The sequence below is a fragment of the Cylas formicarius genome, unplaced genomic scaffold (genome assembly GCF_029955315.1).
Source record: "Cylas formicarius isolate icCylForm1 unplaced genomic scaffold, icCylForm1.1 PGA_scaffold_1__22_contigs__length_36826433, whole genome shotgun sequence".
Classification (NCBI taxonomy): Eukaryota; Metazoa; Arthropoda; class Insecta; order Coleoptera; family Brentidae; genus Cylas; species Cylas formicarius.
The window spans coordinates 23,034,814-23,611,529 of record NW_026844264.1 but is presented as its reverse complement, the minus strand read 5'-3'; the positions used below and the strand labels follow the sequence as shown (position 1 = coordinate 23,611,529).

The 576,716-nt window shown below is 33.4% G+C and overlaps 17 protein-coding genes across 32 annotated transcripts in view; 10 read left to right on the top strand and 7 right to left on the bottom strand.

Moving 5' to 3' along the window:
- Positions 1-33,287, top strand: part of LOC132696403 (inactive dipeptidyl peptidase 10) — an 81,890-nt gene extending 48,603 nt beyond the window's left edge. For all 4 annotated transcript variants that reach the window (XM_060661214.1, XM_060661212.1, XM_060661211.1 and 1 more), the window contains 11 exons: positions 2,130-2,182; positions 6,390-6,604; positions 13,388-13,581; positions 13,654-13,757; positions 17,516-17,645; positions 19,909-20,138; positions 20,486-20,660; positions 25,297-25,583; positions 26,992-27,353; positions 28,233-28,438; positions 28,919-33,287. In XM_060661214.1, the coding sequence (XP_060517197.1) occupies positions 2,130-2,182; positions 6,390-6,604; positions 13,388-13,581; positions 13,654-13,757; positions 17,516-17,645; positions 19,909-20,138; positions 20,486-20,660; positions 25,297-25,583; positions 26,992-27,353; positions 28,233-28,438; positions 28,919-29,050 (2,088 nt within the window). In that variant the 3' untranslated portion in view covers positions 29,051-33,287. The remainder of the gene's footprint in view (positions 1-2,129; positions 2,183-6,389; positions 6,605-13,387; positions 13,582-13,653; positions 13,758-17,515; positions 17,646-19,908; positions 20,139-20,485; positions 20,661-25,296; positions 25,584-26,991; positions 27,354-28,232; positions 28,439-28,918) is intronic.
- A 134,430-nt stretch (positions 33,288-167,717) lies between these two features.
- LOC132697123 (transcription factor glial cells missing 2-like) lies at positions 167,718-181,245 on the top strand. The gene is made up of 5 exons (XM_060662415.1): positions 167,718-167,728; positions 173,043-173,401; positions 174,789-175,042; positions 179,246-179,342; positions 180,386-181,245. The coding sequence occupies exons 1-5, from the start codon at positions 167,718-167,720 to the stop codon at positions 181,243-181,245; spliced, it is 1,581 nt and encodes a 526-aa protein (XP_060518398.1).
- A 2,234-nt stretch (positions 181,246-183,479) lies between these two features.
- On the top strand, positions 183,480-186,263 carry LOC132696386 (large ribosomal subunit protein bL20m). The gene is made up of 3 exons (XM_060661186.1): positions 183,480-183,725; positions 183,774-183,884; positions 183,939-186,263. Exons 1-3 carry the CDS (start codon positions 183,639-183,641, stop codon positions 184,188-184,190), a joined length of 450 nt encoding a protein of 149 aa, XP_060517169.1. The 5' UTR covers positions 183,480-183,638; the 3' UTR covers positions 184,191-186,263.
- On the bottom strand, positions 185,670-190,600 carry LOC132696385 (CKLF-like MARVEL transmembrane domain-containing protein 4). Of its 4 annotated transcripts, none has more exons than XM_060661183.1 (4): positions 190,208-190,600; positions 189,567-189,744; positions 189,236-189,508; positions 185,670-188,034 (listed from the first exon to the last, which is right to left on the bottom strand). In XM_060661183.1, exons 2-4 carry the CDS (start codon positions 189,702-189,704, stop codon positions 187,897-187,899), a joined length of 549 nt encoding a protein of 182 aa, XP_060517166.1. In that variant the 5' UTR covers positions 189,705-189,744; positions 190,208-190,600; the 3' UTR covers positions 185,670-187,896. The 4 variants fall into 4 exon arrangements, with proteins under 4 accessions (XP_060517166.1, XP_060517167.1, XP_060517165.1 ...); XM_060661184.1 differs by having other exon boundaries at positions 189,567-189,733; positions 190,217-190,600; XM_060661182.1 differs by having other exon boundaries at positions 189,567-189,733; positions 190,208-190,597.
- A 444-nt stretch (positions 190,601-191,044) lies between these two features.
- Positions 191,045-193,563, bottom strand: LOC132696384 (protein asteroid). Its single transcript, XM_060661181.1, has one exon. It carries the CDS (start codon positions 193,246-193,248, stop codon positions 191,065-191,067), a length of 2,184 nt encoding a protein of 727 aa, XP_060517164.1. The 5' UTR covers positions 193,249-193,563; the 3' UTR covers positions 191,045-191,064.
- A 1,199-nt stretch (positions 193,564-194,762) lies between these two features.
- Positions 194,763-199,796, top strand: LOC132697006 (protein-S-isoprenylcysteine O-methyltransferase). Its single transcript, XM_060662233.1, has 5 exons — positions 194,763-195,107; positions 195,192-195,453; positions 195,534-195,643; positions 195,980-196,087; positions 196,183-199,796. Exons 1-5 carry the CDS (start codon positions 194,919-194,921, stop codon positions 196,357-196,359), a joined length of 846 nt encoding a protein of 281 aa, XP_060518216.1. The 5' UTR covers positions 194,763-194,918; the 3' UTR covers positions 196,360-199,796.
- Positions 199,797-200,234: 438 nt separating this feature from the next.
- LOC132696678 (activated Cdc42 kinase-like) lies at positions 200,235-212,608 on the bottom strand. Of its 4 annotated transcripts, none has more exons than XM_060661653.1 (11): positions 212,395-212,608; positions 212,215-212,302; positions 211,496-212,152; positions 209,458-209,973; positions 207,890-208,157; positions 207,327-207,709; positions 207,078-207,222; positions 202,403-202,474; positions 201,572-201,722; positions 200,995-201,521; positions 200,235-200,521 (listed from the first exon to the last, which is right to left on the bottom strand). In XM_060661653.1, the coding sequence occupies exons 1-11, from the start codon at positions 212,396-212,398 to the stop codon at positions 200,324-200,326; spliced, it is 3,009 nt and encodes a 1,002-aa protein (XP_060517636.1). In that variant the 5' UTR covers positions 212,399-212,608; the 3' UTR covers positions 200,235-200,323. The 4 variants fall into 4 exon arrangements, with proteins under 4 accessions (XP_060517636.1, XP_060517638.1, XP_060517639.1 ...); XM_060661655.1 differs by having other exon boundaries at positions 200,379-200,831; XM_060661656.1 differs by having other exon boundaries at positions 200,379-200,533.
- A 437-nt stretch (positions 212,609-213,045) lies between these two features.
- LOC132696943 (ras-related protein Rab-38-like) lies at positions 213,046-216,698 on the top strand. Its single transcript, XM_060662101.1, has 6 exons — positions 213,046-213,360; positions 213,524-213,556; positions 214,168-214,321; positions 214,946-215,006; positions 215,570-215,750; positions 216,290-216,698. The coding sequence occupies exons 1-6, from the start codon at positions 213,219-213,221 to the stop codon at positions 216,436-216,438; spliced, it is 720 nt and encodes a 239-aa protein (XP_060518084.1). The 5' UTR covers positions 213,046-213,218; the 3' UTR covers positions 216,439-216,698.
- A 345-nt stretch (positions 216,699-217,043) lies between these two features.
- On the top strand, positions 217,044-218,095 carry LOC132697122 (sperm-associated antigen 1). The gene has a single exon (XM_060662414.1). It carries the CDS (start codon positions 217,044-217,046, stop codon positions 218,043-218,045), a length of 1,002 nt encoding a protein of 333 aa, XP_060518397.1. The 3' UTR covers positions 218,046-218,095.
- A 6,278-nt stretch (positions 218,096-224,373) lies between these two features.
- On the top strand, positions 224,374-300,664 carry LOC132697036 (tribbles homolog 2). The gene is made up of 5 exons (XM_060662290.1): positions 224,374-224,530; positions 224,687-225,060; positions 248,158-248,447; positions 290,282-290,470; positions 297,679-300,664. Exons 2-5 carry the CDS (start codon positions 224,707-224,709, stop codon positions 297,923-297,925), a joined length of 1,080 nt encoding a protein of 359 aa, XP_060518273.1. The 5' UTR covers positions 224,374-224,530; positions 224,687-224,706; the 3' UTR covers positions 297,926-300,664.
- Positions 300,665-301,036: 372 nt separating this feature from the next.
- LOC132696103 (probable RNA methyltransferase CG11342) lies at positions 301,037-301,851 on the top strand. The gene is made up of 2 exons (XM_060660722.1): positions 301,037-301,238; positions 301,295-301,851. The coding sequence occupies exons 1-2, from the start codon at positions 301,062-301,064 to the stop codon at positions 301,841-301,843; spliced, it is 726 nt and encodes a 241-aa protein (XP_060516705.1). The 5' UTR covers positions 301,037-301,061; the 3' UTR covers positions 301,844-301,851.
- On the top strand, positions 301,450-312,379 carry LOC132696100 (major facilitator superfamily domain-containing protein 1-like). 5 transcript variants are annotated; one of them, XM_060660718.1, is made up of 10 exons: positions 301,450-301,471; positions 303,357-303,592; positions 304,218-304,368; positions 305,863-305,988; positions 306,048-306,253; positions 306,309-306,519; positions 309,697-310,008; positions 310,070-310,182; positions 310,246-310,348; positions 311,086-312,377. In XM_060660718.1, exons 2-10 carry the CDS (start codon positions 303,439-303,441, stop codon positions 311,234-311,236), a joined length of 1,527 nt encoding a protein of 508 aa, XP_060516701.1. In that variant the 5' UTR covers positions 301,450-301,471; positions 303,357-303,438; the 3' UTR covers positions 311,237-312,377. The 5 variants fall into 5 exon arrangements, with proteins under 5 accessions (XP_060516701.1, XP_060516700.1, XP_060516702.1 ...); XM_060660717.1 differs by lacking the exon at positions 301,450-301,471 and adding an exon at positions 301,525-301,654; XM_060660719.1 differs by lacking the exon at positions 301,450-301,471 and having other exon boundaries at positions 303,274-303,592; positions 311,086-311,153; positions 311,336-312,375.
- LOC132696104 (chromatin complexes subunit BAP18) lies at positions 301,995-303,216 on the bottom strand. Its single transcript, XM_060660723.1, has 4 exons — positions 302,693-303,216; positions 302,548-302,639; positions 302,342-302,440; positions 301,995-302,277 (listed from the first exon to the last, which is right to left on the bottom strand). Exons 1-4 carry the CDS (start codon positions 302,708-302,710, stop codon positions 302,040-302,042), a joined length of 447 nt encoding a protein of 148 aa, XP_060516706.1. The 5' UTR covers positions 302,711-303,216; the 3' UTR covers positions 301,995-302,039.
- Positions 312,380-312,582: 203 nt separating the features above from the next.
- LOC132696101 (endoribonuclease LACTB2-like) lies at positions 312,583-314,438 on the bottom strand. Its single transcript, XM_060660721.1, has 4 exons — positions 314,264-314,438; positions 313,875-314,011; positions 313,317-313,794; positions 312,583-313,206 (listed from the first exon to the last, which is right to left on the bottom strand). The coding sequence occupies exons 2-4, from the start codon at positions 313,994-313,996 to the stop codon at positions 312,946-312,948; spliced, it is 861 nt and encodes a 286-aa protein (XP_060516704.1). The 5' UTR covers positions 313,997-314,011; positions 314,264-314,438; the 3' UTR covers positions 312,583-312,945.
- A 4,394-nt stretch (positions 314,439-318,832) lies between these two features.
- Positions 318,833-323,435, bottom strand: LOC132696437 (protein D3-like). Of its 3 annotated transcripts, none has more exons than XM_060661251.1 (3): positions 322,935-323,435; positions 320,306-320,529; positions 318,833-319,207 (listed from the first exon to the last, which is right to left on the bottom strand). In XM_060661251.1, the coding sequence occupies exons 2-3, from the start codon at positions 320,524-320,526 to the stop codon at positions 318,916-318,918; spliced, it is 513 nt and encodes a 170-aa protein (XP_060517234.1). In that variant the 5' UTR covers positions 320,527-320,529; positions 322,935-323,435; the 3' UTR covers positions 318,833-318,915. The 3 variants fall into 3 exon arrangements, with proteins under 3 accessions (XP_060517234.1, XP_060517235.1, XP_060517233.1); XM_060661252.1 differs by lacking the exon at positions 322,935-323,435 and adding an exon at positions 321,614-321,633; XM_060661250.1 differs by lacking the exon at positions 322,935-323,435 and adding an exon at positions 321,192-321,600.
- A 622-nt stretch (positions 323,436-324,057) lies between these two features.
- LOC132696536 (proteasome subunit alpha type-7-1) lies at positions 324,058-325,534 on the top strand. The gene is made up of 3 exons (XM_060661417.1): positions 324,058-324,272; positions 324,335-324,794; positions 324,932-325,534. Exons 1-3 carry the CDS (start codon positions 324,171-324,173, stop codon positions 325,117-325,119), a joined length of 750 nt encoding a protein of 249 aa, XP_060517400.1. The 5' UTR covers positions 324,058-324,170; the 3' UTR covers positions 325,120-325,534.
- Positions 325,535-326,839: 1,305 nt separating this feature from the next.
- LOC132697350 (neural-cadherin-like) lies at positions 326,840-493,951 on the bottom strand. Its single transcript, XM_060662780.1, has 20 exons — positions 493,834-493,951; positions 471,385-471,528; positions 408,875-408,990; positions 408,207-408,371; positions 383,095-383,232; positions 367,240-367,477; positions 365,431-365,911; positions 363,203-363,807; positions 362,546-362,755; positions 360,024-360,361; positions 358,861-359,097; positions 358,497-358,583; positions 356,499-356,974; positions 354,923-355,329; positions 354,336-354,866; positions 349,471-349,660; positions 345,486-345,727; positions 335,598-335,801; positions 333,760-333,924; positions 326,840-329,913 (listed from the first exon to the last, which is right to left on the bottom strand). The coding sequence occupies exons 1-20, from the start codon at positions 493,883-493,885 to the stop codon at positions 329,798-329,800; spliced, it is 5,142 nt and encodes a 1,713-aa protein (XP_060518763.1). The 5' UTR covers positions 493,886-493,951; the 3' UTR covers positions 326,840-329,797.
- Between the last annotated feature and the right edge of the window lie 82,765 nt (positions 493,952-576,716).

The window sequence follows — 576,716 nt, the reverse complement described above, 5'->3', positions numbered from 1 at the left end:
AGGGCTTCCGGCTATAAGTTGCATTTGGTACTGCCAATTGTCAGATTTACGGCCAAGGCCAAGGCCACTTCAAACTTAAAAAGGGAATATTTTTACAAATTCTCAGAATTAGTAACGTTAATACGGTTGACCATTGCACAATTTAAGAGAAGGAATTAAAAAAATATTTCTCTCAACACGTGCACAGAATCACTTTAAGATGCAACTTTGTTACAAATGGTTGCGAGTCACTTTGAATTGTCACGAAAAAATTAATTGTTTTATTTGACAGGTAAAGTTGAGGTTAGGCCAATGCCACGCATGGGCTGCTGGATTTTTTCATCTGTTTTAAAAACTAAATGATTAAATAGGTATTTGACAAGGTGTATTGTATTGTTTTAATGGCCAAAATACCACCTTGAAAATTTCCTTCAATTGCCAAAATTAACTCAATCTATTCCAAGTAACAGAATTTTTTTAATCAAAAACCGGTAGATTGGAAGTGGTTCAGCAATTCCTTGGCCAGTAAGGTCCTTAATCCCTTAGATTCTTTTTTATGGGGAAGACCTAATTTATGCAGACATTATTGAAAATAGAGAACAACTGGTAGCTAGAATTATTACCTAGAAACCATTCGTGCTGATCCTGAGACTGTTAGCAGAGCTACAGCTCCAATTCTAAGAAGAGTTGGGCTATGTATACAACAAATGGGTGCATGTTTTGAACAACTAATTCAATAAAATAAAATTTAAATAAACAAAAAATAAAAAGGCTTCTTTTAAATGATGATTAAAATGCCAAATACTTGTAGCTCAGTCAGAATAGCTTTCGGGGTATCTGCTTGTTTAACATTTTTAATTTGAAATCACCCCAGCAACATACTCCCAAGCTATGGCAGTCATGTCGTGAGACATCCTGTATAATATGTTTTACCGAAGTTTCTGACATATTCGAATTTTTATGTCAAAGTGACCTTTGCATGTCTAAATACCCTATCGATTTGTCTGACTAAAAACCTTTGTTATATGTTTGACGTTGATTTCATGCCCTATATTTAAATTGAAAAATCGTTAAAAAACCTTTTTTTTTCAATAAACACTCCATTTGTATATATTTAGCATTAGGTTTAGAAAAAAGGATGCCTTTTTGAACATGCAACAGTAAACAAGGCGCCTCGCTCAAAATAATTCTTTCGTCTGTCCAAGACAATGTGAAAAAAATCATACATTTCATCAAAACGTTTAATGTCACTGGACGGTGTTTTTGTCATCAAATGCGTTCAAGAGGTGAAGATTTACGAGCCCATGGCATAATTAAACAACAACAGCACGGTAAATCTTTTAGAAAACACCATAAAGATATTCAGACAGTCTGCGTGACCGAAGGCAGTTTGTTATAACTACCATCAAGTCTGCTACAATACGTTTTTTTTTCTAAATTTTGCCAGTTTAACCTTTAGCTTTTCATAGCGTTATCTAAATAGATTCCGAGCGGCTTGAAATTTAATTGGCGGTTATACTCGCCACCCCCACCTGACTTGCAGGGCAGTTTTAATTCAGGTCAGGGCAAACTTTTGAACTACAGGGTTTTCATTTATATTTTGACACCCACCTACAGTTTATTAAAAACATTTTTAGAAAACTTGTACAATTTTTCTCTATTATCTCTTGAACATTCCAATAAAAACAAATGATCATCGTAAAGATAAGAAGAATAACAACTTCGATTTCAAAATATTTCCTCGGGATTTAGTGCAGCCGTTTTTGAAATAATTGAGCGATCATTTTTTTGAAGGTACGTTTAGAACATATAGAGATTTAAAAAAATCATACCATTTTTATCTATCTCCTTGAATATACTCTGTAGGTGGTTTTCAAAATATAAATGAAAACAATGTAAAAATTTCAATAAATATTTTTAGAAACATGAAAAATCAGTAAAATAGTCCATTTTTTATTGTGTACCCTATAGCTAGTGCAGCGAAACCTACAATTTGTTTTATTGTATTTAATTATGCCAGGTTCCTTGCTATAGGTAAGTCAAACTTGTAACAATTTTTAACAGGAAAAGCCCTATATTAAATAACTTATTGAAGAATTTTTCTCATTACTCAATCTAATAGCGAAAACTTAAAACACGTTTCTTTACAGGTTTTTCGACAATCCTACACGGCCCACTACACGATTTACGATGTGGATAAAGAGTAAGTAAAATTACGACTTTTTATCGTTTCAGTTTCATTTGAATGTTTTCCTATTTAAAATTTAAAAAAAGTAAAGTAAAGTAAAAGTAAAATTTTTAAAATGTCTCAAAAGTGCTAGAAGTATTAGGTTTTTTCATCAACGCATAAACGCAGTTTTTGTGTTTCAAATGTCTAAGTCACTTTATAGGTGACTTTTTATCTTGATACTCTTCCCAAATCCTACATATTTAAATTTTATTCCTAGTAAAGTACAGGGTTATTCATTATATTTTAACACCCACCTGCAGGATTAATTCTGAAAAATAGAAAAAAAAAGTTTGAAGATTTTTGGTTTATTATCTCACGAAAATGTCAGAAAAAACAAACGACGATCGCAAGCTGTAAAAATGACATCAACATCATTTGTTTTAAATGGAATGCATTATATATTATTAGCTTAAATCGTAGACCTTTTTTTCCTGATTTCAAAAACATAGTTCATTGATATTTCGTTTAGCCGATTTTGAGATATTTCAGTTTAAAAATAATTATCATTTGATTTCTTGACAAAGTTGTTTAAAAATGGTCAAGTCTGCCTTGATAGCAACCATGTTTGCAATTGTTTTAATAATGTTCTACTTTGACAACTAATCAAAACTGCACCGTAAGTTAAATAACTTATTATTTGGCGTTTTTCTTCTTCAGTATAATCCATTTGAAAAATCTAAGTTATTTAACTTACGCTGCAGATCTTTAGTTTTGATTAGTTGTCAAAAGTAAAACATTGTTAAAACAATTGCAAACATTGATAAGATAGGTGCTACCAAGGCAGACTAGATCATTTTTAAACATTATGGCTATTGTCCAGAAATCGAATGAGAATTATTTTTAAACTGAAATGTCCAAAAAACGAAAAAGATCTACGATTTAAGCTAATAATATATTTCGATCATCGTTTTCTGACATTTGCATAAGATAATAAATCAAAAATCTTCAAACTTTTTTTCTATCTTTGAAAATTAATCCTGTAGGTGGGTGTAAAAATATAATACAATACAATACAGTACAGTACAATATTTGGACCAGGAAGGATTCTTTCTTTTCGCAATGGCCATGACATAAGAAAAAGGAATATATAAATATCAACATACATAATTCAATAAGAAATTCAAAGAAAAATAAATTAAATTGGAATAAATAATAAATGGCTCGACTTGAACAGAAACTAATAAAATATACGAAGCAATTGAAAAAAAAAAAGCGCAATAGAAATTATTCTGAGTTAGAAATGATCAAGCTGAAGTGTTGCTGTTAGAGATTATCCATTATCAATTAATGGATAATTGTCATTAATAATCGGAGTAGGTGGGAGAAAATAAAAACAATCTGGAATCGTCACTTTAACGTCGTTTTAAATTTAATGACATTCGTCCTCGGGAATGCGAACATGAAACCCTTTTAATGGTTGTAGTCCTGATGGATAATTTAATTAAATTCGAAACTTGGACATCTATACAAAGGAATATAAAAAATCAGCTACCCAGTCCTGACTTCCGCGCGTTACCAATAATTAATTAAATATTTTAACTACCTGAAACCATTCTATTGCTGTAAGATAAAACTAAGCTGCTTTTGTGTCCTTATCAGTTCGACACATTTATGCTTCTTTAATTTGCGCTAAAATTCAGACTATTTTTCGTTTCATAAAACTAAAAATGTTTTAGTGCCTTGCCTGGGTAATATCCGTCCGCATGAAATTTTACGTTGTGCTGCCGGTTATTTTCACAAGAAATACGAGCATATAAAATGCCTCTTACTCAGTTACTGGGAAATATTGCAGTGCCGTTGAGCAGTGTTGTAGTGGCGAGTATTTATAAAGATTTGAAGAATGTAGAAAATTGCAAGTAAAGTAATTGCTTGAATTCAAGTGGCTTTTACTTGACGAAAATCCATTTAACACAATTAAATTAGAACAAAAAATGTTCAGATTTTCACAGTTATGTATTATTTTATGAAAGCTGTTTCGATAACATATTGTCTTTAAACCTGTTATCATAAATTTCCTTTCACGTTCAAAATCTATTTCCTAGCATTCCACCGACTGACGTTAAAAACATACTAGACAATATTCTTACTCAGAGAAAAGTCAACCCTATCATAAAACAAGATTTGTTAGATAGTTTATTAGTTATTTTAGACCAAAATTATTTTAAATTTGATGGTCAATCTTATATTGCTAAAGAAGGATTAATTATGGGACACCCACTTAGTCCACTACTTGTAGAAATTTTGATGTTTATGTTTTTGCTTGTTTCACTGGAACGAAAAGACAAAATTTACCATAGAGACGGAACTAAATAACTCTTTACATTTTGTGAACTTAACTATAACTAAATTAAAGAACAAATTAGATTTTTCCATTTAGTATAAACCCTCACACACTCATAATAACTCAAATTACCTTTTTGCAAAACTTCTGGATTCCTCCTGCGTCGAAATTGCTGAAACAGTTTCACCATCATTTACTTTGACTCACATCACTTGTTTTGGCCAATTTAACATTCAGACTACTGACATGAGCAAAGAGATATTTCATTATTAATTTTGCTATGGATTTTTTCAATATAGTTTGTTACAGTACAGCGTACATTTCTACAGAACCACGAGGTATCTTCAGAATCAGCCCTGTTGAAATTACCAGAAAAATTCCCCTAATTGCAAAAAAATCCTTTTGTTACCTAATATGACTATACTAATGATCAGCGTTTAGCACCATACGTTCACTACTAATCAGTAATTATCACTTATTTTATATGAAATTTCATGGTCAAAGTTTGGTTATTAGTACCAAGACTTACATTACCACAATGAAATCCTGGTTGCACATAAATGAATGTCAGTATGAAATGCGTGCTTAAATTTCAACAAACTATTTAGCATTATATTTTCATTTCTATGGTAAGTTGACAATATAAGTCCATATCTGATAAAATTGAGAGATTAGATTAGATAAGATTAGAGTTCAGTTTGATAAAGAACAAACCACAGCGAACCCAGCACTCAAAAGGTAAACATACATATTAAAGTTTAAAAGTTTGGTTTTCCACTTCATTGAAATATGTTATTTAAGATTATATCTCATCCAGTATACACAGTATTTAATTCGCAGTACTAGATATGTCCACAGGCACATGAGTTTTCTTGCACATTTGATTTAGCATTTAGAAGTAATAATTACATAAAAAACATACTAGATTGTATTCCTACAACTTCCTATTGATTAATTGTGTCTTCTAAACGCTAAACCGAATATAAGAGGCTCCCTATATGCAGGAAAACTCATTTACCTGTGGACTATGGATGTGATGGGACTATTAGAAAAGTTTCCTTTAAATATCAAATGACATATCTGAACCATTGATTGAACGGTGGATGCACCTTGGGACATACAACAACTCGAATGATCGCGTTAAGTTCAAATTTTATCATTCTTAGCATTTTTCGTGCTTTATGTGACTATATTAATTTATGGATCATTGCATTTCATTCTCGCCGCTTAGCAAATAACGCATGAAAATGTAAATAGTTTTCTTTGGTGAAGTGAGTGACCTACATTCCCGTCGCAAAACCGTATCAGACGACCTTCAAAATTAAATAGGACTACAATTCAGCGCAGGCGAAGAATAATCCCAAATTTAAATAACTTCCTCGTTATCTGTCACTTCCGTATGAATATTCATCGCAATGTTTACTTGGGAAGACTTTTAAGCTTTTATAAAACATATTAACCTAAGGGCCGGAATGCAGTGACAAGTGCACGCGAATAAGGTTCTGGTCATTAATAATAGAGATAAGTGGTGTTGGCCGAAAGCTCTGACTGGTCGACGATAATTTGTTACCAACTGATATTGCCATGGCCAACTAATTATTATTTTTTGCTGATTCTTAATTTTCCAATACTTAAAATTAGTTATAAACTACGTAATGCGTTAAGAATTAACTAAGTCACTAGTACTAGTGAAACTTTATTTGCAATTGGTTTTTGGCTTTGATTTACAATTGTCGTAATCGTGTATATTTTACTATATACTATCCCACTATTTGGCTTCTCGCCAAAGCCTTTGATAGGGTTAATGTGTTTGGAAAACAATTTTGATACAATTCTCAAATTGATAACAAAATAATAGTTGGATCTACAGATTTCGTGTAATAAACATTTCCGTTTCAGCCATCACATTCCAGTTCGGCTAGAAGCATCTCCGAAAGCGCAGCCTTTACAACTTCAGTACGTGAGTTGGCTGGGTGACACAACTTCTCTTCTTATCGTACATAGTAACGATATTTATTACCGAAATTCTCCAGAAGATGAAACGGACACCCGGCTTACTTTTACTGGACAACCAGATACGATTTACAATGGAATTCCGGACTGGTTATATCAAGGTTGGTAACGATTTGATTACATGTCTCTCAAATTTACGAACGTTATGAAACATTTTTTGGTTGGTATGCTTGACATCTTATACTGGTAGTCGCACTAGTAAAATTTGAAGAAGCATTGGAGTAAAATATTTTTATACCGGTTATACCGAAAGTCGATGACAACTTGTTTATTTTAAATTACAATTTATATTTTACCATTTTTTTAATTCCTCATATTTTATTCGGACCTTAAATGAACAAAAAATTTAATAAAGAAAGAAAATTGTCTTAAAAGTGGCTCACAGTATATCTAATATCTAATTTTATTCTTTGGTCCATAACTTAAAAGTGAATTTTTAAAAGAAACATCCACAGGCTTACTGTAATACCATTCGCAATCGTCTGGATTCTTCCTGCGGCGGTTGTTGATGAATTGAAATTGCTGACGTTTCGCCACTGATCCTGTAGGCTTCTTCAGAGGTTAACTGAAACTGGTTCACATTCTACTCTGCACATGCTTACATATTGTTCGACGGGGCGGAGCTAAAGGATGGACATGACTGATTTCAATATTGGTGAAAGACCTTAATCGCGGTTAAGATTGTTTGTTTATGGATAAAACTAAAATTTTTGCATATAATCAATTCTTCTACTAACGAGAATTTATAGAAATATATAAACAACCAAACAATCTTAACTGCGACTCAGGTCTTTACCTTTTGCCAATATGGGAATCAGTCATCCGAGACAACGTTCAAGCCTCTCCTTTAGCTCCACCCCCTTCAAACAATATATAACCAGGTACAGAGTAGAATGCGGCAGTTTCAGTTAAGATTTGAAGAAGCCAACAGGATGATTGGCGAAACATCAGCAAGTTCAATTGATCAACAACCGACGCAGGAAGAATCCATAAGATTTGTAAATAGTTATAACATAACTGAAATCTAATCACTGGACATTTCTGTTCCACATTAGTCCCACTGTTAGAAATATCGATAGATTCTTGTTAGATTTAGACTGAATCTGGCGGCAAAGGTGATTTTCAATTTTATTCAAAATATTTGTTTTTTCTTTCTAATTTCACATCTAGCGTTCTAAAATAACGGAAGCGAATGAAAGTTTGGTATATAAAAAAGCAATATATAATGAGAGTTTCAAAAATATTTCGTGCATCTTTTAAAATTAATTGATTGATATTTGTTTTACCTTGTGAATTAATCGTAAAGTTACTCCTGCTAAAAGTTTGCGCTATGAGGCATATAAAAGAAGACTGTTTTTTATACACTAATTTTTCAGTCTATTAATATATTGCGGGAGCTTTAGGTAGTCATCCTGAGTTCCTATTAGTTTGTAAGTTTTGTGCAAGTCTATCCTGCGAGAATATAATTTTAGCGTCCCGCTTGCGATATATACATTCTCTCAGTCTTGGAGGTTATCTATTACTGCTACGCAGAAAAAATATTATTTATATATTGTATTATTATTTACTATGTTCGGCTATATTATATATTATTAGAAATATTCCCCCTGAGATATAGATACACATTTGTTTTAATTCCGTTTAAATAAAAGATCTAAAATTAATCATAGTCGATGGACTGGAAGTGAAGGTCGCCCTGTAATTGAGCTTTTTAAGCTATCGTCAGGGGACTGGCCGCTAGGCTAGGCTAAGTATACACCTTAACGTATATACTAGTGGATACCATGGGTGATATTATCGGAAAAACGAAAATCGGAATTCGAAATTAATTCAGTTTTACACTTGATAACGGACTGTGACACATGGGTATGAAACGTTATATACGTAAGTAAAATAATGATAAAATAATAATCTAAAATCTTTCACATAGGACTGGCACTTTACTTATGTCAAAAACTGTCGCGATAGAGCAGAAATTTAACTTTATCTTCATAGCTACGACTTTGTAATTAGATGTTTGTATGCTAGTAGTCTTTTCTTTGCCGCGCTGCAAATGCATTTTGCGGATCCCTGCCGCTGTAAACTTCCTCGGTTTCAAGTTTAGCCAGACATTTACGCAAACGTAAGCGTGAATGCAGCCAAAAGTAGTTTCCACGTAGTCAAACATCGGTCTTGTTTCGACCCTTTGTCTCGCGAAGTCAAAGTTAATGAAGTGCATAAACTCGAATTTGACGCCGCAGATGTACCATGTCAAAACATTTGCCTACAATGGGGCAGCGATAACAACTAAGACGTGTTTCTCGTGTTGGCTAGCGTGTTGTGCGATTTATAGTAAATTTTGTTGTGAACGAAATCCGGTTGTTTCAAGTTATAAATGTGGACGCACCGTTAATCCATTTTGTCCCAGTGGTGCGTTAATGCACCAACTAATCTATGATTTTTTTTGTCACATCCAGGAAATATTTTTGCATGTCCATTTAGAAATTTTATTATTATCAGTACTAAAGGACATAAAACCGTAGAAATCGCTAATTTATGTGTAAAGGAAGGATCTTATATATTACTTCAAAAGTTAACAAAAGCTGTACATAAATTTTCACGTTTTCAAGTAAATCCAAAATAGTAAAAAAACATATTTTGGATTTGTATTGCCATCTTTGTTAAGTCTATAGCATGTAGATTACATCGCAGAAGACATACATTGGAAATACTACATTGATTATTCTTTATTTTTTGAAAATATTTACTGGGGCGTGAATGCACCACTGGTTTTATCTGTGAAAAAAAACTTTGTTATTGCAAGTTTAGACTAGTCAACGCATGTAGCGCAACAATTAGCGTCTTCTTTAGTATTAGTTTGTGCCTTGTGCAGTGAACGTTACAGTTCGTAAAATATGGCATTTCCGAGGTATTTGACTCAAAAAGAAGAGGCGGCTATGGAGGAATGAAAGTCGTAAGTATTATTAAGTAAATATTATTGAATTTACGTATTCTTATGTATTGTAGCATTGCATTCCTTGTAAATTTATGTGAAAAAATATTTATAGAACATACTGAAGCGGTCTATATTCCACGTGGATACCTTGATTGACGAAGAAGATATAAACATAAATCTACAAGAGTCTCGGGAACTAACTAATATAGTTGGAATTTTCGAGTTACATATACCGAATAGCTGTATGCTTTCTGCAAACGACAGGCTTGCTTCTACTTTCGAATGGAAGAAAGGTCAGGTTGAGTACACTCGCGCACCTATGTCCGATGAATTTAGATCATGTGAGGAACTAAAAAATTGGCTTTCTGGAAAAACTCCGCTTGATGATGAAGTGATTGATTTGATTTTAAATCTTACATTGCTTTGCGACTTTTAAAAACTGATAAAACAATTACTCAAAGAAATCTTGCGCCTGCCATAGATGAAGGGCATTATGATAATAAAGGTCACCTCATGATTATTCATGCTAGCAAAGTCCGGAGGAGATGTCGAATCTGCCACAACCACACAATTTACGTTTGTAATAAGTGTAATGTGCATTTAAATACTTTGTGAAATATCACCAAAAATGAAACCGGGTGTTATCAGTGGTGCGCTCACGCACCATAAAATATTATGCGTTTTTATGTATCAAATCAGGTTCGATTAAGACAACAAACTACTTTTAGTTGCTTTCTGTCGAATTTGAACTTTTTTTCGTATGTTCATGTATAAGTTATATGTTACATCTTATGTGCCCCTAAACATTATTTAATGTTTTTTCTCAGTGGTTCGTTTACGCACCAGTATTTTTTTTGTATGTTTCGAGTTTCTATTTATTTATTTTTTTTACACATATAATGTATTCTTAAGTGCAACAAAATAAATCATTTCAGAGCAAAAAGTATTTTTTTATGCTTGGGATAATATGGATTAACTTCATAATTATATACGAGTTACAAATTACATGTCAGCCACTGTTTTTGTGAAAAATTCTCAACCGTGAGAAACTTTGCAATCTATCATTCCATATCAAAAAATACTTACAAAGAATTTATATTTGCGGTTAGGATAACTGAAAATTTATTTTGATTGTCATTCTCATTAATTTTATACGATTTCAAAAACTGTTAGTGTTGTCTGGAAATTGTGATACATTTTTCATGTATTGGAAAAACTTGGAGACACAAGTTTTTTTTTTATCACTTTGAAGGGGATGAAATTAATAAATAAATAAATTATTTTTGATAAAATTTAAAAGTCACCTTTCTTTTTGGACACACCTCGTATTTGGGGTTAATATCTTTATATAAGGCGAAATGTAAATGTATATGATAACCAAAAATTAATATTATCCAATTTAATCTATCCAAATCTAAATGACAAGTTCTTTAAAATTCACATTTTCAACTTAATTTTTTTAAGTTTTATAAGAATTTAGCATTTTAAAAAAACGCGACGTTGAAAAGGTTGTAAATTTCGAGATATCAGCAATGAATCTTTTTTCCATTGTAAATTCAAGACTTTTATGCCCCTAACTTAGTCATTTTTTATTGTTATTCTTATTTTAATACAAAAAAATGATCTTAAATATACACAGTTTTTCTAGGAGACAACTAAATAATGGAGGAAATATTAATATGTAGTAAAACTAAATTTAATGTTGTTTATAATCTGCAAATATATAAAAATGGGACTGTCTATTAGGGTTAGATAATCCTAACCCTTCCAAAATTTAAAAAAATATATATTATTCGTTTTAGTAGTAGTTATATTAATCGTGCAAGTTTTCGTCCATCTGTGAAACATCATTCTTTTGTGTTAGTTATACAATGGAAAAACGTTTTATTGCTAATATTGCGAGACAAAGTGCTAAATACGATGAATTACGAAAATGAAATGATTTTTTCCTTTACTTTTTTAACGTTATGCCTTAATATACGAAAGTACAAACATCCTATTATAAATCCTGTATATAAGTATATAATATTTTCAATGTAATTATGAATAAAAATAATTTTGCTCTCTAAGTTTTTTTTGCTATTATATAAACCCTATACTTGTTACAAGTTGTAGTTCCTTTTGGAGATTAAAAAAATTCCTCGGAAAATAAACCATTCTCTCACTCCAACTTGTTTATGACTTTCATTTAACTCAAAATTGCCCTTTTACAAGGGACTTTAAATTATGAAAGTAATTGACACCGCTTCAATTCCCCGGTGAACTTTTCAGTAGTTTTATTTCGCGTGAAAGTTTCCATTGCCGTAGAAAACATGATTTATTATTAACTTACCCCTTTGCATTTTCGTAATTTTATTATTATTGACGAACTTTAAACACGCAATATTCATGTCAACTGGAAGTTACGCGAAAGGTTAAAAATTTCATTTCCACTTTAACTTACAGTTATAAAACATGAATAGATGGACACAGGCATGTCAATATTTTATTTTTTATTATTCGTGTAGAGCGGGCCAAATAATTGTAGGTTAGAGGTGTCGGTTCAAAAGAAAGCTTTATGGCGACGTCACGAGCAACAACTCTTGTGATCCTATACATAAAGTATTTTGACTTTTGACCTACCATAATAAGATTAAATTCTCGTATTTATCTCATTTGTTGTGTAAATAAATATAATAAAAAGATACAATATGTAAAATGCCAAACAAAATCATTACGAGAATTGCGAATAAGGTTCGCAAAAGAGAAATTTATTGTGGAAATGAATATCAACAAGTTGAGCTCCGGACAGACACAAACTTTGATTTCATAAAGCTCGGCCGCAACAGCAACAGGAATCGGGAACAATTTCCTGTAGTGACATTCCACACCTGTTGGATTTTAGTCTTATCGGGGATCGAGACCGGACCCACGTGATAATTAAATTTGCAACCGGTCTTCATTTTTTTTTCGTTTTATATCGAATATTTGTATACGAGGTTATTCACTAACAATAATAATAACATCCATATTGGCTTGATGGCTAAATTATAGCTTGTACAGGGCGGGCTAAAATAATCACAAACCTTTCTAGAACAGATAGGTGAAAATCTATGTTGTAATTTAATATTAATTAAAAAAAAAATTAGGGTTAAAGGCACACATGAATGTGTAGTACTGCTTCAGAGTTATAAGGTTGTAGGTTTAAAAAATGTAATCGCTCTAACTTATTTGCAGTGAAAAATATAAAAAAAAATTATCTCAATATTTTATTATATTGAAAAGCCCTTTTAAAATACTGCACACTTGATATTTTGCTGGAGTATTTTTCGAAAAAAAAAATTGAATAAGAAGGCTTTGAATGGCAACCGTAATACAAGTCAAAAGCATACTGGTAGTTGTCAAACTGTTATTTTGGCAGTGAAGACGCTTCAAATAAATTTTGAAATAAAATAAACTGGAAATCGCGCATTCTCTTACGATGTAGTTTGTATTCGCTTTTTTTTTAAGTTTATTTAACATTAGTCCTTTCCAATCCTGTTGCTTTAGCGTGTTTTACTTGTTCGAAGTCCTAGAATAAGGCTCGTGTGATATATTTTTGGAAAGCGATTTCCAATTTTTTTTTAATTGCTGTTGATAACCACTAAACTGTTATCTCTATAACTTTAAAATGGTAACATTTCTTCTGTGAGGTTTTTACAGTCATGATTTTTATTAAAATTAAGCCCGATACACCAACATAAATTTACTTCAGCCCTTATGATGATTGTTTGTTGTTACAATGAACTCGCCATCCTCACTCAGAAAACATAACTTTGATACTTTGAGATGTTACTGAATAATCTTTAAATTTAGAAAAAATACCATTACCAATGTAGGAGTATAACAAAAGTGTTCCGAAATAACAGACTAATTATTATAATACTGATTTCTGAGAAATTGTAATATGTAGTTCTGCATCTTATTTCAGAGGACGTTTTGCAGAGTCAAGAGGCGTTGTGGGCTTCGTACGATGGAACGCATTTAATGTATGCCACCTTTAACGATTCAGATGTCGCTATTTTGAATTTCCCGTGGTTCCAGACGGGGTCTGTGTTAAGAACTGGAAAGGATACGAAAAGGACGCAATCATTTCCCGGAACAAAAACAGTTAGATATCCTACCGTAAGCAATAGTAACAGAAACTTGATGTCGCCTGACATTAAATAAAACATGCATTTTAAAAATTGCTTGCAGCCTGGAACCGCTATCCCTCAAGTGCAACTTTGGATCGTGGATCTCACCAATCTCACGAACTTAGAATACCAACAGGTACTACCGCCGAAAGCCTTAGTAGGACAGTAAGTACCTACCTGATTCTAACTGCGCCAAATCAACCACCTAGTTGCTGAATATATGCTAGTGGTGGTAACTAAATTGCGAGAAACTATTGTCAAATGAGCTAAAAATTAAGATGAAGTCAAAATTCAAAATTAGCCTTACAACTACCAGAAGTTATGCAAGGTAAAGTCTGTTCAAAGATATGAGAAAGTGGCTAACTGATACGAATTAAGGAAGGATCCGGGCAAGCTGTAAGAATGAAATATGACCGAACAGGTCCGTACTTTGCTTAGAATTTAATTATTTGGGGTTTTGTTAGGAAAGATACTAAACAATATTTATTTATTTATGTATGTAATTATGTTTAAATCTAAAATAAAATTACAAATTATTTTTATTACCTACTTAAATTACTTAAAATTATTCACTTAATATATCAGTATCACTATCGCTATCATCGCCTGTCTAATTATTATTTGTTCTATATTATTTGCAATATGGATATACGATTTTCTGCTTTTTCTATATGTTTAACAGAATTTGCCCAACTTTATGTTACAAACTTCGGTTTCTATAAGTTTGAGGATATTGGAGTTAACACAGGGAAAAACATTGTTACGACGAATGGCAGATTTGAATGGTACAGTGGTAAGGTGAAAGCCTTAAAACTGTATGCCCGAGATTTTTTGCATAATTATCACAGACGCATTCCTTTTGTAGGTACAAGCTTTGTAGAACCTCAATTAATTGCTACATGTAGTTTTGGATTGTTGCTTTTGTGTCGCCTGAGGAAGAGGTTTTAGTCAACTGTCTACTGTGATAACTTGCATTGTCTATTACAATGACGTTATTAGAAGGAATGTTTGGAACTAGTTTCATCCAAGTAAATAATTGGCCTTTGTTGTTCTCTGTAAATCCTATTTTTTCTACATATTCCAGACGCCAGTTCCGAATTCTGAAAGATTCCATTAAAACTTGCCTTTTGCAATTTTTTTAAATCTAATACCCACGTGTTGAATACACTTCCATAATGTAGTTCCGCCACACCGGTTTCATCTCGAGAAAATGTGAGCATCGCTTCTTTTTTTCCTCTCTGAAATGGGATTATTCACAATTTTCGATGCAGTTGATGTTGGAATTTTCGTCAGTGTGGCCGGTTCTTCTAAAGATGCTTGGTGGCTGGCACCACGTTCAATTAGAGTCAAATAAACATTGTTTATAACTTCCTTAGTCTCAATAGAATAGTGTTTTCTACATTTGGGCGGGAGCGTCTCCTGAGATACACTAGACTCGCACATATTTTGCATAATTCGCACACGATTCAACACATGCTGTATTACACACGAAATAAGAATGATTACTAATAAACTTAAACTAAGTTGTATACCAAACCAAAGAATATTAAACACAGGTAGGTATAAAATTGTTTTCTATTACGGAAACTTTAGGTAATAATCTTGTTGCATTGTATGTTAAGGACCACCCTTGGATAATCCCATTCAAAAGCAATTGGTCACTTTCTTATATCTATGAACAGACCATACTAAAGAAACTCCCGTTCAGAAGCGTTGTAGACAACGATACATTTAAATTTCTTAGCTAATTTTATTAAACATTTTAGACCTTAAAATAATGCTTTGCTTTACTAATCCATATTCATATCTAGCGAATTTTTTTAGAATCGGTGTGAAATGCAAAAGATTTGTTAAAGTTCACTTGTTGATGCATTAGAAAAAAAAATGTTATTCAATTCTGTTTGGTAAAATTGGAAAGAAGTTGTCTTGGGGCTTTGAAGATTTTAGTTGATCTAAAAACTCGTTTTTATTTTGATAGACTCGTTAAAAAACGTTAAGTGTTCATCAAAGTCATAAACCGAGCGTTGAATTTTTCGTCATTGTGATTTAGGAATGCATATAGCAAAGTTGAATGTTCTTGTAAGTTAAGTATTTTATATGCAGTGTGCGTGCTTAGAAATGAACCATTTTAATTTACTTCTATATTTCTATTATGTACCTATATCAGAGTCCAGTTTAAATTTATTGTTATGATTTTGAGAGAAGGAGCGAAAAGAGAGAAGAGCTTTTTGCTTAAGGTGTAAGGTGCCCTACTCAGCTATATGTCGGAAAGTATTAGCTGGCTGGCTGGTATAGGAATAATGGCACCAAAATCTTCAGTAAAGTTCAGATTTTTTTTCTTTCGACAATTTTGCCCTCTCTGCTAAAAGAAAGCGGCGAGGGAAGGTTATATATGTTTTTATTTAAATGTTTTTATTAGTGGCCCGTTTAAGAAGATCTGAGATGTAGATAATAAAAACTAAATTGTCGTTATTTTAAAGTATTTTTCCTATAATTTTGAAAATTGCTGGAATTATGTCAGATAGTTAAGGGTTACTTATTTTTTTATGACAGGGGAATTCCGATTCTGGTCTTCTTGAGAAAAGTAGTTTTGTTTGACACGACTCTCTTGAATACTTGATCCTTCCCTTTCCACACATATAAGAGCCACGGTTAAATTTAGAGATAAGATGCAATTTATAATGATTTGATATTCCAAGACTACGCGTGATAGAATTCAAACCAAGGCACATCTTAATTGCTGTTTTTATATTTTTTGATCAGATAATTTTTGTGATAGAGATATGTATATTTTACTTAATTGATTCTCAACAACTGCAATTAACAAATTAAAGACGGCGCAGTACATAGCGCAGCTTTCTTACATTCTATACACCCTTAAACAAACATCTATTTTAAAGCTACCTCCGCCTTTAAATCTGGAAAGCACGCACGGAAAACTGAGAATTTACGTTCAGGATTTACGTCGTTCACTTCGGCATTCGCGTTGCGTGTCCATTTACCACTAACTTTGATAGTTCATCGTAGCGATTTACCTGATGATTCATATTTTCCACATCGTTGGATAATTATAACCTCGCTCGTGTACTCAATTAAAGCGGAACTGAAACACACACATACGCACACATGTTTACCAATTACTTATTTTAATAGGTTATCGATTGATAGAGTTGATAGCATCGTTAGCGCCGAAGTGTTTACAATGTGTGTGGCTGAATAGAATCGCTATCTGAATAAACCTTTAGTAGCGCGAGTCAACTGAATCGAGGTTATCTTGACCAATTTTGTCTGAGTTTGCTATTTTTTTAATAAATAGTCTTCGGTGCAAATTAGATATAGAAATAGACGGTTCACGTCAAGGCAAATAGATGAAATTGCAACATTATCGACTCAAACTCGCATTCGTCCATTATTTCGACAAACGAATTATAGCGAATAAACCGTTTCAGTTGTTCAAGTGTGCTGGTTTCTTGGGTTAATAAATAACAAATAATATGTTTAAAAATGTATTTATTCCCACCTCTCATTTTGATTTCGCATTTTACTCTAAAGATATAAAAATACGGTTTTCGAGAATGTTCCGTTACAGATTCGTAGCGTGTATTTTTTTTATTTTGCGAAACAATACGTTAAAAATTGATATTGCAGTGCTCAAATTTTTGGTATAAGCCTTAATATTTTAAAACGATTAGCCATTAATTTAAAACTATATATTATTGAAAATGTAAAATTTTGAGGTTCATTTTGTGTGTGAGGTTTAATATATAATTAGGAAAAAGACGTTTTGAATGCCCCTAAAATAAAAAAAAATTAGACACAAAAGTAGACACCGCAAAACTGAACTGTTTCAAGTTCGCTATTCAATCGATGTCAAAATATTTATGTTATGATGTGTGGTTATTGAACACAGCCAAATTTTCCAGGGATTACTATTTGACGTCAGCTAGTTGGATAGGGCAAAAAAACACGCAAATTTCCGTTGTGTGGATTAACCGTGCCCAAAACCTTAGTATTGTATCTGCGTGTCTCGCTCCCAACTGGACGTGCATCGAGGTCAGTATACACAATAGAAAACGTCTATAATCCTACAGATTAACGAATGATTTGCATGTAAACAGCAGTGGGACATAAAGGGGCTTTGCTCGTTGAAACCAATGTATTACGCGATAGCGATCGCGTAATGTTTTCCACAGATCACATTTATTTATTTATTTACACTGATATATTTAAAGAATTTAAAAATAATTTTGCAAAACTGATGGGTACGAATGTATAAGCCTAAATTTATAATACAAAGAATGATACGTAACATTATAATCAACCGTTCGGTATAAATTGAGTTGGAACGACAAAGAAATTTTCTTATTTTGACTATAACTTCGACATTTTTTTGCCGGTGTTGGATTTTCAGCCGGTGATGAAAAGCGCAATCCTCGGTTTAAGCGTCAGTGGTGTGGGAATACTTTGGAAAAGATGGTGAGTTCTGTCACACTAAGTCAACATCTTGAGATGCTTTAGCCATTGTTTTTTTTTGTTTTTACATTGACTTGCTACAAAACAATAACTTTTGAAGAGAATAGTTAAAATCAGCGGCGAGCAATTATTTCAGTTATTCAAGCTAGAGCAAAGCCAAAGCCTTACTACTAAAATGAGATTGTTTCATTATTTAATTATTTAACTATTTCATTTTTCATTTTTCAAAATCGAACTTTGAGCAGTAATTCTTGATAAAAATGTTTTTTCGCAAATTCCATAAGGCCTTTAGTACACCGCTGAGTGTACAATTTTAATTACAAGTTATCTGTTCAAATTTTAAAATAAAAACGAAAATTTGTAAAATCGCCATATTTCAATAGCAACACAATGTAGCAAAAAAAGTGCAAAGATGTCTCGAAGTGTTTACCTAGAAATTCACTCAATATAAAAAACTTTACAGGGCTTGTAATCTTTTCCAAATTCTTCGGCAGCAAATTGTTCGCTGCCTTACATTCAAGTGCTGTATAACAAGAATTGGATTAAAAAAGGACACCACTGATGCATAAACTAAGGATTACGACGTTTTCCAGTGGGTGAAAATCCAACCGCTCTCAAATTTAAGCAACTTCTTGAGTGTCTCATTTCATCTGATTGACCGTTTAGTTAAGTTAATATTAATTACTTTTGTGACCATTTTTACTTTTCTACTCCCCTCTGTAATAGTATATTATGCAACACGAGCGGAACGTGTGTTTAATAAACGAGTGACTTAAAAAATTTACCGAACGTGTTACATACTATACTTTTTCTACGTCCGTTAATTTTTGGGTACATTTTTGCAAAGCAACACATCAAAATTCAAGGCGTGGGAAATATCTCCGAAAAGACCCGATTGCTCCCAAACCCGTGCGGTAAAATCCCGGAAATGTCCTAAGTGGCTCAGGTGCGTGGGAAACGAAAATGAAGTGCTAATTTACAATTTTACAAACGGAAGTAGAAAAAATACCTAATTACACACCGATCTAGCGTGCGGAAAGAGTCACTTTACCACGTCGTTTCGTTTCCCACGGATTCGAGCCACTTCGGACATTTCCGGGATTTTACCGCGCGGGTTTGGCAGCAATCGGATGTTTTCGGATATATTTCCCACGCCTTGAATTTTGACGTTTGTCAATTCTGACGGTCATGTCAGTGAATGTATTCGTGCTGTTTTGCGAAAATGTACCCAAAAACTAACGGTTGTAAAAAAAGTATAGTATGCAACACGTTCGGTTTTTTTTGGTGAATATATATGTATATATTTTTTTTAATTTTACTTAGCAACTTTTACAGCACACGTCAAGCTCTCAAAGACATTGCTGATAGTAAATTGGGCTGGCTATCTTTTGATTCTCAAAATGTATCATCGTATGAAATAAACGAGGCAAACTGTTAGTGCGGAAACTCAACTCGGTCTCATATACTTTCTTATTAAAATTAACTTCCCATTTGCAACTTAACCCTGGATAATTTATAGCTCAAAATTTCAGCCGAGTATTAAGGTCAGATTACGAGGGGCGATTTGCATAAAACGGTTGCGTAACTACGGACGAAAAATATTGCTTTTCGCAAGACCAATTTCGCCGAGCTATTGGAAACAAAATCGAAATTGGTGCCACAATTAGTTGAATTTCATGCACGATTTCTTTAGCAATTTATGAAGCTGTTTTGAAAACTAAAACCAAATCTTTAACAGAAATTTCCTCCCTCCATGTAGGGGAAGGGGAAAATACCTTTTTCAATGTTTGCACTTTTGGAACGGTCTCAATACCAAAAAAGCAGTAGACCTTATAATTTCCAGACTCACGCAGAACGAGCATTGGAGAAGTCGTGGTTGGATATCCAAGAACATCCAATATTCTCCCCGGATGGCGACAGTTTTCTCATGCTGGCACATGTTCAAGAAGGCAGTAGAGAAACCTACACGCACATCAAGCACATCACGGTGACCCAGCAGCATATCACTGTTCTAAGTCATGGTCCTCACGAGGTGGTCAAAATCCTCTCTTGGGACAACAATAGTCATCTTATGTGAGGAAATTAGTAATTGAACCCACGTGGTTTACCAATATATTTTTTGCACTTCCACTAATCTTAAAAAATGAATCGCGAAACAACAAATAAGCTTTCTCTAACTGCCATCATTGTGAAAAATAAGCATTGTACATACACTCTATTGTTTTGGACTTTATAACATTGGACATTTTTGTTGAGTATGTCGTGCAGTATTTTCAATCATTGCAGAAACTGGAAAAGTTAAGTCCGAGGAAAAATTCTGGTTTCGGGGGGCGGTGGGGAGCGAGGTTCGGAATGAAACTTTTTAGAAAATGAAAAAACTTTTAAGTGGAATGATTGTAATAAAGTTAATCGTCCTCTAGCTATTATCTGGCGACTGAGCAGCACAAAACGGGTCAGATGCATTTGTTCGTGTCGCGGGACCCGACTACCGACGATCCTCGTCGGTTGGAGTCGCACTGCATCACTTGTGACCTGGGTGACGTGCTCTGGGGAAGCCGATATCTCTACGGAAACTGCACTCACTTCGATGCCTTGGTATGTTATCTTAGATATTCATATTTGTTGAATGAGCGGGATCCGTAATTGATCCCTATTTCCTCAGCTAATCCAGTACGCCTCCTTACTATTAAACTTCTCTGTTCTAGACCTCCCTTTTGTTATACTTTTCTCGCTCTAGGGAAAATTTGAGTTCAACAGAAATATACAAAGAGGACACAGAGATTTAGAAAGCAGAGCCTATTTAAAATGAGATAGAGTTCGAACTGACCTGGATTATATTCAACATGATTAACCTGTTGTAGATCTGCCTTCTTATTCAACATACGTTTTGTAAATTACTTCTCCACCTAGATGAAATAATTAATTATCTACCCTACCTTCAAAACACATTTGGTATGATCGTAAATATTGATATATATTTATCAATAAAAATTGTCGATATATATTTATAAAAACCAAGAACGGTTTCACGGTTTCACTAGGAAATTGTTTCCAAAAACATAACGAGATAGTTTGAAGTGCGTGTATTAAGACTTATATCCTGTGCGATCTGGCCCTTTTTTGCGCCTAATGGAATGTTCTGGTTCAAAATTTCAAATATATTCGATTCACGTGATAACCCAGACTCCAGACGCCTGAGAATTGTGATACTGAAATTGCTTTCCACCTACGCTTCTCCATTCGCTATGCAAATGTCATCAATATATCCGTTTTGACTCCTCTCCTCTTCTTTTATTGCCCGGCATTGGTAAATAATAGGGGCTAACGTTTGAATAAAATGTGGTTTCGATATCGTACCTAGAAAGTAAATGTAAGAAAAATGTTCATTATTCAAAAATGACGTTGAACCTAAACGTTCGATATAAACCATTGCATCAAAATGATTATTGCCACAGAAGCATTATGGAGAATAATCGTATAAGCCGCTTTGTCAAATATTTGTTACCGCTTGTTCTGGCTAATAGTTAATTAGTGTCTACGATTACTAGAAAATGTAATTCGGGAAACCTTTCCGCGTTGTATTAATTCGAATTTCCGAATAAATCATATCAAACATCCGGCTTGCAGGATTTAATCTGCAGCAACTAGTGGGAATTTTATTGGGAAAGTTGCACACGTACTTGTGTGTGTTGGAGAGATATATTGAAACTCTTACCCTCTATAATATGTTGGCCACTGTACCCCGTCGCATTCAGAAAAAAAAGTACCAGTAGATATGTGGAAGAGGAGAGCCTGGGGAGGAAATTTGTTTTCCAAATTGGCCTTTAGTTTCAGCAATCAATAAAAGTATTGTGTTTGAACTGTTTGGATGAATGAACAAGCTTAGTTAAGTTACATTTTCATTTTTCATTTGAAAGAAAAAGCCAACCTATTTAAAACTAGATTAACAACTTTCACATCTGAATATATAAATACTTTTTTTCTTCTAATTAATATGTAATTAAGGACTTTCGTTGTTATATAGAAATACTTTATTTATAACATATTTATATATTAAATAGATAAGTTATTGACTATTTTTAAAACAAAACCAGATCATGTGATGTACAATACGTGCTAATGCCTTACTTAGCGAAAAAATAGGCAAAATAACGAACGAAATGAAACGATTTACCCTCAAAAACACAAGCAATAAGAAAAACAGCAATACATATTAACAGTCTTTTGTTAAAGCTTAAATTTGTATTGTTCCTATCCTTCCCACTCTAAATAAAATGTATCTTGTTCGCTAAATGAAGTTTACTGTATCTACCAAACTGCTTTCTTTGATATCAGTGTCTTGATTCGTGTGGCGTTTGCCTTAGTCCCTTGTGACTCTCACAACACGGAAATTGGGTCAGCTAGCTTTTCAGTACAGCATGCATACCGCACCTCGGTGCTGCTGATCGGAATGATACTGTATCTGTGTACTGGAAATTGTTATTTAATTGCCAAAGCAAAGTTGTTGTGTTTCCTCTACCCTCTTCTAAATATATGTGGGGACTCAAAATAAACACATCTAAAACTGAATATCTAGTAGTCGGAGGACCCCTTTCGAATATATAACTCGAAAATAGTATAATTAAAGGCTCTAGAGAGTATAAGTACCAAGGAAGCTTTATTAGTGAAGACGAAAACACCGAAAAAGATATGAACAACAGAATTACACAGGTTCGAGTCAACAACTGAACACAAGGACAACAAAAATCAACATTTACAAAGCTATTATTGGACCCATCACCACATATGGATCAGACAATTGGCAAATATGGTCACATAAACAGAATGGACAGAAATAGAAGACTCCTAGAATATACATCGACAAATAGGAGGAAATTCAATGCAATAATAATTGAATAATCGAAAAATAGCAATTCGTGCAACTAAATGAAAAAAATTTTTTTTTTAAGTGATCGAGGATGGCTCGCATGATATATATTGCGAATTGATGTTTTCCTTTCCTTGACCTGCCATTTTTCGTTATTAATTTTAACTGCGATTTATTTTTATTTTATCATCCCATTAATAACTTTTAATTTTAACTTTTCATCTGAAACAAGAGATTCCTTCTTACACCCCCTACTATTTAACTAATCTAAATTAGTAACTCCCGTTTTAAATTCTTCGAATGGAACATTGTGAATGCTCGTTCAAACGAATATGCGTACACAATGTTCCAAATACTCTATAGAAGTCGCGTCGCTTTAGATTCAATAATTACCATCCTTAGAAAAGCATCCCCTCAGAGTGAAAGTGTGTGAATTTCGTAATTTCGAGTTTCTCGTTCTTGGCGAACTACCCATTCGCGAGAGCGTAAAACATTCCAAGAAAATTACGACTTGTGCCGTTTGAAATATCGTATCGAGATTTAACGGTCCGGGGCATTTAACTGAAGCTCCAACTATTTCAAAACTTGCGCCTGCCCTCGAAACGAGGGAAATTCCGCAACCGTAAAACCACCCCCTGCCCTCGGAGCCTTTAGCCGAGCAACTCGCACGAACTAAAAAGTAGTGGCCTTTCGAGAATATTTTGGCAAGAAAGTTTGGAAGTACTGTCGCGGATATCCAATGCTTTACTTTTGTTTATTTTACGTAGTACAGCTACAACGTGACGAGAAATTTTATTGCCGTTTACTACAGCACAAATTATAAGATTAAAATTTATCTGTTTGGTTTAAGATATGATTTTTATTGCTTCTATATGGTTTGGATTGCCTTGCAATGTTGTAAAGTCTGTTCATAGATATAAGATAGTAACTAACTGATACGAATTAAGGAAAGTCCCGGGCAAGCTGTAAGAATGAAATATGGACGAACAGGTCTGTACTTTGCTTAGAATTTAATTATTTGGGGTTTTGTTAGGGAAGATACTTAACAATATTTATTTATTTATGCATGTATTTATGTTTAAATCTAAATTAAAATTACAAATTATTTTTATTACCTACTTAAATAACTTAAAATTATTCACATAATATATCAGTATCACTATCGTTATCATCGCCTGTTCTAATTATTATTTGTTCTATATTATTTGCAATATGGATATACGATTGTTCTGCTTTTTCTATGTTTAACAGAATTTGCCCAACTTTGTGGAGGGATGTTAAAAACTTCGGTTTCTATAAGTTTGAGGACATTGGAGTTAACACGATAAAAAACATTGTTACGACGAATGGCAGATTTCAGTTGGTGCCAAACATGTTCAATGGGATTAAATATACAGTGGTAAGGTGGAAGCCTTAAAACTGTATGCTTTAGATTTTTTGCATAATTATCACAGATGTATTCCTTTTGTAGGTTCAAGCTTTGTAGAACCTCAATTAATTGCTTTTTGGTATAATCTTCGTGAAAACAAATGTCGTTATTATACATGTAGTTTTGAATTGTTGCTTTTGTGTCACATGAGGAAGGGGTTTAGTCGACTGTCTATTGTGATAATTTGGAGGATTAGGAGGAATGTTTGGAACTAGTTTGTTTTTAAACCAACTTTCAAATAAATCAGCGGTGGTGTCTTCTTGCTGGCACCACGTTCAATGAGAGTCAAATAAACATTGTTTATAATTTCCTTAGTCTCAATAGAATATCTGTAGTGTTTTCTACATTTGGGCGGGAGCATCTCCTGGATACACTAGACTCGCACATATTTTGCATAATTCGCACACGATTCAACACACGCTGTATTACACCCGAAATAAGAATTATTACTAATAAACTTAAAATGAGTAGTATACCAAACCAAAAAATATTAAACACAGGTAGGTAGAAAATTATTTTCTATTGCGGACCACAATTTTACCTTAATTTAAATTCCGAGACCACCCTTGGATAATCCCATTCAAAAGCAATTGGTCATTTTCTTATATCTATGAACAGACCATACCTATCTAAATAAACGGGTTTGTTGTCAGTAAAGGCAACAAGGAGTTCCTTTTGCAATAAGAAGACAAGCAAAAAAAGGCGGATTCATAAACTTTATTCGTTGGTATTGTGTATAAAATTTAATTCAAATAGGCAAGCCATTGCATTTAAACACAAAGGTGTGATTAATGAAATTAAAAAAACGAAAAAAAAATCATTAGGGTTATTTAAATTAGACGGATTCTGAACTATCTAAAAATTTTAAGATAATATGTCATTGCCGCTGACTTGTTGGACGTGCATTTTTACGCGAGCATTTCTTTATATGCTAGGTGAGTCCTCCGTCTAACGGAATATCTTCGTCGGTGTACGTTCTTCAATGCAAAGGTCCTGGTCTGCCACTAGCCGGCATGCACAATGCGACGAGCCACAAACTTCTGAAGATATTGTACGACACAAGAGCTACGTACGGACCGGTGCTTCAGGAATTGGCAATGCCCAAGAAAAAAGCTTTTGAGGTGCCTTTGCCACAAGGCAGCCAAGCCCAGGTGCAGCTCTTCTTGCCTCCGTCCTGGCGGGAAGAACTCAGAGACGCCGCTTATCCTGTGGTCGTCGAGGTGTAAGTTACACATTTTGATTCCGAGGCAGCTAAAGACTGATTTAATATAGTAAGGCGACCCGACTGGCATCAACTATGGCTTCAAACTTATTCCTTGTTTGTCTGACTGGCTTCTGAACACCAAGGTGGCCCCTTCTTTAAACTAACCAAGCAATTACTGAAAAATTTAAGAATTTCAATGTTTCAAATCTAGAAAAATACAAGAAATATTCGACAACTTTTAAAATTAAAGAATTTGTATAAGCATTTGTGAACACTAGTACCAAAAGTAGCGGTCTACAGACTTAAGAACGACAAACATATCTAATCTCAGATCAATAAAATAAAAACTAAATGAGAAGAGAATAGACTCTATCCGACAAAACATCAGTAACGCACGATTGTAGCGTTTTACCATGGAATGAAAAAAAAATCAAAAAATCTATTATCGTGTGCTAAACACATGATAAGTGCGTTTCAGTTGTGGTGAAACGCGACTATCGCGTGTTAGAATAACGTTAGTTTGACAAAACGGCGAGGGAAATAATTTAATGTCGGCGGCTGCAGTTTTGACAAATGTTCAAAGAACCTCTCAATGTAGGTTCTTAACCTAAATTTACTTATTCTAAATTTCTCTCGATACCAGAAATGAAGAATTTGCATGATTAGAATATAAATTTAATTTCCACTTCAAACTCCAAAATTTGGAAAATTTTACCTTGTAATTTTTTGTATGTTTTAGTAAAACGAAAATTCAAATGAACCATTTACGAAATAAAGTAAAAAAAAACATTTAATTTCTTCATCGAAACTACAAACAAATAAAAACCAAAATTTGCATTGCAATGAAATTCTTCCCATTTTTAAGATATTATTGAATGGATTTTTTTAATAATGAAATGAAGCAAAATATTTAAAATATTAATTGCTATTATTATAAATTAAATTAAAACTCAATTAAAAGCTATTTTAAAAACATAATTGAAAATGTATAAGAATACGAACATTTGCTAATGTTTGACAACATTCTTATACAATTAAACAAATCCAACTATGTATTTTACGATACATTCATACATTAATTTCGAAATGTCGACAGTGAAACAAATCGATTTAATTTTGCCCACCTATCACTCGCCTAGTATCCCACGGACCGAATTTGAAAATATTGTGAAACTAAAAATTTAGGTATCTTACTTTTTGGAGATCTCGTTTATATTTATATCTTCACTTCATTGTATAATAAAATTTTTGACAACGCGCATTTTATTACAGTTTATAACGCAGAGCCAAGTTTTCGGTTTATATCGCCGTAGGGCGTAAATAAATTAATATTTTTGGCAAATTTCTTTCTAAGCGACTAAAAGGCATCCACGATACAATTAACTACAGTTTTCTGCAGTGGTTAAAATTGTATACTAAATTTCAGTAACGGTAGACCCGGAAGTAAAGCTGTGACGGAGGAATTTCGTGTAGACTGGGCTACGTACATGTCTAGCCATTGCGACGTTGTGTACGTAAAACTAGACGTGCGAGGATCGAAAGGGCAGACGAACCGAGCCCTCTATCACCAACTGGGAGGAGTAGAGGTGCAAGATCAACTGTCCGTGCTCGAATACCTGTTAAATAAAGATCACAAATACCACAAATACCTCGACAAGACGCGTATAGGAATATGGGGCTGGGGCTACGGTGGTTACGTCACTTCCATGGTACTTGGGTTGGGCAATCAGCAAAAAGTATTCAAGTGCGGTATCGCGGTCAACCCAATCACAGATTGGTTGTACTATAGTGAGTATAACGACACTGGTTACGTATCATTGCTGCAAATTAAATTATTATTGCAATGGAGCAAATTTAAATGCATATGTTTTTTTAATGTCTTGTTGAAATCTTTTTTTCTAAGGCATGGAAAACGCTAATTGCTATTGTCGGCATTCGCAAAAACTACTAAGATACTTAATATACAGTATGGGACAGCGAAGTCAAATAAATTCAGTAAAAATGTCATCGCTAAATTCAACCCTCTTCAGGTGGACAGCTGCAACCCCTAAATTTTCAAATTGGAGCTAAGGGCCTGTGGTGTTTCATTCCAAAGGCCTTTTCATCTCCTATTGGAAGCTGCTATGATTCTAAAGACCAAATATATCTGGAAAATATATCTTGTTTCCGCAATATTTTTTTCTTCTGGAGTAGTTTGGCCCCTACTTCCGAATATCTTAAAAAATGCATAATAAAAGAGCTACTGCACTTATTACTGTCGGATGTGTCATACTGTATCTGTGTATTATATGTAATTCCAAAATTGGCAACGTTGCATATAAAAAGATATTCATCTTCCATTGTTACCGTGTACAGAAACCTTCAAACATTCCCTTTGTTAGCTCCTCAGAATCTGTAATATAAAAACTGCCTAGAATGTTTATGACTGCTAAAAGTTTTTGGCGGCAACTGAACACCATCTTATTTCTATAATTCTTATCATGCATCTCTTAACCAAAGCTTTGAAATGATCGAAAATTCTAGAGTTAGACATTAAATTCTGCCATCCTCACCTAATAGCCACCGAGATAACGTTCAAACTCAAAAATCCCAAAATAGGACAATCAGCGGCCGGGTGGGTGTCCAATTTTTGTATGGACGAGACGATAACTTGCATATTCGTTATAGATTCGGCTTTCACGGAACGGATTCTGGGTCTTCCGGCAGAAAACTTCAAGGGTTACGTGGAGGCAGACGCCACCCAGAGGGCGAAAAATATACCCAGAAAATCGTTCTTCCTCATGCACGGCCTAGCCGATCTGACGGCTCCCTATCAACACGGCGTGCTTTTAGCGAGATCCTTGGCGGAAGCTGGAATCCTGTTCCGATATCAGGTATATCGTTTTATAGCTAATAATAAATTTTAAAATAAAGTGGACACGTTTATTATTAAAAATGGAAAATAACGTTTAAAACAATAGTATTCCATTGATAAAAATGCTAATTTGGTTAATTTATCAAAAATATGGCCAAAAAAATTACTACACCACTGAACTGCTGTATGTTTTCTATAGATTGAAAGGAAAGTGAGATCAGTCGAATATCCCAAATGTTCAAAACGGCCTCTAACAAATCAAAGCAAACCTCAATATTAAGACAATAATACAAAAACCGCATTCCTCTGAAATTCATTCTTTAAATAATTCATGACCCCAGAAAATATAGCAAAACTGGACGACACTTTCACAGTCTTTGAATGGGGTACGCTGTCTATTTTTTCGGTCGAGTTTGTTAGATATGATATATTCAATAGAAATAAGCGTTTTTATTTGCAAAACATCAATTATACGACCAGTACATTTAAATTGTTTCAGAGCTACGCCGATCAAGGTCACGAGCTGGAAGGTGTTCAGGAGCACGTGTATCGTTCGATGCAAAACTTTTTCGAAGAGTGCCTTAAGTTAGACACGGAAGAAAGGGAGCCAGTGGAGACAGAGGACACTTGAAAGTTAATCTGTCACCTCGTACCCTACCACAGTCACATGACGGCCTTTAAAAAACTATTTCCCTGGGGCGTCCTGTGCCCCTGAAACACTGACCGCGAAGGCGGAGCGTGAGCCAGTGATATAGGGCGGTTGGTTCTTCCTAGTTGCCTAACACAATCAACTTGTTAAAAAATATCATATATAGCGCAATATAGTGATTTGATTGATGGCGATTATTTTGGTATGATCGGAATTATTCGTGGTGAGCGAGTGGGACAATGGAGGGCTATTATGTTACATAATTGATGAAGATTTTTGCGATAGGAAGTGAACTTGCTGGACACTGGAAACGAATGAACAAAAATTGGCAAATTTTTGGATATTCAGATCAACAAAATCTCAAAACGTTTTGGTCAGGTATTTCAGTATATTAAAGTGAATAATTTTTAACATGGTAAGCCAGACACCGAATTTTTTTTCAACCTCCAAGCAGATGATCTACCTGCCTACCTACATCCCTAAAGTATATATAATCAAAGTGAAAAACGTTTAGGTAGGTGTTAATTTGATACTTCAAACTTTCACTAATTTTGATTATTTTTGAACTTAAATCTAATCGGGAGAGCTGTCTTTAATTAATACAACATATTCTTTGTAAAAGCAAGCTATTTGTAAAACACAGGGTTCCGTTCTTTTGGTAAAATTTGCATTTGCAAATGAGGTGAATTGGGTTTTTTTTAAAAGACGCGAGTTTGGAGTTATACCTATACATATTTTTTATTTTTGAGTTATTCATGTTAATTATTTCAATCAGTTTAAAATCAAATAAAAATTTACTGAATTTTTTTCCACCATTAATTTACTTAACATTGATTGACGACTACCCTCCTGATGAGGTTCAGGTCCAAAAAGTGTTAAAATTACTTAAAAAGTTACAAAATTTGCCAAATTTTTGGGAAGAAAAGGGTTTTACTTAAATTACACATACATTTTTAGCAATGCAAATTTAAGAAGGATAAAATTCTGGATTACCATATAATAATAAAATATTTATACAACTTATTTAGAAGCAGATACATCTCTGAAAGCAACACACAATTTTTGGTTATCCTTTTCGAGAGTCTAGTTATTTAGTTGCAACTAACGAGATCGGGATTAGGATTATTGTTTATCGACTGCTAACTCTAAAATAAAACTAATCATGATTAGACCGTAAAGTATTACCACAATACAATTCTCTTAAGCATTTGCATGTGTATTTTCGTCATCATTAAAACAAGCTATTTTCTTGAAAATATTAAACTTTCACATATAAAGGTATGGTACGCATGGTATATTTATGCTAACAGGAAAAAAAAGGTAAAGTAAGTGACTTATAGGAAATTTGATTATCTTATATTTTGTACTGTAACCGTATTATTAAAAATTCATTAATAAATTCAATTGCACATATGGCACAAAGTGGTTTTGTGGAGAATTACTCAAAATTGAACAATGTGAAAAAACAGGTTACCTCGAACATCACAATTTTCCAGTTAAAGATTGACAATTTCTTACTACTAATATTATAGCAGATCAGATTGCTGCTATTTACATGTGTCTTCCAGCTTTGCCTTAGCCTAATTTTGTTGGCCACAAACTTGCGAAGAGTTAACAATTGAAATGAAATATTACTCACCTAGCATATATACATCGTCAATATAAACTGAACACTCGGAACTCAAAACTTAAACAATGTCGGCCTGTTTTGAAAAATATAAAAAATATTTGGACAAATATTTCCATAAATAAAAGCTCGTTTCCTCCATTACCGCACAGATACTTTGTAAACTATATAGTTTTTTATTATCCAGGGTAGTAAACCATATACTGCATTCTTTTGCAACTATCAATCAGATATCTTGATATCTATTAGTAGTAAAAAAAGTAGGTAATAATTTGACAGATTTTAAACTCTCCCTAATTTTCAATCATCGTCCAATTAGCTGTGAGGGAAACAATTTTTACAGAACCTGTTATTATTTTTAGAATTCATATGTCATATTAGTTACAACGCAGTCCTCTTGATGACATATACAAAATGTCAAATATCGCCGGAATAGATAATTGAATCAGTATAGATAAAAGACAAAAATCTATCTCCCACCCTTTTTTTTGTTTTTACAAATTATATAAAGCTCTGAAAGCCGTTCACAATATTCGTTTACGTGTATATCGAATTTCCAGGAATATAGATCCCGATCTCGTCTCGCAAGCATATTTTATTTTTTCATCTTGAAAGAGACGGTAGATTGACTGATCTGGTGAGGCATTTAATCTCTGCGGTTTTAATTATGTATAAAATGTCGAAAATATCGCGTAAATAATTAACCAGAGCTAATTTTAATGCTTTCACATTCCTAAAAGGAATAGCGCTTCAATAATTTAATTATAAGGTACAAACAATATTAAACAGGGTAAAATTTACTGTTGCTTGTAAATACGTATGTACTTGGTCAGCAGATGGTTCACACACACACAAAAATGCTGGGCAACTTCAGAAAACGCTTAAAAGTAAATAGTATAGATTTTTTGTTACGAAAGTAGGTATTTACCGAAAATTTGTTAGATAGATACCTGCTGAATAATGATTATTGTATGTGAATGCTCTGCTTTTTCGCCTTTTATAATATATCTTACAACTCTTCTTGTTTTTATGATAAAAACTGTGAAAGCATTAAATGTCTATAATACTATTATGATAACATTCTTCGTATAAAGTTTAGAAATGCAATATTATGTGAAACAATGAAACTGAAGTGCAAAAAAATACATCTTGTATTTCTAAACCTTCCCTTCGATAAAGGAATTTAATAAAGTCTATTTCGTTCTTCTTTAAAAACGTTTTGTTATTTACTTAATAACGGAGAAATGTCAATTATAGATATAATAATTAAGCAAATTATTATATCATGTAAAGAAATCAATAAATTAAAACAAAAAAGAGGAAATAAAAATAAACAAAATGGTTGTGACAAGTGATTAAATAATAAAACTGTAACCATTAAATTGAATTATTATTACAGATCGAGTACATGTTTTCATCTATACTGTACGTGGCAAAAAAGACAATCTTCAAACTGAATGTTAAATTTCTTAGCTGTCAACTAATGAATATTATGTAAAGTAGCTAAGCTTTTTTACTACAAATCATTCAGATGTTAAACTACGTATTAAGACAATTTAAATTCAGTTAAGTAATATACAGGGTGATTCATTAAGCCAATGCTGACGAGCAATTTATCCTGTTATAGTCGATGATTCTGTGGGGTTCATTGTTCGATAATGAGGTTCTTTTACGACAGCAATTTGCGAAAAGCTTTTGCAATTACACAACAAACAACATTTCAAATCAATTCAAAGAATTATTTAAATGAAACCAAAGATGATGTTTTTTCAACCGAAAGAGGTAATCATTTTTACGAGCTTAATAATATAATAGGTACATTTTAGTGGGTTGTAATCTCGTAGTACATGATTACCTATTACCTACTCTTTAACACGTTCTCGAAACAGTATTATATTTGGCTAAATGGACCTCACTGTATTTTAAACGCGCATTGTTCACAGCATTTTCTGAAAAGATCTTCCATATTATTCTAAACTTAAAAATGTAGGTGTAATTTGCTGTTGTAAGAACAAATCAAAACTTTATAAAATTGAGTTAGCGAACTCTCCTTGAAATTCTTTTCGGTTTTGATTAAACTTCAGCACTTTTATTTAATAACTCAGCCTTTAATTGTGTATGCACAAGGACAAACAAAGTTACGTCACTGGAGATTTGCAATTTATGTATCAAGAAAATTACGATTGGCTTTCATATTAGGTATGCTAATGTCCGGATATCAAAATCAAAAATTATTTTTTTAGGGTCAATGTATTGGGAATTGTAATTATTAAATCTTTGTTTTTTCTTTTGCGATATACATAAGTTAATAAATGACTACTGCAAAACTAAAAAGGTCTAAACAAATAAAACCGTTTCTTGGTTGTTAGGGAGTGCCCATTTGTTTTTAGAAGTTCTCGTTGTACACATCAATGTTGATATTTATGCATTATAAATAATAACGTACAGAACACCAATTAATTATATGAAATCAATTTAAGACTTCAGCTATGTTAGATAATGGAATGTTAAATGTTTTTGTTTTTGTAATATCTATTATAAATAAATGAATGAAGCAAACGTTTACAATAAATCGTTAATAATATTAAAAAAAGAGTTTTAATTTTAGTCTTCAGTTTTGTACTTTTCTGTTTTTTTTTGTTAATTATATTGTTTATATTACTCATTATTGTGTAATTTAAAGTAATCAATTTACCTAAAAAAGTTGATGTTGAAGGTTCTAAACATTGAAAACCTAAAATCTAAAGCCTATACAAGCAAGTTCGGATTTAACTATTATATAAATTTTAATTGCTGGATATTATTTTAATGTTTAAAATGTGATAAAAATATGGTAAAATTGTTGAAATTCATGAATCTAAATAGAAACTTTTAATAAATTAATTGACTCTTTTAAGAACGATTGGGCATGTTTTTTTCAGGCAGTTGTTCTGACACTATTTAAAATAATTGATGCATTTTATAGAAAATAATACTACTGTTAATAGAATGCTTTAGGTTTCAGTTTAAACATGTCACAGCTTCAGTAATTATTTTTCCAAGCAAAATGTAAATTTTATGGCTGTTTTATTGGAACATGAAATTTTGGTAAACTCCTGGGACGCAAAATCGCAACATTTTAATGTTACTGTGACCTGTTGTTAGGTGCAAGTAATTTTTTATATTTGAATTATCTATTTTTTTCAAAGCCTTGGTGCTCTCGAGTTCTAACTATTGCACGTTTGCTGAAGGACTTTTTCTGTGACTATATTCAGGCTTAGATAAATATCTTGGACAAGCAGGTAAAATAGGGTAACCCACCTGACGAGGCGTTTTAAGTTGGCTGATATTACTTCTCTTGGCGATTCAACAGTGCAAGTTGTAACTCATTTCATAAGGTTGAAAATAAAGCTCGCATAATTTAAACTAATATAAGATTACGAAATTTGATAACTGTTTCAGTAAGACTCACCTTTTTCTTTTTTGTTGGATCAAACGAAACCTCTCCTTTTATTGTTTACACCTTTTTTTTTTCACAAGGAATGCATAAATTGCTAGTTCTTATAATTCCCGTCACAGTTCGGAACACAGCAAATGTTTACAATAATTATATCAAAAAAAGATAGTAACACACAAAACTTTATAATTATACAGTCCCCAGTTTAAATAATTAAATATTGAGAGATTATGTAAATATCATCCTTTAAAAAATTTAAAGGCTGAAATAAAGTAAACACAAATATTAAGATTTTACACTGACGGTTAAACTATTCACTCGTTTTCGCGAATACCGCTTTTTCGTTTTTATTATGAAATTGTTACAGCTGCTAGTTGTGCAAATTTTTCTAAACATTAAAAAATAACTCAATCAAAACGTATAACCGAACACATAACCCTAAAAGCGACCAGCATTTATCTCAGTCTGTGGTTTCTCCCACTTATTATAGATGTCGCATTGGTCGAAATGACAAATTGTCAGCGGCCATGTTGGTCTAGGCGCTAGATCTTATTGGTTGAAAGCGAGATTTGAAATGACAAAGCGACAATTCCCATTTTTACCGCTAGTTTTATCAACTAAATTCTTAAAAACCAAAAGTTCATGAAACCAACAAAAAAACCCGGAAACACAGCCGCAAGAAGACCCATGAAAACTAAAGCAGATGAAAACGACTTAGCCAGATGTGTGAAAGGAAACGATAGTGAAAAAATACGTGTTCCGGTTTTATATCTCAGCCGCTCAGGTTTTCAAAAGATTTCCTACTCTAACGCTGCAATACGAGGCCGATTAAATGAAATGGCCAAAATTAAAGAAGCTGGATCTAGAATCGTGACGACAGCCTGCGAGTATGAAAATTTGCAACATAATCATAAAACGATTCAAAATGCTGACGTGGTTGAAGAATGTGATAATCTATCCGAAATAGATGTAACAGATTTAATAAATTTAGATACGAAACTGAATTTGAAAGAACTATGCAATTTATATAATGTTGGAGTTAACGACAATTTTAATTAAACCTACGAATGTACTTTTCACAAATGCGCTAAAAACTGTCACTACGGGTTCAGTAACACTTGTATCCACGAAGACTAATAAAAATATTTTTAACTATGAGTTTTTATTTAAACTTATTGGAATAAAATATTCTACTCAAATAACAATTGCTTAAGAACGTTTCATTCTTGATAAGTCCCTCGATACTGGCCTTCCGACCAGTTTCCAACATAACCTCTAATTCGCATTTAATGTCCAAATTGTTCTCCACGCATTCCAATCTTATCATTTTTCTCAATTTATTCACTTCCCTCTCCGACAGAGGCTCGGCCTGAATACCGAGAAGAGTTATTTCCGATGGGAAAACACCGATCCATTTAGCTTTTGGAACGACCAGATGCTCAGAAATATGCGCGCTTGCCTAAAAACAGTTAAATGTAAAAAATATATACAAATGTAAATATAAATTTTAGGAAAAAGTTTCTTCATTTTGTGTTTTTGTTCATTTGTTCTCTCAACTCGTTCTCAAAATATGCAGAAAAATTAAGAATGGTTTTCATATTATTTAATAAATTGTATCCTTTTAACGAAGCGTTCTAGATAGTATAGAAAAGGCTCCCCAATAAAATTTATTATCTTCCTGCATAATATATTTTACGCGCTTATTTAAATAGTTCCTGATTATACCGGATGGCTACATTTTCAATGGGATGTCTAGATAACTTGTCAACCTTACAGGGCCGGTTAGACGTTTAATGTCCTGAAGTTATTAAAATTAAATTAAGAAATATATGGTTAAAAACATTTTTTTCTTTCAGCACTTTAGTCCTAGTAGATTAATTTCTGATTTTACAAATAATAACGAATTAGATATTTTAGTCATGAGTTTGATATGTGAGGAACGGAGGGCAGCAGAGCAGCAGTTTATTAAAGTGTTGCGCACTATATTTTTTTCACGATTAGTTTATCCATACATTTTTGCAAAATAGCGAGAGAAAATTCATTGAGTGATGTGTGACGTGAGCATACCATAAGTAGCTAAATTCTACCGAAAACATCCAATCGCTCACAAACCCGTGTCTAAAATACTAAAAAATTCAAGAGACTTTCCGTACGCTTAATCCGATAGTTCAACATTGGTAACTTCAGCGCATCACTCATCTAAATACATTCATAATTTTTAATTCGTTTAACCCACCCTTTGTCCTTGTGTTTTTTAAATTACTCATACAATCTACTTTTATATGTGACGACTATGTACACTCCATTCTAGGATAATGAATATTATGCTTCTATAATAATTTGCCATCATGGTTTTCCAGTAGTTATTGATAGTAATGAATCCCAGTTTATTTTGTTAGTATATAAAAGAAAATGGAACCTTCAAGTTAAATTCCGATAACTTCCGAGACCCGATCGATATCTATGCTTTGCTTTTCAAATTCAAAAAAAAATTAACAACGCTGCTTCCGTTACCATTTCGAATATTTCAACAGCGAGCTTTTAAAATTTTTATACATTCTGAAAGAAATGAAGTAGGTATTTGGTCACAACAAATCAAGTGATAAAAACGTAATTATTGGCTAGCTTGACATGTTTAACCAACACCATTCCCTCAATCAATAAAAACTAGCCAATAAAAAAAATCGATTTGTAAAAATAAGAAACCTATTCCCCCGACACAATTTAAAAACTATTTAAAAAACTATGCTACTGCCTACCAGTGACCCAAACCTGTAGTTCAACATTATACTGATGCCATCGGGGTCGGCATCGACCAAAATAAACACAGGAATCGAAATAACCATCCACAACTTCTTTATAAATAATTGTGTCCCAAAATCGGGATAGCCTTTACCCTGCAATATGAAATATTTGACCAAACTAATTATTGCCATAATACAGTACTAACAGTTACTAAAATAAAAGGTCTTGTTAGTTTATTGGGCAAGTCTTCTTCGAGCAATTTCTGATAAATTGACTCTTTCTCCACAATCAAAATAAAATATGCGGTGGATTGAATTTCCACTATATCATTTATATCCGAAGGTATCAATGCTCCTATTAAAATATAGGTTTATTCCAAAAATATGGTTCAATTTACTCATATGACCGATATACCTGCTGCGTTGCAATTAACTTTTTCGCCACTCGCCATAACAAGATTAAGGTTTCCGAAGACCAATCCCTTTTGGGCAGTGATATTCATAGCCCAAATGCCAATACCCAGCATACGACTTAATTCACACAAAATGCGATCAGTAACTCTTTGATCGAATACTAACGTTTTTAATTGATAATAAAGTTCCCTACAACACACGAAATGTAAATATAAATGTATTACATAGTTTTTTGTTATAATTTTAATAAAAATCACAACACTTTGTTTACTGAGATGTACCTTTTGGTTAATTTCATATTGCTTTCGAGAAGTGCTTTAATTTTTTGTAAAATAATTAAAGTCAGATTAAATTTTGCTTGACTTCTTGATCTATTGTAATGGATGTAACTCTGTTGTGGATTTGGCTTTAATTGATATCTACAAAATGTAATTTTTATACAAATTTATGATATTAAATTGGAAATACCAAATACATTAAACCATAGGGAAGATCTGACAAGCCATTTAATCACAACTGATTAAATCCAATGAATAATGAGCTGTCACTAAAAGTTAAATTCATAAAGAATGTCTCAGTTGTACTACAGAGATTCCGAATTTCCGATTTAAGCAGAAATCAAACTGTTTTTAAAATTGTCTTTAGGTATTGCACGATCATTTTTTTTCCAATACCAAATGTGGTTGTTTCAAATACAATAAAAATATCAGTCTAATAGGGGATGCTAATCAATAGCATCTACTTGCTAAAAACTCTACAGATCTTTACTGTAGTTTAATGTCATTGAGAAAAATATTTATGTGGTTTGTCCCGACGATAGAGTAAAGTAGAGAGATATATAAAAACATTATCGACATATTGAATACTATACTTTTTCTACAATCATTAATTTTTGCGTACATTTGTCCAAAACAGCACGAATGTATACACAAACTGACTTATCACGTGACCGTCGACACTGATTAACGGCTGACGTGGCTAAAATCCACCCGAAAATATCTAAACGTTCCCATTGAAATACAGGAAATGTACGAAATGGCTTGTGTTTGTGCACGCTCGATTCGTGTATAATTGGGTATTTTAGATTAGTGAATAAACAATATTTTTAAATTTTGCTCATAGTATAGTTATGGATCTAAATTTCATCGTTTTTGCAATTTGGCGGTAAAAACTAGTATATAAATTGAAAAATTATTTCATCACTAATTTATGAAATGTCACCGTTGAAGTAGTAAAAACTAGTGTCGGATAGATGGTGGGCAATAAAATATTCTCCATTCGTTATTGAGGGTATTTGTTATAATCGTCCAAACAATTTTCTAAATAATTAATATCATATTTTTCAAATAGCACATCCCCTTATAATTATGTTATATTCAGCATTTAAAAATCTACCATTTTTGCTAAATAATTCATATATTTATCTTAAACGGTATTTGAGAAATATGATAAGGTTTATGTTTTATTCAGGGCTAATCGGACAGTTTAGGCTATTATAATAAACATGTATAAAGAATGGCGAATATTTTTTGGCCAAGTAAAGATATGACACTAGTTCCTATTATTAGCAAATATCGACAGTCCAATTTCTTAAATCATTGAGAAAATATCAGACTTCAGTAGGCATATTTCTTTGTTTTGCCGTTAGATTGGAATAACTCCTGTGTCATACAGGGTTCTTTAGACCATTTGTTTAGTGACCAAGTAATAGATGGCGCTTCCCATGAAGTGGAGTTGCCCCCCAACGACGCCACATCCGGCAAGAAAAAATAAGAATACGATTTCCGAGCACGCCAGAAAGGAGTGGTAATGTTTTAGTTGTGTGTAATTCCATCATATTTAAGCGGTATATTACCTAACACAATAGATTTATTGTAACCCATAGAACCCACAAATGAAATTAAATACAGGATATTTCGTTTAAAACAATTATACCTTTTCAAGAAATACTTTTATGATACACCCTGTATATTCCCAAATATTTTAGAATGTACGCTTTTTATACCTCTATCCGATGGCAAATATTAAGGTTAATATTACCAGAATGGCCGAAACTTACTTTACCCCATCGTACCGGGTACCCATTACATAACAACGTTGCTAATTCGCGTCATCGACTAATACTTAAAATAATATGTCTAAATCAGGCTATTTATCATGATTTAGTTCTTATAAGTACCTCCAAATTACCAGAAGTAAAATTAACAAAAAAAGGTCCAGAGATTGGACCATTCCTAGAATTAGGTGAATGCGCAAGGCCGTCCGCCGTTACAGTTTTGAGGCATCTTACTACAGATTTTGCATAAACAAATAAGTAATTTAAACAAATACAATATTAAAACTTAAAATTTCGACAAACAAATTGCAAATATATTCATAAGTAAATAGAATTAAATATCCATTGACTAGGGTGCGCTATATATCAATATATGTATGCAATACTCGCACATTATTAAAATCCACGACCGAAAAGGCAACGCTATTTATATAAGATTAGTAGGAAGCTTGTCAGAGAATTCCTTGATACAGCGTAAATATTAATTTTTAATATTTTTAAATATGGAAAAATGAGCAATGAGCAATGAGCTTCCGTATAATGCACTTAAAAACAAAGTTTCAAAAAAAAGAGTTACCGGCCATCTTTAAAAATGCAATTTTCCGAAATCATGCTAGGAAATTTTAAATAGGCGTTCCCATTATGTTCAAACTGTGCCAAAACTTCTTTCAGAATGCTACAAATAGCAGTTACAATTTCTTCTTTGCTAGGACTGCGAGGCACAGAATCATTTTGTTTCGAAAAAAGCAATGCTTTATTTTTTGAAATTCGATTGATACCGATTCTCAATTTCACTTCCGGTTCGGGCAGTTTATTGGAGCCGGTTGAATATGCTTCGGATTTTGTTTCATCCGTTTCATAAGATATAGGAGTTAAAACACTATCTAAATCTTCAGATTGGTTGATTCGATCGGTTTTAAGAAATTTTATCCACTTTTCTTCAGGAGTTTCCACCTTGGACTTAACATTCTTAACACGGCGCTTCAATTTAAAGATCTTTAGGTTACCTTTTTTGTATCTCTTTATATAGCACTGCTTGATCTCTGCTTTTCGATTAAAATTCACATTCAACTTGAGACTTTCCTTGTCAGATATTAACATTTTAAGGGTTTTTTCTTTAAATAGAATACTATTTGGACCGAAATTATACGTTTTTCCGCAGCTGGGCTGATTTGTAAATGGTGAATTATTATCTGCATTTGCAGATTGTTGTTCCTTATATGAAGGGCTTGGTTGCGGTGTTGTTTCTCCGCAATATTCTTCACCCATTATTGCAGCGCTCATTATTTTTGCGGATTTTAATTCAGCTTTGCGTAATTTTGTTAAATCTGTTTTAGATGTCCCATCTAGGGGTTTAGCATTCAATTGAAGTCTATCTAAAATATCTGGTTGGAAACTGCAACATTTATTAGATCCCGGACAAGTGAAATCAGTGGCTTCAACGGATTTAATTGGAGAACTAATCTCTCTAGCATTAACGTGATCTTCAAACACTCCTAAATTTATGTGATAAGAAGGCTCTGTGCCCAATGTAGACGCCAGTTTTTTGCTACCCGAAATGACTGAGGAACTATTTCCAACACTTCTTTTTTCACTAACTTCATTAAAAAACTCTACGAAATTGGTTGATTTTGAATATGTAAGAGGAGACATTGGCTCCGCGCTACCTTTAGCAAATATATCGCGCATAAAGTTGTACAAAGCTAAAGAATTAGGCATTATAATTTCGTTGGCGGTATTTTTGGATTTTCCGACTTCTTTATTTAAGTGGTCATCAGATTCACTTAAACAAATTTGTTTACTTTGAAATGGAGTTGATGGTATTATTTTTTGATTTCTGTTAGATTGAGACGCAGGTATACCAACCCTTTTGGATATTTTTTTTATTGAGTTTCCAGAATTGTAGGACTCAATTCTCTCTAGAACAAAGTAAAAAAAATATGAATATTAGGACCTTAAATATAAAGACAAAAAAATGTCTTTAGACTTAAGTCTGTGCTTACTGATTTTCATCTCTTTACTTCCCGAATTGATATTAGCATGTCTCTTAGATGTCCCCCTATTTTCAATGTTCAAATGTAACTTCGATATTTCCTTTGGTACTTTTTCCACAGCCTATAACATAGTAAGGTACACACTAGAGAACCACATCCAAAATAAAAAAATTGAAACAGTTAATATGAGAAATAAATAATAGATTATGTACCCACGTGACCGTTGTTTATAAATTAACATGCAGCATTTTATTTCAATTACTTACAGAATGCGATAATTGCTTCATAATAATTGTAACGTCATCTTCTAATTGGTTTTCTTTATTGCATATTAGAGAAAAGTTTTCATTTTTTGGATTTAAACATTCAAATTCTGCTTCCAGCAAATTTAGACTAATTGCGTTATTAATGTCTATAGTACTGCATTCTTCAGATGATTCTCCCAATTGAGATAACTTCTGCATTATCTTGGATTCTTCTTTAAACATGTTCAGCGACTGGGTCACCTCAGACATACCAAATGTAGGCGTTCTTTCTATTTTGTTTACTAATTTTTGAGTGTAATTGTAACTTTGAGAGCTTTTCATTGATATAAATCTTTCACTTTCACTGTTCAAGAATATTTTATAAGATAACTGAGTAGAACATTCCTTCAGTTTACGTTTTTCTATGTTATTCTGTAGTCTTCTCGATTGCAAATTTGCGTAGGTTTTCAAACACGCTTCTTCCGAACTTTCCGAGTTATAAGATATTCTTGTTTCAGATAGTTCCGTACCAAGTTGCTTATTAAAGTCTTGGAATAATTTCAATTTTACACCATCCAAAGATAATGACATGTTTGCAGTAACCACTGCCCAATATTTTTTATGAAAACCAATTTACTAAATTAAATTCTCGTTGACGTATAGGTGCGTTGTCTGTGACTCACTGGTAATGACCATAGAAATCGTTAACCGACGTGGCAGTTAAAAAATGCAACACTGGCTGCCTACGCCACACCGAACAATTAAAACTACATTAAAATTCTTTTTCTTTTTAGGGGAGAAAGGATACGGCAATCAAAACAACCCCGTGGTACCCTCAAAGGGAAATAGTTTTGGTTAGTTTTTTCCCCGAACCCCGTAGGGTCCTAGAGAGGCTCTGTACAAGCATCTGTTATTACGCCATCCAGTCCTTAAATGTCGTAAAACCTGAGACGGGGAAGTTATAGAAAATATTTACCGCCATCCAGTGGAAAATAGCGTAAAAAGTTATTACCATATTTTTCTTTTTTAAAGAAATTCTATTCATGAAAATATATCGTGAACATAAAGATAGTTTTAATTGTTTATTTTGTAAGCAATGCGGCGTTGGAGTAGTTATAAAGCAGTATAGATTAATTATTGATAATCTTTAAAATATCAGGGTTATCTTTTATATTTCCATGCCCACCTATTCAGGGATTAATCTAAGTGTTAGAAGGTAGAAGGTTAAGGTTAAGGTTATCTTGTAGATTAAAAAAAATATTATTGCAAAGTTGAAAAAAGCCGTATATCTTTTTCCGCTGATTTCAAAATTGGGTTATTTAATTTTATGTCGGCTCACACCCTGTAACTCATTTTGCCATTGACTCATACCCGCCCTTTAGTTATTTCAATTAAGGTTAACGTATTGGCGTACTGAAAGGTTAGTCATATTTCATGGAAAAAATTGATCTAATTTCACTGGTCAGCATTCCACAGCACAGATGAAATAATTCAACTGTTGTGTTCTTCCTTCTGTCCTTCTTAACCAAAACTCTGGATATTCTCGGTTTCACCATTTTTTGACTAGCTTTGTAGAAGTGATATTGTAATATTTTAAAGTGAACCTTGCAATATGATATTCTTAATTGTCAGGCAACAAATGAGATTGGAAGAAATTTTCTATACATGATATTTATTTTATTTTTAATTATAATGCAAAAGAAGCACAAAGTCCAAAGGAGATTAAAATATTCATGTCGTAATTTTAATTTCTAAAAATGGTTCCCCTTTTTCCAGAGAGACTTTTGTTTTCATTTCATTTTGCGGTTGTGTCATTTGATGGTACTTGTCATCCAGGATTTTCAAAAAATAATACAATCGTTCTTTTAAAAATTTCAATGTATTTACTTTCTCTTTTACATAAAATTATGCCAAAATAAATTCTGATTCAGACAATCTGGCACCTACCGACTACTATTTTAACCGTTGCCTTTCAGAAGGAGTCTAATTTAGACCATGCATTCCAATTAGCTCAAAAATTTGCAATGATTTCATAACTATTTATGCAGAATAAACTTCAATTAAAATTAGAAACTTTAGTCTTATTTCTGGAATTAACAATTTTTTAACGGAATTTGTCAACCTCATAGGCAATTTTTCTATAATTTGAGCTACTCTGTATCTCTTACCATTTCCGAAATCCCAATGGCGACAACGAATTTGAAACAGCCGGTATGTATGAATAAAAATGAAAGTCTGGGGATCCTGTGGCACGATCCTGGGCCGTTATAAAAATCGCTTGTCAAATTTTGTTTCTAAAATATAAAATGAAGTGGCAAATACGCGGCTTCATTTGATAGCGGGACACTGATTTGTTTATTCATTTGTTTTCAAAATTTTAAGCAGAAGCCCCAAATAAATGAAAGACGCTTATCTAACAGGTGCTTCAAGTAAGAGCAAGTAAGCAAGAATTCTCTTTGTCGTTGCACAAAAACCGCTAAAATGATCAAGACAAAGCCCTACGCATAGCCTAAAACAATGTTTCCCACGACAGGGCAATATCTCTTTTTATTGCCTTATATTCGCCAGCAGCGGTTTAGTGTTACCCATTGTTTACCGCACTTCAATGAAACAAAAGTGAATCATTATAGGTTATTTTCTATAACAGTCTAATACTACTGGGGTTAGCGCTAGACTTATACAGCGTGGATGTAAGGGCGATTGTTGCGGAAAATTTATCCCCATCACTTGATCCTTTTCATCGGTCGCAATGTATGCTGGTTTCATCACCCGTCGAGTTCTTCAATATTAGGGTGTTCGGAGGTGTGATTTTTGAAATGACCACTTCGACGAGCGTCTCAAATGCAGGAAGAAAAAAAATCATTGCTAATGTAAATGAACTTAATATAAGGTTAGCAAGGCATCTTGTGTTCAATAGTAAATTGAAAAGAAAGAGTTCATTAAAAACACAAATGCGAAAGAAAAATGTTCTATTAATAATTAGAAATATTTTACGTGAAGAATCCGGAGTTCAAAATTTTTCGATTTAACCCAGCACCCTTAGATAACATGAGTTGCTCTGTTACGAAGTGTTTTAAATAAACATGGAATACGAATATTTTATGCAAAAAGTTTGATAAATGCAACTTTAATCACGAGCGGCCTGAGTGTCTGAAGCAGTTTATAAACGTTTTGCTTAATATAGTTTTTATACGACCATTTTTTTACACATTTTTTCAATACAGCAGGAATAGACTCACTGACTATGAAGTGACCGTCAGAACTTTCAAACTATGCCATCAATGCTTCAAGTCCCGAAAAAGCTGTTTGAGCTCAGCATACACTTGGACACTATCTGACCTATCCCTACTTATTTTACCATTCTGTTTAGATTCCCCAGTACCTTATGTGTAAATAACACTGTTTTAGTAAGGATAAAATGTTTACTTATATTTAAATTTGCCATAAAGCTAACAAAAAATATTTAATTTTTAGGTTATAACACTGAAATTATTTCGCAAGCAATACCCGTAAAAGAATTATTGTAATAAAAACAAACAATTGGTTGGCTTAAAGAAGGAATATTATCGAAAGTTTTAAGAGGTGTGATGCCCAACTGTCACTTAATTCTATAATCAAAGTAATCAAAATTATCGTTTTCAATATATCACGCAGATGTGAAAAACAATATAAGATATTCAAGGCTTGGCTTAAAGTTTTCCAACGTTTTTAAGGGGTAGAAAGGTTCTAAAGGTTCGAATTAATAACGAAACTATTCAATTTGTAAAAAAATTGGGGTTTGTTTTTCAAAGGCAGAGATTTTTCTTTCATTCATTTACAAAAAAGGAGATTTTCTAGCATTAAAAAATAAAAATGTAAATTAAAAAAAAATCTATCAAGTCGAAAAACAAAAATTTCTTCCAAATATTTTAAAGTAACAACACCTACTTAAGATGGTAATTATAAGAACAAATTTGATAAACGCCATCGTGGTAACGAATTTGATTTGATACTTTTTATATGACTATTAGGGCTAACTTTAGCAAAACAACACTGCAATACATTCACTAAGTGACGTGGGACGCGGACATCAGAGCTGAGAATCGTCAAAATACCATAGCCCAAATCCGTGACTAAAGGACCGGAAATGTTCGAATCGAATTTCAGAGTAGGGACTGGAAATAAATTGTGCACCAACCTATAGACGCTTTGAAACGAGAGGCATAATATTTTCGTTGTTGGATATGAGCCACATTACCTGTTGACTCTACAGGATTGTATTCGAAAAATAACTGCAATCCCAAATTGTTCTATGTTGAGATATACAATTCGGCAATAGTAGCTTTTTGTATAGTAATTTTTGATATTCAAGGACATCCCATCCGTTTCATCGCACTAGCTAGAATTCGTGTCTCTTTAAACCTGCCTCGGATTTTTTCTCAATTCCGCTCTAACCATCACGCATAAAAGAGTAAGATAAACTAATTGAATAGATTAATTAGGCTGACATAATTACTAAGCGCACAGATCGCAGCTGCCAAACCAGTGGAGACAACAATTAAACTTTTTCTCTCGCTGGAGAAAACACTAATATCCGATTTAAATTCAGACTTTAAACGGTACCAACAAAAAAAAAGCGCCTCACCCGATCAATAAGAATGTTAGTTTTGCATTCTTCGGTACATAGTTTTGAATGCAAATATTCTCATTAAACGCACACGACAATTAAAAATAAAAGGAATCCATTAAAAGTCAATAAGGCTTCCCCAACAGTGCGCAATTTATATTCATACGAAACGACTGAAAGGACAAGATTTTTGCTTGCGGTTTACCTAACTCGGGAGGAAGAGATACAGATCTAAATTATGGAATAGGTGGCAATCACGTGCCGACGTCGCTAAGGAATTAAATAAATTCCCATTCGAGCCGAAAAAGAGCGCCGCTAATTGACATATAAAAAACCCACGGAACAGTAGTCTGAACAGTTCTATGGTAAGACTGTGTTTTTATTTACGTTTTATTAGACATAGTACCGAATTGGATATACGCCTGAATGCAATAGTTGTGTTTTCAAATCTTAAATCTACAAACTACTTTATATCCAACCTCACTATATAACCTCACTACACAGTGTTATTTACACATAAGATACGATTGAAACCAACATATTAATACAAATATATATAATTATATATGACTGATGACTTTGTGCATGACCCCCCTGATACTTACTTAACTTACCCGCCTTAGATGAAAATCAATGTCAAATGTGAAACTTAATTTTCGAAAAATTTCAATAATTTTAAAACGGAGAAAGGTTTCAAATTCCAAATTAGTGGACTAGACTTTTTGAAGGCGAGAAATCTGAATCCGGTATTAGTTTGAAACTAATTCTTATTGTTTTTTTTATCCTGTAAAGCTGAACCTGTTTTAATTAGGTATATACCAGAAAAGAGTATTGTTCTTGTGGACTAGTTTAGATCACAACAGTTTCAATCTTCTTTCTTTGGCTCGAGTTTAATACAGAGCGCTCCCTTTCGAAACTGAAAAATCAGGTTTGCCACCGCGGCAGGTGGTAAAAATTAGCATAAAACACTTATTGCCCCGCTGCAAAGAAGCTATTCAGTGGCAAATCTTTATAGGCCAATAAATATCAGTGGTAGAAAATAGAAAGGTAAGCGCGTTAGTCGTCATCAAATCTACGCAGTAGTCAGGACCATGAATTAGAGCATAACGTTCGTCACATCGTTAAAACTATCGTAAAATTTTATTGCTCCGGGGTTGATTCTTGGTGCTGTACAAAAAACTGTCACAACATTGTGAGAAAGTGGTTGACGTACGATTCCGAAGCCTTTGTTCGCTGAAACGCTGGAGATCTGTTGATGTCGCATTTTTCTTAATGCAAGGGGTGTCGGATCTAACGCGCGTATAGTTTTTGGGAACATAACGTATTTGCAAAGTTAAGATATAGGTTTGCGGAAAAAATATATTGTATCTTCAAGCATAAACCGAGATTTGTTCAAAATATTTGGAATTTTCTTTTGTCTTATCAAGTGGAACAAATGATAATTTTTTCTCAAACTCAATGACTTTAGAATTGGCTGATAGTAAGGTGGAAGTAAATTTTAAGGGGTCTTTTGAATTAATTGTCGTCAAAGTATTGTATAGGAATGCTGCGTTTAACAAATCAAACGGTTGACGAGGTGGTAAAAATAATTTCCACAAATTGCCATTAGGAGGAGCGACCATATAGATGGTTTCAGTTCATCCCCTAGTGCCATTCATAAGGTCAATTTATCGCAAGAATAATTAATGCATATGGATCATAGTCATATCATTCCCTTCCTATCATGACATTCATCAACAGGCATAGTTGTTTAATTATGAATGTTTGCTGATAATTTGCAACTTATTTTTTATCAAATTATGTTCGGTTGCCAATAATTACGCAAAAGTAACCTAGAAACTAAAATATTTGCTTAAACCATCAAGCGTAACAAATGACTAGGTTTGTTAAATCCATATAGCTGTTAAATATGAAAGGCACTTTTGAAGTAAACATTAGTATTAGCTTTTTGTTGTTTTTCTTGTTTGTCCTTTTATCCTTTCTTTTCACTTTTCCTTTCTTTTTTGTTTTGTTTGCTGTCATTATCTAATACATGTTGCCGCCATTAACCGTTAAATAACATCTATCATTAGTACGCGAATTATGTTGTCGACCAGCAAAATAAAAAAAATATGATTCTTGGATCTCAGCGTACGAATTATTTCAAGATTTCATTTCTTATTGTTTTGTGATTGCAATTAATGCAGCATACCGCGGTTTTTATTAAATTTTTGAAAGGAAAAACATCCCTCAGTCTGGTGGCTAATGGCCACCTAATTGTCGAAAATAATATATAATAAACTCAATGATCGTTTATTTTATCTTCAATCGGTATCAAACGCGATAATAAAGGCAAATTAAAGCAAATATGTCGAATCTCGGCCCGCAGCTGCATACAATAAAGCAACGAAACTACATTCGTATAAACCACTTAGTATTGTTCGGGGCATATCCCAGTGACAAACCGCCGATGTGGCCGTTACTGAAAGGAACTAACCAAAAACCACCTAAGGTGAAGTGGCACTCAAGTCGCTACGAGTAACAGTTAAACGCTTTATTGCTTTCATGCGGAAATTGTTACAAATACGATGCTTTTATTATTTAGGGGCAATCGGAACGAACAATCGGCATGGATATCTACTATAAGATCTACGTTAAAAGTCATTTTTACTGCGGCAAAATTCGACAATGGGAAAGATTTTCGGAACGAGATAAATTCGGTTTGATTTACAACGCAAACAGACAATCTTTTAGTGTGATAAATTGCACGTATGGTAGTAATCCGTAAGAGAAGAATATTACTGTCATGTAAAGTAAATTCGACCTTACCACACAAGTGAAGAAAATATATCCGTTTTGTCACAAAATGCACTACCACATAATTGTTTGTCGACCCCCGTGTTGCGTTTTCAATGGTTTTTGGAGTCCAAACCATGGAAAGGTCTTTGGGTGTACTAATTAGAATTAGTTTTTTGATAAAAGTTGTGTTGTTGAACTCCAGCATTGTGTAAAAAATCACGTTTGTCACATGTGAGCCATAACTTTTTCACACTCCAAGCGTTGGAAAACGACACATTTTTTCTTTGTTTTATCTACGTTAAAATATTCAAAATGGTCTTCTTTTTCTTATTTTGAAGAATAGTAGTCGCACAGGTCATCTATTATAACCCGACGCCATTCAAAAATGTCGAAATATTCCAAACTTGCTGGTATTCAATTTATGGAAGCAATTACGTCGCACGAGACAAAAGCATTTGCGAAACTACATTGTTAACGGCGTTGTATTTATCTCTAGCAGTTCCAACATTGTCGGAATATTCTCTAAGTTCCCACTTAGGACACACCTTTTATTTTTGGTGCCTGCAGGCACGAAATTGTTCCCAGATGCATTTGGAAGGGACAACTATTCATAATATTTCTGAAATTTTTACTCAGTAGTTTAGTAGTACTCCAGTTAAAATGTCATTGGCCATGGTGTTGAATCCACAGAAAACAAGGTTTGACAATTAAAATAATTTAGTCAATTATTGTAAATTTGACAATAGTTTAGATGACTCAAGAAAGAGCATTATATATGTTGAGAAGCATCAACAAAACTACTATTAATTTATTGTATTAACAAAACACAATAATTATTAGAATACACAACTTGTAATAGCTATTAAGCAATTAAGATTAATTTTAGACATTAATTATATATTATCATTATATATAAATATAAATCTAAATACCAATGAAAGACAATATATATCTGATGTACCTAGCTGAAAAACAATTTTTTACTCTGAAAACAGTTCAATTACGAACATACTGTACGCAATAGATATTTTTAAGTTTGTAGTAAATAGATACTTCTCTCTTCAATGTAATATAACATCTACTATTTACTTTTTATGATGTTTCTTATCTTTCCTCGACATACAACTGATTAAAAAATTATAAATTAGAAATTTTTCGTTGTAAATAAATTAAATCCAATTTCCATTGTTCATATTTTTCGCCATAAATAATAGAAGTGCTTCAAAACTAAAAATAGAAAATGAGATTCAAATTTTCAAATTCAATTCAATATTTAAAAGAATTTGCTCCAGCCTCAGTAGAGGCAACTCTATTTAGTAAATACACGGCAATCGTATTAATTCAAGTAGTTTGGATAAGTGTAGCTTTTAATTACGTTCTTAAGTTCGAAAATATTCATACAAAGTTTTGAATTACGCTGAATATTTGGAACTAATAAATTACAAAAATATGCTGTTACAGGTGACAATGTTATTTTTTTTCTCTAGTTTTTTTCACATACTTTACCCGTGGTAATTGCCATCTCAATTCTATGCGGCGCGGCGGGTAAGAATTATTCCGATATGATAGTCAGGGTCGGCGTGGATTTAATTATAGGCTTTATTGAAAGACATTAGTGCAAATATTTCTGAAATTCAATTTACAGCCTCAGCAGGCGCTGTTAGCTCCCATTATTCACTTAACAGATATATTGCCATTTTTGCGTACAACGATTTATGCTTCATATTCGCCGTTTAACATAAATGATAATAAATAATATATTTTAACGCGGGGAAACGGAGTAAATCAGCAGGTATTAGTTCAAGTTTGCAAGCTGTATGAAAAATTTATGACGGCTTATTCCATTCCAGTAAATAACTTTATTCTGGTTCGGGCGTGAACTTTATGATTTTCAGTCCAACGTCGAGTCTGCTACATCTTTATATCTTTGCCACTGTTTTCATTTTGATGCAAAGTAGCTTGGCACGGTAGCGTGCGATTGTCAGGATAACTTAAGCAGTTGTTATTGTTTGCATGTGTTGGGTTTCATTGTGAATTTGAAATTTATTGTGTTTTACGGCAAACCGCGAGGAACTGCTAACAATCTAAGCAGCCATTGCTTAATTCAAATGGTAAATAAGAAATGGACGAGATGTTCATATTGCAGATAATGAAAAGATGTATAAGCAACTTTGCTACCCCCTTAGAGAAAGTGCGACTTTTACTGGATGTATCTAAATGTGCTTCTTGTAAGTACTCGTACAGTTTCAGGCAAGCTCTGAAGAAGCCAACAGGATGATTAGCGAAACGTTAGCAAGTTCGACCGAGGCAGGAGGAATCCAGAAGTTTTGTAAGAAGAGTTTAAGTTGTCGATAAGAACGATTTTGTTATTGTAATAGCATGTGGGAAAATAAAATAAAAATAATAATAGTAATAATAATAATAGCACTCTTTTTCCAACAGGTAACATGACCCAATTCTAATCTTATAATAAAAAAAAGGAAAGGAGAAAAAAAGGATAAATCTTATCAGTACGGATAATTCGACGACAATCGAAATTGCCGAAGTCTCCTCTGGAGACCATCATAATATAAATCACCGTGCGATGATAGTTTGTGGAAGGTAACACACATATTGTAAATATTGAAAATGTAATGTAAATGCTGTAAAAAAGTTCATTGATGGCTCCCTTTCAGCTGCAGCACATGAAAACATAATTGTTCCATGAGGAACGGACAATCGACTACTTAATGAACTAACCAAAAATAACTTGTAAAAATTGCAAGTCCCTGCGCAAGCGAACCTTCCCAGCAGAAGATCATGATCAACTACCCTCTCAGGATAGCAACCTTCCCTGAACATTAGATACTTCAGTAAACTTCCCTGCACACTCTCAATGGACAAAAACAGAATTGCACGTTTTTTGCATCCCCGATGCGTTTGACTCTAAGTGTCTATTTACTTCATTGGGTTATCTACGTTATGACTGGTGCCGCTTATAACTACCCCAATGTTTTAATGATTTCGTAAATTGTTTCCTGCACCCGTTACATCTAAGTACTAAAAAGTATTTAATATAGACCGGTGTATGAAAATAAATATTAAAAAAAACTAACTAACATTTATTATGAAAGAGCAAGATAGGAGTAAATTGGTAATATGTAAGTTTAAAAAAGTCTCTAAATCCGACACAAATGGAGTTATCTGGTCATAAATAACACTAAGTTTTTCAAAATTTGATTTTAGGTATTTTAGCAATCGTATTATAGATTATTTTACACTCGAATGATCAGCTATACGTCCAAAAGGATTTCCTAATTTTAGTTGTATTCTGTGATCGAAATTGTATCAAAGTGAATAACTAAATATTACAAACATTTTTTGTTTGGTGAAATATTTTCATTTTTTATTTTTACGTTATTCCACATTACCATATCATCTCCGGAACTCGATCTATTCTGATCATGATAAAAAATGGGGAAAATTTTACAAAAGGAAAAACAGTTAATAATGGGGATTTTTTCTTGATTGTTTACATGAATTTTTGTGACAAATAAATCACTAGAAAAAGAATACCAAAGCAACAATTTCTTTTTTATTTCAAAATAATATGCAGAAATATACATTATCCTGTCAGACAAATGGCGAAACCAATTTAAAAATTTTCATTATTAGGTGAAAATAATAAAAAAATAATAGTCGTAGAAACGGTATAACATATTGTAAAACTTTTTCAACGAAACAGTATTATACTAGCCTTCCGATAACTTTAATTAAAATTTAAACCGAAACATAACACGACATAACATAACACTAATTGGTCCAATTTTAAGGTTATAATTCAACCACTGGACGATGGTCGCTGAAATAAAAGAAACCATGGTTGAATAAATTCTCTGGCCGCTTGGTATTTTATCCTTACCGTTGTGTAATAAAAATATATTTGGTACTTATTGCTATAGGAGGACACATTCGAAGAGAAAACGTGGCGTCGCAACAAATTTAATTTATAAGAAGCATAAACTCAAAATTATTAATATTATGGGTGGTGTGTGTTAACGTTTTCATCTCCAGATAATGACTCGAGATTTTCAAAAGGTTCAACAGCGAGCATTCGGCTTGCTCAGTATCGCAATTATATTGTTTATCAAATAAATACTCGGATTTTATCTTCATGGACTCTAAAATTATTGTGGACATATTTCTCATTATTTATGAGTTGAAAATATAAACTTAAAGTCATTTTTATTTACTTTATTATAAGATCAGATAAAAGATAAGTACGAGATTTACAATAACTTAGAACGGGATAACTAGTGATGCTAATTATCAAACAAAATAATATTGTATCAGCAGTAAAGTGACATTTTTCCGGGATAATGCACATTTCCGCCGCACATATTGGTAATCAAATTTATCATATCATCCAACTGGTCAATGTAGTGTCCTCTACTAGAGAAAGATATAAATATTTTTTGTCAAGACATGCTTGAGTGTTTTGCAGTGATAGCCTAAGAAACGCTAATTTTCTTCCCTCCATGAAGATATGAAAATGCAACAATCCCACAGTCTCGTAAAGGAAAACATAGATTACAACAGAATTTCAAATTACCACAGGTACTGCAAAGAGATTTCTTGAGACTACATGTTGTATTATCGGTTTCCGAATTTTGAAAGGAAGAAGTTTCCAATTGAAATATTGAATGATAGTAACTGAAACTATAGAATTTTGTCAATGGTATTCGGCATAACAATAGAGCAAGCTTATGGGGTTGACATGTGTTGTTCCCCCCTTTCTTTAGCCTCTAACATGTGCTGTTTTGATCTGTTACTGAAACCTAGAACTATAAAACGCAAAACCGATTTCTTAGGTACCGATCCCAAATAAACAGAACAAATTGACAGTAATTAATATTTGTTGCTTATGTTTTTTATGGAAGACGACAATATTGCAATCATTTTTATGTGCTCAGTAGAAAATGGCAATAACACTTGACTGGACTATTCCAAATGTTCAAATTTTACAAACACTAACACTAAATTACCCAATGGGTAAAATTGAAAAGAGTTCAATAATAACATCGAATTTGCAAAATTAACATTATCTATAAATAATTTCAGAAAAAGTTATAATATCGAATCCAATTTCCTGACATTTGAAACAGAAAACGATGTCCGTGAAAGGGAGTTTCTGCACACATGCACAACGTGCGAACATTCGGTGTCCGTTTGACGATACCGACCTCGTACAATCAATATTTGCCGAGAGTCTTAAAGGGTTAGTCGTCTAACCCATTAGCGCAGTCTCTAAACATGTTGTATTTATTTAAGCGTATGTTCTCAGTGTTTCGTAGTAATTGATTGCGCCCTCAACATTTGTATTTTTTTAGTAAAAGGGTTACCTGATTTTTCAACACTTTCAAGGCGTATCTCACCTATCTGTATATAGAGCTACAAACGGAATTTCTCTAGACCTTTCATTTTTGAGGTACCTACAAGCGCGTTTTTAAACATATTACATTTCCTGCTGCCGAAAACTAACCGAAAACGTAATAACCATCCCTTATATAAATATAAATACGAATATATCATTGAACACAACTCATTTTTTCTTAATAGAACGAACCTCTTCCATATACATATTTATTTTGATTTAGAATAAACTGGGCTTTTCAAGAATATGCACAACGCTATGTAAAGCTCACTCCGCGTAAACTTTATCAGCGAGACTTTTCTACTGACATCCAATCAAGATTTTTCGGATAACCAAAAAATAGTTTTGGTTAGTTTTTTCAAAATTTCCGAGGCGAATAATAACTCATTAACTTAGTAAATAGAGTTAGATCTTTGGACAAGTGCTTTCGCTACATTGTTGACAGTGATGATATTTTGAATTTGTCAGTTCTTCACTCAGTGGATGTTTCGTTCTGTAAAATGTACCGTGGGTTCAATTTATCTTGATTTTCATTGACTGTAAGTTTTTGTTTTTAGAAATTTCAAAATTTAGGGTTAGTAGCCAAGTTTTTTTTTCCAAGTGACGTATAAAACAAAACACTATCAATTTTCTGACATATGAGCCTACATCATATTTTTTTATTTTTCCGATGTAACACACTTTATATTCTAGTTCACTCGTAGAACATAAGCACTAAAAAGACAAGACGCACTGAAGCAAAGAATTTTTAACTATTCTAAATACTGCTGTATGTGACTATCATTTTGCTGAACACATTTCCCATGCACTCTAATTGTCTGATGTCTTGCATTTCCGGATTGTCTCTTAACTGATTGATTGCTTCCGAAATCCTTTACCGAAGTTCTACGACATTATTACAAGGAGTTCTGTGCATTCTGTGTGATTTTTATGTGTCCCCAAAATAAAAAATGCATTAAAGTTGAGTCGGGGCTATTCGCTGGCCAATCCATAGTTCCGCCGTTCCCTATCGAACCCAACTGGGATATTCTATGTTAAGAAAATTTTTAACTTGCACAACATTCTGAGGAGGGCACCGTCTTGCTGCGTAATCAGCGCTGATATATTTAGGGGTAACTCTTCTATATATTGTTCTATTTGATGCAGTAAGAGTTGCAAATAATGATCTCTAAATATAAAATATATAAATATAAATATCGGACCCAAAATATGCCCATCTATGACACCATCACCAGATTATTTTATCGCGTATTTTGTTTATAACGACCCTTTCATGTAGTGAACGAACTTCTATCAGTCCATAAAATGTTTTTCAAAAAAATATTATTCTCATCATGTTTATTTAAAAATCCAAACAAAACTGCATCCTCCTTTAACATTGTTCTGCACTTAGTTTTTGAGTTTTACGAAATTTAAATACATTATATTACTATTCTTTCATAACTGAGTGGATTGATCCCTGAGAAAACCTATCTCTTCATATACTCTAGTAATAGAGGAAATTGCATGTGCTTCATAGAATCCTAATATGTTTGATTCCGGTATACCTTTTTTTGCAAATTTCTTTGGAAGCCTTGGAAATATCTGTTTTGAAGGAGCTCGGCACTCTGCGGCGGTTGGACTTTTATTATTTTATAATTTATTTTATTATTATTATATATATCATAAATTATATATTTTATTATTACTATATTTTTTTATTTATTATTATTATTTATTATTCAACTAATTTAACAATAATAACTTGGCCAATAATTCAAATTCAATTCAAAAATTTCCTATTTTTGCCAATTTGTCAAAAATGAATGGACTAATCGGAATAAGATATTCTATTAAACACATATATAATATAAAGGGTGTACCATTTAAAAAAATATGATTAATTGAAAATTGATAGTGTTTCGTTTTATACGCCACTTGGAAAAAACTTGGCGAACTAACCCAATATTTTGTTTGTTTTGATGTCTAAAAAACAAAATAGTTACAGCCAATCAAATGTTATCAAGATAAATTGAACACATAGTATCTAACCTAAAACTTTCTTCTTTGAAAAACCAAAATAACGCATTCATAAACCCCTTCAGTCACTCGTTACTTCTTACTGTTAATCAGCTATAAGATGGTAAGTTACCAGTGTTGTCGTAGAGGCTCCTTCTGTGGAAATTAATAAACGCTACTCCCTGTTAAGAAGTGCATATTTGCGTATTTTCAGCATAGGGGTGTATCAAATTTTGTATTTTATATTAACATAGAACTAAACACCTCATCAAATAAAAAAAAAATAAGGGTAGGGAACCACAATAACGTAACAATTAAAAATGTGTGTATTCATCGAGGGAGCGCAGTACTTGTTAAAAATTGATTATAAACGACAGAAAGTAATATACAGCTGGTGGCCGGTCGTCGGTACGACATATAATCGGTTCATTCTCCTCATTTTATGTGCGTTTTTTTGTCCATGGCCTACCTTACGGCTGCAGTCAGTTCGTGGTCAAGGCAATTGGTCAGCTGTTCCCTTTTTTTAAGCCTTTTTAATCTGCGGATATGTGCAATCAGAATCCGGACTCTAAGGTACCAATGAACTGGTTTCACCAGCTGATGCAACGAAAGAAAGTAACTTTTAGTGTGTTGGGATCGAAGGTGTATTCGACTTCGATATGTCGCATTTTTCCTGTCAATAACGCTCGTATTTTCAACAATCGCCTCTGTATTGTTAACAAAGAGAAGTATTGTGGTTTCCCTCTAGATAAAACCAACGCCAACGTCCACCCTTCAACCCTTTGAAGTTATGCCTCCAACCCGCCACCTAACCCTTCATTATCTATAAACACCGAATAACAAGGGTTAAATTACAACTATTGTGTGCCACTTTACGGTAGGTAAGCTGACTTTTGCTTGGAATGGGTTCGATGGGAACTGGTCGATTTATGTTTGGTATAATTAGGGGACGTCTATTTGATTTATAACTGTCGCGTTTATTTAAAAATTAATGTCGAACATCGAAAGTTAAAAAATAATATCTAAAAGGATTCTCGCTCTTATAAGCGATGTAGATTTAAAAGTGAATTCAATTTGCATCTCCAATTAATTAACTTATTATTATCAATTGATTTATTTTACCTTAATGGAAATTTTAAACGTAAAACCGAATTTCTTAGCTTGTAAATTTTATGATATATTTGTAGGGGTTTTGAAAAAAGATTTTGTTTTTTTAAATTCGAATGCCAGATAAATATCTTTCTGAAATATTAGCTGCGTTACTTATTCAAGATTAAGGTGAAGCACATGTGTGCTTATTAATTAACAAATACCCCAAAAAGTTCAGTTTTTAACAAAGTCTTAAAGACCGGTACAGATACAAGAACACCGAATCAGTTTATCATCAATACATTCCTTCCAAAAATGGAAGCTTTTTTACTACCATCCATAACCTCTGCAATCATCAAGATGGGTAAATACTCCCTTTCTCTCCACCCTCTTTCCCTCCCTCCCGCTCTCTCTCACTGTCCCCTCCTCCTTCTCCTTCCCATTGAAAATAAAGAAGAAAGAAAAAAAAAGAAAAAAAAAAGAAAAGATGTTTCAAAAAAGTGCTTGATCTTGGCTATTCCAATTGCATTCTTTTTTATATATATGGATGAAAAACTCTATTCAGATTACTCTTGGCTCTACTAAATTAAACGAACTTACAATTTTTGTCTCTTAGACTTTTTTGATATATTAAGAAATTTGCACTGTATTCATGATTTAGTCCCGTGAAAAGAATAGATCTTAGCCGATTTGGGATGTAGTAGCTGTAGATGATAATGTGTAACATAAATCTTTAAAATATTTGAAATATTGAAGTCACTTTAAGTCACAAATAATTGAAAATTTTATTGTAAAAATATTTACCACTAATCCCTACTATCAAAATAAATAAGAACTAAAAGTTCAGATTTTCACGAAATTAGATATTTTGACATGACAATTGTTTCGACAACACCGTATCTTTATCTTTATTTTGAAAAAGACACGGTGTTGTCGAAACAATTGTCATGTGAAAATATATAATTTCGTGAAAATCTGAACTTTTAGTTCTTTTTTATTTTGATAAATGAATTTTCATCAAGTAAAAGCCACCTCAGTTCAATCCCTACTATGTTATTATACAATTTTTATTAACTTCAATACTTGATACGAACCATAAATAACAAATTTATTTCTATTTGCTTTAGTTGTAGTTTCCCATGAGTGGATCCTATTAGACTAGCATTTGGTTCACTTTTGCTTTAATCTTTAATGACTGTTATGCAGTATTGAACTAAAACCATTTGCTGTTGCTTGTCCATATTTTCACCATCAATAGTTGCAATCAAGTTTTAATGTAACACAAATATAACAAATACATCAACTTTTGACAAATACAAAATATTACTAACGATTATTTGAAATAAAGCCAATAAGTCAAAATGAATATATTTATTTTCACTTTACCCACTGCTTTTTTTCAAAAAAAAATATCTTAACTTTATTCTCTAAAATTATGGCAGATGCAAATGTTTCTTTAAAAAATGCAAGTTCGAGGGGTGAAAATTGCGCATGAAACCTAAAAAATTATCTTCCTATACATTTTAACAATCAACCTTTAAGTTTGATCTAAAATTTGAATGGTAGTTCAGCCACGAAGCATTTGTGGGAACTTGAAAAATACCGTCTCTTAAATCTGAGTACTGAATTTGGAAACGATCCTGTATAAAATCTCGTTTCATCCGCTGCATTTTTGAAGCAAGTACTGTATTTTTTGAGATTTCAGCATTTCAGGAACTTTTTTTTCTTGTTTTACTCACAACAATTTTTAATCGTGCATTGGCGTTTTCCCCAGTATACGTATTTATTTCTATTATCCACGTACTGCTTTTTTCAAACAGACCGTAAACCACGAATGTTTATATCAACGAGGATTTATCGCGGAATTATGCAAAACGGTAAAATTACGCACAGAAAAACAACCGCAATCTTCAGAAGACATCGGTACCTATGATCTGCATAATCACCCGAGAGCAGGCGCACTGGCAGTTTGCAAAAAAGCACCGGTAAAGTGACGGCCTTCGGGAATCCTTTATAACCCGAAAACTAATAAATTTTATGTTCTTGGCCGGTCGCGAATTCAGATTGCGAGCGAGACGTTTCAATTATTTCGTCTCTGGCAGCGTTCTTCAGATAAAAAGACCGTAAATTTTCGCGCTACCTACTAGATCTCGCCATAAAATAATAGTTAAATTTTATTTTCTTCTCGATTTGGTTAATATGAAACGTATAATATATTCTAATCTCGAAGTTATCTAAACGCGACATTTTAGCCTTCGTTTCATCGACCAACCGCTTAAGTGAACAAAGATTGGTACCGCAAAACAGCTCACTAATTTCGAACAAGTTAAGTAAACTATAACTTATCTTTTCCGCTTTCATTTAGTAAACGATAAATAGATAATTTATTTCTTTTAAACGGGAGACTCAACTGCTAACTTTTTTAGACAATATTCCCATCACCTTTATAAATAAAAAACCTACTAATTTCTTCTATTATGCATTAATTTAATTTAATTTTATATACTTTTGCATAGTTTTCATTTACCGTTATGTGTAGGTTTAGAAAATACAGTGAAAACTCCCTTAGCGAAACTCTGTATAAATTACAACTCTGTATTACGAATAAAGTTTGTTGTACAACTCTGTATAACGAATTTCTCACTTTCTATACCGAAAGAAAAATGGCACAAAGTAACAAAGTAAGGAATGTAGGGCGATTTGCAATTAATAGACTCTCTTACCTTTCTTTCTAAAAAACGTATAACAGCTGCCAATATGAGTGGGAGGGAAAAAAGAGAAAGCTAGTCGTGATTGGAAAATCAACTAATCCAGGATGTTTTACGAACATCAAGCATTTGCCGGTCACTTACAAGGCAAACAAGTCTGCATGAATGACATCGAAAATTGTTGAAGAGGAGATACGGAAATGAGATGCAGAATTAAAGGAGAGGAAAATATTACTGCTCTTAGATAACTGCACTGCACATCCCCATATTCCAAATCTACGGAATATTGAATTGGCATTTCTTCCAGCTAAAACGACAAGTATATTACAGAAAATAGCCCAGAGCGTAATAAAAAATCTTAAGAGTCGATACAGGAAAAACATTTTAATGGAAATGATCGAGTCCGAAGACAAATTTTCCATTAATATTCTAGATTCAGTCAACTTTATTAGTAAAACTTGGAAAGAGGTGACAGCAGAAACAATTCAACACTCCTATCGTCATGTAGGACTTATTACCGAGACAGAATGCGAACAGGACTTGGAAGATGATCAGTCAATAAGCGAGTGGATAAAGCAGTTTCAAACAACAATTACGTTTACAAGTGAGGAGTTGCAAGATTTTATGGTGATAGATGAGGATTTGACTGCAACAGCAGACTTGACAGAGGAAGCCAACAAGCAAGAAAGAGTGAGGAAGAGCACCAAAAGGAAGAAGAAGATGGAGAAGTTGATCTGGGACCACCACCAACCATTCAACAAGCCCTATATGCCACTCTCGAAGAAATGGTGAAAATACAAGCCAAAGTATTGGCATACTAAAAAAATTAAAAAGAAAATGACCGATTATTTGAAACATTAAATGTAGTTCTTAAATATTTATATAAAATGTTCCTAAGTAGATGTTAAAATATGTATATAAAATAATTATATATTGCAGAACACATATGCTTATTGTTATTTTTCAAGTGCCTATAACACTATAAGGAAAAAAAAAAGGTCAGTCCCTTCAATTTCGCTATATAGAGTTTCGACTGTATTTTTATTTTTAAAATTATCAGTTGTATATCTTAGCAATATTGATACAAAACTAAAACAAATATATATGTACAGGGTCATTCATTAATACACGGCCCCAACTTATAGATATGTTCCGCAGCTTGAAATATAAAAAAAGTTCTTACGAATACGCTGATACCGAGGACGGTATGTTTTTATTTACCTCCCACAATTTTTAAAATAATGTTGATACATAACACTCTAAAACTTAACAGTTTCGGGATCCATCCCAACACAATTTTTTTCTTATTCTAACATAAGTCCATGCAGTGGGAGTTTCCGATTTATTTATTATTATTATTTTAAAAAACGCAAACCAGGAAAATTTCTAAAGTTTTTTGCTTTATTTTGTGCTTTGTCAACTAATAGTGAGGAACGTTCCACAAAAAAGGTTGGGACTAAATGGTGTGAAGGCTTCAAAAATGTAAAATTTTGTGTTTTTAATATACAGCAAGTATACCAAATGTCAACGAATTACATATTTTTAAATAGCTGCGGAAGAAAAATTGAAAAAAGTAAAAATCTGACACCACTATACTTAGAAAACAAAGCTGGGGAACACGTCCTTAAGTTGAAGCCCTGTATTAATGAATCTTTGGGTTACAAGTGACTAAGCTTTAATACTTCAGCCATAAACAATAAATCACAGTATGCCTGCATAAAAAAAGCAACGATAATTTTTTTAAAATTCTTTTAAAAATTACATTTTCGTGTTTTAGCATTTGTAGACGTTGACTGCTACGAAAAAACGATCGGCTTGCTGAAGCAAAAAGCCCAAGCAGTAAATTAATAATTTTTAGCCTTTGCGTCCATTAAATACGATAATCATACTTTATGATTACATAGATTTATGAGTAGTCAAGGTATTGTTTCATGCAGCTCGCATACTTAAAGTTTAAGTATCCCATAATTTACGGCAATCAGTGATGTGTTTTCAGCAAAACAGGTGGACTCCGTTTAAAATAAGCCTACCCAAACGTTATAGTTCATAACTTTCGTTAAAGGAAAAACATTAAAATATATAGATGGGTGGAGAAAATAGGCCTATTTGGAAAACCGAACCCAGGTTAGTTGCAATAATTGCATATAATTAAATGTTTTAGGGCCTGTAAATATACTATGGTAGTTTTGTGTACTCAGTTTTGGAACCTGTTGAACTTAATTTCTACCACAGTTTTTTCTATTTTGTAATTTTTTTTAAACCCAACAAACTCTTAAAGGTTATAAAGGTTTGTTCTATAAGTAAAGTTTTATAATATATACACATGGAATGTGTAATGATAGTTACGGCGAGAGAAAGCTTTGCTGCTATAGATTTGTAAACTACAGAAAACAACTATCAATAATAATAGGGAAGGAAAACCGAAAGGAAAGGTAGGACGTGGATGTTATTCTCAGTTTTTAATAGCAGTTTTGATCCTTTTTAAAAGTTTTAATTAGTACTCGTACTTTGAAAGTTAGATTTTTTATATGCTGGGAACAAGACTGTGGAAAAAATTAGTGTGTTAGATTTGAAATTTCTCTTGTTTTTGCTTTTGCGACACTAGTTTTTTGAGAAAATTTCCTTTTTTGTATAATACAAATATTTATAAAACATTCGGAGTTTATATATTGACAAATATATTACTTGTGATCACACAAATTTTCTCACTTGGAAACAAACGAACAAAATATCTGGCTTCTCATTAAGGCTCCTCAAAATTTTTGGTATCCAAATAATGTGTTAAGGAGTCTGTAAACATTTACGTAAAGTGATTTACTTCGATTCTCTACTAAAGGAATAATCGAGAAAAAAACTCGGCAGTGTCGCACCCAGCTGTCGGATAAAAAATACAAACTTATTACCACAGTAACGGCTTAACCAGGCACGAATGCCAATTTATAGGCACACGCATGTTGAGCCAACTGAACAATAAACGATACAAATTCGTGTGCTTAAATTGAATTTGATGACAAATTTTCGCAATAAACCGATAAACGGCATCGCCAACGAGAGGCAGATAAGAGCAACTTCGAAATTACCAGCGTTTATCTGCTAAGATCGTTTAATCTCGCCTGCCACGGACTCCAGACGGAAAAGTTCATCGACCATTTACATATTCGCTGTTTTGATTTGGCGATACTTTCATACATTTTACACTTTTTTTTATAAATCTATAATATTTTATTAAATTCAAAATTGCTATTTTTAGTATATATGGCTCACGAAATGGCTTTATGTTGTTCGATAAATTATTATCAATAATAATTAGTAATTGCCACCTTTGTCAGTTATAGTTAAGTCCCTGGGATTATGTATGGTTCTTGTATGTTCTTCTATTCCTGAGACTCACTACATTCAAAAAGGATTCTGTTTCTTTAACAAGGAGTATTAGAGTTTTAATAATCTCCAAAAAGCCAGTATCGAGAAAAAAAAATACTTTTCCGCTTTTACTCGTATCAGAGAAAGCAAAACAGTCACAGGTACAGCACACACATGTGATTTCATTGTCAACCAGTAGTATCCCACAGTATTCAAACCTTGGGCCCCATCGTGTGCATGATTGAGGGGTAATGCAGAGAGCGCTTGCTGATATACACAAATGAACTGAACTAAATAAACTTTACCTTAATACTGATAAATTTAAGACAACTTAAAGCAAGTACACCAGAGAGAAAAGTTTCTTGGCATTATTTGAGCCTATCCTATTCAAAAAATTTCATTCCCTTATCAATGTTTGCGTTAGGTACATGAATATAACAATATTTTCTTTCGTTTTTAAATTTCGAAAGTAGTTTATAATGAACGAGTCGGATAAATCAAACAAAACAGGGGAGTATTTTTCCAAATTCTCTAAATCGTTAACTTATATTAAAGGCGAAAAGTGTAAAGAAAAGGTTGCCTTTTTAATAATATTTTTTCTCGGAACTTTAATTGTAAATTAAAAAGTTATTTCGCTCTGATTATTTCTCGTTCCTCATAGTGTCACTGTTTAACTTATATTAAATTTTATATTTTTTTCTTTCTTAGTCAAGTGTACACATACTTCCCCATAGGATTTTACATGTTAATAATTGGGATTTACTATTACAATATATACAGAATGATTCTAAACCTTGCGAAACAGTAATGTATTCTGAAAAATAGAAAAATACAGTCTATTAAGTCTCAAACCTTTGTGTTTAAGTTGCCCTCTATTTATTATCATCAGTTTCCTCACAAAACTTGATATTAATTTCGTAAATAATAATAAAATAGTTGACACATTTTTGAGACAAATAAACTTTTTTCACTTTCTTTGTATAGCAGACTTAAATTTTATATTATAAAGTGTATCGAATAGTTTACTGCTTAAGATAAATTAATTACTGTAATCTTGCATAATGTGAAAAAAATTTTTTTTTTCAAAAAATTTCACTTCAAGACCTGTTTGAGTCAAATAGCAATTAGTTAATATAGTGATAATATAGGTCATTGGTTAAAAACGATTTTTTAAATTTGGCGCAGGTACTCAATTTTTTAAATTTGTCACAACTTTCAATAGAAAATGAATTAATTGTTCACCGAAATGTTTGTAAAAAAGTGAAGGAGTTACAAAAACATCTGGTGAACCTAAGGATTAATGTTGCGAAATGTAAAAAAAACTGCTTACAACTTTTATCGTTTTATGCTCTATTTTTAACGACTTTTAATAATCAATCACTTCTACTTACAACCGTTACCTACGTTGGATAGGTCGCTTGTATTTGCCGTACGTGTACATATATAGAGGAAAAAAAAAGTAAAATAAAAGAAGCTTATCACCTGTACCCTCATGCGTTCGGCACACGCCTGTAATACGCGCTATCATTAAATATTTATTATCTAATAGACGTAAGTACTTCCAGTACTTATTGGAGGCGCATGCACATGCACGTGCTCTTGCCAATACCGATCGGCGGTTGGTAACGGTTCCTTTTTTTTATGCCAGAGTTGGTCGACCCAATATTTAAGGAAGGTATTCTGATAATATAAAAATTAATCAAATTCGGCGAAGGTAGTCCTAGAAACTCTAAGAAAATACAAATCTTCTTGGTGTATTCCCAGATCTAAAATATTTGTGTTTTCGGTAAATTTTTAATACTTATTTTGTTTTTTTTTTTGAATTTCAACTAATTCTGTTGGTCACACATCATTCAGTGAACGTATTGGTGCTGTTTTTCAAAAATTCATGAACTTGTTAATAATTTATTTAAGCCTAAAAATTAAAAAAATAGAAAACATTATCAGGTATATAAAATACAACAGTTTTTATTTTTTACCTAACATTATTATTAGTATAATGCTTTAAGGAGGCCACAAAATTCATCACGTTGATGAATACGGTACCTATATTTAATATGGAATATTGGTGACAAGGAAAATGCTTTTTTAACAGAGAACTTTTCAATTCATATTGGCGAAAATCAAAATAGCATATTACGCAACAAGTGCGGTAAAAGGCATTTGACTCACGAGTTTATTTGACACGAGCGGAGCTCAGCGGAGTGAGTATTTAATAAACGAGTGACTTAAACAGTTTACCGAACGTGTTGCATACTATACTTTTTCTACGATCGTTAGTTTTTGGGTACATTTTCGCAAAACAGCACGAATACATTCACTGACATGACCATCAGAATTGACAAACGTCAAAATTCAAGGCGTGGGAAGTATCTCCCAAAACATCCAATTACTCCCAAACCCGTACAGTAAAACCCCGGAAATGTCCGAAGTGGCTCAGATCCGTGGGAAATGAAACTGACGTGGTAAAGTGGCGCTTCCCGCACGTTAGATCGGTGTGTAATTAGGCATTTTATAGACGAGAATAGAAAAATACTTTTCTTTGTAATTATTTATCATTTACTAAAGTCCACCCTGCAGTGTCAATTATTAACTTATTTTAGTGTTTGTTTTCAACATTGCATTCCGGTTGACGTTTTCTAATAAAACATGAAATGTGATCAAAACTATCCGATGGAACCATTAAGAAATGCAGAAAAAGATAGCAAGAATACAGGTAAAAAACTGGAGTTTTAAAAAATCGAATTCAAAATGTCGTTGTTAAGTGTGTTACTAAATTTAAGTTAAGGCTGTTAAGCCAATAATAAATAATAAAGTATTAAAAATGCTTATCAAATAAATGGGTTGATTCCGCTCTGTTGAGTTCAAAGATAAATAAGGACCAACGGGCAGTGTTGCTTCTCCATATACCACTTCTAATGCCTAATTAAACTAATACTTAGTTCCCATCCCTTTCCAATGATGTCATTCCTATCTCTGTTCTTAATTAATGGGATTTCTTGGAGCCATATTAATACTATCGCGTCTATAATAATTATAACACTAAATTCTAAATCGCAACCCTCATCCATCCCACTTCGAAACGGTCAATTTTGCCACTTCGATAAGAAACTTCTTTTGTAATTAGCGGGGCAGGGAGCCAACCTAATGATCGCATCTCCTTATCTTTGCAGATTTCTTATGGGTAGTTGGTCGCGAACTTATCTCTACGTTTTAACACTCTCGATTGATGAACTCAATTAGATTTACCCCCCTGAAAATCGCCAAGGTTTAGCAAGTGCCGCGTTATCGAATGTCGGTGGATCGATTCTGGCAAGATGGCTTTACTTGCCACCATTACAATTCCGCGTAAAAGCATTTAAGCCCGTTAACCCGCAAAATCCTACTTGACTTCGAGATTTTAGGTAGTGCGGCGAGGGGATCTAATAGACACTAATATTCAAAATGATGATTAAATTTTCTCTTTGCAAATTGTTCCAAAATGTCCAAGTTTCTTTCGATCAATACCTCCTCTTCCTAGCTAAACATGTTTAACAAAAGAAGAAAATGTTTGAATTATTTTATGAATGTGCCAAATTCCGTCCGTTGGTTTTCGAAATATCACTGGAGTGTTAATTGTTTTATTATTTATTTAATTTTTTTTCTTATTTCCGTTTCAACCAATTATTATTATTATTATTTATTTTGTTATTTAGTATAGGCATGCTTTGTAAGAAAAATCATTTTAAAGGTTTTGTATTAGTTACACGGGAAATGTATTGCATTAAAACCCAAAAACAGCAAACCATTTCATCGCCGCATACAGATCTCATAAAACTTGGTTCGAGGATGATTAGTTACTTCACTTCTTCCTGTAAATTGACAAGACAGCTCTCCCTGCAGGGTGACACTTATGACTGGGCAAGATATGACGCATAATCTGTTACTAAATTATTTAATTATGTTTTTAGATCGCGAAGTTATACTAGTCCCAACGGATAACAATCTAAACAGTTCCAGTAGCCCGAGTATCTACGACCAAGTTTCTATAAATCAACCGCGGTATTTTCATAAATAACGCCGTTGAAGCAAACTTTGTAACGATATGGGATACGCGACTTTTGTGCGTTTATGTCCACAAAACTCAGGTAATTTCACCGATAAAAGATTGTTTACGCCCATCTAAATATAAGGAATGATTTTAACGACCTAAGGACCTTTGATAGGACGGTATTAAAGTAAGAATGTGGTACATTTGCGGTAAACTAAAGATAAATATCGTACTTTATGCGCGATATAATGGTTATCGATTCAGTAAAATTACAGAATCCACGGAATATCGGTTAAGAGATTTTGGAATTTTAATGGTAAATTTAGCGACCTGCGAAATCTAATTAGGAAATGAGCTTATTTGAAATTTTATTGGTAATTCTAATCGAAGGTTTAGTTTGATTTTAACTCAGCCCAGGAAATCCAAAAGATTCTTAAATGAACAAACAGTTCCTACTAATTACATCTGAAGGGATCTAATTTCTTTATCTAAATGCATCTGTTTTTTTTTTTAAACAGCTAGAAGTATCGCAGCGGATAACTTGGTCTTCAATACCTAGAAAAAGAACATTTCAAAATAGGATAATAAATCCTGAGAAACTAAAAACTTCAAAATTGTTTTAATTTATTATTGCTAGAATAGAATATTTACTTATTTACTATCATACTAACGCTTGAAGTAGCCCATATAATTAACAATTTTAAAAGATCTTATCTTAATATATAAATCTTAATTCAGATGCTGGTGATTATTAACACCCGAACGATCATCAAGTAAATTTTTGTCGACACCATGTGGATCATTATTGATTCGAGATTTCAAATTCGGATAAGTCTTTATTACTGTATATGTTACAGTATAGTGTTAGGTACGGCGCTTATCTTGTTCTATCGGTGTTAAAATTTAACAAGAGATTTTTCAATTGATAAACGATGTAGAAGAAAATACGGGTTGGACCTTACATCGGTTACATTAGCCAGAGTTGAATGATTCTATCAAAATGTTCTGCTACCAAATGTACTATTATTCCAATTCACAAATTTAGTTCCTGAATAATTACGACATCTCGCGAGTGACCTGACAACATCTCATATTAGAATTTCGGTATAAATTAGAAGAAACAAAATATCGTTGCTGATTTGTTTTGGTTAGTGCGGAAATACAAGTGCTTGCTGCTTTTCAGAAATTTTCCATCGTTTCCAGATTTTATTCGAATTTTGTAGGGTCTTTTCTTGAAACAGAAAATTTTTAGTATAAACTAACCAAAACTACCTAATGATTGATATTTTATTTTTATTTTATTACATTTTTATATTGACCACTTTTTTCTGATTAGTTCTTTAATAGTTTCCTATACATATCATGTTCAATTTCAATCGAACGAAAAAATTCTGAAATTTTGATCGCAGTTTTCAATTTATATGCATACATTTTTTCCATAGTGTCCAGGATCACTTAAACTTAATTGTTCTGGCGGACTAACTCAAAAGCATAAAATTCATTTTTTCAAAAATGATAGGAATTATATTTTCTTCAAAATTTATGTAAAATAGCTTGATTGATTGATTGATTGATGTGAATGCTGAAATGACATCTTCGAAATTGCGATAATTCTGAAGATCATATTATTTTGATATATTTCTATGAATTAGCTTTCGATCGCCATATTATTTGGCAGTTATTAATATTTGGAAAACATACATTATGGCATTGGAAAGTAATAAGAAAAAATAATCAGAAGGCAGCAGAGAATGTAATAAAATACTTACTTGAGTAAAATGGGCCAAAGTTGTACCCGAAACTAGCATATCAGTTAAAATTGGTTTTCAACTGTTTCCCAGCATAGTCAATAAAATACGGGCTGTTTCGTTTTTCGGCTGTTTTTTAAGTTTCAAATCATGTTGTATAATATAGGATAAAACTGTCTGCTGCGAACTAATTCACATGCCCTCTCATCTAAAATATCACTACTTTTTCTAAAAAGAGGCAACATCGTATAGTTGAAAATATTTTGTAAACTACCATATGTTCTTCTCGTTTTCTTTAAACGTTTAACCTGCCATTAGCCGTGAATCACTCTGTATATGGGAAAGTCCATAACATATTGTTAAATAAATAGCTATAAAAGTTAATTAAATTAACAAATAAGTTTTGAGATCCCTTTTGACCATATCTTCACGTTCAAGTTCACGGAAAATTGGACCGGTAGTACCCATCAGTGGGGAGGGTTTCCGAACCATATTCGTATTTACCGTACGACCGACGTTATTTTTAATGGAATCACACGTGACAAATGAACGCGTCCGCAATCACGATAATCTTGCTACCGTTAAAAATCGCGGTGAGAGGTCTTACATCCCCTTTTTGGTGTCATGCTTTCCCGTCCTAACCCTTTGCACCTTTTTCTTTGGCCCTCAGCGCCCTATTGAGACGTCCGATTTGACACCGATTAGATTCCTAAGAATAATAAAGTGATAATATTTCACAGCTTGATCTATTCTTCGAGGTGGCCAAAGCTATTCACAGGAAAAGGAACATGCGGTTTTTTATTATTTTGATTTCGTACGGTAGTTTATACATTCTGATCGCCGTTTCTGATAATTCCGAATCAAGCTTTTTTTATACGTCTTGTTGCTGGGCAAACGTTGAGATATCTATACGTAGGTTATTAATAGTTAACCAAACTTCTGCGAAAATGCTCCTTTCAATTGAATGTCGTAAGAAAAGAAACCCCAACAAACGATTGAAAACTAAAAAACTCTAGTCAGCGTAAACAAGAAATAATGATAAGTGAACCAGTTTCATTCGCACTCTTTTTACGAAAGAATGGTAGTTTAGACAAACTAGTTCTAATGTATCATACTATATTTTTGGATATATCAGTTTTTGCAAAGTATACTCGAATTTATTACCTGAATCGTAAGTGTCGTCAAATTAAACAAAGAAATTAATTAAATTAATACCTGGCACAATTATCTCTGTATTCCTAAATGTATGCTTTTACATAAATAAACGTTAAATAAATACGTATTTACAATGGCGAATTCTAGAGTATTTAGTGTTTACAGTGTGATCTAAAATTGGTGGATATCTTAAACATAAAGGGCAACCGATATCCATCTAACTGCAACGATTTTTTAAAAGATTTGTTGATAAGTAGTCTTGTCCTTCGAACGATATGCTGACAGATTATGAACATACTTTTACATTTCCCTGATGATTTTCAAAAAATTTAACCAATCTCAAGCCATTTTCTAGAAATCGATGGACGTCTTATATATCTACTCCATTTAATTTTTCAATTTTATTGTTATTTTATTTTTTTTCCGTTTCGAACACCTTTTGAATCTTAATCCTGTATGCTATCAATAGTATTTGGTAAATAGTATTGCCTTGCAATTCTGGGCAAAACCTACCTGTAGAACCTAAGGATGCATGCTAAAAATGAGAAAAAGTGTGAATATAGATGGTTGGTCGTCGTCATAGCAAGCCACTATCCTTGTTTTTAAAATAATCATGATGATATTGCAGCTATACTCGAATCGGAAAGCAACTTCAGTTTTTTGTATGCACTGTATATAATAATAATAACAATAACATTTATTTCAGCAATTAGACAATATATTCAAAAAACTAAATATCAAATGCACAATGAATGTGCGTGGATTGTTTCAGTCTAATGCAACTTACCTTACCAGTTATGGATAAGTTCATATTAATATTTGAATTGAATACTTAAACTAAAATTTTATTCACAGTTAATTTATCACTTCCAGAATGTCATTATAAACACTAAACAATCAGGAATCAACAAGCCTCTTATTTGTTGTATATTCCCTTGGTAGAATCAATTTATATCAATATATATATATATATATATATATATATATATATATATATATATATATATATATATATATATATATATATATATATATATATATATATAAAGTAAAGTAAAGTAAATAAGTTTGAGTAAATAACAAAAAAGTTTTTAAATAATATGTACTTTTGTATGCGCGTATTTGCAAAGTCTCTGCAATCGAATAATTTTTCGACGCGTCGCGACGCCCAGCTCTTTGCAGGCGTCGAATTTTTTAAACTTTAGGAAATATCTCCTTGACCCCACACTTTGACTACTTTTTACATAAATTAAATATTTCTTTTCGTTTTGGACTTATTGGCGTGCGGAGTTTTAAGTGAAAAACCCTGTATATGCTAATAAGGGAACTCTTTGACAAACTTTGACGTTATATGAAAAATTAATCCCATTTAAGGTTCTGATAAAAACTACCCCTAAATATTTTTACTTACTTTTTGGTGGAATTTATATAAAAATCGCATTTACAATTCGTGTCGTAGTCACAATCAAAATTGTGAATTTTTATTCTTTGCAAGTCTGCAGCTCTAGCTTTCGTCATGAAATACCTAATGAATAGGGGTTTTCGCTAAATTTAGTGACAGCAGGCTCTAATCTAGCCATTTTTTTACCAGACTAAGTAATTTTTCATCCTTGGCGACAATTTCTTTCCAAGTGTTTTCAACAATAATCAATTGCCAAATCATCCGTATAACAGACAATACCTTCATTCGGTAAAATAGAAAATATTCCATTCATATGACACTATATTAAGGGCATTAGCACTAGTTAAGAACAAAGCATCTTGTGGTTATAATAAAAAGTATATATAAAGTTCCTTATTTGATTGTGCGAGATTGCTCACATTTTCAGCCAACTGAAACACTTGATAACCTACAAACAATATCGTTTCTTTAAAGGTCGATGGACCATCAGTAATTTGGCTTGCTTTACAGGATTCACTGCTAAGGCTAAGGCTAAGGACGACGAGTAGATGTGCTATACATGGACTTTTCAAATGCATTTGGCCCCCATTTTACCACATTGTGTGCTTTTTAAACGGAGAATGCTTAGATTTTTGTGGCGATCTTATGGCATTGATAAAGTCATGTCTGCATAACCGATTACAGTATGTGGAGCTTCGCGGTCACTCATCGCTAAGGTTCATGGCAAGTAGCGGCCAGTTAGTCAAATTTTGCTCTTTGCTCATAATGTCAAATTGTTTATAACAATTGATAGTGTGGTCGACTGTGTGTCTCTGTAGAATGATTAGGAGATTATTGGTTTTTCGTGTGCTTCTAATAACCTAAGCCCTGATATAGATAAATGTTTCGCAATGACATTTTCAAACACAACTTATACTATAAATTTTAATTACCATATAAAAATCATGTCGATGAAGCCTGTAGAAGTGCAGTCAAAATGCTGGGATTCATAGTGAGAAATTCTAGAGATTTTGGGAAACATAGTTTAAAATTGTTATAATATAGTTTTGTGCACTAGAAACTAGAGTACTGTTCAACCAATATTTGGTAACTACCTATATTACTCAAATTGAAGACGTAGAGAAAAAGTTTCTGAAATTTCTTCACTTTCATGTAAAAGGTTTCTACCCGGCTAGGGGACTGCCATTTTTTATTTTTTATATAAATTTTGCCATTCATTAGTGGATTGCCCTGAGTTGCTGGCTGAACTTTCATGTTCCTTCAAGGACTGTAAGAGCATCACCTGTATTTCACCTAGTAACTCCAAAAACCAATTTTTGATTAAAGGTCCTCTCTATCAGTCGATGAAATTATTTAATGACCTCTGTAATGATATTCGCATTTTTAAGTCTTAGTTGCTCGCAGTTTACCACATTAATTACACATAAACTTGAAATATTATAATGTATTGCATGTTTCACTATTACTGGATTGAATATATTTGGCTACTTATAATATTTATAGTTATAGTTCTTAAGATTATATTGTTTTCTAAATGGATGTTAATCTGTTAGACAATAAAAATTATTATTATTGTTATTATTATTATTATTATTATTATATATATTATATTATTATTAAATTATGTAAACAAGATTGGACCCAGAACCGCGCCCTGCGGCACGCCATACCCTACCATTTTATAGGTATGATTTAATCAGTTCTTTTTATTTGCCCTCAATACTTCAAGTCTCTAGCAAGATATGGTGCGACACAGTGTCGAATGCATTGGCGAAATTCAGAAAAACAGTAAAACACTTTTTTCTGTCATTGAAAGATCGGACTATGCCGCCAGCTAGTTTGATGAACGCATCTTCCTTGCCTACTTTTTTCCTAAAACGATATTTTGTAAAAATTGTATTAATCTAATTTCAATACACTTTTCAAGGACTTTATCCACACTATGTACTAGTGCAATTGGCTTGTAATTCGACAATTGGTCTCTCGAACCTGATTTATATACAGGGATAATAACGGATTCCTTAAAAATGTCGGGAACTACTCCCTTGGAGAATACCAGGTTACCCACCTATAGTTTTTATTATTTGTATTAATCCTTTTTCTAGTTTGGATCTTTCCCGCAAGTGTTTCCCCCACATTACTAAAGTACTTTTTGAATTCCTCGGCTATGTCCAGATTATCCGTGATTTCGTCGGTGGCATGCTACAAAAATTTCCTCAAAGTACAATGCTCCTGCCAGCCCTAACAAAATTGTGAGCAGTTTACGGTAAGATATAAATCTTTGCTTAGCTTCTATATCACTAGGATTTAGAGTAGATTGTTTCTTCAGATAGTCTCTTTGTCTCATAGCTGAAGCGGAGCGAGTGTTGTTTAATAAGCGAGCGACTTAAAAAGTTTAACGAACGTGTTGCGTACTTTTTCTGCGTCCTTTGGTTTTTGGGTACATTTTCGCACAATACAAATACATTCAATAACATGACCGTCAGAATTGACAAACGTCACAATTCAAGGCGTGGGAAATACGCTTTTTTAACACAGAACTTTTCAAGTGATATCCTTATATTGTAAGTAGTGCGGTAAACGGCAATTGACTCACGAGTTTATTTGACACGAGCGGAGCGCAGCGGAGTGAGTATTTAATAAACGAGTGACTTAAAAAGTTTACCGAACGTGTTGCATACTATACTTTTTCTACGACCGTTAGTTTTTGGGTATATTTTCGCAAAACAACACGAATACATTTACTGACATGACTGTCAGAATTGACAAACGTCAAAATTCAAAGCGCGGGAAATATCTGCGAAAACATCCGATTGCTGCCGAACCCGTACGGTAAAATCCAGGAAATGTCCGAAGTGGCTCAGATCCGTGGGAAATGAAACTGACGTAGGTATTTTACAGACGGGAGTAGAAAAAATCATAAGAAATTATAAAATAAGTAATTTTAAAAGGAATCAATCATTGTCGTAACAAAAATAGCGATTCTTAAGGATGAGTATAACAGTATAATGCAATTTTCAACACCCCCCTTTCTCCATATAATTCTAATATCTCACCGGAGTATAGGGAACCCTGTACATGGCCGAAGTAAAGGGCGGAAAACATGGGCACGTTTAGGCATTAGCGTTACACGCGGAAAGCTATAATCATTAAAAACAAAAAGTCGCCGCAGAAATTACCAAGATGTCGTGACTTATGGTAGGAGCGACTCCGTATACCACCTATTAATACATCGAAACGTCCGAGGCGGAGCGGTTTTTCGCCCGCAACAAAGAGGCTTCTTAAACGGCAACTTACCGTAAATTGTAGTCTACCCGAACAATGGGAGCAATCTGTCATTAAAGTTAGTTACGTGCGTTATATTGGATAAATAAAGTCGGTAATTTTCGTTATACAGGGAGGCGTCTTGCAATCGTAGAAGTGAAAATAGTAAAATGAATATTTTATTTGAAATTTTCGAATGGACGAAATTACTTGAAAAACAATTTGGTGGTGATGGTTGGATTGGTGGAAAAACTATGTTATTTCAAGTTAAAACGTACAAACAACCATTGGTTATCAAGAAAATTGGCTGGAGAGACCAATAGTAGTACATAAAGTATAGTATGCAATAACGTATAGAATGGAAACTTTTTTTTTAATATGCTATTTTGTTTAGTTAATTTAGAGGAATTTTTAAACGGCACTGACAAAACTGGAAGGTTATAAAGAAATTAATTTTTAAACCTCAAATTACCATGCCGAAAATGACGATATAGTAGGCCGTAAGTGTATTAATACAGTACGATCAAAATTTGAGCAAGGTGCTTAATTTAGTCGCCATAGCAAAAACTTATAACTGTGAACTGCTATAATATTTTTTAAATATGTCACTATTAAATTGTAAAGTTTCTTGCTTTTGGATAATAAAGACACAATAATGATGTTCTATTATCTTCAAACTTATTAAACTTAAGGATTGTATTGCTTTGGCTTTGGCTCGAATGAAGAAGGCATCCTCGAACCAAAGACCTACAACGGCGACTCGAGAAAACTCGCTATTTGGAGGGAATAAACAATGACTATGTTTGCTGAAAGAGGTATCTGTCACTGAGTTATCAAACTATCCTTGTATCTGGTATTAGTTTTGTCAAATGGAAAGTTATGATTCAGCCATTATGAAACGTAACAGTTCCAAACTTTTCCATTGTCACGTCAAATTATGAAACTAATATTAACCTCCTAAAGTAGTACACACTCGAAAATTTTTAGGTATAGACCTTAATAATAGTCTGTTACGATATTACTTTAAAAATATAAATAAACTCTTAAGGGGCGGGTGTTCCTAAATGAGACATACAAATTAAAAATAACAATGGAATTGTTGCCTACTTCACATGACTGATCACTCAGTATACGGTGTATATATAGGCGAATGTTTTTGAGTGTTTAACTTATATTTTGACGTATAATAATTACGTTTTTTCGATATTGGTAATATATCAACACAGATGACAGCATTGCAGATTAAAGTTGATATATTGCAAATAAGAATTGGCTTAATTTTCTGAATCTAGATAAGCTTTATAATATAGTGCTTTTAGACATCATGCGCAATCTCTCCCGTCTTTACTAATAAAAATTTCAAATTGACCGTTTAATTAAAATAGCAAACTCCAGGTTAGCGTTGTGCCGACTCCTAAATAAAAAAATGATTATATGCTCTAAAAAACTACTTTTAACTAAAAAAACTAAACTTAGTTAATAATTCAATGACCGATTTTGGGACAAGTTTTGTAGATACGAATTAAACACAATACGCTTTTAGAACTTAAAGCATGACGTTTTTCTGACAGACTTTCTTTATAACTGAAGAGTTATATTTTTTTTTTAACTCAACTATACACTTGTAGTAATTATTATAAAAAAAGAACATTCATTTTTATAATCGATTAAATCTATGGTTTTCTGTTTGCTCTGTTGTTTCATTTTTCGAATTAATCATCTTTGCAACATTTCCGAAGATTAAAGTCAGGCATGTTTTCAATCAAAAATATGTTTGTGGCATATTGTTATTTCTTTTTTGTTAAATAAGTCTTCCATGTTAAAACGTTCCAATACGCGCTTGCTTTTTTGGTAAACTTTGGTTCAACTAAATAATCAGGGAAATATTAATTGATTTGCCATCTTCACTTACCAACGCAACAATTCTTAATATTTTTGTTTACAGTTTAACACGATTACATGTCAGAGACAAGAAATAATTTTAGTGACAGTTCATCCCAAGCATAAAATTTCAAATTCAAGTGGAAAAAACTTTATTTTTGTGTATGATTTATATGAATGCACTTCAAAAAATGAACTATTTTTAAAAAATGAAAAACTTCTTCGACTCATTAAACCAACACCAGAAATAAAAATAAACAAGTAGAAAAAACAGGAAAATAAATATCTACATCGTTAACGTTAATTATCGAGCATCCAGGAAAACTAATACCCCAGCAGTGCGACATGTTTTAAATTTCATATTTAAATTTTAATTTATGAAAGATACCGCCCAGTGCATAAACCAACCAGTATAATCCCTACAAATTAAGCGCATCGGGTGCGTTTTCTATTTATTCCACAGAACCTGATCTTTTAACGATAATTGCAGTCCCTAGTACGTATATACACTGGGCCGGTTGAACGTAGACACTCTTCTAGACGGTCGTGATTTAGGTTTCTAGGTTAATTGCGTTACTTCTCGTCTAGCCTAGCAAAATAATGCGTGCTCCTTTAGTCACTAGATTTATTCTTAGAAAAGATGCTGGTAGGTATGCGTAGTGTAGATAAATACAAGCTCTCCCATCACAGCGTATTTCCTGAACAACGTCATTAGACTGACAATTACTTTACAAAAAGAGCTTCGTAGTAAAGCTTCTCTGATTTAAGTGCTATAAACCAAGTTTTTGGTTTTATCGGAAATTGATGGATACTTATTCATTCTAATTTATTACATTTTTGATTATTTTAAATTCAGCAATTTTTGAGATACTTGCCTGATTCGCAGTATGCCTCGAATTTTCTGTGCATTATTTTTTGAATATTTTTCTATCAATTGTGTTTTCAACGCTAGTTGATATCCTAAATATGAACATTTTGCTTAGCTTCACTAGGTGCTGTAAAAATATACTGCGTTTTGAGAGACATAACATTACTAATCTCTGCTTTCATACGTTTCGATTTTTATTAACAAGCGAATCTAATAATATAATGTATATTTATAATTTTCAAAAAGATGCATAAAATACTTTGTAGAAAATTAATTATTTTTGAGTAGACTTCAAATGAAGTCAGCATCAATCAATATTTACGGTAGTTTATAAAACAATGTAAATAAATTCGTTATAAGCAATGAAATTTATACTATACACACCTTGCAACATGTTTCTTTTTCTACTCGGTACTTAATAACTTAAGATCAAGTGTCAAATTAATATATCAGTTTCGTAGTCACGGGTTTTGAAGTGACTGTATGTTGCCGGAATATTTTAGCCACGTATAGTATTTTGGTACTGTTTTGCAAAAATATACCCAAAAACTAGAAAAATGTAAAAAATAGTATAGGTATGCTACAAGTTGATCAACTTCTTCAGGAACTCGTAAGTGTGGTTTATTAAAAATGTTTCATAATGTAAACTTGATTAATTTTGAATTTTTGGCACCTAAAACGAAAACCACAACAAATATTCTTTAAAAGGATGCTCCAACATATATAAACTTTAGTGGCGCATAAGCTGTATGCTTGCTTCGTTTGGTCGTTGAGTGCAGAAGAAAGCTTTCCAACCTGTTTCCTAGGCAAAAATGTGTGGAGGCACTTCAATATAAGCATGAAATGGATAAAAATAGAAAGCAATGCGACACGTGCCCGCATACGTTCTTCTATAACTGCATATTGATAAGGAACGCAGGTGGTTTCGCTACCACTCACTCTACGGTTATCCTTTTGGACGCAATTTTGTTACGTTTCGTGCATTCTTGTTGTTTAATAATTGCGCTGCGATGAACCGACGTCGTGGGTGGGAAATTATTATCAACTTAATTTTGGTGTTAAGATTGTCGTAATGCAAAGACATTCTACTGACAAACTATTTTGGGTCTTGGTGAAAACTAAGAAGAAAGAAGAGAGTACCATAAAATTTGACGGACCACGTCGCATATTGCTAATCCAACTAATCTCACATATTTTCGACGTATTCACTATAGTGGATTGAGTAAACATACGTTTATAGCAAGTATGGATCTCTGATTCCCTTCATGAATCTTTACTACGACTTCTTTGAACCATCAAAATTGAGGTACGCTACCCAACACTTTGTTTTGCTGCAAAAATGCGGTTATGTTTTTTTTTATATTCGGCTGCAAGATATTAAGTTGCAAATGGCGACTCTGGACACTTGTTTTTCGATGATTTTGATATATCGTTACGAAGTAGGAAATGTTGCATTATCTGCAATGATAACTATACATTTGTACGATTATACTATAATAAAGTATTTCTTGTCAGTCAACGGAATCATGGTGTATATAACATTTAATTCACATCGCTTTTCCTGATGAAGTTCATTATAAAGGCATTATTTAATATACATTCTACTCCTGGGTTTAGTATTCCTATAGTAATGTCTGGAGAAAACAGGGACAGAGCCGTTTTTAAGATACAGCCTTTCGCTAGTTTCCAGAATTGGCTCTCTGGATCGCAATAATACTTACTTACGACAGAGGGAAACAAAGCTAAGAGCTAACAGCAAGATCACAGAACAAAAATTAGCTCCTCCCTGAAAGCATGTTTAAAAAAATTTTTCGTTATTTGAGAAATTAATTATTTCACATCCTGAGTGGGCAACTGACATCGAAAATCCAAGGCTCCCTGAGAGGATCAAACTTCTAGTAAAAAGAGATTTTTTTCATATCTGTCAACAGTTTTTCTCTACCCGCTTCAAGCGAAAAGCTCCGCCTGTAAAATTGGTTTTCAAAGTGAAACGACAACACTCCTCTTTCGGCTATCCAAATTGATTTAATAGGATAATATTGTTGGTGGATGGCACAAGAAATCACGCAGCTATCCAAAAAGGGTCAGTCATTAAAATCAAGATTTTTCGAATTTCGCACAGGAAGCGACAGAAACAAGTATTATCAATCAAAGGCAGCATAAAATATAAATCGAATTCCATGTCGTTAAAATAGCGTATTTCTTAAAAGCATATATTCTGCCTTACTCGTCAGGGGTCGCCATCGAAAAAAGGGAAACGGCGACCGGCGTTACGTGTTGTACACGTGCCAGCGATTACCCCGTTTTAAAAAACATTTTCTTCAGAATACGCGATTTCTTTTAGCAAAATCCATTGGCCATAAATCAGTCGAACATGTTTCAACTAAAACGCGACGGTATTTCTTCATTTACATAAATAGTAAAAATAATTCGCATGGGAGTTATTTATATATAAGAATAATATATTGGAAATAAAATAGCTAATAAAACACAAGATTGTATTTTTCCAACTATAGCATGATGTAATTTGATGAAGGTAATTATTATTTCCTATTCTTATTATTTTAAATATATTTTAATTTTTGTAACTGCGTGAATTATTAACACACTTACCTATGACATGAATATGCTTTTTTCCATGTTAGGCATTATTTTTAAATGAATTGATATTTATGAAATTAAATATGATTTGGCAACACTGGATAATATTATATTTCTCTGCTAAGCAATAGATTACACAAGATTATATTTTTCGAACTTTAGCACGATCAAATTTGATGAAAGTAATTATTATTTCCTATTCTTATTATTTTAAATATATGTTAACTTTTCCAACTGAGTTAATTAATAACACACATACCTATGGTATGAATATGTTTGTTCCATGTAAAGCATAATTTTTAAATTAAATGAATTTTATGAAATTAAATATAATTTGGCAACACTGCACAGCAATAGAGTTGGCGCAGAAGCGTTAATGCAGCGTTGTAACCTGCTTATGCGCAGTTTGATTGATTGTATAGCTCCTCGTGCTACTGTGATCCCGGCTGTTGCGTATTTCTAGTGTTCTAGAACGTATAAATATGCAAAAAAGACATTGTGTGAACAATCCACATAACTTTTGTTATATCTGTGGTAGTTATGTCGTAGTATAGCAAAGGCAAAATATGACTTCTTTTTTGGAAAAATATATACCACGCTTATTTTGGTGTAAAAATTTGCGATCAAGACAAACCCTGGGCCCCTCATACTGTTTGTTCCGTTTGCGTTGAAGCATTAAGAAACTGGCAAAAAGGTAGGAAGAAATGTTTAAGCTATGGTATGGCGAAAGTCTAGAAATCACATTGATTGTTTTTGTTCGTGTAAGGTTCAAGGATTCAACAGAAAAAATAACAAACAAATTGTGTATCCCAATCTTGACTCAACTATTCGACCAGTTGCACATAGACCAGATGTACCGATACCTACCGCCCTAGAAAACTATATATTCAGAACCAAAGGAATATAATTCCGACCCAGATGACTCAGATTTCACACCAGATTTTGGAGAGTCTGAAGTATTTAAGCAAAGCGAATTAAATGATTTAGTTAAAGATTCGCACATTCCAAAGAATGCATCCGGATTGCTAGCGTCCAGACTTGACAAGCATCTACTGGCACCTGGCGTCACATCAAGCTTTTACCCGGATCGCGAATTTTGTGAATATTTTACTTTGGAAGGATCACTAGTGTATTCCTGACTAGAATTCTAATTAGGATTCCATTTTTTCCTGAAATATCGGGATGCGACGATAAATAATTCATAATGGAAGTTGCTTTTGAGTTTGATATGAGAATACAGGTTGAGATTATTGTCTCTGAGAAAACAAAAGTGGATTAATATAATCTTATAGAACAGCATCTTGTACAATTGTATAGTAAATGCAAAAAGAGTTGAACGAGCTCTTCAAGAAAAGCTAATTGTAGAACGTCCCATTTTAAGATTTCCAGCAACAGACATAAATAGGGCCTCAATAATAGTTCGTTATAATTAATTAATAATTAATTAATAATTCTCATTCACATAAGCAATTAACGCATAACGCATTTTCTAATAAGCAGCTTTAGTGTTTTCCCTCTGGGTGCCATATTTACTTGAATCCGCTGTTTTCGTAGAGAGCCTTATTAACGACTTTTAAATTGAATGAGCCTTCTGGGGAGAAAAATGTAAGTAAAATTTGCAAGGGTTCCGCTGTTTCCATAGAAGATTCCTATGTGCGTTGTACGGTTTAGTGTGATATTTTATTGATGTTCTGTAAAAAATAGTTCGTTTGGTATCGGTCGTGATTGAATGCGAGTCATCAACACCAAAAGAAAAGCCGGTTCAGAATCTACCAATTAGACTTCAGGAAACTTTAGCAGTATGTTTTCAATTGGTCACTTAGCCTGCTACAACATTTACTACGATTATGCTCTAATTTCATTTTGACTGCTTTTTCCTTTATTGGAACTAAAATTGCAATTACGTTTAATTAGGTTTCGCTTTCCACAAAACATCGGCTTCCACATTACAATAACATGGATTTAATTGGTTTTTATTCTCACTTTCCCCACACTAGATACCTCAAAAACTGTTAACTGTGCGACTTGTGCAGGTAGGATGTGCAGGCGTTCAAAGGCAAAGGGCAAACAAAACTTATGTTCAGCCATGTTTGTTTAATGTCAGCAGCGCCACTATCGTTAGTGCGAGGTTTAGGGATTAGGTTTTCTCTCAAAACTTATTTGTTGGAAATATATAAATAAACAGATAAAGCGTAAAACGAAACTTTTTTTCGTATAGTTATTTATGATTAATCAAAAGCAAAACAAATCCATCATGGTTAATCGTTGAATCCCGTTTTATACTTTGCTTCTTTTAGTTGGTAACATTGTATGGAATTATTCCCGCTTTAAGTATTTTAAATTAAAAAAAGACAAAAAATATTTGAACAAACACACCAAGTTCCCCAAAGGGCGTCGGATTATACGTACTTATGTTTTTCAATGCGAAAATAATTGATTGCTGTCGTTCACTTTTCTCGTTAACATCTTGCAAGGACCATATCGATCCGATTAGCGCCACACAAAGCTCCTATGGCAAATTTTAAATTGGAGGCGAACGGAAATTTATGCATTTCGTAAAATAAAACTATCTTAGGCAACTCGCTTTTTTATCGTTTTTCCGACTTCGGGCAGACGCAAAAATTGCGAATACCGATCCCTATGCATTATTAATGACGTCCCATTTTTTCGAGTACGAGCATGCAAAATGATACAGTTCTTAATTCGATTTTTTTCGCATAGTACTTTTCATAATTTGTGGCAATTTCCAATTCAATTATGTGCTAATATGGTACCGCACAGCTCGCATCTCTCGGATTAACCTTTTATATATTATGCCGTAATTAGTACACTCGAGAGTTTGCACAAAGCTTCAAGCTCGGCCCGGATTAATTATTTTAAAAACTGAACACCACAAAGGTTCATTTTAAGATACATCTAAACAAGGCACAAAATAATGCTGAAATTAGATGCTACATTTGTGTACTTTGCATGCTTACCAAATGAAAGTCAAATTGAACCTAGCCAAATTACCTAGACTAATGTAATACCTATAAAGGATCAACTATGAATTAATACGTTCGAAGATAATTTTTAAAAGTATCCACGCCAGCTGGTAAGTTAATCAGCGGTAATCCTTGCACCTGTAACAAACAACCCTGCTTCTTTAATTTATTCCTTTCTTAATGCGCGACATTTTGCAAATAACACTCGTTTGCATTCGTCAGTGCCAGCGAAACCGGCGGAAAATGGATAGAAAAATAGATGAATAATGCTACCCCAAGCAGTAATAACGGGTGGTTAAATTGTAAGGGCCGATGTTGAATGTGAACCACACCTAAACGCCAAGTTTTTTTCCGAATTTTATTTGACATTTCTCTATTTCAGACTTACGCAATTTGAACCATGGAGAGATACACAATCCAACAACGTGTTAAAGTTATCCAGACTTATTATGAAAATGGGCGTTCAAATCAAAATGCATATCGTGCACTTCGTAATTTTTTTGGTCAATTTGATCGTCCAAATGTGCGCACAATCGCAAAAATCGTGAAAAAATTCGAGCAAACCGGGTCTGTAGAAGATGTGAGAACACCAGTGCATGCTCGTACAGCTCGTACTGCAGAAAATATTGCTGCTGTTCGCGATAGTGTGGCTGAAGAGCCGTCCACCTCAACTCGTCGTCGTGCCCAACAATTGCACCTCTCACGCTCGTCGCTGATAAACATTATGCATAAAGACTTGCATTTACACGCTTACAAGGTGCAATTGGCTCAAGAACTAAAGCCTCTTGACCATTCCAAACGTCGTGAATGGGCAGAATGGTGGCAAGAAATGACAACAGTGGATGATCAATTTTCGAAGAAAATCATTTTCAGTGATGAGGCACATTTTCACCTCAGTGGATTCGTCAATAAACAGAATTGCCGCATTTGGGCGAATGAGAATCCAAGAGTGATTGTCAAAAAACCAATGCACCCCCAAAGAGTGACTGTTTGGTGCGGTTTATGGGCTGGCGGCATCATCGGGCCGTATTTTTTCCAAAATGAGGCCGGTCAGGCAGTTACTGTGAATGGTGTTCGCTATCGTGAGATGATAACGAACTTTTTATGGCCCGAATTGGAAGATATGGATGTGGACGATATGTGGTTTCAGCAGGACGGTGCCACTTGCCACACAGCTAACGAAACAATGGCTCTTTTGCGCAACAAATTCAATGGTCGTATTATCTCACATAATGGCGATGTCAATTGGCCGCCAAGATCATGTGATTTGACACCGTTGGACTTTTTTCTTTGGGGTTATTTGAAAGAAAAGGTGTACGTCTATAAGCCAGCAACAATTCAAGAGCTAAAGGATGAGATAATTCGGCACATTAACGGCATAGAACCTCCATTATGCCTCAGGGTCATCGAAAATTTGGACCATCGGATGGAGGTGAATATTTTATTCCATACATAATTGAGTAATACCAATATATCATAATAAAATAAAATTACAATAATTTCCTAAATAGTTTGTGTTTTATTCAAAATCAACATCGGCCCTTGAAATTTAACCACCCGTTACATCAAATCAATAAACAAGAAAGCTCGAGATATGGTTGAAAAATACAAATCCACTTTGCTTACTCTGCAAACGTAGGAATAAATCGTAAAGTATTAAGAAGTAAATCCTTAGCTAGCCATAAAGTGAATCAAATATAAAGAAATCGTTATGAATTATAAAATGTTCTAATATATACTTGCGTGCATAGAAATCGGCCCACTGTAAATTTTGTTTTAGTATGAGTTTCAATTTGTCAAGAGTGCCGATCTTTTATATGCGTAGCTACGGTTAAAGAAATGAAACGTGTTCATGCCATAGTTATGGTGATGGTAACCAACTTGTTATAGATTGAAATAAATCGCCTTTGCAACTGGAATTTTCACATTATTCGTTTTAACCATTGATGCCTTTTTGGTAGTGACCGACCAGAAAAGTGTACCGAAGACCAGGAGAGACCACGCAAGTTTAGTTGCCGAAATTTTCGTTGTCGATCGTCATCGTCATAAGTAAATTGGGTTTCCAAAATAACATGCAAACACGTCAACTAAATCCATTTTAACATTAAACAACAAAAAGTTTAAACTTTCAATGAAATCGCATAATTTGTCGAAATTTTGACAATTTTTTCGATGTATTTAGAAGAACTTTTGAATCAATTTTATTTTAACCTCTCAAAAGTACAAGGGTGGACTTTAATATAGAATATGAAGATGCCAAGTGAGATTTTGGCGAAACGTCTGCAGGATTCCAGTCGGATGCAAGATTTGCAGGACTCCAGTCGGATGCAGGATTCCAGTCGGAGTTCAACGAGCGAACGGATGATATCCCGGAATATAGTGTCATCACATTTTTTCATCCGTGAATCAATACGTGAGAATATATATATATATATATATATATATATATATATATATATATATATATATATATATATATATATATATATATATATATATATATATATATATATATATATATATATATATATATATATATATATATTCTCACGTATTGATTCACGGATGGAAAAATGTGATGACACTATACTCCGGGATATCATCCGTTCGCTCGTTGAACTCCGACTGGAATCCTGCAAATCCTGCATCCGACTGGAATCCTGCAGACGTTTCGCCAAAATCTCACTTGGCATCTTCAATGCTCGCGCTCCGAAAACCAGTGTTCGAAGTGTTTTCGGAGCGCGAGCATTGAAGATGCCAAGTGAGATTTTGGCGAAACGTCTGCAGGATTCCAGTCGGATGCAGGATTTGCAGGATTCCAGTCGGAGTTCAACGAGCGAACGGATGATATCCCGGAGTATAGTGTCATCATATATATATATATATATATATATATATATATATATATATATATATATATATATATATATATATATATATATATATATATATATATATATATATATATACATATATTAAATATATATACTATATTATCACAAAGCAAACAAATTATGCAGAAATCCTTAACTCTCGCATTATCTTAAAATAACTAAATATTATTCCTGTCATAGAAAATAAAAAAATTTAATTAAATTTAATATTGAAATAAGTTTAAATAAACATCAGAAATTTAAAGGCTTTGGGTTGGATAAATGATGCAAATCACCTAATGTGGAGGAGTGAAATTACATATGCTCTGCGATCAAAGTAACAAATGCAAATGCATTAATTAAACATCATACATTTATGTACTGCCGCAATGCAGCGTAAAAGTTACGAAGAAGAGAAAATATTTCGAGAGTCTATTTTCTGTCGTGCATTTTTTTTTTTGGAAATTATAAATATTTATGCGATTTCTAAAAACCAACTGATAATATTTATTACAACATGCGGGTTGCAATTAAGGAATTTCCAATTGATTTCAAAGTTCCGTTTTCGGTTTGTTGACCTAATATCCACAATTTCGCCTATCAACGACAAGTACCTACAACAATTGTTCTCGATTCTGAACATTACGACATAATTGCGAAGTTTCGACATGCGATATGCAACCAAATGAACAAAAAAAAATGATGAGTCATAAGCGACTTCGTATGCCTCCAAAAGAAATTCTTCCCATTGTAAGAAGTTTTTGTTTTTACGTTTATTCTTCGACGGATTTGGTAAGCTGAGACTGATGAAAGAACGACCCTGGTTCGTCTCGGTTTTATTATCGTGTTCGTCAAATGCTCACAAAAGTCCTGCTACTAGTGAAAGACGTGGAAAGCTGATATCTCTCCTCACTTAGGTGGTCTTCAAAAGATAAACAAAACGCCGCGTCAAAAAGGTTAAAAAAATAAGTATGGAGTGAACGCGACGAAAAATACTAAGCTTAAGAAGTGCCAATTTAATTCAAAATAAAAAATGACTCACTCTTTACTCATATTAGCATATATCTCTGAAATTGGAATTGGGTAACAATAGTATATTATGCAAAAAGTGCATAATAAACGAGTGACTAGAAAAGTTGCATACTATAATTTTCCTATGGCCGTGCAGTAAAATCTCCAAAAACATCCGATTGCTTCCAAATCCATGCGGTAATATCCCGGAAATATCCGAAGTGGCTCGCAGCCGTAGGAAACGAAACTGATGTGATAAAATGACACCTTAAGCACGCTAAATCGATGAATAACAGGATATTTTACAGAAGGAAGTAGAAAATAGTATATCATGCAACAAGTCCGGTAAACGGCATTTGAGTCTTATTTGGTACGAGCGGAGCGAGTGTTTAATAAACGAGTGACTTAAAAGGTTTACCAAACGTGTTGTTAGTTTTTGTAAACATTTTTGCCAAACAACACGAATACATTCACTGACATGACCGTTATAATTGAGAAACATCAAAATTCCAGCGGTGTGGTAAAACCTCCCAAAACATCCGATTGCTCCCAAATCCGTACGGTCCGAAGGGCCTTGGATCCGTGGGAAAACAAACTGACGTGGTAAAGTGGACGCTTTCCGCACTCTAAGATGGTATATAATTAAATATTTTAGAGAAGGGAGTAGAAAAAATGAATGGTAATAATAATTGTGCTTGTCGATGATAAAATAAAAAAAAATGTTTTATTACTGTAGATACAGGGTGGAGGGTATTGGTCAAAATCGTAATCAGTTCTGTGCTGATTTTAGTTATCACAATTTGTAACACTTATGTACATAACAGAATATTTTGAAAAACATGATGTTTTCATTTTCAAAATATTTATTTCATTTCCCGTTTTTTTTTCTTCTTATGCTTGCGGCTGCTTGCTTTTTTTGTTGGTAAGAGATATCTTTCCTCAACGTATGCGAAGCCTTATAATTTCGGATGAGATATTCCCAAGTCTCTTGTGTATTTATCTTTTCTGTGTGAGACCATTTTTCTGACGATTGCAAATACGCAAAGATCTATTACAAATGTTGACAAATTTGCATTTCATTTTCATACTATGTGTTATATATTAGATATATAAATACGTTTGCAATAGTATGTTGCCCTTTACTAGGTTTTTCCAACCTCAATTGCACATTGCTTATCCAATTCTTGTCCAAATGTTGAGGTTCAAGATATTTATTTCCTATCAAACATAATAGTTACAATTACTTAATGGAGACAGTATTGTTTTCTACGGTAAATTTAGATAACTTTTAATGATCGTTCTTCTTATCGTTCTCCATATTTAACCAGTTTGAAAATGTTATACAATACAAATGCACCTTCTTCCTACTTTGAAAACCCAATTATGCGCTGATCAGGATTATGAACAAATGACCTTACACCTTACTTAGTATTTACTGTAATTGTTCTAGATATACCAAAGGAGATGAAGACCACCAAAATAAGTGGAGTTTATTCTTGGTCTGCAAAGTAAAGCAATAAGCAAAACCTTCAAATAAAGAACTTATACAGGGTTACTGGTCGTAGAATACATGAAGCGACTACGCATATTTCAGCGACCACGCTTATCTTACCGCTTTATAAGTACACGTGTGACCGGCGTCCGCTAGGTGTGATATGAAATTATAGTACAATAAATAAGGCTAGATAGATAGAGCAATACATTGTAACCCCGGGCAGATGTTCTCCGCTCGAGTCACGGACTGAGACAAGCAGCTGAAAACGTTGCCGCTCGTTGTCAATGTCGTGTGCCACTCGTAATACGTTACTTGAATTCTTTAGCTATTTTCTCTACAACTATGGCGGTGTTGCCGTTACCGCAAATTCGTTTAGAAAACCAATTAGGATTAACGGTCATAACAACTTCTCGAACAAAAAAGGGAGGGAGCGGGAGGAAGACCTGAAAAAAAGGAAACATTTGTTTATGCTACTAGTTTTATAAAGAGTTGTCTTGCTATGCCGCAGGAATAGTATAGTCAGAACTTTTCATATTTGAAGTATATTGAGATCTACGGTTGCTTTTTGTTATCATTTTACATTTTGTCCGGAGAGCTGGAATTTTATAAATTTAACCGCATATCTTGACAAAATAAATATACTTTTAAATAAGGTTATTAGGTATGTCGTTGACTTACGATTCTTCAATGTATTCATTTTTTAGTGCAAGTATAAAAATGTATGCTAAAGTGAAGTACTTTAAAATAGTAAGACGTAGTTGAAGATTGATTGGTAAATTTAAATAGGCTGCCATACCTAATTGTATTAATTAAATTACAATTTAGCTAAAATTAAAAATGACCCAAGGTATGCTATAGTATATAAAAAGTGTCCCGTAAATATTTTTTTGCAATTTTATCGTTTTGTTATAAGCTGTAATAATACATGTTATATCTGGAAATGTTACATATTGTTCTTACAGTTTGCAAAATTTTAACTTGGAAATAGTACCTGTTTGTATAATTGTGGGAGGCTATATAATTATTATTTAGATGTTATTATGGAGTTGCTTAAGTAAATAAAAATTTACCAAAAAGAAGGGCGACATGATTTTAGACAATATCATTTTTCATGCTCAACCTTAACAGACTAAACTGATCTGATAATTGAAAATATTCTTAATATGTTATATGTTATCTGCTATCTGTCAAACGAGAAGGTTTACCATTCAATATAAAAATAAGTGGACTTTCTGCAACTATGTAAATTGATTAAATTATAGCCACTTAAAAGCCTTATTGGAAAAAAAATATTTAAGATGACGACTTTATAAAGTAAGGTAGAAGAAGTAATTCAAATTCGGTTATATTTTGAAAATATTGGAATTATTTAAATACTTTAACTTTATTAATAGTACAATTTACATTTATATTATATTTCCAGCTTTTGGAGAAACATAATAGACCAAAAAAAGTAAACCCTATTTTTCAAAACTCCCTATTTGACGTATGCTCATTTTGTATATAATTCGGCCCGAAAAGAAAGTCTACTTTAGTACTCACTCTGTTTACCAAAACTGCAGACACGGGAGTCACTAGACATGGCGTCGGCCACCTGTACCTGCAAATATATATTTGTTGAAGAAAAATATTCAATCCACGAGGCTGAATGACATCTAAACTTCAATGGCATAATAGAAAAGTGACGGAAATTTTATTATACCGCCAGTAATAAGGATTCTTTCTTTAACTCTTTACTTTATACATGTTATTTACTGAAATCTCATTAACGTATTATAATTTGATGACTAAACAATATTTTCTTTAAATATTTGTTAGAAATAAAATTTTTAACAATGTAATTTATTAAAAACCTTCCGAAAGAGGCGCATGCAAATGAATATACTAATAATATGTATTGATCAGAATATCACATTATGGACAACTGATTCGAGACGCCGAAGCATCGGATGGAATTGCTTTCTAACGATTCGCTAACACGAGTGGTAGAATCAACATATCAGTTTTTAATGTGTAATAGCTGTATATACTTTACTTATGCTAAAAAAAAATTTTTTCTAGATATTTACACATGCGCTTCAAGATTTTTGCAGCTTTCTTGAATTGCATTGTAAGCATTGTATTTCGATTTTGTTAGCAGCAAACTTTTGCAAAGGTTGGGGATAGTTCTATCTCTATAGACTATTACATAATCAAATTCATTGGGTTTTCGTACTAAATGTTATATATTTCCTAACTCCGAGGCTAAAGCCATGCAACCACAATTCATTTTTTTTAGTCCGATAACATATAGGTCATAGTGGCTCGTATTTTTCAGCCATCATACATTTTACAAAATGCTAAAATAGTGATATATTTCGTGACTTTTTAGGTGTGTTACTATCAGAACTTTAATCCAACTATTATATTATGTTTTAGTTATATTTTATTGATTTTTCCTTTTTGACTTTTTGGGAATAGAATTCTATTAATCAATTATATACAGTGCATCCCACTTAAGAAACGTACATTGTGAAATTTTTATTTATGGATTGATTTTGATAATATTTCTTTGTTGGATAGATAGATAGATTGAATAGAAATGCACTAAAACCTTGTTTTGCTTATTGCTTCAACTTAAAATCATGGTCAACTGGGACAATTTAACAACAGGGAGAGAAGATAGAAGTGCTATTAGGGATTTAAAAAATAAATAAAAAATAAATAAATAAAAACGAATTCTTATTCAGGAGTACTTAGAAACCAATTATACCAATTTTTATAATGTTTCAATACAGGGTGTTTAAAATATCGTTTACGCCGCGCTTAAGGCTTTACATCATTGTAAAACCTTTCATTACGGTTTGATTTTGATATTTTTTTTTATTGGACAAATACATCAAAAACATATTAAAAACTTATGTTTCTCTTTTCATCAACCTAAAGTCATGGCCAACTGGAACTAATTTTTGATGTCAAATTTGCGGAAAGGCTATTAGGGATTTCTTTAAGAATAAAATGTCAAGGAATTCTTATTGAGTACTACGTAAAACCGAACTATACTATTTTCCATGAAGTTAGCTCAAGCATTACTCCTGTAGAATGTTTGTTTATGGCTAAATTTTGATAGTTCTTTTTTGCTGTTGCTGTTTTTTCATACAGCATCGACTAAAGTTATGACTAACTGACACAGTTTTTTGAAGCCCAAAATCTAGAAGATTATGTGAAGAGATGAGAAAATTACAACAGGTTCGTATTCAGGGCTACCCAAAAGTAACTAGACCAATGACCAAAGTTTTAATGTTTTAAAAATATAAATATTGTAAATATTGTAAATAATGATTATTTTCTATGTGATTTTAACATATTACAAATTTTAATTATACAACTTTCAAAAATAATGATAAAAAAAGACATTTTAAGGGACACTTATTTTTTATTATCATCGTAAAAAAACAGCATTAATAAATCTTAGTATGCGAAAGGTATAATGTAAAGAAAATTAAAATAGAAATTAGCTTGAATTTTCTTTTATTTCCATTATTAGATGTGAATTAAAAATCCTTTTTAAATAAAAAAATACAGTGTCGTAAAGTCTATTTATTTCATATTTAATTCTCTCTGATCATATTCATTTGTAAGAAAATGGTTTACGTCTTTTAGTGAAAAATTAAGCCATAAACAAACATGGTACCCGCGATATTTCGAGCACCCTGCATTCGAACTTCACGGAAATTAGTATAGTTAGGTTTTATGTAATCCTGAATAAGAATTTGTTGACACTTTACTTTTTACAAAACTTCTGGATTCCTCCTGCGTCGGTTTTTACTGAGTGGAAATTGCTGACGTTTCGCCAATCATCCTGTTGGTTTCTTCAGAGCTTGACTGAAACTGCTAGCTAGCCATGACTTCCGCTTGAGGTAATAAGAAATATATGGTTTTAGTTGCTTTTTCGAGAGATCTATTCAACAAAAAAAATTATCAAAATTAAACCGTAAAAACGATGTACAACCTTAAGTTTGGCCTGTATTTTATAGGCCTGTATATGATCTTATAAACGAATTTGTACCAACTAAAACTATATAATCAGGAGTGACTTTCCTACTTGGTTCACTCATAACACAAAGGAGTTGCTGAGAATACAAGTAAAATAACTGACTATAAAAAATATATTGCAAAAACCGAAGAAAATCTGAAAACAGATACCAAACATTTTTGGTCATTTCTTAATAATAAAAAAATACAAAATCACTGCTTGATAAAATAACTTACAACGGTGCTACAGCAAATGATTCTCAAAATAGGTCTCAACTTTTTGTAATAGTGTGTTTGAACTTAGGGATACTCCTACCTATATTTGATCAATTTTTTACGAGCAAGAGTGTCGTCATATATGGATTTTCGGAAAATTCTATTAAAAAAATATTGCTCAACTTGGATCCTAAGGCCCGGACTCTTATGTATATCTTTATATTCTGTTGAATAAATGTCTAGGTCAAAGGACGTTTCCAAAAAACTGGACAGTGGCCCAGAGAAAGTCTGGCGATTCTACAGATGAAGAATTATCGTCCTATCTCTCTCTTCTGTCACTTTACCAAGGTTTTGTGACTGCAGTTTATTCGCAGTTGTTTTTTATGGTAAAGAATGACATAGATCAAAATCAACATAGTTTTCACAAAAAACGTTCAGTTCTTACTCATATTGAAACTATTGAGAACTAGTAAAGGATTCAACAAGCATCAGTCCGTACAGTTTGGAATCCTGCTGGATTCCTCCTGCGTCGGATGACTGGCGAAACGTCAGCAATTTCAACTAAACAAAAACCGACGCAGAAAGAATCCAGAAGTTTTGTAAAAAGTATTACAGTAGCCTGGGGAAGTTTCTTTGAAACAGTTTGGAATCCTATTTATAGTAAATATAACATCAGAATAGAAAGCATACAAAAAAAACTTTTTAACAACTTAAACTTTAGATTCAACAGAGATCGACACTTTTGCTCGTATGAAGAAAACTTAAAATTTTACAATTTGAAGTCGCTTGAAACAAGAATAAATTGTTTCGATGTTGCTTTAATTACTTCAGCTTTAACGCTGATCCATATCACGCGCACAAGACCGACGTTTTCTATTGAGCAATTTAGGTCGAATTACTTTTCTAACTCTTCTATAATAGGATATACTCGGACTTATAATAATTGTGTTTTTCTAAACGGAATAGATATAGATATGTTTAGTTTAAGCTTTAGTTTATTTCAAACAAACTTATAATATAAAATTCTTTAGCTCGTAGTTATAATTTATTTAAATCCAATCTTTCGTTGTAGAGATAAGAAACGTATTGCTCACTTTCCTGACTTTTTTAAATAGTATAAGCTTATATTGTGTCATTCTGTGGCATATAAATAAATAAATAAATAAATAAATAAACAATATTTCAAACACCCTGTATTGAAACATTATAAAAATTGCTATAGTTGGGTTCTAAGTACCCCTGAATAAAAATTCGTTACCTTTTTTTTAATCCCTAATAGTACTTCTCTCTTCTCCCTTTTATTAAATAGTCTCGGTCGACTTTAAGTTAAAGCAATAAGCAAAACAAGGTTTTAGTGTATTTTCCTATCTAACGGAAAAAAATTCAAAATGAAACCATAAACAAAGATTTAACAAGGGTTTACAGTTCTTAAGTGGGACACACTGTATATATTTATAACACCAGCATGAAATTAGAAGTAGGTATTCTATGTACACTGTTAAAAATAGTCAAAATATATCACAACCATTTTGTTCAAAGAAGGATAAACGATTAAAATGATTTCACAAAGCACCCTTTAGCCTACGGTTTATTCTCAAGAAACGCAAACATACAGAAAATTTCAGAATATTTTCAAACCTAGTAAGTATCTGCAATTAGTATTAACTTGTATGACGTATGATGTATTACTACTCGTCTTCCTCTATATAAAATTTGCCTCACTAAATCGTTATTGGCTGCACTGAGTACGACACATCCAACTTAAGTGAAAAAGTTCGACATTAGGAAATTGTGTATCCTCAAAAATCGATTACTCCCCACGGTAAACACTATCCATACAATCGTTACAAAATGTTGAACAAAAAGGGGTGAGACTACTTCGCACGGATGTAACACGCGACCCCGTTCCGTTGAAACGCCAATTTATCACAGGACAGATCCATCGGGCGCTATTAGTCTGAAAGCATATGTCGAAATGTCGAAATGAAAACTATATTTATGGGGTACTCGATAGGTATATGCACGCGGATACAATTGCACGCGTTTTCCTACTCTATAGACTGGCATAAATTAAAAATTATTTAAATGTGTTGATCGGTCGCTCTTCACGGTTCGTAGATTGACGCTACTATAATTTAGACGTGCCCCCTTTCAACCTTAAGTGCGTCTATTTATTTAAATTAACGTTTCCAATTCGGGGGTGAATAAATTTTGAACGGACGATACGTGTCGCTACTAGTTAAGCGCTTGATATTGTCGTCCGTTTTACTTTGTTTTTCGAGTGTGAAGTTTTACTCTTGTTTCAAGGTCATAAGCGCCCTCGCTCCAAGAGTTGTCGCCCTCGTGATGGAGTAAATGTATGCAACGCCGATTCCAATAGTTACATTTAAGCTATCTTGCCATTAAGAGGCAATCGTCAGTTGTCAATTTAAAAAATGCCCCGATAGGGTTTTAATCCTAATCAGAAATTTTCATGAATCAGAACGACCTGGGAGGTAGTGCCTACGCTACCAGCGTATTCAAATATAAAACAGGCATAAAGCTATTCACCTAAATCTAAAAACCATCGTATCTGCATTCGACTTAATATAATATGTATTTTAACAGCAAGCGGTATAGTTTTACTTTCAATTTGACCCCGAGATTTGATATGTGCGGATTGACCTTGAAAAAATAATTTCGAATTTAATGATAAAAACAACATTACTTTGTTTCTCTTGCATGAAAACGGACCACCTGGAAGTTTAATTTAGAAATTAAGCGATATCTATACCCTGCCGTTAAATGTTATGACTTTACACATAAAAAAGCAATATTGTCTTTTTTTTTAAGAAGCAGTCGACAAAGGAAAATTCTTGTTGATGAGATAGGACGCGTTAGCAAAAAAATCTTTATCAGACTTCAGGATTGTCGAGATAATTTTTTTATACTTTTGAAATACTCAAAACAAGGCTCTATTTGAACAATCTCCTTTGCCTATACATCTCCTTACCAAAACCAACCTTACAAAACAAAATAAACTTACACTATGGCAATACTTTAAGTCGATTTCATGTACATTATCTTAACTCATACGAATTGAGAGCAATTGAATGAAATTTCCCATTTTATTACTATAAACTTTTTTAATCACTAGGATCTTGAAATCTATTACAACTTTAGCTACCTTGCAGCACAGTTGCAGAATCGTGTGTTTAACCACCTCGTAATTTAATGTCTCCGAGATGATCGAAGTTGGAAAATCCGCTACACTGCCTCTGAGTAACAAACGCTACCACTTTTACCGATATCGGTACTTACATATATATCATAAACTTTCACACACGGACACAGTCATACATAACAGCTCAAATCACCCTTATGCACACAAACTGGCTACATTTCACTCTTTTATATACAGACGCCACTCTCAACAGAAAATTACAGCAAAGAACATAATATCGTTAAACAAATTGCATTGAACAACGGCTACAATCCGTTCATTATAGATAAAATTATAAATAAAAAACAAATCCAGACAACAGTAAACTCTATTTATCCGAAACCTTATACGGAATACGAACAATTTAAAACAATTACATATATAGGAGAACCTAGTGAATAAGTTTCAAAACATTTGTCAAAATGTGGTTTGAAAATAGCTTTCAGAACTAACAACACAATGAAAAACAATAAAACGAAATGTCCAAAATCTCAAAAATCAGGTGTCTACAGGTTGAAATGCGGATCTTGTCCTAAAATTTATATTGGACAAATAAGTAGATCCTTGAAGAAACGCATTAACGAACATAACAGAGCTTTTAAAAACAATAGTCTAGATTCTAATTATGCTACACACTTAAACACAGAAAAATACATTTTTGACGACAATTTTGATATTTTACGTACAGCCACAAAAAGTAGAAAATTAAATTTATTGGAAGCCATGGAGATTAACAAAATGAGACATTCAAACGATCAATTAGATTTAAATACGTCTCCTTTATTGAACTTAAATTCTCACAACAACATTAATTAAGGTTTTATGGTCATTTTCCAGTATATATAGTACCAGGTAGTTTGTAAATATTACATTTGATAAAGACACAGTGTTGTCGAAACAATGGTCATGTCAAAATGTACAATATCGTGAAAATCTGAACTTTTAGTTCTTATTTATTTCAGTAAAAATCGCCACTGACTTACTAAAATAGTTTAAAGTCTTTTCAGATTTAGGACGATTTTATACTGAATAATATTGTTCATGTCGCTGTTTCAGAAAAACAAGTAAGTTTTTAGGTGAAAATATAACATCCTTTGACTCTTAAAAAAAAAGTTGATTTTTACAACAATAAATTTTCTAACCAAAACTCAGTAACGAGAAACTAAACTTCCTTTACTTGGTTACATACTAAAGTGTTGTTAAAAACGTTTTTTTGTTTCGTTGCACAGAGTTCGTTATTTTTTCTAATAAATCTCATTTAAAAATGGCCGAAAAACAGAAAGAATTATGTTGGTTTAATCCACCTTCCCGAGAGTTTCTGCTTTCTTAGAGAAAAATGTTTTTTTAATATTTTATTGCTGGTATTAAATCCCTTTAATTACTTAAGCATTTTAGCAAAAACTAAACACACACAATTTGCTTAGGATAAGCCATATAAGACAGCTTTTGCTACTTTCAATATAATGTGATTTGGTCTAGAACAAATTAGTTTTCCGAATAAAAAAATTATTAATTTTTGTTTCAGCTCTAATGAATGAATGAATTGGTAAAGACCATTCCAGCAACTATCCATATTACTCATCACCGCAGAAAATTTTCTAGTTAAACTGTATTTTGGTTTTGCATTGCCTCTTACAAATATTCACACATTGCCAATCCACTCGATAAAGGATAACGTCCCCGTCCTTATAGTTATTCAAACGGCACAAAAGCAATTCACGTATCGCACAATGTGTGACGCAAGAGCCTCTGCCAAAGCATAATACAACGTACAAACGCAGTTGGCATTGCGGCAGACAACCAAGATCACCTATTAGATAAAAATACCCTACCAAGGGTAAAACTTCCCGTAATAATCCCGACGTTACGGTCGAGAATGGCCCTTAAAATGGCCACCCCTCGTTTAATAATAATTCTATTGTCGAGTGCGACACGGTGTGGTCGCCACAATGTAACTTGACCTAATCCTATTTGTACGTGTTTTGTGATTTTGAAGTGCCAGTCAATAAAAATTTATTCAAAGGTGGCTTTATTGCTACGAAAATGTTTATGGTTATTTTATAAGCATTTTTTTTTATGTTGGCACACGTTCGAATAAATTACAATTAGGTATATTGTAATTTGTGGCTTAAAATTGAAACTAACAATACACTACTTGAAGTAGAATAAACTATTTATTTTCTTTGACATCATATGTGCAAATTATAGGTGGTATAGTTTGTCTCAATCTTCATCGTGCTGGCTTGTGCCCGCAATTATGGAAGTTACCTGCCGACGGCATTACAACTCGGGTTCGGTAGGTATTAAAGGACAGAACATTAGGGACGGACTCTCAAAGGTTTTGGTAACAATCTTTTTTATTTTGTTTATTTATTACACTAAGAAAAAACAATGACATTTAATATATACAATAAATTCACAGCTAGAAATATCTACACATTATCACATTTTTAATCTAAATGTTTAAATCCAATTCTGTTTCACCATCCGAGTCGTCATTGAGATTAATTATAATAGGGATTTATGTCGTTTTGTATAGAAATATAATAGTCCTCAATTATTATAATGTGCTGTACTGAATTTTACCAGCTGTCAATTGGTATGTAATTAATCACAATTTTTATGAAATTTATAACACTGAGACTTAAAGTTGGAGTAAAATTTTCTGCTCCCACCTTTGATTTTACTTGGTTCCACAAATGTTCTATGGGGATATGGAGAAAGACGTAAAACAGTATGCGCAGCCTGTTCAGCCAAATTATCGCCTACGTACTGTTTCTTATATGACTTTAGGACTTCCAAAAATTAGGCGTTTTTGTAACTGAATTCAAAATAAACCATTTTCCAACAAATATTGATGACAATAACACTCTTTTGAAACTAATTTTCAAAAAGTTTGACACTTGTATCCTCATGATAGTCCAAGCTAGAATCCTTATTATTCTTTGCAGACAGCAGTTTGGGACAAAAAATTCTTCTGACCCAGCGTGTATTATGGTGACGCATTTTCCTGTTAACGTGCTTTTGTCTGACAGTTTTGCGTGGATACAGTGTCGTGTATATCGAACCATGTTTCATTAAGGATCGGTTGTCTAATCTAGATCTTTTAATTTCTTGAAGGCAATTAAATCTCCAAGTGCGTAATCTGTGTGATTCCATTACTACTTACCTTTTGTCTAATTTTCTAATTTAAGGTTGGCACGGCTTATATTTATATCGATTTCAACTTTTTCTAGCTTCTTTTTCAGTTTACCCAAGTCAGGAATAACTTCGCTGTGAAAACGACAATTTATCTTACTTCTTATTAGGTCCTGATCACTATTGTCTATATGGTGAGTTTGAAAATCACTACGTTTATTCATTTTCTTCAATTCTCCACTATTAATAATTTCCATTATTGATAATATTGTCGTTTTTGTAAATAGATAGGTTTCTTTTAAGCTTCTTGTTGAATAAATCATCTACTGATTAAAGTTTCATACCCATTTTTCACAACCTGTTTTGCATCGAGCGACAAGTGATTTCGATGCGATATTGTTATATTGCCGTAAAATAACGTTGTCGAAACTGTGCGATTATTCAACACTGCCACAAATTGCTCAACACTCAAGAAATATATCAGAAAGAAAGAAATATACCTGGGCCACCCCTGACTTGTCACTCGAGTAAGAATATTTTTTTGATAAAGGCTTTACCCAATAACAATAGGTAATAACATCGTTAAAGTTTTATTGGGGAGGGTCAGTTAAAAGCCAACACGATGAAGATTGCGACAGACTATACTAAAAGTTCATATGTCTAAAATTATTTGCTCTCGAGAGTTCTGATTCTTCGTAATATATTTATCACGACATTTTTCTTAATCCTAGTTGATACCCGCAATTTGGATACAATTTGGTGTTGGACTTGTCAGAAAACCCGTTTTTTATGTTTGTGCAGGAACATATCAGCCTAAAATATAAATGATTTCATGAAATTTTAATAAAATATGTTTAGAGATTTGATGGCAAATATTGACACCATAAAATTGAAAACAGTTAGGATTTGACAACCTACTTGTATTAATAGATAGATTAGTAGATATTATTACTGTTTGGAACTAACAAACAGCTTGTATTGGTGCGCATCAAATACACTATTCACTTCATATTGACGCAAATTCGCCGCTTCTAAAATATCACAACCTGCATACATATGTTTTCCATAAATAAAAAACCAAATTTGGACCCAACTTTTTCTCACACAGCAGGTAACCAACAAAGGGCGAAGAAATGTTCGTGATTAAAATTCATTAATTTCGGGATGAACACTTTCACACCATTACGTGGCTATTATTTTTCCCGCTATTAGGCACGTGTCCCGCTGATGAATTTTTGTACCGTCCAGACTCCCACGAATGCAAAGCTGCACATTAATTAATTAAACTTCGTGTGCACGCTAATATCGTATCTACGGGTCTGTAAGAAATTTCAAATTTGAAACGAAGGTTTAATATTAGAAAGCTATATGTTTCAAATTGTATATAATGCCTTTGAATACAGAAATATGTTTAAATTTAAAATGACAGGAGCAAAGTTTAAACCATAGATGTTCTTTGGTTGAATCCCGCAGTAAACTACAACGCTCAAAGATTCGGTGAGAGAGGAACAACAGAGCTACAAAATTAAATTTGTTAACACACGTTTTTCTTTTGAAACCTGATTTTATGTAATTTTGGAAGGCTGATTTAAAAAATTCTTTGCATTTATTTGTATCGCGTAAGGTTTTTTGCAAATATTGAAGAAAAAAAAACGATGTTTCTAAAATAACTTATTTTTTTATTCAGTCAAAATGTGGAATCCTAGTTTAAAAAAAGTTAAAAAAACTTTGCTTTTTGTGTTTTGAAAATCCATATCTTGCTTCTTATCTCGGCGGGCAGCTTCCGGGAAACCAAAGCTTTTGGGTACCGGGGGAAGTATGGTTGCAAAGCTGAAAATTAAAGGAATTGACGGAATAGCACCACCAGGAGTGGAGCCTGTGGCTTAATTTGACTCAACACGGGAAACCTCATCAGGCCCGGAAGAATTGACAGATTGAGAGCTCTTTCTTGATTCGGTGGGTGGTGATGCATGGCCGTTCTTAGTTGGTGGAGCGATTTGTCTGGTTAATTCCGATAACGAACGAGACTCTAGCCTGCTAACTAGGCATATTTAGACATCCCAAAGGCCGGCCGGCTCGGGGTTCGCCTCTTGTCGCACGCAGTTTTTACTGTCTGCGTACAAACAATTCTTCTTAGAGGGACAGGCGGCTTCTAGCCGCACGAGATTGAGCAATAATAGGTCTGTGATGCCTTTAGATGTTCTGGGCCGCACGCGCGCTACACTGAAGGAATCGGCGTGTCCTCCCTGGCCGAGAGGCCCGGGTAACCCGCTGAACCTCCTTCGTGCTAAGGATTGGGGCTTGCAATTGTTCCCCATGAAGGAGGAATTCCCAGTAAGCGCGAGTCATAAGCTCGCGTTGATTATCCTGCCCTTTGTACACACCGCCCGTCGCTACTACCGATTGAATGATTTAGTGAGGTCTTCGGACCGATACGCCGATGACGTTTCGGCGTCGTTGATGTGTCCGGGAAGTTGACCGAACTTGATCATTTAGAGGAAGTAAAAGTCGTAACAAGGTTGAAGGTGATAATAAAAATTACACAGTTTGTATATTTTGTCGAACGAATTTTTATCGCAGTCGCTCGTTCGAAAATATCTCCCATCGATCTTTAAGTCGGAAGCGATTGAATTCGACGACTTGACCCGTAAAAAAGGGCAGAAAGGAGGAGCGCCGACAAAATTCCGGGTACCAAACGGAACTCGAAGCGCGAGACCTATGCATAATAAATGATATAATATATAATAATATATCCTGCGATTAAAACATTAGAAACCCCGGAAGTGGTAACGAAGTTGAAGTCTTAAAGTGTTTTGATATTAAAATTAAGACTTTCAGGCATATGTTCGCATAAAGTTTTTACTTAAAATGAGCTAAAGAATTATTCCCTTAAGTATTCATACACCGTTAAGACCAGACAGTCAGACAAAATTCAAACATTGAAGTTGAAGTTAGCACACTTATTATATAAATTAACTAAGGACTTTTGTTTCTTATTCCACAATAATTAATTGCTACCACAGAGGACAGAAAAACCAATGTTACCAATTCTGTTTATCGAATTGTTATATGTTCCTAAATTACCATCATCAAACCTTTACACATACCATAGCTACGTAAAACGCGACACAAAAAAAATAGGTTAAGTTGTTTAAGAAAGAAAAAACGAGACTAAGACACACGATTTCTCAAATTTGACATCCATGATGCCATATCTAGTTTGGACAAAATCGAGACTAAAGTCGGACTATATCTAGCTATATCTCCGGTTAATAGCACATGGAGATCGATTAATATTGCGCAAATTTGTGGTCAAAGCATCGGTGGAAACAATATCGTTGCAGCAATTTACGTTGTCCCATGAGCCAAGTTAATGTCGTGTTTCGATCTCTATCGAGGATATCACAAGCGCCGCACGCTTAAAATATTTTAGTGGTTTTCATGTTGAAAAATTGTCGTTCACCAATCAACTTCAAAAAAATTATGTCCGAGTAGAAGCGAAGACACACCGCAATCGTATACGCGGCGATAAAATCTACGCCAAACGACCGTTTCTTCGTTGAAATTTGATTTATACTTCTTGACGAAGACGTGTTCACACTTTTAATTTGTGGGTGACGATAATTTAACTTTTAAATACCAAAGAGAAGGTACAAAATTTTATACATATTTGAAGTAGGATTTGTAGAAAACAATGTCAATAGACTCCATAAAAATTTCACTGTCAAAGGTCCAAATGCAGATAAACAGCATGCCTTAAATCATCAATATCTACAGATCCACGCCTAGTGCGTTACGTATACATTTCCATTACAACTACCTGCCTCAAGGAGAAGTAATCAATTGCATATTGCATTGCAAATGCTAACGCAGGACAAAAATGGTATTCCAAGGGAAGAATTGAAAATTGCATTGCCAAACCAGCCATCAAGAAATGTACAGATAGATACGCCAGGTCAAAAGTTTTCCATGGGATGTTGATTTGATGTTTCCCAATTTAAATAAACTTCATCAGCAAATTTTCCTTTGCTTGAGATTCTATACTTTTTGGTAAATTCAGCAGACGTGAAATCTTTCTTGAAATGTATCTGACATTTTGAAATTCACTATGAGTGGTCCCTTTTCTTGAAATGAACGTGTTCCATGAATACTTTTAACATGAACAGCACAGAAAACTGCGATCGTCATCTCTTTGTGAATCAAAGAGCTTAATGTCACGTATTTTATAAATATCATTGACCAGTTTTTTTAACATCACGTCGAGCCGGGGAACATGTTTTACAAGAGAAATCTTTCAAGTATTCATTCATTATATTTTGGATTCATTCTACAATAAATTCTTCGTCCATTTTTTTTGCGGTAACGCGACACATTGCGATGATCTCTTGCGTTTTTATAAATCGGCATATTCGCATTAACTATCAATAACAGTAATTATTATTACGGAGTCTGCTTATTAAGTGGGTAAAGCGAGATGTCGATGGATGGTTGGCTTACCGAGAAGTATTTGAGATTTGGGTGTTTTTTTTAAGCAACCACATTGTCTTGATAAAAGTCAAAGTTATAGACAAAAGGTATTCAAAAAGTAGAACTCCTTCAACTTTGCGATGAATGCCCGTCTCTTCAGTACCTTCAAACAATCTTAATATTATTCTCTATATTTGGTAGAAATCCGTCGTTTTGAATAATAACTTATGGTGCTGCGTTATGTAGTCTGTGGGCGATCCAAGGTATTCTTACTATTCTTCTATCATTTCGAATGCTTCAATTCTCCTGTGGCATGCTGCAAAACAAAATAAAATATATATTTGAATAACTTGACAAGCCAAAAATTCAAATTAAAATTAAAGGAAAGAACATAAAAAAGAACAATTAATTTCGAAAACAAGAAGTTGATAATCTGTAATTCTTTTTAAATGCCAGTATTGGTAGTGTGTGATTTAAGCTTGAGACGTTGTTTACCTTCCACAAAATTGAATAGTTCTACTCTCTCCAATAACCCTTGTGGTAGACAATGAAAGACTCATATCTCATTTTTTCTTAGTTCTTAGTAAATCTTAGTTCGACTGTTGCTAATAATAGTAATTGAGTATTTAAAATTCCTCTCTACTCTGTGACGGCGATATTTATAAGATATAAGATATTTTATTAACATTTTGGTAAATAGTTGGGAGAGATATAGAGATTTATCTATTTGTGACATTTGCTTCCACGTTTAAAATTCTGTAAATGTACGTGGTAAGTACTTTTCATATCAGTAGGCGGTAAATCTTGTGATCTTTCGGGCTATTAACTTGACAGAGAAAGTTTCTAGTAACTGCATCCATTTGTGTTCTGGTATTGTCGTGCTGTCTAAACAAACAAAGGTGACTGGTTTTCCAGATCTTCACGAGATTCGTGACTGAAAACAACCTGATTCTACTACTGATTCTAGTTCCGTTGTCGATGCCACGCCGAGGTATGGCTATGATTCTAACCAATGAGCTCCAATTTTTGTTCTAGAATCATCCTGCGTCGGTAGTGTATAAATCAAATATTCTGACGTTTCTAAAATAATCCTGTTACCTTTTTCAGAGATTAAGTGATACTCATGTTAAGTCAGTCAAGTCAAAACCTTCTCAGCAAGTTTAATTTACAAACAACTCACGCTGGAGGAATCCTGAAGATTTGTAATAGTATTATAGTAGAATGTGGAAGGTTCTTTGAAAAATTAAAAGATATCATGGATATTTGTTGATCCGTAACTATCCACTCATATCCGATTGTGCTAGTTATGGTGAAACTGGCTTTAAAGGCTGGTTTTTCCTAAGGGTCCACTGTCTCCACCACCCGTATAGCGACTACGTACGGCTGTGTACTATGTACCACTACTACTGGCCATCATCGCATCAACGTTGTGGAATTTCAGCCAATCCCCCAAAAACAGAACAGCTCTAAGCAAATTCTTAAAAAATAATTAGTAAAATCTTTTTGGTTTTTTGTGAAATTCAAAAAAAAATCTTATTTTTAATAAGACTGGGATAAAAATGTTATCGTTTATTACACTTCTTTATAAAAATGGATATGCGTTTATCTGTTGTTTAAATTTCGATGGCACAGGGTAAACAGCCGGTTCCTTAATGGTGTGTCAATACTGAAGAGAATTCTTTATATCATTTAAAAAAAAAATTATACCGACGTATGTCCTCAACTTTTGAGGTGAGGTGATAAAGGTTTAGCAAAATATCTTTTTCAAATAATTCGAAGAAACACAAGCTTCGATAAATTTCCATCTTTTCGGTACAATGTGTGTATATTCCAAGAATCGCTTTGGGTTGAAGCGGCGTTAAACATTGTAAGGCTCCACCTCAAACTCGCGTGCCGCTCCTGCGCGGATAAAAAAAATCTCACGCTAATTACCCGAGACTTTTTACGGGTAATAATATCTTCGTTCATTCATCATGACCGATAAAAATTCACACACACCTGGCCGAAAAGCGCTGCCGTCAGATAAAGAGCGAGAAACACGAGATCTCCCGGTGGCGTCCCACCATCCGAAAGACGGGACATTGGGCGGGTCACGTGACCCACACAAAATCGCCACGCGGCTTCCACTAATTTACCATTGAGGACCGTGACGCAACGCCGTTTGCCGCCCTCAATATTCGACGGCTAAAAGCCTTTTATCTTTTGTAAACATCGCGAGCGTATTGAAGCGGCGCGTTGTGGTCATATTGAAAAGTTTCTCGGGTTAATTCGATTGGAAAATCGCTTGCGAACGTTAAATAGTCATCTCGCAAAATTGGTTATCTTTCCGATTCATTTGCAATGGGACCAATATAAACTAAAATGCTGAGGTTACAATAAAGAAAACGCAAGTCGAGAAAAACAACATAAAAATTTGATTGATTGGTTTGCCCTAGAAGAATATCTACAGTGAAACCTCTCAATACGAACACCTCTATTAGACAGACACTCCTCTTTCATTTGACATGTTTTTTGAAACGAAATATTGGCCTAACCTTTTACTTATAACACAAACAAACAAAACAAAACAAACTCCGTTAACCGGACACTCTATTAAACGGACGCGGACAACACTTTAAAAAAAACACTTCTCTTAAACGGACGTCAACGTCCAATAACAGGACAACGCAATGCTAAAATATCGGCGAATTACCTAATCCGATAGGGGAATTACCTTTTTCATTTTTCATATCATAACGTATTATTCATTACGCCGTGGCTTGCAGTTTTATTTTGCAAGTAAGTGCCGTAAGTGGACTCCACAATATCTAAAATGGCACCTTCTTGATTTGGAAAAGGAAAATTTGTCAGTGCTGAAACTCGCAGAAAAATTGAAAATCGGGAAAACTCAAGCGGCGGAAATTGTGAAAAATAAGGACAGCAATCGTGTACAGTGGTAGTCGGGAAGTAATATTGATCAAAAAAGAAATTTTGTAAAAACTGAGGGCCTCAAATTGGCAAAGTGTGTTTTGATTGGTTTTCCCGGTTGCGAGGTCAAAACATTCCAATATCGAGGCACTTAGTAAATAAAGAATATTTAAATTAGTTTAAAGATAAGTTGCCTACACTACTCCTCGGATATCAGCCACACGATGTTTACAATGCCGATGAGACTCAGCAATTAAAAATTTGCAGGCAATATGGAACTTTAACAAGAAAACAAGGATGCCACGAGACATTATGAAGCACTTTATTTTATTAAGTCATAATGGAATAAAGTTTCGTCAGAAACCATACAAAATTGTTTCAACAAAGTTGGTTTTCAAAAAAATAATGATTTTTTCTACATCAATGGAATGGGACCCCGAAGATAATATATATCTACGTTACTTGAAATGGAACGATGTGTTACAGAAATGAACATAACGCAAGAAACTCTTGGAAACTATGTTGGAATCGAAAATATTACAGCGACCGAGGAGACTAGTTTGAATATTGAAGATACAATTGAAAACATGAAAGAACCTAAACCGGAAGAAGACAGCGAACAAGAATATGATAGTGGGGAACCTAGCACAGTTAACAGCTATAATGAATTTTTCAGAAACTTCTACAGGCTACTGTATTACTTTTTACAAAACTTCTGGATTCCTCCTGCGTCAGTTTTTGCTGAGTCGAACTTGCTGACGTTTCGCCAATCATTCTGTTGGCTTCTTCAGAGCTTGACTTAAACTGGCTCGTATTTTACTCTGTACCTGCTTATATATTGTTTGAGGGGGGCGGAGCTAAATGAGGGGCATAAACACCATCTCAGATGACTGATTCCCATATTCGTGACAGGTAGAGACCTGACTCGCGGTTAAGATTGTTAGGTTGTTCTATAGACTGTGCGAATTAAATTTTATTCGATAAAACTAAAATTCTATATAAAATACGAGCCAGTTTCAGTCAAGCTCTGAGGAAGCCAACAGGATGATTGGTGAAACGTCAGCCAGTTCGAATCAGCAAAAACCGACGCAGGAGGAATGCAGATGTTTTGTAAAAAATAGCTACAATGAGGAATTAAAAATAATTACCGATGTAAAAGTTTTTGCCAACATTGCATTTCAAGGCCTTAAAAATTTACAAGATCATTTTCAGTCAAGTTTGTTAAAGCAAAAAACAATAAATATGCATCAGACTAGTATCTTAGAGTTTGTAAATGAATAATTAAAGTTCATTCACCTACATTTTTATCTATAGTATTTTGTATGTTTTTAAATAAATAAACGTAATTAATATTTACGATTTATGTTGTTTTCTTTTCATGCACCCCTAATAATCAGACAAAACTAGAGCAACCGTGAGTGTCCGAAGAAAAAGTGCGGCTTTTATATTTAGACCTAGTTATGCATTGATTGTCTGCTTTTGATGCGCCGTAGTAAGTAAAGTAGTAAGTAAAAATGTAGAAAAAGTAAGGTTTTACATTATATCTTTTGGTTATTGTGATTAATTTAAGGTACGTTCTCAATTAACTTATTTGATGAAACCTCGACAAAACAAATAAAATACACATATTGAAGCTAACACGTCAAAACTGTCCAAAAAAATTACTTACGAAAGAAAATTATGAAAAAATAAAACACCCAAATTAAGCTTCCTCGGTTCATCATCATCGATTTATATAGGATCTTTTGTAGTCTCCAAGCCGATTTCCAATTGACTATAGGGACGTCTCTTTCAACTCTTACATTGCTTTAAAAATACTGCCTTGTGACTGGTTATTACCTTTTTAAATGTATTTATTTTTTGACGTTGTTTCTACTTTTGGCCAACACAAATCCCACAACTATTCTCCATCTAACTCTCGGATAAAACGGATTTTGATTACATATTCTGAAATCTCGAAATTCATAAAACTCATTGCTTTGTTCGATAACATGACCGCAGGTCTATGCAATTCATTGCACTGAATGGTCAAAACCAAGACTGTGTGGTAGAAAAAAATGCAAGAAACGAATTTGTTAGAAATGAACCAAACCCCTTTGAGTACAAAGACATTATAATATCTAGAGTCTAGAGGCTATGTTTGTTTGTGTTCTAAATTAAAAAAAATTGTTACCTACAGCTGCCGTTGGGGCGTGGATCATACTAGCTCGCCCAATTAACAAATTCAATAGATACAAGGCTGTCGGCTGTCAACTTGATTGCGTATCGAAATATACGAGCGTCGTTTAATCCAAACCCGATCAAATAATTTGTTTAATAAAGCAATATCCCATCGTAATTTTGAAGTTGCTGCATATAAATTAGCGCATGTGTTGGTCGGCAAAAATGACCGATAATTCTTTTCCCGCGCACAAGTTGACAACCTTGGACGCGCGTAATGAAAGGATGTGATAATGCGAAGACGCTCGACTTAGGACACAATCCTCATTACGCAAAGCCATAACTCGTTAGGCAAAACGGAAACGGATGAGTTTTAATCTTGTTACCTGTACCAGTTTTTTGACTCGCTTCGAGGATGCCGAGCAAAAGGTGCGGCTCCTGTACCGGAATTTGTTCACTGCTCTCTTTTTGCGTCTGGCTATGAATCGCGAGAGACGTATTTACTTCGATATTAATTTATTTTTAAAATTGATTAGCGTGAGCTCAATGCGCTAGTCAATTTGCGTGGCCGACGGCCTCAAATTAATTGGTTTAGCAAAAAACGTTCTTAATTCGTAATTAACATCTTAATCTACATATATTTCAAGTTATCTGAAATATTCAAATAACGTTACATTAAATTACATTGCAATATTCAATTTATCTGACCTTTAAGATTTTTTATTTCTTCCATATATGCAAAAAAGATGACTGGAATATTCGACCACCGCAAGATGACGCTGTTATCTTTAAATGCGAGCACCGCTTTATAGAGCAAGTATGTCAAACAGTCAAACCGTGCAGCTCAGAAATGTAAATGATCAACTATATATATATATATATATATATATATATATATATATATATATATATATATATATATATATATATATATATATATATATATATATTCTCACGTATTGATTCACGGATGGAAAAATGTGATGACACTATATTCCGGGATATCATCCGTTCGCTCGTTGAACTCCGGAATCCTGCAAATCCTGCATCCGACTGGAATCCTGCAGACGTTTCGCCAAAATCTCACTTGGCATCTTCAATGCTCGCGCTCCGTTATCGTTATCGTTATCTTGCGGTGGTCGAATATTCCAGTCAACTTTTTTGCAAGAGGGCGCCCCTGTAGTCAGGCTCCGATTATCATCTAAGATCTAGAACTTCCTCGTTTTTAAGATTAACATGTTTTTTTACAACTTTTTTTAAGTCAACTGAATTCGACTGCTTGCTTTTAATCGATTAATTACATGAAAATGCACTTTCATTATTATTAATTCTAAAATTATTGTTATTATATTATAATTATTTATATAATATTGTTATTTTAAAAATAATGAAAATCAGCAACTAAAAGATTCGGGCAAATTTTTCTCATGCTTTCCGTGTAACACCAATCCATAAAAATAACCCAATACTAAGTTTCCGTATATTCAATATTCAATTTTTTTGTAAAAGTGACTTTTATTCAATCTTTTTCTTGCCTTCTTGGATTCCGTTTACAAATGTCTGTCAGATTAACGTATCACGTTGTTTTTGCGAAATCACCGCGAAAAGTATTAACGTGTTTACCAGAATAAAATTAAATAAAATGCCCACATATGTAACGCAATCCAAGATGAAACCGCACTTGTTTTTACAATCTGTCTGTGGCTACTCAGGAGCGCCCTGAAGAGTTGCGCAATTTAGTAAACATATATTATTTAAATTACTTGCAGACAAAAACTTCTAGGGACTTTCGATGCAAGTTGGAAGCTTCCGTAAATCCAAATAACCGGGGAACGCAGTTGCTTATTAACTTCTATTAGGTACTGATACCATACAAGTAAAGAAATACATACATCTAGACTTCTTGTTAGGCTAACCGTAAATGTAATTCAACTCGAATCAACACCCAACTGTATGTACACTAAAAACTAAAAGTAAATTATCCAAAATGCAAATTTATTTAACTTATTTACAACTCAATACAATTAGTTAGTAAATTTATACTAATATGTAGGTCCACTTAAACAATATGCAATACACATTGAGTTAACGTTTATATTTTGTGATCCCTGTGCAAATTAGGTTACATTAGTATCGGTGATGTGCCCGTCATCATCCTCGTGTTAAGGCCTCTTGTTTTAGTTAATTCTATTTTTTCTAGAACACTCTCTTTCAAAAAAGAAATATTGTTTACAAGCTCTCACATGGACAATATGCATTTTTGCAGGCTTTAAGCTTCTTGAATAGGGTTCAAATGACACTCTACGTTGTAACGAAAACAAAGACGGTCTAAAACAAAAGATTGAGCCGTGGAGTAACATCCGCTTATCTCCGGTCGACAATCAAGCGGAAGTTAAAATCAACTCTAATCTACAGGTTCCCACACATATTAAGGGTTGCGATCGACCAGTCCCTTGCGCCCCTTCTTTATTCCGATTTATGCCAAGCAACCACCAACATTCATCGAAAGTACTTTAGCCGCTCCTGATGTTTCCACAGATTTAACTAATAAATTATAAGGGATTGGTGATCGCAAGTTGAATTGTTCATTTTCTCTCTGCTATTGATTCCTGGAGAACGAACACTAATAATTAACAAATGCACTCGACGATCTCGAATTGTTTAAATAAATGGACATAAACAGAAATGTATATTTTCGAATAAGCTTGCTGAATGATGTACAGTGTGTCAATTTTTCGTTGTTATTGCGGGGTATCTCAGAGATGACGTTGACGATAACGGAATCTTATAAATCTCTTTACATACAATACAGTGGTGTATTAAGATATAATTTTTACAAATCTCTCTAAATATATTATTCTAAACAAACATATGCTTTGACATTTTCTAAAATTTATTTCTACCATAATTTTATTCTATTTTTTTTTGAAAAATATTAAACCAAGAATATAACTTTTTTAAGTGTCTGAAACAAATAAAAGATACATAGGTACCGAACAATGTTAAAGCCCCGTTTTGTTAAAATGGTAGATGGAAATTTCCTACTTCAGACAAATCAGAGACACGAAAACCAAGTAAAATGAAACTTGGGGTTTCCGTAAATTGGAGTAATAGGTATTTGGATTATTGAATTAAAAAATGTAAATTAATTCGCATTCTTATGTTTAATACTTTTGAGTTATTTTACTTTTTTCAAAAAAACTTCCACAGACTACTATATACTATACTATACTATATACTACATATGCATCGAATGCTGTAAACCCATCTCAAATGGAATTTTATCTTTGACGCACCGAAGATATTGAGAGATTTTTGGACAAGTGGTAAATCTGGTTTTGACGTTATACTCCTTTAAAACCTTTGGATATGTGGTCAGGGATATTTTGAATGTCAGAAAGGACCACAGTGGCAAGTGTAGGATTGCTTTCGGCCTCATTGCTATTGGAAGATTGTGGTGAAGCGTATGTTTTGATTGAACGCTTAATATCTTTAATGTGGAAATTAATAGAGGGAACAGCAGTGGTAAGGTGTTTTAATTCTGAGATAGATAGAGATAGTTTTACGGCTCTGGAAACAAGAGAGTTGATAACCGATGATTTTTGGGCCGGATGGTGATGTGATCATGCATTAAGGTATCGTTCTGTGTGCGTAGGTCTTCTGTAAACACATATTTTTAACGACGATATATAAATTTAAAGAAAAAGTAACTCAATTCGTTGATTATCAATTAATAAACAGGTTCCTGTAAATAGACTTAAATACCGCCATTTTTCTTAATTTTGAAGATCGTAACTTCTAATAATTAGGCTTAACTTATTTACATTTAAAATAAGAGAGTATGTAATCTTAGTTTAAAAATAAATTTCCTAACTTCATTAATTCCAAATAAATTTCATTAATAATTTGAAATTTCACCTAAAAAATTCTCAATTACATTTTTAATTAATTAGTTATATAATGCACTATTTGTATAACCGCTACTGCTGTCACAAATTTTGTCACTACTCAAATTTTTCACTAAATCTAAGATTCCTTAATATTTAAACCTACTTATTGCCCTATGATTTATTTAAGAAACTAAACTTACATATAAATCATAAATAATATAAAAGATGAACTAAAATACTCTATTTTTCCCTCCCAATATTAGGTATGATTTTTTATTGATAAGAATATCCAACAATTATTTATATTATCAGTTTCCAACTCAATGTTAAACTTTAAGACTTTAAATGTCTAAGAAAATCTACTAGAGTTTCTTGACCATGAGACCAAATATGAAAGGTGTCGTGCGAGTACCAGCCACTTTCAGTCAAGCTCTGAAAAAGCCATCAGGATGATTGGCGAAACGTCAGCAAGTTCAACTCAACAAAAACCGAGGCAGAATTAATCCAGAAATTTTGTAAAAAGGGTTATTTTACTGTTTAATACCCCATTGATTTCTTGCACATAGTATTTATTTAATCAAATGGACACATTCAGTAAGGATTACAAGGGTAGAAAACTAGACAGTTACAGACTTAGCCACTGCCACCTTAAAGTGATAGAGTAATTAATTGGCAATATTAAGTGACGTTGAAAGCATATTATTCAAAAACGGCAACTTGTAATGTCCGATTTGCAACTGGTCGGATACAATGAGTGGCACGAACTTTAAAATCATTTTTCCCTTCCCCCAAACAAAAAAAATCACTCACGTTCCTCCTGGCGCCCCATGCGGCTCTGCCGAGAACGATTGTTGTTGGCAGCGGGTGATTTTTGTTACTTTTTGTTATTCTGGCCACTGTTCCGTTTTTTGCCTAAACGATTAGAAGATCGGGGGGGTCGTTTGAGAGCTAACGGCAATTCTTTCAATTTATATTTTTGGTTTTGTGCGGTATTTCTTTGTTTCAAAAAAAAAATTCTTGTCTGTGTATGTTAAAAATTTATTTGGAATATACAGGGTGACTCAATTAAGGCGAAAAAATCACTGTTTTGCAAAATTCCTATAAGTATTACGTAAAATTGAAAGATGTATGACGAGTGTAATATGAAGTAATGTAATGATAAAAGATTTCTATAAAATATTGACACTTATCAAAATATATATCAATAAATATCAACCATGTTGTTCTTTTTTGATCTCGTTGCTTGTTCTAATTTTAGTATGCACTCTTTTACTATTTTATTAGTTCGCGGCCCGGTAAGTTGAGGGTATGAATGTCTGTTCTGTGTTTTTTCTTGGGCTACGTGCTATCGAAATTTTTTAATTTTTAATCTAAAACTCACTGCATATTTTTGTGTGATAATTTGTTTACCATTTGTATTGGTATCTACCACAATTTTGTATATAGAATTGTGATACATAAAGGAGAGAGTACTTTGTCACATTATTGAGCCACCCTGTATAATAAGCGTAATATTCACGAAAAACCAATCGTAATATAAAATACCCGACGCTCACGATTTTAACTAGATTTTATTGAACCATTTGTTCCTCCCTCGGCATGAACTAATTTAGACCAATTAAGCTCAAACACAATCGACCAAGTCTGACAAGGTTTTGAATTGTTATCCCCTAGGGTACATTTTTTTATGAGGCAAAGAAGTAATTTGAATTAATAAAACGATCATTACTTGCGATAGTGACAAATCATCAATCGTGAAGTATTATGGTAGCGTACTTATGGTACATTTATTACATCTCTCGTTTAGTCCTCGTAAGTTTAATAATAAATAACATTTAAATAGAAAACGTTTTGTAGCAGACAAGCAAACAGAGACTAATTATGATAATGTATATATTTGGAGAACTCCAAGAACTCCAGAAGTGGGTAATTCTGCCGAACTTTTTATCTTAAATTATTAAGCTCGTCCAATCCAAACAGTTCAACGAACTTGTGTTGGTATATAGGACAGGTCAGGAATAGTATATTAAGCAACAAGTGCGGTAAACGGCAAAGTTTACCGAATGTGTTGCATATTATACTTTTTCTAAGACCATTAGTTTTTGGGTACATTTTCGTAAAACAACACGAATAGATTCACTGACATGACCGTCAGAATTGACAAACCTCAAAATTCAAAGCGTGGGAAATATATCCGAAAACCTTCGATTGCTCCCAGATGCATGCGGTAAAATCCCGGAAATGTCCGAAGTGGCTCGGATTCGTGAAAAAGGAAACTGACGTGGTAAAGTGACGCTTCCCGCACGCTAGATCGGTGGGTAATTTACAGACGGGAGTAGAAAAACAGTATTTGCTGGATACTGGAGTTGATTGTTCTAGGATCATTAATTATTATTTGTTGATTAAATTTTGAAGTTTGACTTGGAGAATTACTAGAATCCATTGATTAGAATTTTCTAATTGACTGACAATTGGCTGGGCGATTTTAAGTCGCATTTTACGACAGTTTGGTTTTTGCGGATTTGATTTCAACAATGCTACTTCGCAAGTACTTCTATAATCATTTTTCTTATGTTCTTCATGCTTATAGACAAATGGGCTCTTAGTAACTTCTTTAAATAGCTCATTCTGCTATGCATATTGCAATTCGGTTTTTATCAAATACTTTGCACGAGGCAAAACGGTCAAAAACCAACTCTTATCCCTTGTGGGAATTGAATAAGGATGAAAATATTCACTCATTCACTGTTGGATACGTTATTGGTATTCTAAGAAGAAATAACTTTATTATTCAAAATGAAATAATCAGTCAATCAATCAATAAGTAATTTTTCAAAAACAAAAGTGTTTTCTGAAGCTTTAAATTATAATTTTCTACTGTACTGAAGCAATTTCGTCAATAACTTATTAACAATCTTGTTCCCACATACTACATAGAAAACATACAAGCCTAATCAATTACTGTTCGGTCATCTTAATCTTATTTCGAGTATTGTATGTAAATATTTAACATCTAATATCAAATGCACCGAAAAAAATTCTGTATAAGGCATCAATTTCAGAGTAAACAATAGCTTAAAAGCCACATAAAATTCATTTCTCAGAATCCAAAATAGTGATTTACGCCAAGACCACTATATATTTATTTATAAGTGTTTTCGGAGCGCGAGCATTGAAGATGCCAAGTGAGATTTTGGCGAAACGTCTGCAGGATTCCAGTCGGAGTTCAACAAGCGAACGGATGATATCCCGGAATATAGTGTCATCACATTTTTCCATCCGTGAATCAATACATGAAAAAAAAAAAAAAAATATATATATATATATATATATATATATATATATATATATATATATATATATATATATATATATATATATATATATATATATATATATATATATATATATATATATATATATATATTCTCACGTATTGATTCACGGATGGAAAAATGTGATGACACTATACTCCGGGATATCATCCGTTCGCTCGTTGAACTCCGACTGGAATCCTGCATCCGACTGGAATCCTGCAAATCCTGCATCCGACTGGAATCCTGCAGACGTTTCGCCAAAATCTCACTTGGCATCTTCAATGCTCGCGCTCCGAAAACACTTCGAACAGTGTTCGAAGTGTTTTCGGAGCGCGAGCATTGAAGATGCCAAGTGAGATTTTGGCGAAACGTCTGCAGGATTCCAGTCGGATGCAAGATTTGCAGGATTCCAGTCGGATGCAGGATTCCAGTCGGAGTTCAACGAGCGAACGGATGATATCCCGGAATACAGTGTCATCATATATATATATATATATATATATATATATATATATATATATATATATATATATATATATATATATATATATATATGTATATATATATATATATAATCTACAAATTTAACATGACGTACTTGCTAATTTTTTATGTACTTAGAAAACCTACTACACTACGTCGAAGGTGTCTTCTACCAGATGCAAGCAAGTTTAAATCTTCGCCGTTCATTGAAGACCTTGGATAATGTCTTTAAATTGGATATAACCTTGTAGAATGTATTAATAATAAATTAATAAAACACATGATTATTCCAAAATACATTTTTCATTATCTACCCGTGTCAAACTAAGTCATTGTACATTCGAAGAATTGTGGAACTTTTTCGAAAACAAAAAGAGATGGAGGAAAGCAAAGTATTATTGGTCAGAAATGTTAGAGATGTGTTAATTTTTTTTCAAAAATGAAAAAACAACAGAGAAAAAACTGATATACTTTTACCTTAAGACAATTTACAGTGTTTAAATTTCTACAGCTATATATTAAAATTTAACTTAAATAGATATCACATATCACGAATATGACGAATCATGTAACAAAATTAAATATTATATTTAACAATATGCGGCCACTCGATAGACAAAAAAAAAGAATGTGTGTAAATTTAAAAACAAAGTCACAAATCAAATAATGTAATATGAAACTCAACATCCGTTTTTTGACCAGATCATATCACATAAAAAAGAGTAATAAGTAACGTATATTTCAACACAAATCATCTTTCCCAGCTTCGCTTACACAGTAACGGGGGTAAAGAAATGGTAAATTGTACTCTTTGGAAATTTCTGCCATGTTTACACCCACCTTACACGCAATATTCACCATATCACACCGTAATAGCAAAGTTTATAAATTCCGCTTAAGCAATCAAAACGAAATCCGCTGCTATGTAAAAGCATTCCTCATAAAAAAAAATAAATCTTTGACTCGAGCTGCTTGGTGTACCGTAAAATATCAAAGAAAATGAAATTACGATTATTAGCGTGACTCGGCGTGCATCTATCTAGATCCGGAGAACTTTCAGACCGATCCTGTGACCCGACGGTCGGTCAGCCAGCCGACCGGATAATATTAACCGAGCGGCAACCGCTTCTTCTTCGAACAATGAGGTCGGAGGTCGCGGACATTTTTCTTAATTTCAACAGTAAACCCCGAGAATAAGTAATTTCACGTGCATCGTTTGTGAAATCGTCGATAAGAATCACGATATATTATTAATATGGTTTTCAACCGCGCATTAGACGCTGCCTGCGTGCGTCTTTTTGCTTTTTGGTCGGCGGTGGCCGCGCAGAAGGTCAGCGGCGTAGGCGTACGCAGATAAATTGATTTTCTTGTCCGTTCCTTTTTTTGGTTTTTGTTTAATTTATCATCATGCGAGCGGCGCGAATTAAAATGAAATCGTACCCTACACATCTAGCATTTGTATTAACACGTCGATGAATGTGTTCATTAAGTGAATCGCCAAATAAAATGTAGTAGATAAAGAAAAACTGCTTACGGTATAAAAAAGTGTGACCGGTCTCGTGTAAATTACAAGATGCATCATGGATCTGGTTTTCGATTAAAATGTACTGCTGTATAAGTCTATAAAGAGGCCTAATAGTACAAAACCATGTTGTTGATAATTAATTAGGCGTCACTCATGGATTTGGAGAATAAGAAACATTAGATTACCCAATTAATTATATAAAATCATTTTTTTAATCCATTCTGCAAAATAATTATATACCGATCTAGAGTGCGGGAAGCGTCACCTTACCACGTGAGTTTCTTGTTCCCTTGTCACATTTCAGAATTTTGACGTTTGTCAATTCTGACGGTCACGTCAGTGAATGTGTCCGTGTTATTTGCAAAAATGTTCCTAAAAATCGTAGAGAAAGTATAGTATGCAACACGTTCGGTAAACTTTTTAAGTCATTCATTTATAAAACACTCTCTTCGCTCGTGTCAAATAAACTCGTGACTCAAAAACGTCACTTTACCACGTGAGTTTCGTGTTCCATGGATCCGAGCTACTTTCGACCTTTTCGGGATATTACCGCACTGGTTTGGGGACAATCGGATGTTTACGGACGGTCATGTCAGTGTATGTATTCGTGTTGTTTTGAGAAAATGTACCCAAAAACTGACGGTCGTAGAAAAAGTATAGTATGCAACATATTTGGTAAACTTTTTAAGCTACTCGTTTAACAAACACACGCTTATATACTATCAATGATAGTTCTGTTCTAGTTTCTAATTTCACTCAGATAAACTAGCTCTACATTCCATATAAACAGTAAATAGCAATGGAAGTCTGATGAGACAGAAACAAACAATGCTATCTTTTATTGTCAACACAGTATATCAGGTTCCATACCCCCCCATACGAAGCCCTTCTGTTCCCGATTTTCTCAATCTTTAATCAAGATTTCTTGCTTTCAATTCTATTAGGTATAAATTCCCCACTTTTTGGTTGTATGATATCAAGGCTAGGCATATAACAAACCTTAAAGATAATAATATTATATATCATTTATTCACAAGTTATTTATTACATTAAGATCGACAGAAAAATAAAAATTATTTCTTATTTCACACATTAATTCTACAAGAGGACCCATATACAAGTACCACTTCAAATCATCAGAGAAATATGCATAATATTCACGTTTAATTGATTCCACCGATGATTCTTCTATTTTACTAGATGTCCCATGTCCACACCAATTCATGAGAATTTTTTTTAATACAAATCCTTTACATTTGTATTTTTGAAATGGTCACTGAATTGCAAATTTCGAACTATGCAGCTTTATATGACTAACATTTCCGATATGTATGTGAATGATATTGATAGATCCAAAATTACTGTCTCGTATTTCAGGGCATTGTCGAGAAATTTTTGTGTATTTCGGGGAATTTTAAGGATTTAGTATTGAGCACAATGAACATATGTAAGGAAACGCTAGGATTTATAGGTAATGTGTAAGGAAAAGTGCTGGAAAATAATTAATTTTGATTTTTTTATAAAGTAATACACCCTGCTAAGATAGCATACAACCTCGAACTACATCTACACACATATTTTGCCATTTGTTACCTCATCAACAGTTTCAAATTACAATAAAACCATTTAATATTATTATCACGCCATATGTATGTTTACCTTTTTTGTTTCTAAACTATAATTTACGTATTTTGGGAAAAACGGCCGTTGGGGAAGTTTGGGATAATTTAAATTGTTTAAAAAGTATCTGGACAATTTTGGAGAATAAAAGAAAGAAAATTTCACTCTATAGATTTTTTCGGTGATTTTCAGTGAAATTGAAATAAGTGTTTCAAAAAGGATATAGCTAGACATCATCCCGTTTAACAAGATAGAGATAATCCTGAACCACCCTCAACTCCATCGATCGATTAATTAAAGATTAGGTATCGATCAGCGCTGAAGTATTATTGCTCATTCACTTGCGTAGCCTACGAAGAGCATTCGGCTTCGTGTGTTCGTAAACGAGGGTAACAACAGATAACTGACGCCGCCGAATTAGCGCAAATCAGATAGCGCTTCATCCCTCAAAGTGGCATCGTCGAATCGAGCAGTAATTAACGTGGAAAGGCCGATATCGTACGAGGTAGGTACTCGGACGCGCGCCTTTGTCAGCCAATTATGCCCGAACCTTTGGCGATAAACAGCGCGGATAATCTATCAAATTACTGTTTATCCAGAACAATTTGTTATCTGCGAATGAGACGCGCTTCAACGATCACCGACCAGATATTCCATACGGAAACCTCTGCCGCTTAGGATGTGAATAACGCACGTATATATCTTCCGTAACTGCTTTTAATTCTGTTTGCTAGATTAATTAAGGCGTGTAATTAGACTTCTGCTGTAGTGCTACTGGACGGGTCGCAAAGAATCAAGTCTTGTGTATTTTGAAGAGGATGTAGACACATATAGGACGTGTGCTCAAAAAGTAAGGTGACATTCATCAAAATTAATGTTGTTCCCTTCAGTAATCCTCCCAGATAATGCACTGATGCCATCGTTTTTTCCAATCTTCGAAGCACTTCTTTTTTCTTTACCTCCTCAATCATTCCAAACCTCATTGCTTTCATGGGTTTATTGAGTTTTGGGAACAGGAAAACTTCGTTGGGGGCCATATCCGATGAATATGGTGAATGAGGCATGATTGTGGTTTTATTTTTGGCTATGAATTGTTTTCCAGTTAAAACCTTTTTGAGCATATCAGGATCATCATTGACGTCATTTAACATCTCTTTAGTAATGCTCGTTCGAGGGTCGACGATTTTTAAACACGATTTGTTTCATTTCCTCAATATTTTAAGTGTTTTGCAGCACTGTATTCCATTTTTTATATAACATTTTGTGCAAATTCTTTGTTCCATTTTCTTTGACCGCAGAAAATTGTTAAGCACACAAAACACGTCTAATGCACAAAAAAAAGTAAAATTGCAAACTGACTGAAACTGTGAACATATGTTAGGAACATTTATACCAACATTACAAAAAAGTTATATCGAAAATCGAATGTAGGTAGCCCGCCCAATTACAAAAGTCACCTTAATTTTTGACCATATCTATTACGTATTCTGGATAAGTATGCTCTTGAAAGAGTGAGTATCTTAATTACAGTTTTTTAAAAAGTTTATAGAGAAAACGGAAATTTTCCGTTTATTTAAAGAGATAATAGAAAACAAACGAAAGTCGACGAGTTTTCAAGTTTGGGTTAACAACAAAATTTTCTGAATAAAAGGGAGTTTTCCACAACTTTTTTTTTAGATATTTTTTGTGAGCGCAATACTGAGCAAGTAAAAAGCGATACAAGAAAGTCATAAAAGGTCAAAAGTGCAAAAAAAAACAAACTTATTTAAAAAAAAATTACCGAAAAGTTGTTTAGGACCTAATTCAAACATATTTGAAATATTAAATTAATTTTTTAATATTTCAGGCAATCACAAAATTATATTTATTGCAACCACATTCTTCTTAACAAGGTATTAATAGATCATATTGTTTCCCACAAGTTGTACACTTAACACTTAACACCCATAACACTTAAAATAATATTTTTTCAAATATATTTTAAACGAAATTTTAACCTTGAAAATAACTGAAACCTCAAATAAATTCAAAACTACGTCAGTTAAAAGGAAAGTGGAATGGAGTCGCTAATTAAAACATTTTAATTCTTTATGAAAATAATTGTAAACAAAAACAAATTCAATGTGATAAATGAAAATTCCGATGAAACTTTTGTACAAAATAGTTATAAAAAAACCCAAGAAATCTTTACTGGTACTTTGTAGATTACGAATATACACTGTCTTTCATACGGTTTACATCTTATGGGAAACTTTTGATTAATAAATTTAAATTATTTTATTTTTGGTATTATTTTGCGCTTTAAATTTGGTAAATAAAAATTGTCAACTAAAATTTTAAAATTATCCCTCGGGACATATGCTTTCCTGGACAATAAAATTGAATTTTAGGGTACGTTTAATTTAAAAATAGTATACTAGTGGTGTCTATTAGCAGAATTCAAAAAAGGCTTGCTTAATTTTCCAGTCCTTTTCGTAGTACATTTACCAACAATTTTCATTGCATATGGATTTTTGAATGAATTTATACATTACACGATTCAATAATATAGAGGGTGTTAATGGAAATTTTGCAACTTTGAATGTAATATAATTTTATAGTAAATTTTAGACACCCTATAAGCAACAAATCAATTCTCAATACCAATTTCGAAAATAAGATTCTTTTGTTTCCGTTTATCGTACAAGCAATTAAATTAATGTTTTAAAAATAATGTTATATCTTGTAAAATTTTTAAATTCATCCCGATATCTATGAAACCTAGCCATTAGAAATTCAAAAGTGAAATATTATACCAGGTTTTCTATTTAAAATAAGAAAGTTATGTGCAAACAACGTTCGTATATGATGGTATGAAGGATACCGGAGCCGCCAATAAATCTCAGCAGACAAACAAACTACTAAACTAGCTACATTAATTTGCAGCTTCCATTGAACCAAAATGACCGAGAAACATAGTAAACAACACATTACTAGGATCAGTGAACTGAAATGAAAGCAGAAGACGAAGAAATCAAATACGAGAAGATATAGGTAACGAACCAGAAGTATGATCCCAGCAGAAGAAATCAAATTCATCAGACATGTTAAAGATTTTACATTGTACATTTCGAGATACAAAACTAGAGAGCAAAGGACTATGAGCTGATGAAGGAAATATTGGGTACCGCAATAGGCAAGAACAACATTTTATCAACATAACCAAAGTTGGCCATAGCATGTAAAATAGCATTTCACAATGTTGAATTTTTTTCATTCTTTTGTCAGTCCAGATCTGCATGATCACATCGCATGCTTACCTCAATTACCGAGCAACCTACCACCTTCCGTATGAAAGCATATCAAAATAACATGTTGACCGACACCCCTGAACACAATTATTTTTAAATTCCCTAAACAACGCAGTATCACTTCGGACGAAAGCGAACCCTAATTACAAACATCACACAGAAAGTGACTAATACGCAATTGAACGATTTAAGCACGGCGTCAGTTGGTGCGTAACTCTTCCTCATCCACGGTTCAACCGTACGTTAGACGAGGATGAAGCTATTTTTCCGGACGTAATTGTGTGGCGTCATCTGCAGAATCCACACGCGCTTCCCTAGCCACTATCGGAGCGTCTATCAGAGGCAGAACATGTGTTCTATTGTCCCAATCTGACAACAGAATGCAGTTAGCAGGCGTTGAAAATTTTGCAGGAAGCCGGCATACGTGTACGAAAGAGTCATTCCTGCTGAAGGTTAAATTAAACGAACCTGTCATATGATTAAAGTTTACGGGGTGAAATGGAGTCCTTTTGTGTGGTTTAATTAATACTGTTTGATAATGTCCCTTTGTTAATTTGGTTGGCTTCTACATATCAGCAGAAATGGACCAAATATCACTAGTTGATTGAAAACAAAAATCTGGATTGCAAGTATCACTTTCTCTGGCTAAAAATAACAAACACAACTCTGAAGAAAATGCTATTGTTTTGGTTAATTGCTTTCAGTCCTCAATTGTTAAACAGATTATACTATCTGCTTAGGAAGCTCAGTTAGCAAAACGAGCTTTAAGAACATTTATATTAGTTGTGGTAAGGGGTATCGATCTTCTATCATCGGTTTATCCCTCAAGACCAAATACCATAAAATCTAAGAAGAAAATTAAAAAATCAGCACCCCTTTTAACAAGTTCAGGACTTTTAAGATTATGTTACAACCCTCGAAATTTGGAATTCCCTTGAAAATTGATTCAAATGTGTTCAACCTATTTACTAGATGAAAGCATTCTGACCTATAATTGGATTCATGTTTAGTTTAGATTCATATCTGACCATATAAGAGATCTTGGAATCAAGTTTTATGGTGGTATGTTCTTTAAGTAATCCTGAATGGAAAGTCTTACGCTCTGATTAGTGATTTTATTCCACTCACGTTTCACTGATGACAATCGTAGATCAAGAGGCTGGATATTTGGCAGGAGGTGGATACCATAATTGCCGAGAGGGACAATGTATAATGTATCGGTAAAAAAACCTAATGATGGCTAGCACTGAGATATTTTTATCGTGTTAAAATGAAACCAATGCTATCTATCCCCTTGAATGTATAAAAATAATATTGTCAATTAGGTGCATAAAGTGTTGTTCTATCGTATTACGCACTGGCGAGCAACAAATTTAGGTCACTCAAGAAATTCAAATAATTTGAAAAAAAAGTTTATCAACGAGTCGTCGGTCTAGTATTCAGTTATTGTCAGCGTAATTTCTGCTTTTTAAGAAATAACGTAAGTTCGACCTAATTCAAAATTCGTGCGTTAGTTACTTTCCCATTTATTGTTCATTTATCTCCATAAAACTTATGATTGTTTGGAGTATTTCAGATCTAAGGTGTATTTAACTGGTGATTAGATCCTATTGTTGTGTCTAGAATTGTAGCATTAAGAATTATTGGTAGGAGTATATGTGTTGTACAAACTGTATCCAACAATGCGAGGAGACTGGCTTAATCACTGGCTGATCGATTTATGGTGTCCGCATGTTTGCAAAATAAGACAGCTTCTGCTATTTGGCTTCGAAATCAACTTCAAGAGGTTGGAAATGTTAATTTTGATCGGATGGACTGTTAGAAGAAGTCTTGCCATTGCCATTGCAATATGCTGCTTTCCGATGAATTCCGTTTTTGCCTCACTAGATCAGATGGACGTCGGAGAGGATGAAGAGAGATATGCCCCAGGACGTATTGATGACAGACTTCCACATGATTTGCCTATGGTTTGGGCGGGAATCAGTTCGGCAGCACGCACAGAGTTGGTCTTTAGACAGAATGACCCTCTGACAGTTCTCATTTACTTGACGGAAATCCTGGATGATCACTTAATGCTCACTATAGAGGAAGATTGCATTTTTATGCGCGATAACTCTAGACCCCACACCTCCAGAATATCTGGATGAGACGACGGTTTGAATGGTCAGCACTCAGTCCAGACATGAATGCCATCAAACATGTATGGGATGAGATGGGACGACGTATTCAAAGACATACACCTGCTTCAAGAAGTGTCCCAAAGATGAGAGAGTTGCTAATGCAGGATTGGAACAATATCGACAAGAAAGTAATCATTTTTACGAAACTTCTGGATTCCTCCTGCCTCGGTTTTTGTTGTTGGGTTCTTCAGACCTTGACCTTGACTGAAACTGGCTCGTATTTTACTTTGCACCTGCTTATATATTGTTTAAGTGAGGCGGAGCTAAATGAAGGGCATAAACACCGTCTCGGATGACTGATTCCCTTATTGGTGACAGGAAGAGACCTGAGTCGCGGTTAAGATTTTTAGGTTGTTTATAGATATTTATAGACTCTCGGATTTTTCGTTGGTAGAAGAATTGATTACGTACAAGAATTTTAGTTTTATCGAATAAAATTTTATGTCCGGCTTCGTGATTGTGTTCGGCAACAGCTAAGTTTATTTGTCTTACTCGTAAGGCTCTTTCGTGTTCTTTGAGCCTAGTTGTATAATGTATACTTTGCCGCATATGCATAGAATGCTGTAAACTCCTGCCATCTCACATGGAATTTTATCTTTGGCCGACCGAAGATATTAAGAGATTTTTGTACAAGTAGTAAATCTTATTTTGAACTTCTTCTTTACAACTTTTGATATGTGGTTAGTGATATTTTGAATGTATGGAAGGCAAGTGCCTTCATTGCTATTGGAAGGATGTGGTGAAGTGTATTTATTGATCTTGGTTAGTTTTGGTTATATAGGCTCTAAATTAAAATTACCTAATAACATGTTTTGGCCACTATTGCAGTTAGCATAGTCATCATAGTCAGTAGATGATATTAAATCCAATTTTTTTAGTTTCCTTTTGTCTGGTCGCTTCTCGTTTACCATCGTCTAGAGGACAAAAATGGTCAGGGCTACCACAAACAGGTATAGTAGGTAGGTAGGTAGGTATAATCATCAAAGGCAACTATCTAGGACTCGTGACGGAGCTCGTGCAAAGGGATCTTGATCGAACTAGTGAATAAAAAGGCTTGTTGGTAAATCTGACCAAAATAGAGCTACTTCTCTTCGCAAACAGACAGTGAAGTATCTGGGGTGGCAGTTTACGTTAATGAAATAAGCAACTGGGGACTGAAGCCATGCGTTTTGAATGTACACGGTGGTGGTCAGACATTATCTACGCTGCTTCCGTATTGAGTCGCTCCACTGAGGGGCACAATATAACACCACCTTTAGGGTGACTGCAAAAGTTGGGCTGCATAATAGTGATCGACTCTTTGAAAACCAAATCAACTGCGTCGATGGAGGCACGGCCTCGAGCTGTTACACTTGAGTAGTGTAAACTGGAAGCCAGGCACTACCACTACAACTGCCATCTGTCTCAGGCGGGAACCAAGGTGCAGTGGGACAGGCATAAGGCTACCTTAAGCTTTCAGAGACTGGAACAGTGGCTGATATATAGGTGTGACAGCTCTTCTTGCTGCGCTCATTAGAATCTTAGGTACTCGGACAAGCACATCTATATTTGCAGCGACAGCCGAGCGGCTGTCCACTCTCTTACCTTTGTGAAGATGAGCACGAGATTGCCACTAGACTGCTGAAAACACTGACAAGACTGACGTAATGTAATTTTGTCACTTTGGTGCGGGTACTCTTCAGAGCTTGACTGAAACTGGCTCGTATTTTACTGTGTACCTGCTTATATATTGTTTGAGGTGGGTGGAGCTAAATGAGGGGCATAAACACCGTCTCGGATTACTGATTCCCATATTGGTGACAGATAGGGACCTGAATCGCGGTTAAGATTGTTAGGTTGTTTATAGATTCCTATAAACTCTAGGATTTTTCGTTGGTAGAAGAACTGATTACATGCAAGAATTTTAGTTTTATCGAATAAAATTTTATGTCCTTCTTCGTGATTGTGTTCGGCAACAGCTAAGTTTATTTGTCTTAGTCGTAAGGCTCTTTAGTGTTCTTTGAGTCTAGTTGATATTTTTCGTCCTGTCTCTCCAATGTATTCTTTGCCGCATATGCATGGAATGCTGTAAACTTCTGGCATATCAAATGGAATTTTGTCTTTGACGGACCGAAGATGTTGAGAGATTTCTGGACAAGTGGTAAATCTGGTTTTGACGTTCTACTTCTTTACAACTTTTGATATGTGGTCAGTGATGTTTTGAATCTAAGGACCACAGTGGCAAGTGTAGGATTGCTTTCGGCCTCATTGATATTTAAAGGTTGTTTTGAAGTGTATTTTTTGATGTAACGCTTAATATCTTTAATGTGTGAATTATTAGAGAGAAGAGCCGACGTAAAGTTTTTAATTTTGGGTTCAGTGACTCGGGCTGAGATAATTTTACGGCTCTGTCAACAAGAGAGTTGATAACAATAACAATTAAGGTATTGGTCTGTATGCGTAGGTTTTCAGTAAACACAATGACCCAGTGTTAGGTCTGATTTTCTATTGATAAAAATATCTAAAGATGGAAAGTTATTATTAGTTTCAACCCGATGGTAAAACGTATATTAGGGTGTATAGAGTTTAAATGTCTGAGGGTTTACTAGGGTTTCTTGACCATGAGGCCAAATTACAAAATTATGGAAACTAACTTAAAATTTTCCGATTAAATGTTAAATTCAGTTAACCAAATGGAGTAGGACCTACTAGATTGGCGAATCGGTGATAAACTTTTATTCAAAAATAAGGGGAAGATCGTATCACAATGCGTTTGTTTTCTGTTGCAAGGTCCTACCCATATTTCTCAGTGTTTCTTCTTAGTATCGTCCGAATATCAATTATTATATATATTCGCGATTATTCCGAGCGACTAGTTTGCTGCAATCACAAACAGATCGTGGATTATTATTCATTAAAGGCTGTCGCGACAAGATCTTAACAAAACGGTAATTGTCATTTTCCCCGGCAGGTGGAACCTTACGGTAATTGAATAAAAATGTGCTGATACGAAAATCCTCTTGACGGAGGTAATTAAACGATTACAATTTCCATTAAGTTTTACAATCAATAATAGGCACCTAACGAGAGTGTACCCTTGAGATGCTATCAAAATCTGAGAATTTTAAATTAGCATTCAAAATTGCGGATATCGAAAAAACTGTGCGGTTTCTGGTTTATTAAAGCATAAAAGCAAAAACTCGATCGTTTCGCCGTCTTATTGTAATGCGAGGTGAGCGCCGGAGAGCAATGAATTAATTGAATTACGGATGAATAAATAAATCGTTAGTAAAGTTGAATAGCAGGTGCTAAATCTGTTTTTTTTCTAAATTATTGAACCAGTTTCCTGGCAATGAAGCGCCTCTAATTTAGTGTCATATGCTAGCGCGGGTGATGGCTATACAGAACGTAAAAATGTGTTTTTTCATTCGAAGCTTTTCATCATTTTCTTTTTTTCCTACCAGTCATTATTTTGTGTGTGGGTGCCAATCCACAAATTTTATCAGTTTTTTGTAAATACTGAACTTCGTTTAAATTAATTTGATAATATGAAGTTTTCTTCCTAATTTTAGATAGGTGGGTTGGAATTCCTGGGCAATTTAATGAACCATTATGGTTTTTATGTTTACAGTGTTCGTAGTTTATTAATTTGTGGTCATTCTATGTTAAAAACGGATTTAAATAACTCGTTTCCTAAATGAATTTTGTTCTAACTTCTTTATTATCGTAAGTATAATATGAAATTGTGGATGTTTCAACACGGTTGGTGCATTATTATTTTTATTTTGCGAAAAGTGGATCTGTTCGGTCTCGTTATATAATAGAATTGATGATGCAAACTACCTTGGACAGTGATGGTAATATGATATGTGTGAATCGCGTTGGAGTTCTAGGTTAAATGGTACCCAGCGAAACAATTAATGATAATACAACCTTAGGTTGCATTTTCACTCAACAAAATTTGACTGGTTCAGAAATTCATGTGGGAGAGCCAAATTCATTTTCTTGGTAGTTTATTATCCGAAACGATCCATATATTATGCGCTTAGAACTCCTAAATATGCCTATTTCACTGTAGTGAAAGAATCCCTCACTGGAATTTTTTCTGTGGGATGCTGTTAGCAACTTTAAGAAAATTTTATAAGGCCTAAAACTCAGAACAAGAACTTCGAATGTAGATGTGAAAAATATCTGAAAATATCTCTACAACATAATTCACAATCTGGTCTTAGGATTAAATTGTGGCTATAAGAACTTAAATGTTAAGACATATAAAATACACGTTATCCTAATTCGCTGTTCTATTTCTATTTAGTGACACCAGAAAAGCAATATCTGACCCTGCATTTGTCAAAGTTAAAATTGCGTACCTATCTAAAACAATAAGCAGTTTTCTGTGAACGTTGAAAAGCGCACATCGCGAACCAGATAAAGCTCGCAAGCATACGGGTCAACAGATACGGTTAGCCACCCATAAATCATGAATATTCATCGAAATAAAAGCGATTATTACGCCACAGCAAACGCCATACTGCACAAATTTAGTTTTACAGTTATCGTAGATGCGTATTTAATTGGTCGTTGTAATTAGAGCCCTGTGTGTAGTATCATTTTTAATGAACCGGGGTGCGTCATCCCTTTGACTATATCTGCTCGTTTTATCTAAAATAGATGCGTTTTAGATCGCCACTCGATTAACCCGTTCTGGCGCGGCTTGTCTACCGAATTTTGTGAAATGCAAATTTCGCGTTCGAGTTTTTTTTTAGTGTTTTTATCGCCTGTCATCGGTTTGGTTTAAAGTGTTACAACTTTATGGGCTACCATCTGGGTGATTTTATTAATGAGAATTGCCTCGCTTTTTACGTAATTATCTAAGGGTACAAAAATTTGTTGAGGGAAAAGAAATGTCAAATTTAAAGTCTAATATTCTCCAAGTCTCATTAAATTTAACTTAATTTAATAACTAACAAGTTTACTTTATGTTTTTCATAATCTTTCTTTCAAGAATAAACCCTCGCCTTGCGATTCAGTACCCTTTCAACAAATATCGCCCACAATTTTTCTATCCAATTGATAACAAATCTAAAATTGCGACGACATTACCGAATCGTATTAACGAGATAGATATCTAATAACATATATGTGGAGGTGTTGAATCTAGGTACGACTAAAATGACCTTTAACCACCTCTTTTTAAAAGCTATGAAATAAGACGAAAAGGCAGTGAATTATTATTATTATTATTATTATAAAACTTACCTAAAACTTACATATTTGGCATTTTGGCCATGAACGAGTAGTTCAATGCTGCTGCTCCACAACTATTATTGGACTTAGCATCCCTAATAAATAATCGGTCAAAATGTAGCCTTTACCTATTCCTATTATCTGCGCTGCATCCCGGTCCTTTATGAAAAAATCAAAACCTCCTAAATCCAATATTGCAAAACCTGAACGCATCGCCCTAAAATCTCTAAAATCCAATCCGGACATCGTAATCCTAAAGGCAGGTAAATGAATTGCTACGGTAGTCATGAACACAAATTAATATCAGGAAAAATTCAGGATATTCTTAGAGACGGATGATACCGTCAACTTAAAAAAGATCGTACGTCATCCTTGGACCGCAATCTAAAATCTGTTATTATGGCTTCTTCTCTATCAAACTCCGCTAAAAAATATGTTACCCCTCCTGACTCTAAAATTCCTCGTCTCTACAGAATCCCAAAGATTCACAAACCAGGATTACCCCATCAACCTATTGTCAGCACTATCGGTTCTCCAACTTATTCTCTAGCAAAATATCTAGGCTTCCTTATTAAAACCCTTTACAGGGAAACCTGATAGTTTCGCACTTAATTCCTTCATTGAACAATTAAAAAACATTACATTAGATACACAAGATATTCTAGTTAGTTTCGACGTAGAATCCCTCTTTACCAAAGTTCCTATTCCTGAAACTCTCCACATCATTTCAGATATATTAAAATGTGGAACCAAACCTTCTCACCTTAATTGAAAAATGCTTGTCGGGAACATTCTAAATGTCAAATTTTTGAACAAACGTCGGGAACAGCTATGGGTTCTCCACTATTACCAGTCATGAATATATTTAAGGAAGCCTTTGAAAAGCAAGCTCTCGACACCAGTCATCTAAAACCAAAATTATGGAAACGCTACGTCAATGATACTTTTGTTATTTGACCTCATGGTCAAGAAACCCTAATACATTTTTTAGACATTTAAACTCTATACACCCTAACATGCGTTTCACCATTGAATTGGAAACTAATAATAATAAATAACATTGGGTCATTGTGTTTAAAGAAAACTTACGCACACAGACCGATACCTAATGCATGGTCACATGTCCGGCTCAAAAATCATCGGTTATCAGCACGTAGAGCCGTAAAACTATCTGAGCCCGAGTCACTGAACCCAGAATTAAAACACCTTACCTCTGCTCTTCTCTCTAATAATTTCCACATTAAAGATATTAAGCGTTACATCAAAAAATACACTTCACCACAACCTTTCAATAGCAATGAGGCCGAAAGCAATCCTTGCCACTGTGGTCCTTAGATTCAAAACATCACTGACCACATATCAAAAGTTGTAAAGAAGTAGAACGTCAAAACCAGATTTACCACTTGTCCAGAAATCTCTCAACATCTTCGGTCCGTCAAAGACAAAATTCCATTTGAGATGCCAGAAGTTTACAGCATTCCATGCATATGCGGCAAAGAATACATTGGAGAAACCGGACGAAAAATATCAACTAGACTCAAAGAACACTAAAGAGCCTTACGACTAAGACAAATAAAATTAGCTGTTGCCGAACACAATCACGAAGCCGGACATAAAATTTTATTCGATAAAACTAAAATTCTTGCATGTAATCAGTTCTTCTACCAAAATCCTAGAGTTTATAGGAATCTATAAACAACCTAACAATCTTAACCGCGATTCAGGTCCCTATCTGTCACCAATATGGGAATCAGTAATCCGAGACGGTGTTTATGCCCCTCATTTAGCTCCACCCACCTCAAACACCTCATATAAGCAGGTAGGTCCACAGTAAAATACGAGCCAGTTTCAGTCAAGCTCTGAAGAGGCCAACAGGATGATTGGCGAAACGTCAGCAAGTTCGACTCGGCAACAATCAACGCAGGAGGAATCCAGAAGTTTTGTAGAAAGCTGAATACTATTCGAACGGAAGATCCAAGATACAGCTTTGCCGCTGCGTTGCTCTCAATACCCACATGAGAGAGTACCCGCACCAAAGTGACAAAATTACATTCCGCCAGTCTTGTCAGTGTTTTCAGCAGTCTAATGGCAATCCCGTGCTCATCTTCACAAAGGTAAGAGAGTGGACAGCCGCTCGGCTGTCGCCGCAAATATAGATGTGCTTGTCCGAGTACCTAAGATTCTCGTAAGCGCACCAAGAAGAGCTGTCATACCTATATATCAGCCACTGTTCCAGTCTCTGAAAGCTTAAGGTAGCCTTATGCCTGTCCCACTTCACCTTGGTTCCCGCCTGAGACAGATGGCAGTTGTAGTGGTAGTGCCTGGCTTTCAGTTTACACTACTCAAGTGTAAGAGCTCGAGGCCGTGCCTCCATCGACGCAGTTGATTTGGTTTTCAAAGAGTCGATCACTATTATGCAGCCCAAATTTTGCAGTCACCCTAAAGGTGGTGTTATATTGTGTCCCTCAGTGGAGCGACGTAGATAATGTCTGACCACCACCGTGTACATTCAAAACGTATGGCTTCAGTCCCCAGTTGCTTATTTCATTAACGTAAACTGCCACCCCAGATACTTCACTGTCTGTTTGCGAAGAGAAGTAGCTCTATTTTGATCAGATTTACCAACAGGCCTTTTTCTTCACTAGTTCGATCAAGATCCTTTTGTTTTGACCTTAAAAATTTGTAATAAATTGCCTATCGAACTAAAGGAGATAGAGAGTCAAACAAAATTAAAATACACTCTTAAAAACAAATTGATCTGCCTCTCCTATTACAATATTAAGGATTTTCTTTCTTGTGATACCTTTTAATACGTATTCGTTGTTTGTTATTGTCTACCTATTTGTTATTTATCTAACATTGTTAATCATTATTATTATTATGAATTAATTGATTATACAAACAAAATTCTATATTATTTATATTTGCATTCTACTGCAATATTCACCACTTGTAACTCAGGTCTTATGGAAATAAAGTTATCTTTATCTTTATCTAACAAAATATATATAAAATATTCCCTAATACTATATCCGTGTTGCTCTGGAAGACCGGATAGTAAACATAGTCACAACTACATGTATTTTGACATATGGTTGTTGTTCATTCCCTCGAAGAAGTCGCAGGAGTTATAAAACCAAATAGAATAATTAATATTCCTTATGCTAAAATGGCAATGGCGTCGCAAAGAGTGATAAAAGTTTAATAAAGTCATAAGAGGGATTAAGCCATTTAGGTTTTTAAAGCTTACATTTCCAAAGGGTTAGAAAAGGGGCTGGGGCTGGAATCATAACGGGGTGTGTTAAGCACAAGTCACGGATGTAATCCCTAACATCAGTGTCTTGACACGGATGGACACCTGATTTGAATACACAAGTCGTTTTAATAGAAAGAAATTGAAAATAATAAAAAGGATTCTCTTAATCATAATACATTCCGGACATGCACGGAGTTACCTTATCAAGGTTAAGCCAACTTCATTCGATATTGGAAGCCAATTTGTACTTCGGAAAAAATTCAATAAATACTAGAACTACTATTTATAACCAAGTCACTAGTATCCCAATGATGATAAAATAAAATATAAAAAGTAAACTTCGAGTTGCAAAGGGTCAAGTAGTTTTATGCATTAAGTCAGGAAATTTTGTTCAACTCGATTTGAATTTGAATCTAAATTTGTTTTGAGCGATGTTTAATCACTGAAAAATAAACTCCAAATAATAAAACAGGTTTCATCATCGTTATTACCAATGGCTGGGTAATCCCAATTGACAAACCTATGTTCTACTTCGACTCGCAAAGCATGTTGGATAAATAATTGCCGCTTATTTTGTTAAAATGACACTCTCTCTCTCTCGATTCTTCGTTTTAGAAGACAAACTGGAATATACAATTAATGCTCTACATCAAAGCCCATCATTTGAACAAACTTAATAAATCCGAAGGTTGGAAAACTCTCTCATATCACGTCTGTCAGAATTCTAAATCAGCAGTCTGTTATTTACGACTTGAAACCCGTGCTCCATAATATTTGCTTTTTTTTTAATTAAGAACGAAACTGTATTTCAAATCATTTGTTTTTATTTAACAGGTTCACCCATTTCAATTTAGAGAGTTTGTGGCCTACAACTTCACTTGGAATTAAGAGCATATATGACTCAACAAAACTAACTAATATTAAATATTCAGTGCGGTTTTTTCATTATAACATTTTAGTTTAACGTTCATACATTATTCTCCGGAACGTACGTATCAAGCAAGTACGAAATACCCGAGTCCATCTATCGCAGCGGCAGCTCAAATATTTCGCACCTGCCCTAGCAGTAACAATTAACGACTCACGCTTTTCGCGAGTGAAAAAAAAACTCCCGTCGAAATGCTTCAAACGCACTGGCACACGGCTTGAAAGGTCAGCACGAGAAGAAAAGAGAATCCCAAAAACCATCATCACGACGTACTTTTAAAGGTAACAGTTTTAAAATTGCCAGTTGCATTTGAATCTTGATTGCATACTTCGTGGTGTTAATTTCAACACGTACTTACACAGATTAAAATTAATATGCACGTGAGAGTGCGTCATGATGGAACGGAGGTGAAATAACAGACCAGTATCGTGCTGAGCCGTTGAAGGCTTAATACACTTTTTAATTTCGGACGGGCTGCAATTTCGCCTTTTTAGACCGAATTAAACTGCTAACATACGATCACGATTTGAGGCAGTAACCGATGCTGCTTAAATTGTTGCTTTCTCGGCTCGTGTGAAGACCAAGCACCGATAGAAATTGATACTTCATTTTAATCAGATAACAATTTGTTGTTTCTTGCACTTCCGTTCTCTATATTTACCGCATTTCCCGTTTTAATTTTCGGTGTGCAACTGTACATTGAAATTCCGCAACTAAAAAACATTTTAACTTGAAGTTTGTCGAAGCAAAACACTCATAACCAGAGAAGTTTATAAGATATGTTGTATGCTACCTACTTTTACTACGACACAACGGATCCAGCATGCTGTGGCGTAAGTATACATTACACGTCACTGGTTTATTGGTTTTGATTTTGTTGCATTCGACTTTTAGTTTTGTACAAATTACTACTCTGTGTTTCAAAATGACCCAATTTTTTCAGTACAAATTGAACAATCTACAGATTACAGTTATTGAGTTTATCTATACTCCACAGCTTCGATACACTGGCATAAGACGCGTGTTAGCAGAATCTGGATTCAGTATTATTTTCCCCCACTCCCATGAAAAAATAAACACAGTTCGACACTATTTTAGTGGCAGAATTTCAATGTACCAGTACATCCCAAATTCGTTGTCCCCATGAAAATAAATACATGTATTTCGAACCTTCGTATTATTAGACTACTTCTCACTTTCACCCTGTATAGATTCACAAAACCGTATCAAAGTTTCAAACGATTTTCGGAGAACATTCGCTTAACCCTTTCAGAAGCGATCAAAAATTCGCTCAGCTGCCTCAATCCTTTTTGCAATGTCACGAACCTCTCGATCCGTCCAACGACTCGTCTATTATTCCATATACGTTGATATTAGATTTCCATTTTTACCCCCGAATTCGGAGGGTAAGCATCATCTATTATACCGCATAAACACCTATTGTCAAGGTTGGCATTCAAACCTACTTACCGTACGCCCTGTATACACGAGTTCGGTCAATCTAATAAGTATATTATTTACTCGTTTGCTGTTTTGACTGCCTACGGGGGTGGGGTTTTGTACAATGAGATTATTACGCAATGCTCAGGGCATTTGTCTGAATTTGTGTGGGAAAAATATGCATGTTTGATTTCGTTACCGTTGACTTCAGCATTTCAGCTGTTTCTGATATTTTTGACGGATCTTTGAATTATATAGGTCATGCATTTACCAGTCTACGACTCGTCAAGGCGTTGAACACTAGAGTTTCAACAATCTTGATTGTTGGTTGATATTAGTAATAATAATAATACTAATAATAATAATTATAATAATAATAACAATAATAATGATAATGAGAATTGAAAAAATGAGAAAGGAAAAAGTCTTACAAGCTACAAATGTTACTGAAATAGTAATTTTAATACTACAAAATAAACTATTATTTCTGTTTGAGGTGCTGAGGAAGCTTATTGTAAGTTTTATTATGTGGTCAAATCTACGCAAATTATAGGAGAATATCAACCAGACATTTTGAAACCGGTGCAAACTTATTTTGTCAATAAACACTGCATAAACACAGCATAAGATAAGTTAGATAAGTGAGTCGGCCAGTTTCATTTTAACGAGAGTGGTCAATATGTCTTTGAATTAATGAGGAAATATTGGTATCAAATAGTAAGTTGCTATCTCTAAATACACCAAGATTTTTACAGCATTCTGTAGAGTTAAGAACAACGTTGTTTAAAGTTATATTTGGTAGGAGGTCATTAGCTAGAACATGTCGAAACCAATAAGTTGAGCATTCTCTTCATTAATTAAGAGGTTGTGATTCTGTGACACGCGACTCAGAGCTCCTAGATCTCGATCGGAGTCTACTAAGAACCGCTGTAGCTTCCAGGTATTTGAAGGACAACTAGAGTTGAGTGTCATCAGCATATTAATGGGAAGTCTGAGGTATAGATTGATTTGTTGACATTGATATAGGACGAGTAGGTGTTGTTAAAATATAATCTTTGAGATCTTCTTTTGAAGTAATTTTGAAAAACTGCATGGCGTTATCACTCAAGCCGAAGTACCTGAGTTTAACGAATTTCAAGTCGTGGTTTAGGATGTAAAAAGATTTACCATATTTGCATTTTATATTAATGCATCAGCTAAGTTATAATATATCTGTATGTTGACGAAGTTTTTAATAAAATAAATGAATTTTGGTTGAATTAACTGATTGCAAAATATAAGCATGTGAAAATATGACTATAAAAGCTCCTTGTCAAAACAGATTTTGCCAAGCTCCACAAGAACCATAGCAACACAAAATTATTTTCTAGAAAATAATATTATTTGTTAATAATAATTAAAATGAGAAAAACTCTATAGGAAAAAAGTCAGCTATAATCACGCCCATTTTGATGAAACTCTTGATCACTAAATAGACACATATTTATTTGACAAATTCATTGCGTTCTTTAAATATCGAGAATACATGATAATACGTAGTAATTGGCAATTCACATCTTTTGAGATGAAAAAGCATAAAACTAAAAAAATGCAAATATAAATCGAGCAATAATCCACAAATGGATATTTACCAATAATAAGATAACTGATTCTGTTTCCCGCAGACATTTTAGGACTATACTGTGGTTAATAGTATATTATAAAACAAGTGCGGTAAACGGCATTTGACTCACGAGTGTATTTGAGAGGAGCGGAGCGAGTTTTTAATAAACGAGTGACTTAAAAAGCTTACCGCACGTGTTGCATACTAAACTTTTTCTACGACCGTTAGGTTTTGGATACCTTTCGCCAAACAACACGAATACATGACCGTCAGAACTAACAAACGTCAAAATTCAAAGCGTGGGAAATATCTCCGAAAACATCCGATTGCTCCCAAGTCCGTGCGGAAATGCCCGAAGTGGCTCGGATTCGTGGGAAAAAAACCGACGTGGTAAAGTCACGCTTCCCGCAAGCTAGATTCGGTGTGCAATTAGATATTTTACAAACGGGAGTAGAAAAATATATTTGTGCCAAAGCTGGTTATTATGGAACATGTAAGGGTTAAGTTTAATCTTTTCTGGTTTCCAGCAGAAATCTGTCAAATAGATATAAAGTAAAAAAATACACATATTGCATTTGAAATTAATTTGTGTTTCTAGAAAATGTCAATTCTATTGTACTTTCGCTTCCTGGCTTCCGCATGCGCAGTCAATTAATTAATTCGAAATATAATCTTATAATTTATCTTCAATCTGAATTTTGACAAAGGTAACTAGAACTGTCCTGAACCACTAGCTCGCCTTTGCTAGTCTATCAGGCTAAAAATATAGAAGATAAAAAAAATAATCCTCCTCATCAGCAACCTGAAAATAAAAAAGGATTACCTAAAATGCAAAAGAAACATGGTTGTGAGCGGATAGGAAAAAAATGATATAAAGTCAACTGCGCTTTGGGAAGATCGACCAAACTGGAATTAAAATGGTAGTCTACAATTACGTCTTCACATGCAGAGTGCCCCGCAAATTTTAAACAATAACATTATTTTTTTATTAATTTTTATAATTTATTATTTTCAATGGTCAAAAGTCAATAAAACCCCAAAGTTCTTTGGGGCTGATTTTCACCAAGCTTAACGAAATTTGAGGATATGAAGCGGGATCCTGATAACTTCTCGATCTGATAACGTAAAATTATTCCGAAAACGGCATTGAAATAAACAGAAAAACTATAAAAGGAACAATTTTCTCCTATTCGATTAGTTGAAAGATAGCTGAGACACTTAATAGTTATCATTTTCACTTTCGCCCTGTTCAATTCTCAAAAATGAAGCAAGGTAGGAAATTTTTGTTTACAGTATGGTGTTTTACGACAAAGTATCGGCGGTATTGCGAAAAGTGCATCGCTCTGATCATGCTAATAACAGAGGTTCCTTGCAATTCCAACCAACATTGGACAAATTGTACAACGCCTGACACAATGAATTACTTCATGTACTTATATCTTTACCAAAAATTTTTTATCGTTATATATGTAGTAATAATCTATTCAAATAGGCACGTCCGGTGAATCGAACTGTTATTCGAGGATGTTCAATTGTTAAAACCCCTCGTCGGTGGGAATGTTTTTGGGCGGCCGTGAAAAAGAGGGTGGCTCGAAAATGATCGAACGCCCGTTCGTTTCGGCAATGAACTGATAATTTCTGGCAGTCGCCCTTTGTGTATAATTGGTATTATTACCCCAAAACGGGTGGGCTTGCGGCCTGACGCTGCTGTTTGTTGTGGCAGAAAAGGGCGAGCCTCTTTTTATTATTTGTTCCGATTTTTTTATGTTGTACACTTTTTCCGCTAATGTAATCGGCATTAGAGAGAGCATTGTCGACAAATGCGGCCGCAGGAAGATTTATTTGACATGTTGAATTTGGGACACAATTGGTTAGTTGTTCCGAGACGCTAAAAAATTGGTTTCGGGTCAGACCAAAGGAAATAATTCTATTCCGGAATATTGCTATCTGTAAACAATAACATTTCGCAAATGTCTCAGAAAAGTGCAGCAATTAAAAAAAAAACATTGTTTCTAACACAACATTATGCCCATGTACCAAGCCTTTATTTTATTTTTATTAATAAGGAGAACGTAGACATTTTCTCAAAGCGTTATCTGTATGTACAAAAGAATATTTCATCAAGCCTTTAAACTAATACACATACGAATACTACAGACGGGCATTAAACTTGTAAGGGCAATTGTGATACCAGGCGTCTCACGAAAGCATATTAGATATTTTGAAAAAAGGTTGGAAATCAGGACAATTAGGTTATTGACTATGGTTCCATCGATTTAAAATACTTTCCATGTGTCACTTTTGTCGCTTGTATCGTATTTGACTTTTTAACCAAAACTAGTCTAGTCACATTGCTCTTCAGCGCCACTAACACCTTCTGGTATGTCAAATACTTTTTTTAGATTTGATTCATAAAAAAATAGACCGCATTTTAAAAATTACAAGATCACCTCTGAAACTGTTGATCGCAGTATCATGCATTTATACAATTACGCAGTAGGGAATTATTGGTTTTATAAAAACTGGCTGAAAAAATTATATTTTTATAAATTTTAATCTCCTATATATGAGTACTAATCAGCTCAACACAATATACCAATCATCTATGAAACTGTGTTAGGAATAGAATCGATTAAATTACTCTTGTAGCAATTGTGTATAAAAATACAACTTTGTTGCGCTGCGAATTATTGAGACTACTTTACCACAATACCACCCTAGTGAGAGTAATTCTCCATCCCGTCTTAGTATTGTTACTATCCAGTGATATATTCAAAAGACCAATGCCAAAGTCAATAAACATCAAACACAAAAATTTAACACTAATTGGAGTGTAGAATATTACAGCTTTTTTCATATTAAAATTCAGCACTGGAACCACTTCGTGGTTAAATTGGTATATACTAGATGGCAAAATTGGCATCCATCCGTACAATTCTTTGGAATTTTGGAACTCACCGTGTCAATTGAAATAAAAATCGTCTGAAGCTAAGACTAAAAGGTATTTACTATTTGCTCTGGAGACAGGGGAATTCGTGCGTCTATACTTGCATTTTAAACAACAAATTAAGGCCTTTCAACTAACCACGTGTGCAGCTATTCGAGGGAAACGCAACCGACCCTTCGCTACAGCATGAGTCATTCAATTAAGCGCATTTAGGCTCGTCGGCGAATACACACATCCACACTGATTGGTTGATAATAACGAGACGTTAGCTTTCATTTAAAGCAATCTAGGTAGAGAGTGTAATCAGAAAAATATATATTTAAACGCCATGTGCTCGACGAAACCGTTCAACTAGTCGAAAATATATCTTTTGCTGTGGCCATCCAGTATATGATTTCACTGAGTCAGATGCATTACATATTACTGCACATAACTAAATATTCAAATTAAAGTTAATATTTAACATCCAAATTAGAATCAACTTCACCAAGGCAAGTTATGGCCACCTATTGTGACATCAGAAACGTAGGTGTCTACAAATTTTATTGACCACATATCAATAAATATGACAGCGACGCGGTTGAAGGAATATCCATCATGCACATATTTCTAATGAGTATAATTTTTCTACTTATATCTCTTTGTTTTTTCTTTTTGTTAGTTGTTCAAAATTTTTGTTAAAAATAAAAATTGGAAACACTTCACTCCTTTGCATTTTGAAGCGACGGTTTATATTCAGTTTTGTCAAAAAACAATCAGATCTACCCAAAAATTAAAAAAGTTTAAAATGAGTTTCTATAAATGCAAATAAGTGGAATTTAATAATAATAATAATAATAATAATAATAATAATAATAACATTTATTTCAAATTTGTTACATAATATAATAGGGTAACAAAAGTGTCATACAGGCATAAATCAAACATACAGAAACTTAATAAAAATATAATAATATGTTATTTTACAATATGTTACAATGGTAACATATTGTAAAATCTGACACACACATATTCAGGTCCTGTTTCAGTAATGTGAAGACGATGTGCGGAGTAATTGAAATTGTCAGCTCTTGTTGCTCTATTGGTATTCCTTAGATGCTGAAAAAGGCTTAAATTTCTACGTAAAGCTTTAAACATTCGAAAGCGTGCACGGTCAAGATTGCCATTTCCCTGAACACACTTCAACATGATTGAATCCGGCCCATTTTGTATACAACTCGAATTGTTCTTTTTTGTGCAAAAATACCTTGTATTCTACTATGCCGGCCCCAAAATATTATTCCATACTTAAGTACCGATTCGAAGTTTGCAAAATAAAGTATTTTTAATGTTCTATTATCTAAATATTTACCAAGAACCCTAATTCCGTAACAGATCGAATTTAATCTATTAAATTTTATCAATAAACACACCAACAAACTTTGCAATTACCTGAAATATCAAATGTATGCTCCTCGATTTCAAACTCCGTAATATTTTCCAATCTGGAGCTTTTTGTTTTAAAAAGTTTTGCGTTCGTTTTAGTTGTGTTTTTATTCGTATGAAAAAATTACTGCTATCGCTTAACAATTGTGCCATGTTCCTGGTGCCAGTTATCAAATTTGTATCATCTGCGTTACTGAATTCACCATTTTTCTTACTACTTGCATTCGCATCAAGATATGTTTTCAACCATTCAAGTGCATTGCCCCATTGCCCTCCGTAACTTTCCAGTTTAAGTAGAAGTAGATCTTTGTCTAGACAGTCATAGACCTTGGTTAGGTCTACAAATATCTCAGTTGCTGCTTCCCCTATTTCAAAAAATTGAAATAATATTTTAACAAATTGAAAAATTGATGTTTCAGTTGACCTTCCCTTCAAATAACCATGTTGACTGATGTGCAGTAGCTTGCAATTTGATAAAAAATTAGTTAAATGTTTACCTATGGCCAGTTCACGGAATTTAGAGAAGCAAGGCAACAAACTGATAGGCCTATAATTTTTATAAACTAAACTAAAAACATATTCAGTCAAGCTCTGAACAAGCCAAGAGAATGATTGGCGAAATGTCAGCAAGTTCGACTCAGCAAAAACCGACGCAGAAGGAATGCAGAGGTTTTGTAAAAAGTATGATATGCCTATAACTGTACAAGATTTGGCGGTCACTCTTTTTAAATAATGGTTTTATATACGGGAATGTTGCACTTTTAAAATAATTGTTAATTAATATATATTTTAAGTCACTGATAGATTCTTTAATAATACTCGTTAGTATTACGTCTGCCACTGCTGTGTATTGTTTGTATTATTTTTCAATTCGCCAACTCTCAAATTAAATACATTGACTGTTTTTTCGGTATTATATTACAATGATGTGGATGTTGTTCTACATATTCGAGAATATCTGGGATTATTGATGCTAGATATTTATTATATTTATTGGATATCTTTTCAGAATTCAAGTTATTGACTATACATTTCATTTTATTGTCAGATTTTATAATTGAGTCTTGATAAGTTTTTATTTGAATAGATTGTAACTTGTTGTATCCATCTTTTGTATCATTCATTCACTTAAGATGAAGAAGATATCTAATCGTTTTTAATTTCTTGAAGTTCAGAATTTGTTTTAGTCTTTTTTACCTTATTTTTTAGTAATATAAGAAGTTTATAACTGTTCATGAATCTTGACCATTGCCTATTTACATCTTTTTATGCCATTCGTGTACTTCCTTTCTGGTTGAAAAAAACGCTTATATACAGGGAGCACAGGACACTCTGAGTGTACATCGAAAATAATTGTCTGAGTTGCATGTTCAGAAATATAATACTTTGATACAGACGTTTTGACCGACTCCGAGTTGGTAAATATATTGTTAATAACACTTCCCGAAGTAGTTGTTACATGAGTGTTTGGAAATACAGTATGAGATAAATAAATAAATAAATAACTAAATTTGGATGAGTTTGAATATTAAAATCCCGAGTCAGAAGAATAGGTTTACTTTATTTACTGTTCCATACAACCACTATGCAACCACTATTACAGTATGCGACCACCATTACAGTCGGAGGTCATAGCTACCGATAGCTTATTTAATTTGCTCTTAGCTCTATACGTTATTGATCGATGCAAGTACATTGCCACACTACCATGTTTTTCCTGTTGGCAAAACATAGACGCCAGTTTAAAGTTTTTAACTGCCAACTGTTTTAGTTCATGTTCTGCTTTCCAATGTTCGGTAATATATAATATTTGATGTTTATTTTATCAGTCACATTGCCAATTGATTGCACATTAATAACAATTTATATGCTTCCTGATGGTAGCTTTCTAATCACTATAATTGATAGAAGACATCTTAAATTCTAGTCTTCTAAGTTAATGAGGTATAATCTGTGATGTTGCTAAGTGAGAGTACTACCCACTACTATTCAAGTTGTTATTCTTGATAGACAATATAGCCAAGACCTTAGAGAATGAGAAAAACAGCCCCTGTCTCCAATTTTTTCGGAAAAGACAAACCAAAAAGATATCCTTCCTCCACCACTTTATTTTCGCAGGTAGGGCGATGAAACTAAAATCATTGCAATATTTCTATAGGTTATGATTATTCGCACAAGAAGTTCATCTAGGGGCAGTTCCAGGAACTTAATACTCATATCTTTGGTATTGCCTTTTTTTTGCAAGCTGTACAGCTAATAATATGCATCCGAGAGGTATTCGAAGTGGGACACGAGGTACAGGCTTGGATTACCGAAAGCTAATTTTAATTTTTGGTCAACGCATATTTTGTTTTATCGTTCTTTTAAAGCTAGTTGCAGTAACTATCGCGCAATAACTTGCATTGAAATTGTTCTGAAAATTTTGAAGCAACCCACACCTCACCTAAAATCGAAAATCTCGTTAGGGAGATCAATGAAGAGGGGTACACCATTACCGTTACCTCCCTTTAAAAATGTTGACAACAATGCAGATGCTGCAGCAGCGTTCTATCAATAGGAATTCATTTACTGCCGGGTCTATCTCAAAACGATCTGTCTTGCAATTTGGCGGATTATTGACATTTAGCGTGTGGCTACTTTAATCTCTTTGTGAAACGGACGGGGGCTATTTGAAGACAACAAATAGCCGCTGATTGTCAGTGGATGTATGCAAATGCGACGAATTTTATCTACACTATACGTAGGGTAAACCATCATTAATTTCAGCTTGTTCGCGTTTCCATTAACCCAGCTGAATAACCAAAACGGTAAAATAATATATCATCTTTCATTTTCCAAAAAGTATATACTAGTTATATTAACTAGCTTCCTCAATTTAACATTATTCTTTTTTAATATTTTTTTCTATGTCTTAGTAAGCTCAGGTTGTAACATAAATACGTTCATTTTAATTAGATAAACATTTACGAATGAATTAAGCAGTTAATTATTGAAAATCTCCTATAATTTATTATTATGAAATAATTCATTTTTTTTTTCAAATTTGAACAATCTATTAAAATTAAGATAAACAAATAGACGGACAGAAATAAATTAAAATATTCAAAATAAAATCAAAGACGCATTTATTTTACTCATATCTACTCAACCTTTCATAAGGGATTTTAGATTTTTGCGAGTTACACATTTTTGTTTTTACTGCATCGAAGACTAGTCAGAACTAAATTTAAAAAACTCTTTCTCCTGTTTCTATATCAAAACTTTTAAATTTCCAATAAATATCTTAAGTAAAAGCTTCTTTTAGTATAAACGAATGTCGATGAAAATAAAGCGTACTTAAGTCAGTTTTCAGCCCAAAGCCATTTTGCACCCGCATCAATTCTCAAAAACTATAGCGTAGCTTTTATTCCTATTTTTATTTTGACTCATTCGGACCGGTTCGTTTTTAATGTCCGGCAAAATTTCAAAGCGTGTGAATGACAATTACCATACGTCACCGGTCGGGGCAATGACAGAAATTTATATCGCGTCCTCCCTTATCTAAAGCGTCCATCCCCGGCCAGTTGAGAGCTTTTATTAACATAACAATTAAAGAGCCGAATTAAAGAGCCACGTGTTCCAGTCCTAGTTAATTATTGTGTTTTTTTTTTTGGTTTTCTGAAGTGGTGGTCCCGGTCACCCAAACATGAAATATTTATGTTGCGATGATATAATAGTCCGTTTGTATATGTGGGTTATTATTATCTAGGTTTGGTTTTTGCTATTTTTTTTCACACATAACTGTTCTTTGTTTTTATTATTTTGTAAGCGAGAACGGGTTTTCAATTTAAAATAGTGGTTTCCGTAATTTATTTTTATTTCTCTATGTTTGTATGCCTTGTAGTCGCTGTGCAAATGCTCATTTATTATAATGTAGTATATTTCATTCAATTGACTATATATTTTAATTAGCAAGTTTTTCTTTTGTTAATTGATTCAGTGAAAAGAAATGTACGCAAACCAAAAACTACTTAACTTATAGCTTGCAGTATTCAATGTGGCTAATACAAAATAAATAAACACATACTAGAATAATTATAACGCAGACTTATCATTTGAGACGGGACTAACGCAGACTCAAGCGAGTGTTCGCTCTAAAATGTGGTTCCTTGTGCAAATGTGCAATTAGGATAAGTGTCCCTTTACTACCAAACTATGAGCCTCCACTGTCTTATCATGTCATCAATAAAATATATTCACAGTGCCTTGGCCAAAGTTCCCAAATTTGTGTACGACACTATGTTATTATGGCATGGCACTATTTTTTTCTGATCATGCGCTAACAACCACTTTGGATATATTCAACTATTTTTCACTAACAGTTTCTTTATTTATGCATTAATCACTTAATACTGCTGTACTATGTCTAGTATAGCTCGTAATAAAATAAATATTGAAATATATCCATTTCAATATTTCTTATTTCTCTTTCCATAGGTAAAAGTGTAGTAATAAAAGTAAGGTAAGCTCAAAACTGAATGACAAGAGCAACTAACAAGGTTATTACAAACTCATTCTGCAATTATTTTGAAACCAATAAGTCATTTTTTCAGGATCCTGATGATACCACAAAGATCAATTCGCCATGTTCTTCAAAAACAGTAACAAAGGATTATTATTAGTGTCTTTAATATTGGAAATGCAATTTTATAACAATTTGAAAAAATGTTAATATAACCAAAAACTAATTTAAAATAATAATAATAATAATAATAATAATAATAATAACAATAATAATAATAAAAATAATACAAAAATATCGAGAGGAATATTTCAAGGGGAATGCTGAATGCCACCAATCATGGCTATATAATATGAAGGAATCCAAAAGTAACCCTTATTTCCTTGCTTTACATGGATGACTTGAGAGTATATTCCAGTAACAAAGAACAACTGCAAATCCAACTAGAACTAGTAGAAAAATTCACAAAGACATCCGAATGGAATTTGGAACAGAAAAGTGTGTGTGTAATGTCGAAAACAGCTGACCACAAAGTGATAAAGCAAGAAGTAGAGAAGAATTTTATGAAAATAGTTGGCTCTGTTATGAAAACTATCTTGTACGCGGTCGCCCAAATTCTGACTATTAACTCATGGACTCACCGCGCTTATCACCCGTCATCGTCAAACACCAGGCTTTATTTGCCTAGGAAGAGGTCTGGTCCGTGAATAAACCGTTGACTATGCCTAGTCCCGTTTTGGTCTGAAACACACCTTCTCAAGTTGTGGTCAAAATAATAATAATAATAATAAAATAAATAATGTAATATAATGCTCTCCTTTTTAGGTTTTAGCAAATATTTAGTAAGTCAGTAAGGGGAGAAAATAATGGAAATGATGAGCTTGAGGGAACGAATAAATTTAGCTACTAATTTGCTAATGGTTTCAGTTTTCAAAAATTTCAACAAAGGTATATGACATTACATTAAACATACATAACTTTTTCTTCCAATTGGGTCCTTACCAGTCAATATTCAACAGGTTTGCCGATCTAAGGCGGTTGTTACTTTCACCTAATGCGTTCGATATCGATATCTTTTACCTTCCATAAAGAAAATTTCCATAAAACTCACTCACTCAAAAGATAAGTAGATGTTGTATACAATTTCCTTAGCATAACCAAATAAATAATTTTCTAATTTTTCAAATTTTTTGGGATGAAACGTTTCCGGTTTTTGGTTCTGTATTCATCTTTTTTACGGTGGTGTCCTCGGCTAGTGCTTAAACAAATTCGTGACTCAAATATCGTTTATAAACATTGTTGCATCTTAAAACAGTGTAAATAGATAATTTCTCAAAATTCTAAAAAGGTTTTTAAAAACCAAAACACAAACACAAATCGATATTACTTTCCCACCGATGTTTTTTTCGCCACTTGCAGTTTTAAGTGGGCCTCTTTCACGCCTTCGAATCAATTCACGCGCAAAAAATTGCCCGCCTCCTAAATTAAGGCGACATTAATCATGTTTTGGTCACAATGTTGCTTAATAAGGCCCCCGACGCCAACCCTAATACGTTCAACCACCCTCCGCAATCTCGACGTCGTGCGCAAAGAGTAAAAATTATATCAGTGTCATTTTAATAGACGGACCCTTATTAGCTTTTTTTTGACGTCGATTAACAATTGAGCATCAACGGCGTGGAGCGTGTGAACGTTTGGGATTATCGAGGTGGTGGCGCAGCGCTCTGTGATATATTTATAACGGTTGACAATTAAAATATGGTAATGGCCACTCGATGCCACCATATTGTCGTGACCCGCTGATTGTAGGAGTCGATTAAGGGTCCATTCATAAAAACGTAACTTTTATTGTTTGTTGGCGCTTTTGATCGTGTGAACTTTAAAATGGACCACAACGATGTGATCTAAACTTGGCATTTTTATATTTGCAGATTTTGGGGCTCCGCGCTTGTTAATATGCAACTTAGAATCTCAGAGAAAAAATTATTCCGGACTCATTGCCTAACTAATTTGTTTAGTGAGTTCCACCCAAATCTCTTTGCGATTTTTTTTGCAAAAATTTTAACAACAGTAACATGAATAATATAAACCATAGAAGGCGCTGGGTGTAGCCATTTACGTGAACTATAAATCAAACAAAGAAAAATAGAAAAACTTAAAGAACAACCGATTCTTGTTAGAAAAAATATTTTTCTTCTACTTCACTTGATAGAATATTATAATTTTTGCATCTTGAATCTAGTGCTTTTATTTTAATTTTACAAGTAGGGAAGTGAATTAAATTAATTTCATTTAATTTTAATTAAATTAATTAATTTAAAATTTAATTTTACAAGTAGGGAAATGAATTTACTTGGCCTTAGCAAAGTCCAGGCTTAAACCTATTGGATTTTTCAGAGAATCGATTAACTCCATGAAGGGCTACGTTAGAAGTTTATTGGAACATCATATAAGAAAGCATATATAGGCAAATTTCTATCATTTTGTGCATTTACACATTTAGTGATTATGTTTATCATTTATGTATTATTGATGTTTGAATTGACAGGTAGATGGAGGATAAAAAATCAACAGAGTTGGAAGAACTATTTGGAATTCACGTTAGAAGCCTCCTTGGCGATAAAACATCAAGGCTCGAAGAAGCACCAACTGGGAAAAGACGATGTGATCTAAACTTGATAGTTCTATATTTGCAGATTTTGGAGGTACGATTTTAACGCTTAAATAGTTTGGTCAGCGTTCGGGTAAGATCCAACTTAAAATCTCAGAGAAAAAATTATTCCGAACTCAATGCCTAAGTAATTTGTTTAGTGAATTAAACCTAACTTAAATCTCTTTGCGATTATTTTGCAAAAATTTTAACAGCAGTAACATGAATAATGTAACCCATAGAGGGCGCAACTTAAAGAACAAACGTTTCTTGTTAGAATAAATATTTTTGTTCTACTTCACTTAATGGAATATTATAATTTGTGCATCTTGAATCTAAGTGGGCTAAGATTGCTTTTGTTTTTTCTTTTACAAGTAATGAAGTGAACTTACATCATATAACAAAGTGTATATAGGCAAATTTCGATCATTTTGTACATTTGCAGATTTACTATTTATATTTATCATTTATATATTATTGATGTTTTATTCGACAAGTAGATGGATGATAAAAAATCAACAGAGGTGAAAGTCCTATTTAGAAGAAGCCTCCCTGACAACAAAACATCAAGGCTCGAAGAAGCACCAACTGGAAAAATGTTCCAGAGGCACTCTTTACTTTGATGGTGTGGGGTGTAAAGTCATGGAGTAAAATAAAGTAAATATATGATTCATTTTATTTTTTTAAAAATGGTGGTTCGACAAACCAATTTTAATCGTTCCAATTCCAATAAAGAGAATTGGACGAGGATTTCTGTATATTAGGAAGGTTTATTTTACACTCTATCGCTGCTCTTGCAACTCTTTTTTCTTCCAAATTTTAATATTTTCAGAAAAACACATCCATTAAAATCTAATTATAAGTGACTGCAGAGTTGACATTTAAAATTCCGTCAGTCTCTCGCCGCTCCTGTAAAAAATCGCTCGTTGATCCCGTTCTAGCTAGATTTCAAGACCTCGAATATATATTAAAATAGACCGACTATTTAAATTATTGCATTGTCAAGAAATGCCTTAACATTTCATTTTATAGCTGATTTTCTGTTCAACGTTATTCGTTAACGTTAATTAACCACATGAGCAATCCCTTGACGCTCCCTTGAAAAGTCGGCGGAACGAAGTCTGTGGCGTGTGTATGTGAGGAAACTGAAGAAGCGAACGAGAACGGCGGCGAACATGAGAAAACTGTCAGATGCGAGATCAACGAAGCAGACGCGAAACCTTTGATTCCTGTACTTTCGTCGCCGGCGTTTTGCTCAGGATCGAGCAGAAGTTCTCAAAATGTACTTTGATCTTATTTCGCCGCTGTTTGCTGTAAATAAGGGAACAAACAGAAAGCGAGGACGATTGTGAATTACATTGCTTGCGCGTTTTGGATTAGTATCTACTCCAGTCGCTTTATTACTTAAAGGGATTGGGTTGCGGGCGTATTTTTCGTGAAAGCGATATTCAAAACACACAAGAAAAATACGCACAAATCACAAAATGTTATTGTAAGTAGAATTTTTATGTTGATATGACAGTGAGTGAACTAATTGGTCTTAAATATTTATATGCATAGTTTATTCAGTGCGTTACAATAAGTATGTCCACAGCATGTCCTAATTACATACCTATAAGCTATCACATGTACCTTTACTATAAAGTTAAAATCAAAAATAAAAACAAAGTAAAAGGTATACCACAATAACATACAATACAATATAATATAATACAATATAAGTAAGATGAAAAAAAGCAAACATATATTTGTAATATTCCTATATGCTCCACAAACAAATATGCTTTTAGTTTTGTTTTAAATACTCTAAATGACAAATTGGTGTTAAAATTTAAAATAGCATTTTACAAATTCAGATCGAGGGACTTTTTCATTCTGTTAGTAAATTTCTTTTCCACCTAGGAAATAACGAAAATCAAGTAAATATCTAGCTCATAGTGAAAAAAACTATCATTTTATCACGGACGAGAAAAGCGCGTAGTAACTTGAGACTAAATAATCCTCATTTAAAGTTTTTAGTCTACGTAGGAGAAAAATAATGCTTCAAAGAAACTTCCACACCTCTTAAGAAGCTCTGAGGAGCAATCCAGAAGTTTTGTAAACAGAAAATTAATGCAGCTCGCAGAATAAGACTACCAACTTTCCCAAATTGGCTTCTGTTTGGTAATGGTTGGTTGAGAATATCAACGACGAAGTTTTCGGCCACTGAGTAAAAACAATCGATAGGAATGCTCATTTGGCAACACCGTTTTACGGTTGAGAGCTTCAAGATGTGCATTACATGATATAAAACTTGAGTCATCTGAAAAATTCACAGTCATATGTATATAAACTATTATTTACTGAATACGGAGAGTTGACATACGGTGTACGAGGCAGACCACCGCCATTTTCCAAGCGTGCGGAAAGTTATTTGGTTAAACTAAACTTCATCATCGTAAGTGAAATAGGGAATAAAAAAATAAAAAATAACTTAACAATATAAGTTTTATTGGTCTCTTAATAATTTACAGTTATAAAAGAAACTGATCAAAAAATTAAAAATACACTCACTCACCAGCATTAAGTGATTAATGTTATTATGTTGAAACAAGTTTAAACTTTTTTAAAAAAGAAACTTCCAGAGGCTATTGTGTAACAAGCCTTCTGTTGGCTCCTCCAGAACTTAACTGAAACAGTTACAGTTAAATTCCAGAGACGTTCTGAAGAAACAGTTCCAATTAAGCTCTGAGAATGCCAGGATGATCGACGAAACTAACAATTTTATTTTACGAAAAGACAAACAAATGTAACGTGGCGACAATTAGGCAGACGATCATAATGCTTCAAAAATACAATTAAACCTCTTGGTTCTACTACCTATTTTAAGTCCACGTTTCAAAAATGGGAACATTCAGACAGTGATTACCATAGATTTGACCATCGAAGCAGTTGGTATTTTAACCATTCGGCGAACAATGCTCAAGTAACGATTACTATTCGTTATTCGACGTCGAATAGTCAGTGTATTTGAACTAAAATAAATCGAAAACAAGTATTTTAATAAAGCACGTAAATTTCAAATGCGCTGGCGATAATGTTTGACATATCAGCTCAATAAAATGTTACACTCACATTTTTAAATCCTTGAAACGGGCTTCGAGAATGCCCGACACGCCATATTAGGAAACAATACGTAGATTAATCTCGATGCGTTTGTGGTTACTCATCAAGTTATTCTAATATTATTTCACGTAAGAGGAGTCTGCTTATAAAATTAAAAATTCAGTTATTCGTGGATTATGTGGACCCGAGTTCAACATTTATTTCATTGAAGTTGACTGAAGCCGACACTATATTTCCCAAGTAACACCTAGAACAAGTTGAACTAAGCAAACAAGAACTACAACAACTATGCGACAAGTTTGAGAAACGAGTGACTGAAGAAGTTTATCAACGAGTTGGATACTATACTTTTTCTATTAGCAATAGTTTTACATTTTTGATGTTAACGAAACTAACACCACCTTAAAGTGACACTTTGCACGCGCTTGATCCATTTACGTCTAGGTTTTATATTAACGAGTACTTATTATGTTGTTCATGTTTAAATTGGGACTGCAAATCTGAAAATTATATTGAGATATCTCTAATGCTTAGCCACTAAAATATATATTGACGACACCACTGTCTAAAGAACTTAAGAGTTTAACAGTGTACCAGTGTACAGCCGCTGTTTAACAAGAAATTAGAAGTTAGATATTGAAAGTCTTGGTTTATAAGTATTAGTCCATCTTACATAGCAATAAAAACTTATAATGAAATTGAATGGAAAGTTGTGTAATAAATATTTCAGTAAATAAAAAATTTTATTCTTATGCAGGGATCCTTTGTTTAGCTGAACACATAATTCTACTTAATTTTCCATAAGGTATTTTCCCTTTTATGTTTACTTATTAAAACATTGATAATATATGAATGTACATATCTATTTGAGCAAATAAATGTATAAACCAAACAAAATACTTGCCCGTTTAAGAGTTTGAGATAACATCTGCACTAAACCGTATTTTCTACGGACACCTTGGCATTGGTGATGGCAGCATTGCTCAAATTATAAAGAAAATGAGTGAAATTCTTGCGTGTAGTAGACTGGAATGCTGCAGTAAAAAAATCGCTCCTATTTCGTTAAAAACGACATGCATGTTTAGGGTGGTGATATATTACGGTAATTATTTCTTCTCCTACTCTTATTGTAGTACACATATTTTCTCGTGGTAAAGGTGCTGGTCAGGAATATCCATCATTCGTTCGTTGAAGTACGGTTGGAATTTTAGACATTTTCTTGATCAACCAACAAAAAAATCACGACTAAGATTTAGAGTATCGTAAATGATATTATAATTGGCAATTCATTAATGATTTATTTACATATAGTAAGATATATTATTTATATAAACTCTCTAACCTGACACTACAAGAACAATTCAAAGTAAGTTATTTTCCCTGCTCAGCTATTGATATAATATACTAGAGTAGAATAGGCAAGTCTTTTATTTTCAACTTAGCAGCCGCAACTGTGGTAACTCGGCTGATTTAATTAGTTAATAGAATTCAAATAAACCACACGATATATTACGGTGGTTATTATGACGGGTGTCGCGGAAAGAGACATACAAGTTTTTCCCGAAGATATATTGAGGAGTACCACTCCCAAGTAATTTGTGTGTGTTAAATACAACTGCAAGGTATACTGCATATTAAGCTACCCCAAAATATAGCTTACAGGATAAATAACCGCCTGCATGAGTTTTGAATTCTCTGTAGTCTCAGGGTAATTAAAGTCATGTTTTTAAGTATATAAGTATATACTTGATCCGCCTTAAAAAATCTGCAATTACTTTCTATACTTATATTCAAGAAGAAGGAATTATTTGTTTTTTTTACCCCTTACTGTGAGAATCGCATCCCCGTATTCCTTTCCTGATTAAGTTATTTGTGGCTTAAAGCTCTTATTGTTATCGCCTTATGTCCACCTCATAACACTTGTGACGCAGATGACACGTAAGAAAATTTTCCTGGCATGCGAGCGATTGATTATTAAATTTGATTTAATCTAGTTTAATTTTAATATCATATAAAATCCTATTAAAAATATATCAAACTTAAATCAACTAGAGATTTTAAAGATTTTTCAGTTTATGAGTTGGATTGAATTGAACTTAATTCCATATGAAAACTATTGCAACATTATTGTGTTGTTTAAAAACTGGCTAGAACCGTTCTACCAATTGTTCGTTGTGTGTTTGCACATGAATTAGTATTACCTGAATTGATTTTTTTTATTTAATTTGAATTATGTAGCATTGATATTTTTCTATTACTACTATGTACCCAAATAGCACAAGGACGTCCGTAAAACGTCATCGGGATATCTGACGGAACATAGCGTATACCCTAGGGATATACTGTTTCAGCTAAGGGACATCCTTAACACGTCTCAAGGATATACGATGCTACTAATTGGAACGTCCACAGTATATCAGATACGTGTGTCCGTAGGATGCTTGTTTATCCAGTTATACTAGTTGAGATGTTGTTCGTATATCCGACTGTCAGGATATAGGATCCTATATAAATATACCAGTGGACCTTACTTATTAAGTTATTTCGATCGGCCTATGAAAAATACTGCAAAGGTAATGTCCAGTAGTCGAATTGATTGTACGACTACAAAAATTCTATCCCATCATTTGGTACTCGCGTTTGATGGAATTAACCTATTGGGTATGGTTGATGAAGTCATCACTGGAATAGCAGGCGATATTTGAAATGCTCAAGTTTTTTCCAATTAATATTGAATCTTTAATTTTGATGGTAAAAGTGAAGGACTTCCGATTGATACCATTATTAAAACACATTTTATACACATTTTTTTTTCTAAGCAAAAATATAGAAGAATGTAACCTAAATTATCCTAAACATAGAGTAAGATACTATATCTTGAACTAAACTCTAAAAGAATAACTAATATTTGACAGGTTTTCTGTCATTCTTTGATGAAAGTAGCTTTTTTCAGGCAAGCAACTATTGAATTCTCACATTTGCTTAATGTTTGTGATGTGTTTGCCTTCTTATCCGAAACTGAAAATATTTTAATTTTGAGAAAAACAGGTTTTGTATATCTGCACTTTATAAAAAAACTTTATAAAAAAAAAGGAACGAGACTAATATCTACATCCGCCTTTTAAGTAAAGGCTTGATTTGACTCTGATAGTAGTCTAATGAAAGTGATCTTAGAATAATCTCCACAATGATGTAGGTATACACACAAACCTCATTAAACGCTCAGCGGTAAGATCTCTTTCATGAGAGTAGGTACAATAAAAAACTAGAACAAATATGACTTTTCAGTTTGACAGTAAAGGAATATTTACATGCAATATTTTTTGTCAACCTAAAAATTTTCCTAGTTTTTTTTGCTCGTAATGGTACCTACTATCACCATGAAAACAAGCCTTAATAAAATAGGAAAAACGTTTGCATGAATGAACCCAACAACCATTTCAATCTAAAAATTGTACTTTATGAGAGGTGATTCCTAAAATGAATTGTTCTTGCGGGATAATTCTTGCATCCATTTTAAGAAAAAAATATACTAACTATACTATATAACTATAAATAACTATAAATTTAACTGAATATAAAACATAAAGAGAAATTGCATTTTACTTTAGTTTTCAAAAACTAAGCAATCAAAAAAATATCTAATCTAAAACGTACATAGGTTACAAAAAAGTCAGTTTTATCTTAACTCGGTCCAAAAATCACTCCTTAAAAAAAGTATCAACTAATCAATCATCATAATATATATTTTATTAAATTATATTTCTTATACTTTATTTATATTACATTTACGTCTTATCTATTTTTAAAAAACATAATACCTACTTACCAAGTATTAATTTGGAAAATTTTAATTTTGAAAATTTCTCCTTTTTCATCATGCCCAACCAATTGAATTTCATTACAAGTTAATTTGAGATCAGCGGGGTCAGAGCTTGTTCTACAAACTCATAACTGCTGCCGCCGTCTGATCTTGTTATCTCATTGACCTAGCAAAATAATAAAAAACAACATGATGTTAGTAAACTACACAACAATGGTTCGTTCAGTTTAGAATTTATCAAATCTTGTGTTATATATTACCATAAAGCTTTACTTACATTAATTATTAGTTCCTCGGTAATTATAATACCACAAAAAAATAACTGAAATGAAAGCACTGAAAGCAGTAAGCATAGCACACAAAATACTCAAAATTGACGTCAAGTCGCCGTATACCTTATACCGCCAACAAAAACAAGGCTCAAAGACGCAGGAGAAGCAGACGAAACTCAGAGCGAGTCCGGCACGGCACGACCTCGAGTAGTTGAGTCATTGGTTGCAGCTAAACGATGTTGTCAAATGTAAACAAATATATTGTTTTTACGTTTTTGTAATTTTTTCAATTAGATGAATCCGTTTTTTCTGTGACGTTTTTATTAAAATAGTATTTCTTGCCTCGTTCGTGTCCAAAAATAATAAAAACAAGTTGATTTTAATGGTTTGATTTGGGTTTTTTTAGGACTTGCCAACACTGATGTCCATGTAGATGTGCACAAAAACGTTGCCAATAAAATGTCTCCCAAAACACCACAAATCTAAAAAGACTAAGTATTTTCCACCTCAGTTGTTCAAAATTTAACTTTTTAGGTTTCTATTCTAATGACCTCATAATGGCACAAGGAGATGTCCTTAGACCATCTATTTAGAGGATATCTGTGATATATCGTATACAGTAAATCCGCAAGCTATCCCTTCAGAGGATATCCCTGGGATGTATTTTACAGTATATCCTTACTATATATCCAAAGAATATCCTCCCCACGTCCCGGGACATGCGACTGGGAATATTGTGTGCTTTCTGGGTATGTAATTAATTTTTGAATTTGATTAAACAAAATTCAGAAAAACATTTCACGACAAAATTGTAAATCATCACAACCTATCTTCCAATAAATTATGATTTTTTTTTAGATGTAATTTATTGAAATTATCCCCCTTCGTGTCTACACGCAAAAGACCAAATCAAGGTTCTAATTAACGAAGAGTACCTAAAAGCCGGCACCTGACCGGATGTAGAATCAATCAAGATGAATCCGGCTACATACGCATCGATTAATTGTGATTAGTCGCAACACTTAAAGTCAACTAATACACGTTTTAAAAAGTAGTTCAATTGGAGGATACAGACTCGTCCTTCGACGAGGCGTCCGAGATTGGCACTTCTCGGAATGAAGTGTGTATACTTTTTCGCAAGCAAAAATCTTAATTTGCTCCTTAATGACCGCAGATTGATCGTTTAGCTATACAACGGTGGAAATTGGAAATGACTGGCCGTATGAGTGAGTTATGGACCGGTATTATTTAAAACCCATGCCGTTTTGAGTATTCGAATTGATTCGTCTCGATAAATTATCCACTATAATAACCGCTGTCGTACCGCTAAAATCTCTTAAAGCCTTTTAGTGTTGGCAAATAGGTATTTTTAACGAATTAATTTAAATAGACTCCTTGCTTTGGGTATGAGTGGCCTTGGTTACTTGAAACATCTGCAGAATAGTTGTATACGCAGGTTATATACATGAAACAAATAAAAATAAAGTTAGCAATTTCAACACTAAAGGTGAGTTCATAGTTTATGTAACCCCACAGAGAATTTACAGTAATTATTAATTTGTTTTTCTTATGTTATTTATAATTTCAGTAAGAGTCACTGAAATACTATAGCAATAACAATACCATTAGGAATTTTTTATTTATAGTTCCGCGTAAAACTTGGGCATAAGCGACTGCTTAGTTGCAATTGGCATAATAACGGGTGATTCAATAAGAGTTTCCACATTACAATCTGAAATATTTTTGAAACGCCACTGTATTTGTTTATTATAATATGAGATTTCTAACCTCAAAACATAAACAAAATTTGTCATGGAGCAATATACGACTGAACAACGTGTAAAAATTGTGCAAGCCTATTATGAAAATGGTCGATCAAGAAAAAATGCATTTCGGGCTCTACGTGAATTTTGACAGGACAATTTGGAATGTGGTTCAAAAATTTGAGCAAACTGGATCTGCAACTAACCTCAAAGTCCCTCAACGTGCTCGTGCTCGAGATCATTAACAGCGCCGCGTGTTTGCAGAATGGATACGAGAACAAGGGGTTCATTCTCAAGAGAGATTGTTCAAGAAGCAATGCATCCTTGAAAAGTGACTATTTGGTGCGCATTTTGGTGCGGAGGAATAATTGGCCTTTTTTTTCGAGGATAATGCGGAGAACGCTGTTACGGTTAATGGTGTTCGCTATCGAAACATGATATCTGTCTTTTTTCTGGAAGCAGTTGGAAGATATGGACATTGAAGATTTGTGGTTCCAACAGGATGGAGCCACTTATCAAACATCCAGAGAAACGATGCAATTGCTGCGGGGCAAGCTTCCTAGTCGGATTATCTCACGTAACGGCGATATCAATTGGCCGCCGCGATCATGCGATCGTACTCCCCTAGATTTTTTTGGGGTATCTAAAAAGCAGAGTATATAGAAATAAACCAAACACTATTTCAGAACTGACGCGAAATAGCCGGCATAGAATCTGAATTGTGTCAAAAAGTGGTAGAAAATTTCAATAAACGAATTACGTCATACCACATGAGTCGCGAGGGTCATTTGAATGATATCATCTTTCATACCTAATTGTAATACACTAATGTAAAATGGCAAATAAAACTGTTTGTATATTTTTATATTATTCCGAGTTTTTTTTATTATTTTAATGTGGAAACCCTTATTGAATCACCCTCAACGAGGTTCAACCTTCTTTTCCGATTTCGTTAATCATATCACACGTATGTTTCCTACAGTTGAGTGAAATTTTTCTGTTTGTTTCAAAGGAGTGCTCCGAGCGACATGAATTGCTTAAGAACAAATCAAAAATCAATTTTATTATATTGATACAACAATTTCTAAAGTTTCTTTTCAGACATCTTGTATTTTCAATTCGAACCTCGTGATGCTTGGAGACTTATCTCAAACCTTAATTATTAAATTGTCATCCAGTTTTAAAGCCGTTAAGACCATCAACTGCCAACTCGTTGGAAATTAATCTGAATTCAGCGCACAATGCGTTAGTCATCGTAGGGAGTTGCGGCAGTCACCTCAGGTAAAATGTATCGTTTGCCTATTTGTGGCACGTGGATTTATGCCGCAAACCATATATACGGGTACTATCTGCCTTGACACCGATCTCGTGCTCCGTCCTCGAGCCTAATGCCGCTACGCTACGCTAGACCTACGGCGCGAGACCGGACGCCATGGTGAAGCGTGTCTAGCGAATGTTCTGCCACCTGGACTGCAGGATGGGCTATCGTCGTATGACGTAAAACACCTGAATAGCTTCGTAAAGCTGTATACGAATCTGAGTCTAATTGCGAACGCTGATAACAAAGTAAGGTTATAAAAGTTATTTAAATTATACAAGGACAAATATAGTTGTACAATTATGTTCCAGGAAACAATGGGTGACTCTACGTCAAGTGTTTTTTTTTTACTGAAGTCTGAAGACTCCTTTCATCAAAAGCGTAGGAATAAAGTTCATATATAACATCTGAATTATTTCTCGGATGTTTCAGATAATTTTCGGGCCAAATTAATTTAAATTTATTTAAATTAAATTTATGGATACAAAAACTTGTGAGGTTCCTTTTGAATATTGTTCTTATTATCTATTGGAAACTGCGTAAACGTAATATGTCCAATAGAACAAAATTGCATTCTAATCTATTATATTACAAGATTAAACACCAGTCTTCCTCTAATTTATGTAACAAAGTTCCTTTTCGAACTAAGAAAAATTAAAAACCAATCTTTTAATACTTTTTGTAAAACTTCTCCGGTTTTTTTGACTCGAACTAGCTAACGTTTCGCCAATCATCCTGTTGGCTTCTTTAGAGCTTGACTGAAACTGGTTCGCCTTTTACTCTGTACCTGCTTTTATATTGTTTGAGGGAGGCGGAGCTAAATGAGGGACATAAACACCGTCTGTAACTCATGGGATCTCAACTGTAATTCTGTCTTTGACGGATCGAAGATGTTGAGAGATTTTTGGACAAAAACTGTGGAAGTTTCTTTGAAAGATCGATCTTTTAATATTTGTATCAATTATATGATCTGTTACTTACTTTTTACATTTAAAAAGAATCTAAAAAAGTTTCTTTTGTACATTTTGATTAAGTAGTGGAATCAAAAAATCAAGATCTATTTTTTCTCTTTAATAATCTCCTCACATTTGCTGTACCTTGTTAGGTTTTCAACTCTCTGTTATACGAGGTGTTTAATATTATTATTTTGTATTTTAAAGAGATTTAGGTGGGCGTCAAGGAATCAATGAAAACACATTTCTATTCTAACGTTTTGACCCTTTCTTGCGCCATTCTCAGGTCGTGTCAAACAAATTTGTTTTTACAATTGTAAAGGATTCTGACTATTGACATTTTTTTTAATAATTGCCACAACATAGCATGTGTCTCTTTAAAACTTGTATATAAATGCACAATTGACAATCACTATATATGATTAAATTTGTGCATTTTGCATTACTGTAGTAAGTTTAGAGAAATACATATTAGATACCAAGATAAGCGTATACATAAAAAATATGTTTATGTCAATTTTGCCAGCCTTTGTAAAATAAATTTATTTCTAGTCTGCTTGAAAATAAATATAATTTTTTTAAATGGAGTTTTCGAAGCACGTCAACTCTAAAGAAAAATGAATACTTAATCCTACTTTAATAATGTATTACGACATTACGGTGTTGCCTTAATTTCAGCAACTGTAAGGTCCAATTGTCAGCAACACAATGTCTGACCACCTACGTCATGTGATTAGATTATCCGGAAAGAAAACACAAAGCACATATAGATCATCTGATTCGCAGCACTTTATAGAACTTCTTTCAGATTGTGTTCGAAAATTATTTTCATATTTGTATCCATAATTATCCCAACTACTTCACAAAGTATTAATAAAGAATTGGCAAAGTAAAATGTGTATTTATCAAATCAGCAATAGTTTTTCATTTCGATCAAAAGTATTTTCAAAATTAGCTGCGTAACTCAGGCAGAAACATTTTACAAAGTCGTCTTGTAAAATGGCGGGAGTATTTAAGGTTCTTATCACCAATCCCGCCGGTTTTGCGCAGCAAAAAGCCGGTTCGGGATTCCTCCGTGTGTGTATTTAATACTAATTATAAATTCTCTTTGCCGTCAACTTTCATCGAGTGATTGAAGAACAGGTATTTCATTCATACAATGGAATAGGTACGTGGGTTGGGTTGTCTGCAGGAAAAAAGTATTTAGTATTAATTTATAAATGTAGGTACTAAGCGTCAATAAAAACTAGACTGAATAAGTGCAGAATTTATGTTATTAGCCGTTGCAAAATTAGCAAAAAACGCCGGAACAGATTTTCAGATTCTTATCTAAAAGCCGAAGCCTGACAGATTTATTTTTATGTGTTGCTTCGGCGATTAAGCTTTCAAAAATGAATTTTAAATGTGTTTTAGTTTCAGGCTCCCTGCATTATATATATATATTCAACGCACGTAAGTTGTATATCATATTAAATATTGTTATCGATGTAAAAAAAACAATTGAATTAAGCCATAAATAAGTTCAACTTTCAATTTACCAAATTATTTTTTTTCTATTTCCTTCATTTTACTTATGTTTGACCGACCTAAAAAACACAGTAAATTTTTAGGACTAGAATTTGACGAAACTCTGTCCCATTAATTTTTTTTTTAATCAAAATTGCATTGCTACTATGCTCACATCTATTCGAGACTTCTCTATGGTATTCTCGTTTGGAAAAAAGTAATATCTCTTTTAAAATCGCATGGAGTTTAAAATCCTTTAACGTGTCGATACATATTAGAAGTTTGTTTATGGGTGTATAAAAATAAAAATAACTTACAAAAAAACGAAGATTCCGATGACTATAACATAATTCTTCTAGAGTCTTCAATAAAAATTTTGCGTCCTAGAAAACTGTTTGTCATCGCTGTGTTGAGTTATGTGTTTATTTGTGATATTTGCATGCTACATTGTGTATTGTGTACTTATTGTTGACTGACTTGACGTTTGTATTCTAAATAAATGGGATAATAAAGAATGAGGAATTATAAGTAATGAAAGGAATTGTGGTTTACACTCTTCCGTCTGCTGAAGTACACAACGATGAAAATATTGTCTTCTTCTATCTACACTTAGCGGAGGAGGAGGGTGAGACTGAAGAAGGTGACAAAATGATTGGCCAGGATGATTAAAAGGCCAGCGTTCCTTGCTTTTGAACACTTTTGAAGTAATTGAGTTTCCTTTCGGAAAGAATGACAACGGCTGATAAAATAAATGCAGAATTTTTTTTCATACTTCGTAGTGAATGTAGAATGAAGATAATTAATAACGATGAGTAATTCGCAGAAGGAAGGATTCGGTAGAACTACTCTGAAGTTCATTTACACTATACACCATGATTCATACACTGTTTACTTTAAAATGGAAAAAATAGACAGGTATATACAAGTATATAGTATATACAAGTTGCAAAGTTTCTATTCAACTGAGTAGCGTGCTAATAAAATGTTAATGGATAATTAATAAACTTTGTAATATATACCTACGTATAGGTGCATTTAATTATGCCAGCCAATACACTTTGTCAAATGCGCTCGACGCGACGAGTTTGCGCCTAACCATTTTTATTAAACGAGGCGCCTGATCGTCCAAACATCTATAAATGGAAATTGGATTGAGAATGAATAGACGCGCACCTGCTCACACGTCACTTCGAAGAACCGCCGCAATAGAGAGGCGCCAACTCAAGGTAAAGGATGTTCTACAAATTACGACGCTCAGAGATGAACGTCGCGTCGCCGTCGTTCCAATTCGAATACACATCGGTTGATGTTTATTTATGAAAACAAGAGCGTGCTACCGCGACGAGACGTGACATATTTTATTATTACCATCTTCGTTTCGGTAAAAAACAAAAACGCACGGCGGCGGCCGCCCCGAAGTCACTGCGGCAAAGCTCAGAGTGATCGCAGAATCTTGTCTTTCATTTCACCCAGTTCACTGACTCATACCGCCCTGGTATCGCCCTCTCTCAGTGCAACTGGTAAAACTATATTTATTCTTGTCAAATCTTATTTTTTTGGAAACTCACAAAAGGTGCTGATAGTGGATGATGTTTTTTCCTAATCTGCTTTCTGTGTGTTCCGTGTTCTATTATTTATTATTTTTTATAATCTACACAATCTGTACTTGTGCCAAGCTTTAGTAGTTTCTCAATTTAAATATGCATAGTTTACATGCGCTCTCTGTCTTCGACAGTCAGAATAAAATCCCATTCATAAGGTGGTAGACCAAATACTGTCATTTGATGTTCTACAAAACAAAATAGAGAAACATTGGATTAAAAACGAAATGATTGTGGGTTATCCATGCAGGAAGTCATAACTTGTTCTAGGGTAGTCTTCTATAATGTGTTTTATATTTTGGGTTTCACATTTGCAGAAAGGTATCGGTATATTTCCTCATCCATGCAGGAAATAGGTGCATCGTAAATATTCGTATTCAATTCAGGATTTTTGGCTATTTTAATGGTTGATTAACTTACCCCGCAAAAACACCCTTATGAGTGTATCTGTAGAGGATGTTTCTTAGCCAACAATCCCTATCAATATTGAAAGACACAGACTTTAATAGATAAACATGGGTTGTTTTGTATATGATCTGGCAAAAAGCTCCTTTCTCTCTTGAGAAAGTTTTAAAAATAAATTTAACTTACTATACAAGCAAAAGCACTGCACAGCTGGTTATAAAAAAAACGGATAGGCGTATAGGAGTCTTATGGTTTATTGAACACGTAAGTACAATTTTATGAAGTATATACATACATTTACTATTGATTTCTTTTAGTACAAATAGCACAAAGGTTACGTTGTTAGTAGTGTATTGTTTATGTCTATGGTACTTAATAAAATAGGTTTTAGTATGATAGGATTTAATTCGATTTTAGAGCAGTTCAGTGTGACTAGCCTTACGCTAGACTAGATATTTTGTTCACGAATAAAATCGATTATGATTATTATTCCTCGCGAAATGAGTACGCAACTCTGGAACTTACTTACATGCATTTGTTAATAAGTATATTTATAGCATCTTCATCATCCAAGTCCGTTTTCACCCTGTCTTTCGGATGCTTTCCGCACTTTGGCCTTAATTGTGGTTCTAATACCATTTGTCATTGTGGAAAACCCATTTAAGTCTTGCTCCCACCATCTTCCGTTATTATATAAGTTTTTGCTTTACCCTCTCTTATTTTATTGCTGTGACGCTTTGCACTTTTGACACCCTTACAATTCTTTAAGAAATCCATTTCTTTCGCTTCCGACCTTTGCGCGACCATTTTTATTTTTTCCGGCTACTCTGAGCAGTATAATAATGAAATATTTTCTACAATGCACTCTAAAATATCCATGCACTGACCAGGCGCGTTCAAAATGCCACGTTAAAACTTCAGCTTCGATAAACACACTAATGCCGGTAGATTTAAGGTACCGATGGTAATTTGATGTTTGTCAGATATGACGGTCACTTTACGCAGTAAATGAGATCGTGCTATTTTGCAAAAATATACCCAAAAATTTGTAGCAAATTTTCAGAATGCCCAAAGAAAGCAAAAAATGAAAGAATTGAAGTTAATATTTTCTTCCTAAAATCAACCGATTTCTAGATGCTTAAAAGTGTAAGTATTTTTATAAATCTTCTTGTATTTCCGAAACTAACAGAAACGCTAGAACAGCCCAAAAGGAATTTTTGATATTGTCAACTTTTTCTAATTTAACAGTCGTCATAACTTTTGATAAAGATAAAGATAGCTTTCTTTCCATAAGACTTAAGTTACAACTGTTAGATATTGTGAGTATAATACAAATATAAATAACTTAAAATTATGTTAATATAATTAATAAATAATAATAATAATAATAATAATAATAATAATAATAATAATAATAATAATAATTAATAATTTTAGATAAATAACAAATATATAGACAATAACAAACAACGAATACGTATTATAAGGTATCACAGGAAAGAAAATCCTTAATATTGTAATAGGAGAGGCGGATCAATTTGTTTTTAAGAGTGTATTTGAATTTTGTTTGATTTCCTTCAGTTCGATAGGCAATTTATTACAAATTCTTAAGCTCAAAACTATTTGATGTAAGAGACAGTCGGTGTTTAGGTATTTGTTAGATGTTAAGATTCGGTCCTAAATTGTACTGAATATCTGAGATTCTTGAGAGCATATAGAGATTAGAGTTGCTTTTTACTAGGAAGTGTCAATAAACAGTGTTGTGCAAACATGGACATGAAAATTTGGCTTAAACAATAGAGTCCGTAAAACGCGTTTCTGCATCGTACGTGGGGAACTATCCCGACAAATCAAGGCGTAGTTTAGACAGGAATAGACATTTTTACCAAAGGAAAAGAAACCTGATGGCGGAGCCTCCATATGACAAAGCAATAAACAGAAAATTTTTCGAGAATGTGATCTACCTGTTCCAACCAGAAGTCTCGAGTCTACATAAACCCCGAAGAATTTTACAACAGTTCTCTGTTGAATTGTGCTTCCAATGAAGCGTACTATTATTAAACTCTAAAAGGCAAAAAGGCGAACATCTGAGTTTTACTTTCATTTAGTAAAAATTTATTAATTTCTGCATAATGTTTCATTTGCCCAACAGTTGTCTTGGTTAGTTAGTTGCTAAGTTGCTCAGACGATGCTGCAAAAAGGGTTGAAACTGCATCATCCGCAAAAACGGAGAAATAACTATGGGGGAAAGACGAAAACATATCTTTTATAAACACTATAAACAATAAAGGATCGAGCAAACTTCTCTGAGGTACATCGCAATTCACTGACCTAGAGTCAGAGACGTATTCAAATTCTAAGGTATCCCGCAATTTGACCAAATGCGTACCAACCAAGAAAAGACCTTAACCAATTACCTCTAATACCATATGAGCAAAGCAAATATCGACACCGACCAAGTCAAGTGCTCTTTGTAGATCGAATAACACGGATGCTGTTTGCTTCTAACTTGCCAAGAATATGCTTATATAAAGACAGTAAGGCATCCTGCGTTGATCGCTAGAAGTGCTATATATGTTGCTGTTAAGCCAATACTGACCCTACGAATTAATTGGGACCGGTATATTTATATTGTACTTATTACATATATTAATATAAAAAAATGTTGCTCTGTAAGAGTTCAATAAAATTTATCATTTATTTAAATGCATATGTAATAAAATATTTAATAAGTCCTAAAATACCTGCATATATTAAAAAAAAATGCCGTTGATTTTGACTTAGGTGCTCTATTTAAAAAAAATCAAAGATGCTCTCTTGACACTGGCGGCTGGTGCATATACACTGCAGTGCATAATTAGACAGTCTAATTAAAATATTTTCCATTCTTAAATATTTTAAGGGTAATAAAACGTTAATCATAAGAAAATGTAAAGTGGATGAGGGTTCTACGACGAGGATTCTTAAAACAAAATAATAAATCATTATCAGTTGATTTAAACTGAAAAAAAAAAACATTTGTCAGACATATTTCCTATAACGGAATAGAGATATTATCAAGAAAGTCCATATGTAATGTTTAAATCATAATGTTGAATATTAGAGTATAATTTAAAATGCCCAGTAAAATGACGTTAGTATAAAACGGTACATTATGTCCTACATTTTTTTTCAGGATTCTTGAGTGTATTAATATCCTACACTATAGACGTCGAAAAACTGCAACGTGAAAATAAAAAATCTAGAACACCGATCGATTTTCCATTAAATTTACGACGCGTTCATAGAAAAATATTTGCGTCGACGGCGGTTACCGACAACGTATAACCAAAAAACCGCCCCCGCGACTGCTGCCCCACACGTTGAAAATTCGCCCAATCGTCCGCCACGTAACGGTCAGGTGTTAGATGCGGAAAACAACGTAGGCGTCGTCTACCGTTACGTGGCGCATTATTGGCTAGACGGGTGTTAGAATCGCCATGGTGGGGATCGGCGGGTGTGTCAGTCTATTGCGGGCGTCGCGGCGGCTTGAGCAACACCGGCTAGAGCAATCCAGTTAACCTTAGAACTTTGGCGTTAGCGGTTGTTCGCAGTTAACGGGAGATTATCTCGCGAAATCGCGACCGTAAACCCGTGCCTGTGCGTATATAGAGACAAGATTTGTTCTCCGGTTGTGAGGCCCTTAGATGTTATCGTATTGATTTTCAAACATTAAAACCACTCTAGCTGCCTGAAGATATGGTAATATTGTAAGTATTTTTATTTAATGTATTTGTTATTTAATACTATGTCATATTTAGCTGAATTGTACACGCATCCATTAATACGAGGGAAAAAATTATGTTGAAGGTACCAAAAATATCCGTGGCTATTTATTAGTTGCGTTTGTGTTTGCATTTGGAAAATTTCCCTGACGCGTCTGATCATTCGAAAAAGTGCGGAATTGTGTGCAGTTTAAAGCTAATTTTTTTATTTGGTGTACTCCACTTATTTTCTTTATTTGCATTTAATATTAACAAAGCCCATATTTGGGACTTGTGCGGTGAACGAGGCACATGTAGCGGGGGTTCGTCGCATGATTGGCTGTCGATTTCTCCGATGAAATATCGATAGATCGGCAATAAATTCTTTAAAGTCGTATGGCGGAATGGAAAAACGCCAGGTTTTCGAAAAGATATTTTTGTGTATGCATATTACAAATTATTAAAACTACGCTTTTATTAAAATTAATATTAAACACACTACACTCAAATTTAGCGGCAGCAAATACCGTATGAAAGTATCTAATCATACCACATCAGTCACTCGAAAGCATATATACGTATTGCCAATTTTTTTTCTATTTTAAAATAAATCAACATTTATAAAATGTATTTTCTAATGACTAAGGATGAAGAGAAATAGCTGCAATAATAGAAGATGTAGTAATAATACAATGAATACAACAAAACTAAAAACTCCACCCAGTGGAGTCTGTTAAAACCGAATATGTAAGAAAATTTTGCAGTTTTCCTAGTACTAGAATAATCTAGATTCTTCAAATAATTCATTTTTAAACAAATTTGTTTTTTTGTTGTTATTATTTGTTACGAGTGTGTATGATTTCTAGTTTGAGCTTTTCCTTTATTGCATATTCAAGGTGATTCATCAATAATTGGAAACGTAGGTATAAACGTGGTTTTGGTTCTCTATCTTGTTACAATCTAAATAAAAGATCAATTTTAATGACACGAAAATGTTTACAAAAAAAAACAATTTTTATCTAAGCGATTTAGATTAAATCTTAATATTTTTTGAGATTAAGATTTTACAATTAATATAATGCTAATTATAGACAATATGAAAAATGTCAAAGTCAATCTGGGTATTTTGTTTATTATAATTCTAGTGATCATGTTGTAAGATCTAATTATTGATTGGATAGGTATCGAGGTAATATAGAGAAAATAAACCAAATAGCAACGATCTTCGAATCGATCAAGCTTCTCCTGAGCGACCTAATTTCATACGACTTCAATGAGAGTTTATATTGTAAATTTGCCATAACCGTTTGGAGTCATCAGCTGCTCCACGCTGCAGCTACCTTTTGGGACCTGGATATGAATATTAACAGCCTTTTTTGGATTGAATTGGATTTTTTATTACTGTTTATCACTGAACGAACTATTTGTCTCAATATCATTATTTTCACTTATTTACTCTAAGATTGCTTTTTAAAAATTAAAAAATAACCCGGTACAAAGTGATTCCGATTCTAAAAATTTTAATTCTATAAATTTAAACAAAATAGGTAACTTCATATTTTCAATTTTATTTTGCAGCTTTTGCACTACCCATTAAAACCAAACACAAATATTTTTAGATCAAATTTTGCGAATCTGTTTAAAATAATTATTAATTTTATTTTTAGCATTTTGGCATTTTCTTATAATTTTCAAAGTTCATTTAACAGAAATGTTTTCGCGATTATTGCTGCAGTATTATCCACCTAATTAATAAATACTCCATCGATTGAAAAAGATAAATTAGCAATATACGTCTGACACATTCGCGATCGTCAATTTTTGTGACACGGTGAAATCCGTTCACGTGGTTTACAACTTATAAACACCTTCAAACAAACCGTCCATATCAATAAGCAAATCGCCTCGGGAGGCTTTGCTGTATAATTCTGCTGCAGCAGGAAGGATAATTTAACGTCAATCCCACGCGTTGCGATCGCTGAGATTCTTCCAACATGGGCGTCCGGGAGAATTCAATAATTTACTACTTTGGAAACGTTTTTAGTGTATGTCACGATGTTATTAGTCGTCTAATAAAATAATATTATACGGAATGTCAACGAATATATCAAATAACGCATCACTTCTGCAGTGGTGTACCAAAACGAGATTTGGTATAGACAAATGGCATAATAGGAGCAGAATATGTAATAACAATTTTGAATGTTTTTTTACGTTTCAGTCGATTCCGGTTTGAATTTTTCAAATAGGACACTCAGTATAATTTTACATTTTTTTTTATTTCTGACACAATTGCAGATTTACAAAATAATTTCGAATCAAATATTTTGGGTATCCAAGACGACAATTGGGGTTATGTGAATTATTTAAAATTGTTCATTGATTATTAAAAATGGGAGTAAATTGTAAATGCGAAACGCCAATGGAATCTCGGAGAATCAAAATCTCTCCAAAGAACGATAAATAACATCTCTTATGTTCGATCATCCGTGGAAGATATCCGGGGGCCTTGCGATTATTAAACAATCGTAATTCATTAACGATGTCGCCAAACTGGTAATTACAGACTCGAATTAATTATACGATATCTGATCTAAGAGAAAGCCCAATGAATGATAAGCCATAGTCTACGATATATACCACTTTGGTCGCACTGAATTGTCGGGCGTAATATATTTATCGATTCTTGTAAAGTTCTAACACGCCAAAAGGAAGAACAGAAATAGTTTTTGTGGTGATATTCAGAGCAGTTAATAATGAAATAAATTGTGGGATATTTTTCATAAAGACAAATACTTTTCGAATGTAATATTAAAAATTTTATAGTCAGCCGTGAACTGAAAAATAAATAGTATACCAAATAGTGAACGTGCCTTAAACTTTCAGAAAGACATCGAACACTGATATCAAACTGGGTACTAACTTACATAGCGTAGTATTTACTACAACCTATTAGGACACGATAGGCACATTAGCAGTTCTTATCATCTACCAATGATATTACGCAAACGTTGATAACGAGCATAACCTAACATTTATAAATGACGAATTGGCTGGCTCTCCTTACACTCGATAGAATGCTTTTTTTCTAAGTATAACCACTTATTTCCTAATCAGTGCTATTTTCCTTTCAATACAATGACCAATGTTTTATCGAAAAGTCGAAATTAAGTTGCTACGTGTTGCAGTAAATTTTTGATCTATCATTCACCTGTTTCAATTTTTCACGTTTACGTCCATATAAATGTTTCGCAGTTCTCGTTCAGTTCTTATCTGTTCTTGACGCAGTAACCACAGTTAAATTTGTGACCATATTTTTCGAATTGTTTCCACATTATGTAAACAAAAAGTTCGAGAACCAAATAAATTTTCCCAGGTTATGGAAGTGAGAGGTCCACTTCCACTTACGAAATTGTTAATAATAATAATAAGTTTATTTATCAATCAATATAAGCCACAATATCACGACTAGAAATATAACGCTATTCATACTAATTCCCGTAAATACCTACATAACTAAAAAAATAAACGTCAAAAAAATAAAATAAAACAAAAGATTATTTAGTAGAAGTGGGAGTAAAATAATTACGATTATTTGATAAATAGACAAAAATGACACCAAAGAAATACTTCTTGTCGGTGAGAATTAAACTTATAGGTCTTATATAATTATGGAAAGTAAAAAGTGTTAATGAAAGAAAACGAATACCTACCTAAATTATACATGTAATTAAATATGGAAAAATCAATACATGTACATGTAACGAAAAATCGAACGGTAACAAATTGAATGAAAACTAAAATGAGAATGAAACAGAAGACATAGTTTAATAAGCTAGCGTAGGAGTGATAAACTTATGTTGAAATAACAAGCTTGTTTTGGAATGTAATTCTATTACATTTATTAGCCATTGATTTGCCATGATCAGGTACAGTTTAGTCTAGTTCTGGATACGTTTTCTTGGTTATGTGTTTTTATCATTGTTGGAGATACTTTGACACATTCGAGGATTTATTTTTTTTGTTGTACTTTTTAAGCTAGCCATATTTTTTCATTAGCAGTGAATGAATTCTTGATCTCTCTTGACTCATCAGCCATTTGTTTAGTCGAGATTTAAACAAAATTAAAGAATTTATCAAAATAATTAAGAACTAAAAGTTCAGATTTTCACAAAATTATATATTTTGACATGACAATTGTTTCGACAACACCGTGTGTTTATCAAATGTACATTTGATAAAGACACTTTGTCCTAGTGAGGTCTTACTTCGATATTTTTTTTCTAAACTTGAATAACTTATGAAATTGTGTGGCTTGTAACTCTTTATTCGACATTACCATGCAAGAACAATAATTTTCTTCCACAAATATCTTAAAAATTTCCAAATAATACGTGTTTCCGCAACCATACAATAATAAATGCAATAAATTATTTTATTATAATGATAGATGAAAAGGCAAAAACAAACAAAGAACAGCATTATGTTATTAAGTTAAATATTTCGATGGCAGAACTACCTTGTAGTGTACTATACTACTGTCTGCATTAAGACGATTAGACCCCACTACAACAAACAAGAGTTGTGAAATTAACCAACAAATGAGATAACTTCGCAAGTAATTTGAAATGAACTGATGGAGTCAGACAAAACCCTTAAATAATTAATAAAAACCAATTTTTCTTTATAATTCTGCAATAATACAAACACAAATTGAAAAATATATAACGTGTCATTTCTAATATTTAACATTAGTTTCTTTAAAAAAATTAAATAGTATCGAAATACTATTTATTTACATTTTAACAAAATAATCGGTTTAATTAAATTATGATTCCTACATACAGAATGTTTCCAGTTATTTGGAGTAATATCACTAACATAATTTCTTACGAGGTTTTTGATCAACCACTTAAAGAAATATTTTCTGCCCAATATCTCCTCATCAATACATCACAAACATAAGTGTATAATACAAAATGGTTGAAAAATTTGTAAAATATCACTTTTGGTATAAGATTTTTCAAAACCAATATCATTCGCCGCCATGTCAATTTCCGATTTAGTGCTATTGAATCAAGTATGGACACATGATTGACTCCACCGAAAGCTATATTAAATTGACTTATGACGTGACCCCTATGGTTTAACGTCCTTGTTAAACATCGTTTGTATTTTAATAAAAATGTTATGTTTGACCAAGTAATCCCTCAAAAGTTATTCAAATCTGACCAATAAAAAATTGAAAAATAAGTTGTGGTTTTCATATTTTTTAATTCTAGCGAAATGGGAAGTCAAATAAGGAACGTTTTATTTCCAGGCACACACCCACTTCCCCTGGCATGACGTGCCGCGCGGCCTATACCAGTGGCGGCGCCGGTGCTAGCCAAAATGACTGGGATATCAACGATAGCGCTGTGCCGAGGATAAGCGATTACGATCCATTCTCTGAATGGGCGGACGGCCATTGCCGGCTCGTCTATAGGGCAGACAATGAGGAGGCAAAAAGGCATTCGTCCGGATGGGCAATGCGGAACACCAACAATCACAATGTACATATTCTAAAAAAAAGTTGCCTCGGAGTTTTAGTCTGTTCTTTAAGGTGTACGTTACCGAACGGAGAGAAAGTTCATCTAAGGCCAGCCATCTGTGATAAAGCTAGAAAAAAACAACAAGGTAAAGATGATACAGAAAAATTAATAAAAAAGCATTAACAAACCTCCCATTATTTCGTTAATAGTTAATATTTATTTATTTCTTCTTCTTCGGGTGTGTTAAGCCAAGCCATGGTTACTTACTAGAAAACTCAGCTTACACGGCTGGATCACAGTCTGTTAAGCCAAGCCATGGTCACTTACTAGAAAACTCAGCTTACACGGCTGGATCACAGTCGTCCCCGTCCCCGAAAATTATCGCGACAATGAATCAGAGAATTTAATCATTAAATTATATACACGGACATAAACAGAGTTGCTCTATCGTTCTAAAATGTTGTCAAGTATTTTGTGTGTGTGAAATATATTGTACTAAATATTATACTATATTATATGTTGAGATGCGGTCCAGATGCTATAAGAATTCCGGTAACTAATTTTAAATGCGATTAATTAATACTATAAAGTAACCCAGCCGTTGAATAAATCAATCGAAACCAAACCTTCATTTTGTTGAGAAAGATCCCTCGCTCGTTTGAATTCATTAAAATTATAAAAAAGAACTATGAACAAAATCAACTTTGTTTTGAGAGAATTTTAGAGCGATAGGGCACCGTTACTTACATCTGTCTCCACAACTTAAAGTATTTGAAACATTAGATTAATTATTTAGTTTAGAGTTCGATAATAAAGCCCGAAAAACATTTTGTTTATTTTCTCAGTGGAGAAAACTAAACAGAAAATGTTAGAAAGAATATAGAAACCAAGACCTTCATAAGACAGCTTACTAAGAATGAGGATGGCAATCAAGATTTTTCGCTTTTTTTTTCATTAAAGCTCCGAGCATATTTGCAGTCCTCATTCACGAGCTCAATTTACACCCCCTAACAATAAAAAAAAAATTGTTTATTTAATAAAAACTAACCTTAAAAAGGAAGAGGCAAAAATACGCGGTGATGAATGACATGACTGTTCTCAAATGCCAAACCATTTCGAGATCGAATTCAAAACTATAAGACATATACCGTAAGGGTCTTGCGATTTATCAGGACAAATCTTCCCGTTTGTTGACCTTTGATTAATATTTCTTTCATTATTTTTTATTATAATCACATCATTCAAAAAATGAATTAGATTAGATTAAAAAAATTAATTGAAATAAGAAATACACGTAAAAATATCAGTAGATTTGGAAGAGGCAACATGAAATTAAATATTCCGACTTTCTTGCATTTCCAATCGGAAAATGGTGATAAATTTTTAAAAATATTTCAAAAAAGAAATTGAACACGCCAATCCAAGAAAAATTAATGAAAGTTCTGAGAATCTGAAATCACAAATCTTAGTGCGTGGTATTTTTTTGCGACCAGGAAAATAACGCTTCGAATTGAGTTCGGTTATCATTTTGTTTCTAGGTAAACCGTGTCCGAATCGACAATGTACGGGGCGATTAGAAATTTTGGCGTGCAGGGGACACTGCGGTTACCCTGTTACTCACTTCTGGAGGCATACCGAGTACGCGATATTTTTCCAAGCTAAAGGAGTCCACGACCATCCGCGACCGGAAGCAAAAAGCACGTCGGAAGCGAGACGATCGCTCGGCAGCGGCCGCAGAGTCAGAGGCCTCGCAGTATTATTAGCTAAGGAAGCGGCTTTAGGAAATAAGGTAAATAAATGCAAACAATTTTTGTACGGGGTGGTTTCTCATTATCGGCTGCTCACGCCACCATAGTCGACTAGAATAATAAATAAACCTTATCACATAGTGTGGCTTCTTAGGCGTTCTAAGGAACTAAAGAAAGGGACCTATGCAGCCTTAAAACATTATTTAATCTTATATTTATACCTACATTGTATAATACCGCGCAAAACAAAAAATCATTTTTACTATTAAAATAATACAAAACAATTGAGTGCTAATGGTAAAAAATGAAGAATATGAGAGGCCAAGTCAAACGTCTTTTTGTTCTAATGGCGAAACATTTATAATAATACAAGAAATACAGTGTGTCCCACTTAAAAACTGTACATCCTTGTGAAATCTTTGTTTAAAACCTTGTCTTGCTTATTGCTTCATCTTAAAGTTATGGCGAACTATGACTATTTAACAATAGAGAGAGAAGAGAGAAGTAGATTTAGGGATTTTTTTAAAAATAAATTTGCAACGAATTCTTATTCAGGAGTACTTAGAACCCAACTATACCAATATCTATAATGTTTCAATACAGAGTATTTGAGATATTGTTTTCGCCCAGCTTAACGGTATACATTTAAAATCTTTGTTGGATAGATCTCTCAAAAAAGCACTAAAACCCTATTTTTCTTTTTATATCAATCTAAAATCATGGCCAACTTGGAGTAATTTTTGAAGTCAAATATCTAGGGCTATTAGAGATTTCTTTAAGACTAAAGTGTCAACGTATTCTTTCATTTTTTTATTTTATTAACTATACTATTTTCGAACAAAGCTCGCTTAAGCATTATTCCTGCAGAATGTTTATTTATGGTTCAATTTTGATTTTTGATGGATACAAAGATAGAGAAATGAAACGGATTTTTCATATAGAATCGACCATAGTCACCACTGACACAGTTTCTTGAAGCGAATAAAAGTGAAGTACTTTTAGAGATTTTTTCAAATTGAAAATGACAACAGATTCGTATTCATGACTATCTAAAAGTAACTAGATCAACTACCAAAGTTTTTCCTAAAAAAAATATTGTACACTTTGTAAATATCGATTATTTTGTATGTGATTTTAAAATCTTACAAATTTTAATTATACAAATATCAAAAATAATTATAAAAAGACTTTTTAAGGGACACTTATTTCTTAGTATCATCTTCAAACAACAGCATTAATAAGACTTAGTGTTCGAAAGGTATAATGTAAACAAAATTAAAATATAAATTAAAGAGTGAATTTGACAGTCGAATATTCGCTTCTCCATGGCAAACTTGGTTTTACAAAGGAAACAGTATGCCGACGTCAATCAATTTTGGTATTAACTATTATTAATATTAATATTATGAATTAAAAAAATAGAGCCTTTTAAAATCTGTTTAATTCATATCTAATCCTCTCTAATGATATTTAATTTTAAGAAAATCTTTAGTGTCTTTCAGTGAAATCTATGCAACAAGAAAAGAATTACCAAAAGCCATAAACAACCATTCTACAGGATACGATATTTCGAGTACCCTGTATTCGAACTTCACGGAAAGAAATCGCTAATAGCCTTTCTCGATATTTGACATCGAAAATTAGTCCCAGTTAGCAATGACTTCGGGTTGATGTAATAAGAAACATAAGGTTTTAGTGCGTTTTGAGAGATCTATCCAACAAAAAAAATTATCAAAATGGTATAGTTGGGTTAGGAATAAGAATTCGTTGCCCACTTAAATTTTTAAAAATCCCTGATAGTACTTCTCTCTTCTCCCTCTTTTGTTGGATAGTCTAAGTTGGCCATGACTTTAAGTTGAAGCAATAAGCAAAACAAGATTTTAGTGCATTTTTCAGGGACCTAACCAAAAAAAAAACACAATCGAACCATGATCCAAGATTTTAGAATTGTGTCCAGTTCTTAAGTGCGATATGTGCAAAAACAAAGTCCGGAAAAGTTGACCCACGTTTCTTTTAAATAGAATTTAAACCCAAATTGATACTTATACGCGCAATGTGTATTTAACAACAAAACTTATACAACTTCAAGCAATAAATGATATTTCGACAAAAAATCAGCTTACCATTTCTTTTTAATGCTCATTTGAACCAACTGTCCCACGTACTATGGATTAGTTTGCTGAGGATTTTGCTCCAATCGTCGTAATATTATATTTTTCCTCACACCCAAGGCTGTCTTCATCTGATCTATCATCAACCTTATCTGAAATATTAGCGGCTTTTGATAACGCTTCATTTCTCGCGTTTAATTTTTTACTTACTCTAAAATGTTCTCTTTAATCATTTTCTTTGTCCTTTTTTCTTCTTTCTTGGGTCGTATGTCCTAATAACATGGGAGAAATGGTCCCTTAATATAGCGAAAGTTCAGTGCAATTATGAAACTTTTCGTAATATAATCTCAAACCAAAAATTTCACTTGACTTTGTTTAATAGCCTCCAATTGAGATGCGGCTAGGACATATGAGCTGCAGTACAGCAGAGCTCTCAAAAAATTAAAAACTTCATAATAATTGAAAATTGAATGGAAAAGTTTTAAGAATTAACAGGAAACGAGATATTACCATTGAAAAAAAGCCGCTCTACATTGTTTTCCCTGTTTACTTTTTGGTGGCGATAAAATGAGACTGGAGTCACAAAAGGCATGAAAATTTTAAAAGCCACCTTCATAATTATATGAAATATATAATATTGTATCAAAAATTATTAATTGTATTAAATTTTGCAAAGCTTTTGAATTGAGCGAAACTTCCGAAAATCCCGGGATATTTTGTCGACTTAATTAATTTTTTGGCTGAATTAGATACAACTCTAAGTGACCACCTAAAAAATTCTTCCAAAGAATTTCATAATAATAGTAAATAATTAAATAAATAATTAATTGATTAAGGAAATTAATATAGTTTTTGGTTAAGGTAAGTTTGTTGCAAGAATTGCAGAACACCTTAAAATCTCTCCCACGAGGTGCCACTGGATAAACTGTTGAAAAGTTAAAAGGTACCTTTGTTTAAGATGTAGTTATTTCATTTATCACAAAATATTTTATATGTATTTATTTTATTTTTGAGAAATTTACGAAAATGTTTAGGATTAACTTGATAATGGTAACTTAACCAAACGATTATTATCCCGTACACTTTTGTATCGACAATGGGCAGTATAGTTGGAAATTTTAATAAATCTATTTGTGCATTTATGCATATAATAATTTCTTTATTAAATTTGAATTGAATCGAATATATTCGATACTATCGGGTGACGTACCAAAATGAAAATAATAAACTATACTCACGAGAACCCCGCCTTCAATATTTTCGCCCCGAGAAACACACAATATACCAAGACATAAAAAAATAAAAGTTACGATTTTTTTGCCTAAAAGATAAATAATTATTGTATCGATAATACTTGAATATTAAATTAGCCAAGGGTGTAACCTGGAACCGACGTTTCATAAATCGGACCAATTTAATAACAGAGTGTGATTGTTAACTCGTCTAGAACATTCCGATTGCTTTGTTTCAGTCGGGCGCGTATCCGCTAAATATCTTGCTTTCCGCGTTAGATCCGTATCGAGAATTACACTTTACGTACGAGTTTTCTTTAAAAATCTCCCGTCAAAACCGGTTATTACTTGTCTTGTATTACCTAGGGTTAATTGTGGGGAAACAGTGTAGTGAGTTACAAGAGCCGTTAGCTAAATTCCTTAAGACGTCTTATACGTTTCTTTTTTATAGTTTTATCGACTTTTTTTTTCGAATTTTTTATCTTAGGAAATTTTGTCCTATATTCCTATATTATCAGCATAGGCAGGGCCTCAGTATATCCCGTAGATATATATGAATGTAAGAGATACTTTTGAGGAAATCAGAAAAAATCCTGAAAAAATTGAAAGATCAATCCACAATTTGATTTTAACAACTTCTAAAATTACTAATTATATTTTAAATCTTATAGATCCTACTAAGCTAGTATGTTATTCTATTATCTAAAGTTCCCTTAAAGTCGGAAGTGAAATAAAAAATGTAGGATGCCGTCTCAAATAAAACAAAAAAAATGTGAATTTTAATTAAATAAATTAGGTTGGAAAACTGCAAAAATGTTGTTGCTATGTAGCTAGTTATGTTTTAGTTTGGTATGTGCGTTTTTGGTTCGTTGTTTTTTTTTACAGTTTGCCTTTGTTTCAGATAATGTCACTCAGGCAACCAAAAAGACAATGTAGAGAAATGAACCAAGTGATAAGAACCACCAATCCGCCGCCTCTCGTTACCGATCAAGATAAAGGTACGTTGTTTTTCAGAAGAAAAAGTTCACAAACTTAACTGACTGTCAAAAAAGCTAATTAGTCGTAAGACAAATTGCTGTAATCCAAACTATAATTTTTGTATTTTTTAACGTTTTTCAAACTTTCTTCTAATATTTAGTGTCTTTTTAACTTTAAATTTTCTTTTTTACACTTACAATCTAATTGTATCTTGTACTGTTTTATTTGCTATAGTTCAAGGCAGCACGAAAAAGAAATATCTGGCCTGTTTAACTAATTAGTGAAATAAACATAATTATGTAGACTGTTAATTTCGTTTGTTTATTCATTCTCCGTCTATGGGATCACTGTATTCATTTCAAATCCGCTTATACTGATAAGTAGAGGAAAAATAATGTTTTACTTTATTAAGGTGTAATATCTGTCCTTTTAATTTAGAATTTTGCTTTTTGCTTAATCGAAAGATGTTTTTATGGGTTGTTATGTTTAAATATTTTACACACTGTCGTTACGTATTTTTAACTTTTTGTTACAGTCTGTCTTAATCTTTATCGTGTTGGCTTTCGACGGACGCTCCCTAATAAAACTTTAACGATGTTATTTCCTATTGTTATTGGGTAAAGTTATTAACAAAAAATTTATTCTTACTTGAGTGACAAGGCAGGGGTGGGTCAGGTATATTTCTTTCTTTCCGATATATTTCTTCAGTAGAGGACTTATTAGCTTTAAAAGAAACCTGTCTACTTACAAAAACGCCAATATCGCCGATGAGGAATATTATTAATAGTGGAGAATTGCAGAAAAGGGATAATCATAAATCATAAAAGTATTGTTTAGGTCTAAGACATTTTTACTTGCAAAAAAGGCAGAAGGCCATGAAGGAGAAGCAAATACCTAAAATCAACTTGTCAACAAAAATAATTTGTATTTGTTTCCCATTCAATTAAAACCTTAAAACTATATTTAAATGGCTTTTACAAATGATATTTTTTAATACAATTATATTCACTTCGTTTTTGATGCATTCGGAAGTCTCCTGAACTGCATTTTGTTTTCCTTTCAGGATACTGTTCGTGTCCTCCGTTCGAGTGCATCTGCGCGTTCCAGCCAACAATATCAACGACTGTACAGCATTACCCAACGTCGCCGCACTCTTTCCAACATTCCCAACCGCTGAACTCGTACTGGACTCAGGAACCCGCACACGCTCAAGCCTACCCCACCGAATTCGTAAACGTAAACGACCATTACGACTTCACCAACATACAGTCGGACATTTTTCAACCCGAAGAAATTTTCCAACTGGATCAGCCAATTAAACCAGATTTTTCCCACCAAAGTGCAACAACCACTGCGACCAGATCGCCGCCTACTTTGTTAGATTTGGGGAGCGGCACGATCCACAGGGAGTTCAAAACCGAGGAATATTGGCCGCAGAATATGAGCTTCGGCAACGAAGACAGCAACACGAGCAGTAGCGTGCGGTTCAGCGTAAACCAAAGTCCGGATAGTAGTAAAATGGTAGTCCCCTCCACAGACCCAAACTACTTAATGGTACCTACGAGGAACAACGAAGCCGATTACGGTGTTTTAAATCAACATAAATCCAATCCTTTGTACGAACAAACTTTTTGCGACGTCGAATTCAAGCCAGACTCTGCTTTCGAGAGCCGCGTGACGTACCTACCCGAAGAAGCGTTCAGTCAAAATTTTGATAACGCGCAAACAAGTAAAAACGGGAAGAGCAACTTCCAGGAGTATATAGATTTGGCGCAGTATAACGAATACAATTTTCTCAACGGTTACGAACACAAAGCAAACTTCCCGAACGATGCGGCCATGTTCAACGATCTTGATTTTCGGATAAACTGCAATCTTAACGACGTAGACTATGGCCACGCGTATGACGCGACTAACCAATAAACCATGTAATTTCTATACCAACCAGGTAATTTTCTACACAAGTGCTAAAGTTATTTTACGGGAGATATAGACTTGTCGATATCTGAATCAAGAATTAAAAACCGGGTTCTCTCGATTTTCCTCGTCAAAAAAATATTTATACTTCCATTAAATTTATTTGGCACATTGAGATGTCATTCAAATGGAAGTTCAAACAAGTAGTTTGAACGAACTCGTTGCCTGACAATTATTCCTGCTAGCAATAGTCAGTTATGGTGAGATTATTACATTTCTAGGTAACACGAAACTAGATTAGTTTGTTCGTTAATTTCGATTACGTTACGACGCTTGGAAGAGAACGTATTTCAATGGAAATGGACGCCGCAGGTAGGCGTTAAGTTAAATAAAATTAAATTAGACAATTTCAACTGACGCATATACATCTGTAGGGTTGAGTTATGTTACAATTGCAAATGCACATTTGCAAATTAAAAATTCAGAACAAAAGTCTGTAAAAAGTTTTTTTTCATCCATAAAAGGCCTTTACCCAAAAAAATTTCGGGGTGTGGCGGTTATGGCAGTTGATTTGTTTTACAATCTTTGAGAAAAATTTACACCACTTTGCAGAAAATCCCACTTCTTAGTTTTGTAAAAATTTGCCATTTAACTATTTTTCCATCTTTCATTGATTGCATAGGATTCTAAGCAGGTACCTATCTACAGCTTACTCTTAGTCTTACTCATTAATCCAGTAATTGCAAATTCCTTATATAAAATTATAAATTAATATTTTTTCGCTGACATTACTACATATTGTGTATGTTTTTTCTTTTTTTTGGCATCCTTTTTTTTGGCTACTTCAGTATTAATAACTAGGCACAAATAGAAAAATTAAAAGAAAATACCTTGATCCAAAATCTGAAAACGACATCTATTAAAAATCAACCATTAATAATCCGTTTAATTTACCACTCTTGAAGTCGTATTTTTACTTACTAAGTATTCTGTGCAACCAATTTCCTTGCCTATCTACACATTGTACATATTTTATCCGAATCGAAACTCTGTTATATATATTACGCTAGTCAAAATTATCATTAAAAAGAAGTACTGATTAGCGGTAACAAAAAGTAAGCTAAATATTGATTGTGAATGGGACTAAACATAATGGTCAGTACTAATAAAAATTACCTGGTTCACACAAGTGCCTTGACTTATATGCTTTCAATGATCTTCATGTTTTATTAAGTTTTGTCTATTTACTCGGTTTTTTGTTTTTGTATATATTGTGTATATATAGAATTTAAAATAAAAGTTGTGATTCTTACATTGTTTCATTTTTACTTTGTTTTATTATTTATTTAATTCATTGAAGTTGCCAAATAAAAGCACTGTTTGTGTTGAGTGTGGAAATATAGTTTAAAATTACTTGAAAAACTATTAATCTATAACAAATAATTTTATTTTTATCCAAAAGCAGCATGCAGCTACTATATTGGACACACTAGAGTTATTTATCGATCCGCTCCACTGTTGATTGCTAGATATTCACCTAAAATTATTTTTTTCTACTCCCGTTTGTAAAATACCTAATTACCCACCGATCTAGCGTGCGGGAAGCGTCACTTTACCACGTCAGTTTCGTTTTCCATGAATCCGAGCCACTTCGGACATTTCGGGGATTTTACCGCACGGATTTGGGAGCAATCGGATGTTTTCGGGGATATTTCGCACGCGTTGAATTTTGACATTTGTCAATTCTGACGGTCATGTCAGTGAATGTATTCATATTGTTTTTCGACAATGTACCCAAACACTAACGGTCGTAGAAAAAGTATAGTATGCAACACGTTCGGTAAACTTTTTAACCCACTCGTTTATTGACCACTAGCTCCGCTCGTGTCAAATAAACTCGTGAGTCAAATGCCGGTTACCGCACTTGTTGCATAGTATACTATTATCACACTAGTTGCATAATCTACTATTAAACTTTACACGGTGTGATTGAAATTACATTATTCAATTTGCCAGATTTTAATTTTGGGAAATCAGGACAGTGGAGATCAGATCCCATTTAGAAAAAGGAAATATTGTATATTGATCTAGAAAGTGAAAGAACATTGTTTTATAGTCCATATTTGTCGTAGGACACATTTCAAAATAGGCAACCCACAAAACCTCCTGTCATTGGGTTATTGAACATTGATGAAGCAAAAGGCAAGTTTAAAACGGCATTGTCAGTCGGAAATCTTGATTTATTCGTACCCAATCTGTCTATTCTGTGCGTTCTTTGACTATTTTAGGTTGTGTTCAAATGTCTTCTAAAACTATTGTAGGAAATTAAATCTTGCCGAATTTATAGATATCTTAAATTTGAAAACTTGTAATTGAATAGCGAAAAGGGTTATAAAGAAATGGTGTTTCTGTCGGCCGTGAATTTTGTGCGATCAAGAGGTCCAGACGAGTTTTGGCGTAAACGAAAAATTTTGAAACTCTCTGCGGTAAACAAGTTTTCAAAGACTGATAAAGTACTAATGCCTTATTTATAGCACTTTATTGGAAGAAGGAGAAATTGTTATAGTATTGCAATTCGCTACGTCCACAGGGCTTTAGTTTATGCTACCAAAGGCAGAAAATTGAAAAAGTTTGACATGAGAAATGTAAGCAATTAGTTACTAATTCTTGCAATGCACTTACACAGAATTTTTTATTAGCTGTGGGAAGCCAGGCTTACTGCAGCATGTGCTCAACATGAAATAAGTTATAGCACATTCCGAGAATCACTTCACAGATCAGATATACTTTTGGATCGCAAAACTCTAGCCGATTTGGCTTGCTGGGAGCCATATACTTTTAAAGCTCTTGCTGATATTGCGAAGCGAAAGGCTGTAGATGACGGTTTAGCTGGTGCTACAGATACTCAGGAACTAGACGGAATAATATTAAGAGGTACTTTAAGAAAGTAAAAGTGTCAAATTAATTTATATGGTAGTGTTTTAATAAACAGCATAAATTATTCTCTTTTTCTTATTATCCTGTTATTGTATATTTTCTGAATTTGTTTAATTATTTAATTGTAGTTTTTTTAAGCTAACTTTATAAAATAAAAAAAAGTTCTGCTTTGCAATTCTCAACCTAAGTTAAGTACTCCATACTAAAAATATGAGTTTCTTTATATTAGGGTTGTAAAGGGGTAAAAGGGCACTCATTGGGTCCTATCTCAAAAAGTAATTGTAAAAACTTGGGGTAAAAAAAGTTACGATTAAAAAGAAAAGCTGGAAATTATTTTTAAATTTCTCAAATGCCTGCCAGGGGGCATAATTGCATTCTTGAATTTGAAAACCTGTTGTTTGAGAAATAATCTTATATTAAAGATAACTAAAATAAACACAATTCTAAAGTTGGGATAAATTCGATTCGCCTACATAAATTAGTTTTTGTTCTACCTGTTAAGGGAAAAGTGGTGGGGGGTCTCCGAATCTTTTTAGAAATAATTGTCATTAACAATAGCCGAACGTATTTTGTCAAACTTGCAGTCGTTGAAAAAGGTTCTTCATTGCCTCACTACAAATAAAATTTATCAAAAAAATTAAATGCAACGATATCTCGTTTATTGCAACAAAAGACAGTCAATTTCGATACTTCTTTCCTAAACTACATCAGTAAAAGAAATACCAAAGTAATGTCGCCATATTTAGGAATATTTTTAGCTTACCTACCATTATTAAATATTCTTAACTTAAAAACCCACGACTTTCCCTTAAGAGATAGATCAAAAAGCATTTAACGAAAAAGAATTGAATTTATTCCAGCATTACGGTGTTCATTTTAGTTATGTATAATATATTTATGATATAAACATATTTTTCGAGATAGGGCCGAGTGCCCTTCCTTCTCGGACACCCGATGCATTGAAACGATTTGAGAAGCTTGCAGCACGCCAATTTGTTATACGGGGTCTGCCGCACACCACTGATTGCTCATAAGATGATTGGTTGATCCAATTTGTTGCATTGATGTTAATAACAAACTGTGTCCAGTTTTTTATATAGAGCTACTATATTGAAATTGAGCAAAAAAATTGATTTGAAAGGTAAAATATAGCGGAAAATTATTTTCTCTTTCAAACTTCTAGCGATATTTTAACAAAATTTGGTAGCCAATGTTGCATGAATAGACTTAGTTTAGTTATTAAGTGGCCAAGTGATGCGCAATAAGCTATAATTTTTTTAACAAAAAAAAAAGTTACATTTATGAAACTAAAAACGAGGTCTTGATTAGGTTTAAGGGTCATAAGGGCAAACTTTCATAGGACATTCATATTTGTTGTGAAGACAATATCAAGTTCCAATCAACCGACTTCACCCTATCCCTAGCAGTGCTCTATCACTGTAATGAAGCTTAAGCGTCATGCTCATAGTTGCTTATAATTTGTACAAATAAACTTTACTGTGATAAATATATTTTTTGTAACAATTATTCACAAAAACAAAAATTATAGTCGTGCTGAGTGTAGAAATATAACATTGACATGACATTGATTGGATGAGTTTTCTTCCAAAACTGATCTAAAAATATCACACAAAGATTGATATATGTCAACTAACAAATTCTCATCATAATGTAAAGTACAGTACATATTTATCTGCTACTTTTAGACTACATATGCCGAGACATGTGTTATTATTTAAATTGTGGACCCTTTTCTTGAATCAAAAGCTTTTTGCACAATATTAACTTAAATCTCTTACAATACTAAGATTTTAAAGCTAGAGACAATTCTGACTATTTTTAGAGCTCCATAAGCCTTCCTTAGTCTTTTTCACTGATTAGTTATTGTTATGCTTGTTACCGCAATATTGAACTTTGGAATAGCATTCCAAAATTGACTAAAATTGAAGTCCTATTCCAAATTTAAAAATTAAAGTAAGAAACATATTTTTTACCGGTACCGCAATTTGCATAAAAAGAGAATCAAATCAAAATAGAAGCTCCAAAAATAATTTTAAAGAATATATCAAACGCATGGAAAGATATTTCCACACCGCAGCGCCAATAGTTAATACTTTTTAATAAGAGAAAATTAAGCAACATACTTAACTAAAATATAAAATGAACACATCGAAATCTAAAGTATTATGACAATCATGATAATGAGAAATGTTGAGTTAATGAAAACTTATATATAAAATATTTAATATTGGATTTTATGAAAAACAAAACAAATTTTAGGCTCATTAAATAATTGAAAAGACTATTTTCTGTCACTGTGTGGAAAGTACCCATCCAAATTGGTATGGAAAATCATTAATTTTATTGACAAATCATGGTATCCATTTTTTTAAAATTGGGCAATACGAACGTGAGACACAGGTGAGTGAAAATTTTAAACAAACTTCCACCGCAGAAACGAAAACCGGAAAAAAGCCACCATGTAATTTCAAATCATATAGTGAAATCCAAATTTTTGTTCCAAACGCAGACATAGTCTAAATTTGTGAAATTTGATGCTTCTTATGAGTTTGTAGGTGTATTAAAGTGTCACGAACATGAAATGCCATATTTAGGTGAATTTTTGTTGTGAAAAAAGAAACAGTTTGACAGTTTCCCACATTCAAACATTTTGCCGTCTATTGTCACTTCCATATGGTGTTTATTCTGAGTCAAAACATCTTTAAGATAACCAGGAATTACCAGAGCAAACAAGAAGGAAATAAAACACAATGTTAATCATGAATCTGAAATGCTCACTATAAATGCACTTTCATATAGAATCCCTTAAATATATTTTGTTATGATTATATATTTTGCATTACAATATGGCATTTTTCATTGAAAGATACATCTCTGCCCTAAATTGTATAAAGTAACTACTATATTATTTTAAACTTTGTATTAATGTTTCCCATACAATAAATGCTGTAAAGATATTGGGCATTAAATGTACCAGTCGGTATCTCCTTCTCATAGCCCTCTGTAATAGAAACTGACTTCAAATTGGACCACTGCCATATGCTTTGTCTGAAAACATTTGATAAGATCGCCTTGAAAAAAAAACATTAATGAGCATTAAACATATGAAATCTGAAGGTTAGTAGCATCTCAACCATCCTTTTCTTTCTAACTTAGAAAAATTCAATCTTAGAATCAAAATGTTTATAAATTTCAGAAATTAAATTGCAGGAAACCACAATTTGTGTTGACTACTTTTCACAGACAAGGAACAAAAAAAATCTAACAGGTGTGGAAGTTGATTTTGTCGCCCGTGATGGAGTGAGTATGCAGAAAGAGGCACTTTCAGTACTTGTCAGCTAACCATTCTAAAGTGCCTTTAGTGTCCATAAAGCCCCATCACTGGCGAAAAATATAAAAATTATTAATAAATATGAAATAAACACAACAGTTAGGCGTTGTCCCATTCCTAAGTGTTTAAATATTGAAAAGCATTATTTGTTTTCTTTTCATGACATTTTCCCAAAAAAAATGCCTTTTAAATAACGAGTATATATCTTTTCCAAAAAAGAGATTAAGAATATTATACACTATATAAGAATCTGGATGTTTAAACTGAACAGAAAGAGATTTTGGTAACTCCATGCCAGACACCGAAGTAATTCCAATTGGATTAAAAATAGGATAATATACAGAAAAATGAAAATTAGATATGTGGGTTTAATAAGTCGGTGAGTTGACAGCGGTTGTTTGCTTGCTGACCATTCTCTCGCCTTGGGCTAACTGACCGCTTTGAACCGCTTTGTATTTCAAGAATGCGTCCAACGCATACGCGATCATGGCACAAAAGCCAAAGAACTGAAAAAAAGACCGGTATATTATGTTCACGTTTTTTCTGTATCAAAAGGTTACTAAATTTTTTAAGTCAACAGAAATCCATTTCTCACACGGAATTAAGTTTGAACATGGTTAATGAACATGAAAATTTGGATACCAACAGGTTTTCTAGTTCCAGAAAGCCATATCCTATCCTATTCAGTAGTGTTAAGTTTTCTTTTGTTTCCAGAGATATCTCACTTATTTAATAAGTGAGAAAGATCACTGGCGTACTTTTTTTAAAAGAGATATCAATCATTCCTTGATATTCCAAATTAGTTTAGGTAAATTAAACAGTTTAATATTTATTTGACTGTCGCTTATCAGTATTTAAAAAAAGAACACACAAAATATTAATTTACCAGCTTCTAGAAATATAATACAAATAATTATGTTTTTGAAAGCAAAAAATGTACCTGTTTATTAAAACCAAAAAGATAAATTTTAAGGTGGTATTTAAATATTCTTCTGGTAAGTGAACTAACAGTATTAAATATGTGTTTTGTGCTCCAATAAAGTTTATTTTTGTTAATACATAAGTCCCCAATAGAGAAGAAGCAACAAAAATAGGACAAATAAAGTAAGTGAACTTTGAAACACTATTTTTATTAAATTGTGTAATGATGACATAAGGAGTTGCACAAATTTAACAAGTGTTTTAGCCAATATATTAGATTTTATCCAGAAAATGGTGTCATGTAACCAAGTGTATCTATTTTTGGAGTTAAGGTAGTTTGCATCTCCTTAGTATACATTAAAATACATTAAACAAACCATTAAATAAGAAATATAAGAAGAAAAATAAAACACTTTTAGGACACTCCCTAGAATTCTCAATGTCTGTTATTCATTAATTCATTAATAGAACTTTAGAGATCAGGTACAATTAGACATTTTTTTAACTTCCAATTCAATTCATTTTCAGGTTAGCCTGTAGCCAAATTTCTGATTTCTACTATTTGTAAAACAGCTAATACAGGTTCTGCTTCTATTTTGCATAGTACCAGAAAAAATAGGTAATAATTTATATAAACTACCTTGATATTTAATTTATAGTTTATAAAATCAACCTTCTTTAATTTCACTTATCACATGTCACAGAACAGAAATCTACGCACTGGCTGTTAAAATCATTATTAATCTTTTACAAAATAAACTTCCAGGATGTGGTGAAGAAACTTACCCCTGCTGCAATGAAAGCTTCCACATGTGTAAACGATAGCGCTAAGGAGGCAGCAATAATGTACAATCCAGCCCACAACCCGCAATAGCCCAACTCAAATTTGAGCCATGGAATTTTATAAAAGCGTTCTATAATGTGGAACAGATATAAGGCAAGCAAAATTAAGGTTAACCAAAATCCAGTCATAGCAACAAAGTTAAACCAGACTCCTCTGCTGTGATAGGCCCATGGTCCACCTGCTTCTATACAGATGAAACCCAACAAGTTCAATGACTAAAATAGTACCAATAAATAAAAAATATTTCGGAAAAAAAAAGAAAAAAAAACTTACAACTTGGGAAATTTTCAACATTCCAGGTAAAGTTCTTATATAGGATCCATCAAATCTTATGGTAGTATCTACAGCTGTCGTAGATGATTTCACTGTAGTTGTAGTAGAATGTTGACCGGGAAATCCTGGATCACTCATGGTTTATTTTCTGGATCAACTGACCAATACTGGAATGCAACTAATAAATAAAACGTTTGACGCCTTGCCTACCTTAATAAAATATTTCATTAATGACTCGATATTATGATACCAAATATCTAAAAGTGACTATGATGTCATTTTTACTTATTTTACACTTGGAGTTAAAAACAGCTTTTTTGAAATAACTAAATAACCTTGACCCAGTAGTCGATATTCAATAATATTGTTAACAAAAATAATAAATAAAATATTGAAAATATTGAAACAATGAATTAATAAATAATTGTACACGGCATTTCCACCTTTTCTCGAGTAGGCAGTGACTAAAATCCAGATTTATGCAAATAGTGAAATCAATTTTAATTTAGTTAGTTATTCGCTATAAGATGGTTAATAAGCTTATTGAAAAATAAAATACCGTCTATGCGTGCGAGAATATAATAATAGCAAAATTTTACAGAATAAAACTTTTAAATTTAACAAAATAAAACAACACTCACAACACAAACCTGTAGGCTATTTTAACCACCCAGTCTCGTTTTAGTTAGGTAAAGTTACAACAGCACAGATATACCATGGATATTTGACAATACACCTTCCAGCATCCAGCACACGCTTCCAAAGAAAAATGAGGGAGGTAAATTACAACCACTTTTTTTTGGAGAACGTTTGGCCTAATTGGTTCCAATAAAGTTAGAAATCGGTTCAAAATTCTTGAAAATAAGTACCCATAGTTTTCTGAATTGTTTGTTTCATGAGTATTTTATGAGTAAATATATTCGCGTTGGTTGTTGGTACCCAGATCCTGCGAATTGCTGGAGGCGTATTGCGAATCAGTCGTCATTTTATGACTAATTATTATAATTTGCAATGTATATGTTAACACATCATATGTTAAGTAGTCTTTCTTTAGCAATTTTGGATGTTTTTTATATTTGTAAGCTGACCGGATGATTTTCAGCAGTTGTCAATGTCAAGTTAACCAAAAAAGCGTCTTAAAAAGCTTACCAACAATTACTCTGCACTAACGTCACGATCAGCTGTTAAAATGGCCGTCAGAGGGTAAACAAAGTGGATCGAATAGATTATTTTTATTTTGCAATTTCAGAATTTTATTAATTAAAATACAATTTTTGTGTTATTATTCACTCTGGGATAGCTATGATGGTGGCTAATGTGTTTTTATTTGATACCCACATTAAAATTTAAACAAAAAAAATAATGAAGTCTCCAAGAAACGAAACTGAGTATGATATTAAAAATGTACCTCTAAATGGTTGATTGTGGCTAATTCAATATAATTAAATAATTCAGTACACCATAAACAAAAACAAAAATACGAAATAATCATTATTATTTAGTTTGAAACCAATGACAAAACAGAAAATAAATTGTTTGGGTCCACTATATTAGCGTGTTCCTGTTCAATGTCACAGTCATCTTCTTCCAAAGCAGTTTGAGACAGTTTTTTCCTTTTTCTTTTGTGCTTCTTTTTCTGCGTAATGCTTTGACAAATAAAATACTCTGAAATTGTAGTCAGAACATATTCAAATTCATTCGCTATTGTAGGGGCATCCATTAGCAACATCTTAATGTAGCTTTCCAAATTTGATCGTTTTCTAAGATTTGTGGTCATATTGTATATAAAAGTACCATCGAAGACCGTGTGCATTGTCAAATTGGGATATGGATAATTGAACAAACTATTGAGATATTTTATATGTAAGAAACAACTTTGAATTTCTGACATAGAATGTACCAAATTTCTGTCAAACAATTTGTAATTGTTTTTGACTTTTTCATCCATTTTAAAATACAAAATTAATTTTTGCATACAATTGAGACAATCCTGCTGGGAAATATTTTGAAATATTGATTGGGCGTTTTTTCTAGAGCTGATGCAACACTGCAAACCAAGGCAAAATTTCTTTTGAAGCATTTTTATGGATCTATAAAACCCTATTTTATTATCAACGTAAGTTAAAACCATAAAACACAAAATAAAGGAATATAACAGAGATATGTCAAATGATCCATGAGAAAAAGCATATTTCAAAGATATTAAGAATAAATGCCATTCCCAAGGAAACAAATTCAAACTGTTTATGAATTTCTGTTCCAATTGAAGTAGACTTAAAAAATGTTCCTTCCGTTTTAAGTGATTAAAATGTTTGATCTCTGTGCAACTAGGCACATTCATTGTACAATTTCTAAGTGGATAATACTTAATATTGACTTCCCCACATCTGGCCAATAGAGTTAGATCTTTATCTGTGTTTGTTAATATTTTGTGAATGATACTTATGAGCTTTAAACTTATTGTGTGGGCATGTTCCAAATTACTAACTTCCACTTGGGGAACACAATAATATTTATTTAATACTACCATGTCCATAAAACAAGATGGATAGAGGCACTTCCTGAAATTGTCTTTAAATACTTTTGAAAGTGAAATATGTTTCTTTGTTTCATATTCACCTTCTAAAGAAAACTCGTCACTCTCCTCCATGTCACTTTCTTCCAAAATTTCCAAGTCGTCTTCAGAAATATCTGTTAAGTTGTTTTCAATTTCCCCAAAATTCACATTGATTTTGGTCTCACTACTTGGCTCTGCAATTCCAAGATGATAAAGCAATTCCACATTGACCGAATAGTAACATGACATTGCAATTTTGATTTTTCTCATCACTAGTTTTCTTCTGTCTGCTTTGAATCGACTCAAAATTTTTGTTATCCCAGATTCTAAAGTTTCATTTTGTAACCAGACAATCACTGACTTTATTCTCTTTTGCTGATCATTTTGAGCATTGTGGCCTTTTTGTATCTTCAAATTTTTGAAAAATGGTTCAAAAATACTTCGTTTGATGTAATCATTTCCTAAAACTACTGCGAGTATTGGTAAGTTTTTTTTGTCTAAACCCCCAAAAGTACTGAGAAATTTCTCTACTTTATATATTTTGCAAGATATGTAATTGAACATTTTGTCTTTGCTTTTCCGCACATATAAATCCATTGTTGAAAAAGGAATATATAAACAGCCAAATATGTAGTAATCAGAATCATAACTCAAAACTGGGCAGTTTAACATTTTGGCAATATTTGCTATTTCTGTGTCACACTCAAAGTCGGACCTTGCCATCTTTATGTTAAGTTTCAATAAAACATCTATAAATGTCTCTCTCAAAAAAAGAGGAAATACAGACTGACTACCTTCAGTAACTGAATTCAGCTGAGAAGCAGTCCTTATTTTATTTTTCATCCGACTTTTCACAGTAGCAAGTTTTCTTTTTTCATAACCTCCATCAAATATTACATATGGCGTTATGTTGCACTCAACTAGTAAATTAAAGAAACTGATGATCACATTGGCAAATTTATCATAATCTCCTCCAAAACAATCATTGGATTTGCAGTGCCACTTGTACAAGTGAGCTGCAATGCAGTTACCATCTAATACCAATTTTGTATTGTATAATTTGTAGTCTTCCAAGAATATCTCAGATCTGTTGTTAATGTACGTAGTCAATCCACGCACCCCCATTTTCCATTAAATAAACACTTTTCTCCAGTCTTCTCTTTTCGTTTAACCTCAGTGCTTCACTCTTTGTCCAATAGATTACCATCATAGGTAGATTACTTATTTTAGAATGTGTTTGCCAGGACTTTTTTTTTATCTTTCCTATAAATTATAACACATTTCATATTACATGAACGTTGCGCATTTGGGAAAGAATATCGCTCATTCGCTTAATACGTGAGCTGTTCTGTTCAAATGTTCAAAATTGATATCTTAATACCGATTCCCGATATTCACTCCAGTATTATCGAGTGTTAATACACGAACGATGATGGGCCATTCAAGTATGCGTTTCACAAAAAAATGTTGGGCTCGACTGCTAGGATCATTCGCCCATTGCCGACTTCCGTCGAGGATCTTCGTTTTTGGTCATTGACCAACACGTACAAAGAAGACATATAACCAATATTTGCTCAACTAGCAAAAAAACAAATTTGACCGATACCAAAAAAAACCGACACCCCCCCGCTTCCACCGCGGACCATCCGGGCCCATCCGGCCTCCATACCGGCGTGAACGGGGAAAAACGACGGGGCCGACGACGATTATAACTTTAAAACATGCACTGAACACTAACAACACTAAGTCCACACAGTGGAAACCGATATCAAACTTTTGAGGACGAATACAAGGGATTCTGTCGGGAGCGAACGGAGGTTAAACCGCCGCGTGCAATGCTCCACCACAGCTGATGGGCCATTCCATTGCATTGCAGCTTCATCTTCTTTTCTTTGCTATTCCATATCAGTTCGACAAGACTACTATAGTCATTCTCCCATTACCGACGTTTGTCTTTTGGTCACAGACCTACATGTCAGAGCCCTACCCGTAAAAAAGATTTTAATCAACATTTCTTTTCAGCTTGGAAAAAAGGACAAAAAACGGCCACCCCCGCCTCCATTCCGGACCATCCGGGCCCATACGGCCTTTAACCGGCGTGGAGGGTAAAAACAACAATTACACACTTTCAAACCTTCACAAAACACTATGGAACAAAAACCATACCGATACCAAAACTTTTTAAGACAATTACAAAGGATTCTGTCGAGAGCGAGCGGAGGTTAAACTGCCATTTTCAATGCTTACGACAGGATCTCAGCATTGCAGCTAATCCTGTAGTTTACGTATTTAATAAATAGAAAATGGTAACTATGGAGGAGAACCTAGTCTATGAAATGTTTCTCAATTTTTAGGCAAATTTCTATTACAGAGCGGTACCACTAACAGCAAAATATTAATAGGAAATAACTGTCCTTTTCTTAAACGTCGTTGAATTGCTACCGTCAATTTTTTGCGACCACTTAATTGGCTCATTTATATTCATCGACTCAAATTGATTTCCTACTAATCACAAATTTTGACCTTCTTCACCGCGTTTTTGATTCACCCTGACCAACAACTGACTTCTAGTTGGTGTATGGGTTATTTTTCTCTGTAGCAAAGGTACCCATGTCCATTATAACTTATCTATGGGGAAGTGTCAGAAGGTTCATTGAAATAGTTGTTTACAAATGTCCATGCAAGGAGATAAAACATTAAAATTTCGAAATGTAGATTAAGGACAGCAAAATTCGATTCGAATATAACAAATCGATCATTAACTAGGACAGTGTAGTTAAAATTAGAACTCGAAGATGGTATCGACTCAAGCAAGGGTGTCTTTGGAACACTTTGTAGGTTCCTTTATGGTTTTTACCATAATGGGTCAGTTGAATATTTATTACAAACTAACAACGATCGATTTGAATATCTTTATTTTCTTCACTACTGGTTTAATGATTTGGGTGCTAATACGACTGGCTTTTGATGGAGAAGTTTATGAGGTATGTATCCATTAAGATTTTTAATTTGAATTATATTTTTATTTGTAAATTAGGGGTTTCTTATATTTGAATTAATTTTTTTAGATAGCATTGAGAGCAGCTTTTCTTGGATCCACATTTGGGTTGGGGCTCTATATGTACTTAACATGTCAGAATCACATTGGCATTTTTGGTATCTACATGTGTGTTGTGTCTTTTTTTCACATTTCGGAGTTTGTGGCAATTGCATTTATTCAACCTAATCAAGTTTCAGTTAATTCATTCGTACTCAATCACAGCCTGCAGTATACAATTGCTGCTGTAGCATCCTGGATAGAGTTTTTTATTGAAGTCTATTTTTACCCAGGTTAGTTTTGATTGATACTCTAAAGGCAAAGTGGAGAAAAAAGAGTAAATTTTTTATTAATCCATTATCCATTCTTACAGATTTAAAGAAGTACATGACAATATCCTGTGTTGGATTAGCGATTTGCATTTGTGGCGAAACATTGAGAAAACTTGCTATGTATACTGCTGGAAAAAATTTCAATCATCTTGTAATTATCCTTTTTTTTATTAATTTATCCCCTACATACCATAAATTCAAATTTTCTTTGGCTCAGTTGTATTTATAAAAAAATATCTAATTAAAATAGACCAGGTAAAATTCAATGCTCATTAATTTTAACTGTATAGCATTTTAAAAAATAGCCAGATTAATTATTTATTTTCAAAATTCCTAAAAATTCATTGATTTATAATGTTTAATACCATATTTGCATTTGTTCAGCAGTAAAAGCTAAATTGATATACGCTGGGCCTTGGAAAAAGTGGGAAAACACTTTCAATTCTATGAATTAAAGGACGCTAAATTTGTACTTTTATTTGTCTAGGTACAGTGTGAGAAAGCCAAAGATCATATTTTAGTTACAAAAGGTATATATGCATGGTTTCGACATCCAAGTTACGTTGGATGGTTTTATTGGGCAATAGGAACTCAGGTAAGAGAAATTAATAGATGATAATTTTATAATTATTTTCTATGTCCTTGGCACCAAGGCTTTGTAGCTTAACAGGGTTAATATTTTTCTTTCAGATAATTTTGCTTAATCCAATTTGTATACCCGCTTATGCCATTGTCTCTTGGCATTTCTTTAAGACCAGGATATATATAGAAGAAATTACGCTTTTAAATTTTTTTGGCCAAAATTATGTCAACTACCAGCACAAAGTGGGCACAGGCATACCGTTTATAAACGGCTATAGGATCTAAATATAATTAGCAACTAAGCTTAAACCAATTTTAAGACTTACTGTTTGTTGTTGATGGTTAACAAACTTTGATGTAATGACTGTGACCTTTTTAAAACTCTTGTTGTTACCCTTATTTTTATTAATATATTTTTTATATTACATATATTCAAGTTGCCATTTAGTTATACGTATTTTAAAGAAACCGAATATCATAGAAACACTTTTGAAATAGATATTTAAACTTCTTTGCAATAGCCTTTTGTTCTGTTTTTAAATGACCAAAAAGTTTTTCTTCCAAAGCGGAAAGAACATAGAAAATATTTAACTCAGTGAGGTGAAATGGAAAAATATTGGCAAATATCAAAGAAAAAGTAAAGGGAAATATTCCAAAAAATTAAGGAAATAGGGGAAACTATTTGTGTGAATGTTGGGAGGTGGTTCCCACTTGTTTTTTTTTTTTTTTATTTTGTCCATCTTATAAAGGGCTGGTTTTGAAACAACTTTGACAACATATATTTTTTAACTTTGAGTTTTAAAGTACAGGTGTTCTTGCTTAAAACAAAAAACAAAATTTATTATTATTATGTTTAAAAAAAATATTAATAAAGAGAAAAAATTATTATGTATATCTAATATCCTGGCAACTTATTTTCATTTGAATTTCATTAAAGCTTAAGATGTTATCTGTAATGTTTTGTTAAAGGTTAACTTTCATACTGCTATATATCAAACTAAAAGTCGAAATACTTAAATCATTGGACTGACATTTTTTCCTTTAACTAGTACTCTTAGCCTATGCCAAAACAAAACATATTTTTATGTTTAAAATATTTACTCAAAACTACAAACTTCCCGATAGTAACTAGATATTTAATTTTCTTTAATTCTTCGTTAATTTTGACCATTAATTAGATATAAAACCTTTCAAATCTGTTTTTTTTTATAAATACACAAATAATTCTTTGGAAAGGATGGAAACACCCTTTTTCCTTGATATCAAATAACATAAAATTCTAATAAAAATAAAGATGTTATTCAAAAGTTTTCTAAACGCCATTCATATTTGCTAATCTTATGGCAATTGACGCCAAAGGCAAGGCGCGATATTTATATTAAAAATGAAAAAAGCGTTCCTGGTGCACCCTCACATTCATAAGAATTCGTTGCACCTATAGATTTTTTTAAAAAGATTTTGCTCCAGTATTCAACAGTGAATGTAAAGGTTTTAAGAAAGTTGAACATTTTGAAAATGTGTTTGCTTTCTGAGCAATATATCAATTGTTTTTGTATTTCAACACTGATTCTGTATCTGTAAAGGCGGTTTGCATCATACTATCCGTCCTAGACAGAACGCAAAAGTGAAAAGCCATTTTGTTGTTATATTTATCCTTTTTTTATTTATAATACTAGAGTGAAACTTTATTAATTTTATACAATATGCATTGGACAATCAAATCAGCCTGTATTTGAGACTCTTGATATAATATTAAACTAGGAAGCATTATAAAGGATTAGTCGAAAGTGAGTGTGAATTTAAATTTGTGCTAAATTATTTGGAGATTTTTTTACGATTTTTTGTTCAATATTTTACATTTTTACATAAAATAACGTCGGTTCTAGAATTAACTTACTTATAGAAGACAAATAATAACCCAAAATCATTTGGTTTAGTAGATTCTTAGTTTTTAATGCTAAATATGATTTGATAATAAAAATAGGGTGTTTCCATTTTAAGATGTTTTTTGGACCCGGGTTTAAAATTACATTGAAATTATATATGATTCAATATTAAGAATTCTTGAAATATCGTATGGTTTGCAAAGATCATATAATTTTACAGACGAATTAAAATGAAATACATATAGGATAATATTTTTCCATTCAAATCAGTTAAGAAATAAAAAGCAACGGTGTAAACTCAATTCCACGTATATTCCAAATTAATTGTAGAATTATCAACGCGTAAAATTGTCATTGTAACATGGTTAGTTAAAAGACAATAAAATCAATATCTGATGTGCTGTTGAAAATTTCAAATTTGGGACGAAGTGAACAGGTGTAATTTCAGTATGAGTTCCTATTTTAAATATAAAATTTTAAAATATCACTCAAGTAATTAATTGTGGAAGACAATATGAAATGTACGTGTGACGTCAGATTTTCTAAGCATCCTCGTTAAAAAAAATGAGACAGAAAGGCGTTCGCAACATTGTTAAAGTCAATTTTCAAAATGACACATCTCGCACATTGATTATGTATTAATATAATTATTTTAGTATCATACATGTTGTTAATAGTTTAAATATTGCGTATTTAATTTTTGGTATAAAGATGCACTCAAATTACATATTAGTGCAAGCAAGAGAATCTTCTAGTATGGAAAAGTACATTTGATGCAGCATTTCTAAAAAGTTCTGAAAAGTACAATTTTTGTTTACTCATTCGAATCGAGTAGAACGTTTTGTCTCTTAAACAGTTTTTTTATAATGAAAGATCTAGAGACCCCCTGCAATTTTGCATAAGAGGCCAGTTTTCATTTACAGCGTCGTTAATTGGGCTAAAGTGACAAAAATAAACTTCAACAATTTCAAACAACAAATTTGACATCTAAATTTAACGCACTGGCATAGACTAGCAATAAATTGCAGTCATGTCATTTTCATAATGGAATTTGTACCAAGTTCATATAAATTCTTCAGAGCGAAGGATGCACTTGTCAAAATAAAATGCTTATTAAGCACATTCCAATTAGTTAATGTTTTTTCCTTTGCTGTTACTATTCTAAATAAAGAAAAAAGGGACTTAAAACAGGGTAATGCGTCAAAGCACACAAGCGAGTTAGATACTTCGAATTCCCGTTAAAAAATTAGAATTTTCCTTATTAGATAATTGTTAGATAATTTTTAAGACGACGTTAAATGTTTTTTATTGACATTTAAGATATCGTTAATACTAAATATGTGCGCTACATCAATGTGAAATTGGCGAAAACTATGGGACATGGTGAATTTTTTTTTATTTGACATTGGTACGTTTTAAAATAATTATCAGACAATATCAGAGAATGGATCTTCACCAATAATAACCTTAATTTTCTCTATTTTACTAACCAACTTCTCATCTTGGTGACCAGTGGCAAAAATGCAGCAAATGAAAATATTTGATGCATGTATCACATGAAATGTTTAAAGGTTAGCTGTTGATCATTATTTACTTTTTAAATAAAGATCACTTACGAATTTTGTGGACAAAGCTATGTTATTTAATATTTTTTATATTTATACAATAGCCGAAGTTGTAATCTAAATGTAATATAAATTAACAGTTTACTTGTAAGACAATGCACTATAAATAATCGTAAAGAAGGATAAGTTGCGTGACTGTGCAAGAAAACGGTTAATACAATATATGGGGATTTAATGTACCAAATAATTACCAGTAATATATTGTCTTTGTGTTGCAAAATGTGTTTTACTACAGTACCCGATATACTTAGTATACACAGTATCATATATAAATCCATACTTTATCGCTTTATTAGTATATCAAATGGTCAAATAGATTTGAACAGCATCTCTGTAAGTAAATAAGATTGGATTTTTTAAGAAAAAATACCTTTATTTACGATAGCACTGAGAAGTTTATTGCATATATATGTATGCATGCATGTAGGGGCATGGATATGTACAAGACGGTTTTTTATATAAAAGCAGATAATTAAAGCAATAACGTTAAAATGACAGATATCGCCAGGTAGTCTGCAACTATATACTAATAGTTATTGGTCAGAACTCTCTTGAATGTGAATTATGCTTGGTATAAAGTATGAGTGAAAAAAATGGTAATACTATAAAATTTTATTAAAAAATTTCAAGTACAAAAAATAAACAGGTATAATGTTAAGGCAAGATGATAAATAAATTAAAATTTAATCAATAATTATTTTAAACTTAATAAACATTTTTTGCAAGCAAAACCAAAACTCAAACCTGAGTGACCTCTCCATCCAACTGCAAAATCCACTGGGCGGCCTTAGTAATATCCCATGTAGTACTTTCTAAAGCGTTTAAACACGCACCCAAGTCTGCGTGAACCACATTGTACAATTTTAGAATTTTAATTGCCTTCATCACATCCCAATTGGACTGATCTAGGGCTTCCAGGCATTTCTCCGTCGTCGACTGTAATCACATCTTGTGGGACCTTGGTAGAGTTCTCCAGACCATATACCGTTTTTACAACCTTTTATGGTTTTGCCCTCGGAATAAGTAAGACCCGCCTGTTGCAAAGCGGAAGGGACCATTCTTTTCAGCACATATACCACAAGCCAGGGCCGTATTTAAAATGTTAATCGACAAGAATTGTGCAGTACGGACTGTTGTATTTAAAGAGTCGGGTTTAAAAGTAAGAATGGATTTTTCACTGCATAGAAACTCTACACAAATCCGTCTGCTTCCAACATTTGTATCCACGAAACACCAAAGTACAGTTCTGAAACGTCATTGTGTAATTGCGAATCTATTTATTGAAGGTTACAAAGAGAAACCCAGGCGAGGTAGGCCTGCGGTTAGACCGTCAAAGTTAAATACTGGATTATGTCGTAAAAACGGTATATTGTTTGGATAACTCTACCCAAATTCACCTCTTAACTTACCTCTTTCCCTAAAACCTTCGACATAATTCTAACCTCATCCGAGTCATTTCCCCTGGTTCTAGAACTTGGTTTGGCGTTAGCGAACTTCAATAAATCTTCACAACTGACGTGGTGACTTTGCGGGGGTCCTCCATCGACCACGTCCTGATCCGCTCCTTGGATTTCATCCAAAGCGTTCAAGTTCGACTCGATCTGTTCCTCAAAGTGAATGGATTCTGGATTCTTTTCCGTCAAAACGTCATTGTTTGAGTAAACCGGTTCCGTGGGCATCTGAAACGGATCTAGAATCGTCTTCGGAGGGGGCGACACTGTGTTTACTTTATCCAGAGTTCTTTGCACGCTTGAAGCTGGTATGATTAAAGGATGCTTGCGTGTGTGGCGTGGTTTAGCCGCTAATAAGATCTTGTTGCGATCTCTGGGAGGTAATGGGATTGGGTTATCATCCTTAGATTCACTTTGACTTCTTAAGTGATTCGCCGATCGAGGCATGGTGCTTTGTTTAGGTAGTGTCGAACTGCCTGAAAAAGCTGAACCAACAATAAGAACGATTTTTCAAAAATTTCTAATTTGAAGATACCTGTGCCATCATTTAGATGTTCAGGAATGGAGTTCCTCGAAGAAGCATTTAATCTCGATGGTAATGTGTGTGCTATACTTGCTGATCGCATGCGGACATTTATAACGGGTTGCCCCGATCTCAACATTTTCAGTGGGTTGGTTACCATGAGCTATAAAATAATGATTTGAATACTTTGACAAAATGATGATGAATAGAGTAATTCATAAATTATGTTACACAAATTTCATGAGGCTTATTTCATATTTTTATGTTTTAGAATTATATATCTTTTGCAATTTTAAATTCAGAAAATGTCGAATTAAAATCTACAATAAATAATTTTCAAATTTTTGCGGAACATAACACTAACACAATCTTGTATCCAATTCTACTATTTCATATTATTTATTCCAGATTTGGATAATGCTATATGACAATAATTAATTCTGCTTAGATATTGTTAGGAACATTGTGCAACACTTGGTGGACTTATTCCTCAAAGGGCGACATAATTGACCATAAATAGTTACTTCTTGCATTAAATGACTAATGATCGGATCTGTTAAGGACAGTGATTTAGATCTGTCCATTTTTAACAAATTGTATTAATTCATTTTACAAAATTTTTATTACATTTAAAGCCTTAATATTTTTTAAATTTTTTATTATTTATTTATTAGGTTACTATTTGCATGTTTGTTTTTTTAAATGTTGGTTTTTGGTTAATGTAATTACATAATATGATCACGTTCGGCTTTAATGTTATAAACATATGTGGAGTATCTCCAGTTTCTAGATATTTGTATATTTAATTTTACTGCATGATTGTTTTCGTTGACAGAAACTCACCTGTGTTACTTCCACCGAAGGGCTTTCCACAAGGCCCTCATAAGCCATTTGTTCCTCTTGCGTGATCTTTGACTAAAGGGACAAAGTAAACTTAAAAACTAAAGAAAACGGGAAAACAAAAACGGATTTAAAAAAGACAGAAAAAAACAGGAATTATTTGGTCGAAATGAAAGTAACAAAACAATAGCGCTAGTTTTATTTGTAAAAGGAAGGAATACAAACGTTCGGTAGGCATTCGAGAAATACGTGTAGAAATGTGTATATAAATATATATCACGGTATATATTTGGTTAGATTATAGCGTTAAAAATGGGATTTACGCTTGTTCCGCTTTACAGTTTTGTCCAATGTCATTTTATACATTTAGTTCAAAAGACCTCGTTGGATTTCCTGGACACTACTATAATGCTAATGCTGCCTGCTATGATGCGAATTACTAACCAGTAAAGTGATTTAAAGCAATATTTTGCTTCGTATTGGTATAATAATAATATTCAGTAAATTAGCTCACAAATAAAGTCATATAAGTAAAATATTAATTGTAGTGAAATTCTATAGTATTTTGTGATGTTATTCTTCTCAATGGGTTTGTGGAATGATAAAATAAATAAATCCCTGTTAAGTTGATACATCATTATGGTTTCATCCTTACTCCTTTTTCAAGTTCCATGACAAACAAACTATCATCGTTAATGAGTCAGTAAATAGTTCTCAAGCACAGTTCAGTTTCTTTTCAGTAATTCTATACGCCGACTTGACGATTATGGTAAAAATAACTATAACGAATCATAAACACAATACTAAATAAAGGTTGATAATTTGTGTACTAAGAAAGCAATTTTAATGCACTAATGAAAGTAAAAACTTATGTATTTCTGAGTATACCAAGTAATAAATTTATAAAACGCCATATTTAGGATGTGATCTATTATACCTTTAAATTAGAACAAAAAATGTTCAGATTTACGCAGTTATTTAATTATTTATGACAGCTGTTTAGGCTGATTGATTGAAGATTGATTTTAAAACTGTATACGCCATCGGGAATTTTTTAAAAACCAATAAAACTAAATTGAAAAACTGAAAAATCCGGGTCTACAAGTTGAAATGTGGATCATGGCAAAAGTTCGGACTCTAACTAACTACGTCATTCATCTAAATTCAGAAATGCACAAGTTTGATGATACTTTTGATATTTTATGTAATCAATCAAAAAGCAAAAAAAAAATTATTATGGAGATCAAATATAAAAATTAAATTTATATCCCTACACTATTAATTAAAAATCTATTACTAGTGCACCAACACCAGACAGGCCATAAGATTGTTTTTGGCACTTGTAAACAAATTGCTAATATTTCTGATCTTAGGACCAGGATTATACGAGATAGAAAAGGCGGAGCCGTCTCCCCTCCCGCAGAAGCAGGGTGTTGCCGAAACAGCCGTCATAAATCATTAAATAACTGTGAAAATGTGAACACTTTCATCAAGTAAAAGCCACCTCAGTGCAATGATTATACCTTGGCTCCGTAAACATTAGGGGTATATTTTAGATATAATGTCGTTGCGTCTAACGCAGATTTGCTTTTAAACTTAGACGAAAAGGCCGCTGCTTTGTTTGAGTATGGTGTATTCATAGATATAAGAAAGTGGCCAATTGCTTTTGAATAGGATTATCCAAGGATGGTCATTAACATACAATGCAACAAGATTATTACCTCAAGTTTCGGAATTTAAATCCCGGTAAAATTGTGGTCCGTAATAGAAAATAATTTTATACCTATCTCTGTTTAACATTCTTTGGTTTGGTATACTACTTATTTTAAGTTTATTAGTAATCATTCTTATTTCGTGTGTAATACAGTGTTGAATCGTGTGCGAATTATGCAAAATATGTGCGAGTCTAGTGTATCTCAGGAGACGCTCCCGCAAAAATGCGGAAAACACTATTCTATTGGGACTAAGGAAGTTATAAACAAAGTTTATTTGACTCTCATTGAACGTGGTGCCAGCAAGCAAGCAAGTTGGTTTAAAAACAAACTAGTTCCAAACATGTCCTCAAACTTATAGAAAGTAAAAAGTAAATAGAAGTTTTTAACATCCCTCCACAAAGTTGGACAAATTCTGTTAAACATATAGAAAAAGCAGAACAATCGTATATCCATATTGCAAATAATATAGAACAAATAATAATTAGAAAAGGCGATGATAACGATAGTAATACTGATATATTATGTGAATAATTTTAAGTAATTTAAGTAGGTAATAAAAATAATTTGTAATTTTATTTTAGATTTAAACATAAATACATACATAAATAAATAAATATTATTTAGTATCTTTCCTAACAAAACTCCAAATAATTAAATTCTAAGCAAAGTACGGACCTGTTCGGCCATATTTCATTATTACAGCGTGCCCGGGTCTTTCCTTAATTCATATCAGTTAGTCACTTTCTTATATCCATGAACAAACTTTACCTTAGACGACCAGCACAATACCACGAACGAAGTATCTTTTCTTGGGAGTTCTAAAGGAAATCATGACGTTTTTTAACTATGAAAGCCTTCAATGTTCCGAGAAACGCAAAACTTAGCTCGCCCTAAACTAGTCCTGGCGAAATCCCGGAACAAGCGTAAATCCAAACAGATAAGAAACAAACACTTTATAAACTCGAATCGGTCGAGCTGCTATTTGACAGTTTCTTGCGCGACGCCGACGTGGGACTTAAGCCGCTCAAAACGCTGCTGCTCGGAGGCGGGGATCGACCCGTCAGTTTCAAACTAAACTGCGGTTTTAGAAACGGATTAGTCGACCGTTTAACCATCTCCGAACGAATGCTCGCGTTCGAACCGGACAACCTCGGCGTCCGTTTGCGACGCCACTCCAAATCGACAGAACCGACACTGACGCAGTCACTCGAACTCGAGCTCGACTCGTACGCTTTCGGATTATACGATTGACGTCGGCGATTGCGTTCGCGCACGCTTCGGCTGTGCCGCCTGGGCAGAGCGTCGTGCACGTCGCTGTAACTGAGATTGCGCGGGCGCGGGAAATAGTTTTGCGCGTCGTCCACTGCGTCGCTCTTATAGTAAACGTACGAATGTTCGACGTATCGTGTTTGATTGCCCGGGAACGGTCTGTACGTCGACCTAAAGCTCTGGCTGGTGGCGTTCCGATGAAACCTGCATTCGGACGCGTAGGTTTTTCTGGTCACTCCTTCGGATTTCGGTATCGCGATATTTTTGTAGGGAAGAGGATGGTAATAGTCTTCGTCGTACGACAAATTTCGGAAGCTACGTTCCGCGAGGGATTGCGGTCGGTAAGCGACGTCGTCGTCGTCGTCGAACAGAAGGAGATCGCGACACGAACTGTTCGGGGGTACGCGATGCACGGACGGAAATGGGCGGGTGAGCAGTTCTCGCGATTTGGCGAAGCAAAATTCGGCGGACGCTTTGTCCCACAACGGCAGACGCAGATTCGTGATCGTGTCGTCGAGGGACGAAGCCGAACTCATAAATTTCTGATTGATGGGAGGGAAGCGGGCGAAACAAAACAAAACAGTGGGAAAAGGAGAAGAAAGCAAAAGGGGGAAAAACAGTGTTAGTATGTGTAATATTATATTCGGAGTTTGAATTTAAATAATCTAGTTTTTGTAGTTTTCAATATAAGAAATATTTGAACTCGTCGTTTTGTAAGTGCGGAGTTTAACCAACCAATTGGAGATCCCCACAACTTGTTCTTAGTATACGCACAACTCAACGGTGTAAGAAATGACAAAAAGAAGAAACTTACCTAAGTGATTAATGGGATTATCTCATCAACCCACTTATTTTTTTATAGCTCCAAAACAAAGCATTTGAAGAAATATTTTTTAAGTCCATAAAGGTGGTTTACTACACCGTTAATACAGAAGATAGTACGAATTATAATGGAGAAACTTTAACTTCATATTCGGAAGAAAAATAAGTGAAAATGTTAACTTAGGTGTTGGAATATTGCGAAAAAAATCGTTTTTTGCTTTGAAACTTGATAATTACAATTCAATTAATCAATTAATAAAATAATTATTTTTTGGTTATCATTATATTGAATAGAATTGTTATGGAAATAAAAGCGAATTTAAATAATGCCAATTATCTGAATTATCCTAGGAAGGCCACTGGTTTAACAAAAACAAGTTTATCTATGCTTAAAAGTCAGAAGGCATAATCTAAAAATTTATTTTTGAAATAACAAATAACAATTTTTTTTCGCAATATTTTAACACTTTCTTCAAAACGAAGCATTTTAGGACATATGTTTATGTGAACTTTTTTACTTATTTTTATCTGCTTCGTACCTTGTTAAAAAAATTACTCCATTACAATTGTGAAAATGTGAATACAATCTTTATTTTAGGAGTAGATTTTGGAATAATCTATACATATCCAGATACTACACAGAATTCTAACTTTTGTAAAAATTTACTTATATTTTTGGGAAACAATTTTATGTGTTCCAGCCTGCCTTAACTAGTCCTAACATGTAAAATAAAGAAAGAACAATGAATAGAAATTTAACAATCTCCTATTGCAAAATCAAAAAATCTACAAAAACTTGATCTCTAATTGATCCCCAATATTGCCACGTTAAAAATGAAATAAAAGCGACCTAAAAATATGGAAATGCTCACTTGCAAATTCGAAGTGGAAAGGGCTTCTTCAGAGAAATTTCGTCTTTCTGAATGTTTATCACTCTCGTGGACTGATGGAAATTTGAAGTGGAACTTTTTCTTACCAGGAGAGGCCGGGGTTGGGGGGGCAGTTGCTGACAGGGACCTAATTTTTAAATTTAGTAGTTTTAATCATGTTAGCAATGAATTAAACTTTTATCATTATTGTCTTATTATCCTAATCTAAAAACTTTATGAAAATAGAACTACCTTGTTGTGATCTCAGTGGCCAGAGCTATCGCCGTATCAAGCGTCTTCTTATCGTGCGCGGATATCGGCTTCACCGTTGCTTGTTTCTTTCCCTTGCAGTTCAATTTTTCCCTCAACTCGTTACTCCGATTCGAACCCTCGTGATCCATGGAGTGGTTCTGCGTTCCTAAATTGCTGAACATCATCTCCATTTCGGCCATAAGCGAAGGACCGAGATCCAAATGAGGACTATTATTAGTCTCCTCCTCATCGCTTATCTCATGATACTCATGATCCTGTAAAGGGGCGGGAGCAGGCACATGATCGCTGTCCAAAAGGGGAGCCGCTTCTAGGTCTTTATGGGGCCGGTATGGAGCGACAACTTGGGTAGGAACGCTTCCGTACTAGTAAGTAAAAGAAGTCACAACTTGAAAATACAAGTTTTCGAGATAATTGAAAAAGTTTCTGATTGAAAACGAAATTCAAATTTCATATATTATCCACTTTCTAATGACGAATAATTTCTTTTAACCAAGAAAAAAATCACAAAAAAGTATAATAGCCGGCGGCCATTAACTACTTACGTTTCCTTTAGATCCGCCTAAGAAACTAAGATCGCCAAAGTACGCCCCATCCAGGCCCACGTGTCCAGTATGCTTGAAATCGCCTTGGGGGGCGCTGATCATCTCACTTCTCAGTTTTCTCCGTGCCGACGACCTGGTCGCATCCATACCGGACCTCAGAAACGACGAGCTAGGTAAATCGCTACCGAGGTACGCCACAACATTCGCGGGATCGAAAACGCCAGTTTTTCCGCTGGCCGTTGCGCCTTTCCATAAAGGAGTATGCGTCCTAACAAAAGAAATTAGAGTTTTTTATTTTGTTTATAGAAGAGATGGAGATGACAGTTTTATTTTTGTTATTAGTACATTTTCCTGTCGGTCTCTTCAAGAAATTTACAATTTTTTTTGTTACTATGTTTACTGGTTATTTACTAATAATATACAAAAGCTTAGGCGTCTTCCTCATTCAATTTTCAAATTTACCACACTGGCCAGCAGCTGTATTGCAGAAACAACAAAATCATTATTAAATTAGAACAAAAAATGTTCAGATTTTTATAGATATTTAATAATTTATGACAGCTGTTTCGGCAAAAACCTTAATTAAATACAAAATATAACAGTATTCCCACACCTATATATATAAACAGGTAGTAATAGATGTTTTCTACTCCCGTCTGTAAAATACCTAATTACCCACCGATCTAGAGTGCGGGAAGCGTCACTTTACCACGTCAATTTCGTTTCCCACAAATCCGAGCCATTTCGGACATTTCCAAAATTTTACCGCACGGATTTGGGAGCGATCGGATTTCGGAGATATTTCCACGCTTTGAATTTTGACGTTTGTCAATTCTGACGGTAATGTCAGTGAATGTATTAGTGTTGTTTTGCGAAAATGTACCCAAAAACGAACGGTCTTTGAAAAAGTATGGTATGCAACACGTTCTGTAAACTTTTTAACTCACTCGTTTATTAAAAACTAGCTCCGCTCGTGTCAAATAAACTCGTACGTCAAATGCCGTTTACCGTACTTATTGCATAATATACTATTAATAACCGGTATAGGGTTATAAAGTTTAATTTAACAACGCAGACGCATTTCAATCCAATTGGTCATTCAGTAATAGATTTAAATATCTCATTTAGTTCATCTCCGAAAGCTTCCAATAAATTTGGGTTATTGCGTTTTGATTGATTATGTAATATACAAAATTATCGTCAAACTTGTGCATTTTTGAATTAAAATGAATGGCATAGTTAGAATCGGAACTTTTATTTTTATACGCCCTTTATGTTTGTTAATGCGTTTCTTAAATGTTCTACGTTTGTTCGATATAAACTTTCATACTCTGGATTACTGAATTTTTCGTAATTTAGTTTCATTGTTTTTTAAGAAATGTCCTATGGTGTTTTCAGTTTTAAAAGCAGTCTTAAGACCAAATTTAGATAGACGTTTTGAAATTTTCTTGTTAGGTTCTCCTATGTGGTATTATGACTTGTGTCCACAAGCAAGCAAGCAAGCATAAAAATACATAGTCTAAGTAGTTAGCAAAGACCCAATTGATATATTAGAAACAAATACTCACTTTTTATCCAAAACAGTGATTACATCCCCAACCCTAAAGGACAACATGTGGGGTCCCTCATTAGAGGAAACTTTCGCTTGGACTTGTTCGGGCCGGCACTCCGCCAACACGGGTCCGATATCCGCAAACCTGGGTCGAGTAGGCGGCTCGTGTCTCCAACAATCCATCATTAAATTATAATGGTCGAGGGGGCAGCAGTCAGGCTGTTCCAGCCTCTGAAAATTTGGCTCGTCGATCGCTTCCAAAATTTGTTGGCCCGTTAATGCGGCCCACGGCTGGAAGCCGTACGAAAACATTTCCCATAAGGTAACGCCGAAGGCCCACACGTCGCTAGCTGTAGTAAACCGCAGATAGCTGATGCATTCGGGGGCGCACCACGCGATTGGCAGTTTTAGATTCACGTTGAAATTTGTTTGGTAATAATCTTTCCCCTGACCTAGAGCGCGACTCAAACCGAAATCGGAGATTTTCACTTTGTTTTTTGAGAACACAAGTATATTTCGAGCCGCCAGATCTCTGAAATAGTGAATTATATATGTCAGTAATAAGAACAGAATTCTAGAGCATTGTTCCTACTCTTTAAATGAATAGAAAAAACTGTCTCATATAATATTGAGGAAAATATTGGTTTTGTTTTCTTTTTGTTTACAGCAAATACTCATACCTAACTGCAACAAAATTAGGATTGTTGCTTTCAAAAAACTGACTTCAAATAAAGAAGATATGAAATATAAATTATGAGCAAATAATAATTTGTGTGTATTTATCTGTTTATTAAACAACTCTGTATTCATAAGGTTTTTAAAATAACCCAGTTTTGTTTCACCAATTATGCATGTAAATGCGGTAATATATACATATATCCGAATCATAGTTATTCACAGTGAGTCAAACTGTATCTAAAGAAATTTACAAAATAGTTATAATTGGTGGATTATATTGCCTATGTAGAATAACAATTTATTTTAATATATTATTTAGCACACGAAAGAACGATACAGATGCGCATAAATAAAAAAACAACAAAATTATTAATAAAAAAATTAAATAATATTTTAAAAATCTTATCTCAAAATGAATATTTTATTAACTAAAAAAGGCACACGACGTTATTTTGCGAAGCTACTTTTATTTAAATACAAAAAAATGTTTGTCACCTATTTTGTATAATAAAGAAAACATGTTACCTCAAAGAGATGTCTTCAACTACAGAGCGAAAATTAATTATTTTTCATTACAATAATCAAAAATATCTGCGAGATATTGCTAAAATGGTAAATAGAAATCATGCTACAGTTCAGTGTGCAGTAAATCATAAGAAAAGAAAAATGGATTTTAAATAATAAATAAATGTAACGAATTCGAAAAATTGATTCTTCGAAAATTTTAAAATAGGAAATTCAGAAACTATTCATATATTTTTTTGAAAATCTTTGGATTCATTTGGAAAAATTTTTAACACTCAATATTTGTGATCTAAAGAAAGCTCTAGGGAAGAATACGCTAACATAGACCCCAGTTCCTGTGAAAAATTTGGTAAATCCGTTCTATGAATACTAGAATGCAGCCGGCAATGTATTAAAAAATATATATGATTTATTTTTCTGCACATTTGTATTTATCATTGTTATACCTAACAAAATATTAAAAATATTTTTTGCACCATATACTCAATAAATACCTATAAATATAGCGGTTTTGTTTATTTATTTAACAGTGTATGAGTTTTGCTTTGACTCACTGTATATTACTACTGTGGTATTCATTACATTAACAAGATGCGAATACTTTAATGAGCCCTACTGCACTTGTTCTACACTATATTTTATCTAAACTATCAGTTTTATAATTATTTTGAGATAAAGTGACCCCACACAAGAAAGTGTCAGTCTGATACTTCTATAAAACATGTATGAAAAGTAATTAAATGTTTTGAACTTTTAAATAAACATATGAGACAAGCTAAATAGAACATTTAAGGTAATAGCACAGATCATATCCATTAAGTTTAGAGCTGAATGAAAATTTGCTTACTTACCTGTGGATAAGGCGACTGGCTTCCAAGTATTGCATTCCATCACAGATTTGATAAGCAAAATCACACAAAGTTAACACTGGGAAACTGCTTCTAAGTGAAGGCTCCTTTAGGCATTCCAATAAAGACCTTAAAGGAGCCAACTCAGTTACTAACATAAGGCTTCCTTCAATATTGGGAAGCACGACACCAAAAAATCTGACAATATTTGGGTGATCAATGTTATGCATAATGGATGCTTCTTTCAGAAATTCCACCATATTACTCTGCATGCGATCCCTTGATAAACACTTTATTGCAACTTGAATGCGTTCTCCTTCATTACACCACACTCCCTGCTGGACAACTCCAAATTCCCCCATTCCAAGTTCTTTATTAATTGTTATACTTGCAGCTGGTATGATATGTTTGCTGGATACCTTGGGACTTTTAGACAAGCACACTGATTCTGAGTTCATCAACAAACAAGCATCGCTAGATGTATTTTCTTGTTTGCGATGAGTAAGCAACTTTTTAAATTTCGATAAGTAATTGTGAGGAAAATGTTTGTCATAATATTTTCTCAAGCGTCGCATTTCAGGTTTGGACATACCTATATCCATAAGATCTCCCTCTGTAGTAAACTTCATTTGAGAGGGGTGAGTGATCTTCAAAGTATTTCTAAAAATAAATAGGATATAATTAGCAACACAAAATTCCATCAACAAATATTTAACGCGTACTTAAAACTATTAAGGTAATGTTGAAGTTCTGCTTCTACGAGAAACTCATATAGGCCTGGACCCTTTTTGATGGTTGCATTTAGTCCCTCTAAAAATAAAGTTATCTTGTATATAACCGGAAACAAACGATTAATCAACAATATTATCTATCTATATATCTATCTAAATTTTAATCCATACCCATATCTCTTGAAATCTGATAGCAACTCTAGAACTAGATATCAAATGGATCTACACATTTATCGTGCAATTTTCAACCAAAAGTTCTAGTCAATACCTGGCAAAACATCCATTTTATATTAAACTAATGTTTACATTTACAAAAACAAACAGTTGTGAAGATTTCACAACTGTCCGTGGGGCTATAGTAATTATTTGATGTCAATCTTCGTATTTTATTTGCAAGGCTTCCAGAGAACAAAACTTTTTTCGGAGGGGTGCATTTACCACAGAATAAATACTATTTAACGTTATTAACCAGGGTTAATTTTATTTTATTTTATTCAAATGTAGTAGGACCTGTATTACGGATTCAGTTAAAATCTTGAGTGCTAGTTAAACCATAGTTTTATAACTCAAATCTGTTTCAAATGAAAATGAACATGAACCTAAGATAAAATGAGAAATATCATGACATATGGTTTGCAAAGTCCAGACATACGGAATAAGCTTTTATAACCCTTTAAATTATCATAATAACCAGGCACTAGAAAACTTTTTCAATTTACAATATTACAAATCAGTTCCACCGGTGTGCGTGCGTCAAGAAACCTTAATGATTAAATCTGTAACTAAGGGTGATCCACGTTGATCTACTTCGTGTATTAGTCACTAGGTGGTACCATTGTCTATTTAAACTTAGAAATACATATTTTATCACTTTGGCGCCATAATACGTAAGAGAATCAGGTGTTAATATCTTACTAATCTTTCGCTCGCTGTTGAGTAGCGCACGTTTGTATCGCAAAAATTGGTAAATAGTTTAGTAAATGTAGTAATAAAAAATGAATGAGAACGGTGAAGCGAAAACCGGAAAAGGAATATGTTTATCTAGATTAATTACGATCAATGATCATCTACGGCTTGCTAGATTACAGAAGAAGGAAATTAATTTCAAAATTGTTGTCATAGGCGATGTTGGTGTAGGTAGGTAGTTATTATAAAATAATGTAAAAATGTCAAAATTTTTTTGCTAACATGTGAATCTAATCTAATCTAATATGTTCAAAATCATTTTCAGGTAAATAAATTAATATTTGTATATATATTTAATTCTTTAGGAAAAGTAAGTTCATTTTTCAAATTTTAGGGAAAACTTCGATTATTCAAAGATATACAAGTGGTAAGTTATCAATATTATCTATTAAGTAAAAGTTACTTTTTGAAGTTTGACAATCTCTAATTGGGAAATTGGTTTCATAGCGAATGAATATATATCGAATATATTTAGACCTTCATGGTAATAAATCAGTTGACAAAATATCTTTCCATTGTAAGAAATTAATTTTCTAAGATTTTGTGGTACGTGTGCGTTATGTAAAAACCATTTTCGATATTTTTATTGCTCACTTAGATATCACTAGACCGGGTTAAATTGAAAATTTCGTTTTTTAGGCATTCTTCCCATCATCTCTCATCAACTCATCTACTATTTGCCCGATCGTAAATAAAGAAACAGTTCATGGGGTATTTTCTTACGTATTAAACGCAGTCAGATTTTCTCCATGGGCCGACTCGTTTTAGTTAAAAAAATAAACATATTATGACCATGTTTTGATTAATTGGAAGTTCGATTCCACTTTTACAAGTGTTTAAAAGATGTCAGAGGGATGGCACTACATTTCAATCAATCTTTTGAAACTATAAAAACTATGAGTTTAGTTGGGCTAGTTTGCATAAATTGGCTACATAATATCTATACACTACACGTTTTCTTTTTCAAATATATTTTAGCACAGTTTTCATCAACTCACAAAGCCACATTAGGAGCGGATTTTGCCGTAAAGACCCTCGAATGGGATGAAGTCACCAGGGTAAATCTCCATTTGTGGGACGTATGCGGACAGGCAAGATTTGGTTCTTTGACGAGTGTATTTTACAGACACACGTACGTATGGCGGATGCTTCAAAATTAGTGTTCATTCTCGTTCTGCAATAGAGATAAATGTTCTTATAAAGTAGACTCCACCACAACTTTTTTGTCTACTGAAACAATTAAGTGCTATTTGACTCCAGACCTACCAACTATATTTGCATCACATTGAACTCCACATAGATATTAGAAACAATTCCTAATAAATTAGTACGTCAAAAAAAATTTATGGTCAAAATTATTAAAAATTGAGGAACATTTTTACCCAAGCCCTTCTATTACCATAGATGATCTAATAAGTAAAAAGTAAAAAGTTTAGCAACTGTCTTTACAGGTTTACACAAAACCTTTTTTAGGTTAGAACCTGGAAAATTTGAGGAGTCATAGCCCTTAGTTTATATCTACCTATACCTACCTGCAGCTGGCGTGCACTCTAGCAATTGTACCGCCTCAGTACATATACAAAAAATTGCAAAAATCTAATTTTTTCCATATCCGCTTAAAGCTTATAATAAACTATATAGGCTTAATTTAAATTAATTTGAATTAAAGTAGAATACTAAAAATATCGTTAGTTCTTATTTTGATAAAAATATCCGTGTGACAGGAAACATACCCATAAATGTTGTCTTGTTTCAGTGCAGCGGCGGTGCTAGTTTTTGATCTTACGCGGCCAGAAACATACAACAATATCGTTAAGGTAAACTTATTAATAAATATAATATACCTAGTACCTAATGTAATTCCTTTATAATTGTTATTAATAGCAATAAGCGGACGCTACGAAAATGAACACACGATTATTTTTTACTTTTACATGTCGAAGTGTTGGTTAGTGACGGAAAACCAGACTCCAGTATAAAACATTAAACAACATTGTCAACACCACAAAGAAATTTCCTTCTGATATTTGAATAAAGATTGCGAAATTAACTTCATAACATTTTCCATACCACATCGCGTTATTAACACGATGAAATAAATTTAATGAGTTCATCACAAGTTGCTAAATTAATTTTGAAGGTAATATTTTTGAGAGTTCGGATGCCTGGCGAATTTTTTAGAGATCGCACAAGTGATTTTTATCTCTATTTATAAATTACAAATTAATATTTATTTTTTTGACAATGTACCAATATTTAGCTTGGTTTTAATTTTTTATAGGTTTCGAATGTATTTTTGATGACATTATAGCAAAATTCGAAGTTATATTTAACCTCCTAGTTTGGTTTTCAATTAAAAAAATAACTACATATGTTGCAGTGGTTAAAAGATCTACGACAAAAAGTGCAATTACCGGGCGGACTACGAATTCCCATAGTGTTATTTGCAAATAAAGGAGATATAAGCACAGAAACCCTTCCACCTCAAATCGACGATTTCTGCAAGGAAAATGATATTCTCTATTGGTTTATAACGTCAGCCAAAAGCAATATTCAAATAGGTGAGATTACATTTACGATAGCAATCTTAAGCCACTTAAGTTTATTACAAAATGCTTTACCATGAAAATGAGACAGCATTTTGGGAGTAAAACGATTTCCTGTTCTAATTAACTTAAGTAGGTGAGGGATTGTAAATTTATCCATTAAGTTAATCTGACTACAAGTTTATTCCTATATACAATGAGCAGAAAATTTCACAATAGTCCGGAGACAAAATCTTAACAATGGAAATATTTAGTATTCGTACCTTCCCTCTTCCCTCTTTAGGGGTGTATATAGGGGTGTCACCCAAGCCAAAGGAAATAGAAAAGGAAACAGCTATTTCTTAGTTATAATTACTAATTGGTAATAATTAGTTAGTTTTGTTCCTTTTTTCGATGATGATTGTTAACTATTAAAATAAATGTAAATCATTTCGCTGTCTTAAGAAAATTTCTCTGTTATAAGAATATATAGTTGACTTTTAACTGACTTCGTCAATATCTATTTTAATTTTACCTGTCCATTATTTGAGTAATGATGACCAGCTATTTTATAGATGAAGCGATGATAAAACTGGCAAATGCGGCTATGAGAAATCACGAAAATTTACAAGTTCCATTACTCACCGATGATGTTATCAAATTATCAGAGGAAACTGTAGACAGTCAAACTCAGAGGAATTGGAAACCATGTGCTTTCGTCTAGGTTATCTTACCACTTGTTCCGGGTGTGACTTATGAAATAATCCAAGAGAATTTTTTGCTCTCACGTATTGTATTTAAATGTATGGTTTTTGAAAATAAAGCATTATTGGGTGTTATGTTATTACAAACAAAGATTGCTTACCATTATTCTTTTACTAATTAGTTGCGATACACCATTGCAAAAATAGTGAACAAAATATCAAATATTATGATTACATCTAATTATTCTCTATTGATGTAAATCCGAGACATAAAACTTGATGCTTGCCAAGGTCTCAAGAAAGAGCAAAATAGCGCTCAGGAGTGGAATTAAATCTTGATTAGTGAGTTTTTTTTATTAGCCTTTTTATGCCGTTGACGCCAAACGGCAACTGAACTAACCAACGTTATACGCTTGTCCTTGTGTATTCCGCATGTTCTACATAAACTAGCACTCCTAACTCGTGCGGAAAGTATATTTTCCCCAGTTAATTGCTGCAAGTAGTTTGACCAACTGCAATTGTGGGCGGACAGATCTCACTTTAGGAAATATAGTTGCTATGGTAAAAACTGGTTGCCACGCTCTGTTTAGTCGATAAAAAATTCGACAGTTGCCCGAGCAACAACATGGACAGCAATTCCAAACCACCCAAACATACTCAAAGTTTGATTGAAAAATACCAAATACCGATAAATCATTTCGATTTCAACTACGTAAACGAAACTACAAACGCGAACGAATTGGAGAAAATAATTCAAGTGCTTTTATCTGGCGAGGAGGGTCATTACCCCGAATTACTAAAAGCCAGTGAGGACCGACTACGTGAAATCAAGCCAACGAGTAAGCATTTAAGAGTAAGTTCATCTCTACTACAAAAAGGCGATTTAAAAAACAACGAACTTGACGTTATAACAACCGATTTGCAAAACTGGCTATCGACAGTGTCAGACGCCAATCAGGAATTGACGCAAATGACAGGCAGTGCAACTCGTTGCTGTGTCGAAGTTCGAAAGAACAACGTCGAAACACAACCTTTGAAGCTAACTAAGAAAATTGAGAAAACAATCCAAGCCACTGACTATAGAGCATGGGACAGATACGACCCGGATACAGAAATTAGCAAAATGGATTTGGAAGAAGAACGTATCAAGTCTGCGTTCAAATCTCAAAAGTCGAAAATCGTGCCTCAGGTTACTTTCAATGAATTTCAAACCGACGCTGAAGCTAGATTCGTGACAAATCGCGAAATGGATAAAGGTAGGGAGTACTTTAAATCCGGAGACTACGAAGAAGCATTGCAGTGCTTCACCAACAGTGTTTCGGGTAGCCCCACCATAATAAATTTGAATAACCGGGCGTTGACTTACTTAAAGCTGAAAAGATTTCCGGAAGCTTACGATGACTGTAAAAAAGTACTCGCCATCGATTCCAAAAATCTTAAAGCGTTATTGCAAATGTCCCAAGCTCTGGAGGGGATGGCCCAATACGAGGAAGCATTCGATTGCATTGGCGTGGTAATCGAACGGGATCCCAATAACGTCGAGGCACAGGATCTAGCGAATAGAGTCAGGAAGTTTTGCAGAAATATTTTAAGGAATACTAGGATGAAAATTGTCGAAATAGAATGAGTACCTAAATTTGTTGAAATATTTTATCTAGATATTATTGACATGACAATGTAACCCTAAATTAAACTAATTTATTATTGTTTTTTTTTAACCCAAAAATATTGTAGAAGTGATATGCGATGCAATCCATGCAGTCTTCTAAACTTCTAATCCTAATCCTAAGGAACAATTCCTGAACCTACTGAATTGATAGGGATATCAGGTAGGCCAGGCATCATCTGAAATCATGGTTTGTAAATTACGAACGGTGATCTAGAGATATGGTACAAAAACATGTTAATATTGCACAAAATCTCGCAAAGTGTTAGTGCTCGTTCATTGTGACGGTGCCCATCCATCACAATACAGTTATACCCCAAGTATCCCATATATTCATCTCGGGACAGGGAAGTGGACATGCTTTTCAGTTTTGAATGCAGTATTCTTCTTGTTAGCTTATCTCAAAGGCAAGGTTCTACTGATAGCAGCGTGACAAAGCTCACCAGTGTTATTTATACCTGTTTCCTTGTTGGATTAACTGCGGTATTAATATATATAGTTAATTTCTTTGCTTGCTGTGTACTACAAATTCGCGATGTTTATATTCAAGTCTGTACTTTTTCCAACACTGTCTATTTTATTCAGCATCATTTGTAGATCTTCGCTGTTATGAGCAATTATGACAGTCTCATCGGCATAGCGCAGGTTATTAATTGGAATGACATTTACTTTAATTCCATAATCAATTTCGTCCACAGCATCGGTTAATATGCTTTCCTTGGGGAATGCCCTTGAGTATTTCAAAGTCCTCTGTAGCAGCCTCCCCCTTTAGTCTGATTAGAGCTGTTTGATTCCAATACAGATTTTGGATTATCTGAATATCTTTATCATCAATTACGGAGCAATTTCTGGAGTACATCATGTCTGACATTCTCGAATGCCTTTTTATAATCGACAGATAGTAGATGCACATCTTTACCTTACAGAATACTGCCTCTCTTGTACCAAAGCCATTTTGAAACCCGAACTGCGTTTCCTCACTCAAATCTTCCAACTTTTTGAATATTCTGGTATGGAGGATTCGAAGCAGCAGTTTCAGAAGATGACTCATGAACACAGTATTAAAATGATCAAATGTTTCCATAACTTCATCGATCAAATTTAATAGCAGTAAAAAAAAAGTTTGAAATTGAAAGCGAAGAGAAACAGTTGCACTAGGTAGAATCTACTCAGTGAAATAGTAACGTTTATAACAAAAAAAAGGAACCCAATGTACTTTACTTCGATAAACACATAAATTTTGTTGCAATCCAAATACCGACTGAGGCAATATAAGCACAAAAGTAATAAACGAGGTGATAAAATTGAGCCAAAACCTACGTGCAACACTTGATATATCTTATTTATACACCCGTTGGGTTTAGTGAAGTCAGGTAAGAACGCAAGGACCGACAGCAGCAGGCAAGGTGGAGAGAAAGAAGCCTGTTGCAGCTTGCCACCCACCAAAACACCATCCCTCATCTCTGCAGAACGAAAACAAGTCTCCGCTCGGTGGTTGAGGCTGACAAAAGGTCGGAGCAGATGTTCTTTATTTTTTTTAACGGGATGCCTTTGTGTGTGGGACACAACGTGTATATGTTTTAGATGTTGCGACGGCCCCGTATTAAATGTTGTTTAAACCAATCTGTTTGCCCGAAAATTTGCCACTTGGAAAAATCGAGTAAGTTATATGTTAATAACAAGTCGAATCAAAGCTCCTCCAATAAACAATATGTTAAACTTTCACTCAGTTGCGTTTTGCTTTTACTAAATATTTAAGTTTGTATTAAAATATCAATTGAATAGCCTACAGTTTAAATATTCCAAGCGGTAACTTATTACAGGTGTTTATTATTAATTATTTTCGCAATACCATTAAATTTACACAATTGACAATAACTCAAACCAAAACCGGACTATTTGCAGGGCACGATGACCTGACCAGTATTTTTTCAAAATATTAGATTTGCTGAAAGCCTTTGTGTTTTTGTGTAGAGAAATATAACTAATAAAACCTAGTGCCAGGTTATGTTAAAAGGAAGTAAAAGAGTATTCTGTGTCGAGTTTTCACATATATTTATTGTATACATTGTATAATATTTATATATAAAAATTTATATTGGATTATAAACATTTTTTTACCAAATCCAAAATCTTTATTTTTAAAGCTTATGCCACTATAATAGAACAAAACCAATTTTTTAATAGGGCCCATAATATTTTACATAAAATAGTTACATAAAAATGTTTGCCCTGAGATCTTTCTTTGCTATTTAAAATCAAACTGACTAGGAATTTACCTAATCTTACCTTGCTTACTGGTATTTTTGATGTTGCGTTACTGACTGATTAGTTTCGTCTCTTATTTTTCAACCCCGGAGCATCGAATTATGACCCGACATGCCGACGCGACATGAAATGTCGGCATATTAGGTTCTAAATTGATTTTCGTGTGAAAATATTGTTGATCGCTTTCTGAACATATAGCAATGATAACCACAAATTACATTTTGTGGACGTTTTCTCGACATTCAGATTTTGTTGACTAAACCAAAGTTCAGACGGCTTATTCCGGTGCAATTTGTTTGTTACTATTCAGATTTTGACGAAATTATTTACATGCAAACAAGTAACAAACAAATAAGTTGTTTGCCAAATATTTTCCGTTTACTTAAGCTTTATTTTTCACTAATAAAGCCTGATATTGCAAAAGATTATGAAATAAATGAATTGAACATCGTATGGCATAGGATTATATATTATCTACTTATACCACATTTTTTATTGTTTCAGTACTATATATTTTAAGTTCTAATTATTTAGTCAATGTTTTTTAAATTGTTAAAAGTTCAAGGTTATCAATGTTAACATATTAATCATGATAAGTTTTTAGTGGATTTGGATTGAATAGATTGGCAACGTCTTTTAATATGACTAACAATTATAATTCGAAAATTATTTCCGGAACTTTGAAATCATTATTGACATAATTTTCTTTAAGGTAATAAGGAAAATATAAATTACAAAAAAAGATTACATCTAGTTAAAAATAATAAAAAGATATATCTTATTATTGATTGGTATTATTAGTTTTGGTTAGTTTGTTATTTCTAGCAGTTACTCTGGAGAATAAGATCGCAAACTACAAAAAAATTAAATTGTAAATTGATTTTTCTTGCAACTTTTCTGCAGCGTTATTTGATAATAATACGAGCTATTTCTTTTCAACCATAGAACTGTGATCAACAGATCCTGGTGATACGATTATGCTGGTACCCCCATAGTGACATTGATTTTACCGACGAACTTACAAGTCTATCAAGGTTGTAGACGAGGTCAATCTCTGAAGCATAATAAACCAGCAAACGTCTACCAGAGCCAGAGCGAATTTTTTATTTTGCAATTTTAACTATATGTACGGAGTCTCCCATTTTCAACACTTTTATGACCTTTAAAGGTAGAACAATGCAGTTCTCGCTATAATTGTGGTACCCTTGTGTAACGAAGAATAGCACAAACGGAAATTTCCTAGTTCTTTTCGTTTTCGAGCACCTTCTAGCCTGAGGAATTTACATTTTTCTATCTTTAATGGCATATAATCAAACAGGTTTGATAAATACTGTTTCAGTTAAGAGCTGAACGAGTGCTTAATCAAAGAGTGAGTAAAGGAGATTATGAACCTGTTGGCATACCATACGTTTTCTAAAACTTTTAGCTTTTAGGTACATTTTTGCAAAACAACGTGTATGATGTGACTGCCAGAATCAACAAACGTTAGCTAAAGTGGCTAAAATCTATCAAAAACACCAACCAAAACCGTAATTAAAGTATCGGAAATTTTTGAAGTGGCTCGCTTCCATGGGTAACAAAGCTACCGTCTTAAAGTGACACTTTTCGCACGTATGAAAGTGGATCTCCTAGTATAACAAGTGATTTGAAAAACTGTCCGGCATTCATTAACGAGAATTAAAGAAGTATTTTGCAGTTTAATAAAAAAATGCTGTTTGGGTTAAACCACTGCGTCTAGCGATATTCACAATCGAAATTAATTGAATCGTTAAAATGTGCATAGTGCAACTGACGAATGACAAATGCATCTTACTATATTCAATACTTACTTAGCAATAGTCACTCCATCTTAATTGTGCAAAACACTCTACCAAGTAACTTGTGGCATAGAATAGTTAAGGTCTATATAGTGTGTACGTGTACCTAATGTTTGCGGATCACGGTAAGATCAAAATTTTAGATAGCCGTAAAAAAAATGACATGGCAATTATTTTGGAAAAAATTTTAATTGCACAAAATTACACCACATTGCCAAACATTTCAATGCAATGCAAAACATTGCATATTGCCAAAAATTAGAATATATTTAAAAAATAAAAACACGGATGCATCACATTGGTCACATAGTACTGTCAAATTGGTAGCTGAAGCGTAACTACATCTATTGACATCTTAAAGAGACAGAACGAGAGGGATGTAAAATTTTATCTGCCTTTTGTGCGCCAAGCATAGTTGAGCTTAATTTTTATAATGGTTGTCAGATAATAATTTGGCAAAGGGTGGTTTTCCCAATTAAAAGAATTTATTATATAGTTATTTTTTAACATCATTGTCAGCTCTTTCCTAGTGTACGGCGCTCTGCGAATTCCTTTCTTCATTTAAATTGCCTTATTATCTATGCGCCAGGAGCATCGAGAAAAGATTGTGTGGGAATATTCAACATGGATGCTCTTCGCGTAACTACTTTAGTGAACGTAACAGAAAAAAAATATCTGCAAATAATTTATGCATTTATAGCAGTCATTCTGCATTAAAAAAAAAGAAATATACGCCTTAATGTTCGAAAATATTTTTCGCTTTTATCAAAAAACTAAATTATCGTCAGAAAATCACAAATTGAAATATTTGCATAATGTATAACCACATAATTTTGGACACAGTTATACTACAATGAAAAGAAAAATTCTATGTTTGAATATTCACCAGATGATGAGTGGTTCTTAACGGGGAATAAGGGGTGCATATTGTTTCGTCTTTAGCTCGTATACCATCAGTCATCATTATTTTCGTTATATCATTTATTACAATTTTGTTTTGACCCTTATTTCTTCACTAACAATTAGGCGGATATTTGTGATCTTTAGTGCTGGATATTATTGGTTAACACACACTCTTGTTACAGTGATTTTGGGAATTCGCAAATTGCCGTTAAATGTAGTTTTATCTTGATAAAATGATAATAATATTGCACAACTAACATTTTTATATTTTATAAATTACCACACGACAACTACAATTTATAGACGCGTTCTTTGGCGTGTTATACTGTAGTTCGATCATAAATCGAAATTAATTTGTAACTTAGTAACGCAAAACCGTACCGATGCGTGTTCATAGGTCAATATTAAATTACTCTCATTGGGGAAAACCCATCCGTCAATATACGACTCCACTTGTCTTGGAGGGTGGGTGTTTCATTAAATTGTTATTGGCAGGAGTCATTCATTCCAAACAAGCCGCATACTTTCCCCGCAATTTTCTTCTCATTACTTCGCCAAATAAAAGCTAAGCGTCGCGTCGCCAGTCGTCGCTGTCTCGATGTAGTCGTTCGTCTCAGCATGGATCGTCCGAAAACACAGTTGCCAGATCATTCACGTCCTCTTTAAAGTTATTGGCCGAAAAGGACAAATAAGTTAAATAAACATTTCTCTTGAGTTGTCCTGTGGTGGTTTCGTGTTTATCTCATTTTCTATCGATAATCTGCATTAGGTACTAGTTTATTTTAGGTTTTCAATGAAGTATTATCAATAGGAAGTATTATTTTTCGCAAATTTAGTGCGATTTCCAAAGACGTAAGAAAAAGTCGAATTTTTTGCCTTCGAAAAAAAAATTTTCATGTATCAACATTCCAATGAATAAAACATTTACAACATACATACATACATACAACAGGACAATCGTTTTATCTGTTGTGGTTCGTATGCCTACATATTGCTTTTAAAGTTTTAATAGATTATTATTATGAAACAAGTTTTATAAACGATCCTTTAGTCATAAGTTGGCGAATATACTTTTTCTACCTTAATTACTTTTTTAGCACATTTATAAAAACGAAAATTTAGCACGAGCATCACACACTTACTATAAGATATTTAAAATAAAATTTCGCTTGTAATTAAAAATAATTTGGAAGTTTTCCGTAGCGAATCGGAGTTTATAATGAAGCTGGCAACGTCGCGGGCGTCCGCATCAAATTCTCCCGTCTAAAGGCCGCCGCCAAAATCAGACGTGCCATGTCAGCCGTGCGGTGTAGCTGCATGTCCGCTTATGGCTGTGCGTTGTTTGTGTAAATTACTGTAAATACTATATATTAGTACTGGTAACTGGTTTCTGACTCGTAAAAAAAAACGTTGTGAAATATTCCCGAGGACCTCCTTCCACGCGGCGTATCACTCAAGGTGAGTTTACGTCGTCGGATCGCCAATGTCAACTAATTACGATTCTTTTTGTGACCTTTGCAATAACGACAGAAAAAAAACATTCTGTCGCAATTTTCGCGAGCGTCGCGTCATTTTCGGGTGGCTTTAACGTTTACGCTTTCATATTTTTTCCAGTGTCCACCGTTGAAAAAACGATGCAGAAAGTTCAGGATTTGGCGTCGCCTGCGATGAGACTTTTGCAGAATACTGATAAGGTTGCGGCCAGTGGCGAGCCGGGTACCTCGGGAGGAGACGCGGAGGTGAAAGAAATCCGCTTACCTAGTGGCCATTCGCGGGATAATACCGATGTGGAATTACGTGTGCCGAAAGTGAGTGACAGGGATACCCAAAGGGCTCCTTTCGCGAAAACAAACAACCCTTACGAATGTGACGGTAGTAAATATCGGCCGCTTTTGGTCGCGGACAAGTACGAAGTACACGAACAAGTGATCGGTAGTTCGCTGTACCGGTGCGTTAACATTCACACGAGGGAGGAACTTGTTTGCAAGGTAAGGGTTGGATAAACGCTTATAGGGGACGTATAGGTCACCCGCTCGGCCTTGTTGCAGGTTTGGTTTTATTTTGTGTTCGCCAAATCGTGCTAAATTACACACCGTCTGAGTGGTAGTTGTGCGATTGGTCATTTGACACGAGACATTGAAAATATCGAACTTGAGAATTGGTACCTGAATGAGTCGGTCGTCACGTAAAGATGAGCCACACTTTTATTTAACTTTTCGAAACAATAATTTTACAATAACATTTTGACCTTCGTCGACTATGAAGTGGGATTAAATGTGCTTCATAAACACAAATAAAAACATTGTTATTCATTCCAATACTAGGTCCTACAACTTTGGGAAGACTTTCTATACTGTTCTCGCGTTGTACATTTAGAAACGACGGGATCATATCTACACTTTCGATTTATTCTGTTTTCTTATTAAGTATAATAAATAGTAATGAGCCACACCTACTCGTGGAATCCTTTAATACAAATAATTTGTAATATAAAGTTTATATCCATATTAGTCGTAAATTTTGCGAAATATGTCGCAATGTGTACTTACTAAGAATATGGCAATAATAGAGACAGCAGCCTTCAATTATGATAATTATAATCAGCGTTCTCGTAAGCGCAATCGCTTTTAATTTTGATAGCCCGCTGTTGCCGAAACAGCTGTCATAAACCAATAAATAACTGAAAATCTGAACATTTTCTTTTGTTCTAAGTGAATTTTGTTAAATGGATTTTCGTCAAGTAAAAGCCACGTCAGTTTAGTTGATCAGTTTTCAAGACATTAGAGCTACACTACAGGCAGTTTTCACAATCCTATTTTAATTTGGAATGGATTATTACAAGAAAAATCAGATTCTTTTAGTCTGGCCATAACATACGGAATTTTATACACACAGTGTAAACGTTGAATTTTTTAACTATATTCTCTAATTTAAATGGAATTATTGACTATAATTTATCTTTACCAACTGTAAACTTGGGAGTTGTAAGTAAAATTTGTCTATAAACGCCAAACAGCGTCAACCAGCCAAACAGTGGTAAAACTGCATCTCGAGTGCATCTGTTTAACTCCTATAATAGCTGTACTGTGCGTATAAGATTCCAAGAAAATTTACTTGTATTAAAATATTAATGATTTTGAAATATTGTGACAAATTTGACCCACCGATTGTCAGCAATGGTATGGAGACTAGGATTCAGATTATTTCTCTCTCTTTACATTTCGGGTATAATTGAACCTAATAAATCACTCGTTAGAATAAGTACAAAGAGCATGGGAGTTGGGATAATTTTTAATAGAAGTCTCCATGGATTGATAACATTAAGACATCCAGGTAGCTATTTAACCAAACACGCTGGGGTTGAAATTTGAAATGACGTATAGGTATGTGATTCAGAGCAGGTAGATAATAGAGTCTATTATGTCCCTACGTATTTTTTAATATTGTACACGTGTGTGACCTACAATTTTTTTCGAGTATTTTATTTAGGGGGTAGTATTTTATGCTATAGATCTACTTCCTAGCGTTGATAATCTCGTCGCTACCTAATCGTTGCACGAAAGTTTGAACTCGAATTATAGCTATTTGCAAAGCAGTAACGCGCAATAACTCGCGGCACTTCCCTATTACCCGCAGTTAATTAACAATAAATCAAAGTTCTCGCTTTATGCTATGCATAATAAATATGAATCAGAACAGGATTAGCAGAAAACCAAGCAAAAAGGTACACACGTACCTGTTCGACTCGATATGCGAAAGAATTACTTAGCGTAGACTCAAAAGGCTCATCATTGGCCGTCGAGAGAAGTCTCTACTCGTTCGGTTCAGGTTTAAACAGGTTCGGTGGCGGCATGTTTTTCCGTGCCGGTTTTGAATACCATCCTTGAAACCATTTTAATTATTTTTAGTTGTTAATTGCCGAAACTAGAACATGTTTGTTTTTTCTATGAAATTTGCACGCACAATTTTTTTCATTCGTTTTCAGCCGGCTTGGAGACAAGTTTGCTTTGTTTCCTCGTTTATGTATACCAACGCGACCGTTGATCTGGGTGATGTTGCACAATTACGTCCCTATGGTTCATATATATAATATAAATTATTTATGTTGAGATAACGGCCCAAGACCAACACCGAGCGACCTCGATAACTAAATTGTTTACGTGTTTGCGTGAGCGAATGATATCCCGATATCCGTCTCCACGGTTGATGTCCATTATCACGAGCGGTTCCGGCGCTTGTTATTGAGGATGTGTTGGAGTTTTGCGGGGAAGGTTTTCACATAATTTGAAATCATTGAAATCGGTTGTTGCGAAAGTTTCGATTGAGGTTGCGATAATATAAGATTCCAAACGGGTCCAGATCAAGCGGTTCGTGGAATGCTTGAGTGAACGATGTGGACATGTTTGTAGTTATTAAAAAAGCCTAGAATTTATTTGCAAATATTAAAAAGCAAAAAAAAGAGGACCAACTCGGAAAAATCTCTTTGTTGAAATGTAAATTTTGTGTAATTGCGCATGATTGTTATCATACGAAGACCAATTTGTCGTACGGTATCAGTCTTGACCAGTAATAAGTTAAACGAGGATTTATGCCTAAAGACAAACTCTAGGTACTTCAACTTGGTCGTTTAGATAGGTAATTACCCAATTGTCGAGTTACGTTAATGCATCTTTAAGTATTTTAAATAAAAATTATATATAATATAATAAATCGTTTAAATAATGGAAAAAATGTGATTATTATTAGTATTTTCGTATATAAATTTCGTATATATTATTCCCCAAACATTTAAAATAAGTAGGTAATTAGTTAACAATAATAATGATAAATTATTATGTTCTTAATAAAGTTTATATAGTGAAGCAAAATATCAATATATATTTGACAATGTTTCATTAATATTTAATTTATATTTAAAAAAGCGATATTATTATTTGAGTGTTATATAATCATACTGTACACTATAATTCCTCTGCCGTTCATACACAAGTAGGTAATTAATTAACAATAATAATAAATTACTATATTCTTAATAAAGTTTATATCGTGAAGCAAAATATCAATATTTGACAATAGTACGATATTTAATTTATATGAAGCCATATTATTTATTATTTGGGTGTCATATAATCATACTACTGTACACTATAATTCCTCTGCGGTTTATCCCTCGTGTAAATATAACATTGTTGATAAAGATTGGTATATAGTTTTTAAAATCGAGCCAAAATAAAATATTACAACTTAAGCTATAATTATTATTAGTGACGTCATCGCTTCCCGCACTAAATGTGTTGTTTTTTTCTCTTTCAGACCTCTATGGTTTCTTTCAGTTCGTAAAGCCTGATTTTTGTAATACAAATTACATCAATTAGAATTTGGGCGAGAAGTCGTTGATTTTGCTAATTATTTTTATGTTGCAAACTGATTATGTCGGTAGGGACGGACGTGTTTCAAATTGGGTTAGAAAATTAAAAAATATATTTTTTACGAGTTGTATGCCTCTATAAATTCAAAAGCTACACAGAACACTACTACAATAACAGTGATTTTTTGGTCAGTGGCATATTTAGTAATTTCGTTTGTTAGTTTGTAAAATTGTACAACATGTACGTGCAGGAATGCAGAAGGAAAAAGACAATTAATTAATTGGGTCTAAGAGAAACAAACAATGTTTTCGCCTAATCAAACAATTCAATAAACTCATATATTGCGAAATGAATTATCACATATCTTGTTTTAGTTATTCGATATTTTTCATAAAAACTGGTTTATGTTGTAATGCAGATATGTATTTCGAAATATTTATGAGGTTTCAAAAATAAAATAACACAATCGTTCCTTAATTTTTTGATCTACCACCACGTCATATTCTAGACGAAAATCTGTTACACTACGCTTATCGTCGTTTGTTTTAAACTAAGTCGGTTTTGAACCTTTACCTCGCGTACCATAATGGAAAGAAGCGGGCAAAGGTGCGCGCGATTTTAATTAAAATTATATGCAAAGACACTTCCAGTCGCTAATTGTCGCGAGAATACTTTGTACTTACCGCATTTTCATTTTGTCGGAATTTTAATGCCCGCTCGGCAGTTTTTTGCCGGTTTACATCTTCAGTATGACGCTTCCAAATTACAACTGGAAGGCGGTTTGTCACATTATGGCTTTTCGCGCACCGTTTTGCCACGAAACTTCTAAGCGGCACGGTTTTAATTATTTCATGAATATTGCAGTTATGTTATAACGTGTGCACGGAAGAGATGAGGAATTCAAATTAAGTTTTGGAAATGCCGCGTTTCGTTAATTTGATTTGAAAGAGTGTTTTTTTTATCTACGTTTGTTCGAATGATTACTTAAAAGGTTTGTGCGTAAGTTTTATTATAACTACTAGCTAATATATCTTTAGAAAATTTTTATGGTTGAATTTAAATTTAAATAGATTGAAATTATTAGAAAGGTGTCAAAGAAGAAGAAGAATATTCATATAGGGTTGTGGTCAAAATTCGGTGTGTCAATTGACTGAAATAATTTTAAAAATACCATGAAATTTGTATTCTATTCGGGTATTCCTTGAAGAGGGTTAGAGGTAAATTAGACATCACAAACTCATAATAATTCATCATAAAATACATATTATTATTAAATAATGATACAATTGCAAGATGTTATTTAAAACAATTAAGACGTGGTCAATTGACCAGTCCCAACACTACATTACTGTTAAAAAAATCCTATTATTTCCCTTTTTTCATTCATTTTTTTAAAACGACTTAAAATTATTACCCAATCTTTGTTATTTGATCATGTTTTAAGTACTAAGTTAACTCAACTGTAGTCCGTGAATGTCTTATCAGTTTATGTCTAGCGTTACATCTGTTAACTCGGGCCGACATTGTTTGTGACGTCAAGCGTCTGGGTTTTCACCAATAAGAAATGTCAGGCATATGAGGTCCGTCTATATTCAAAATGTATAACAGGGATTGCACCGTATATTTTTATATTTAAAATGATCATATGAACACATTAAACTATTTTAAGTGCGAAACTCCTATCAATTAATTTTTTTTGAATTTCTTTTACAGATTTGTAATTCCGACAAGATTTGTTTTAAATTTAAGAAATATTTTCTCACCAACACCATAATTGACTGCAAATAATAAAAAAAACATATTAGGCCTCATTAGCCACGTGTTCGTTGTGTCCGCGACAAGTATTTTTCTTGATATTTTTCTCATGGCCTCGCATTAAAATTATTCGAAATGCACCCCGTCGAGAATTATGCAAAGTTTCGACAATACTCCGTGGCCCTTTAAATGGCGAACTTTAAGGACCAAACCCGTTTGCGACTTAATAGACGACGCGGTGGTCTTAAAGATTGGTCCACCGGGAGAAGGGTGATCTCGCGTGAGAAATCATCGCATATCGAGGGGGGTGTCCAACTATTCCTTCGACCTATGATCCCGACGGTGCTGATTAATTGGTGGGAAATCTGGTAAAAAACTTCGAACAATTTCATTTATGCACCCGACAGTTTTATATAATCGAAAGGGAAGGTGCGGTGGGAATGAAGCTTGTTTTGCAGTTAAATTCGCGGGAAAGATTCGCTGCCATTTTTCGAAAAATAAATCGACCTATTGACGGTCATTTAACGCGAAGCAACCGGCCTGAGGTGAATATTTTTTTCGCGAAAGTTGATATAGCCGTATATAACTGAAACCAAAGGGATTTTTGCCGAAGTTGTGAAGTCCACTATAATAAAAACCTTTAACAATGGGATGTTAAACGGTATATTTAGACTGCATTATATTTTCGTTTCGATAATAATGTTAACAAATTTTCTTATTAATTTTGTATTGTCGAGGTTGTTTAAATTTAGCCTTCGATTTAGTCATCACTAATATAGCGTAGATTAGTGGTGGCTAAATCGAAGTCGTCACTAAAAACAACAACTAGTTGAAAGTATAACCTGTAATCTTAAAAAATGTCCATGTTTTCTTCCGATTTGTTGGATACTAACTACTATGGCACTCTCGAATAATCAGTTTAGATAATTAATTTGCTGAAAAGTTATCGGGTCTGTTTGGATTTAGATTTTTTTTATTTAAAATATTTTTAACTGGTTGTTTCATTTCGAATTGTAATATTTTGATAATTGATAAATGGTCACGAAGTCTGTTAAATAGTCTCCATTAATTACAAATTACACAAAAACTGACACAACCGTATAAACTGATTGGTTAATCAGTTTGTTTGGAACTTCGACAGCTAACAAAAAAAGGCCGTCCTTCGCCACAGCTTATTGCAAATTTCTGGTGATATGATTCATCGCCTAATTCTTTTTTGTTGCCTTTCTTCCTGTTAGTTACGTTCGATTTTTCTTTATTATGTATTCTAATTAAATTAAATTAAATTTTATACTCGGTGGCTTATTGATACAATCACATCCGCTAGTTTTGCTAATTTTTTTGAGCATGAATAACAAATGCCTTTTTTTGCAAAAAATAACTTCTCAGCTAACCAGTCTTTGCTTCCTCCGAATTTACGGAGGGCTAGGGTAACCATTAATTGTCAAAATGTTAGCGATGCTCTTATAATTTAATTAATAATTTAATTATAAAATGTGTTGTAGTATAAACCTCGGTATACGTCCCTACATACATTTATAAGAATTTGTTTGACTTTTATGGTGATGATATACAGGGTGTTTCAAAATTGAGGATCAAGATTTTAAGCGGGAACATGTTTTTCACGTTGCTATAAAACATATACTGTCTGCAAACAGCTTCGTCAGTGATATACAGAATGTTAAAGTTTAAACAAACTTAACGATTACACACGTAACCTATGCTTTAACGTAACCTCAAACACTTCAAGACCTATAAAGGAAAAACTAAAAAAACTCTTGAAACGTTGACACTCTGCAGGTCAGGCACCAAGCATTTGCGGATATGTGTTTACAGGAAAAAAAATCCTATTTGAAAATGAACATTCTGGTAACTGAATTTTAACACACCCTATATCTATATTGCCATTGTTATATTGCGCTGATAAATGTTATAATGTTTATCCGTAAAACGGGTTTACTCAAAAGTCCAGCGTTGGGGAACTCGTATTACATACACATATTTATATTGAAATCATTTTTGTGCAGAAAAAGGCATCAGCCCACTGTTCAGAAAATCCTGTTCCTTTTAATATTATGTGAGACACTGAGTAAAAGTAATTTCAATAGTCGTGGAAAATAATAAAACGGACTAGCAGAGGGGTAAAATATTTACGAATGCCCGCGGAGCACTTCGTAATAAACCATTTAGGGAGCGACCTCTCGAAGAGACGCAAGTGCCAACAGTTACCCTTTTGAATTTCATTATTGACAAGAGGGTATTAAGTATGAATGCGACTCTGTAATGAAGGAAGCCGAGTTTCAATTGAATAAAATACGGGAATTTGTTGGCTCGGTTTTTTCCAGACATTTTAAGTGTCTCACTCCAAAGAGAAGTTTAATTATTTGCTATTTTGAAATTTGACTGTTCAAGAGGATGTTGAATCTTTTTATTTTGGATTTAAAAAAATGTTATGTCATTCCCGTTGTTATCGTTCTGTTCCCGCGTTAAAAATTACATGAATACTTTTTAATTTTAAGGCTTCCTTCCATCTTACCACTGTATATTTAAGAAAGTGACCAATTGCTTTTGAATGGGATTATCCAAGGGTGGTCATTAACATACAATGCAACAAGATTATTACCTAAAGTTTCGGAATTTAAATTCAGGGTAAATTGTGGTCCGTAATAGAAAATAATTTTATATCTACCTGTGTTTAATATTCTTTGGTTTGGTATACTACTTCGTTTGCGTTTGAGGCTTGAAAAAGATGAAACCGGTGTTAAATGTGGCAGAACGACCTTATGGAAGTGTATTCAACACATGGGTTTTAGATTTAAAAAAATTGACAAAAGGCAAGTTTTAATGGATTCTTTTAGAATTGGGAAATGGCTACTGGAATATCTAGAAAAATTAGGATTTACAGAGAACAACAGAGGCCAATTATTTACTTGAATGAAACCTGGTTCGACACTTATGATACCCCGGAAAAGGGTTGGGTTGACTCAACTGATAAGTGTACAACAAACGCGCCATCAAAAAGAGGTAAAAGAATAACTATTTTGCATGCTGGATCTAAAGATGGTTGGATTCCAAATGGACTTTCTCTATCTGCGAAAAATGTTAAAGATTCTTCTCTGGATTAGCATGAAGTCAGCACCGCTGATTTATTTGAAAGTTGGTTTAAAAACAAACTAGTTCCAAACATTCTTCCAAATAGCGTCATTGTAATGGACAATGCAAGCTATCACAGTAGACAGTTGACTAAAACCCCTTCTTCATGTGACACAAAAGCAATAGTCCAAAAGTATATGTATAATAACGACATTTTTTTTATGAAGATTATACCAAAAAGCAATTAATTGAGGTTCCACAAAGCTTGAACCTACAAAAGGAATACGTCTTTGATAATCATGCAAAAAATCTAGGGTATACAGTTTTAAGGCCACTGTATATTTAATCCCAATGAACATGTTTGGCGCCAACTGAAATCTGCCATTCGTCGTAACCTTGTTGTTCCCCGTGTTAACTCCAATGTCCTCAAACTTATAGAAACCGAAGTTTTTAACATCCCTCCACAAAGTTGTGCAAATTCTGATAAACATATAGAAAAAGCAGAACAATCGTATATCCATATTGCAAATAATATAGAACAAATAATAATTAGAACAGGCGATGATAGTCATAGTGATACTGATATATTATGTGAATAATTTTAAGTAATTTAAGTAGGTAATAAAAATAATTTGTAATTTTATTTTAGATATAAACATAAATACCTAAATAAATAAATAAATATTTTTTAGTATCTTTCCTAACAAAACCCCAAATAATTAAATTCTAAGCAAAGTACGGACCTGTTCGGCCATGTTTCATTCTCACAGCTTGCCCGGCTCTTTCCTTAATTCGTATCAGTGAATCACTTTCTTATATCTATGAATAGACTTTACTTATACTATGGTTTCAAAGTTTAAAAATTGTTTCGAACGTTTTTCAACACTATTTTAGTCAGTATGACGTAAAACTCTACGTGATAAACTTTTATTCATAGATTTTATGAAGCACGCTGTGCACGTCGACTGGTCTCGAAGCATATTATAATAGAAGGGATATAGTGTGAAGAAAATGTTCATGTTCAAACAAAAGCGTATGCATCCTCCTCATTTCCATACGCGAATGATGCAAATACATTTCGATAATTGCATTTCAGATAACTTCTGCTGCGCGGTATAAATTTCAAATAAGTCATGCTAACCTGCGCTCGGCGGTGGTTGAACGACCTCTGGGCACACTCTCGTTTGCCTTACACTTTTATTTTCAGAAAAGAAGAAAAAAAAACATCCTTATAAAATATCATAAAATATACCTGCGATCGCGATGTAAATTATCGGCTAATTAAAAGTAAAACCATAAATTTTCATATACGCGAGAGCGTGGCGCGCTATCGGCTAGATGACGATGGCAGCTTCTGTCTCGCATAAATTTACAGGTTTATTTTATGGACGAAACGCGTATTTCCGCAAATTAAACGCGAGCGACCAAATATTACCCTAAGATTTTTGTAGACGAGCGAGTGTGAAAATTTTCCCACAATCATCGCACAATTATTCACGGGGTGTTTCCCTTTACACTTATTATTTATGGCTTGCTTATGCCACGCTACTGCGTAATACTGAAGAGAACTTGATTTTGCCAAATTTTTATGAAAATAAACGTTAAAAAAGAAAAAAGCTACCAACATTTTTTGAGACGGTCCCGCGGCCGCCTACCTTGTTTTATGTGCGACATTTTATTGGTGAATTTTACTTAGGTGAGATAACAAAGAAACAGGTTTTTCCTTTACATGAAGACATTCCTGAAGGGTTTACACCTTCAGTTTTATATAATTATGATTAAGATCACGTCCGAAGACCGTAAAGCAAATTTAATACTAATACAAGAAAACTTGACATTTGGTGGTTATTGTTTTTGCAACGTAACAATGTTTAGTTGTTGCTTACACTTAAAAGTAGCATTAAATTCGGAAAAAATTGATTAACACAGCCATTTTTAGTATGAGTAGTCAGAAAAAAAAATATTGTGATCTGGGTATTTATGCAACCAATTATTCACTGGCGTATTTTTTCTCCATGCTACTGATGTCAACAAGGCAGTATTACCGATGAGAGCTTCAACATACTTGCGCTTGCGCATGGGACGAAGCGATTGTTGTGGGTTGTCAAACAAGTGGGTTTTATTTAACGAGCATACGTGGATTATATTAGGAAATTTAAAATATCAATGAAAACCGGTTTGCAATAATACTTAGAGTTTAAACTTTAAAACGCACTTTTTTTGCCTCTCATTAACCTTGCCCGATCTCTTTGCAACAATAGCATTTATAAACAATGTTAAGGCTTGCGTATGTGGTAATGGGCGGGGACGTATAAATGTCAAACATTTCGTGATATTATTAATATAACAAATTGCTACATTGATTGAAGTGCGCAAGTTTTATTAGATTGTTTGAATACACTTTTCAAACGGTGAAAAATATTTTGAAATGTAGTCGGGACTTTTTATATATTCTTAGTAATGTGTGGGCCAAGATATACAGGGTGTCCCAATAATTTGTAACGTACGAGGAATCGTAATATGCAAAAATATTTAGGATGCTTCATTGAAACATCTTTTTTGTATGCCTACGCTTTTATGAAATATCTGGTTCAATTGAGGTTGTTTTTCAACACAAACAACAAACTTACCTAAAATTACTCACACTCCCGCACTGTTCTTATTATGCATTTAATTCCATTTGTAGGCTAATGTTTTCTTTCAATAAGTCAGAAAATCATAATAAACATGGTTGGTACTTTTGGTACCTTTGACTCGGTAGTTTTACTATTGTTCAGTAACATAGTGTACACATTTTTTTTCTAAGTTGAGGCAAAATAGTGTTTTTCTAGCTCTGTGGAGGATTAGTGTGGAAGTTCTTTACTTTTTTTGGTAGTTGTAAGTCAATAGCCAATATTTTTTTTGTGATAAATTTCAAATATCAAAATTCTCGTACCCAAACTCTATCGCATCTAAACTAATCTCTAAAAATCGTGTGCTCACAAAAATTTACGGAAATAATTGAAGCACTAGTTATTTTATAAGTGATAATTCTGGCTTCCAACATAGGGTTGCCGATCCTCTCGATGCAAGCGGGAGGGTCCCGCTTTTTTATTGAAGCTGGGAGCTAACGCGCCTCTAAATACACCTCCCGCTTTTTGACAACTAAAAAATACGTTAATTTAAAATTTCCACTTATTTCTTAATTATATTAATAATTTATAAAAGTAATATATAATTAAATTTTTTTCTGGGTGTACTAGGTACCTTAATTTTTTGTATAGACATTTTTTTTTAAGTATAATATTTGGATGAAGGTGTTGCCATTTTTTTTAAGTCGGTTTAGTAAGACGTTTTGGTTTTTTATGGTTAAGATTTTATAAAACCAAAAAAAAAAGGAAAGCTTTACCTTCAAAGTTAAGCCATGCCTCCCGTTTTCAAACTTTAAAGTCTAACAACCCTATTCGAACTACTAACCGATTTTTTCGTCGCAAATGACGCAACCCGTAAAAAAACAAATAACGTAAAGAGAACGCGTTTTGCGGAAAATATATCATTCAGATAACCGTTTTATCTGTGACGATTTTCATTTAAGCGGCATATTTATCCGTGCACCTGACGAAATGACAGGGATCAATTTCGAAATGTAGGATTGGCTTTTAATATCGAACGCGCGCCATTTACAGGCGCATTTTAATAACGCAACGGCTCTCTTATTAGATCATACACCTAACAACTAACGCTTGAAATATACGGTATTTCTGCCATTGCGCGCGATTAATTTATCGACCGTGCCGCAATAACTGTTTGTGGGATTTTGTTCTTGTTTGTGTTCTCTTTGATTATAGTCCGGGCGTTCTGGAATTAACACTATTTTATTACCATCAGCTTGCCCACACGTACTTTCGACACCCTCTCGCCTCTTGTAATGGGGGTCAAATAGTCCAGAGTTTTATTTTGTAGACAATCAATTTGTTGATTTATTTATTTACATTCCTAAAGCAATCCGTTTAGGAAATTCTTAACCCATTTTGTCCCATCTATTTTATGATTTTTTTTGTCACATCCAGCAAATATTTTTGCACATCCGTTTAAAATTTTTATTATTATCACTACTAAAGGACATAAAACCGTAGAAATCGTTAATTTATATCTAAAGGAAAGATCTTATATATGACTTCAAAAGTTAACAAAAGCGGTACATACATTTGTATCACATTTTCAAGTAAATCCAAAATAGTAAAAAAATAATATTTTGGATTTGTATTGCCATTTTTGTTAAGTCTATAGCATGTAGATTACATCGCAGAAAACGTACAATTGAAATACTATATTGATTATGCTTTATTTTTTGAAAATATTTACTGGTGCGTGAATGCACCACTGCTTTTATCTGCTAGACAAAACTTTGTTATTGCAAATCTAGACAAGTCAGCGCATGTAGAATAAGCATCCAACAATTAGCGTGTTCTTTAGTATTAGTTTGTGTTTTGTGCAGTTCGTAAAATATGGCATTTCCGGGGTATTTGACTCGAGAGGAATTAGAGGCGGTCGTGATGGATGAGGACAATAACATTGAAATTCGTAAATATTATTTGGATTTATGCTAAAAATAACGTGAAATAATATTTACAGAACATATTGACGCGGTCTATTTTGCACCCGACGTGGATACCTTGACTGACGAAGAAGATATGAACGATAACATAAATCATCTACAAGAGTTTGGGGCACTAACTGATATAGTTGGAACTTTTAGTTACATACACCGAATGATACAGCTGTCCTTCCACGCTCCTGTAATTCATCAACTACTGAACCTGAATAGGACTCATCAGATGATGAAACCCTGAAATTCTGCAAACGGCAGGCTTGCTTCTACTGTCAGATGGAAGAAAGGTCAGATTGAGTACACTCACACACCTATATCCGATGAATTTAGATCATTTGAGGAACTAAAAAATAGTCTTTCTGGAAATATCCGCTTGAAATATATTTTTGAAGTGATTGATTTGATTTTAAATCTTACATTGCTTTGTGACTTTTGAAAACTGATAAAACAATTACTGAAAGAAATCTTGCCACCTGCCATAGATGGAGTGCGTTATGATAATCAAGGTCACCTCATCATTGTTCATGCTAATAAAGCCCGAAGGAGATGTAGAATCTGCCACAGCCACAAAATTTACGTTTGTAATAAGTGTAATGTGCATTTACATACTTCATGCTTTGTAAAATATCACCAAAAATGAAACCGGGTGTTACCGGTGGTGCGCTCACGCACCATATAATATTATGCGTTTTTCTGTATCAAATCAGGTTCTATTTGGAAAACAATCTACTATTAGTTGTTTTCTGTCGAATTTGAACTTTCTTTTCTATATTTATGTAAAAATTATATGTTACATCTTATATGCCCCAAAACATTATTTAATGTTTTTCCCAGTGGTTCGTTTACGCACCAGTATTTTTTTGTATGTTTCGAGTTTTTATTTTTTTTTTGACACATGTAATGTATTCTTAAGTGCAACAAAATAAATAATTTCAGAGCAAAAAAGTATTTTTTATTTTTTTTGTGCTTGGGATAATATGGGTTAAAATCGTTTCTTAGAACAATGTTCTGTAATGTTATAGTTTATAGATGCTATTCTTAGGGCGACAACTGTCTATTAAAAAGCCCTTTAGAATTTGATTTAATTTGGAGTTTCAGTTTTAGCTTTGGTGCTTCTAAAGATAGTTAAGATGAATTTCTGGGACAGATGCGATATATAATTTAAGTTCGAAAGAGTGTACTGGGTTACCCAAATTTAAAATTGCAGTAAGTTATAAGCATATTCATTCAAGAATAGAACAAGAGCTTCAGATAACAGGTTGAAAAATGCTACATTAAGATCACCGCCCCCCAAGTGTTAAATACTGGCCTATAAATACTACTTTACAGCTAAAATATAGCATAGATTTTTTTTTAAATTCTTCGTTCAGTTTGGCCAAGCAAATCTATCGGATTTTTTTTTCTTGTATCGCCCAGTTTGAATCAATAAATCAGCGGTTTTGAGAAAGATTTTTAAAATGGAAACGAGATATCATAAGAAAAAAAAATAGGACCTACATTATTTTAAATAGAAACATATTGCATTAAATACTGACGTACTTTTATAATGAAACATTTCTGAACACAATATATGCTGGATAACGAGATTCAAGGTTCACTCACGCTGCAGTTTTTTAAAAAAGGATCAAAGCACATTTTAAAAATAATAAAAAACATCACTTACCTTATTTAGAATTTCATGAGTTTGTAGTTTTCTTCCCTTATAATATGTTTGGTTTGGTTTCATGTTGCGATGCCAATGTGGAGGATCATCGTTCAACTTTTTAAACCAATTCAAACTGTTTTATTTTTTTAAAATGATATTCTTCGCCCCAAATTGTATTTATTATGCTACAATGATCTTAACGATCACTTGCGGCAAGGTCGGCAGTTCATTTCTTTGCGTCCACCTATCTTTTTTCTACTCTCCTTTAAGCCCCTTTGTGTTTCTTCTTCGTGGAAAATTAAAATCAAAGTGTATTTAAATAGATGGTTGTAATTGCATTTCTCATTTTCGTATCTTTTTATCGATAATAAGGGCGTCATCGTGGTTGATAGTTCGTTGAAACGTGCGTCATCCAGTCTTAGATAGTTATTAAGGTTATCTTTGGCCCCATTTCATAACTCTCGCACATCCTAACCTCTATGTAACATTAAACAAAGTATCACGCTGCAACAAACAATCTTTAAGCAAGAAAAAACGTTTATTTTCTTTTTTTTTTGTTTTTCAAATAAACTTCCACCGGCTACCGTAATACTATTTACAAAACTCCTAGATTCCTCTTGCGTCGCTTGTTGTTGAGTCGAACTTGCTTAAGTCCATCTCTGAAGAAGAAACAGGATGATTAACGAAACGCTAGCAAGTTCGACACAACAACAACAACCGACGCAGGAGGAATCCAGAGATTTCATAAATAGTATACCATTTATTTACCTTTGTTGTTAGAACTAAATAATTGTTAATTGTTAAGAAGTGACAAAACACCCAAAACGATACTCAGCTTAAATGAATGAAATAAATGAATGAATGAATTAACTAATCTTGAACTGAAATGAACTTATCTTTATTTATTCGAAAAGAGCCTTCAAAACAGGGTCAATTATTTTTAATCTTAAATATTACTTAGTTAACAATAAAGAATTAATTAAATTATCTACAATATTAATATCACAGCTTAAATAATGAAAAACAAAATATAACCAAATCAATAGAGAAAAAAAGTGCATAATTTGAAATACTCCTACTAATATTTAGTCTTACCTCCCTCATTATAGATAACGGCTTGTAGTCTTCTGGGTAATTTTCTAGTATACTTCGCGGAAATTGCGTTCCATAATTCAGTAATTTTTACTTTTAATGCATTCTTGTTAGATATTGGGGCACTATTTACTTTGTTTTTTAATGTCAACCATAACTTTTCAATTACATTCAAGTCTGGTGACTGGGCTGGTGTCTTAATAACCTTTGGGCAGTTATAAAGCAACCAACTGCGAACTCGAAATGACGTGCTTGGGATAATTGTCATGATAGAACCACAATTGTTCACTATATTTAATATTTGGACACTAGCAATCAGATGCTGTCTTAATTTATCCAAATACACATATTGGTTCATAGTTCCTTCAATGAAATGCATATTACCTACTCCTGCAGATGACATATAGCCCCATAACATCACCGTGCTTTACCGCAGCTTTTAAATTTTTCAATTTTAATTCTTCCTTAGGCTTTCTCCATACTGATATTTTTCCATGGGATCCATATAAGTTTATTTTGGTCTATGGGCAAATATTACTGCATTCCAGAAGTTCAAATCTAGCGAATGCCAATTTCACGCGTCTATTTCTTCGGCGAATGAAAGAAAGGCTTATTTCAGCAGTTAGACCTTGTAAATTATTTTTTCGCACACAAATCGTTGGAGCAATTTTTTTTCTTTCCTCACGTTCATTGAAGATCTTATTTGAAGCTAACCTTGACTTACTTATTCTCGACCCTATTTTCGTCACAGTAACAACGCTAAATGATATGCTGACAGTTTCAGGACATTTATTTACCATTTTGGCTATGCCTCCTTGGCTGTATGCATTTCTGTGATGAGTAATAATTGAATTTCTCTCAGAAATTGTACTCCGACGACCCATTTAAAAAAAAATCGTTCGAAAACTTGTATTAAAATGTCAAACTAAACAAAAAACAATTGCAGTAATAAATAAAAGCCGTCTTGGTAAATTTCAAACTGATAACTTTTGACCCCGGTTATTATTTATCATTAAAGGTGTGGGTTAATATTGCATATAATTTAATCAATTGTTTATTGTTAACTAAGTAAGACATATTTAAGGTAAAAAGTAATTCACACTTTTTTAGAAGGCTCTTTACTACCTTAATTTCAATAAGTTGTTTTTTGCCAAATAAACATTCAGACCAGTCATTTTTTGTTCTAGCGACTGCATCATTTAAGCTGTGAGTCACTTTGTGTGTCGTGAAAAGTCAGTTCTCGCTCAGTTAAAACTGAGGAATGTGTGGCTCGATAAATTTTAACTCTTCGTTTAAGATCCTACAGTCTAACCATGGTCGACAGGCGAACTATTTGCTGTTTTCGCATGTAACGAATTCTAGCATAGACCGCAATTATAGTTGCACAACCGATCTATCAATCTCATTAAAAAATGCAAATTGCTTGGCTTTCGACCCGGGATATTGTTTAAGGTGTTAAATTCCGCAAAAATGGCTTGCTGCTGCAGGTGCTTTCAAAATGGCTTGTGAGAAAAATCACTCTGTAAATACTATCTCTGCCTTGAATAATGAGTTCGATAGTAGATCGGTTGTCCTCCAAATAGTGACCAAGGTAGTGACATAAGTCAACAATTTAATTAATTAATTGACCAGATTAATTTAACAAGTCAGCATCTGTAAAGGACCCCCGTTATTCCTCAAACCGACCCGACTCTGTCCAACTCGCTAATCGTTCGCTCGTTTTGTATTTCAATCGTACGGCGCGTTACCTTGGCAATTGCAAGTTACATCACAATCCGTTGGGCAATTTCGCGTTTGGTAAAAAATTAAATATCAATTTATAAATTGTTTCTATGTCACGGACTCTCTGGCAGTTGTAATTTAAAACGGACGACATTATAGTTCGGGACGGGCGTGCATTTTCCTGCACCTCTCCGTTTGGGCCTTTGATGATACGGATGGGATTTGGGTAAGGGGGGCGGGCCGATGATAATAGGTGCGGAGGTGGCGAAATTTGTCGGCGGGCGATTACGCAAAATACGTTGTTTAACCTTCGACGTTCAGAGTAGCTTAGGTTAGTTCACGGGCGGGTTCTCGCTACCGAAATTTCATCGAGAGGAGGAAAAAAAATGGAGCGCGGATAATTATTATCCGCTCGGATGAATTGCGTCATTTTAACATTGAAACTCGCTTATACGGTGTGTTCCAAATGGCTTGTAACCGGCGGACGTAAATAGATTCGCCGGTAAGGCTGCGATTCTTCAAATGTTACGTGTTCTCTGTAATTCTCTATGGTGTGGAGGCCTGAAGTCTTACAGCAGCTGCAGAAAAGCTAGTCTCATGGATACATCACGTAACTACGATATCTTGCAAAGAATGAATAAAAATAAAGAACTCTTAAAGACGATCAAGGAGAGAAAACTTGCATACTTCGGGCACAGTATCAGAAATGAAAAAAATCGAATCAACTTATAACACAGGGAAAACTAGAAGACAAAAGAGGTACTGGTAGGCGCAGAATCTCATGGTTACATAACTTTAGGTAATGGACAGACAAAACATCAGACGCACTGTTCAGGGCGGCAATAGACAAAGTTAGATGGGCCAATATAATCGCCAACGTCAACAGATGATAAGGCACACTAGAAGAAAAAAAGGAAGGCTCGGGACACGTGCCTTAAGTCGGATCCTTCTTGATTGTATCAAAATAATGAGGATTCTCCAAATTATTTTTTTAAATAGGAATTTATGTTGTGATAAATCAATGAAATTAAAAAACATTGACATTTCTTTTGATTTTTATTCACGCTTTTTCTGCTTTAAATTTTTAAACACTTTTCGTCAAAGTGCAGGGCAAAAAGGTCTTATGTAACTGCCGCGACGTCGATTTTTGCAAAACTAAGTTACCTATGAAGGGTCGTTTGTTTTTTTTGAAATTGTTTAAATTTGTAATCAGATGATATTGAAAAACAATATTGCACATATCTATTACGATTTTATCGGCTATTAAGAGCGTTTTTGGCTTTCAATGTGTATATTTTTTGTAATGCAATGTAGTAAGTATATTAATATGCAATTTATGATGCCCCTGTAAAAACTTGCGCATGGCGGATGTAATGAGTCCTTAATGTACTGAAATTGCTGTCCAAAAGTTTTATTAACTCGTTTCGAGTACAGCAGTTTATATACGTTTTCTAGAAAGTATAAGGACACAAAACAATACAGCAAATGGATTAAAAAAACGCAAAAGCTGCGAGGGCGTAAAAAGCGTTCAAAAAAACATTAACTAATTTTGTGGTATTTTTATAACTTGTGAAATAAACGTAATAACCAGTGGAATAGGAGTCAAAGCTCTAGAAAATGCAAGTTCATCATTTCGCATTTCAAAGCAAATATTGTCTGCTACATTAAAGAAAATTAGATAGAAAGTGTCGGGTATTTTCTAGTCGTCTTCCTTGCAAACCCATATTTATCAAAACCGCGCTTTGACAAGCGCCATTATAAAAAAAAAGCCGCAAAGGCAAGCCACAGGTCGGTGTCTTGGCTTTGAGCGGATGCGGCTGTAGAAGCTGAGCATATTCAATGGCCCAGAGACTGGCGACTAGAGCCCAACCCCGGAAAAAAACTCCAAATAGAAGCGAGAAAGAGCGCAGAGAATAACAAACATAGGTTGTATAAGGAACGAATTTTGGACTTCACGCTTTCAATACGTGACGCGCGTGTCCCACATTTTAACCTGAGAGAAATAGCGTAGTCCCATAATTTTTGTTCTACATTGAGATAAAGTGTAATTTTGCTGACCATATGGGAAAACAAAATTCGCTCTGTTAAGCTTGAAACTGAAGCTTTTAGAACACGTAATTTAAAAAGAACGATATTTTCTATCGGTAATAAAGTTGACGGCCTTCCTGCTCAGAGGATACTTTTGTCACTTCTGTATGGTGTTTATTCTTTGGCCGAACTGTCGACCGTAATACGCCTAGTAGGCGAAACAAAATATAGATTTTTTCTGAGCTGTTTGGAACATTGTTTCGTGTCCGCACATCAGTATGACAGAAAATGTCGAACAGAAACGTTGCAATTGCCGCGGCAGAAATTTGTGCGAGGTAATTGGCAACAATGGTAGTGGGTTTCCAAATTTTCTTTCGAATGATACCATCTGATTTTGTGGGGTTGCTAAAAATGGTATCACAAATGAATACGAAATACACAAATATGCTGGCAGTTGCCTTACGATTTTTAGGTTGCGGTGATTCATATACAAATGTAATGTATACATTTAAAATATCCAAACAATCTATATCTTCAATGGGACCAGAAACAAGAAATAATCTTACATCAGTTTCCAAAACACGTCCAGACCTACAAATGTTGTTTCATATTTTTTCCAATTTCGAGGGGAACTCAAAAACATTCAAAAATTGTTTCGAAACTTTTTCTTTTAAATATTTCCGAAACGTTTCAAAAACGGATTTAAAAATTGTTTCTAAAGAAAATTTTGGGAGAAACATCCGCTCAAACATATGACTGTTTTCCTTCCAAGTTACGTCAATGATGAAAAATATTGTCCGTCCATACGGAAAGCCCCGATTATTATAAAGGTTTTCCACTAAAGGGACAACAGAAAAAACTCCTATCGAATAAAACAAAACAAAGTATTCGTGTTTCGAGTTGTGTCGGAGGCGGTCAGATCAAACGATTCCTAGGTGTTTTGAAACTCGAGTGTATTTTGTGCTGTTTATTTTAGACTTGTTACTTTCGAAACATCGAATTTTTCGAAAGTATCTACGCTCTTATAAAAATTTTATATCTCGGTAACGGTAGGTCCTATCGGATCGCCATAGGTACAGAAATGATCAGCTTCGAAAAAACAAATTTTTTTGTCTGTCCGTTCTCCGTTCTCGTCTTTTGGTTTTTCCTGAATAACTTTCGAACCGTTGGAGCTACAAAATTGTAATTTGCCTCCTTTTTAAACCCTCCAAATGATACATAAGCTTGTAAGAAACACGACAGTGCTCGAAATTTGAAGCAATCGACTTCATATTTGGCACATATATGAGCTTTGCACCGTGACGGAACCTATTGAAAATGGGGCTGGAGGGTCTAGAATTATTTAAAAAAAAATAAAAATCGCGTGTGCAAGGGTCTGCAAAAAAGATCATTTTGGAAAAACCGTTTGCAAGACCGAAAAAATTCTTGAACCAGAATTCGCAGAGGATACGGCTCCATAAACTTTTATTCTTGTGAATTTTTCAAAAATATATAGGGTGCGCCGCAAATTAAAAAAAAACTGAAAAATGGGTCCTCCCCTATTATTGAAAGTTGGCAATAATTTAAAATCTGTGTTTTAGATGCCAGTTTCTTTTAAATGACGATATAGCCCGTATAAACAGCTAAATTTTTGTATTTAATATTTTTAAGTATTGTACAGGTATTCGCGATATTCCCTGCAATATTAAAAAACGGCGTTATAACTTTTTTTCGATTATAAACAAGGTATTTTAGTTATGGACAAAAATCTAAAAGACCCAGAAAATTGTTCTTTACGGGAGTAAATTATTAACTGTAAATCAAAATTCGTACAAAAATAGCTAATTCGTTCAAACAGTGTTATATTCCGTATCAAGGGCTACAATTTCTGTATTTACGATTTTCGTCTGTCACGTACGCTGCTCGAGATATTTGAAAACATCCATTTGAAAATCGCAGTATCTCGCACTCAATCTAGACGCGATGACGTCGTTTACTATTACGGTTTACGGTTATGGTTTCAGAAAAGAGGTATTTTCGCCAAAACCATTTATCCTATTGAAAAAATTCAGATCTAGGGCTATAATTTTTACTTGCGGCATTTTTTGGATTATTTACAGGATGTGTCGTAAAAAAATCAAAGAGATCCTGGAAATTGCCGTTTTCGTGGGGAAATAAGAAATAAAATATCTGATAATTTGGTTTAAACGCTATCGAGAGAGAGTTTCAAGAGTGCGCCAGATATTGCCGTAACTTTGAAGGTCACCGAGATGTGAAAGACACTTCATCCAGGGTGCATGCACAATGAAATTACATCGATTTTGCGAAAATTCCATAGTGGTCCGCCATGAACTTGCCCCTCCCAATGACGATTTTTCGAAAGGAATCTTGTTTATTTCGTATTGCTGGTTTGGATACAATTTTTTTTACCATAGTATTTTTATACATCATTGAAATGTTCGACAAATGTATTCATTATAAGCATATTTGTTTCGTCAGATTGTGTGCGAAGATAAATGAATGTCGACAAAATTACTACTTCAATAAGACTTCCGTGCTACTAAAATTTATGTATATATAAATAAATAAATGACTTTTTTACAATTTAAACCATCCATAACTAAGAATACAGGAAGAAACCGTAAGTACATTTTGTTTGTTTGGGCCGTTTTTGCCCAAGTGTGTAAACTATTTGGGTACGAACGCCACTCGTTCCGAAAACCTTTTTTATCGAAAGTCTGCCGAAAAGCATTGAAAACAAAGCTCGAGTAAAATGAACTGAAGACTGAAATTGCCCGCTAAATATATTTCTTTGGACTATACATCAAATTATCTCCACATTTTTAATCAAACTTTGATTCTTATCAGCACACTTATCATCTAAAGTTGCAGATATTGTATAACATTAAAAAAAAAAACGCAGATTGGGTCTATTGTTTGTTCGCATATCGAATTGTTTAAACATAACGCAGAGGTTACTTAGATAAGCGGAAAACAATATTGTGAAATATTTAACCACCCGCTATAGATAAACAGATCACGCCTGGCTGACTGACTTGATACCTGGTCTGTCTCATGTTTCCCAAATTGCGTTTGCTAATATTCAGTTACGTGTGGTCTTGCACGATATTAAATATTAAACAAAGTTTTCATCTAATTTACCGTAAATGTTTGTTTTGTTTGATTTGGTTTGGAATGGTAAATGGTAAAAGGAAATGAATCTGGCGAAGTGGCAAAATGAAATAGAATATACTACTACCTATCCAAAAAATTATATTATATTATCGTGTAATTTGTATCAGCATTTTCCAATGATTTTCCAAATGATTATTGATAATTAAGAAAAATTATGTCACTTGGTTAGTGTTTATTCCAATGGAATGCAAAGCTTTGCGGTAAACAGTATCTCAAAATTCGGAGTATTTCCGACCAAGTTCTAAAAGGTGCAATTTCGGAGGCACATCGTTGTGGTCTTAATTTATTTTTCCTGATTAGTCTACAATGTTTAAAAGCGTTTGGTTCACTTTTTTTTTTTCATTTTATAGTTATTATCTGGATTCTCGCTTATCATTTAGTAAGTATTTGTAGAGTAGCAAATTTGGTATAAGTAATAAGAGTACAACGAAAGCTTAGGAAATTTGATTAGAATATATATCTTTTAAACCTAATTGTGAACGCCCTTTAACTCAATGTGAATTTTTAATCCACGCTTATAAGAACTTTTTATATTGGTGTCAGAAGTGATCACCCTCCTGTTTTTTTAACTCCGTATCATTGATACACCTTTTAAATCGCGTTGTTTCTTTTACAGATGGTAAACCGGGAAAATCAGTCGCTGATGTCGGCCCACTTTCGTCTCGAGTCTCATCCCCGGGTCCAGCCCTTGCACGAAGTGGTTGTGAGCGATCGGTTTTTGTACTTAGTGTTTCCTAAAGCGCACGGTGATTTGCATTCCTACGTCCGACAGCGGAAACGCCTCAGGGAGTCCGAGGCCAAGAAGCTGTTTCGGCAGATAGCCGAGATCGTTCAACACTGTCATCAAAACGGTATCATACTTAGGGATTTGAAACTGCGGAAGTTCGTCTTCGCTGATCCTGAGAGGTAAGTTTTTTCAATAACTGTTTGCGAAATATATTTAAACGCATCAGGGTCTGACGTGTTTTGGCTGTCACACTAAAAATCATAATTTGACTTTAGACTGGTACATAACTTACTTCGCTTTTGTAACCGATAACAATGTAAAACTTACGATGTGTCTGGTTTAAAATAGGTTAAAAAGGTAGGCACTGTTACTTATTAAGCTGATATGTTCTCACTAAATTCTTATAATTATCGATCGAGGCAGATCATCATTTGTTATTAACGTAATTGTTTTTAAAAGGTTCTTTTTCATTCAATTTCTTTATTAATTGTGTGCGTACATAGTGCGTCCATAGATATGTGTGGTCGTCATTTTTAATTTTAACCCTAGTCTCATCAAGTTTAGCGCTTGGAAACAAACACTGTTGCCCACATTTTTGTCAGTAGTTTTCTGTAATTCAAGTCCAGAATAATGTTTGAATGAATTCAGATTTGAGCCAGTTAGCGTTAGCAGGAGGTCTACGAAGTGTGATATGTAAATGGCCTTGCGGATCTTTTAGAACGATTCGGCAAAATTTTTTAAATTTGAAAAAACTTTTGAAAACAAATTCTTAAATGAAACGCCCAAAAATATTGAAAAACACGAACGCACAATAAAGTGCTGTTGGTATTATTAAAATTAAAATATCGAAGTATCATCTTTTTAATTGTTTAATTATTAGTTTAAAAATGCAGTTTTGAGAAGCCGTTGCCGAATTTTTTACTTAATTATATAATTAGCCTAAAATACAAAACATGTGCTTAAGTATATTGCTAATTTTATGTAGTTTATGCAAGTATAAATCGTTTTGGACATTAAAACTTATACATTTTAGTGTAATATAAAATTGCTTGCGTTGCTTTGCAAGGTCTGTTCTGTGAATTAAGAATAATGTCGTTTCGGCGGGTAATATGGTCCGATTAAAGGATACCGTTCGGGTTATTTTGGTGTTAAAAGCTAGATCAATGAATAACGTAATGGTGTTTGCCGAAGAAATGCAATTAGAGGGACGTTATATTATTGCGCTTACGTACCTACTTGATTGTCGTGCGACGGAAGTGCTAAAATAAATCGATAATACAGCTGCGAAGCACACCGGAAGTCATCTTTGTCATCGGACGTATATAGAAGATGCATTTGTCAATAACCATATCGGAAAAAGGTGGGCCAATACGAATTCTTGTAGCGTCACGCCGGGGCCGACGGATATCGTTTTTACATCCGGGTCTTGTCCCTTTTTTGTTACATAACAAGAAAAAAAGTGGTCTATATAGTACCACAATGGTAAGAATTGGAATCTTTGGGGCCTCACATATCGCGTTTTCGCTAATTTCGTTCAAATTGGAATAAAACGTGCCGAAAATTAACCGCCGCAGCGTAATTATTACTTGCGCTAAGGTTCGATAATTAAACCAAATTATAAATTGGATAATGTTGACGAAGTTCTTTGCAGTGGTGAAAAATTAGCTGCCATCTTGCCATTGTTAATAGTATTGACGTAATTCTTAACTTCATAAAAGTTGCCGATCCCTGGCCTAGTCAAACAGGGTGTTTTCTTTGGCTTATTAAATTAAGGCGTGTTTGCTTGGTTAACTTCGATCGAAACGCGCGCGCTGCCTTTCGTCAATACTTCACACCTCTAATATAGTTCTTTTTAACTATCTTGGTATAAATTCAGTTAAATAAAAGAAAGTTGATAGTATTTTAAATTGCCCTCTTTTTGATATAAGAAAATTTTGTGCAACGTGTCAAAACTTTGAGATTAGACTTTTTTTTAATGATCAATCCTGACTTGTTTTTGATGTTTGACATTTGATAAAGACACGGTGTTGTCGAAACAATTGTCATGTCAAAATATATAATTTCGTGAAAATCTGAACTTTTAGTTCTTATTTATTTTGATAAATTGATTTTCATCAAGGAAAAGCCACCTCAGTTCAATACAGTTTATTATTTAAGGATTCAAAAGACATTTCAAGTAATTTAAAGTTCCTATCTAATTGACAAATGGCAAACCTATACGTGATAAATACTGCGACAATCAATGACATACTCTTTCTTATTGTTCAAAGGAGGCCAAACAAACCCTTAGCCGTCATATTTTAAGTTTTACAAATAAGAAATTTAACACTGTAATCCGGAAACAATGACATATCCAGATCATATAACGTGATTAGCCCGAATAATGTTCATTAGTAACTAGTTTGCCATTAATAATTTCTACCAGGGACGGAGTTTAACCTTTGTTTATTTTGGGCTGCTGGTGTCTCAATAATTTGTCGGTTTTCGTTTTTCGATATAATCATTCGTTCCAACATTTTAAACCCAATTGGACCAATATATAGTTTGTCAGGAAGCAAGCAAAATATTTTGTTATAGCTTCTATCTATAGTATATGCGCATATGTTATTTCATATTACTCCAGTTCGATTTACAAAGCGAATATTTATGCTTGTCGGGATGTCTTTACAAACATTAAGTGAGCCAATGTCTACCTCATTATTCCGCGTTTTATATTAGCGATCATACTAACTTGTCATGCCATATTTTCTACGTCTAATTATCTAGATCTGAGAAGCAAGAAGCGAGTGCGCTCGGCTAAATAGAATACATTAGTGCATACCGGGTCGTCCTCAAGCAAAACTTTTTCATTTTAAGCGCGTCGCGAGATAACGTGTGGTGGTAATGCGGCTTTTTTTCAATATTCAACCAGCATTTACGATTGGCGGTTTTCATCCGTAAAATCTCTCTACCGCATGAGAAACTTGACGCTATTTTTTCGATCAGTTTCTTGCGGCTTCGGCTTATATACACGCATGTTGCAATCTGTATCGGGTTTAAGTAAACAAAAGATACGATTAAATATATTTGTGAATTAAGCAAGTGTGTGGATGTTGTTTTCGCTATCAAAAAATCCACCAGCGGTTTTGCAATCTCTCGTCGAAAGTGTTGAAGCGTATGTGGTTGAGATCATGCATGCATTCGTTGGTTCAGTCAGTTGGTAGTAATTGTTTTTTTATGAGCTTAATTTGGTTTTTAAATTTGAAAAACGGATACTTAAAATTGGCTAGTAGAGGGGGCGACACCACCAACGTAAAAATAAAAAAACGACTGTAAGTCCCAATTTCCACCCGTATAATAAAGTAAGAAAGGATCCCAATGGTAATAAATAGGTGCGTACCAATTTTTGCGATTACTGTCCCAGAACTGTCAGCAGAGCAATATAGAGTGAAGATTTTGAGAGGGTTTTTTAGACGTTACTTTAACAAAATCTCTATGAATCGTCGCAGTATATGGTAAAACACATTTGTGAACGAACATCTTTTGTTATCTTGAAAGGAAATTTTGTTTAACCAAAACGCCGATAATAAATATACAACTAATTGAAATTCAAAACAAATAGTTTAGGTTATGTTCACGAAATTATCCCAAAACGTTCAAGGCGCACCTAGTTCTGCGCAGTCAGAGGAAAACGGTTCAAAGATAGATACTAGATGGTACTTACGAACGATAGTTTTTTAGGCGAAGTACATATTATGTGACGCAAATTTTTATTAAAACTTTTTCCTTTCATTTCACATTCATTTTTATAAAAAATAAATATTTATCTTTTTAAATTTGATGTTTTATATTAAGTGTACCAAACGAAGTAGATCAAAAGCAAATAAAAACACGGTTTCCCATTTTAGTGATGTACCTATTTGATTGTGTTGGTAAAACAAACGTAAAAATAAATAAATACGTGGATAGTACTTTACGCAGCTCACCCTTTGCAATGCAATACAATTTCAATAATTTGGTGCTTCGACTTCAACTTTGGTTAAGAGAAGAAGTGATAGAATAAAATAGAATTGCGAAAGATGAGTTTATGTCATATATCAATTATAATAAAATCCTTAAACGTTTATCAGAACTACTTATTAAATTTTAGGATGCGGTGAAACCTACTCTGGTTATTAGTTTTTTCAAATAATTTATTTTTATTAAGTTTTGAACATTAATAATATTTTTTCAATAGAGCCCCGAACATGATAAAAATCATTAGGGTTATTTGAATATAAAATGCATAATGTACACTTGCAGAAAAAGTTATCTTTATTATAAAGCAAATAATTATAGTTGTCATCCCAACAATTTTAACTTGTCGGAAAGTGCTTTTCTTCATCCTTTACTAAGTGGAACTTGGAGTGTTTAAAATGGTACGCGCAGCTTCAACTTAAAACACTTTTGAGTGTCATTCTTCTTGTCTTTTCAAAATTTTCTGATTCAGCTTCTGCGTCGGCTTTCCCCATCTTCAGACAAATAAACAATTTCTCACACCTCTCGAATAACTGGAATTATACTAACTGTAATTACAAACTATAAATGAAATTGAATATAGCTGAGGTTTTGCTACTTTTTAGCAAAACGAAGTAACTTTAACAGTTGTTGATAAACCGGCCATGGAGAAAATGAAAGAGATCGGTTTATAAAAAGTGGAACAATTGTTGAAACCTATATCTCCTGTTCGACCAACCTCAGTTATATAAATATGTACAACCCAATAAAAAACTAGTCGTTAATTTTCCTGAAAAAGGAATCTATTGAATTAACTCTACACAGTCTTGGCAACGTCGCGCATGCACATCCCGTTTTACAAATTAAACTTTATTGACGCTTTCGCAATGTCGTACGTTTCGTAAGAGCATAACCTTGCCACTGAATAGTGAAAAAAATGCCGCGTTAGAATCGAGAGTCAGTCAGTGAGAGAGAAAGAGATAGGCGCGCAGTTGCGGCAATTCCCCAAAATCGACACGTGTTACATTTTAATTTTTGATTTTTGAAAAAATAATTTTACTTTAAATTTAGTTTATATTAAACGGAGAGATACCAACTCTTGTGTAAAAATGACAAATATTTATTAGAATAGCAACAAGAAAATTCAGAAAATAATAAATTTATTCTTTTCCAATTTTTGCTGTTAAAGTTTCTATTTTTTCTTTAACTGCGTAATTAAATGGAAGGCAAGTAATAAATAATACCTTTGCGCGCGTGATTCAACCGCTTTTTTTTTGGCGGGTTTTGAAACCGTCGATCTAAATTTAGAATCGCCAACGACCACCGAAGAAAACCGTGCATACGATTCCCGACTCCTTAAATGGAAACTTAGCGTGGGGGCACATCCTTTATGGGTTACTTTTTAGGGATTATTTGACGAGTCGGGTGCATTTGAATCACTCGTTTAGGATTATAATAGTTTATAAGTGACTGGCTGGTATGACCACGTGACGGATGTCGCTGTAATAATTGAAGTGGTAATTTTCTTTTTCAACATTCACTTTTTCAATTTACTTAAGTATCGGGTGGCCCATTCTGAAGGGCATTCGGCCTATCTCGAAATGTAATAGACTTGGGGTGATAAAACATGTGACCAAAGGGGCCAAGAGCAAATGCGGGGAATTATTTTGCTGTCTTGAATTGTAAATGCGATTTTTTGAGAAATAATCTGTTATTATAAATGCACACAAAGAGCGAAAACCATTTAACGAAAAGGAATAGAATTTATTACAGCGAAACGGTGTTCATATTATAATGTAATACAAGATTATTTCTTAAAAAATGAGATTTAAAATTCAAGAATGCGGTTACGCCCCTAGCGCCGATTATAGTCATAATTTTTTTCACTCCAGTTTTTCGACAATTACTTTTCGAGATGGGGCCGAGTGCCTTTTAAAATGGCCATCCGCCACCCACATCTTCCAACATGGAATGGTGAGGAATAAAAATCGGTCAGCTAGCTATAAGAGAAATGTTTTCAATAGTGACTTTTCTTTATTGAAGAGTTAAATTTCAATTTGCCGCTTTGTTGTTTTTTTATTCATATATTTGTAAAATTTTAAAAAGTGGAGCTGAACAATGTAACTACTAAAATCGGTAAATAAAGCTCGTTCGTTCGAAGTCACTCACGTAATGAGGACGTGCTCTTCTTCTTTTTTAGTGTTTGAAATTCGCTTTTTACCGAAACATTCGTTCGCCACCCCAAAAATCGCGAAATGGTTACGATGCAGCCTCGTTATAATTCCGACAGAGATTAACCATACTGTTTTATGAAATTTGTCAATGAAATTCGTAAATAGCCCGTTTAAATAACGGAGGATCGTTTTGTAACGCCGCGTTATTGTTATCGATTTGCGTAACCGGCCACGAAAACGCTTTTGTATAAACGAAAAGTTTTGAAAGCGCCGCGCTTAAATCTTTTGTGTGTTTATTCATATTCGTACGTTGGATGTTTGTTTGGAACAATGAACAAATTTCCACACCACTCTCACTCCCTCTTTCTGTCTCTCTCTCTCGTACCCAGTTGATGGTTGCACCATAATAAGGTGCCTGTCAAACACGAGATCGTTTAAATAATTGACTTTGTACCCAACGAAGAAGACAGGTTACTGTATAAAAACTAAGGGAGTCAACATAAAATTCCATGTCCTTAGAAATAATAAATTTGAAACTGCTCCTGCTTGTCCCATCAAATTAACACAATTACAAACAAAAGTGAGGTTAGATTACTATTTTTTTTTTAAATGATTGGATAGTAATTTTCTTAAAGTACCTTAAATTTTTAAAATGCTTGTAGTTTTACAATCTCACACGATGCAATAACGATAAAAACCATTTTCAACTCAGAAATAACTGAAAACTCAGGAAAAAATGTTAGGCCGACAACTGTCAACACGAAAACGTACGTGGTGACGTCACCAACAGTTGAAATGTTCGCGTTAAATTTTAATTATTTATTACGGCGTTAATAGTTCTCTTATGGCAAATGTATTTAGGAGGAATACTTTTAAGTCTTATTAAGTATTTTAATTCATTAAAAAAATTCTGATGTGTGTATTTTTAAGGGCATATCAATAAATCGTATTCTTCGCGTGCATGTGATTTTGATTTTTCTTCATGGGTAGTACGGTTTATGTGAAGTATACTTTCATGGATTCGATTGAATATTAAAAATATAAATTTGGTTACATACTGATTAATAACATTAGAACTCCTTAGTTATTATATTGGGCACAGTTAAAGTACAGTGTAGTCTGAGGAGGGTTTTTTCAGCCTGACTGAAGTTTGGAAGCCGCTTTTCTTGAAATAAGCAAACATATTGTGCTCATGTAACATTTATGTTGCATATAATAATAAGTATAACTAACAATTTTTAACATGACTTTGAAATATTAAAATATGCTTTTTTGTATAATGAAATATATAAAATATCCTTGCAGCAACGCATTGCTTTTAGTGGTTGGCAAATTTTTGTTCCAGTGCCCGAAAACCGGCACTAATAAACCAACATAAAACAAAATAGGATATTTAGCTTCTTGCCAAAGTTTGTCGTACCTCGTACTACACCTACCAATAAGAGATTACTTACTCCTTTGAGTATGGCGTGAAAACAAAATAAAAAAAATCGATCCATATCAAAGGTCAAACGGAAACCGATTCAGTTTCGAAAGAACGACTCGACCTCTTTTAAAGACAAACAATACGAGATTTTTTCACATGGCATTGATAATGCAAAGACGATTGCATCACGCGCCGCAGTTTAACATATTTAACGTATGCTAAATCAGCTATGTTAATAATGCCAATTTTGAGACGGCGAGCTGTCGAAAATTGCTACCGGAGCCCGTTCTTTTCATCGCGGAGGGAGAAGAATAATCACAGTTAAAGTTTTTGGTTTTTCTGGTTTCCGAACGTTGGTTTTGAGTCCCGCTGATGATCTGCATTGTTTTCTAAAATAAGCAAGGAATTGAAAAACAATAAACGTCGAGAGATAAATATAATAACCTTCTAGGTTATGTTCTACGAAAAAGATAAACCGGAATTTGAATTCGCAGTATCAATGTCTAAAAATGTTTTCTGGATTTATCTATATTCACGTTATAAAAAGGATGCCGTTGCATATTCACGCATGGGGTGGACACAGTACGAACCCTAAGCTTATAGTTATATGCTCGTGCAGTGAGAACGTATATTAGAAGGACAATCATGCAGATTTCGGAATGTCCGAAATGTCCAACCGTCACAAGTCAAAACCGTAAAATCATAAGAAAAGACGTTTTCATTCATCATCCAAAAATCTACGACACTGGTTACTTTAACCATCTGTTTTATACATGTAATTATCGTTGTTAATTTTTTCTACCAACGAATAAAATTTCTTTTTTGATTCCCCATTGAAATTTTAGCTGTAATTGTTATTGCTGATCTTAATTTTGTATGCTTCCTTAAGTTCATGTTAACGTACCAAAAGCTTCCTTGCTAAACTTTGGTGGCAAGGTGGCAAACTGTATAGACGTTCCAAAGCAAGAAAGAAGGAAAAAGAATAGATAAACTAAAAAGAGTAAAAATAGTAAAATACAACGAATTCATCAAGAGGTGATATTTCAAATGAGTTATTGATGATAGGCCAGAACTAGACAAAGAAAGCCTTGGTTGTACTGAAATATGTGATTATTATGATTTTTAATTTCTACGGAAATATGGACTGCAATTTTTTTGTTAGTTGAGTTAAATTTTAATATCATTGTTCTAATGGTATCTATAAGACTATTCAAAAATTTTTTTCAAGAATTTAAAATATCGTTCGCATCAGCTATTTTTTGAAATATCTACGCATCTTTCATAACTGTGTCCGGTGGACTTTTGATTTTGTTTTGATTCAAAATAGCTCGTTTCGAAAGATTTCGGTAAACTCATTAGCCCAGCATCATTCCGATTTCGATATAACGTTCCGTCAAACGAAAATCTTCGGCAACAGGCGTGCGTGAAGCAACAACCAGCAACCGATGTCGTCACACGCATTCCGGCCGTCAATCATTCAGGGATTGCATTACAGTTTGGTACATAAATATCTATGGTTGCTTAATGGAATTGAAGCAGGTATAGAGAGAAGCGCTGAAAATGGACCCGATTAATTAAATATTTTTCGGCCAAATGTCATTGTCTTTTTTTTTGTAGATCTAAAATATTATATATATATATATATATATATATATATATATATATATATATATATATATATATATATATATATATATATATATATATATATATATATATATATATATATATATATATATATATATATATATATATATATATATATATATTCTAGTTTGTGAGTTCTTGGATCCTTTTGATTTTATATATTCTTAAGAAATGGTTCTTGGGTTTTTTTTGGTCCTTTTTTAGTGAAATTAAAATAAGTTTCCGTTACTTGTGAAACATTTTATTTTTTGTGACGTTTCGGCCTTCAAGACCTTCTTCAGACATTTAATTTTAACCTTAAGCCAAAAATCAACGGTTCACTATATAGTTGTTTGGTAATTTACAGTTTTACAACATTCACAACAGACATATCGAATATGTAAATCGACAAGCCACATTGATAAGACGACGAACCAAAACAATAATCATTATTGTTGTAAAACTGTAAATTACCAAACAACTATATAGTGAACCGTTGATTTTTGGCTTAAGGTTAAAATTAAATATCTGAAGAAGGTCTTGAAGGCCGAAACGTCACAAAAAATAAAATGTTTCACAAGTAACGGAAACTTATTTTAATTTCACTAAAAAAGGACCAAAAAAACCCAAGAACCATTTCTTAAGAATATATATATATATATATATATATATATATATATATATATATATATATATATATATATATATATATATATATATATATATATATATATATATATATATATATATATATATATATATATGTATTTTTTATTTATATTTTTATATTGTTATGTTAATTAATAGTATAAATACGAAAGTAACAATTTAACTATTGCTTTCCACATATTATAGTTGAAAGTATAGAACGTCAAAAGTGGGCAGACTATATAATACATATACGACAAATTTGGCAGCAGCCTATATGTTACATATACAAACTTTGTGAATCAATAACTTCACACCTACGCTGTAGAAATCGTTTGATTCATAACGTAAATTTATGTTCATTTAGATGTTGAACTAAGCACGGGCGATTATTTTATAAATTCGAGGGCTATTAATTATTGTAAAATTTCAACATACAGGAGAATGATCTTTGCTGCTGCATGTTTTGTTATTATTTTTGTGAGCATAAAAAATAGTTTTTTTGAAGTTCCTTTTCTCAGAGCAGTGTTTTTGACCCATAATCCATTACGACATATTTATTTTGGTATTTGTCTGTACTGTCTCCAGAGTCACAGTCGCAGGAATTTGTTGATCGACCTGGAAAAATCAGAGTTATCCAAAAGTCAGGCAATTTATTTGATTACCTATACTGGAAGTTTTAGATCATTCGTCACATTTATGCGTTCTTTTTTACTCGGATCTGCTTTCTGTTAATTGCTCTAAATATTTTAGGTTTTGGTGCATTTCTAGTATTTGTTCATTTAAGTATGAGTTTTTTTTTTCAGTATTTTTGTATTTTCAGAAGAATTATGTCTAAATGTTGCATACAATCCTTTTAATACGACCATTAGTTTTTGAGTACATTTTTGAACGCAGATTCTACAGAAAAAATCCGATCGCTCCCAAACCTGTGACTAAAGTACCGGAAATGTCCGACGGCGCTCTTGACCAACCAAGTTGTTAGGTGCATAATTGTGTATTTTAAATTAACCTTTTATTATATTAAGTCCGTTCGGAAAAGTTAAATATCTCTTATTTTTTCACCAATCAAGAAACATGTTTTTTTTTAAATGTGCATTCTAAAAAATTTGTTGTAGACGTGTTAGGTTGCGACATGCGATTTTATTGTAACAGTCAGTGAAGCCCTAGGAAAAGCTTTAAATTTGCAAATACGGTTTTAACGGAACTTGAAATTGGCAGATGATGTGCTAAAAAAACTCCCTTTTTAAAAAGTTAAAAAAATCCGGTAAGCCAATGGTATTTTGCGTTTCTATAAAATGAGTTGATAACGTCTGCGACTGTCATCCGTCATCCATCTTCCAGACTTATCCTGGTTACGCGAATCTCAAATTTAATTTTTAGGCCGGCTTAGGAAGCGAACCGAATAAGTATCTACCCCTCTCTATCTACAATTGAACGATACGTCTAGCTGAAGAATTATTAAGCCACTCGGGAGGGAAAATTTTGAATGGCGGTATTGTTTTCAAATAAGTTTAATATTTCCGTTATACGGTTTATGTTGATATTGCTTAAAAAACAATTCGTTTGGTATCGTTGGCCTTTATGAATTAATCCGAGTTTTCAACATTAAAAGAAAAGCTTACCATGTCACACAAGAAACATTCATATTATTATAATTATATTTTATGATTTAAAAAATTAATTCTTTAAACCTATCTAACACCCTTTAGCAATATATTTGCAACTTACCGACAAACCCTCTGCTTTAGTGACGTTTATGTAGGTAGAATAAGCTGGTCAAAGGTTCAAAGATTACATGTAAACACGAAATGCTTCCAAAGGGCCACATTTGTTTTTTGCAGGGCCATCATCGCAGAATGTTTTATATGATATTTTTAGTGTCTACAGTTTTGCGCAGCTCGCAAAACCGATGCCAAAGCAAAAACATCATTACCTACGTCACTGGCCGAAGACCATATAGGTTTCCTTCTTGGCACACGACGTCGGTTTCCTCGAAACGGATATGCCGAACTCAATCCACTTAACCCAAAAAAAAAAATCTGTTCTCGATCATTGTGCGTGCCGACACCCGATATCCCCTATACGTTTTCAGGTCGAATAGCTTAGTCGGGCAGTTTATTTATTTTTAAATAATGAATGGGAGGTCATGTCCTTTCTTCTTCCTTTGTATATTCCAAAGTGGCGAGTACTATTAAAAACCATTAAAATCTGTAACGGCAGAAGATTAGACCGACGAAAAAACGAAACTATTAAATTCGCTACCGTATACCCAAGTATTTTAGTTTTTAATTTGAGAATTTGATGCGGCATGTTCCGATAAAAACATGAATCAGGTTTCATCATCGTTTCGCTCCAGTCTATCGAAAGCAAAAATGAGCTGAGTAATATTGTTTGTTGGATCAAAATTGAAATGGGCTATGGATTTCCACACTAGTTTCTGGCATTATGGTTTTTTCTCCAATTTCTTTGTGAGATTTTATCATAAATTCAGGCAACTTAGCTTTTGTAGTGCAGATAGGAGACATTGTTCATGTGCATTTCTGAGGTCTGTGCTTTTTGCCACTATATTTTGACACTTGGGACGGATTAGATATAACCTCAGATTTATAATTCGTAACCACCATGCTGCTTTCATTCAACTGTTAATTGTTGTGCGGTCGGCTTTCTAAGATGCTTCCAAAGTGTGCCTAGCTTTGCGTGCTTTCTGTTCAATCTGTTTTTATGTTAAGTGTCTCAAAGTGATTAATCTTATCTTAAAATAATGAAACGAATGGGTCTAGACTTTTCCTCGAGCCATGTGGATTAAGCAGTTAATATTTTGCATTCGTTAAGTAAAAATAAAAATGACTGCTCTTTACTATGGAAATGCGTAAAAGTTTCACAGGTTCCACCAAAGACAGACACGTAATTAGCACAATTAAAACTTCTACTGGAAAATTCATTTTATCTTTCAAAGATCACGGAAAATATAAAGCTCGCTCTTACACTTAATAAGTAAATTGTTTTCTGAAGGAATGTTTTTGAAAATTCTTAATGGAACTATTATTACACCTCTTTATAAATATGGATGTAGAGTTGAGTTACAGACCGATTTCACTGGTTTCAACTTTACGAAAACATTTGAAAGAATATTAAAACAGATGATGGTAGATTACTTGGAAAAGTATCACCTTTTGTCGAAAAATCAGTATGGTTTCAGAGAGAAAAGGTCAACAGAGGTTACAGTGGCTGAACAAGTCACTAACATAAACAAATGTATGTACAAAAAAGTCCCTCACTGTGTATATTTCTTGATCTGGCTAAAGCATTCGACACAGTCGACCTCCTGTTAATATGTCAACACAAAAATAAACACACCCTTGATAAAGTCGACCGTGAATACAATACAAATATAAGTTGCCAGTTCTTGAGAAGACTATGCCATCGAGATGCCATATATACCTTGCTCCAAAATTGTATAACTGCCTACCTGCACATATTAAAAAATTAAATTCTTTAAATTTATTTAAAAAAAAAATTAACTTTGGATGACTGCAAAAACCCTGAAAAACTTATGCACAATTTCATAGGTTCTCGAAATAGGTTTTTATTAGTCAGTATATAAAAAAATGAGTAAAATAATAGGTATAAAACTGAAATTAATTTATTCTTAAAATTGTTTCTTAAATAATTCATTTAACTGATGATCTTATCTTGTTGGCTCATTTATTATATTGTTTATATCTACTGGAACTTAAGGCACACTTTTTTAGGTAAGTAATAATTTTAATTCTATCGTGCTGTAGACAATTGTATGCCAAGTTCGTAAAAAATATAATATATTAATTAACGCTGCCCGCGCTCAAGAGATTTCTCTAGTAGGTTTGTTTGTATTATATCTTCCGTATTATAAAAAACTAAAATAACTATATCATTTAATTTTGGTAAATATATTGTTATTATTATTATTTATTATTATTGTTGTTATTGTTATTATTATTATTTATTATTATTGTTGTTATTGTTATTATTATTATTTATTATTATTGTTGTTATTGTTATTATTATTATTATTATCATTATTGTTATTATAGATCCACTATCGTAATGTTCATTTCAGTTTTGCCCAGTATCCAAGGATTATTAAAACATTTGTCAACGTTAATTTTAATATGCAGGAAATGATGCGAGTTGAGACAAGACTAGAATGGTTAGTTTAATAAGAAACCATTTCCGTCATACTCTTCTTTTATCTTGGGTCTTGGACGAAATGAATCATCGACGCTTCCATTTTCCCAAATTATCATCGATAACTATAAACGGGCATCAGTAAGTTATCACTTGCAATCAGTCGAGACAGCCGTTGTATGTGGACAGTTTGTTGAGTTCAAAAGGTTAATTAGTGGTAAACATTCGACCAAAAGCGATAAGTTGGCTGTATGTTGCCCTTACATGTCCAGCTATTTAAAAGGGAAACCATATAAAATTATAAGAATATTCAACTCATTTAAAAATTATTCCACCGCCAACACGTTTTGATTATCAGTAACATTTTTGTGTTGGTCAAAAGTCGCTCCTGCGTCGGCTTAACGATATACCAAACGCTGTCGCGCAGTTTTTTTCCCTATCTTTATCACTTAAACTCAAATTAGTTGGACCGCGTCGACGCGGTAATACGAATTTAATTAAACGAAAACCTGAGAATGTCACGTTAAAGCGTAGGTTTCCGAACGAGCCGATAACGCTGGAGCGAAATAAATTTTCCATCTACTTCGCCGAGCAAAATCGGCAACGCGGTTTTATAACCATTTCGTAAAGACCCGTTGAAATCTAAATAATACTTGCTCCATGCAAGCCCGATAGCGGCCATATACTCTGGGCGTGTGTCGAAACGTTCCGTTGCATCAAAACCGGCAGAAATTGTTTAATTTGTTGTCTTAATACAGTTGCATAAACGTAAAGGTGCCCCCGGTCAGCCGAACCTACATTCGCGGGTTGCTTAAAGGTTTGCAACATTTGAGCATGTCGTGTGTGTGCGAGAGTGTAGGTAAATCTGTGGTGGACGGATGCGGAGTTACAAATTCGCGCTACACACCACACCATAGCCGTGTAATTTGAATACCTGTCAAAATTACATTACTCTAATATAAATCTAACACTTAGTTAATTACTTTTTTTTTCACTCTACTTTTGGTCAGATTTATTTGTGAGTATTTTTTTTTATTTTTAAGAATTTAAAAGGGGATACTTGTTGGATCTTCTACAGGGCGGGCCAGGTTCTTAGTGACAAACTTGCGAAATTATAAACATTGATTTACAACTTTGATACTCGTAACATAGCTTAAACGCCTCTCGGATTTGGAAATGTGTTTCAATGAACATTTTTCATTAGAAAAAACGGTATCTTATAATAACGACTGCAAGAGCTTGTCGCTAAAAACCTGGTCCAACCTGTACGTTCGATCCAGTGCCAAAAATGTTATTTTGTGAAAAAACGCGAACAAACAAATTAAGGCTTTAAAATGTTGTTGTTTTACATTTGTCCAATTGTGAGACATTTCCGTTTCTATGAGTTATAACTCCATGAAAGTTAGAGATTGTTAGTTTCTTCACTAAAATGTTATTGACAAAAGAAACAATAACTAAAAGAACAAAAAAAGCTCATTACCTTTTCCTGGTGTCCGAAACACCATTTTATTAGTTTATATGAGAGAAAAATAGCTAAAAAAATGTCACCGATATGTAATTATTTTTTTGCCGTTGTGTTATACCGAATTACTTACTTTATTATCAACTACACTAATGCAAAATCATTGCAACATTCTTATGTCTGCGCTTAAAGGCAAAAGCTACTGTTTTCGCTCCAATCTCTTTATCATATTATCCGATCCTTGAGCTTATTATATTGTCATTAAAATTGCTAATTGCGATTGTTAACACCCGATAGAAATAGATTTTCTAAACGAGTTCCACCAAAGTGGAATGACATTGCGGAAAGGTTAAGAAATTGCACGGAATATTTAGATCAAACCGAAGTCATTTTTAAGTTGAGATCGTTACAATTGTTTTATTTATGGGAGGTTGTTGCGTACAACTCTGGTGTATGCAATGTTGAATTACATGATACTTTTGTATTAGTTATTTTCTGAAGGTTTCCCAAGAAAAAAACGTTGTAACAGTATCGATTCGAAGTTACGAACATACTTTGGTCCCATATTGGCGTGGGGGGAGAGGTGGCCATATCAATTTCACGCGCCACGATACAAAAATTTTTACCTGCGTAGTACCTACGCACAAATACGCAAACACAGAAACTAACCTGAACCCGAAATGTCGCCAACTGTTGCACAAACAAAGCACGCCGGATGGAAGATTTATGACAGATGCGTTAAACATGCAGTGACACAATCCACATGATCGTCCTGAAGGTTGACAGGGAAACTCTGGTCGAACGTGGATTTTGTGTTTTTGCTAACCATCATTAATGTCCGCATATGTACAAAAAGCCATCGATGCAAGGCAAGACATTCTATAAGAAAATGAATAAAAATTTTGTAATAAAAGCTTTAATACAGGTCTAAATTTCGGATTAAATTGATATATTTTTCTGAAACAAGTTTTTGGAAGAAATTCGCTATGACGTTTTGTTAAAAAACCAAGTTTGTGTTTTAAAGAGAATGAAAATTGAATCCAACAGCGATATCGCATCATTTATAAAAAAATCGACGAAATATTAATAAAAGAAATCTTCTTTACCTTTAAGTGTGGTAACTTATTTAAATGTTTCAATTTCAAATAATAATGAAAGCATTGTGCAACATTTTTGTTAGTTTTCAATGCAAGGCGGAGTTCCAACCCCCTACGTCCAACGGTTCGATGCTCTGTCCCGATCCGTAATTTGGGTAAAGCCGCTCGACTGTACTATTCAGATTTCGTCGTAATTATTTGGATTTGATTGATAGGTATAATTAATGTTCAATGTTTAATCATTGCACTTGCAAAATTTCCCAGTAACTGCACCCATGAGAAGTTCTCTCCCGCTTTTGCAGTTTGCGTCGGTTAAACTTTCACTAAATGGATCAAAGAGTATATTTTTTAACCCCTGTACTGTTTATGTTTTACTTATTATTATTAAACTCTCGGTAATTAACGCGAGGTATTATTTTTAAATGTAGGTTACCTCAATTACCCTCGGGTGGTATTAAGTTTGGGTTAAAAAAAGAGTTGATCAAGTGTGACCCGCGCGGTCGGAACTGCAGATCCTTAATTAATTATTTTTATCTTTCCTTTACGATTACGCATATAATTTTCACTAGCAGCGTGTTTCGTGGCGAATGCCGGTCTACTACGTGGCGATAGTTTCATTGGGACCTTGCCTTTGCCTTAACCCACTTACCGGCTAACAGACTTGCATTTTGTTAGTCTTGGCCTTGTTTTTTTTTGTATCATTCTTTAAATAAATTACCCGCACTACGGCCGCATGATTTAAATTATTTTTAATGCCGCGCATTTGCGAACTCGTTGAATTAAAGATGTCTGGGTTGTGTTTTTTTATTTCAACGTCTTTTCCGGATTGCGGGCATAGTATCTTCAGTAGCAGTAGTAGCAGTATCTTCAGTATCTCTAATCCTTCTGCTTTGATTCTGGGTTTTTTTCTTCTATTTACGCATTACGTCTTTGGTATTTTTAGTTTACACATTTTTAAATTACAATCAAATTTCCATTAAAAAAATACATTTACTTTTTTTGAGCATAAGCATAATACTGCCTTTTCTTGTATGTTTTATTATTAGTTATTTATTGACGCAGATATACGTTGTTTCTTTGATGGGAGTTTCTTATACTGTTTTTTAACATGATAACATTTGGAAGAACAAAAAATTCACAAAGTCAGACTGGAGTGTCAAATCGTTGAAAATTTTCAAAATTTTATTTATCGCAATAAGTGTTGCATACCGTTGTCTCCATAAAAAGCGATTTCCATAATAAACCTATAAAATGTACTTCATAATAATTTTAGTTTTTTATTGCATTTATCGAGAATAACTTAATTGACTGTGCTTTAGTGTGTACTCTTGCAGATTCGTCCAAATGTGGTTGAATTAACGAGAATGTCATTTTTTCATCGCTATCTTAAAACGTTTTTATATGGCGTAAAAATAAAACTAGATTAAAGAGCGGTATGTAGCAACACATCAAATTTCATCGAGATTTTAGGGATCCATCCTATATTTCCCAATCTATCAACCCTCCAACCTTTTAATCAGTTCCTATAATAGGTACGTTTCCTTCTTTGGATAAAACCCATACGCCTTGCATCTGCTTTTACCTGCACGCGAAAAAAAAAAGGATCCCCGGCCCACGCCGCTCGAAATCACGTCGAACAAAAAAGTGGAAGCTTTATGTTTAGCCCCGTCCTGCTTTTTTTTGTAATCTTCGTCCTTTTCTTCGGTTTCGCCTTCTGGCCAAGTGCTCACAACATCTGCCACGCGACCGTTCACGTGACTCCGCGACTCGACGTCGTTCTTCTTTTCCGAGTGGAACCGGAGGTCGTAATTCGATTGCCTTTTGTTCTTTTTTTTTGTTTTTAACGTTCGCTTATTTCGAAGCTGTCCTCTTGAGCAGTTTTCGACGATCTGCGTTTAACGTTTTGTAAATGTTGAGAATCGTGTTTTTTTTTTTCGATCAGGTTGTATAATGTTCGCGCGGTACCCAATTAGGTGTATATTTTTGACATTTTTTTATTGTTGGTTTGGAATAATATAGCTGCGTGGATTATCCTATCCCATGGTTGATTTTTATATTTTTTCTTTGTCCATGGCACGGTAAAAGTCACTATGCAAAATTTCTGTAGATATTTTACTATTACTATTTACTATATTAATTTAATTGTTTGAAATTTAAAATACTGTGGATAATGGAACAACTCTCATACACACTTTTCGGATTTTGTTTTTTAGTTGTCAGAAAACTTTACTAGATCGCTATTTCAAAGAAAAGTTGAATGATTGTGGAAAACTGAATTAATACTCATGTTTAATAGATATGATTTATATTTAAACAAATTAATTAATTCTAGTTGGGTTTTATAAATCGATCCATTTAGTTTCATCGGCTTGAATAAAATATGTTCTTAGTTAAATTTTTTATTATGGATGAACCCGCCATTGGCCATTAAAATCGGTAACAAATCAATTTGCTTTGCAGGACTCAGTTTTCCTCAATTCCTTTGCTCTACGTACTATATCAGTTACATCTGTTGATCTCTGCAAAGTTACCTTCAAAGGCCTTTTCTTTGCCGCATCCACACTACCTACCCTTATCGAGTCAACTTGTGCCAGCGGTTACCGCCTGTAACACAATATCTATAGCGGCGGTAGTATATGAATCACCTCTTGAAACACGCTTAGTCGGAATCGTTTTGCTAACCCCAAAAATCATAAGATTATTTTGTCTCCGCTGCCTTCCGCTGAGTTCGCGCACTCACTGATCACGTCGTCGGGAACATATTAACAACCACTTCATCTCGAGCAGAAATCTTAATTTGGTCTTCATATTTTGTTGCGAGCAATATCCCATATTGGGATTCAATCTGAATCAGTTTCTCCATAACATCATTTAGTGAAACATCGCTATTATTGTTTACGGTATGTAGGCGCATAGAATATAAAATAGAATAAGCTGGCCAAAGGTCCAAAGAATCATAAGTTTGTTCCAACCATCGCTATCATCGGGGAATAGGTTCTATCTGGAAGTTTACTGTTGTATGAACAAACTTATTGAGAAGCGGCGAATTCGAAAACGGAATATCTGACTGTATATTTGCCTCCGCCTGCGACTCTCTCGGCGCATTACTGCAACAAATAACAAAATAATCCGACCGATATTTCAATAACATTATGCAGTTTTCTTCCGTAATAGTGCATTGCACCCGCGGGTCGGTCGGTGCACGTTGCGATAATAACGACGACGGCGGCGGCAGCGGACGGGTTGCACCTGCGATTTTACGAAAATATTCCGCGAGCTTGAACGCGCTAACGTAACTTTTCGCGTTAAAAGGAGTTGCACAACCCGCCAACTTGGCAAGATTTAGAAATAAACATGTTAATAAGCGCATACTTCGGTTCATTTGAATTTCGCGCAAACGCACGCGGCGTACGGTACGCACGTAAAAAAAATTATTTGCATTTCTGCCAATTTATAATCTCTCGCACGCGCACGTGAGATTTTATTGAGCAATTAACATCAAACGCTTGCGGCCCAGTTTTAAGTCGCCTCGATATATTAATCAAGACTTATTTCAGTTGTTTCGGGTTGCTTATTTTGCCGGTTTAAAATAACCGATCGCGAATCTAAATTTTTGTTATTTTATCCAAAGAGACCGGTCATTGGCATTGGCTTAACGAACAAATCCCCAATAAAAAATGTAACTGGGTGGTGAAAGTGCAAGCTCCAACAAGAGAGGTTATGTCTAAAGCATTCCTGACAAGGTTCAATTCCTTCCCGTAAAAAATATCAATGGCGACCAAATACAGAAGCTATTAGGGTGACCGTCGACAATCCGTAGACAAAATTTTCACAAAAATTTGTATATGACCTCAAAATAGTACTATTCAAAAAGGTTAGGTTTTTATATATTTAGTTTTAATCAGTTGATCTGGCAAGTGAGTTGAACACAAAAAAACAAAACGAAACAGTAACAAAATTGGTGGCATATAATTTTATTTGGAAAACTGGCTGGCAATGCTGATAAGAGACACTGCCGAATCAAATTTGCTAAAAAATGGCGACTTTTTAGATCTTCCCTTACTAAAACTTCAAAATTGGTAAATTATCGCTTTTTATATAATTACTTTAAAGTTTCGGTATAGCATCTCTTTATTGCCCACGGATTATGGCATATATGTAATAATAATAATAATAATAATAATAAAAATTTATTGCCCAAACAAGTATAAACAATACATTTAAAGTTTTCAGTATGAGTTTTCGAAGTAAACATGTACGTAACAAAGTTTACGCACACACAAACAATCTAAAATTCAGAGATCATGTAGATTTCAATGTTGCATTCAAAAAAATCTTTATGGTTATAATAGCATTCGTCCATTAAAATGCGTTCAATAGTTTTTTTCATCGGAGAACAGTTGTTTTTGAAAGTGCTGGTATTTTGTTAGACAATTTAATACCAATGAAGTTAATGGAGTTTTGTTTGCACAGAATATTTTTATGTCTGGTATCATATGTGGAAAAGTAGGAATTCTTTATTTTTTTTTATTTTCATGGACATATATTATGGACTGATAGATGAAAATTGAAGAGAGAGTTAGTATTTTTATTTTTTTAAATAGTGGCTTACAGTGCTCCTTACTTTGCGCGCAACACAAAGTTCGAACATTTTGAATTTTAAGGGTTCTATCTGCCTCTGAAGGGTCTCCTAATAACAGTATGCTATATGATATAACGTTACTAAGCTACTAAAATAAAACTTTAGAGCCGTCTGAATCTGAAATGTAACTTTGTTTAATTTCCCTGCCAGCATATCTATATGTACGTTCCAGTTAAATCTGCTATTTATGTACGCACCCAGAAATTTAGCGTTGTGAAAGAAAGCTAAAGCAGGTGCATCTGAAAAAAAACGACAACCTCTGATTTATTTTCATTCAATTTGCCATTGTGTTGGGACTGGTCAATTGATTACTTCTTAATTGACCAGTCAAATTCGATCAAAATGTTTTAAATAACATTTGCAGAGTGTTATCTATCATCATTTATTAATAAAATGAATTTTATAATAAATTATTATGCGCTTTTGATGTCCGATGTACCAATCACCCGCTTCAAGGAATACCTGAATACGGTACTTAGTGATTCCGTGGACTCCCAATAAAAACATCCACTCCATTTAGTTCTCAGAACGACGCGATGGGGATGTACCGCACAATATAAATAAATAATGTACAAAAAAATTTGACCGTTCGATTCCACAAACCTCTACATATATGCGTTTTAAGCGATTTTTTTACTTAAAAAATTTTGTCTACGGATTGTCGAGTTCACTATTAAATATATGCCTCTATTTTCTTTCTACATAGCGGTCTTCAGATATTTATCTTGTTTTTCTAGAATATTTAACGCGAACTGGGCATATTTTAAGAAAAAACTGCCGTAAAAATACTACATCTAAACTTCATTCAAACATTTATTACGGGTTAGGTTCCCGTGGCGATAGAAATAATTTTTTCATTTTGATTTGGACTTTCAGTATATACTATTGTCCATGGTTCAGCCAATCACTTTATATGCTTGAAAATATCAAAGCTGTGCGATGTCACCACAAGTGTGACTTATCTGAAGTCAGGCTGATCGTAGCTTTTTCTTCCATGCCCACTGTTTGATTAATATTTAGGGCCAAAACATTTCCCAAATTTTCGAAATGACCCAAAGCAATCAATCAAATTTGACGTCTCCTTTGAAGGGTCAACATGTTTATGCGTCGTAGTAAAATGCGTAACTGATAATCATGTGCGTTTTGAATATGATTCAGTTTTATTGGCGGAAAGTGAGTTTTTTGAAATGACTCCCGCATGCACATATTGATTGTCGTTTTTCAACAGTTTATTTTTTTGTTTGAATGTAATATTAGCAACGCCACTTGGTTAAAGGCAAAGAATACCTGAATAATGACTTGAGAAGGCCAATGGCCCGCTGCCCTTTTTAGTTCCTAGTCAAGTCTTTATTGTGTAATTAAAGTGGGTCTATTGATCTTTTTCGTGTTTCTTTTTCGTTTGGTATATTTTTGGAATTATGTTGAAAAAGTATGAATTTTTATGGTGGGGATCTGCACATCCCTTCTTAATTCGTCGATTTGCAACAATGGTACTTCGAATTGAGTTTTTTTTTTGGTGCAGGTTATTTGTCTGTGTAACTTGTTTTGAAGCGATAACATTATTCCTGCATAATATAGATATATGTATTGTGCTTGGTTAGCCCAATCAATCATTTAATACAAGGTGAAGTAGTGAGTATTTTAAGAAAATATACTGTCCAGTAGTAATACATAAATAAATTGAAGAATTAACTAACATAACAATGATGGAGGAACTTAAAATACGCATATCTAATTGATTCGGATTGCTATTGTCCTCTTCCGAGCCCCCATATTCAATTTGATTGAATTTATAGACGAATATGTTAATAATTTAGACGGTCGTGCTTTCATCATTAGAGGGTTAATATTTTATGACGACGCCGAACGCTAGACCAATTACGCCAGATTTAGCTGGCACTAAAAATTCAACAAACCGACGCAATACGTATTTGCCAAGAACTGAAAATTGCCATTTATTCTCCGTACGTAATGAAGGCGCTTATTTGAAACATGCATTCAACACAAAACGCGACGCAATTGTAACGTGGCGTTTCATAATTTGCCAACCTACACTGGCGGTAATTATTCCAATTATTTTATTTTACAAAGGCCCGTCGAACGCGCTTTACTTGGTACGAATAAGATTTGTTTTTCCCCTTTGCTTTGGTGCAGGTTTCGTGCAGACGTAAAACGCCGTTAATTGAACAGGACGGTTTGTATATGGGCGTCAATTATTACGCTTAATTACTACTCATACGAAGGTAACACTGGTGTCCTATTCAAGCAAACATTTAACTTTTCTGAGATCTATTTTTTAAAACCGACGACATTTGTTTCGACCTATGGCAATTTTCCATATGACTGTTGTTTCGTTTTTTGTGTTTGGTGTTGCTTGAATTGATGTTAATACAGGCACACCGAAAATGCGGCGAATGCATTTTAAGAGATTCCGATGCGATGGATACGTTGTGATATTTGCAGTGATGACTGTTGCTACTTTTATTTTATATTATATCTCGTAACTTGGATGCATTGACGAAGACTTCCTTTCACAATGGTCATAAACCTTTAGGTAATCACATCATTAAACATTGACGACATTTGATTATATTGATTTCTCGAAAACTAACTCGCAACTTGCTTGCGATTCTAACAAAACTTGTCCGTCTGTCTGAAATACTCTAATTGAGTTTTAGTCAAAATACACAAGTCATGAAACTTTCGTCATAAGAAGTCGTCAAAAATATAATAATCCCCAAATTGAATTGAATTGTAAGTCTAACAAAAATATTTACTTTTTGGTGATACTACTATGACTACTTATAGTATCACTACACCAAATAATAGATAAATATATCTATAATAAATAAATACATATTTTCAAAAAAATATTGAAGAAACCGTTTTTTTTCTTGCAAAAACGATTTTTTTTCTCGTTTTTCCAACCTAACCTTCAGTTTTTTATGTGCATTCTATTTTAAGGATATAGGAAACAAACTACTAGATGAACTAGACCTAAAGGCTATTTTAAATATCTTCAAATGCACTTATAGAAATTGTGAATGTTGATAGAAAGTTAATATTGTTTTAGCACTTTTAAAATCGAATAAAGGTTATTCGACTTTAGTAAAACTCAGAGCGGTAACTAATAGTATTAAAGAATAATTAACTAATTATAAAAAACTGTTCCCATATGATGCGAACTTAAGTGGCGACCTACGACGACACATACATATATTAAAATCCGAATCATAAATCTTGAAATATTAAATTCCAAATTTATTCATGCTAGCAATATAAAACTGATTGCCCGAACAATTTCACATTGAAAATAATATCAAAATTTACAGAACAATTTAAGATGCTTCACTCGAGACCTTATTTCCGTCACTGTAGTCGGGAAGCTGGGTGGCCTTTATTTATTGTCGATCGGTTTGAAGCACAAATTTGGTGTATGTAACTGATTGCTTTTTAAAAAAATGTTGGGCATAAAAAAATATTTGAAAACATTTTCTTTTATTTGTTCTTGTGAAAGTTTTGCCGTCGGTTATTTGTTATCGTTTTTACACGAGGGTCCAATCTTCCTTTTCCCTTCCTTCCTTAACTGGTCCAATTCACTTTGTGCTCACACCATGTTTTTTTTATAAGGCAACGAAACTATTCGTTTTTGTATTTGTATACAAAATATGAGCAACTTCGTGAAACCTCAAATATTTTGTGTCTACATTTTGAGAATATTTTTGGTCTACTGATGGAATTGTTGTAATGTTTATTGAAGATTATCGAAATAAAGAAATCAGATCTTAATCAGGTACGATGACCTATACGAATCGCTACTTTCCAAGCCTTAAAGTTATCAATAATATCACTGATGCAGAGACAATTCGCTTCTTGTTTTGACCTATGAGGAGTTAATTTATATATACATAGTGGAAATAAGTTAAGCTCATGTTTGTAAAATTCTTGAAAAGAGTTCCGTCATCTGCGTTCAACCAATAAAAAAACTTTCATGGGCAAGTTTCATCACCTTAATTTTTTTCCTGTTGAAGTCACTTTAGTTGTCAAGATATTATATAAATAGATTCTCGCAAGCTTACAAAGTCGCACTAAACTGGTTTGTGCGAGTGAGAAGAGTTTCCCAAAATCCTGCTGCATACTGCATGTTGCCAATTGTCTTGGGGTAAAAGCGGCTTTAGTGAAACACCCTGTATTAAGCGCCTTCGAAGAAAACACGTAATTTATATTATTAACTAACTCCAAATCGGATAATTAATGCCCAAAGGACGGAGTAATCCCGTTACGTATACACTCGTGTACGACAATGCGGAAATCCGAAAGCAGTCGTTTCGCGTCTCGAACCGTGACCGATGCGATCGACGGTCATTCAAGGTCCCGGATTAGGACCTCGGGGCACGCCGCCGTCTGATACAGCGCCGCGTGCTACCGACCGCGGAACTCGTCTCGTTTACCGACGGCCTCGACGCCCACGTCGTGGATTTCGTCTTTGCGCCTTCCACTTCCGCAGTTTTCTTCGTTTCAAAGTTTTATTGATAGTGATTCAATTATTGATGCAATTATTTCCGGAAATTTTCTTTAAAATAAAACATTATTGGTAGTTAATTTAGACAAAAAACTAAATTAGATCCGACACTTTTGTTAACCCACTACAATACTCATCGTTTGCCATAAAATAATGTTTTTTTCAAAATGTTAACAGAAATCATTGCGATTCAATATGCTCTAAAATTGAAAAAATATTAGAGAAAAAAATTACAATAGTTATTTATCCTATAGATGTTGTCTCCATGAGACGCCCTTGATTAAACAACAACAGAATTGTTTTCGCATTCCGACCAACCTATCGAATTTCAAATTTTTATGAAGCACCCCTTCCAAAATCACCGCAAAAAATTATTTTCATGATTCTATTTTTAAGAGGCTCCTTTAGCACCGTGGTAATTTCCGCGGTACGTTCGTATGAGCTTTTTTTTTTCTTATGTTGACTTCTAAAATCACACTTACTTTTGTATTTTATCGAATTCTCCATCTGCATCTTTGCAAATTCGATAATCGAGAATTGTTTAGATTTAATTTTGGTTGTGTCGTCGTACTGTTTTTTTTTTTTTTTAAATGGCGCAATTAAGTGTAGCAGATCTCATGCTCAGCGCTTTGTGAAACAAATACTTGCCATCCGATTGATTTATTTGGTGGGTCTTAAAGTATATCGTCTTCGCTTTTGACCGACCCTCCCCCAAAAAGTAATACAGACCTTCATATCTATTGTTTTAGATAATTATTAATAATTTATAGTAGCGCTACTAATATTTAATATTTAATTTTTAAAACACGTTAGAAGTGGCCGTCAAAAGCCAAGACGATATACTTTGAGATAGAGCATACACTGCCCGACTGGTACTAAATTGTAATATGAAATTTGTTCATAGATATAATTAGAAAAATAATTAAGTTTCAACGTCATGGGAAATATAGTTTTAAGTGATTCGACTAGTAGGCGGAGCAGGGGTTGTTCCCGACTTTGTTAGATGCTTCGATCTTATTTTTTGTGTACCTCTAGGGCTGTGAGATACTAATTTGCACCCTTCACATATATTTAACAAACAATTCACGCCGGTCGGTAGTTTAACTGAAACAATAATGTTTACGACATCGTAAGTCGACATCTTTAAAACAATTTAATAATAAGTTCATTACTTTATTGGTTGTGTTTTAATAAACGTTTGACGCAATAATAAACAACAAAATAAACAAACAAACATTCTTGAAGCAAATTGTTTCTTATCATTGCTTTTTCTAATTACTTTCTCATTTGCCACGATGTTTGTATGAAGCGTTTGAAACCCGAGAAATTTGAGTCTAATTCTAGTTCGTTGCCTTGCGGAACTGAAGAAACCGTAATCTTTCTCTCTTGGCCTCTTTTCGGATAGCGTCGTGAAGAAATTGGCAACACGTTTCCGCGACTCTTTGGCCAATAACGGAGGTTTTAATAGACTTTTGGGCGACTTAAGCTTCAACGGGCTTCGCAAACATACGATTTTTTTTATTTTTTTGTTGTCTGTTGGTCCCAAAACTTAGTGTAATAAAAATGAAAAATACGTTTGGCAACGTCGCGGTATATCAATAATATACCGTTCTTTTCTTTTTGGGTTTGAATATCTGGGGCCGAAGAAAGTCCCCCGGCTCGGCAATTACACTCGTCGAGTGTCGCAACGCAAAAAAAAATTGTGAGAAATGGCGGCAGCAGAAAGAATTATGGAAAGCGGTGGCTTCGAGTTCGTTGACACTAGGTATATAGTGGTCCGATGTTATTGTGTTCCGCGATTTGGCAACTGATCGCGACTTATCTAGCATGAAATGTTACATTGCGCTAAATTTTATTAAGTTGTCGATGATCTTTTATATACTGTGTAATAAGCTAGTGTTTTATTTGGGACGAACTATTGTTTGTAATTACTGATAAATGGATGGAATGAATTAAACATTCTACTACGATGCGTGATATATTAGGCAACATATGAACCATTGTAGATTGTATAGATTGAAAAGCGACTGAAGTTCGATTATGTTGACTACACATTCGGTTTAAGATTTTTACGATATGTTTAAAGTGTTGGTCGTAATTTTTGTTACCAACCTAAGGTCTTTTGAGATATTATTAAAGCAAAAGACTAAGTTTTATTATCTTTAAATTTTTAGTTGGTACCAATTTACGTAGTTGATTTTTGTCGTTTTTTAAGCTTATATAAAATTTTGTAAATTGGTGAAATTTGACAACATTTTTGAAATATCATTTAGTCAAAGTAAACGGCTTATATAATGGCAGTGGTCGAAGATGATGGAATTGTTGAGTTGAACTTAATATTTTAAATTTCTTTCATCACTAGTCTGTGTCGTACACTTATGAAAAACACTATATATTTACATCACTGCTATACCGCGAATTCCCACAACCCCCATTATTATCTGATTGTTTTGAAATCCTTTTCAGAATACTAATGCACAAAACAAATTTTGAAAAATTTAAATATATGTAAGCTGATGTGAAAGCATTCAGCGAGCCGATTATGTGGAGTGAAAGTAATATTTTTATTATGGAGATTTGTGGCATTGCAGTACTAAAAATGGTGGGAAAAAGTCCAAAAGCACTAAATTTTAATTTTAAGTATTAAAAACACACGAGTGCTACAGAATGTTGTGTAGAAAATTTAAGGGCATATTATACATCTAAGAAGAGGAAAAAAAGTTTATACATGTACAAAATTCGCTTTTTAAACACTGGGCAGTGGCGTTCGTGACGGCGACGCCGCCATTGGTTTGCCTATTTATATAAAATAATTTAGTTAAACTGCTTTACCCACTTACGAGGAGCCTTTTTTAATGTTGTAAAATTTTAAGGCTAAGAGAAATCCTGCTACAACTTTAATAAACCTGGTACGAAAAGGATATCATAATGGGTGATGCTTTTATGATGACAATCATATCTAAATTTATTTTTTTTAAATAGTGCTAGACTATGATAATAGCTCCTGCACACAATGCATAACCTGGGTACGTCTTGCATCGCGTTCCAAAAGGCAAGGTCCGTACACAATGTCACACAAAATTATACTGTATAAGTTTGAAATTAGAATGGATATTGGGAGATTCACGAAGTCCCCGATTCCTAGAAATAGTTGAACACTCAAGAACTCCGTTATTTAGATTATTAGTACTCTTAAAGTGTGTGCGCCACAGCGAAAATGTCGGGAACACTTTTTAAGTACAATTAATCTAGCTTACGCTAATTTTTGCCCAGAAGCAGTTTTTTGCGTATACATATGGACTTGCCGGCATGGACGCCACTGACCTTTCTGATGAATTTATAATAAACTGCAAAGGACGAAAAAGTGTGTAAGACTCCGTACCATGAAAACGAGGCATTTCCGGAGGCATGTTTATGTAAACTTTTGTTTATATTTTTTTATGCAAAGTCTGCCCTTACATTTTCTTCACGACATTCTGCAATACCTGCCTAACATAATACATATGTTTATTAATAATCGTTCAGCTTTTTGTCCACAAAGCACAGAAAAAAATCGCCATCAATTTGCTTAACGTCCTTGACTGAATCGTTTCCAAACAGTCTGCCGACGTGTATCACAATGGTTTCGTATCGAATTTGGTTTTACGAGAACGTTAATACTCTATTAGACCGAGCATAACGCACGTTTTCGGACCATTTACCTATGCTAATGTGAGCGAGGTAAATTGATTGACACGAGACTGTACGGGATGCCATTTGAATGCCATCACAAAAGCAAATGACCACAGAAGAATTACTCACCTTGCCGTCTGACTTCATAAAGGATACAATTATCATATTATTATTATTATGTTATTCGCTCACTTCCGCGATAATGTTTTCTTCTTTTTTTTTTGTTACGACGTTTGTGTCTCGCGTTTGACGTATTTATTATCGGCTTCTGTTGTTCGAAAAATTGGAAAAATGTCGTTTTACGGCAGCCGAACTCGTTTTTTACCATTCAATTTTTTTTTAAATGACTATACCGTGAACGCACTTTCAATGGCTATACGTAACAACTATTATAATCTTATTGATTCACGTATGATTGCGAGCATGTTGAAATGTCGAAACAAGATTCGATTGCATCATTTCGCGCCTGCATATAATATATCGCATTTTTTTTGGCAATTCGCGTCACCCATTTTAAGTCACTGGCCAATATTTCACCTGCCGCACACAGTTTTCGTTATTTCGGATGACCGTATAATAATATATTATGAATCGCAAATATATTCTATCATAAGGACGGAAAACGAATATAGCTCTAGAAAATGCCACAGAATTTAAAATGAACTTTTATTAACACGTCGTGAAGCTGAGAATTTTAAACATTGTAAGAGCTAGTGTTGGTAATTTTTTCACTTTTTTGGCCCACGTATTTAAAAGCTTAATCTTTTTACTATTAATTGAGAATCTCTGGTGTATCCCAGAAGCGTGCTGTCAGGGGTGCTTGTAGCCGAAACGTGCAGATATATGAACTTCCCTCTGTTAAGTCATGTTTTTGAATTAAGAGTTTTGTGAGTCATAATGCAAAAATGCAAACTCTGATCCGGTTCATCCAATTCCGTACTTGTATTGTTGTTACTATTTGGTAACGGATAGAAAGTGATTGCATCACGATAGAACCTTGTAATAGTCTATTTTCTATGCTGGTATACTACTGTGGTGCTCCGAAAGGTTAAATTTTTCTTTAGTTTTTTAGGATTTTGAACTTTCTTAACAGTGTCAATATTCTTAATCCCAATTCTAAAATTAACCGAAATGTGCTTGAATATTTTGTTAAGTTTAACAAATTTATTTCGGAAGTTTTTCTACTGATTCATATCGTGTCGTGTTTGAATAAAATTTCTTAAAAAAAATAAAATAGAGGCATTAGGAGAACTCAATGTCAAGAGATTTTAAGATGCGTTCATTTTTATGTTCTTCACCGCCCCATTATTTGGGCATATTAAAAAGTAAAAAAAAAACATGCCCTATAAAGAGAAAGCCAAGCTGTACGTCAGCATAGTTGAGTAGTGAACATCTGAAGTGGATGATATTTTAAAGCAACAATAAAATAGATTGAAGGTTTTTTCAAACCTGTATGCACCTTTATCATTTTTTATTATTGTTAAAACCTCTATTGCATTGCATTGACTACGCCACTAGCTTTAGATAAATCCGTTTTTTTCGCAACAAGGTTCAGAAAAAATGCGGCAATATTCAAACTATAACTATGATCATTTTGTATATATGCTTAAGGCAAGTGACTCGTGTCAACTGTCAACACGCCCTTAAGTGGCTGTTCTTGTCCCACTTCATCGAATGTTATTTTTAATTTATATAATTTAATATAATTAATTTAGAAAGTGTGATCCGAAATGGCAGTTTGTTTGAAATGAAACAAAAACGGCCTAGTCCCACAGCCCGAGAATTAATAAATCGCAAAGCGATCGATGCAAAAATAGCGTTTCAAAAAAACCGACCGCAACAATGCAAAATTACGTGGTTAAAGTTTACACAAAAAAGAAACGCTATCATGAAATTGCGCGAATCGGGCAGGCGATTCGAAGAATCTTTTCGCAAAATTGCATAAAACTTTTTCGAGGGACATTAACCGTATTACCTTCCCCCACCTTGCCTGCCGGTTGTCCGTCGGAGAAAGCAGCACTGCCCGCCGGCGATCATTTCGATTTCGATCGAAAGTGATTGATTGCTTTAGGTTTTTTTTTAATTCCGAAAAATGTAGATGATTGACGAAAACAAAAATTGAATATTTGTTTTTTTTTTCTATATAATTCGTGACCTTCAAATCAAAACCCTACCCTGATTGGCACAACACACGACAAATTTGCGTGTTCATGAATTGTGGCCTGATCTTGCAGGCTCTCGCATTTCGGTGAGTGCAGAAATTAAAATTTTTGACTCCTTAGTCGTAAAATGAATGGTCAATAATGTTATAAAAACACGTAAAATGATTTACTAAAAATTTCGCAATATCAAACCTAATTTTAGTAAATGACATCCGTAGTAATTTAAACAGGAGTGATTCAGAGCAGTAAATAACTGGCATTTACTAAACACAAGTTGTTAAGTATTTAACTAATTTTGAAAACTAATAAGAATGTAAACATACATTAAACAGTTCTCTTCAATTTTCGCTGTCATTCTCATGTTGTTCAATTGCAGCACCATCCATGTCTCTCAACATTTTAATAATGTAATAATAATAATAATAGTAATAAACGATTTTTATTTCAGGTAGTTCAACAGATATACAATATAGAAACTAATTAGTTCTAGTTTACTTTAATTAGCTACTCTACTGAACCAGTGCGTCGGACAATAGTACACAACAATATTATAAAAAGAAATTTATGATTACGGCCTATCGTAACTACGGAATTTTTAAAACATGGTTATATCATTCATAAAAAAACAAACGTAGCTGTTTCATTGCTTTCATTAGCAGATAATTAGCAATTTCATAGATGACATCATGAAAGACGTCAGAGACCATCAAAACCAAAATACCTGCACATAATTCTCTCAGAAGAATAATACGAGATAATGATCTTTTTATCTCGAGATTCCTGCAAAAATAGAATGTCATTTCAAAACGTCACATCAAAATTATTACATTGGCAAATTTTGCATCGGATATAAGGTATCATTATTAAAACTCATGTCATTCTGACGAGGATGCTTTTATTTCGAACATTCAAATTTTTGTAAGATGTTTATCTTTATGCCTGTGCGTATTTTGTATTTCGCACTAAACTGAGATTTTTGCCATAACTTGACTTGCCAGGTCGGTTTGTAGTTTATCTACGACTTAATTTTTGCGGAACAATATCTGCAATTACTAAAAGTTGAATTCTATCAGATCGGTCTTAAGCTGGACTTTGTTTTAAATAAATTATTGTATATTATTTATTATTGTATTTTGTATACCGATTAATTGTCTGCGAGACCGAAACAAAACAAAAAAGGCGCGACCTAATTAAAAGAAAGGTTAAGGATTGCGATGCGTTATTGTAAACGGATATCTCGTATGTATTTATATTTTGTTTTGGCTTTAAATCGTCCTGCCTCAAGGATGGACGTAATCTGGGTCAACATGAATGGCACAAATCGCGTTATTTCCATCTACAATGTTTATTTTTGGGCGGTACGTGTATTATGATTGTCCCGAAGTGTGTTAATAACGAGCGGCGTATGCACGCGCGACTTGAAATTCGTTTTACAAAACGTTCTTCGTGGGAAAAACTGCGAAAAATACGACAAAGTTTGCTGCGCCAGTTTTGAAACTGCCGTCAGTTTGAGCAACGTTGCGAACCTTGCAAAATCCTCGACAAACCGTACGCAATAGGTCGAAATAAATTTATCGGGAAATATGCGCATATAGGCACACCTTGCGACACAGAATCATTTTATCTATCTGAATTTTATATAATGTTGCGTTTTCTGGGTTAGAATTGCACTGTATATTTCGCGCCTACTATTTGATTTCCAAGATCGCTATAAAAATACTTGATATAAGCGTGGCAGGATTGGTTCAAATTTTTCCCGAACGGTGGATCTTTAATAGTTAATTGCTGGGTCTAGATATCGTTCTAAACTAGGTATATAGTTAAAGTTACACTAAATGAGATTTCATATTCTTCCACTACTATTTACCCGAAAGATTCAAATATGCTTTTCTTAATTGAAGACGCTATGCTTCGCACTAAAACTTCTTATTTTGTTAATGTCCCGGTATGGGAAATTGAAATGACGTAATTGTTCAGGCGAAAGACTAAATATTAATTCCAAGCTTTGACGCAACCCGGCAACATCGCACTAAGACAAGGATGAAAAGGACAAGTCCCGACGGGATTCACGCGTGGAACGGGTGTGGGCCGAGACGCTCCGCGAATGCCTCCTAATTTTAATTAATTTTGATATTCAATACAAATGTTTGTTTGTTTCTTTCTATTAGTCTTGCAGAGTACCGTATATTTATTAAAGTAGTAAAAAACAAAGTTAAGTGATTATTACTCCGCCGAACCTATCGGGAATCCAAAAGATTCGTAAGTGGTTCTTCGAACTCTGAAAACAGCGTTAGCCCGCCCAGTAATTATAACGCAGTGTTTCAAAATTTGTTTACGATGTTAGTTTAGGTTGTCGATGTAGCTGGAGTGTCAGTCGTATGAGGAATTTTGAGGATTTTTAAGAGTTATTTAAGTTTGGTACATCATGCGGTTTTTAAAAAGCCCGATTACTTATGATGACGCATCTTCGATCGTTCGGATATTTTCAGCGTGATGGCATAATTCAAAAGGGGTCTGTCATATATATAAGAAAGTGACTAACTGATACCAATTAAGGAGAGACCCGGGCAAGCTGTAAGAATGAAATATGGCCGAAAAGGTTCGTACTTTGCTTAGAATTTAATTATTTGGGGTTTTGTTAGGAAAGATACTAAACAATATTTATTTATTTATGTATGTATTTATGTTTAAATCTAAAATAAAATTACAAATTATTTTTATTACCTGCTTAAATTATTTAAAATTATTCACATAATATATCAGTACCACTATCGCTATCATCGCCTGTTCTAATTATTATTTGTTCTATATTATTTGCAATATGGATATACGATTGTTCTGCTTTTTCTTTTAACGGAATAACTTTGCGGAGGGATGTTAAAAACTTCGGTTTCTATAAGTTTGAGGGTATTGAAGTTAACAGGGGGAAAAACATTGTTACGACGAATGGCAGATTTCAGTTTCTGCCAAACATGTTCAATGGGATTAAATATACAGTGGTAAGGTGGAAGCCTTAAAACTGTATGCCCTAGATTTTTTTGCATAATTATCACAGACGTATTCCTTTTGTAGGTTCAAGCTTTGTAGAACCTCAATTAATTGCTTTTTGGTATAATCTTCGTGAAAATAAATGTTGTTATTATACATGTAGTTTTGGATTGTTGCTTTTATGTCACACGAGGAAGGGGTTTTAGTCAACTGTCTGCCGTGATAACTTGCATTGTCCATTACATTGACACTATTAGGAGGAATGTTTGGAACTAACTTTCAAATAAATCAGCGGTGGTGTCTTCATGGTAATCCAGAGGAGAATCTTTAATATTTTTCGCAGTCAGAGAAAGTCCATTTGGAATCCAACCATCTTTAGATCCAGCATGCAAAATAGTTATTCTTTTACCCCTTTATGATGGCGCGTTTGTTTTACACATCAGTTGAGTCAACCCAACCCCCTTTTCCGGCGTATCATAAGTGTCGAACCAGGTTTCATCCAAGTAAATAATTGGCATTTGTTGTTCTCTGTAAATTTTCATTTTTTCTAGATATTCCAGTCGCCATTTCCGAATTCGAAAAGATTCCATTAAAACTTGCCTTTTGTCAATTTTTTTAAATCTAAAACCTATGTGTTGAATACACTTCCATAAGGTAGTTCTGCCACATTTAACACCGGTTTCATCTTTTTCAAGTCTCCTAATTAAGATATCTAATGTAGGCACGCTTTGTTCCTCATATAACTGGTAAATTTTACGCCGTATCATTATCTTGATCACTTTCATCTAAACCTGAGAAAATGTCAGCATCGCTTCTTTTTTTCGTCGCTGAAATGGAATTATTCACAATTTTCCATACAGTTGATGTTGGAATTTTCGTCAATGTGGCCGTTTCTTCTAAAGATGCTTGCTTGCTGGCACCAAGTTCAATGAGAGTGAAATAAACATTGTTTATAACTTCCTTAGTCTCCATAGAATAGTGTTTTCTACATTTGGGCGGGAGCATCTCCTGAGATCACTAGACTCGCACATATTTTGCATAATTCGCACACGATTCAACACACGCTGTATTACACATGAAATAAGAATGATTACTAATAAACTTAAATTAAGTTGTATACCAAACCAAAGAATATTAAACACAGGTAGGTATAAAATTATTTTCTATTACGGACCACAATTTTACTTGAATTCTAATTCCGAAACTTTAAGTAATAATCTTGTTGCATTGTATGTTAGTGACCACCCTTGGATAATCCCATTTAAAAGCAATCGGTCACTTTCTTATATTTATGAACAGACCATATCAAACTTAACAAAACTACTACGAGACTTTTCTGGTCGTCGGTGTGTTAACTCTCTTTTTTTGGCACGCTGTGTAAACGCTTAAGACTGATGAAAAATTTGGCAAGTAGTTTAAAAAAAAACATCGGCTGAGTGTGTTATCGAAACAGGTTTGGGTATTTTTAAGCCGGCTCCGAATATCGCTGACCTCTTACTCTCCCGGATTCATCGTGATACAGAAGACAAAATCAATAAAGCCCAAACAAAACGGTGGCCCGCGTACTCACGAGTCATGGTGTTTATTTTTTAGTCAATCTGCAATTTGCTTGTTTAAATGTAAATAGTTAAATAAAAGTGAAATTAGGTGATTAGAGTACAAGATTAAACATCATGCAGTTATAATGCGTAATGTAAATTGCACCTATTTATTTACATAAGTGTGTTGTGTAGATTTACAGCAACTAGAAATCATTACAAAGGTGTATCGAGTGAGGCAGAATTATCAACCTGGAGTTTTCGCCGCAATCCATTCACAAAAAGTAATTTTGAAAAACATTTCAACAAGAAAAAGAAACTTGCTTTATATAAGGAACCATACTCTGGAAAGTTATAATTATAAGGGCCTTCTCGCCTTCGCGGAAGGCGGTGCGATCTATTAAAGTGAAACACCACTTCACGATTTTTTTAAAAATATTTTAATTCACTAACCAAAACTTCCCAACACGGAAGTCTTAACTGTCACAGCGGTCCAATATTCACAGTACAAAAATCAAGTCAATTCACAAGTCTAGTGCAAAGCCAAAGCAGGCGACTCGACAAGTTATTCACAAAATGCATAAAAATCTACAGCTGACACACACTTATGAATGACAAGCAATTGTTTGTGCGATAGAATAGGTTTTACATAATTTCAAATCAATATTGCGAATCGCAATATCCCCGGCTAGTAAAGCGTTGAATACTGCTTCGAACTGTCAAAAATTCAAGACGCATTCATAATATGTCATCATATGCTCATAATTCCTTGGATGCCTTTGTCAGTAGCTGGAATTCTATCATAGTCTATAATTCTTCTCCGAACTCGCACCCTTATGGTTTTGGCGATAAAATGTGTTTTGCACTGTAAGGGGGATAAAAGGCAACGTATTTATTTGTTTCTCAAACTAATCGACTTCATAACTTCAGGAGTGTTTTAGACAAATATCCATATGACTAGTTATTCAAACCATTTCTAGATGTTCTACCAAAATGTCAAAACGCCCAACAAAAATCTTAAAGGGGAAATTAAACGAATAGCAATATTAATCTGATAATCTCAATGTAACAAGTAATAAGGCCTTTAAACTCTACAAATTACATTTAAATTTCTATTATTATATTGTATATTTATAAAAATGTACATACGAGGTTAGCGCCAAAATTTCTTAGTAGGCTGGGAAAAAAAAATTGAAGTCTTGCGTCAAATGGTTTTTTATTGACAGCATTTTAAACAAGACGTGTCCAAAAAAATGTCGCAAATATCGCAAATTGAGTATAGAGCAGTCATGAAGTTTTTGACAAAAGAAAGGTTAGCACCCAAAATTATTAAAGAAAGGCTGGATGGTGTGTACGGACAAAGTTCTTCTTCGTATTCTGCAGTGAAAGAATGGGCAAAACGTTTTCGAATGCGGTAGGAGCCCCTTGAAGATGCTTCAAGAACTGGTCGACCAGTGGAGGTCATAACGGAAGATATTGTTGCGATTGTGGAAGAGGTGGTATTGAGTGATCGACGTTTAAGGAAATCTCAGAAATTATTAAGCTTTCTGATACAAGTGTTCGTCGAATCCTGCATGATCATTTAGGTATGCATAAGGTTAGTGCAAGATGAGTTCCTAAAAACCTTTCGGCTATTCAAAAACAACGCCGTGCCGAGTGTCTCTGTGGGTCGGAACCGAAGCCTGTGATAGAAATTATTGTGACGGGAGATAAAACTATGGTTCTCTATTATGACTCTCTATCGAAAAAAGAATCAATGGAGTGGCGTCGTAAGGGTGAAGAACCTCCAAGAAAATTCAGAGTGCCAGTCAACAAAAAAGGTGATAGCCACGATCTTTTGGGATTGTGAAGGAATTCTTTTGATAGATTTAAAGAAACTAATACCACTGTCAATGGTAAGTATTACGCAACATTATTACATACATTGCGAGACTGCATACGTGTAAAACATCGAGGAAAACTGACCAGTGGCGTGCGTCTTTTGCACGATAATGCACAAGTTGCCATTTTAGAGTGTGGGTTCCAAAAGATAGATCATCCCTTTGCAGACAAACCAAAAGAATATTTTTTTAAAGGGATTGAGTTGTTAATAAAGATATGTAATAAGTGTATTGAAGTTAAGGAGGATTATATTGAAAAATAATAAAAAGTTATTATTCTACTTTGTTTCTTTCATATTCAGGAAATTTTATATATATATATATATATATATATATATATATATATATATATAAAGACGTAACCGAAAAAGAAGACTATTTCAACATGAAATTACATTTTGTTGACCCGAAGCAACAAGTTAATAAATAAAAAATAAAAACACGATTAAATTGACCACTGGCCAGAAAGATGATAATCACGTTTCTGATGAAGCGACACGCTAATAATGTGAAATTGCACCGATACTTCCATCGTGCAGGCGACGATAAATTTTCAAACACTTATGCATATTTAAGGGTTCTGTTTTAATAAGAGCGCGCTTCTCATTTCGTAACGTTTATTGAAATTTCGCGCGATAAGTTTCGTTATACATATCTGCTTTTTTTTCGGGTTGACACACATTCGCGTCGTTAAGTCTGTATGTACGGGGTGAACGTTCGGCTATCGCCTGTTTTTTTTTTCTTTAAATTTTTAAATGATGTTTATTCCATTTTAAAATGACACGGGTTATCGCGCGTTGAAACATTAAGGCACTCTATTGAAAGCGGATAGGGATAGTTTTTTTGAAACGCACGTAAAGTTGTGTATGTAGAGCAGTTGAAACGTCAAGTTTAGAAAAGGGTCAGACAGGGATTTTATTATTTCAATATTATTATTTTATTAAAATATTGTTAATGTTAAATCAGTTAAAGGTATTGTTAAACAGACGATTTTTAGATGTATTACTGAAAATATGTAAAGGTTAATAGAAAACCAATTGTTGGGTAAGATGAATTTGAGGAATCAGCTTTTGCTAAATAATAACATATGCCTTATCTGGAGTAGAGGAAACTGCACGGCGCCTGTAGAACATCTGCCTCTGTTCACATGATTCACAATGACCGTCAGGACTAGAGGTGCTCTTGATATACTTTTCCAAAGGTTATTTTTTTGTTTATGGGGAGGTAAATATGTGATTCAACAAACGCAATTTTGTAAAAACATATATTTTTATAATTTCCTTTTTTAAATTTTAATATCTAAGAAAAAGTAAAAGTTTTGGCTTATGTTTGCAAAATAAATATTATAATTAACATTTATAATCATTTATGTATGGCAAATGACATCGGGTATAAAGGTTTCATTGTGCTAACTTACATGTTGTTAACTCCTTAAAACCTCGCAAAAAATTGACTCTTTTTTGCTTAAAATGGCAATGTTTCTTTGACAGTAAAATAAATCAGCTACCAAGGTTGTCTGCTTTCTTTTTTTTTTGCAAATATGTCAAATCAACTAAAAAAATTTGACTCTTTTTTGCTTAAAATGGCAATGTTTCTTTGACAGTAAAATAAATCAGCTACCAAGGTTGTCTGCTTTCTTTTTTTTTTGCAAATATGTCAAATCAACTAAAAAAATTAGGAATTTGGCGAGAAACGGAATTATGTGGTCAAATAGATGAGAATAATAAAATTTGTTGAAAATTTGAATGATGCAATGTGTGGGGTTTCGAAGTACATAAGCATATTCTGACTACGATAACACTCAAAAATAATTTTGATAACATAGTTTTTAATTGCTGTAGCACGATGCAAAAAATACTTTTTGTAATCCGAATATCAACCGATATACCTGATGATTCAAAGATGAAACGAAATACCACAACGTTATTTCACAAAATATTTATAACTCGCCTGGTAACGAGCGTAGACCCGTTTGTAGAATATACCAATCGTTTTGTTGCTAACATTCGTATGTGTTGTAAGAAAATTTGGTCTTGCTCAATATCGCGTTGAACATCACACCCGAGCGGCGGCAAGCGGCAGTCAGTTGCGACAGAACTTATTTCGGAAACCCTTTTGCCAGTGGCGTCCCGCTCAGTACTTTTTATTATAATATTTATTATAAAACCCTTATATAATTTGTATAAAGTATTGCATATAGGCCGTAATATGCTCACAATCGCTCACAAATGCAAAATTTTTTGTTGCGTTTATTATTTATAGGTGGCAAAAGTTCGCTTCTCAGTATGACTCTATATGACGTATGAGTTGTGCATTTTCGCGCCGATAGTAAGTCGTTTTCAATTACAAAAAAATGAAAAGCGGCTATTTCTTTTTTTCGACCTGAAACAGTTCGTTGAAGAAAACTTTATATCCTTTACATATTGCCAAGACAATTTTTTAAAATTAAATCAATTAGGACTTTTAAATTAAATTTTACTTAATCGTTTTTTATCAGACCGTGGTAAGTTTCTAAACTAAATTTAATATTAGGCAAAATAGGCAAGATGATGTCGGCGGGACTTTGAATTCTAAATTCAATGAGAGCTTCTTGTAGAAGATAAAAATAAAACTAACGAACATTTAATTTCTTAAAAATTGAGGATTTCAGTCTTCTAATATCTTGCAAATTAGACCGAATTTTCCCAATGCCTTAAATTCACTACCAAAGAAATTGCAAAACTTTGTCCCCATTAATAATAATATATTATGCAAGTGCGGTAAACGGCATTTGACTCACGAGTTTATTTGACAGGAGCGGAGCGAGTGTTTAATAAACGAGTGACTTAAAAAGTTTACAGAACCTGTTGCGTACTATACTTTTTCTTCGACCGTTATTTTTTGGGTACATTTTCACAAAACAACACGAATACATTCACTGACATGACTGTCAGAATTGAAAAACGTCAAAATCAAACCTGTGCGGTAAAATCCCGGAAATGTCCGAAGTGGCTCCGATTCATGGGAAGCGAAACTGACGTGGTAAAGTGACGCTTCCCGCACGCTAGATCGGTGTTTAATTAGGTATTTTACAGACGGGAGTAGAAAAACTTTTTATCACCTGCAGTGTGTCGGTGTTTGCGTTTTACTTCCAAACAAAAATTTAAAAAATAAAAAACAAGATCGCACGCCAATGCATCCGACGAAACAGATAACGCGTCAGTTTGACGAAGTGGGTGCTTTCATCATGCCCAAATAAATCATCTAATAAAAATGGAGTAATCGTTCGCTGTAAAGCGCAATGTTATTTCTTACTCCCGATAAGTTGTTCATCAACAGAATGACAAGGAATTTTGAAGTTGTAGAATTTTTTTTTCTTAAAATCACATATATTTGAATTATTTTACGTTACAGGTCATAGATTTGATATTTATTTTTCTTGCAATGAGGAAATGAATTATAAATATCATCGCGAAATCTAACAACATTGTTGTTAGCATTGCATTTTATTAGTATTCAATTTTGTAGTTCCAGCTTTTCCAATTTTGGATATATTTTAACGTTCCAGTACTTTTTAATAATTATTTGTTTATCGTATTATTCTATTCAAGTTTTGGGTTTTATTAAAAATTACCGTTATTTTTGTCAGGGGGAAACTTCTATTCGGAGATTCAAGAGCTATACTAAAAAAAAAATAGAAAAACTAAACAACTCGTGCCATACCAGTTACTTATTTTGCGCTATATAGATGAATAAAATTTATTCCAATATAATTAACAGAGCGGTTTTATAAAAAGCGGTTTTCATTCAACAATCAAAAACAAAAATTAATTTTGTTAATAATATACACTTCACACTTAATTAATTTAGCAATTATTATTTTTCTAGAATCAGGACGTACAGGCTCCAAACGCGTTTTGGGTATACATTGTGCGACGTGGTCTAAAATAACTAATTCTAATCTTTGACAGTGGGACACATTATTAATTCTTTTGTGAACCACAATACTCGGTGCGTCAATAATAACTCGATCGACTTTTCTGTTGTTTCAGAACGGAACTGAAGCTAGAGTCTTTCGAAGATGCGGTCGTACTTGAAGAACCGGAGTCGGATTGGTTGAACGACAAGAGAGGTTGTCCGGCTTACGTCAGTCCGGAAATACTCCGAACGGGGAAGTATTCCGGGAAAAGTGCCGACATGTGGTCCCTGGGAGTCATACTCTACACCATGCTCATTGGAAGGTAATTCTTGTCTTAAAATAATCACGCAGCAGAAAGAGAATGAAAAAGATGCTAATAATCGCGCTGGTGTTAATTGCCATTTTATAAAAATTATTTTTATAATAACGGGCTTGTGTTAATAAAATTCTGCAAAAGTATTTATTACAGCGAAGCTACCTTTAACTCAACATCACTAAGGATTTGGATGGAATATTCTATAACATCCTAAATGAACCAAATAAAAAATAAGATCAAAAAATGATTGAGAAATGGCAATTGTTCATCTGCAATCTTACAGCCAGACTAAAATATGTATTTTCATTCATTTTTATGTCGATTTTTTTTTGTTTAAAATTATTTCTAAATTGTATTATATGTAATTTAGTATAAAGGTCAGGGAAATCCTGAAAAAGTAAGGAAATTTTCAAATGGAAATTTAGCAGAAGCCCTTTCCAAAATTGATGCAACGTGTTGTAAATGAAGTGTTTTCGTCAAAAATCACCACCGACCAAAACTAACCACTCTATCCAAGTTACAAATCTTCATTGTTAGAACAATGTTTAAATCTTTTTAAAACTCTCTTAATGCTGTTTTTTCATCTTACGTTTAAGGTAACTTAAAGGGATTGTGAACAAAAACTTATATGAAAGAATTTCTTAAAACCCCGGTAAAAAATCGCCCTTATACATTATTAGCCATTATTAAATGGAACATTTTTATTGAGTACACAATAACTCGCAATCAAAATTCGTGAAAAAACACCTTGAGCATGTTCATCAATAATAAAGATGATAAAGATTCTCCCGGTATTGTGGTTGTAACAAAACCAGAGTTGAAGCGCGTGTTCTTTGGGCGTACATAGGGAATAAAGGCAAAAAAAGTTATCTGACGAGACGATCGCATGCAGGACCATCGCGCACCTGCCGCCGTATCGCGGCAGATATATTTAGTTTTAATTTTAACCCCCATACCATGAGCTACCGAATCATGTGGGGCAGGTGGACCGTCTGATGAAAAAATGGATGTGCCAATCTTCTTTGTTGTACAGTACACTGTTCAACATTCATAACGTCAGCTTGAAGCGATTTACGAAAATAATAGCGTAGCTTTGCATAGCTCCAATTTAAAGTGGATTGGTAAAAAAACCTAAATCAGTCTGTTTTTACTTCAAAATTCATCAAATTTCACTGCCGACATCAGATCGACCAAGCTCATATTTTTTTTAAAGTGTTGGAAAAATAATAATAAATTTCCATTCTGTCAGAACAACGCACCAAACGTGTTTATTTAATTGTTTTCAGTTTCCAGTTAATTTTCTTCATCGTTTTTAGAGGTTTTCGAAAGTTGAAATGTAAGAGCAACACATCACCTTCATGCGTGGTGTAATTTTTGAGCGAGAGGTTTTTTGAAAGTTTGCGATATGACAAGGAGTTTGTGAAAATTTTGTTGTAGATATCGAGTGATAATCATACTTCTTTTTTATGGAACACTTAGTACTTGATTTCATTCTTAGACGCGGCATAAAATCTCTTTATACTGATATATATTAGTATTTCTTTAAAGCAGTTTTTGAAGAATTTCAAAATAAAAATAGATAAGAACTAAAAGTTCAGATTTCCACGAAATTATATATTATTACATGACAATTGTTTCGACAACACCGTGTCTTTAGTTCTTATTTATTTTGTTAAATGGATTTTCATCAAGTAAAAGTCCACCTCAGTTCAATTTCAATATAGTTAATCTCAAAATGGTATGCTATATTTTGGCAGCCAAGTCAACCTCACATTATATCATTATTCGAAAGGCATCTTGATGGCTAAGTATTATGGAAATTATAGTAATCAAACTAGGCGCTATGACTTAATAAAATTCTCAGTATTCAAGATTTAATATTTTTAGTCACAATTAGGTTGGCAAAAATGACTAGCTAAATTTTAAATAACCGTAAGCGAGGTTATCATTTTCCCAGACGATAAAAGTGCAACGGATCCTTGATTCGACACATCCTGCTATAAATCCTGATGCGATAGCCGATTTTTCAGTTTTGATTCGACCAGGACATGCGCAAACGAAAAATTATACCCGACGCGTTCGGGTTCGAATTCCCATTTCGCGCAAAGGCGCGTAAAGTAAAACCCAACGGATATTGTTTTGCAAATTCGTGTAATAAATTCCTAATAACACTCTTTACGTAAGACGAGAAGTGTGTTTCGTTAAAGTACCTTACGATGTAATAAACAAACAGTATTTCGCTATGGATAATTTGAATTTTTGCACATGAGACGCAGCGTAAACTGAACCGATAACGCAATGAAGTTGTTGCAAATTAGTATAGGCGGGTTGGTGCGGTGCTTAATTTTCTACGGTTCATTAATGTAATGTGACGATTCGTCGTTTTGTCGAGATGTTTCCCTAGATTGTTTCGTCAACGCATAAAAAACTTAATTACCGAACAGATTTTTGAACAACTAGATTTACAAAAGTTGATTGCAAATAATATTTACCGTCCTATAAAATTTACGTAGAAGAAATTGGATCCGGTCGGCACACTGTTTAAAAAAATATTTTTTATTTAGACAATTATATCAAAATATAAAATAACGCAATATATTAGTGTAATTTCCTTAAACTTTTATGTTCAACGTACCGCATAAGATTTTGCATTTGTATAATACACAGAGAGAAACAAATGTTTTAATGAGTGAAGTATTAGCGGGCTGGGTCAGAATCGTGGTTCTTTGTCCAGGTATGGCATACCACCCTGAACCCGTTGTTTCTCTGCTTTACTTTGATGGTACTGCTCATGTAGGCCACGCAATAAGCTTCATCCGCTTCTTCAGACCCCTGCACATCTATATGACTAGTTTTTCCTCGGGCTTTGTTTCTTCAAATACATTTAAAAAAAAATCTGGTTCCTGTTTCTTGAGACTGGTGTTGTCATTATATATGTTGGAGCTGTACCTCCCGTATATATTTTCTTGCATATCTAAAACATATTTTTAGTCTTGGTGGTTAGTTCAAACGTTGCCCACAATTCAGGGGTTAGTTGGCCACTGTGTTCACGCGCCCTTAGACTGGTGCGCCAGCATTTCCCAAGAGAGGATTTGCAACACAACTTACTTTTTGTGAAAAAGTTGAAATGAAAAAAATTAGTAGCATATTTCTAAACGTACAAAGAAATACTTGTACGTATTTAAAACAAACACAATATGCCTTATAAGCCTTATTTTTTAATTTAAATTTATTTAATTACTGTTCTTCAGAATGGATATTAAAACGGTTTTATTATTTTGTCTTATATACGTGCGTTTGGGTTTTTTATATGGGGCAGTGTATAGCCATTAATAAATTCGGCAGGTGAACCGTAACGTTTTTTAATGATTCCTCGAGGTTAAGAGAACGGCGAAACCCGAATTTAACGAAAACGAAAAACTGTCTGCGAAAGAGTATGTTTCGATACGTTCGTTACCTGAGGTTTTACTCCTTCCACCGACAGGTGCAGATTTCTCAAGGGTTTATCGCCATATCTGCCGTTCCTAATCGGAAATCGGACGTCGTGTTTTAATGGCGACAGGTGCAACGCCGCCACGATAGGGGCTGTAGGGAGTTTTTTTTTAATTTCAAAGACCACGATATTCTTGTCTTAAAAGTTGGCCAGTTGCCATAAAATCTTGATCCGACTATTTGATTTATTTATTAATAATAATTTCGTGACGACATGGATGTGACCCCCTACCTGCGACGAAAGCGATAAAACCTACAGAATTCGACAAGAATGTTTTGCAGCGGAACCTTTGCTCTAAATAAATAAATATCCGGAAAGCCAACATCGAAACTCGCACAGGCACGTAAGCAAAACCATCGAGGGGGGCAACTTTTTGAACATGAGCTACTTCGTCCCTCTCACCTCTTGCGATCAGGGGCTAAAAAAGCTGTGAGGTATGAAGTATCGAGTGACAGCTCCTTTAAAATGCCCTTGTATTGAAGTCGATCGGTTCGTTTTTCAAAAAAGTGGAAAATTCTTTTTTGTTCCATTTTTTGCCATCTTCACCAAGTGGAAAACTGGCATTAAAATCAAATCAATATATGTATAAAATTTGCCTGTTATTTATCCTAATTCCTTAAAACTTGATATAAAAATTAAAATAACATTGTTTTGCATTGGTCTACTGCAAAATTTTTTATACAAATTATGAAAATAGCATTTTTTTTATTGTTTACGAACAGAGGCGCATATATATATATATATATATATATATATATATATATATATATATATATATATATATATATATATATATATATATATATATATATATATATATATATATATAATATTTTGGACAAGCTCGTAAAAAGATAAATTTGTTGAAAGATACGGACAGTTTCAAAAAACGCGAGTGGTTAGAAAACTCGTCATTCAGAAGTTGTAAAAGGGGCCCCAAAAATCTCTTATTATTTTTCAAAACGGTTTAAGGTATCTAATTAAAATGACTTTGAATGGGTCATAAAACCTATTTCTGACAAACTTTTAATATCCTGCACAGAAGCGTCGCTAAAGCGGAATGCCTGATTTTGTGGGAATATTTTTGATTTATTGCGCAAAAATTACATTTTTAAGCAGTTTTTCATAAAATTGGTACTCTTGTATAAAGTGCAAAAAAATACTGATTTGAAGATATTTGAGGTTTTGTCAAGTAATGCTGACCCAATTCTATTTCGACCTATTTCAGGTAATTAATTATTCTTGTTTCAGAAACAATTTTGAAGCAAAAGTAATCCAAATTATTTTAAATTTTAATTTTGTCAGCAGTAATTTTTATGGTGTGGTCTAAAATTCATTTAGATTGCTTAAACTGCTTCAGAAATTTTACATTTACAATTTAACGTTATTTTTCAATATTCTATGCACTGTAGAAATTAGCGGAGTGTATTTTAAAACACCCTGTTCAAAAAAACGTTTATCAATATCGCAATATTTAAGAAGAAAACTGAGTCGATTCCTATTTCTTGCTTCATAACAATTGCTTTACAAGTGGTACTTGCAGTATTTTTTGCTCACAAAAAAAGTAACTAGAATTTACTCTATAAATACCAATAATAATGGAAAGTAGCGTCAATCGTATTTATATCTTTTTAGGTTTTGGATTTCTTATTTTCTTTGCAAACAAAACTTGTTTCGTGGTCGTATAAAGATAGTCATTGGAGCGAACGCACTTCCCGAAGCGGCCTCGCTAAACAAAAAAAAAGTTCCATCCCCTTCTTTTTAGTTTCCCAAGAACAAAATTACATGATGCGTAACGGCCAGGCCATATGACGCCTCCCGTTCCTTGAAGGGTTCAATTAAATTACACAAACACAGGTGTAGCTGTATTTCGACTCTCCCCTACCTTGTTCCGTTGTTTAAATGTACATTTTTTATACGAGAACTTCGTGAAGCGATCGAAGTCATTACTTTCTTACGAAGTCGTGTCGAGGGGTGTTCGTCTGTGGTTTTATTTCTGTGCCGTATGTTTTCTTTGTTGCGGTTTTGCCCGTCTGCCTTGTGCGGGGAGGTGTTTTAAAAGTTGTACTTCCGACTCTTGTGTAAAACTCTGATTCGATCTAACAGATATTCGTCAAAAATTTATAAAATAGAATATAGAACCCCGAAGAGAAAGACTTTTATTTGGATTACGATCCACAATTTGTTTTTAAATGTTGGACCAGTTATTCATTGGAAGAAATTAATACGCATCAAAATTCCTTTTATGTTTTATGCTTTATGTTTAACAGCTTAGCCTTAACTTTTTATATGTTATTTACATATAAAGAATTGGAGAATCAAAATGGCAGCTTCATCAGTGACGTAGAATTTGGAGAGGTTCAATCCCGCGGCCCTGTCGTACACCTTTGATATTAGCATGCTTTGGTAGCGTATACAGTATCTACACTTCATACCAAATAGTTTTCATGTACTGCATAAAAATAATACCCTGTTAATTTATAAGAAGCAACATTTTATCTACGTCATTTGGGTTAAATTTTACAATTTTGGTCAGGAGATATTTACAATTATTAATGACTCACTCTGTATACATATTTAAAGGAGAATATAATAAATTTTTTTAATGTTCTGGGAACGTTTAACAAATATTCTTAGTTAGTTTTGCTGTGCCAGGTAAATACAACCGATTATATTAAAAAGACACGGAATATTTTATTCTGGAAAAATGCGATTAATCGAAATCCTTACAAATACTTATTAGGATTGCGAAGTAGGAAATTTCAAAGTTTCAAAAATATGCTTTGAATTTGGGATTCACTCAAATAAAAAAAATGTTGTTTTTAATATTACCAAAAATCAACACATATCGTGAATTAGTAACAATTGCACAGAATTGTAGGGTTCAGTCGTCATATGTTACTTTCAAAATATCTAAATTTTTGGTTTGCCTTGTATACTTGATAACTTACTATAAATTTTCTTATTTTTCAGATATATTTCCATAAATTATTTAGACTTTCACACATCCCCAATACGTTGATTACTATGCCATATTTTCTTCCTCACACCTGGTTTTCTGGACACAGTATAATTTTTTTAGGTTTTATATTTAATCTCATTTTGCCTCCATATTTGCAGATTTTTGATCTGGTGGTTGGTTAATATGAACACCGTTTGCAGTCTGTAATACTGGAGTGCATATTAAACTTAATGGCCTGTACGAACTCACCGTGTAGATAAACTTTTTTATAAAAATTTGCCGCAAACAGTATAAAATAAATGTGATTGGTGAAGTTAACAGAATCGCTCGTATGGAACACCCCAACCCTAGATTCGTATTCATTCATTAAAGCTGGTCGCACATGTGTGGCCGGCAATACGAATTTAACATAATTCCACCATTAGTAAGCACCGAGGTGCTTGAACAATTTCCTTAAATCTAAAATCGTTACGGCCTGTTGGCTTACGATCTTTTTAAAGTAATACCTAAATCAAATCCGTGCAAGCTTAATTGTTATGAGATCCTTGAACCTCTTCATAGTATATTTTAAGCGGATGTGACGCCATTGTGTTCTCCACTTATACATAATTTTATCTTATTTTTGTTCGAAGTTATGTCACATAAATGATGAATATAGCGAACTGTTAAAGGTCGCTAGAACCTAACGCCCACTATTTGGTGGATGGAACAAAATATGCCTTGGACAACTTTGTAAGACATTGGTTTCTTTTGTTCCAGATATCCATTCAATGACGCGGGGCATGTTCATTTATTCGCTAGAATATCCAGCGGGAATTACGTCATACCCGACTGCGTGTCTGCCCGGGCCCGCTGCCTGATCCGATCATTGCTCCGACGAGATCCTTCGGAAAGAATTAATTCGGAAGACATCATGTACCATCCGTGGCTCGCCAAAGAGGAGAAAGAGTGGATGCCGAGATCGTGCGATCAGATGGTGCCCAGTTCGAGCTTGTACGACGATTAGAGGGAGGGCTGGGGCGATAGTTTCGTAAAAAACGATAAATATAGATATTCCCGTTAAATTTGCCGGGATTAATTGCGGGAACAGTTGTCGCTTGCGATTTGCTTACAGGATAAGTAAGGAGGCGCAAAACAAAAGCAACGGCTGTTCCGGCAAAGGGCTCGCAATATTGTGGGAATAATGTGCAAATTTTGTGCTGTGTTTCATTAGGATTAAGAGTTAGGAAGAAGCAAATTGAAACGCCATTTCGTTTTGCTTCGGCAAGTGTTACGTTTATTATTTTTTCATAAGAGCGGTTCTTTCGGTATTAAGTGGGCCTTTTTTGTCGCAAGCGAACGGTGTCCGTCTAACAACCTGCTGCGTTTGATTGGGCGAGCATTTTTTTTTTTTTTTTTTGAACTTATCGATGCATTTCGCTTTGGTGCTTCCTGTTGAGCAGTAAAAAACCAACAGAAATTTGTTAAGGTTGTTTTCGTGTGCAGTAACAATGATTAATTGAATTGCGATATACCTGGTGACATTGTACTGGTGATGGAAATCTTTTGTTCTTATTCCGCAATTAATTATCATTTTCAAATAGCAATGTATAGTAAATTTTGAAATCACCTGTCTCGTTATGGCACTTGAAATTTTAATTATTTTTGAAAAAATTGAAACTTAGTTTTAACCAATTACCGTAAATTTCATAATAATTGGTATATTAGTTTTATCTAAAAATAATTTCGGCACATTTTTCAAAAATAATTTCTTCCCCTTTTCCATTTCCTAAGTATAATGAAATCTTGAAAAAAAAATCGCCATTGTTAATAACGAACGTGAACAGTCTGTAGATCTGTTTCTATCTGTCCATTCATCTCACGGCAGGCTTTCCGTTTATAATATTTGAATTTCAATTAAAACCCCCTATTGGGTGATCAAAGTGCAAAAATCATTATCTGCATTCAGGTCTCAATTCTGAGTTTTTAACACGGCATTCTAATAACAGGATTTATATAGCCGCGATTAATTAAATGAAAATTACCTGTAATCCAATCCGAGATGCATCTGATAATCTGCGATTAAAGCCAGCCAGGCACCGCGAGCGATGCTATAATATGTCATATAATATTCCGCATATTCTAGAAATAACGCTTACGTTTAAAATGTATATTAGTCCAAGCACCGAAGCTATAATATCCCTGGCATGACCCTTTACGAAAATACACTCACAATCACTCGCTTAAGAAGGTCCCTAGGCCGCTTGGGTTTGTCGTCAGCACATGTTCAGTGTATTAAGTTTCGCTTTAAAATCAGTGGCAGCAGGTTATGGATGTAATGGATCTACATCGTTCAGCAGTTCCTCAACAGATCGTTTAATATTATGCATCTACTAAAAAAAAACACCCGCTTTTTTCATTGGATGTTATTAACCGCTTTTTTATTAAGTTTTTGCTCTAATTTGTTTTTAGGTCTCTAGCGTTTTCATCATCGTAGGTACATCACTGTGCAAAAGACTGACGTAATTTAATTTATTTAAAACCTGACGGTTTAATTATAGAGTATTGTCTTAATTTCCGATACCTACTTTGTATAATATTATTTTCGCTTAGAATCCGCGTAGATTTTTTTTTTAGCAAAGTGTAGCGAATGTGAATATAATCCATGCGAAATGTCCCGCCGTTCAACCGAAATTGCAATTTAATGTTTGGATAATTTTGGGTTAAAATTGTGAATGAGTTTTTTTATGGGAACATGAGAAAAAAAATAATTTACGAAAACTGCGGAATTATAGTCGACTGAAAAAAAACAGCACAGACAAAAATAAACCCATTTGCGTTTTTGTTGGGTTCACTAATAGTTGTCCCCTTTACTAATTTTTGAAACACATAGTATATAATAACAATATTTAGTCTGGAAACAGTAATTAAATTTACAAATAAAGTGTTGAGAATTTGGAACATGTTTACAAAATGGAATAATATATCGGTGTGTTCTATTTGAAAAATTATCCTATTAGTTTCGATATACCCAATACTAGTAAGACGGATAAGACGGTAACTCAATATACCTAATCATATCGGTTGAGGTGTACATCATTAAATACAAAAGAACTGTGTTTTATTTTAAAATTTGTGGTTGTATCCCAAACGAAACGAAAACAAGGAGTGTATAAATAATTTGGAATAATTCTTTCCAAAATGTGTAAAATTACCGCAAAATGTTGTAATCCGTTTGAATTAAATGAGCGTAGAATTACAACAAAATAATGAGTTAACAAGTTTATGCACATATCTGTACCCTAAAGCAAACTTCGTGAGTCAAGAAACAGTTTCGAAAAAACCGAAGATGAAGAACTTGGTTACTTCCTGCTTTTGTCACTTATAATTTTACGATATGTGGCATATCGCCAATTTATTTTTATTTCCTACTATTTTTTTCTTAAGTGAGTTATTTTTTTTAGTTCGCTACTAGGATACAGATACAGGGCGTGTGTATATAGCAGAAGGGGGGAAGAGAATACATGATCTCTGGTCGGATTTTGTAATGAATTTGGCCGCTCTCACTGAACACTATAAAAATGTTGTTCGGACTGAACCTCGTCTTAAGGTGGATGAGACAAATGTTCAATTTGTTTTTCGTTTTTCTTTTGTTATTTATGCGCATTTGTGGTTAACTATAAATAGAAATGTTTGTAAATATGGCTTCAACGCATTTGTTAAAAAGAAATGAAAATCGTTGGAATATTTCATTATGTTGTTCGTAATAAACATTATTTATATAATACAGTTTTTTTTATCTATTATCTGCCTACCTATCGGGTGGCGTCTTCAATTTGACGCGTCAGTTTATTTGAAAAATGTTAAACACAGAAGTTGTTTCCTTGTGTAAACTTGAAAAGGATTTGCATCAAAAGAAAATGTGCAATGTTCCTGTAGTACTTATATAAGGAATTTTAATTATTGCTACTAAAAAACACTTTCACAGTCATTTTAGAAACAATTGAGACGTATGCATGTATGTGAGGAAAACGGATTTTCCCAATTTGTTACCTTAACGATTCGGAAAACGTCCAACTAGTCGGCAACCAACAAAACGATTGAGAGTGACCAAAAATTATTACGCTAGTAACAATAACCTAACTTTGTCTTTTTATAAATTTATGGAGGACTTAAATTTTAAAACAGCAAACCCAGGTGCTGTGCAGTTTGGAAACTTTATCAATTATTACAAGTTCCATCCACCAGAAAGACGCATTTCTGTGTTACCCAAAGAAATTTGGGATTCAGTTGCAAGGGAACAATCTTGCTGTATTTTGGATATTGGCTGTAACGCTGGGGCAAGTTGAATCAATAAAAAGATAAATATTATATTAGTTAATATTAAATATTTCAGGATTTAACGATAGAATTGTATAAGCATATCTCTGAATCTGTTGGTGTAAAGAATGTCAACATATTGGGTATCGATATAGATCCAGTTTTGATTCAACGAGCTTGTGAGCAAAATAAGTTCCCAAATATTCAATTCACTTGCGTGGATATTATGCACGAAACTGATTACATTAAATCTGTAAGAGGATTTCTAAAACAGCATAACACACAGAAATTTGCTATTGGTTTTTGTTTTTCTATAACAATGTGGATTCATTTAAATCATGGGGATGATGGTTTGAAAAAGTTCCTACGAAGAGTTGTTGAACTGTGCGAGTCTCTAGTCATTGAACCTCAACCGTGGAAATGTTATAGAACAGCTGTAAGGCGATTCAAATTATCTAATTCAACTTTCCCTAAATATTCAGAAATTAAAATAAGGGGTGACATAGAACAAAGAATTGAATTGTATCTCCAAAATGAATGTGATTGCACAAAAGTTTTAGAAAGTGGTAGGACAGAATGGGGTAGAAAAATTATGGTTTTTAAATTAAAACAACAAATTGTATAGTATTTAGTAAAGTTTCATTTTAAGATTTAGTACTTTATTAGGATATAAAGTTTGATTGACTTGAAAATATTTTTTGTTAAGTAGAAGGTTTATAAAACAAATATACTTTCCATTTGCATAATTCTTATACCTATTTACTGTCTAAGTCTAGTTAACACATTAAGCAGCTAATTTACAGGAAAAAAGGGAAACTATATTATGAGGACACTTCCTCATTACTACCATCAAACTCCAATTTTACATCCTCATGAAGGCCTTCAACATCAACTTCCGATTCTGCAGCATTAAGCATGTTTAAGGTCATTTCTTGTTTAATTAAGGACTGCTGAGTGGGTTGAGGTTGAACGGGCTGTTGAGGCCCAGTATTTAACTGCCTTACAGGTAAACCTGCATCCTCAAATGCTTTTTTCTTTAAAGCTGTCCTAATTTGGGATCTAGTGTTATTAAAATTCTCATTTTAGTCAAAATTAACTCTGAAGAAATTGGGACATGACTTACACAGTTCGTCTTTTAATGTGCTCACTAATTTGGTTTAAACCTTCTGAAAATTGTGCCACAACTTGTCGTAACATCTCAATTTCTTCATCAGTCCATTTTCTAAATTAAAAGTCAAATTTGAATGAAATTAACTGAATTTAAAAAATAGCTTTATTAGGGAATTTCTGAGTAATAATATTGTTAAGTCAAATTAAGGTAAAATTTACCCAGTAGGCGATTCGGCATTGGGATGAAGTTGCATTGTGAGGTCCCCCAATCTGTTAAACGCCTGACCGGCAGCTGTGAAAATTTCACCAACCTAAAAATCGGTATTACATCATTTTTATCATCATACTGTATACAATTTCATACCTTACTAGCAGAACTCATTTCCCTTTTTTATTTACTGTTAAACTATGTTTACAAGTAATCAAATAGAAACAAATATAACCTAAGATACCATAGAAATACTAAATATTATTCTATGATAGTTCAGATCCTCTTTTTCTTTGCTTTTCACATATTGTTCATTGCCTATTTGACATACTCTTATTTACCGTCATTACCTTTCTAATATACCTTGGGCGCATACTAGAAATTCGTAAATGTCAGATCTCTCATTCGCCCATCCATGGAATTAGTAACAATTGGGAGATTATTAAATTAATCATATAATATTTAATTTTTTAATCTTTTTTCTGATTTATTAATTTATGTTTAATTTCGCAGTTTTAATGCATGGGTACCTAAAAATTGTCATTAGGGCATAACGAAGCCAGACTCAATTTATATTAAGGTCCAAACACCATAATTATAAAAAATGCGTGCCTAGAATAAATAAAAATTAACGCAGATGTTGAAACATGACACAAATCTTGACTATGGCCGCCATTTAAAAAAGAAGACGTATAGACGTAATAATTAAAATTTATTTTAGGTTATGTTTACCAAATAATGTCAAAACAAAGGGGGTGTCGTGACTAATTTTCGAAGGCAAAGTGCGTCCAAATCTACAGATAACATTTGTTTATTCTAGTTTCTTTGTACTTTGTGCGAGGATCGCTGTGTCTTCGCACTACAAGTTCATAAAGAACTGACGGATTTAATTTTTTATTATAATGGAAGGTGGGCCAAATATACAGGAACAAAACGTGAACGATTTGAGTAGAGTCGATGAAACGTGCTGTGAAAAATGCCGATATTCGTGTTGTCACCCTAATGGGGGGTTTCATAGGTTTATAGCTTTAATTTTTATGTGTACCTTAGGCATTGGTAAGTATACATAATTGTCATTCTTTTGTAACGTAATATTTGTTATTACACAATTATTCAACGCGTTGGGAATAAAGTTTATCAAATTATGTTATTGTTCAGATTTTGTTTATTGACTTATTTATTTACTGAGTGTACAGTGGACAGTAAATCTAATCTCCCTACCTTTAAAATTATTATTTTCTGTGAACTGCATGTCCATGGGTACATTTTTCATGTATCTAATACATAGTATTCAACATTCAACTCATGGCACTAGTTCTTAATAGTTTTGTTATTGTTTTATTGTCTAATAGACTGCCAAATTCCATGGCTTTGACGGTAGTGAAATGAAACAATTTTAAGAATTAAGGATATAACAGATCGCAGCCTTGTTACTGTCTTCACGTTTAATTTAATTTAAAAAAAACCTCTGGGATGCCCCAGCATGCTTCATTTTCAAAACTAAGATATAGATCGATAAATAAAAATTCTCAATGTCTGACGTATTTTATTTCATGACTCAACTATGTTGCCACCAAATAATTGACTTTTTTCTTTATAAAGTTTAAAGTGAACCCTTGTCACAGAATACTATTAATTTTTTCCTAGTAGTATACTTATATTTCCCACATCAATTTTACAGGTTCGTATTTTTGCTATGACAACCCAGGCGCGCTACAGGAACATATGAAACAGGATTTAAACATAACAGAGACGCAATTCACTATGCTTTATTCCATATACTCCTGGCCCAACGTAATATTGTGTTTCATTGGAGGATTCTTAATTGACAGGTATGCCCTTACCACATGCGAAATAGGTTGGCAAACATAGGTTTCTAAAAGGTTTATTAACAGTTTCTTATTTTAATACTGTTTTGTGCTTTTCTTGACATTTTTGCAAGGTTATTCCAGTTATTGTTAATAGCTGACGTTATTCCCAATACATTTATATTTTAATATGCGGGAAAAAATTGAAAATTTTATTTGGTATTTCCTCTGAGGATTTGAAGTTTATTGTTTCTTTTTATTTTCGATAATTACTATCGAGTATTCCAGTGCGCCTTCGCACTGACATTCTCTAGAAAGGCTGGTTCTAGAAAAATAGGAAGCTGGACATCATAACCCAAAATTCTTTTTATGTTTACAGGATGTCCAAAAAATTCGTAAGAAGTTATGTTTTTTCTTGTGGAACCCTACATATTTGTATTCTGCCAATAAATTTAACTATATTATGTATAATAATTTATATTACGCTATACCTAAATCTAATAGTTTTTGCAAACAAAAAATGCAAAAGTTCTCTTGGCCAATAGGGTTTCATCCTGTTTCTTAATTGAAACTTAAACTTAACTGAAAACAATTTTATTTAAGCTCGGAAGAAGTCAACAGCAAGTTCAAAAATAGTATTAGAGTAGCCTGTTTCTTTAAAAAATTGTTATATTTTGCAGAAATATCACTGAAATTACTATTTAATATTTGAGATTAATATAATTGGGGTGCTTTAAAAAGAGTATCCCAAATATGAGAAAAAAATGAAATTTTAAATAAATTTTAAATCATTGCTCATTTTCTCTTAAAGTGGAATGCCCAGTATTTTTTATTTCATACTATTCCTAACGATAAATACTCCTCTCCTAAGTATGCTTTTTTTAAATGACAAAACGCATATTAAATGACAAATACTATTTGGATCTGCTATTAAGCAATTTCTTGTTACATGTGGTTTTTTTACCAGCTTATTTGAAAACCTCTGGTCTGACGATAAAAATATTAAATAAAATATCTCGAGAACTCTGAGTGATTGGTATTAAATTTTCCTATGATAAATGGGGTAATTTATAGTATATAACATTGAAATAAAAAACTAATGGGTATTATGCCACATATTTGAAATACTCTTTATAAATAGTAAATCGTCATTTTATTGATATTTCTGTCAAAAATCGCAAACCTCCTCAAAATATATTTATTTAAAATATATTTTTTTAAATTGACCATTATAAAAAAAAACAATGTTATTTTCTTACAAAATTTATGGGACGTTCTAAACACTGTGTGTGAGGTAAGCAACTTTCCAATTTATTTTTTTTCTATCGCCAGAAGTTTCCAACGTATAATTGGGACAACCTGTTTAATCGATTTTGTAGAATGTAGGCAGTAATATACCGATTTCTATTCATTTTGTTGCATTCATAAAGAAGTAAATCACCATTTCCAATAATCTGTCTATAGTTATTTTAAAATCGTCAAACTTTAGGTAAATTTTTAATTTGTTTTTCCGTATAGAGTTTTTGGAATTCGTTTAGGCACGTGCATTTATATGGGCCTCACACTTCTCGGACAAATCGTGTTCGGGCTGGGAGCTTTCTGGAATACATACTTGCTAATGATATTGGGAAGATTAATTTTTGGGTAAAGATATTTTGGTAAACTGTATGGTTTAAAATCCCATGGCGTAATTTTTATCACAGAATTGGTGCGGAATCGTTGGCAGTGGGACAGAATAACTATGCCGTCTTATGGTTCAAAGGCAAGGAGCTAAATATGGTTTTCGGAATCCAAATGAGTGTCGTCCGAGTTGGGAGCGCTGTCGGGTTTGAAGTCATGGGATACATATACGACTGGGTTCATGAAACCGTTAGCGGGCCTCCGGTCTTGGGATATGCTTTACTTATAGGTTACCTTTCATTAAAATTCAAATAACTAGGGATAAGCATAACTGTAATTTTCAGCTGGCTTAACCTGCGTTTTTTCAATGATTTCCACAATAATTTTGGGTTTGATGGACAAAAGGGCTGAAAAGATATTGAGGAGAGCCGAAACGGCGAGCAATGAAGTAGTTAGGTTGTCTGACGTTGCCAATTTTACGGGTCAGTTTTGGGTCGTAGCAGCCATTTGCGTTACATATTATATTACAATATTTCCGTTCATTAGTGTTGGAGAGTAAGTATATTTTTTTCAAATTTATAAGCGGTATTAGTAGTAATAGTAGAGGACAAGAACAGTTTCAATTAAGGTAAGATACTCGGGTTTTATGCGCCGTCTTCGCGGGCATGACTATGGGCCTGCGAATTTATAATTTTATATTTGTGTGTAGCAAATTAATAATTGAAACAGTAGCTCCAGAACTGCAGATCGGCAATGCGGAGGAAAAATAAAAATTAAACTTTTTGAAAAATGTTTTGAAAACTGAATGTATATAATTTTGGTAAGCTAATTTTAAAGATTCTATGCATTTATATATATCACGTGAAGTTTTTTGCAAATATTAAAGGAAAAAACGATATTTCTAAAATAATTTATTTTTTATTCAGTGCTTTGGTATTGTCATTCCATTTTCTTAATGTCTTGGTGAACCGTCTGTCCCTGTTCCTCGCTAACTGCTCCAAGATTTTCACGAAAATAGTTCAAGTTTGAAAAGATGAAATACACTTTCAAACTCATATTACAACCTAGACAATGAAAGTGAAGTGATATTTTGAACAATACTTTCGTAATTTTTGTTCTTAGACATTTCAAGACATTTCTCAATTTCTTCTTTAAATGAAACTTAGGCCTTTTTCTCGATATTGGTCATTTTGTTTTGAAAATCCTTGTCTTTGCATAATGTTCTTATCTGCTCTCCAACATCCTTCTTTTATTTTGATATCAGATATGACTGCAAATTTCTCACACAAATAGTTGGAACACACGTTTTTGTCTAGGGCTTTAACAAACTGCTTTATCAAGCCAAGCTGTATATGAAGAGGAGGTAGTAAAACTTTTTTGGGCTCAACTAAGCTATCTCTTAATAAATTTTTGATACCAGGTGTAAGGCTTGTTCTAGAGTGCCATTATATTTAAGTCTAATGTATATTTCTTACCCGACTATCCCAAATAGAGGATGGAAATTTTGTATAACCCCCCTGTTGTCCTATGAGCATGCACAGCACTTTAAGGTCACCACAAAGCATCCACTGATGTTCTTGAAAGTTTATTTTCTTCAAAAGAAGCAATAAATTTGCATACGTTTCTTTTAAATGAATGTGCAGCGGGTTCCGAGGACAGTTCGTGATGCTATAAAACCCCTTTTAAACTACACTTACTTGCGTCAATAAACAGGCGCCATTCTTTTTTATATACAACACATTTCCTAATTTTGAAACTAAGTCAGGAATATTGTTGCAATACACTAGCTGTCCGAGTTAAATATTGCGATAACTCGTTTTCGCGATCCTGCTAAAAGCTTGATGTGACGCCAGGTGCCAGTATTCTGGACGCTAACAATTCGGGCCCTTCCCTTGGAAGATGCAAATCTCTAATTAACTCATTTAATTCTCTCTGGTTAAAGACTTCGGGCTCTCTGAAATCTGGTGTGAAATCTGAGTCATCTAGGTCGGAATTAGATTCCTCCGATTCTGACGATGTAACGTTTTCTAGTTCTTTTGGGGCGGTAGGTATCGGTACATCTGGTCCATGAGGAACTGGTCAAATAGTAGAGTCAAGATTTGTTTCATATTTTTTCTGTTGAATCTTTGAACATTGCACGAACAAAAATAACAATCATCACTGTAATTCATAGGCTCTCGCCATACTATAGGAACACCAAAGCTTAACATACATTTTTAAAAGAAACTTCCACAGGCTACTGTAATTAAAAACTTCCGGATTCCTCCTGCGTCGGTTTTTGTTTGAGTCGAACTAGCTAACGTTTCGCCAATCATCCTGTTCAGTGCTTGACTGAAACCTGTACCTGCTTCTATATTGTTTGAGGGGGCGGAGCTAATTGAGGGGCACCGTCCCGAATGACTAATTGCCATGTTGGTGACAGGTAAACACACCTGACTGGTGGTTATCATTCATAGGTTGCTTATAGTTTTCTATAGACTCTCGAATTTTTTTCTACCAACGAAAAAGCAGGTACAGAGTAAAGTGCGAGCCAGTTTCAGTCAAGCTCTGAAGAAGCCAACAGGGTATTTGGCGAAACGTTAGTTAGTTTGACTGAACAAAAACTGATGCAGAGGAATCCAGAAGTTTTACCAAAAGTATGCAAAGCTTAAGATTTCTTCCTACCTTTTTACCAATTTCTTAAGGCTTCAACGCAAACGGAACAAATAGTATGAGAAGCCTAGAACTTGTCTGGGTCGCTAATTTTTATACCAAAATAAGCGTAGTATATATTTTCACGAAAGAAGTTTGCCTTTGCTTTTTTGCTTTGCTTTATTATCTTATCTTATATTATCTAGAACACTTGAAATACACAACAACGAAGACAACAGCACGACGACTAATACAACCAAACTGCGCGTAAGCAGATTTGAACGCTGTATTGACGCTTCTGCGCCAACTCTGCTGCTTTGAAGGGAAATATAATATTATCCAGTGTTGCCAAATTACATTTAATTTCATAAAAATCAATTAATTTAAGAATCATGCCTAAAATGTATAATAATTAATTAATATATTAACATTTTTAAGATATAGAGCGCTATAAAAAAAAAGAAGTGATAGTGAATAAATATGGAAAAAGGTCTCCCAAAAATATACAAATAAGTAAACAGATTTCAAACATCAAAATCACTGTAGACCTAGACAAATATTAGAAAATAAAGCACTCGAAATACTCTTAAATTGCTCCACTTAAAACCGTCTCGAAAAAAAATTAATTTAATCCATTGGATTTTGCATAGCGAAAGTGCTTGCAGTCCCTATTTTTGTATGAAACCCTTGATTTATGATTTATAAATATATTTGGTGGTCGCTGATTCAGTTAGTAAGCACAGTACTATCGTTAGTATTGGAATAATTTTGGTTAGTTAGATAGGTACAATTTTTTAATAAATTAAAACTGTGGACTAGAACTAAAATTCAACTTAACAACTTAAGCAAAAGTGCCGCATGTCAGTAGCCAGTAGCAGTACCCCGCGGAGTGGCCGTAGGGGCAGGCTCCTGTCCTGACAGTATAAAATGGTTAGTTAGAATAAATTTTGTCCGTTTTCCAAGGAAGCGATGCTTCCATCGTTTCAGTTCACGACACCGGCTACCTCAACTTTTAGAGTAACCAAAGGGTAACATCCTGCTGGGATTAAAATTCCAATAAAGGTTGCCGAAGCAAGCACCCCTTTTATGCATTCATTTTAGAGAATTTTTCATTAAGAAATTTAATATGGATGATGACGAAGCCAACAAGATAAACAGTTTGGTATACTGGATAGCCAGTGTAATATCTCCACTTACGGGATTTTTAATAGACAAAACTGGTCGCAATGTAGCGTGGACATTCGTGGCGATATTATGGACCATAATGGCTCATGTTTTGCTTGGATTCTCTTCGATTAACGCTTATATAGGGGTGATTTTAATGGGCCTTGGTTACTCAACTCTTGCTAGTAGTTTGTGGCCTTTAGTGGCATTGATCGTACCGGAATATCAGCTGGGAACGGCATATGGCATGTAAGAAAATAGAAAATTCTTTTTTTGTATGCCGACGTTCAATTTTGCCTGAAAATTTCAGTTGCCAATCAATTCAGAATCTCGGCTTGGCAGTTGCATCAATTATCGTAGGGCAGATAGTCGATAAATATGGTTACACTGCTTTGGAAGTATTTTTTACATCCAGCTTAATATGTGAGTAAAAGAAAATCAACTTGTCTTTGTGATTTGGGGTTTATAAATTTTATTTATCTGTAGTGGCGTTTTTGTTCACCTTGATTCTGTGGATTTTGGACAAGGAGAGAAAAGGCAACCTCAACTTGACACCTGCCGGTAGAAAGGTCCTCCACGAGAGACAGATGTAAGTTCTTGATTAGTTTTGGTTTGGTGAAAAATTTGAAACATGGTTTTCATCTGCATCGGTCACTAAATATGTTTAAAAAAACGGTTTTCATATATTGACGGCAAAAATGCATGCAATGAAAGTAGTAGTAGTAGGCATCTCTAAGACTAGCCATACGAAACATTCAAAAAGTCTTAGACAAGGAAAGTATTTTTATCTTTTTCTACTAGAGGGCGCAATAAGAGAAGATTGAGTTTTTTAATAGTAACATTATCAATGATAGGCTTACAAATCACTTAAAATGGCTAGATGGGAAAAATAATTCTAGCTTTTCTAAGGCTAAATGTCAATTTACTGCCTAGGTCTACAATATACTATTTCTGTGTCATTGGTCAATCATTCATACAGAAAGTTAATCCAACTTAATTTTTCCCTAACAATTTGAGTTCAAAGATATTTTGTCGTACTTTCACATAATTCACGAACTGTTGTGAAACATTATGAGTTGAAAGAGACTCAATATTTTCTCGTGTTGGTATCAGCGTGGGTAAGGCCTTTACATATATATCTAATTTCTATATGCTGTTTTTAAACCACCTTGGCTTTAGATAACTTTGCTTTCTAAATTTTCTGTGCATTTGATGCCGGATATTTTCATTATGCGCACACACGAGACAACAATGATCATATTGTAAAGCCGTGACAAATAATTTTCAAATCGCATTGCATAACTTGTTTTTTTTTTGTTAATAAAGGTTGAATGAGAATCTAGACAGAGAGAGGCTGTTAGATAACGAAGAACAACACGGGCCAGAAGAATCAGGTGAATTGTTTCGTTCGACCTCTGATACTCATTTGCGCAATAAATATTTGAGTAAAATCGGAGCAGAAGTGAATTCGAAATAATTCTGTAGTTGGTGCTTAATTCCATATTGGTCCATATCGAATTGCGCCGACAGCATAGCTTTTCGATTAGGTAAATGACGTTGTAATTTTTATTTTCAGCTACCGCTCAGTTACACTGATGATAGAAATTGTTAGGTTTCCCAAATTGCAGAATCTTAGGAAAATTCATTATTATATAGTGGACCACTAAAATTTGTGATAAACTACTGACTGTAACGTCACAGATTGTTTTACAATTCCATTTTTGTGTTATTAACAAAACTTGATGCTTGTTTCAATTTAATTGGTTAATTGATAATGAATTAATTAAACAATTGGTATTTAATAGTTTTTTTGTTTATTTGGAAGAAGTGATATTTAAAATATTTTTATGTAAAGTTGGTTAGTAAATTCGCGATCGCTTTTTTTGAGAGGTGAAAACCAGAAGTTTTGTTTTCGAGCTACATTGATAACAAAAATGATGTGACATAAAAGGTACTTGATTCGTTTTCCGAAAAGGGGTTAAAAAATGTCATAAATTTGGATTTGTGCAATAAGCAACTTGAATCAAAGGTATGTTATTGTTAAAGCAGATCGGGTGTAGTTTCACAAATCAACTAAATTAAAAAAAAATGTAGGCTCTTCGTTTTAACGATGCAAATCTCGGACATAATTTCTCATTAAATAGACTCTTTGTCTTCTATAATTTTTAAGACAATTTTTTTTTTTTTTGGAGTATGAAGTTATTTTTTGGTTGTGTCAACTTACAAGAGTCGACACTACCAAAAAATAAGTCACAAAAATTGGATATAGTATAGTTTGGGCAATCAGATAATAATAAATAAGTAAAGTAAGTTCTTCTAACCACCTCATGTTTGTAGACGCGTGTCGCTTGCTTTCTTAATCTTTTGAAAATCGGAAAAACCTAAATATTGTGTCCGAAGTGCTCAGGGATGTCCGAATTTACCCCTCTCTAATGTAAATGTTTTGCGTTCCACCAAATTTACTGAAAGAGCGATAATTGATACCGACTAGGGGTTAAATTTGGTAATATATTTTAGTTCAGAAAATGTTTTAAAAAAGTGTAATTAATGTTAAATATTAGAGATAAGGAGACACTGTATGCATATATTGTAAGACCATATTTTTAAAACAAGTAACAAGCGCTCTCCGTTACTGTTTTATATTAAATTAAAAGTTTATATGAACTATTAAATGGTTTTTTCTATTTTCATTTTCGCGCCCTCCTGAAATTGGGAAGCAAGAGTACATTTATGTTAAGGTATCTAAAGGAGGCTTCTAATTGACATACTATTTCAGTTTTACCTACAGGAATCATTTGGGTTTAAAATATGTACTACAAAAAAGATTTTTCATACGTTACAAAACTTGTCAGGTACTACATTTATTTAGAATATATAGAAGAGAATAGAATTAAATTAGAGAAATATAACCATATTAAAATAATCCCGTGGTGTCATTCCCGTGTTGACAATATATTGTAAATGGCGACTAAATGAAAAGTCATTTGTTTTAATTAATTCATGTATTATTCTATGTATAAAAAATTAAATTATTACTCTAAGTTACAAAAATGATAATACTTTTACAGCTTATAATACAAAACTATTCATTGAGTAAAAAAAAGTTCTAAACTAAAGTAAAATTTTTCATTTTCATTTTTCACAAGCAAAGCTTATCACACAAAGAAGCAAATAACTTCAACCAACTTAGCATATACACTTTTCTCCATTGTACTGCCATAAATTATTGTATTTTTTGACCTTTTCCTCCTTCAACAATTTCGTTAGATGATTTGAGACGTTGAATTCGGCCGTTTTGACAAGTTTTTCAGGCAGATCGGTGTAGATTATCGACACAAGTTCGGTTTCACTAAAAGACCGTACTCTGTGCGTGCTTAAAACGTTGACTATTTGGTTTTCTCTTTCAACGCGATGGTTGAGGTAGTATCTAATTCTTTCTTGTGGATCCTGCAACAAAAATAAAATTTTAAATGAATAAAATAAAAAATTATTGAAAATTCTAGAACTTTTCTTCACCTCATAAAAAACCCTAACTTTCTCAAGAAGAATATGCTTACATTGACAACATTTCCGTGGCCAGGGTAAATCACTTTCGGTTGAATGTTCAGTAATTCCTGTAGGGACTCCATGTATTTGTCCAAGTCCTCAAACGCGGCTGTGCCATCGCCTAAAACGCAATCTCCACTGAAAACTGCGTTGTCCTCCAAAAGGTGGAACGAGACGTGATCTGGACTGTGTCCCGGAGTATGAATGACACGGATAGTGGCTCCATCTACGGTGAATTCTTGACCGTCCTTTAGGTCCTCGAAGTACTGGTAAATGTTCTTGTCGCCGTATTTTGGGAATTTCCACACTTGGCAAAATTGAGTGTACTCGCTTAAATGCTCCAATATGTCGTTCAGGCCTCCGGAATGGTCTGGCATCGACTGGGTGAGAAAAATGTGTGCCAAGTCGATTTTTTCGTATTTTAACACGCTTCTCAAGTGGTTGATGTATTGGGGGACATCGCTATCACCTGTATCTATGAGAATTCTCCTAAAATGTAAAATTGAAAACGTTATTTATGAACTTAAACAGTTTTGTGCTAAAATTAATGGAAAGGAAAACTGTATTACCTTTTGCCTGTCCCGACAATATACGTGTTGGTGCCCTGTAGAGTTTTGACGTCTGGATTGCACCCTAAAACTCTTATTACTCTCGGGGACAGTCTTGTCACAGCAGGGATTACCAAAGCCATTTTTCAAACTTTAAGCTGCAAGAGAAATCGATTATTTAATAATGCTATTGAGAATTTTGTAAGGGTTTATACATCATTATTTTATAATTAATTAATGAGATCAGATAATTGACTTACTTCTATATAAAAGTTTTCAGAGTAATAAAACTAACCGTCAAACCTTATAAATTTAAAACAATTCGAAAGAAAATTATCGGAAATAATTGCAAACAAAATTATAACATATAGAAAAAAAACGAATTATAATATGAATTCCCAGATACGTACTTCTGTTTTTGCACTTTTGAAGTTAAAAATTTCTATATCCAACGCCTTTTGCTATGCGCGATTCACTGTTCAGACTGATTGAAGTGTTGTAATATCGTCTTATATATATATGTTGAGACGTTCTTCGCTCCCATACAATTACGCCTATTTAAAATTCTTATCTCCACTTTTATCATTTTTTACATCAAATTTAAAATAAACATCAAACAGTTTATGTGCGACCGTTGAAGACTTAAGTAGTTGATGGGTCACTTGGGGGCAGGGTCATTTGTTTCCAGTTTTCGATTAAGAATTCTCTTTTTGAATAAGTATCATAGATCCCAAGATAACTAAATACTTTGTTCTTACTGCGTAATTTAAAGATTCAAAATTGAGCCCTATTCAAAAGCATATCTGAATTGGATTATCTACGGTGCATAGTTGCAAAACAAATCAAATCGACATTCAAAAAATTTTTTTTAACATTAATACGTCAAAAGTAAAGGGTGTAAAATTGTCAAAAGCTAGAATTTGCTATTTTTGGTATGTACATTCAAAAAATGTCTGTACACCTGAAAGTAAATAAAACTGTAAATAAGGAACTTCGCTGATAATACAAGCCTTCTTAGGAAGAGGGACATATGAATTTCAATTAAATTAACAAATTTGTCGAAAAAAACAGGCCGAAGGTTGTTTTCTGTTTTGTTTTCCAAGGAATAACGGCGACTTATTAGGAGATAATAATTGCAATTAACCAGAATTGTTTTTATGATTTTTTGCCAATTCGACGATTACTAGTCGATCCAAAAACCCGCGTCGAAGGCCTTCGTCTGTTTCGATAACCCGCAGCTTTGGTTCGGCATTCTGAAAATAAATAAATATTTAAAATAACCGACGAAATTTAGAAAAATTTAATAATTAATGGAATAAACAGATAATCTCGGATTCATCCTTATTTCCTGAGCATAGAATGATTTTAGACATTGGAAGAAATATTTCCCATCAACTATTATTTAAATGACAAATAATATATGACAATGTTTATTTAAACATATTTACATAATATAAGAAAATCATACACTTTTACGCATCTTTTGTACCGGAACTTTCGGAATGTGACCAAATTCCACTACTCGTACGAGCATACCTCAACTTGCTGTCTTTTTTGCATCCCCATCACATAAATTAATTTCACTTTCTCATGACAAAGATTCCAACTTTGTTTTTTTTTTATCTGGTTGAACATTTTCATTTTCGGGATCTGAAGAATTTGACGCATTATTGTCTCTTTTGCTTTTAAAACAATTTTTTTATTTCACTTTTCTAATTTTTCTTTCTTGTTGTCTTCGTTATCTTTTTTCTTAATAAAAATTCTTCGGTTCTTACAATTTTATTTTCGCTTTGATTTGGTAGAATTTGTCTTTTGATCAAAAATTAATCTTTCTGACTGCGGTCAGTAAGCCAGCGGACTGCTTTGAACCCCAATTAATTTGGTTAAAATTTTAGGATAATAAAATTATTGAAAAAATGCATTAAATAACTACTTAATGGAGTAGTTTTGTATAATAACGAGACTGTTTACAAATCCTTATCAAGTAAGAGTTCTTTTCATTACTCACTTTTGCTTAATTAGTGTGTACCAACTTGGATAAATACACGAAACAGCTAATTCTTCTTCTTGTTTATGCATACTTGTTTCCCGGAACGGACATAATATGTGAATATTTTCAAGTTTATGTTGGGAAATATATTAAAAGGAAATATTATATTTGTAGGTAAATAAATACGACTTAAATAACAGATTATTTTTGCTTTTCATCACTAGTGAAACGTATGTAATTTTTGTGTTAGAGTTTAGTAATTATAATGTTAAACAAAAACCGTTATCTTAAAAAAATCGTGAGCCGGTTATTTCCAGATCCGCATTTATTAAATAGCGTAAAGCAGATTTGTGAACTTTGAACATTTTAATTTGTTACGTATATACCGGGTGATGCAAGAAAGTGGGACCACTCTATAATTTTGAAATTTGGAAGGGTTGATATAGGCTGAATGTCCAATTTTTTAACAATATGTAGTCAATTGCTGCACTTTCGGTTCTCGGAGATTTTTCTACGTAGGGTAAAAAACAGATAAGTAAATAAATTTTTATAAAAAGAAAATATTACTTAGGTGGCTTTGCTTCTATTCATCAAGTCGACATGATTGAAAATTCTGACAGTTTGTACTTTTTTATCTGATTTATCCATTTGGATTATCATTGAAAATAATCAATTTAAAAATGAAGAAAAAGTTGATACGTTTCTGTTATACGGGGAATACAGGAAAAACTCTCTGTGCGTTGGACGTCGCATTCCTGCACATTCTTTCTTTAAAAGGCTGGAATTGAAAATGAGAAATTCACAAAATAATCGACATGATAATTTTGGCATAAGTCAAGCAATGGAAAACAATGTTGTGGGATACGTCAACGTAAATCCAGCTGCGTCGCTAAGAGAAGTGGCATTAGAATTAGACATCTCAAGAGAATCTGCGAGGATAATTTTAAAAAAACTGCTATCAAACTGACTTTGTAAGAAGACTTCGGTATTCTAATTGGCCGTAGATAAACATGACGAGAATAATAATTTCGTTAGCTTAATTTTGTTCACTGATCACAATACTATAATAATGCTATGTTTAACCGACAGAACAACATATACTGGTCTTTAAATAATCAAAAATTATTCGTCCCGGACAGTTTCAATAACGGTTCGGAATCAATGTTTGGGAGGGAAGGCGAATTATTGGACCTATTTTTTTTTCACGGTGCCTTAATTGGTATACGATATTTACAATTACCTACTAAGAAATGAAATTGAAGACTCGTTATGTGATTTACCTCTTGCTGTGACATTTTCAGCAGGATGGCGCGCCTCCCCATAATTTTAGAGATGTCACTGAATACCTACGTGACGATTTATAGGGATAGACTAAACTCAATACGCGGTCTGGTCAAGACGTGGTAAATATCTCAGAAAACATCCGATTGCTCCCAAACCCGTGCGGTAAAATCCCGGAAATGTCCGAAGTGACTCAGGTCCGTGGGAAATGAAACTGAAGTGGTAAAGTGGCGCTTCTCGCACATTAGGTCGTGTGTAATTAGGCATTTTACAGACGGGAGTAGAAAAAATTTCGCAAAACAACACGAATACATTCACTGACATGACCGTCGAACTGACAAACGTCAAAATCCAAAGCGTGGGAAATATCTCCGAAAACATCCGATTGCTCCCAAACCCGTGAGGTAAGATCCCGGAAATGTCCGAACTGGTTCGAATCCGTGAGACAAGAAACTCACGTGGTAAAGTGACACTTCCCGCGCGCTAGATCGGTGTATAATTACTTATTTTACAGGAGGGAGTAGAAAAAATATATTGAAGAGAAATATATTACTCAAATATAGAAACAAATTGCGCGGATGTAAACCAGTACACTTCGCTATGTATCTATACAAAACATATTAATTAGAAATATTACTAATATATAATTTTTTAGGACTCGGACATGTGGTTCTTAATAATCACTCATCAATCTCCATTCCATTTACTACACTGTACTACATTACTGTAATACAACCAAAGTCATATTGCCACAGAAAATGCTTTACATAGTTTTGCATAATTTTTCACTGATTCGCACAATTACGCATCTCCAACGTCTTAATAAGCAACCAGTTTTAACCGCTTTCAATAATTGTAGTCTGTTTCTCGCGATAAGCCGGCAGTCATCACATAAGTCATCACCCGTAACTGATTTCTTATGACCCATATCAGAAATGAGATTTACAAAGTCTAAAAATGTCCAAAAATCAATGCCAAACTCTTTTTGTTACTTTGTGTTATTCTACATTAGCATTTTCAGTGAAAATATTTAATCTTAAAATGTATTTAAAACCGTGGAAAGGAGAAGCAAAAAGAGTAAGCCAAGTTAATCGTAGGTTCAAATGAAAGTAAATATATAATTCTATAAATCTAGAATTTCAATTTCATTTCATTTTTCGTGCTTTCCAATACGTGTTTGAACGTTAGTCGTTCCTTCGATTTGGAAAATGGTCAGTGACATATTTAAAGAAGTGTTGGTAGCAGGAATTTGGCAATACAGTTTCTTTTAAAAATAATGAGCGGGGTCTAAAATGCGACTCCCTGCTGGCAAGAGATTGTAATAAAATAAAAATAAATTTTATTTTAGCATTAAATTTGGAGTTTTTGGGGTTTAATAGTTTAGTTCCATATTATTGCATATTTAAATATATTTTGCTAGGTGGTCACTTGGATTTTATTATAATGTATATGCTTTATAATTTTCCATTTTTATCAGAACGTTTTAATCTGTGATACATGAAATAGATTAAAGACGTGATTTTGCAAAAATGGATAGCGAGTTCGCCGCACTGGTATTTTTGCAAACTGACCTAAACTGACCTTAGCATTCTATGGCGTCTGAATTTATATCGTAATATTTTTTGAAACGAAACGCCCATTTCAGTATTCAAGAACTAGTTGCTAAGTAGTGTTAATACTAGATAAGTTATCGCCAATAAAACGCGCATTGTTCTATCGTGTGTATATTAATAATGTATTTTTTAAAATTAAAGGTTATCCCATAAAGATTATAGTTCTACAGTAAATATCTTAGGATTTTAGTTCCGGTACCGATGAATCCCACTGCGCTTTATAGTAGTTCCCAGCATACGCCTTGCCCAAACCGTACTTTTTAGCAAACTTTCTCAAATTGAAGTTCCTCCTCTCAGTTTTCAAGTCCTGCTCATTTACTGCAATTTGGCCCGATTGTTCAAATACAATGAAGATGTATCTGTGAAGACCCGTTCCTTTTGGCGCCCTCGACCCTCTGTAAGGTGTGATGGTTTCGCCTGTCGTTAGGTCATTTCCTTTTATGTTTACCACAAGCCAATGATTAATCTCCCTGCATAAAATAAAGAATACTTATAGAAGAATCCGCCATTGTTATTTCTTTTTGTCATATTGCATAACTTAACGTCAATCGACGTCATTCCTGCATTCACTTATCATTCGCGAAAAAATCGACTCGGTGAAAAGTCATTCGATAAGCGATACATAAAATTCGCAATCAATGATCGTGACGAACGTATAATAACCTTGTTACTCTCGATATATTTAAATTTGATATTAAGGAAAGAATATTAGGTATTGTTCTTTAAGCTGCATTACAAGAAAATTAATTTCTTATATTCTGGACGAGATGATATCTAGCCCTTTAACGTTAATAATAACATTAGCTACGAAAAATAAAATACTGAACTAATATTACTAATATTAATATTAATAATATTGATAGTTGTGGTTGTAAAGTCGGTCTTAGATATCTTTAACCATAGGTCCCAGCTTTTGCAAATAATAAGAAATAATTATTTTTTCTTTAGATACGTTAGTCAATCAGATGCCCAGGGCCGATTGAAAATAATATGTTAGTCGGTTTTAAGCTTCCTTATTAATGTACTAACTAATTGTAAGGGTTAACTATTTGTACAAAAAAAAGAACTTGCCTTTATGCTATGCACTTGATTCCATGTTAATTACGCTTGTTAATTACAATTTTTGTTATATTGGGAATTTGTTAGATTTGGTTAGGATGGTACAAACACAAAAAACAGTTAATTAATTGCACAAATAAGTTTTCTTATTATTTTATGATAAAATTAGCAAGTGGACGTATGCTAATGTATTGTAATTGCAACAATTATTATCAGTAGAACAGCACTGAAATTCACAAAATTTGTCATTAAGAACAAAACGGGGAGAGAATTGTTTTTTTTATTTGTTTTTGTTACATAAAGAAAAAAAATTATTGTCATAAATTATTGATTCTCATTCAGTGAATTAGTGATTCAGTTTCACCATATTCAACGTCAAAAAAATCTAACACCTATTAAATAAGTTAACAATAATAGTACCGTATGATTCGAAGATAATTCTTTCTAAACAATTATTCTACTATAAATGACGGTTAATGTACTATTTGGTAAAAATTATATTCTTGCACCTGTAAATCGGATTTTCTCTGCTGGGTGCATCAGGATCGATCATGCTTAAGGTATACAATTTTTTCGGATCTGCATCCCACGATACTTTGGGTTCTTCTATGACATCAGTCGGGGTCAATTCCTTTCCTAAATCGACTTCCTTCTCGCCCGGATAAATCACTGTGACTTTTGCGGATGGTGCCTCGTCTAAAGAGTCTGGTATGATGTCGTCGGATTCCATTATCTACGAGGGGACACACAGTCAAAATTTGTTACGCCAGGTGATCCGTTAGTGTTGGTGAAGTGCGATACACATTTAGAAAAGTCTTGGAAAATTGCTGCAAAATATTTTGCATATTCGTATCTAAATGATTACTAGGAAAACTTTCAATATAGGCTAACAAAAAAATATTAAATAAAATTGACTTTGTTTGACTTGATATTGCTCTATATACTTCAGTGACATCGGCTGCACCTAACACTGGGTCTGTTTTTATTTTAGTGTTATTGGTTTCTACAAAAATAATTAAGAACAGCTGTTGTAATAAACGTTGGACACTACTTGTTAAGTAATTTTTAGTTATTGTTTTTTAAATAATTCCTCTTACCTATATTTTATATAACTCAAAAAACTTTTCTTTCTTAAATAATAGGTCGCCAAATTCCCTCAAGTCAATCAAGAGTTTAAATCCGGAAAATTTTATTAATTGTAAGTGGAGCTGTCTAAGGTCATTTTAAAGCGAATATGGACCTGGATATGGATATTTGCGACAAAATACAAAACAGATTTGAAAAACATGTTATAATAAGAAGTTATTATTCCTTTTTTTAAAATTATTTTGCAATTTTAATTAGTATACATAGCACGTTTCATTCTTACATTAGGAAGAGTTCTTTTCTACTCACTATTTTTTCAATGCTGTCGTCTAGTTAGTTTTGTTATAAAGTTTCTACAATACACGAATCCCACTAACTAACCATTATACAGGAAATATTTTTAAGATAAACACACTTGAACGATGAATATTAGATTAGCAAACCGATTAGATTAGACGCTTTTTGTTCAGCAAACACTATCGGTCGGACGCGGATGTGGAATGTTACAGTATTTTGACCTGCTGTTCATCAAGCAGGTGCTCCATAATTATAGCGACTATTGAAATCAGTAAGCAAAAACATGAATGACATATGATTGAAGAACTCTTGTTACAAAAATATTAATTAACTTTTATAGTTGCTTGCACCTATAAATATCGAAATTATGTTTTTAATTCACCATTGAAACAATATAGTTACATATTGGTATTTAGTAGATATTATCCACCCACCTCACGCCGCAAACTGAAAACGGAAACTAATTACATACCTACTGCAGGTATGCGAAGTTATTATGAGTCATTTCAATTAATGTGACGTGAATCATTTTCGTTGGATTTTCACAAAATTGTACTAAAATTACTAAAATTAAAAGTTTGACGTTTATTTTAATTTATTTCGTAACAAAATCGCAAAATCGTAATTCTAGCCGCCTTGTATAATTAGTCCTAGTGCATATAATTATAAATAAATAAATAAATAAATAAATATATATATATATATATATATATATATATATATATATATATATATATATATATATATATATATATATATATATATAATACATTTTCGATTTTGGTAGGTTCACATGAGATACTTTGAATCATATTGACCCATCATGCGAGTGGAACCTTGTTAAGTTGCTTACTTGTATTATCTTTTTGGTGTTTGTGAAGGTTCGAATTAAACAAAAATTCTTATGCCATGGCTTGTTTAGTCTAGCAAATACATAAATTGCGCTGTAACTTTAATTGTACCTAAAGGCCGGGAGACATAAACTTGTTTAGATCCACGAGGCATGTATTTTTATTAGATAAAAATGGCAGTTAAAAATGCCTGCTTTGAACTGGTAATTTTTGCGGTGGTAGTCAATATTCAGCTTTTTCGAGCAAAACGTGGTTGAATTTTGTTTTTAAACATTGTTTTTTAATTTTTGACACAATAAACGATACTTTATACTACGCATGTAATAACTTGTGCTCATGAATCTTCACATTTTTCATCAAGGTTAAACCTGTAAATTTATAAAAACAAACGCTTTGAGTCGATTTCCACTCATAAATTCGGAAAAAAAGGTGGGAATTTTATCTGCCCAATGTCTTGCCAGTTGGTTAAATAAATATTACTAAATATTTTCACAAGTCTTAGGATAATTAAATAAACTAGATACAGTGACTCACACCTTAAATGATGCTGTCGCTATAACAAAAACTAATTGGTCCGAATGTCTATTTATTTGGAAAAAACCAACTTATTGAAATTAACTTAGTAAAGAACCTTTCAAAACAGTGCAAATTACTTTTTGTCTCAAATATGCCTTACTTAGTTAACAACACATGTAAAAGTATAACCAAATCAATAAAGTAAAACTGCATAATTTCAAATACCCCTGCTAATATTTAGTCAGGCCTCCTTCATTATTCATAAAGGCTTGTAGTCTTCTGGGTATTGATTCAACTAATTTTTTAGTATACTCCAGAGAAATTGTGTTTCATATTTCAGTAATTTTTACTTTTAATTCATTCTTTTAGCTATTGGGGCACTATTTACTTTGTTTTTTAATGTCAACCACAAATTTTCAATTAGATTTAAGTCTGCTGTCTTGATATATCCAAATACACATATTGGTTCATATTTCCTTCAATGAAATGCAGATGACTACAGCCACATAACACCACTCCATCTCCATCGTGCTTAACAGTAAGCTTTTAAATGTTTCAATTTTAATTCTTCCATAGACATTCTGGCAGTTCGCAGATGTAAATTATTTTTTCGCAGGATTCGTCGAACTCTTACGGGGTTACATCGTTTTCCAAACTGTCTCTCCATCTCGACCCACATTTTGGTTAGTTGGTAGCACTTTTTTTTGGATAATTCGATACCTTTCTTACAATCCATCTTTCCTCACGTTCATTGAATATCTTATTTGGAGCTAGCCTTGATTTATTCTCGACCCTATTTTCGTTACAGTAACGCCCAATGATATGCTGAACAGTTTAAGAACATTTATTTACCATTTTAGCTATGTCTCTTTGGCCGTATCCATTTCTGTGATGAGTAATAATTAAATTTCTCTCAGAAATTGTAAAAAAAAACGTTTTACTTAGCGAAAACCTGTTTTAAAATGTCAAACTAAGGGAAAAAAATACAGTAAAAGAATAAAAACCACCTTGGCAAATTTCTGATATTTTGACTCCGGTTATTATTTTTGCATCATCTCAGCTGTAACGTTAATATTGCTTATAATTTAATTAATTTTTTATTGTTAACTAAGTAACGCATATTTAAGACAAAAAGTAATTCACAATTTTTGGCTCTTTACTAACTTAATTTCAATAAGTTTTTTTGCCAAATAAATAAATAGTTCAAGTGGTATTGACATCAGCATCCAGCTGAAACTTGCTTGGGTAGCTGTCTAACCCGAAGCGAGCTCATAATTAGGAAGCAGGAAGGAAGCAAAGAACTATAAACCGTTAAATACGTCGTTAAAATAGAGTCATCAGTCTGAATTTTGGTGTGCCGGAATTGTTTGTCTGTTTGTCGTCAATTTATAATATTAATTCATTGCTGAATTTCCTTGCCAAATGCCGGTTATAGGCAAATGCACTAAAGATCTTGCCCGAGGTAATAAAAGGAGGGAGGGACAGAGAGTTCTGTGGATCGTTATAGTTTATCTGTGTATTGTGGGGAATTAAATTACAAAGCAAAATATTTTTTGAGGTTAATTTCGAGTAATTGTGTTCGGAAGACTTCCTTCCTTTCTTTAGTAATAAAAATTAATATACGATGTCGTCCAGATATGATCGCGCAATTACAGTTTTTTCACCAGATGGTCATTTGCTTCAAGTGGAGTATGCTCAAGAAGCCGTCAGAAAAGGATCGACCGCTGTAGGTTTATGCAGTTAATATCTATTATAACTAATTATATTTTTACGACATTTTCCTTTAAGGTGGGTGTTCGAGGTGCTAACGCTGTTGTATTAGGCGTAGAGAAAAAATCAGTGGCCAAACTCCAAGAAGAACGTACAGTCAGAAAAATTTGCCTTCTAGATGATCATGTGGTTATGGCTTTTGCTGGCCTTACGGCGGATGCCAGGATTCTTATTAATCGGGCACAAATAGAGTGCCAGTCACACAAATTAACAGTGGAGGACCCAGTAACGCTTGAGTATATAACAAGATACATAGCCAGTTTAAAACAGAAATATACCCAAAGTAATGGTCGAAGACCTTTTGGTATTTCTTGTCTGATTGGCGGTTTTGATTTTGACGGTACACCTCATTTATATCAGACTGAGCCTTCGGGAATTTATTATGAATGGAAAGCCAATGCCACTGGTCGATCTGCCAAGACAGTTAGAGAATTTTTGGAAAAGTTTTACACAGCAGAAGAGGTAGCGACAGAAAGAGGTATATAAATCATGTTATTTTCTTATATGGTAATTAGCAGTGCTATTACAATTATTGTTGTTGTTATCTTTAAAAACAAGTTGATCAAATAGTAATGTCAAATTCTATAGAAATATTAAGTTTGGCTTTTATTTAAGGTACTATAAAATTAGCAATTCGTGCCTTGCTTGAAGTGGTACAGTCTGGGCAAAAAAATCTTGAGATAGCTGTAATGCGGCATGGCGCACCAATGCTAATGCTAGACGGTGATACTATAGAGAAATATGTGAGTGAAATTGAAAAAGAGAAGGAGGAGGAAGCTGAAAAGAAAAAGGCAAAGAAGTGAAAAATTAACTGATTAGGTTTTATTTTTATTTCCTTATTAGTGTAAAATTTTCTAATTAAATACATTGCTGAATTCTACACAAAATCTTTAAACTTATTTTAACTGGAAGTAACATTTTTTCTTATTTTAAATTGCACCCCTTATACTTTTTGGGCTAGTAGCATTGGGAGTCCGCGCTAGCATTATTTTTTTAGTTTCTAAATAATAAGTTCAAAGCAGTTTTGATTGTTTCTAATTTGTAGTTGAAAAATTTGGGAGTCGAAAAAAACTAAATTCTGAAAAATCATTGTGGTATGATATGGCATTGTTTTCATGGCCTGTATATTACATTGAATAGATATTTTGTTTTGCCGAAATCGGATAAAAAGACGATTTTTTCGTAACCTTATCTAACCCAACAGGACGCCTATGACCAGAACCGGAAATCCCTGCAATTTTTTTTTGCGGCAGAGGTCTCATTAAAGTGTAAAACCACCAATAGCTGAACGTTTTACAACTCATCCAATGTAGGTTTATATATCTCTTAAAAATGTCGGTAGTTTGTCACTCTACACTTACACATTACACAATGAACCAATAAACAGCGATAATTTATTTAATGACTAGAAAACCATCAAAATATCAAAAAATTACAAGAACAAAAATTAAAAAACAATCACTTGATATAGATTTGACGTAATTGCATGGCTCTCGGAACAGTACGTTTTGGTTAGTTTAAATCTGTCTAACGAAGAAAAACATACTCTTTATGGTTACGTTACTTTAAAATATAAAATTTAATTAAATCTTATTTAATAACAGGAAGTGCATTAATAGATATAATTAGGCTTAAGACAACTGTTAAGAGAACAAATGTTTGGCTGTCATTGCTGCGCCATCTATGTTCTAACAGGCAAATCATCGAATAAAGTTAAAACAGTGAGCCTTCGTAAAAACGGCATTAGAATTGCAGTAAACCTAAGCGCATGTCCAGAGATACACCGAGAAACACTTGTTTGGATGCCTGTTTTATTTACTGTTTGGTTGCAAAAAAAAGTTCGTGTCAGATCGGATCTGATTTTTTTCGGTGGATGTTCTTGGTAGATTTTAGCCGGGGTATTTTGACGTTTGTCAATTAGATATAGTGGGGTAAAAATTGAGGCGCCTTGGGCAGCTATGATAGAGATAGATGGTAATGACCTTCCGCGTATGCCGCTAAATTTCATCCACATCACTTTGCGTCATATTCTTTCTATACAATCGTTGTATCGACTCATAGACTTTCCTCATTTTTTGCAGAACATTTAACTAGATCTGGGCATCTAAACTGTTCGAGACATGTGAGTTTTTGATCGCCACTAGGTCTTATTAGTTGAAATCAATATTTTAATTGACTGCAATATTCCTAATTCTGATAACCTTTAGTGATACACTTCTAAAGTTTCCTATGTTAAAAAATCTTCCTAAATTCCATTTAAGATAACAAAATTATCAGGTGTCACGTAAACGCGGTAAATCTCACAACACTTCTATTAGTATTTTTCAATTCTACAGGTTTCAAAACTCCCAGGAATTGAATTTATCCTTTCTGGTACTTTTGCTAAGCTAGTAAGTAGTAGCTATATGGTCACAGGTGTACTGGTACTGTTTTACAGTCTCTCTGTTATGTTGCGTAATATACTATTTATGACTTGCTAGAAACCAGCTACTTGGGTATAAAAAATAAAAAATCCAATATATCTATAGAAGTTTATTAAATAAAAAAATCCAATCGAATTTCGTAATGGACCACAGATACACAAATCACTATGAATCCTTCAAAACAAGGAACCTCCAAACTCATTATTAGCACTCAAAGTATGCAAATTTAACCAAATTTAAACGTTAAAAAAACAAAACAAAATGATACAATATTGATGATAAAGAGGTGCTAAATCATAAGATCATTATTTTGTAATGTAACGAGTATACAGTATTAAATTATAACGAGACATTTGGTGCAAACACATAATTTGATAGTTAATACACAGCATTCTGGGTTTTAATTACATTTATTAAGTTAATATTGGCACAACTTGCGCTCCGATCATATGATCATCCATCCGTTCACCTTACATACACTGCGCTATATACATACCTACAAAATCAATTGCTTACATTTAAATGAGTTGAAGATATTATTCGTGTACATTCTCTAAATATTTCCTATAGGTAGATTGATGCCCTTCCAGTGTGAAGGGTATGAATTTACTTTGTTTTTAAAACGGACAGTGTCTGATTATTTATGATTCGGTGCTAAAAGAGTACATTACAATTTTTCAGCGATATCAAAAACTAAATACTACCCTTTCGATTAAGTATTAAAATTAATAACACAACGTATGAGTATCGAACGTCTTTTCCTTTAACTTAACCTAAAAGTTAACTTAGCGTCTAATTAAATATGAAAAAAAAAAAAAAACGCGTGATTGGATGCTCTTTATATACACGAAGTACTGCATACTTAACAGCCATTCACAGTGAAACCTAAGTTCTAATTAACCTGTATTATCATATTATAATTTCATCTAAAACATAATTAGTGACTTGACCTACAAATTAGGTAGGAAATACGGTCTTAGAAAGTTGTATTTCTTTATTAGTCTTATTAGTAATGTGCTTTACAAATAAAATATGATACGTTTAACAATTATTTCGTTTGGAAAACTCCACATACCAAGAAATGGGTTGCTTTAACCTTAGTTTTACTAACTCATAGCAAATATTATAAAATATTGCAGCAAAGTTTAAATGATTACTGTGTATTGTGTAAATGAAGTATCACCCTTTTGGAAACTTGGCAACCTATTGTTGTAAAATTGCATTTATTGAAAATATACCAGAAGGATTCAATTTATTTACAATGTACAATGTAGGCAAATATGTTTTGCCTATGGAGTGTCGAGAACAAACAATACAGTTTAAAAAGTGTAAATATGAGGTATCTATTTCCTAACCTAAATCTCTTTCAATGTACATATTTTTAAAAGTGAAATCAATTTAACAAAGTTATTCGTTGTGTGCTTAATAGAGATACCAGGAAAATATTGGTTTTCGATATAATATAAATTATAATACCCGAACGAAAGTATGTTTTGCCGAATGGCAACTATTGCTTTAGGAATTTAAGTATTTAAGTAGAAACGCGTTTTTATTCTTTTCGACATTTAATTTCATACATTAGAGACAACATTAAAATTTGCTATTTGAAGCCACATATTGATTAAAACAACCCATAGTAAACCTACGAAATAGAAATCTTTGGTAAATAATGGTATTGTACACAAACAGTGTGGCAGTGAGGTAAAAGAACTAAGAATTAAAGGACGCGTTGTCGAAGAACTTCTTCCAAAAAAAGTCTTAAATTTGCTATTAATATCATTCACGATACTCATGTGTCGGGAGAACGACGAGGCAGCGAGACTAATAAGAGCTGTTGCGTCAAAAAGGATAAGGGTATTTAGTTCTAGATAAAACATTCGGCAATATATCACTATAACTTCGATTAAGAACCGGTTTAATACAACGCGACGGGTTAGCTCCGAGCGCAAAGTTAACTATAACCTATACCGTATAAGCTAGTGTCAAAAAGTGTATTAAACCATGACGTGTTGACGCCCACACGAGGGTTTTTGAAAGGCAACGACCAAAAAAATTTTGTCAACTACCATTTGTTAATCTTATATATAAAACGCCCAACATTATTGACGGAAATCTGGTTTACCCCGATATCAAAAATTAGGTACCAGCGATAATTTTCTTAACTTAACTACACAGGAAATTTTAAAACTGATGACGACAACCATTTTTGACACATTACACCAAACAACCAACATATTAGATAATACGGAGAGTAGTATTTCCGTAGTATTGACAAACTATCAATTTTAAAGCTTGATATCAACTGCTACCGACACCCAGCTGCACCAAAAATTATCAGCTTAAAATATTAACAAAGATATCTTAATGCTCATGCTACAAGTTTGAGGAGAGCACTTTCCAAAATTAACAAGTTGGTTTATTAATTTTTTTATTAACTGTTTGCTTTGTTTAATTGGTAACTGAAAATTATTGTCCAAATTAAAGTAGTAAACAAATAAAAACTCTCGCTAGCGCTTTATTCAATACAAAAACAAGGCACAAGAATCAGGATAGTTTTGAGCCGAATTTAGAAACCTATTATGGTTTTATATATAATGCGTTGAGAATTTGAAGCAGCTTTTATTATTATATAGCTACAAAATTATCGAAATTGACCAATTCTAACGTATTGTAGAAAAATTATAAGTACCATTGATGCCTGCTATCATCATGCATCCTACTAGGTGTTTGGTATATGACTTAGCTTAGAGGTTAATATTAATCGTAATTGACTTTTTGTTGCAAGACGTTCATCGGCACACGCTCTCGCAATATGTGACGTTTTCCACAAACTCGTCCAGTCGGATTAAATTCTCTACAAATAATTCTCTTACGTTACATTATGAATAATGCAGCGGGTAACTGCGGAAACAGTCTTATCGGACACACAATTTGACAAAAAGCTTGACGTCGCCCGGGAGGAATGTGGCGCCGCCGATACGTGTGCGGCATTTTCGCAGTTATTTTCTGGGGGACCGCGAATAACGCCCTACTTTATCGTTCGATTGTTGTTAACTATTTATTCCTCTTCGAGTTCGGTTTCTAGGGCCGGACCGGTGTACATGTCGCTTAGTTTGTCAAATCGAGGGCCCCAAGCGTCCAAGTATCCGTAGTTTTGTTCTTCGTCATCGGTACCTGCAATATTTTGTATTGTTTATGTTATTAACACGGGATTTTCTGCGACCACAGATTCAGTTTATCGTGTCGTAAATTTAACGCCTTATTGTTCTAGGGCTTCAGTTCGCTGGATTGCGTTTCGCGATTAGAATCATTAAAGTCTGTCTAAAAGATATTCGGTAGTTTCATGACTGCAATAAAAGAGAAAAAATAGTTCAATACAAAAACACATTTTTTTTAAAAAGAAACTTCCACAGTCTACTATAATACTATAATACTGTTGGTTTCTTCAGAGATTAACTAAAACTGGCTCACATTTTACTCTGTAACTGCTTATATATTATTTCAGGGAGGCGGAGGAGCCGTCTTATACCAGTCTTTTAGCTCCGCCTCCAAACAATATATAAGGAGGTACAGAGTAAAATGTAAGCCAGTTTCAGTTAATCTTTGAAAAAGTCAACAGGATGATTGGCGAAAAGTTAGCAAGTTCGACAAAACAAGAAAGGACCCAGAAAATTTGTAAATAGTACGAAAACATCTGTAGACTATTCCAAGCGGTTATAAACGGGCCACTATTGTTCGAGTGTATAATAATTCGTGTTCGATGTTCATGCTCGGTTCATGCGACAGGCAAAGTTGTAACCATATAATTATTGGACAATATAGTGCCCGTAAGAACGGTGAAAATTGATGCGATTACGGGCCCTTCTCAATATTTTCTGTATTATCAGTATAGACAGACCTCAATATATCTAGTAGCTATATGGTTTATAGCTATTAGATGAGTGGTCCAATGGACGGTAACGATTGACACGTCTCAGGCATTAAAGATATTCTCGTAGGAAGATTATTCCCTTATCTTCCGCGAATGCCCTTAAATTTGACACACTAACTTTTTTTTTCTTTTCACTGTCTTCACACTTAATTTGAATAGATCTGGGCATATTTTAAGTACAAGTGCCGTACAATGGAACATGTAAGTTGGAACCTGTCTCAGTCATGTTGATTGTTGAACGTCGAAACGTGTTATTAGTTCGTTTGAAGTGACAGGTCTTATTGGTTGAAAACGAGATTTAGGAGGGCCTCACCTGCGCACCTTGAATGAGCCTTCTCTTTTTATCATAATAGCTTGGAAAGTTCGTGCATTATCGGCCTAGACATGGAGTATACAATATCTACTATCTACATTTGGTACACATTTTTAGTTTTATATTTATAATTTTTTGTGATAGTCTATACCTACGATTGAAAAAATACGTCAGGCAAGCTTGACAATTAGATTTTGGTTACTATTACACAAATATGAAATTATTTAAATAGTTATCGAATAAAATCATGTCATTTCAAAATATTACATCTACATTTTTCTAAAAGATCCTTAGTCGATATATTTGCTTAATATCTAAGGCAAATCAATGAGCTGTGGTATGCGTACTTCTTTCATGCAGATAATAAAAATAACGCAAAGTTATCCTGAAGTAAACTATTAAAACAATGTAGTAGAACAAGTATTAAAAAATTATAAGAAAGAAATTTTACATTATAGGAATTATTTTACTGATTTCAGTAGTATTGATCTAGCCCGGGAATATGCGTATATGCGTACAAACCTATTTTTGTGGTGGTTGAATACGCGAAATAGATCCTCCCTGGTTATTATTTGCGTTTTGCGTTTAACTTTAGCCTAGAGTCAAGAGTCAAAATAAGGATCTACTTATTTATTTACTTTACTATGTACCTCTGCATATAAATTAATAATTTATATATTGTTATTAATTAATATGAAATAATGAATTGCTTTAATAGTTACACCGCACCGCCTGGAAACAAAGTCAGCAAGACAGCAGCGCGTCTAGATTTTCACTCGTTATATGCGATGTTCCCAAAATTTTGAAATTTTCAACAAGAAAATTTGAATAATTTAAAACAAAAATTATGTTTGGATGACCATTTCCTTTCATTATGACTATGCAGTGTTTAAGAGTACTGTTACTTAAATAATTAAGATTATTAATGTTATAATTAAAAAGCGGGATAGAAAAGCACTATTTTGAATTACTTTGCGTCTTTTTATTTGTTTTTTTTTTAAGTTTTGTAGGTAGGTATTTTGAACATTTTCCATTGTTTGAAGGAAATACTATAATCTTTTTCATATTTTGTGGCCAAAGTAGAATCAGCGAATAAATTTACGAAACTCAAAACTGAAACTCCCTGTAGCACATAAACAAATTATTAGAAATGTGAAAGCTCGTGAAATATTTTACAAGTGTGGGTATAAAGTGCATAAAATTTTATTCAAATCGATTTGACGTTTGGTTCATACATTGGGCTGTTTCTCTGTCATGTCTATCAGTGAGAAACAAGATTTTGATTTCCTTCATTAATCAACCTTCACAAACTTAAATCCATTGGCGAACAAACTATGAAATATTATGTAGTGCTGTCTATGCATAGTGAGTCTTATTTTTGCATGAAGGGAAAATTTATTATTTTAAAACGGTGTCTTCAAGCTGGCGTGTACGATCGCATGCGGGAGACAGATATTTTGGTTCTTATTAAAATTCGAATTCAAATTCCACGATTCCCTTTAAAGCGTTCGTTGTACTTCAAAAGAGACTACATGAAGCTAATTATAGCAAAAGCGCGAAAATGTATTTCCACACGGAAATATACTTTTAAAAATGTTCTTATTGAATATATTTCGCTATTGATTGAATTGCAGCGCTGAAACTGCTCAACCTAACAAAGAGTCCCGACTTTTAGCATATTGATTCCTGACATTACTATTGGGAAACTTGCTGCACTAATTTAAGCTTCAACTGGTGAGTCATAAAGACTATAAAGACTCACATAGCAAAATGTATTAAAGGAGGAGGTACCAAATGCCGCACCCGACCGGGCCGAGTTCGCCATATGCCAAGAGTACTATCAAAAAATGTTGGGTTTATCGATTTCGATATTTTTAAAAATGTCCTTTATAGTTTTGGTCGGGAAAGCTGAAATTGTTGTCTCCGCTTTCCTTTATAATGAAATATATTAAGTACTTTTGTCTAAGTGTGTCAACTGAGCTTAATCTATTGGTAGAATGCTAATCTTATTTTATCTTAATTTACATGTTAAAAGGACACCACTGAAATGTTTTAGTTATTCTCAATTAATATAAAAATAGGGATTAAATTCCTAATAGGTCATAGAAGAGAAGTCTGGAAGTTGGTCTCAAGACATTCATAAAATATAAGTAGGATATCTGGCAAGGTTTTGTAGAATATAGAATATAATAGAATATAACCGATCATCTGCAGTGCAAAATTAATCAAGACTATTCTTTACTGGGTGTTTGCTAAAGTAGAGGAAAAATTTATTGAGTCAATTAAAAAATTTATTTGGAAAGTTGAAAAATGACGGCTTGCGTATGAATTATTAGTTTCCCACGTCGCACGAAATTCAATTCAATACACATTTGGTAACAAGTAATGTGGATCAACTCCCATTTTTAAATAAATATAGTTCAAAAAGAAAATCAAAATATTATTTTTTTAATATTAGTAAAGTATTGCGCATTCCAGGAAGCAAGACATCTAGTACCTCCCAAGTCAAAAGTTAGATATCGGTATATAGAAACACTGAAACAGTAAAACCAATATTCATGCCCACCCTAGACAACCAATAGTAGGTATGCTGGTTGTGCTTTTTAGCTCGTGTTCTGTGCAACAATTACTTACCGCGCTATAAATTAGACACGACGATCAGTTAAGCTTGCAACGAACTACGAAAACCTTAATAAACATGTAATTATAGAGATAGACAATAATTCAAACAGCTAAATAATAGTAATATGGAAGTACGAACCTTATGGAAACTTACCGGAAGCTAAGGAGCTGAGCGAACCGGCTGTGCTGCCGCCGCCCTCGTACGCGTAATTTCTCAGATCGTCAAAAGGTGGCGCGTTTGGATCATTATCCGCGCGTTTCTTATGCTCTTCGATAAAAGTTCCCACATTGGGTTCTTGTCCAATGCCCAACATTGTAACTGAAAATTAATATGGATCATGTAATTTTTCACAGAGTGCGCTTCATATTGCCGACGATTATACTAAACTCTACAGTATAATATGTTAGTTCACAGCACCTCTGTTGCAGCAGAGATCAAGTGGAATTCCAACACTACGGTATTTGCAAAAATGTATCCAAAAAATATATAATAATAAATTAATAAACTTTTTTCGACGCATGTTGTTTAAGCGCCAATTTTGCTGAACTCCGAACATGCTAAATCAAACTCATGCCTAAAATGCTGTTTATCAAACTTGTTTTATATATCAAAAGCTTAATTTGATAGTTATTTGTAATTAGTTATTACCCTGTTTAAAGAGACAAAAATGATATTTTCAATGAATTTACATTTTCAAAAAAATACCTTATTTTAAAAATTCGCCTAGTTGTGAAAGTTGTGATATCTGAGCGGCAGCCTCGAATTTCAAATTTTCCTACACACCTACTCTTTTGTCCGATACAGAGTCAGGTACTAATATTTATTTTTTATTGGGCAGAAGGTGACTCAAGTAATCCTGTCAATAATTAGATTAGATTTAAAAGACTGAATCTAAATGCAGTTATATATTTGAGATATTAAAATAGAATATGTGATATCCTTTGAAGCAATGCGGAGAATAGATTTAAGGGGAGGCACGCAAGTTATCAACGAAAATGTTTGCACAAACCTTGAATTTTATTATTATTCATAGATAACAGCTATTTAGGCAACCACGTTGTATACAGTAGTTTTTCTACAGCTGTATTGAAAAATATTTGTTTGTAAAATGAACACATTATTATCCATTAAAAAGTTATGTGGCGAAATAGCTTCTATATTTCTGTTTCTATGAAAATACCGTGTTATTGTTTTCTGTCAACTTACCGAAGTGGCGCAGTTATTTAGAAAATAATTAAAATGGAAACAAACAACAGTGAAGAAGAATTATTACTGCACTCCTTGAAATTGCTATTTCGGCCGCACGTTGCCTTATATCAGAAAAATGGAATTTCCTTTACGAAAGAGTTTGAGAAATATTTCTCGCACAGTGTCAGCTGAAGATAAAAGAAATTAAGAATATACTGACAAACTAAGCTGAAGCATAAAAATTGTGTGAGGACCTCATTTTCATATCATATTTTTTAAATGGCCTGCTGTCTGCTGATAGTATTTTTTTGTATTTATTTAATTGGGTTAATTTTTCCGGCGTCTGGCGAGGAAAATTTAATAACAATTTTCATAAAACCCAAAAAATTGCGCAATTGGAGTTGGAAGATCTGAGGCCATCCTCGGCCTCTCTGATAGTATTTTGGCGATTGTAAGTTTTAGTTTGTTATGTCACGTCATACATCCTACTATTTCTTTAAAAATATTCCCAAATATTAATGGTCGCATAAAAAGTGTGCGACATGTTGGTAAACGTCTTCAATCATTCGTTTATTAAACAATCGCACCGCTCGTGCGAAATTAAATTTGTGTCCAAAGTGGCGTTGCAAACTTACATAATATACTATTTTTCTTCTGTTTTTCATTGTTTGTATGAAACGTTTATTACTATTATTTTTTATGAATTGGTAAAACCATGTTCCCACGTCCATTTTGCCGAGAATAAAAATGCATTAGATTAAAAACGGGGAATATAAACGAATAACACAAATGTTCTAACTCACATCCAATTTTGTTCGGATCAATCTCCGGATGGGGTCCGTTAATGGGAATCTGCAAGGGTGTAATGTCGAATGCTGTCATGTCGTCCTCGCCGCCTCCCTCGTCGTCGTAGTTGATAATATTTTCCCGGACATCGTCGTCTGGGCCCGGGTATTTGATGTGGGCTTCACGCCTTCGGTTATATACCACGAACACTAATACTAGAACTGAAAAAGGAAATTTATTTGTGGCATACGATAGCGGACACGAATTAATTCAAAACCTTAATATCATGGATGATATGCATGCAGAGATAATTTTTAATATTCAGAATTAGTCCGCGAACGCTTTGAACTCTTGTTTGAACATATTTTCAAAATTATTATTTCGCTTAAAATTTGCTCATCCCATACAAAACTGTGTAGTAATTAAATAACTTCATTGATCTTATTGTTTACGCTACCTGTTGTACTGGCATACAATGTATCTACCAATACTTATTTCTACTTACATGAATGGCTTTTCACGTACGGAAGTCGCTCGAAATATTTGCTATGTATTATACATAAATACACACATACACACAGATATATCCATACATACATCCATACATAGATATATACATACATACATCCATACATACATATATACATACATACATACATACATACATACATACATACATACATACATACATACATACATACATACATCATACATACATACATACGTAAATACATACATAGATATATAGATATATAAATAAATTTCCCACTTATGAATAGAAACACGATGTTTATTATTCGAATAGAAAATGAGGAATTAATCAACGTTGTGTACATCTCGAATATTCATGCTTAATATAATGCTGGTCCACAACATTGTGATTCTAACTAATTGAAAACCGTTTGGACATGATGAAAATATTATATTAAATAAAAATAAATAGATGGATACCCATATTGATAAATGACCTCCTTGATGGTGCAGAGGGGAGGATATGACTGTCAAACCTTACAACTAAAATTAATATTGAGTGTATACTAAAGAAACTCAATCGTTACAATATTTTTGACACAACACTGCCGTTAGCATTTTTGAAAGTTGCATTCTCAAAAGTCAACATAGAAACTTATTACAGCTGAAAGTCGATCTCTTTGCAGGTACGTCTAAATTACATTCCAAAAAGAGCCAATTACCGGTCTCAACGGCATTTAATTATAACCTCCCCACATATACCCTAAAAACTTGAGCAAATAGGCGTTTGCTCTCCTAAGTTCATCGCAAAGTTTATCGCAGGTTCCGTATCGTATACAGAAGCGGTGTTCACTCTTAGCCCCAAATCGCGAATTTTAAGACAAACCTTGTTAAAATTTAATTACTCCCTTCCTCAGAAATGATTACTACTTTGTAGAGCGTGGTCGGTAATTTAAGTTTCAAAGCGAAAACAAATTAGCGTCGCTAAGAAGCTAACATTGTCACTAGAAGTTTTAATTTTAAACTCTCGGTAAGTTTCTTGAGAAACTCGCGAATATTAAATAAAACAAAGCCGAGATTAAGTCTAACGGTTCGCCATTTCCTCTAACGAAATTTTTGCTCTTCGGAAAAGGCGTGGAAAATGTTCAGTTTTATTCAAACAGCCAAAGGTCTGAAACGGTGATTAGAACACACCATTAAGGATAGCTATAGATATTTTCATTAAGTTTGTGAAAACTATAGTTAGTTTTGTTGGTTGCATAGTACATGAATAAGACTTGGTGCTTTTGAAAATTTTGAAATTGGTTTGAAATAGGGCTAACGGTGCGATTTCAGTGGTGCTACTCGAGCTATTCGACTAGAGACGCGGGCCGCGGCAGATGCAGCCGCGATGAAAATGTTTTCCGTGAACGCAGTTCTAGGCAGCAGTTGACTGCGGACTCTAGCTTTTTAAATTTCGCGGGGTTTATTAAAAAATATGGATTACGACGATTGGATAACATTAATTTTATCAGAAGAAGAGGAAGATGAAGAAGAATTTTACCAAATGTTATCTAGAAAAAGCTGTAAACTAGATGATATGCTTAAAAGGCGACGCGTGGAAGGTTATTTTCATTTATTAATAAATAATCATCTAAAAGAAGATGAAAAAAAGTTTAGGGAATTTTTCCGATTGAATCCGGATCAATTCCAATTTTTCCAAATTTTGTTAAATATCCCATCACATCCGAAGAAAAATTGGCTCTGTCACGAAGGTAAGAAAAATAATTATGCAAGTAAAATTTTTTTAAGAATAAATAAATAAACTAAAAATTAATTAATATATTAAATATAATAAATTAAATAATAATATAATAACTCTCGAAAGTAATATTGATCCTCGCATTGATACTCATCGTATAGATTTTGATTTAACCATTAAAATAGCATAAATTTGTTTACAATATGATACTAATCTTCTTTTTGGATTTTTAGCTCCCTTTATCCAACAATTTTCTTTACTAACAAAATTATTGTAATTGTTGTCTTCATAATCATAAATTACGGGATATTTTTGTATTTCGTTCATCAAAATTTCATCATTTGATGTAAATGGCGCCATTTTTTGCCCTAGTCACTACGATTTCAGGCGCTCGACTGCTTCGCCAGCAGTCGAACAGCAGCCGCTGCAGCGTGGGCATCCATTTGAAACTGTACAAACCAGGGCAGCGGCTGTAGGCGCAACTGTTAGCCGCTGCAGGCAAATTTGTTTATAACCTACAGTTTTAGGCGTACGGGCATATGGGATGGGAGATAACATTGCTAATTATCTACTGTTTTCTCATTCATCTTGTTTAAATTGAAGCTTGGTAGAAGTAGAAATTACTAAATGAGTAACTGCCGAAGGATCAAGTAATTGAGTTATTTCTTTTATAAAAGATCCCCCAGCAGGAAACGAATCTGAATTAATCTATTGAAATTTCAAATTTTACCAATATGATAACTAAAACTAATCAAACTTAAGAACAAATGTTGAAATAAAAAGGATGTGACCTTTTTCAATTGCAATTGTGTATATGAAATGGTAGCGCTGTATGAATGAATTTCAGACTGGTATTGCATTACAAAGTTTTAGCACTGATAGGCCATAAAATTAAAATTTCAAATTTTTGATGTACGATGTAAATTTTGCTACAAAACTTTTGTGAATTGTGAATTGAGGTCTATCATTCTACAAACATACAATTATTTTAATAAAAAATGGTCAATTTTTTAATAGAGCAATATCTTTTCTTCGTAAGGTTTATCTTATATGGACACATGTCCAACCCGAGTGCTGAATCACATTTTTGCTGACAACAGTCAGTATATCTCCTGTGGGTTTGTTGATACATTTTCTAATTCTAGAACTACAGTGCAACCTTGGTAATCCGAACCCACGCTAATTCGAATTACAATAATCCTAACGCCAATGTCGTGATGCGAAAGTCCGAATGTTATAGGAAACAACCTGAAAAAGCCCGCAGCGCGTTACCATCTTATTTCGTAACATTGAGGGCAAAAGTGCATAGTTGTAGGAATCTTAGGTGTTGTGCAGTACCAAAAAGAGAGCACGTAACACTAGATTTAAAAAGTCCAAGTTATAAAAGATATTGATGTCGGTACGAGTTATTCAAGCATTACTATAAAGCATGTGATCGCAAAAGCTACAGTAGCTCATATAACGCAAAAATCAGTGCAAATCCTAAAATCGAAAAGTCGTTATTTAGGTGGTTCTGTCGGGAAAGAACAAAAGGTAAATTTTATTTTGGTTAATCGTTATAGAATATCAGATTTTTCCTTTTTTAAACAACTTTATTTAACTTCATAGATCCCGGCAGTATATCAAATCTTGCGATTCATTTTTGAAACAATTCCCAGCTTTTTTTACAGGTACACCAATTTCTGAGGAACTTCTACGTGAGAAGTTCTTCTAAAAAGAAATAACAAAAAAATACAATTTTAAAGAAAATCGCTTGATAAATTCAAGAAAAGATTTGGTATCCGGCAGTTAACAGTTTACGTAGGATCACTTTTAAGCGACTATGATGCAGTTTTGCCATTTGTGGAAAAGTTTGCTGGTATAATGAAGGAAAAAAAACCTAACTCCCCATCAAGTATATCATGCTGGTGAATGTGGGCTTTCATGGAGAGTTCTTCCAAATAAAACCTTAGTACATTCAGGAGAAAAATTTGATTTAGGACGAAAAGTTAGCAAAGAACGAATCACTTTTATATCCTGATGCAATACCTGTGGCTATAAAACTATTTTATCTTAAGAAGTTGCTTTAAGAAATTGTTGCGACTGATTCTGATATTACGCAAGCATTGAATAATATAGCACTGAAGGACGTTGTTTTCTCTTTGAACGAGGCTTGGTAGAATATGGGTAATGGCTTAATTACAAAATCTTGGAGTAAAATTTTGGTTCCAAATGTTGATGATAGTGACGAAGAAGACGACATTCCGTTGGCGCGCTTAGTAAGACAAATTTGAGATTCGGACACCAAGGAGATTCCAAATGATCTGCAAGAGATTAGGGAGTTAGGTAAAAAAAATGATCAGAGCTTAACGAATGAAGAGTCTCTAGCTTCAGTCAATGCGTCGCTAATTGCTTTAAATCAGCGACGCATTGACTGAAGCTAGTATAATTGGATACGTTGTAGAAGATTCTGATGAGAACTCCAACGATATTTCCAAAACTCCATGTTTCGTGTTGTTGCTTGGGCAATACAAAATAAGGTTCCCGAACATCGAATCTTGTTCTTGCAGGAATTAACAAATCAAGCTCAAGATGCGGCATTTAAAAATAAGAAACTAACAAAAATTACATTTTTTTTTACAGTTTCAGGAAACAATGTATCATTTTTTAGGTTTGTTTTTGTTCTTTAAAATAACATTCATAAGGTACATTACAATTTATTATACATACATTTTTATAATGTAAAAACTTATACAGATATTTTTTGTTGTATATTCTTTAATCCGGACAATTTAATAATATGGATTGGGTCTTACAATTAGGCGTTCGGATTAAAGAGGTTGCACTGTACTTTAATGGAATTTAATATTGGTTCAAACAAATCAACTAGTTTTTTTTTTTAAATTTATGACTCAATTTACTTTTTAATATTTACGGATTAGCGATCCTCTTTATCTTTTACTGATTCAGAGTGACAGTCAAATTGCAAGACTCGTTATTCTGCGTACAAACGGCATAAAATTCACAAATAACGAGCATGCAGCCATGTTCGTGGCAAAAACATACCGAAGAATCTTGGAAAAATGTATAAAAATATAAAAGCATTCCCACAGTACTCACCCAATAGTATCGACAGACACGACACTACAACTAAAATGAAATCTTTCGACGGCATGATAGCACCCGCAGAAGAAAATTCCAATTCGCAGTGGTCCCCTGTGTAGCCCACAGGGCATAAGCAGGTGTACCTCCTCGGTGGGTCGTGGTCCCGGCATATACCTCCATTAATGCAAGGCAACCAGAGGCATTCGTTTTCGTTAACGCAGGTGCCTTCGTTAATGCGGGAACCTTGCGGGCATCTGATTATCCGGAACACAAGGGATTTACTTACCACGTTAAGTTTTTAAGATTTACTTGCGCCGGCACTGGTATTTTGTTGTATAATATGGTGATATGAACGCAGGCTATTGCGGTGGGGAATTGGTTTGTGAAATGCGCGTGGCTTCGGACACTTCATACTTTGCATAAAAGCTTATTTTTATTTTTTATTTTTTTTTTAAATACGTCTTCATATCTCGCATCAAATATTAAGTTAGAGGAGGGATTTTATTCACTTGGTATAATTGTATAATTTTTCTCAGATATCCCCTCATTCTTGGTTGTATTTATTATTAAGTGTAGCAATATGAAAATGAAAGTTTCCATAAAAATGTTGGTAAAAAATGTGATAAATAGATCGCTACTAGAAATAATTTGGAGAATGGATCTCGAACGAAAAAAAAAACCTTTATTTCTTTCAGTGTTTTGAAATAAAAATTAATTTTCGCCATTCTAAATGATGCAATATGATATAGAATAGCGAAAATTAATTTTTGAGGAAATTGCAGTGAGTTCTTATTTTTACGATTTCATGAAAGAAGATAATCGAATTTTATTTAAGTTTCCCTGAACTAATACGTTTTGAAATAAAAATTAATTTCTGCTGAAAATATCACTTCATTCCAATTTTCCTGAAAGTATCTCAGGCCCCTGCGTTGGAAGATTTATTTAGTTTAATCATAAACTAACCGAAAATGAAAATTAATTTTTATTCTAAAAAGTAAGAAATACTTAATCATAGATAAATTGAATTATCAACGGATAATTTCTTTCACAGAATCCAGAATTGATATTTGCTTCAAAGTCTCACTGTTTTAGAGATAGCAGCTCTCGATAGTTTTATTTATTTTTTTTTTAGTAACGAGGATGTACTATACAAAAAAATACAAATAATAATATTATGAAATTATGATTATTATCTATGAAGAAATACATCGGTTCAAAATTAGATTTTATTTAATTTTATATTTAATTAGTACATTATGCAACAAGTGCGGTAACGGGATTTGAACTACGAGTTTATTTGACACAAGCGGAGCGAGTGTTTAATAAGCGGGTGACTTAAAAAGTTTACCGAACGTGTTGCATACTATACTTTTTCTACGACCGTTAGTTTTGGGGTATATTTTCGCAAAATAACATGACTTGCATGACCGTCAGCATTGACAAATGTCACAATTAAAGGCGTGAGAAATATCTTCGAAAACATCTGATTGCTCCCAAACCCGTGCTGTAAAATCCCGGAAATGTCCCAAGTGGCTGGGATCCGCCGGAAACGGAACTAGCGTGGTAAAGTGACTCTTCCCGCATGCTAGATCGGTGTGTAATTAAGTATTTTACAGGCTGGAGTAGAAAAATGTATTTTTTATAGACATTGCTTAATCATAAATTCATAAAATTATTTGGCTTTTCTTATGTATCTTTTGATGAAGTGCATATAAGTCTAATAAAATTAGTTTATAACAATTTTAATTTAATTTAATTATTTTAAATTATTTAGAAAAAAGCCGTTATCTCCAAATCTATGCAAGTAATGGTGACATCGGCTCAAAATAATCTCTGCTATTTATACAATATGTACCAAACGCCCTGTACAACTGATTATTTCGAGAGTGTTTAATTTCTGATCCACATTGAAAAACCCGAACATTTCGTTAATGTTGACCATAGGGGTTTACCGCGGACAAAAATAACAAAAACGCATTTTCATGTGGTGCTCGGCTGTTTATTCAATTAAAAACATGATATACGATACGATCATATTAGCGCTGAGTTGTCGATTAAAAATCTCGTGGTGCATTTGGATTGGGGCCAATACGATAATAAGCAGAGTTGCGTTTGTCTCTGTTAACTTGCTTTTTATTTCATACACGCAGTGTTCCATGATCTCATTTGTGGTGCACCTTCAAAACGCTGATAATCCAACACGTATGAATAATAATTAGCCGGGTATAATAGATAATAGATGTACAGTCTAATATAAACGAGTCAACTATGAGTCTTTAGTTCACCACTTCCCAGTTAAAAAAACGCTGGAAGTGGTCTTGTTTGAGAAAAGTAGAAAAAATAATTCTGAAGGAATCGAATGAAGTCATTTTGTCAAATCTTCAAAACTAATTATAGCTAAATCAAAATGGCAGCTGAAATCAAAACGAAGCAGAACAGAATAGGTTACAGATTGCCACAACCCGTTATCTAAACACGCCAACTAAACGAGTAAAAAATAATTCTTGGAAACGTACGTAAATCTAATTCGTTATTAATTCTATCAAAAGCAACCAATTATTCTATCACGCATTTATTACAGCTATTAATAATCCCACTGCTGATTCGGTCATAAATCTGCAATAATTCAATGCTAAAATTATAACCGTTCTCGTTCGGTTATTAATCAAAACAAAGTATATGGCCATCCCATTTGAATCACAATATTATGATTGCGCCATATATTAGTTTTTTCCATCCGATCTTTAATGGTTGCCTTCATAAATCAACAAGAGAATAAATATCAGTTGTGTGAAAATGATTTTCGGGGCGCAACAATATCCAGTGTTAAACTTTATTCTCTTTCCTGATCCGTTTTTTTTTGGTTCGGAACAAACTTAGTACCGAATTTATTTTCTAATAAAATATATTTTTTTTGCAAACAATATTTAAAGATCGCCGTTTAATACAAAAATGCAATTTTAAGACACCAGCATTAATTGTCCATTAGGAATTAGGAATAGTGACAGTTAACATATAATTTGTGATTCCTCACTTTGGATTATTGTTGATTAGATCGTGTGACAATAGTGACAACATGTTTAACTAATTCTATTGGATTACACAAAACTTTGGACAAAATGACTGTGCCACGTGCAAGATATTTTGGTCTAGGTAATGCAACATTTTAATTTTTTGGAAACTTTTTGAAACTGGGATCAAAGTGTCACATTGACTATTGAGGCACTAGAGCTATGTGTCGAAAGAAAAGGGGTGGTTTAGGATAGAATCTTAGGGCCAGGCTCTGTTTATGCTGTCCATATCCATATCGATCATTCAAATTAAATCATATTGATCAGGTTGCGGCATAACTTAATGAGGACCTTGAAATCATAAGTAAAATTTCTGCAACCCGTAGGTTGGAAGAACTAAAAGTTTCCCAACGTCGTGGATACTCAATAAAATGTTAATTTATTTCTATTATTCTGTAAAATATAGGTATGTAACTACAGATCAATTGAACACATACATTGTCTCTGTTTTAGCTACCTTTTATAGTTAAAATGTTATTTTTAGTTGGTCTGATATTAATTATTTGTTATTTTCATTTTATAGACTCAGCGCAATCTGATTTGTGGTTTACGAGGCTTATGAAAAAAATTAACCTCATCCTAACCCAAGTTTTTTAACAATTCCCAGAAGATGTTCGCGTAATTCTATCCATTAACCCCATATAGCGCTATTAAAATTATTGGAAATTTTGTCAAGTTTAATAGGTAGCCTATATATATGGTAATATCGCACAGCAGCTCATAAACTGAAACCTTTGATATTTCCAAACGTAGAACGTCATTGGCTGAACCAAATCATAGAACGTCTGGTACTAATATGTGCACCATTCATTTGTTCGTGTTGGTTGCCGATTTTGACTTATTTTGTCTTGTCTCCTTGAACATAATATGTTTTTAGGCTTTCGAACCTAATTATCAATTAACTGTTTGGTCTGTTCGATCTATGTTTACAAACAAGTCTTTATTAATTCCAAAACTTGCTAAGCCACCATTATTATGATTATTATTATTATTATTATATTAGTACATATTACAATTAAATAGAAACGTACGAAAATATATTCGTGGGTTTTCCAATGTGGAAGGAATATTCTTTTATAGCAAATAGTGTCACTAATAGGTTTAAAAGCACACTTCTGAAAATGTTTATATATTTGCACAACGTCACAAATATGGAGTGTTTTGATAAGTTAACTGAAACTCCGCGTGGAAATATATTCGTGGATTTTCTAATGTGGAGGGAAGAAATGGTGCCTGCTACGACATTCGTTTCTGACAATGTTTATATATACATACAACGTCACAAATATTGCGTAGTTTTTTGCTAGTACGAAAATAATTTTAGTGTTTTGATAAGTTAACTGAAACAATTAATGGTGATCAATGGAGTGCAAAGTATGAAGCTTCGTATAATAAATCAGATTAATACTATTATGTAAGCTTCGATTGGAAAATACACACACATGCATCCTACGTCTACGTCTATTCAACGCATGCTCATTATCTAATTCCCAATATTTATCATTATACAAATGAACGGCTCCGGTTCTAATGCTCACTTAAAATGATGAGCAGGCACACCAAAATTGCCGCCAACGCGCCCATGCTAAGTTTGAGCGTTTGACCCTCTTGGACTAATTCACAGTTTTCGCCCCAGAAACCATCGGGACACTCGCAGCGGTACCGCAGATCGGGCTCCAAATTGATACAGGTCCCTCCGTGCAGACAGGGCAAGTCTAAGCATTCGTCCTTGTCCGTGCAATCTTTGCTGTCCGGCGACATAACTCGCCCCTCTCCGCAGCTAATATTTTGTTAAATAGAAATAGCGTCCATACGAATGTTATATTCTATCAATAAATATAGCGCAAAGTCAACCAGAGGGTTCGAGTTGTTAATTCATTTTGTATTGTTATTTGTATAATGGCAAATTTTTTCTCACTAAAACTTTCAAAAAAGTTGTTTGTATTATATAATATTTTGTATTATATAATATATAGTAAAATAAACTAACATTCAAAAAATGTATTATAGGGATCAGTAAGATTTTAATTTATATACTGTGCCGGACTTGTTTATGTCGTGACTGATATTGTTTGCTAGATTTCATACCACTTACTTAATATTATCTATATTGCAAAGCTTTTTTGGCAAAGTAAGTCTTTTTGGATGAATTATAATTTGTGATTGAGCGGTGAAGAAAATCAATCAAATGAATCTAAGAAGATTTTCAATATCCTATAAATTCGAAGTCTATAAAAATATACAATTATTATGGTAATAAAAATCAAAAGCAATATAATGCTCATGTTAAGTGCTAAAAATCCGTTATTGGTGAGTGGAGTATCGTTTAATATTTAGAAAATGAAAAGGCGAGGAAAGCCTTTAGGTGTTTAAAATTTAATTAAATTAAAAATACTTGTGACAGATATGAAATGTATTTCAGAAAAGCTAGCGAACTTAAAAACAAGCTCTATTTATCTATCCAGAATAAATTTGTAAAACTAGTCACTTATGCAAATATCATATGTCACTGTAGGAAATTTGCTTGAACTGTTAAAAACTGTATATCAAATTTTTCTTAATGCAAATTTTTGGAAATAAGGCTAATTTATTTTTTGCACACTTTTTGCTCTACACTGTGTGTTAAAATATTTCCGAATAGGCGCAAACTTTATCGGTTTAAATTTATATTAACAAAAATCGTTTGATTCAAACTTTCTGCACCAAACTGTATATTATATAGAACAATTATTGATTTGATGATTTAATTTAATGCATTCATTTAAACTTAACTTAAGGCAGATTTGTTTCGATTTACGTCCATGTTTTTTGATACAAATCGATATATTAAAGCCGTCTTTGCAATCCAAGCATATAACTAGGGTACTACCCAATTAATTATAGAGGAAGCATTGATACATATAGAAAGATACAACAGAGTCTCTATATTACCAGCATGCATTATGACTACATTTCTACGTTAGTTTGTTATGTCTCACGTGTATTTAATGTTTTAGTTAGTTTGTTAATAAAAAATAAACAGTGCATATGAAAAAAAAACACTCAAAACGAATAGAGTAGCAAAAATATCCAAACAAAAATCTCAACAACGCAAATTACTTTTCATTAGAGTACGCGGATGCAACGCTAAAATCGGTTGATAAAAACTTTTCTCGTTCAACATTAGGATGGAAAATAAACATGATTTAATAAATGGAAAAGCCGAACACTAAAATTTTGCTTTGGCGAACTCGGGTCTTTGTCTTTGCAATGCGAAAATTATTCAGTTTTAAACAAAAACCTTTCAGCCGGAGGAAATCAATGTCGAGAGAGGAAAGCAATTAAAAAGTAGCTCGCCCGGTCAAATCAAAAGTATCTAAAAGCATAATTAAAAGAAAACAGTCGTCTATCCAAACGCAAGACTGAACCAATCAAAACGTTGTCTTGTTTGAAAAACAATTATTAGTCTTGATTTTGAAATGAGAATGGAATAGATAGGGGAAATAAAAGAATATCACGAGATGAGGACGACTTTCATTTCCGCGTATTGTCTTATTTGTTACGTTGCGACCGAACTTTTAATAAAGCCCGAGATATTGACACGGTCAATGCATTTGCGAAGCAACTTTTCGATTAATGGAAGTCAGTGAGCTAACTCAAAACAAATTAAAATTAAAATAATGGTAAAATACTCAGTGCCGTCACAATTAAAACAAAGCTTGTGTACACTTTGTGTAATTTGGTATAGCGTGTTTGAGTGGATTGCAATATTAAATGCAACTATGGTGCAATTTTAAATTTGAATGTTGCTGGTTTTTTCTGTAGAACCAACACGATTTTTTTCGTTTTACCGAATAGCTATTTACGGAATATAAAACATTGACATACTGGTTTCATTGAATTTGTTCTCACAAAAGATGGGCAATATTTTTGTGCTCATCACTGGGATATATCGGAAACCGTATCTGCTAGCGCATACAAATTAGAGAAAATCTGCGAAGCCTTGCAATTATTTATTATTATTATTATTATTTATTGTTATTGCAAATTATTGCAAGACAACCTGAAACGTGTCATATGTATTTCTTTTGTTATAACTTCTTTTATTTGTTAGTTATAACGATATATAAAAGAATAATATTTTATAGACTTTTGTTAACTATCAATAACCAAAAAAACTAAAACATAATTTCCTCTGTAGCCGCTATATTTCAAAAGAAAAAATAAACATCCAAAATGTAATTGTTTAATAATAGCTACCAACTTTCAAAAATCAAATGAAACATACTCTCATTCTTATATGTATAATATGGATTTGACACACAAAAAAGGTAGTCATTTTCTGTAGGATATCCCATAAGATATAATTTGAGTTTTATTAAATTATTTATTTATTTATTTTTAAATTATTTCTTAAATAATATCCTTCAAAGGGATTCTAATTTATGCTTACTGTTAATTGCGGATATCCCAATGGTGATCACCGATGGAGTGGTATTTGAATCGATTCTGCTTGATGGAGTTTTCCATCACCGAATGGATTTTATCTATTTTGTAACTGCAGATACAGGGTTATTGCTAAAAATTTTCGAGAATTAATAGAATCGTTGAAAACCCCAAACAATTGTTGGGTTAGTGACATTGCAAAATTGTTTTTATTTATTTTTTTCAACTGAATAATAAAATCCATTTAATAGCGTTCATTGATTGAACAGAATTGAATCGAATTTATGCCAAAATGTAAATTAACGCCATAAATATTCCAGCAGGTATTAATATAGATTTAATCATTTTGGTGCATTTTGTGGAAAAAGTATCTTCAATGTCCACCGACTCGTTCAATAAAAACCAACATCATTCGGATTAAATTGAAATTAAAACTTAAATTGCAGACACCATTAAAATTGGCTTGTAATTTTCGCTTAGCGAGCAATCAACTTCTCTCGCTATTAAGCGACAAAGTGCAATTTAGCTTTTATTAAATACCATTGAGCGCTAGAGGAAGTAGTAGACATAATTTTTTACTCTCGGATACTTTATTTCGGCAACAATCCGGATCTATCCAAATATTTTTATCATGGCTGCTTTGTTTTCCTACAGAGTTTTCTCAAAGAAACTACAGAAAAACAAGTTGAATATGAACTGTTTTAAGTTTTAAGTGAGCTAAAATTGAAGCGGATGTTTAAGAATCTAGGACAAATATTAAATTATGCAAAATGGATGCCGTTTTTAGGGGTCAACATTTATTGTTTCTTTGAAAAATATAATAGTTAATACTGACGCGGTTATTCTATTGTTAGGCCTCGTTGCCACAGGAATAACTGTTACAAAGCTACGAAACTATGAAAACGTTTTGTTTTGAATTTAAAGGGTTAGATTCTATTGATTAAATTTATCTTGTTCTAGGACATAAATAAGTAATCTTTTTTTTTCACAAATTCATTAGCAGAAAGCAATGGCCTGCAACAGGCGATCGGAGAGTTTATGCTACTTCCCCTAGGCATCTAAACATTTCCGAACATCTCAACAAAAATTAAAACTTACGTGCATTCATAGTCGTTCCACAAGTCGACGCACTCGAAAGGTTCCGGGCAGAGGACGTTCGCGCAAGGCTTGTTTGAAGGGCAGTTCCTTTCGAGATTTCGGGCCATCGTGGCTTGGCCCCATTGGGTTCCGTTCATGGCAGGTGGTAATGGAAGATGCTTGCCTTCTAATCTTATGTCGTCTAGACAACCTATAACGGAATACTGACCATGAGTTTTACGACGATATTTGTTGTGGAGCAATTTCTAATAGTCCTTTTAGTTTTTCAAAATATGGCACCAGGCGTGCTTCGTTTTCAAGTGAAATCCTAGTAGTAGCCGGGATTACTAAAAACTATAATGAGCTAAAGAAGAAGAAATAAATAAATATAAGTTACTTTGCGGGCGGCAACATCCAATAAAGTTATTCTAATATAACCACCGCATTGCGAATAAAAAACACAATTATTAATTAATGCTAGTAATGCTGGTAATTGAATAATAATGCAAGAATAGTAATTGAATAATAATGCAAGAACCAAATCAATCAAGATAATTAAAGACTATCGTTCAAAGACGATTAAACCTGAACCCGACCCCACACCTGACACCAACGGCTACGCTTTTATGTAACCCTCACAGTGACAGGCATGAAAACTGCCAGTCGCTCTCACATCATTTTACACGATCAGTATTGTTCAAGTTTACAGAATATATATCAGGTGTCCACAAAGTATGGGAACGGTCGAACATCTCGAGAATTACACAATAAACCAAAATGCTTTTAAATACTAAATAAAAAATTATTCAATAACATTCAAACATGACAACTTTGAAATCTTTAAATGCAAACTCCCATTTTTTATTACAGATTTGCTTTTTATACTACAAAAAACGTCACATTTTATTAGAAGTTTTCTTTTGGATTCTCTGTAGGTGGCGCAGTAATCGCAAAAAAAAACGATTCATAGTCTTTGTTAAGAAATACACGGCTCAAAGTTGTGAATCCGATTTCAGCGTAACTTTTTTTAAGCATAATTCTTCAACTCCCTAATATAAAACACCCAATTATGCTCTAACCAGGCGTAGGCAACTGACTTCCTATTATGTCATCTAATCTACTAAGTTACTACTAAAATTTTGTAAATATAACACAAAAATTGTATTGACAATTTTTGAAAATATTGTATCCCGTATACTTCGTTTTCGAGGAGAGGAATCTTAGTAGAAACAGGGATTTAAGAGGGGATCAAATTAAGCTGTGCTCATAAAACCACCCCATTGGAAATACCATTTAATGATTCTAAAATTGGTGTAATGCACGATTAAAATCAATGAAGATTAAAATGGTTCAAGGTTTATTCAATTGAACATGCATCCGACCCCACATCCGACACCAGCGGTTTTGCTTTCAAGCGACCTTCGCTCCTACCACTACTAAGAGTCTTTTCTCAGTCTTCTTCACACCACGTCTCACGACCAGTATTGTCGCCAGCTTCTTTGGTCGGCATCGCAAATTTCAGCATTTTCATATTATCTGACATTCTTTTTTGATGCTGTTTCTTGAACTTGAAATTAATCGCCAGAGCTTAAGTATCGTTTGGTTTTTACAGTTTTTAAACAAATATTACTAGCAAAAATGTTGCGATCGGCTACTCCGTTTTCCGAGCGACTTTCCGCACGAACTATTTCGAATAAAAATTAACCCCGACGGCAATAGATGGACGCGGTTTATATGTGCAACCCTACCGACGTCAAAGGTTGAGAGAATGCAAATATATTTACTCATTAGCTTCAACTCTACCGTAACTTTAGTTTGACACCTTTGTTGGAGCGGAATTCATTAGGTCTGCTTCCACTTACTTCGAAACTAAACGTTAGAGCAAAGCACCGTGGGGAATTTGTCATTTTGTCGGGCCATTGCCCACCGGCTTTTATCTCGTTTCGCATTCACGTACCTGCGAACGGGAATCCTATTCTTTATCTTTTGTCTACGGGCGTCCATTGCGCCCACATACCTTCGTCAATGTCAGCGTATCATTAACCGCCTATTTCCATATAATATGTAAACCCTTTTCAAATCGGAATCGCTAAAAATGGTAACCATTGAAAGGAAGCCCGTTTATAATACTGGATGTCTAGATCAAACTGAATATGTGGCTTTTTCTGTACATGGCCAAATCGACAGCTTCAGAAAATATAAACGGCAAAAATAAAACAAGTTGACTTCGTGAAATTGTAGACTGCCCAGAACATGGTTTTCCTGCACCGCCTAGCGGATTGCTTTTTAGATCGTAACCTAGCTAATAGTGTTAAATTAATATTTTATTTATCTATCTTCATATCATTAGAAAAAATCTCAGTTATTTGAAAGAAACTATAGTATATATTAAAATATGGAGATTCATACAAGGTGATAAGCACCTACGAAGTAGTGCCCGCTAATATTCGAAATATAAAATGATCGTGATAAATTTAAAAAGGAATTGGTGGCATACTTGAAACTCAATTGCTTTTTTCTACTCTCTTCTGTAAAATACCTAATTATACACCGGTCTAGCATGCGGAAAGTGTCATATTACTAGGTGAGTTTCGTTTCCCACGGATCCGAGCCATTTCGGACATTACCGCACGGGTGTGCGAGCCATCGGATGTTTATGCAGATGTTACCTTACGGCTTGAATTTTGTCAATTTTGATGGTCATGTCAGTTGTTTTGCAAAAAATGTATCTAAAAACTAAGGGCCGTAGAAAAAGTAAAGTATCAAACACATTTAATTGGTTAATTTGATTGGAATTGGAGGCTTGGACATTGTCCGTCTGATTGTCTATCATCTTTATAAACTCGTGACTAAAGGGGCGTTTATGAAACTTTATAAGAATAAGAATATAATATTCGTTATATGGATAGGCTATTTAATGTTGGTTTTATCGTGTAAACCACTGACTTGAGGATCTTGGGAAAATATTGTAACGTTGGGCAAACATTAGAATCAATTGATCTTGTGTTACGAGCTAACATTTCATTTAAATGTCATTACTAACCAATTACTACTACCAAACGGTAAGTGTAAAAATTGTAGCTCTTGACGCGGTCTACGAGGACGTTAAACCCAAATAGGACAGTCTAAAAAAAAGATAAACGGATATTCTTAATAAATTTGTTCCACATTGGAAAGAATCATTTTTGATGAAAACTAGTGAAGAATTTATGTATATGCGCCGGCCAACTTAGACAATCTGATTCCGGTGTAACCGACCCTATCTATTTTGATACATTAACTTAATGCTCGTAGGATCTGATTATCGTCAGCAAGTTTCCAAGTTTCCGTGATGGGAGTCAGACAGTTATTCAAAAAAAATCCCAATGGTGGAATCCATGTGGTTGCTTACATGATAGTAAGATCCATATTTCCTTTTTATGGAGAACCAACTAGTTAGGAAATTAAATTTTCGATGATCTTGAGAGAAATTGAGTAGTCAAACGTTTATAGTTAAAATAATAAAAAAAAACGATTAAAAAAATAAACAACAATCTAAATTCAATGGAAAGATACTTTTGTTTGCATATCGTCTTGTTGCGAGGTAGACATAAATCGCGTCGCAATTCATTGCTCTCGCTTTTGTAGTGAGCAAAACCACCTTATAGAGAAATAAATTATGTCAGAGAGTATTACGTGTCTAGCGAGTTGCATATTTTGTAGGGAACTGAACGCGACAACCGGAAATTGGGCCGACGCGCGAGATGTCATTTCTTATCGGATTAACTGCAAATTTAATTGCAAATGCTAATTCTACGCTATGCGTGACTGATAAATGTGGATGACGCGCCTTACGACATTGGTTACTTTTATTTTTTGCTTTCATGATATCCTATTTTCCTATTTTTTTTTACAATAAGTATTATTCATATAATGCTGACAAAATATCAAGGAAGTAATAAATAAAATGGAATATTTTAGAATCTGAAATTTTGTGCTCGGATTCATCAAATTCAGCACTTGTATTTTAGCGACTTGTTAAAGTTAACTGAAGATTGTGCTGTTAAATAAGTGAGTGCTTTCCACTACCACACCCATTGCGTTGTTCGTATTCTAGAGTGAACAAATTTCGATTAATTTCATTTCTTATAAATGTGTGAAATTCTGGTAATTTAAGATGCCGGTTGGTGGTCGGTTAATTTTTGGAAATAAATACTTTTCAAAAAGTTACAGATTACTACTTAGATATCAACATATTTTATTGTTAAAGTTATTTTCAGAACGGCTCATATGAAGATAACTATTATAATAATTTTAACTTTAAAAGACTCAAGAGTGATTTCCGTTATTTTGATACCCTTTGCATATCGGTTAAGTGTGAAATTATCGAAAAGGTGAAAAAGGGTGTGGATAGTTTTTTTTTCCTAGGATCACGTGGCGTAATCAGTTTTTTCTAAAAATTTGATATGAACGTTAAACTTGTGTTTTTTTTAATGAAACATCCTGTGTGTATTTTACTACATAGTTCTGTGAGCTCTGTTTTTTTATGAATAGGCCCATGGAAAAAAAATGTTCGACAATGATGAATGATATAATAGGGATGTCAAAGCCCATATAAGCACACTTACAAGTTTATTTTGATTATTGTATTATTGTGTATCATATTTTGATGCTTTGTTTTTGAAACATCCCGTATGTATTACATTTTTAAAAAGCTAATAGCATATAAGGCGTTTCATTAAAAAAAAGGTTTAGTTTGTTTATTAAAATAATAAAATAATAATCCTCCTCGGTATATGAGTACAGGTAAAATACGGATTTTGTTAAGCAATAAAGAGAACTTTGCACGCGTTTTGGTGATTTCCAAAAGCTTTGTAATATATTTTTTGTAAGATTAAAACTCTTACCTTTCTGATAATCGGCGTACACCTCAAACGTCCTAACGCCAGTGTATTCGGCTTTGCCTCCAGCGTACACCCCCTCTTGTTTATCCACCAGCAGCCATTGGTGGCCGACAAAGTCGAATGTTTCGTTGTATCGTCTACCCTCGCCACCGTCTAATTCGAGCGTGGCCGCCGATCCGTATCGGCTAACCCGCGCGACGTGCCACTGGCCGTCGTCTACCGGCACCGCACTTAACCAAATGTCTTTCTCTTCTGTCCGTAATGAATTAAGATTATACCGGAAATAGAGTCGCGAGTCTTTGATCTCTAGAATGCCGTATTCGCGGTTGTGCTGGTCTGAGACGCGAAACAGTTCACCGTGTTCTTCTCGCGTGCGGAATCGTAACTGGACTTGGGTCGAGAACCGATCAGGCTCGAAGCTTAAAGCGTATTTGACGTACGACTGGGGTTTGAAGCTTGTAGGAATGGTCGGTACTGAGCAAGAAGGTCCGGTCCATCCGGGCCGGCACTGGCATTTAGCTTCGTTCATGCTACCTGCAGCGCACCCAATACATGAGTCGTTCATTATGGAACTAATAAAAATTACTTACCGACGCAGGTTCCATGTTCCCAACACCTGGACGTCGACTCTGATCGGCCGCAAACCTCTTCAGTTTGGGGGCAGCCCGCGACGCTGTGCCTCGATAGGCCCGGATGGGCCAAATCGTATAGTTTCGAGTTGTGGAAGAGGTTTCGGATACAACCGTCGAACGATTTACCTACGGGCATGTATTGCCAGTGGTAATGGGTGGGATCGAACTGCTCCACGTATAGCCCGCCCAGTTGTAATGGTGCGTTCACGTTTAGGTATTCGTTGAAAGGTGGTATCGTGCCTTGGGCTTGGCAGCTACTGTCGTCGAATTCGGGAGGAGTTCCGTCTTCCAGCTCTGATACTTCAGCCGACTTGCAGTAGTCTACCACCATGCGGACATTTTCGGTGTCCCAGAATACATCCAACCTGCAATTATCCAATAGCGCCTTCGTTTACTACTACTGAAAGAAAAACTAATTGGCACAATTAGGAACCAGATAAGATATCGAATTTAGATCGCAAATGATACCTGATTGGATAATAAAAGTTATTACTAATAAAATTTTGTATGGGAGCGTCGCTGAAGGGGCTATTTTTTTTGGGAAAATAATATTTTTTTACATGTCTCTCTAGAAAAGGTTGTTTAAAGTTTTGGTGTTATTTAAGGATTTAGCAAGTAATGGGGACCAAATTAATAAATTACTTTTTTTTCATACGTGAGAATGAAATATTTCAGATTGTTTCAGAACTATAAAGTAGAGCTTAAATTTAATATTTAAAAATCTTAAAACGTTTCATTTGTTTTGGGAGGGCGTAAGTTTCGAAGGAGGTGTTTTCGAATAAAACAGGGACTTTTGAAAATATGTTGAAAAGGGTAATTTAATATGCGTATCAGAAGTCGCTTTAAATTTCGACCAATAATACCTGTTATTCCAAAACAACAAATAAGACCTACGGACATTCAAGAAAATAGAGTTTTTTAACCGCGTATCGCGATTTTTTTAACAGAGGATTAAGATATTACTGTATAATAGTATAATTTTGCCTCATTTTTCGTGTGTTTGTTCATTACAAAAGAAGTTATAGTTTTAACAAAATAGGGTTATGAGAATCACACTGAACTGCGATAGATATACTCGTATACAGAGTACGTTAGACCAGCTAAATTGGCTAAATGTTGGGTAGTTCATTAAAAGAGCAAGTTTAATGTTGATTTTTCGGTCAAATTTTTATAAGTATAATATACCTTCCAATCAGCACTTCAATGTTTCGATAGTAAAAACTACAAATTTACAAAAAACACTATTCTACGATGGTGTCAGTAATTTTAATGAACTGCAGAATGATATTAAAGACGGGTCTTGCCTAAGATCATTTAAGGAGAGGCTTACAGGGAAATTGCGAAATTCATAGATTGTTTAGGTAAATTTCCTTATGTAAATAGCCAAGCGCTAAATAAATTTATTTATTGTTATTATTATAGTAAATGCATGTGCTTTTATTAAACTTTGCAAGTAGTGCAACCAGTCCACCCAAAAAGATGATGTTGTACTTGCAAATAACCCTTTCAAAGTAAATAATAATACAATACGAACCTGTGCCACTCTCCATCGTCCAAGGTTTTCTTGGTCTTCACCCTCAACTCGAGCGTGCCCGATCCAAAATCCAAAAGTAATCTGGGGTAGCCCCTCTCTAGCTCGACCGCTATATAATCGGACACCATGATTTCGTCTTTTTCGGGAGGTACGATAGGGCCGTTGTAAATCAACAGGCCGTCCGGTTTGCGCGTCACGAATTCAAAGTGCAAATGCGACTTGTCGCACATTTCCAATGCCGGATACCAGGCCCATCCATTTCCCCTGAAACTGCGGGACGTTTGCTGACACCTCGGCCCGTTATATCCCGCCGGACACGAACAGGACAACGAGTAGCGCGTTTCGATGCAACGCCCGCCATTGTAGCACGGGGTGTTCCGACAATTCTCCTCTTTGGAGAAATTCCTGGCGCCACACGTGCACTCGGCTAGTACGTCGACTCTGACTCCCACCAATGCCGTTTTGTTTGCATTCACCTGGAGGTATATTCTAGTAAGTATCGATGGAAGCGCATACATACCTTTTATTTATTATGACTATTTTTTCACAATTCTTCTTAATATTAGTAACCCACTCTTTACATATTTTTATAATATTGATTGTTCTTTTCTTAATTTATTTCCACAGTGTCCAACATTCGATGGTTGTGGAGAGTTTGACGCACTTGTAATGAAGACCTAATCAAATCGAGATAACTTTTTCAAAACCATATTTCGATATGCCTTTGAGTTTTTTAAATTGTCTGCATTTTACGGGGCTATAACTTCTATACTTAGAGGATTTCTTTTTAGTGTAAATTGATTTTTTAATAGATTTTTTAGTACATAGGAAGCAATAACACTGAAAAACCCGATTATCGTGCTTGTACAGTAGTTTGCTTACCGTAGCAATTAAAAAACATTTCTCGACAGCTACATATATACTACGCATCTTTTTATAATTCACTGTTTTATTGTTTTTGTGTTAAAATATGTAGCAACGAAGATATGATGATATGTTAAAATGTTTTATATAGACAAATGAAAATGTTGAGGGAGTAAGTAATTTATAATAAGAAATATTTATCAAAACCGGGTCTTTTGTAAAATCAAATAACATCTATAAAAGATAGCAAAACCACAATGATCTAGACTGCAATGAATCAGTGAAGAACTCTAAACCGAAATGAGTCATGCCAAAGAGAATAAAGAGAATTGAAAAATTGAAAAATGTGTTGTATAAAAAAACAACTTTGTGTTGCCTCACCCTGTATTATTAAAATATAAATATGTGGTAGAATTAACTAGAATACAGTTACTAACTGAGAGATAGACTGAGTAGTTTGCCTATGGGCAGTTAAAGGGCAACTAAGACTAAAAATAATTTTTTATAAATGATGAAGTTATAGTGGATACTAAACCTACCCGTAGCTCAAAAACGAGTTAACATATCTAAATGTAGTTTTCACCAAATTTTAATAAAATAAATTTAAAAAGATACTGCCACTTCTGGTTAAAACAAAGGTGATGGAAATATTCAATTCAATGGTGGTTATCATAATAACTAGAGGATTAATTTTTCAGTAAAACCGTGGGAGAGTTTTATATCTTATCTTTTGTTTCTAATTCATTTCAAATTACAGAATTTTTAACAGTTAAATTCGGCAGTTGTTAGAGAAATGGCAATGTTTTCCGGTTTTTAAAACTCCTATTACTGTTTTGTTTTAAAACTTTTAAATACACGTTCATACACGGATTCGATCAATTCAACATTTCATCACATCAATTCGGAGATCACACACTTATTTTAAATATATTGTATATTATAATTTTTTTCAAAATGAACAATAAAAAATATTTCGTGACCAATTACATTGAAGAAGTTGATAGATGCTTAAGTAACATTTAAAGCAATAAATCAATTTAGTATCGACGATCCAGTACTTAGGTGGGAATGTAGAATTTTAATTAATAAAAAAAAAACGGATAATAATTAAAATTAATAAAACATGTTTCTTACCATATAAGGCAAGGCACTTATATCAAGGGTGTTGGTACAAGAGCCTTCGCACATTTGGTTCTCATATAGGCACTCGTCAATTCCGACCTAAACGACAGCAGGAAAAGAAAAAAAACCGGTTATGATTGATCGACGTAAATTGCAAACGACAGGATACATTAGTGCTGACATTCTCCCGATAACACTCCAGAGTGGAGTTTAAAGAAGTTGATCGATAGCGACAGCGATCGCCCAAATTGGATTCCGTCGGTAAAAAAAGGGAATCCCTTTCGTTTTTAATATTATTTAGTCTGGCGCTGAGACACGTCTGGATTTTTTTATACGTATTTAGGCAATAATACTGTTATTGTTTAGATCGTCCTACCATAGTGATGTTGATGCCGACGGCTCGTTCGATTTCTTCTCTGTGCATCAGTACCATCCCGTTGAGCCTCACTGGTTTGTAGTACGGTGACCCGCCGTGAGCCGAAAATCTGACGTCGGTCACTGGTGGATGTTTTCTCCTGAGCTGAACACTGAAGACGTCCACGTTCTCCCTGTCTATGTTCAGCAAATCTGCGATTTTATCACGGAACTTTTCAGCCATACTCTTAGGTAAATCCTGTAAATAAAACATGTGTGAAGGAAGTAATAAAATACAAGCTGTAAGCCGTTCGTAATACTAAAAGCATTGAAAATTTGTTTTTTTTTAGATAAGCTTGCATTCTTCAATAATCCCTCGTCGCTATGATAGTAATAAAATACCGAGATGTGTAGACGAGATAGAGCTAGAGAGAGCGAGAGAGAGAGAAAGAGAGAGCTAGAGAGAGAGCTAGAGAACAAACAAAAGCTTAAATACAAACTAAGCACATTTATCACTGCGCCAATTAAAAAAAAAAGAAAATGCCACTATATTTATAATTCTTACGACTTCCCGGTTTCTCTATAAAAACCTGACCTACTGAGAAAAACGAGCAAATTTTTATACTTATTAATAAGATGTCAGTTTTCGTGAATTTTTGCTAGTATTTCTTTTTCGGATAAAGCGGACTGGACTGGTTAAAACTTAAAACACAAAATTTCAAATTTCAAACATTTCAAATGAGTGCGAAAATACTCGTATTCTAAAAAGTTAACCTTTCGGAATATACGAAACAATGTAGGAGGAGAAATAGTGCAACATCCCTACAAAACACTTGCTTCATTTCAAATGTGAAGTAAAAGGAAAGAAACAAGTAATTTGAATAAAATCAAACTTTTTTGAGCAAAATTTCTACGTAAGGAATGGATTTAAAAATATTTTAGAGGAATAATGCCTCCGCATTTCCGCGCGTCTAATTTACAATAAATCCCCTGATCCGTTCAGATAATTTTTAGAACGGCGATTTCCCACCCCCTTATTAAAATTTGTAGTTTAAAGGCACGTTTTCATTATATTCGTTTTAAAAAACGGATTAGATTGGCTGGGACCTACACGTATTATGATTTCGCTAGCAACTTGTTTTGAGCAGGTTCGGGAATCATGCAAATGCGCATCAAATCACTTACGTGTTGTTTGTAGTCCCACACCCTGATGAACTGTTCGTCGGTGATGCCTGCGATCCTTACCGATCCTGAATTGACAACAGCTTCGTGTGGAATTTCTTTCACGGTAACGGTAACGTTAGCTGGGACATCCGTCTGCGTGTGTTTCCTATCGTAAACCTTGAAACGTAGGTGGTAGATCCCGTCTCTGGTGCCGTGCCTCATTGAAATCATTCCGGTGTCTTCGTTTAGCTTGAATCGAGGATGTTCGATGTTTTCCCAATAGAACTTTTTGTCTGGTAAGTCCCAATCGTCCAGATCGTACACATAGACCCTACCGATCTCCGTTTCCGGAGCTTGACCTATGCGTTGGAAACAGCAATAAATGATTAATCTACTAACGAACAATAAGCTTATTTTGCGGGGTTGCCCAGAGAACGGGTACGGTCGAATATTTCTAAATTACGAAATTTGAAATACTTGGGGGGGTTATCAGTAGTGCATACAATTCGACATTTTTGGAATCCTTGGTTAAAATATTCAAAACGACACCACTTATTTGGGACACCCTGTATAAGATGAGCCGCTTCTGGCAAACTAGTTGAATAGTGCATCCTCTCCTTAGTCGTAGTCAAATTTTCGTTGCAATACCTAAATCAGTAGAGTCACAACACAATTTTATATGAGGCACTGTCAAAATATGAAAAAAACACATAACCTCAATTTCTGCCAAAATTTACAAAATTTAAATAGAAATTTCTTTAATGTTAACCGAGGAATCCAAAAATGTCGAAAAATTTTGTGTTCTATTTAAAATAACAATGTTGAAGTCGGGTGGGACACTTTTGGTGGGAAACATCTGTATGAAACTTTTTTTCGTATTTCCTATGCGTTTCCAGATAGTATAATGGTTCGTTTTATTTGGCACACGGTGCACATAGTGTTTTGGAAGGAATGAATTTTCAGTTGAGTCGAGTATCAGATGGAGGATATAACAATATCCTTGATTTTTGTAAATGTGGCAAATCAACATTTGATTAAAAAATATCAGAAAAATCAATTTTTTAAAAAATTTGAGCCATTTATTGAAAATAATTTATAGATATTGTTTTTTGGACAGTAATAAATACAGGGACGGTAATCACCAGAATAATCATCGTACGACGTGTGTTCAAAAAGTATTAAGATTTATCAAAAAATATTTATTTATTCATCAAAATTAATTTTCCCCCCAGATATAATACACTTGCGCCAACGTTTTTTCCAATCCTCGAAGCACTTCTGCTAAGCACTTTCTGATATAGTCTTGAGTGCTTCCAGAGATTTTTTCTTTATTTTCTCAATCATTTCAAACCTATTTCCTTTCATGAGCTTCTTGAGTTTTGGGAACAGGAACAAGTCTCAGGGGGTCAAATTCCTTGAATAGGGTGCCGGAGGCATGATTCTGGTTTTCTTTTTGGCCAAAAAGTTAGACCCAAGCAACACTGAGTGAGCAGGTCCACTATCGTGACGTAAAATCCATAAATTGTTTTCCCACAATTCCGGATGTTTTCTTTGTATTTCTTCTCGACCTTTTAGGAAGAACTCTTGATTTATTACGCCACGATAATCAAAGAAAACGTAAGCAAAACCTTGACATTTAATCGGACTTTACGTGCTTTTTTCGGTCTTGGAGTTTCTCTTTTCCTCCATTGGTACGACTGGACTTTGGTTTCGACCTCATAACCATATACGAGTTATGATCATTACTGTCGTCGTTTAACAGCTCTTGAGCGATACTCCTTCGACGGTCCTTCTGTTCAAAATTGAGCAGTTTACGATCAAATTTTGCTGCCACTTCTCTAATAGTGATTCGACGATTTTGCAACACCATCATCAACGCTAGCATGAGTTATTGACATACTGGGGAGTCCAGAAAGAGGTTCGTCATCGGCATCTTCTCGGCCAATTTGGAACAGCTTGTACCTAGATTCTCTCTAAGCCGTTGTCAACATTTCAGGTGGTTTGTAGCACTGCGTTCCATTTTTTACGCAAAATTTTATACAAATGCTTTGATCCATTTTTTTGACAGCAATAATCGCGGAGCACGCAAAACACATCTAACGCTGCGGTGTCACAAAAAAAGTAAAGTGCACTGTGAATATATGTTAGGGACATGTGTACCAACGTAACAACAAAAATATTGAAGTTCGAATGTACGTCGCCCGCCCTGTTAAAAAAGTCAACTTACTTTTTGAACACACTTCGTATATTAGGCAGCTACGGTACGCTGACTCCATCAATCATATTATCAATATGTGAAGGACAACTGGTGTAACTTAATAAAAGTTTACTTTGCAAGCAAATTCAGAAAGCCTTTATTTCTATAGCTCCATCGAATTTACCACGTGATTTAGTAAAATATGAAACCTTTATATGACTGCAACAAAAACTTTGGGATATTTTAATGGATAAATAGCTAGACACATCTAAACTAGAAAGTTAAATAATCTAGGTAAACACGATTTTTCCAAATTTTTGAAAGTCCATTGGATTCAAAAACTTACCTTGATAATTATAAACGAATATGTTCTTTGCCCCCGGTTGCATTTTGTTGTCGTTCACGTCTCCAACCACAACGGTCAAAGTGCTGGTACCGGTCATGGCCGGATTGCCGTGATCTTTAATCACGATCGGGATGTGGAATTCCTTCTGCTGCTCTCTATCGAAACTTCTAAGCGACGTAACGATGGCCATTCCATCGCCATTTGCCCCCTCTGCGACAAATTGATGTCGTATTTTAACCCGTTCTTGAGTTACTAATATTTTCAAATGTCGCAAAATAGGGGCTTTGATGTTAAATCGTTCGAACAATTGCGTATACACAAATCGACAACTAAACTTACAAATTTCTAGTTGCCCGTTTGGGATAATTCGCCCAATCTGGCGATTCTGTCGGCCCCAATTCGACACTTTTAAATTTAAAATTTGAAAATAACAAAAAAACCGTTGAAAATACCTGCCTGCAGATGAAGATCGATGTAGGACAGACTTTAAGCGATTTTCTGTTTTCGTTAGCCACACATGGCGATCACTAAGAGTCAAAAATTTGTACTTACAATTTTCCGAGAAAAAAAAAAACTCTTCTGAAGTTATAAAAGTTCTCCTGGAGATTCGTGGTTCAAGAAAAAGAAAAAAAAATGCATAAACAGAATTACACTTACTCTGATCCTGTTCGACTTTAAAACTGGCCCGGACCAAATCACTGGCGCTAGGGTCCAGCCTAAACTGGAACGGAGGTCCGTTACTTTTGGAACGATCGTCATCGTCGGTGGCCAGAATTTCGACGACTTTTTTCGGTGCTACGTGCTCGGTAATGACGGGTCGATAATCTTTCAAGAAAGTTGGCGCGTTATCGTTGATATCCTGCACGATAACGGTCAAAGTGGCGGTCGCGGTTTTCGGTGGGATACCGTCGTCGATTGCGAGAATTTTCACTTGATGTCTGGGCGTGTCTTCGCGGTCTAAAGACCGTTGGATGCTTACCGTACCCTCTTGGTTTATCGAGAATTGTCGTTTGCGATCGGAGCTTCTGTCTATTGCGTAAGAAACTTTGCTTTTGCCCCCTTGATCCGGGTCGGCCGCTTTGAAAGTTTCCAAACTTTTGCCAACTTCCGCGTTTTCAGGCACTGATACTTCGATGTTGGGCCTCTCGAACAGAGGTTTATTGTCGTTAATGTCGCGGAGTTTCACGACCACCCACGAATAGGCGACGTGATATTTGTCGTTGTCGTTGTCTTCACCTTTGTCGTTCACCTGGATTCTAAATCTGTAACGGAATCGCAATTCATGTTGAGCGACCTACTAAAAATTCTGGAAAACTCAAAAATTCTACTTTGAAATTTCAAATAGTACATCACAATATATGGAATGTTAAATGTTTTTCGTTCGTTGACTAAAAAATCAAGCCAGCTATTTATAAAATTTTTTTGTTCAAGATCACTTTTTTCTCTAGTTTTCGCTTATTGTTTTGGTTAGTATTGAACAAGTATGCAAATAAAATTATGAAGATATTGGAGACAGCGATTACCGATCAGACAAGAAACCTGGAGTCCTATATCCAGCTATAAAAATTAATTTACTGTTCCAAAGAAAAACGGACAGGAATATGTGTGGCATTTAAAAAGTACACTTCCCAGTATTTTTTTTATAGATATATTTGAAAACAATACTAATCTTGAATATAAGTGGAAGAGATAATTTTTAACTAGGCTTCATCTCATATATAATATAATTTTGAAGTGAACATCGAAAAATTTTGAGAAGGTATATTTTATATGCGAATGCGTAATTTTAAAAATTGGTTTAGATCAATAAAACATCCCATTAAATTTTCAGTGACAAACTAGTTAAGTGTGTGCAGAATGAGAAAATTTTATGGTTTCATTGCCCTTATATTTTCTGACATCTAAACAAAAAATTCATTAGTCGCTTCTGAAACATTTCTTTTGCACCCCATACCTAAAACATACAAATTCCGGAATATTATCTCTTTCCACAAAATTACCAAAAAGTTTGAAAGATTTTTTTTATTTCATTTTCAACTCAAACCCACCGTAGCGGAAACGCGTGCATGAAAAGCTCATGGGCAATTTAAATTTCTATAGCCGTTATATGTTTGTTTTTTCTAGTTTTTATTTTACTCTTTACTGTTTAAGTGTTAACTTCTTTTATAATATAATATACATATTCCAAAAATTGAATTTATAAAAAAATGGTTTTGTTGTATGTCTGGTTCGCCTGACCTAATAGAAAATCGCGAACGGACGTCCCATTTTGAACTACTGCGCAATTGAGATTTGGGAGTTTTAAAGGGTGCAAAAAAATAAACTTTTCGCATTCATTTTTGACTTGACTAAGAATCAACCAACTCAGTCGTGTGAACCAGTAGTGCCTATTTACAATCCGAAAATCCGAACTTTTACATTTAAACAAAAAATGTTTGCTTTTTTTTCATGAATATTATAATACGACGACAAAATTTGAGAAGTATATTCCAGTTTGAGAAGTACAAAACTTTCAAGTCTAAGTCTAAAAAGTGGTTCCAGTGTGGTTGACCGCTATACGTTTGAAAAGTTTGAGTTTGCTATAAAAATATTTGTATTTAAACATTGTTTTTACTCGGAAGTGAATTTTTAAAATATTGTTGTGAGTGAGATTTTGTCTTTCGTTTGTATTTGTATTTTTTATAGAAAATTGATTTTTGTATACTACCGAAGATAGTTAAATTACTTAAATAAAATATTGTTATTTTTGTTTTTGTTACTTTTTGTTGTCAACGGATAGTAAATGGTTGACAGTAAGCGTGTCAATAACTTTTTTGATGCAATAGGTAGTCGAGAATTAAGCCGCTTTAGATCTATCAACGATTCTATCAGAAGCTACTACAAACCTAAATCCGTTGCTTTGCAGGAGATCCTCGAAGTCCAACGGCTGGACGATTTTCAACGATCCCGTGCCGTCATTATTTCGTACCATCGTGAACTTATCGGCGCCATAGCCACTATTCTCGATCACTTTATACTGGAACTTGTTAGTTTCGTCTTCGTCGTGAACCGTTACCGTCAATATGGGCATTTCCGGTAACGTGGACCCGTCAGTTTCGTCCACTTCCGTGAACCATTCATCTTTGGTAAACTGCGGCGGCATATCGTTTATGTCTTTCACTCTGATACTGGCCGTTCCTGTGCCCTTTAAACCACCACCGTCCATTGCGACCACTTGGATAGAATAATCGGGAGTTCGTTCGCGATCGAGACAACACACCGCGGTTTTAATCACGCCCGTTTCCGATTCGATTTCGAATATCGGCGAACCAGTTTCCTCTTCGATCACGTTCTTTTCGATCGAGTACACTAGACGCGCATTGGTACCTAGAAAGAAATAAGAAAATTCTGGTATATCCAGATGCGCCTCCATCTTGCCGGATTGCCCCCACTAAATTTTAATTTCGAAATTTCAAATTTTTGCTACTTATAGGTCTCCCGTCACAGATTGATGAAGTTTCCGGTGGGACACCCTGTACATCAATAAATTTGTATTGATTTTAGGAAAATCCAACTGTGTCGACTTTTACGTAAATGCCAATGGAACGTCATAAAGTCATTTTTTTTTATAGTCATATTAAAGAGACTGCCAGTCACAGTTCGGCACTGAGTCAAATACGTTACTACTTTATTATATTTTAGCTTCAGTCATTCAATATTTGTTTGTTTTTTTATTTGTTAATTATAGGATTTGGTTTAGTATTTTAGGTAGCAAGTTTAACAAACGCTATTTTAGTCGCGAGATTGATTTAACACCAAACAATTTTTAAAATATGTGGCAACCTTCGCCGAGTTGATGCAGGATTTCAATGAATTAAATAATTTATGTACGAATGAATTTGAATCCATCAAAATGAAAAGTGACAGTTAGTTGCCCAATACGGAGTAGAGGAAGAATGGCATCCTAACAATAAGCATATAAATTAATAACATTAACTATATACGGTATCTACAGACTTGTGATAGACTCACATTTAAAGCATTAGTTTAAAACCGATTGAATATTTCTGAAAATAGTTTAGGTACAAACATAGTACACACAAATAAAAGTGTCAATATATGACTGAAATAGCCTACCATCTATACGGTGAACAATTATAAACTCACTGCTTATATTTATCTCTTATTGCCTTAATATTTCCTCCAGTCACCTTTATTTTTTATAACTTTTATTAGCCTTTTAAACATGCTATCAATTAATTCCTTAAGTGTATTCGTTGAAATTTTGACCCAGTTGATGGCAGAGTTCATTGACATTATTTATTTTTGTCTTTTCCTGATCATATAATTTCCCTCTTAATATTCCCCATGACTTTCTATATCGGATTCAGGTGTGGACAAATTGCTGGCCATTCTGCCACGCGGCATATTAACAGGCAAAACAAAACTGGACAACTAAACAGTCTCGATAAATAGCTCTTGCATTTAAAAGGTCTTGCATACGATGAAGTTTATAAATATTCACAGCTTAATTCGTCCCGTTCGAGATAAATAAGCGACGTCTCAGCGTCAAGGTCAAATAAAGTAAAACCAAGTTCACACAACAAACGCGCGTATTTTACGTTATATGTACATCTATTTATATAAATATGTTTAAGTCTACATTTTTTCACATCATAGCCTCACATATCATAGCATAGCGTTAAAGAACCTACCTTCCGAAGGATCATCGTAATCTACGGCGGTCATCGTCATCACAACCATACCGGCAGTACCGTTCTCAGTGACATTGCCGAAGTAAACGCCTTGCGGAAATATGGGAGCATTGTCGTTGATGTCTTTGAGATTTACTTGAACATCGGCGTATCCTACCAGACCTTCTCCGCCCTCATCCTGGGCGAACACTGTGAACCGCCATTGTGGTCGACCGTTAGGTTGATCCCTGTCCAGAGGCTGAAAAGAGATACTTCTATTAAAACGTAATGAAAATAATATTTATTATTAGTAGGGTTATATTTGGATAAACTCACTTTATGAGTCAACCCAACATTGAAAATTAAGTTCAACGCTATTAAGAAAACGATAAGTCTGCTTCGTTCTTGGAACTTTTTAATGCTTTATTTTATCTCGAAGGCTTAACTGTTTATTAAAAAATAAAATTATTCTTTCTAAGGCCCGCAACTTTGTTGTTTGAAATAATATCTTGTCTTTTCTGTCGAATTCTTTTTTGCAAATACGGGAAGAAGAAGCTATAACACAATAAAAAAACGTTTCAGTTAAAAACTGAAAATATCTTAATCCGTTAACGAGGAAGAAGCTGATCGAAGAATGAATCGAAAATCACAAAATAATTTATATTTCATAAGAGGGACACTTATTCACTCTTGATGAAAAAAATGATTTCGTGATATAGAGTTATGCCAAAATATAGGCTGAAAGATGGGAAAAAAGAAGTGAATGCCATACCTAATTTAGAAAAGTATTAATATATATTTAAAATATTTCAAAAAGATTTTCGATGATTATTAAGTTTGATTAAATAAATAATTTTTAATAATTTTTTTAAAGAAAAGCAAAACACACGCGGGAAAGAATAATACTAGTTCTTAAAGATTAACTTGTTCTATATATTGCGGAGTGGTAGACACTATTGTTGTAACAAAATTAAATTGAAATATAAGTATCTATTTTATAACTAGCCATGGGCATCAAAGTTGAGAAAAATGAAGTGCAAATAATTGGTATAAAGACTAAGAGTGGAGAATTATGTCACCCCTATATTTTTATTATCTTTCTTTTTTCATTTGGTTCTTTTCTGCTTCAGTATTACAAAAGCTGAATTTATCCAAAGAGAAAAAAACGAATAGGCAAGGCTAATGGACACAAAATTTAAAAAAAGGGGTTTTCTCTTTAATTAGATATCTTGCCGAATATTTTGTACGCATTTTAGCAAAAATTTAGTTTAGCTTGTTAATGGAACTGGAGTTGAATTAGAACGTTTCCGGATTGTTAGCATTATAACGGCAGGTTCAACCAAAACTAATCGAATTAATCTATCTCTGCGGCGCTGTGGTGTTGGTTTGTTGGAAGAAACAAGTTTCCTTCGTCTTTATTGAACAATGAGCAACGCGACATTTTCCACAAATCACCAGCAACATTAATATTTGCCTCGTGGATCGCAGTTTAAATTCCAGCGAAATCCGTTTGAATTTTTGGTACGTAATTGTTAAAATCGTTGCCCCGAAACACCGATTTAGAATGCCAAACAATTGCCCTATTTATTATCAATACGGAAAATAGCCAATTTACGTTGGTTTAAACGTGTACGCGCAGGAAATGAAATATTTCGTTAAAAATGCCAACGTGAATTTATTATATGTCATCACGATTTATTCCAGCATACAAAATATCCAATGTCTATAATAAAAAACCTAGAAAAACTTTTGTTATTTGTATCTATAAAAACATAATAAAAATTTTTTTAATGCACGAGGTACTGAACGCAGTGTTTACATGGGGTTGACCCAAAAAGATGAATGTCACCTGACAAATATTTTCAAGCATTAATCCTATTTACTTTATGTATTCGGTAATGTTTTTTACAAACTGAACATTAAGTTTCCAAATTTTCTTGAAAATTTTCAGAAACTTGGTGGGAAGTAAGAGGGTTAGTTTTGCTTAGCTCTCAAAACTTGTGTTACTTTTTTGCGCTGTTTTTAAAATGGTCATACGTAGACTCACAGAAAAAAACATTTCAAATTCGAAACAAATTTGATTTCAAGAATTAATTAATACAGTCAATGTAATGAACATTATTCTCATTTGTAATTCCGCTGGTGCCCGAATTCAGCCATAAAGTTCATATCAATATGTTAAAGTTTTACAAAATATCGGTTTTTATTAATATATATCCTATATGAGTAATATAGGACTATCCCGTTGGTGAGATTTTTTCCCATGTGCTGAGTGAGGAAAATTTGATGTTTTATGCGGCTTTGGGTATTTCTAACATTGAAGAAAATCAAAAACGAGTAAGAATGTGCTTTGCGTCGAAACTTGATACGTGTTGTAGTTTTCGAATAAATAAGAGATTTTCAAAAGATTGCAATGTAGAAAGGCGTTTATGACTTTTTTATTTTGATTTTTGTGGTTAGATAGAAGTGAGACAGATAGTTAACGAGATATTACTCAAGGTTTGCCATGGGACAACTAGTATTTTATTTCATTTCTAGATTAAGAGCAAAATTATCATTGCATTGATATATGACAGTTGATGGTTTGTTAAAATTGTATTTCAGAAATTCAGTATTTATATTCGCATTGTAGTGAGCCTTTGAGTTCACCAACCAACCAACCAACTGTATAGATGATGCCATAATTTCGAAAAATCATAAGTATTTGTGAACAAATGACACAGAATAAGCTATGAATGCCTCCGATTGAACTAGATAATTAGTTTTCACATCGATCCCTTTTAGGTCTCTGCACAGTACACTTTTGCTACGATCATTAATTTTTCGGTACATTTTTGTAAAAAAATACGAGTAGTGTGCCACGTTCGATTTCTATAGATGCGTTTTAAATTGTGAAATGTCTGGCGTTGAGATAAAAAAATAATGAATTTCTCAAAAACGGCTTTAAGAAGATATCAAACGTGAATCATAAAACATTAGGTATTTCAAAAGAAAAAGAAAAACAACATAGCAAAAAAAAATTGACGAGAATATCCAACGAAACGCTTCCTACACGAACGCATTGTCACAGCGTAACTTAGAAACCACACCACGCATCAAGATGATATTTTCATATTTGAATTTGACTATAAAATCAAGCCCACGTTATGTCTACTCATACCGAATTTTTCGTCTCCTTTGTCTTTGAATAAAGAAATCAAGAAATGTGTCGTTCATGCAAGTTTCGGCGAATACTGTTTCCGCCAAGAATATTGCGACCCCGCGACGAAGGGAAAATTCATAATTATTATGTCAAACTTGCAACACTGTAAAATTTGAATTTATAATTTTTGTTTAAGCACCTCGAAAATTAGAAACTCTCTAATTTCTTTGCGGTTGGCCGTGAGACCGAACATTATTTTCGCAAAAGCAGTTACTGGATTTGGGATCAAATCGTTTTAGCGTCGGCCATCTCTATATATAATCATATCTCGCAGAAGCAATTATCGGAATAGGATTAGGCTTCGGTCTGCCATTAAGACGCCTTAAGGTCTATTTGGTGATAAACGGTCCTGCTTAATTCCGCTGAACAATCTGGAAAAAATTAACGACGGTGAAAGTCTGAACCTACGGCTTATCTGATGAAGTAAGCGATGGACCAGAAGTGATCGCGCTAACGGTAATGAAGAGGAAGATTTTTTATGCGGCTCGGTCAAGTGAAGAAGGAAAAAGGAATATTAAGACTAATATTTCTTTGTAAGAGATACTAAAACTATACTGTAATCGTAATGTTGATTGCTTCATCAAAATGAAACGCTTATCGCGAAAAAATGTTTCTTATTACCTCTTCAAAGAAACTACAAAAATACCTAGGCAATGAAATCTCGACGTCGTTTATCTCCGTAATTTATCTTGGGCGTGTTGTATAATTGTATTACTGATTACTACTGCGATTGAATACTCTTTTCGAATTTCGTGATTTTAGTAATTTGTAATGCGCATCTCAAAAAGGCGCCGAATTATCACAGAGATTTTATGTGGCATGTTTTCACAAAAGGGGTAACTTAGAACTTTGAGGTGCGAATTAGCGTAAAAGCTCAAAATTTTGCCAGGGTTGAAATAAACTACAGAAGTCTCTGTCGTCCAATTCGTTTGTTAAAGGAGACCAGAATACAGGAACTTTTCAAATTAGGGTCTTCAGCTAGCCTAAAATAACAGGAAGTGTTTTAAAAAGGAAACATTAGTTTATTTAAAAAAAAACTGGCAAATAATTGTCACAGTATTAAAGATATGTCGGTAGACCGAGTCTCAGACGGCGATTTGAAGAAGCCTGCAGGGCATGTTTAACGAAAAATCTGTGATACACCTGTAGTAAACACCTGACGCAAGAGAAATCGACAAGTTTCACAGCTTGCGAAAGTTTCTTTGAAAAAGTATTAAAGACTCTTTCGCTGCCTCTTGAACGACAGGAACTCGCATTTAGTGTGGAATTGTAACACTTATATTATACACGTAAATATTTTAATGTATAGCACGTTGCCATTTTTTATGGAAAATTACTGCTTGCATTAGTCAAGGCAACTATTACAGGAACGTATGATGTATCTCTCTTTTATTCAACACTCCCGGCATATCCTTATTTGACTGGACGTCTCACCTATACTGATAAAATTTCTGGTTAACGCATATGACATTAAAAAATATTCAATATTTCATTTCAAACCACGCCTTCAGTATTCAACAGTCATTTTTTAGCCAACATTTTGTGAAAATATGCCGGATTTATCATTAAATATTTAGGGAAAACAAAAGAGTTAACTATGTAACGACGGCTGAGAGAAAAATAAAAATTTTAGTTTCTGACGCAAGGAAGATCATCTTGAACGAAATTGTCATAGTCCTCAAGTGTTAAGTGTATGGCGTTAAGAAGTCCAAAGAAGAAAGGAGAATAGCCATAAGAAATAAGTTCTGCAGGTAAATTTGGACAATAGTCAGAAAGTATACTATTTCGTACATTACATCAAATTAAAACAAGGAATTTTGGTATTACGACTGCTTTAATTCTTTTTTATTGAAACGGTGTCGTAATTATTCAGAAATTTCATATTTTCTACCTTGATTAAAAACCGGATTCTATTGTGAACGATCTCTTGAATACATCCCAATTTAAAAGAAAAACGCTAAAAGCGCAATTACATAATCCATTATTTCCTGCTCGCGAGTCGAATACTTTGCGGCATTTTATTTTTCAACCTCGCGTCTCTATTATTGTGGACTCTTTTCGACGAAATATAATGGGGAAGGCTCAGACATCTCCGTGGGGAAAAACAATTTTTCATTCGTACATCCATTGAGATACTATAGTTTGCGTGCAACCTGTAACATTTTCCGCTATAAATGAGGAGGAAAGAATAGTTTTTTGTTGCATTATATAAAACTGGTGGTTCTAAAGTGCATGCAGTAAATACAGTATTGAGAGATACACAAATAAAATAGAATTTCGTATTAGTATTAATGTCAATAAAATATGATTAATATACAATCCAGATATATTATTTGCTTTAACTTAAGGGTTAAAAAAAATTAAATAAATGAATAATATTATAATATAACAATATAATTTTCAAGTGATAATTTACATTATGTCGGAGTATTATTATTTCTCTAACAAAATTAAGAAGATTACTAACAATGTCGATTTAATTTAGACTTGGAATCACATTACTAAAAAAAGTTGTAGTAGTAGCATTAGTAACAATGAACAAGCCTGGTCTGAAACGTTAAAAATGGAGAAACAAGGACTCTGACTGGGAAAATATGATCCGAATTTATAGGAATTAATTAAAATTTGTAATTTTCTCTTAAGCTTTGAGGTTGTTTAGTGTATAGCATATGTGTTAACGTTCATTTAAAGTAAAAACTAACAACAACATGATCCTAAAGTTTGAAAACTGAAAAAAGTGAATTAATTAAAAAGTTCGAAAATTTCTCTCAAGTTTTAATTGTATATTATGCAACAAGATTTATAAACGATAACTTTAGTCGCGGATTTGTTTAGACACGAGCGGAGCACAGTGGAATTGCGTAAGTGGGGTAAAACGGCATTTGAGTCTGGTGTTTATTTGGCATGAGCGGAGTGTTTAAAAAACGAGTGACCTAAAAAGTTTACCAGAAGTGTTTCATACTATACTTTTTCTACGACCGTTAGTTTTTGGGTACATTTTCGCAAAACAACACGAATATGTTCGCTGAGATGAAACTTAGAAATTTATAAACGTGCGGTAAAATCTCCGAAAACATCCGATTGCTCCCAAGCCCGTGCGGTAATATCCCGGAAATGTCCGAAGGGGCTCGGATCCGTGGGAAACGAAATTCACGTGATAAGTGATGTTCCCGTACACTAGATCGGTGTATAATTAGGTATTTTACAGAGGGAGTAGAAAAAAAATATTTGGTATTTTCGTCAGAGTGTTTTTCCGCTTGCTGCTCTAAAACATGCAATAATGTACGGATCCGGCATCGGATCGACTCCGATGATTTCAGTGGATATTTGGAATATTTATGCTACTTTGCTGTGTGTCTGTTCTGATGGTTCTGCATTTATCGCGTTAGTCAGTCAATTTATTCGCAAAACTGTACCCGAAACTCGTGTCGTTTATAGAACTTGCGAAATAAGATTATTATCATCGAAGTTCAAATTACGACTTTTGGTGTGAATTTTAATAATAATTGTAAAGTTCGCTTAAAAAAAATAATTTTCCATAATACTGAAAATAATTCAAAGTAATATTCTACGAACTCTTAAAAAATATTTGGGAGTCTTTAGGTATACGTTTTTTAAATCAATTCTGTGACGACTACTATTCTAATTATCTGATTATCTGAACATCTTTGAACTGTTTATTGTAAATTAATCCGGCTTACTGTACATAAAATCCACTAACCATTCGAAGGGCATTTATGGAATATTATATATTAATGGAATCGCTGGGACTAACTGGAGAAACGCCGAACCATTTGGGAGACGAAATACGAATAATTGAAAGGTGTCTCCCAAGGCAAAAGATTAAATGCGCTTTGTGCAAACTTAGTTGAATTTGAAAGTTTCTTGTTCGAGTAAGCTTAAAAGCGTAAAACTTCGCATGGCTTGGCAGCACTTGGGAAATGTTCTACCTTCTGGTCAGATCAGCTCATTAAGACAAACATACGTCCCGGAAAGTTTTCCAAACTAAGCACTATCGCCAAGTACAACAGCGAGGATAAGCAGTTCACTGATCCGGATCGGGATAACTAAATTTTAGTTGGAACAGGTTTGATCGAAGATTAGTCGGTATTTTTTGGAATTTTGGTGGTCAAGTCTAGATGCGCTCTATGCTAGCGATAGAGTTTAAACGAGGAAAACTCATGTAATACTGATGATGATATAGAAGTTTAATATTAAATTTAGAACTGCGATTTTCTCAAAAAATAAAACTTTAATTTTTCTCAAATGCCGCAAGAGAAAGGAGATTAACAAAAGAGACCTGCAATTTTGTCGGAAAACTACCTTTATTTTCCAGAACTTTTAAAATCTTGATTGATATTAATTGCCCCCTCCCAATACTTAAATTTAAAAAAGATATTCATTCGAACTATTATAGTTAATAAACGTTTAAAATTTGCATTTCAAAAGTTTAAAATCATATTCGTAATGAAATCTAATTCTCAACATATCTTTGATTTTGCAATAATTGGTTATTAAATGAAGGCGACATTCATGGAGTACAATTTTGATTCAAATTTGCTACTGCCTTCCCCATTAAAATGATGATAGATTTCGAAAAGTCTAGCCTACAAGAATCGCAAGAAAATCTCAATTCTTGTGTTGCTTTTAATCTTTGATACTGAAAAATTTTAATTTCGGCACCTACACCTAATAATTTGTCTAGTCACTTAAAAACCTGTTTTCATTGGAAAGTATACTTTACCAATTTCAAATTTGGTGTCTTTCGAGATTAAGAAACCGAGGGACTAGTATAAAAATGTATCATGCAATGTAAACGAAAAAGAAAAGGTCTCACCCTTAGATTTGTGAACGAAACATTGGATTTTGAAAGGGACTGCTAGGTCCAGAACGCATTTTTTCTTGACAAAGAACGGGCGTCGCGCTATAATAATATTCAGGTTTACAATTTCTTATGTATTGCTTTGAAACCCTATTCGCATCAGTTTCTTTTTTCCCCAAATCGAGGGATCCGTCGCGTTTTATCTCTAAAATAAAACTGTATTTTGCATTCTAATACGAGAAATAGAAATTCCCCAAAAAGGCTGATTTATAGATAACAAATCCGACCATTTTTCTTCTTTTCCCGCCGCGTTCGGAGGAACAAATAAGATAGCGCTTTTAATTTTTTACGAGGTAGGTGAAACCATTAGTTTCGAGCGGAAACGTTTTTTTCCAGGTCGTGCTACTTCCATTAACTTTGCCGTCTCAAGGGCGAGCTTTTGCGAGTCGGAAAGTGAGCAGGCGCTTCATTTCGAGTCTCGCATTTTTTTAAAAATAGCCCACGTCAATCCCCGATAAGGTGGTCATAAGCTTATTTGGAACGGGAAAGTCGTTATACTCGGAGTGTATTGCAATGGTGGCGAGAGAGGTCTTGTGTGGACAAGTCAAAAGGTCATTTAAAAAAAAGTTAAGTTCGTTTCATTTTACCTTCGTTTAAAAGTTTATTGACGACTTAACAATGATGATTGATAACGTAGACGCAAACATAGTTTGCTTCAAGTATAATTGTAAAGATTTTTTGAAGATTTGTTGAAGATTTTTACTGTAATTGAATGTAATGTATGGTAAAGACTAACACAAAGCTTTGTTCACCTTCTTATGGCCAATATCACTCATAAGTACTTTTTCAAAAATAAACTAAACTCTTTTGAAGGATGGAGTGACGTGTTTTCTAGAAACGCACGTTACTTTTGTCCCGTTTCATTACTTAATATGAAATAGTCTGGATCAGGGAAGGGTGATTTTGGCTCTATTCGTGGGCTTAAGAAAACCCTTCGATGTTGGTTTGCTTATTAAGATTGCTTAAGATTGAATAAGTGAGACTTGGAAGGATTATGTCAAACCTAATTAGAACATACTTAATCAACCGCAAACAATACGTAACTCTGACGGACTGAAGTAGCTGAGTTATGATTAATAATTGTGGGGTCCCTCATTGTTCCATCTTTGACTCTAACTTGTATAAGTTGTATGTCTTGAGTCTGCGCTTGGCTGGATTGGAAGCACAATATTATGCATACAAAAATTAAGAAGTATTGCCAAATATAGTAAACAACAACAAACAATGATAAATATCAAATTAAAAATATCAAATAACAAATGAAAAATAAACACAAATAAAATATTTAGAGCTTATGCTTGACTAGCAGTTAAATTCGAATGCTACCATTAGTCATATAAAGGACAAAATATGCTATACAGATGGAATTTTTTAAGTGAAATTGCAAGATATAACACTTATAATGCGTGTTTCTTGTCGGTTATAAGATATCTTATTGCAATCTGGGGTACATGCAATAAAACAAACTTTAATAAAATGAAAATAATGCAAAATAGAATCTTTAAAACTCCATTTAATTTAGATATGCAAATGCAACACAATTTGAACAAACTAAACTGATCTTTAAGATAATACAGAACAGAATAAAAAGCGACACCAAAATACAATGAAATACGCTGATACAACTCAAAAAATCACACTGACATACAGCTACGGAATGCCAGAACAAATAGAGAGTTGCAAAATCCCTTAAGTGCGGCTCAAATACATGCAACTTACTGCATAACATTGTGAAAAATGAGACTTCTTATAATATTTTAATTAAAAAGTTATAAAATATTTATGCAATGAAATTATACATTTAATTAAATTCTTACAAGACTCGACCCTTTTATATTAGATAATTCAATTAAAATGCTTTCGGTACAAATGATTAATGCATGGTTTAGAAAGTTACCATAATTCATGTCTAGATAGTATAATAGTGTATTATAATATAATTATATGCATATGTAGCGTCTGACTGAATAAAGGATTATTAAAAAAAAAGGTGTTTGTTTATGCTTTTCTTCCTCCTCTTTGTACCTATTTAGATTATGTTTAATTTTTGTTATTTGAAATTTTAATGAGTTAGGCTTTGTTTCATAAAACAAAAAATAAAATATCTATCCAGAAGAGCAGTCGTTGTGGGCAATAATTGAAGAGATGTCAGCAGTCCAAAAACAGGTTTGAATTAGCTTAAATTTTTTGTTATTCTATTTCACACCGAAGCAATTCTTTATAAAAAAAAACGTTGACATCCAAATTCCATTAAAAGTTGCATTCCCACTCTAGAAACTACGTTCGACACTTTGTCCAACCAGTCTACCGATTTTCAATCGAAACTCGATGGCAAAATAATGATAAAAAAGCAGACCGTGTATAATTCAGCCGGATTCTATCGTCATCAATCAAGTTTAAAACTTTGTCGATTTAAATAATGACTAAGGAGTTTTTCGATTTTCATTATACAATAATCAATTTCATTGGGAATTTAAATAGAAGCAACGTAATCCAAACGATTATTTTCGTAACATGATTGTTTTAAATTAAGTAAATCTTCTGTCTCCAAATTGTCTTAGTTTTCTTAAAGGAATTGCAATATTTATCAAATACAAAAATATCAAAATTTATAGTCATTTTTTTCATATTTTTTGAGTGATGGGATGAATAAGGCAAAAAAATTATACGGCAACGAATTGCTTATTTAAATTTAAAATATTTGCTAAGGTTACCGAAACAGTGACCGTCAGAACTGATAAATGTCAAAATACCTGTGATTCAAGCAGAGTAGGAAGTAGAAAAATATCACTAGTGCAAAAAGTAAAAAATTTAGAACGAGCGCAGAACAATGTGAGTTTTCATGAAACAGATATTTTTTAAAAGTTAGTCATTATTTAACATTTCTTATTTTAAAAAGTAATAATAATAATAAGATCGACGGAAAAAAATGGTGTTCCGTTATCAATATGTACCACAGACAATGGGTATCAAATTATAATTGGTAACAAAATAAACCTTGCCATTTGGTTTTACCATAATTAAATTGGCATTACGTTGGTAATTAAAATTATTTTTAATATCTTAGGAATGACCAGATGCATCTCATGCATTAATATATAATAAATGTAAAACCTAATAATAAAAGCAATATTATTAAAACCAAAAAACAAAATTCATAAGCCACACACATTTCAAAGTACAGAGAGAAAAAAGTAAAAGAACAAGTGAATGCACATTTGTTTCTTACCAAAAATATTTTGTTAGAGTTTTTGTAATAATAATGAACTCCTTTAGATGCCCAGGAAAGAAAAACGTGTTGGAAAGGTTAGGTTTAGGAATTAGTTAGGCATTATTGTCAACGGAAACCCTTTATGAACCAAATCTTTGCCAAGCGGAATGAAGTTTGCTCGGATTCGTATAAAAATCGCCAGTCCCTGGAAAAGTCACGTATCGTATTCGTCACAAAACGCGTTCATTAATCCAGTCCCAACATTTAACCCTAGCGTGCCGGGGGATGATAATACTTTCATCAAGTCCCGATTCCGTGCAATTTTTAATTTTTTTAATCGTTTTTTTTTTTACTGAATTAATGAGACCAAACAACAAAAAAAGTAATTTGGTTTTAGTCTGTAATATTTTGAATATTGCAAAAATTCTATTGAAGCATTTGGATTTTTCACTTTTGTTGTCCTCATGAAAGGCGAAATTTATTTTCGAAACGTGGTCAGCGTGTCAATTCTATTTTGTTATTGTTGCTACAATCAAATATTGGTGATTGGTGACAATTTTACAATTGACAGTTAAGATTTCTATTTTGGTTGTTTTTTTTTTGGTTGAAATATTGAATTCAGAAAACGAATAAAAATATTGTAAAAAATTCAATTAATCAAATCACGCAGACCAGAGACTGGTAACGCGGACGAGAGATATAGCTGAAAATTATATTGAAGTCTGTACCGCCATGGAGCGCTATAGTGATAAAATTAAAAAAATAATAAAATTTGGTAAATGGTAAAATTTTACCTTGAGACATTTTCCCTTGTATGTTTTCATAATATTTGAATTTTAATCTATTTAACCATTTAATTGATTTAAATATTTTGAGTTTCATCAGCCTTTCTGGTGATGATTTTAACAATGAGTGAAAAAATGTTTAAATTTCCTCTATTATTTATTGATTAGTTTATGACAGCTGTTTCGGCAACACTGTGACTTTATAAATGTATAAATTTGAAAATCTGAACATTTTTTGTTCAATTTAATTGTGTTAACTCCTATGTTCAAAACGTTACGTTCATTCATTTGCTTTTCAGTTTTTTTTTAACTGATCACGCGTAACGATATGATAAGTGGACAAATTTGTGCTGCTGCTTTTTCTCCTTATTCCTTGACACATATTTGTGTTTCACAAATTAGAATAGTATTAACTCAATATCTCAGGTATCAATATTTGTTTACCGAAAATAAAGTTCGTTAAGACCTCTATCCGATTGAGAGCTTTTGGATAATTATGTGTTTACACAAGCAGTGCAATTACACAGATTTTTGCGTTTTATTTATTTGCTGATTTGAATGAACTCTTGCAGTTTACAAGCAAATTTTTAATTGCCAGATTTCGTCGAATTTGTTTGTTCTTTCAGAACGTTTATGTCGATTCGGAAAATACCGATAAATTTATCGAAAAAAAAAGCGACGGTCGTTTGTTTTTGTCTCGGCTGTTGCCAGCGCGACTAGGTTTCGTTGTTTCCCGGGAATTTATTGCTGCTTCTGCGAACACGGATAAAAAGCGCCGGTTTGCTATCCGAATTGAAGCGCCACTTCCCTATTTTATGATGTTTACGAAAACGACGCGGAATGAATGTTATAAATCGACGACTAGAAAATCAGGAAAAAAAAACATATCTATTATCGAGTGTTTTAATTTCTTTTTTCTACTTCCGTCTGTAGAATGCTTAATTACATACCGATCTAGCGTGCGGGAAGCGTCAGTTTACCACTTCAGTTTCTTTTCCCATGGATCCGAGCCACTTTGGACATTTCCGGGATTTTATTGCACGGGTTTGGGAGTAATCCTCCTTGAATTTTGACGATTGTCAATTCTGACAGGCATGTCAGTGAAGGTATTCGTGTTGTTTTGCGAAAATGTATGCAACACGTTCCGTAAACTTTTTAAGTCACTCGTTTATTAATAGTATCTTATACAACAAGTTATTTGGCACTAGCGGAGCGTTTAATAAACGAGTGAGATAGCAAACGCGTTGCATAATAACAAAATATTTACTAGTTGCCATTAAACCTATTCGTTTATTGTTCCGATTGGTTCTGCTATTGTTGTCTCTTTTTAACTGTCTACGTTAGACAGAGAGAGATTTTTTTTTTATTGGATATGTCATATAAACAACGGAATAAACACAATTTTAAAACGTTATGTTGTTAATTTAACATTTGGAATTGCTCGTTAAGTTGTTTATTTAAAGAAAATGACTGTAATTGGAAGAAAAAGCATCCATGGATAGAGCTTTTAAGAGGATTAAATTTTTAAAATTGTAGAAGCAAGAAAAAGCAGGTCCCCTAACCTTCAATATCGTTTTGTTTGTAGTGATGAGACATGGATATTTGAAAATGGTACAATCGCGGCTCAGATCCATGGGAAACCAAACTGACGTGATAAATTGACGATTCCTGCACGCTAGATCGGTGTGTAATTGGGTATTTTACAGACGGAAGTAGAAAATTAGTATATTTTAGTTATATTAGTAATATTTAGTTTAGTAGTTTTAGTTTATCAAACTTGCTACTTAATATGTGATGGTTATTATCGACACTAAATTAAAACTAAACTATACTTTTTAGACACCCGGTATATATTTATATAACGGTATAACGTATATAGCATACGTATAGTTAGTATTCAAACAGTAGACAACTTAAAATATGCCCAAAAATAAAATTCCCCCAACAAAACGAGACAAAATAGAAGAGAATAAGAGGAAACTTTACATCGGTTCGGGGTCCTCAAGATTTTAATTAAAGACGATGTAATTCTTAATAACAATAACATTAAATACGATACAAAGTTTAATTCTTAATTAAAATTTAATTATGAATCCGAATACAATCGCGACGATAAAGACAAATAAAACCGGGACGATAGTTATATTAAAACTCGGTCTAATTGCCTTTTCTAACCGAAGGAATAGGAACATTGTTCAAGCAAAACAACTTGGTATATTCAGTTGAGTCGAGGGTTAAACAAACATCGATGGTTTAAAAAATTATCCACATAGCGACGTGATTAAAATCTGAACTGTGTACTTTGGGATTTATTTTTGGTGTAAAAGTCCAGAATTGAGAATTTAAATTAAAATACAATTCACTTTATTTTTACCATTCGAATATTTTCTGTTAGCTATCACTTTCGGTTTGGGCGTATATTTGGTGTGAAACTTTAAAGATTAATACTTTTGCAACTGCATGATAATAATGATTATATGATATGATATAATATGATAATTTTAGCCGAATAAAATTGAGACCGGATGTTCAACCACCATCCTCCTGGGTGAGTTTATTTATATCTCAAGATCTGATGTTTGCCTTACACATGCAGAATGTTTAAACGCAGCAAATTATCCAGAGGACTAAATTTGCATGTTGATAATTGAAGAATATCCTTCTTCATTTTTGTTAGAACGAGTTTTTTTAATCTCAGTGGGCATTATTTTTTGCAATACACTTTTTGTTTGTTGAACAAATTTACCATTTTGTTGTTGTTTTTCAACATTAAGATTCAGATTCAGGTTTCTGCGTAATTAAGATTGTCTATCAAATAAATTAAATTATTTAACCATATAAAAGGGTCTCATATATGATCACCTCTTATGTCGATGACATACTACAACACAATTTACGCAAAGTAAACATACCCAGGAGTCCACGATATGAGACTGACATCCTTTTGACCTTTATAACTTCACGATCATTGGCTCTTTTATGAAATTTTCCAGGACATTGCCTCGAACGCGTGTGCCATATGGAAGTTCTTCAGATCGTTTTTACGGTCGAAAATCTCATTTTCTTTTAACCAGTCCATCCGAAATAGGGCGGCGGCTCTTCTCTAACGGGTTCATTTCAACAACAAAAACAAGCTGATAAAACGCCTTTCAGCTGATATCGACGTATGTAACTTTTGCTCGGTGGTTTCCTTTTCGCTCACGCGGAAATGGTCGTTACTTTCGAACAAACGTCAATATATAAAAGAGTACGTTCCTTTTGGCTTTATAATCGAACGGTCAACAAGTTTCGAGTGTCTTAACTCTATAGTTATAAAAAATGTAAAATATTTTTTCAATACAAAGAATAAAATGCTTTTGAAAAGTACGATGTACATTTATTTTATAATTCTAAATGAATAATATTGTATAATGTTTATTTGTAGATTACACAAAACATCGACGAAGAGGTGTGGAACAGAACATTGTCGTCACATTTTAAACAAACCAGCTCAGTTTTGAAAAAAAAATATCTTTAACGAACTTTAAAACTGAGGATCCTCAGACATGTAAGGAAAAAGACGTGGAAAATACTGATAGTCAATGTAAATAAAAAAGTAATTGTCATTTCCGAATATATATGTTTTCCTTAGGGTTTATATATACTGAATAATTCCGCTAAGTAAAGTTCTAAAGAACTTAACAAAGTACACTTTTTAAAATTTGTTAACTTTTACATTGACATCTGGCGTTAAAAAAATATATATTTTTTTTAGAAAATCATTACGTTAGCTAGAATACCGAAAAGCAGCACTTACCTTCAAGACGAATATTTCACCGGTGGTTCGGTTGATGTCAAATTTGCTATTCGCAGGGTTATCCGGATCAATTCCTTGACCGGTCAAGAAGTAGACAATATTCTGTGGTCTGTCTTTGTCGCCATCGGTCGCTGTCACCTAATGAGAAATAGTTTGTCATAATTTGCTAATAGTTTTTGGCAAAAGTATCATGCATTTAACAAATAAAAAAAAAGCTACTACACTACATAGTGTTGCATGCATTTTTGTAGTTTTCTAATGACTAGATAATATACGATATTCATACAAAAAAGACCTTTAACATTAAACTTTGGCAGATACAGGACCGAAAATTGTATAATTTCTTTGCCGACCTTAATTGTTTTAGGTTTTTAAAAGACTATGTGATCAATTCAAATTTAAACGATGTCCAAAGCCTACAGTGCCAGCCATTCAGGAAAACTTTATCATTTCTAAATAATGTAACAGTAATTGACTCAAGTTTAAGTTATTTTATTTTAAAAAAAAACATTATGCCTATTTGTTTTGAATTATGAGTGTATTATCACTCACAGATTGGATTTAAACGATGTCCACAGTTTTGTCGCTTCTGTTTTAATTCACTCTAATTAATATTTTCATATTTAAATTAGACTTATAATGTAATATGGAACATATTACATTACATTAAGCACATATTAGGAGAATATTAGAATATTAATTTTTTATGTTTGCTTACAAATCGAAATAATCCTAATGTTTCTATCGGTGTTTCCTGAATATTTCTATCTTGAAAATTATATTTTTATGCTACATCCTATAGAAAAGTATTAATGGTGCATGCTTCAACGAATATTGTTAACGATCCAAGAACTAATTAATAATTTTCACAACTCTGCTAGACTATTTACCTTCTTATTATGCATTTTCCAATAATCCTTTTAAATATCATTAATAAAAAAAATAAAAATGAAAATAGAGCCCGATTAATAACGTACTACATTTGCGCAGATTAATTTATCCGATATTAAAATATTTTATTATATTTTCTGCTAATTCTTCGTTCGAGGACGAACTGAAGTTCAAAGCGTAAAAAATAAGTATTCTAGGAAGTTTGATAAATCGCGTTTGCCGGATTCCTGCTAGACTCGTACTACGTGCTTGAAATATAAAACTTTCGCAAAAAGTAGAAAAAGTAAACTGAATATTCACCGAATCGCTAAACCGTATACACGCGAGTTTATGGGTCTATTTTAAACAACACATTGTTGCAAATTTCGAGTATATCCGTTTTAAAGATCGGGAGTTTACTACGGGATCCTGCAAAATTGGATACACTCGGATGTTTCGCATTTAATGAACTGTTTTTTTAGGTCAACCCGTATAATTTTATTACGGTTTATTTTACTATATGTTATATGAAATCGGATGGTAGTATACGTTAATATAAAAATGAACAAATAAAGAAATATTAATGGCAGTTCTAATTTTCTAATTAAGAGAAGTTTATTAAGACCGACTTGTCCTGAGAGCATCTTAGTATACTTGTAAAGTTTCACGAAGATAGAACATTATTATAAGCCGGTAGAACAAGCTAAAATGATCGATTTCCGCTTAGAGATCGCTTATTGGGACGTAATTTTATTACCACGCAAAATTTCATTATTGCGAACATTTCCAAAATCCTCGATCACTGCTTGAATGAAGTTACCGAAGTTGCTAATCGTATTGCCGATGCTGCGGGCGAAAATTTATACTAGCGTTTTTTTTTTTAATGCGAGAAATAAAATCTTTCTCATAGTATTGTGCCGTTCAAAAACCAAGGAGAAATAAATGGCTTCAATTGAATTTTAGCTTTAGTCTTGCATTAAATTCACAATCAAATGTTTTGTCGTTAAGCTCTGAAGAAAGCAACAGAATGGTTGGCAAAACGTCAGCAAGTTCGATTTATCATCACCCGACACCGGAGATTTGGGAGCAATTAAATGTTTTCGGCAGATTTTAACCACGGATAGTATATTGATGTTTGTGAATTCTGACAAACGTCAATCTTATCTTATCAATCTCAAGGATGTAATTATTGATAGTATTTACACTATTTCTTTCTTCAAATAAAGCCTTTTTAGCTTTAACGAAAAGTCGATTTAATTGTAAGGCAATAGTTTTTTTGTCACGATACTGATATTTATTTTCTCGTGCTTTATTCTTACATTACTGTGACGGCTTCTTCACACTTTGACAGTGCTGTTATTGTTCTAATACACGTAAATCAGAAACCAATATGTTTTTTCTTCTTCATTAATGTCAAAGTTGTTTGAAATGATGATGACTCCCATCCAAATGCAGTTGATTTTCGTATGTGTTCTTCGTATGTTATAATAAATAATGTGGATTTTAAGAAAGATTTGAAATATTTTTGCAAAAAAAAATGGATTATTATTGTACATTTCATATAATTCCTTGCAAAATATTTTACAAATTTATTAATATTTTTTATCATGTGCCCCCTTCCTCTTATAACATCAATAGCAAATATTTTCTTCTTTGACGGCTTACATCTTATGTTTATATGACCCCATATATTTTAAGAGGCGATTATATATCTACACAAACAATTTAAATGTGTGTTCAACAACACTTTTTTTTTAATACACCAGTGGCGGACGGAACTTCACCTGGCAGACGTTGATGGCACGCCACTGATCCCTAATCATTTCTTAGGAAATTTATTTCTTCTCTTCTCTGCATGGTCATAACAATATCGAAATTAGTTTTTATTCTAAAGTGAAAGGCCTATATCGGATTGAAAAAACTTAAGAAATTAAAATTCTTTATAAATGATTGGAGATTGTAAGAATGATTTTTATTTTAAAGCGTACCATCAATATCTACCAAAACAGACAGGCGAAATTCCGTATGCCCGCTACTGTTGTTTGTATTTAAAAAAAATTGTGGTATACTAAATAACGCCTCTTGATACATAGTATATGTGTGTAAAGTTTCATTAAAATATCTAAAGTGGTATTACAGATATAAACAAAATATTTTATTTTTGAAAATTTACCACCCTGTATTTCAAAAGTTAAGACGTTTGGGATATATGTTCATATGAAGTTTTCTTTTTAAAATGGACCCAAAAATCGCCGCCTTCATTATTGACATTCAATTAGAAAACACGTTGTATATCAGTGGAAAGAGTTTTATGAAAAACACTACACGCTTTTCAACACTTGTATTATAACTTGGAGTTTATTTGTGTTTGTCAAATTCATTTAAATTTATTTAATTTAATTTTATTTTATTTAAATTTATTTAAAGTCAATGGGCTTGTGTTATGTGCTGATTTATGATTTGTTGAATTGTAAAACTTACGTGATTGGTTAATACATTTCTTTCACTATTTCTTTCTAATTGATATGAACGGCGTCCATATGGGGTGTAAAACGAATTTTCCTGAAGAAAAAAAATACGTAGCCTCTTTTTGGAGAAAAAAAAACCAGTTAGTCTGTTAATGTACTAAGATTTTTCTTTTAATATTATTCATTTAGTGTTAGTAAAATTAGTTGTCAATATTGCTTTTGAATTTACCACCCTTTAAAACTTACGAAATAGGCAATTTTAGTTGCTGTTTAGGGTGGTTTTCTATTCGCAGTCGAACCTTTCGTTAAATTGGCTCAACGGTAGTATTTCGATAGTTATAATTAAAACTTACTGGTATTTAGAGTTAATGTTGTTTCATGGTTCTCCTAATTTTTCTTGGTATTGTGGGTACACTAAGCTAATATGATCTCAGAAACCAGTTTTCACATAATCAGAATTTTAAGCAAGATTGTAGTTATTATTTTTTAACAGCGAAAATATACAAAACGATATTACGTTACAAAAAATTACAATATTTTAATTTAAAATTTGCTGTTCGCCCAAAAATCGATGTTATTAAATGTGTTCATTCCAGTGAAAACTCGAAAATTAATATTCGCTCTTTAGTGCAACCAACCCCCTTTTTGCCACGCTTCTTAGTCTTGAAACAAACACATAAATTTTTACGCTTTCTGAATGGAAAATGAGGATTGCAAGGAAAATAAATTCGCAGTTTCTGAATCGACGAAAATTACGAAGTTGTTATTTGAAAAGATTTTAATTTGTATAACGAAATTAATTTGTCTGAAGAAAGGGGCAATTAGCAATCGAGCATTTAAGTGCTAAATGCGGAAAATCAAAATCGCTAAAATGCTATAACAGAGAACAATATTTTTAGTTTAGTACCATTAGTCAGTCAGTTTTTAGAGTTTTAAGTTACTTTAATACCCGTGTGTTATCATTACATGATAATATATATTAATATCATAGTTTGATAACTTAAAATCCGAATTAAAATGAAATCAACCACGATATTGTGCCGTCACGGCTGCATTTTGGCTGCACAAAAAAAGATTGTTGTTTCCGAAAAGTTAATTGTTGAGCTGTGTAATTTTCCTTACCAACTAATGTTGTGCCATAAATATTTTTCTAGAAGTTCATCAGAAAGATCGGTAGTGTACTATTTCTTTATAGTTTATATGTTTTTAGAGTAATTCGATTATTTACTTTATGGTTAGGATCTATATTAAATTGTGCGTCTAAATGAGAACAAGTGAATAATTAATTTGTTGATCTTTTTCGTCTCTATTATTTGGTGGTAAAAATGTGTTTACTGCTTACGCTGCGATTTCCACGACCTTTCCCTTTCCCTGTATTACCACTTTTTTTTTAAGTCTTCTTGGAACTTTCTTGCTAGCAGTTATATAGATATAACATATCTCATTTGTCGCTTGCTCTTAAATGCTTCTTTCTAATCATGCCTTTTTCAATTGAGAATATGTTGCTTCCCATGATTCAGGGTTGTTTAAATCTTTTAAGCAGGAACCGTTTCATATTTTTGAATGCATTGATAGCCCGATAGCTTGAACAGTAAGGAAGAAAGAATACTTCCGTCTTACTCTACGCCAGGTCTTGGTGTCTGTATATTGTATATTCCAACATTTATTGCTTAATAATAATGGCGTATTTATTTACGCAAATAAAATACATTGGTAGCCATATGTAGGAAGGTGTTCTCAAACGAGCACTCTCCTGCTAAAATTCGCTAAAAATACAACTGCATCGCGAAGCTAATATTTGGTTGCGGTACAAGTTTTGTAATTGTGTTCTCTTTTAATTTTAATGGCGTCACTGGGTCAGTAGAACGTTCATAACCCAGACTGGAATTCACGTCATTATCTTCTCTTGTTTCTTGTATATCCAGTTGTATAACTTGTAGGAATAGCTACAATGGTGCTTTGAGGTTGAGTTTGAATTTTAATAATTTACGAAATTTAATTAATTCTTGTCAATAACAAATTGGTTAGAAAATTTCGCATGGTTTGCCTTGGGCCCCGCGGATTGCTCCATGGAGTTATTAGTAATTCGGAATTCATTTGCATCGGGCCCTTTGACAACGGATCACGAATTAACAGTTGTACTGGCTATACGGCCGACCAATCAAATTATAACCATTCGCTGTACGCCGTTGAAACGAAAATCTGCATACCAAAGCGTTTATGATAATTTTGGGTAGTAAATCCGGGGGTTTATTGCTTTTCGGTCACAGATACTCGACATTTTTAGCCTTTAGTCTAAATTTACAGGCGACCCGTTTGTTATTCTGACCTTTATTCGGTTTATGTCGCGTTTTCTGTCGAATCTGCTAAGACCGAGTTTATCGTTATTCGCACGCTAAAATAAACGCTGTTGGAGTCATATTTACGTTTTGATTCTAATACGTCATTAGATTTAATTTTTTTTGCATTTTTTGCTTACTTGTTCTCTGGATTTTGAACCATAACCCAACGTTTAAATCTTAAATTATTTGAGGATTTTATAGGAACTATTTGCTTTATTCGAGAAATCAAAAGCACGCTAAAGGTAACTAACCAAAATCTTCAATAGTTGGTTTATTAACTGCATATTGGTTTTCCATATTATATGTTTTCAAATATTAATCTTACTTTAGTTATATGAGATATATTGGTATGATGTCCAAAATTAAGATATTCTGTTATATACACAACCAGCTAGTCTAATTATGTTTACTGCGAATGATACTGTTTAAGCTTTCTTATTACTGTTATTGAAACTCTCAATCTGGCTAAGTCAAAAACTACATCGTGCAAGCTAAGAATTGCAGGGTTTTTGGTTATTTACAAGAAGTATTTTTGCACCTTTGAATAAGTTTATCGTAGGTACATGATGGGTATCAATTAATTAATGAAAGACAAATTCAAATCTTGAATGTCTATTAATTTATTCTACGTTTCTACCTGTTTTCTAATAAAATTGGTAATATTTAGTAGGAGACAACTTGAAAACTAGAATGAAAGGCATGTATTTACATGTTTTAACTATTTCAGACATAAGGTTTAACTAGAAAAGTTTTGAACTGCATTTACTTGTAAGTACCGTAATTGGGATTATATTTTTAAAGTTCTATAAATTTAATTAATTCGCGGATACATTAACAGACTTCTTCGTGCTTCACAAATTTTTCAACTTTGGACTCTCTGTGGTTTATATGAGAATAAAATAAGAAAATAAAGTTATTGCGTGTCTAGTTACTTACAAAAAATCGATGATCGATGATCGATGATCGCCGAAAAAATTATTTTTTTCTGTTTATCCGTTCGCCGTTCTCTGTGGAACGGGATTTAATTCAATAATTCTCGAATTGTTTGATCTAGGCACTTCAAATTTTGCTCCTTTTTTACAGTCCACTAGCTGCAAAAGATGTTTAAAAATGGCGGCGATCGGATACACCCGTATTTTAACTGTTGAAAACAGACATACTCAAATCTAGCAAAATATTTTTTAAAAATTTTCTTTGCGATATTTTGTCTTTCAGAAAAAAATTATCTCCAAAACTGTTAACCCGATTTGAAAAATTTGTGAACCAGGAAATGCGAGAGATCTGGGACCATAACTTTTATTTCAGGCATTTTTTATTATATACAGAGTTTTCCAATTATAGGCAAAAATCTAAAAAACCGTGAAAATTGTTCATTTCGCCTTTAAATTATTAGTCGTAAATCAAAACTCATTAAATATAGGGCTATTTGGTTTACACAGTGAGGAAGCCCGTATCGAGGCCAACAATTTATTTACAGTTTTTACAGTTTTCGCCTAATGGAGACGCTTCTCCATATATTTGAAAAAAATCATGTAATTTTCTCGAAAACCGTTTACTCTATTGGAAAAATTTATATACCAGAAACTTGGGGAAACCAGGACTTTAACCTTTACTTTGGACACTTTTGCCGTAACTGAAAAACTATAAAACATGGGTTTAAACAGTATCCTAAATTATGTCTCGAGAGAGAGAGAGAGTTTCAGGTTTCCTTTCTCATACAGGGTGCGCGATATATCAAAAAATATCATTATAAATCGCTATTTTTTGTAGAAATTTTTGCATTTATCAGAGTTTGCCGTGACTTTTGAAGTTCGGCGAGACATGAAAGTCATTTTATGCATGCACAACAAAATTACATCGATTATGCGAAAGTTCAATAGTGGTCCGCACGAGCACGATGGAAAAACAATGTGTCCCTCTAGAACAAGAAACCGTTTTTTTTTAAGACAAAGCTGCTTCGCGCTACGCGCTACGAACTTGCCCCGCCCAGCAACGATTTTTCGAAAACAATCTTGTTTTAAGTATGCTAAACTCCCAAGCTGAAAACATTCATTGTTTATCAGCCTCTTAAAAAAGACAAAAATAAAATTATAAAATATAATTTATTCTTAAAATATTTGGAAACTGTTTGGATTTTTAGAATATGCCAAAGGCAAATTTCGACCCTAGGTTAAGTATTTTATAGTGTTAAAATGAACTATAGAAAAATTCAAATATAAACTGTAATTATTAGAAATGATACGATTTTTTTCCAAAAAAAAAAACTAGATTTTGTTACACTCCGGCGTCGAGAGCGGACATAAAGAAAAATGTTTGTTCCTTTTTATTTATGTGTCTTATAAATTAGGGTTCTTTGTTGGGTTGACACGTGGTGGCGCGCGGTTCGGCACCGCGCAAACAGGAAAATCTAATTAATGAAATTAAGCGAAACCCGGACTTCACTGAAGTATTCTATTTATAATCCGAGCAAAAAAGATAATTGCCTTTTAGACACACCTGTTCTCGCCTTCGGCTTTATATAGCCAAACTTTAAATTGAGATCTCGGATTCGTACGAGTACGGAGCGCGGCGGAAAATGGTGAAGTTACTACTGAAAAATGTACAATAAATGCAGATTTTAAGACTTTATTGCGAACATTTTTAAATTACTCGCACTTGATCAACAATTTGTCATCGGGGTGAAGAGAAGAAGTAACGAGACAACTATTCATAACAACACAGCAAACCTTACACTTACGATGGCAGCGCCAAAATTGCCCAGCCTGAATATGAAAGAAACAAAGTAGAGTAACGATTTTTTATTATTTTTCAATATAATCCTCCTTAACTTCAATACATTTATCACATCTTTTTATTAACAACTTAATCGCTTTAAAAAATATTCTTTTGGTTTGTCTGCAAAATGAGCTAAAAGCCTCTTTTAACTCAACTTCGTCGTTAAACCGCCGTCCACGTAAGTCCTTTTTCAAATATCTAAACAAATAATAGTCGCTGACTATAGGGAGGATGATCTATCTGTTGGAACCCACACTTTAAAATGGCAGCTTGTGCAACACCAGCAGTATGGACAGGTGCATTATCGTGCAAAAGACGCACGCCTCTAGTCAGTTTTCCTCGACGTTTTATACGTATGCAGTCTCGCAATTTATGTAATAATGTTGCGTAAAATTTACCATTGACAGTGGTATTAGTTTCTTTAAAATCTATCAAAAGAATTCCTTCACAATCCCAAAAGATCGTGGCCATCACCTTTTTTGTTGACTGGCAGACTGAATTTGCTTGGAGGTGCTTCACCCTTACGACGCCACTCCATTGATTCTTTTTTCGATAGAGGGTCATAATAGAGAACCATAGTTTCATCTCCCGTCACAATAGTTTCTATCACAGGCTTCGGTTCCGACCCACAGAGTTCCAAAAAAGACCGCGCACACTCGACACGGTGTTGTTTTTGAATAGCCGAAAGGTTTTTAGGAACTCATCTTGCACTAACCTTATGCATACCTAAATGATAATGCAGGATTCGACGAACACTTGTATCAGAAAGCTTAGTAATTTCTGAGATTTCCTGGACCTTTAAACGTCGATCACTCAATACCACCTCTTCCACAATCGCAACAATATCTTCCGTTATGACCTCCACTGGTCGACCAGTTCTTGAATCATCTTCAAGGGACTCCTGCCCCATTCGAAAACGTTTTGCCCATTCTTTCACTACAGAATACGAAGGAGAACTTCGACGGTACACAATATGCAGCCTTTCTTCTTTTTTCAAAAAGTTTAGGACTACTCTATACTCAATTTGCGTTATTTGCGACATTTTTTCGGACATGTCTTATTTAAAATGCTGTCAGTAAAAAACCATTTGACGCAAGACATCAATTTTTTTTTGCAGCCTACTGAGATATATATTTAAAAGAAGACAAAGTTTTATAGTGATACTGGAGGTGCATCTATGTCAGGCCGTAAAATTTTGGCGCTAACCTCGTATACTATAATATATGCCTCACATCGTTATGGCTAATCTGGCACCTAGGTAAAGTAATACCTGTGCCTAATTATCCCTACTTTTGTGTCACAGAAGATTAGATGTCAGTATAAATAACAATAAAGTGTAATAAATAATAATAATACTAATAATAACAATAATAATAATAATAATAATAATAACAATAAAAGGTTTGGAAACATCGAAACCTTATCCGAAAAAAAAACCAACAGAATAACAAAAAAAAGTAAGGCACACCGATTACTAATATCGAAAACCATATATAACTTGTTTAGTCCCCTGAGTTTAACTTAGCCTAGTTCCGAAGTTAAAACAGACACACACTACAATTATTAATTTTGTTTCTTAATTGAGATTATAATTAGATATGGGCACTCTGATATGATCAAGTTATTTACGTTTAAATACGTTTCCTGCCACAACACTTTCTTGTTAGCAATATTTAGGATGTTTTGGGTGTAACATCCCTGGGACAAATTCAAGTCTTGTTATGCAATTTTTCCAAAACAATTTTTGATGGTGAAATACGATTCATCAAATTGATAAGAATGAAATAATCAAAATAAGTTTTTATTTTTATTTTTATATCGTTTTTTGTAAATTATGAATGTAAATTCGTGTTTTTGTTCCCGACTACGTCTAAACATGAAGGGCTATGCGAAGCGAAGAATAGGAAAAATGGTTCACCACGCGCCTTTTTTAATGATCTTAATAAAAACGAAAAAATTTAGTCGCGACAAAAAATATATAAATGGTGCTCAGTGGTTAGCGAAATAAAAAACGGCAGTCCGTATTCCACAAATCTTCGCAGATAGAATCGTTAATTTAATGCACCATTGTCCATTAAAATGTAGAATTCAAAAGTTCTGACATTGCGTTGGCCGATAAACATATTTTCCGGTAATCCGAGCTGAACAACACAATGACAACTTTTAATCGGCATCCACCTGAAAAAGGTCGAGTTATTTGCATTGTACGTATATATGCGGACAGAGAAGAAGTTTTTTTTTCGACGGGAAATAGCGAGTTTTAATAGGGCCTTTTATTTTCTGACATTTTGCAATTTAACGGTGAATGCAACTGCACGGTAGAGCTCACCGGACAACACTCCGACTTTATGTTACAGCGCGCACACCGTTTACAAAGAGACTGCAAAATTAAAAAAGCCCGTTTTGAATTAACCAATGGTTCATTTACGCATTAGTTACGTGGACACCGTGGAATCTGGGAGGCAGATTAAAGTATTCAATTTATTGCAAAAATGATTTAGTCGCCCTGTTTGAAAACATATCGACACTCTCTTTTAGAGCAAATTCCCTGGGAAAGGCATAGGACGTAAGGCATCATTTTGTAAGGGTCCACCATAATGCCTTTAAAAACATAACCGCACAAACTGAGAGAGATGATGTAAATGAAGAAAAAATAATCGTTATTTAATTTATTAAAGTATTAAGTTATCAAGACGTGTTGTTTTCATAATAAGATAAAATGGCTGGTTTCGCACGTAAACGAGTAAAAGTGAAATGCTACGAGTAATTTTTACATATTATACATAGCAGGTAACAAAAAGTGTTACTTATAATACATTAATGGTTCGAGAATAAAAGTATATACCAGATGTCTGGGGAACCATATGGTAGCAAATTTTTTATGTAAAAATGTTGACACCCTCGAATGTTATTCTTATATTTTCTGGCGTCATTTCTTTAAAGGCTTGTTCATAAAGCAATATATTTTTAAATTCGACAATTTGTTTTGATACAAATATCTACTATACTATATGACGATTAAGCCAAATTTTACTTATGCAAACGTTTAGGAAATACAAATACACCCTGTTCAACAACAACACCGATATCTAGTGATAGCGTAGAAACATGTCGAAGTAACTCGTTCAAAAAAGCTTTATCTCATCAAAATTTCCATTTAAATGCAACACTTTCGTTCGCGTTTCGATGCATTGTCTTCTAAACCCGAAAGCAAAGTTTCGTTAGGTTTTACATAAGATCAATCGGAATTGGAAACAAGTAGATAAAAGAAAATTGGTTTCCTACGAGGAATACAATTCCCTCCTATGTAAAACAATGTTTAGTTTGTTAATAGCAGTGTTTACTAAAACATTTTTTACACGTTTATTTACTTTCCCAGTATTATCGTTTAAAGGAAAAAATAAATTATGTGACAAAAATTAAAATACTACTAAGTACTAGTTATAATGTAGGGCAGTGCCAAAAAAGAATTAACTTGAACCTATTCGCACAGAAGTGCTGTTAATTTTAGTATCGAAAAATAAAACAATTTAAAAAGTGAATTACAATCAATTTTAAAATAAGCAAACAAATTGATTTCAAATTTTTATCCGGTTCACTAAAGACACAAAAACTTCAAAATTAATAATTAATATTTCATGAGTGTTATGACAAAATTATTTTAGTTGGAAATTTAGTTTCCGTTAATAAAAGTTGACAATCGTTTTAAGTTAAGATACTAATAGAAAAATGAGGAACAATAAAATTTAAAAAATATTGACTATTAAAAATTAGTGATCATTTTCATCGCGCATGATGCATAAAATAAAGTGTATGCAACGATAATGTATTTTGAGAATTTGGGCACCTCCAAGGAGGACGCATCCCACAGCCTCAGAATAACTATATTAACTATGCAACAAAATTGGTCAAATTACTTTCTTAAAAAGTAAATGTTTATGACTTTAGTTAAAAAAATGAACTAAAGACTACTATTTATAAATCTTCTGTATTCCTCCTGCGTCGGTTATTGATGAATTGAACTTGCTGACGTTTCGCCAATCATCCAGTTGGTTTCTTCCGAGCTTAACTGAAACAGTTTCAGGTTATCTGAAACTAGAACAAATCCAGAAGATGTGTAAATAGTATTGCAATAGCCTGTGGAAGGTCCTTTCAAAAATAAGGTAAACACTGTCACCGAAAGCTGTACTTAGGTCCTGACCGTAAACAAGTATAAGTTTAGGATAAAACACTTATTCGGGTTTAATGGTCGATGTAGTGAGAAATTGCTCCTAACGTTCTACTGTGAGTGTCGGAGTTGAACCGCCTCAGACGAAGCTAACCAATTGTGCTAGAGAAAAGTTAAGCAATTCTAAACTAAGGCCATTACGTCGAGTAAAAGTTTTGTTTTTGTTTTTGGGAATCCCTGTACCTGAAAATGCGGCATTCAAAAAGTTTAATTTGATGTAAAAATTAGATCTGTTTAATTGTGAAACATACATGGATGGCAGATAAATCTGCTCGCAATACAATAATTAAATACGTACCTATATGGTATATTCAATTACAAAATTAGCTGAACATCGAATACCAAAATAAAATTTAATTATATCAAATAGCGGATAATTTCGGCTATTTAATAAAATTAGCTCTTGCCCGGATTCCCCTCATTGATATTTAGTTGGTAAATTGAAAACTTGTGCATTATCTATCTATAGTCTTGTGTTATTTATTGTAAACAATTTATTTAATGAAACTTATGTATTAGTTATCTGTTTTAATTTGGATTCGCATTTTTAAAAAATAACTTTTGTTGATTTAATCAGATCTTCAACTTGAAATTGTCATTCGCACTATATTCAGGGACATCATCCTAACCTATGAAATAATATAATTATATAATACATGTAGGTATATAATTGGATTCAGGCAATGGAAAAAAAAATACACGTGTAAAAATAAGCGTAATTTTAGGGCAATTTAGGTTACGGTTTTTAATTTGAAAAATCCAATATTTTCTTCTATATTTGTCATTTAAATCTATTTAAATTTTAGTTTCATTTGAGTCCACTTATTCTCTTTTTTCATTACAAGATTGAAGCTAGCAAGGCTTGGTGGTAAAGCAACAACAGATGTTCATGGACTGCAAAAATTTGTTTCAGAATGTATTATCATCAGTTCTTGCATTTCAAAAACAATCCTCAATATATTTTGGAAAGGAAAAAAGACACAGTTTCATTTAAGCTCTGAAGAAGAAAACTGGATAATCGGTGAAACATGAGCAAGTTCAGTTCAACAACAATGGAATCCGGAAGTAGTGTAAATGGCAACAGACACTTTAAATTAGCTAAATAATTCCAAAATTACCACATAATATATTGTTTCTTGTTTCTATCTTATAGCTGTACGTTATTTTTAGAATAGAACAGAATAGAAAAATATATATTTGGGAAAGGAAGGAAGGAAACTAACCAAAACTCGTGCTTGCGCATCAAATTAGTTATATAGTCAGGAGGGAATAAATCTATATTTTTTAAAGTTTTGTTTCCGCTCTTTAAAAGATTCCTTCAGCTTCTTTCTCTATTCTAATTAATAGCTGCTGCTATCGCGTCTTCTTGTCATATTCAAAAGCAGTTAGCTAGCAGAAGATTGCTAGTAGATAATTTAATCTTGTGGTAATATTTAATACGTAGTGTTGATAATCCGCCTCTAAAAGTACACAATCTGATCCGGATGGATCGGATCTGTGGTAATAGTGTCTAACACAAAGACCAGTATGCTAAAATTGTGAGTAATTAAGACGGTTTTTCGGGACACCTTGACCTTTCAAGATATTAGGCAAAGTATCAAATACGATTTTGAATACTTGTTGGATAAACAGTTTGTCAACAAATTACTCGTTTGCTGTGAAACTCGGGAGTGGAAGCTCACTTAAAATATTTTAAAGTAGAAGGCACCATGCAACAATTAGCTTTGCATTTTTGCAAATGTGTTGAACTAACAACTTAGTGAACTTTTAATAAATTGCTTACTTGAATAACCCTGTATAGCGGGCAATATTGAATCACATCTATAATACGCAAGCCACGTCGTTTGTTTAAACCCACACTTGATGATTGCTTTCCAGATTCTCGAGCAATTGACACTAAAGAATCGCACTTTATGCGATAACCTTTATGTAAAGCGAAATAAGGAACCAACAAATCAACAAATTGCCTCCATTGGAAATCCTATAATATTAAATCTTATGCGAATCTCGAAGTCGTATAGTATTGATGCACCAAAACTTTCCGTACCACGACATGAACGGAAGCGAATTCTGAAACTTTTATTATGCATTTGTAATGGCGAACCGAAAGTTAGATATTGGTTTTGATTAGTTGGAAAATCTAATCATTTAAGTTGATTTCACATCGCGCTAAATTGCGATTCAATACCAAAGTTTTATTGGCGTAAATTTTGGCAGTTAACAAAACGTTTCGCAATCAACCAAGTACGTAAAACATTGGAAAGTAATCAGCAAATCATGTATCCCTCTTGTGTCCATTAATAATTGTTATAAATACATATTTAGACAATTTTAAATAATTTTGTTTTGGTTTAACTAAACTGCCTCGCGCATATTAAGTTCTTTTTTTATAAATTTAAATACATAATTTTTGCACTTTAGTGTGTTATATGTTATTACTTGAAAGTATTGCATTGAAACAAAAAAAAAAACTGGAGGTCAAAAACCTTTTTAGACAGTGAGCAACTTCCACAAATATTGCCTTTTTTATGTTTAAGCGCACTGAAACAATACGGCCGAATTTAAGCATTTTCTGAGCATCCTGGGAGAGTGAGGAAAAATAACACTTTGGGTTTTGTCGGGCGTGGTTGAAATTGATTTTTTGCATCTTTGTAGAAGTGTAAAAATTTGGTGGAATACGTTTTTGTGTTGAAATTTAATCGTGAAGCCTCCCGTTGACGGAAATCGCTCAAGAATAATGCTATATTTATAGACGTGCACAGAGATTGTCAAACGGTATAAAATTTCTTAAAATTTTAACCTTATTAATATGAATGATATTTACAACAATTTGTACTTTTTGGTTATATTTTTATAATTTTATCATTTCAAGAAAGCCTTATCCTTAGAGAAAATAAAATGCATCTTTGTGGTAGTCAATTTCTCAGTCCACAGTTTTTCTAGTCTCATTCATACTTGTTCTCTAGTTTAATCCAAGCCACACAATCGATGCAGAAGAAGGGGTTAACAATATTCACGAAAACGCGTAGGTCAATTTATTGACGTGCGACAACGGAATTGCCGCATAGTCGAGATAATACAATCCGCGCACTCCTAACGGACAAAGGAAGAAGAGGGTGAGGGTGAAATTCCGGCGACGGCGAGCCAGATTAATGTTGAGGTCCCCTCAAACTATTAAACAAATAGTCCTAAACTCTAATTGACCGTACGTTTACTTGACCAATTTAATTGCCATGTAAGCACGTAGATAATCTCGGGTCAGCTCTACGTCGCTGGTCGTTAATGGGAGCGTGTGGATTTCGTTTCAAAGCAACACACGCCAGCACACATGGTTTCACTCTTTGTCCTCTTGCAGATAGCGCGAAGGATGAAACTTTACGGTCAACACAGCCAGAGACGAATATTTTTTGTTCTTTTCGGAACATCTGCATTGTCGTTCAATTTTGGGTATGAGCTCTTCCTATTTTTTTCTAATGGATATATTCTTAAACCTATTGATGTTCTTTGACAATAAGCTCTGCATATGTACTAGGTGACTCACTTTCCTAATTATGTACTGGAAATTACGGAAACAAAATACTAGTTTCTTAGTATCAAGATGTCGCTTGCTTTTCAGAATCGAGTCTGTATTCTGAGCAATTCGATTATTGATCTTAAATCACTCACCGAACATTGCACTGTGTGTGGGTTAACCGGATTCGAGCAATATTAATGTTTCATCTGGAAAACTGCACATTTAGCTTTTAAAATTTTGCTCTCCTGGTTTAGTTTCACATCGTCAGATAACTCACCCTTTTATTTAACCTGCCTGCGGTGCTCGTTACGTTGCATTTTTAGTATCGCAGTAGCGTAGTAGTAACATCATCCATAATCAGCATAATATTCGTTTTAAAGCCACCCTTTTTCTGAATAAAATAAAATAATAATAATAGTGAACAGGTTTATTTTCAGCATTATAACACGTTGATAATTCAGTTACTACTCACTACTCACACACTCGCACTAAAGGACTATAATGGCGCTTATGAAAGTTGTTACATAGTGTACTATTTTATTAATTTTTTTGTGAGGTAGGGGAAGATAACAGATTAAATATAATCCTACATCGACCTCCAAGGGTTTTGATGTTATTTCATATGTTCTATCAAAAGCCAATCAACTTGGTTAGTTTTAATTGAGCCTTAAGTCTTTAAACAACTTACCATCCAAATCACTCGATATGTTCACGATAGTTTAAAGCTCAAAAAAATCAGTTTCCAAACATATATTGATAATGAATCTAAAACAAATCGGCTTAAACCAAAACTCGAACATCGTGGTTATTATATCAGGAAGTCTAAATACTTATTCCGAAGTTTGCCTAACCTGTCGACTTGGAAACCAATAGGTGCTGATTTGGCGCGGTAATTTGCACGTATAGAGCCTTATTAATAATTTAGGGGTTTGCGCTGTATTCGCCTACAATATGAGCGACGTCACGTTCCAATGCATTGTCAAGACACCTGCTCACAAAGATCGATGATGTACACGCTCATATTGAGGATGGGCGGTTCTATTGTGACAGAGAAATATTCACGCTCTTCTTGTCTAGGGGTGATAATGCACCCCTATAATGCACTAGTTCTTATGAAAACTTATGATAAAAAGAAGATCCTTTTTTGTAACTTAATTTAGGGTAAAATAATGTCATCTATTGTAGTTTCAAAAATTCAAACCGTCACGTATTAATTGTAAAGTATTGCGGGTGCAAATTTTAGGAAAAAATGGCAATAATTTAAGGTTAATAAGTTAAGTTTAAAATTATGACAGCAATCAAAAATGAAAAAACGAATTGAAAATTTCACCTGCGGAATCGCATTTTGATACGAATCGGTTTTCAAACGCTCGCTAAGGTAAAAATTTGCGTCTAAATTGGAATTCAAATTCTAATATAAATTCTTCTGGTAAATCGGGGCCTAATAAAAGTCCTCGGGTTCCGTAATTAGATTTATCACAGTTTTAAATTTTAACGTCCTTTACAATACCCAAAGAAAAACGTGGGTCGGAATTAGATTTGAAAATATTTAATATATTTTATTGTGTTTTCTGGATTTCCAATTTGCCTCTCGGTCCGAACAAAATTTTGGCTTTTACTTGATGAAAATCCATTTAATGAAGGTTTTAATGTCATTTGTCGGTATATATAGTAGCAGGTAGTTTGTAAATATTACATTTGATAAAGACACGGTGTTGTCGAAACAATTGTTATATGAAAATATATAATTTCATGAAAATCTTTTAGTTCTTATTTATTTTGTTAAATGGATTTTCATCAAGTGAAAGCCACCTCAGTTCAATTTTTGAAAGAAGCTGAAATTGGTTCCTTGGCTATTTGGTATTTCAAATTGCTTCTAAGTTGCCAAATATGTTCCCAAAACATTTGTTTTTCTAACAAATGTTTACAAAATATGAGTTTTCTCAAGTTTGTTAAATTAAAAACCAACAACAGAAGTCCTGCTGCAAGGAAAGCCCCAGATCCAAGGTCAGACAAAATGGATGAAGGAAGAACGAAGACACGAGTACAGAAAATGGGACACAAACAACATTTATGTAAAGGTAATACATTCATTGTCTCATAGACTTAATCCCTTAGAATTTGACACATGTGATTATTGAGATCGAACAGACATTTCATCTATCATTCATAAATAGTTTCTTAGAAAAAAATTAAAGTTAGACAAATTAATTTCTAAAAATGACGTTGAATTTCTGGAAAAGGTTTCAACTTTCACTTACAGCACTCGAACATTAATAGAGAATTAGACTTATTAGGGATCGACTGTGAATTAGCAATTAAGGAAATTAACGATTCTAATTTAAACAAACATGTATTGGTGAATATAATAAACTCTCAATTAATAGATAACACCAAACACCAAGCAATATCTCAAATGCCACTAGTAAAAATTATCAAAAACAAAGCTTCTGAAAATAACATAATATTTACACGTGCAGATAAAGGGAAGACAGTCATAGCTATCGATCTCCCAGAATATATTTCAAAAACCAACAATTTTCTTATATCAGAATTTTTCCAATGTATCAAACACGATCCTACCGAGTTATATCAAAGACAAGTCAAGGAAGTAAATACTAACTCCACACTATTTAGTGACAAACACAAGTATTTTTTAACAATTATGAATCCACAACCGCCGAAATTATATTCTTTAGTAAAAATTACATAAAAAGATATGCCCATTAGACCAGTCGTGTCTTATGTAACAGCCCCAGCAGTTAAACTCTCAACAAAATTAGTAAATATTTTAAAGTTTCACACAGATTTTAAACCAAAATGTGCAATAAAAATTTCTTTTGAATTAATCAACAAAATTAAAGATATCAAAATCCCTTCTAACGCAACACTATGGTCTTTTGATGTACAAAACTTATTACCCAGTATTCTACCAATGGATTTGATAGATTTAGTAGATTTCACCCTCACTTGGAAACAGGTTAACCCATTGGTAAAACAAGATTTATTAGATTGCATAATAGTATCTTTAGACCAAAATTATTTTGAATTTAATGAACAGATTTACATCTCTAAGGAAGGTTTGATTATGGGAAACCCACTTATTCCTTTGTTAGCTTAGAATTTTATGGATAATTTGGAAAATATCATACTAGAATATCCTTTAATTAAAAGCTTTCTATGGTGGTATGGATACGTGGATGATGTCTTTGCTTGCTTTGTTAAAACGGACAGGCAATTGAATTCTTTTTTAAATTACATTAACTCATTACATAATCATATAAAGTTCACTATCGAAATTGAACAGGATAACTCTATTGATTTTTTAAACTTAACTATTACGAAAACGCAAAACAAATTAGATTTTTCCATTTATCATAAACCTTCACACACGGACACAATCATACATAACAGCTCAAATCACCCTTATACACACAAAATGCCTGCATTTCACTCTATTATACACAGATTTCTTATACGCCACTCTCAACAGAAAATTACAACAAAGAACTTAATATCATTAAACAAATTTTACTGAACCACGGCTACAATCCGTCCATTATCGATAAAATTATAAATAAAAAACAAATCCAGACAACAGTAAACTCTATCCGAAAAGCAATATAGAACGCGAACAATTTAAAACAATTACATACATAGGAGAACACAGTGAAAAAGTTTCAAAACATTTGTCAAAATGTGGTTTAAAAATAGCTTTCAGAACTAACAACACAATAGGAAATTTTTTAAAAAACAATGAAACGAAATGTCCAAAATCTTAAAAATCAGGTGTCTACAGGTTGAAATGCGGATCTTGTCCTAAAATTTATATTGGACAAACAGGTAGATCCTTCAAGAAACGCATTCACGAACATAAAAGACCGTTTAAAAACAATAGTCTATATTATAATTATGCTACACACTTAAACTCAGAAAAACACATTTTTGCTTAACGATCAGTTAGTTTTAAATACCTCTCCATTATTAAACTTAAATTCTCACAACATAAATTAAAGTTGTAATGTCATTTGTTGGTATAAATAGTAGCAGGTAGTTTGTAAATATCACATTTGATAAAAACACGGTGTTTTCAAAACAATTGTCATGTGAAAATATATAATTTCGTGAAAATCTGAACTTTTAGTTCTAATTAATTTTTTTACATCCACTGACATAACTGTTAGAGTTGACAAACGTCAAAATTCAAGCCGTTAGGTTAGATATCCGATAACATCCGATTGCTCCCAAACCCGTGCAGTAATATCCGAAACACTAGATCGGTGTATAATTAGGTATTAGGTGGAATAAAAAAATCGGACAGTGCAAGTTATAAGTATTGGTAACTTCCGTTGTGGGACAATTTTCTTTAGTCAAATATTAAAAAAAAAACATCAATTAGTACATACATAAAAACTTTCAAATAGAAATGCAAACTTCCTATATGATAATATTTCCAAAACTCTAATCTTCTTAGCATATTCATCGAAGTGTTCCATAGGACAGCAAAAATGTGAAAAGGAGGTATAAAAAAAGTGTTTCTATTAAGAAACTTTTAGTTTGCAAATTAGCTTCAAAATTCAACTAATTCAACTAAATATTCAAGTCAATGCATTAATAGTTTAAGTGATTTATACCATACGATTTAAGAGATGCAATTAGTTGCCATGTACAGAAGCGACAACGCTGTAAACTTCAACACTTTTCGAGCAACTGCGCACGAATATGATCCACAAATTATATCGATAGACGACAAGCAGCTTGTCAAAGATTCGTATTTATGTCCTTTTCAACTTTTTTTCCTCGGGGCGCAGAACCACACGTAATTTTAATTTACCTGAGGTATACCAATTTTCTACTACAACAAAATTCTAACCTGCATTAATGGAAACGGCGCGGGTATCTCTTCCTGAATATCGCGGCTGTATGAGCTACAGTTAAATCTCGGAGGCAAATCATTCACGTCCTTAATGTGTACGACTACTGTTGTGTAGTTTTCGTTCAAACTATCCGACGCGACCAGTGTTAGCTCATACTACAGGCATGCCAAAACCAAAAACAAAAGGAAACGAACTAACTAGAATACAAATTAAAAATCAAAATCGCAACGGAACATTAACAATTTAAAATAAAAATTGAACTTAAATAATACACAATAGCGAAGTCAGCTTGGATAAGTTCGTTACCATATAAAAGATGAAACTTTGAAATGCATATATTCGGCAAAATAGGATTTATTCAACGTTCACGTATTTGGGTGACATATATAAATAATTAAATTATAGTTGCATCAAAATACGTTGAAAGCAATATTGCGAATAAAACGGTTTTTCATTCGTTTAAATTAAAAACTGGATCTATTGCCCAAATGAAATATATTCCCGCTTTGATTGCGAAATGTAAATAAGTGTCGCCTCCGAACTCCAAATGAATAATATCCAAAAACGATGGAAAATGATAATCGTATATGATCTCGTTTAGCATTTTAAATATTCCAATAAATCAGTTATGAAATGGGGCAGACATTTTACTGCGTCCGCTTGTTCTACTGCTCAGTATGATGCTATTTTTTCGTTAATAAATCAAATATTTCAGAAAAATCGTTTGCAGCGTTTTCTAATAGGTTTTTTAATAAACGTATTTATTATTTTACTTATTCTAATTATTAACACACTAGTTTGCCTAAAAAAAATGACTGGTGTTCAGGCCTTATGATGTTTTCTTAAAATGTGGCAAAAAACCCAACCAACCAAATCCAAAATCTTTAGTACTAGTCTTAGGATTGAGTAGTACATCCACTAGAAATGGCACTAAATTTAAATGATATTGCTGTACTGATTTTACTGTCTTTTTCATTCTTTGCTACTATAACTAAGTCACCAAGAATTAAACAATTTTTGATTCTTTTAAGATGCACACTCTTCTTCCAATTCAATAGGCATATCTCCCTGTTATAATGTCGTATACATGTCTGCACTGTAATGAATCAGAAGAAAGTGATCCTAAAAAATTTCTTGAAAGCTTTTAACTGAGCTACTCGTATTAACATTACTTTTTAAAACTCTAATTACAAAGAAAGAAGCCATTTTAATTAAAACTTGAGATTATCCAAGTAATGCATATGGTAACATATAAAGTGCAAGAGGTTTAATAAAATAATTATACACTTAAAGTGGTTTGCGCCCAGTTTGTGAACAATTTAAGCAGGAAACCGCCATTCACTAACATAAACCCCAATCTATCAAAGAACACAACATCAAAGTTATTCACTCGATGTTTCGCCACACTTGCGTCATCGTAAATTTACTAAAAAGTTAAGGAAGCCGCCGCTTTACTTGCAAATTAACTTTCTTGTTTACACGGAACTCGCTGCCCTTGCCTGTTATGAATGTGACCCGGGATTTACTTTTCTCGAAGTTGGGGCCAGAAGTTTTCGTGCGTCTCAAGATGGGCAAGGAAAAAGATGTTGATGGGGAGGATTACTTTACTTAACAGTAACAGATCTGGCAAAAAGTGCTAGTGTCATAGTGCACAGTGTCATTATAAATTCAATGCCACTTGTATTCATGGAGCAGCAAACGAAACATATTTATATTAACGAAAACAATTTAAAGTTTTCACGGCATATGTAATTACACTTCTAAAATAATTAATTAGTAATCTAAACTAAAACTAATGTCTAGAGGGACTACAGGCGAAATTAAAATATCATCGTTACAAATATCGGCCACAAAAGAAACGACTGAATGATCTACGTTTTGGTTATCACTTTGAAACCTCTCTGTACATACATACTGAAATGATATTCAAAAACAAGAACTAATGTATTTTTGGTTTTGTTTTATGGTTCATAAATATATTTGTTCAGTTTCAGTTCGGGGTTTTATGGTATCTATGGTAGTGCCATGGTATTTTCTCAGAGAATCAGCAACAGTCTGGTCCCATCACACAAATTAGTCAAATTTTTGCAGATGTCACATTAACTATAGTTAAAATATTAGTTCTTGATTATTACTTATTAATAACTCTTTTCTTTGCGTTTATTAAGAATTATTATTTTCGATGCGTTAGAATTGCAAAACAACTGAGTTTGGTTCATTAATGCACCTATTTTAGTCCCATTTCAGCGGCAGTAGCCGTAAATGAGCGCGATAGCACTTTAACAAACTTCATCCAAGCTAACCATGCTAAATGATAAAATGTGGTGCCGTAAAATCATTGGTGGTGGTAACAACGACTAGCGGCAAACGCGTCATCCAAAAACAACACATGCCAAGTTTTCGAGCAGCAAATAACAAACGGTCGAGATTGCCTCCGGTCACCTCCTCGTGTATCGCATGACTTCCATTTCCTGCACGGATGTCAACGGTGTTTATGAAAGATAAATGGTTCGGGAACGATTTGAATGCGGGCGAATTTCGTTATACGCGCTTAAAATGGTACGAATAGTGAAGCGCTACGGGACTGTGCGCTTGCGAATGTCCGATCGAATAACACTGATACAGCTGAATGTAAAGTTCTGAACGGAATGGGTAAATTTACTTCAAAGGGTCAAATTATTGATTGTTACCAAGCAGATTATTATCTTCTGTGTATACGTGGAATATACACTACCCCCTAAATTAAGGAATAATGTAAAAAGAACACATTTTTTATTTAAATTTTCGGAATAGCCAGTTAAGATTTGACTGCTTATTTTTAAAACAATTCTACCGATAAGCAGGGCGTTATTTAGTATAGTTTTTCTTAATGAAAACATATGACACATTGCGCAATGCACTCATTAATTTACAAAATTAATTTACTAATTTGGAAGTTTTAACGAAGGTAACGAAGAAACTATGGGAAGGATTTCTCTATCACTTCACTATAAATACTCGACGTGATAAGAGTTACTTTATGAAGAACGTTCTGAACATAAAATTGTGTTCTATTTATCTTTTTATTTTCATTTTAAAAACAAGAGCGGGCGGAAAGCCTTTGTAACCTATAAACACTATCAAAAAACAATATGGCTAAAACAGAGCGCTATTCTATGAAGCTTATTATATTTTCTTGATTTTAGTATTATACCAGTAATCTCAAATTAAGTAATTATTGATTTTGAAGGAATGCAAGTGAAAGTGGGCTTAAAAACTTCGTAACCAATTTTTACCAAGTGCTCGATATTCTCTTCTCTTAATTGAACTGGTAAAACTTAATAATCAAGCTGTCATGCCTACCGGCAGATTTGCAATTTATTTATTAAAGTTATCAGTGGCATAAATTACCCAAAGGCTTTCCAAGAGGATTTATAATTAGGCTCCGTAAACTTGCAATTTTATATTTATCGAGCTAGTCGGTCGGATCCACATGACCGGTAGTAAAATTTTAATCAACAGAAATTTAAACAGTACGTAGTTAAAAATATATAAAGCTTTCCGTTTTGGAATCATATCAGACCCCAAAACTAGTGAAAGATGATTTCTACCTAGTAAATAAAAGTGCGTTTCGGAGGGAAGTTGTTAAAAACGCTGGTTTTTCGTATTTCAGAAAATAAGCGTAATAGTGGAAACAAAATTAAAGTGAATTAAACTAACCAAAGCCGGAAGATATGGAGGGCATGATGGGCAACAATACATGCTGAGGTTTACAGTGGTGTACCAAAAGGACTGAGCATAAACGGAGAAGATATCCAAAAAACTTAGTCAACATTACCTGTCGTATATGCATTCTTTGGAAACTGATTAAAAATGATGCTCAGCAACTGGGTCTGACGAGGAATATTTAGATTAAAACTAGTGATTGTAGAATGAAACTGAAGAAAGTTTCTGCCCGAGTTTCTGCCGCATAGTCGAATAAACTTATCTCAGGTTAGAAGTTTTATAGGAAGCAATCCCTCCGAGTATCATTTTAATAAATTTTCGAACGACACTCGCCCTCAAAACCGATTTCGGAAGATTACGATCATCTTCTTCTGTTATCTGAGTCCGATATGTGGGTCTCTCGAACACTGGAGGATTATCATTGACGTCTTTCACGTGGATCACGACCGTCGTGTAGTTTTCCTTTAGATTATCTGATGCTGCCAGTCTCAACTCGTACTGTGGGTACGATTTTAAATAAGTAGGCACTTTTTGAAAGCTACTGGAAAGTCTTGTTAAACTTCTTACAATATAAGAAAAATTATTTTGAAACAAATAAAGAATTGGGTCCACTCTTGCTAACTTGGTAAAAGATGAGACTTTTGATGGAGACACACGCATCTAGAAAATGAGAAAATTTTGTAAAATTGCATCATTGAAATTGAGCTGCTGCTTACGGTCCAAAGTCAACACGTGATAAATCTTTTACATTTGCATACGAAAAATATACAAAACTTTCCAGGGATAAAACAACCCTCGTGTTTACGGTAACTGAGCAAAAGCATCATAAATCGTTCGGAGTAGAATCGTTAAACACTTAGACGTAGATAGCGCTAGGAAAACAACCGTCACAAGACGTCTACGTCCCGACATAAATTTCAATATAGCACGGTATTTAACAACAATAATTCACTGTAATGTGTATAACAAAATGAGTATAAATGTGCGGTATAGATACTTACCCGTTTCCTGGTTTCATAGTCTAACGCTCCAGCAACGTAAATGGCCCCAGTCATATTCTTTACAGCAAAAGCGCCACCTATGTTACCGCTTGTGATCTCGTATCGAATACGCGAAGCTGTAACAAATATAACACATTTTTCAGTCTGATCATGGATGATCTATACTGATAAATTACAATAATTTATATATATATATATATATATATATATATATATATATATATATATATATATATATATATATATATATATATATATATATATATATATATATATATATATATATATATATATATATATATATATATATATATATATATATATATATACATATATATATATATATATATATATATATATATATATATATATATATATATATATATATATATATATATATATATATATATATATATATTCTCACGTATTGATTCACGGATGGAAAAATGTGATGACACTATACTCCGGGATATCATCCGTTCGCTCGTTGTTCGAAGTGTTTTCGGAGCGCGAGCATTGAAGATGCCAAGTGAGATTTTGGCGAAACGTCTGCAGGATTCCAGTCGGATGCAGGATTTGCAGGATTCCAGTCGGATGCATGATTCCAGTCGGAGTTCAACGAGCGAACGGATGATATCCCGGAGTATAGTGTCATCATATATATATATATATATATATATATATATATATATATATATATATATATATATATATATATATATATATATATATATATCGGATCGTATTGTTTTGCAAAAATGTACCCGGAAACTAACGGTAGTAGATAAAGTATAGTATGCAACACGATTGCTAAACTTTTTAAGTCACTCGTTTATTAAGCATCGCTGCGCTCGGCTCGTCCTAAATAAACTCGTGACTCAAGTGCCGTTTACCACACTTGTTGCATAATATACTATTATAAACCGCGATTCTCCACACACGTAAGTCGTTTTTTCCCTGAAAATTTAATTAATGTGATCTGACTAGAATTTTGAAAGCCGCAGTCTTATTGGAATATGCAAAGGCCTCCATATAGGATGGTATTCACAGTGTGATTTCTTAAGTATTTTTTGAGCTAAAAGGTTTTTCCCTTACAAATGATTGGTAAGTCCATTATTTTTTACAAAAAGTGTAACACGAAGTGGTACAAAAACTTATTAACCTTAAAATTACGAACAAATTTTAATTTCGCATATAAAAAAAATATTTACAAAATTATGCAGCAAAACAAAAATAACAATAAACAATAGGACATTCTATATGTCAAAAAATAAATATTTTAGACATGTAACTTTTTACCTTAAAAATATTTGATAAATCAGTGTGTGAAATATTGAACACTTATAAAATAACAGACACCCTGTATATCTAATGGATATATAAACAGTTATTATCCAAATGCCACCCCACTCAACTAGACCACAATATTATCGACGCACTGAACATCAGATGAGTGCAAATTAAAATTTTTAGACAGTTACATTGCATTATCTGTATACATATTTCATTATGAAATTTCAAACTTGAGACGCATAAGCGCTAAGTTTCAAAAATTAATATGGAAACTTTTATTATAGATATAATTAAAAATGTGAAAATCACGTGGTGGTGCGATGCAATTTTCTCGAACAAAGTAAGTTAAATACTCAATAGTATAAATTCTAACTTGCCTGTGAGTGGCATTCCCATTTAATTCGCATTCGATGAGATTTATCTTAAATAATTCCGAAGGTGATAGTGAGGTATGCGGAAGCAGCTAAAACTTAACCTCCTCTTAAGATTAATGTCTTTTACCATTTAAGCACTTCAAAGAATTCAGCGATGAAAAATTTTAGTGTCTGGCAGATAAATTTTCCATGATATACGACCGAAGCTATTACCGATTGGTATGTTCGATAGATAGTGGTGGCATAAATCCCATTTGCGGCCAACGCAGCACATTTATTTCAAATTTAGAATAATTCTTTTATTTGTAATCACCTTAGTCTCCAGTATTTAAATCTAGAGATTCAGTGTTTTCCATATTTTACAAAACGAAGCAGCTCTTAGATTAGTATATTAGGTTTTCGTTTTTGGTACCGTAACTTCTACTGAATCTTATACGAAAACATCCACGAAAAACATGGTTTAAGTAAGTGAGTTAGTAAAATGAAATGACCTATTCCACTATTTAAACAAAAATGAAAAATCCACTTTTGGTTTGGATTTGGACCATTTGGATAGAGGAACATTTTGTACCACGTACCAATAGATAAGCCGCACTTTAATCACTATCCTTTTGTTTGCCGAGAACATGTGCGTAAGTGTGTGTTATTCAACATGTCGTTTGCTAAGCTTTCACCGCACCTTTGCAAAATCTAGTATCAAACTGTTGTAAATTATAAAGTAACTTGCAATTGTGAGTTCTGAACCGGATAACTGGATAACTTAATGAAAAGTTCTTCGTCTCTTCATTGTACGGACTAGGAATTTTTGAAGGCAACTATCTAAAAGTCAGGAAATCGATTTGTCAAGGTAAATTTCTTTTTTCGATGAAAAAAAAATCTGAAGTGTAATTCCGTATGACGTTTGTATGAATGAAGAAACCCTTAAGATTAACAATTATTTTATTATTTGCTGTTTTAAAAGTTAGGTTCGGTTTTGTCTACATAAAGTTATTTTCAATCCCTAATAAACAACACCAACACAGTTATAACAGTATCTTATGCAACAAGTGGGGTAAATGGCATTTGAGTCACGAGCCTATTTGGCACCACCGGAACGAGAATTTCAAAAACGAGTGACTTAAAAAGTTTACCACAAATGTGTTGCCTACTATACTTTTTCCATGACCGTTAGTTTTTGCTTAACTAGAGGTTGTGCAACTTAAAATTAAGTTTAACAGAGACTCCGATATCTGAGTCAAAAGTAAAATAAGTTAAATACTGCTTGTTCGCAATTTAACCTTTGAAATTTTGTTATTAAAACTTTAACATCCCGTTGCATGCAAATTACTCGTATAGCAAATTAACCGGAGGCTAATTTTGAGTAACGTGTTCATTCGTTTTACTTAAAATTCGTTTTTCTCATTTGGCGAGGAAGCAAACAAGAAACCACACGGTTGTTTCGCGACCGTATGTGTAGAAAACCTCTAATTACATGTACGTGCATTTCGGTAGCACATTCGTATTCGCCAGCAAACCACTATGACTAATTGCATTACGGATACATATAATCAGAGTCTAGTTGCGACCTCAAATTTTCATTACGCCCGGTGGTCAGCTGGTTGACTGGTTAGCCAGTGGGGCAATTTAAAAATGACCTTTGTCCGTGTAGTTTCCGATTAATTAACCAACTTTTTGGATTACAGTCACGTTTACTTCGGTAATCAGCAGGGAATCGCCCGTATAGCTTTGCCCGTTTACTCTACGAGCAATTTTCCTACCGTTAAAATAAATACGGCAGAGGATAATTGGATTTTTAGCGGTGGTGGGATATTTTATATTCGGTAAATTGAGATAAACGAATAATAAAGTATGGGTTCCTCGAAGGGTGTTTAACTGGGGATATTTGGTGTGCCGAGGGCTACGCAGTCCTTGGACTAATCAAACTCAACACCCGAGCTGAGTACTTAATAAAAAAAGCACCCCATCGTTGAATTACCGGTCTAAACTTAAATGAATATCAATGGACAAAATTGTATTTATCTGTGTGATTCACGAAAATCATAAATTATAAGTTGGTTAGCCTTAAATACAAAATTTTAGATTCAATAAGAGTTTCATTTAAGAACTATTTAAGTTTTCATAACTGATTTGTCAATTATGTGACAGTAAGGTAAAATAATTCAAAAAACGAATGGGATGCGTATCGAAAATGACAAAATATTTAAGGAGTTTTATTAAAAATTAATTTAATTTTTGGTTATTATAATTTTAAAAGTTTGCCACAATTGCAGTTCTTTGAATACCTTAATGTTTGCGAGAGTATCTGCCAACATTTTTCTGACTACATTTCGAGTGGGAAGTTGTTATAAAATAAAGATGCCACTCACAAATTCTGAACTAATTAAATAATAAAAAACTAGCGCAAGCTAAAGCATTATTTTAGTACCCGTACCAGTAACCATCAGTTTTTTCTTGTGATCGAACTTGTGTACATTACAAGAATATTTTGTTGGTATCAGTATTTCCTCATCCTTTGCCAAGCCAAAATTTGCATTTTACAGGCCCTAGATTACACACTCTAAATAGCTGCATGAGTAAATAACTATCTTAATATATAAAAACTTCTGCTTTTATTATATATTAGATTTAAAAGAGTTGTTGACAAAAGATGATGTTTTTTTTACTAAGTGTTAGTAATTAGTACAATGGAAGGAAATAAGGAATATCTGAGTTATTACCGTTTCTTTAAACGGTGTTTCGTAGAGTCTACTAAACAAACGCAAAGTGGAGTAGTAAGTTGTCTACTATTGCGTATTAAAAACACACAAATGTTAGTTTACAAACAAAGAAGACATTTGAGCCTTTAAAAGTTGTGACAGCGTCAATTTCTGCGTTATTATTGGTAAGTCGATTCCAAAACACGTCTACAATAGAATAATCAGGAAAAAATTTTTTTTCATTGGAATAGTATATTATGCAATAGGTTTGATAAACCGTATTTGAGTATCAGGTTTCCTTTTAGCAGAGCGGAACAACAGTTAATTGGTTTCTGAGTACATTTTTGCAAAACAACACAAATACATTCATTGACACGAACACTAGAACTGTGAAACCTTAAAATGCAAAATATAATATATATAAAAATATAATTATATATACATACTAACTGAGTATGATCAGATAGAAAGTTAAGATGCCTCAGATGCCCATTTTCTATCAAAAAAATATAAAGGTACGGGAAAAACTTAACTCAAGATATCTATCAAATTTGCTGTCCCCTAAAGGGTTTTGAATCAATTATTTGTAAGAAATATAATGGAACAATAATTCATATTTGGATCTTTAAACAATATTGGAAGTTAGAGGGCAATTTAAATATAAATCGCTGTAGCGACCTTATAACCTTTTATACCTAGGAAAAGTCGAAAAGAGAAAAAATAGCTGGATTTAATATTAGGTGTTCTAAGTAAAAAAAGGAAGGTTGGGCTTGTAAGTAATGTATTTTAACAGTAAGTGGAAAAATATAAATAGGATCCGATGAAATAATGCTAATACACAAGATAAATTTCAAAATAAAATTTTCTGCACGCCAAAGTGCATTCCGAGATATCCAATTTTTCGGTTCGGTCCACACACACATACATTATTTACAATTTCGTTTTGCGATTTGTCAATATCCGACGACGCATATTATTGTATCGGGAAAGACATTGGAAAAATCATTTCTCCAAATACTGTTTCCGCCCGTTTCTTTTATTTGCTAATGGTACTTCTTGCTGTGTGCGCGATCTTTTTGTGTTCGGAAACAAAACGATTTTTCTAGTGGAACGCAAATATTTGGTTTGCTATTTGTCCTGTCGGGACTGTTCGCTTCAGAGCTCTGAGAAATTCTTCAAATATGCAGACTACTTTTAGGGACAACGGGCCGGATTACTTCGATTGGAAAATTTTTATTTGCCCATCAGGAAGTGGAATTAAAGATATCGTATTGCCATATAAAAAATGATGAGAGAATTCGGGCTGAATGTATCGGTCGATTTTTAAAGCGAACCCATTAAAACTTTAGTGAGTTAGTTATTCTGAGTTTGTGATACGCGCGCGCCAAATTGCTACACAGAGATGACTTCCTATCTTCTTAGAAAGAAGATCTTCCTAGAAATAGATGTACAGATTACAGAAGTTTCGCTTAAATTCAGATGGAAAAGCAAGAAATTATCTCTTGAATTTTTGACTTTTCGGCAATATTATTAATTAATGTACATTTAAAAATTGTCATCAGATTCTATTAATCATGTTTTTTTTTCTTTTCGAATAAGTACATGCTTATAATAGAACAAGACATTTTCTAATAAAGATACCACAGTTGCACTACAACCATGAACAATTTAACTTTTTGATTATTTCTTGCGTCTATGTTTTGATTTTCTCGAGACATATTCTCGACGATTATCGCGGAAATAGCAAAATTTTCTCTTGGTTTTATTCAAGTTTGTTCCTTTTTGCAAATATTCTGACATGAGATTTAATCACTCGACTGAGCTCTCATGATTTTACTATCAAAGTTTCCAATATCAAATGTTGCCACCAAAGCTCCTCTCTTATTATATTATGCAAGACACCTAAAATTGCTCTGGTTCTTTAAAGACAGAAACCTTCATTTAACGTGACTTCAAGAGTTAAATTTCGTTATTGGCAAAAATTACAAAAGCTGAATTTAAAGTGCAATATTATGGTGTGAGTTTCCATGAGAAGTTCGCCTAAACCAAAGATTGTTCGGTAACAATAGAACACTTTTCCTTACAAGTTCCAATAAATTGGTCACCTACAACCAATTACAATGCAAAAATAAATTTTCTATTCCCAATGCGCACCGGAGGTAAACAACATTAAAGAACTCCATTCACGGAAACATATTTACCCATATTAATTTTTCTCCGTATTAAAAATCGACCGGTTTTTAAAAATCGCCGCCTCCATCTACCGCCACGTCGCCTGGCATAAATCCAAGACAGTAATTTTATTCTCCGCTTCTTATAAATCAGTTCAGATAAAACTTCCAGCTACGGCTTTCGTTTTTGCTCGAACTTTTGCGAGTCGCGATTTTCAGGTAGCATCTTTTAGAAGGAAAAAGTTTCGCTACGTAGATACCTGGTAGCATTTATATCACATCGAACAAATGGCATTCAGCAAGTTTTTGTAAGTGATAGTTTTGGCCGGCGTCAATTGCGAATCTAGTATTTCAGCAGTGAAAACTTTATCGTTTATCACCGTGATCTACTTTTGTCAGCGGAATAAGGGATGAGAGAGGATATACTCTTTGCAACAATAACTCAAAGCGGCTTAAAGTTTCTTTAACTGAAATTATTTATGTACAACAATTATTTCGCGTTATTGTATTTACTTTCGGTTGACTTCAGTAATCCTAAAACTAAAAAAAAATTATCAAGAAAGATCGTCTTTCCGCAAGAAATCTTTTGAGTTGTTCTAATGTACAAAAAAAAGAATTTATTTCCGGTGAAAATTTTTTGGAATTTATTGTGGGAGTTTATAGAGTAAAAGCATATTTCATGTCATTGAGTTTGTTTAATGGTTTTAATTAAACGATATTTTAATCAACAAAACAATGTAGAGTCTGAACTAAGCATACATAAAAAAAGTTATCGAATATATGGCCATGTATCCTTTACATTAACCAGACATACGCAAACGATATCCCTACTTCATAACTCCCTGGAAGGACAATAAGGAGCTTATGTGGGGCTTACTTAGAAGGATCGAACTCGCTTAGGCGGATGAAAATTTGGATCGACGGGCATAAATCAGTGACGTCCAAATGAATGAAAAACAACTAACTGGAAATAATTTCTGAGCGCAACTTTATAATTGAAGGTTCTAAGACATTATTCTACCAAAACCCAAAGAATAAAATTATTTGAAAATACTGGCAAGAAAAACTTATCTTATTTGGCTCACTCAGTTGTTTCAGACCACGATTATTTATTCGTCTATAGTTTTTTTTAAATTAACAGCTGAAACCCTTTGCGCGTGAATGATATTGTCAGGCCCATTTCTCTTATTTTGGGTTAAATATTATTAAACTTCAAACTAATTTATTTAAAAAAAAATAAGCTAACCAAAAATATAATAACAAATTTTATCGAATTCAAGGTGCAAAAAATAAATTTCATCTTGAATTTTCAGTGGCTCTGTCTACACCAGGTCGTTTTCATTTTTTCAGGTAACTTCACTTTTCAATAATTCGAGGATTAATACATTTTTATCCATGAACTGATATAGACGCAAATATAATTAATACCGTCTAATAGAAAATGCAATTATCACTGTTTCATATACCAACAATTTACTCCAAAATAAATAACATACGTTTTTGCAGGAAAGTTAGACCATAATGCCATAAACCAGAAATCCGTCACAAATCGTTGTCCCACCATCATGTCGCGCTTATGATACAAATAATCCGAATACACAAAATCCTGTTGGACCGCGAACTTCTGAATTATGGATCACGTTCAGCAAGGGTCGGGGCCGAAGCTCGGAATTTTTGATTTACTAACGCGGTTGAGATATGTCTCAATATCTTGTAAATTCTGGTCGTATGCACCACAGGATCCTTGATATTTATATGTTTTTTATGACCCCTCGGCTATACGCTTGATAACAGATTTAAGACAAAATTTTTATGTTTAATTTTTTTACGGAACTTGTGTTTGTGTGTGTTTAGGATATATTGAATTTTGACGAAATCACAAACATATTCCATAGTAGAGCGAGGAACATTTGCTTTTGGTACCTAATTGTGAAGTTCAATTTTTCTACAAAGCAGAAAGACAAAAACATTTCTGATTACGCAAAACCTTGGGTTTCGGGTTATATATATATATATATATATATATATATATATATATATATATATATATATATATATATATATATATATATATATATATATATATATATATATATATATATATATATATATATATATATATATATATATATATATATATATATATATATATATCTTCTCTTCAATTTCTCTTGAGTATTCGGTCTCTCGAAAACAATTAATGTGATTCTTCTAAATATTTATTAACGTTTCGATCGTAATTTCCATCTTTTTCAAAATATTCTTATTTTGTATAGGTGACATATATAACAATTAATGACATTTGACATTGTGTTAATATATTAAAAATAAAAATAATTTATCAGCGAATAATACGGATTGGAATGGCATGCAAAACAGGTACGGATGTTTTTTATTATTTTTTATTATATTGGATAATTTAATTTTGTTAGTTTAAAATTGAATGATATATTTTGTTAAGGTTTTTAGAATCGGTTTTGTAATTACTTGAATTTTTGTTTTTTTGGATTTCTATACTTTCATACTTTCATACTTTCATTTTCTTTTTTTGGTGTTAGGTTCTGTTAGTAGGACTTTAACTTTTTGAAAATTAAATGTGTGTTTGGTGTTTTGGCAATGGGTATGAAGAGCTGTTTTGTTTTTTTTGTCATACTTATGTCCGTTGATTCTATTTTTTAAATATTGGCTTGTTTGTCCTATATATACACTGTCGCAATTAGAGCATGGAATTTCATATACTACATTGCTTCTTTTTACAACTAGAATTTTTGTTGTGAGTTTAGTGAAGAGGTATGTTTTTGTAAATTATAACTTTTGTGTCCTATTTGAATTTTATGTTCTTTGCAAATGGTTTGGAGTTTTTCTGATAATCCAGTTATATACGATAGCGATATATATTTTCTTTGAGGATTTTGATGTTGATTTTTGTTTACGTTATTATAAAATTTGTTGGTACGTTTATTAAACATATTATTAATTAGGTTTATTTCGCCAAAATCTGGTTTTAATGAAATCGACAAAAGCAGTGTAATAATATTTTGTTGGGAAATGATACAAAACAATTGTCTTTGTTAAAGCACTTATTATCAATTATTAATATTTCGAAATAATAACAACAACAAAATGATTTAATGATAACGTTGAACTTTAAAGTAGAAGTTACATTTATAACCTTAAATCAATTAACTAATTTTATAAAAAAAGATTTTCCTCAAATCCTACAAACTTGTTAGATTCATTCATTGTCAATGAATGTCAAGAAAAGAGGGGAAGAAAAAATACAAAACCGGGGGTTGTTCCCAATATAAGCGTCTAGTGTGTCAGTTAGGGGGTTAGGTGGGCGAAATTTCGAACACATAAATGCGACCGTAAAGACAGCCGGGGGATCATTTGCGGGCTCCCCGCAAATCCCACAAATCTGGAAAAGCCATTCGAAGCACACGACCAACTTTCTATTCGGCGTGGGATCTGTATTCGAACTTAAATAATTATAGTCAGTTCGAGGGACGTCATGCACGTCCAGTTTACGAATTAGGAACAAACTTTTCTGCACTGCAAATCTTCTTCCTGCCCACAATGCTATAGAAGCATACCGATCGACACTTAAAAATTATATACTGATTATAGCTTGCAGAAATGAAGACTCAGAAAGCGAGAGAAACACAGAAAAAGAAAATGAAAGAGAGAGACAGGTTTGTTCGAGAAAGGGCCAGGTGAATTCAGATATTTATTCGACCCTGAAGTACGTGATCTGAAGATCATGAGATCTGAAACAGTTGACTTGCAGTCCGTGAAAGAATGAATAATAAAAAGTGCTATTTTTTACAAAACTTCTGGATTCCTACTGCTTCGGTTTTTGCTGAGTGAACCTTGCTGACGTTTCGCCAATCATCCTGTTGGCTTCTTCAGAGCTTGACTGAAACTGTCTCGCATTTTACTCTGTACCTGCTTATATATTGTTTGAGGGTAGCGGAGCTAAATGAAAATGTAAATAGAAATATAAATATTAAGAGAAATATAGAACAAATTTTGATAGGTCATTCGATTATTACAAAGTGCCGCACCCCCAGACTACTGCTGCTATGCCAACAAATCTCTCAAGGCTTGTTTTACAATATTACAATTTTGCAAATAAGTAAGTATTGCAGTATATGCATTCTTTATTTGACTAGTTTATAAATTAAATATTGATATTATACAAACTTTCATTTTACTAAAATAATAAGTCGAATATTCCGTACTATACAAATTTATCACTAAAATACTAAATCACAATCTCTCCAATAAAACAAAATATTAAGGAATATCGTCCCCTGTTTTGGATTAACTGATTGGCAGCATTTATTTCATTTTCGCTTAATAGATTTGGGAGTTATTAGAGGATGTATGAGTCTGGACGTGGCAACTTCGTCGGCCCTAACAAAATGTAAGTTATTCTGGAAATAAATTGTACACTTCGGAAATATCAACTGATTCATTGTTTGTTTCTTTATTTTTGTCAATTTTGAAGAGGAGGATATATAAAGTGTCATTTTCTTACCTTAAGCATAGAAGATGCATTACTCTGCACATCACTTATATTTAATTCAAATAGTGACAGCGATTGCACTTGATGTATGTTTCGCTCTTTCATCTTTTTTTTTTGAAAACTTTAGTAACTCAAAAAAACTGCTTGAATATAGCCATTGATTGACGTGTGATGAGATCGTCAGAACTGACTAAAGACAAACGCCCGAAATATATCGAAAACATCTGATCGCCTACAAACCCGTGACTAAAGTAAGCTGATGTCTTAAACTTACACTTTGTGCTCGCCTGATCATGGATAATTGGGTATTTTAGAGTAGATATAAATTTTTGCAAATAAATCGCCATAACTATACTGTTTTCTCTACCTACTTAAGATTAAACTGACACCTTAAAATGTTATTCGGAAATGAAAACTGTTGATTATAAAGACCTTCAGTTAAATTTTATCCGCCTAGATAATTGGCAGACAATGTTCAAAAAAGTAATATATTTTAATATTTATTTGTGCGGCTCTACAAAGCTTGATCACTTGATGGACACAATTAGGAATATACTTGGGTATCAAACTGTCGTTTGAAGAGCAGGACTAAGAAATAAATGGCTTGTTTTGTAAGTAAATAAAGATAAAATAAATAATACGTGTACGAAAAAAAAAAGATTTCGAAATTTATTAGGTAGTCAGTATTATTATAATTTTGTAACAATATTGCTGAACGGAGATTTGTTGATTTTTCATTACTCTAATACCAAACAACTCCATTTTAAATGCGATAAATAAACAACGCACTTCTGTTGAATAATTTAGTAAAAGTTGAAATTTTTACGCGGGTTTGATCGAATTAACGAACATGCATCATTTATATTTTGCATATTCGGACTCATTTATTCGGTTATAACGTGCCTAGTTTTAAATACGATTTATTGTTGCAAATCGTAAATACTTTGAATTAAAAAGAAACACGGAAGCAAAATATATTGTTGTCGTGTGGTTATGAACAATGAAGAGAAAAATTCGAAATAATTTGGGAAAATATCAAGTGAATGATGTTCTAGTTTTGGTTAGTTATTAGTTTGGTTAGTTTAGAATAAAATGAAAATAAAATTCGTGCCATAGTAGAGTACGTTTTTTTTTTGTATACAACTAATCTTTGCTTATCGTTATAGTGTTTTACTAGGCGAACTTAGCACATCTCAACAAGTGTAAATGGCATTTGAGTCACGAGTTTATATGGCACGAGTGGAGCGAGTGTATAATAAACGAGTGACTTTAAAGTCTACCAAACGTGTTGCATACTTTACCTTTTCGACGACCGTTAGTTTTTTGTACATTTTTTTAAACAACGTGAATACAATGATATTGAATACATACTGATATTGACAAACGTAAAAAATCAAGTCGTGAGATAATATCTCCGAAAACATCAGGTTCCTGCCAAACCCATGCGGTTATTCTGGAAATAAAGAAGGGAATAAAAAAAGTTTTTATTTTGTGTTCCGTCTTTCGAATTACTACAGGCTAAAAAGTTAATTTCTATCATCCCAAGGCATTATCGAGTGACTTTAGTTCTGAAAAATAAGTCGACATGGGCAAGTTATGGGTTCAATAACCTAGAAAAAAAAAACTAAATTCGATAGAATTGCATTAGAAAGACCGACAAATAGGAAAAACAAGAGCCATATCTAATATAACACCACCAAAAAAAACGTAATTTTGACATCTAACACCACCTCTTAAATGCAAGAATTCTCGGAGTACGTCGGTTACTTGGCTGACTGAGAGTTAATAAAAGTAGGCATATGGCAATTTTTAGAAAGATACTTATTTTAGGTTCTTACGGGTTAAGTGCACAACCATCAGACACCATCAATAACATTTTATGGAGTTCTGTTTTAACTAGAACTTTTTTTATTTTTTGGAAGAAAAGTAGTTTGTTTGAAACGCTATTTCTGAAATATGTTCCAATGACGCTAAATGAAATTTTAAAAACCGTTTGACAATAGTGTAAAGTATATTTTTAGTGGCAAATGCTGATTTTAGTATTGGATAAATTCCGGTAAAAAATGTAAAATGTAGCAAAAGTATTGACTACATAAAATGCCGAAATGTCCTTGAAATAAAATCGAACCTAATCTACAATAAAACCCTCGGCATACAGTTTTAATACTTTAGATACGAGTTTTATAGTGCGTGAAATTTAAATTGGGATACTGCAGCAAGAAAGGCAACTCCGCAGAGACTATTCCATTTTCTATAGGAGCTTTTCCGATCCAATTACAGCTAGGCGAGATTAAAACAAGTTATATATATACATTGCGTCCGTTCGCGTATAATGCGACGAAAGAACCATCCATTTACACCGGATAGATTTAGATCTAAATCAATAATTCCAGGAAGTACGGAGCGATCCATGTAAACACCGAGTTAAATTTCGCGTTAAAACATTTCGTGGAACGGCGTTGTTTTTGCAGTTTTACTCGATTTTTCAAAATAAACAACTAGTGTAACTTTTAGCATTGAATACCATTTTTAAAATAATGCAACAAATAGTGTCAGCACTGAAATTTACAGAGCATTAAATTGCAAGCATCTCCCGATTTGAATCTTTAGTTGAGTGTGTAACCTAAAAATCCTCGTCAAATTTGAAAAGCCTTATTTTCCCTCTGTCTGACCTTGGATTTGAAAACCTGAGACAACTTGGAATAATAAAATTAGTGTACATTGATTTCGGGAAGATACAAGGTCAGGTAAAATTAGAATAGCCTACCTATCTCTAAAATATGTCTTTCTTTTTGTATGTTTTGTGGAATTTGTTATTTTTTCTTACTTTATCCATACTTTTTTTATTATCATAATTTCTTGAAATATGACGTGCAACATAGTGAAGATTTTCTTCTATATAATTTGAAGTACATGCTAACTACATGAATAATGAATTTGACACGGTTTCTCTGTATCAAATAAAAAATTTAGTAATTGCTCAAACGCTCTAGCGCTCCGTGACACTTCGAATGAATACTAATTCAGTTAGGGGAAGTAACGGACCTACCGCAAGACGAATTACTACACAATCCTGTGACATTCATTGTCATCAATTGTGGCACGGTTGGCAGCTGAACAACAGCAGACCTCGTGGCATGGTGGCCATTGAAATGTGTATTTGATTTAAACGGTTTCGCTTCTATTACTGTTATTAATAAAACGCTTTTAGAAATAATTGAATATTGCGAAGTAACGAAATCAGAGAGCCTTTAAAGATTCTTACATAAGAGCAATTTTTTTTATATATTTAAAATATTATTACGCTACTTTTAGCAACTGCAATTTCTCAAGCAGCGAATATAAATTTCAACTCCCGGTATATTACACACCGGGAAATGAATGCATCCGTGGAGCATAGTTAAACTCTTGTCGCAATCTCATGGTTTTACGACAAGTTGTCTCATATCTCGCAACTCGCCGAAACTGTCGTTATCGGAATGGGACTAACAGGAATATGCCCGGAAAATGTGGCACTTTCGAAAGAATCCCTAATTGGCCCATTGCGTTCGCTATAGTCGGTTAAAGATTTTATGATAACAATTAAAACTTCGACCTTTGTTCGTCGGAAGGTGCTTACATTAATGCATTTAGTACCGAATAAACCCTTTTTCTGTAACTTATTTCGTATATTTCGAAATAATTATATTGAAGCCAGCCCGCTGATAGGATGCTTGACAAAAAAAAAGAAAACAAAAATTTCATTCTGCCTTTGGAGATTCAACATTTTTGACGCCACGTGGACTGTCTCATGTAGTCATTATCATGGTTATAGTCCTTAAATTTTAATATTTATTGTTATATGTTAAATAAATAAAAATATAGTGCAACTTCAATTATGAGTTTCTCAGAGCATTCTGAAGTGAAGAATTTATTATTATATGAAAATATTTTTTGACAGATTCTTTATGGCAAAAAACTTTTTAGCCTACATTTGTGACTTAACTAACCTACCTTCCTATTCTTATGTTGGACATTGTTTTTTAGTAGTATTAGAATTTTCAGCGACATTTAGGAATATCCATACAATATCTCCAACCATTTCCCATGGTATTTAAAATGCAAGCCAAGCACTACCCAGACGCTGCGCAGCAACTTGTAAGAAGAGCCAAAAAAACTTTCCATGGCCTGCCTAGACACTTAGGAAGTGTGTATTGGTGTCGTATATTAAGTTGTAACAGACTTGAAAGAAATTAATTTTGTTTTTCGTGTATCGCGTTGTTTATGACTTATTACATTGTGTACCATTATGTACCATTCTTTATATCGTCTGTTTGCCGCATAATCGGGTTGAGGCTACGCTCATGTAAAATTAAATTGCGAACGATAACTTATCAAAGACAACTTTACGAATGCGCCACATTATTTACGTACAGCGATTTGATATTATCTTGAATAACTTCCTTGCAAAATTCAAACGATGGTGCGGACAAGGGCGCAAATAATATAATATCATGTCTTCGGGGCGAAACGATCAAAGCGAAATTGAAAAGCGCATTAGCGAAACACAGCCGGCACAAATTTGAATTTGTATTGTTTCCATATATTTGCAGCTCGTTGAAACTCGAAACGGCCGTCCAACCCGGCACGCGCCGTTTGATAGCGAGAATAAAGATCCATTGTTGCAAGAATTTACATTTCTTTGAGACAGACAGTGAGATTGGAAATTCGAAGGGCAAGGATACGATCAAAGTAGGCGGCCAGGTTCGTCATTAAAAGATAGTTTTGATATTTTTTCCACTACGAATACACAATTTCAAAAAGCGAAATAAGTTTATGCCCGTTTTTGATAACATACATAGATCCACGTCAATTATGTCCTTTTGAAAGTAAATATTAAGAATATAACAAACTCGTGCCAACATCAATATAGTATAATACTTAAAAGGTTATCCTAATAGGACAACTTAAACATTTTTACAAAGTTCGCAATCAAAAATATCAAAATTTTATCGCAAAAGCAAAATGAACCGTTGAAATCAATAATAAACCAAATTCAAAATAAAGTGATAAGCCTTGCTATTCATAATTTAATAACTGTACTTCAATTTTTCAAATTACTATCTTCCATCCTCTTAATTTAAGTTCAAGATGGTTATTTCACACTCTTGCTGAATTTATCTATCCTCCAAGCAAGCAGCAAATGAAAATGGAGAACTTCAATCTTATTTCCATCAAGTTGAGGTAGGGAAAATCGTTAAATATGGAAATGCGGTTTGTTTGACAGGAATCTTCTGACAAAGTTACGCAGTTAATATTGAAGTGAAAATAAGGGCTGGGATGAATGAATAAATTTTAAATACAATCAGCGAAATTAAAGTTTATACAAAACTTCCTAGCAAGTAGAGCATTATTTGTTCGGTAAGTTGAGAATCTCTAGGCTTTTGTGACAGCGTAATGCAATTAGGAGTCATTGATTGCCCTGAGGTTGCTGATTAGTACCTACTTCATGTGGCGGATATAACATTACAATGACTACTCAATTTTGCTGCAATTCGTGATCGAATTAGCGTGTATACTTTTTTAATTTGCTTATGCAAATAATATCCATCAGCTGCTTACTTTATTTCCATAAAATAAGATCCCAATAAAAGCATATTTCTACCTAAGTATTACCACAAACTTTTCTTCCAACCAATGATAGGCAAAAGGTAAGCATTTAGAAAGTAGAAAGAAACAATGTTTATTTGTAATTTCAAAGCAGTTGGAAAAGGAGTTTTCAAAAATCGGTATTCGTCATCTTCCTGAATGAGAATAATACCGATTATTTGGTTTGATTTAGATTTGCAATATTTTATCAAAATATTAAAATATCAATCAGAAGGAATTTTATTTAGTGCGTTTCTGTACAGAGAATTAATTCCGTAGGATATACGAGGTTCGCGCCAAATTTCCCGGCCTGACATAGATGCAGCTCCAGTATCACGATAAAACGTTGTCTTCTTTTAAATATATATCTTAGTAGGCTGCGAAAAAAATTGAAGTCTTGCGTCAAATAGTTTTTTATTGACAGCATTTTAACCAAGACGTGTCCGAAAAAATGTCGCAAATAACGCAAATTGAGTAAGAGCAGTCATAAGGTTTTTCACAAAAGCACCTAAACTGTACGGCCAAAGTTCTCGTTCGTACTCTGTAGTGAAAGAATGGGCAAAACGTTTTCGAATGGGGCAGGAGTTCCTTAAAGATGATTCAAGAACCGGTCGACCAGTGGACGGAAGATATTGTTGCGATTGTGGAAGAGGTGGTATTGAGTGATCGACGTTTAACGGTCAAGGAAATCTCAGAAATTACTAAGCTTTCTGATACAACTGTTCGTCGAATCCTGCATGATCATTTAGGTATGTATAAGGTTAGTGCAAGATGCGTTCCTAAAAACCTTTCGGCAATTTAAAAACAATGCCGTCTCGAGTGTATACGGTCTTTTTTGGAACTCTGTGGATCGCAACCGAAGCCTGTGATAGAAACTATAGTAACGGGAGATGAAACTATGGTTCTCTAATATGATCCTCTATCGAAAAAAGAATCAATGGAGTGACGTCGAATGGGTGAAGCACTTCCAAGAAAATTCATAATCTGCCAGTCAACAAAAAAGGTGATGGCCACGATCTTTTGGGATTGTGAAGGAATTCTTTTGATAGATTTTCAAGAAACTAATACCACTGTCAATGGTAAATATTACGCAACAATATTACATAAATTGCGAGACTGCATACGTGTAAAACGTCGAGGAAAACTGACCAGAGGCGTGCGTCTTTTGCACGATAATGCACCTGTCCATACTGCTGGTGTTGCACAAGCTGCCATTTTAAAGTGTGGGTTCCAACATATAGATCATCCTCCCTATAGTCCAGCGATATGGATATTTGAAAAAGGACTTACGTGGACGGCGGTTTAACGACGAAGTTGAGTTAAAAGAGGCTGTTTTAGCTCATTTTGCAGACAAACCAAAAGAATACTTTTTTAAAGGGATTTAGTTTTTAATAAAGGGATGTAATAAGTGTATTTAAGTTAAGGGGGAATATATTGAAAAATAATAAAAAATTGTTACTCTACTTTGTTTCTTTCATATTCAGGCAGGGAAATTTTGGCGCTGCTCTCGTAGATATAGACACTTTTCTGAACATTTTTTTTATTCTTTAATGTACAATAAACTGGCTTCTAATAATACTAAAGATAATGATTTAAATGAACATCGTCAGCCTCAATGCAGGCAGAATTTTATCTGCTACAAAACCCGTTGTCTTTTAAATATTTAACACCCCCATTAATCTTGAAAGCAATAGCATTTCCGAACCTATATATAAATGAAATTTTGTAGTATTTTTTTTTCGATAATGAATTTCCAGCCGAGCGCTGGCGCATGTTTTTTGAAACATCATGTAGGTATTAGCGGTGTGCAATTTTCCACACGGCTCTCACATGGTCTCCATTAAATATGCAATCCGGACATATTGCGACAGTAGAACTGAATTATTTGAACTATGCACTGAAAAAATATATATCTAGAACGACCCTTTATGCATTATTCTTGGAAATTGGCATTATATTTTTGTTTTTGTAGAAAATATGCACATGTCGCAAATATTATTGTAAAACTACACGTTCTAAACAAACACATATTGTTGGTTTTGTTTGTATTGTTCACTTACAATGCGAGTTCATCAACATTTTACACATATAAAATTTTGTAAGTTCGTCTGGTTTGTGCTAGGTCAAAAGAAACACAGTCCTATACCCAGACGTCATGATAAATAGTTGCAGGGTTTTCTCCACTTCAGTAAGAAGTTTTGTGCATGTGCTGAATGAATATCCACTACATCTGATTCTATTTTTTCTTTGTTAATTCAGTTTATAAAATGTTGTTAATTTTTGAATAGGTACAAATAAAATGATGAATAGAGGTAAGTTTTGTTTCTTATTCCGTAGTCTGTATGTTTTATGAAAAAAAAAATTGTGTGGTAAAATATGTTGTGAAACAGAAGGAGCTTCTAAAGCAAAAGATTAATTACAAAATTACATCTGAAATTTTGAAACACAACACATGACATTTTAATAGTATATTATGCAACAAGTGCGATACCTGGCATTTGAGTCACGAGTTTACTTGCCACGAGCGGAGAGTGCTTAATAAACGAGTGACTTAAAATGTTTACTAAACGTGTTGTATACTATACTTTTTCTACGACGGTTAGTTTTTGCGGTAAAATCTCCGAAAACATCCGATTGCTACCAAACCCATGCGCTTATCCCGGAAATATTCGAAGTAACACTTTCCGTACGCTAGATCGCTGAATAATTAGGTATTTTAGAGAAGGGAATAAAAAAAGTTTTTATTTTGTATTCGGCCTTTCGAATTACTATGGACTAAATTCTATTGGTCCAAAGTATTATAAAGTGACTTTAGTTTAGTGAAGATGTTTTACTTTCCCCTTCACTTATATTGAATTGAAATAGTGACAGCGGTTGCACTTGATGTATGTTTTGCTGTTTTATTTTTCCTTTTTTTTGAAAACTTTACTGATTGACGTGTGATGCGATCGTCAGAACTCACAAAAGAGAAATGTCCGAAATATATCGAAAACATCTGATCGCCTACAAAACCATAATTGATAATTATCAGGCAATGTTCAAAAGAGTAATATATTTTAATATTTATTCTCAAAGCTCTTAGTTAGGATTTACTTGGGTATCAAACTGTTGTTTGAGTAGCAGGGCTAAGGGATAAATGGTTTGCTCTCTAAGACAAAAAAAATTGATTTTGAAATTTGTTAGGTCGTCGGTGTTTATTATAATTATATTACAATATTGCAGAACGTAGATTTGTTGATTTTTCATTACTGTAATACCAAACAACCCCATTTTAAATGCCATAAATAAACCACGAACTTCTGATGAATAATTTAACAGAAGTTGTAATTTTTACCCGAGTTTGATCAAATTAACGGGCATGCATCATTTATATTTTGAATATTCGGACTCATTTATTCGGTTATAACGTGCCGAGTTTTAAATACGATTTATTGTTGCAATTCGTAAACACTTCGGATTAAAAAAAAACACGGAAGCAAAATATATTGTTGTCGTGGGATCGTGAATAATGAAGAGAAAAGCCTATTTCGAAATAATTTGGGAAAATATCAACTGGACGATGTTCTAGTTTTTTGACGATAGGGTCACATACCCGGGGGCAACCGAAGACCGGACATTAAAAATGTTGTTCTATGTTTTTGTATACAACTAGTCTTTGCTTACCGTTATAGTTTTTTACTAGGCGAACATAAAATGTCCCAATTAATAGTATACTATGCAACAAGTGTGGCAAACGGCATTGGAGTCTCAAGTTTATGTCGCCCGAGCGGAGAGAGTGTTTATTAAACAAGTGAATTAAAAAGTTTACTGAACGTATTGCATACTATACCTTTTCTAAGACCGTTAATTTTTGAGTACATTTTTGCAAAACAACACGAATGTGTTCACTGACATGGCCGTTCGAATTGGCAAACATCAAAATTCGAGCTATGCGGTAAAATCACCGAAAACATCCGATTGCTTCCAAACCCGTGCGGTAATATCCCGGAAATGTACGAAGGGGCTCGGATCGGTGGGACAAGAAACTCACGTCGTAAAGTGACGCTTCCCGCACGCTAGATCGGTGTATAATTAGGTATTGTATAGAAGGGAGTAGAAAAAATTTCTCGTGAGTGTGTAAAATTAAATTGTGGTAATAAATAACCCATTCTAATTACGTAATTTCACAAAATAGCTCTTTCAGAGTGGATAGTTACTCAGAATCTCTTTTATACTAAACCTACTCGAACTCGACGAACGCGACCGAAGTTTTCACGTAATTTCGAAAAGAATTGGTTCGTGTGGACGTGAGTTACTTTATCATTCGTACGGAGGCTTTTAAGTTTCAAAAAGTAATATCAATATAAATATCAGCCGGCGGCAAAGTGAAATGATACGGGTGAGCGACCATATTCTTGTTTTATAATGCCAATTTCAATAAAACCCCCAGCGCTCCGTAAAATACCTCCAGGCTAATATGGCAAAAGGCATCGCGCGCGAACCAAGAGCCATACAATTTGTCTCGAAATTGCCGATGTTCCGTTTACAACGGTGCCGAATTAAATGTATGCGAGTCCCTTTTAACGCGTTTTGATCTCGAACTCGTACTGGAACACGTCCCTTTTCAAGTAATTTAAATAAAACGATATCAAGGTAAAGTTCCTCCCGGCTATTTTTACGGACATAAGCGTCGTGCTCGTACTTCGTCGACAACCTCGCTAACTTTAATTCCGTTTTTTTTGTTTGTTTGTTTGTTACTTCGCAATTTTGGTTAAATTAGATTGCGACGTGCCGCAATTCATTTTTAATTTGATTGAGTGTTTTACGCCTATTGCGCGGCAAACCGCATTGTGTTATACTGACGTTGCAAGGCTTTTTGAAAGCCGTTGACGTGGTTTGATATAATAACAAATATTGATTATACCAAGCAACCCAGAATGCCGTTTTTTCGCTCTCGATCCAATTTTTCTAGCACATTTCAGCTTTTTCATTAACTTCAGTTACTAGAATTCGTATAGAATTCTAGATTTCGTATAGAGGACGTATTGTGGGAAACTGTTGCCCTACCTATTTATTCCGTTGTCATATCGAAAAACGCTGTGAAGCCTATTTTCGTTAATTCCTGTTAAAACTGAATCTTTAAATAACCTTTTTCATTCCTGCTATATTACTCTATAAAATGTCGTTTTACACAAAAACAGAGGAAAAAATGTACTGCTTTTCAGGCAGTCACCTAACCAACCAATTATTCCTAATGAATTAGTTTGAGTAATCTATAAAAAATAAAGATCAAATATATCCACCGTTTAGGAAAGGAACAAAAATGTTCCTGTTTAAGTATTCCGTATGTAGAACTAATCCCCTAGAGTAAAGATCGATCGACTCGAAAGTCGCGAACCTCATAAACTAAGCCGTTTACTCGCTACCTTTCCTAAAACGTATACACAAATACGCGCTTTGAACTTCTCTGCTGAATGATATTGCAGTGAAATTCCAACAGAAAATATTATTAAAGCAGAATCGGAAGTGTTGCGATGTTATCGACAAAAGCTGAAGTAGAATGCGGTATGTATTCGTTGGTTTTCATTCTCTATATTCGGCTGATATTCGCGAAATACAAGACTCCTCTTCTACCCTCGCGGCCTCAGATAAATTGTGACATTTAGGGGAACGGCGTAATAAAGAAAACGACAAAACCTATACGTCAAGCTTTTAAACGTTGTATAAGGGAAATATGAGAATGTTTGTTGTCGGTGACAAACTCGCTTCAAGTATATAAATGGATTCACGAACAGAAATATTTAATATTTACATCGCAGATATACGGATATTTTAAATTCAATTACTTGGAACGTTAGTTGTTTGTAATACAAAGGAACATTAAAAAAAGACATTTGCTTATTCGCTTATTGTTTTTCAAACAAGTATTTTGTGGAAAGTGGAATGCAAGGATAGTCAGTGTTAATTGAATATTTGTAACAAACTCTAGTGACAAAAAGTGAAACGTTAGTAAGTCTGCTGACACGGAATGGGTAGAAATCGTCTCGATGCAGAAGTGCAACACACGCACTAATCAGAACTATATCACAGAACCATGAGAGAAGCGTAATAAATTAAGATCAAAATAAATAAGAACTAAAAGTTCAGATTTTCACCAAATTATATATTTTTACATGACAATTGTTTCGACACCACCGTGCCTTTATCAAATGTAATATTTACAAACTACCTGCTACTATATATACCGAAAAATGACAATAAAACCTTAAGTAATGTTGTGAGAATTTAAGTTCAATAAAGGAGAGCTATTTAAATCTAATTGATCGTTAAGTAATACATGTGTTTTTCTGTGTTTAAGTGTGTAGCATAATTAGAATCTAGACTATAGTTTTTAAATACTTTTTTATGTTCGTTAATGCGTTTCTTGAAGGACCTACCTGTCTATCCAATATAAATTTTAGGACAAGATCCGCATTTCAACCTATAGACACCTGATTTTTGAGATTTTGGACATTTAGAGAAGGAGAACTGGATTAAGGAAATGTGATGTGAATTTATATGATGTGAATATATACAATTTCGTGAAGATCTGAACTTTTAGTTCTTATTTATTTTGATAAATGGATTTTCATCAGGTAAAAGCCACTTCAGTTCAAGTAATAAATTAAGATATTTTTGGTTTCTATTTGTCTTTCGAAATGTCCTTGAAGTACAAATTTCAAAAGATATGTTTAATATTTACGTCGCAGATATACGAGGGTCTTAAATTCAATTTCTTGGAACCTCAGTTGTTTGTAATACAAAGGAACATGTAAAAAAAGACTGAACATTTGCTTGTCCGCTTATTGATTTTCATACAAACCTTTTGTGGAAAACGGAAATCTCTGAATGCAATTGAGTATTTGTATCAAACTCTAGTGGCAAAAAGTGAAACGGTAGGAAGTCTGCTGACACGGAATGGGTAGAGATCGTCTCGTGTTTTTTTGGGTGGTCGAGAAGCAAATGATGCAGAAGTGCAATAACCAGAACTATATCATACAACCACAAACTAACCAAAACTAACCACAAGAAAAGTGTAATAAATTTAAATATTTTTGGTCACCATTTTTCGAAGCAATAATTTCAAAGAAGTAACAATGAAAGTTGTTAGGAGTAAAGAGGAACTGCATATGAACATTTATGTTTCAATACCATTCTTCTACAAAATTGCTTATAATTTTTTAAACATTAGTATTTAAATATACAAACATTATACACGAATTGAAAATGCTTTCAATTGTGAATATTTTATAATATTATGATTTTTTTTCCTTTTTTTATTCTCTGCGGAGTAATGTACCTCTACAATAGGAATTTTTACTTAAATATGTTTCAAATGATAAATATGGAACTTACTTAATATCTCAAAAAGCAATAGAGATAGGTATATGGATATTTTACCAAAGGAAACAAACACGACTGGACTGATCATATGCTCCATGTGAAAGAGCTCTTTTCTTTAATCGCATCGATATCTGTTGAAACACAATGGTGGCTATACTTTCATATTTGAAATAATTTTGAATGTAATCCTAGAATGATAAGCGCACTATGATAGTGTCGACGTTAGAAGCAGGTATGGACAGCAGGGAAACCGAATTTTGCGATATACGGCCCCACTGCTGACTGCTTATTAATTTATAAGTAAAATTTATGTTGCCAGTAAGTTTAATGGAAGGGGTTTAGAAAGTTTTGAGAGAAGGTCGTTCTTTTAAATATGACGTGCACCTCGAACAAACGAAATACGTGACCGTATTTTCGGGGACAAAATCCTTTTGAAGTCGGATTTAATGTCATTCGGGTTTCAAAGCATACGAAACTTAATTAACTAAACTGAAAACAGGCGCTATATTTAATTATATTTAAAACCGGAAAGCGGGCGTTACTGGACTTGCGCGCGTTTTAACGAATTTAATTTTCCGATAAGAAAACAGACCACTTGAAATAATAAAATCACGTGTGACAATAGAACAAAGAACTGACGCGCCACGGACAAAAGCGGACATCCGTGGCCACAAGCGAGCTGCAAATGAGACTTTTTCTCTCTCTTTCGTTTGTCGGTGAAAAGAACAAAGACACGAAACCGTTTTTAAACCCCTTCTCGGTCGGAGACGCGAAAAAGCGAGATTGTTTTGCTCTGGTGATTTCAACGGTTATTAAATGTTACGGGGTGCTGGCTATATCTGTTAATACCGTAAATTTTATTAATTGTTGGATGGAATTGGAATAAGGAGCGCAAAAAGTTATCAGAATTTCGCCGAAGAACATTCCTATCCCTTAGGCATATTTGAAATTTACAAATATGCAGCCCGATTTTTTATTAAGAGTCTGCATCGGTTCGAAAATTACTGGAATTAGAGCTTCAGAAAAAATTATGACTAAATTATGCACAAAAAAACATTAGAATTTATTTCTAAGCACATATCTGAGAGTAAAATAAAAAATTCGTAAGTGAAGCTACAACTTTTATGACGTTATTAGAAAGCTTGAAAAATTCCGCATAGGTTTTGTTTAAGATACATTGGCGTACCGATCTTAATAAGAGTGGGGTAAAGGTCCTAATCGAATGCTCCGATTTCTACAAATTTGGACCCATTTGAAAGAGAAATCAGTCCTCTCTCTAATAAAAGAATATCCTCACAAATAGTGTGTCCGAATAAGTAAATGATAAGTTAACTTGAGAATGTGGGTCTTTGGTACCCTTTCCCTGTTATTGTGTTTGGTATATGATGGGTCCATTGTTTTACTATTCTAATATTTGACTGCAGATGATTATTGACCGATACATTAAGAACTTAAGGATTAAAAAAGTAAAACAAAGTAAACACATAAGAAGACGAATTTAAATTACAAAATAACTACTAATCTCGTTAGATATATGCATGTTTGCAAAATTTCTATATTATATTTTGGTCCACTTATACACCCATACGTTTCTCATTAACTTTCAATTGAGTAGATTTATCGCCTTGGTTGGTTGTATACAACCAGCGCGCGCATTAATTTCCAGTTTTAATTAAAAGTGGTGTGCTATGTACAGCTGGATAGTAGATTTATTGGTGATGGTATGAAGCACCTCCGCGATTTTAACGGGCCGCGGTTGTTTAAATTTTGCGTATGGGACAGAACAACTAGAGTAAATTTTATTCAGTCTTTGCCAGAGTGGGTTAGATCTCGTAGCAATACAAATAGTAATAGTAAAGTAATAGCAGTAGTAAAATCTATTAATATAAAAATGGTTTTTCAAGAGCTCAATAGTCAATTTTAGAAAAAAAAATGAGTTGCGAATAAATTGCGGTTTAATTAAATCTACTCACGTGAGATTGAACGTAATAGCTTAATTTGGGTAACAAAAACCAATGTTTGCCATCGCACAGGACTATTGGCGAGTTCGGTTAGTTTCATTTACAGTTGATATTTGCGGCCGCAGTTCGCAAATATATGTTGTTAATTGAGGCAAATATCCGATAATTTCGGATGAACAAACGATTTACGAATAAGAGTAATATTTGTCTACGAGTATTTGTGGTACGTTTATACAAAACCAGACATGTCGTTGTAAATTAATTTTTAGAAAAATACTTGCAGATATTACATTGTACATACAAATTTAGATGAGCTTTGCTGATTTTGAGCGATTCTTTGACGTAATGATAAAAACATGTCTGGATCTGAACGAACACTCCTCGTCCTGTGCGTCTACACATCTGACTGCTTCTTCTATTTCTAATATTAAATAATTTATACAACACAATCATTATACAATAAATTATACAAACATTTATTATCGTACAATGTTAAAAACATATTTAATGAATAGTAGGTTAACATTTAATTTTAAGCTAAGCCCCAATTTTCCTACCTACCCCTAAGTGAATTTTATTATACAGGGGCTTCGTGGCCAAACTTTGAAAAAATAATTTTGACACAAAAAAAATCAAACAATTCACATTTTTAATTTTTCACTTCTTTTTCGAGACCAACCATACAAACCCAACAGTTTTTTAAAACCACCAGCATTTGTTGAATAAAAAAAACATTCAACATAAAACACAAGAAAATAACATTTTTAGTTGCTTAATCTGAAAAAAAAATGAAAAGTCCAGGGGTGTACATGTACATATACAAAATTAATTTAAAAATTGGATTAAATCCTGTTGGTTGGCTATAGTAGATAGTACTTTCCGGATATGATAAAAACATTTCCCACCATTCGAACGGAAGAATAGGCGGCAAAACTTTCATTGGCGTTGGCACTCAAAGCATATGCCATAATATCACTTAATGACAATACCCGTTTAAACAAGATTATGATCTGAATCATTAAATGGGGATTTCTATTTCCTATTATTGGCTCTTTGTTTTTGATATACAATACAACTTATCTTCAGATCAACTTAGTAAATGCGGTATCACTTCAATTTGAAAATTATTGCTTTGACACCAGGATAATTACGGGATCAAAATTTCTATTCCTTGTCTTTCACTTAGCCGCCATTCTTATTTGAGAATGACTTTGCTTAGGAGCGTAAAATTTCAGACAAATTTGTGTTTCAAGTATATATTTTGAAATAAAAATTCTTCCTAGCATTTACAAAATTCGTTTATTGATTCAAGTGGATTATCCTATTAATTTATTTTCTAAATTGAATATATGCCGATCATAATAGGAGATAATGTTTTTTGAAATATTTTCGCAAATGCAGCGTTTCCGAATTTAACACTGGAATCTGCAGAATCACTACGTAAATGTGACCCAGAAGTGATCCAAACATTTTTTGAGTTGTTTAGAAATTTTACAAACAACATCACGACCTATCTTTTATTACACTTGCGAATGATAATTATGTATTTGTTTTGACAGTCTGCAAGACGCATTTTCTAACCTAAGAAATAAATTGTGTTTCTGGTTTACTTAAGGAGGTCTTATAATTTGATTGGCGGTATTTGTCGAGATGAAAATATGGATTATCAGAATGTTCTCTTTTTAAGTTGTCCGTAATGGTCATTAGGGCCTACATACTATTTATTTACTTATTTACAAAACTGTTAGCAGGTAAAGCACAATTTCAAGGCCGTAATTGTGTTTTACCTGTAAAGTAAGTAAAGCTGGAAAAGAAAGAAACAAAACTAGATAGAACATACAAAAGAAAACGTAATCAATGTTATTATATGTGTTATAAAAATTAATTAATATTCCTAGAATAATCTCAATTATATTCACATGCAGAGTAGTTTTCATTATTATGGATGTTGAGAACTGTATTGTTAAAAGAATTGGTGGTACCCACCCATCTACAGTTCTTTTGTTTCAAATGTCGATTATGCGCTCCACGTCGGCAGTGACAGTAAAATTGACTTCATTCGATGTTATTTGAACATCTTCGCTGTCGATGACTTTGGATTTCTCGTTAGGTTAACTCGTTTCAGCAATCTCGCTTGGGTTTATTGAGGGACGTGCCAGTATTTTGGATGAAATTGTAGGAGATTCCCTTCGAGGTAGAGACTGTTCAGTTTTCGATATTTCGAGTTTATGCGAACGATTTGCTCATTAGCATCCTTCAGAACATTTATTAATATAGTATGGGTCCTCGATTAGATAAAATAAAAAGATACAAAATTTTCTGTAGCAGCTTTATTTTTTTACAAATACTAAATATTTGGAAGAAACCCCAATGCTAATTTGAGCATCAGATTTAGAGTACACCTCTATTTATTTATTTATATAGCGTACGGCGTTTCGGTATATTCAACAAACATACGTAACTAACTTAACGAATTAACCTCTAAATTATGAATGTACATGCAACTGCCACTTCTTTTCACAACTTGATGAGTCGATCACATCTCACATAACAACAAAGGTTATTTTTCCGTAAATAACATTAATGATTTTTTTGACATTTATCTTATAGTTCTAGCACAGAATTCTCGGCCATACAATCGGAACAATCGTATTTTTTTGAATCAATCGCGATCATATCTGTTCGTGGCGAACGCATTTAAAAGATCATAACCACTACTTCGTCATTGCTACCGTTATCGACTACCTCGACGACTTGTCTATGACAGTATAACCCCATAAGTAAAACATATCGCTTCCTTTAACTTCTCTCAACGTAGTTGTTATTGCCCGCAGCGTACGTCTTTCTGAACTTTGCGATGATATTTTCAAACAAGAACAACAATTCCATTTGGTAAATTAACCTTGCTTCCGTTACACATCTACAAACGATCGCCATTGTGGAAACCCGAGAACTTTGAATCGTTATTTATCGAATTGTAAAAATTTATACCGTACCACCCGATACGCGATATGCAATTTTCGTTTAACCTATATTCTCGTATGATATACCTATAAAAATACGGGCCCGTTCTTCTATAGCCAATTACTCAATATATGGCTCCATAATTCGGTATTCCGGGCATTTTTCTCCCCGAAAAGATATAATGCAATTTAAGATTTACTGCAATTCTTAGCCAACGACGGCAACCGTTCGAGAAAATTTACGGAGGCATTAACGTATGATTGATGCGGCGGTTCCGTACGGCATTTTAAGGAGTGTTTTACGCGGCAAATTGGTCCGAAATTCATTTCTTGTTTGCCCGAACAACGGCTGATTCTTAACTTAACAAAGCAATTGAGTCGCTTAAAGCGCTTTCTTTCTTTTCTATTTTAGAACCGACTAAAAAGCGATCTACAAATAATCACATCGGACATGCTCGATAAGTGCCAAACATGAGAGCAAAGGTAGAGCAACCAAATATGCTCAACAATATTGTCTTTATAGATAGAAACTACAGGCCAATCGAAACGGTTATACAGAGATTGTGGGTGAGTCTGGTCTCATTACTAATACTATAGTAATAGCTATTTTACAAAAAAAATCAAGTGGTGGAAGATGTGCCGTTTTTGTTTTAGGGTATTTATTTTTTGAAATTATCATGATTATTTTAATCATTAAAAGCAGGTTGAAACCTATTTTCTACAAATAGCACATAATTCTGATTAAAACTGTATCATTAGAATCAATATGTCAAATAAAGTAGACGCAGCGTGAATTGTTGTTTAACCGCTTTAAGTATCTCACAGTTGCCGCTCATATAACAATTCAAAACATTTAATACAAAAGGAAACGTTAAATGACATGAGTCAAAATAATAATAAATAAATAAATTCAAGTATAATGCACACATTTCTCCAAGCTATTTCTACATAGAACAAGATGATAACAAGTTAAAAAAAATCTATTATTACAATATGACAGCTGTTTTGGCAACATCATGCATTAATGAAACATTGCATCGAGTATCTTAGATCATATATATTATGGTAAAAAAAAGATAAAAATTTGAACGATTTGTTCTCATGGAGTAAATTCCTATTTCTATTGAGTAATCGTAAATTTAGCGTCAAAGAATATCTCGTTTGCGTGTGACCAAAAGAAATTAGACTTCAACGTGACGAAAGTGACGAAAATATTTACACAACTTATCCAATGCAGCTTACTAAACTTAATAAAAGTTTGCTAGTGCTGGCTAAGACCATTTAAACTCGAAATGTGAAACTGTGAGGCAACTGTTCTTGTTTTACTAATACATCGGAGCTTCTTTGTTCTGGTTAATGTACAAAGGATAATAGAGTTTCAACTTCCATGTAATTTCGAGGAAAGCAAACAAGATAATCTATCATATTTTCCATGTAACCCGTATAGTTTATAACAGCTGGTGCTGCATTATCTCATTATTCGGATAGTCTGCAAAAACTTATTAATACACAAACGATGTGAACGTTTTCTTCGAAGTGGAGTATAATAAGTTGCAAAGTGATTTAGTTATATTGTATCTATTAGAAGGAATTAGAGAGATATGCTGTGAGCAAATGCTAAACAGTCAATGAAATCAACAAATATCCAAATTAACCTAGTGAATTTTGTTCGTGACCACACTACTAGTTGGTTAATAATAAAGGAAGATCACATTTTTGATATTTCAACCTATGTATCATCCCAAAGACAAACTACAAAACCAGGTCTTCAATATAATTATTTCATAAAAGACTGAGTAGGGTCAATATTTCTAGTTCGAGATTATAATGTGTGCTCAGCTAGAATGCCGCTTGATAACTCTGCCATTATGGATGATTATATATTAGGCGATAATATGATAAATTTATGAATTCGAAAAAACTTTGGTTGAAAGGTTCCGTGTCTCCCTTATATTATAAATAACAGTTACATTACACCTCTGAAATCTGTTTTATTATTTTTTCTAGTTCTAATCTAATTTCTAGCTTTTAAAACTAATAGGCAAAGCCTAACAATTAAGAATTTCATGCGTTAGGGGTTGCTTTTTTAGTAACCTCTATACTAATGTTTAGGTAATAATATACATATAATATAAACTAAGATTAAAAAAAAATGACGTCCAAGAAAATAATACCTAATTACCTAATTTCCTCAATTTATTGATTAAATTAAAGAAAAAAACAATGCTGCAAGGATATTATAAAATAAAGCCGGACAAATGCGTCCTAGTCTACAGGATACGCGATAAGAAAAATTTGTTTCAAATACAAATCTGCAAAAATTTTGTGTAACACGAAGTGGCAAATCCCGGTCCATAAATCTGGACCACTTAGCGTCACGTCCACTCATTCAGCTGTTTCTTTTCTCGTCTTTCACGCCACACCGCGTTTTTCTCCGAAGTTGGTGTTTCATTAATCCGCACACGGAGACGAAGTTTTCCAGGAAACAAACTTCGAACTCGTTTTAAAACTATGATGCCAATTCTTTGATATCCGTTGTAAATTTAACTTTTGGTCATTATATCCTGTGTAGCCCCTCGCGTTGATACAAAACTTAACAGATCAAACGAACTTGCCTGTAGTGAAGTTCGATCTGAATTATATGAAGCCTCGTCGAAAAATACCACCGAATTCCACTAACCAAACGCATATTAAAGATATGGAATTTCTGGTTCCCTGCATTCTGCTACCATCGGTCCATCATCCCGGCGTTTTACCTCATTCTTTTTAAGTTATGGGTTGGGAGGGACTTAATTATTTCCACGAGGCTACCGATAAGTTCGTTTGATCTGTTAATTATATTACGCCTCGTCCTCATAATTAAGTATACTGTATAACAATTATAAATATATAAAATAACGAATCGATTGTTAAGCACTAAAAAAAATAGTATTTTTGTAACCTAAAACGAAATACATATAAAAAGTAATTAGAAATTATGAGACCAGCCTCAATAAAATTTGATGTTTTTGACTTTTCAGTCCATCCTGCTGCCAGCCCAATTACATTAATACTTGCAATACTGCATGCCGTGTACTATGGGCAGTAAATATGCATGTGTCAAGACCACTGCTTTTGAGAACTACTCTTATCCATCCACAGGTTTTGCATTTTTAAAAGGCCTTTTAAAAGTAATAAATAGTGAATTGCACTGGGAGTTTCTTAATTATTGCGTTTCTTTAAGTATTGCATTAAATACCTAGCCACACATAATGAAGGATCTGCCTCATAAAATGGTAGAACTAGAGTTGCCTGTAATCTATTTAAACCAGACGTTTTGAGTCGCTTAGGGAGTCTAATGGTCTGCACCCTTTGTCCAGTACTAGCGCTAATAGTGCTGAGAACTTGTAAGTTAATTTTTGTAAATGTCATTAGAATGTATTAGAATAAATTTATGTAGTTAAGGACAATAGATGAGTTCCAGGTTTAGCTGCATTTGAGTTTGTTGAGTCGCAAATTAAAAACTCCTTTAAAAACCTTTTTAACCTAATCATTAGCAAAATCTAACCCTGCTATTTGAGCTGTTGCACATCTAATGAGTTCAAGATGTTACAATTAGAAATGTTTCTGGCAAAGCATTTTATAGCAAACAATGCAGCCAGTTATACTTTATATTTCCCTGCATTTCGTCCCTATTCCAGAAACCATGAGCCCATTTTTTCTCACAGGAACTGCCCCAACCAATTGTCTATGCGTCAGAAGAAATGCTCAATTTAAAGTCTTTTGAGGGGAAATTATAAAAAGGTTTTTTGATGTTTTTTTTTCCACTCCCGTCTGTAAAATACCTAATCCGACCCACTTCGGACATTTCCGGGATTTTACCGCACTCGTTCATTAAACACTCGCTCCGCTCGTGTCAAATAAACTCGTGAGTCAAATGCCGTTTACCGCACTTGTCGCATAATATACTAGAATCCACCAAAGAAATTCATTTGTTAATTCGGAGGGAATATCCGGAATATCAATAGCGGAGTCCAAGTCTCCCTGAGATTTTAGAAGCGATTTTACTAGATCAAAATTTTTTGTCTTTGTCATCCGTACATAACTGCCGGTGAAAAGATCAATAAAGTGAGCAAATTCTCTGATTCTACATTTTTTACGTTCTATAGTACATTATGTAACAAGTGCGGTAAACGGCATATGACTCACGAGTTTATTTGACACGAGCGGAGCGAGTTTTTAATAAACGAGTGACTTAAAAAGTTTACCGCACGTGTTGCATACTATACTTTTGCTACGACCGTTAGTTTTTGGGTACATCGTCGCAAAACAACACGAATACAGTCACTGACATGACCGTCAGAATTGACAAACGTCAAAATTCAAAGCGTGGGAAATATCTCCGAAAACATCCGATTGCTCACAAATCCGTGCGGTAAAATCCCGAAAATGTCCGAAGTGGCTCGGATTCGTGGGAAACAAAACTGACGTGGTAAAGGGACGCTTCCCGCACGCCAGATCGGTGGGTAACTAAGTATTTTACAGACGGGAGTAGAAAAATATTTTGTAGGACGCTTGATAATTTTTGGTTTTTTAACGAAACCAAACAGGCTATCCAAAATTTCAGAGTCAATTATATTATTTTTAATGACGAAAAGCTTTGCTCCTTTAAATATATCAGCCTGTCTAAATACATTATTTTATAGTCGGATGCAGAATTATTTTGCATTCATTGACTATGCTTTCCCCAAAAACTATTATAAATTCTTTGGTTATCCTGTATTTTTAATTTTAATACGACATCGAAAGGGCTACAGAAATATCTCAAAATCAATATGAAATAACATTATACATCGAATCATCCAATAGTATACAGAGTTTGTTATTTAAAGAAACCGAGTTTAATAGATTTGAAAATGATTTAAGTAATAGAAATAAATTGAAAAAAAAATTGTTCTTATTTGTCTGAATAACTAGTAAAAATTTTAACAAATAACCACATAAAATATTTTCTGCTGGATTATTTTGGATTCTGCAAAATAGCTGACATTTTTATATTCTGCCAAAAGTAGAATACTCTGCGTGCAATACTTTTCATTTCTGAAACAATTACATGGCATAATATATTTTGTCTACTCCCGTCTGTAAAATACCTAATTACTCAGCGATCTAGTGTGCGAGAAGCGTCACTTTACCACGTCAGTTTCGTTTCCCACGGATCCGAGCCACTTCGGACATTTCCGGGAATTTTACCGCTCGGGTTTGGGAGCAATCGGATGTTTCCGGAGATATTTCCCATGCCTTGAATTTTGACGTTTGCCAATTCTAACAGTCATGTACGCAAAAAATAACGACCGTAGAAAAAGTATAGTATGCAACACATTCGGTAAACTTTTTAAGTCACTCGTTTATTAAACACTCGCTCCGCTCGTGTCAAATAGACTCGTGCTTCAAATGCCGTTTACCGCACTTGTCGCATAATATACTATTTGCCTTTAAAAATTAAAAATGTTCTTATAATCCACAAATATGTGTTGACATTCTTAAGAACTGTCTATTTGTCTGCAGCTGCCGTGAAAAACAATAAAAGCTCAAAATCGGCAGTACATTCGGTACGAATGTGTTGGTAGGACGAGTTTTCAATTAAATGGTCGAGCAAACAAAAAAATTACCGCCTTTGCAAGCGTAATACAATGTACCCAGAAACAAACAAATCAATTAACATCGCCCTCGCTGGTGGTGTCGAAAGCACCGAATCAGCGACACTACTCAGGACGTTGTTTGTCGCCTAACATTGCGAAAGCAAAGCAATAAGAACAAACGCCAGATACGTGATTCAGCAATAGCCGAACGTACAAAGTGGATTGGGCTTAAATTCACCCGCGTAGGGGAAATTCGGAGCCAGCAACAAGTATACTTCGCAGAATCAACATTAATCAAAGCCTATTGTTATAGTTGAAGGTTTTTAGACGGCGCTGGAGTAACATGTTGCTGAATATATTACGCTGCGCTTTATATCCATTATTACTTAGCGATGATATGAACTCATTTATTTTTCATTACACAGCGATCTAACAATGAGTGCGAACCGAATTGTTTATATTTTATTGAAACACCAATATCTATCTTCGTCCGGTGATACGAATGCAACATATCTTCGTTGTTTTCTATGCATTTGTGGTAAATAATATTAAGAATAACATAAATAAACAGCAAGCATGTTTTTTTAAAAACAATCATCTTTTTCAATCACATTTTTGCTATAAGTCAGAAACGACAGAAGTATCGACCTCAAAAAATGCTGTACGGACCAGCAATATGACTCAAAAAAGATTTTGTTTATTTTATCTATTTATTTTAAAATAATATGGAGCTATTAATCATCTAACAGATAAGTGACAAATAGAAGTTCTCTAAAGTAAAGCCTAGCCTATAATTTTGCATGTAATTTCAAAAAGCAGTTCTGTTTCAAACCTGGAAGTACATAGCATACTTATCAGTTCCGGCCCAGCCAGAATATTATGTTCCGTTAAGTAAATTAAGAATGGAATTTAATAAAATTATTTAAAAAGTCTCAGAAACCATTCTGTTGTTCTGTAACTATTTTCGATTTAGTAGTGGCCGGCCAAAAAGGTAGAGAAGAGAGGAGAATACCAAAACGAATGTGTTCCTTTTCAAGATATTTTTGTAATAAATAAATTAAAAATCAAGAATTGAACTGAGGTGGCTTTTACTTGATGAAAATCGATTTATCAAAATAAATAGAAACTAAAAGCTCAGATTTTCACGAAATTATATATTTTTACATGACAATTGTAAAATGTAAATGTAAAAATATATAATTTCGTGAAAATCTAAGATTTTAGTTCTTACTTATTTATTTTTTTTAAAATCAAGGTTGAAAAGTAGATAAAATAGAAGTCAAACGTTCAAAATTAATTCGCTTTTTCAATTAGATCTGCATTTGTATTGAAATTGCTTGGTCGCACTTTGAAGACTACCGTTCTGGTTTGAAATCAAGGCGAGCGATAGCGGACGTAGAGAAATACTAGAGATTGTCATTAAACAAGGTATACAGTACTAACTAGTCATAAGCTGATTGAAGTAAATTTAGAAATCGATCGATTGTTAACTCCGTAAACGATAAGTAGTGTTTGGTCTCTTGGGATTGATTTTCTGATCAGGGCTTAAGTGTTAGTATGAGCCAATCATCAGTAAACTTTCCCAAATGTTACGCTCGTCAAATAGTTCTCGTTTGTCAGCATTGACCGACAAATAACCCATGTAAAGGCGAATTTGTGAACAACGTGCCGGATAATATTATTTCTCTATTTTCCACTCCGCAAAAGAGCCCCATATGCCGCGACGACGACGTATGCTCGGCTATTTTGAAATAACGTATTACTTTTCTCCGCATTTTCCGAACTGTTCGTGCGGTTAGCGCGAATTCGTTGCAGGTGCTAGCGAAAATAACTGAACACCCAGTGGGGTGGGAAGCCCTTTTCCCCAAGATAAATTTAGTTTCGAGCGAAAGGGTTGTTATGTGGCAGGAATACAGTGTATTGACGTCGCGATTGTTGGCTGTTTGACTTGATTATGACAAACGAGTCATGAAAAATAATTCTACGCGATACTTTGTTTTCCTAGCGTAGTGTCTGTCGCCATTGACTTCCTACCACGTCCCACAATTTAGTCCGCAGAACGGATACTTAGTGCAAAGTTCTCGACAAAAAACAACGGGAAAAAGCGTAGAAGAAAAGCGGCAACATCTAGCATAGTATCCCGACGGGAAACCGTCACGATTCCTTTAATTTATTTCCTCTTTAGCGTCGGACTTGTACGTATAATTCATAGCTACGACCGGATTTTTTTTTGCCCTCCTACTAAACTACGGGGAGTGTCGTAACCTAAGTACCAAAATAAAGATACCGCAATAAACTAATATTGTTACTAATATTGTTTTGTTGGAAGGGACAGGGAAACTGGGTACAACTGAAAATATTTCAGGATTTACACCCCCCCTCCCCCTTCCGCCAACCACAAAAAAAGATACAACATTATCACCAAATTTATGCTAGATTTTCGGAGCACTGATACAATGTGTCAAATAAATCGCGAATTCCTGTATCACTAAACAACTATTTTTTATTGGTTACGTCGATAGTTTAAAAAGTTGTCTCAAAAAGTATGAATTTTTGTTATATATACGCACCCTTGAATAAGTCGTACTTTTAAGCACATAAAAGTTCCTTCGTAATGTTCACTAAACTAACCAACCAACACCATATTAACAAGTTTCGTTTATGTCTCAGTATGTAAAGTGCCTGAATGATTTTCGATACAAAGCCCACCTTTGAAAACCGTATTGATTACTTGTTAGACATTTGGTTCAAGTTCTAGAGTGACATATTTAGGATGTGTAAATATTTTCACAGCATAAAATATATAATCAAGGTATTTTTTTTTTAACTCGTGGAAACCTAAGTACTGATTTTAAAGTATATTGGTTTTGATAACTTAAAGTGTTTTTTACTTTATATACGAAGTCATTCCTATGGAGACTACAATAGGATTGGTGCAAGGTCGAAGAGTTAAAAATATTTCCACGGTTAAGGCTAAAGTGACACCTGAACATAATGTTAACAAAAAACGGCGCTTTTATTTTCTGATAGGCGAATAAAAAGTTTATCTGACGTTTTACGGGTTGTACTCAGACAAGTTGGCATGGTTTGTAATATTGCTTTTGTGTTTTTTTCCATTATTATCTGTAAAGTACACTAAGCACAAATACAAACTGGCGTAGATTAAATACAAACACACCTTTACACGAGTCAAAAATAAACCTAAATAATAAAATAACACTATAACCTATCGATCGGAAAGCAGCGGTATGAGGTCACGATCATTCCCCGCGTTTAGTGTGGTTTAAAAGAAATAGCCGGTGTTGTTTATTGTAACTTAGATATTGAACGCTTTGTTTTTAATGTCCAGCCTGCGGGTCAAAGTTAACTTTTTTAAATGCATATATATTAATATACTCTGTATATTTTGAAATATCCTTTTGGAATTGGGTGTTTATCACAACTTTATTTTAAATTCAAAGGCGTTTAAATGGAAAGGGAAATAAGAAAACATCTATTATTTTGGACAAATGAATATATAATTAAAAATTGATTGATCTACTTTTTGTAATACCTTGTATATAAAATTTAATTTAAATTACGTATTTGCTTTGTGAATATATCTTCCACTTTTTCCAGCCTATAACTGATGCAAAAACCTCTACAGCGTAGCAATAAAAATGAGATTGTTTAGTATGTTGTTTAAGTCAGACTTTTTCCTCACGAATTTGATTAAAGTGATTTTTTGTGCAAGTGAAATTTGTAATCTCCAACACATTCAACACTGATCTCAACTGATTCCCATATCGGATATTAATGAAGTTATTTGAAAGCGTATGCATATAACTGCTAGATATCAGCCATTGCGTATTATTTTCTACGACTTCTCAATACAGAAACTGGTGCACGGGGTTGCATTCCAATATCACGACTCGATGGTTCATTATCATTCCCTTCACTAATTGTAAATTCAAACTCGATTATTGCCGACTTAATTGCAATTTTAGCCAAAGTAAATTATTTCCGTACGTATTCCATTATGGCACGTATACACGCATGGTGGACGGTAGATAGTAATCGAAATTACGCTTTGTTTCTTGACAGCATTTTCAATCGGATCTCTCTATAGAGGCCATATATTTTGTTAATAGGCGCCATTTATTTCTGTTTAACTCTTATTTTTACAAGCGGGCGGCAATTTTCTAAAGTGATGTCCAATTTTATTTTGCACCTGCGTATTTATTTTGTTTTTTTTTTCTACGGAAACGGGAAAGTTGCTTTGATTGTGTAATGAAATGCGTACACCTCAAATTCCGTCTTATCACAGAACTTTCGGCCTTGGCAATTAAAAGCAAGAAACACTGCAATAATTAATATACTATTATTAATATAATTATGTTATAAAGACCGAACATATTTCAGCTTTTTGTTATAAATATACGCAGATGATATATGCAGGCAGTTTTTAATAAGTATAAGATATCTAAAACAACAATTCCTCAAGTATTTTTTATATAAACATGTGTGTACACTAGGACGTCGCATTTGAGATAAGGGTTTTCGAAATTCAAAGAAATGGAGGGATCAAAAAGTTTGGAGTAAGTCATACTACTAATTCCACTTTGAGACATCAGCTTCATTATTCATTGGAGAGAGCCATTTTGGGAGGGGAGAGTCATCTACATGATTCAAGTGTTTCAGAGCGATTGGATGTCTTCGGTAGATTTTAATATTCCTAAATTTGAGACCAAATATAAAAAATAATATTAAAATCAAAACAAAAAAGCAGCCGATGTTCTGACAGACAATTATTAAAAAACACTACGTATAACCAACGAAAATATTTTAATAACATTCTCAAACTGCATATATACGATGTTACGGCAAGTGATTTCGTCAGATGTTAATCATGAAATGGCCAAAAATAAAATCAGGAAACAATTTTACGAACAAAATTTTTTCTTCGGAGCTACTTTCTAAAAATATTTGCGAAAGAAATTGCAAGTGGCACAAATTGATAGACGTACGTTGAAGAAATATCTTAAAACAGCTGGGTCGCCGCAGGGTAGCAATCTGGATTCTTTGCCGTTTGCTTTTTATGTTGTTCAAAAATTCTTTATCCTCGTATTTAGCTTGTCCACTAAGTCTGTTCATTTGGTCTAAAAGTCTAAAAACCTATGTTTATTGAAGAGGCGCATCTTAGGTAATTATATGTTGCAAATTTATGTAATTTTCGACCTTAACGCTTTTATATTTTTTATAACTGCATTTACTGTTTTTTGAGCAAAAAGTAATTATTATCATTACACAATTATTTTCACATCAATTGTTTAACCACGGGGTGGTTTATTTATAGCTTGTCTTTGGATGTTTTCCACAGGTGTTTCGAATAAAGAAAATTTCTATTTGCACTTGTAATATTTGTATTACTGACCCACTATTTACCACGGTGTGTGTAAAGTGTCCTATAAATAAAACACAGTGAAAAGGACTCCCTGATAGTTTCGGCAACTTCATTGTCTGAAGATCTACTATGTTTCCAATTAAAATGTAAGGTATTGATAAAATTAGACTAACCAAAACTACAAAATTATGCGTTCGACTAAAGCCGACGATTATAAAACAAAGTATAACCATACTTCTATGTGCGAGTTTTAAATAAACACACTCCATTTTAAGAATAACAAGAGTTGCTCCATTCTGGGTGAGTTGAAGGATGGATGCCGCAAATCAGTTGAATTCCGCTTTCTGGAAGGCAATTTGTCAAATTACTCGCAACCCGCTGAACTATATATATTTTATTCGGGTCTGGACCGCGTATGTATGTATAAATTTATGATGAATACCCAGCAGACAAAGCATTTACGGGTGGAAAGTGCCTGTCATTTCCTTGAATTATTCCCCTTCGAACAATACAGTGAGGCTGGACTTGCTTATAAACTGAACATGATCGCGAGACCATCAAGAGTTTTGGGGAAACGCTTGGAGTGTTTTGCTATGCGATTTATCATATCTATATGCCGGAATAATACTAAAAATTCGGGCGAATATAACTGCAAAAGTTAGGAACAAACTCCATTCAACTAACCAAATAATAGAGAAACTAAAATATGGACCAAGGATTCCGTTGCAGGTGCTGATTTTTGCGAAACTTTAAAGAACCTTGTACAAATACACATTAATTCAGCAACGGCGAATAATAATATTGGAAAGCGGCGATTTCATTAAAACTTTCCTAAAGTGCTTTTAAGATTCTTGGGTTATGGAAAAAATATGCTTTATTATTTTTATTTAAACGTAAATACAAAAGGACATTATTTACTAGTTTAGTATCATATTTTCAGGTAATTTTCATTTTGGTTAGTTTTGGCCTAATTTATATATATTATTTTTGAAGCATCTTGAAAATTAATTGCTGGGGAAAAAGATTTGTTTTGTGGCCACGGGCTAACTACGTAACCATGGCCAACTTTGTAAATTTTTGTAGGATAGTATAAACCTTTTATCTGCGGTTCTAAATTGCGCAGCAACTAGTATTTGAAAAGTTTTTAGTGACCTTTTGAAAATCAATTATCCAAACATTGTTAAAGAGTCGCCGCAAATTCCAACGAATATGTTGTAAGCGAGTAACCAGCCGTTTTCGTAAATGAACGAGTCATTTGAAATTTAGATTTAATCCCGAATGCAAACTAAGTCCCCAGCACTGCGAATCGCACATTCAGCTTTTAAATGTTCCTTAGAAAGCTAATGTAATGTTACACTAATGTAATGTAGTGCTAGAACTGATTGTATTAAGATCCCATGGAGGATATTATAATAGAACACAAAAAAAGCAGTAAATCGCATGCCAGTTTAAAATGCATTCCACTCAACATGTCGCAGGTTGAAGGTTTTCGTGCTAAAACAAACAAACGTCCGTGTCGCATATTTGTTTTACGGTATAGCGAAGTAATATGAACGTTGATGCAATTTGCACATAACGGATTTATTTGCACGTATGAAATAACTTGTTCCAGGAAAATGCGATTGGATGAAAATGCAAAAATCTCGGTCGTCTGAACAATGCGGGTAAATTGTGGGGTAGGTCTGGATATATATTATTATAAAATAAATCAAATAGGATACAGTTGCAATGGAATTTAAATTTTTTAAGGAAAATCAGATAACTGGTGATATCTCTTTCGATACATATATTTGGAAATGTTGTATATACATTTATTGTCGAAAGTTCATTGGTTTGACAATAAGTTTAGGTGCACAAGAGCAATTTAAACAAAGAAGAAGATATTTAGAATGTAAACTTACATCCTTACATCAACGAACAAGAGTTAAGACAAGTTATGGTTTAACAGTATTTAGGGTTACCAAAGGCCTGAAACAAAAATGCACTAAAGATTTGGAAGCGAAAGTGCAAGAATATGTTTACACTCTATCGTTCGCGTCGATGGACAAAATGATGAATACATGGCCCGCAAACTGATGGAGGAATATGACAGTCGGGTTTGGAAGTCAACATCGACAAGACCGAATACATGTGCATTGAAGGACAATAAGATCTACGACTGGCAACAGGGCATACCATTAAACACCGCATTGGATACAAATATCTGGGAAAATCGAAAAAGGCGGAACTATGGACGAAACAATAGCAGAGAGCATTGTACAAGTAAGAAGAGCAACTTCAATAAATAACAAAAAAAGAATTTAGAATTCAACTGGTTAAAAGCATCATAACATATAGTTCTGAAATATGGCCTATGCAAAAAAAAACACAAAAAATACTAAGAGCCACGGAGATGGACAAGGGCGGCTAGAAGAGACAGAATACCAAAAGATACGATAAGACAGAACATGGAAATCAAACACGATATCATCGATGAAATTACAACTCAGCAGCTGATAGGGTATGGACACGTACAAAGAATTCCACAATATCGAGTCCCAAAAAAAAATTTAGATTGGAACCCTCAAGGAAGAAGGAAACGAGGCAGACCACGCAAGAACTGGAGAGGGGGAATCGATAGTGAAATTCGAGAAAGAGGCCTGGGGGACATTTTTGTATTTACCAGGTAGCAAGTTTATTATGGGATAATACTTTATCTCAGAACCTGTAACAAATATCAAACCAAAAAAAAGTTATTTGGAATCACTTATACTTTTAAAGTATTGTAAGGTTGTATACAGGGCGGTTGTCGTTGTCTAGAAAGTAAAGTTTCTTAAATTTTTAAATTCTAAAAAAGGGGCGTTTCCAAACACTTTTGACGATTTTTTCATTAAAATTTTTAATGTTAGTTTTTGACCATCCTGCGCTAATTGATTTTTAAAAAATCAACACAGACCACTAAAGAAGAAAAATAGTTGATCGCAAATATATAATAAATGGATACAGTTGGAGAAATCGATAGATATTTAAACCTGTAAAGTTTACTTTTCACATAAAATTGAAAATTTGTCAGTAACGGTAGACTTAGGATAATATGTACAAAATATGTCTAGAATTTATCGACGAATTCAAAAATGGCTTTTTATAAAGGTTCCAGTTTTAAATACAAAAGTTGTTACTTACGTACGAAAATACAAACATTCTGTATATATAACAATATGAAATTTTAAAAGCCCAAACCACATTTACCTTTAAGTTCCCTTGAAATTTTTTACGGATTTTGAAATAAAGTGTGATCCCAGAATGAACGAGCGACCTTTTTTAATTCCTCATTTACAGTCGAGGACAAGTAGTCAGCCAAGCGAAAAAGAGGATATTCCGAGGTTGTTATCAAGGGAAAGTCATGTAGTCATTGGCTGCTGGTCCTTTGGATGTGGAGTCTTTAAATACCCGAATTTACACTGTCTAAGCGTTTGTTCGGAACGCATGTCCTAGTTAATTAGGTTATTTTTCGTAGGAATTATAATACAACAAATGTAATTATAAACCCTGTTTCATATTTGTAGCCAACTGTGCGGAGCTGGCAATAAAAAAAAATGAAAGAAGGGAAAACTAATTTATTGAGAAACAATTTATTTACAACTGCTCAATATGACCCCCGTTTCTATCGATGAACTCTCTATAATCATCTAGTTTATTCAGATTATTAACGATAAAGTGACTATAATTTTCATTTGTGTCATTAATGTATATAATGCAGAAGTTGGTCTCGCAGTGCTTCAAGATTTCCAATAGGACGTTCACAAATTTATCTTTTTAAGAAACCCTGCAAAAATGAGTCATTTTAATTTCAGGGACAGAAAATTTGACAGGTAACAATGAATTTTTCAAAGAAACTTCCGGAGGTTGCAGTACATATTTACAAAACTTCTGGATCCCGCATTTTAGCTTCTTCAGTTAAGCTCTGAAGAAGCCAACAGAATGATTGGCGAAACGTCAGCAAGTTCGATTCATCATCAACCGACCCAGGAAGAATCCAGAAGTTTTGTAAATAGTAGCAATGAATTCATTTGACACGGTGACGGCTACTTTGATTCATTTATTCAATATTTCAAATTTTCGGCAAAATACTTCAAAAAACAGATTATCGAGACATAGACAAACTATATATTTTGTAATCGTAGATCGCTCTCTTTAAAAACATGGACCGCTAAATAACTGCAGTAAGTGGGGTGTCAATATATGAGCAATAACCATGTAAAGTCTGTTCATAGATATAAGAAAGTGACTAACTGATACGAATTAAGGAAAGACCCGGGCACTTTGCTTAGAATTTAATTATTTGGGGTTTTGTTAGGAAAGATACTAAACAATATTTATTTATTTGTATTTATTGTATGTATTTATATTTAAATCTAAATTGAAATTGCAACTTAATTTTATTACCTACTTATATTACTTTACTAAACTTTTTAGTCAACTGTCTACTGTGATAACTTGTCCATTACAATGACGCTATTAGGAGGAATGTTTGGAACTAGTTTGTTTTTAAACCAACTTTCAAATAAATCAGCGGTGGTGTCTTCATGGTAATCCAGAGAAGAATCTTTAATAATTTTCGCAGACAGAGAGAGTCCATTTGGAATTCAACCATATTTAAAGTCAGCATGCAAAGTAGTTATTCTTTTACCTCTTTTTGATGGCGCGTTTGTTTTACACTTATCAGTTGAGTCAACCCAACCCTTTTCCGGGGTATCATAAGTGTCGTGCCAGGTTTCATCCAAGTAAATAATTGCCCCTTGTTGTTTTCTGTAAATCCGATTTTTTTCTGGATATTCCAGTCGCCATTTCCGAATTCTAAAAGATTCCATTAAAACTTGCCTTTTGTCAATTTTTTAAAATCTAAAACCCACTTCCAAAAGGTAGTTCTGCCACATTTAACAGCGGTTTCATTTTTTCAAGCCTCCTAATTAAAATATCTAATGTAGGCACGCTTTGTTCCTCGTATAACTGGTGAATTTTACGCCGTATTATATCTTGATCACTTTCATCTACACTCGAGAAAATGTCAGCATCGTTTCTTTTTTTCCTCGCTGAAATGGGATTATTCACAATTTTCCATACAGTTGATGTTGGAATTTTCCTCAATGTGACCGCTTCTTCTAAAGATGCCTGCGTGCTGACACCACGTTTAATGAGAGTCAAATAAACATTGTTTATAACTTCCTTAGTCTCAATAGAATAGTGTTTCCTACATTTGGGCGGCAGCAACATCTGAGATACACTAGACTCGCACATATTTTGCATAATTCGCACACGATTCAAAACACGCCGTTTTATACACGAAATGAGAATGATTACTAATAAACTTAAACTAAGTAGTACACCAAACCAAAGAATATAGGTATAAAATTATTTTCTATTACGGACCACAATTTTACCTGAATTTAAATTCCGAAACTTTAGGTAATAATCTTGTTGCATTGTATGTTAATGACCACCCTTGGATAATCCCAATCAAAAGCAATTGGTCACTTTCTTATAGCTACGAACATACCATAACCCATTAATGATATTTTGGCTCATTAACAAGATGCCTCGAAATTTTAAAGTTGTGTTTAATAATATATTGCTGGAAGACACATAAAGTTTGTGATTGCCTAAAAAACATTCTTTGATTTATTTAGTTCTCGTGGAGTGTGTCGGCGTTTTATTTCACCATCACAAAAGAACTTACATAGTGAAACCGTAATAACAATCTTGCTGTCAGTAAGGTGGCGTCATCGAGCTTTGATATTTTGCAGGAGAAATTTATATTTAAAAAGTACAATGTGCAACATTTTTGAATTTCGTATTCAATTTGAAACCTAAGAGCTGCGTTATATTGCTGCAATGTCAATTCAATATGATCCAGACGTCGAAGCGGTCCAAACAACAATTTCTATTATTTGAATAATTCAATAGGTGTCTTATGTTTAAGACTGGATCACTGAATAACCTCGAGTGTGTTGGATATGGTTAATTTAATTTTTTATTGTCGACTGTTTCGTCGACGAACTACGTCGCATAAAACCAAGCTTATCTCTAATAGCCCTTTTGGAAAAGGTCCCACTTTTCAGGAATAAAAAACAGCATGTTTCGCAAAACAAAATCGAAAGCTTCTGTGTTTTTCTGTTTTTAATTACAAGCGGTTTAGACGTAAATCTCGAAAATACACCACACAAGCTGGCAATAACATTTTAAGAAAAAGAAGCCAGCAATTTCTTAATTGCACAAAAATCTTAAGCGGGCACGTTTAAAAACGCGAAGCGCCAGACATACGTTTCCCAAAGTTTCAAGCTCAAGGGCAAAAACTGAGCGCCGCAGTTTTTCACTCGTTTCAATTAAATGTTGCAGTCTCGCTGCATCTTCCGCTTCTTTTATTAAACGTAATTTAATCGGAGGGAGGAGGATTTCGCAATTTTTCTTTTGGGGTAAACATCTCCGCGTCGAATGGGACTTTAAAATGAAATTCGAAAAGTTTCGCCGGTGCGCGGATTGAAAGTAACTATGGCGAAGCAACGTGTGTGTGTATACGTATGTAATCCTGCCATGCATGCAAAAACTTCGTCGCCTCTATACTGTAAACTGTAAACGTAATAACAAATTTATGTGCGAGTCAAGTGTGAGGAAGCGTAAGTTACTGCGGAAATATCGTAATAGAATTTTAGGATTTATGCTTTGATGCGCGCAGTAAAATTTATTGAAAATCGTAAAATTTCGTTCAGGTTTTCGCGCGCTCTCGGATTTGCGCGAATTTTTACCGTTTTACAGAAAAACAATAATATTCTCGTCGCCGCGTTGGCGTATTTGTAAAGAAATTTAAATGGGACACGTCAGATATCTGGTGGATATATGGACTTTACTATTATATTACTGAGATCTCTATATAGTTGTTCCATATAAATTGAACGGCAGATGAAGTGGAACATTCCAGAAGTTGCTTACATTTGACTAGGTGTCTGTACGTTTCTTTGCAAATGTAATGCAAACCGTCATCTGTGAACTATGAGTCAGTTCTGTCGTTTGTTTAAATACAGGCTGTAAATACAAGCAAGCAAAACATTTCCATCACTGGGCGACGTATTTGTTGATGTTGGATGAATCAGAGTGTCAACATCTCAGGAGGCACACATTGGATTTTAACTTCATCATAACTTCTAAAGAAAATGGACAAAACCAGCAGTGTGCAAAAGGGCAACGACGGCAAAGAAATTTCATTACAGCTAATCAAAATTAGACCCCTTTTTGTTTGTTCTAATCCATCTGTAATTCAATTTATTTTAATATCGAAATATTCTTTTAAAAGATCTTAAGTTTGTATATGTTGCAAAATTTTTTTCACCATTATCACCTATTAATAATTTTTTCCGCGTGCAAGTACTGAAAATTTAAATATACAAACCAGGAGATGTTAAATATTATGTGTCTTTGATTTCAGAATGAATTACTTTTCTCACTCTCCTCGTATACAAATGTACGAGATTAGTTAATAAAATTGTGAAAAGTGATGGTAGTAGTATGAACTTACTTAATACTAATTTGTTTTACATACCTCTACCGAATTTTATAAATATTATTCTTTTTTCTAATTCGTGTTGCTCTATAATTGGTCTGCTCCAAGCAGTTTGTTGAGTAACTTTGTTTATATAAATAAGTTATTATATTGGGTATTAAAGGATTGTTGGGTTTTAGGATTGAAACAACATAAAATATTCATTGCCTTCTTCGTGATGTGTCATATACTCATAGTTATTAGCCCAGAAGAAAACTGCTCAAACGTTGACCAAATATAAAATTGATTTTTTAGCCCAGCCCAAAAAAAGCCACTCAATTCCTTAATAACTAAAGAGAGGCTGTTAAGTTCTTGCTTATATATTTTGGATAGTTCTTAAACATTACCAGCGAGACAATGACCTATTAATTAAGTAAACTATTAGTTCATAAGTTTAAAGCTTCCAACCATATTCATTCATTCATAAAAAAACTAAAGTCATTTGAATGTGCTAAACTCTGCTATTTGGAGGATAGTGTATGCGACTGTGCCAAAAATAACGTGTCATCTATCTCTGTTTTTTTTTCATGAGTTTTGCCTTGATTGTTTTCACTTCCACAGTATATTTTAATTTTTTTTTTATTATTTGTTTTATTACTTTGTTATTATGATTTTAAACTATTTGCAATAAAAAAATTTATATCAAACGGTTTTGAAGCGTATCACAATCCAAAATTTACTAGAATTGTTATATTGAATAACCTTTTCTGGCACTCTGAACTAAACTTGATATATTTGAAACTTTCTTAAGCTTAAAATTTTGGAACAAGTTAGATGATTATAAAACACAAAACATAAAACATAAAAATTCTGAACATCTTACTAAAATATATTTTTGTGGAGAATAAGAGAAAAACAAACTAATAACATTAAAGATAAAATAAATATGATTATGCAATTACTAAGGCAAGGCGAAACCAAATGTCTCCGAAAAAGAAACCGAATTTACAACAACGATCCCGGTTGAGGTATTAAGCAGCGGGATCCTGACTATCCAAGACGGAAGAGAGGGATAAAAACTTTGACGCAAATTAGTCCATAAATCGAGAAAAACAGCGGGTTGTGGTCGCTGAGGGAAATTTTGTTCGGGAAAGTTGCAAATCAGTACGATGCGATGTTAACGAAGTTCCATTTTAATTTTTATCAGTTTTGCAATTTACGTTATCCCGAACATCAATTTTGCACACTAATCCGCTTTAAGCTACCGCGAGATGCTGTATAGATTAATAAACCGCTCGATTAATTAAGTCCCGGTTTTTGAATCTATTTGATTTTATCAGGCACGTGCTCAGATCGAACTTTACTTAGCAGGAAAAAAATATTCAGTAAACTGATTAGTTTGTGTTTTCATGATAACCAGCTTATTTGTTCCAAACGCGGATGCAAAATTAAATATAGTAAACTAAGTATAATAGAATTTGTAAAAAAAGTATTTGCATAAAACATGGTGTAAAACTCAAAGCCCAATCATTTATTCTTTTAACTTTGTTTTATAACGGGCAGTGTTTTTATACTTTTATTTGTACATTGTTATTAATCTTCTGACTATTCATTTATTTTGTTTTGACTTGTTAGACATACATCTCAAAATCTATTAGTTTAGTTAGTTTATTTATGTAACCACATAATACAAGATTATGTATATATAGCATGTCAGTTCGGACAAATAAATATACATATACAAACACAAAACTACAGCATAGACAAACAAAAGGACAAATGGCGCAATTAAAATTTATAATTAAAACATTCATCATTGCTATAGAAGCAATTATTAATAAATATTGGCTTGATTGACATCTAAAAAGCTTTTTCACTCAAAGCTTGAATATTTGCTGTAAAATGTCAGATTTAAAAAGTTTTTTTTAATTTTATTTAAACGATAACGAGGTACTCGCAAAAGATGCGAATTTCTTGTAGAAAAGTTAGGAAATATGTGAGTGTATAATACAGTTGGTCTTATTTCCATGGATTTCATGAAGGCTACAATATATAAAGATTGAAGGTGTCCTCATTATTCGAAAATTAGAAAAATAAATAATTGAGATTTAATAGAATGCTAATTGCCTTTTTTTGAGTCTAAACACAGTTTGAGTGGTTAGAATTTCCCCCTCGTGTAACTGCATAATATATTTTACAGTGTAATGTTTCTTAGGACGTCCGTACTAAATGTGTTTTTAAACACTCTAAGTACATCCATGTGAGCACTCCAATTAAGATTATCGTTCGAGGTGACACCAAGGAGAGTGACGCTATCACCGCTCATCAGATGAATTGGTTGATATTAGAAGTTTTTTGTTTTATGGTTATTTAAAAATAAATTGTTCTATGAAAACCAAGACTGATCATTGAGCTCAACCCCGCTAAGTCAGTTCATCTAATCTGTAAGCTTCAATGTTAAAGTACTTCCATGGCGCCAGCGCATCGGCAGAAATGTTTTCTGCTTGCATTTGTACGTCGCAACGCCAAAATTTTTAAAAATCTAGCAACGGCATATAATTTCTCGTCAATCTCTTGGACGCCATATCTTTATTACACTGGATCTTTGACCTCTGGACTGATAAAATTTCTCGTTGTTTAAATATTTGTAGATTATAGGAAAATTAATAAAAAAATAATTTCCAAAAACCTTTAATACTTTCAAATGACAAACAAAATAATAAAATGTTTAAACATTTTTACAATGATGGAATTCGTTTTCTGTTTTAATGATAATACTAGAACCACTAGTTATTACCATGTGAAATATTGAAATTAATTAATAAATATTACACCGATATATCTAAAAAATATAAAACATAACTTTTTATGCTGGTGCATTTTGCTCAAAAATATTTATCTAAAGCAGTTTTCATCTTGCTGATGGCATAAAATACTTATACCAGGCCAAAATCAGACGACTCGTTTCATGAAAAATTATCCCTAACAATGTCATATTTAAATTGAATTTAAATTGAATTAAGTTAATTTTTTTTTACTTCAACTGAGTTAATTCACTTATATTCAGAAATGAAAGAACTGTAACCCAAACGTGTCGATCAACATTTCAATATGGATTTTAATCATTTGCCTCCTTACGTTATTGGCGAATTTACCAACGCCAAAATAAATAATTCAGAAACGATATATCCAATTTCTAAATGTAAACAATAGAAACTCTATAAATAACGGGAATATCTAAAATCTCCGGAGAAGAACGTATAGGAGATTTATGTTTGACCCGCTCACGGAACACTGTAATGTGTTTTGTTTTTGCACAAGAGCGTTGTTATCCAAATTGATAAATATTTTAAAGCGATTTCACTTTATACTATGATTTATTCTAATTTCGAGACTTGATAATTTAGGAGGTCTAGCTTCATGTTTCATTGGACAACGATTATGTAGAACCTATCTTTTTGTCCCCGAAATTGACCGTCAAAATATCCGCTCTTGGAATTTAATTAAAACTAAATTTGATTAAACGATTAATTGGTAGTGCTAAATATGTTTGCAATATCAATACGCATACCTTAAAACACCGTTTTAAATTAAAGCCAATTGCAGATCAATTAGATGATCCGATGTAGTGTGGAGATCCTATTTATAGTTTGAAATCGGTTTGTACGCTAATTAACAACGAATTATTAACCACTTCACACCTCAAATACGTTTACGATATAAATCACGTAAATTTCTACTGATAACGATCAGTCGACAGATCAGTAATTAAAGAAACGTGGAAACTGATGAATTTTTATAAGTCATCAGTCGAGAACTTTGACTTTCCATAGAAATAACCAGGTAGCAAAAATGCAGCGGATAGCAGGTTAAAAAATAGCCAACTAATTAACCAAAAACAAACACCATTGGAGTAGCAAACCTTGCATATAAACCTGAGTCATGACAATGTGAGAATTTTCAAACGGTGTCAGAAAATCTCTTGAAATTGGTAAAACAGAAGCTAAGTATAAGCATGAGCGACATATTTTGGTTATTCAAAATTTTAAGATTAAGATTATTATATTGATTTCAAGACAAATTCAACAAAAACAGGCTGGCACAGCCGTTGGGTGTAGTAAACGACGTCCGGTATTTGTCCGATATACAATGGAGAATAGGAAACAGGGAACTGCTCTTAGGCAGGGATGCTAGTAGAACCTTAAATCCCAACGTTTTGGTATCACAGAAAATAGATCGTTACGAAGCAATTAATCATAATGTGTTCTCGGTTATACGTGAAAAGCCAATTTGGCTGACATAAACTTATTGGGTTAATTTATATGGGAACGATTTACAGTGCAACATGCTCGGCAATATAAATGCAATGAGAATAAATGCTTTCCCCGCAATATTTGACATTCTACAAAAACCGTTTTGATGTTATAAGTGTCGTATTCTTCGCGTGTTAGTTGTTCACGTCATTACTTAATGCGAAAACCTATATTACCTATATGCTATGCTGGCATAATTTTTATTTATAAATTACCTTAGTTTATCTTTTGTATTATTCAGTATTCGCAAATAACTGAGAATAAAATTTGAGTTTTGAATAAAAACTGAAAAACAAATCATTTGGTCTTTAGTACTCCGTGATGATGAAAAAAGATTAGCACGATAACTAAACAAATCTAAAGGATTATTTCGTTTATAATTAATAAAAATCAAATTAATTACAAATTATTAACACTATTTGTCTATGAGAGTATCTGGATATTTATTTTGCAATGCTTTAACCTGATCTAACCGATCGAGTGTTTGGTTGCGGAATTCTCCTTGGCCGTCTTATTTGTTCACTAAGTGTCACCCTGAATATTTTGGGCATTCGGAATTTCTTAATTTTGCTAATCCTTAGAGCTTGTAACATCTCAAAATATAAATATAAAAATTAAGGTTAAATATCTGATCATAACTTTAAAATTGATGACGCGAGGGTAATTGAGAATTATAGGCCGATATCAATTATTTGCAATTTTTCTAAACTCTTCGGAATTATAATTTGCGATTGTATATAATCTAGCTGGTTTTGTTTCAAATAAGTTGTGCACAAGCAATCTGGCAACGTTGGCTCAACATTTATGTGAATCTAATTGATGATTTAGGATAGGCAGATGTAGTATGCATTGATTATCAAAAAGCATTTGCTCAAATAGATCATTATATTTTATTATCAAAACTTCACAATGTTGGCATATCGTTGTCTTTACAAAACTCGTTGAAATCCTACCTATTGGATCGTAGGCATCTTGTTCATTACGAGAGGTTTAGCTCCCTAGTATTTAATTCCACGTCGGGGGTTCCACAAGGGCCAAATTTAGGACTTCTTCTTTTTATTATCTTTATTGATGATCAATTCATAAAATTAGTATATGCTGACGATGAAAAAATCTATTCAAACGAAGATTACTTATTGCTTCAGGATAACATTAATGTCATATCGTATCATTAGGTTTAAATGTTTCTAAGGGTAACGTACTTACTTATTCTCGTACTTACTTATTCTAGAAAGCAGAACATAAATTCATTAAATTTATTTAAGTACGTAACAAATGGAACCGTACTGAATCCATTAAGTGAAGTTAAACATTTGAGCAATTAAGATTATCGGCGTCAAGAGCGTTGGGTTTTGTAATAAGAACTTGTCGGCACTACAATGATACGTCAACCATTATTACGTGAGATCTAGATAAGCATATGGGTCATTGGTGTGGCGTCCAATATATCAATGTCATATAGCTTGGAGTTGATCCAGAGACGATTCCTTAAATATTCAGTTTTTAAGGAAGTTAATGTATGTCCCCATAGAGGATTTGACCATCAGTTAATATTAGGTTGGTTCGGGGAATCATCTCTGGAGGTTAGGAGGGACATTAATTCTTTAAATTTTCTGTATGGGCTTTTGCATGGTACGGTGAAAGTTAAATTGGACGTCCCCAGAATTGAAGCCAGATTTAGGCCTACATTTTATCTCCCTTCACCTAGGACAAATGTTTCAGACATATGTGATATGAATGCGGGTACACTTTGTGAGCTTGTTGACTGTCTTTGACTGTCTTATAACTGCTTAGAGTAGGTGTGTGAGTAATTAGCTTCATTGTATTTTGTACTGTATTTTCATTATTTTCTATTACTTATATATTTTCCGTAATTGGGTGTACACCTGTTGAAATAATTTGCTTATTAATATTATAAAAGGGTGTCTTCTGCAAACAACCATTCGTGACGTAATAAGACGACTTATTAAAGATGACAGATTTGTTCTACGTTGCAGGAAGAAGAAAACCCTCGAAATTCAGTACGACACTGTCGTTTCCTATCCCGTTCAAGAAAAACAAAAACGAATCTAATGCACCTATTTGTATTCCATTTGTACTGGCCATATCAACGTATAGCGTACATTAAATATGTATGTTACGTTCCGAATTTTGTTAGACGGACGCATTCGTTTCCTTAAACTAAAGAAATTTCTCATATCGTGACAGACTGGCGAAATTGGAAAATTTATGCGGATGTGTGTACGTTTCGGTTAAGGTAAATAATTTATTTTAATTAACGCGGCGTCGTTCCAAAGCACTTTGCGAGAATATTCGTGAGTCGACTCAAGAATTTAATTATAAAAATTGATAAGATGTTGCTCGAATAGCGCTTCTCGTTGGGAAAAACTTCACTCGAACAAAGGGCGAATAAAACTGACCGTGGGGAGCCGTAAATTATAACTTGCCAGATCCACAGTTATCTCTATGTAGTTGAAAATCGATATCTCTAATGATACAACACACGGCTTACGGTTCATATAGCGCCAAAGGTGCGACCCATAACTCGTAGCGGTCGGCTTTATTACAGAGTCCACAAAATATATATCGCCACGTACTTGGGATGAGCTGGGGTTTCTTATAGCTGAGAAATTAGACGTTTTGGAAATAACTTTTTCCAAGGCCCTAAAGGGAATTGTTTTTATTATATGTTTAATTGGTATTTTCGATATGCGGGTTAATAACTTAAAGTAATGGACAGTGTCATAGAACAATTTTGTTTGCCAAAGAGAAAAATAAAAAGACCTCATTGTAAACGACATAAAACTCTGTTGTTGCATTGTCGTTATCATATTTTTCATGGTTATAGAAGTGGTATCTAAAGCTATTTCCAAATATATCATAAATGTTGAGTTTTTGGTGAAAGTTTCTGTTTCGGGACTTGTATAGGGTGGGCCGTTTATTTTGAGCCACTCTCAAGGTAAATACAAAAAAAATTATTTGGGGTATTACTAAACTTCAATTTATTTTAATGTTATAGAGGGTGTTTCAATTCTCGCGTAAAATATCTGTCAATTTTTTCATTGGGAAGCATTTATTGTTTCACTTGAGTAAGTATTGTTGTAGACAAAAGACGCGGATTTCGTAAGAAATTGCGATACATTAATGCAGGGTACGCGAAAAATAAGATTCAAAATGAAATTAAAAAATCTGCCAAAAACCTTTTTTATGGAAACCACCTAGTTTTATAATCTTATGATATTTATCAGAAATAACATGTTATTGCCATATACGTTCAGTTTAGTGCAGGGTGGTTATGACGGCGTTTAAACAAAACAAGTGCTGGAAAGCTGCCTGCTTGGACGCGTGTTTCGTTGTTGATTAGTGTCATAATTCAAATATTTTTTGAATCATTATTGATTTATTTATTTATCGTTTATAAGCTTAATTTATTCGTTTGCTTGCGTGTTATGTTTATCACAAAAGGAAAAAGCAACTTAATATTTTGTTGTATTTTGCGAAATGCGTCTTTAGATCTTGATATCAAGAAAACAACGCTTCGAACGTGCCTTCACATAAACAACTGGAAGCAAATTTTGTCAGTGCAGAAATTAGAGCAACGGGATTACAACATCGGGGTAGATTTTTGAAACAATCTTATGGAGAGACCTTTCAGAAAATATATTTGCTAATGATGAATATAACTTCAATCTAAAATTTGCAGGAGCAACAAGAATAATAAAAACATATGGAAGTTGCAAGATCAGGTAGAACTTCTGTCAAAGTATGGTGCGCCATTTGGAGTTTCAGATTAATAGGTCCAGTATATCTTAACAGAATTTAAATTTCCAACACTACTAAGAGCTTTTAAATATTATCCATCCTTTTGTTGAAACTGACTTAGGTATAGGACGTTATACACAAAATATATCTAGAATTTTGTTTTGAACTAAAAAATGAATATATTAGGTGTTCTATTTAAAATAAGAAAGTTGGTATTCGTCCACGAAAAATGAAACACCTTGTATATACAAAATTAAAATAAATCAAAGGTTTGATGAACTTTTGTATTTAACCACCCTATACATACGCATGTAATGAGATAAATTTAGAATTTTTCAATGAGTTTCATTGAAGTAATCGAGTCGAAGATGATGAGAGGGCATTTGCTATTAGCAAAAAATTGATGATCGAATTTGCTGTTGTGTTGAAAAATTATGTAACCAAACTCTCCACTAGTGTTTAAGGATGTGCTATCTACATTAGCAGCAGAATTTCTTTTTTCATTCGCTTCTCGTATATAATCTAGCGCGCTCCGGATTATTTTAATATTAATTAAAATTCTAAACATAATTTATTTGAGATATACCGTTAACCAAACACAGCGAACTGAATTTCAAGAATGTCTGTTGAAATATATTCGCGGTACGTCATAAACTAAAGATGAATGCAATTACCCAAAATGAACGACGTCAAACAATAGATCCGTTCTCGTTGCTTCCGAGTTATGTGTAAATATTATACAGCAACCCAACAATTCGTTGGATTTAATGAAACCTTATAGTACTTTGTGTTCGACATAGTCCCTACTACATGCTATGTATGTTTGTTAAATTCCAAAAGTAATTACTTTTCTCCATAGAGGAATATTAATTTGGTGTTTGAGAACCTATTCATTTCACTACTCCAAATTAATTTGCTGAAAATTTGTGGAGTTCTTTTTAGTAATGCTCGCGGTAATGGTTAACGAAGCTGACGACTTAAGGACTTAAGGTGGCACTTTTGAGTAAAGAGTAGAAAAAATAGATTTACGAAATACTATTATGTTTGATAAACACATAACTATCGACATGCTTTCGTTAAAAATACAGTTCTTGTAAAGATTTTCAATAACCTCTAGAAATACGATTCACAACTGCTAACAGTCGATATCCATAGATACGGCAAGTAAAAGATATAATAATAATAATTATAATAAATTGCCTTTTTTGTTGTATATTGTTATATAAAAATATACAGTAGTATATTAGTATATTATATAGTATATATATATATATATATATATATATATATATATATATATATATATATATATATATATATATATATATATATATATATATATATATATATATATATATATATATATATATATATATATATATATATATATATATATATATATATATATATATATATATATATATATATATATATATATATATATATATATATATATATATATATATAAATAAATTACACATACAAATAATACTATTAATAGAGGATAGGGTTTGCAGAAACGTTAAATTATATTTACTATTTGGTGACTTTGTTCTTGGTGATGATTTATATTAATGGCAAAACTGCCTTCCCCATGAAATAATTTTTGTATACGCAAAATAAATATTTTTAGCGAAAATTGATGTGTTATTTGAGTACTAAAAAGGCTTACCCTGACTTTAGGCAAACGCCATTGACGATTTTGGAAAATGAGCTTTTTGACAATAATAAAACATGCATACGCATGCAAATTGTTGTCAGTTTTGAACTGATATTCCCTATATCGCATCAATTCGATTACCAGTTCGCGTCAGTTGTTTTTGAACCCAACTAACATAGATTCAACTCCCCCTATTTTAACCCAATTACGTTAACCTGTTCGGCAATGCAATACAAATTGGAAATTCTACGTCGCTCGGCGCACACGTACGTCGAGCATGTGTCCAACGAAATTTCGCAAGTTTCGCGAAGCGTTATCGTTACGTCTCTGAGTTTAACAAAACACTCGTGCGACGCGGTTAACGCTACTGTGGCGCGCCCATAGAGGAAGTAATCAACCCGGAATAAGTTATTGGTTAATTTATGTAAAGCTACTTAAAATTGTCGAGAAAAGCCCTTCAAAATTTGCGGCGTCATATATTTACATAAAAGCCGTTCTTAAGCGAAGTCTTGCTGGAGGTAAATTTAATTGTTTGAAAATTTCCTAATGGGCGCGTTTATCTCTACGGCATAAATTATATGATCTTAAGATAATGAGTGAACATTGTGCCGCGGTTAATTCCTAATTAAATTAGATCCAACGGAAAGGAAGACCGTGAAAAATACGCGGAATAAAGGGCCTTTGCGGCAACGCGAAGCCCTATAAGGCCAAAATTGTTGCTGTTTGGCATACGCTACAGGTTTAGGTTAAAAATCTGATTTAATTTCCGAAACATTTTTACATTAGTCTGTCTTCAACAAGGCGGGAACTACATTTTTTTTATTTTAATATTATATTTTCAATTGCTATAATATTTTTGGTCTCCATTATCATTTCTTATTTATTTATTTATTATTATATGAGTTAAAAATAACATTAAAAACTGTGAAACTTTCTAGAAATTTTATCTAATGAGAGTTTTTTTCCAGCAAAAATCGTTGATCGCTGGTCTAGAATTTTTTTATAAATTTTCCTCATTTGCAAGTCAAAAATTCGGATAATTTACGGCTATAATTTGAGCAGCACGGAGTTTGAAGCTATATTGAATGCCCAAAAAAGCCGAAACATTTAATCTTAGCGGAAAAAGGTTCAACAAACGAACAGATAATATCCTGGAATAATTTTTATTACTTTACATATATAGTTTGGTCTTCAAATGGTTCCAAGTCACTGTAAAACTGCGTATTTCAATATAGATAGAATGGACATTAAAAGCAACTTAGTATTGATAGCCATAGGCAACGCCTTCGATGATAGTAACTCATTCTCCTCTGCGATATTAAATTTCAAATCCGACGCCTCATTTGTTTGTTACGATCATCAATTTATTTTTATTTTTTTTGATATTTCTTTTTCTTTTATAAGGGACTGATTGTTTAATAATCCTTCCAAGAAAAGGAAGAAAAATACTACCGTGTTAAAGAAATGTCTAGCGTAAAATATAATAAACTTTTTAATGATTTTTTTTCCTAAAGTCAATAGATTTCAGCGTACATTTTGAAGATTTTTATAAATTATCTTGAGCAACTTTTTCCAAGTTTAACAGTAATCGTAACTTTAACCGTTGCTGATGCATATCTTTATTACTCTCCCGGCTTATAGCTAGGGTATTTTTATATTTTTTTAGATTGTGATTTCATCGGATATCAGAACAATAAAACATCAACTCTATATGCAAACAAATCGCTCACATTTTTTAATAAACGTAAAATATTTTCCAAAAAAAAAAGAACTCATGCGTGGTTTTTAAGTGCATTTTGCCGATATTGATGTTTATTAAAAATGGCCGCTTTTAGTACGTGCCTATACGAAGCACCGTTTAATTCCGTCGACAGTTAAACATATCGGACGCATATTTTTCTAAACCAATATATACCACTTTTCTGTTGTGCGGATTTAACTCCAAGTCAGCATAAAAAAATTCAATCAATTTTTCATTATTTTGCTAAAAAATCATAAACTAAAATTGGTCTCTTTATTTATTATAATTATGTATTATTAAATGATCACAGAAGAGTTCGACATCTAATCTAATTTCCGCTTCTCAAGATTTATATTTTAATTTCGGAATATAATTTATTAAAGAATATTTTAGATTTGGAGCAAATGGAAATTAGGGCTTCGGCTTAGGCATTAGATATATCCAAAGAAAAACAGAATAGTCATTTATGAAATGTCTAAAAACTGGCAGTTAACGTAACTCATTTGCCAAAGAATGAATTTTACAACTGGTTCCAGTCAATTTATTAGCCTCTCTCTAACAAGTCACTTGTTTGAGATCGTAAAAATCACAAAATCACGTGCATACATCTCAAACCTGCCGACATATATATGCATCTTAGTGACATGAAGTGCAACGTTATTAATTATTGATAGGAACTTTAGTCGTACATTTTTGGTGTAAATCTTCTAATGGCATATTGTCAGTTAGCAGAGATGTCATATTTAAACAATTTGCAATAGTAGTAACATGCAATGGGTTTCGTAGATACAAAAGCAACAAATTGGCAAAAGTGTCTAAGTAGCGAGCTAACGTTCTAGAGAATAATCGGTTTGGAACAATGGCCAACTTTAGTTAAAATTAATTGGTCCCTTGGACACTTCGAAACTCTACGTCGTGTTAAATAGACGTTCCGTTTAATCTAACTTCGAACTATGACGATCTTTCCGTATTCGTAGAAATATTGACTCGAATTCAACTAGGGTCATCGAAGCGAAAGGGGACTGTTATTCTAGAAAATGAAAATTGATGGCGATAAGAGAAATCAAACTTTAGACCTATGGTAGTTTTTTATTTCACCGAAAGCAATACCTACAGTCATTTCAGAAAATTTAACCGCTTAATTGCATTGCGCAACAATTTTTTTTTTCATTATTTTGGGCGTCACTAATACAAAAAGAAGATTTGAAAATGGTTTCCTGGGATTTTGAAATTTTCATGAAGTATAATTTTTGGGAAAACATTTTGTTTGGTTGGGGGATCGTTTTACCATGTTTTTTCTTAGAAGAAATTGAAAATGGATGTAATAGAATATACCGAACAACTAAATTTGTGAGGAAGTTGTTGAAACTCACATATAATTGAAAAATATTACTTCCGAAATTTTTGTTATAGTAAAAACTATGGGGTCCTTACCGATAAGAAATGTAATTTGGGGAAAATTGAATGCATTAAACGTGATTTAAAAATGAAACGAAACTCAAGTTTGTTCCTACTTTATTTTGTAAATCATTCAAGTATAACATAATATATATTATGTATTTTTTCGAAACAATTTTTTCCTTATCTAAAGAACGCAGAAGTATCATTTTTTAAACGGAACACCCCAAATTTCACAAAAAAATATAACACAACGTTTTTAATAAGAAGTTATAGTTGATATAATTAATTTCGAAACCATGTTATTTGGTTCGAGGAAAGCATAGTAAAATTAAAAGAAAAATCGAATACACAATAAAAAACTACTTCGAGGAAGAGAGCATTTTATAAAGGTGATTCCAGTGCAAATGAATTCAAATTGAATGTGTTAATAATTGAGATGAAAGCGTGTGAAGATGAAGTTGCAATGACGAGAAAAATTCAACCACTTTATATACATACAAATTTCGTGTCCTAGAGAGGTAATATATTCTAAAATTAAAGAAAACAAAAGTATATGGCACGGTCGGAATAATATACGGAAAAAAAGAAACCCCGAAAACCATATATGGGAAGACAGATGTCTAAATAACGCTGGAGTAAAAAAAAAGAAATACGGATACGGTGTAAAATTGACGGGCACGCGAAAATTACTTCTGTGCAATGTTGTGTGGGTTGGAAGAGAGATAGAGTAAGGTGTGCGGATAAAAATATCCGCACAAGATTAAGGAACGCACTGGTTGTGGAAACTGATGAAAACAATGGATTTTAAATTTTATTTAAATTATGGTTTTAATAAAAATTAAAAGATCGATTGTTATTTTTCAGCGTTGATTACTTTTGCTTCCACATAATACATTTATAGACCTTTGATTGTACCGTTCTTTGATATTTAAAATTGATTAATATATATAACATTAAGTCAAAGATTCCCAATGGAGTCGGTTAAATTAGAAAACATACGTGAATAATTGTTAGAAAGTTTTTCCTCCCTGCTTGATTGGGGTGTATATTCTTTCCCCTTGGGAAGTCAAAATACAACGAAATGAATAAAATGAAAAAATTATTAAACACGATACTGGATAGAGTAAAAATATATTTTTTTAATTAATGGATGAAATTGATGAAACTCTAACCCCAACTTTCATATTTTAAATGGCATGTTGTTAAGTGGAGTTTACATCGGCGTTTTTGATACAACTTATGGCTCACGAATTTGCCAGAAATTACTCTTTTTGAAGTGGTTAATTTTTGCCCATATGAACAACAATCATTTTGTTCTCAACTTGAAGAGTTAACAGTTACAGTTAATAAGGACTGATACACATTGACAACAATAAGGAATTGTCATTTTTGTCATATTTTGCATTTGGTGTAAAATGGGCTTTAAATATAAATATGTATAACTTTTTCCAATTTTCCAGATCCCTTTTAACCGAGGATATTTTGGGTCCCTGACACATTTTAAAAATAATTGATATTTTTGACCAATCTACCGATGTTTTTCTAGAAGGATATACAGGTTTACAATTGTTGTTTTTGCTTTCCAGCCTTACGACATGGGGTACAACTGAAATGTCATGCATGCGCATCGAACAGAACAATGTTGCTAATTATTAAGCATTTATGCGGTATGCGAAGTAATTAAAAATGTCGAGAGCTGAAACAAAACTATACTTACCGGCTTTCGGTATTCAAAAGCTTTCATTTTACTGCGATGAACATTTTTTAGTAATACTGACAAACAAAAGGCAAGGAAAATATGCAGTTCTGCAAGTGAAATTTTCTATAGATAAAATAAATCTCTTCTACTGACACGCTTAAAAAGAAAAACGTTGCACTCCTTTTTAACTCGAAAGGAAATTTCTTAGAATTTTATAATTGCGTTGCTCTCGTTTTTTATGAGTCCTTTTTTTATTTAATCGATGATGGGGCTGTCAGTTCGGCCATAAAAACAAAATTCTGAAGTTAGCATTTTGCTGCTAAATTACTTTTCTCTTATCCAAAATAAATGAAAATTTGCTTAATCAATTAGCTTAATTAAACGTTCGTTAATGAAACAACGAAAGCACAATATTAATGCACTTTAGGAAAAATGACTTACATTCGTCCTGATCTTTGGCGGTGACAGTAAGCACAGTATGCTGGATATCTTCATTTTCGTCGACCTCCGCCTCGTAGAGGGCCTTATCGAAATAAGGCGGGTTGTCATTCTTGTCGGCGATGCCAATACGTATGAACTTGGTCACTAAAAAAAAAATAGTTTCAGTCAATGCCTTGTGCACTACATGAATTGATCGGGTAATTTTATTTCAAAGATAAACCTTTAAGTTGTTGAGTTAACAAATAGAGATTTATATTTGAATTATTGATTAAGGATCTCTTCAAACACAGGACAAAAATACAAGTGTTACAAGCAGAGATTACCGTCCTAAGACTCTGCAAAGAAAATAAAATCCGAGTTAGTTTTGGATTACTCTAAGGCATTAAACGAGATAGGATGTTACAATAAAGTGACGCTATCATGGGTACCAGAGGCCACCAAGTTCATGAAAAAGTCGGCAAAGTGGCCGGGGAAAACTCGTCAAGAGGCATGATTATACCAGAACAGTTTTTCGTGTGGCTAAAGCCATTGCAAAATCAGTCATCAACCAAAAAATTGAAAAAGAATGCTGGAAATGGTGAAAAGACACGCCAGAGCAAATTCAACTCAAGGAATTCCTCAAAAGTCAATCGGAGAAATTTGCAACAGGCTCAGCAACAGGAAGGCAGTAAGAATTATGGTATGTCTAATGGCCGACCACAGCATGAAAAAAACAAAAAACACAGCAGAAGAAAACACAATGCAGATTCTGCCAAGAGGATGATGTGAAGGTCTATGGACAGTGCGTTTTTATCTGCTGGGCTTAACCAAACCAGAAGCAACGAGCTACTCCAAGATGCCGCTATCAAGGTTGTGTAGCTCTTAAATATGGAGGTAGTCACCACGGACCATTTCCTAAATGCTAACTTTCCCAATCTGAATCTGAAGTATGTCGTCAACCTTTTTGCACAACTTTTATTTTATTTAAACAAGATAATCTAAATTGGAATATCGGAAAGTATAGGGGATTCTAGAATTGTTAAATTTGGGCTTATTTCAGTTCTTCTAAGTAAATCTCAAGCATCTATCTAAACAATCTAAAATAGTAAAATTATTATAATTATATATTGTTGTTATACAATTAAAGTTAGATCGTACACTAAAAATATTAGAAATTTCTGGTTTTTTTAGAAATTTCAAAGATTGAAGAAATACTTCGTGTGATTGCTACCTTTAAATTAACCATAATTTTTAGATTCTAGATAATTCAAACAAGGAAACATATTTGTTCATAGTTTTTGTTTTGTAATTTTAATTTCGAGATTACACTATTAAGTGTTATATTTCCAGTAGTAATGTAATGATTTTTTTTCAGGCAACAATCGGTTGCTTACCATAAATTAAGCAACGGATAATTTCCTTGGGCGGCCTTGTCCGTATTTCTCTCCCTCCAAAACTTCTAATTATCGGATAAAACGTAAGCGAACGTATGTTAGGAAACTACTAATCGGAAATGATTTCCGTTAAGTTGCGCCATATTTCAGGAATGCTAAATTAAATTTTCCAAATCACTAGGAATGCGAATAGATGCCTACGCTAGGGCCATCAATTCAAGAATTCGGCAAAGCCGTCCCTTATTCGACCCCCCGAACCTCACCGCGAGTCGACGTTTACGTTCAAATGACTTCCGAACACAAAATTAATGATATTACGGTCGCGCGGCCGAAATCTGCGATCGTTCATTTTGATGGATATTTTTCAGCATTTTTTTTTTCACCACCGAGAATAAAGGAATTAATATCCGAAACCTCATCCACGAACTCCCAAAGATTTTTAGTTCTGAAACGACCTTTCCGCAATAAGAAATTCGATGTAAACAGTATATTTCCGGCACTTTAGTCACAAGTTTGGGGGCGATAGGATGTTTTCGGTAAATTTAAGGCACCGATGGTATTTTCACGTTGGTCTGAAAGGACAGTTACATGCCATTCAGTGAAAGTATTCGTTGTGTTTGGCAAAATTGTACCCTAAATAGTATACTATGTAACAGGTGTGGTGAGTCACGAGTTTATTTGGCACCAGCGGAGCGCAGCGGATCGAATGTTTAATAAACGAGTGACTTAAAAAGTTTACCAAACGTGTTGCATATACTTTTTCTACGACCGTCAATTCTTGGGTACATTCTTGCAAAACAACAGGAATGTGTTCACTGACATGACCGTCCGAATTGGCTAACGTAAAAATTCAAGCTATCCGTAGGACAAGAAACTCACGTGGTAAAGTGATGCGTCCTGCACGCTTTATCGATGTATAATTAAGTATTTTACCAAAGGAAGTAGAAAAACTAATAAATAACAATAAAATGAGGAAACTACTAGAGATTCTGGAAACTTTCGTTGTCTTTGTTTTTTGTTTACACAACGTTTTGGGGAGATAAACAGTACAGTCTGCACAATGGAAGTTCGACAATCTCCAAGTATTTCTATTGATTCATTGTCTACCACCTTCGAGCAAATAAAATAAGGGTTCAGTACGGAACACGCAAAACTTTTTGAGTCATTCAAACTTGTTGCATAATACATATAAAATTATTTCTTCTAAAATCTGGAAACAATTTCTTTTAATTCAATAAGTAACGTTTCGTAGTCAAAGTTAAGCTGAAGTCAGAAAATTAAAATGTTAAAAAATTTGAGTCGCAAATAATTTATTTTTACCAGTTTTACTAGAAATTTAAAATACGTTGAAAATATCAAAAAAATATTTGTAAATGAATACATAAATGAATTGGAAATAAAGAAATCATCGATTCAAATTGCTCTAAAGGCGAAAACTTTAACTAATCAAAACGTTAATTGAATTAAAACTTGTATTTCTAATATGTTTAAAGTTTTTTTAAATAAATTTCAAGACTTCGATATTGTTCAAACTTATAAATTAATACTGTCTAAATTTTCTATGTGCAAAGCTAGTCAAAACTACTCTTTAAAAATAAACCAAGCCTCATACATTAGTAACAACGATTTTTTTAAAATCTTCTTCCGAGACAGTTGAAGCGAAATAATTAGATCTGCTTGTTTATACAAAGCCCATCAAAATATTGACACAGGATGTATAGTACTGAATTATGGGGCCTTACGAAAACTGCCATTAAAATGATTTAAGCCACCCTTTTAATTAAAATGCAAACATATACAAATTGAAACTTAAAAGGGTCTTCCTTTTTCGTTTTCATGGCAAACAGTCAGTGAAAAAATGTTAGTCAAAGGGCAGAATTATCGCCAAAACAATTTTTTTTTCGATTATATCTAGTCCAACTTTATTCTATAATATTATTGAAATATCTTTACGTATACATTTTACTTTTTTGATTATAATTTTTCGCTTAATCTTGGTAATTTCTCAAGTAAGTATTTTTGAACGAAATAAATTGTACTGTTTATAATGATAACGATAACGAATAGCAAAACATGTTCACTTAATATCCCAATTACAGGTTCAATCAAGACCAAGTAATAAATTTCTTGTATTTGCTGGTAAAGTTGACTCACATATTTCATATAGTACTTGCGAAGTAAAATAAAATGGAATGGGTATTGCAGGCCCAATTTAAAACAATGCGGTTCTTGCAATTGTGAAAAATCGCCAGCCTTAAATGCGGTTGTTACATAGTAACTGATGTAACACCAGGATGAATGGGCGCAATTAGTTTTAGGGAAGCGTGCATATGATGGGCATTTTTCTTTTTCGCTTGACTGGGCTAGTTTTCTATCTCTAAGAGATACAACTCTTATTGACTTTAAAAGTAGAATAAGTATATGTGACAAATATGTCTGGCAAAATTCGTTTAGGTTATGCTTTTTACAAAACTTCTGGATTCCTCCTGCATCGGTTTTTGCTTAGTCGAAATTGCTGACGTTTTGCCAATCATCCTGTTGGCTTCTTCAGAACTTGACTGGAACTGGCTCGTATTTTACTCTGTACCTACTTATATATTGTTTGAGGGGGGCGCTAATGAGGGGTATAAACACCGTCTCAGATGACTGATTCCCAAATTTCGTTTAGTTTATTTTTTTAAGCAGAACATTGTGTGTGCTGATTTCTTATCAATATTTTAAATAAATAGGTTATGACTAAATTGGAGCAAAAAAGAGAAAACACCGCAAATTTTGACATTAATTCATTCAATAGGTCCTTAAAAAAAAGATATATATCTAGACAAAAAAATGATAAAATAAACTAAAAATTGTTAGGAAAGTATTTTTGGAATGAGTTTGATTGGATTCAAAAATATACCAGATTATAAAAATTTCAATTTGACACCTTCAATACACCAACAAGTAAAATGAGGGAGGTGAGGTGTTCTTTGTACATGAAAATAAATAAATAATGGGATGTTTATTTCTATTCATTCAAAGTTTTTTTCTAGTTCCTACTCTGAAAAACCCAATTATTTGCATTGATGACCAAGTTTGCGCATAGTGTGAATGATTTAGTCCTCGAAGTAAACGAAGTAGTAGAGAAGCCAGTGCTTCAAAAATAGTACCTAAATGTTTCTCCTTGCGTCAAATTGAATAACGCAAAAAATAATTAATCATAAATAGTAAATCAGTTTCGTTGTATATCGTCGACCACCATTGGCGGTGGATTTTTTGGGCCTAGCTAAATAGGTTTTAATTAATCGCTCGTGTAATTGGAAAATTATAGGATAAATATTTCCCTGTATGCTCGCATGTGTGCGTGTCGAACAATTTGTATGGAAAACTGTTTTAGAATCAACCTACAAATCCCGCTTTCATTAAATGCGTTGCATTGGGGAATAAATTTTTGCAAAACAATAGGCGCTATTTTGGATGCAACACTTTTATCCAACATTTTGTTACGCGGCCCTAATGGCATCTCCTGTCAATCTTCTGTTATTTTCAGCATCAAATTGTTACAATCAATGAATCTTGAGAAACAGAAAGATAAATTGCAATACCTTACAAAAAAATATTTTTAGTATATTATGCAAGCAGTGCGGTAAACGGCATTTGACTCACGAGTTTATTTGGCTCGAGCGGAGCGCAGGGGAGCGAGTGTTTAATAAACGAGTGACCTAAAAAGTTTATCGAACGTGTTGGATACTATACTTTTTCCACAACACAACACGAATACATTTACTGACGTGACCGTCAGAATTGACACTTCCCGCACGCTAGATCGGTGTGTAATTAGGTATTTTACAGACGGGAGTAGGAAAACTCCTTGGCATAAGAGGATAAAGAGGAAGCCGATATTCCGATGAAAAGCTGACTGTATTACACTAAACAGGTAAACTCGACTTGGAATATAATAAATAGGTATATTTCCGGTACTCCGGATCGAATGTTGTCTGTAGGGTTGATTTTAAACACGTTTTGTTTTGTAAAAATGTACCTAGAAACAAATGGTTGTAAAAAGAAGTATACTATGCAACACGTTGATAAACTTCTTCAGACCCTCGTAAACTCTTGCTGAACACCGTTCATTAAATCTCGAAGAGAAAAAAGAGTAAATTTAGATAGGCTGCACATTTCTGTGAAAGTGTACAAAGTACCTCCGTCGTCCTTAACTTAATCAAAACGACTTGAAAGAAACGCTAGCTAATGTAGAGTATTAATGTCTATAATACATTTAGAAATTAATGAAGATATATTTCTATTGTCTTTTGACGAATTTGTAATTACTTAAATCTGTTTAAAAGTTAGTAAATTATTAAGGATTTAAAATATTAAAATATTAAATTAAAATTAATATTGGAATAGCATATTATGCAACAAGGACGAGTTTATTTGACACACGAGCGGAGTGAGCTTTAATAAACGAACAAAGTGTAGCGAACGTGTTGCATACCATACTTTTTCTACGACCGTTAGTTTGTGGGTACATTGTCGCATAACAACACACATTCACTGAAATGATCGTCAGAGATCACAAAGGCCAAAATCCAAGGCGTGGGAAATATCTCCGAAAACATCCGATTGCTCCCAAACCCGTAGTGAAATATCCCGGAAATGTCCGAAGTGGTTCCGATCCATGGGAGACGAAACTGACGTGGTAAAGTGACGCTTCCCGCATACTAGATCTGTGTGTAATTAGGCATTTTTTTCCGATTCGAAAGAATGCAAAATGATCTGATCGTTCCCGTTCTATATAGGTAAACAAAGTACATTTTTATTCAAACTGGTCCACTATTCAGCTTTGTAATTAATTTTGCGATTATTAATTGGAGGGAAGTTAGTAAAAAGACGGTACGGAATTTATCAATGTAGAAACTAGAAAATTGTTGCGCAGTTTTCCGATTAAAATTTTTACTATGCATTAATTAGCAAAGCGGTCCTTTGCGTTTGATAAATTATTAGTCGCTCGCTCATTTCGTCGGCATTGATGTGTTAATAATTTTTATTTTGGCACAAGGTTTGAAAAACTATATAACCAGTTTTGGCTAATGTCTTCGCGATTTCTTATCAATAATGTTTAGCATAAGTATTTTTTTAGAGCTTTATTTAATTTTAATTTTAAATATACCAGGGAAATATTTAATAACCCTTTATACTGTATTTTGAAAAACTCGAGTTTCGAGTTTCGTTCGGCATGAGCTGAGCTTAATAAACTACAGACTGAAAATACTATACTTGTCCTACGACCATTATAGTTTTTGGTACATTTTTGCAAAACAGCAAGATTTACAGAGTGTTTTGTGACATGACCGTGACAAAAGTCAAAATCTACCGGATCCGATCGCTCCCAAACCCGTGACTAAAGTCCGAAGACAATGTCGGAAGTGGCAGGATACCGCATGCTTCCTCCGGGTATTTTAGAATAGGTAGTAAAGAAAAATTCTTTTAGTTTAGCGGTTGAAACATGTAACGAATAATCCATTTTTATGACCTGGTTTTCTTTTCTCCATTACCTATTGACTTTTTTATGCAATTGGCAGAAATAAACAATCTTGTTTAAATACCATATTTCTGTAATTACAAATGTCCAAAATAGTCTTTATCTCGGAATATGTAAAATTTATACGACGACTCTAGCAGGCAATAAATGTTTAATTTTCCTTTGCCATTTCGATTTTTTAATGTGACAGTTGTGCTTACTTACCCGAGAAGATACTGAAAATTGAAAATCTGGCAAAGCACTCCAATTTCGGTTTTTAACGCCAAGCATTATAAAATAATAATATGTTACGCCTCCGCTTTCTCTAAAATTGTGGCACGGCGCTCCGTACATCTTCAAGACTGGAAATACATTCTGAATTCTGTCAAGTCAAACTCTGGACAAGCGAATATCAGTTCAGCGTGAACAATAGTACGAAGTAGTAATGTTTGCTGTGATATTGCTTTAAAATTGCGTGATGATGCGTTCTGACTTTCTCTGTCTTTAAAATTAAACGAGATTTATTTGATTCTCGGTAATGACGATTGATTTTTTTTGTAGTTTTCAGTGTAAGCTGGGCAGAACTGAAATGACAGACCGACAGAAATTATTATTTCTATAAACTTGGCATATCTACCTAATTAAAGCATGTGAATTCGAATTTAAATAATACAAAAAAATTCGTTTTAAGGATTTGTTTTCATGTTCCTCCTAAAATATACATATATTTGACAGTTTTTCTTAAATTTTGATTAGGTGTTTGGTAGTTTTAAAAAGATTTTAGAATTATTCCAAGAAGCATGTGACCATTATTTCACAGAATAAAATAATTTTTGTTAGTTAGTTTTAAAGTATTCTGTAGTCGCCATTGAAATGTTCGGCAAAAATGAATGTATGTACAGATATATGTAATAACAATTCTAACCGCTTTGTTGTTCAAAATTTGACCAGCAATAACCGCCGACCTAGCGATCTTTTGTGAGCGGAAGGTGATAAAGCGGAAGTCATTTCTCAAGCTGTTCGTTAGGCAAAATGATAAATCGTTTGTGTTAAGGTGAAAGTATTGCCAACAAGGAGGTGAGGTCCACATTCTTAAACGCTGTACCGAAATTTATATTTTCTCCCCAAGAATTTGTATTAGGAAATATATTGTCAGTTTCTAACAGGCTGGGAATTTTTAATAAGGTTCAAGTTGAGCAAAAGCTGCTCTTTATAAGTGATTAAATAGCCCAGGTGAAGCAATGACAAAACACATCCCATTTCAGCCAATATTGGGCATAATTTTAATTTAAAAACTGCCAACCCGTCGCGTCGCAAAATACCTAATCCTGTAGGAAAATTTTCTTTTTAATTTCATACGCCCGCGCCTTTACAAAAATTAAATTGGATTTTCCTGACCCAGTGCGTAAACTCATATCAAATTACAATTTCTTTTAACGTCATTTCCTCAAAATTAATATCCAAAACTTCAAAGCTCTTTACGCACTTTAGTCACAAGCTTGTTTTGATACGCGCGAAGCACAACACTTCCAGTTTAATAAGTGAAGTTCATCAACGACTGTTAGCTTCTGGATACTTTGTTACAACAGCACGAGTACAGCCACTGAGTGATTTGCGAAGTCACCACCAGAAAAACGTCAAAATACCATCAATCTTTTGAAACTAAGTGGTTCGCGACAGCATTTAATGAATCTATCGTCTTAAAATGACAAGTAGGTTTTTTACAGTGGGGCATTGAAAATTACTATATTATGCAATAAGTGCTATAAAGGCCATTTGAGTTTAGAGTTTATTTGGTACGAGCTGAGCAAGTGCTTAATAAACGAATGACTTGGAGAGTTTACCAAACGCGTTGTACACTATACTTTTTCTACGACCGTTAGTTTTTTAAAACATTTTTGCAAAACAACACGAATACATTCACTGACATGATCGACAGTAATATCTCCGAAAACATCCGATATTCGCACCCTAGATCTAAACAACGAGCTTCAAATGCAACACAACTTAGCCATACAACAATCACAAATATCACTATATATGTTTAGGTTAGAAATCATTGCCAAAATATAAATGATAAGAGAAATATGTTATTTAAAACCAGCGTGACGTCATTTGGTACGATTTGCGATGGCATTGTCGATCATAAAACTAAGAGAGAAGGTACCTCAGTACGTTACCTCCTTCCACTCGCATATTAAGAATGGCTAAACCCACCCATTTACCTGCCAATGTTCTACCTTTGCCTATTATGCTCGGCGTCGTACACTCGACAGAGATAGCTCCAATTACCGGATAATCACAATAGTTTCGCAAGGCCGTCTTTAGTTATTGTGGATAATGCACGATATCATTCTTGACTTAACGAATATGTACCAAATTTATCGACAAGAAAAGAAGAAATTATCAATTCGACGCGTAGTAAGCGGATTAATTACCTAGAAAATACCTTTCTATACAGTACTTGTATAGAGGTAAAAGTTCCCTCCCTCCACCTTTCATTTTTTTGAACCATTTAATATATCAAATAGATATTTTTAAGGGTTACTTCTTGTTCAGATTATTATATTATATATATTAAATTATGTGTTAAATTTTGAAGTCAATATGCAAACAGAAAGTTACTAATTATTTGTTGTTTACAATCTGGCATCTAACTACGCTCGGAATTATATATGCCTCTAAGCGGAGACGATTGACTTTAGTTTTTTCTTGCGATTTTAATAAATTTTGCCCTAAGCTCGTATTAGTACTTGTCTGGAAGACATTATATGCCAAAATAATTTAAAAAGAAAATTACTAGAAACTGACGACCTTAGTCGCCCATAATTTTATTTGGAACAAACTATTGGTTTCTGGATATGGATAGGTTCCGCCATTAATTCCAAAACGAAAACTTTGTTAATGCCAAAAAAATTTGAAAGCTAAAAAATAAATTCTATTAAACAAAAATAGTGTCTGTCGCCCGGCATAAAGTGACGCTGGCGCAGCACCGCCAATAACTTAGATGTTCTCAAAAAAATAGTAACACATCTCCAACAGTTCCAAAAAATAGTTTGGATTGAATTCTTGCGAGTCTCCTGCGTCGGTTTTTGCTGGGTCGAACTTGCTGACGTTTCGCCAATCATCCTGTTGGCTTCTTCAGAGCTTTACTGGAAACTGTTTTTTCAGTCAGTTTTCAGTCAAGCTCTGAAGAAGCCAACCGGATGATTGGCGAAACGTCAGCAAGTTCGACTCAGCAAAATCCAACGCAGGAAGAATCCAGAAGTTTTGTAAAAAATATTGCAGTAGCCTGTGGAAGTTTCTTTCAAAAATTCTTATGAGCACTTCGAACGTTACATTTAAACGTAGGTGGTACATAAATACCAACGCCTCAGTGCTTAAAAGTATGTAATAAATTCCCTCATTTCGTGGAGAGGTTCCACCGCCATAACATTAAGGGGATTTTATAATCTGGGTAAATTTTACCATGTCGACAGCTGAAATTTGGATAAGATTGTCTCTATTATCGATGGGCGACGAATGAGTAAACCGGCCTTCGTCAAAAACGAGTGTCAATAGTAAAGCCGAAACACTGACAGCCAAAAACTTTTTTGAAACAATGGTCTAAAAGTCCATGTTCAATGAAACATTTCCAAAGTTTTCGATTCAATTAAGGAGTTTTCAACAAAATCCGTGCTAATCATTAGCGACAATGTTTTTCCAGGAGAAAATAATTCCAGTATAAACCAATTTCCGACTTCGAACAAAGTCGCCACTCGCTAACAACATATGTATTGTTGTTTCTACCAGACACTTTGAATGATTGTCTCCTTATCGCGCGGAAGTATCAAATCCGTTTGGTGGATTGTGGTTTCTCCCCTTTGTTATCATTGGATAACATACTCCCACTGTTATTAACGGAAAAACTAAGGAGTAAATATGGATTTAACGTATGGACGATTTCTTAGTAGTCCAGTATGTTGGATATTAAGAACCTACCTGTGTGGTATGTATAAAAAAAATAAGTTTTTTTTATTTTAATTTGTTTTAAGTAAAATTATAGCAAGTTCCCTCCAACGATTGCTATACAATGATTTTTTCCTAATTTTCTACTACTAATACCTTCAACCCTAATATATGGTACCTCACGAAAGTAAGCGGGTATAGCATCCGGTACATAATGAAGTGATTAATATTCAGATATGCAATATGATTTTTCTGTTCTCTGGCTCTAAAATACTCAAATTATTGTGAGACTAGGACGTTTTTTGACAGGAATTTCCAAAATTTGGTTTGACAATTGGTCGCCGGAAATCAAAAACTGGGAGGTTTTCTAAAGGCTTTTCAGCCGAAAAATTTTTTAGGACAATTGCTTTCGGAAGCGGCGGAATTTAATACCAACCGATGTAATACATACGAGACGTATGTTTTTGAGAAAGTTAATCTTCTTCGAAATCTACGAGTACACTGGGAGGAGGCTGTCCTTGTGGAAATAATTATGCACGGAATTAAGGAGCGCGATATACGCAAAGGTGCGAATGGATGCTTGATGGTAATTTGGCATTTATCAGTTCTTAATGCCACGTCACACTTCATTCAAGTGTTCACTGCTGTTTTTTTCAAAAAACTGATAGTAGAAAATGTGCAGTTAGCGAAACGTTAATAAAAATTTTCAGTCAACGGTGGTTATTAATCTTCTTGCATAATGGCAATGAGTGGGTGCAAGCTTTATTGACTCTACACTTACAAAATAGCAATTCACTGGTGTAGAACTCTAGTGGCAAGACTAACACTAAAAAGACCAAAAAACAAGATCGGCAGTTATCAAGGTCAAACCATGAAAAGTCGAGAGCCAATAGCAGCTGAGAACTGGTTCTAATTTGTTTTTGAATGAAATGGGCAGTAAAACCAGCAGCAGTGTTGACACTATTTTAGTTTCGCACTTTTGGCAGAACTAATGTCATTTATGCCATTAAACTAAACTCGATACGGTGACAATAACATCGAATGCTTATGCAAAACACTCCATCCCAACGGTTTTTCTTGTTTTACACATAACCGTAACCCCGAACGTACTTCGAGTATTGTGCCTTCCGGAATTTTTTGGTAAGAGAGAGCGAGTACGTAATTTGAGGTAAGCAAACATTATTTCGTTCAACTGTGGCTACAATCTATCACATTTTAATATGAATAAGTCAAATTAGCAATTAACATTTAACTTCCCAAATTCGACTTCAAATTCCTGTCATATTCTGGTGCTAAATACCGAGAAAAATTTAAATTAATTTGCTTTCTCAAAATACTTCTTGTGTAAAAAGGAACTAGGAAAATGACAACTTAATATTTCATTTCTTTATCGTTCATTTTCACGCGGTAAACTACCGCCTTTTAATTTTTAAGATGGATGCGGAGTAGCTTATTGCTTTTCCTATTTATAGCAAAATTCGCGTTCTATCAACAGTCTGACACTAATGGCTGTTATCCTTTGCTGTTTTCTTACTCGTGACGCAAATAAATGTGCCGCCTAGTTTAGGTACTTTTTTGCTTCTTCTATTTTCTGTCGAGCGGTAAGCTATCGGCGGCGATTAATGCGGTATTATGTTTGATGGATTGCCAATTATCCATTGTTAGATATCACTTAGACGCTTCGATATCATCCGAAAATACCGAGACAAGAATGATTAGGTATGTTCTACACGCAACCATTAGTAAATTATAAAATAATGTTGTGTCTGGATCGTATTTGGCAATGCTTCTTAATCTAGCAGAAAAACATGTTTTTAAACTAAATCTTCCTCCATTTTGCAGATATTTTATTTATTTATGAAAATTTTGAAATTGATTTGAATAACATTATTATCCAGGCATTTTTTCGAGAAATTAATGCAACTTTCTAATATTATATGGTAATTATATCGTTGGCTATGGTCTTCAAAAATGCTTCCGAATAAAATTTATAAATTCGATATGTTGAAATGCAGAAGTAGTAGCCAAAAATTCATTCTAATCACCAAAATACCGCTATTGCATCTCCAAGATTGGAGCTGTTATTCTATATTTCTAATATTAACTTCCGAGTACTTCTACTGCACTGTGGAGTCTACCAAACCGGGTTTCGCTTTTATTGGTCGCAACGCCTCCTAGCGGTGAGTTTCAAGTGTTCAAGCGACTGTCGAAGGGTCGGCTCTGTAGTCACGCGTTTGCTCCCGAATTTGGCCGCTGATGCACGCGCAGGGTTCCTCGTTAAAATTCCTGTCCGGATTTGAGAACAAAATATGTCGAAATGAGGCAACAGTTGATTAAACTGACTCGTAAATAAATGAATAAATATAAAAACCGCAATTCTAGAAGAACTTATTCTTCTTTTGTGATTTGACATAAATCAAAATCCACTTAACCCTGTTTTTCTCTTCAGTTGAAGAACAGTCCAAAAATCGATTGAATTTGTTATATTTAAAGAGTCTACATTATTATATATCAAGAATTTGCTTTCTATACATCTCAAACCTATTACATACCTTAAAAAATATTAATCTGGATTAAACTTAAAATTTATCAGTGCCATAACGAATAACTGCGGTCTACATCGCTCAGAAATATCTTTTAAATCGCGTCACAAATTCTGAAGACCCTATTATTCAGGACTAATGACGATAACAAAAAGGAAAAATATGGCGAGATAAAAGAACCATTTATTATCATTATCGTTATTGCGCGATGGGGATTTTATACCTCGTGTCATACCATTTATTCCGACGTTTCGGTTATTTTGAAAAGACGGTACGGGACGAACAAATGGCAAGGCAATCAAATCTATTCTCCGAGGCATTATGACGTCTCCCAAAAGCACAGAAGCTACGACAAGGAATAATGAGTGTCTGGAACTATTGTTTAAGTATTTCTCTTTACCGTTCTCGATTGATTCTCTTTATTGACGGATTTTCGGTTTGGACTTGGCCGCAGACAATTGTAAGAAGCGGTAAAAACTAATTTCGAATACACACGCTGTTATACCCAATCGATTGCTCGTAATGAAAATGTTGCAATTTTCCAAACTATGTTCTTGGGGCATCTTGATGCTCTCCGCTATTTAGCTAGTTTGACAAAAGCAGATTGGCAAAATTAAGGCATATTGTTGTTAAACTGATGCAATCACTTCAGTCCTCCTCTACAACTGCCAAGAGGCTCAACTTCAACCTCATTGTAAGAAAGTGAGCGGAACGATTTTGATATTAGGGAAACGGACGTTGTTAGAAACCCAACCCTGAACTAAATCTTGGTTTCTTCGAAAATTTCTAATAATATAGTGAAAGTGGGTACCAAATTTAAATCTTTTTGTTTAAGGTTAATCGCTTTATATTTGCCAGGAAAGTGGTGGTGGAAAGTTATTTCACTCTTTAATGACAAACAAGTCATATCGTTGCATTTATTATTTTTCCGAAAAACATATTTTTTTGCGATTTTGTGAGAAATCGCCACCTGATGGCAAGGTGAGGCAGGTAAGCACGATTGATAGTCTAGAAAAAGCCCTTTTGAACGACTCTAAGTTTATAGAAATTCGTTAAGCATATTCATTTAGGAAAATGTTCGAACATCCCATAATTTTCCTTGCATTGATAGAATTGATAGAGTAAACAGCATTATTCAATACCCACCTCAACTATGGTTAAAGTTAAAAATATTTGTAGAAACCGAAATTTAAAATTCAATATAGTCATTGCGCCCCCTGGTGGCCATTTCAGAATCTCGAAAATAATTTCCACCATTTTGTCTTGGCTGATTTATTTCATTTTTTTATCAACTGCCCAGGGCAGTCAGTTTCGCTAATACCGTACGTAGTTGCGAAATGCATTAGTTGCATGGTCTTTTTTCCTCCATTTTTGAAGTAGTGTAAATTTCTAGTGTGTACAGAAAAATAAAGTTGCGTCAGTTAATGGACTATATTGCTATGGCAAGGAACGCAATTCACCCATGGATAGGAACAACCGATAAATATATTATGCATGACAGAGGTACAATTTTGTCGTTGTTAACATTTTAAGTGGATGTTCTGCGCAGCACTTTCTCGCATGGTCGTTTATAAAGCTTATAATTTGTATGAATATTGGATTGAAGTGGGTAAACAGAAACTAAAAATGCCAACAACCCCACTGTCTGTGGTATTTGGAAATCCTGTTTCCATATATCAACTCAACTCGGGCAGCAGACTCAACAAACGTTGTCGTCCGGCCAACGCTACCCACCTGATGCAGCCTCTCGATATCACTGTATTCCTGTCAATGAAAGTCAAGTGGAGTCAAATTGTGGACACCTGTCGGTATCTCGGAAACTTTCAAAAAGAACAGTTCTCAGTATTGTTTTTCAAGCAGAGTCTGCTAATAGAGACATCTGGTTTATATCATTTCGATTCTACTCAAGTGCTTTAAAGAATTCCCGATAGTCTTTCGAGAGACACCGAAGCTATTGGTAGAAGCTTAGATTATTCCCTCATTGATTTCCCAAGCTTCGAGAGTCACAAGAGAATAATACACCAGCTCCTGAATCCGTAGATTCACGAATTCCTGAAGATTTACTAACTCCATTTAATGGAGATGCTAATTACATGGACAAACCTGTGTTGATGTTAGAGATTGCATCTACTGCAGGCTTAAGTCCACCTGCTCTTAAGAAATGGAAGAATAGAAAAAAAATGTGTTGCCAGTCGCATAACGCACAACACAAAGGAGAAATAAAGATAGCTCCAAATGTGGTGTAAAAAATGTCGACATTAGACATGCAGTTTCTGTAATCAGGGCAGCAAAGATTACTTTAAGTGCGAGAGATGTAAAAATTCGAAAAGTAATCAATTGATGAGTCTGATGAATTATAGGCTTAGTATTTGTTTTCTTCACTGCTTTAAGGAAATGTTCATGTAGTATATAAAGCTTTTATTTGTTTTAGTTCTTTTAGTTTATAGAGCATATCTTAGCATAATAAATGAATATTTCACTAACTTTTGAGTTTTATTCCTTATAAATAATACAATATTATTATATCCGGAGTAACATGGGCATAGTTCTGATGTTCCGCCAACGACTTTTTGTCTACTTTGAAAAAATATTACGAAAAGGGGTCCAAGTCTTACCGGTTTACTGTATATCACTAAAATAAAAAAAATATACTATATTCAAATAAATGATAAAAATAATATATGAAGGAGTATTTTCTGGGCACACAGCTGAATAGAGAAAAACCGAAAATCGTGATAGAGATTTAGACCGGACTCTACAACTCTACATCTCAAACGATGATGATTTCTGGTTCTGCTTAGATCTGGAGGATACGATAGAACCGAACAGTATCAAAACCCTGAAATAAAAAGACCATATACGCCACAAAATAACAAATATTATTCTGGGCTATCTCTGGTGACGGGCTGATATACTTACAATGTGCTGGAAACGGACTAAGGGGTCGGCAACGAAAAGCCTGTCAACACTATGCCTGGTTTTTACTCAGACCAGGTCGTGTTGTACTGACTGATAATGAGTATTAATGACTCCTGCAGGCAACGAATGGGTTCGATAGTTAAAATTCATTAAGAGTTAGATACTAAAAAATAAAATAAAATATCACCCGAGTGTTTTAGTTCCGATAAGTATCTTCCAATTCGAGAATCCCATTTAAAAAATCGAAACGTTTTTCGGCCGACCGGCTAAATTAAACAAACTGCTTTGCCATTACTGCTGCCGCTGTTGCAAACAAATAAGGAATTTAACGAAAGCCCTGACCGAGTCTCTTGTTAAACGGGATCGTGCCACCACATACAAAAAGGCCTACGTTGCTGCTCGTGAGACCGTTCAACTTTGACAACTTTTTATGCAAATACACTCGCCCTCAAAGAGAGACCGTGCGCTCTAATTAAACTTTGAACTGTTCGGGGCTTGTTTAGGAGCATTTCATGACCGTTAAAGGAATTATCCCTGTAAATATTGATCGGGTATTAGATGCACAATGATGCCCGCGTGAGTTGAATATTAAAAGTACCCAGCTAAAATGGGAAGCAAAATATTAAAATCCGAAAATGTCACAAGAACCGTGTCACATTTTATCGAAATGAGTCTAAAATGCTATTGAGTTATTATTTGAAGTGATAATTAAAAGAAAGTTGTGCAAATTTCAATAGTTACAAATAAAAGTTACTAATTTTTAGAGGATTGGGGGCAGGTTAATATTTAATTGTTGCGAAGACGACCCAACACGACTCATTACTTGCACCGACCACTGTAAGCTTTTTAATTTCAGAGCATTCAGAAGACTTGCTAAAAAATCTTTCAAAAATGTTCAAGTTTATGGAACAAAGAACCTTCCTGGACTTTTGATACCTTTATTGGGTCATGCGTGATCCAAAACACGACCACTACAATGGCGACAAGTTATCTGGTTTGAGTACCTGGAAAACACTTTTTATCTTTTTCTTCCCATACAATGAGAAATCCCAATCTTCCGGGTTTCATTTCTGAAGTGTTCATTACCTAAAGCGCGGAGACATAATTTTTTTATTTATTTTTTTTATTTATTTAACCAAATTCTTTAAGCTGCAGATTGATCTTTTTTCGTTTGTTTACTATCAAAAAACTCTTTCGTACTTATAAAGAATATTATATTATGCAACAAATGAAGAAATTAATCGCACCTTTTCTACAATCATTACTTTTTGGGTGCATATCTGTAAAACAGTACGAATAGATTCACAGTAGGAAAAACATTTTTCCTGAAAAAAATAGAAGCAAAGAGGCCTAAGCTACATATTTATTAAAATTTTTTACATTTAACCACGCACACTAATAATACTACACTAGAAATTATCAAGTTTTTAAAAGCCATAACCGAGAAAATGTGGAGGGGAAGTATAGAAAAAACACTTGGAACCTGTGCGACACTTGACACACATTTCTTAAGCTAAAATTTCACCTCGGGAAATGCAATGCCTTGACATTTGACGGTGGCTAATTAAAATTTCTGTTGCTAGTTGTTTCACATTCATGCATAATTAGTATATTATGCAACAAGTGCGGTAAACGACATTTGACTCACGAGTTTATTTGGCACAAGCGGAGCGAGTGTTTAATAAACGAGTGACTTAAAAAGTTTACCAAACGTGTTTCATACTATACTTTTTCTACGACCGTTAGTTTTTGGGTGCATTTTGGTAAAACAACACAAATACATTCACTGACATGACCGTCAGAACTGACAAACGTCAAAATTAAAGGCATTTTACAGGCGGGAGTAGAAAAAGTGACTTTATTATATAATTGTTTGCAGTAATAGCACTTTTTTATTTTACTGACAATTCGAATGATGACCATCTGAAAATTACTAAAATATTACGAACAAATAAAATTAGAACGTGACCAGAATATTAAGCAACGAAATTGCACCAGCTGAATGAAATACTGTCATGCTAGGATTCAAAAGAATACTAATATCACATCACGACGAACACACTAATGCAAAAACATAAAAGGTTAAAAGCCACAAAAGCTGTTGACGGTAAACTCAAGTGCAGTAGGTCGCATAACCGACTAAAAGTAAAGTTTTAATGTCAGGCCATTATCGATAGATAGCGACGGGTGTGCATAATTCGATTATTTTGAAATTTGGTGGTGTTTTGGCCATTTGCGTGCTTATCGCTGCCATAATGGCCCCAAAATAATGCATCAACAATTATTGCCAGTAAATATGATTACAGTAGCTCAATGTTTCGCGTAGATATAGGTGGATAGCTACGTAACGACCTGATATATCTCCAATATAATAGTTTATTCATACGCGCGAGCCTGCATCGATATTGTGTTAAAGAATTTTGAATTTGCGTGTTGGCACAATAATGCTAACGAGCCGCCCTGTTCTCAGTACAATGAGAATATTTTCGATCGATACGTTAACAACAGTTTTATTTAAGCAATAACATTTCAATCATGTTTTTCTTTATTTTAATGACGACAATTTATTCCTGTATGCTTTTCTTCGGACTTCAAGATTTCTCTTGAGTTACAAGAACGTTTTTTTATACTCCTTTCTGTAAAATGCACAATTATGCACCGATCTAGCATACGGGACGTGCCGAGTCACTTCGGTTTTCGGATATGTTACCCCACAGCTTGAATTTTGACGTTGTCAATTCTGATGGTCAAGTCAGTGAATATTTTCGTGTTGTTGTGCAAAAATGTACTCAAAAACACGGTTGGTATTTTTTTTGCCGTTTACCACCATTATTAAAAAAGAATGTCACAGATTAATTTATGTGATTTCTAGAGTTTGCTCCAAGCGAAAATCCCACATCCTGATTGAGAGATTAGAATTTTTAATCGAAGCTAACGTTATCAATTTCAATTTCAGAATTACTTGGTATTTTATCGAGTCTGGTTCATTGGACACTATAGTAGAAATGGATAACGAAAAACTTATAAATGACGTTTTCATGTGAGAACCGTTGAGGGTCTTACTTAAAATTTTCATAAAGGTGGCAGAAGCGTTAAACATGTATTATCTTTAGAAACTAGAATTAAAGAGATTTATGTTGCAACAACATTCAATTATTGAGATTAATGCGAGGCACTGCTGTGGACTCTTGAATGTTATAGGTACAGGTGTGCCGATGTGAACATAACTTAAGTATAAAGGTTAATTAACTGATATATATTTAGAAGACCAACATTAGACTCTACTAGTGTTTGGTAGTATCTCTAACCTAAGATACATTTTTTTACCTAAATTATTGTTTTCAAAGTCTGCTAAAATATAGAACTAAGAAAAATGTTCTGAGTCCAAATCAAAGGCTACTCTTGAAGTGAATTATTGCTCCTTGAAAACAAAACTTGAAGCAAAATTGTGCTCTATATGGCATTAATGAGAAAACCCGTTGACATTAATTGCATATTGCTCTCACAGCCAGATTGACATTGGAAATTGCTTGGAACTTATTACTTTCACCGTACACTATACATCTCATACTTCCGTAGTTCGAAGACGTGTTGTTGAAGCTTCTGCCCTCCCAAACGGCGACATTAACAGTTTTGCTTTGAATCCTTAGATCAAAGCGGAGCAACATGAGGCGGTGTCAAGACCAAGTCCCTAATTTATTCTCCGACATTCAAACCCCTGGCAACATATTTTCCTATCCCCGCGCAGCATTTATAAACAAATTATATAACCAAAATTAACAAGGGTTTCACCGAGATTTATCTCGATTACGACTAGATAGTTTTGGATATATTTAAAATATCTTCAGAATCTTCAAAAAATTCTTTACTAAATTACTGTAACTTATTTCGGCCAAGCATTGATGCTACATTACAATATTCTAATCTTGTTGCTAATAAAATTCTAAAAGCGGGTTTTGACGCTAAAAAAATGCAAAATGTGAAAAAGAATAGATACCTGGCAGAAATTGACACTGGCAGATAATAAAATTTAAACAATGAGTAATAATATTAATGAAAAAAAAATCAATAAGTTTGTTTTATATTTAATTTTGAAAGGTAATTATTACAGCTGACATGTTAAAATACGCATGTTTTCTAATCTTTAGGTTGCAATTCAAATAAAGTACAATATTCGCTAGCTTCGTTCAAGTTTCACATTACTGCAGTCTGCATCGTACGCAACCGACGTCGGTTAGGAGAAATTAAGGCCCCTTAAAATTGTCAAATATCGACTCATGCTTTTATCATTAACATAAATATATTTTTGGTTCTATCTACGAAATACAGACACCACAAATTTACTGGCGTTTCTGTGCAGCTACAGTTACTATTTTATACTATCTACCGATTTTTTTTAACCACTGCCGACTAGGAATATGGATTATTTGGGTTAATGCAAACAGAGAGACATAAAATTTCACGAATCGCCAAATTTTTAACCTTGGTGAATTATCTAATGGTTCTTTTGCCAAAAACAATTCGTGTGATGTTTTAAAGTGTTTCTGCTCGTTGACTTGAGTCGTGGATATTTAATATTCTTCAGGAAGGTTTTAATAATTCCAACCTCCCGCAGTATTATGGTGCTTTTTTATAATAATTAACCTATTAACACCTGGCAAATATTAAACCAAGCAAACAATAAGCAATGTTAACGATGTTTGACAATATCCGGGTTTGTAAAATTTTGTCGACCGTTTTATACCGAGGTCCTGAACAAAATTCTATAACGGTCGGCCCTGGTTTAAATATTTAATCATAAAATTGTCAATTGAATATCAAATTATTTATATTTGATTACCTACGTCAGATGGTATTTTTCAAATCGTAAAGCCATTCTACAATAATAAGTTCCAACGCCGTGGAGAATGAAACAAAAAGATTTAACAGTAGGTTATGTCGATAATGTACCGGTTATAAATATACGAAAGTTTCAGAAGCTCAACAAATTTGAAACAATTTTATATTTTGATGGATTGATGTTTTTTTAATGGTACTACATTGCTTCAAACTTTTTAATTTCTAGAAAATGATATTAAAACGTTGTAAAACATTTTAATTTTTTTTTGCTCTTTTTAATATGTCGAATATTATAAAATTACTAAACACGCAGTGAAAACGATTTTTTTCAAGAACTTTAATATAGATTTTTATATTTTAAAGTAATTTTCGAGGTATTTTTGGACTAGTGCTAATTGATGATACAAATTTTCGGAAGTCGGCAAATGGAGACGATTAAAAATTTAAATGTGAATTTTTGAGTGACGCAAAAACTTTTAATGTTAATTATTTTTAACAACAAAATGTAATATTCATCCAGCTTTCGGAAAACTACTATTACTAAATAATGACTAATTAACTAAATAAGTTTTGTTGTGCACACACGAAACTGAAAGTCTAAACACATGAAACAGATTTTTTAAAAGCAAAATCAATCACATTTTTTGGATAGAAATTTTCGATTTTTATATTTAAAGAAGGAATGTTTAAATACGAAACAATAATTAAAAATGTCTCACGATTCAATCAAGATCAAGATCAATTTAATGTAAAAAAAAAACAATAGGATTTGCTGTTTTCGCTACTAAATTTATTTTTAAGCACGGTGAACACGAGTTAAATATTTTTCGAAATTGCTTTTGCGGGGTAATCATATTCTTTTGACGCCATTGTGGAACTTTTCAAATGTATAATAATACAATACATATTTAAAAAATTTTATAGGTAAAATCAAAATCAAAAAAAGATAATCAATTTAAATTTTCATATGTAAATAGTTTGCCAATTACCACGGTCTTATAGAAGTATAAAAATGAATTGAATTCTGAACGCTTTATAGCACCTATGTACATAAAACGAAAAATGATCTATCGTCAAAAGTGGCTTTTAAAACTATGAAAATGTGTTCATTTTCTGAAACTGGCAAAAAATATTTTATTGCGTCATTATCAAAAAAAAGTAACATAATATAAATTCGGCGAAAACATTTTATTTCACATTAATTTTATTTATTATTTGTTAATTATTGTATTTCATTAGATTTTATGTAACCACCATCCGATTTCGGTTCGAAATGTTGGTATCGCCTTCCTTTGGCCATTTTTGTCGCCGTTACATTATTTACCTAAGTAAGTGCTGTTGGTTAACACCCAAAAGACTTTAAACGGATCAACCATTACACGTGTGCACAGCACCAAATCGGAAAACACGAATGTAACACAGTCACATAATCTTGCACAGTGTCGTGGTTCTCCCCCTTCAATCAATCAGATACGAAACGTCGCGCGTCAAAGATCGGCGTAGGCCCAACCGCAACAAGCAATGAGCGGTGTCGTTTTCCGCCCGATGTCGGTCACGAAACTAACAAATTATTGCTTGGGGTGAATCTGGATTCGAGCGACGCGCTGTTGCCGTCTTCACGATAGCATCCCTTACGCCGCCGTGTGCGGATCTCTGTAGCTCTGCGATCTTGCGTATTTGGAGGATCACTTGTTCGATTCAAATATGAAATGTGGCGGAACAATACATAAACATAATAAAAAGGAGGTTACTAATTCTGTGATAGACTATGGGGACAGTGTTACTGTATGGTAGCGCCCAGCTTCGACGGGCCGCTATTTTTTTAGAAAATATTTTTTGTAAAGATGATTTTTAATCAACGTGAACCTATTAAATACATATTTTTTCATGATGAACTAGTTTACAAAAATGGGTATAGGAGATCCGACGGGACAATAAACAAACCTTGGGAAGGCAAAACGGGTATGGGAGATCCGTCAAGGCAATTTATGAAATGCTCAGAAAATTTCAGTCACAATAAACGAACCTTGGGAAGCAGTTGATTATGGCGATGGAATGGTTGATGATAATTCAAAAACCTCTACAGCTACAAAGCATAAAAAAGAACTGGATTGCATTATAAACGTTCAAATCTGATGGGCAAAAATGTTTCTCTACTTCCTCCTCTAAATTTACCAAATATACAAGGGTTGAACGTGCGGAAAAGTGTCATTTTACGTTTACATTTTACACATTTTAACTACGGCTGCGAGCGGCTTCGGAGATTTCCGGAATATTAACGCGCGGCTTTGGGAGCAGTCGGATGTTTTCGGAGATTCGCTTCTGACGGTCATGCCACATGTCACTCAGTAATAGTATAGTATATAAAAAGTTTACCGAAAGTGTTGCTTATTATACTTTTTCTACGACCGTTAGTTTTTGGGTACATTTTCTCAAAACAACACGAATACATTCACTGACATGACTGTCAGGAGTGACAAACGTCAAAATTCAAAGCGTGGGAAATATCTCCGAAAACATCCGAATGCTCCTAAATCCGTGCGGTAAAATCCCGGAAATGTCCGAAGTGGCTCGCATTCATGGGAAACGAAACTGACGTAGTAAAGTGACGCTTTCTGCACGCTGAATCGGTATATAATGAGGTATTTTACAGAAGGGAGTAGAAAAACACGTCCATTAAATACTCGCTCGTTTTCGTGACTAAAAAGTCATTTATAAAATTGTTTTCATACTACTGAATGTTTATTTTGCAGACGAATAAAAATTTAATTTTAATTTTAACTTGCTGTTGTTGGCAACATACAAACAAAATGTTTTATTTGCATCTCAAAAAATTGATAAAATAATATTACTTTTTACTTTGCTTAACTTTGCGACAGCTTATGATAATACTACCGATAAATCACAGGCTAGTTAATATTACAAATCTCATCAGGAGCGTTCTTCAATTAGAAAGACATATTCAACCTCAATTAAGGTGGTTAAAATTAAATGTTACACTCGATCGCTGCCGGGGTTTGCGTTGCAGTCTGGCTGAAATTTGGAAAGAAATTCAGCGGCTGGCCTGTAATTTGCCACATAATAAATATTATTCAATTAAGAAAAAATTTTTGCAATAACGCAGCTTACACGTGTCGAATTTGTCCAAATTCCTTTCTAATATTTAATTTTTCCAGACCTCTGCAAACAGTAGACAATTTTTGTTTTGCCGACAAAATTATTTTAGGGCCCATTTTTACAAAATGCTAACCCTCTTAATTATTATTAAGTTAATATGGAAATAATACGGCAATAAATTATTAGTTTTAATCCTCTATTATACTGTACAAACGAGGAAAATGGAACCTGACAACTTGGAATTTATGCACAAAGTTATGGGTAAGCCTCTGTCAATTCACTGGATTTTAGCAGTGGCATATTTCTGTTATGTTATAAATTTGCTATGTTTTCACGAACGCTCACATGCGTAAACCTCCGAAGTAAAAAATCGACATTAAATTAATAATTATTTACATAGGATTTTCCCTTTTTGATATATTTAAATTATCGACAAAAAACAATGTTATCATTATTTTCAACTAATGGATCAGCATAAATTACAATATTCGATTACATAATTTAATTAAATTGCTTATTTTGCCCTGCTTGCACTTGTGGTGCGTTTACATTTTAATCTAAAATTAAATCTATGAAATACATTGTCTTTTGATTCCAATAACAATAATGACGGTACGGATTTAGTTTTATGTTAACCCGTTATCGGTACGTTTTAATATAAATGTGGAAATATCTCAAAAATAAAAATATCAATATTATTTTCTTTTTCTTTATACTTGCCTACATGCTCGACGTATTGTAAATATTTGTTTGAAGTCATTACTTAAAAAGTAATATTCTCTAAGTTCTTGAAAAAGTAATTCAAAAAAGGAACCAACACAAAATGTTATTATTAACTTTAAAGAACGTCGGTTCAGTTTGGAGTATTTTTAACTTAATTTTTGTTGATACGAATACGTCGTTGAGGCAGAGAGCCCTTTCCTTTGTTCGTATTAAATTTTCGTAGAAAGCAATTTTGTCGAACATTCAAATTTTTACAAAAAACAAAAGGCCCACGATCGTCAAACGTACACATTTTGAAATGATTGGAAATATAATTGAATTTGAATGAATCGAATGTCTGAAAATAACGACCTTTTTAAAACAATTTGCATTCCCTAGGAGCGAAGAGGAAAGCAAACAGAGTAAAAAACTCGGCCGTTGAAGATATTTCTTTCTACTCCTACTATGAAATACCCAATTATTCAAGACGTCAGTTTCCTTAACCACTGTGGCGAGTCACTTCGGATGTTTCCTGTACTTTATGGAAGCGATCGGAATTTTTCCATAGATTTAGATTGTATTTTGACAGCAGTTCTGATGGTCACGTCACGCTTCACTATTGGTAGTTTATAGTACATACATACCATTAATTAAGCGGAACCGAATAATACAAAATATTCACGTTTAAGTCTATCTGGTGGTCAGTTTTTTCTATCGGGGCGCTATTTCTAAAAATCACTTGCCACAACTGAAAGCCAGTAGAGTAGATTTAGTTTTCTGCTAGTTTCGAGCGATAAATAAGCAAATTCAGAAAAGCAAGTTACAAAATGAAGTACAAGTTCACGAACTCGCGCCATATATTAACCGAAGTATCAATCAATCAATACTGACCACTATATTGATATGTAATCAATTCGCGACAGTTGCTAGTTCATGTGGTTAGCACGGTCCTTTACTTAAGAACATGTGCTATGATGTCAACAAATCAACATTACAGCAATAACATATAAATGACCACAATAGCAATAATAGGGCTAACAATATCAATAATAAATGTATAGGGTGGGCCGTTTCTCTTAGGACATTACCTTATCTCAGAAACTATAAGGGATGGAGCGAAAAGTTAATTGGGGTACTACAAACCTTAAATTTATTTTAATGTTGGATATACAGGGTGTTTACTTTTTCGTGGGGGAATATCAGCTTTCTTATTGTGAATAGAACACCTAGTATATTACTTCATTTTTGAATTCTATAGAAAATTATAGACACATTTTGTGTCTAATGTCCTATAACTAAATCTAACCGTTTTTGACATTTTTGAGTAACTTTTGTTGTAGACAAGGACAATGACAGATTTCGAAATTTCGATACATGTTAATACAGGGTACGCGAAAAATAAGATTAAATATGAAATTTATAAAAATGCCAAAAAACTTTTTTTAATGGAAACTGCCAATTTTTATAATCTTATCATATTTAACGTTGAAAATGAAGGCAATATTGTATAATGTTGTATATGCCTAATATTTGTGCTTTGTACAAAGTGGAGGACATATTGAACAACTGTTACAATAACTATTACCCTTTGTAAGCTATTAATTTTTTATTGATTTTTCATTAATAAAATATTCACCAACGTTATTGCGTATCCTTTGTGTTATTCTGTACAAATAATGCATTCATAAATTCATAAGCGCATTGGCAAGATTATGGTCGACTATGGTCACTTCAGCACTTGTTTTGTTCAAGCGCCGTCATAACCACCTTACACTAACTGGCAACCGCAAATTATTTGTGTTTAAAAGGAAATATTTCAAGAAGTAACATTACACAAAATTGCTTTAATTTTTAGTGCTAAATATGACAAGATTATAAAAATAGATAGTTTCCATTTAAAAAAAAAAGTTTTTTGGCAGTTGTTTTAATTTCATTTTTTTTTTCGTGTACCCTGTATAATTATATATTGAAATTTTTTATGAAATCCGTTATTTCAGTCCTTTGTCTACAATACAACTTACTCAAGTGAAACAATAAACGCTTCGGAATGAAGAAACTAGCAGATATTTGCAAACGTCTTTTCAAAAACGGTTAGATTTAGGTATAGGACATTATACACAAAATATGTCTAGAATTTTGAATACAATTCAAGAATGAAGTAATTTACTAGGTGTTCTATTTAAAATAAGAAAGTTGACATTCGCTCACGAAAAAGTAAACACCCTCTATATACCAAGTTAAAATAAATTAAAGGTTAGTAATAACTCAATTAACTTTTGGCTCCATTCGCTATAGTTTCGGAGATATGGTGGTGTCCCGCCCTATACAAAAGTAACCAACAGATGTTACATTTTATTATTAAATAGTTTTGCGACACTTAATTTTTCATATACAGGTTGATAAACTTATAAAAACACTACTAAAACTGCGATAGATTTTGTTCATTGTTTGATAGAAGCCCATATAATGCATAAAAACAACATTCACAATGTTCACACTGTTTAATATTTAACAAAATATCTGAAGCAGTTGCAATGAAAATGAGAAAATTCCGTTTTCTTTTTTAAATTTCAACAACCTTATATCAAAAATGAAGGGGATGATCAATCACCCAAGGACTCACACTCTTGAGACACCTTGCAAACGTAGAAATATTAATTATTTAATGTGGTAGTTTTGTAGTATATTATGCAAGGCTGATAAACTGCATACTATATTCTTTCTATGACCATTAGTATTTGGATTACTTTCTTGCAAAGAGCACGACTATAAACGGCAAAATACCATCAATGTAAACATCCGAACACTCCCAAATCCGTAAATAGTAGACTGGAAACGCCCAAAGTGGCTCGAGACAGTGTTTAACTCGATGTCTAATGGTTCCTGGATAACAAATTAATTCTTAAGACGGACAAAATAGATGCCATATTTTTTAAAATTAAACAATCTAATGTAATATATATAAATTAATAATAAATGTAATGAATCAATAAATAAATAATATATATAAATTTTTGGGCTTATATCTGAATCAACATCAGGACTGGTCTTTTCATACAACTCAATTAATAATTAAATTAATCTCAATCTGCTATGGTATTAGGATGGTTGGTAGGTATATGAACGAAAAAACACTAACAGAATTATATTTTGCTAAGTTTGAATCAAGAACAAAATAATCTTTTGGGGAAAAAATAGTACTATTCAAGACTGTTTTATAAGTCAGAAAAGGGTAATCAGAGTAATTAGAAAAATGTAATATAATCAAACGTGCCGAAAAGTGTTTAAATAAATTGAACTTTTGACTCTATAGCCTCAATATATATTTGAATGCCTTATGTTCTTTCACAGGCTCAATACATACGAAACATTTATTCCAACGACTAAATACAGAAAATTATAACACGTGATCGAAATATTATACCTATGCCTTGCATCGCTTGCAAATCACTCAAGAGTCCAGAGTATATGTGTGTAAAACTGTTCATTAAACTACCTCTGAATGATAGACGAATTAATAATGCGTTTTAAAGGGAAATTAAAAAACTCTAACTTGAACTTGAGTCATGGATAACATGGGTGACAATTTTTGAAACAAAATTATTATGCCCATGCGTATAAAATTCACCCTTATTTCGGAAATGATGGAAATTCGATGCGGTAGGTAAGGAACAAAATACGAGCTTCAAAAAACTCCGATTTCAAGGGGTGTAATCTCGCGCTTCTGAAGTGCGTCATATTTCACAGAAACCCGATATATTTCAATTAACTAAAATGTTTTTATAGTCACGGACGCACGGGTTTGATAATTTATTAATTATTGGGCGAAAAACAAGCAAAATTTCGTCTGCCCTCACTTCTTCTAATTGCACTGGGAGGGTGGTTGATATCAGATATCACAAACGATAAACCACTCGAACATTCCTAAAGCTGTGTTTTACCTATTGAGCTGCGACATTCGTATTAGGGTGACAAGATAACCTATAAATAATCTGCTCGACCACAAATTACTCAAAAAAATGCCATTATTGTGGAGAGCAAACGGCATCCCGCGAGTAAACCGGCGCGAGTGTATATCGCTCATTGTTTGCTTTGGTATCCACAGATATAAAACGAAACACAGCGAATTTTCGTATTATCGCGTTCGCCAGAATGCGAGCAGAGCTGCTAGCTCGTATCTATCTAAACCCCTCCGCGTCGATTTCAGCTATAACTGGAAACGCGGACTGAATAATTTCATCCCATTACCGTTAGAATATCGTAATGGACGATGACTCGACACGTGTTGCCTGAATATTCAAAGGTTTCGTTCTTACAGGTCGTGTTTATGAGCTCGGCAAGTTTTTGAGTGTTTTAGTTTAAGAATTTAGTGGCTTTTTCATGGGTGTGAAATTAAATACCTGTTCAAAAGGGGCAATGAATAGCTGTTTAGCTACATAAATAACAGTTGGCTGTATATTCAACGGAAGCTCTTAATGTTGAAGAAGCTAAGGGTTCAGATTAGAAGAGAATACAGAATTTTGTAACATTGTAAAATGAATGTTCAATTAGAATATTTTCTAAAAATTTCCTAAATGTAGGTTTGTTCATATTTGTGATGTTATATTCATTGTATTTATTTTTAAATAGGTTATAAAGACTCAAATCCATTTTATTGGTTTGGGCCATTCTGATACTTGAACTCGGTAATAACAAATTACACGCTCTCCTCGTATCATAAGTAGGATAAGAGGAAAGCGTCGGATAATTTTTTTAATATATCGATATCTTGTGTATGGCCGCCAAAAGTCAGGGCGGACGAGCGGATGCCGTTCCAGCCACGCAACAACGAACGGCGATAAGACGTACACCGAAGAGCCGAAAGCATTCAATGTTGTAATAGGTGGTCAAATAGAAAAGTGATTTAGTTTTTGGGGAGAGTTTTATTCAGGGCTGACACCTTTACGCCTCCCCTTAAGTTTACACATATATAGATAGTTTTAATATCTAGTTTTAAATATTCAGTATATTGCAGCGTTGCCACATCTACTCGAATCAGACACCAACTTTATTTTTTAAATTATATCTGGATTCAAAAATTCAAAAATTTGGCATGCATGAACATGCATAATGAAAATAGATAAAAATCTGAAATTTTGTTTACGCCTGAGACTTAAGTTGTCACATACAGATTGTTTAAAAAATTATGCACATTGTGGAAAATATATTAATGTAAAGCCTGAATTTTGAATGGAATTAGATAAAAAAAAATTAAGTTAGAAGAGTAGATATGGAAGAGTGTATATGGAAGAGTGTATATGGAAGAGTGTATATGTCAGTTAGTATGAAATATACCAAATACTTTTAATAAGCCATGGAGTTGAAGGAACTCCGTATAAATAATTTTCTAAGCGCACATGAATAGCATAAGCAAAAGATTCAGTTTTGCAGTTTCTATTTGGCTTTTGTAATAATATCACTTCTCTGTAATTTCACAGGAAGAAAATCGCAACTGGGGAACTTCTTTGGAGTGTTTGAGTTATAACATCTGGTTTGAAGATTAGTAGATTTTGGAGAGATGAAATGAAATGTATAATTATGGACAACATAATGCAATGCATTGTGTTGTCCATAATTGATGGAACAAGAATATTCGGAATATTTTCATTTCCCGGATGTTTTGAGGCTACGAAAAACGGTAACAGAGCGAGAGGATATGAAACTTCGTTTATAGAACTTTAACGGATGGGAAATCAAAGCGAATTGATATAGCGTGAATACGACATTGTTTTGTCCTCTGATGTAATAATTCTTTCCGTAACGGTGCTTCACGACGACGAAGATTTGAAAACAAACAGCATTAAGATTAATGCCATTGTTGTCGTGCTCCTTAGGTAAACATATTTTCCGTATACCTCTCACTTATTCAAAACTTTTTGAGAAAGTATCTGAAAGTTCGATTACTAATAATAATAATAATAATGAATTAGCATTGCATACCTGCAAGTCAAGTACAAATTCCTCTCGGTTTGAACTGCCTATGCATTGACATTAAATTAAATAATTACTAAGTTTCATTGGTTAATCATTCAGATGACGCAGTCATGCAAACGTGATAAATGTGGCTTCCTATTAAGACTTGAGTTGCATATAAGTAACTAAAACAACAAACCTTCCTATTTGTGTGGTCCATTACAAGTTGGTTACCCTCTCTATGTATTAAAAGCCCTTTTTATTTATTTCTCTTTAGGGAACCTGCAGTCTTGGTTACTTAGTAATTTGTTGCAGTCGACAGTATTTTTAAGCAAATATCGCTTGATAAGTATGCAGTTTGTCACAGCGTCTGTGGTAATTGTAGGTATAATAGAATTCAGGAAAGATGACGATTACGTTATCAATGACACCAAGCGTATTCTTATGTCATTTGCTGGTGTATCATTATGACATAGTCACCACATTTCCTAATATGTATTGTAGTTTACTTTATTATGAGCAGCGATGATGATCACGGAAAAATTACAGAAGTGAAACTAAGCGTTTTTTCTCAATATTTTGTTAATATACTATCCGGCCATATGAAATGTAGGATTTTACTCCGTTAATAGACGGATTAGGATGTGGAACATAGTATTTTAGTTATTTTAATTAGTCTGATTTCTAGAATTAGATCGTGGAGATAAACTATCTAGGCAAGCATCTTAAGGATCATGATTTGTTGTAATGTTCCCAAGTTTTTAATTAATTTTTATTTATTTACTTTTATTCCACAAGTTTTCAATTAGTGATCATAATTATTGTGATTATTTTTTCGGGAAGTATTTTTTCTTTCCTCGACAAGTATCCATAGCTCGTCTCCTCTTATACAAATTCAAATTTCCGCTTGGCGGAGTCGAAATATGAACGCTTCCTTCTGCGTACACAGTCCAATAAATTTGCCAAGTCTTCCCGCACAGAAATTAACCCACAAAACGGGAATGAACGGGAATTGTTTTTCATAAATTAAAAAGCGCGTAATAAATTCGCTAAGGTCGTCTCCTAGACCGTCCGTACCACCTCACGCTAAAATCGTTGAAAAGGAAAATTACTGCCTTTTAAATTTGACACGCTCGCGTCCCGGTATGCCATTATCGACTTTCAGCTTCGGAAGGCGACGGCAAAAAAAATAGCGTCAGCGAACGTAGAAAATATCGGATCTATATTTCGTAAAGCAATTTGTTCGGAACGTCTTTGGCTATGCACCCGCGAAATTTATATGGAATTTTTTTCTGGACTAAACATGGAATACAAGGAATTTTAGCAAAGTATGCCGGTTATTTTGTAAAAATACCTTTAAATTCGCATCAAAAGTTCGTTTTACTTAACATCCACATCGTACAAAAACTATGTGGGTAAGGCAGAAAATTCAATTGCTGCTGATCCCCAGATATTCTGGTCCTTTGTTAATGCAAAGCGCTCCTCGACGCGGTTGCCTGAGGTTATGTCCAATGAGGGTGTGCAATACTCGGACCCACAGGATATTGTTAACGCATTTGCCACATTTTTTGGAGATGTCTATATGGCAGCAACCACTGAGAACGTTTCTTTGAACAAAACAAACCTCAATTCCTGTATTAGCATAAGCTATCTCTCGGATGAAGCTATTTTAAGAGCAGCAAATAAGGCTACCCAGGGACCAGATAGAGTACCATCGTTTGTTGGCAGAGATTGTATTAATGCTTTCCTTAGACCTATCGCTTACATATATAACCTCTGTCTCAAGTCAAGCACCTTCCCTAGAGCATGGAAAGAGGCGAGAATAACTCCTGTATTCAAGAGGGGCTGTGTGAACGATATTACTAATTACAGACCCATTTCCATCCTGTTGGTCCTCGCTAAGATTTTTGAGTCTTCTGTGTACGAGTGCATCTATGGACAAGTGAAGCATGTTATTACCCAAAAACAACACGGATTCTTTACCAATAGAAATACTGCCAGCAATCTGACACTTACTCAGTATATTGGAGAGGCCCTAGACAATAAATCTCAAGTTGGCTCCCCATTCACGCTAAATATATAGACCAATTGGAGGGTATACAGGGAAAGTTCGTTAAATTCCTGGCATTTAAAACTGACGGAGTGTTTCCGGCGCGGGGTGCTGAACAGTCATTACTTTTGGAAAGATTTGAACTCCCGTTTTTAAAATGGCCAAGAAACTATCTAGCGGTTATCTTCCCCTGCAAAATTGTTCTGTACAGGATTGACTGCTCGGAGCTCTTAATGCAATTACCCGTCCATGTTCCTCAAAAATCTGTCCGCAGTTCGACGATTTTCCACCTGCCTACCTCATCTACAAATTTCCTTATAAAAACCCCTTTATACAATGCTATGTATCTTTTCAATGACCGTTGTAGTGATATTGACATTTTCAACCTCTCCTATAATCAGTTATCAAACATTCTCAAAACAAAATTTTTTGTTTAGGCAATTGATATTGTATCACGCATAGGCACTAAGGTACGAGTACAAGTGTGAGCTCTTTAATTTGTTTTTACATTTTGCTATATTGTATTTAAATGAAGTATCATATGCTTGCCAGATTGCGTTGTAAATGGATGTAGAATCTGTTAGGCAATAAATGATTATTATTATTATTATTATTAACAGAGGACCTTTTTATTTTTTTGTCTTATTATGTCGATCAACAAAAAGTTTGTATACGGCGACAGTTTTATCCGCGATGTTTCAGTAACGTTTATCTTTAAAAGTCATATAATAGCTCAGTGCTAAATCTGGAACGTTATGCGGTATATGGTACTATCGCCTATGGTACATATAAAATTCTTTATCGTAACTTTGCTTCCAAATTTAATAACTTTATTTAGCGTACCCCGACATTATTAAAATTCGAAAAACCTGAGAATGTCTGCCTACCTAAAATAATATAAAAAATGAAACCCTAAAAGGCGACCCTGGAAGGGGAGAGGATTAATTCCGTTTTTTGCGATTTAACGGGAGAACATCAAAGTAATTTCACGTCGAATAATTCATAATTAACGCGCTTTTCAAATTAAATACAAAGCGACAAAAAAAACCCTAAAGGTGAAGATTATATCTAAGACGGCAAAGTTCGATAAAAGGCTTAATAGAACTATCGGAAGAGAAATAAATAGCGGTATAATGAATCTTTCTTTAGTTGTGAAATTTCAAAATAACGACGAATAAGTATATAATATTTTGATTCGGTACCTACTTTGCTGACAAAGCACATTACGACTGACTACAGAGGTAAGCGTATATGGTAATTATAGTTGTCGTCCTGGGGTTCCTCCCCTTGGCACAAACCTGAAGGACGAGGCAATTTAAAGAATATGCGGCGCCCCTTGATAGGTAGCAAGCGTGTGTTACGCAGCGCTAAAAATAATATTCAACTAATGTGAAGAGTTGGTTTAGAACAAGACTGACATATTGGAGATAGATCGAAGGCTTCGATGCTCCTTTACAACCTTAAGAAGCTGCCAAGGACTACGAGGAATGCACAAAGGACATCCTGTTAGGCATGAACAGGGCAATCATGAAAATTCAGATGCACAAAGTGGGCCTTATGGACGATAACCCATGTAGCACGTGCATGACGGGTGAGAAAATGGCGGAGTATAGGTATATCGTGTCCGGTGGTGGGAAGGATCAGATTGTCAAAACTGGAGGTCATCAACTTGAAAATCTGAAAGATATATAAGAGGTATATAGGGGGTCTTCCACAATAAACCAATTAATTAGTCGCAAGGCTGCATAACCTAAACCTAGTAATGCTTTAAAAACTAAAACTGTTTTTGAATGGGATTATCCAAGAGTGGTCATTAACATACAATGCAACAAGACTATTCCGTAATAGAAAATAATTTTATACCTACCTGTGTCTTATATTCTTTGGTTTGGTATACTACTTAGTTTAAGTTTGTTAGTAATCATACAATACAGCGTGTGTTGAATCGTGTGCGAATTATGCAAAATATGTCCGAGTCTAGTGTATCTCAGGTGATGCTCCAGCCCAAATGTAGAAAACACTATTCTATTGAGACTAAGGAAGTTATAAACAAAGTTTATTTGACTCTCATTGAATGTGGTGTCAGTAAGAACGGTTACATTGACCAAAATTCCAACATCAACTGTATGGAAAATTGTTGTTTCAGCGAGGAAAAGAAGAAGCGATGCTGACATTTTCTCGAGTGTAGATGAAAGTGATCAAGATATAATACGGCGTAAAATTTACCAGTTATACGAGGAACAAAGCGTGCCGACATTAAATATCTTAATTAGGAGGCTTGAAAAAGATGAAACCGGTGTAAAATGTGGCAGAACTACCTTATGGAAGTGTATTTAACACATGGGTTTTAGATTTAAAAAATTGACAAAAGGCAAGTTTTAATGGAATCTTTTAGAATTCGGAAATGGCGGCTGGAATTTCTAGAAAAAAATAGTATTTACAGAGAACAAAAGCCAATTATTTACTTGGAAAGAACCTGGTTCGACACTTATGATACCCCGGAAAAGGGTTGGGTTGACTCAACTGATAAGAGTAAAACAAACGCGCCATCAAAAAGAGGTAAAAGAATAACTATTTTGCATGCTGCCTCTAAAGATGGTTAGATTCCAAATGGACTTTCTCTGTCTGCGAAAAATATTAAAGATTCTTCTCTGGATTACCATGAAGTCACCACCGCTGATTTATTTGATAGTTGGTTTAAAAACAAACTAGTTCCAAACATTCCTCCTAATAGCGTCATTGTCATGGACAATGCAAGTTATTACAGTAGACAGTTGACTAAAACCCCTTCCTCATGCGACACAGAAGCAACAATCCAAAACTACATGTATACTAACGGCATTTATTTTCACGAACATTATACCAAAAAGCAATTAATTGAGGTTCTACAAAGCTTGAAAATACCAAAGGAATACGTCTGTGATAATTATGCAAAAAATCTAGGGCATACAGTTTTAACATTAATTAATTAATTAATTAACACTATATATTGAACATTGAACATTTTTGGCACCAACTGAAATCGGTCATTCGTCGTAACAATGTTTTTCCCCGTGTTAACTCCAATGTCCTCAAACTTATAGAAACCGATATTTTTAACATCCCTCCACAAAGTTGGGCAAATTCTGTTAAACATATAGAAAAAGCAGAAGAATCGTATATCCAAATTGCAAATAATATAGAACAAATAATAACTAGAACAGGCAATGATAGCTATAGTGATACTGATATTTTAAGTAATTTAATAATTTAAGTAGGTAATAAAAATAATTTGTAATTTTATTTTAGATTTAAACATAAATACATACATAAATAAATAAATATTGTTTAGTCTCTTTCCTAACAAAACCCCAAATAATTAAATTCTAAGCAAAGTACGTATTACTTAATTCGTATCAGTTAGTCACTTTCTTATATCTATGAACAGACTTTACCCGAGGTTGCTAACAAGGGAAAGCCGTGAAAGTCAATGGCTGTTGGTGGTCTGCATGCGGCGTTTTTTAAGAGTCGAATTTACGCTGACCAACCGCTTGTTCGGCAATGCATTACCTAGTTAATTGTTAACCGCTCGTTTGAATTAAAATATACTAAATACTAAATATAGTAATAATAATATATTTGTGATAAACTGAAAGTCAAATTATATGTATGTTTACTAATATGTATAGTTAATCAATGGATACGCGCGTTCAGCAAAAAGTGTTCTTTGTAAGCAAAGTCTCGGGAACTATGTTTTAATTACATTGTCGGTTATAAATGAAAGCACTTTCCTATTAAAATAAGTTAAAGTTTTTAAAGTTAACAATTGAAATATGGTAATTGCGAAGTTTTAGATCTAAAGAAACTGCATTAAGGACAGGGGTAGTATTATGCAAAATAGTTTTGTAATTTCGTAAAGCAACGAAGGGTCGCGGATAAGAAAGATTTAGGAGCCCGTAAAACATTTAACAACAATGTGACTTAACTTACGAGCTGTTATATTGCGCTGCGAGACACAACGGAGAATTTTTGAATCTTATTTACGTGCTAATCAAAACTTAACCAACTACAAGCAAACTTTTTAGTCCGGCAAATTCCAAGGGCCAAACCCATATTCTTCTTTCTGCAATTATCTAAAATTTCTAAACTAGTCCCCCAGTATGTGTATATGTTAATTATTTCAGTCAACTATTGTGTGGATTTTGTCACCCTTTATGACATCTCGTGATCAAAGTGGGTCAGATTGGTAACACTGACGGACCGGATTTGGCCCGCGGGCCGTAGTTTGGGACCCCTGCTCTAGTGTAACAAAGTGATGTCGTGAAGTTGAAATTAAAGAGACAGACGATAAGTGATATACAGGGCTATTCACGGTGAGTGTCTTAGACGTTTATGGCAAACGGCTTACGGTAAAAACCTGAAATGTTGGTATATCGACTTTCGTTTTTTAAATGGAACCCCCTGTATATTATTATATTTTTGCGAAACATTCTGGAACTTTTTTATGTAACATGGACTATATATATTTTGAACTTTTTCAGAGATAATAAATACCTTTTAGGAAATTTAGTAACAAACAACCGGATATAAAATAATATTTGTTTCGCAAACCGTACAGCGGTTGAGAATTAACCTATTGCGTACAGGGCGTTCATAAGATAAGCGAGCGATAAATGAGCAAGTAATTTTCCATCTAAAAGTACCGGTATAACTAGTTTAACCGGTTGTCGAATTATAAGCAAAAGACATTGCAATTAAAGCGAATGGAAGTAATCACATATCATCTGGATAGCAATCTCCGGCTCTCGAAACCTACGAAGAATGACATTTCTAAAACCTGTTACAAACTTTTGAATTTGAACGAGGAAAAATATCTGGATATTTTACGAGCAGTAATTACAGGTTTTTTAGACAATTTGCCATTAGCGTTACATCGCAAATGTTGATACCAATTTCATGGAGCTCCGGCTCATTGCACAAATAGAGTAAGTCAAGAAATTACAATTATGTCTGAAAACCGATGGACAAAACGTTTAGGTCCATGCAATGTCTACCTGTGGTCGTTATTAAAGAAAGAGTGTATAAAACTCCAGTTGGAACAACAGAAGATTTGGAACCGGACCGGACACGAAAGAACACGAAAGAGCCTTACGACTAAGACAAATAAATTCATCAGCTGTTGCCGAACACACTCATGAAACCGGACATAAAATTTTATTCGATAAAACTAAAATTCTTGCATGTAATCAGTTCTACCAACGAAAAATCCGAGAGTCTATAGAAATCTATAAACAACCTAACAATCTTAACCGCGGCTCAGGTCTCTACCTGTCACCAATTTGGGAATCATCCGAGACGGTGTTTGTGACTTTCATTTAGCTCCGCCCCCTCAGACCATATATAAGCAGGTACAGAGTAAAATACGAGCCAGTTTCAGTCAAGCTCTGAAAAAGCCAACACGATGATTGGCGAAACATTAGCTAGTTCGACTCAACAAAAACCGACGCAGGAGGAATCCATTGTATTATTATTAATTGTAAAAAGTATTACAGTAGCCTGTGGAAGATTCTTTGATAAATTATCAATTATTATATTCGTATATATAATTTACGACAAATTTTTGGAAATTCTAAATAACAAAATGAATATAACAAACAGAATAACACCGCCAAAACATGCCTTCTTCCTTACCTACATATCCAGTTAATTGAAATAGGTCAGATTTTCAAAAAAAAAGAGATAGGTTTCCATCGTTTAACACTAATTGAAACGACTACTCTGTAATCACCTCCAGTCTTTTGTGTTTTATGGAAAACATTTTCAGTGTTTTAGTCCGAACGTTTTAAGGTGGGTGATAACTTATTTGTCGGAGGCAACTCAAGTGAGCGTATAAAAGAGGGGACGGCGCAAATTTATAACGGAATGTTATACATTATATAAGAGATTTTAAGTGACAAGATTTATCTCACTTTTACGTCATATTGAAAAGCATTTTTTAAGATAATGTCTTTATGCAAAACCTCGCTTCACCTTAATTGGGAACGTTGACCCCCAATACGGAACTGGTGAGACAAATTAAATTAAAAGTAATTTCCAAAGGTTGAAATATGTTAGCACCTACAAGTTCAACTTGTTTTGTGTCACTATTAAATATTAAAAAAAAAATATTTAGAAATTGGATTAAAATACAATCACAACAGATTGGACTTTAATTTACGAAAAATTTTGATCATTGGGAAAACATTTAGTAGAAATTACCAGAAAATATGTTTTGTGATTTTGATAGTTTGAAGTCATTAAATATCAGCCGAGTACTTTTTCATTTTTAATTTAAAAGAGTTGTATTGAAGGATTTTACGCTATGTGCGCATATCGAATATAATTTTTTTTCAATATCCAATAAATTAGAAACTAAACAAATCAAGTAGAGAAGGGCTTCCTTCAACATTCAACCACCCCAAAGGCAATTCAAAATTTAAATAAAGAACCGTATTCTTTCGATAATGCTTACATGAAATCTCAATAAAGCTCGTAGTTCCGAACAAGTCATCCCTATAAACACTTTAGAGGATTTTCTAGCCTTACGTTCAATTTCGAGGGAAATTCCCGAGCAGAAAATGTGGAATTTATAAAGTAATGGTTATTCCGAGCCGGCGAATCTAATGCCAATGATGGAACCAATAAAATTCAATTTTGGTAATCCAAAAATTAAACATGTAAAAATGAACTGAAGAAAATTCTCTTCATTAATACGAGTGTAGAATCAATTGGATTTACGCGCTTTTGCATCTGGAATTAGTTCCGATATCGGGAAAACGACATAAAATGCGGAGTTCATACAGTAATGGTTATTTTGAGATGGCGAGCCTGCCATAAATAACGAGAATCCAAAAATTTAACATTAAGAAAAAACTAAAGAAATTCCTCTCCATTACGTATGTGCAGAATCGATCGGGTTTACGCTCCTTTGCATCTGCAATTAATTATAATATCGGAAAAACGACCGAAAATTCATTTAAGTTTTATTATCGGTCCGCAAGTGATATCGATTCAAATTAAATTATATCTCCATCTTTCCAAAAAATATGGCACCCCTTTTAAAATTTGTTACTTCGCGATTAAATAGGGACCATTTCTGCGAACACGACAAACGATGAGGAACGATTTCAGTAGCGTCTCATGAAAAAATTACCGTTTAGGAGCATAGTAAGGACTTTGTCACTGTTGATCTCTTTTTTTTTCAATTATTATTAAATATAGGCATATACAAAAGCAGCAACCCTAAACTAGAATAGAGATCGATACTGGAAGGGTTGACGCATTGGCCCATAACCTCTGAACATAATGCATAAATTTGCTACATCGATCGGAATTAATATATATAATTAATTTTTAGACATCATATAAATTAAACGACTTCGCAACAAGATATTTGAGAAACGCAACGGACATGGAGTGAGTCAGAAGATATGAATAGAAAAGGATTATTACTTTTCGTTAATTGGGTTGTTAAATCCGCGGTAATGCCCTTTAACGCTTAAATGTATAAACGCGGTAAATGTATAAACTAAATTCTCCAATGGTACCAAATGCGAAATAGAGAAAATTTCATGTGTAATTCCATTGGCGTTTCTGTAGTCTAGCTAATCGGCCAATAAACAAATAGAACAAGAATTCGCGTACCATAATCCCAGAAAATCACGTCGCTAAGCCTTATATTTAGCGTTCAAAATTAGGAACAAAGTTTGTGAATAGTTTTGCGAGTAATCTAAACGTTCTCCCGGGATTATTAAAATTTACGTGAAATTACCAAATCCGACCAATCTAACAAAACTACAGGGTGTCCAAATTTACTAAACTTTTGCGGATTGTCTCAAACCCTTCGCGATCGTCAGCAGATCTGTCGGTTGAATAGGTCTGACACTCAGATCGGATCAAACAAGTTTGTTAGTCGAGTTCTTTATTTTGACTAGCTCTAACTTCGACATTGGCTTACGGATGGTGTAGGATTTTTATTTTTCAATCGCATCTCGTTATACCCGTGGATGTAAAAGAGCAACAAAAATGGTAGTCATGTAAGGTTTCTTCAACGTATTTAAATAAAATATTTGTCGAGACGTCAAATACCAATAATTTGTGACCTGGGAGAGTTTTTTTTGCAATTCTAAAAACTAAACTACTGGATATTAGACTAAGAAAACTGCACATCTTATATTGTTTAACAAGGAAATGTTCGTTGCCTTCAGCGTGATATATAATCTAATTAGTGGCCTACTGTATATATTAACACAGGAAATCATTTTTAATTTTATTAGTCCTGAAGAAGGCAATAAAATTTCCATACCATGGACTAATTAAGAATTTGTTTGTTCAAAAACCTAACACAAAACCCATCAATTCTTTAAGTTTATTAATAAAAATTTAAAATGCTGTCAATAAAAAACTATTTGACGCAAGACTTCATTTTTTTTTCGCAGCCTACTAAGATATATATTTAAAAGAAGACAAAGTTTTATCGTGATGCTGGAGCTGGATCTATTTCAGGCCGGGAAATTTTGGCGCTAACCTCGTAAATAATAAGTATTAATATTCTAAAAGCTAAAATCCGTGTTAAGGTTTTCAAAGATAACGATTTTGTCAATTTTAGGCTATGTAGCAGTAAACAAGCCAACAATAAATTACTGCTTAGTCCTTAAGGGATTAGGCGAACCCGAATGCATCTTCTTAATGCAGAAATGTGGGCGCATTTCTACTAAACCGGCTTCAAGGCAGCAAAACGAATCAGATAACAATTTCAAGCGGGTGAGCAAAGTGTGGCAAGCAGAAGCACAGCCGTCGAGCGTTTTAGATGCTAATCTCCGTTTCCGGCCTGACAGGGTTCATTAAGTTACGTTAGTTACAATGGGAACACCTGTATACGAAAAGGGCCCGACCGTTGACCTATTTCCGATAGTTTTTAAACGAAGAGACAAATATAATCTAACTCAATTCAAATCCGAACGACTTCTGATGTGTACCGAACGTTCCATTTGATTTCAGTTTTTACTTCTACTTTAATACTGAATTATTTTTTTTGGTTTATCTTTAACCTTTTTAAAGTGTGTAGAGCTCTGCCCTAACGGCTGCAATAATTTAAAAAGGCAACGCAACAATAAAAGTATATATGCAGAATAATACAAAACAATCATGCAGTGATCACATAAAACCATATCTAACTTGCGTTCAGCCGAAATGAGAAAGTTCAATTATTTCCCGTACTTTTACTTAGTATAAAATATAGCTTTTTTATGCAAAATCGGGGGAGAATAAAAAACCTTAGCCAACTCAAGTAACTCAAAAATTATTTCCTTTAAATGTAAAATTTTATCATTATAATAAATAGAGATTTTGATTTTTCCCTGCACAAAATCCCAATAACCAAATATTACGATGATATAAACATAATAAATAAAAAAATATATGAAATATAGGAAACTAAAACCCAATACGAATGTTCAAGAGACGTCATGTATATATGAAGCTCGAGGAGTAACCACCTAAAATATTTGTAATGTGCTCGTACTTCCGGTTTAACAGCAAGTAAGTGATAATTTGCTATTTTGAATTTTTTGCTCTTATGCGACTATGAAGATTAAAATGAAAAAAATGTGTTCAAAATTTTTTTGCCCCGGCTTTGGATTTAAGTCCTATTGGGGTACACTGATCTCCGGCACGTTTTTTTGCAAAGTAAAAATTGTTTTGACTGTTAAGAAATAAAGACCTATTTATTGATTTATTAATGTTATCAATTATACATATCTAACTTTAGCAGTTATTGAAATTTTTAAAATTATGTATGTAATTTTTCTGAGAAAAGTGATGCTGCTGGAATTTTATTTGTTATTTGGTTTTTCCAGAAATAAGAACCTGGGAACCTGGGAACCTGGTGTGTTGTAGTTGAAGAAAAAAAAAGTAACAACAATTTTTGTAGAATATTATATTACTCGTTAAATTGAAATTTTTTGAACTGACCTATAGTTTCGGTGTGACGGATTTAATTTTATAATTAGGCGTTATATGAGCTCTACATTGTAAACAAAAAATAAATGTCTATCATTTTCTCTCAGAGCTAAAAATGGCTGTTAATCGTTTTACACCGTCATCGTCATTTTATTGTTCAAAGCTGCGTTTCGATAAATTTATTGAGGTGATGTTAGACAAATGCATCTTGTCTGTACTAGTCAGCTGCATTGTAATTAACAGTTTGTGCAAATGCTAATTGGAGTGAAACCGATAATGGGCGCACATACGCGATCTCCCCTTGGCCGGGGAGAATTAATCGCTAGGGAGTTTGAATTTATTCCCGTCTTAAAACTTGTTCCGGCACGCTCAAAATCGTTCGCAACTACTGTTCTACAAACTGTTTACAAGGACACTGGAGATTTATATTTGCTTCTTGAAATTCCGTTTTGGTGTGGCGCAGAACAAGTTTGCAGAGAGTTGCCTTTGAAAGTCGACATGGCGCGAGTATTTATTTTGTTTAATTAAGAATCATTAAATCCGTCGCGAAACTTGAATGCAAATAAGCAAGTTAGCGTTTTTCTACTGCTAAATGAATGTGGAACCTATTCGCAATAGAGAATAAGCAATGAAAATATTGTTTTCGCGTTTAGTGGATCCCATTATTAGAACGTATTGTTATTGTTTCCCTTGATTAACGCTTGAGAAGTGTAAACAGGATGGGAGTTTTCAGTTTTCAGAAAAAGTTCATCCGCGTCGATGACAAAACTAACCAATTTAATTGACTATTATCTATTTCGCTTACTGATTTAGGATGCATTCGACGGAAACTAAACAAAGCTGATTCATATGCCGAGCAACTGGCAGAACATCGGTCAAATTTGTCCCGTAGTCATAAAAATTTTTTCTGTCTTTTCGGTCTGGCAAAGTGTATGGTGTCACCTGATTACCAGTATTGCTTATTCATCAGAATAGCTGGAAAGAATGTACTCGACAAATAAGCTCGCAAGTAAGTGAGGCAAATCAAATGTTAATAACAGCCGAACTCTGTACAGGTTTCTAACATCATTTTTTTCTACTTCTCTTATTTTATTTACTAATAATCAGTTTGCGTAATGGTAGAATAAGTGACCTACAACAATTTTCCTCTGAAGGGCTCATAACGCATATCTACTGACAGGTTGAACCGATCACTTTTACTATTATGTTTTTTACATTAAATTTGTTTTAAAATTTACATTAGAATCACGTAGCGGATTAATTTCATGCTGTTATTTACAGGGTGTCCCAAAATTAGACGTCAATATTTTAACCACATATTCTGTGACCCAAAATAAGGATAAAAGTTCATATACACTAGGGTCCAAAACGTCTTAGTTTTTAACATACAGGGTGATAAATTTGAAGAGGTGATTTTTGGTAAATATTTTCGAAACACGTAAATATTTTTAAATAAAATTTGGTACAGTTACTAAAGTTTTTAGGCTCTAGTTAACAAACTAAAACTTAGTATTGGATCCTCTTCAGAGGTAGGTAGCACAGGAGAGGCGTTGGAAAAACTTGCCCAAATTTTTTGTTTGCTGAGTTTTCGTAATTTGGACCGCGCAATCTGAAAATCCGCAGTTTTCTACGCAAACATTAAAATAAGAAAAATGCAATTAAATTTTCAAAAGCATTTTTCTCGAAAACGGTGTGTTTCAGCGAGGTGCGACAAGGGTACCTTATTTACGTATAAAACTTCAGATTTTTAAATTCTGCAGTCCCAATTACGAAAGTTCGACAAACAAAATACTAAGTTTTACTTTGTTAAATAGAGCCTACAAAGTTTAGTAACTGTACCAAATTATATTTAAAAATATTTACGTTTTTCGAAAATATTTAAAAAAATCACCTCTTTAAATTTAACACCCTGTATGTTAAAAACTAAGACGTTTTGGACCCCAGTTTATATGAAGTTTTATTCTTATTTTGGGTAACAAAATACGTGGTTAAAATATTGACGTCTAATTTCGGGACACCCTGTATACGCTGTGGCGCATCTTCGGTAATGGATATGGTATGGTGGACTCAAATTTAACTCTGACGTTTTGTCAGATAGTCTCTGAATCAGTAAAGTGATTATTATAAATTTGCATTTTACGCGATCTTTTCCTTTTGTTTTGGGATCATTTTGAATATTTCGGAATATTATGTTGTTGTTCCTTTAGGAGAGCATGAACCATTGTTTATTTATAGCAAAAATGAGAATTTACCCACGACAAATAATATCTAACAATATATACTCAAACGGAGCATCTGCTTCTGCTTTTTATTCATATTTCATCTAAATTATGGAGTTTAAACTAAATGCGAATATTGTGTTTATGACTCATAATCATAATCAGTTAAGCACCGCGTTTAATCAAGTAATATAAAAATATTTATTCCCTTAGGGTGACGTATTGGACAATTTTTTGTGCGCAGAAATATGAACCAACGGGTGGCAGTGATATAAAAGAAACGGAACATTAAATTTCCTATACGGACGGATTCAATACCGACGAATCTCCATATCGAAATGAGTCCCTAAAAACGAAATCATGTCCGTCGAACGCGGGGTCATATAACGAACGAATGACGACCGGGATTAAAAAAGTCCCAAAGATAAAACAAAGCAAAAACAAGCTGTAAATTTGATGATTACGTTACCCGTTTTACAATTTGTTTTCCCGAATCCGAGAGATATGAAAAGAGACCAATATTTTTCCTTTTTTTACGGTAAATAAAACACCTTTGTTTGGTTACGGGATGATGTGTGGAGTAATGTTTATTTACATTAGGTTGTCTTGATTAATGATAGCCACCCGACAGAGTTTTTAATTTCAGCGCTCTAGCTTTCTCTGATTTGTTTGTGAAGTTTGTTCAGGGACGTATATGAGGGTATAGTTATATACGGTGCAAGCCGTCGTTTTATTAATTAAACTGATCACTCAGGGACTATTGTTTACCTATATATATATATCCTAAACCAATAAACGGACTATAAATACTGCGGTAATTTACTAATTTTCGTAATTTAGAAAAATTAAGTTTTTTAAGAAGCGAATAAAAGGTTGTTTAATTTTCATCTGATGAAGACTAAATCAGAGTTGGAGGGTATATTTTGATTCGAAACTTAGGTGGAAGAGTTTTGTGAACCCATGTGAAAATTGACTTGACAACATATTAAACAATTTTCGAGTCAATCATGGCATATCATCTGCTTAGCTGGGGACACTGGTATCATTCTGGTAGGGTTTTTGCAGTCCAGTTAAATGCATAACACCGCACCATGTTTGTGCTGTGATATATTTACATCCAATGTCTATGGCTGCGATAAAAAAGGCATTAATTTTTGACATGTGTAATTTAATCTTATATGCACTACTTTACTTATGAAATAATAGACAATATTTTAGATCATAATAAAATGTCTTTATATGATATTTTAAGGCACAAAACAGTAAAAATATTTTCGATTTAAATAAATGGATTCATTATATATTTCAATGTATTTGTTTCCATATTAATTTGTAATCACTGGATGTTTTGAAGTGTGCAATTTTTCATTATGATTGAACATTGAACACTCTAGAAAATTCAGTTGGTTACCTGCCGTTGATCTACAATTTAGTTTAACCATAATTGTTCCGTGCCTCCGAAATATAATACCTATTCAATGTCGAAAATTTTCCAGTATTGCGAAGTTCTTTGCGGGCGTTTGATAGAGGTTGACACTCAATTTGTAACTGCCGACGTTTTCCTGAATTTTGCGCCTTTTTCAGGGTTTTTCGAGACCCAAAATTCGTATCGCTTAAATGCGGGCGATTGACATAAGGGTTAGAGTCAATATAAAAAGTAACCCACGAGTTTCCGCGATGCTTTGCGAAAATTGTAGTTCCAACATTCAATTACAGAAGGTTACTACAAATGCCTATTTTTGACTAAGGTTCGAGACGGTTTGTTGGGCCTTTTATATTTTACTTAAAGCAGTGTCTTCACCGACTTTAAGCCTTTTAGCATGATATCAATAAAAACTGTGGTTTTTACCAGTTATCAGGATAAATTAGTTAAATTCTAACGATGTTTTTCAACTATTTTAGGCTTGTAGTAACGACAATTTATCATTTGATTCCAACATATAAAATATTTGCACTATGTATATGCACTACGGAGTCTTGTGAGTTATTAGAGTCAATATAGTCTTGTGTTAAGATCGCAAATGAGATTTTTTTAATGTTTGCAATAACAAAAATGTAATGGTTTATGCATGTTCCGTTTGAGTGCACCTATAAATATTTGAGTCAACAACAAATAGCGCAAAAAAAGTAAATATTGTTAGTTGCCATTGATATAAGTTGTCTATTCCATAGACGAAATTAGGAAATAGAAGAAACTATATTGACTTGCTCTAACAACATTCAAATGTACAGTTTTTCATGTGACACAAGTGATTGCAAAGAAATTTGACTAAAAAATAAGTATCCATGTTTGTTACAAAGATATTTAAAGCTCTCTTAAAACTTTGCAATACTGGATAATTTGTCTATTGAATCGTCACGTTATAATGGGTGTTTTAGATTTATTGTTTTTTTTTGGATTATCAAAAACATTTGGTTTCAAAATATAAACGCTTTTTCTTAATAATATTTGATTGTATCTTTGAAAATAAGGGTACTTTACTTTTACACTTTTAAACATATTTCACAGTTGTTGCTCCACCTTGTGCGTTGCTGGTTTTCAAATAATTCCAAAAGCATCTGAAGTAACTAGTTAACAACCAACGCCAACTTTTATTAGTACCAAAATTTTTCATTGCGAATTTTTGTTTGTTTGTTATAAGTCCAATGCACTATATATCTGTTCGCAAAATTATTTAGAGCACTGCTTCATATTCGTAATTTTAATTAGGTGCCCTATACCTATGTCTATTTCGCTTTGACCTTTGTGCGATTAAATAGCGATGCATAAATCAAATCGCTTTCATCAGCGTGATTTCACCGCATTGTTCTGTAGATCAAGAGAAGTAGTTTTGTGACCACACGTCTAATATTGCTCAAACATCATCTTCTTGTTCACCTTTATTCAAAAATATAATATCCCACAACGTTTAATAAAATGCAGATGATAAAATTAAACTCTGGAGAACAGAAAAAGTTTGCAAATTGTCTCCCCCTAGAGGCATAAAAATCGCGGCGCTTTCACTCAAGCAAATAGAAATTAACTTCAGGAAAAGTTATATTAATATCTTTTACCTGTTACAAAAGTTTTGTGAATTTTTGTTGACGTAACGACCATTTCCGCAGAAAGAAAAATCAGTGCCGGTTTGAGTTCCCTTTTTTTTAGTCAACGTTTTCTGGAAACTTTTTTACATTACAAATCTTCACAAATTAGTTCCTAAAACTTTAATTGGACAAAAAATCAACTCCCAAATATGTTTCCCGGAAAATAAATTTATTGCCGCCTTAAATAAAACCGCCTTTTAAATGGCGTAATTACTTACCCCAAGGATTACCCTCGAGTCCTTTTAACGGGCATTGTCGGTGTGTGGAACTCGATTTAATATTCATAAGTTGGTAGCGCGAAATGCTATATTTATAAATTCTTCACGAAGAGTTTCAGTAAATATTTCAGGAAGTAATTTGGTTTCGTTGTACGTGCTCAAAATCTTTCTTAAAGATGGGGAATATTTGCTTTTGCCAAATTATTCTTAAAATAACCAAAACTGATGACATCAAAAACCAGGTAAAAAAAATTTTGTAATGTCAGACAAATGGTTCGAAGTTGTGTGAGGCATTCCTTAATTATCTATTCATCAAAAACGACTTATAGCGTAGAAATTTTTGGTCTGGTCCACAGACAAATTGGCTGGTAACCCTAAATACTTTCCGGCTTATAGGATATAGATTCCACTTTCATTTCATGTACTAGACAAAGATAAACAAACATTTAGACTACGCTATTTGTGGACATCAAAAAATATCAAAGATCGTTAATTCATCTACTTATCATTCATCAAATTTCTAAGGCAATTAATTTAGCACACAAAATACTACCAGAAGGAGTTCATCCAGTAGCTGGAGAACATCGCTAAGCTCTTAATAGCAATGTCATTTTAAAAATTTTCACAAAATTGACAAAAAGGCTATTTCTCAGCTCTCCACGCCTTAACCAGATGTGACTCAATAAAATTAAAAAAAAACAGACATCTGCAAAAAAAAGTAAGATAAGTTAACTTAAGGACCCTTAAAATTAAATAAGTATCAATATTGGTCGAAACACCAACCGTGAGTTAATTTTATTTGAAACAGAAAAATATTTGCACTTTTATGTTAAGTATTACTAAAAATAGATGGACAATGGACAAAGGAAAACACAGTTCTTTAGGCAGAAAATGATTCACATGCTCCGATCTAAGTATAACTTCAATTTGTAAAGTGCTCCTCAACAATTTCTAGATTTACAGTACACCAATTTGTGTATTTAATAAGTTGTGTAGTTAATAACGTTCGACCACGAATATCATAACTAATGCAGAAAAATTCGTCGAATCATACCGTACCACCGGCAATTAGTTATACTTCAATACTGGGCTGATGACAATCTATTTTACAATATTAGAAAAAAATTCAAGAAAATCAACCACCATTTTTTGGACAACTTACCCTTTAGCTTAGACAAATGATCAATTCGACCCTAATTAAAAAACTAATAAAATATATAATTTATTTATTATATCAGCTCAGTGCACTGCATCTCTAACTCAGCATGTTTTTTTTTCATTAAATTCTCACGGCGAATTGATTTTCTTTACCATGCTATCCGTTAACTCTTTGATGAGTTGTAGTTCAGTTTTATCTGAGGTTTTATTTTCTTCATCATTTCGTATTTTATTTCGATTTTTCGTTTTTATGTCGTTGCATTGGTTTTAGAAGTAAATCGCGTTCAACAGTTCCCTTATTATTCTATTAAGAAGGCATTCCTATTTATCTATCCATTAATGTGCAAATTGACCGTGGTTAGTAATAAGAAAAAACAGCATAACTCAGAACGTTCTCATTGGTTTCCATAACGATTTCGTTACTGCTCCAATTAGCAGCACAGACGAAAATTGGAAAATAAATCAGCATCGAAATGTGTCTACGCCGCAATGACACGCCGTCGCTTTTCAATTTTGCCGTTCGGGAATTTTGATTGTTTTTCATGTCTTTTTACCGTAAAAAAACAAATAGCGAGAGAGCGTCCATTCCGGTGGCTATTCTTTGACGTCACGCTGTAGAGTAATATGCTAATTAGAATTAACAATTTTTCGTAAAGATAAAATAAAATAAAGGAGGGATTTCCGGCATTTCCTTAAAATTTTGAAGTACTCCTATTATTGTTTCAAAAAATCGTGGTCAATACCAAAATATTGTTTTGACTACAAAATCCTACAAAAATTCAATCGAGTTAAGGTCTGGTGGTATAAGAAAAAAGTATATGAAAAAAATTCCCACTAAAAGACTAAAATTTGATAGGGTAAAAGCCACACACACGTCTTACGCTTAATGATACGTCTTTCAAAATGCTAAACCCAAATGCTGACAAGTGTTCCATTAGCAACGAAATTACGGAAATCTGGTTTAGTCGAGTTTGAACTGGCTGCTCTAAAACACTTATCCGGAAATTGAAGAGTACGAGTATGATGTGTGGCATTAGTTTTTAGTGAAATTTTCTTTTTTTTTTAAGCAATAAATTTTTGAGTTTGTTTGATCAGAACAAAATGTTGGGTATACATAAAAAAATGAACTAATGAACTAAACTAGCATTTTATTACTTACTTCTACCAGTAGTTTGTTAGACAACCTTGGTCGATCTCATTAGAGCATCCATATTATAAGTATGAACCCATCGGATTTTTATTGCCTTTTGACAAACTTTTACGTTTGAGTAGAGGCAGAGGTAGTACAATAAATGAAAATTCCCTGAAGATTTGGGATCGTGTAGCACATATTTTAGACCAATTAATGGTTATTGGAACAATACACCAGAGTGTTCACGGATTTCAAAGCGATTCCGAACGTGCTTAATTTCTGTAGTTCTGTGGCATGTTTCGGAATTAGGCTTAATATTGGCTATAGATAAGATTTTTCACCCATAATTGTTCTGTATTTGAAATTGGGAAATATCGGGTTTAAGTATCTATTTTTAAAAAAATTCTTTATAACAGTCGTATTAAAGAGATAATTTAATGTAGCCTTTGGTTAGCCGACTCTTTCCATTAAATTACAATTAAATTAATCTAAAATAAAGCAAAAGGAAAAAAGGGGCTACGTACAAATTTTGACAAAACAGGGCAGTGCAAGTATGTAAACATTGCTTCAGTGATAGTTTTTATTACTTACGGTGTAATGTAACCTCTGAAACTGAACTATTTATGAATCCAACAGGAAAAGTTCATGAGCGAATGTTGTTTACATGTATTTTAAAAGTTTGAACAACATATGTCATTCCGGTTCACGTCATATTTGAAGCATTGAACTTGGTCAGTTCGTTTCGTTAAATCTTCCTGGTCGCCTCTTTTTTTTTCAAAACTGTTTCTGTTATCTGCGACGCAATTCGGTCAAAACTTTTAACGTCAAATTGTTAGAACTGTTTGCCATGTTTACTCGCTTAGAGCTAGCTATGGATAGGTATTTAAACAGCCATAACGCCGGAATGTCATTTATCAACGGTTGTATAACGATGTGCATTAATCCGCTAGATTAGATTCTAGTTTATCATAGTAGAGTATCAAATTAGTCACTTGAGAGGTCAAGGGGAACCGAAAGCCGTCTGCGGTTGCAGCACCTTGATAAACTGCAAAGCGCTATGAAATATGCTCCTGATCTAAATGTCTTTTGGTGAGAATATATTACTCATAGATGTCGCTAATATTATGTGTGTGGAAGCAAGATTAGAATAGTATTTTACAATAAATAAAAGAAAGATTGCAGATTTAAACCTATTTAAAAAAAAAAAAGGAACCACTTCTTGTTTAACATCTAGAATAAACTACATGCAACAATAAAGTAAGACATTAATTGAGCACAAATTCATGTGAATATTGACGAAGATGCTCGATAAATCTCTAGTAACTATCCGGACAACCTGTCTCTATAGGTAGAAAATTATCATAATTAAATCAAACTTGTTTGTGTAACAGGTGCCCGATTCTTCATTTTGAAAAGTCAATTCCCAAAGTGAATTGGAGTCAAAGCACAATATAGTTTGAACCAAATGATGATCGACAAAGCTTGTCACTTTTAAGTGATTTTCTTTCTACAAAGGTTAGGTTCGATTTATTCAACCAGAAGCTTTAAAAGAAACCTATCTACTTACAAAAACGCGAATAAGGGATATTATTAATAGTGAAGAATTGAAGAAAAGGGCTAAACAGAGTGATTTTCAAACTCACCGTATGGACAATAGTGATCAGGACCTAATAAGAGCAAAAATATATTGTGTCTTTATCAAAGCAAAGTTGTTCCTACCTTGGATAAACCGAAAAAGAAGCTAGAAGATGAAACCAATATAAGCCGCGCCACCCTCCATAGAGTTGTTTGTAAAATGGGATTTAAGTACCGCAAGACAAAAGGCAAGTAACAATGGACTCACATAGACGACGCACTTGAAGATCTAATTACCTTCAGGGAAATTAAAAGTATTAGATTAAACAAAAGATCTGTAATTTACATTGATGAAACCTGGTTCGATATATACGACACTGTATCCAAAGGATGGGTCCACTCAAAACTGTCACACGAAAGCACCTTCAAGTAAAGGAAACCGCATCACCATACATGCTGGGTCAGAATACGCAATTTTCCCAAACTGCTTGCTGTTGTCTGCAAAGAATATTAAGGATTCTAGCTTGGATTATTATTAGGATAAAAGTGCCAAACTGTTTGAAAATTGATTTGAAAACAAGCTTTTAAAAAATATCCCCAATGAGAGTCTTATTGTCATGGATAATGCATGCTACACAGCCATTTGCTACGCAAAGCACCAGCCTCATCAAGTTCAAAAACTGAAATCCAGGAATATTTGTTAGAAAATGATATTTATTTTTAATTCAGTTTTGAAAAATGTAATTATGTATATATCCCAGATATGAATTTATTGTATATATTTAACGTCATTTCCTTCGTGTAATAATAAGATTAAGATAACAAGATTATACCCACTTAAATAAATAAAACAAAGAAAAATACATTATTACCAAAACCTTTGAGAGTGCATCCCTAGTGTTCCATACGGGCAAAAGCCCGTACAACGAAGATTGAGGCAGACGTTTGCATATTGGCTGGGAAAATTGAAGTAAAGAAGATGATGGTGTTATAATACTACTCGATATTTTAAAATAGATCCAAGAAATCCACCACAAGATAAAATCTGTCCAAATTACATCTAAGCGTAAGAGAAATCTAACATCTAATCAGTATATTACGCACCAAGTTTGATAACGCCACTTTAATAACTAGTTGTTCAGCACTTTTGTTTTAATAGTTAATTTTATATAGTGAAGTGTCTCAATAGGGGTATAAAGGTGATGCGATACTTTTTACGAACTTTGTTTTGGGCATCAGTGTTTTACATAGCATCCAACCGCTAAAAAACGACTAAAGAACAGAAAATGCAGATTAGTGCATAATTGGGTATTTTAGAGTCGGGTTTAAGAAAAAAATATGAACACGTTTTCCCTCGCTCGATAAACTTGATATTGATTTAGTGCACATGAAATTTATCTACAAAGAGAACACTTTTTTAATTTTTTTACTGCAACCTTAATTTTATTGTGCAGGTATTCGCTTTGGGTGTGACAACTACGCGCAGTTCTTTAGATCGATTTACGTTATTGAACGGTGGGAAATTTGGTATATAGGATAGGTAGGAACGTAAATTGGATTGAAGTTATTCCGAACAACGCAAGCAACTGGACATAAGTTTTCGATTAACCAAGTTGATACCAAAACATGGCTGACCGGGTTGAACATTGTTTATTCGCACAACAATTACTTATTAAGGTTTCCAAACAACGCGTTAGCGCCAAGATCGTGCAGCAGTATGCAGCAGTTCCGAAACGCAAAACAAAAGAGGCGTTGCGGCATGGCATAGGAATAGAGCGAGAGAGACCAAAGAACAAAACGACAGGCGAAACCAACGAACCTGCGGTGGCCTCAAAATTCCGTTGAGTAGCGGCTGTCGCGGATGACTCGTAACAAAGATAAATAACATGAAGTTACGGTGTGACATTTCCCGAATTATTTACCAGTCTCGGACGTTTGAAATGCGGATAAGCCAAAAGCCCAGAGGGACCCGAAGTACGATTTGTATGTTCAAAAATATAATCGAATTACGATCCCGGCGCTCCTTGGTTCTCTCGCTATAGAATTAATTAATCAATACTCTTTTTTGACAGTACGCTTGCTTTTTTTTATTGCAAAAACTTTTGAAAATATTAATGTAATCAATTTTCGATTCGAGAATAAACTGCAGAAATTATAACTACATAATTGAAATGACAATAATTGATATCAGATATCAGATTGTCAAAGAGTACAGAAATCAAACAGGGACCGCCACATATGAACCCAAAACTAAACTAAAAATTTCTATTCCAGTAGCCAAACTAACAAGATTCACCGAGAGCCAAGCAGCAATAAAACATATACAATCCAGGAAAGTAATATCCAAACTCGTTTTGGATTGTAATTTGCCGCAAAACATTAAATGAGATAGCAAGTCAGAAGAAGGTGACGCTGTAATGGGTAAAGTCTGTTTGTTCATAGATATAAGAAAGTGACTAACTGCTACGAATTAAGGAAAGACCCGGGCAAGCTGTAAGAATGAAATATGGCCGAACAGGTCCGTACTTTGCTTAGAATTTAATTATTTGGGATTTTGTTTAGAAAGATACTAAACAATATTTATTTATTTATGTATGTATTTATGTTTAAATCTAAAATAAAATTACAAATTATTTTTACTACCTACTTAAATTACTTAAAATTAATATATCATTTTGTGCCAATTTGCCCAACTTTGTGGAGGGATGTTAAAAACTTCGGTTTCTATAAGTTTGAGGACATTGGAGTTAACACGTAAATAAGCAAACAAGTAAATAATTGGCCTTTGTTGTTCTCTGTAAATCCTAATTTTTTCTAGACATTCCAGTCGCCATTTCCGAATTATAAAAGATTCCATTAAAATTTGATTTTGTCATTTTTTTAAAATCTAAAACCCATGTGTTGAATAAGGTAGTTCTGCCACATTTAACACCGGTTTCATCTTTTTCAAGCCTCCGAATTAAGACATCTAATGTAAGCATGCTTTGTTCCTCGTATAACTGGTACATTTTACGCCGTATTATATCTTGAAAATGTCAGCATCGCTTCTTTTTTTCCATACAGTTGATGTTGGAATTTTCGTCAATGTGGCCGTTTCTTCTAAATATGCTTGCTTCCTGGCACCACGTTCAACGAAAGTCAAATAAATATTGTTTATAACTTCCTTAGTCTCAATAGAATGGTGTTTTCTACATTTGGGCGGGAGCATCTCCTGAGATACACTAGACTCGCACATATTTTAAACTAAGTAGTATACCAAACCAAAGAATATTAAACACAGGTAGGTATAAAATTATTTTCTATTACGGACCACAGTTTTACCTGAATTTAAATTCCGAAACTTTAGGTAATAATGTTGTTGCATTGTATGTTAATGACCACCCTTGGATAATCCCATTCACTTTCTTATATCTATGAACAGACCATACCATGCCACGAAATCAACTAAGGTCACGAATGCGCCGATGAAATAGTCCGCGAAGACCCGTTTAGACGTATAATTGGATCGAAACCCTTTTGGTAGAGATGCTGAATCCATTGCAAAATCAACCATAAAAAAATAGATTGAAAAAAGAATCCCTAGCAATTGCAGAGAGACACACCAAGACAAAGACCGGTCAAGGAATCCGTTAGAAGTTCGTCCGCCAAATTCACAGCAAACTCTTAGAAACTAATGAAATTCCCCTTTAGTAAAATCTCGCTTATGATTTGGAGAAAGTTCACTTGTTCATTTAAAAATAGCTTCAGTAGTGTTCTTTGCTGAAAATTTAGAAACAAAGGTCAATGTCGATATGTGATTTGCAAAATGTTACAAGGAAAATGATCTGCTTAATCAAAATAAACGAGGATGTGGATTTTTTCATATCAAAATTTTCAATAAAAAAATAACGGAGATTATATGTATGTATGTAAATAGAATGTGGTAATCGGAAATTTCCAAACACATCTCAATCAAATTTTTATATCCATAAACTTCAACACATTTTATTACGGAACTGTTAGCAGACCTCAAGCGATATCTGATTGTTTAGGGTTTGTTTGGAGATGACCAAAACATTGAGTCCATAACACTGATGGCAGATGAGCAAACTTTTTTGCTTCAAGAAGGATAATGCTAACGTTTTTTTTTTGTTTAATAATCATTTTGGTCAATTTTTAATAGCAATTAATCCCCCTTTCGTACTGATTACGAAAGTGCTTTGCTTGCGGGGCTGCACGGCTTATATCGAACTGACAATAGACGACAGTCCTTACGATTATTGCTAATTAAATTGACGCTTGCACATAGTTAATTATATTTGCATGTGGCGGTAGTTACGTCAGATAATACGCGCGCGACTTATCAAACAAACGTCTGTAATTAGAGGTAGATCTGTCTAAATCTAGAACACTACTAATTAATCTTACGTCGTCCATTTGCTGCTACAAATTAAGGGGGTGGTCAACTCCAATAGAATCAAACAAACAGATGAAGTTCTTTCTTTTTGATTATCTAATGTTAAATTTGTTTTTATTATGGAGTTTATATCTCAAATTATTATTATTGAATATTTTAATATCTTAGTTTTAAAGAAAAGTTAACAATACAATTTTTGCTTTGTTTTACAGTTGCGATTCTGCGTGGTGAAACGGTTTAGTAATTTTCTTACGCTGTACGTTGAAAGTCTCGAATGCCAGCATTTGTTTATCTCTTTCTCCTTAGAAAAATATTAAACAGCAGAATAAGCGAGTAGATACACATTAAATAAGTGATCTCAATACTACTGTCAACAATTCAAATTATTAAAAAACACTTAGTTTTGAATATCATTAATTCTGAAGAACTCGTTCATGGTTAATTATTTGAATTTTTAAAACAATTTAGAAACGTTAACGCTGCTAGACGACTTGAGATGAAAGAGTTGAGCACTAATATAAAAGAATTCTTTTTTAATAGAAATATATTGATAAATAAACCTGCGGCCCCAGTCAAGCTTCGGGCTATTCAGCCCAGATGGCGCTACGAGCGCTAAGTCAATATGGAGTCAGTATCGATCGGAATAGTCGCGCCACCACGCTAACTTTGGCAAAAGTCCAGAAATTCTGTAGAAGTTTCTAAACTTGCAAGCTTCGACAAGTGGGCAAGGGATGGCGCTGGCATGAACATGTACTTAAAATATGATGACATTTAGACCTTAATATAAAAAGCAGGAAAAGATTACTGCGGATTAATTTGACAAGTGTTCTATTTATGACAATACGAATTGTACGCGAAGTATCTGCGAAAACCACATGTACTTAAAATATGATGCCATTTAGCCCTTAATATAAAAAACAGGAAAAGATTACTGCGGATTAATTTGACAAGTGTTCTATTTATGACAATTCGAATTGTACGCAAAATATCTGCGAAAACAACTCGAAAGGAAAATCTATTTTTTAACACACACAAAAAACATTTAAATCACCATTCAAATTACTGTGTACTTTCAAAACTATTTGCAAAAATTTCCACAATGATTTTGGAGAAAGTACACTTTACACATAAACATTTCGAAAAGAAGAATGAAAGACGTTTTTTGATGTGTTCTACCCGTTCGTGAAGAAAAAATATTAATGGTTTTTTACAGTGTTTACCGTCACCTTGTCTTCCGACTGCACATAAGCGATCCTGTACCGAAACTCCATCCCTTTACAGAATTTTTCACTGTCGTCTTATTTATGAAAAAGCATTGCGGCTGACTGTTTCCCTAACCATAAATAACTAGGGAAATTTCTCGGAAGTTATAAACGAAAGACAAATTAGACCCCGAAGAATTTGAGAACAATTGCTGCGATATTCATTTTTGACATTGCGGAGTTTAACAAATGAAAAATGAAAAGCGATTTGTGTTGCTTTCAAACGTAAATAGCCCCTTTTAATTTCTATAAATTTTGTCTTACAATGAATCCAAAACGTTTTTCATGAGCATTCCTCAAGTTTCCAGCGATAAAAATACAATTTATTCGTAAACATTTTTTGCGGCTGCACGGCTTACATTGAGTAGGTGGAAAAGTTTTTCTCGTTCCTTTTCCCAATACGAACAACAAAAAAAGTAAACACGTCCTGTTTTTAAATTAGCGACCAAACAGAGTGTTATTGCCGCACAACTTTTATTCGAACGGAGTTAATCAAACAAAAGCTTTTTTTTTTTCAAAAAGTTTAATTGTGTTTTTCTTTGTATCGGAGTCTTAGTTCACCCCGCATCGCGTCATCAAACGGCAATATATTTTATGTTTGCATAAAAACTTTGTTTACCGTTGGTTTGTTTTTTCTTTTCGTTTTGTTTCAATATTTGTTCGCCATATTCGACGGTATAATTTCAGTCCCCTTCTGGGCAATGTTGTTTTCGTTAATAGCACTCGAATACTGCGAATATGTATCAAAACTTTCGGGACTGTTTTGTGTTAACAGCAACCGAAAGGTTTTTGCCAGCTCGGATCGACTGCATCACGAATTCAAAAATACTGAATTATTTAAAATGCGCCTTATTTTACATTCCTGCGGTGTTGAAAAGAGCCTCTTAAAATGTATGTATATCGGCTTTAAACAAAGGGTACAGCAATATTCGTGCATGTATTTCCTGTCAGAGGTTCGTTATATAGAAAAAAGACTCTTCAGAAAAAAAATGTTTAGAAGCATGAAGGTGAAACGATCTTTCCACTACCCCTCGTGTAGGGTGTACGGGTTCACAAGGGACAACACGAAAGCAAACGTTCTGTGGAATTTTGGAATATTTTGTGAACCCAGAAATCGAGTGAATTAAGAAATGGAACATTGGGGGAGGAACAAATGCAGTAAAAAATAAATAAAATAAATTATAAATATTAATTTAAAAGTACCTGCTAACAAACAAAACAAAGTTCAGACATAAATAGTAAAAATGTCGTTTTTGTTGTAATTTCTAGTAACATTTGTTGCGTCTATCTCCCACATTATACGTTGAAAGTTTATTCCTGTTATTAGTTTTCATTAGATTTTCCAAGAAGAAAGCTCTTCCTACTTTAACAATAATAATAAATTATTATATTAATTAAATTTAATAACTAAGAGTGGCGTGGAATTTTGAGGACAATGGGACTGGACGTGTGATAATCAAATGAACAACAAGGTATATGTATACTGACTTATAAGATGTAGAAAATATAATGCTATTAAAATTATAAAAATGGAAGTTTACTTTTTTACAGTAGTTCTTTTAGCGGACAACTCTAATACGCTTAGAATAACTTTCAACATAACACAGGACTCGCCAGGCAATACCTAGAGTTAATAACTTCATAATTATAAAGGAAAGTATATATTAATTATACGCAACAGTTAATTGAATAATTAGTAATAAAGATAATTTCGTCTTATAATGAAACAAAATCTCTAAACTTTATCCGTGTGTGCAAATAGGGAACTTGAACAAAATCTTAATTTGAAAAATATTGCTTGTAAAAGTATGTTTATAGTATTAAAAGAACCACAGTTCACAAAAAAAAATTGTTGTACTATGTAACAAATATAAGCAATTAAAAATTGTAAAATTTAAATCTTCTTTGAAATGTGGTGGTGTTAATTTTACTTTTAAACTTGATGCTCTCGCTTGCTTTTGTTATCTTGTGTTTAGTATTAAAAACAAAGTTTTGAAAATGACCGAAGCTGACTTTTAAAAAGGTCAATCTGATAATTTACCTTTAGTGTAGTTTTTCTGAGGAATGTTCAAAGAAAATTTTGCAGCTAGTTTTAAACCAATAATATTGTAATCAGCTTAAAGTTTTGTAGTTTTTAAAATTCAAATGGTATATCAAATAAATAGTAATTAATCAACAAAAAAAAACAAATAGGATTTTTTTTACTAGTGGAAACCTAAATACTGATTTTAAAGTACATTGGCATTGATAACTTTATAAAGATCAAGAAGCCAATCCTGTGGAGACCTTAATAGGATGGGTGCGAGTTCGATGAATTACAAACGTGTGCACGGTTAAGGCTAAAGTGACAGCTGAATATAATGTTAACAACAAACGACGACTCTTATTTTCTGGTAGACGAATAAAAAGTTTATCTGGAGTTTTACAGATTGTATTCAAACACGATGACACGGTTTATAATGTTATTGATATTGTTTATGTATTCCTTCCATTATTATCATGTAAAGCAGACTAAGCACAAATTGAAAGTGGCATAGCTTATATACAAACACACTTTACACGAGCCAAAAGTAAATGTAAATAATATAATTCTCTGAGAATATCACTATAACACGTCGCCGTATCGATCGAAAAGCAGCGGTATGACGTTACGATCATTTCCGCGCGTTTAGTGTCGTCTAAAAGTAATAGCCGGGTGCCACAACTTGAATTATTTATTGCAATTTAAATATTGAGTTTTGAATTTTGATATTTGGGGTACGGCGTCAAATTTTAAAAAAGTATGCGTAAACCTCACTGTTCTCGCATACACTAAAATTTATTAAAATATGTCCCATATGTTAAAACTTACTTACGAATTTCTGACGTACGTAAAATGTATGATAAAGCTTCGCCTACAGCTTACCTGAAACAGAAAAAACACAAATTAATGACAATATAATATCAGTTAGCTACCCTTTAATAAGACATGACACATTTGATTCAAAGAATTTTTTTTCTTTGTCAAAAAGTACAAAAGTAAAAGTAGAAAACCCCAGAAACCAAATGCCTAATGCTTTCAGTTGGCGTATTTTGATATACGGAATAAGGAAGATTTTAAATAGAAAATTCGTTATCTCGTATCATTAAATTGAGTATTTCTATTCGGGCACCGAAAATATTCTCTTCCCATATTAACAATTTATGTTTGCTATCGGAGCCAATAAGTGCCATTAAAGAATGCTCATGAGTGTGGTGGAAGATGAGCAACCAGTAGCATCGCAAAGGTTCTAGAACTATGTGGATATTGGGCACTGCTTCCAAAAATAAAGTTCGGGTGAAGAATTTTCATCGACAACTAACGTTGGCGACACTAATAAAGGTAAGTGCTAGTCATTTTTAATAATATATGGTAAAAAAATTAGACACACAACAGGTGTGCATAATTTCGTAATGGCTAACCTATAGAGCAAACCCAGGATGTTTGATTTGGGTTTTGATAACAAATTCAGAATTGAATACAATTCGCATCGCATTAGGTTATATCGAATTTTACATCCCAGAACGTTAATTTGGTTTCAGCTCATGTACATACTGCCTATTCTACCTCATACCACATATTTACTCTGCGGATAACGATTCACTTTGTACGTCTGCACCGTATATGTGCGTGCGAGTGTATGCGTCTGTATGTGTGTCTCTGAGTGTTTGTTTTCCCATTGTTCGGTAAGTGCAGCACAAATTTATTATCAGGTTGCAACAAAAATTCGCAATCCCTGTACCTAAGAGCGGAGCTCTACTCTAAAGTTAGAGAACGAAGACAGACCGTTATCTGGAAACCCATATAAAAAGGAACCTAAGAACGCCCCCAACCAAAAAGCGAGCGATTTATTTTTATTTGTGATAGTTTAATTGAAAATAGAAAACCTTTGAGTTTTATTTTTACCTCTTTGCCGTTGAAAGTTGGGAAGGTATTTGTACGTTTGCCGGAGAAAAGGGCAATTCACCGAAGCAAAATGTACTAATCACGATGTTATTGGACGTTCAAAAACATTGAAACAAAGTTATGGAACTGAAATTTTGTGTAACTGTCTCGCGATCGTCAACGTTCGGTCAAGACATTCTAAAACTAGAGCATTTAGGGAATTATTATTATTATTATTATTATTATTAAATTTAAACGTGTATCCAGGTGTGCTGTTTTTTTTATTGGCTTTTTAAAACAACAGTACTACAATGTTGAAATTAGAGACCTAAAAATATTGTTCAAACTCAAAACAACAAAGTTTTTTGAAAATAGTAGATGTTACTAGTTTGTACCTTTCTGGATAATGAGGGTAAAATACGACGTTATTGATCTTATTCCTTTTTGAGATAAAAAAAATAAAAATTAAAAAATATTTAAAAAAAATGTTCTAAATGAAAATCGATTAACAACACAACTGCTTGATTTTAAAAACGTAATTTCAATATGGTAAATTTTAATTTAATTCATATATAAAATATGATTTAGAAATTTCAAACATGATGTTATAAAAAAAACGTAATTAATTAAATATTTTCCAGCTACTAAATTTCATTTAAAAGTCTTAGTGTTTACGCTCTGCATAAAATAATTAAAATTTGAAGTGTGGATAATTTTGTGCACTGTTGGGTCATCAGTCATAGAAGCAATTCCAAGTTTAAACATACACGTTAAGACTCCCCCTTTATTAAAATTTAATAGAAAACTTAGCAAATGTTGCCGCAGCGCTGCAAGCGAAAGACAATCAAATTGCAATTATATGCCAAACAACACGGAAACTAAACGGAAAATAAAAAAAAATCATAAAGAGAGATTTGGAATTTTTCTTGCCCTCTCTTTCGCAAAGTAAGAAATAATTTCGTCGGACAAACCAGCTTTAATGCTTTCCGCATTTTGCAAAATTAAAAAAATAGCGGGTAAATTAAAATATATTTTTTCTCGGCATTGTGCTGCGTGATTAAATTTCAGTTTTGAAGCAAACAGACCCTATTCGGGCTTAATGAAACTCAAGTTCCGTAAAAAGCAAACAATCGAAAAAGGAAGAAAAGGCCTAGCTAAATATTTGGGCGTTTTTTATTCATCGTCGCCGACGAAACTCGGATAGTAGCGTTGCGGTACGTGTGGAAAGCACAACAAAACATTAGCGTCTTTAATTATGTTATCGTGATGTTAATTTGACGTTGGCGACTACTGATAACTTAATTAAATAACTTTTCAGACAGACGCATTATGTTATGTATACTATTAAATTTGTTTATCAGAGTTCGAAGCAGCACGAAATAAACTGGTCAACCCAATTTTCAAGAAGTCGCGTTGACGGTAAACAATATCAAAGTTTTTCGCAAACCAAGGGTGGAAATGCCCATAGGTAATTACTAATAAAGTGCACCAGTGTTGGAGTTCCGAGTGGACAACTTCATGGTTCACTGCACTCATATCGTTCAGAGATGAACAGCTCAAACTTGTACATATATTTGCTGTATTTGCTATTAGCAAGAATGTAAAAATCAACACTCGTTAAATAAATAGTTTGCAAGTTTACATGGAATTACTTTAGTTTACGCTAAATAACGGACAGTGTTTCATTGTATGAAATGTCGAATAACTTTTTATTTAAAACAGAAAAATAGGTGACTAAACAAGAGTTTCCAGAAGAAAAACAAACAAGTCAATCGAAAAAAAAAATTAAACAAGTGCAGAGCAAACATCTGGCACACAATTGTTGTACAGCTAACCAAAAATTCAGTTCTTTTCATATATATAACATCCATTACAAGAAAATGTATAATTGAAAAACAGATTATCTACGTTATCATGGTTGACATTAGAATGTGGTCTTCTAGAACTTTTTTGAATCACGCACATTAAAGAGCATGAAAAAATACGGATAAATAAAAAATAGGGTCCTGTAAAATTACATATTTTATTTTAATGGAAGGTTTTCTCCCGATGACGGATTGCCCTTGCATAAAAACAGGCCAGTTTTATTCCTTGCTTTGGATTAGTGAAGATACCCACTTTTGCGACCTTTATCATAATAAACTTTTTGAAACAGATAAATTTTGAGCTCAACCTTCACCCCGCACAGTATATTATTACATATTCACATACGTAAATTTCAAAAAAAAAGATTTAAAAAAAATTAGCAAAACTTGTCATTTTTTCATGCGGTTATCTTTAGTAATCTCAGCAAACTTTATTATAGTGCATAGCATATATCGAACATCATAAAACAATTAAAACAAACATCATGATGCATCCTGAGATGATGTTTTTTTTTTAAATCCCTGGAGGATTGTAAAAAAGAACAAATTGCATGCATCGCAAATTATCCAATTTTCCAACCCCTTTCCTTAAAATAAGAACTTTATTTCTAAACTAACGGACTCACGTAACGAAAATATTATTACCGGTCAAGGAAATGCTCGAAGAATAATAGAACCACATTCGGTAGTTATTTCCTCTTACCTTTTACTGCTTGAGTAACATTTTGCGGGAGGAATTTACAATGAGGGACCTTGTACCTCCAGCTAAGTTATTGGCCCTTTTCGCATTATAAATCTGCTCTCCCTTGCGAATTATGTCGGAAAAAATTTGGCGACAGGATGAAATTTGAATGATCGACCTCAGTTATTTAATGTTCGATTGTCGGCAAGAATAACTAACTAATGCTTGTTAGGTCAATTTAAAATTACAGCAGAAAAGAAAAGACTCCACTGTTACTATTAGTTATTACATTAATATTATCCAATTATTATTATTATCATCAAAGCAGGAACTGGAATTGGTTCCTCAAAAACTTGTTGTATATTATTTGGAATTGCTTTTAATATTAACAATATTGAAACATTGTAACGGAAATACTATTTTGAATCTATTTTTATTAATTTTAATTGTCTTTGACAGAAAAAACGCATACTTATCAACCATTTCCTTCAGCGAGTAAATGTGATGTGGGATAATGTTATGCATATCTATGTTTGATATTTTTAATTGAAAATATCCGAAAGAACAATTCAAATAAAAGAATATATCTTGTGTTTGAATATGATATTACTATACATATTAATTTATATTTGGGAAAAGGGCAACTAAGAACGCATTTGTTCTTACTAAGCGGTTAAAATGTCCATTTTATTAAAGAAAAATCTCAAATAGTTTTAGGAACTCAATGACATTCAAGTGATTTTAAGAATGAGTTGCATCGTAGCTGCTAGACAATCAATATATTGGAGATTGAAGTAGAGGAGTTGAAATAACTTGAATAATCATAATACTAAATCACACCGGATGTGAACTCAACTAATGACTAAACGCCAAATTTGCATTCACACTGAAAATTTGGAAGAGTCAAAATTACAAAAAATTTTTGCTATTTTTTAGAACTATATATACATGTTTTTTTTTCAATGAAGTATGAATATTTCTAAGATTTTTTTTTCAATTTTACTTTACAAAACTGAATTATTATAATTTATGCAAGAACCAAACTATTAACAAATTCACCAAGACTAAAAAGAAAATAAATTAAGGAAGTAAATTACTTTTTATTCCATCGGTAAGCCAAGAACAAAACAACATCGCCGTCTATTAAGACGCCCGTTTAATAACAGAGGAAGCATAGTTTTAGCGCAATACAAAACCGCCAAGCGTGAAACGAACTAAAAATTTAATTTAATTAAAACGTCTGTCCGGCTCGATTCGTTCGTCTCACGCGAGACACACCTATAATATAGCACTCGTGTACGGGCGACCTGTATAAGACTGCACTAGAAACTACTTATATGCTGAGCGGCACGTACGATATTAACTTGGACCAAATTGTTTCTACTAAATTCTTTGTGTCGGACCGTAGACGTCGGGTCGTTCACGTATTACGTTCGAAAGAAACTCCAGTTTTTTTTATCATTCGCGAGTGATATTGCGATTGCCCTTTCGCCCAATAAAATTTCCTAATCGGTAGATTTGGGCGTGCCAATTCGAAGTGCAAGGGTTTTCGCTGTACACGAAAAACACACAATCAAGCGAAGTTATTATTATCCATTTCAACCGAATATTAACAGGGATCATTAGGAAACTAATGTGGAAACAATTGTTTAAGAAGTAGTATTGTTTTATTAGCGAAAATTACGAAAATATTTATTTTAATAGGGGGGTGTTCACGATAATTCACTGGGAAGCCGATTCGAATGTAATTTGATAACGTTTTCTTATATAACTTTTATAAAACATGTTTTGGTAAAAACAAATAATTAAAATTGCCAGAGAAACTCATAATTTAAATTCAAAATTATTCGACATTATCGTATATGTATTAAAAGTAAAAAAAAAATCGACTATTTCTACCATTTTTTTTTAACATTTAACACTTTTTTTAAATAACTCTTTATACATATTAGGAAAAGCAATTCAAACAGGTTTATTACTTTTGATTATTAAAACTGTCATTTGAGTGCAATTTGCAAAAGAAATCGCGATCGGATTTATCACCCCCTTAAAAAACTTCAGCAACAACGTACCGAGGGTGGATAAATAGAAATAATATAATTTTGAGAGTGAATTTTATAACCCAGAACAAGGCGATCGAACTCCTAAGGTCTATAACTATGGTGTCGGGTGCCGGGATTTTTCGAAAACAGCAGTTTCGTCACATATTTTTTGAAGCTAACCAAAGGGCGAATCAAGGGACAAAACCTCATTTTTAAAACGGTTAATATAAGAAAAATTGTAGTATTTGTAGTAAAAATTTTTGAAAATTCAGTTTTAAAACGATGCTTCGAAAAGCCGAATCATATTTTATTTTCACGTATCTAATTAAGCTATATAATGTATATATAAGGACAAATCAAAAGAAAAAACTCAATTTTTATTAAGATTAACATAATCAAAATAGTATTGCAGTAGCCTGTGGAAGTTTCTTTGAAACAAAAAATAGTATTTGGGTGAACGTCTTAAAAACCGATAAAGAAAACAAAAATTGCTAGGCATTTGGAATAGAGATTCAAATAAATACAGCGTTTGATTTATCGTTCTTAAGAAACTTCTGCTAAAAGCTGGAGTGATAGCGGATAAAATGAGATTTCATAATTGGTGGCAAATATTTGTGAAACTAACCAGAACCAATCCAGGGAAGCTAACTTTGGTGTCGGGTGATGGGGTTAATAATTAAATTAATTTCTTACTTAAATTTCTCATTACGAAATTCCAAAACAACGTTTCGAAAAGGCAAAGATCATTCTTACAACTGCTATTCTCTCAGTGTTCATTTTAGTTAACATAATCAAAATAGCAAAAACTGGTAAACCAAACAAAAAATAGGCATCTTCTCATTTATCATCCTGTACATATATAATAAAATCTATACACCATAGAAACATCCTCAAAAAGGTGGCGATCGCACGATTGGTGCCAATTGTCGGTGAAACTAATCGGAACCAACAGATAAAAGTTAATGTCGATAATTGTATTAAATGTCGGGCGTTGATTTCAAATTACGAAATTCCAAAACAACGCTTGGAAAAGCAACAATATCTAATCAAGGGCAAAACAAACGACAAAATAAGCACTAATCAATTTTAATTTAGGTTAATACGATGTTAATATAAAAGCAAATTTTAATAAAACTGATATGTGTACATTATTAGAAGAAACAGAGTTCATAATTTTGAAGTTAATAGTCTTAATAATATTAATAAAAGAAAATGGGTCGTGCGTACATTTTCCAAGGGAAACAACTTTTTCAGGTAATTTCCTAGATTACCCTGCATTAGGTAAGCTCGCAAAGAATTTTAAGCGAGTTTTAAAAGTGATATGACCGACGAGTAAAAGGTTTTTATCGCTACACTTTTGGCACGGAAAACGCCAGATTAAAAAGAACGGATGCGACTCGCATATAATTGTCTTGCGTGCTCGACAAAATAAAATTATTTCGGGTTATTACTGTTTTGTCGTTTTTTACTTTTCGTCTCTCTAGTCGGTAGGTAATGAATCCCATTCGTTCGCCGTTTTCCTATTTTTTTTTATTTCATTTGGCTTTTCTCGTTTTCCCCGTTCTACAATTTTAACATTCTTTTTAAAAATAGAGGGAAAATTATGGAAAATATTGATAACTCAATTAAACGTCCAACGAACTTTCTTCTAAATTTAAACGTTTTAAACAGGAACAATGATTCAGATTCGATTCTCGACATTGGGATCTCGGAAGTGGTAAAGGAAACAGGGCATTTTAAATTAGGGCAAAGCTATGTATCAATCAGTTGAATTTATCTTCGATACTTTCAGAAATATAATGGAAACAGAAAGAGGCTTTAATATTGTATCGGTATAGTTTAAAAATTCTAATAAATCTACAATTGCCTTTTCATTGGAACTTTTTGAAATTTATTTAGTCGAAACCAAAAATCTGTAATTATATATGATGACGGAATCCGGAAAACCAGGCAATTACATAAACATAGCGTAAACGGTTCCAGGAAGAACAATTAAGTCCGCAATAAAGCAAAATGCAGTTATGCACGTAACGGTACAAGAAATTACCATTTTCAGAAATCCCCGCAAGACGGTACTTACTAACGTAATTGATTACCAACCAATTATTATTGAAATTGTTAAACAAACAAAAAGCTATTATTGATCGACGGGATATAGTTGATAAGGTTAGGTTCGTTATTGCTGCTGGAAGTATGTGAATTAGGTCCGATTTGGTGGAGACAAATCGAGCAAATCCGTGTATAGGACCAGTCCTAGGTGTACACAGACCAGGTTAATTCTTTGGCTTACTGTCCTAATGTTCTACTCTTTTATACCTACGGGTCTGTACTTTTATTGGCGTCGGCAGTTAACTTCTAACTAACTGTTTTGGCATATTCATGAGTTTTAGGACCCACTTTTAAAAATTTTAAGCTACGTCTGACGGTAATTGAACTGAGATGGCTTTTACTTGATAAAAATCCATTTATCAAAATAAATAAGAACTAAAAGTTCAGATTTTCACGAAATTATATATTTTTACATGACATGACATGAAGGAGTTGCTGACCTTCTACAGGAGGGGCGGCATTCTGGACGCCCTCTAGAGCGGCCTGGGGGCACAACGGGCCCATCTGGTGGCCTAAGTGCTTGGACGCCCGCGAGGGTGCCCCCCTTTAATACCAATACCAATAACAATAACATGAATTCTTTCGACAACACCGTGTCATTATCAAATGTATTTTAATGTAATGTAATGTACATTTGATAAAGAAACGGTGTTGTCGAAACAATTGTCATGTAAAAATATATAATTTTGTGAAAATCTGACAGATTCTAAGTCTACTATCTGCCTAACGACACTATTACTTCACATTTTTGAAATCGTTACGGTAACTTTGTAAGATATAGTTTTTGCAACTTCTCGTGAGGCCACCACCGAACAAAGCTTCGAGGTGTTTCAATCCAAAAACAACTAGAGCAAAATTGTTCTTTTTTTTATTAAATAACCATTGAGCAATGATTTAGAATTTTTGACCATGGGCTTTTTCTATTAAATATTTGTACATTCTATACACGTGCGAATTGAATTATAATTTTTATGTTATTTTGTACAACATACGCATATATCGATCCTTTAAAAAAGGGTGGAAATATATGTAGCGGAAAATTAAATTAAAAACGCCATGTAGTTTATTGATGTTCCGTTTCACGGAACGCAAATAAATCGAGAAACTTTAAAAATATTTTTGTCGCAAGCATCTAATTGGCATCTGTTTCTATATATAAAAAAAATATATTATTTCAGCAATATGTCCAGATTCCGGGTGGCAAAATTATTTGGTGTAATTTATTGATAAATTAGTCTCACAGGTACTCGTTAGTAAATTGATGTTTTTGAGTGATCGTTCATTATTTGATTGAATAATCATTTTTTCAAAAGTTCAATATACCTTATAAAAAAGTGTTTTTTTTTTCATTGACATTTGACAAAGAAATGTTACATTTTAGCAGTGAAAATAAGATTTATTATACCGGGTGACACAAGAAAGTGGGAACACTCTATTACTTTTAAACGGCTTGAGATAGCGATTTGAAATTTGGAAGGGTTAATATAGACTGAATGACCAAGTTTTTGACAATTCTAAAAGGTACAATCTACATATTTTTGCATTTTTGGATTCAGGAGATCATTCTACTTAGGATAGGACAGTTTTTGTCTTTTAGTTTTAATTTTTATTTAATTCCTGAAAATTGTGTCTGGGAGGCTGTGACCATCATAAATACTATTTACCGGGTCACCTGATCATGGGAAAAATTGTAAATGAAACTTTTCTTTACTTGAACTATTAATTTTTTAGAATAACCTAGTTTTTCAAATAGCACCCTAGTGGAAACAAAAACTTTTTAAAACCGGTAATTTTCAGCAACATTTTGACACCAAAATTTTCAAAATCCATTAAAAAATAAGCTCACAGGAAAGAAAAAAACACATAAGTAAATACATTTTTATAAAAACAAAATAGGTATTACCTAGCTATCACAATTATAATTATTAGATATTACGAGGCTTTGCTTCTATTCATCATCATGATTGAAATTTCTGACAGTTTGTACATTTTCATCTGATTATCGATTTGGATTATCATGGAAAACAATAATAAATGTTAGGGAGCCAGGGAGTGTCGTGTACAAGAAGGAGGACATTTTGAAAACATTCTATGAAAGTTTCAAATAAATTGGTTGTTAAGTAAATATCTGTCGCACATATTTCATTTAAATAAATACAAAACTCCAGTTCCAAAATAAATGATACAGCACTTTCAAATAGATTCCACCGTCATTGTTGAGGTTTTATTTTCTAACAGATTATCAAAATATTGTGTTGAATTATCCCAAAATTAACAAATTTAAAAAGAAAAAAAAATATTTCTATTCTATTGTTCTTGTGAGTTTCCCGTAAAAAGTGCTTGTAGCTTATGACGTACGTATACATACAATACTTACGTTATTTTTTGACTGTATCCCCGTATTCCAAAATCATATCAAATGTTTACCATAATAAGACACTTTCAACAAAAAATTCTAATCGTTGAATCCCAGAAGAAACTCTCCCTTGATTTTTTTTTTTCTAAATACGAATCTGTTTTTTTCTTTCCGCTGCATGAGCTTATCGAGAGTTTCTTCTGCATTTTTAATCTTACTGCCACCTAAGTAATATTTTGTTTCAATAAAAATGTATTTACTTATCTGGTTTTTTCCTTCCTCTAAGCTTATTTTTTAACGGATTGTGTAAATTTTGGTGTAAAAATGTTGCAAAAAAAGTACCCGTTCTAAAAAGTGTTTATTCCCACCAGGGTGCTATTTGGAAAAACTAGGTTATCCTAAAAAATTAATATTTCATTACATCAGATGCTACTTGCCATTGGACAAGCAAAAGTTTCATTTACAATTTTTCCCATGATCAGGTGACCCGGTAAATAGTATATATGATGGTCACAGCTTCCTAGACACAAATTTCAAAAATTAAATAAAAAATTAATAAACAAATGAGAAAAACGTCCTATCCTAACATTCGAAAGTTGCTGTCGTCTTCTCTCAAACCGGAAGTGCAACCATTGACTGTATATTGTCAAAAAATTGAACAATCAGCCTATATTACCTTCCAAATTTCAAATCGCTCTCTCAAGCCGTTTAAATGTTATAGAGTGTTCCCACTTTTTTGTGTCACCCGGTATACATATTTTTATTTTATTCCAACACACTTCGAACAGTTCGGAGAGCGAACATCGAAGATGCCGAGTGAGATCTTGGCGAAACGTCTGCAGGATTTCAGCCGGACGCAGGAAACGAACGGATGATTTTCCGGGGTATATTATCAACACGGCAATGTCAATAATGTCAAATATCAACAATAATATCAATAGTTTGTTAGTACGATTAGTTAAATGATAAACTATAAAACTAATTTTACTTAAATGAAGTTGGTGAAGCGGTTATAACCAAGTAACACTTTTTAAAACCTGAGGTTTTTGAAGATTGTAAACAAATCTTAAAAGACGTGTTGACAGATAAAATGAAGGGAGTGTTTGGCAAGTTTTCTCTTGTTTTCTAAAAATAACTTTATACGATTTTCAATTTGCGGAGTCCGAATAGTGTTTGCCACGCGGGTTAAGTTCAGTTTGCGGCTCGGAAGTTTAAAATCAAACTCGACGAATTTAAAACATTTACCAAACATCAGCGCGTCACGCATCGCAAAGCTGCTTAATCGGCACATCATCATGGTTAATCGAATGCAGTTCGGGTTTATTTTGAAAACAGATTTTGGCAAATTGGATCGATTCGGATTAAGTTAATCGCTGCAAGGGCCGCGCTTAATTAAACCCCACAAAGAATTTAATTTAATTCATGAACTCGGATTAAGGAAATTTAATTCTCCAAATGAATGTCCGTGCGGAATGCTCTTTTTTTGTTCGGGTAAATTTCTTTTGACTTATTAAGTCTAGTAGAAAATGTCGAAACAGCGTAAAAGGTTTTACTGGTCTCGCGTGTATAGCATTTTGCAAAATATTCCCTATTATCTTATAATTTTAAAATTTACTTAGCATTAGATAGTCTCCATTTCTTATGACAAATGATTTCTTAAGTGTTGTAGGTATTAATAATAAAATGTCAACAATGTATAAAAAAGCCGTACGTTACACTGGACCATTATTTAACTAAACAGATTAAACGACAACCATAACAAAAATGATTTAGCCATTCAATATCCTAAATAAAATAATTTCCTGTAATTATTTAGGTTATTAAACTAGGAGTCACCCAATATAAAATGATGTTTATCATTACTAATTTAAAGATCTAGCACGGATGTATAAACATACGTTTACAGATAAGGATCACATAATTTAAAAATTTTCTGCTTTACTATATTAACATATTTCAGTAAGTTGCGTTCTAGACATAAGTATAAAAAAACACGCAATTTAAATGGAAGTCAAAACGACCTTATGCTAGATTTTTCATTCACGTCGTCATTTACAGAAGAGATACAGCAAATAAAGTTATGCACTTAATATTTGCCGTATCTACTGTAGAAAATTTCATGTATTCAAGTTTTCTATTGAATTTTCATGAGTTCTCTTCAATGCTATTTAATGTTTAGAACTGCTACTAAAACGTCGGAAATATGAAGCTTGCAGAGGCAACGCTCATCGAAAGATTGGTTTGTATATGTTAACTTTGTATAGGAACTATTAAACCAAAGTACGTATTTCAGTATTTTATAAAAGTTAATTACATTTAGCTAAAATTAAAAAATTCTTCTTCATAATTACGAAATAAATTTGCGAAAGGAAAATGGAAGGCTAGAAGTTACACATAAACTTCTGCAAATTTTAGGACTTTCTTGGGTACTTGTTAGTTTTAATTAACATTAATAACATTCGTTATGTATGGAAATAACTTCAAATTTCTAGATTTAATGATGTGCGTTACGATTTTGTCTAATGGTTCATTTTTCCGTATTATTGGGTTGGGAAACACAAAATATCTGCATCAAAAAATTGAAAGAAAAATCAATTTAAGAGAGCACTCTGAAAACAAAGGAATCTAAACAAATTTAAGAAAGCATTTCTTTCAATAAAAAAGGGTGTTAATGCGAAAAGTTCGGAACCCCTTTCAAGCTTGAACTTGCGTGTTACACTTAGAATTGACACTAAAATTAACCTCGCATAATTAAGAACGTTTCCTATTATAACAGAAAAGCGTTAAGTTTATTTAAACCGGACAACTCTCCGCGAAGAGAAATCTGTGGGCAAACATTTTCGAGCCGTCTTTATATGCCCGATGTCTTTTAATGAATCCGGATACTCCTCCCTTTGTAATGTCGAATGCCTATCGGGGAATTTCTCTTTTAGTGGTTGCTTTCGGAGCTGGTCAGCGTTCTCTTAAGGAGACGAAGTAAAGATAAGTTACGTCGTTAAAGTAATAGATTTCGATATCGATGTTTTAATAGGGAACCACGGGTGGATGCTGCGAGCGTATAAATTTTATTAAGAAATTAGCTAAGACTTTTTTTATGAAATACGCATATTTTTCGACATTACTTATATTGGAATATTTACAAAAACTAATCTTAATATAAATCGGTGACTGAACTTCGCCTATATATGTATGTTTATATTAAATAGCACGAAGGCATTTCGTGGTAGGCTTTAATGAAACTATTATAAGAGTTTATTGACCGCCTGTATGGCTTAAATGTTTTCTTAAGCGTCTTAATACTTTAAGATTTTTGGAAGAGTCACTCGTTGAATAGAAACCTTCCGAGTGTGTTCTTTTAATCGCAGTAAATAAATAGTTTTGAAGTCGTATCTGCTGTGTATATTTTTATCCCATAAACCCTTCTACTTATATATACGTAATATATGACCGGTTATGCTGGGTTTGGTTAATTATTTTTGTCTGTCTATATTGCAATCAAGATTATCCAGGAAATAATCATCAGTTTAGTGACTTGATATATCAATCCTAATGAGTCTATTGCTACATAACATTTTAAAAGAATTGCCAAATTCGACGAATATGAGAGTTTATTTGACAAATATTGCGTGTTGTTTTAAAAACTGCATCGAAGCTTGATGGAGTATGCTTCAAAATAAATTACAGTGAGTTTACTAGTGAACAGTCACGTACAGAAAAGAAAATAAATATACACCCGATACTTCGAAGTGAGAACGACAAATGCATTCACGTTCAGACGTAGTCGCTCATTTAACGGAAAGAAATTGAATAGACGATGTTAATTATTTCCGATAAATTTCTTCATGACGTGTCTGCCGCTAAATATACGAAATTATATCGCGATTTTGTGCTGTTCCAAAATGCGCCAGTGGAAAAATTATTTTGTCTGTCTTTGCTTGGCGGCAACAGCGTTCTACCGTCGCCGAAACTTCTATAATTTACAAGCGAGGGTTTCCTTCCGTCAGCACAAATTTATTTTGAAAGTTAGGTTTTAACGAAACCGCAGCTAATTGGAAATAGTGCAAGGTGAAACTAAAGTTTCAGATTCAATTCTAATTTTAACAGCGTTTTGTTTCGTACATATATATTTGAGAAACATACATCAGCAATCAAAGTAAGCAAAGTAAGAAAAACAGAAAATTAAAGCTCTAGAGTTTCCAATTGCAGAGCAATAAAAAGACGATAACGATAACAACAATTATTCAACTACATTTTGTTAGAATGAATAAAGCTAATATGAGAAACAAGGAAATATAAGGAAAAGAAAAAATATTCAGACTACCTCAAAAAATATACTGGCCTTTCAAAAATAACTTTAGTTTGAATAATAAAATGCATCCAAGTCAAAAAACTTTTTTTCATTAATTCAAAAATGCTTAAGATAAGCAAACTAAATTACAGAGTTTTGAAGGGAATATTTTGTATTTGCTCTAAATATATATATATTTATATATATATATATATATATATATATATATATATATATATATATATATATATATATATATATATATATATATATATATATATATATATATATATAATATTAAAAAGAAATTTAACAACTACAACCGTAAATTTTGGTTAAACAATCGTTATCAGTAGCAAATTCTGGATCTACCGATAGTCAATTTATATTCTGTATCAGTTTGATCGAATCTGCCCAAAGCAAAGAGGTACAATTTCATATTCCCTGGAAAATTAAAGAATTAGATTTGAATATGGTAATTGCGTTGCGTGTATAAAGAAGCTCAAAACTCAAAACACGACAAATAATAGGGGTAAAGCTCATCCACTGCTTCCGATCACGTAATGGTTCTTAGGTTGGGTATTGATAATAATTATAGTTCCAAATAATGAACCCAGCCATTAGAATTACATTAAAAAAGAAGTTATCTCTGATTAATCGAATTACATTTTTAAAAACATGATGAAATGTCCGACGATCTAGCTGGATAATGCATTGGGCCCAACCCCCCTATCTATCTTCAGCCAAAATGATTAAACATTGCATGACCAATGCTGTGCAATGAGCAGGACAGCGGTCTTGCTTCCAAAATATAGCATTATCCAGTTCTGGCTCTAAAGTATTAAAAAATGGTAAGACAAAATTGTTCAAAATGTTCAAAGGAGTCAATGATCCGATCGAAAACAATTTCACACCATACATTAACTTCTTTGTAAAGTTGACTTCGTTTTTTTTTAAGTAATTAGAATTCTCGAAAGCCCATTGATGATACTTGTCCATTTGTACAAAATGTAGATTCATCGGTGAAATTTTCTGTTTTCAAGGAACTTTGGCTTTTGCGGTTTAATTAAAAGTGTGTGTAATTCACTTTTGCATAGATCCACTCTTATCTACAACTTACTATATTGCTAATAATGTAGCTGCGTCATTTTCATCGCATTGTTTCTTTGATTTATTTATATTCTTCGCCGAACCAGTTTCATTAAACTTTTTTAATAATTCCAGCAATCCCCTTTTTGACATAAGCGTATTATAAAATTTTTCAAAGCGGTACAGTAACATTGTAGTAAATAAATAACCCCTTCTTTAGTTAACATGTTCCATAATTAATCAAAAACAATAAATACTAATTTTTCAAAGAAAGTTCCGCAGACTACTGTAATATTATTCATAAATCATCTGAATCCCTCCAGTACAATTATTTGGCGAAGAAAAACGCTGGGACAGGTTAGAGAGATGGGAACATCATGTATAGAGTTCCAAGAAGACTATGTAGAAAAATTTGTATGTATTGTATCATTGTTAGGTCGGAAACCTCTCAAATGACCCTTGTATAGCAAATGCGTTTTCTGAAAAACTGTCATTTTGTATAAATGAAAACCAAGTTTTGCAGACCACTGCTAGTTTCACTATACGGCGAAGAGGAATTCTAAGACAAAACTGTATCAAACTACCCACAATTCAACGACAATTTTCTAAGCTAATGGCCTATTTTAATAATCAGAATCCGAATCGAGGACCATTATTTTCCTTCACCGAAAGTCCAGACGGAGAAAGAAACACGTACGTGTTAACACCACGGTGCTCGTCCGCTCACACACACAGTCGCTAGTCCAATTGGTGCACGTGATATATTGCTTTAAAATGCGCAGGTGTTTTGGGCGGGAAAATGAATTCGAAAGCATCCGTAATGCATTACAAACTTAATCTTGTCGGGCGAGCGTTGATGAATTAGAGATATACGTAAAAGTGAACGATAATAGAGATTGATTTGCTCGTCGTTGTTTTAAAATTGGACAACAAAAATTTTGCACGCGCGAGCGGGCATTTTTGATTGACTAACTTGATTGATGCGGTAACGATTATTGCACTTGTGGCGCCGTGTCTAATATTATCCAATGTGACACTGAGATAATCGCTTGGATGGAAGTGAAAGGGTCTTAATTCAATCAAAGTTTGTCGAAAACCGGTTAGGTTACTAATACTAACTAAAATTAACATGATGTACTAGTTAAACACGTTGTCCATAACTAGAAGAACAAATATAGAAATTCTGAGCAAACATTTTTGTGTTCATTCAATAAACTTAAATATTTACTTATTTCTGATTAGTTGGCTGTACTACGGTGTAAATTTTGATCAAGCGGTTTGATATTTTGACGTTAACGTTTCGGGATTTAGATTATTTCTCAAATTTATTTGGCTCCTCCCTAGTCTAAAACAGCCAATTATGCACTGATTAGGAGTGCGCAAAGCGTCACTTTAAAGCTACTGCGGTACTCTAATCACGTTTTTAGGAGCGATCGGATGTTTTCGGTAGGTTTTAAATACTGATGGTATATATATTCGTCGTTTCTGATTATCACTCAATGAATGTCCAAAGGTCGTAAAAAAAGTAACATATTTCAACGTATTCGCACAATGCAAATGAGCAAACAATAAGGAAACCAGTTTTGCACACATTTTATAAACTCCAGCCTTTTGAGTTTACCTAATATCATCGTCACTTTTAATTTCCTGTTTGATTTATTTATTATATGCTCAATCTCATGGTATACAGTAAAAATAAACTTATTAAATACAATTAAGTATATTTGTAAGGCTCACATTTTTTTCCAAATTAAGATATTAAAGCTAAAACCCAAACGTTTCCGCCAATACCTATAGCAAAACTAAAAACCTAAAATACCTATATACCTTCGCCTTTTAAAAGCCATCCATCCTTTAATAAACCGAAATCTGTAAAATATGCCTGCTGGCGGTTAGTTGGTCGTAAACACCGAATCTTTATGAAAAATCGATAAACGTGGTCATATTGCCGTGCCTATCGCCTCTTCTGCATGTATAAATCTCTAATAAATAATCAGATTTATCAAACAACTGAAAAGGCACGTAACGATATCAGCTTTACGTACACTGGTTTAACTCGCTATGGACGACGGATCCATTGAGAAAATCTAAACCAGTGTAAAGCTACGCGAACTCAATAATATTCCACGATATGGTATTCAACCCCATTATTTAAGTATCTGCGAAATGTCACACAGCGTTATGTACCTAATCCGCTAGTAAGTTTTAACTGGAAGTTAGATTATTTTTAAAATTTGAAACGGGACACCATATTTTTTATTACATTACTCGAAAAAATTGTGTTTTTGATTGGAGTTTATTTAAATGTTACGCACGGCCCATCACGAGTTAAAAGCACAATCTTAATTCACATTTAATACTTTTAGGAAGAAGGGAAAAGGGTTTAACTTAGCAGTTAGTGGCAACGATCTCAGAAATAGCAATATATGACAAAAGAGAACTTCCCCAGTGAGAGTCTTTGTTACTTTATTACAACTTTTAAATTAAATGTATAACAAATAAAAGATTTCAATTTATTGTGTCTTATGCTAAGAACGAAAATTTTTAAGAAAGCAATACGTTACAGTATTGCCGCGATTCGAGCTTTGTAAATTTTCTCAATATTTTTAATGGAATTTCGCTTATATTATTTTATGAGCATAGGCATTAAAAAAAAATCATTTCGGAATTATTGACCATCATACCGATTTTGGAAAATTAAGTTAGTTTTTCCTGCACTTATAAATATAAGATAAAATAAAAGAATAGAAGATGCTAAGAATGATTTGTGTAAGTAACTAATAACAGCAATACTCTTTTATTGCTCAATTGAATTATAAGATATTATACTGAGCGTTTCGCTTAAAAAACGAGCACACATACAACAAAAGACATGTCCTACTCCTAATCACCCATAAACTTGAATCTTTTATTTAAAATAAATTAATTATATTCAAAACTTGCTGGTTATGATAGCTAGTACCATGTCTCCCTTATATCCTCACACACACACACACACACACACACACACACACACACACACACACACACACACACACACACACACACACACATATATATATATATATATATATATATATATATATATATATATATATATATATGTATACCTTCTGTTCCGCAAAACCCTCCCTATAACTTTTAACTCCGTATTGCTAACAACAATGCCTTCAATTTTATACGAGATTTGCCAGTGGCAAACATCTGTACGCCATGACCAAAAGCAAACACAGCAAATTTAAAGAAAACTGAGGTTTATTTATAAGCGGCTATAGTTTCCTATCAGATTCTCCGTTTCGCATTCTAGTCTTGTCTGTTTTCCGCACAATATAAAACAGCGCATCTGACAGCCAATACATTTTTCCGGACGTGGATATAAACATTCGGATGCATGTGTCGTTACCAGTACTACTGTGCTCATTTTGAAATATAAGAGCGCAAACACGTTGATGGATCTAGGGAAACAATTCAAGCAAGCGCGTGCATCCACAAGGAAGTTTTAGAAAGAAATTGTATAGAAAACATTGACACAGATATTCTCGCTTGAGTCACTTGACATTTTAGAAAATAAATGTTAAACGACTAACCGGAAAGAATCACTTATTCTTCAGAAAACGGTTCCAACCGCTTAAACACAGATGAATGAAATAAAGTGAACAAAGTAAGTAAAATAAATATTATTGACAAAAATTCAATGAATTTTGAAATTTTTGCAGAAACAAAAATTGCTATTATATTTTCGTTACCGTAAATACCATACCATAGTTATCCTTAAATTTTAGTAATTAATAATAATAAAGACTTTTACTTGCAAATGGAAACCTCTGCAAAAGAGTTAGGGAACAATTAAAAAATGATCTAGCCAACCCACGAAAATATCCCTAGTCTAACAGTATTTATCAATAAATAATTAAAACTTCCTGAAAATGTACAAATCAAAAAGACACAGACACAGACACAGACACATCGCTGAACAGAAAGTATCAGGATCAGGTTTTGAACATCGAAAAACAATTTCGGAGTTCGGGTAGGGAGGGCACTTGTTAGTAATCACTTATGCCAAAAATCATAGGCAAAGAATGCATCTGAACCCGCACACGTCTATTCTCGGTAATAGAAGTGGCTCAACACCTAAGTATCTCTGTTCTGTGCCCATTAGGATATAATAGTTTAACTGTCATATATGTTTTATTGATTCAGTTGTTCACATGTTGATAAAAACGCAAGTCCATATATATTTATTTATGATTTATAGATCAATATCTTCTTTAACCATATGTTTGTGACGACCAAAATCAATTCTGCAGACTAATTTAGGAGTGGTCGAGCGAAAAAAATCCATTAATGTCTTCCGCCATCGTCTTGCTTGTGAAAGAAAATGAAAAATTAAGACGGAAATAGGGTGGAACAACACATCGTACCTGTTTACAATCTGCTTGTTTCGACTAAATGTAGTAGCTATTTAAATATGTAGATATCACCATTTTTGTAATTATTACATAATACCAACATATTAATGATGGACCAGTTTTCGGTAGCGGGACAAATTTAGTAAAAAAAAATAATTTTTAACATAAGAAATCGTCATTTCCACAATTTGTTAAAATGACCAATCAATATTAAAACATACATAATTTTTTTACATACATAAATTTTTTATATAAACATATTTTAAGAAAATTTGTAATTTTTAATTTGAGTGAAATATGACACAAGTGTAGATCCGTGTAAGCTTCTTAAGAACAAATATGATATATTTGGGACCTGGTAAAAAATCTTCATAAGCGTTTAGTCTTTATTGTTAAGAAATTCTTTCTTCCGTGAAATTTTTATTCTGGACAAGTACAAATTAAACGTAGTCATCCATATTTACATTAGCGGTTGAAAAAAAAACAATTTGTTGACGTATCAACTCTTTTTATTCTGCTACAATAAACTGATATACCCTGAATATTTACACAGGTTCCATTATCAAAAAACGAAATTCTAACAAAACCTAGTAAACAACATTGCTAAAATCATGTGTTTACACAATAATTCAAAACTTTTTAGTTGCCAAGAAAATGATGAAAGTTATTTGGAAACTTTCCTACGAGTGGTATGTAAAGAGCACGTCCAAAGCAAATGCACTGTTACTTAAGCAGCAAACATAATATAGCGGTAAGAACAAACAATGACTAGTTACACATAAGTTTCGGCAAACTACATTCGAACGAGCAGCGAGTTTGCCATGTGTGATTTAGTTTACGCCTTACGCCTTAAACGTAACACTAGAAACAAAGCCTTGTGGGCCAATTAACGAATTCGTGCAGCGTTTACTATCGGTTTACCTAAAGCCGCAACAGAAATTTCAGAGCGTTTTTTTTTTTTAAATATGCAGCCAAAACATCCATTAAGAAAAATATCTTACATAGGAATCGAAAAATTAGTTTCACAAACATAACAAAATTAAATATTGCAGATGTAGAAAAAGTAGATTTAGAGCATAGTTTTGCTACGAGATATAATTCGCTATAGCAATTTAGCACCATTTACGCTTAGCTCTATTTTGCACTTAACTCACATGTACCCAACAATTGTGACGTAAACAGTGTAAATTTGTGTGATTTAAAAATAATCATAATTAAATATGTACGTATTGTTTTCAGGTTTGGATCTTCCACGTAATTAATTCAGTTCATTGAAACTCTTGCTAGATAAACAAATATATTATAATAAATGATTCTCAATGAATTATCAGTCAATTAGAGGTTCGTGTGGGTTATTCGGTTTTAACTGTGATTTTTTATGTCTTGTAGTGTTTATTCTCACTGCTACTGGTGTTAATTAATAATCTAATTTTTGTTAAATGTCAGTACGGTGTCATGTCCATTTCGAAAATTTTTCAATAAATTCTTTTTTTTTGTCGCAATAATGTTTTAAACCAATTATTATTTTTCTGCCGAAACTATAAAAATAAACATTTTTTAGGTTAATATTTTAAATTAACATTGAATTCCGGTACAACAACTTTTGTCTATAAAATTTAACGAATTTTCGACTCGAAACGAATAGTGAATCATCTCAGTACTGTTTACGAACGTGGAGTTGATGGAATAGTGCACAAATTTATTTTATGTTAGTATCGTCGTTAAACGCAAAATTTCAAATTTGTTTCTCGTTCTTGGCGCTTTGAAGTTGTAATAAAATCCTTTCAGGCTTTTATTTTTACAGCAAAATACATGAATAAAATGTATACAAAAATTTAAAGTCAAGTTTTAAACTCTTAGAAATTTTGATTAAAAAAGTAACAGTTAGAATGGAATCACCCGTATATCTATGGTGCTTCCAAAAATATAGACAACTCCAATTATACTAACTCAACGTTTATTATGGCGAACCTGCTTTTGGTTATAAAATATGTTTTACATTGGCGGGATACAGCATTTATTTTTGGATAGGTTACTATGTTCAGCTTTTGTTGTCAAATCTATTATTTGGAAAAACTAACGTTAACGCCAAAACTCCATTGACCGTAAAACAGCACAAACCATTAATATATTTCAAACAGCTGTCTATTTAATTATTTCGAACACACACGAATGGGCTGAAAGTCGTAATATTATATACAAGTAGAACACGTCATAAAGAATCTTGTTTTTATGAAATTAACGACTCTAAAATTAATCTGATGCTTATGCATTAGCGGCACAACACTACACTACAATTTAATATTCACAATTTTTGATTGAGCCTCCAAACAAGTTCTGCATAGCTTTGGGCAAGAAAACTCATCTCAGTCGAATCCTTTAGTAAGATGACTGCAATACGATAAAAGCGGCTACTTATAAGAATTGTTTTATTTAAACAAACATGTGACCTCTTTTCAACGATATGCGGAGGAAATTACACTTTATATACAAAAGATTTTCTAATTACAAAATTGAAGTAATGGTAAACAATTAAAATTAGTAAACGGAAAAATGAAGCCGGTAAAAAAATGTGACTATCTAAATTAAAAGACTAATTTCCAAGTTACACTTTATTCAGCATTGCTACATTCAAATGAAATTCCATTTTATTATGCTCATTCTTTTAATTTATCCGATTTGGATACGCAAATGGATGGAGCACAAAAAATTATTATATTATTAAAACATGAATAATATATAAATATTACGGTTCGGAGAGCCATTAAATATTTTTCAATTTAAATTTTGGGGGGAGGGGGGTCAAAACATTATGTGTGGGAAAACCAAAATAACGACTTTTTCTGATGGGTGAAACAAAAAAACTGCCCTTTCAAAATTTGAAAAAAAAATCTCGGATTGCTTGGTTTCAGAGGCGTCGAGTTATACATTTTTCGTGTTCGTATAAACGTACAGATTGCCCACTTACGTTGACGCTTTGAAACAAAGGAAAATATGAGTACCGCGCAAAAAATAGATTCCAGTCTAGACACTACCCGGTTATTCTCACGCATAGAGGCATAGGTTTCCATCCACATTTATTGTGAATATTATTAAAACTCTTTTGTTTGTATGATAGAATTTCTGGTTGCTGGTTAATATTGGGAAAAATCACCGTAGTGTTATAATGAGACTAGGGACGAATAATTCCATTAAAAGTTCTACTGCATTTCCTGATTGTATATGTTGGGTATCCACTAATACAGAAATAAATCCGTTTTCGACCCTATTCCATTGTAATATTGCGATAAACAAAGAACTGAGTAGGAATGGTAAACGGCAAAAACAACCCCCCAACCTCTGTACCCCTTTTGGGTATTTCGCGAAGGCGCTAATCCCGATAAATCACCAAAATTACAAAAGTTCTTCGCTATTTTTCGGGTTACGTAGGTATACGGGAAAGGTTTATTTAATTTGGCTTTGTGCTCGCTGTACGATATTTTCGCGGTTTCGACAAAAACGCCAGCGCCAAATCGCATTAAATTTTCATTACGATTTACATTCCGTATGCGTTTTCTGAAACTGAAAATGTACGCAATCTTTGGCAGGCAAAGTTAGTAAACGAATATAGAAAGAACTTAGATTGTATCTTCCCTAAGGATCGAGTGCTCAAAGTTCACAGTTATCTTATTATTATAATTATTGAATTCAAAATGACGTCATTATCGATAAATGTCAAGTGATCCATCGAAAAAAAACACAAGCAAGAGTTATTTTGAAGAATGACAACTAAGCGGAATTCTTCGGTCTTTGGCATATTTGAGAAATAACAAAAATCAGATAGTTTTATTAAGGATACTTAAAAAGCTCATAGATCAAATGTTAAAAAAAGTTCAAATTATTGAAATATTTATATAATACCTTTGTTCTTAAAAACGCCATTGTTCCCAGGTGAGGTTTTCTTATGCTCTTATAATACTATGAACGCATAACAGTACATAAGTTCAACAAAAGTTATTTCTAATAATTTTACAAATATTTGGATATCTACTGACAAAGACTAGCTTTCTGTACCGCAGACTATTTAAAATCATTAGGTTTTCATATAGAGAAAAACTGTTACTTTGAATAACTTAAAAATTACTTTTTCTAGGCATTTCGTCAGGAGAAGTTGTGGCCTTACGAGCTTGGCCTTAATGGATAGATCTATCTTATTAAAGCTAAATATTCTTAAACCAAAGTTTGAATATTTTATAAGCTGGCTAAATTGCCTATTGTTGCAGCCGCCGAAAACAGAAATAGCAAAACTATTTTTTGGGGTAAAATGTTTGTGATTGTATTTCTGGTAGTATTTTTCGAGTTCGTCGCCAAGAAATTGGTGGCAAAATTGAACATGCAGGAGCGATCGCATACAAAAAAATTTCTTCCATACGTAGCGAACATTTTATTATAACTAGTAACACATACCTACTCATTGCACGCTATGTCGAAATGAGAAACGCAACGCAAAATATTCATATAATATCCATGAAAAAAGTTTATTAGACCAAACGTGCTTTTAATTAATCTTTTGTGTAGAACGCTTCAAAACGAATTTTTAATTTATTTTTCATAGTCCCACGTGCACGAAGCAAACGCAAATGTTACTAACAGAGGGTTTCTAAATGAAAATCTATCCTTTAATGCAGCACTCTTGTGATTAAACGACACAAGCCGTTTTTGGGGAACGAATTCAAAAATGTATTACCTAACTAAGCTATAAAAGTCTATGAACATTCTCGATCATTAGATTCTATTCCTAATTCCTTTGCGACAATATCGGACGTTCAGTAAGACACTTTGTGATAATTAAAGGGTTTCAGATCCCATCATATGGAGGGTCGAGTTTTACGTCGTCGTTTGAAGTTGTTTAACTAGGGATATTCGGAAATATTCTGATCGTACAACTACTACATACTATATGCTATACTATATATATATATATATATATATATATATATATATATATATATATATATATATATATATATATATATATATATATATATATATATATATATATATATATATATATATATATATATATATATATATATATATATATGATGACACTATATTCCGGGATATCATCCGTTCGCTCGTTGAACTCCGACTGGAATCCTGCATCCGACTGGAATCCTGCAAATCTTGCATCCGACTGGAATCCTGCAGACGTTTCGCCAAAATCTCACTTGGCATCTTCAATGCTCGCGCTCCGAAAACACTTCGAACACTGTTTTCGGAGCGCGAGCATTGAAGATGCCAAGTGAGATTTTGGCGAAACGTCTGCAGGATTCCAGTCGGATGCAAGATTTGCAGGATTCCAGTCGGATGCAGGATTCCAGTCGGAGTTCAACGAGCGAACGGATGATATCCCGGAATATAGTGTCATCACATTTTTCCATCCGTGAATCAATACGTGAGAATATATATATATATATATATATATATATATATATATATATATATATATATATATATATATATATATATATATATATATATATATATATATATATATATATATATATATATATATATATATATATATATATATATATATATATATATATATATATATATGATGACACTATATTCCGGGATATCATCCGTTCGCTCGTTGAACTCCGACTGGAATCCTGCAGACGTTTCGCCAAAATCTCAGTTGGCATCTTCAATGCTCGCGCTCCGAAAACACTTCGAACACTGGAGCGCGAGCATTGAAGATGCCAAGTGAGATTTTTGCGAAACGTCTGCAGGATTCCAGCCGGATGCAGGATTTGCAGGATTCCAGTCGGATGCAGGATTTGCAGGATTCCAGTCGGATGCAGGATTTGCAGGATTCCAGTCGGATGCAGGATTCCAGTCGGAGTTCAACGAGCGAACGGATGATATCCCGGAATATAGTGTCATCACATTTTTCCATCCGTGAATCAATACGTGAGAATATATATATATATATATATATATATATATATATATATATATATATATATATATATATATATATATATATATATATATATATATATATATATATATATATATATATATATATATATATATATATATATATATATATTTATATATATAAATATATATATATATATATATATATATATATATATATATATATATATATATATATATATATATATATATATATATATATATATATATATATATATATATATATTTATATATATATATATATATATATATATATATATATATATATATATATATATATATATATATATATATATATATATATATATATATATATATATATATATATATATATATATATATATATATATATATATATATATATATATATATATATATATATATATATATATATATATATATATATATATATATATATATATATATATATATATATATATATATATATATATATATACAAGACTTTAAAAGTTTCAAATTTGAGACATATTATGTATAAAATTATTTACATATTGTGCAGATTGCGCAATTCGCATTACATTTTTATTCAAATCTTTTAAATAATCTGAAATTTGTTATTGAAAACCTATAGTCAAGCTTTACAAATGCATTCCGGCGGATTGAATGGGGTACGCACTGTAATGCGCAGAAGTGTCCATAACTCCGGATGCTTGGGTTTTTTCAACAGGTTTCTCTTGATATTGTACATTTATGTACAAAACAAAAAGACCAACTTGTAACCAGATTCTAGACTTTGTAAACACTAATAATCCCAAATAGAGAACAACAGTTCAGTTAAAAATACACTACCCTCAAAAATATTTGTTCTGTATACCTATATATCGCAATTATTGACAAACCTCACATTAGTTCAAAGACAACTTTTTCTTCTAGGACCTGGTGTGGAACTTGATGAATTTATTTTTCCGCAAAGTAGAAAAGGACTACATTTGGATTCAAGAAATTGGTACGTAGACGATTGCCAATCCAATAATCCATTTTAAGCCAAATAACTAGTTTATTCGATTAGCCGCACCAAGTAAATACTTTTACTGAAACCACCGTAGAATGCGGAAAATTGTATCTCCGATCCCATTGTCTGCTACGAATAACGCGTGGTGGTCACTTTGCGCACTTCAACGACCGAGAGGGACCTTTGTTAACAGGATTACTTGTTGACGCCGAATCGATCAAACCAAACCGTAAATGGAACTATTACGACCAGGGTTAATTAAACCGAGCTTTTTTAAAACGGAAAATTTGCGTTGTTTGAGGTGGGTTTTGGGCAAATTGGATTAGGAGCTCCGGTGACATTTTAATTTTAACACATTAAATGAAATTAGAAGCGAAATAAATGAAAAAATGTGTTGTCAAGTAGTCGGATTTACTTTTTCCTGTGTCTATATGAAGGAATTGCGATGAATAAACGTTTTTTTTTTTAAGTTTTGCAAAAAATGTGATCCAAAGGAAATTTAAGGGTTTGTACATTAATACGATTGCCGAGCACTGGGTCCGACGATATCAACCAATTTATATTTAATTTATTAAACTAGTAACTTGTTGGAAGTACTGTAAAAGCCACGCGTTGCTTACTATATCCTATATTTGGCTCGATAATTCAGTACTTTTAGGGTTTGTTGCGCAATTTGGAATAAATATTTTAAAAAAGCAGAAAATCAAGGATTTGAACGAATGAACTTACTACAAAGCCAGTCCATCTGAGAAATACTTATACAAATTCAAAATTAATGTGCGGCTGCATGTGCTACTCAATATTTTGAAGTCTCGTCTAAACAAATTAGATTATAATTAACATGCTTTTATTAATACTAACACAAAAATTATTCTACAGAATTTGTAATTCGTTAAAAAATTTATAACCGTTTATATTACCCAACCAGCGAAAAAAAAAATTAGGCAAAGCATACTAAGTCTAAATGATACAAATTTTCGTCCAATAAATGATGGCCGACACTTCCAATAACCACCACCATACAAAATAAATAATAATATAATAATATCGATCGCGCATGGAACTGATGCACGATAAATTTATCTTTTGATGTTTAGCCGATATTTCATTAAAACTGCTAATTAAGCTTACCGAATTGCGTGTACTTGTATATCTAATTAATTCGAATTACGTCATATTGGCGTTAAAATCGAACCAAAACGGAATTACGAATGTTCAATCTTATCGTTAAAATTGTGCATCATACAATGCATGCACGAAAGGTTAAAATTAAAGGGACAATACAAGGTAAACTAGATTGAACGAGCTTTTGCTTAAAATGTCTATTCATTTTGCGGTAAAATTTAAAGAGGCAAAAGCCAAGTCAAAATGGTACAAAAATACGTATAACACATAACACTTTCAAATGAACATATGTCCCGCGAAGCCACTTTTCCAATACACGTCGTTCAAATAGGTCCTGTTACTGGAATATGCTATCACTTTTTTTGTCGGTAAGATAATAAAATTAAACTTCTGTCATTATGAGTTCAATCAAAATACATTGCAAATATGTTCACTTCAAATGAAACTGACAGAAGGTTCGACATCTTTTGATTTTAACTGAAAGTGATAGATTTTGTGCTTAAAAAGCGGTAAAAAAACATTGGTTACCTACCAATTGACGTCAGTAACCAGACACAATAGACGACTGGCTGGCCGGCTGGCTTTACGATGCAGATAATAATGACGCAGTCATCGGTGTTGGCTTTAGAGTATCCAGTTTAAGGTAAGGATGTTTTGTTAATTCTGTGAATTTTATCGGAAATAAAAATGCCAATGCCATGATTTTTAGAAGTCTGAGCAAGTTATACAAAGGGCCAAAAATCAATTTTTTTATTGTGTACTTGCCTAATAATTTGACTTGGTAATCCACGAACAAATCAAAATTAATTTTGATGAAAATTGACTAGGTTTCTAATATGAAGTATAGGTAAGTACAATGCTTCGTACATTTCTGTTAGCCTATATTTGAAATAATACCCTGTATATTCAATTCTATAAAACATTGAAAGCAAAGCTACGTTCTTATGAAGGCAAAATTCGCTTATTCTTGTCATTTTCCGAATGAAGGTTTTATTGCCTGATCGTTGAGCTAGTGCAAGAGGGACATTTTGATTCCGCAAAAAATATATATTTTGTAGATTGTAGAAGCGAATAAAACAGTATGCCAGAGTGTTTTTTTTCCTTGCCGTTACTGCAGGCAAAACTCAATATTCAATGCAGAAAAAAAACAGATTATAGCTTTCATAATTTTTACGGCATATGTGCCATGTTTTAATATCATAAACTTCTAATGAACTAAAATAAACCAGGATTAAATTTTACCCCTTAGTGCTGAACAAAAAAAATGTAGATATAGAACAGCTTTATATATACATATAATTACACCACTGATCTGAGGTTTTGACACATTGACATGGGGTACAGTGAGCGTAAATATCAATATTTTACGCTATTTTGTTTTCTATATTTTAGTTAAAGTAAACGTCACACGAAAAATGTCGAACCGATCTATTTGACTAAACACTAAGTTATATTTTATTTTTCAAGATTATATACAAACAAAATTAAACAAGCAATTTTGGCTTACATATTTAAACATATGGGATTTGATTAACTCAGATGATGTGTTGAGGGGTTCACACACGGAATTACTGCACAATATTGTAGTGTAAATAAAGTAGTATATCCGGTTTAATTTTGTTACATTTTTTCGTTTTATTTAGTGAATCATTATCGAGCAGCGCAAGTACCCTAAAAAAGCAGGGACAGTAGGGTAGCAAAATTTTGTTTCTAGAGAAAGACACACAGTGTTTACTTTTATTTAATGTAACAAATATAGTCCAAATTAGCATTATTAAATGAATGTTACCTGAGCAAACAATATGATGGTGGAAAACTATTTGTCATTCGTTGTCTAGAAATAGGAAAAATGCGCCTTTTCGTATCGAATTCTTGGTTCATTTCAAATTGTGCCGTTGCAAGTTGCAAACGAGACAGGAATATACAACACCGAGGTGATTACTTACCGACTAGCAGCCTCAAGAGCGACGCAACCAGATGAACATTGTAGTCCACGATCGCCATTGGGTACCTCAGGGATCAGAATGCTTTTTCAATCTGCTGTTGTGTCAATCTAGCTGGCGTACGGTCGGCCGTTGTCGACATTTTCGAATGCGTATCGAATTTTATAGGCAAATGGAAATGTTATACTCGCGGGATAGATGTGAACGGCATGAGCACTAGATTTACATTAATCTACTTTTCGGTAAGTGTGACCTTAAGTGGTTTTTGGGGTAGTCAAAGTGAACATCACACACACTTCGGCAATCAAAGGTAGCTTCTTCGGATTAATTAGAAAGCGAAACAAAAATTATAATCTTATATTTTATTTTATTTGTGTTTAATTATTGGTTATTGCTTGTATTTCGACATACTGACATTTGCAAGTAAATTATATTAATTGATTTCTGCCACCTTAAGCCTTATCAAAAATTAACATAATACTACTTTAATGAAAGCTTTTAAAAAATAACACAACGTAAGATTTATGGATCGTTTGGCTCTATAAATTAGTCTATGCAATTTTACAAGGGTGGTTGTAAGTTTTATATATCATGAGAAGTCTATCAGAAATATTAATATATTTACACAAAACAAAAGTTAAATTTACACAAATCGCGAGAGAACATAATTTCTTTTTGTACATTGTGTAAATTATTTTTTAAACCTTCCGAGTGGTTTTGCGCAGGCGAAATTGTCTATTAATATATCGCATGGTGTTTGTAGGGTTAAAGTTATTGTATGCAGCCGACCTGTCAGTCTGAGACAAAACGATTTATTTTATACCCTCTCATAAAATCCATTACGGCCTTCAGATTTTCAAGCAGGTATTGTATGACCAAAAACATTGTGCATTTATTGCTTTGACGTTTTAAGTATTTTACAGAACCTTAACCACAGATCTTGGCAGCGATTTAAACGCCTTCAATGTTGGCTAGATATCATCCGTTCGCTCGTTGAACTCCGACTGGAATCCTGCAGACGTTTCGCCAAAATCTCACTTGGCGTCTTCAATGCTCGCGCTCCGAAAACACTTCGAACACTGACACTTCGAGCATTGAAGATGCCAAGTGAGATTTTGGCGAAACGTCTGCAGGATTCCAGTCGGGAGTTCAACGAAGCGAACGGATGATATCCCGGAATATAGTGTCATCACATTTTTCCATCCGTGAATCAATACGTGAGAATATATATATATATATATATATATATATATATATATATATATATATATATATATATATATATATATATATATATATATATATATATATATATATATATATATCTCACTTGGCGTCTTCAATGCTCGCGCTCCGAAAACACTTCGAACACTGACACTTCGAGCATTGAAGATGCCAAGTGAGATTTTGGCGAAACGTCTGCAGGATTCCAGTCGGGAGTTCAACGAAGCGAACGGATGATATCCCGGAATATAGTGTCATCACATTTTTCCATCCGTGAATCAATACGTGAGAATATATATATATATATATATATATATATATATATATATATATATATATATATATATATATATATATATATATATATATATATATATATATATATATATATATATATATATATATATATATATATATATATATATATATATATATATATATATATATAAAGTGATTTTTACTATATGTAAGCTGCCTTTCTACGAGCATTCTACACAGACCTCGATAACCTGCACTTCCGCTTATAATATGGTGGGATATTTACTAAGGCCCCCCTTCTTTGGATTTGGAAATATCCTTGAATCAACGCTGTCTTTACCCCATTAGGTCAGTACTGGAACCCACCCCTTGTCCTCAATGCTTTGGCAGGCAAGGTGGGCAACCCATTCCATGGAGTATAAATATCGCATTCTATAGATGAGCTTGCCGACTCGAAGGAGCAAATACGATAGAGTGGATGGAGTGAGAAAAAAGCTTGACCTCAATTGTCTTGATTACTCGATTTTTGATAATTATTGTGCTGGTTTCGATAAAGTTAATGAAGTTTATGGCTCCGTTATTAAGTTTGAGTTCTTGCAAAAGCGTAATTTTAACAACGGAAAAGTTTTGCTAATTAATCAAAGCCAGTGGTCCCGCCAAGCTGTCTGGTCACCGTTAAAGCTCGAGAAGTTTATAATTTTGCAAGACTTAATTTTGTTAGGCATCACTCAGAATAAAGAGAATGCAATTATTTTTTGTTTTTTTATTCTTGTGAATAAGAAATAGCCACGATAATCCAAAATAAAAATTGTTTTCGAAAGAACCACTCAGTTTGGAGCACGTCTGAAATCTTGCTTGTGTGAAAAATTAAAATGAAATATGGTATTGGTGTTCCGTACCTAAAATTCGTTCTTGACTGTTTTTCATTATAGTAAAACAAATGACTGAAATTGGCCATTCCGACAATATAAATTTAATAAAACAATGTATTAGTATATATTATTATTATTAGCTATTTATTTTTTCAAACAAAATGCCATATCACATATCACAAAATGCAAAAAGCAAACACAACACATAATTTGAACATACATCGATTGTAAAATATGGGTGTGCTCACAAGTCTTGTTAAGAGCACACCCACCACCTTTGTGAGAATGGACTTTTCTAGAAATTGCAAAAGTTGCATATCCACAATGAGGCCAACATTCCCACATAAACTCTTTGTTCTGGTGTTATTAAGTGTTTACTTGCTCATCGGATAAATGTATCGACAAAAGATTGACATTTTTATGTAATAAACTTTCCTTAATATGTACCGTATTCGAAATTTTTGTGCCGACGACTCAAACAAATTGGTTGTTTATTCAGAATCGTACATTCCGAAGGAAAACTTTAGTATCAATTTAAAATATTGAAAAAGTTGACTACAAAATATACATATATACACCGCTTCACGAAGATGAGAAAATCAAATCGTAAATAAAGTTGTTCGTTCTAGCAGTGACGTACAAAAATCCTACGTCCTTGAAAAAGAAATACAAGAAAGAAAAAGAAGCATTTTTGTTTACAGCGAAGCGACTATATTTGTTAAGGAAAATTTTATTTAGACCACATGGTGTGCCACGAGTCCACGAGATTCCCTGCTTTTCCGCCATTGCCGCGCAGTTAATTTTAATGAAGGGAAAACTCTATTTTTAGAGAAATTACTCTGTAATTTCTTGTTAAACAGGCAGCAACAAAGGAAATATTTTGTCCCCTTTTGATTTAATTTTATGGAATTAATAGACAATTTCAAATATAATCATACCGCGATCCTTTGATCAAAGGTTGCAGAATACATACCGGCTGTCCAAAAAGTGTGGAAACGGTGGAATATTTCGAGTTTTTAGTTTTATATTAAATAAAAGAAAATCAACTCTCAACGACAGCTAAAATGGCTAAATTTTGGGAGTTTGAGAAACCGTATTGGGATAGGGCAAGAAATTGGATTTTCAAATTACAAAGGTTTAAGTTTGCTGTAATTTTTCGAACATTTCATAATCTATTGTGAATTTGTAGTCAAAGCTATTAGATAATATAGTGACCCTATTCCGTTTAAAATTGATTCGCCGGAGGAGCTCGTTTATTAAACACAACTTTCTGCGTCACTTTTTGCCGAATCTAACTTGCTGACGCTTCGCCGGTCATCCTGTTGGCTTCTTCAGAGTTTCATTGAAACTGGCTAGCATTTTACTCTGTACCTGCTTATATATTGTTTGAAGTGGCGGAGCTAAATGAGGGGCATAAACATCACCTCGAATGACTGATTTCCATATTAGTGACAGACCTGAGTCGCGGTTAAGATTGTTAGGCTGTTTATAGATTTCTATAGTCTCTCGAATTTTGCTTTGGTGGAATAATTGATTACATGCAAGATTTTAGTTTTATCGAATAAAATTTTATGTCCGGTTTTATGATTGAGTTCAACAACCGCTGATGAGTTTACTTGTCTTAGTCGTAAGGCTCTTTCGTGTTCTTTGAGCGTAGCTGATATTTTTAGTACGGTTTCTCCAATGTATTCTTTGCCGCATATGCAAGTAATTCTGTACACTCATGGCATCTCAAATGGAATTTTGACGGACCGAAGATGTTGAGAGATTTTTGGACAAGTGAAAAATTCTGACACCCCCTGGCTATAAAATTCCTCGTCTCTATGAACTCCCAAAGATCCACAAACCAGGATTACCCCTTCGACCTTCTGTCAGCACCATTAGTTTTTCAACATATTCTCTAGCAAAATGTCTAGCTTCTTTATCAAAAACCCCTTAAAGGGAAAACTGATAGTTTCGTACTGAATTCCTTCCGCTTCATTGAACAATCAAAAAGCATTACATTAGATACACTAGATATTCTAGTTACTTTCAACGTTGAATCTCTCTTTACCAAAGTTTCTATTGCTGAAATTCTCAACATCATTTCAGATATATTAAAATCCAAGAATCTGGAACCAAACCTTCTCACCTTAATCGAAAAATGCTTGTCTGAAACATATTTTTCTTATTACATTCAAATTTTTTAACAAACTTCGGGAACAGCTATGGGTCCTCCACTATCACCAGTCATAGCAATATATTTATGGAAGCCTTTAAGAAGAAAGCTATCTACACCTTTCATCTAAAACCAAAATTATGGAGACGCTACGTCGATGATGCTTTTGTTATTTGGCCTCATAGTCAAGAAAACCTAGTAGGCTATCTTAGACATTTAAACTCTATAAACCCTAACATATATTTTACAATTACACTTATATTGGTCATTGGGTTTACAGAAAACCTACGAACACAGGCCGATAGCTTAATGCTTGATCACACAACCATCCGGCCCAAAAATCATCGGTTACCAATTCTCTTGTTTACAGAGTCGTAAAACCATCTCAGCCCGAGTCACTCAACCCAGAATTAAAACACCTTACTTCTGCTTTTCTCACTAATAATTTCCACATTAAAGACGTTAAGCGTTCGATCAAAAAATACACTTCACCACAACCTTTCAAAAGCAATGAGGCCGAAAGCAATCCTACAATTGCCACTGTGGTCCGTCCTTACATTCAAAACCTCACTGACCACATATTAAAAGTTCCAAAGAAGCATAACGTGAAAACCAGATTCAAGACAAAAGACAAAATTCCATTTGAGATGCCAGGAGTTTACGGCATTCCATGCATATGCGGCAAAGAATACGTTGGAGAAACAGATCGAAAAATATCAACTAGGCTCAAAGAACATGGAAGAGCCTTACGACTAAGCCAAATAAACTCATCAGCTGTTGCCGAACACAAACACAAAAAATTTTATTAGATAAAACTAAAATTCTTGCACGTAATCAATTCTTCTACCAACGGAAAATCCGAGAGTCTATAGGAATCTGTAAGCAACCTAATAATCTTAACGGCAACTAGGGAGGGGGGGGGGTGTGAATCAGTCATCCGAGATGTTTATACCCCTCATTTAGCCCCGCCTTCCTCAAACAATGTAAAAGCAGGTACAGAGTAAAATGCGAGCCAGTTTCAGTCAAGCTCTGAAGAAGCCATCAGGATGATTGGCGAAACGTCAGCAAGTTCGGCTCAGCAAGAACCGACGCAGGAGGAATCCAGAAGATTTATAAAAAGTATACTATTTCTTGCCTAGGTGTTTTAGAATCGCCTGTTTTTTGGCCACTTTAAAAACAGGAAAATCTGATATAGATCAAAAGTAATGTAGTGTACTTCTTAGCATTTACTCGCAATAAAAGACTGATTATTGATTTAGTATTTATGAAATCCTACCATATTTTTCATAGTTTATTCTATGGTAATAATTGATATGAAATGCACCGGAAAAAGGATTTTAATCGCCGCACGTCCCTGCCGACCGCAATCATCACCTGCAAAACTTTAGGGCCACTGGTAGCCGGTCCAGTTGGTAATAATTATTGCGGTTATATCGCTTCAGAGGCGCAGCGGCGTTATGTGACGAAACACTGGTGCATTTCATATTTGTCACATAAACGTGATTAAATTTCCGCCACGAGACCGTTGTTGCGTCCCTGTTTTTACATTTTCATTCGAATATCCTCCCATTCGGGAATTGAACGTAAAATTTTAGTTGCACCGCGATGGGCGAACGGAACTGAAACTGTACTTACAGCACTTTCTGCGATCGTTATCGTAAAATGATAAGGCCAGTTGACGACAAATTGAATGAAAATTATGACATTGTTTTACTTACTTACCGGTGGCTGTGTGCAAATGAATTATTTCTCAATACGACTTTTATTATATTCTTAATTTTGTCAAAATTTACAGAATAATATATAGTTGTCCTTAGTCTATTTTACATATTATTGTCAACCGAAACATCGAGCGGCTGAATTACACCCATCTCCAAATATCCTTAGACAGTCCATAAAGAATTAGTTTAAGGTTTGAAATGGCAATACACTGACAATTTAATCTGAATCGTTTATTTATAAAGTGTCATCTGACACTGACGCTCTAGCATGCATTTGTCAGTTTTTATTATTGTACCAGTGCGTGGGTCGGTTTATATATTATTCGGAAATGTGGTAAACGGCATTTGAAATTTTACACGTTTTCTATTGGCACCTAGTTGTCATAAAAATGAATAGGTGAAATATAAATAAGAAAAAAATTGCGTTCTGTTTGGATCTTGACAAATACTTTGTGTTCTATAACCCCAAATTATCGAAGAAAATGAGCAAATAATCTCCAACGTAACGTATTTGTCCATACATATTAGGATTGACCACAACCGCATATAGGTACGTTGAAGTGAAAAATTAACAAAGGGTCATTTGTTTAAAAAATAAAGTTTGGAAAAAAACTCGTGTCTAACAAACTCGTGAGTCAAATGCTGTTTACCGCAATTGTTGCATAATCTGATGTAGTTACTGAGATCCTAATAGTAATAAGTGCGACACCCTACTCTTTCTTCAACCATCTTGGTGGTAAAGGAGAGCTTTGCCAGAATTAAAATTATCATTATTTACTCAACGACCATATCTTCGCTTTTTAGTGTAATTTTCATGTTTACTTTGAATATGAATAAGATCTTCGATCTCTGGCCATTGATACGGTTAATGATATGTTTAGTTCGAGTATAAAAAAATGATTGCAAGTCATTTTAGACTGATTTATATAGGGTGCTGGAATATCAAAACCTCCTGCTATTCAGACCAAGATAATGGTTCCGCTGCATGTTTATTCTTGACATATTATTGATATTATTAATTTTATTAACATATTAATATTTATTTTCATTCCCCCCGGCTTTCTTCTTTACTCTAAGCGTACCTATTTTCTTCTTAACTTTCCACATTATTGGGAAGAGTGTGTCTCATCCACTGCAGTCTTCTCAGTTTCTGCATATAGCTTATGTAGTGTGCATTTGCCCATCTTTCCTCCGTTTTCTTTTCGTCAAATATTCGCCCGCAAAATCTTAGGTTCCCATATTACCGATCATTGTTTTATTGTCTTGACAGTTTGTTGTTTACTTTCGAAATTATCAGGATTGCATACTTAATCCCTTGGTAGAATGTATGCTGAGTATTACTCCATATTAACATACGGTGCTCTAAGACTCCCCATAAGTAACCAATTTGATGGGCCGCACAAAAATGGTCAACAAATATGGTGAACAGCATCATCGGACGATCTTGCCAAATCGTAACAATAAATCAGCCGCCTTAAAACTATCCTTATCGAAGAGTTTTTGGACCGGGAAAAGTTCCACGCCATAATTTACTCGCGAAAACTATACTCGCTCCAAGTAGTTTTACCTGAAATGCTTTGTTAGCGTTTGAGGGATTGACATTCACCAATGATTTATGTGGCGAATTGTTCTCGATAGAGTCGAGTTTGCAAGTTGTATGCCGTTTGACAACATAATTTAAATGACTTCGGACTCTTCCGATAATAGGATACCGAGATAAAATATCGTTTTACCGTCCAGACCCTATTATTTTATTATCTATTTGCCATAGTTTTTACTATTGAGGCTAGGCAGATATTTTATATAAAAACCCATTAAATATTTAGATATTAGATATTTCAATTAGTCCAATTAGTGAAAATCAACAGCCTAAAGTTTGTTTCTTTGGGAACATAAAAGCACTGTAGAGATGCCAAAGGAAAATTCATTAGCCTTATTAGTTGCTGTTCACTTATAATCAATTAAATATTATAAATCTAGCAAATATATAAAAACACCAATTTAAAAAAAAATGTTCAGAATTAAATTTCTTAAAGGCCAATCTTCCCCATAGATGGTAACCTACAGGGGTAACATCACTTTGATCCTACAGACCAATTCGGGGATTAAGTTACCCTAAATATTCTTTAAAATTTAAGAAAACATATTTTCAGATGCTCCTTAACGTAACCAAAACTTGGTTTAAAGGAAGACTAAATTGTCTTTCTCTAGACTTTCCTGAAAAGCCACTTAAAAAAAAACACAGATTGAAATTGGGATACTAACTCTAAAAGTATTTAAACAAGAGGAATTATTTATGGGGTTAACATGTTAAATTGTACATAATTTAAGCAATAAAAGGAAAGCTGAGCTTTTTATTAAATGCGATTAAAACACATATGGTAATAGTATATTATGCAACAAGTGCGGTAAACGTCATTTGACTCACGAGTTTATTTGACACGAGCGGAGAGAGTTTTTAATAAACGAGTGAGTTAAAAAGTTTGCCGAACGTGTTGCATACTCTATACTTTTTCTACGACCGTTAGTTTTTGGTTCCATTTTCGCAAAACAACACGAATAAATTCACTGACATGACCGTCAGAATTGACAAAGGTCAAAATTCAAAGCGTGGGAAATATCTCCGAAAACATCCGATTGCTCCCACATCCGTGCGGTAAAATCCCGGAAATGTCCGAAGTGGCTCGGATTCGTGGGAAACGAAATTGACGTGGTAAAGTGACGCTTCCCACACGCTAGATCGGTGGGTAATTGGGTATTTTACAGACGGGAGTAGAAAAAAAATATTTTGTTTTACAAATTTCAATGTGCAAATTCAACTGCGTTTAATATTTATTTATCATATGTGTTAGTGCATTTTCAATTTTTAAATTAGAGTAGGTGGTTAATATTACTTTCTAGTTTATCCAAGCCAAGAATTAATGATTAAGTGTGCGGAGATCGGTTAATGTGAAATTAAGATGCATGGGCAAAAGATTATTCATTATTCATCGCCTTTAGATCTGAATTTATGTAATAATCTATGATTGCGGAAATACTTTTGCTAAAACCTAGTGAAACTCTACAATAACTAACTACTAAAATGAAAAAGTGTTCTTGCGAAACAAATTTTGCTAGGAAATTTGGTTAGGAAAGTAGAAAGAAAAAATAAATAAATTTAAGCTGAGATCCGTCGAAGGCAAAAAAGAACCGACTAAAATCGTCTAGCGGTATAAACAAAACCAAATTGTTTTCGATCGGTTTGAACCGAGGAAATAAGCTTAGGCCCAATAACAATTTCTATTTGTCGTGGTGTTGGAAAGCCAGCCGTAATGTATTTTCTTGCCTTGAGAAAGAGTCGAACTGAATAATGTATAGAGACCGTTGCCGCTGCTCAATCCTATATTAAATACCGTCGGTTCTCCGCCTGCTCTAGCGGCTTACGGAGGAATAGAGCTTCTTGGCGGTAGCTGATAACGCCTTACGGGTATTCACGACTTTCTGCTCTCTCTCTCTCTCTCTCTCTCTCTCTCTCTCTCTCTCTCTCTCTCTCTCTCTCTCTCTCTCTCTTTCTCTCTCATGGTCCCGAAATCTGAACCCAACCGGCTTGTCAATAGTAATTTCTATTTAGACGTGCCCGCGAAGGGTAGTCTATCTGGTTTTTAGTGAAGTAAGCGGTTGCCGTAAGAGGGGTGTCTTACATATTCGACAACGGTTTCTTAATGGAATTATCGAATGAATGTGGCCTGACAATAACAATAATACTCTTTGCTTCAATTGATGCCGGAGGAAGCATCAACTCTCATGAAATATAACGGGAACTCCATTAATCACGAGATATGTCTGCAAATGTGCGAAACGTATGGTGGAAACTAAATAAATGTCTATTTTTTCAAAGAAACTTTTACAGGCTACTGTAATACTTTTTACAAAACTTCTGGATTCCCCCTGCGTCGGATTTGGTTGATTCGAAATTGCTGACGAGTAAAATATACTCTGTACCTGCTTATATATTGTTTGAGGGGGGCGCTAATGAGAGGCATAAACACCGTCTCGGATGACTGATTCCCAAATTGGTGACAGGTAGAGACCTCAGTCGCGGTTAAAATTGTTAGGTTGTTTATAGATTTCTATAGGCTCTCGGTTTTTTCGTTGGTGGAAGAGCTGATTACACGCAAGAATTACATCACATTCAAAACATCACTGACCACATATCAAAAGTTCTAAAGAAGTATAACGTCAAAACCAGATTTACCACTTGTCCAAAAATCTCTCAACATCTTCGGCCCGTCAAAGACAAAATTCCATGCATATGCGCCAAATAATACATTGGAGAGACGGGATGAAAAATATCAACTAGGCTCAAAGAACACGAAAGAGCCTTAAGAATAAGACAAATAAACTCATCAACTGTTGCCGAACACACTTATGAAACCGGACCTAAAATTTTATTCGATAAAACTAAAATTCTTGCATGTAATCACTTCTTTTACCAACGAAAAATCCTAGAGTTTATAGAAATCTATAAACAACCTAACAATCTTAACCGCGATTCAGGGTTCTACCTATCACCAGTCATCAGTCATCCGAGGGGTTTATGGCCCTTAGCCAGTTACAGTCAAGCTCCGAAGAAGCCAACAGGATGATTGGCGAAACGTCAGCAATTTCGACTCAGCAAATACCGACGCAGGAGGAATCTAAAAGTTTTGTAAAAGGTAAATAAATGTCTGTTCTGATTTGCCTCACTTATCTTGCACAGGCGAAAAAATTGTCTCGAGATTTCATACAATTTCTATGTGTGTTCGATATCTAACTGATCTTCTCACGCACGTAAATTGGTGATATTATCAGAGCAAAATGCTCAACCCTGAAAATTCTTTAATATAAATAAAAAGTACAATATGTTTCCGTAAGGGCTCGGGACGTGAACCTATAAAAGCATTTGATTAATAAAATAGTCCATAAAACCGATAGACAAATAAAATTTAAAAAGTATAATAAACGCAAAATCATAATATAGTCAATGGTTTAATTTCCATAATAGATTAATTATTTTGTTATTGGGTAACTCTATATCCGATAGACTGGTAGAATGACGATTTTAAGCAAGCCCAAATTGCAGAAAGATGGTTGGGGCGCATTCATAGAGATAACGTATTGCGCACAGTCCACATATCATGTAACAAAGTCTCTAGCAACATACTTTTAATCAAGACGGCTTAAATAATTTCTTAGCTTTGCGTTGTTTAAAGTGCTTATTATGGCCCCTTTTTACTCTCATATTGCCAATAGACTCGAATTATGGGGTAATTAATGAGACCTTTATCTTGCAGAAACGGGTAGCGCGGATCTTATGAGCGTCTAACCAACGTACGCACTGCAGGCCATTATTTGACAGTTCATTCAATGTACATCTTTCAGTCGCTCATTGAAACACACAAAAACGAGAATAAATTTTCTTGTCACTCAGACATTCATAACCACCCAACCAGAGGATAACAACTTTTGCGTGTCTGTCTGTGTTGATGAGGAACAACGGGATGAATATCTCTACTAGTTCCTTTATTCATTCAAAAGGATGGTAATGGAATATCTGGTGGGAATGGATTTTTACTCCTTCGAGGAATACATGACGGCACCTCCAATCTAAAATTGTTAAAAATGTTTGCCCGCGTTTGTTGTTTACAATTATCTTTCTATTCCCGTCTATAAAATACCTAATTACACACCGATATAGCGTGCGGGAAGCGTCACTTTACCACGTCAGTTTCGTTTCCCACAGATCCGAGCCACTTCGGAAATTTCCGGGATTTTACCCTATGGGTTTGTTAGCAATCGGATATTTTCGGAGATATTAATGTCAGTATTCGTGTTGTTTCGTGAAAATGTACCCAAAAACTAACGGTCGTAGAAAAAGTATACTATGCTCCGCTCGTGTCAAATAAACTCGTCAGTCAAATGGCGTTTACCGCATTTGTTGCATTACATACTAATATGTTATTCTGTATCGGAGATGTGTAAAACAATTGTATCAAGCGATCCCATCGAGCGTGCTTAAAGTGTCATCTTAAGACGTTAGCTTCAATAACCGAGTTAGTCACGAGATTTTAGTGGACACCAATAATAAAACTATTGATTAGCTTATGAATGCATCTTAATTTATAGTGAATCTAAGTAAATAATGTGGAATATTTTTTTGCTGGATGGTATGCATTAGACCTAAATTCGATTAATCAAATCCTATCAACCCATATCAAAATATTAATACCCATTGGTTAACCGGTAATTACATCGCCTATAATATATTAATCAAATTGACTGGTAATTGAACAATAAAATGAGTCGGCGAACTGGGTTAAAGCAAATTCGATTACACTTGATTTTAGAGCCTTTGATGCTACCAGGGGTGTGGAATAACCGAATTTCTATAAGCTTTTAAGGGAACGAAAGGCATTTTTTTACAATATGGGTGAAACAGAATAAGTATTAATCTGTATATTTTCTGAGTGATCTTGTATCAATTTCTGCATGTGGAACCCCAATGCCGAACTCATTACTGATTGCGAGATGTACGATGCTGTCAGATACCAATCCTTTTGATACCCTATTATAATGTCATGATATTATATTCGTAGTGGATTCCACACCCCATTTCTCTAAATTGTTTCCATCTTTGGATATTATCAGGAATGTGGATAAAAGGAAATACGAGAAACGACTTTTAATTTTAATTGGTGATCACAAGAGTATAAAATTATAACCAGAATATTCATTGTATTTTAGAGAGAACCAAATCATTCTGGGATTTATGCTGAGTTTAAAGAAAATCGATTTAGTAATATAAAGAAAACTAGTACAATTTTTTTTTAAGTATATGAGTAATATTTGCTATTTGATTTCAATACAGGGTAAGGCCGTCCAGCCCATAAATGGTAAGAGAAAAGTGTCCTAGCAAGTGCACAAAGGACAATTTTCTCGCCAAACAATGAAATACAGTTTCTGCAAGAGTTTTCTCGTCTTTCTATTTTTATATTTTCCAATTACACTGAACTGCTATTTCATTTAATATAAAAGAGAAACTCATTAATTAAGAGTATCACTAATAAGGCCTTATTAGTTTCAACTTGTAGCAGACTGCTTTCTAGCAAGACTGCCAAGCAAGCTAATAAGTTTCTGGGAGATTTTTTTCCAATTAAAATAGCTAAATACTTTAAACATTAAATCATTTTTTCCGACAAACTAAACCGTCGTTTATCAGTCTTATTAAATAATAAACTGTGTCCCTACAATTATTACAGACATCTTTAAAAATATTTAAATAGGATGGTATTTGGTGAACAATATTTGATTCAATTATAAATTAATCTTTAATTTCATTTTAAAACGCAGTGAATAACTTACAAAAAATAATTTTTATTCATATTTTTTCAGCGAGGTTTTGAAATTTTGTGTTATTTAATGTTTGTCCAAGCAATGTGGAGGCAAAAGGAATCCAAAAAAGCTGGTTCATGGTACCAATTTCTAACAAGTGTTAAGTGTTACAGCGTTGAAACCCAACATTTTCCTGAATATACTTACGTCTACAGCAGATCGGTACTGCTTTTAATACTTTAAAGTAACATATCACATGTTATGGGTAGGTAAACCCACACCAGTTCGCATATGAAAATTGTTGAACTCGTTTTGGGTGCCTATATAGGAAAACGGATGCAAAAACGGCCTTAAAAACCACACCGAAATCCCACAGCGGTGGCAGCGTCGAACGATGACGACAACCCGCCGACCCGAACAACACGGGAATAAATTTCAGGAAAATGGAACATTATTACGAAAAGGTTTCAGAGTCGTTAGGGACGAGGCAAACGCCGGTGCCGCTAAGAACCGGGAAGAGGAAAGGGTTATTATCGAGGCATTAGGTCCTTTTTTGTGCAAAAAAGGGACGAGCAAAGCCGGAGACTTTCCGAGATAAGGCGTATTGTTAAGGCTTTAGTTTGGATTTTTATCCAATTTTTTCGGTCGCTCTCGTAGAAGTGATTTTTTATTTTGCACCGGTCACGCCTATGTATCGTCTCGAATCGCTGATCATGTGAAACCTTTAGTATAGTACATTAGTCGTCGGGAACATTATTTGTAACGGGCTGGATCGTAAAAAATTAAAACAAAGCTTCGATCTTACTAGCGACTTATTGGCCTGGGCATTTAGTTAGTTAGTTTAACCTTAAATGTATCTAAAATACAATATTTAAAAGCTATATGCGATATCGTAATTATCATTTTTCTGTTAGAAGTTTTATTTATTTATTTATTTAAAGAAGTTTACCTAACAAGCATGAAGCCCAACTAGCAGTAGGGAGCAGTTCAAGTTAAATAGTTACAAAG

Excerpts from the sequence above, each read along its gene's own strand:
- LOC132697123 (XM_060662415.1), top strand. Across the intron at positions 175,043-179,245 it reads AAGCGGCTTTAGGAAATAAG|ATAATGTCACTCAGGCAACC; the intron begins GTAAATAAATGC and ends CCTTTGTTTCAG. Across the intron at positions 179,343-180,385 it reads CGTTACCGATCAAGATAAAG|GATACTGTTCGTGTCCTCCG; the intron begins GTACGTTGTTTT and ends TTTTCCTTTCAG.
- LOC132696386 (XM_060661186.1), top strand. The coding sequence starts at position 183,639 with ATGGTGTTTCTGTCGGCCGTGAATTTTGTGCGATCAAGAGGTCCAGAC. Across the intron at positions 183,726-183,773 it reads AAATTTTGAAACTCTCTGCG|CACTTTATTGGAAGAAGGAG; the intron begins GTAAACAAGTTT and ends CCTTATTTATAG. Across the intron at positions 183,885-183,938 it reads AAAAGTTTGACATGAGAAAT|CTGTGGGAAGCCAGGCTTAC; the intron begins GTAAGCAATTAG and ends ATTTTTTATTAG.
- LOC132696385 (XM_060661183.1), bottom strand. The coding sequence starts at position 189,704 with ATGAGTGATCCAGGATTTCCCGGTCAACATTCTACTACAACTACAGTG. Across the intron at positions 189,509-189,566 it reads TGTTGAAAATTTCCCAAGTT|TCATTGAACTTGTTGGGTTT; the intron begins GTAAGTTTTTTT and ends GTACTATTTTAG. Across the intron at positions 188,035-189,235 it reads AAGCTTTCATTGCAGCAGGG|TTCTTTGGCTTTTGTGCCAT; the intron begins GTAAGTTTCTTC and ends TCTTTTTTTCAG.
- LOC132696384 (XM_060661181.1), bottom strand. The coding sequence starts at position 193,248 with ATGGGGGTGCGTGGATTGACTACGTACATTAACAACAGATCTGAGATA.
- LOC132697006 (XM_060662233.1), top strand. The coding sequence starts at position 194,919 with ATGGTATCGACTCAAGCAAGGGTGTCTTTGGAACACTTTGTAGGTTCC. Across the intron at positions 195,108-195,191 it reads TTGATGGAGAAGTTTATGAG|ATAGCATTGAGAGCAGCTTT; the intron begins GTATGTATCCAT and ends TAATTTTTTTAG. Across the intron at positions 196,088-196,182 it reads ATTGGGCAATAGGAACTCAG|ATAATTTTGCTTAATCCAAT; the intron begins GTAAGAGAAATT and ends TTTTTCTTTCAG.
- LOC132696678 (XM_060661653.1), bottom strand. Across the intron at positions 207,710-207,889 it reads TAGGCGGATCTAAAGGAAAC|TACGGAAGCGTTCCTACCCA; the intron begins GTAAGTAGTTAA and ends TTTACTTACTAG. Across the intron at positions 201,522-201,571 it reads ACATCTAAATGATGGCACAG|CTTTTTCAGGCAGTTCGACA; the intron begins GTATCTTCAAAT and ends TTGTTGGTTCAG.
- LOC132696943 (XM_060662101.1), top strand. The coding sequence starts at position 213,219 with ATGAATGAGAACGGTGAAGCGAAAACCGGAAAAGGAATATGTTTATCT. Across the intron at positions 213,361-213,523 it reads CATAGGCGATGTTGGTGTAG|GGAAAACTTCGATTATTCAA; the intron begins GTAGGTAGTTAT and ends TTCAAATTTTAG. Across the intron at positions 213,557-214,167 it reads TATTCAAAGATATACAAGTG|CACAGTTTTCATCAACTCAC; the intron begins GTAAGTTATCAA and ends AATATATTTTAG.
- LOC132697122 (XM_060662414.1), top strand. The coding sequence starts at position 217,044 with ATGGACAGCAATTCCAAACCACCCAAACATACTCAAAGTTTGATTGAA.
- LOC132697036 (XM_060662290.1), top strand. The coding sequence starts at position 224,707 with ATGCAGAAAGTTCAGGATTTGGCGTCGCCTGCGATGAGACTTTTGCAG. Across the intron at positions 225,061-248,157 it reads GGGAGGAACTTGTTTGCAAG|ATGGTAAACCGGGAAAATCA; the intron begins GTAAGGGTTGGA and ends TTTCTTTTACAG. Across the intron at positions 290,471-297,678 it reads TACACCATGCTCATTGGAAG|ATATCCATTCAATGACGCGG; the intron begins GTAATTCTTGTC and ends CTTTTGTTCCAG.
- LOC132696103 (XM_060660722.1), top strand. The coding sequence starts at position 301,062 with ATGGAGGACTTAAATTTTAAAACAGCAAACCCAGGTGCTGTGCAGTTT. Across the intron at positions 301,239-301,294 it reads ATATTGGCTGTAACGCTGGG|GATTTAACGATAGAATTGTA; the intron begins GCAAGTTGAATC and ends TAAATATTTCAG.
- LOC132696104 (XM_060660723.1), bottom strand. Across the intron at positions 302,441-302,547 it reads AATGCCGAATCGCCTACTGG|AAAATGGACTGATGAAGAAA; the intron begins GTAAATTTTACC and ends CTTTTAATTTAG. Across the intron at positions 302,278-302,341 it reads CACATTAAAAGACGAACTGT|ATCCCAAATTAGGACAGCTT; the intron begins GTAAGTCATGTC and ends TAATAACACTAG.
- LOC132696100 (XM_060660718.1), top strand. The coding sequence starts at position 303,439 with ATGGAAGGTGGGCCAAATATACAGGAACAAAACGTGAACGATTTGAGT. Across the intron at positions 303,593-304,217 it reads TATGTGTACCTTAGGCATTG|GTTCGTATTTTTGCTATGAC; the intron begins GTAAGTATACAT and ends TCAATTTTACAG. Across the intron at positions 305,989-306,047 it reads TTGGGAAGATTAATTTTTGG|AATTGGTGCGGAATCGTTGG; the intron begins GTAAAGATATTT and ends TTTTTATCACAG.
- LOC132696101 (XM_060660721.1), bottom strand. The coding sequence starts at position 313,996 with ATGGCTTTGGTAATCCCTGCTGTGACAAGACTGTCCCCGAGAGTAATA. Across the intron at positions 313,795-313,874 it reads ATTGTCGGGACAGGCAAAAG|GAGAATTCTCATAGATACAG; the intron begins GTAATACAGTTT and ends TTTACATTTTAG. Across the intron at positions 313,207-313,316 it reads GCCACGGAAATGTTGTCAAT|GATCCACAAGAAAGAATTAG; the intron begins GTAAGCATATTC and ends TTTTTGTTGCAG.
- LOC132696437 (XM_060661251.1), bottom strand. The coding sequence starts at position 320,526 with ATGGAATCCGACGACATCATACCAGACTCTTTAGACGAGGCACCATCC. Across the intron at positions 319,208-320,305 it reads AGAGAAAATCCGATTTACAG|GGAGATTAATCATTGGCTTG; the intron begins GTGCAAGAATAT and ends TATTTTATGCAG.
- LOC132696536 (XM_060661417.1), top strand. The coding sequence starts at position 324,171 with ATGTCGTCCAGATATGATCGCGCAATTACAGTTTTTTCACCAGATGGT. Across the intron at positions 324,273-324,334 it reads TCAGAAAAGGATCGACCGCT|GTGGGTGTTCGAGGTGCTAA; the intron begins GTAGGTTTATGC and ends TTTTCCTTTAAG. Across the intron at positions 324,795-324,931 it reads AGAGGTAGCGACAGAAAGAG|GTACTATAAAATTAGCAATT; the intron begins GTATATAAATCA and ends CTTTTATTTAAG.
- LOC132697350 (XM_060662780.1), bottom strand. The coding sequence starts at position 493,885 with ATGGTTGATCCGTTTAAAGTCTTTTGGGTGTTAACCAACAGCACTTAC. Across the intron at positions 359,098-360,023 it reads TGTGGGACTACAAACAACAC|GATTTACCTAAGAGTATGGC; the intron begins GTAAGTGATTTG and ends TTTTATTTACAG. Across the intron at positions 345,728-349,470 it reads TGGAACGACTATGAATGCAC|CTGCGGAGAGGGGCGAGTTA; the intron begins GTAAGTTTTAAT and ends ACAAAATATTAG.